The sequence below is a fragment of the Vanessa atalanta genome, chromosome 16 (genome assembly GCF_905147765.1).
Source record: "Vanessa atalanta chromosome 16, ilVanAtal1.2, whole genome shotgun sequence".
Taxonomy (NCBI): Eukaryota; Metazoa; Arthropoda; class Insecta; order Lepidoptera; family Nymphalidae; genus Vanessa; species Vanessa atalanta.
In genome coordinates, this window is record NC_061886.1 from 4867330 (window position 1) to 5316451 (window position 449122).

Below are 449122 nucleotides of genomic sequence, written 5' to 3' on the forward strand. Positions count from 1 at the left end.
GAAAGCCGAGAGCTTATTCGACCACGACCAATTCGGCTCCATGATGATAGACATTTATCAAACTATCATCAACAAAATATGAGAACTCAGTTTTCTTGTAGATTTCAAAACGCGATATTCAGTTACGATCCAATTCTGGCGAAACATCTCGGTTTAAAATCCAATAACAATATATTTAATTCAAGATCGTGATGAACGCTCTTGTAGTATTTAACTTTGTAAGTATAATTATTTACATTTTACAGTTAAATTGAAAGTGGAAGTCAAAACAATGACTAATAATAATTGTTTCATTGTGTAACATATACCTAGCTAGTTTAAAACAATTTTTATTACTCACAAGACTCTTACGTGATGCATAAAACAATGTCATATTCAGGAAAAACACCTGATTGCCTAACCATCGACCCTGTATCGTTTTCGTTTTCGTTTTGGATTACGTGTACGTAATAATTAATATGCGGATCTTATTACTTGTTATTCTACAAGTCGTGCGTTAAAATCCTATAATAAATTAGATTGATCCTTATTGAGTATTATTCTTAATTAAGAAAGGACGACATATTTACAGAAACAATCAGGATACAGCACTAACATACGAATATTCGGAAAGTTTTCTATGTAGTAATATTTATCACCAGTGAGAGAAAACTGGTGTGACCATGATGTTTGAAAATGGACTAATGTTTGTTTTAGATGAGACTCCATAAAATAGCGAACGCAGGTATAATTACACAATCATCGAGATTATTTATTTAGTGAATAATTTACATAGTAACTTATAATAATATATAAATAGTTGAGATATTTACAACGAGGAGGGATTAATGTGGGTTTCGTTTTAAATCGTTATAAGCGTTTTTTTTATCAACTAACCATCTGTAGTTATGCAACTAATAGGGATAAAAAATATCTCTATTCGGTAAATAACGATTTACTCAATAACATACATATATAAATACATATTTATGCCTATAAATATTCTATACGTGTGTGTGTAACTAAACTCCAAAATGGTTAAACCGATTTCGATGCAGTTTTTTGTGTGCATTTAAGTGACCCGGTAGGTGGCACTGCGGTCGGGAAGCATCGATCAATTATATACACTTATTAAAGTTTGTAATTTGATTGTTTGTATTTTATTGTACTTTAAAGTGTTAAGAGTAGTATTTATTAATGTTACCCATATTGAGTAAGCCTGTAATTGGTGGTACGCCATTGTAGACAGTCAGTATCATCTTATTTATTCTGTAATTTCTAGTTTTTTGCATATCACATCAAATTAATTATTAGTAAATAAATATTGGTATACGAAATAAGTCAGCATATATGTAAGTAAAATTTTCTTCTTAGATATTTCAATTTGTTCTTCTAAAATCTGTCTTCCCATTTGATATTTTAGTTGATTTGTTGGGGACAAATTTTTGAAGTATTTTTATATTATATTTCAACTTTTGATAGAAAATAAATATTGTCGTTTTTACATTCAATATGTGTGGGTCCTAGTTTCAACACATATAAGTGTTGTTTTTTTTTAATTTCATATTGGACGTCAAACTTTTCTTTCTTTGTGATTATTGTAAAAAACAGATTTTTGCTTAAACAATATTTTGTTTTAGAACGTAATATAGAAATTGTGCTTTCGTGCTATTCAACCTTAATATTTTACTAAGAGACGTACAGCTCTGAAGCATTTTTCTATTCATTTATTAAGCAACTCCACATATAGACTCAGCGCTACTTCTTGACACTCAAAAATTATCCGGCAATCTTAAGAAATCTAACACACCCTACAGTTGTAAATGCGTCCGTCGGCGACGCGATGTCGGCGAGTGGGTCGGCGTTTCAGTCTTGGTTGCCCGTCGCGTGAGATCGCCCGTATATTTTCAAAATAAATATAAAAATCGTCCTTAAATATACATAAACATGGCTAAAAGTGGAGTGTTGCTCGTAGGCATTGTTGCCCTACTCGCTGTTATTGATATCGGTATGTTTTTTTTTCAATTTATATTTTCCCGCCGTAATTGATTCGAAGTTAAGACAGAAGAATAAAGTTGTATGGATGTGAATGGGAGGTGTGATAGAGCTGAACCAATCATCTTAAATGCGTTTATTGGATAACCTTATCGAAATTTCAATTTAACGCTTTATAAGTTAAATGTAACTGAAAGATATGGTATCGCATTTTCAATTAACTTATTTAAATTCCACACTACCTTACTTACATACAACAATAATAAAACATTTATTTGTCTATTAAGTATTAGTTTTCGTTCGTTGTGTATTTAATCACCGATAACCTATCGCTATACCTAAATCACGATTCACAATCATTATTATTGTTATTGGGTAGTAAACTCGTTTTGTTTCCTTTTACACAAGGACAGAGCAACAATGACATCACGTACTTACATTGTTACACCTCGTTATACTATGGGTAGTGCTTTTTTATTTACCAGTTTTTTTTATTGGATTTGTTGCTAAATTCAAACGAGCTCTCTGAAACCAACGACTGGTCTCCAAAGTGCGACGTTGTATTTAATCTTGCTGATCATATTTTGATAAAAAATTAAAGTAATTCAAAGTAAGGAGTAACTACTAGTCACTTGATAATTTTTATTGTTAGAATTTTAGTACATTGCGAACCAGTGGTAGTTTTAAATTATATTCAATACGATTGTTAATCGAAATTATATATTGTTTTTTGTTTTTTAATTAAGATTTAAGCTTCAAAATTAAACAATACAGTAAATCATTGTTAATAATTTATATTATACTTCTTCATATGTGCAAAATATAGTGTCAATAGCGCAATGGTTTTCGGGCCTAGTGACGTTTTTTTAAATCGTAGGTTCTCTCCTGACCTCTCGAGCTATTTTCGCCTCCCTATCAAAAGATTTAAGATTAATTGGAGGATCAAAATGTTCCTTAAAATGGGCACTACTATTATAACTTTTGAAAAAAAAAATTAAGCCTGTCTTTTATTCTTACAAATAACTTTGAAAGGATTAAACTAGTTGCCAAATTAGGATTTCAACGAGAACAACGTATGGGTCACTAAATTTATTGAGCCGACGCGACGCCAAAACTTAGTACAAATAAAAAAGAACTACAAAGTAGAAATGTGTCTTGCTTAAGTGCGTACGACTTTAATTTTTAACCCATATCTGACTACGGGGTCGTTTGAGCCCCAATGAAAAAATAGACAATACTGTTCATTACTATTAGAGCAGACTTATGATCTTTAGAAACAGTATAATCTATACTTATATTGTAAATGCGAAACTATCCCTGTCTGACTTTCTATCTATACAAACAAACCTGTTAATATTTTTATCTTTAATAAAGAAAATTAATAAAGAAAACGATGTTAGTTTTGTGACATAAAATTATATATTAAAACATCATTTTTTAAGATTTGATACATTTGACAGAAAGAATTGTTTAAATATAAATTCTAAATAAAAATAAATCAATGCAATGAACCTCCTTTTAAAATTTGACAAGATAAATAGCAATAAAAATAGTTGTAACTAAACAAAACCAATCAAACATATTGATTGAATTAGATGAATTTTGGTATGAATCAAGCTTCAAGAAGGGACATAGGCTAATTTTAAACACAGACTAACCCACGAAATGCAGTGCGACAAACCGTATGTGGTAATTATTAAAATCACGGAAAAAATATGCCTTTTACTGTTTTTTTTTTTCAAAGTAAATATGTTATAGTAACTGTCAATAATAATGAGAAATATAAGTTTTAAAATATTCGAATATTTTAGAACCAAAGATGCTTTTATGAAATTCTCTATGACCGTTTGTATATAATGTGTCACTTCTTTAAATATCACTATTTAAAGAAGATAAGTATATATTTTTAATAGATTGACATTAATACATTGAGTGACATCACGATTTACTTGACCCCCTTCTTGACGCCTATTATCAAGGCCACACCCCTCCTTCATAGCGATGTGCGTATTTTATAGATTATATATAGCAATCTTTACGTAACTTTCAAAATATACAAAGAAAATAGAAATATTAATATAAAATTTCTATAAACATATAAGACTGACTATACATCGTCATACATACATATTTTTGTATGTGTGCAATGTCGTTAATTAACTCCTTATAGGTGAAGCTGGGTTTTATTTTCTTATTGATGACCTATAGCATTTTAATAGGTGTTAAATACCAACATCAACAAGAAAAACAAGGCACACATAGTGATTAACCTATTTCTATACGATATAACCGCACACATACAAACACTCATACATAGCTCGTCTAGAAGATTTATCTCTCCGAACTTTAACTTTGATTTATATCTAAACAAACCACGATTAAGCAAATACATATTGATCAATTGCTACGCTAAATCAAATAATTATTAGAAATAAACGCTCCTAGCTTACGCATAAATATTTGTACTTTAGGTTTTGGCCTGATTCCAGATTTTTAACGACTGCGCAACACAGAACTTTATATTCCATTTTTTTCCAGATACGAAAGAGTATTGTATACAAACATAAATTAATCTGTCGCCTCGTCGCCGTTATGGCACTATAGAGTCGGAATATGATTATCTTATAAGTTTACATAAATAAAAGTTAAAATTACTTTCTTTTTTCAAATATATATAATGATACGAAATATGAAATACAATTTAATAATTACAATAAAGCAATATTATAACGAACAAGTATTATTTTGTATGGGTATTACAAAAAAAAAGTTAAAACTAACAGCCGCCATTTTGTTTTCTCGCGACGTCATCGCCTCGATTTAAAATATATCAAGCCAATAATTATACAGCTTTCAAACAATATTTTAACTCTGTAATCTTAATTATGTTAAGAATAAAAATATTTAATTCTGACAAGTTAATAAATGAATTAACAGATTAATTTTAATTAAAATAATTTAATGTTAAATAAACAATTGAGCTAATTCAAATTAATATACTTATAAAAAGGGTTGTTGTTTTGATCTTATTTCATAATTCAATAGTCATATCAACAACTATATTTGTATTGTGACATATTCAATTAACATTGTTCGAACTTGCAAATAGATCGTATCCATAACAACACCTTGGAACATACTCGTAGTTATGAACGATGCAATGACTTAGAGATATCCTTGAAAAAACCATTGCAATTCGAAGCGCAATCTTGCCTTGGTACAGCTAACTAATAACCTATTTATATACCGCAAAGGGTAAACTAAATGCATCATTACTGATTTATATTATCACGCTATGTTTATTAACGATATGAATCAATATTAGATTATAGAAAACAAATATTATAAATACAAAAGTTAAATTTTATCTCTGTTTGTTAAACACGAATAAACCATTTAACCGATTGCCTAATATATTTGTTTGAATTTTGACAAGGAATAAGGTGCCTAGATGGGACGGGATCAAAGTTTAACGCAGATGGAGTCACGGAGTACAACTAGTTGCCAATTTTACTTGACACGTAATATCTAATGGAAAAGTATTTTCTAATAAAACTATTTTCAATATATTTATTTTTCTAAATCACGTCGCGTCGCATCCATGTCTTCGACACCACTCCATGATTGGATCTCTGAGTTCAGCCGGGGATTTTTAATAAAATATCTCAAGCTTCATTATCTGTTGTTATATACATAATTATAGAATCGCTTATCAACACACAGACAAAACTGCTGCCTAGATAGTGCTGAAATTTGGAACATAGGCTTATTTAAGAACTTAAAGTCTTCGTTCTTAAGCGTTACAATTTTTTTTTATCATTATTTTAACTGAAATAAGTGATGGACTAGCAGCTAGTTGATATTATAAACATTTATGATCAATTTAAGTAGGATTGTTCGTTCGTGTTTTGGAGTAAAAAATAAAACAAATGAGTTATTTCAACCAAATTTAAATTAATTTACTTGTACGATTTATGGACTTCTTCGGAACTACTGGAATAACTACTTTACTTTTATGAATCTGTTTTTCTGTCGGTATTTAATAATTGATTACGCAATTATTGTTGTTTTTATGCATAAACCATTATATTGTTAACTGCGCCACGTAGCTATGAAGGTCAAAACTAAGAAAATGGTTTGCTTAAAGATTTTTAAACACAAGGTATATAATTTGATTTAGATTTGTGAGATATTCCATTAATATAAGGTTATGTGAATAAAAGTCATAATAATTTATGAAACAAAACATTGAACATTTTATAATACTATATAATTGCCAGTTAGTATCTTCGACAAATATATAAAATACGAACGTTATAAATATTTATATAGATTAAAGGTGGACGCTCTACGGACACTTTAAAATTGGGTACATTCCAAAAGACAACACGGGCCACGAATGAAATACAAATATACTACACAAATATGAATCGTAGACTTGGTTAATTAGCAAATAAGTGTAACCTTGTGTCACACATCACTGTATTCACATCATTGTATTCCTATAACAAATAAGAACATCTAAGAATAAGTAATACACGTATGGAATACGCACAAATAGACCAAAGGCTTAATGAATCCTGCAAAGCTATTGTGTGAGTATTTCATTTGAGAGTTAATCTTAGACAAGAACTTAAAAGAAATATTACGTTCATCTATCAATATTATATTATGGTAATCAAAGTCACATTAATTATTTGACATTTCGCGATTGATTAAACTGACTGTCAAAGTCTGATTTTTAGTTATTGTGTAGAGACTTAGAAACGCTTAACTTGAAATTGTGCAAGATTTCCTATGAGCTTTCTCTGCCATATTGAAATCATCTCGTTTAACTGCGAAAGCTCGGCTCTCCATTATTATAAGAATATTGCGATTAAATCATTTTTGTTTACGCTGTATAATTAAGGTCATATGAATTTTTCACCTAGCGTTGATCGTTAGTGAGTTAGCAAATGATAAGAGAAAAAAATAGACATTGAAATTAGTTTTTTGTTGTTTAATTATACTGATACTCATCGAATTAATGACTAAATGTCTGTCTTCTTTACTAAATATAATAATGATACTGTTGTCAATGTTTGTCAAGCGTATACGGTTTTATTGATCAGTAAGTAATTTTAATATATTTTAATATGCTTAAACTTTATTATATAATACCACCTGCGGGTCCCAACTTTGTACGAGTAAAGAAATAATTTTGTGTATTGCATTTAAAATATTCAGGGACCTAATCAAACATAAAAATCATCTAAATCTCAGAAAAAAATATAAATATGTATTTATATATACATAAAGAGCAAAAGAGGTCCAAGATTGTAATTTATTAAATGTAAAATGGAAAATACGTAAAAGTATTTTTTATTTTTTTTGTGAAAAGACATGGAATTACGAATTACATTAGGGCAATAAATTCAATGTTCTTCAATTTGGGAGGTCGCCAAAATCTGAGAAAAAAAACAATGTGTACCAAATTTTTACTTCATAACTTAAGCCCAATGCGGCTCTAGAAATTAAGTGCGGTCATTAGAGAAATATCTTGCCATAATATTCACATTTAGTTGCATAATTATTTAATACGAATATGTAGATACATTTTTTATTTGGAGTTGTTTTCAGGCGGTCACGATTTCTATTAGTCTTTATTTTAAAATTGTATTTTATTGTCCATGTATAATGATTTGAAAATCTGTCTTTTATAGGTAAATCCGCCATAATTTTATTATTTATACTTTAAATTATTACTACTTTTATATATTACATTTTAAATTATAAAATATTTAATCAAAAGCAATCTAAGATATTAAAAAAATCTACGCGCTGTAGCCAGTAATTTCTCGAAGGATTTTGATCATGGCCTAAATTTATAAATGGATGGATGATATCATCAATGACAGAATCTTATACATATGTTTGTATATATGAACTTCAACTGTAACCGGTTTGAGATACTACTAACGTAAACCGGTGTAACAACGAAGCTGTGACACAACTATTTATAATTACAAATGATGACAATTGCAAAATCAACTTAAACTTTTACGGATAATAATTCCATGATTCCTTCTTTCACATACGAGCCGTTACTTCCTCACTTCATTAGACATACATTAAAGCATATAGTTTATTTAAAAATTTAAAGGAATAAAATCCATTCAAAATTCCTTTTACTCAACATAACTGACTTATTTACTAATGAAATAATGAATGAGATCTGTTGCGTTGATGATTTGGTGTATATCCTCTTTTGTTATAGAACTGAACCACATATCCATCACACTGGAACGAAACAGAATATTGTGTCCTAGAAGAGCGTTAGCTACTGTACGAATTGCGTCATAATTCTTGACAAAAATGTCGACAACAAACAGTATCAAAAATGTATATTTGCCTACTGTACTTACGTAAGCCTACTGATGTACATTACAAGAAACATATTCTGGAACCGTGTAATGTTTTATCAAAAGCTTTTGATTTTGCACAACACTTGACGATTACAAATGTCTTTTAGGATTAGACAAAAGGTGCTCGAGTGATTGATTTGATATCAAAATAATAAAATTTAATGGGTCGTTGTGAAAAGTCAAAGAAAAAGAAAAAAATGCAAATTTGTATTGATATTGCCTTAACATAAAAAAATAGTAACATTAGCACGATTTAAACTATTCGTGAATTAAAATTTTAGTTAGTATAAATAATTTACTGTTAAAAAATAAGAAAACTAAAGCTATTAAATTAGTATACCATAAGTCATACATGTGAATGATATTTAAAGAGTCGAATTTCTATTGATAAAATTGTAATGGGTTATTCATTTAAATTTAATTACATATGTCAATGAATTCAAAGAAGTAATAAAATGTTGATTGTTGTTCCCAACCATTTTGCATTATATAGTTTGAAATTGTAAATAGTTCACTCAAATTAAAATTAAAATTTATTTGTTAAATATCGCAGCATTACGCTTACATATAGATATTCAAAGTAAAACCTTTCACCATTTTGGAAAAAATAGCCTCAATTAAGAGCTTGAGTAAGAAATTCAACGGTTTATGTTTTTTAATCTTATGTTTGTATTTACTCACCTCACTGTCACCCATTATACAATTATTAGAGAACTATAAGATTATATAGGACATATTGCAAAAGAAACGATCCTCCAAACATATTATATCTCAAATAATTGAGAACAGTAATTCAAGTTCTTTAAGATACTTTATTACAATAGTTACTCAATTATTACAAAAATATTTTTCGAATAATTCGATCCGTTGGTTTTCGTCCAGTTGATATTCATATTTCTGTTTAATTGCCGTGTTTGTGCACTAGATATGAATTACAGCACAGATTGGGAATAAATATATTACAATTTCATCATACAACTTGGTCGAATATTTAAAATCTTATATTTAAGGCCATGAGATCTACTTATAAATAAACGAACAATAAAAGGAATCAGAGGCATAAATATACCTTTTTAATTTTTTTTTTTTCTCGGAATATTCAAACAACACTTAGTTCGATAATGATATAAGAACGTACTTTTCTTATGATTATGAATGATGACTTTATAATATATAATTTAAAATATTATTAATATTATTTACTAAGAAATATTGAATTAAAAGAATATTTTTTAAACAGATGGTTTCAATATGAATCATACTCGTATGTAAACAATCATTCATTTTTCTCGTAACAACTATTTGTTTGAAAAAAAACCTAGTACGTGTGGGTTGAATCAGGTGCGCAAGTCATGGTGCCTATGTGTACCTATATATGAAGAAAATGTTTGAGTTTGCGTTAATTTGTATGTATGCGTGTGAATGTTCTTGGTTGTTATTATACGCAATAATATAATTATTAATTTATTATTTTTATATTTACTTAAATTTTCAATCAGTTCAGATTTTATTTTTGTTTATTTCAGGATCGTGTCTTCAATGCTACCAATGCAACTCTGAGTCGGACCCAAAATGCAAAGATCCTTTCTCATCAGCAAAAAGCTTGGTGGTAAATAAAAAAATATAAAAAAAAACGATTTAAGTTACAATATTTATATTTAAATTAACAACAACTATACGACTATAATAGATATTTATAATCGATTTTATTACAGATGAACGATTTCAAACTATATCTGTTACTATTTCAAATATCTTCCAAGGTCAATATTTAGCTTATCTTTGTTATTTTTTATTAATTTCAGGACTGTACCACCCAGGACTCGATCAACTACAATCGTCAGTACTTGAGAGAAATTTTGCCACGAGAGCTCGTAGAAGGAGTCGTCGGTGCACCAAGATACTGCCATAAGATTATCATGCGTTAGTGTTAATTTTAATTAATTTCGTTTTAATAGAATGACAAATATATAATACTACCAGCCAAGTGTTAAGGACAACAAACATCCAGGTGCAACCAGTGTTCCAGCATTCTCACTTACCTCCAAATAAGACAACTCCTGGGGTACCTCACTATCTGGTCCAAAAGTTGAGCATATCGGTGAGGCGTCAATTAATGTGGCGCAGATTTTTCGCACACCCTGCACGCCGGGTTAAGACGGGCCGCATAACTACACTTATCTAATGTAAAATTTTGTTATTGATTATATCCTCCTGATCGATATCGGCCGCGTCGGATAGTCTTATAGACTTTATAGGTGAGCCAACTACGTTGGAAATATTTCAAGCATGTCTGCGCAAACACTGGAGCACTTTAAACTCTCTAGTTCCTCACTCCCATATTCGGATTGGACGGCTCCCATATCCGATACTATCGGATATGGAATTGATAAGAAACTCAATAACTTTTACTGACCTGACGTTGGATACGAACTTGTACCTCATGATCTGCTAGCGTACAAAATAGACAGTAGAGCAACGAGGTGGCTATTTATAATGTTTCTATTATAAAATACGAGTAGGCTAGGCGCTATAGTTATCCGATTAGCAGACGTGCGCTTAAAAATAAGACAAAATATTTACCTTAACTAGGTATATAGAAGCTCTTCATAGCTTATCTATTACTAGCAGATACCCGACAGATTTACTGGGCAATAAATAAAAAAAAAAAAAATGAAAAAAAATATAAGCAATAACAACTACGGCCGATTCGATTGGTCATTCTCGATACGTTCACGATAAAAAACAAAAGAAATACTAAATATTTAATTTGATGTCTTTGGCCATCATACTTATGCAATGTCTGTTAAAAACGTTTTAAAGCCGAACTCCTCTACTAGTGTATACCCAAAAAATATATAAGATTTTATTTGTTATTTCCAGAAAATGGAGCAACTGTTCGTACTTGTTTGGACGCCAATCCGACCGACTTGAACCACTCCTGCCGCCTCTTCGACAACCAGGCATCACAAATGCCAGCGGACCCTAGCAAGCGGATTAAGTATTGCAGCGTGTGCGACAAGGACAGGTGTAATGGTGCTGGATCTATTGCCGTCTCGATGCCGCTAGCAATCTTTGCTCTCATTTCGTCATATCTCTACACCAAACAATAATATCGACAAACATAAACGAAAAACGGTCAGCTTCTATAAACGCTTTCCGCTTTGAAACCTTTCAAATTTGTGGTTGAAAAAACACATACAATCGAAAACAATTACAAAATTATTTTAATAATAGTGACGGAGTTCTTAATGAGGTATTTCTTATTCATATTGCTATACTTTTAACTTTGTTTTTTAATCAAGCGAAATCAAAAACATGAAATATAGTTATGCTTTAATTTATGAATAAAATTAAATTTGAAAACGAATTAAATACATAGTATTATTCTACTTTAGTTATTTTATCCAATATTGATAGAACATAAACTAATTTAGTAATTGTTACGATAGAATTTAAAATAAAAATGGTACGGAAAAAATGTCGCCTGTTATGGGTTCATTTGATTTTTCTTTTTGAAAATTTTTGTTAGTGTTGCATGTAATATTAATGTTATATATAAAATTTAGTGCCAAATCGGCTTCTTTAATATTAAACAAAATTGCCTTGTTTCTACGTAACCCGTCCAAAGTAGTTTTGTTTTACTTTTTAAAATGAATTGAATATATTCCGTAATCAATTCATATTTTTTTATAATTAACTAGTATTATATATTATCGTATTCTGTTAATCATTGTCTTTATTAAAGAATCAGGTACAAATACATTATGATAGCATTTTGTCCGAAAAATAAATATAACTTTAGCTACTTAGTACCTATCTGTTGGATATTTTGTATATTTATTAACAGCCCATCAAAACAAATTTTAATAAATCAGAAAATATGTATATTTGGGCAAATAGTACGCACTACATATATTTAAGAATAAATTTTAGTTTGCATTATATATAAGCAATTATATTAGGCACAATGAAATATTCATTTAAAAAAAGTTTTAAAAATTATAGATTAAGCATTTATGTATACACATAAATTGTGTTGACCGTCCCTTTAAGACGATATTGTGTTTGTAATAAAGTTAATAAAAAAAAAACAATATTTTATTTCCCTCTCCTCTAATCTAATTAATGTACATTTTAGCAATATTAATTTTGCTATTATATACTTCCTAAAATTATTAAATTTAAATATGAAAGATTAATATCAATCGAATTAGTAATAAGAAACAAATGATTGAATATATTATTATAAAATTTACTATATAAAACAGATTAGATTTTTTCACAAAACATTAAAATATATATGACAAACAGTTTCTTTTAATTTTAGATTATTAAACACCGTATCAATGTTTTGTTATTTTTCAATTCAATTCTTAGTTTGATGACTTTTATTTGTGCCGACAGGGCACAGATTATTTCGCTTATGTCACGTAGGATGGAGAAAACACGAATGAGATTGATCGGTACGGTTTTGTTTTCACAGAACGACGTCGGAACTAACCAATGGTTCACTTGTGCACGCTCTAATAGATCTACGCAAATCGTCGCAACCGAGCACACGACTATTTGCGCGGGAGTTTAAAAAGTATGATAAGACTATTAGCGAATTAAAATCTCGGTATTTAGGGAAAATATGAAAATATTGTTTTCACAGATGTTTAGTATTTATATAATATTACATTATAGTACTAAAATCTCATTTTGGCCAAAAATCATGTTACGACTTTTTGCGTGGAGATATTTGTAATTAAAATATATATTTATGAATTTTCGATGTTATTTATTTCCTAATTGTACCTATTCTATTGTTAATAAACATAATTTAAAATTTACGATTATCTTAACAGAATTACAATTCCTCTTTTAAGAGCATGTATTTATTTTATATTTATATAGTGAATAATATAATAATTTTCACAATTCTCTTTAAAAAAATTTATGGACGATAAATGAAATATGAATTTATACTCATTAACCGAAAGTTCAAGGACAAATTCTAAGTTCGTACTGGTATATGATAATATGAAGCATGGTGTGTAAGCTCGTTGTTTACGGTATGTTCAGTGGTGTCAATTAAATAATAAAAAGAGTAACCTGGGCATGGAGGTAAAACAGTTCTTAAGCAGATACCTAATAATCATTTTCATTCATTTTATCCAAGGTAAGTTAAACTTTTTTCCATTTCTGAGACTGTATTAAGAAAGTTCCTAATGATTACTTGGTGTTCAATCTTACTTTTATTTGCTAAGAGTACCAGAACGGCGAACATTATATACACTGTTATTTTTAAAGAAAATAAAAAAATGGAAACGAATATATATTTTTATGTATATATTAATTTCTATTCCTACTGAAACCTATAACCGAAATTCACCCCGTGATACCATTGAATTTATGTGTATCAATTAAAGGGTTTACTAATTCAATTACATTAAGAACAAGAACAAGACAACAATAGACAAATGGGAGACCAAACATTTTTATATAAAATTCTTCATAAATCAGTCGACTCTAAATTTTATTTTACGTCTTCATTGTTCTTACATGTACATGTTAATCTAATCATATTTTTTTTCGTCTTTGCAAAGTGTCCCTATCGTAAAACTACTCCTAATACGGTTTATCATTTTCATAAACATATATAAGTATATTAATAAGCGGTAGCCGATTTTTGTCCCAGTGATTATAGGACGATAGCTGCACGTCAAAAATCAGTTATAGTCTCATTTTGAAGAGCTCCAGCATTAGATGTGCAGAAAAATAAAGAGGATTCTTAATTACAATTTATTAAATTGTTATAATTTAACAATGAATTAATTTTAGAGAGCGGAAAAAAGTTACTGGCCACGTAAATCATACGAACAGATGTCGTCGGTTTACAATTAAATTAAATAAAAAAAAAAAGAAACTGTCATAGCTTTCGAAATTTGTTATAATCTTTTGAATAAACGAGACGTTTCGCGTGCAAGCTACTAGCTCATATTATTATCACAAAATCTGGTTTTACTTCAATTAATGCCAGCAATCCAATTATTTTGGACTACTTGAAACTTATAAATAATCGGTAAATAGTTTTTGAAAATATTGCTTATGGGTACGTTACATACGGCGTTCTTTGGTGTCTATAGACTCCGATGTAAACAAGGAACCGGTATTTTTTTTAATCTATTTTATTTGTGACTAAGAAGCGTAAAATAAAGGAATGGAATTAAACCATAAAGCATTCTTGCAGACAGCTTACTATTTAAACGCTTTGTAAATTTATTTTGATAGTTGTCAATATTACTGAAATAAATCATGTCATCATGTGGATTCCAAACTGTCGAGGATTACTCCAGAATTAAAATAAAAGATTTATTTTACGTAATAGGTAGGTAGACCAGCAATTGGGCCACCTGATGTTAAGTGGTCATCAGCGCCACCGTCTATAAATATTGGCGCTGATAGAAACATTAATCATCCCTTACTTCGTCAATCCGCCACCAACCTTGCGAACGAAGATGTTCCTCCACACCGGAACACAATAATACCAAGTATTGCTGTTTGGCGGCAGAATATCTGATGAGTAAGTGGTACCTACCCAGACGGGATTGCACAAATCCCTACATTCAAGTATAGTATCTTTTTGAAATTCCTTACTTGCTCTTAAAATAATTCCCAAGCTTTACGTATGCTTCAGATATTATATGATCTACGCGGTATGCCAATTATATATACAGACATTTTATTGCCAAATATCAGGATTTTCACGATAAGTAGGCGTATATTAAAAACGATTATTCACGAATTATGTAAGTTGTTAATAAAACAACCCAATTACTTAGATAAATTCACAATTGCTATCAATAACGTTTCGTTAATATGACATATAGACAAAGACATATAAATCACTGAATCTTTTACAAAAGAATAAAGATAATGTCGGAAATTAGCGTTTCGTTGTATACATGGTGCGCGGGAAATCTTGAAATCCAAGATGGCCGCCCCGCTATCATCGACGCGACGTTTCACTAGAGCGCAGTTCAAATCCCCAGCGATGCCAATGTGTGGGGAATGCCCCGAATTGCGGGGAATCGCAAGTCGATCGGGGATTGGTTTGGGGATTGTCACTATGCGGGGAAAACGAGGGGAATTTTATACTTATATTATAAACATAAAACGACAGGTAATTGATTCTTTAGCCGTTCTTTTGTTAGTACGAAAATTGAAATTTTAGTCGATTATTAGTTAGCATTACAATGGAAGCAATCGTAGCAGCCCAGAATTTAAATGATGAATAGCGAGCTGACGCTATGCTGGATTTCACTAAGCACGGGCTTGATGTGGACAACGATGCTGAATGCTACTGGAGAAAAGTATTCTCTTTTAAAAACACCGCAGGACAAGATTTGTTTCCAAATTTGAATAAAGTAATCCAGTTTTTACTCGTGCTTCCATTCGCTAAGGCACCAGTCGAGAGGAAGTGCAGTTTTTTTTTTACATTAGCAGCCTTTAAGTTTCCCATGGCGTGAGATGAATTATAAACACAAATTAAGCACATGAAAATTCAGTGGTGCCTGCCTGGGTTGAAACCCGAAATCAGTTATTTAAAAAATATTAAAACATTAAATTGAAACAGGCTACACACAGACACGATAGTTTCCTTAATGACATTGACTAGTAGAGACGCAAAAAAAAAATCAGGGAGGTATTCAATTTTATACCGAAAATAATGTTGAATTGTAAGGTATGCCAAAAGCCTTAATAAAAACAATTAAAACATAAAACTGCATGATTTTTTTTCCTTTATTTCTGTGTGGGGAATTGGGAAAAACTGGGCTTTTTTTTCCCCGAATTTGGGAATTTTCGCTTTAATTTTTGGGGAATTAGGTGAATAGATATTGGCAACCCTGCAAATCCCATTGACACTATTTTCCGACAAGTATAAATTAACAAGATGGCGCACCATGCGCCGATATATATATAGTTTATGATCTAAATAAACACATAAATCTTTTACTAGATATATTCTAGTTAAAATAGTATTCTTTAACACATCATTGAATAAGATAAGTTTGATAGATCATCACGTATATCTACAGCAGCAAGTTTTTTAACTAACAATAAATGAGAAATTTTATCAAATGTTTTATTTAACGTCCATTGCGTGCGACACGTTTTGAATAAACTCCCAAAGATTGGATTCCGTCGATGCCGCGACCTAAACATGCCGTGGATCAATAATAAGTGGTCATATCTGTACTATCTGTTAAAAATAGAAAACTGATAATAATACTTGAAGGTGGTTCCGACTATAGCTATTCGTACTTATGAATCTACATATTGTTTTTGCCTAGCAATTCATTAGTACATTATCACTAGAGAGGTTTGCATTTTATCCTGCGATAATGGATAAGTGGACATTACGTTTATACATACACTACAGGCTGTATCAAATTAATAAACAAAGTAATAATAATTTTATGTAATATAGTCTACTACTATTTGAAGACCTCCGTGGTCGAGCCGTGTGTACACCGGTTTTCATGGGTACGCCACTCCGATTGGTCCCGGGTTCGATACCCGGCCGAGTCGATGTAGAAAAAAGTTCATTAGTTTTCTATGTTGTCTTGGGTGTGGGTGTATGTGGTACCGTCGTTACTTGTGATTTTCCATAACACAAGTGATTTAACTAATTACATTGGGATCAGAGTAATGTATGTGATGTTATCCAATATTTATTTATTATACTATTATTTATTAGTCTATTTTCTGGTGAAAATTAATACCAAACCCTTGAGCTGAATGATGTCTTACGTTAAGGTCTGCACTTTGTATTATTTTTATACTTACTTTGTACCCAGATGGATGGAGACTACTCATACTACGTAATAGTTTAATTTTATCATCCATAATAATAGTAATGATTGTTCAAATCGACCTGGTAATTCACGAAAACAATTATTGATCAGCTCTCAAAATCTAGTGTGATTTCGGTCGATTATATAAATAAAGAAATTATCGAAAAAATAAAGCAGTGGCGTAGCTAGGTGGGCAAGGGCAAGGCATGGCAAGGTGCATAGAAAATAAATCGGGCCTTTACTCCAGAGGGAGTTCCACCCACTCTTTAACTTATATTACCCTTCAAAATTATAGACAGGAAAAAAATCTTGTGATCTGGGTCGAGGTTTTCTTGTTTCAGGAGCTGGCGAGTTAGCCGACACGCTCTTTTCAAAGCTTAGGTTAGAGGGCCCCCTGAGCTCTGAGACCCTGGTGCACTGCACCACCTGGCCCTACGATAGCTACGCTACTGCATTACAGGCTTTGATTCAAGTTTGATCACATCGTGTCGCTAATATCATTCTTCATATATTTTATATTTTTCGAGTGACCTATCCCTAGTAGGCTTCCTCGGATTTCGAGCTTTCTTCATAGTTCATGAAATTCGCTTCAACGATTTGGCCATGGAAGACGGACAGACAGAGTTACGTTCGAATTTATAGATTTAGAATAGACTAGAATTTACTTAATACTTATTTTCAACTTTTCGCAGATGAAGCATCTGTTTAAAAAAAGTGCTATATATATACTTAAACTCTAAGTATTATATAAGAATGCTTATTTTTTACTACGTCTTACTTAAAAAAAAAACAAATTATTTAATGATTTTTTGTCACTTACTCAATCAGCCTTTAAGGCTGGATTATGAACCATGAAGGTATCGTTTAGAAATTTGTCTTAATTGTCGCTGAGACATAACGAAACAAGAACGTGATTATTTTAATGCATTATATTTAATTAAAACACGCTTTATGAAAATAACTTGATATATAACCGTAATCACGACTTAGACTCATTACCAGTGATTGGATATCTATTCTACAGTGACAGTTGCAAGTGTTCGAGGCAAATATGAAGTTCATATTTGTCTTAGCTGCTCTTATTCTAGCAGCAAACGTAGCAGGTAACTAGAAAGTATTTTTTAAATATTAATTTCATAAGATATTCTATTCAAAATTTGACTACATTCTATTGTTTTCTGCTTAGACCATTCTACCATTAAGAATTAATATTTTTACAAGATATTGTAGATCCAATATCAGCAGCGAGGAGACTCTGTCCGAATGACACTCCATTCCGTCCATTAGAAAGTTTTTTTAAAAAAATGTTAGTTTAATTTTTTGTATAAAAATATCGATATTATCATTATTTTTGTCTTTAAATTCGGTCGTCAATTAAAAAATAAGAGTCAACATACATCTTACATTATAAAATGTCCTAATGTAAAATGTTTACCATTTATATCGCGATATATAATTTTAAGAAAGTGTTATTATAATTTGATGAACTTGAGTTTAAGATACAATTAAAATTTAAATATAACTTTAAACGTAGGTCATAAACATTTAACCCGAACAAATTTCACATAAATATATTTTACGATCACAAAATGTTAACGTAAATCACTTATATAATTTTCTCAGACTTTTAATTAGTAATTGCGACCGTTATACGTTTGAGATAAATACATCCGATTAATAAATACTGCTTAGCTAAGCTGTTGTAATTATTATTTTTTAAACGTTACCTGTGAACTAGAGATTTAAATAATCTTGCGATCTGATGCGCCTAATGACCAAATAGGGTAAGCTCCCTTTTACTTTATAGTTTGTTTACTGATTATACGTTTTGTGCAAACCCGTCTGGATACCCACTCATCAGCTATTCTACCGTCAAACAGCAATATTTCTTATTGTGTTCCGGTTTGAAGGTTGAATTAGCTAGAGTAAGGGCAGGCACAATGGACTTAAGATCTTAGTTCTCAAGGTTGGTTGTGCATTGGAGATCTAAGGAATGAATAAAACATATATCTTATAACGCCAATTGAACTACTTAGCATCGGATGGCCCAATTGCCCGTCCAGCTAACAGTAGGTATAACGTAATATTTTTTAGTACGTAAACTTAACAACGGTTAGTAAGTCTTTTCTCCTTATACGTTAATAAAGGTTCTGAAAAATTAGAACATATTTTTTTACCGCATACATTTATACATAGGTTTTAGGTGAATTACCGTCAGCATATTTATTTATCGGCACTTAAACGTAATCTAAACGAACAACGTTGATAGGATGGTTACTTGTTAGTAGAAGTACATATTGAAACCAGGCTTTTGTTCTAACAATTGTTTTATCTTGTATAACAAGCACCTGAGTAGCTGACACATTAATTTCTTGAGAATATTACTAAATTAACTACCTACAATCAAAATAAGGATTTTATTTGTAATTATTGTGGTTATTTTATCAATTACATAACATAAACATTTGCTTATCGATTTTATCAAGGTGCAGTGCTAATGCATTATGATTCACGCCCCGCGTTTTTTTTCACGGATTTATTTAAATATCTCTTTAAAATTACAATTTACTACGGCCACATTATTAAGCTACATATAAATTCTATATAACCTATTTGCAACCCGGTCCGACTTCGTACGAGCAAAATGCGTTTAAACTTCAAAGTCTATCATTTCCACTCCTTGACACGAAATTTCCAAAAATACTTTCTTAAATGATATAAAAAAGCTATGTTCCAATTTTCAGCTTCCTAGGTTGATAGTGTAAGGTGTGTATTGATAGTCATCCAGGGCAATATATCTTTTATAATTATAGAAATCCGACACATACAAAAAGTTCCATATCACTCCGAAAATTATTATTTAAGTGTAACCATGAATAAATTTAACTACCGTGTATTATTATTCTATGGTTTAGGACGGCTGATAGCTGTTTAAGTTTTCTTTATTTTACGTCCAAATCCAAAGACTGATTGAAATTGCATGATTGAGTAACAAACATACCAATAGATAACATTATACATTACAATATATATAATGGATTTGATATTTCTTCTTATAGCTGAAGATATTCAGTGCTACGTATGCGATGACTGTGCAAGTGGGTATGAAGATCATAAAGAGACATGTGTAGATCCAAACACAGACGGTGGCAGCACTGGAGGAGGAACAGACGGAGGTAGCACTGGAGGAGGAACAGGTGGTGGCAGCACTGGCGGAGGAACAGACGGAGGTAGCACTGGAGGAGGTACAGACGGTGGAAGCACTGGAGGTGGCACAGATGGAGGCAGCACTGGAGGTGGAACAGACGGTGGCAGCACTGGAGGAGGAACAGATGGAGGTAGCACTGGAGGAGGTACAGGCGGTGGCAGCACTGGTGGGGGAACAGACGGAGGTAGCACTGGAGGAGGTACAGACGGTGGCAGCACTGGTGGAGGAACAGACGGAGGTAGCACTGGAGGAGGTACAGACGGTGGAAGCACTGGAGGTGGCACAGATGGAGGCAGCACTGGAGGTGGAACAGACGGTGGCAGCACTGGAGGAGGAACAGATGGAGGTAGCACTGGAGGAGGTACAGGCGGTGGCAGCACTGGTGGGGGAACAGACGGAGGTAGCACTGGAGGAGGTACAGACGGTGGCAGCACTGGAGGTGGCACAGATGGAGGCAGCACTGGAGGAGGAACAGACGGCGGCAGCACTGGAGGTGGTACAGACGGAGGCAGCACTGGAGGTGGAACAGACGGTGGCAGCACTGGAGGAGGAACAGACGGTGGTAGCACTGGAGGAGGAACAGACGGTGGCAGCACTGGAGGAGGAACAGACGGTGGTAGCACTGGAGGAGGAACAGACGGTGGCAGCACCGGAGGGGGAACAGACGGAGGTAGCACTGGAGGAGGAACAGACGGTGGTAGCACTGGAGGAGGAACAGACGGCGGCAGCACTGGAGGTGGAACAGACGGCGGCAGCACTGGAGGTGGTACAGACGGAGGCAGCACTGGAGGTGGAACAGACGGTGGCAGCACTGGAGGAGGAACAGACGGTGGTAGCACTGGAGGAGGAACAGACGGTGGCAGCACTGGAGGAGGAACAGACGGTGGTAGCACTGGAGGAGGAACAGACGGTGGCAGCACCGGAGGGGGAACAGACGGAGGTAGCACTGGAGGAGGAACAGACGGTGGTAGCACTGGAGGAGGAACAGACGGCGGCAGCACTGGAGGTGGAACAGACGGCGGCAGCACTGGAGGAGGCACAGACGGTGGTAGCACTGGAGGAGGAACAGACGGCGGCAGCACTGGAGGTGGAACAGACGGCGGCAGCACTGGAGGAGGCACAGACGGTAGAAGTTTAATCCCATCTGTAAGCCTTTTGCCTGAGGTAACATTACTTTCTGGTTATTTTTAATACAAAATTAAGTGCAAATTTAATCCAAATTTAAATTAATTAAAAATATGTGATGATTTTCAATCGGTCAAAAATACTTTTAATTGAAAAACCATACGAAAGTACTTTATTAGTCAAAACTACTTTTAACTACTACTACTAGAGCATCAGTCAAAATCCCTTGCTAGCTACAATGTAACTAGTGAAAAAATACATATTTAAACATAACATTTAATACAACAGACACAAGTTACGAAAATATATTAAATCAATCAAGCTACCAGACAATTTTGTTAATATTTTTTCACATTATTACTTTGAGAAACTTACCTAACATCATTTCAACCCAACGTAGGTTAAGCTTTTTTATTTTAATCCCACATAATCTCTTAAGGGGCTCGGGTACCTCTATGAAAGCTTTTTATGTTGTTGTGATACCCAGATTTTTTATTTATTATTAAATTTCAAGTAATCTTTTTATTTCATTTTAGATAACAAATAACGGATATAGTCCATCACGTGTAAGGCTGAGATTTGTGCGAGAAGCCACTGACGTTAAAGAAACACCACGTTGTGTTGTCGCCTCTTATGAAGGTTCGCTAATATTTTCTATTATAACGGTGATAATATTGTGTAAGCCCGTTTGGGTAGATGCCATCTAATCATCATATATTTTATTGCCAAACAATAATACAAGTACTGTCGTGTTCCGGTTTTAAGGGTGAGTGAGCAAGTGTAACTTCAGGCATGGGGGATAAAACATCGCAGTTACTAATGTTAGTGGAGAATGGGGGATATCAGGAATAATTAATATTTCTCACAATTTCTTTTAGTTACCACCAATTAGCAGTGACTTACTATCATAAAGGGTAACCCCATTCGCTAATCCTTCTACATATGTGACGTACAAGCAAAGATCTAAATATAATAAAATATTATATTTAAATTGGTTTTTATATGTTTTTTTTTTTTTATATTTTGTAGTAAATGGACAAACAAAAACCAAACGAGGTTGCTCCTACGGCTCTGCAAACGAGACTACCAGATGCAATACCCTAGTGGGTGGAAATGCAAGTCAATGCAGAATCTGTGATGGAAATCTTTGCAATTCTGGATCAAAAACTGTTATTGCTTTTATCCCATTACTTGTTAGCGTTATAATTAGTCTTTATTCTTAAAGATATTTAACAAAAATTATAAATTTTAATGCAAATATTTCTTTATTAAATTAAATTATAATAGACACATTATTTTACTAAATATATAAGATTTATTTTATTTATAAATGACAACGTTATTATGTATGTATTGTTATATTAATGTATACATGTGTATAGTTAACTCTTTCCGAAAATAATAATATGTTGAAGGCTTAGTGATAGAGCTTACTAATAAAGACAGTATTTCTTTTAAAATTTATGTTTATGATTATTTTGTTTAGCGATCTTTACGAACATGTCTTTCATTACCCAATGTTTCCTGATCAAATCATGATGATGCATCCCAATTCTAATGGTCCATATATAATATCCAATTATATAAGTATTATTATGTTCGTAGGAACGAAGAAAACTCATGAGTTTGTAATTAGCCATGTAATTCCGTATATAGCTTCATTCTGTCACACACTATTTTTACATACCCACTTAATTTACTTTACTTTACTTTACAAAGTAAAAAAGTACCCTCCATTTTATAATAATAATATTGTACATATCATATATGTAATAGGACTTGAGATTCAAAAGACCATTACAATTTTATTCAACTGATTTATCTAGAATTGGTTGGCACTCTTGTTCCAAGACCCAAGTGTTTGAAATGCAAATGGCACAAATTTATAATCTATAATTAATTTTAAATAATTCATAAGTAAATGTTTTAAATTATTAGTTTAAAAATATATTCCATTATATTATAGTGACTCAGTATACTGGTAAAAGAAAAAAATAAAACGCATTTATTTAAAATAACCTGACCCGCGGTCAGGATCAAGCTAAAATAAAGAAACTGGCAAAACAGTAGTCGTGTGCTATACTACAAAATCCCATTCGGAGCCATTTTCTTAGGAAAAAACTGAAAAGAACAAATGATCCAAATCGTGTCTTTTCAAAATTAATTTCTTTGTTCCATTTGCTGTTGAAAGACCTTGAAGTAGTAGTGCAAAACGCTTTATTTAAAGGATAATCCTTCTATCACTGTCCTCCACTGGTGACAGAAGGTCAATCACATGTGTAAATCTTTAAGAAGTCATTTAATTCTTATGTAAATAAAGATACTATAAGACAAAAAATACCTATTTAACATAAACGCTTTTGGTTTTACTTGAAATATTTATATGTCAGTTTGTTTGGATCAAATCTTGCAATCTAAATTACAATAACATATAATTATACTACGGATCTGATATTTTGCATGATGGTTCAGTTCCAATGACAATGATTTTTTTTAAGGTAAGTATGTTCTATAACCAGCGTTGGCTCAAGACGAAGGATGTTCTCAAAGGTTAATAGGTTATTTTTTTATAAATATTTTACTATGATAACTTGTTCTTTGTTTTTCTTTTCCACATCATTATATGGCTGCATTTTGGGTTGGGTCTCCATGAACGAACTCCTCAACAATTAACAGCACAGACACAAAATTGCGTATGTGAAATCGATTGTGACCTAACCTCTTCTAAGTTCTATCATGACATTGCTGCTGCACCCAGGATTGCTACTGAGGAGCGAACTCTTTAACATTTAACAACACAGACAACGAATTTCGTATGAGCATTTGAATATTACAGCTCGTTTTAAGTCTGACGTGGGAAGGATCTAAAATATAAATATAAATAAATATTGGACAACATCACATCCATTACTATGATCCCATTGTAAGTAGCTAAAGCACTTGTGTTATGGAAATCAGAAGTAACGACGGTATCACAAACACCCAGACCCAAGACAAAATAGAAAATGAATGAACTATAAATTTTCAAATTTTGTAAAATAAAAAGTAAAATAACTTTTGATAGGGTTTTTTTAAGAGACGGAGAAAATTAAATTGAAATAAAACTAAGAAAAATATCTTTACACTTTATGAAATTGGAATTATTAGAACTATCACTTAAGTCATTTGTGTTTGAATATGATTTTAGGCATGTGGCTGCCATGGTGGTCGTGAATATGGTGTAATCTGAATGCCCTGTTTTCACACACCTTTCGCAGTAAGCAGTTACGGCAATTAAACGTCGAATTCTTCGAAGTGCTCATTTTTTAGTGGTTTATTTGCCTGAATACCACTGGCCGCCATCGATTGCCGTTTGACGCAATTGGATTATTTTATCTAAAGTTGCATATCTATTGTTTTGCATCGGGGTCCGAAAATGCTTGTGATGAAAATGCAACAACCTCTGACAAGTTTTGCTACTATAATAAAGATGCACACATGGATTAAATATTTTAGTCTAATTGTTACTCTAATTATTTTATCGAGTAAGGATCTAATTTATATCCAAGCTGTAGTTTTCAGACGAAAACCAATTAATAATTAATTTAATTATTAATCTAACATTGTTGAAAATTTAATCATTGAAACTGACAACAAAAAAAAGCCAACCATAGCAATTCAATAGGTTTAGGTTTATGCTTGACAGGCACTTGAGCGATTCGCTAGTTACAAACGCGTACCTTTAAGGTCCGTTAAGCATGTCGAATTCTTTGATTACAAAGATAAGTTATCGTATAAAATAAATTACATCGGACCTTCGTTTGAGCGTCATTTAATTTACCAAGATGTCGAAGATTGCTCTAGTTGTTCTGAGAGGATGTGTTTTTTATGGATTATTTAATATGGTTACCTCAGGTAATACTATTTTATTTTCTTCATTTATGGTTTTGATCTTAATCACACATTACCACAGATATGTCCACCTGTCTATTAATGAAAATATAAATAATTACTCATATAAAAGGTTGATTTATTTGTTTAAATTATAAGTTAATATTATTATTGTGTTTTAATGGTCCTTATATTAGTTATATTTTAAATTGTTTACAACGTTTGTGGAAACCCTTATCGGGTTTAAGGGTACTTTTTTTTATTTTTATTAAAAGAATACTATCAATCCCCCAAATTAATAAAGGAATTACTAATATTCCTGTTTATCCCCACTTTGGGTTTTTCACTTGCGTTTAGGAGTAAGAACCACAATAGCCCAAGGGGTCAGGATCGATTCTGCAACTTTTTACATCGTTAGGCGGCCCGTAAACCATTGCGCTATTTACAATCTTGCTACCATGAATTGAAACGAACTTTAATGATGATGTACACCTGCCCGATATCGGCTACCGTGTTCATTCCCAACATAGATTAGCTAACTCCACCACGACCGGATTAATCCAGCGCCGGTGTAATTTAGGTGCTTTGAGATCTGCGAGAACACTTAAAAACTTCTTTATTCCGAGGTGGAACTACGTATTTCATATAAGAAAAACTCAATACCATAGTATATCAAATCAATATTTTCTTATTTGTGCATTCATCTATGTATGTTATATATATATTTGTGTGTATAGATAGTATGAGTAATTTTTATACCTCTAATTTCATTTGCTTTTCTTTTGCACCTACGTTATTTGATGTACTTCCTAAGGTTGTCTGGTTAAAAATTTATTTTAGAATTGCGCCCTTTAAAATTGTAAAGACAAAAAATAGTAAAGTGCCAAAGTAATTCCACAATTGATTTATATATCAATAATTATTTATATCTCATAAATATTCAAAACCTTTAATATACATACGTATTTTTTAAAGAACAACTATACATGAGCGAAAGGGAATCTACGGGTTTGGAGGATGCTAGAGATGAAAATAAAGAGATAAATGATAGAGCTGGAGCCCTAGCGAATGCTATAAGTAGCAACATGTACCGTCCCAAACCGAATGCGTTACCAGCACCATCACCAAGCCCAATACCAATTAATGTTAAAGAGTGCTATGTGTGTACTGACTGTCCAAAAGTCTTTCTCAATACTTCTTCAAAGCTGTGTCCATATACTCTGGATGTTACAAAACAAGGATGTGTCGTTTATGCAGAACAGTATAAACGTAAGTATAATAACATCGATGCCACTTATTTACAATTTCTGTATACTTCTGGATTTCTAGAAAGTTCTTAAAATTACAATTTCTAATTTTTTATTGCTAGATGTTAATGTTATTTTTAATGAAAATTGTAATAGATTAAAATAATTCAATTTAAACGTATTCTGAAAGCATAGTGTCTTTTTCTTATTAGGTACATATCATCGACCTGTATTTTAGGTAAAAGTTAAAATGTTTAATATTCTACATAGATAAACTTGCATTAAATGTATTGTATAAAAAATCTATCACTGGTTTGAAAATACGGATCTGTAAATTAACGAAACTAAGCGGGATTTTTTTTACCTCACAAATAATAAGTACCTCTTAAAATAATATTATTTCAGTAAGTTATTTATGAAAATAGTCAACGAAAAAATCACTAATATTTGTTACAGATATGAAAAAACCATGGTACATTCGAGGATGTGCTTCAGAAAGAGGTTCATGTGCTGACATCAGAAAAGCACACTCCTCCCATACTGATGTGGTCTCTTTGTTGTCTTGTTTTGACTGTCAAGGGGACAAGTGCAATACAAATAGTGCCTCCCACTTTATGTCTGATTTTACAGTGGCATTCTTTGCTATGGTCGTCACACCATTGTTTGCGAAATATACACTTTCCTAAGTAAATTAATATGGTAACTCAGCTTGAATACCAAGACTCAGAACTCGTTTTTATATATTAAACTCAGTTTAAGGTCAGATTAACAATAATATCTCGATGTCTATGATAAAATCATTCGCCAAATTATAAGTTGGTTTAAGAATACAATGTTGAAATCAATTATTACGGAATCTGAATGGGATAATAATTTAAGAAATATCTTGCAGAATATTTAAATTTATTAATTTCTTCATAACATGTCTCATATATCGTATTTTTGTACAAATATGTTTTAATAAATGATTAGAACGATTTCCTACAACAAATTACTTTAATTATACTTTAAATTTATACTAAAGCTAATCCTAACCGGATTGAATGAACTGATGCCTTGAATAGTATCATAATCCTAGTCAAGTATTGGAGCTTCTTCTCTCTCTCTTAGATAAGTAAGTAACATTTCATATCTTCGAGATATTTAATGTAAAAACTATAGTATAAATGTTGTAAGAAATCAACTAAGAGTCTTTGTAAAATTCCACCTACAACTTACCTTGATGTCTGGAAATCTACAACAGCGCTATTTTAAGGCATTTTTTGCCGCGAACAATCACTCAGTGGAACCAACTTTTAGCGGTGATCTTTCCGAACCGATATGACTTGGGAACCTACTTATTCCACAAAGTCCGGTCACGCATCCGCAAGCCCCCCGGTGTTAAAGATGTAATAACTGTCCATCTGATGAGCCTACTGTACGTTTGCCTCCTATTGCATAACAAGGATATTATAAAGCTTAAATGACTTCGTAAACCTGAATTACTTAGTCTGATAAAGACTTGGTCTAAAGATTAAATTTCCTGTAAGAATAATCCGGGAAAATGATAACAGAATTTCGAGTTAGACTAAATACACTGCTAATAAATTGGGTACATTTTATCACATACTTTTTTGGATAAGATTTTAGTGGTCATATTTGCGTGAAAAAGAGTCTTTTGTAATATTTACCGCTTTAAATTTTTATATGACTAGATAGACTGTCTAAACTGAGAGCCCTTTGAAAAAATAATGGCCACACACACACACGCACACTATTAAAAGAAATACTATGAGAAGCGTATTTGACGCGCAGGATCAGATAATAAAGTTGACCCTTTTGCTTTAGTACTTTCGTAGTGCAACAGTCTATCTAGATAGATAAAAAAGATTTACCACTTAATTACGTCAAAGCTATTAACAGGTATAGAAATCTACGGAAACGTTTCATCAAACGTTTATGACCTTATATTTTTACCAAATAACTATATTACATAATGATTTGACGAACATTATAGTGCACAAGTGTGCGCTCAGGCGCATTCTCTTCTCTCCTATTCATAAAGGTAATCCGATGGGGCGGCATCCGTCACGCCCGAAGAAAGCCCTGACGCACGGTTTAACGTGCATTCCGAGGCGTGTGGAAGTGAAACCCTAACCCCAGACACTAATACTACTTCGACCGTATAGATTAAAAAACGAATAGTTTCTTTTAATTTGATTCCAGGTCGATTTATTTTTGGTAATATTTTAAGCTTGCCTCTAATATACTTTGTATAGTGCTAATAATGTCAATATGAACATGATAAACAAATTAGTTATATCCGTCGATTACTCATACTATGAGAAGTAGGGCTACAAATGCTATCAGATAACTATAATTATTAGGTTTTTACTGAACACAAGACGTTCTTCGTGGTTTTAGTTGCAATAAATTTATATTATTACCTTTCCTTCAAGGTCTGAAACGCTCATTTAATTTAAGTTTAATTTACTAAAGTAATGTAAGCCGTATTTAACAATAGTTTTCCAGATCTGTTGTCAGATGACAGATAAATGTTTACAGTATGAATTTATTTAAGGCATATAAAGGCACTTTTATTTTAGAATTAATATGAGGATATTAATAAACAATACACAAAGAACCGTCAAAATATTAATTACACTCTTTAATTAAATACTTTTAAGGGTTATACATTAATTTACTTGGCGGTAGGGCTTTGTGCACTCATCAGATATTCTACCACCAAATAGCATTTTGAAAGGTGAGTGAGCCAGTGTGACTACAAGCTCAAGGAACATAACCTTTGAATTCCCAAAGTTAGTGGCGCATTGGCGATGTTAGGATTTTTTAATATTTCTTATAGCGCCGCTAACTATATCATAAAAAAAAGATAATTATACCGAAAGAAAGTCTTGAGATTCCGGAGTTAAAGACTTATTGTTACATGATCATGCTCGTGTTTATAAAATATTTGTCACTGTTATCGAAAAAAAAACAACATTATTGTATATAATATTGATGGAATTATTTTCCGACACTACAATAATTATTCCGACACTACAAAAATTAACCTGAGGGTATATCGAGCACTTCTCTCTAACTTTTTTCCTGTAAAAAATAATAAAATGAGAATTCCACTATTTCCACTAGAGCTATGTTTATATCGTATCAGTCTCGTTTAAATATATATTGTCTATTAGCACATATTTGTGGTCACCGCAATGGTGGACGATAGATTTGTGCAGACCTATCTGATTTGGTATCATGAACTCAATAATTAGACAAACTCTAGAAATTACCGTGTTCAAACATACAAACTGACCAGATTTACAAAAATAATTTAGACGTGCTAAATGCTAGAGGTATGTTTGTGTAATCTAATCAATAATCAATATCTTGAGAGTAATACCTTCAACTAACACTTTGAGTAACTTAAGCATGTTTTAAACCGTAATCATATTTTATCGCTGTATTCATAACTTTACACCGAGATGACCCAGTTGTTAGAACGTGTGCGTCTTTACTGATGTTTCCGAGTTCAGACCCAGGGAAACATCACTGAATATGCGTATTTTATTGTATAATATGCTTAATAATTATGTTTAATTTATGTTTATAATTCACCTTGAACACAAACAAAAAGAAAAACAGCGAAACCACGGCAACTAACACTGTGACAACTGGTAGATATAATAAAAAGTAAAATTGAACTACCTACGAGTAACGTCCGGTTTGTACGTCGAACTTATTCCACCACGCAGATGGTGGCAGACTTAAATCTTCTTTGCTCTTCTAGTGCCACATTTTTAACTGTCATATCATTATATTTCTTTTTTAATGCACACCAATACTTGAAACAAGATTTAGCATTTGGATTAACAAAAGTTGAATGAGGAGCAACTGGGGGCCATATCGCTAAATTAAAGAAACGATCTCTTCCAGGCAAACTTTGGGCAGAGGGCTGATTGTAAAATAATGTGGGTATGGTACAATTATTTTGAGTTGCAAATAAATAATATACAGCAAATATAATGTAAGAATACATTATACACACATATATATAAATATAAATAAATAAATACATAAATATATGAATAACTATGTCTAATATATGTAAGCTTATAGAAATATTATACATACAATATACGTATTGCAATAACCTGGGAAATTAACAAAACAAAAAACAACAAAAACGAATGCTTAGTAATATTAAAGCGATAAATAATAATCATATAAAAAAAACAGTAGTGATTGCAAAGTCGAGAAGTTTCATCAGAAAAGGACTTAGAATAGTAAGAAAAAGACTGGGGAGAATGGAAACAATTAAATTTTCATCCGAGCTAAGAGCGCGCTTATGAGACTTCATTAAGAGCCGAATCGCGAATCTTTGAGATAGAAGAAAATCGGTGGATTAAAAAAGAATTGAACAGAGAAGAGATAAAATATGAGTATTCCAGCGAACACGAATAGGGAGGTAGGTAGATACTTGAGTTTTTTACGAAATTCATAGACATGATCATAATTGTGTAAACCAAATATTAACTTTGTACATGGGTTTTTTAATCGCTCAAGTTTATTTAGTTGCTCTATACTTAACTTAATATAACAAGTGTCAGCATAATCAAGAAACAGTAGAAACAAGAAACAGTAGAACTCTTTGAAAGAAGGAACACTATGAAATCTGTCGTTGCTGGTAGCTGAATCAGAAGAGAAGCAAAGAAATATATCTATGTCATCTTAAACATAACTGTTATGAATCGTTATACAAATACACTTATTATTATACATTTTAGTGTTGTCTATTTTGCAGATAAACCTAGGTATTAGAAGCACTCCGCTTAAATAAGCCTCTTAAAAGTTGCTGAAGCCTCTGATTTTCTTTCCACTATCTTTTCATTGATTTTATTACATTGGAACGCTTCTCACCTATATTGCTCATTAAAGTGAAAGAGCTTAAGATAATAAAAATAGAGCTAAAGAGCTTTAGAGAATTAAAATTTCAACACACAAAAATAAAGTCTCGCGTAGGTATGGATTTTTTTTAAATCAATTTGATAATGATTCATGTAAAGTGTAACCAGTGACAAATGATAATTTATCTAAAATTCATTTGATTGTAATAAAAACAATAATTGTAATAAAATAATGTACATTTTATCAAAAAAAAATATGTATGACGAAAAATATTTGATAAACATTTTTCCTGTTTTAATTATATTATTATAAGTTATTATATATATTTATTTAAATACTTTATTGTACACCACAAATTAAACAGATTAGCCTTATAGTAAGTGTATATAAAGAAAAGATGGTACAACCGGCGGTCTTATCGCTTTAAAGCGATTTCTTCCAGACAACCGAGGTGATATGGAGTAGTAGCCAACAGAGAGATGGTAGGTGGTGTAAAATAGACTACATACATAGATACAAATAATATAATACATACATAAACTACTACATACATATAGCTAGGTACATAAATACATTTATACATATATATATACATAAAGTCATACATAAATACATACAAACATACAGATATATACAAATAACAAATAGTATCTAGTCGCCATTCAGTGAGAGAGTGTGAGGTAATAATTAGTGACTAGTTTTAAATAATGTTAAAGAGGTTGCAGATTTGATATTAAGCGGGAGGGCATTCCACAATCGAGTAGCCTCAGCCGTATAAGATTTTTTGAAAAAAAAAATGTTTTCTGCACAGGTGGATTTAAAAATAAATTTTCAGATGAACGTAAGTTCATGTTGTGCCCGTCAATAACATTGCGAGAATTCAAATATTTAAATTTTTCTTTCAGATAAATAGGTGAGTGAGGATTGAATAACACACAGTACAGAAGACAAACAATATGTAGATTCCGGCGAAAACGAATAGGTAACCACTTGAGCTGAGTACGAAATTCAGAGACATGGTCATATTTGCGTAGGCCAAATATGAACCGAATAGCTAGATTTTGAAGACGCTCAAGTTTATTTAATTGGTCCTCATTTAAATCTAGATAGCTTGCGTCTGCATAATCGAGAATAGATAGAAGTAGAGAATGTGTTAACATAGTCTTGGTGGAAATAGGAAGAAAAGAACGGAGACGTCGTAGAGAGCCCATCGCCGCAAACATTTTCCTGCTGACTACATTTAACTGATGTGACCATGAAAGTGTAGAATCTAGATGTATACCGAGATTTTTGACCGTGGAACTATATGGTATAGTACAATTATCTAATATAATCGTAGGAATGTTTCTCCAGTCAACTCTTGAAATCATAGCGGTACTGCCAATAATAATGGCCTGTGATTTTGATAGATTGATCTTTAAACCATAACACTTGCTCCAATCACTGATTGTAGCCAGGTCATCATTAATGGCAGAGATAGCGCTGGGCAAGTTATCCAAGGTTGACTGGGTATAAAGCTGGAGATCATCTGCATACATGTGGTAGAGAGAAGAAATCTTTTGAGTAATAGAATTAATGAAAATTGTAAAGAGAATAGGAGACAACACGCCACCCTGAGGCACTCCAGCACGTACTTCACACCAAGACGAAAATGTTTCGTCTACCTGAACACGTTGCCTTCTGCCTCTAAGATAACTCTGAAACCAGCCAATCACCGATGGAGATATGTTAAGAGAACGCAGCAAACTCAAAAAGATGTCAAAGTTGACAGTACCGAAAGCATTGCTAAAATCTAACAATGTCAGCACTGTAAGTTGTTTATTCTCCATGCCCAATCTAATGTCATCGGTAATTTTCACGAGCGCTGTGACCGTGCTATGACCGGAGCGGAAGCTAGATTGGAGTGGATTAAGAAGGCTATGCCTATTAAGGAATGTTATTAATTGCTGGAGCACTAGTTTTTCTAAAACTTTGGAAAGGAATGGACGGATGGAAATAGGACGAAAATCAGAGTAATTCATAGAATTAGCCTTTTTAGGGAGTGGAATAATACGGGCTACTTTCCAGGCATCGGGAAACTTTGAGGAAGTGATGGATTCATTAAGGATATGAGTAATAACAGGAGCAATAGTTTCAAGGATAGGTATGATCATATTACGGCCAGTGCCGTCGTCGCCCACGGCATTAGAAGAGATGGACATTATGCTCTTCTTAACATCACATTCGGTGAAAGGAATGAAATTAAGCGGTGGATAGTCAAAGGTTGGCAAACATGAAAGAATATTTAACGTCCGCTCTTTTTCTGCGTTGTCAATAACGTCAGATGAAGAAAAATGCTTATTAAGACACTCTATGTCAATGTTACGGTGAAGAGAATTATGAGATGATTTGCCAATTCCAAACGATTCGAGGAATTTCCAAATTTTAGCTGGGTCGCCGTTTTCGACTGATTTATGAATGTGGCGTCGTTGCGCATCTCTACACGATGTATTGCAGCGATTCCGGATTTTATTATATTTAATACGGTTTTTGTCACATGCATCAGATTTTAATTTACTTTTAGCCATAGCTTTTTTTGCAATTAGACTTTTTAATTCCTCAGATAGCCAAGGCGCTGGTAAGTGTTTAATTTTAATAGGTCTAACCGGAGCATGTTTATCATAAAGACCAGTCAGACAAGAATTAAACATGTCAACTTTTAAGTCGACAGAGCTGGCATCAACTACAGCTGACCAATTAATTTTGCGAGCATCCTCAGAAAGACGTTCTTTATCCATTCCCCCAAAACTACGCCGCAGTATACTAAACATGTATTCTCGATTTTGCTTTAGGAGGACGAACTTTGTATGAGACAAAAATCAGATCATGATTCGAAAAATCATCAGCCTCAAATTGGCCGTGCGTGAGGACAAAATCTGGGGATGACACTATAATGAGATCGAGAAGTGAAGGGACACAGTTAGGGGGGTTGTGAGTGGCTGAGAGAGGCAAAATGTGCAGGTTGCACGCTTCAATTACAGAGTTTAGCTTTCTGCATCGGTTGTCACCTTTAAGGAGACATGTATTAAAGTCACCCATAATTATGGTATGACTATATAAGGGAGACAAATTAACTAATAAACTTTCGAATGCAGAAAAATAATCAATATGTAGAGAGGGAATATAAAATACGCCGAGAAGAATTTTGGTGAGAGAAAGAGTTATTTCGATGAGTAAGTGTTCAGCAGCATTAGTTGGAGGAGGCTGAGTCGACGAGCTAACAATAGTAAAGGGAATATAAGAACGATACCTTCGATCGCGACTCCACCCCCACCTTTACCAATGCGGTCGTTACGTATCAGTGTATATATATATATATTACACCCCAAAATAAATAACATTATGTTAAAGAAGATCTAAATAAAAATATACTTTCAGCTGAATAACAGTAAGTTAATACGACAATTATTGAATGGAAAAAGTCATTGCAAAATTATTTCTTGCGTATAGTAAGTTTAGATTTTTAAAAATACAAATAAAAAAAAATGACCTTTGTCGTGAAATTAATAAGGTAATAGGTACATACACTATAGGTACTGGCAATTTATACGATATCGATAGACTGTTTGGAAGGAGGGGAAGTCCTATTAATATAAGTGTATAATGATATACGAGTAGGTCATTGACATTAGAATGGCAAAAAAAAGCTCGTTTCATGCTGGCATGAATCCAATGTTGATAGATTCAAAATAACAAAGCAAATATTACTATCATTATTTAATTCCACATGGTTCACTGTAGGCTCTTTTCTTATTTTTATTAAGATGGCCTAGCTTGCATTATTAGTGCAACTTGAATTCGTTTTTTTTTCATTTTAAATAAATGGATATATTCTACAATTAAGCATCGTACCTTGTTTGTGTAGGTATAATAATTTTAAGCAATTATGATATTTATTTTTAATAACTGTTTTCGGACTATAAAAATCTTAGAGAACAAAACCCAACTTAGGGATTACGATAAAATGTTATTTAATACCTAAGTTTCCGTAAAACCAGTAAATCCTTCTTAAGACAGGGTATTCAATTTATTTTTTAAAAATCAACAAACTTTTGCTTTTATAATTTATCACGATAAACAGTCAGAGATTCAATTGCGTTCTAATGTTCATAATAATATCCAAGTATTGCTATTGCCTTTATGTTGTATGTAAAGACTGAGAGAAAACAAGTTTGTTTCGTAACTTTCGATTATAATTCGTGGTAAGTTCAATTCGTCAAAGACTAATAAAACGCAAAAACGTATTGACATTTTAAAATAATACATTTTTGATATAAATACCTAGTAGTAAATTTGACTCATTAATAAATTTAAAAAGATGATTTTAAATTGGTCTAATTACCGTGCAAAAAAGTAATTATTTCAATACTGTATCTTATTGTACATAGATGGATTAATATATTGGTTGATAGTAAAAATATTCAAATTATATATCATAGTAAGAAGCGAGAAAAAAAGTGTTGTTAAAATGTAAACATTATGAGGAGTTTGAAAATAGTTGTTATGTTCAATTTGACTCTAGTCTATGACTAATAGTACGCAAGCGTACTAGCGCGTACGCTGTGCGCGTTCGCGGCAAAATACCGCGCCTCTTCCACAGATTAGAAATTGTTCCACCTCGTCCGTTCACTTATGTCATACTGCCAGTTCGCCATTCACTGATCGTGACCGAGTTGGAACGAACGTCAACGTACTGTGTTACTTCTTAAAATAAATATTATTGTGGCGTTCTCTTAAAATGGTTAAGTTATTAATTGTTGTGCCGTTGCTGATAGTGGCTTTATATGCTTCAGAAGGTAAGTTATTAATGCTTTATATATAGTTTGGTTTCGGATTATTTGATGCGTTTAATAATTTTGTTTGTTTATTTAAGACGGTATATAAAGTCCTTGAAATTTTATGAAAAATATTAAATCTATATCAACAAAAATATAAATCGATTTAAATGTACACAGTTTACAGTTTGAAAGCAAATTTTAAGAAGAAACAGCGAAAACAAACTATGAATAACAAAGACACAAATAATTTTGAAATTTGAATTGAGTTGTCAATGAATGAAACTTGAAACTAAACAGGAAAACAATGCATTTCAATATTACATTTATTCTTTGTAAGATTACAAATGTATACAATGTTTTTAAGTATAAATATTTACGTAAACAATTGTCATACATTATACTTATAGTAAATTAATTTCTTAAAAACAGACGAAGAAATAATTTTGTTAGCATATATTATAAAATGATAAATTTTGGACCATATACGTATATAGCATTTATAGATATGGGCTTCAAGGCATTTAAAGCCCAACGAAACCGGTACAACCTGCTAAGACTCGCGAATCATCAACACAAATACATCGATACCTCCGAGCCATTTATGTTTATTCTGTGATTTTTAGGAGTCAGTACAATTTATAAAAACAACTTCTTGTCTTAATCATCATCCGCCCTTCTTATTTACGTCGTATTACATCGAGCAAGTTACAGTTTGATTATAGCTATCATATTGTGTTTTTAACAATGTCTATAATGTTAAAACTTACGTAATTTATAAAATATTTAGTTTTTAGTCTATGTTATTATCTGCACCTCGAACTAACGTGTACGCAAATTAATCCATTCGTTCATTTCAGTTAAGATAAAGACGTGAAAGCCTTACAAACAAACGCTTTTTCGTATTTTAATAGTTAGGTAATAATTGGGATTAGTTAGGAAGTTAGGATTCCTACTCATAAATGTAATTCATATTTTTATCCACCTATTTCTATATTACGACATATATAAATATAAAGATTATTTTCTAGAACAAACTGCGTCGTAGTTAAAATAATTACCGTAGTAAAGACATGTAGCTTGTGTTTATAGACGAGTTTTAACTGCCGCAGTCTAACATACCTACCTACTAATAGATTGTACACGAAGTTATTACATAACTGTCGTTCGTTTTAATTATATGACAATTAACATTGGTTCTAGATCCTTATCAAGAATAATTATTCAGGTGGTAGACATTTTTATTGTCTTTAAAAACCCAGATAAAGTAGTAAAAATATAATTAAAAAACAAACAATGTTGACCGCTATTTAATATTTCTACCAGCGGCCAGTCTTGTCTTGTGTCTTGTCTTGTGTGTCAGTCTTGACTTGTCCATTGGTTAGAACGCGCATCTTAAACTATTATTGCGGGTTCAAACCCGAGCAAGCACCGCTGGATTTTCATATGCTTAATTTATATTTATAAATCTATGTAGGTCTACAGCCTTAGCCTAGCAGTGGGACATTTACAGGCTGTTGCTTAACTTTTGTAACATATTTTTATGTACTTTATGTAAGTAAAAGACATAAATATTACAAACACGTCACACAATACAAAAAGATTCGAATATTTTTTACATTAATGTAAATAAATCTGCAAATTGCAACCATAAAAAGATAAATAGAACTACGAACTGTCACAGATACGTTAACATATTAAATCATTCGCTTCAAAGTCAAACCATTCATTTATTCAATTATGTGCCATGTTGAATTTCAGAGCGAGTGTCTATTTACTATTATTCCGTATAGCGAAATCGTCGTTATTATACGTATCTTTAGATTTTAATGACGTAATTCTTCTTACAATAGATATAAGTATGTTATTACTTGAAACCAAGTCTATGCGATTCAGTATCAGGGTAAATTGAAAAACTACATGCATTAACGATCGTAATAGCCCGTTTTATTATTATCATGTAATACATAAGAACAGATACTATAAAATCGTAGGTAGTGTATATTAGGTTAATTGAATTCGTACTCAATTTGGAACGTTATGAAATTATTTAATAATTAATTTATTTTTACTGTGTTGTCGTCTCGCTAATATTTAATTCATATAAATAAAAAAAACTCGCTTTTGTTTTATTCTTGGTAATTTTTTACCGATTTGCTGTGATTTTATATAAGTTTTTCTTAAACTGAGATCTATTCTAATATTATACATGCGAAAGTAACGAACTCCCAACTCTGTCTCGTCTGTTGCTCGGCCGAACCCCTGAACCAAAATTTGGCATGAAGCAAGCTTGAACTCCAAGGAAGGACATAGGCTACTTTTTCAGGCCCAACACCGGACGACCAACTCCTAAAACGCGAGCCAGGCGACAACTATTTGTAAATAAATACCACATTTTAACGATATTATGCAAGATGAATTGACCTGCTTATTGAATAACCTGTAATATTAGAAATATGTGCTACGAAGTAAGTAAATATATTATCGTAATCTTTTGTCGCTTTTAGCGTGAAATAATCGATTTTTAAATGAATTGTATGTTCTACGTAGATTTGACTGAATGATCTGTTTTATTTGACACAACTAAATGCTATGTCACGTAAAATAGTATTGTCTAGAGATTACATTTAAAAAAAAATGTATGCAATATTTTCATTATTTAAATACAACTGCAAATTAAAAGTTTTGCTGATAAATGCTTTTATTTTAATGTTTTATTTGATTTATTTGCATAATAAATAAATATGAAAACATCATTCGCTGTTTTACGAGCGCGTGTCGTGACTGGTGCGTTCGCTTTCACTTTTAAAGTATGGTGACACAGTTATACACAACGGGCCCTTTAAAAATACAAAGCATGGGGCCCTCTGGTTACTTCACACCACAGCGTTCAACATACATAACATACATATTACATAATGTTTGTCGTTTAAATATCGTACATATATGTATATTTAGGAATGTTGTAACATCGATTTCTCTGGGTTCTTTTATTGAATAGTTTAAATCTTGATCAAAGTATTACATAACTAGACATAACAAACTGGAAATAAAATCTTGTGAATTCTGCACACTAACAAAAAAATATATATATACCCAAGTTGAACTGAATTTTTGATTTCGACAAACTGCTCTTTTTTAAGTTGAAATTCTTTAAACGATACATTTATTTTTTTAATTATAGTATTCATCGTAATGAACGGTGGCGTTTTAAAACTTTCACGTGCAGAATCTTTGTTTAAAGTGATCAATAACACGTTCGATCCCGAATTGATTTATGGTATCTATACAAACATTTTTATCGACATTAAAGTGCAAATATTTTGCCAATATCCCGTATAATTGCCAACTTAATCCACAATTTTTACTATAAAAGAATTGAAACTAAAATTGGAAAATTCAATCATGCTGATATTGTAATCTTTAGCTAGACATTGAATAAACTTACGTATTTGTAATGGTTTTGTTTTTTTTTTTTTTCAAACTATTCACAACAGATTTTCGTGTCAATATATTTTCATTGCCATTTGGGCTGTGGTGCGATGAAGTCCCACAACCCCTATTCGTGTTTAACAAATGCATTAGTTAGGGTTGGGTCCACATGTTAATGACCAAAAAATCAATATGACGAACTTGATATCTAGTATTGTATAGTGTTTTAGTTATATGATATATATGATAAACTAAAAAGTCTATTAACATGATTACACAAATTGTTATTTATGACAGAAAAAACGTAAGAAAACTTGTAAAATTGACGACTATTTTATATTTGAAGTGATTTACTTTGTTATGTATTTGGAAGCTGTTAAAATATACTCAAACTACTCCAAACAGTGCCAATCATTGAAGAGGAAAGTTTTAGCACTGTAAACGGAGTAGCAAGCAAAGCAGAGCAATATCGCACTAATCTGAAGATCGATCAGTCCGATTTGAACAAAAATCTTAAAAATAAATATCCCATTTATTGAGAAAGATTAAACGTATAGTATCAACCAACCCGCATGGGAGCAGCGTAGTGGGATATGCTCCAAACCTTCTCCTAAAGGGAGAGAAGGCCTTAGCCGAGCTGTAGGAAATTAACAGGCTCTTACTGTAAACTTTTAATATCTTAAATTCACGGGTTTAAACTTATAGTATCCAATCATAAACGCTCATAAGAACTAGTTACTAGAAAGAAGATCATCGTAGTATATACCGAAATGGACATACAAAGAACCATTCATTGTTTTTTTCCTATAATAATATAAGCTCATTATGATTCGTATCCTTCATCTTCAAATTTAAAGTTACAAAAATAAAGGTTACGTCAACGAATTTCCGTTGCTATTTCCTGTGCTATTTTTATGGGCATGATGTAATTAAATGTACATAAAAATATCCGTGATGATGACAGGTGACTGTAATACAAGACAAACCAATGTAAATGTTTTGTACCTGCGTCTTTATGCGTTTTTTCTTTTACAAAAACCCAATTTTACTCCCTCAAGGAGTGAATTAAAAATGAAGTCTATGTTCTTCCCATGGGACTAAAACTATCTCCGTTTCATTTTAATAGGTTTAAGCGTGATTCTAACCTGTTATCTTAACAGATAGTGTTCTTTTATACTTATTAGTAATAGATACATAGTTTATTATAAATAATATAAGTTCATCAAAATAATCTCCCAAAAATAAACCCGAAACTCAATACAAATAATTGATTCAAAGTCAGCGCGTCTTAAATTTATTTTCGAACTCCTGTGTAATTTGAATGCTTCAATTATTTTCAATGCTAACACTATAAGCAGGTCTGAGTAGATTAGTTAAATTAGAGGTGGGTTAGGTACCACCCACACATCAGATATTCTATTGTCAGATTCCAAAACTCTGTGTTCCGAGTTGAAGGGGGTATGAATACAGTGTAAATACAAGCACAAGGTACATATCACCTTAGTTCCGAAAGTAAGTCATTATCACATTTTTTTTTAAAGCCAAATGGCTTACCAGCAGGTACCATATTAGCCAATTTAAAAAAAAAGAAAAATAGGTCCTGAACTGTTTTTTTTTCACCTATTTATAGATAGTTATTTTTTATACATAATGTAAAACTATGTGCCTAAGTAATACAACATACAGGCAGTACACAATGGTTCAAATATAAAAAATGCTACAATAAAGTATTTTCTTTAACGAGGTATTATAAAGTCAAAGATAAGGGTGCATAGCTTTATCTGTGGCCCCTATAATTCTTAATCGAATTTAATAAAAAAGTCATGACCCCGATATGACTATAACTTTAACGTCTATTGTTAGTTTAATGGTGGCAAATCACGCCATTGATTCTTAACAACTATTATTGTAATGTCATAACTTATCTGTATTAAATGGAAAAACAATAATAATTAATAGAATGAATATTTGTTGATGTTTGAAATTAGAACTTACAATCTGTTGGCGTAACTACAAGCAAATGAGCAACCAAGTTATAAGTAAGAAAATGTCGGTATTTAATTAAAATGTACAATTTTTTTAATGCACATTGTTAACAAAACATTACTTACATAAAATTATTTTGCTAATTACCAAAATATTTTTAGTTTTATTTATGAAAATAGGTAACTTCATAAGTAGATTATAAAAACATAATGCCTAAGAAGATGCGTAAATGTATCTATAAAAATTAACACTAGTTTAATTTACATTTAATTTATTCCTTTGGTCCGCGACATTATTTGTCATTACCTTAATTAACCTATAGCAATTGCGCTACCTAATTAGGTATCTAGCGGGCCGTGACCTCTTGTCAAAGTAACCACGAGGTCATATTAGTCATCGTGTAACAGATGAGATAGAATTATCTTTACGATCATAAGATTCAACAATGTCTAAGATAAAATTAACGCGTCAATCATAGTCATAATAAAATTAAAACAATTGTTTGAAATACGAGTTCGATACTATAAAACAATATTACCTGGGTACGTTTATAAATATATAAATATTTTTAATTTATTTTGTAAATGTTAACGAACAAACAGGATGATTTTTGACGATGGATAATGGCACTGTAAGAATTATAAAAATACTTCTCGCGTCTTTAACTCGTCCCCAACTATAAAATCTATGTGATTCTTGTGCCTATAATAATACTCACTTACCATTCGAAACGACACCATCAGCACAATACAAAGTAATTTCTCATTATAAACCTAGACAAATCACAAAGCCAATCGGTAAACACATTATTATTTTATCATGAATAAGAATCTGAATCGCATTTAAGGAAATCTTTATCAGATGTTATCACCTTACAACGCAATATAATATTATAGTTATTTAGGTAAGTAATACGTTTAGGATCTGTTTTGAGATTATCTCTTCATTTGTTCCCAAGATATCTATGCGAGGACGAACAAAACGTTCAAGGACGTATTACTTGTTTTATAATTTACGTTCAATAAATACACACATAGTCAAACTTCAAAAATATAGCTCTGGGGCCCTAAAAAGGTGTAACTTTGTCATAATTTATACTCTTAAAAAATATAAGCAATTTAAAAAGAGAAAAAGATTGAAAAATTAGTGTCCATTCATTCTAGCCTCTCTGAGTCGTAGCGTGATTATAATATTTGTCAATAAAGGGCTATTTAACTTGTTTTTTTATACAACTTCAATATATTTGTATTAGCCAGGTTAAATTTATTGTATTAGGAAGTAAGAAGCCTGAATTAGGTTAGGTTATATGTAAGTATTAAGAATGTTGTTTAAATTAGCCGTCCAAGGAATAGGTACATGGGATTATAATAGGAAAGAAAGTTAACATTGATATTTTCGTTAATTACCTAAGTTGGTGACGAATAACACCTGAGACACAAAATTGGTGCAAGTTTTGAATACAAACGAAAACATCTGTTTTTAAAATATTTGTTTTTTTAGGTTAATTTGTTTGCTTAGTCTTATATTCTAGATGACGATTTGTGAATAATATAATGACAACACTGTAAAGAGTAATGTAGGGCACATAATAACACGATTTATTAATAAGGTTTTCTATGTGACCTAAAATTAACGCAAACTGATAAGTTTACGTAAAACTGTAGTTTTTAAATTAAACCTCGAATTATAGTTTTATAGTCTCGTCACTGTAAAACATATGTATGCGTCCCAGTTAACGTCTAAAAATAAAGAACGTGTCACTATCATTACAGATTACAAACCGGTCACTGCCATTCACATTTTCGTACCTAAACTGTTATTTATATAATGATTATTACCGACATACAATATCGAAATTCGTCAACAATAGCTCCACATAATGTTTTAATTAAGAGTAATTTGATGCAATGTAATGTAATCCCATTGAGCATGATGATCAAAACTCGTTCTTCAATTGGAATAGGTTATACAACTTTCCTCAATAAATGGACTATCCAGGGCAAAAAGCTTTTTTTCAATCGTATTGATTAAACCTCAGATGTAAGTGACAAACAAACAGACTAGCTTTATCATTTTAATACACATTGTCAACGATGAACTTAAAGCAACAAATTCAATTACATTAGGGGTTCTAAATGGCGGAAGTTGACAAATTGCTCTTTTCAATGAAAGTTGTTCAACGTAATTAATGATATGAAGACTGTCTGGCTCCCTCTATTTAATAATAATGTGCTATCTTAAGAGTTGATTCGTATAAAGTAACGATATTGCATTATTGACTGTTAGCTTTAGTAATTAAATTTCTAGATTCTTCTGCAAAATAAGTAACTATATATTAAAATATACGAGTTTAGTTTATTATGTTTAAGTGACATTGTAGTTCCTAATCTCTAAGGTCAAAATATTAAATATAATGAACGTTATAAAAATCAAATCAAAATGAACACTGATTATTCCTATTTCTGCTTATGTTTATATGTTATAATCTTCTTGGTTATTACTATTATAATATAGACATACAAGGGAATGTGATTTAGTGCCCGAGTTTTCCATGCGTGGCCATCTTCATATTTACTATAACTATAGATGTCTGCTCCTCTTATTAGTTTTTATAAACATGAACATTCAAGGTTTTTTGCTTTACATAACTCTATCATCACTGATAAAAAAAGAAGAAATTGTTTAACACATCACATCCTTAACAACATTTTAACAGTAACCAATCGTTTTTTTTTTATTTATAATAATCGGGCGCACTGGCAAATAGACCAAATAATAGTAACGGTCACCAGTGCCCAAACTTTGATGCTTTAAGACAGTGATTCCCAAAGTGGTCCAGGTGGACCCCCAGGGGTCCACGAGAGACTTGCTGGGGGTCGTAGGCGTGAATAAAAAATGGGGTCCATAAGATGTTAAAATTTATCTGCTTTTGATAGTAAAGAGCAAAAATGTAAGCATAGTTTTTATAAGGGCCTACCTACATTGTTTGAAGTACCTAACTAAGCAGATAATATTTTAATAAGGCAAGCGACTGTTACTTGTCCAAACTTGCGTATTTGATATTACGTACAATTTCGTGTACAGACTTGCAAAGCGCTATCCGTTCGACAATGCTTAATGCTTGATCAGACATGAACTTGATCACCACCATAAATACCATAACTAACTAAGTATTCTTTTTTATCGGTCGAACAATTGAAATGTATAAAAAAAAAATTGTGTATAAAAAGAAATATACGCTTGGGCGACCAAACGATTTCATCTCAAATCAGTTTCAAGGTCATGGATATTCTTGCTTTTCTTCATCTTCGTATAAAACATCTAACATTGAAATGTAATTATTATTATTATTATTTGAAAAAAGGATCACTTCTACGCAATTCCAGGCAAAATAATCTATTTATCAATAGGATATATAGTTGAGTTTACTTTTAATTCGTGAAGGTACCATGGATTTATCAAACACGTATTGCTCATATTGTTGTATCGAATGAAAAGGCAATGAATGGGTGATTTATCAACTATTAACAAAATACCCTTATGTCGAAACCCCTAAAAACCTTCTTACATACGATATATCGATATATTCTTAGAAAAATGGAACTATTGATTTTAGTACGAACATAACGTCTTCACAAAATGTATTATATAAGTTGAGTAACATTCCACTGCAAGGATGAGCTCACCTTTGGAGAGAGATAAGAGGGAAGATTTTGAGCTTATTTACTGAGCTACTCCAATGGGAGTTGGTGAATAAACCTCTGTCAGATTTTCACCCGATGTTTGATGAGATGATTTATATGAATAAAAATCGATAATTTTTGTGTTGCTCCTGTACGCGATCTTAAACTTTTCATCCGATTTTGATGGAACTTTTGTGAGCTGTTCTCATAAATCCAGTTATTATTTTCTTTTAATGATTGAACTTCAAAATTAACGATTTATGTAAACCCTTAGTGTACCCGACCGAAGACAGCACTGGCATTGATGTATTTACCACAAGGGCACGAGAGGCACGTGCCGCCATTGTCAAGGGGCCCACGAAGGGCTTGACTGAAAACTGTATTTTTTCAAGCAATGTTAATGACGGTGCGGCGATAAAGTTGCTCGCCAGGGCCCCATAGTTCAGCGTGCCTTATAGCCCCAGAATGGGCGAAGACATTTCGGAGGATGACTAACTAAAAATAGTTCTGCGAATGCTAGAACTATTTATAGTTTATTATTATAGATTGCATATTAATTTGAATGTGCTTATTAAACCTGATAATATGTTCTTGGGCGCACATCCGCGGTTAAAAACTTTTATCTAATATTTTAATAAAAAAGTCACAAACTAAAACCAAAGTTGATCGTATTTTCTTGAATATAATGTCTTCTAAAACGTGTTGGCTTACAGAACATTGGCGTCAGTTCAACAGATTACGAAATACACCAAAAGGGATCGCATTATAGGCTATTTATAAAGGAATGTTATAACGTCGTTTTTTTATGAAACCGTTGTCTATATAATACTTATCTATTAGAATTTTGTTGTCAGCTTGTTTTATGACAAGAAAAGTAAATTAAATCTATTTAACGTTGCTTCCTCACGAACGCAATTAAATAACGAGCCTTCAGATGATTAAATTAATGAGACACACCAAGGTAACACAATGACACAACTATTGTTTGGCTTGAAAATAATAGTTATTATAAATAAGAAAATATTTTAAATTAAACCAAAAAACTAAATCCATTCAAAGTGTATTTAATTAAAACTCGATTTAGATATTATATTTTAAATCCGGGCCAAGGCGATGAATCCAGATAAGGATGAAGTTAGAACATGTGAAACAGTTCGAATTGAGCAAAGCGATTAAGGAACCAATGATTAGATTTACGCAATTAAATAAGCATACTTTTAGAACCCGCTAGTCGCGGTAGCGGCAGCTTGCGTGTGGGTGTAGGGCACGTTATAGCTACTTTCTCTCTAACCCTGACAACGCTTATGCAAAATCTCATGACATCAGCTGACTTGTTAAAATAAGATATACGTAGGATCCTAAGTAAATTAGAATTTTAGGAAAAAAAGGAAAATAGGAGGACACAAAAACGGACTTCGGTGCCTTAAATCTGGTAAACATTTTACTCATGATCCTAGTGGGTTCTAGGTTTTAATGATAATTTTTATTCGGGAAAAAATAATATTCCAGATTAATGTGTAAGTTTTTAAGAAACATTTTATTACAACTATTGAAATATTTTCATACTGCGATTCATAAAGATTAAGTTCGTGATTGTTATTCATATGTTTTATATACATGAACCAGTATTATTACAATAAGACAATCGAAGACTGTTTGGTAAAAGAGCGAATGTCTGACGCAATGTGTAAGTTAGGTAGGCCGTACGATGACTCTTAACTTTGTTTGGGTAGGACGTAAGAAAGTTAGCCAATCGTTTATAAATAAATATATTTATATAAGTATGTAGGTTAAAGTAAAATCAATTCAAAGATTTTATTTATTATAGTTATTTCAAAATGTATGGATAAATCGATAACATTTTTGGCTTCTTTTTGTAATGATTTGTATTAAATACAGCCATATAAATATTTCACAAGAATTGTTTTATAAAATACTGTTTAAAGCTAGCACGTGGCTATCTAGGGAAGGCGATGAACCCACCTGTCGTGTAACAATTCATAGCCCCCTTGCCCTAGATAAAAACGATAAACCCACTGTCCTATACTTAGAATGGCGCCGAATGAGAATGTTCGAAACAAGCGACTATCGACCATTTTACATATGTACATTTCAAAGTTTATTTAATTAAAATGCGAGATATGTTTATCTTATATAACGATATAAAATAAAATATTAACGTGTTCTATATTTAAAAACAATAGCTTAATAGCTTACTTAAAATAGACTATGAAAAATATTGATTATCTTTATTTTCGGTAGATATAGTATAGTGTTCAAGTGTTGCGCACTTAACTTTCTATTTACGCAATATTATAATACGATTCAATGGCAATCTGACACAACCGGACATAATTCATGCACAGACGACTGCTTAAGTACGTTACCAAATCATGGTTAAATTTGTATTAAGAATATTGTTAATAATACCGCGAAACAAATATTGAAAACTCTCAAAACTGCATTAAAACGCTATTTTGAAAGCATATAAATTGTAAGATACACTTGCTGGACAGAAACCTAAGTACCACTAACATAATACGTTCCAGAAGTAAATTCAAATGTAACTGTTATAATGACCAGTTTCGTAAGTACTTATTACAATATAAACATACCTATGTATAAAACGTGACTGGTACATAAATGTACGTGTGCCGTAAATGCGCGTGATCACAATACGTATAAGGAAACCAAGTTATAAAAGCAAAGAATTCTTCAATTGTCAACCATCATCGTAGCGTGACCGCATAACATTTATTCAATGGTCGCAGTCGGAACCTTGAGTTTCTATAGAATAATATAGATTACGAACCAGAACCAGATAGAAGAAACAAAAAATATTAATAATATATATGTCAAATAAAACTATCTGTATGTACTCGCTAATCTCAGGATTTACATGTCAGATTCGGAGATTTATTTTTATGTTAGATTATATTATTAAAAATATTATAGGCTACACAACCTTTTGGAGTGGAGCAGTAACCATCAGATTGAACCGGCTAAAAAAAAACAAGAAAAACGCGCGCTAATAAATTTACAATTGTATACATAAAAATGTAGCATTAAATAATTCGTTTGAAATTAAAATAATTGCAAATAAAAAACGACACGGCGAGACTTTCAGAGTACTTCAACAGTCACATCCCTACTTACAGTAGCAACTGTTTTATATCTAAACTTAAAAACTTTATGATAAAGAAAACTTTTGGTCTTAGTGACTAGTATGCGACTAAAGCATATTAAAGGGAAGATTGTATGAAAATTTATTGTTATGATATAAGATACATATATTATTATATATTAAAATATTAAAAATAAGTTGCAAACCGTATAGTACGACTGAATGGCCGCTACCGTTGCTATTCTTATTTGCACTTAGCAAATATGTTATCGAAATAAGTATTTATCATACTTCGATGTCTAGCTTATCCGAAATTCAACATATCAAGAGCGAAAATACCCATTTTTTTCTCTACTTTAAAAACAAACAACAGCTTTTGATGACTAGGTATGTTTTTAAAGTGATAATTATTATCTTGTGATGTTGACAATTGCTGTTTACATCGCGAGCAATATAAAAAATATTTTACGTATCGTCGCGGATAGTCAATCACTTAATACTCTGTTTTTTTTTTAATACCTCTCTGATTTCAATCGACTACGTAACAATAAGAACTCAAAACATTTTTCCATTTAAATTAGCCTTACATGCAACATTGTGTGAAAACAATGATGGGATAGTTAGTCATGCTTTTTTTGTTTCGTTATGCATTGTTTACGTTTAATTGTAAAAACGCGACAAATTATACAGCCTAAAAAGACAGTCATTACAATTAATTTTTAAACTTAAACTTATTACAAAGTAACCTTCATAAATGCGCGGAAACATTGCCCGTGCAAATATTATTCAGTAAAAACTTAATAAATTCCGTAAATAATACGTTTTTTTTGTCTTAATTTATGACATTGTTTAATTTTCTTTTCCAGGAGAAGCAGTTCGTTGCTGGACATGCTCATCAGACCTCAATCCGTATTGTAATGATCCGTTCATCCTAGGCCGTAACGAAAATTCTGGTCTTTTCCGGCTCGAGTACTGTGACGCCAACACCGGAGCCACTTATCCTTATCTTACTACATCAAAATCGGCTTGTAAGAAGCAGAAGAAATATGGTAAGTAATTTTTTTCTTATTTGTATAAACGCTAATTTATCTTGCGAAATTTTGGTTATATACACAGGCTACAGATCCTGAGAACTTCAGTGTGGTCATTTAATTTTGAATATATCAAGCATTAGCATTTTTTGCATTAGCAGCCCGTAAATGTCCCACTGCTGGGATAAAGGCCTCCTCTCCCTTTGAGGAGAAGGTTTGGAGCATATTCCACCACGCTGCTCCAATGCGGGTTGGCGGAATACACATGTGGCAGAATTTCGTTGAAATTAGACACATGCAGGTTTCCTCACGATGTTTTCCTTCACCGCCGAGCACGAGATGAATTATAAACACAAATTAAGCACATGAAATTTCAGTGGTGCCTGCCTGGGTTTGAACCCGAAATCATCGGTTAAGATGCACGCGTTCTAACCACTGGGCCATCTCGGCATATATCAAGATGATTGATAATTCTATAAAAACCATACATGACTGCAATTAATGTATTAGTTGCATTGGTGGAACAAACCACAACTCAGTTATTAGAACACAGTCTTAAAGGTTGACTAAGGGTTTACAGTTTTGTTTATAATTCATCTCATACTCGGCTGTAAAAAAACATCGTGAGGTAACGTGCATGTGTCGGATGTAGACCAGACCAACCAGATTCCAGAATCATGGTAGGAAAAGCTCCAAACCGTCTCCCCAAAAAAAGGGCCTTTGGCTTAGTAATGGGATACTTACTTTTATTAGACGCGGACAAAGTCACAGGCACAGCACGTGCTGCATAAACCTTGATATTGTTTTGTTATTTGATGATCTGACAAGCCGTCATAGATTTATTTGTGTAGGAAGACGTGTGCGCTTCCAATTCCTTTGTTTATGATAATTACCTTCAGCCTTGACAACTATCGTTTAACACAGTCAACCGTTTGTTACTAGCAATTCAATGCTATACTTATTACAACAAATGCAAAGTTATTGTTATTTTTCAAATATCAATGTATCATGTTTCCATCTTAAATTAGATTTTTTTTTTATTATATCCCTTAGATAAAATCGGCAATATTAATAATTTTTTTCGTAAAGTTGCTTTCTGTTTCTCTCTGTATCTCCGCTAACTTCTTATTATCTCTCAATTGATTTTGATGCGATTTTCACTACTAGAAAGAGCGATAAACCCTCCACGGTTAGTACATATAATTTGTAAATATTTTGTTCAAAATGACTATGCTTAGGAGATACGTCTAAAAATGTTTTAGAAAGACATAATTTCGCGACAGCATGTGTCTTTTACAAATTATTAATAAAACTAGGTTTCTTGCGAAGTTATTTACTCTGATTCATCGTCAATATTTATTCAGATCTGTTTGTTTGTTATGATATTGTTTAAATATGTTAGTCTTTCACACCATAACATTGAATGAATACCTACTTCAAAAGATAATTGTTTCCAAATGATGTGTAAAGAATCGTTCGCTGCGAAACGGGTGATAGGATATTTTTTTTACCTTGGTAGTTAAGATTGTCCGTCAGTTGAATCTATTAGTGTACACATTTTGATCTATATTCACAATAAAAGTGCTCCCGTTCGAAGACAGGGTGGGTCGCTAGTTGATACTAAAATACAAACATTACAAGAACAAAGTATTCAGAAAAGACAGATTCATTTCAATTATGATTTAAAAAGACAAAAGGAATATTACATCCTATTCCATGATATAATATATATATGTATATATCTCTCTTTTCGGCTTGTTGGCCTTACATACATAGAAACTTACACTTCAAACATCAGCTAAATTACAACATTTACCATATATTATTCAAACTAAACGCAGGTGGGTTGTTTACAAGCTACCTACGCTTGTTACTGGTCTGTCATGAACTAAGTTACGTCAGAATCATTGCTTGAATTACTCATAGCCCTGTTTGTTAAACATTAATTTTCTGCTCGGTATTTTTTATTATACTATCGCGAGGTCACACGTTATTAAACATACATTAAGGGAATAGTTCGTATCTTTCCACTAATCGTGACTCCATCCATAATTTGAATAATGTCACAAATAAATAATTATTATTTCATTATCTTTTATTAATTGTTCTAATTTGAACAAAATAATTTTGAAGAACTAACAATTAATACGGCCAATAAAAGATTATATAGATGAAAAAAGGGCGTTTAGTTTTCGTTAATTTTCTTAAAATAATTCAATTGTATTCAATGAACATGCATATTGCCGATGTAATTTAATCGTTCAAAATGATTTACTATTGTATTCCTTGCCGATTCTTTTCGGTCGAATATTTCCTATATCGTAATATTTATAGCAAGAAACAAAAAAAAATAAATCAAACGACACTCAAAAGAAATTACGACACAACGCAAAGACAACATCCGCATGGCACGACTGTTTTACGAAAAAAAGTATTTTCTATGCCGATCAGCCGCCTTTTCTACCCTCCAACTATATATTATTAGAAAATTCTCGTTCAGTGTTTGAAACTCTCCGTGAGAATAATTTACTTTATGTATTTGATCAGTTTTGAAAATAATGTTATTTTTTACAGTTGGGGACCAATTAGTAATATCTCGTGGCTGCACATGGAAACGTCAGGACGATTACTCGAACAATTGCGCAAGCTCTTCGAATGGACCAAATGAAGTTACTCTATTCTGTGAAACCTGCGATTACGACGGTTGCAATGGAGCATCAGCTATTACTATGACGTTGGCTTTAATAATGGCACCTCTCGGCCTCCTTCTCTTTAAGTAAAACGCAGTAAATGTACAGGCATTGGGGACCATACCAATAGTACAATTTTACAAGCCATGTGCCCACCGTAAACCAAATAACAATTTCGTAATAACTTTTGTACTTCTGCAAGTAATTTTTATGATTTTAAGCGGGTGCACAATTATAGTTCAAATACAAATATTCATAAAAATGTGAGAAATATATTCAGATAACGAAATAGGCATGAGGGAATTTGTTACCTTTCAAGTATAAAATTAAGACCGCTATGGAAAAATCAGGCGAAATATTTTTAGCTCTAAGTATTCGTTTAAGTGCCTTATATTATAATATATTTTATTTCGTTTTTAATTTCACTTATATTGAAACATAGTATTTAAATTTCGAAATTATATATAAATCTCATCAAGGATTATATGTCCAGTGTCCTTTATTTAGATCTAATTTTGAAATAGACCAATAATGTTTATTACTAATAATGTGCTAATTTAATGAAATGGGTGCAAAATTTACTAAATCAAGTTGTCAAGTTATTAAACATTGTGTAATTTACAAACTTGCTGGTTAAGGATTTATTTATAAGTATTATTTTTAATGTAAATATTGCTAGATCTGTTCTACATTCTCTGTTTTAATCTCTTATGATTTCTAACCAACTCACATGGATTTTTAATCAATATTTTATCTCAAATATTATTTACTTAAATTTTCATTATATAATATTTATATATTGTTGTTCTAATAAAAAGTATTTTTTTCTATATGTGTTAAATCTTATTTTTAATATTTCGATGTATAAAGTGTTTTTGTCTCCAATAAATGTTTTTTTTTTTTTTATTAAGCAATCATTTTATTCTGTCACTTACTATGTAGGTAATATGACAACTGCCTGTCTTCTGAACGCGACAAATTCAAAACTACTGAAGTAATTTTTACTCTGTTTTCATCAATAGAAGGAGGGATTCGTGAGGGGATTTAGTTTTGTTGAATTGGCTGAAATAAAACGATGGTTGTTAAAGATTTAGGATAAAAGTCGTGCCGATTGAATAACTAGCGTTCGCAACGTGAACCAATAGTTACACAAAAGTTAATTCATAAAACTTATTCTACCCGTGAGAACGCCGCCGGCCGGCCGGAACGGGTATCTAGTACACAATATTTACATAAACTGTATATTAAAGTAAGGGAGGAATTGCTTTGCTTGTAAGATGAAAATAAGAGTAACATTGAATTTAAAACAATCAGACCAATATAATTAAAGGATAAAAAATATATTATTATTCCCAATACTCGGATCATTTAGCATCGGAACGGCTCAGAGACAACTTCTCGTATCGGTGGGATACAGGCGATGAGGCGGTAGAGAACAAAGGCGATTCGTCGCAAACGTGGTAGCGCTTGGAGTTTACTCCACAATAATGACAGCGGCATTCAACATTCCCGCCAAACATCGATACGTTGTGATGCTTTACCAGACCAGCTGTCAAATCTTGTTTCCTCGAAATTTAAAAGATGTCGCTGGCAATGTAAAGACATACATATAAACATAGATATTATAAGATGTTTTACTAGACACTTCTTTTATTAACCAGTTAAGATATATATTCCTAAAAGAAAAAAAAAATGTGTCAAATGGTATATTTAATAAAAAAGGCTGTAAAATGTAAATCTATTTATTACTATGGACGGAACATTCAGTCTTCATTATTTCTATATATAATACATATATAATAATGTTACGAGTTCTACTACTGATATTAAAAAAAAAAAAACATAAAAATAAACAAAAATCAGTACAAAAAATTATGTGAATGTTATAAGTAAACATATTAATGAAAGGTTTAGTTAAATTATAGCGTGCATTAGATGAGGGACACTCGTACTTTAGCATGTGTGTGTGCGTGAAATACTAATGTTAGAATAAATCCAGTAAAAGAATACAAATTAGATTGCATTTGTTAATGCACGCTGATAATTTAACGAGGAGACACGCCTTCGTGAGTGAACAATCTATAAGATATTACATTTATAACAAATATAATATTCTATTATAATTATATGTATTACTACTTCAAAGAGTGACAAACATTACTAAGTTTGATATCATACCATGTAAACTGGATCAACTGATTCTTACTTATTTCCAAACAATTAAATTGTGAAATTTATAATTAATATACATTGATATTCAATATTTTCTAGAAATCAAGATGTTTACTTTGACCAGTAGAAGCTGATAGCAAAGAAATCTTCTAGGTTCTTTACGCAAAGAATTAGGACAATGTTTAAGGCAAAGATTGAGTTTACCGAGTCCATACATGTTTATACACAGGTATGCTTCAATAAAATAGCATATTATTAATATACAGTTATATATTGTATAAATACACCATAATAATATACTATTTCATTTATAAATCAATAAGCATCTTATAATAATTGTGTTTTAGAACAATCTCAACACATCTTAATTATTAATTATGAAATCTAATTTGTTTGTATCTAAATATTATCAAAAAAAATATCATTCATATAGAAGTCTATTTTATAGAACACTAAAAAAAATATTGAGAATATAACCTTGAGATTCACATTTTAAAAGAACTATAGATTGGACAAGTAAAACATATCTTGCTTTGGATAATTGGATCAAACAATACCACTTTAATAGTGACGAAGATATAAAAAAAAAGGTTGTTTAATTCAAAATTAAATAATAAATCCTGCCCAATTACTCTAAAATTTACAAAAATTGATTGTTTGATTTAGCTTTGTAAAGAAATTAATGGTAACAATAAAAAAATATATATAAAAGTGGCATTACAATGATGAAGTAACATTAATCTGTATTTAAAATTAACAATAATCATGAACTTTTAAAATAAATACATATTAATGATAGAAAAGTTAACAATGGCAAAGGACTTATCAATGATGATGTATTACAGCCATCTTTGCTGTTGCATGTACAGTATTCAATAAATATATTGTAAGTTCCCGTCCTCATTAAACAAAATCTCTCATCTCCTTGGATTCCAACTTCACCTAAATAAGCACAATCTCTGAAGTAACGCCATTCTCCATTAACTGTAAAAGAAATATTTATATCATAAATAGCATAATAACTTCTACAACATTCAAAGTAAGTTTAAGATTAAAAATAAAGTATGTTTTATTATGGTGGAGACTGACTTGGCCCTAGTACTAGATTAATCTCACTTGAGACTGGACAAGTGCTCAAAGACAGTTATTCTCTATTCGCTAACTTTCATCATCTATTGGGACAGGAAATCTAACACAACCAGTTAAAGGCACTGGACCACCAATTTTGCAGTTTCAGAGGTGTTAACTCTGAATTTCTTGACAGAAAACTCCAATATTTTTTTATTCCAATTTCAAATATGAATCCAAGACCTTTGTATCTCCTGCCTTATCAGTAAACCACTTAACCCACTGCTAAGTATGAAACATATATATCTTGATAGAAAAGTCAATAATTATTATTTATTAGGTTGATTTAATATATGAACTTCAGAATCTTCAGCCTTATCAATAAGCCACTTGACCCAGTAGCCAGTTCTATTAATTGTTTTATAATCACTATACATATTAGGTGTATTATCATTTATCATATATTTTTTTAAGAAAATATTTATAAAGCTATACACAAGTTATATTTGAAAACATATCTATTTTATAATTTACGTATAACTTTTTTAAATATCAATTTCTTACCTTTTTGTCTTATTTTTCGGCACATGCTTGGTCGTAAGCCCGGTAAATGTGCCAATCCTTTTTCTTGTACACAATCAGTTATTGGAACAGTACTATTATCGAAGGGGTCAGCACATTTTGGATCATTATTTGATCTGCAGTTCCAACATTTTATTGATAAAACTGAAAAAATACAATTTTATAAAAAAACCGTCTTGGGCGTGCCCTCAACTGTTTATATTGTAAGTATGTTATAAGTACCATTCGAAACAACATTTAATAAAATAAATAAACAAATGAAACTTTTCAACCACGGAAACATTTTTTGTTTAAAAAACAAAAGAGGAACTAAATAAAGAATAAAGATCGTATTACTGGGAAAAATAATAAGTGCTATAGAGTAAACTAGTTTGATTTTAAGTTTGACAGTTATGATCAGATAAGTAAGGTTGTTGATGTTGCCTTTTTGTTTGTCAGTTTATCAACAAATAATTTCAATATATAGTACCTAGTGATGAGTTATAGAGATTTATCAAAATGAAAGTAAAGATTAAGAAAGAAAGAAAGAAAGAAGAGTGTACACATAAAGATAGTAAAAAAATATCTGTATGTAATTAAGTTCAATTACATCTCTATATATTATTTTAAATATATTAAATTAATTATGGCATGGCATATACATCTTTTCGAATTATAAGAAAAAAAAAGGTTTTAAGTGCCTTTTTATTTCAGTACAAGTATCGATTTATTCGATTCAACACTTGAATCGACGACGGCCTGCCCCAAGGAATTAAAAAGTATTTAAACTACATAAAGGCAGCCCTAGCTGTTGTTACTTGTTTGGGTGTGTTCAATCTCAACTGACAACTTCACAGTTCACTCACTTGTTATATTTGTTCGTTTAAAATTAAATATTATATTACTACGTTCGATTTTCATTGTTAAACATTAATTACGTAGATATCTATAAAAAAAAACAATATACAGTGAATAAAAAATGAATATTAAGTCAATTATTTTATTTTTTTTATACACTGCTCCTACAGGTAAGTTAAAATATACCTAATTTGAAGTTTTTGAAATTTGTTTAATATAAAACTTAAATAAAAACTAACGCTTCTACTGGCATCATTACAGTTTTCTGCGTAAGATGCTATCAATGTGCGTCGTCGCAAAATTTAATAGAAGATACATGTGGGGCTTACAAAAGATTCGATACAAATAGTCACATTGCAGTAGAGTGTGGCAGCGATGAATCTCATATACCTGGATCATTTTGTGTGAAGCTTACTCAACAAGGACCCAAAGGATTTATATGTAAGTTTACCTTTTATAATATATGTCTCAGTAAAAAGAGGGAATGTTAGAAAATTATTTCACTGCTCTATTTTTATGCAAATTAGAGTATATACATGTAGGTCTCCTGATAATTTTTTCGACACTGACTAACACAAGATGAATTATAAATCATTTTTGGTTGAGATTCAGGTAGTCGGGTATTCTGGACCTGATTTTAAAGGCATTGTAAGCCAATGTTAAAATTACATGGTGATCACCTATGCAACACATATTGTACTATAAATATCATATATGCAAATATCTTAAGCTGTAAGGCTAAATAAAATAATTGAACAAAACATATTTTTTCTTAAATTGGAATTTGATTGTCTCGTCAAAATAATATGTTATAACATAAGATTATGTAAAACTTATGTCTTTATTATTCTGGATACTCCGTGTCTTAAACAAGATAATGGGTCAAAGCATGGGGACGGCTCAAAGAGAACTTCTGTATCAGTAGTGCTCTACAGAGAATGAGATGGCTTTGAAGATATCATTAAAATAATTAAATTATGAAACATTAGTTTGTTTAATATGTAAAACTCAATATAATTTGTACCATTTCAATTTCCTATGTAAGATGTTATTAAAGTGCATGTCTTATGTCATGTACATTGTCGCTTTGTAATCAATATTCAATATAGCTTCCTTCCTATTTTCATTAATGGTCACACCACCGCATAACACAATATACTTACCTTTTATTCACATTTACTTTCTAAATGAATATGCATGGCAATACTCTTTATAAATTCAATAATGTTTTAAATTCCTAAGCTTACATTGTATGTTATAAATAATAATTTCATGATTGTTTATTTTTAACTTCTAGGGGATGGTCGCTGGCGTCAAGTGATCAGACGCTGTGCATCGGTCTCAGAGACAGGAGTAACCGGTGTTTGTAATTGGGGGGTCTATGAAAATGGTGTTTACTGGGAAGAGTGCTACTGTTCATCTGATGAGTGTAATGGGGCCTCATCTATTTATATACCCATAGCTTTATTATTAAGTGCTATTGTCACAATTATACTGACATAATATATTTTAGATCTAATTTTAAATAAGCAATATATATTTATCTGTATAACGAAATCTTGACCATAATGGTCATGGTATTGAATTATTTTATGATTGGTATTATGAAACTGATGAAGAACCGGAATATTATACAGCACTATGTAAATTGTAAACAATGTTTAGGTATTTGTAACAAATGCTATATACAATGTTGGTAACCATAGTCATTTTTCCTAATTTACATATTTAAATTTGAATCTCATTTTACTATAAATAGAAGAGAGAGAAGAGAGAAATTTATGACAGTGTTATCTGTTATGGAACACCAGTTTTAGTTTTGCTTTCAAAATAAACTAAAGTATCTTTGATTGATATTTTTTATAATTTTTATACTTTAAAATTTTTTGTATGTTTTCCGATACATATATTTAAGTTACATTGACCTTTGTTCGTAATAGTTGTGATTTTTTTATAATGTGAAAGCACTAAACACTGTTTGAATGTCGACAAAATACAGAAGATAACCAGTTTTTTTATAGAATATGTGCTTGTTAATGATAAGAGTTAAGAAAATTTTTATATGACACAAGTGCCTAAGTAATTTTAAAATATACTTAAGTAAACTCCGTCCAATATGTGATACGTTTTTCTATAGATTTCACATTAGATTTTATACTACTGTAATTAATGTAAATAGAATACATAAAAGGGAGATGCATGACTGGCATCTTTTTTTGAAAGTTCCACAAATTGTGCAATGTTAAAAGTGACCCTTTAAATGTCACACTGTCCCCTATTTTAACGAGCCCACCAATTTGAATACATTCGTAGTTTGATAGTTTTAATTTTACATCCAACGTACATGATGGTTTCCACATAATGTTTTCATTCACCATCAAGCTGAATAATAAACATAAATTAAGCATATGATAATGAATATATCAGTTATCATGAAAATATTGTTTAACATTTATTAAATAATGTTGAATCCCATTGTGTTCTAATTTGAGAACTAGCGAACTATGTGAATGTGTGAGTGTGTGAATTTAAAGTAATTTATAGGATTTATTTCAAAGCGATCTTTGTATTTTATTATATTTGTAACCTTATGGTAGTATTGTTAACTATGTTACATTTATGTTAATTAACATTCCACTTAATACAGTATTTCTAACGAATTAATTTGTAAGAAATGTTTGATTTAAATGAATATTTTTACTTGTAAAATATGTTCATCGGAAAATAGTATTAATACATTTTTACAAATATTTAAATGGAGGGTCATATTGACATCACACGGAGATACTTAATAAAGACATTAAAAAAACTATTTTTTATTAAAAAGTATTAATCCAGAATTGTTTTTAATCGTTGGCAGAAGGTAAGTCTGTGATGATGGCGAGGTAATGCACAAATATAAAGGGTCTGGTCGTACCGATTGCTGATTATTGAGTGAAGTAAATTTGATAAAATTGTCTATAGGACCATATATCAAATATCTTTAATTGCATTATATTAGTAGTTACAATATAAAAGTAAGCCAGACGACTATATGTCGGATATCTCTGTAGTATTTAATACCCATGTATATAGTGAATTAAAAGACACGAAATTGAAGAAATTTAATACATAAAGAAGTAATTTTGAACAGGTTTTTATTTATAAACTCAATATCAAAACGAATATTGTTTGGTCACTATCATGTACAAGTCGTATCTAGAGGTCTAGAAGCCCTGGAACAACAATTGCGTGAACTTCTTAGGCAACAAAGGAATGGAGACCCCTAATTATAAATTTGACAAATTAATTTCAAAAGTCGGTCAGTCAAGTAGGTCAGTCACTTATTTATTTTAATTTTTTTTTTTTTTTCAAAAATTCCATATCTATGCCATTAAAATTGTTAACACGACGAAATTTTGTTTTTTTAGAATCTCTATTATAGGGACTTCTTCCTCTTTTGAAGGCCCTGCCCTAAATTCGGTGCTGAACATTTATGGTTCTCATGGACTCGAACTAAAATGAATCTGTTTTTTTTTTGTGTCGTAAGTTCTTAAGCCATTAATCCATTCATCGTGGAAGCTTAGATTTCCGCATCGAAGGAGTTCAGGGATTATAATATCAAACTGACAATAAATAAATAAACATTTTTGTGTTTGTATACCTAATCAATTTCCTTGCTTTGTACAAGTCTGGTTGGGTACCATCAAATATTCTACCGCCAAACATCACACAAGTATTGTTGTGTTCCGGTTTGAAGGGTGAGCGAGCCAATGTAACTAAAGGGACATAAATAATCTTAGTTCACAAGGCTGGTGGCGCATTGGTGATATGGTGAATGATTAATATTTTTACAGTGCCAACGTCTATAACCAGTGGTGATCACTTACGATCAGATGGCGAGTTTATCAGACCACATACCAAAGATTGTAATAAATATATATGTACCTACTTATATACATTACTGATATTAAATAATAAGCACCCCAAATCTAGCTTTTTTATTAAAAAAATACCAAAATCTCTCTCGTTGTTCCACGAAACGTTATAATATTAAATAAATAATTTGTTTTTGATTGAAAATTGTCCGTGAGGGCGAACTTAAAAGCTAAGATTGACTCGATACTTTATTATCAGTAGGCTTCGAATTACGGATAGTACCTATAGTAAATGTAGGTACTTATATGATAACAAAAAAAGTACAGTATAAAGTAAATAACCGAGGATTAATCTTTTTTTTTTTTATGGCATTGGTTGGCGGACGAGCATATGGGCCACCTGATGGTAAGTGGTCACCACCGCCCATAGACAAAGGCGCTGTAAGAAAATTAACCATTCCTTACATCACCTATGCGCCACCAACCTTGGGAACTAAGATGTTATGTCCCTTGTGCCTGTGATTACACTGGCTCACTCACCCTTCTAACCGGAACACAACAATACAGTGTACTGTTATTTGGCGGTAGAATATCTGATGAGTGGGTGGTACCTACCCAGACGGGCTTGCACAAGGCCCTACCACCAAGTGAATCAAATGCAAATCCATAATTCAACTCGGTTTACACACTAAATACAAGTTAAGAAATTAAATCTAGGTGCAATATAGGAGCAAAAAAAGTTATCAAATTATATTAAAAAACACTAGCAAATTTATCTAAATAATATTTTGATTTTGGTTAAAAAATATTTGTTATATGTTCTTTAGAAATAAATGGGTAAATTTACATATTAAAACTTGAAATTGTAGGTATATATAGCCTATTCCAATGGAAGTAGGAAAAAGATAAACAAACCTAAAAAAATCTTCGAAAATTTACGTACTTATTCCATGCGCTTTGCTAATAATTCAGCTATATTGTGCACTACTATGAGTTTATGATTAATATATCTTTATTTATTTTTTTACACTTTACACTAAATTACTTATTTCCAGTTAAAAGTGTAAAAAATATTTTACTTCAAAAATTCCGATAACAGTTTCGTCGACATTCAAAACGACATTTATTTCGCAAATCCATAGTGATTAGTTAAATCAAGCTCTCGACCAATGATGTCAAATGTTGTTTATTTGGCTTTTTTCCTCTTATGGTTGGAACATTATGTATCATTACATCATATCTTATGTTTGGACATTTTTAATAAAATGTAACTGAATTCATAAAAACTTTCTCGTCGGTGTAGTGTCTACAGTCCCGATATCCTAGGTTCAAACCCCACGTCAGACCAATAAAAGTTATTGGGTTTTTCTGTTGAAAGTTTGTTTCTTCAGTAGTCAGCCCGGAGTCTAGGAGTTAAAGGTTTAGACACATACACACATACGGATAGTCTCCCTTGAGATTGGTCACCGTGATCGAAATCGGTCAGGACCACATCAACATCATCATAATGATGAGCACAAAAACTATAATAATTTCCATTATTCCACCAGCCCGCATTGGAGCAGCGTGGTGGAATATGCTCCAAACCTTCTCCTCAAAAGGGAGAGGAGGCCTTAGTCCAACAGTGGGAAATTTACAGGGTGCGAATGTAACATAATATATACACCAATATATCGTTTTTATATTAAGAAACGTAGAAAGAAGAAATGTTTTCCGTTAATGCCCGATGTCTATTGAGACATGTATTTGTTAATTTTAAAGCTAATAAATTAAATAAGATGCCGTAAGTTTTGCTAGTTCGCAACCGTTTTTTTAGAACTACATTCTATAATTACCTTCCTGAATTGGTGATTTTATGAAGTCTACATTGGATAGAAAAAACAGATATCCTTTATTATAATGTCTACAAATAATTGCGAGAATCATCTAGAATGTGCAAGGTGATTTATTTGAGTAATTAGGCACGCAGACTCCCATTGTAATTATCACTTGTTGTCGGTACTCTTAAATTAGTATTTTTGCACGTGATTTTTATTTATAAAAAGTACTGATCCCAACACTACGCTGAAACGTGAAATTTTATAATTATTACTGACTATCATTATTGACATCTTAATCTTGTTTGGCTACATTTTACACTATTTACTAATTACTACAAAATCTTTCGGCATTGAACGTACTCTAAGATAGCCTTCTGGCTGTAGAATTATATTTATACTATTTAATCAAAAACAATTAGATTTATACATATTACTACTTTTTACTAATATGATATATTCCTTCCTAGCAAAACGGTGTCTTTGATGAATACTTACTCTATGTACTGCCCCGAGAAGGTAAATAACGAAAAAATGTAGTGATGTGAAGCGCTAAACTTCAGACTGAGCAGAATTAACAAGCATCGTCGGCGTCTACTGCCCCGCCTAGACCACAACTAGTTGAGTTACAAGTCAGATAAAAACTACTTATGTTTCTTCTAACAAATTATCGATAAGAAAGATTTTAGCCTCAATGTCTTAAGCATCCAAGAGGCAGCGCCGATTGTGACATAGAGTGAAAGGATCAGTTTTTCTAGACATAAATCGCTAAGCGCTAAAGAAAATTACAAGCGATAAAGAAAATGTTGTGGAAACCTTTTGAGAATCACAGAGCTATGTGGAGGGAATCGCAGTGGTCAGAATTTTATGAACTTATTTTCATTTTGATTGCAGTTTACTCGGAATCCGAAAAATACTAAATATATAATATTTTGCTACAACGTGCAGAAAAATATATTTATTGTAAACATGCTTTTGTCTTTGGGTTAAGACTTGCTTTATACCCATACCTATAGATGTAACTTTTTTCTAATAATTCAAACATTCTATTATTATTATTCACAGTCTATCTGTGACAATGCAACAAGTAGTTTATTTTGGTACATAATAAATTGACTGTTTAAACAGACTTGAAATAATTATTTGAGATTTATTTGTAGAAGTCAATAGTAAGAAAATTTCATTTTTTAATTGAGTGTATTTGTAATTTTATTTTTGGTATTACCGGTTTTAAGTTAAATAAAAATTACCACGATTTAAAAAATAAAGTTCAACAATATTCTAATATTCTTTTTCATTATCATATCTGTTAAAAAACAATAAAGAAATAAAATCAATGATATAAAAATATCCTGTTTTTTTATCAAAAATCCTTAGAGATAGTAGAATTATCGTTTGCCGTTGAGCTTTTCCAATGGTACCGCGTTATCGTTACACATCGGGAAAACTCGTCATCTTTCGCACAATTAAAGTAAATGCTGAGCGTAACCTCGTTGACCCTCTCTGACTCACGTGCTTACGCATCGCACCGAGTGAGTGAGATAGAACTCAGTCGTTGCTTATAGGGTCTGTTTTCACGCTGATTCCCGGTCGAGGCTTGATATTTTCCCGTAGGCTTCACGTCTCAGTCGCCTGAAATCAGCGGACGGGGTTTTGTTGACCGTGTTTTCATTGCCCGAATTTTTATACTGAATGATTAAGTAACCACTTGGCGGTGCGATCTGTCTTTAAGTAGAAGTGATGTTCACAAAATACAATATAAACTGAGTGAATGCTTCGTATGTTTGTTTTGATAAAATTGTGGTTGTTTATGGACATTGCTGTGGACTAAAAAGGAGGGGTATATCAAGATAAGTCTCAAAGCGTAAAGCTGGGAGATATAATATTTCCTTGGTGAGTGATTTTATAACTGTATTGATTAGTATTTGAATAAAGTCGTAAGTATTGAGTGATGGATACTCAAAAGGTTATGACCCTCAGCTCAGGGAGGCTGCGAGACGTTACCTAACAGCTTTTGAAATAAACTGCGTCTCATTTACCTGAGACAAATATTTATTTATTCAAAAATTACAAATACTTGAATTGACAAAATATATCCGAATATTTTAGGACTATTTTTTTTTTACAATAAAATATTTTTCTAAATCTATTAATATCTTAGTAGTTAAACTAAACATCATAAAACATATGAACCTATTTTTATTTTAAATGAATTATCATTTTAATATATGTGATTAGCATTCAACTATAATACTGGATCCTATTTACCATTTGAATATTTTTATTATTAGTTTTCCTATTAAATATTTAAAGGATCAAACATTGAATTTAAACCATCATTTTGTTTCAAAACATACACATTTTTCTTTAACAAATCTAAAATGATTTGTGTCATTGAAATTACGAAGAACGTATTAGTTTAATGATTCAATCAAGTAAACTGACTCAACGCTATATTAAAATGCGTCATCATTTACTATATATATATCTTAATAGACGGTAAATCATCTCAAACAATAAACAAGAAAATGTCAATATTATAAACAATTTTAAACAGAAACCATTTAACCTATAAAAGTACTGAATCTAATGTACATAGGCCATTATTAATCATGATAACTATTATTTTAAGTAATATGTCTTTATCCGTTTTTATTCTGGTTAATACTTTGCAAAAATCGTAATTGTTATGGAGTTTAATGTAATGAGACAATACAACATTATAATTTATCCATTTTGATGAAACGGAATTACAGGAATTAAACGGAATTTTAGTGTAATCACAGGCACAAGGGACGTAACATCTTAGTTCCCAAGGTTGGTGGCGCAAAGGTGATGTAAGCAATGGTTAATATTTCTTACAGCGCCTTTGTCTATGGACGATGGTGACCACTTACCATTAGGTGGCCCATATGCTTGTCCACCAACCATAAAAATGCCATAATATATATATATATATATTACTTTTTTTAATATTGTATTTATACCTAATACTGTTTCTTCATTATCATGATAACTTTATATTTTTTACCGATTTCGTCAGCGGTAGTCGTTCTTAAGGCAGACTAGCGTACAGGATAAATTAGAGTGCACAAGTGTGTGTGCAAACACGATTAAAGTGTAGGTATATTCCGTTACAGTTATAATATATTCCAACACGACCGGCGATAGTTCAGGTGTCCAAACTCCGGGTCGCTAATAGGAATTCCATGACAGAAAAACAAATAAATATTTACTGGGACGGCTCGGGCTTTGAAGCCGGTATCACAAGATCTGTAATAATTCATACATAGTTTGTTGAATTATAATGATATTTACATTCTCTCTTGGTGGTAGGGCTTTGTGCTAGTCCGTCTGAGTAGGTACCACCCACTCATCAGATATTCCACCGAATAACAGTGCCCAATATTGTTGTTTTCCGGTTTGAAGGCTGAGTGTGTCAGTGTATCAAGCACAAGGGATATAATATCTTAGTTCCCAAGGTGGCGCATTGGGGACTTAAGGAATGGTTAATATTTCTTACAGAGCCATTGTATATGTGCGATAGTGACCACATACCATCAGATGGCCCATTTGCTCCGCCTACCTATATCATAAAAAAAATCTATGTATAATTTTTTCTTTCATAACAGACATCTTCTAACTCTGTACCGGTATTGTATATTAGTCCTAGATTTCATTGCATTAATTGCGTGTTATAGGAACTAAAATCGTACAATTTTCCTTGTTGGTCGTTACGTCATAGTTGCACCTGTTGGTCACGAGTAGTTAAAATTTATAAAATGGAACGAAAGTTCAAACGGAACAGTACATAGCGATGCTATCAACTGTAACGGCGGCTATTCTCAAGAGAGAATGACCAACTGCGTGGGACATACATTAGTGGAATAGTGTGCGCACAAATAAAGTTGCACTCTATATTCCCTTCCTCTGAGCTGCTACTGAATTTGTCGACAGACAACGTACTTACTTTTTTTAATTGGCCGTATCCAGGTTTAGCACCAAGGATCTGCCTTTCCGTCCTACATAAGATTATTAGGGCTATCCACAGAACTAACGACGCCATAATTTTATAATATTACATTGTACGGAAATATTGTATAATATATGGAAATCTATGGTAATATTATAATGATTAAAGATTATTTGTTTGTTTGGTTGAACGCGCTAATCTGAAGTAGTAGTGAGATTAGAAAAACACCTTTAGTATTAGATAACCCGTTTGTCGAGGCTATAGGCTATATATCATGGCTATACCATGGCTATAACCATATACGCTAGGTCAAAAAGGAGCAAAATAGTGTATGACAGAATATGTAATATAGACGACCGAAGTCGAACTCTAGCAGCTAGCTAGCACAGCCCACAGACACTGGCGCTGTAGAAAATATTAACCATTCAAACCGGATCACAACAATACCGCGTATTACTGTTTGGCGGCAATTTACCCGATAAGTGGGAGATAACCAAGGAAAGTGTAAACGTAGTATACGATGAAGTAGATTATGCTAAAGAATATAAGAGGGTATGCTATAAATTAACAATGTATTTAAAGACAGCTCGACGAGACAGCCGTTCTCGATTCGAACGGGTCTCTCAATTCAATAATTAAGAGAACCGTTAATAGCATCAGATACTAAAACAAATCCTTGACAATTTAAATAGGACATTGAGTTGCTCTTCAATTGCACCAATTTATGGACTATAATAGTGAGGCGACATATTGTGATGAAACCTTCGTGTGTTAGCTTTTGTCACTCGTGTATCAACCCACATTGTCGGAGAAGGTGGAATTAGTTCCAAACTTTCTCCTTAAGACATAAGCCGCTACCAAAGAGATATATATTTACAGACTGTTTTACTTTTATGGACACAAGCGTCTACCGGTGGCGTCGGACGCGTTGAAGGAGGAGGGTATCCGTATAATTGAGAACCCTATGGCTATCTATGCAAAATTTCATGATGATAGGTTGAGTACTAAGTACGTGAAAGCGTACCTCGAGCGTAATATAAACAAATTCACTTTCCCACTTATGCAAGGTGAGGATAATACAGTGGTCACAAGTAATATCTATCTATATATATATTAAATGACTCATTTTAATTAGTCTAAAAATTAGTAACTCCTTCAATAGATGACGCTATGAAGTTATTTATTAGGGTTTAGATTTAATATAGGAGGACTTTTTAGCGCAAAACAACATCAATTCAATCATAGGAAGCCAAACGTTTTTTCACGCCACGGCAAAAGCAAGCTATACCTTATTTAAAAAAAGAAAAATCTGAAACAGCGTCTTGTATTGTTGCTACAAAAACAAGGAATAATTGAACTATAAAGAAATCAGAGTATTTTTTCCAAGCTAGTAATATATTACATTTGCGTTATAATTTATTGCTAATTTTAAAATAACGCTTGTACGTCGAACCCAAAAATCGTTGCCATTTTATATATATATATTTCCTGTCAATAATAGTATTTTATAGTTACTTTATAGTAAAAAGAACTCTTCAATTAATTATTGTGACATAAACAAAGATTTATCTTATTTTCTTTAAAATTCTATATTTAAATTGCTAACTAAGTACATCAAACACTAGCTGAAGCTGCGGCTTTACGAAATATTTACTTTGCGAAATTTATAAAACTCAAATTTCCAACCCCTGATATACCGTTCGAGTTGGAGTTTCGTGAAATTCTTAGCGGATGTCTACACTCTATAAGGTAGGTGTTATAATTTGTGAAATTTCGTGATTAATTAGTGTATAGATTTTTGTGTCGTTTTCCATTCAAGATGATGTCTTAAAAACATTTTATTGTTAATCACTAAAGCAGGAAAACCTCACACAATTTCCGCAAGTGTTTGGAACAAACAATACCCGCTGAATCTTGAATTGTTCATCAAATATGGAATAAGTCTACGTATAAATATTAGAAGGAAATCATTAATTGAACCATTATGATAAGTTTGATAATAAAATTTATAATTCTAAAGATTTCGTGAACATATTCCCAAAATATTTGATTCAGCGGAGTTTCTTAAAGACGGACACTAAAGTAAAAAAAAATCATCACACCTGACAGAACTGCACAAAAGACTTAATAAAGATCTACTGACGATGATGAACTGATAAGTTTGATTGAAGTAAAACAACAAACTTTCCACCTTTGCGGGAATACTTCTTCTACACAAATTAAAACTAGGCAGAAATTAATGTACTTTCCTACATTATTAACAGTTATTGAAATAACGGAAGATTTACTTACTTACCGCCAACACGAATTGTTCATAGTAATTTTACGGAGCGTTTCCGAGATATTTTAAATACGAATTAACCGAGTTGGATTTTAGATCCTTTAGCAAACATGAATAATGAGAGATCTGATTTTTGAAGGAGGAATTCTAAGAACCCTCGACTACGAAGAATTTAAATTATTATTCTTACATGGATACCAAGAGTTTCGGCTACAAAAATTAATAGCTGGTCTTCTACCTAGAGATGAGAATGTAGAGCAGAGAGGGAGTATAGTAAACAAGCCCTATATTTCAGAATTTAGTGCAGTAGCTAATTTAGAGGCAAAAAAGAGTAACAAACTACACAACACTAAACATCTTCAATTGATGTCAACAAAATTGGAACCCGATTAACAAATTATTAACATTCTACCAGCTTCAGCCATTGCACCCACATATACAACCATTTTTATTATAAGGCTAACTATATACTTCCAATAGTTTTAAATTTTTAGTTTTTTTTCCTTAAAATGGTTAAAAAATGGTTTGCTATTAATTCTAATCGCCAAGAATCTTTGTATTGGTGTGTTCTGGTTTGAAGAATAAATGACCCAGGAAATACAGGCACAAAGCATTTCAGAATCCTTCATTCGAGGCGTATTGGTGGTGTTGGTGTCTAGCTACTATGTTTTGTGTGTTAACTATGTTTATTGTATTTACAATAAACAAGGTCCATTTGCTAGACATTTACATCTTCTAGGAAAATAAAATAGGGCCACCTTATTGGAAGCCGTGGGTGTAGTAAAAGTCTGACAACTTCTATTTACATGCACTTATGACACTGAGCTGACCCCATATAAATAGGACGAGGGCAGGCCCATGATAATGACGAGAATATATAACGTATAGAGATAAAATGTCGTAGAAGTTCATTAAAGCTTTTTCTTGCGTGTTACTTAATCCGGCCTTGTGGCGGTTACCTACAGATATTTTAAAATGTATTTACGTCAACTGTAATTTCGGTTAAAATAATTCTTTACAGTAACTAAGACTTGATATTTATATATAAAAAGTTGATAGTAAAACGCTGAGTGTTTTCGTCGGTTTTTCTCAGATTTTATTTGCGAACTGGTCGTAATTTTTACTTTTACGATTATACGATGAACTGTTTTCTATCATAAGTGTAATTGTTTTTTGTTTAATTATTCAAGCTATTTACTGTTACTATATATATTCTACTATTGCTATAAACACATTTATAAGTTAAATATAATTTTGAGGTTATTATTTTTGTATGTAAAATTATTCACCTTCGGAAATTTTAGTTTAGCTTACAGTTTGTCTGGTAGAGAATGCCTTTAGGCATTTTGTTCGCCTTTTGTTTTAACTGTGTTGGTAAAGTATTTTAATACATAAACATATGCTTCAAGTATACTGTACAATTTATTTCAAACACTTATTGGAAAGAAACTTACAGTAAAAGTTGGCAATTGGCAATATATTCTAAAACCCAATTTAATTAATTCAAAGGTTGCCCATTTAAAAAAAGAAGAAATATTAAACCAACTTCACGGATTATAGTTTTATTTTGCAAAATCTGTAATGTCATTCTTGTTGAAAAAAAAAATACATTCATAGAAAAACGACCTTATAGTATATGTGTGTGTGTATGTTTGGGTGTGTGCGCGTGTGTGGTTATATACGGTATAAAATGAATACAGTTACACAAAGCTAACGAATAATGTGATAATTAGAATCATTTAACAGTTAGGTTTGTGTCATTGATGGAATTTTGTCGCAGTATTTAATGTTATTAAGTGTTTTGTACTTTAGAATATATTTGACTTAATACCATTTTGGAAACTTTGGTTTAACTAAATAAATGTATTTTAAATACTGGGAAAAGTCCTTTCTAGGAAGGGGAAGGTTTATTCCATAATTTTGCTCAATGATTGATCTACACATGCAGGTAAACTCACAATTTCCTTCAAAATAAACACTCAAAAAACTTAATGATATTTCCTTCAAGTAAATCCTCGATTTCAATTTAAAATATAGGTTCTATCACGTGACTGATCTATTTTTATTAATAATAAAAACTCATCCAAAAATGTGATATATTTACTGTAATTACATAACACTAAGATTCCTTTATTTGTCAAAACCAACGTAAAATAAAAATAAAAGAAAACGTAAAGGCATTCTGGTCTTGTTTATTTATAACACAATATATATATATATATAGGCCCCTAATAAACAATGTCGCTTATAAAACATTTTCCTTCTCAACTCTCTATATCCCTGTAATTATTCATACGTTATAGTGGGGCTTAATGGAGATATAGACGTTTATTACGTTTGAAGCGCATCAACGCTTTGTTAGAATCACAATTACTTGCCAAGTTCAAATCTATTTATGGGATGTACTTGTGATTCACTCAATACCTTAGCTAGTTTCCTATATTTGCTTGTACCTAAATCTTTGATTGAAATAAAATGTCTATATATATATATATCTGAAAGTGTTAAAGTATATTTAACTGTATCTTATCTATATTTGAACACGGTTATGATGGGAATCAGTTGATTCTTTTTTACGGTTTAACGCATGAGTGGGGTGAGTCTACGGACCTTTTTAAGCACGAATTTATGATCAAAATCGATTTGTGAAAACGCTACGATATATAATAATTATTGTTATAAATACAAACAAAACGAGAACATTCTCCTTTTAATAAATTAAAGGAAAACTTAATTAAATATTTATTAATAAATTTATATTATTAATCAGATTTTTTCGATACAATATATAAAAAATACCACGAACATATAATAGTTTCTGTAGAGGCCACTATTTATACTTAAATTTGTCATTCCGTAGCGTCTATGTATCAATGTGTCTCTATATCTATCTTTATCTATTGTATATATCTATGTGGTATGCTATTTTAATATAGTATTTGTGACGCGTATACGTACTAAAACGTCTTTAAGACTGACACTAAACATTACTTATCTTAATAGATTTTTTTTTTCTCAATAACTTGACAGCCGTTATCTATTATTTAAAACTGAAAATTTCACTTAGCTATGGTAATGCGGCTTATAATATAACTTACAATCGTTCACTTCTCGATATCTTCGGTTGAAATCATTATTCACTAGTGCCCCGCCCCGGCTTCGCGCGGGTGCAATGCTGTTACTAAATATACTACAGAATGTTTTACAACATTCACAGTTTTTCAGTCGTCAGACAATACAAACCGCTATGTCCCTGCGTTTTAAATCTCTAATATCTTCGAAAATATTCACTTTAATTACACGCTTTAAAGGGCCATACGGGTTATCCATTTGAAGACCTTTTTAAGGTGTACAATACTGTAGTACATCATTTTGATCTATCTCGTATCGGGTTGAGCCAGCATTTGCAATGTAAGCGCAAAAAATGTGTTTAATTACGTCACTTTTTTTACATACATTTTTACATTAACAGCCTGTAAATTTCCCACTGCGGGGCTAAGGCCTCCTCTCCCTTTGAGGAGAAGGTTTTGAGGCATATTCCAACACGCTGCTCATATGCGGGTTGGTGGAATACACATGTGGCAGAATTTCATTGAAATAAGACACATGCAGGTTTCCTCATGATGTTTTCCTTCACCGCCGAGCACGAGATAAATTATAAACACAAATTAAGCACATAAAAATTCAGTGGTGCCTGCCTGGGTTAGAACCCGAAATCATAGGTTAAGATGCACGCGTTCTAACCACTGGGCCATCTGGGCTCTACGTCACTTTAGAAACCTCTAAAATTATCAGTATTTCTCTACTATATTGTGCATGTATTATACATATAAACCTCCCCCTTGAATCAAAAAAGAAATGCATTCCTTATTTGCTTGACACTCTCATATCCGTATGACAAAATACTTTAATAAATAACATACAAAGGGCGTGCAATAATAGGTCAGATGGGGATAATTGCTTAATAAGTAGTTTACGTAGATGTAATTTACACGGCCGTTTAATGTTCTCACTCCACGACATTATATATACAGCATAAACTTACCAGAACTTAACTCATCTTAAATTGCAATAATAATACTACAATTCGATTATATTACGCGTGGAACAGTTTTTCAGCCCACATATCTACTAATCGCTTTTTTTCTACATAAATTTTTCAAATATTTTAAATTACACTAAATGGAGAATAGAATAAAATGTAAAACAAAAAAAGTCAGTGGCAAATCCAATGAAGTTATTTTTTATTAAAAATTGTTTAATTCATATTTGTGTTATTTTTTAAAATCGGGATATAGTTATAGAAATAGGTTTATTTGAATCCGTTTTTTAGGCGAACGCTAACATAATAATGCCGATATACCAAAACTTTGCCCGAAAATCCACAGCAGCGCGGTTTTTAAGACATTTTCTGCCCCGCACAATCACTCTGTGGAATCAGCTTTCGCCGACGGTTTTTCCGAACCGATACGATTTTGAAACTTTTAAGAAAAGAGTGCACTCATTTCCTTAAGACCGGCAACGGACCTGCAAGCGTTGCAGATGACCATGGGCGGTGGTAGTCACTTTCCATCAGGTGAACCTCGTTTGCCAACAACAATATAAAAAAAAAATTCAGGCGGACGCAATGACCGCCACACATTACACAAAGAAATTAATTATTAATTCATTTAATGTGAAGATTGAAACAAATCCTTCCACCGTGTGTAAATATTGATCGTATTCACGTAAAAATAGAACCTAATCGTGTCAGCAGTAAAAATATATCAGCGCATGGATATTTAATAATCGCTTCTTTGAACAATATTTTATTAATGGTCACAAGACCTAGCGGACCTAATAATTAAATAATAAACGCTCGGACGAACATCCAAGCTTTTCAAAACACAAACGATCACCGCGAAACCAAAACTATATAAAACAAGTACAAAATAATCAAATGATAATATTTTTGGAATGGAAACTCGAAAATACAGCTGCATTCAATTGTTTATTTTCAAAACAATTGTGACTATAACTAGACAATAGCTTTGGCTTAAAAGGGACGATTTAAAACAGTCTGTCTTCAAAAAGGTTCCTGTGTTCCTATAAAAATGTATTTTTAATTGTGTTCAAGTAAATTGTTTTTGTAATTTAATATTTGCAATACTCGATCATTTACTTTTGTAGTTGAGTTCTCTATCGCTTGAGTATATTCGTTTTCGATTTTTTATTACAGATTAATATTATTATTAACATTAATAGGTATCTGTTTTTTACTATTTCGAGAATAGTAAAAAAAAACTACATGAATATTGACATATTGTTACGAAAGTAATGTTACAATACAAACGTCGGCAAAATTATGGCATATTGTAAAAAAGATTGAATATGAGACCAAAATCGTTGAGCAAAACCGACGGCGGTTTGAGATATTTCCTGAGCTTGCAATCAGTCATCAGCCAAATCATGTGTTAAAGTATTAAATTGTATTCATTGGGTACAAAGTTTATGATTTTGTATTAACGTTTTAAATAATTTTATCCTTAGAACTATCATTGATACGATAGAAACATGGTTTCGTACAAAATTAACAAAACACCAAGAGGATATAAGCAACATGACCTCGTGGACTACTCGACAGGCAATTTTCCACAGACAATTCCTTTTTCACATTTCTAGTCCACTCGAATATCCACTGACAAAACAAAATGCAATTAAAGAAGAATAGAACCATAAAAATAAATCCAAGAAACCAATATTACAAGAAAAAACAAAAGAAAAATAAGAACTTGGACAGGAAAGGGCAAGGGAAGTATACGAGGAAGCAGAGCCAGTTACAGCAAACAGTAGTTCTTCTGATGAAGAAGATTGCTTTGCTTCGTTTGTATTGTATATTGATTGTAAAAGTGATTGAACGTACACAAAAGATGATTCATACTACGTTCTATTCATAATCGCAACTATGGCTTAGTCTGAATACAAACATTAATCTAATTGATGCTGATCTCATTACTGCTTAAGAGTTAGCTATTAAATTAATTAAACGAGTAGATTGAAGTTATAATTATTTTTGTTATCCGTAAAAAGAAATATTTTATCTTTCGTTTTCTTGTCAGTAATTTTTTAATAATAATTTAGTTGAATCTTGTGTTTTATTTTCGTTCTTGGCTGAATATTAACGGACTGTAACGGTGCTGGTTCTCACCCCATGTTACTTTTGTCCTGCCCTAAAGGGTGAACGTAATAATCGACACTTTTGTTTTCAGCCTGTTGTAACTTGTCGAAATTTGTATTAAATTAAATAAATTTATAATTAATATTTGTAGAATTAAGACAAAAGTTTTAAAGGATTGTATACGTTAGCCAAAAAAATCTTTATAGGGCTATCAGTGTTTTTTTATAAGTTATACCTTTATACTCGGTCTCCTCTTTATGTAGGTGTCTATCGTGTGATTTTCAATTCTTGTTATAATTATTAATGTAATTTTAGTAAATTTCTATCATTAAAGATAAATCAGAAAAAGTCAGATAAAAATAAAATAAAAAGTGAAAAATAATCAAATAGGTAACAATTGTACGAACCGAAATTGAAATTATACAACGACGATGGTAAGCAAACATTCCGTGATTAATTCATTTTTGAAATTACAAATTGATGTTCGATATTATATTATAATTGGTGAATAATATTTTCTTTCGGGAAAACATTAGCCGATTTTCCTATTTGTAACAACGATACAGAAGATATCTTTGAAAATTTTAAGGCAAAAATATTTATGTGACTGTATTAAAGTTTTGTTATCTTTATTCATTTGTTTTCATTTTGAAACTTCGCATATGATATAGTCCTCTTTCTGAATGTTTTAATTTACTTGAGCTCAGCGAGTATCTGGTCGACCCTCGACAATATCATTGCCATCTTGCGCCTAAGCACATGACGGCTTAACTTGTCTTGGCGACGACTCAATCGTAGCTACCATCACTTCGCCTAGCTTCGTCACTTATCGCTGTAGTCGGTTTACTATGTTAAGAATTTCATTTTTTAAACTCAATTTCCACCCAAGTCTTTGTGCAAGCCCGTCTGGGTAGGTACCACTCATCAGATATTCTACCGCCAAATAACAGTACACTGTATTGTCGTGTTCCGGTTAGAAGGGTGAGTGAGCCAGTGTAATCACAGGCACAAGGGACATAACATCTTAGTTCCCAAGGTTGGTGGCGCATAGGTGATGTAAGGAATGGTTAATATTTCTTACAGCGCCTTTGTCTATGAGCGGTGGTGACCACTTACCATCAGGTGGTCCATATGCTCGTCCGCCAAACAATGCCATAAAAAAAAGTCATTTTGCTCACAGGCTCTTGTCAGGACTATGTCAGGACTGACAATTTATTGTCGTTCATTTCGAATCAAAAATTGGTGAAACTCGAAGAAAAGCAATAATAGCTATCATTATAAAAAAATAGAAATCCCACCTTTTTTGATTTTATTTATTTATGAAAAACATAAAATCATGCATGTAATCTGTTTGATTTATATGAGTACACACGACTGTTTGATTTTATTTTAAAACATGTAGTTTAATTATTTAATGATGATTTTTTTCATTACTAACCTAGTGGATACATATTAATGAACAGATAAAGTTACACATTTTTTGCTTTTAATATTATTTCTACACTGTGAACAGATTCCATATTTCGCAATTAAGTCAGCCATTTTTTATTTTAAATAGAAAACAAAATCATTTCCATTAAATTCAAAGCGTTACTTGTTTTAATAACTTTTAAGGCTTGTTTTTATCGCGTAATAAATTTGCAATATTATAATGAATTGAATTAAATCTTTTGTCATATATAATTTTTGGAAAGGCTATGTTTGCTCCATTAAAAAAAATTGGATTGAATATAATCTTTAACATGAATAAGAATAGGTAAGAAATTAAAAACATAGTATGTTGTTATTTTACCAATTTATAATAAGACTAGCTTCCGCCCGCGACTTCTCTTACAACGCATGTACAAAATCTTCTAGAGTAATTTTGTAGTTCAGACGTGAAAGAATAACAAAAAAAAATTACTTTCGCTTTTACAATGTTACTTTTATAATATTTCAGGTTAAGATACATTTGATGGCGATTTATTTGGTGGTAGGGCTTTATGCAAACCCATCTGTGTATGTCCACCCACTTATCAGATATTCTGCCGCCAAACAGCAATAGTTTGTATAAGCTTGAGCTAAGCTTTCACGTCTTTAGAACCGATTATCATGAAATTCTGCATACATGGCAATACAGATAAGGCCATATGGTACCTAATTAAACGGACACCAACCTCCCTTAACGCGTCCACGCTGCCGGTAGACGCTTGTGTCCATAAAAGTAAAACAGTGTCTTTGGCAGCGGCTTATGTCTTAAGGAGGGAGTTTGGAACTAATTCCACCGTTCTCCTGTAAAGTGAATTGATACACGAGTGACAGAAGCTAACACACGAAGGTTCCTTATGATATGTCGCCTCACACTATTATAGTCCATAAATTGATGCAATTGAAGAGCAACTCAATGTCGTCCTATTTAAATTGTCAAGGATTTGTTTTGGTATCTGATGCTATTAACGCTTCTCTTAATTATTGAATTGAGAGACCCGTTCTTGTTTCAGCTGTCTTTAAATACATTGTTAATTTAAAGCATCTACTTTAATATTTTTAGCATAATCTACTTCCTCGTATACTACTATTATAATATTATCATTTTACTTGGTGCAAGCCCGTCTGGGTAAGTGGGAGATCCCACTGATCGGGTAACTGCCGCCAAACAGTAATACTTCGTATTGTTTTGAACCGGTTTGAAGGGTGAGTGAGTTAGTGTAACTACAAACACAATGGTCTTAGTACCCAAGATTGGTGGCACATTGGCAATGTAAGTAATGGTCCACCTACCTATCTCATAAAAAAAGTCACAGTAGAAAAGGTCGAGACAGTAAAAATATTTTTATGTAACTATTCTGTTGCAATTTTGTGCGCGCTGCGCGATTGTTTTTTTCTTTTACTTAACTTGCAAGGCATTATTATAATATATGTATGTATGTATGGATATACACTTCGCCAGTTACAGTTTCCGAATTAATCTTCGATACTAGTACTTTATTTGAACCGTGTTGTGCAGAAATGTATCAAATTTAAAAATGAAATTTATTTTAATATAGCATTCATACATAGCAACAGTAACCCTGTTAAATTATATGTGTATAAGACAAATCATAATGTCCTGTGTATTACTTTAATGTAAAAAAAATATCATAACCTCGAATTTGCCTTTTAAATCTTAACAACTTTTATTAGAGCTTCTTTGGGTTGGAATATTCAATAATATATTTCCAATGATTTAATGAATCTAGCTTTGAAACAATTCAATACGTTATGCAACATTTACGTTTATTTTCCGCATGAATTGTTTTATACACTAGAGTGGAGTTGCGAAGCGTTACTTTATGAATAGGCCGATATTAAAGTGTCAGTTTGCGGCTTGTTGAATGAAGGCTAATTCCCCCAACGGCTTCACATCACAACTATTAAAAATGTTTTCACAGTTCTCTTTTAATCCGCAGTCTTTTGTTTTAAAATAAAACGTGAAAACAGTTATAATTAGAAGTGCAGTGACGGTGTGGTTTATGTTAGAATAAAAAGTTAGTAATATATGTCTACGAGTTAGTCTAAGTATACACAAAGTGGTTTGCATATTGATAAAAATTTTGATTATTTTTATGCTGGTATCATTTTCTTCCCTTTCTTTCTTCGATTCTGATGTATATGTATTAAATTTTACTACCATAAATTAATGTAAATTGAAATAAAACTATTTTAAAAATGTCCAAGATTCCAGAATTCTGTAGTTGGGAGAGAAATGTTCTAGAATGATTCGTTTAACTGTGGAATTCCATTTTCCTATAGGCACTAGCACCCCAAATATCTTCTCATTTCCTTTATTTATATTCTGCCTATATGGACAAATGTTAATTTATCTAAAATTCCAAGCCGTACATCTACCATCTCACACTGCTTTCATTTCTTTCTAAAACCTCGAAAATTATTATTCTATATTATAGTTATCAATCCGTGATAGTATTGGTTTCAAGCCAGGTATAGTATTGTGACTGCACCTAAAAAAAAATTAAGAGGATATTTGATGTACTATTTAAAATCTCCAACTTACAGTCGCTGTGTTACTGGACTTCTGTAATGCATTTAATTCCGTGGACTTCGTATATTAGTCTTCGTGGCCGCTCGTAGTGTATACAACTAAATTAACTTTATTTAATTTCGTCTATTAGTCTATAATCTTGTTTAACTATTAGTTCACTATATACGTTTTTATTAATTATTATAGAGCTATCTAGCATAGATCCTACTTATACATAGCCTTTTGATACTAATCAAAGACAATAATAATATTCTATAGAGAAGTATATTACATATTCCTAACAGTTCAGTTGTTCTTAAAGGAAATTGCTATTTTATCTGTTGTTCAATGTTTATGAACACAATTACTGAATATATCTTTCGAATTTAACCTTGATACTGATGATCTACACTCGAAGTAACACCTTCTTGGATATTGCATCTGCTATTACCGGTAACTACAAGATAGGATCTTAAGTGGCTGTCTATCTTTTAAGATTGGACTGGGAATATGATTCATATATATTAATCTAATAAAATCTCAGGCAATGTTTATTGGCAACCATTTCATATTTAATATTGCTTCTTTGATGTATTATGTACTAGCTTAATCTACAGTTTACCTGTTTCCTTTTATTTTTTATTTTATTTCAGCTTCTAAAATGGCATGACCAGACTATTCTTCAGAAACACAATGGGAATGGGAAGGTCCTCTGACCTTGTGGAACTAAAATTTTACACATTATAGTGGTAAGCATTCTCTGATTACACCAAGGATTAACTCCAGGCCAAGAGATTATAACGCTCAATGGTACTTTTTTAAATATTTATTTCTAGTATTACCTTCAGATTTAAGGTATAATTTTTGTTCTCGAAATATTCTTTTGTCGAACCGCTCGCTCGAATCTTTATAATCAACCCTAATTAATTATCAGGAAACATGCGAACCAGTTGTCCTTGATGTTATCAATTTGTTATATAAATAGTATGATTTTTAAAAAGAAAACTTAAGTTCTTCGAAGGCAGGAAAAACAAATTACAAAAACAAAATTTACAGAAATATCTGCAGTATTGAGAATATATTTGTATTATTATTTTAATAAAGGAACACATTATTTATTCATTCATTTTGGAATCGAATTAAATCAAGTCTCCAATGAATAATGCACGACAGAAATATAAAGCATACTTTTAATAAATATTTATTAAATTTATTAAAAGTATGCTTTACATTTTGTAAAGAATGTATGCTCTATTTAATTAATATTCGGAGCATTTACGTTCATCATTATAATATGTGTTGGTGAAGTTTATGAATGTCTAAATAATGTGTTACGATGGTCTTGGAAATGAAATAAAGATAAAAGCAGTTGACGCAAACACAATAAGCGATAGTCCGTCCTCTGGGGGGAGAGGACCGGTAAATTAAAACATGTCCGTCTGTTCTAATTTCATTTAGAAAAGCATTGTTTTGTTCTCCTTTTTGTTTTTCGTAATGTAGCAAGAAATATATTAATAAAATAATAGTATATAATAAATAGTAATAGTCTGTTGCGCTAAGAACTCTTTTCTGTTTGAGTTGATTTGAAACCTGGACCACGTTTGTTGAATATCACGCAATGTTCAAGATATGACACTTTTTTACCCGTAACATTCAAACTAATTAATATAAATGTTTAATAACAGGGCGACATAGTCGCTTTAGCGACAAAGCTCTTAAATAAAGAAAAACAAAAAAAAAAACATTCAAACTATCTAACGATGTTTTCCTTCAAGGCCAAGTCTATCTATCCGTAACCGAAACCGATTTAAAAATGTTTATAATAATATAGTTTTTTCATAGTGTTATATTTATAAAGAGTAGCTAATTGTATATAAGTTTTTCCTGTGATTACAACAACAACAACAATTTACAAAACAATATCCTACAAATAAAGTAAAATTAATATCTTGTAATTTTTTCTTTTACTATTTCTATACAATCTAATATCCGTAAATGTAAGCGGATAATCTGAAATAATTTCGTATCCATAACCGTATCTAAAACCAATAAAATACTATTCATATACCCGTATCTCAATTCAGATCCGAAATAACATATCAATAACATCCCTGAAATTAAACACACCAATTTTCTATTGTTTTTGCCCGAGTTATGACACTATACCTTAGTTAAGTTTAATTCTAACCACTGTACCATCACAGTTCGCTGTACACAATGATGATTCTAGTGAATCAATCGTTTTCTATTCAATTGGTCCGTGATTTTATAACTATCTATGAATTATGTGAAAATGTACGCTACGAGTTCACACAAAGTATTCATCAGTTACATCTGCTGATAGCAAGTGCAACATTTTAAAATATGTGTGTCTTTTCGATAGCGCTATGAATTTAATGTAGACGAATAAAATAGGAGTATTTACCTCGAATTCCGGGCACTTATTTATAAAGAATTTATTTTTCATCAGAGTATTTGTTTGGACGCTTGATGATAGTATTTATTTTTAGAGGAAAGGATTGTACTCAGATTTTTACATTACACGTTTCACAAGTAACCACGGCCCACGCGAGATGAAAAGTACATGATTTTTCCAAATCAAAAAATGTGTTTAACGACATTTTCTATCAATATTTCAGCAATTTAATATTTTAAATAAAAAACATAATATCTCATAGAATATTATTATTTATTAACATACTTATATAATAGGTACATAGATGTAGACACTAATAATCCACAAAATGTTTAATAATTTCCACCTGAGTCGTTTGTTAGGCACGTCAACGTCATCTCTGAAGTTTCTAACATTTCAGTTCGTTAGACGATACGTTTCATGGGCGATTGGTTAAAGTTGGATCCAATTAACGTTCAAACATTTTAATCGAGTCGATAAAATCGTGGTGAATCTGCAAGCGGAGCCGAGATCCGATTTTAATTGTTCAATTAAGGTCTTTTGTCTGTCTAGAATCCTATAAAGGGGGAATTAATAATGTATGGTCGTATACAATTATGAAATATTGGGCTTAATTTTTTTTTCCTTTTCATCATTTTATATTTCCATTGTTTTTTTTTTAAGTATTTCCTAGACAAATGATCGGATTTATTTTTAAGTATAAGCACTAAATCTCTATTTTTCTTTAATAAAGATTACGAATTGTAATTAAATCAAGACTGAAGTCGACAGTGAATTTTTTCAGAAGGACGTAACGATCAAGGTTGTCCGTGTCACTTATTATAGAAATGTAAACCTATTTAACTTACCCATTAAACAAATTAAAAGTTGTTGATTTTTCTGCGCAAAATGTAAAAAACGTAAAATGCTGCATTTAAAATCAGCGAAAAAGTATTTAGCGACGCTGTTGCGTTTGTTTCAATTACTTCAGGGTAATGCGGCATCTACCAGCACGTTATTTGTTTTGCAGGAGATTTGCGCAAGCAATATGAGATATGTACTTTAATTACGGAATAAACTTAAATAATTAAGATAGTGACTGTTTATGCTTTATACATATTCCCTAATATTATTAACGTTCTAAAAGTATTTATGAATTTTTGAGAATTTCGAATAGAAACAATTTTTTATAAATGCAAAGGGGCATTTGAGACCAACAAGTTATTAATAAATTATTAAAAGGTTATATACTGTTCTTTGATAAATTGTCTAATATTCAACGATTATGAAATTTGGCATTCGTGTATCGCTAAGCTTCTTCATCAAAAAGTACATTACATTGTAATCGGTGTAACGCTGCTATATTATGTACAGTGATTTAAATGTGTTGATTCGTTATATTTTTAAGGTGAAATATATTATGTAATCTATGGGCGTTTATTGCGGGAAAGACCGTATTCCGTTCCGGCGAACGGCATGACACTCTCTTATGATATCATGACCCTCTCCACCGACCATATATGTACTCTTTTATGTGTGCGTGGTGGGTATGCCATATACTTCGTTCCTATATGTTATTATATTAATAAGAAATATATATTTATTTTATTAAATATTTATTTATCCATTTTAAAAACCATCAATTTCGATGTTTTACGTCTGATGGAGACGGTATAACGTGAATGATATTCTTAATGAAATAAAATAATAATAAGCTTGATGCAAAATTATTTGGTAGATAAAAAAAAACTCTGAAGAATTCTATTCATTTCTGAAGAACATTTAATCAGTATTCGTAAACAGGAAAACCTGTTATGTGTGTCCTCGGAAATAGCGCATTCGCTTATAAGGGTGAAGTTACTCCATCTCTCAATATATACTCGTCATAGTAACGTCGTATTTAACAACAAGGCAAGTAATTTCGAAGATTTATGTAAATGTAACCTTTTTCTAAGGGATTATAATTTATTAGTGTTCGCCTAGTAGTTGAAAATTTGAGGAAAACATCGATGATTTTGTAAGAATATTTTTATGTGTCTTTCCTCTCATTTTCCTGTCACATGTGGGAATGATGTCGTGTAAAGGGACGGAAGTGTAACAGGCGGACGGGAAAGCGCGCGCTATTTGATTTGACCAATGAGCGTGCGCGCTGCTAGAGTTGGCCACCAATGGTAGCAATGTATTTTGCGATATAATTTTATCGTGGTATCCAAGACGAGATATCAAATGTTACACATCATATACGACTACTAATAGCTATAATTACGTTCCTTATGTCGAGCAGATTCCTTAATAGTTCTACACTTTTTCGTCTTAAAAGATATATGTCCCACTGCCCCAAGGGATCCTCTCCTTTTGTGGGGAGGTTTGGAGCTCGTATGGCAGTTTTTTATTACTCTGTTTTCCCTCATGATGTTCTTTTTGACCGCCGAGTACGAAATGAATTATGAACACAAATTTAGATCGTGACAATTCATTGGTGTTTGTCTGGCTTTGAGCTCGTGATCTTCATTTATGATTCTCGTGTAGTTGAAACGCGTGTCATCTATTTAAAGATAGTTGATTATGAAGTGTAATAATGTTATATTAGTAAAAGTAAATGTATTTTGTTTATTGCATAATAATGTTAAGGTATAAATAGAATAAAACTACGAAGTTTAATTTCGGATCTTTTATGCATTAAATTCGGAAAATGAAATTTCACCAATTTCCCACAATATCCATATTTCGCAATCTTAAACTTAAAAGAAATATTTTTTTTAAATGTTTTTCTCAATACACTAAAAGCTAAGGTCATTCTTTCTATTATTTAAATATTATAAATCATTTGAAAACTTAATCCCTATCAAGTGTTTCAAATTCAACAAAAAGTCTACATAAACAAAAAAGTGTTAGCGATATTTCGTTTTTATCTTATTTCTTTTCTACTCATCTCCGCAGCTGTATTGCAAATGCACTTCGACCTTATTCTATTTTTTGCACTTGTCCTATGTAATCCCCCCCTTGTCTTGTCCTCGTCCTACATCTCTTTAAGAATATAGACGTATGTTGCGTCATTTCTTGTCGAATTCTAATTTAAATAGTTTTCTTATAAAAATAAATTTCATTGGACTAGAGTTTTTTTTTAAAAACAAAACATAATACATTTCTGATGCCCTTATAAATCTAGAGCAATAGAACTTACAATACTTATCAGTTTTAAAAAAATAATAGGTATTTAAATAATAATAATACTTCTTAAATCTATACCATATCTCTAATGCAGTTTAGTCTTGATCCAATACGCATATAAATTCACTTATTAAACAACAAGCATGATTTCATAAAATGCGCACTATATTATATACTTTCTGTTTATCGCAAAAGTATCATGTATCCTGCTTATCGAACGATTACTTACTTTTAGGCGGAAAAAAACAAACAGTCAAAATTTTTCTTATCCATTCATTCAGTCTATTTAATTCTATGATTATTGTATCACTATATTACGATAAGTGTTTATAAAAGAAAAGGTTATATTTACTCAAATTGAAAAAAAAAACCGGGCTCATGTTTTAACCCGTGACGCTGACTGAGGTCGCATTGTTACCGCTGTAATTAAAAATGTATTATGACTCCCTCCGACTGACGTAGATCAGTTTTCATTTGCAATCTCATTTATTTGTTTACTCTCGTAATATTCCATTCCAGCTGAACTGTTTAAAAATACATAAATTCTTGATTATATTTTAAGGCTTTTGTTTTTCTTTAATATAATTATAATTCGTGAGCCATTTTAATGGTTGAGGCGTACGAAAAGAATGAATGGTTTTAACAACAAAAATGTCTCACTCGGCTATTATAATTCGGCCCGGACCACAATACACTTTTGTGGTTTCCTGGTAAGGACAAAGCTTAGGGCTTATTCCATCACGATTCTCTACAGTGAATTGGTTGCAGAATTTAATTCGACATATCCAGAGGCTTCCTCACGATAATTGGAACCAGTGCGATACCAGTGTAACCTACACAATGTTGATGTATCTCAAACAGCTCGCCAGAAACTTTTTTATACTTATGCGTTCTTTTAAACATTTTTTTTATCTCCGAATGCGCTGATACGTTGAAAAGGAAATAAAATAATAACTTTATTCATTAAATATTGTATTTATTCATTTTGTGCAATAAGAAAAGTTTACTCATTATGTTTTTATGAGTTATATTTATGTTTATTTTGCAGCAAGTATAAGTATGTGTGTGTTTGTGTGTACATCATCAATCATGTGTGTATATTAATGAATTTCTTCTTCGCATAGACATCCGTTTCGCCATTTAAACTATATATACCTATAGCACTATCCGTGCTGATGAAATAAAGACAATAGTCTTTCTTACGTGTCACAAACGGCTATGAAATGGTGAGTCAGTGAACGCATAGCAGACATGTAGTAGTCGATATTTTCTGGACACGCTACTGTTACGATTCTACAAAAAAAATATGTAATTGTATGCATATTGCATTATGCAAAAACTAAATTTAAATGACATTTTAATTGCGAGTTAAGTAATCGTTTAAAAAATCATAATAATTGACAATTTTCTTTTTATGGAAACGTCGCTTTAGAAGTCATTTTAAGAAATTAAATAAATCTATTTAAAATAAAAAAAAATATTGTGTTATTTGTTAATATAACCGCCAACGTTCATTCTACATAACATATCATTAGTCAATTATTTTAATTGGGTTCTCGTTAATGAAAATAAACAGCATTTCACACTAATAGGATGAAGCAATCACCAATATTCAAATATTACGAATAATTTATAATATCGTTCGCTTTAAATTATCGTAAAATTATTGCAACTATCTACAGCTTCTGATAAAAGTTTCTATAACTACAGAATAAAACTTTATATGTTTATATAGTTACTGAAGTTTTTATAATCAGATCGATTTTCGGAAGTCACACACACATTTGCATCGGTATTGACACATTTCGAGACTCAATCCTTTATTAGTAGATTTGCATGTAATTGTATGTGTTATCATATCTAAATCATTCACATATAATACGAAATAGACAATGAACACATGATCTAGTTTCCATTAAATTTGATTAAACTTTTCCATTTTTATAACAAAAGCTACATCAATACAATGGATATTTTCATTTACGTTAAATGCAAATTTTTCTTATTTATCAAAATACACAAGTCATTAAATTCGAATTAGTGTATATATGTTAAATATATGTAAGTATGTATATTTAAATAAAGACTATGCCGTCTTTTCGGGGATGGTATCCACTCCGTATCTTTGAGGGAAATCACGGGATGTACAAGCGGTACATGCTACCGTGACGCCGACGGTTGGCCCACCTCGATGTCCCCTGCAGGTACTTACCGAAACAGCCATGTCCGAAGCCCAAAGCCCATAGGTTCTAGGAGCCTATAGGTGATGCGTAGCTCCTAGGCTGTTACCTTCCCTGTCTACTGGATAATCCAGCCCTGAGAGTTAGCTGCCAACTTCCAAACTTCCGACTGCTACAGAGAATTAGTTAACGGAAATAGTCAATAATAAATGATGACCCTGATTCGAAGTTTACTAAGGCCCAGTACTCTGGGATCGGCTGGGATAAGCTTTCCAGTAACCACTAGATCATGATGCTTTAGATATGTTAAAAAGATACTATAATAATCGTTTTTGAAATAATTCTTTAATTATGTATAATTTAAAATATACAAAAATATGAGGTAAAAATATAAACACATTTCGCATTGCATTGTTATAATTATTGTTGATGAATTATTATTGAGCGAAATACTTAGTAATGTTAAAATAGAAATTTTATAACAAGGAGATTGCATTTCAAGAATATCAACAAGACCATTTCAAAACACGTAACAATATTATTTACAGAGCTTCGGTCACAGCCTCTTACCACTTTCCTGCAATACAATGAATATTATTAAAATGAACTTAAGCGCGCTTTAAGTTTTACTTTGTTTTACAACAACACTTATCGCGTGGCTTTATCTGCGACACAAAATATTTTACAATTATGAAACGAGATTATATAATAACTTACTGAAAATGCGGTTTTACCCGCGCGAAATTTATAAAACACAAACTTCCAAGGGGTAAAACGGCCCCTTTAGGGGTGTAGTTTCGTAAAATCCGTTCTTATCATTAATGCACCACCAGTCTTGGTATCTTAGATATTATGTTCCTTGTGCCTGTAGTTACACTGACTCACACATCCTCCCAACTAAAACACTTAAATAACGAGTATTGCTGCTTGGCGGTAGAATATATGGCGAGAGGGAGGTACCTACGCAGACCAGCATACACAATGCTCTACCACCAAGCTGCTGATTAAAAATCTAAATTATATTCTACTAGTGAAAATTACTTATCATTCGTGTATATACTAATGACCATGGCGACTTGTTGGCACGGTATAGAATACTATATTCTATGACGACATCTAGCGGTGAGTTACGACAAATTGGAAATATAAAACCTTTCCCATGAAAACTTATTTGTGTCAGCTTTCATGGTAATCGGTCAAACCTTGTCGAAGTTTATTAATCTCGAACAAATATACCAATATCAATATATAGCACGTGTACCACCATTAACATTTATATAGAAAGTGTTTTTTTTTCAATCTCATCCGTTCAGCCGTTCTGGCGTGATTGTGTAACTATCCATCCATTCAAGCCAAGCTTACGCATTTATAATATCCGTAAATTTTAGGTATTTATACATAAATATCAATAATTATAGTATGTTATAAAAAGTAAATTAATTCTTTACAATAAATATGTATAGTACGTAAGTTGTTATCGACAAATGCATCTAAAATTATATTTACTCTGCTAGACATCCAAATCTCTCACTATTCAATTAAATGCGTGACCCTATACAATATTACGTGTTGTATTTACGTAGATTATAAAAGACAGAGAAGTATCCAATTTTATTACATAATACCACATTTTTTTGTGCGTGGAATGTAATTAGAAATATCGATACAAATGATAATGATAAGGTTATTAATTGAGTTTTTGTCAAAAAGTCAAATCAATCAAATGTCCAAGGAAATAACAAATGTATTCACTCACAAAGGCGCGTCCCTCCAGTATTGAGTGACGCTCGGCCTTTCAAGATATCTTTGTGTGCGTGAGATGATTAAAATAAATGTAAAGACAGCAAAAAAAATAATTTGATTATATGATTAACTTTTTTTTAATTTTCCTTGTAGCTTAATGTATATTATATCATACATTATATTAACATTGATACTTCAATAAACAAGCTAAACAATTGAACGTGTATTCCTCTAACCCACATATATATACATGCAAAGGTATGTGAATATATATGTGTATGAATATATATATTTGTGTGCGTGTCAACCCGACAAACAAATACAGGAATACAAAGGACAGATAAATCGGATACGTTTTTAGGAAGAACAGTTTGCTCGTGAAACTACATATAATATATAACTATAAAATATAATAGAAAAAAACTAAAAGCTATTTTGAAATTGACCGTAGGGTAAGTTTTTTTAACTGACTAGAAATACATATGTTAGCACATCTTGAGGTCTGAGATTCGAATCCGGGTGGGGCCAATAAAAATGACATGGGTTTTCTATCTAGCAATTCTGTTGCAAAACGAAAGTAAAAAGTTAACAATGTCTAGACCGCATGTGTCGATAAGTGCAATATATTATATTTCAAATAAGCATATAATATACACAATGCAACGGTTTGTGCGTTATTTAAATTAGCGTCTGGGTGTAGTACCTCTTTCGTCGGATATTATACCAAAAAAAAACCGACACTATTAGCGTGTTCTGTTTTACAGATAAAGTGATGGGTCACTTATTGCAGATACATGTAACTTAGCATCTTAAATTAAAATCAAGTTTAAACAATTGAAAGCGAAATGTGTTTATATATTATTATGTATACATCCCCATAAACATCAAGATGCCTTTTTGCTATAAATATTATAGAGTAGGAAATAAAATTTCATGTTAGGACTTCCAAGAAATCCGCAGATAGTAGCCTAATATTAGATCATTCGGTTGAGCTGAAACTGAAACGCCTTCGTATAAATTATTAAACCTTACGGTGCTTGAAATAAAGGTCATATTGCGTCATATAAAATCAAAATGTATCTACGATGCTGGTCGGCGAATGATAAAAGTAAATGCAATTTGCTGTCAGTTTCAGCAGTTTTATCGTGAATCAGAGTTAGGAATCAATTTAAACGATTTTTAGCTAGGAACGAGCCCTCTGGTTTTAGCGTGTATTTAATAGAACCGTTACAGACAGACAACGTTACGAAATTCTTTGTGTTAACTTTCTATGATTAGATTTTGCCGTGCATAAATTTCTTATGCAGATAGTAATGACAACTGCGTTAAATGTAAATTTGTTTATTAAACTATAGATTCGACGCCTAAAGTTGCTTTCAATAATCTATACTGATATTATAAATGCGAAAGTAACTTTGTTTGTCAGTTTCAAACACTGTACCGAATTTGATGAACGTTATGAAGCAATCGTAAACTCCAAGAAAAAAAGGTTACTTTTTTTATACCCAATAGCTGACACTAACCACAAAAAAGCTAAAGAAGTATTTAATAAAACTTTTTTATATTGCGTGTATAAAACTTGAGTAATAACTCAATCCAACCGGAAATTTAACTTATAGAATGTATTAGGTATTTTATCAGTCTTTTCCCACCAAAGTCTTTCATAATCAAGAACGTCCAAAGCAATTGTTTACACGCAAACTATACCAACATTTTCGTGATAGTACGTCTTATTATTATTTCAGCCTACTTCTAGTATCTATATTGTAATTCACGATAACGAACGTCTAAACGTTTTCAAAAAAACCTAATCGCAATACGACTTGCAATAAAAATAAACAATCAGTAGCAATCAATAGTCTAGTCCTAGGCTATGCATTATTCAAATGACATTATTATGTAAATGCATATTTTATACGGAGAAAGCTTATTTTCAAAGTATTGCCTCTTTTGTGCGGCTCTTATGTTTTTATTTACAACTTGTCGGCTCTTGTTAGGATCTTTTCTCTTAGAGTTCCATGCCATACTTCTCAGTTGCTTGCAGTGCGGCTTAAAAGATATAAGTATTAAATATACGCGCTCGATTTAAAGTTTTTAAGTGCTTTTCCAACAGACGTTTAAGTAGACCGGTCTATTTATAATAAACGATTTCGTTTAAATGCTTTTATTCATTATACGGCTTTAATTGTTGTTGAAAATATTTGTGTAAGACTTCTTCCAAGAAAAACAACAACTTTTTTTTTTACTGTCTATCTAGACCGACGGGAAAATAGGCCACCTGATGATAACTAGATACCACCACCCATAGGAATTAGTACTTTTGGAAATATGTATTAAAAACACTCACAACGCCAAAGCATCACCAACCTCGGGAACTAAAATGCCTTTTAATGGTAGTTAGACCGGCCGGCTTTTCAAAGACAACAATTCTAAGTATATCTATTTGGCGGTAGAATATGTGAGGCCCAATATTTTTTTATTAATTATTTAAGTTGAATACTTATTTTTCCATCTTTACTCGAATGATAGGGGATCATTATATTGTCTTCCCGTTCGCACCTAATGATGCACCTCAACATTGTCTGGTACGGTGTTAGAGCTGTCGAAACTGTCTCGCTACTAACGACCTTCATCTGTTGCTAGTTTACCCAAGAATAAAATTCAACTTTGATATGGTATAGCGTGTCTGGCAATGTATGATGTGAATAAATACGAATAAAATACGCTCTATGCTGTAACATTTATTGGGAAGCAATTTTATACAATTAACTACCTGCTACCTGCCAAAGTACCTGCCTAATAGTAGTTCCTACCGCTAATGGGGACTTTGCATAGAGAAACTCGGCTTTTATATGACGTAGTTCTGGCGTTTACGGTCTTTTAGAATAAAAGTTTTGTCATTGTAATTATGAAAAGGATCGTTCAACTGAGTCTCTTTTATCCTATCTTTCGAATCAAAATACCTTATTTTTTTATTAACAATGAATTCCGACCAGTGATCAACTTTCAGATTCGTCGATTACATGTATAGATTTTGTCTCTTTCTAATTGTGTTTCTGTATATGTATTTTTATTTAAATTTTATTTACAGAAGCACGACAGAGAAGACTAAGACTGAATTAGACTGAACTATCTGTAATTAAAACATAGTCTCTAAGCATTCCTTAATCCGGTGCTTATCTAAGTCATTAATCATCATGAAATCTAAAATTTCAAGTTCCTTATTACGCTGGCGTTCGTCGTATAATTTATAGAAATACAATGATTATTATGGTAAAATTAACGAATGTAGGTCCTAACAATTCGTTTAATTTACCGTAATAATAAATAGGTACTAAACTATAAGTAAGGAATCATAGAAAAACTTATTAGTACGTAGAATTGACCTATTTTGGCCTACCGTGCTTCGGTATTACTAGATGAGCATTACCGTCTTTACTATAGGGCACAGGGGGCACGTGCCCAGGTCCCCATCCTGCGAGGGCCCAGAAGAACCAACAATTTCTTTCAGACGTTTGTTCTCACGTTGACTGCTTTTACTGTTGAATGTATATTTTCGAAAGTGATATGTTTGTAAGAAATAATTAACATATTTATCAAAAAAGGCTATAAAATAGCCATAAGATTGTACAAACAATCAGATTCCTACGAATATACGAAAATTACCGCACCGTTTATTAGGAACTATACTTAAGGCCTGGCCTAAAGCAAATTATTTGTACATGGTAGTAAATATCTACCAAAGGGGCCCCAAATTCATGGGTGCCCAAGGGTCCCAGCATAGCTTGAGAAGGCTCTGTAGATGAGCGAAAATTAATTCATTGTATTTAAATTTCCTATGATAATATTAATTCAAAGACAATAGCCATCTGCGCAGGTGATACTATATTGCCCAAATACGAATGTAATATTTCCTAGCACTCATAATCCCATAAATCGACAATCTGGCACGATCGGAGGCTGACAAGGTGCAAGAGCAACAGTAATACGTTATCACTGAAGTGCGAGAGTGTCACTAACTAATTCCTAATCCAGGTCTGCTATTGAAAATATAAAGATTAAAAAATCAATGATGTATTTTATATTTATTAAAATTTAATCCAGGGCCACGTGACCTGCCTCATAATCTAGTTACTAGTCCATTGACCACGCTCTGTATTATAACAAAACTCCCTATTATAAAGTAGTTGCGCCGCGCAGTTTCACCCGCGATAGAAATTCTTGTGCCTCAGTATGCCGTAGCGTAGTTTTAAATAGTCTATAACTTTCTTTTAAAATTATTTATCAAATGGAGAAATAATGTGCATTACAGATATTCGCTCTTTCCATACACGAACAAACTCTTAAGTCTTTTTCATGTTAGTAAAGATTTAAATATCGTGTTGTATAAAGTTACGAGCAATTACATAATCAGATGAATTTTTCACGTATGTCGACATACACTATAAGTAGTTTAAAAAAAATGCAAATATACTAATAGCCTTTTTTTTACTGTCCGACGATAATGAAGCATGCATTTATTGTTGCAAAGAAATCATTCGCGCAAACTTTGTTTCGTCGCTAAACTTCATCAGAAACAAAAGAAAAAAAACGCCTTTCAAAACGATTAAAACTTTTTCATTTGTTATAGAAACTTCCAGTAACAAAACTCTCGTAATTCAACGTAATCTTAGTTATTACGGAGAATTTTAATTCACTTAAGACAAAGCTCCTTAGGCTTGTTGGAACATTAATTTTACTTAATTGGCTTTAGTTTGGTTAAAGTAAAGTGAAAATTTGTATAATATGTACCACTGCTGGACTAAGGCCTATAATTTTCAAGAAGAAGGTTTGGAGCTTACCTCATCTCCTGACCTCATACTAGTTTCCTTACGATGTCTTATGATGGTGATGAATTATAAACACGATTTAGGCATATGATAATTATAATATATGATAACACCTAAGTTCGAGAAGTGTTTTTGTATGTTCATGTATGGATTAATTAATGGAAAACTACATATTTTGTTAAAACTGAGTTTTAGTTTGAATTTTAACATTCTTCCTAGAATATTGTTTACTAGCACAATACTACTAATGGTTTTTTTTTAACCAATTCTTTCTTTTAAATTATACAATGTTTGGAATGGTTGACATTTCCTACGGTGCTGATTTTATGGGGAGGAGTGACCGGTTATTACTTAGCATCAGATGGTCCACTTGTCAGTTTACCTACCTTTTTTATAGCGTAGGTAAGCGGACGAGAATAAGATACCTGAAGTTAACTAGTCACCACTGTCTATAGAAACTGGTGCCGTAAGAATTTTTAGCCATTCCTTACATCGCCAATGTGCTACCAACCTTAGGAGCTGAAATGTTTTGAGCCTGCCACTATTTTTGTTTTGCGGTACAATATATGATGAGTGGGTGGTACGTACCCAGATGGGCTTGCACAAAGCCCCGTCACAGAGTAAATTCTCGAAAAATACATTTCAAATACATTCCAGTTACATTTATTAACATAAAAATTATTAATATTAAGTCCTTAAATATATACAGATATGAATTAAAAATAGTTACTGCATATATCATGATCGCGTGAAATGGTGGCAAGAATGCTAGCAGCATTTCCCCGTTGAATCGCAATTCCGATCATCTCAGCAAAAAACGAACCAGCCCCCCTGTCACCAGTGGAGGCAATAAGGCAAGGTGTTATACTTTTAATTAAACTTTTTGCACCTTTAATCCAAGAACCAAGTGTTTCGGCGACAACAAAGTATTTTGACATAAGACTAATATTTAGATCGTTTTTTTGATTCAGCTTTTTCCGCAGTGGCACCAGCTCTTAACATTTTATTCTCGTATATGAGACGGCTAACTTGTCAACGCATGTAGCATCCCACACAAGGGCCTGTCTTCGTTCCTAGGGAAACAATGTCAGTCCATCAGGTCTCTTACCATCATCACGACTAATTCCACGGGGCTCAGTAAGAGCAGGAACGTTGATGGTGGCAAGAGCCCTTTTTATTGTATCAGTAAGAGAAACGCCACGGTTCTCATAAAAACGCCAACCTGAATTCCTTGGACAAGAGAGACCATGTAAACCGAAAGAGTCCACCTCCTTTCTGCACGGGCATCTGTGCTCAAAGCCCAGCGGTGTTCCCAGTCGCTAAATTTTACGTCAGACCGTATCTTAAGATTAGCGGAATTAAATTTATAAATCCCAATACCTCCTGAATATATTGAATAAAACGCCTCATGAAGGCTTTAAATGGATTTAGTTTGACGTACACCAACGCTCAATAGATTTATGTTGTACTAAAGAGCACGTAATAAAATGTAGGTTACGTTAAAAATATAAAATTTATTTTCATATTATTATTTAGAACTTTCTTTATTAAGTTTACTATAATTTTAGAAATAAATCTATATTATAGAACATTTCTTTTGATTCGATATAACGTACACTTCAATTCAAAAACAAAACACATCTATTATTTAAAAAATACAATAACATTTTTATAACAAAATAAATGATTTGTATTTAAAAAAAATAGGTAGAAAATCAAAGCGAAGACACTCGTTCACAGTATAAAATTCTCGTAAAATTAAAAAAGTCGTCGTTTACTGAAACCCTCGTGAATACTTCATATCAGGCTTCATTTCATTTGCGGGCTGTTAGCTGCTCTCGTATCGCAGCACATTTACAAGTTGGAGATGAAATGAATCTGCGAGAGTTACGGATCGACATGGGTCTACGTTCCTGTTGCTATTTATATAGTCGCGCAACATACCTTGGTCTATACAAAAGATTTGATAAATAATGTAGATTTAAATTAAATTTTTCTAATTATTAATTTATTTTCTAAAAATATTTCTTAAACTGATATTAATTACATTACATTAACAGCCTGTAAATTTCCCACTGCTCGGCTAAGGCCTCCTCTCCCTTTGAGGAGAAGGTATGGAGCATATTACACCACGCTGCTCCAATGCGGGTTGGTGGAATACACATGTGGCAGAATTTCGTTGAAATTAGACACAAGCAGGTTTCCTCACGATGTTTTCCTTCACCGCCGAGCACGAGATGAATTATAAACACAAATTAACACATGAAAGATCAGTGGTGCTTGCCTGGGTTTAAACCCGAAATCATCGGTTAAGATGCACGTGTTCTAACCACTGGGCCATCTTGGCTACTTTTAAATAGTAGTCATGAGTCAGTAATATTAAATTATTTTATGTATAAGAATTAATTATTTATTTATTAATATTTACATACATGTAAATTGATATTATTATTTTTTTCAGATCCAATAATGATTTGAACACTTTCGGTAAGTAATATTCTTAAGTTACAGTCACTTTATGTAAAATAAAATATTAGTTGCTCGTCCCAAATTCGGCTATATTACAGATTCTGTAAAACGTGGATTTTTGCTTTCAAAAGGAATAATATTCCCATGTTTTTGCAACATTTCTCATTTAATCTCAGCTCTTATTGGTATAACCCGCCTCAACAAATAGACTATCTAACACTGAAAGAATTTTTCAAATCGAACCAGTGGTGCCTGTGATTAGCGCGTCCAACCAATCACACATACAAACACTTCAGTATTATAATATCTATACTAGATTTGAGAATGGTAATAGAAATAAAATTATTGTAAATTAATATAGGCAATTCGTACTAAAATATTTCCAAGACAATATATTAAATAGCGTAAGTAGTTTAGCATATCTATCTAAAATTGAATGTGTCTTATCTAGAAAATTAACATTTTATATATTTGGTCGTACTTTAAATTTGAATATCGATTAAGTGAGACAAAAAGAGGAGGTATTTTTAAAAATACAGCTTTCTCACTCACTCACATTAGCAACAATATGAGCTGTTACATCATTGCATCGCCGCCTTCGTTTGTTTAACGTTTTATGTGCTATTCCTTATTTCACAAGGAACCTTCTTCTTAAACGACCCACCAATGGTTGGGTAAATCGGATAGGAATATCAGTATTACAATTTTTGAATTCTAAAATTTATTTACGTGACTGATGAATAAAGGTTCTATTTATTAATGAATATTATGCTTATTATAAAAATATATCGTTAAGTACAGACTTTAATATGTGTATACATTGTAAATAAATTAAATAAACGCATAATGGCTCATGAGGCAGCGTTGAAAATTAACAAACTCATTTATCTCGCTTGATTTATTAAACATGCGGAATAAAATGAAAGTAGATGCAATAAGTTAGTAAGTTATTGTGATAAAGTAATTTCTCTCGGGTCATAAGTTAAATATGTTATCTTCAGTTGCAATAATCCCCCTGGATCTCGTTTTATTTGTTTACAATTTGCTAAAAAATAATCGAACATAACAACATTACTTCACTCAAAACTTAATACTCAATTGTGCAAGCCAGTTTCACACTCACATATTCTACCGCCAAGTAGCAATACTTAGTATTATTGTATTCCAGTTTGAAGGATGAGTGAGCTAGTGTAATACAATAACAATAGACGTAGTGTCATAGCTCCCAAGGTTGGTGGTGCATGGACGATGTCAACAGCGATTAATATTTCTTCTAAAGTGTTTTATTATTATTTATTTTTATAATTTTCAAAATTAATTCAAACTAATATTTGAAATGCTTTATTTAGTTTGTTTATTTGTTTTTTTGACACAATACTCACATCTGTACTACTCAGCATCATACTTTCTTTGGTAGGTCTTTATGAAAGCTCATCTCATCATCATAAAATACCGCAAATCAGTAATACTTAGTATCGGTGTGTTCCGGTTTGAAATTGAGTGAGCCAGTGTAACTACAGGCACACGAGACATAGCATCATAGCTCCCAAAGTTGTTGGGGTACGGGCAATGCAAGGTTTAATTAACATTTTCATAGAGCCCATATCTATAGTCGAAGAAGCCTATTTACCATCAGTTGCCCATCTGCCAGTCTGCCTTAATATACAACAAAAAAGAAAATAATGCACGTTGTCAGGGGAATAGAAAAGGGATCAACTGACATATGCACCCGCCTCCCCCCTCATACACGAGCCAATATATTGGAAACTGGTAATGGTTAAACCGTCAATGAGAAAAATGCAAGGCTACCTATTAAAGTGTTAGTTGTTAAAACTCGCTAATGTTACTGTTTACTCACTAGCCCGGTAATTGACTTTAGAACTTCAAACTGTAATTACGACTTAAGTTGACTCCACTACAAGTTTGAAACTTTGGAAAAGTTTATCGAAATATTTTCATTTACTTTGGAGAGGAAAAGGTTTTGAACTTCTTTTACGTTTTTTTAGAAGTAACTTGGATAAATTTACACGATGGACACGATTCTTTCAAATATGTTATAAACTTGTTCATGTTTTCTTGCTGTTAATATTCTTGGAATCTTAAATTCTTCTTCAATATAACCTCATCTAAAAGTGTAACAATATAATGGTACAAAACTTAACGTTATTATTATTTATTTAGTACTATAAGACTCTGTCCATAAGAATGTTCGTCTTTGTTAAAAATGTGATTCCATTAAATACCCTTCATCTGAGTAGAGCATGTCGAGTTAAGAAGAAGAATTCGGAGTTTTTAAGAGGAATAATGGGAAAATTCGGGTAGCTTTTGGGTCGCGGTAGCATGCGAAAGCGATCCCGTGATGCCCGCCGAATAGATGGAGGAGGTTTATTAGTGAGTATTCGTTTCGTTCTATGTTTGGGTAACGTGTAATATATTCAAAGAAAATCGGTTTATTATCATATACTGAAATATCATGTCTAATTTCCTGAGCATTACAATTGGGATATCTTGAAGGCATTATCATAATATAATAATTGGTAAAATAAACTAAAAATACTTAATTTTTAATCTATTTTGAAATTTGAATTACAGATACAGATTGTTAAATAAATTCTGTATAGGTATCAGATACACAAAATACTTTAGATGTGCGAATCGGGTAGTTTTCTGATAGCGTCCCAGAGTAACATATGGCAAGAGTAAACTGAGATTTACATATATTCAACGTCACGCTACCAAACATATAAATGCCGAAAAAATTTAAAACAGTTTTTAGGTAAACCTCTTTTATATCTGACCTCATAAGAAGAAGCATATTTTATATGCTTCGTTCGTCCCTCGAGAAAATCATTCATTGCTTGTTGAAACGAAAACACGTCATGAGTCACTTCTTATGTAGCCATGAAAAGTTATTTCTAACCTTTATAGTAAAGTATTCACTATTCAGTCTAAAATTGTCACGTTTAAGAGAATGTACAAACATAAATGTGAGTAAGCTATTTAACGAGATCGATAGTGTTCATCATGCTGTATTTTATTAAATATCCATTTAGTCTTAAATCTCATTACTTATTGAGTACTTTTAATTTTCCAGACGCTTTATACATCATAATACTGTAAAATGTCGAATGATAGATAAAATTTCGTGGTTCGTAACAAAGATATTTAACTAAACCAATCTGTAGAATTAGATGGTCTACCTCATGGATTTGGTAATAGTTTACAGAATAAATCCAATAGTTATATCTGATAGTGCATCTCAGTCTATACTGAACTCAAACTTAAATAAAATGACTATAGCAAATACAAACAGTAATACTAGTTGACGTCAAATAATTTCTAATTTTTAACAATTAATAACGATCCTGTTGAACAACGAATTTTACGAGTAGCATTGAAAGCCCCTGAATAGCGTTGGAAGTCGAACGTAAAACTAATATTTGTTTAAAATAATATTGGTTATATATTTTGCTCTATTACGTTAACAGTCCAGTCATTACTTACATTTAGAAATACAAATGAACTGAGAATTAAAATGAATAAAAATTAAAAAATGAATTATAATAAATCTTAATTTAACCATTTTTTCAAGATGGTGGAAAATGCACAAGGCTTTTTCGAATAAGAATTAAGCTTGATCACTACTGGATTGGAAAGTCACAAGCTTAGATTTAGAAGCTTTAATTATGAGATAAAGGACGGAAGTCAGTTCATGCAGGGCTATAGGTTGGAGTTCCAACCAAAATTTTCTCATGAAAATGATCGTAAAAAGGATATAATTTGTCCATTAGATATAAGGATTTCTAAAGTACATTTATAAAAAAAAAACTAAATAACATATGACCCAAAATACAACTATGTAGAACGCCGAGAGAAATCGAAGGCTCATCACTAAGATGATTGTTGATTTTAGTAATATAAAATACGACCAGTAAAATAGCTGCAAAAGAAATTGTTTTGTGTAGGTACCTCTGACGTCTAGTATTTGAGTCAGTTAGAGTGTGGAAATAAAAATGGTGTCAAATGCTTTAGCAAGGTCTAGGAATACTGTAAGAGATTTGTATCCGTTATTATGATATTTGACTATGTAACTGGCAAGCTCATGGATGGCATCTGTTGTACTTTTGTTTTTAAAACCAAATTTTTCGAAAGAAATTACACAACATTGTTTGATCTAACAGACAAGTCTTTTATACACTAAACGTTCAAGAACCTTCGACAAAGCCTTTAAAATTGCAATAAGACGATAATTAATAATTGTTTTTTCCATTGTATATAGAAATTACTATAGTTTACTTGAATAATCTTGGAAATGTAGAAGCATTGCTTAATACGGCAGAGGATAAGTGCTAGAGTTTGTAAGTACCTTTTAATTATGTCCGATGAGATCCCATCCCAACCAGTAGTGGAATTTTGGTCGTAAACTCTTAATAACTGTAACGATTTCGTCAGAATCTGTTTGTTCCATAATAATAGAGGATACGTTCTTTACTGATGGTGCGGTGGAATAAGTTTGTGGCATGATGGTTAATTTTACCAGCTAGATTAGAAGCGACATTGACAAATAAATAATATATATTGATGCACGTTTCTTATAGTTTGTTGTGTGTTATTTAACTGCATTATTTTTTTTCTTTGGAAAAAATTTTTAGAATATTAGAAAAAAAAAATATGTATCGTTTTTATTGTATGTCGAGAATTTTATAATTAGGGTACCTTTTTAGTTTCTTTGATTGATTTGATTTCGTAAACATTTCAATAAACTCTTAGTGATCCATTGTTTTAATATTCTCCTTTTTTTTGGAATATTCGAAACCTGACTTGACGAGTTTATCAGTAGTATACGAATTGGAAAAAGAGATTTTAGGGGAAAGATTTACTTTTTTTTAGCATTAGCAGTCTGTAAATTTTCCCACTGTTGGGCTAAAGGCCTCCTCTCCCTTTGAGGAGAAGGTTTTGGAGCATATTCCACCACGCTGCTCCAATGCGGGTTGGCGGAATACATATGTGGCAGAATATCGTTGAAATTAGACACATGCAGGTTTCCTCACGATGTTTTCCTTCACCGCCGAGCACGAGATGAATTATAAACACAAATTAAGTTCATGAAAATTCAGGGGTGCCTGCCTGGGTTTGAACTCGAAATCATTGGTTAAGACGCACGCGTTCTAACCACTGGGCCATCTCGGATCTACTTATATATCTCTTACTTAGATATACTATATATACTTTATTACATTTTCTATTTTTTCTTAATTGTTTTGGAGACTGTGTTTATGATATAACTCGGGTGATGAAGAAAATGGTGCTCTGCAGTTCCAATGAGAGTTAATGAATTGTCAGTGACGGATAATGAGAATTATGATACTGCTCAATTGTTGTTCTTTCTCGAGCAAATGTAGATTTTTACCATATTTTGTGCATAGTTACAAACTTGACAAATTCTCATTTGTATTCCAATAATTGATTACATTGTTCTACAACTCAATTTCACGTTTAAAACTGCAAATACGATAACAAATAAGATTTACTTATCGCACTGAAAAGAAATTAATTTACGTGCAGGCTTTTATTCAGGATGAAATAGGCTTGCCGTTGCTCAGGAAATGAGGTTATCTCGAACTCAACGGTTTCCTCAGGAAAATATTACATAAAGGTGTATTTATAGTAAACGTAGCTTTTGCATCGCTTATTGACAAACATGAAAATCATGATGTGTTATGAATAGAAGAATTATGATAATATTTTTGTTTATTTCTTCATAAGAGAGGTATCACTTGTCTACCAATTAAATCAAATAATCCTTTATAGTTAAATTAAAGACTTTTACGCTAAAATCTTGCGATGTCATAAGGAATTTCGCATCACGGACGATAAAACTTAGCTTGTCGGAAAAGTCCCTTTAATTTTTAAGAGCTAAATCTCTTGTGGAATGCAGTGGAGGTAAACATTGTGAGATATATCTTCATACATGTATTAAAAAGCAGACGGGATACATTTTAAACTTATTAGATACAGAATAGAATTGTACTATGTTTAATATATTTACTTATTTAACTTATTCTTTGGATTTTGGTTGTTCCACCTTGTTCCAGTCAGAGGGATGTTATTGTTAAAAACGTATATTATTCGACACATAAGAGAATGAGTAGTGAATTAATACGTTAAAGTCAAAAATATATTTTTTTATAATTTTAATTATTAGTACATACTTTTTAATCTTTTAGTTGAAGTATATTTTTTTTTAAATAAGTCCATACAATAAATATAATGTAATAAATTTTACATGCAACGGTGCAACTCATAGCATTAAATCATGAATTTTTCCCAAGCCTGATAAATGCATACAAGTTTGTGACCGAAATCAAAAGCGTGACTGGTTCAGTATGACCTAAATATTGAAAGAAATGTTGCTTATAAAAATAAGTTACCGTGTAAAAAGGCTGGTTAAGTTTAAATGATTAAAGCTTTCAATTTATCACGTTAAAAACGTTATAAAATTTTTCAAGCTCAACTAATACATATAACGAAAGAGAATTTTATACTGTTTGTTTGTAACGCTTTCACGTCTTAATTGCTCAACTGATTATCATTAAATTTCGCATACATTGACTACTTACTGTATCCACGTTCTCGTAGCATGCGAAAGCGATCCCGTGACGCCTGCTAGTATTTAAGTACTCCGGTGTTCGAGCGCGCGCTAGACATCCGGGGTACCGACGAGTTCCACATACAAGTTTCATGTGGGAGAAACTAGTAACGGGTTTTTCCAGCGAGAAAACATATGTACCCACCCCCTTATTCCTCTCACACGGACAATGCTACAAACGAAAACTAGATCTAATTTAATTTACAGGCAAATGAACTCTAGAGGTTCTATTTTAATGCATGCATCAATCTATGGGGTAATGACAATATAATAAAACATAAAATAATTATCTCTAGGTGAAAAGATTTTTGGTAAATTTCCACATAATAAATACTTTGACTTACACTTCGCTTTGTGTGTTTCGTTTCTTTCAGTTCATTTACGTGATTCTTGTATATAAACAGTTTCTTAACTAAATTAAGGCTGAGTTAAGGAGTCATTACCACGTTTAAAGAACATTGTAAAATTCATTACCCCCTGTCGTAATTACGTAAAAGTACCTCGTACTAGTTTTAGTTTAAATGCTCTGCTCATGTTATTGTATATGTTTTATTAAAGGAAAACTACTGCAGTACTGTTATTATGTTTGCCTTTAAAATTTAATTGATATTGCAGTCTCGATGCACTGATCAATCTCCTTAGTACCTTCTCCGCCCAACTTCACATTGGAAACATAATCTTTTCCCAAGTACAAGCCATCAATCAAAGAATTGATCTGAATTGCAAGATTGGTTCTTAGTGAGTTAATATCAGAGAAACATCTGACTAATTTATATCGAATAAAATGACTGAGTTGGTAATTTTTTTTTATTTGACTCAGTCATTTTAGTCGTACAAACGTAATGGCATTATGATGGCATATTATTATATATTTTATAGTATAAAATTTTTCAATACATTCAAACTCTAACTTTGGAATGCACCACCCACTGATATACGGCAATCTAAATCCTGGCCCATTTTTAAACATCGTTTGAAAAACTATTATCTATCCATATCTAAATTACGTATGCAAGGATTTTTTTTTTAAAAAAGTCTAAATTACGTATGCAAGTATGAAATAATATGTAGTTTATAATTATGTATATACATTTTGAAAGTCTATAATTATACAATCCATATTATTTTATTATGTGTGTATTATTAGTAGTAATAGTGTACTTTTCCCTTGCCACGACTGACTTATCTATAAGTCTGGTAATCTGAGCATATGCAGTAAATAATGATGTATATTTTTAAGTTTAAAATAATTTGCTTTATAAAAAATTAAAAAATATATTTTAGAAACGATAAAAGTTCGCCTTAGCTAAGTGCTTTTACTTCGACTACACAATGATACGAAGTTCTCGGACAAAACAAAGGAACATTGTCTTCATACTGAGTGCCACTTAGAAACCAATCGAAATTAAACGATTTATAATACATTATTACCAACGGTTATAAGTAACAATCTTTACCAAACTGATTTATTTTAAATTATGTTACTAATATAATAATTATATGTTAATTGAATTAATTGTAAAGAAACTGAAGGAATAAAATTATTGTTTTTTTTTTATTACTTAGGTAGGCGAACGGGCAACTAGGCCATCTGATAATAATTGGTCACCACTGCCCAAAGACATTGGCGTCGTAGGCAAATTTCATGATTCCTTACATCGCCAAACAATGGAAGCTAAGTGGTTCTGCCCCTATAATAATCAGTATAACTGTTTGATGATCGATTACGACCTTAAACTTGAATTTTTTTATGAAATTCGAAGGTGAACTGACAAATGGGTCACCTAATGCCAAGTGTCACTACCTACCTACAGTGGCAGAAATATTAACCAATCCTGACAGCGCCAATGCGCCACCAACCTTGGGAACTAAGATGTTATGTCCCTTGTGCCAGAAGCTACACAGACTCACTCACCCATAAAACTGGAACACAACATACTGAGTACTGCAAGTATTTAGATTATGATTATAGTTAACTTTTCACGTTGCGCGATATCATTGCCAATCAATTAATTTTGCTATTATTAATGCCAGAGGTATAATAAATTCCTAACTTAATCTCTAAAGTAAAACTAACGCACTATTTAATGGTGAAAAACGGAGGAATCAGGTAAACGTTTTTTATTAAAGCTAGTGTTTCTGTTTACTTATTTGAGGATTACGTTTTGGACTCTTGTCCATATTGAATGTACAAAGTATAGAAAATAAAATATACAATTTATTAAAACACAATCGCAAACAATGAAGGATAGGGTTTGTTTATATTCATAATACTCTTAAAAGTAGATAAGTCGTTAAAAATAAACAACTATCTACGTCACTCCACTTGTAAAACGTTGACCACGTGATATGACACGTCATTAAATTGAATTTTCATAATTTAGATTTTACATTTCATATCCATATATTACCTGCAGTCAGCCTTTTTTATTTTGAACCTGCCTGAGAGATATTAGATATTGAAACAAAAAATAAAACTAAAGTTTTATTTTTTGTTTCAATATCTAAGTTTATTTTAAAACGAATTCACACATAACTGTTCAATGATACAACTATTTCATTAATTTTATATAATATGTTAAAGTTTAGTTAGTTTTAGAGCCGAGATAGCCCAGCGGCTAGAAGGCGTAAATCTTAACCGATGATTGCAGGTTCAAATCCAGGCAAGTACCACTGAATTTCCATATGCTTAATTTATGTTTATAATTCATCTCGTGCTCGGCGTTGAAGGAAAACATTGTGAGGAAACCTGCATGTGACTTATTTCAATGAATTTCAGCCACATGTGTATCTGACAACCCGCATTGGAGCAGCGTAGCTCCAAACATTCTCCTCAAACGGGGAACAGGCCTTAGCCCACCAGTGGGATATTTACATGCTGATACTTTTCTTTTTTTACTTTTTGGTACTTTTATAAAAAGCCATCAAAATTCGATAAAGGTTCAATAATATTAAAACTAAATGATCATTTATTGTTCATGACAGACAACTTTCTTATTGTATAAAAAACTATGAGAAGGCAATTCGAAATACTTACTTTACTTCCTTTAAAGACTTAGCTCCAGTGAGAACAACGCTATTAAAATAGTTATACAACACAACTGACGATACAAGATATTACAAAGTCTAAATTTATTATTTTCAAGTGCTTAAAGATTTTACCATTTATTTATTGTAATATTCATCACTTATAATTAGCAAAACCCGACCTAAGGGAACAGACAGACAGGATATAACGTTTACTTATAAAATTGTTTGTCCTGACCGTCGACTACTATCAACTATAAAGTTGAAATTTGAAACACGTTTATTTCATAACTTAAGCACTATATAATATAACTAATCCACTAAGAATGGATTTCTTAGAAATTTTAAACTTTAAGAGAGAAACATTGAGATTTTTTTTAAAAAGTAAATCCATCCATCTGTCAGATGTTTTTTACAGGCAAACAACTGGACCGATGAAATTTGCTATGAATCAAGTTTGAACAAGGACAGGGCATAGGCTACTTTTTATGTCTAACAGTTGATAACCAACCCTTGAAACGCGAGCGAAGCAGCGGGTGACTAGCTGTTAATAAATAATACATGTTATTGCAATACATGGGTATCTTTGTAAGAAACAAGACATTGTGAACAATGTGATATTGCCTAAATCTTAACTGGTTTTATGACGAGTTTACGACTATTGACAAGCTTTGACGACAGGTATACTAAAATTTATGGCGCGTCCAAGACACTATAAAACTTGGTGACGCAAACAAATCTCATACAATTAATTATTAATATGTAAGACGAAATATTTATTGCTTCTCATAAAGTCGAGTAAAGGGTAAAATTTGTTTTTTTGGTTTTGTATTTTTTCATATGTATTTTTCTTTAATGTTTTACGGAGTTGGCTTGTCTTCGGGGTTGGCCTCCTTGATCCAAATTCATCTTGGAGGATCAAAATTGATATTTATGCTTGAATGTGATTGGATTCTACATATTACCAATTACCATGAGATGTGGTATTTTAATGTATTTTTTTATCGAAATGGTTTGTACTTTTTTCAAGCCCGTGTGGAGGTAAACCGGTGTACTGCAACTAGTCTTGATGTGTAACATCTTAGTTCACAAGGTTGGTGGCGCATTTGTGTTATAAGGAATGATTAATATTTCTTACACTACCAAACATATTGCCCATAATGACAGATTTACTATTCCACCTTGATAGATTAAGGTCGGAAATGCACGATCAACATCATTACGATGATAAATGATTTTATTGTCAACACGTTCGAGCACATTCTTTTCTAGAACAAGTGAGGGAGCATAAAAACTAAACAGCTAAGGATCATTATTGGAGACCCAATCTTTATTAACCATTTACACTGTAAGTTACAATGGGCATTATGTGAGACCTATTAAATTGTTATTTACCTTATGACATTGTGTTTATAAAGACAGCTCTAATAACCTAACCTAACAAATAAAAATACTATTTGATACAGTACACTGTTAACTAACGATGTACTTTAATACTGTTCAACCGATCACCTCGTGGATTAAACACACAGATAGGATATCTTGTGGATATTTTGTGGATATCTTGTGGAAAGTATGAGAATTTGATTGACGGTATTACAAAATAATATTATCATTAAGTTCCAGCTATTGACGTGACATGAACTAAAATCATGTTTTATGCAAAAATCGAAAATAGAACGTAACGTAATCGTAGAAGTAAAGTAGATATAACATCAGCGTGAATTCACTACAAGTTAATAGATGTTCGCTTAAGGAAAATTAGTGCCCAATAAATAGAAGGAATGGCACCAAGGAAATTGATTTCCGCGACCTGATTCTCAGTATAGCGAAACATCTTACCAACGTCTCTTTGCTTGAAATTCCATGTCAAACATTATTCAATTTTTCAAGCGCTGAAATACAAGTTGGGTGAAAAATACTTGTACCCATATTAATATAAAAGTGCCAAGATGTCCTATTCGTTATAATACGTGAATCTTAACTAATGACCGAAGGTTTGAACCTAGGCCCGTTGAATTTCACGTGTCGGATGTAAATCTGACATATGTATTTCCACAAATGTACATCGGAACAGCGCGCAGCGTGATGCATAAAAAAACTTATTTTAATAAACTCTAAAGTCTCCTCAAAACGAAGAAGAGCAGTGAGACTATACCCTATCTATCCTAGCAGTGAGTCATTTTCAGTTTGTTAGTTTGTTTTTTTTTTTATTTAAATATTAATACATGCAAACATAGTTGTCTTATTCTATCATTTTCAACAAAGCCGCTGAACCAATTACTGTTAACTTATTTATGGAGTTAGTTCAACTTTGGGAAAGGTCACAGGTAGCTTTTTAAATAATTTCGTGACGAAATTGATTAAATATTAGTTTACTTTTACATCATCAATAATAATAAAAGCACTTCCCTATATACTTATATGTTGTCAATTCACTGGGAGTAGAACGTTCGCGTAGCGGGATCACTTTGTTTTACCAAGTATTTGGTATTTCGGCAATTATTACAAACACTTCATCCACACGTATTCATATAAAAATCAAGTGGACGGAAAAGTATGTTCCTATGTTTTGGCAATGAAGCAAAAACTATATAGGTCCGTATCATTACTGTAAGTACTGTCATTACACATTACGAATTAACAGTTTTTACATAAATGCGTTATAATTTCCAAATAATCACCCATGCACATCCTATTATTTTTTTGTTGTAATAGAATGCATATACGCAACCCCATAAGATGCCGATGTATGGGACGCCCACCGCTAAACAGCCGTGTCTGTCTTTAAAGGATGCTACAGAAACATTCACGCAGGCTTATTTAACTCCAACCATCCGTATTTTAACCACAATAAGTCGTTATGAAATACTAGTCCTTAGAGTTCAATCTATCTCCATTATAAGCACCAACAGTTGTTAGGAACTTGGCGGTTCTACACTCACGCGCCGAAAAGCGTGTAAAGCCTTAATACTATTTTCGCTTCGTTCGTGCCGAATGGCCCACCTATCGTATTAGAGGGTGCACTTGTGTTTGCGAACAGACTTATTTCATTAAAATATTTGTCATTACCGAAGTTCGGCCAGCTGGACTACATTTAGACATAATCAACATCCCCCCTAATTTATAAATACGAAAGTAAATCTGTTTGTTGCCTGTTCACGCTTAAACTGCTGGACCGATTTAGACGAAATTTGTTATGGAAATAGTTTGGCTCCCAGGGTCGGACAGGTTAGTTTTTAACACGAAAATCATACCTTAAGGGTGTGAAATGGGGTTTGTATGAGAAATCAATCAATGTTTGTATGGGGTTGAAATTAATATATAATAGAAACTGCAATTGTTTTAAAAGGAATTTCTTAGTAAGCATAATCCATGAAATATTATATAAATTGATTCATACACTAACTTTTAAAAATATTTGTATTAAACGCTTATAAACTCGACTAATTGACCTATTTTTGTTAATAGCTCTTTAGCTTTTTAAAATATAACATAGTACGTTATAAAACGGTGTTCAAATACCATGTTTTAATGTGAACATTTAACTTTATATTGTATATATATATATATATATAATGTAATAAATACACTTAATAATAATATAATACCTTAAACTTAGATAAATAGACATGGAGGAGCCGAGATAGCCAAGTGGATAGATCACATAAGTCTCAACTTGTTGGGGCTCAAATCACTTTTTTGTGCGCTTAGTTTTGTGTTTATAATTTAGTGATTGGTGGTGAACACAAGCAGGCTTCCTGCTTGTGTTCTGCCTGCAAAACATCTCATCAAGAGCAAAGGAGGTTTAAACCCAGGAGTGGAATATTTACGCCTCTTACATAATTTTTTTTATGTTATTCATATTCTGAGTTTCATTCGCCGGTTATTCTCAGGTCAGGGAAATTTCTTTTCGATTTGACAATCAATAAGTAAGTATAATGCTTCTATATTGAATACAAAAATTTGATATGATTTGATTTGAACGTAACATGATGGCACTTATATAATATTACGGTATTATTTAAAAGTGGACTGTGAAAAGTTATAGTTTAGCATATAGTACACTGTGTGGATGTTTTATATAATGGTCAGAAATTTTACTTAACTTGTTACATTTTTTGACTAAAATAATTTTGAATAAAAGAAAAAAAGGAACAGAATCCGTGCCATATATTAAAAGAAACATTATGGTGTATACATATCATGTTTTAGTATATTCTATAATATTACTTATAATCTATTTTATCTTGTGCCGTCAGCACATCGCCTTTTTAATTGTACTTCATATTTAACATTATGAGGAAATCATAACAATTTATAATTAGAATATTATAATGTATTCAACAGTCAGTACAGGGTACTCAAATAATTGTAACGTGTCTTAAATAAAATATATTATATCTTCGGTCTTTGAGTATTGGCTAACCCCATACCTGGATCCGTCCTTGTATCTCATGATAGTCTACACCCTAAAATCTTATTTTTTACTTGGTGGTAGGGGGTGGGTATTATACCCTCATCATATACTCGTATTCTACCGCAAAGCAGCAATATTTAATATTGTTGTGTTTCAGTTTGAAGGTGAGTGAGCCAGTGTAACTACAGGAACAAGCTAACATCTTAGTTACCGAGGTTTGGGTCGCATTGGTGATAAAAGGCATTATATTATTTGCCAGTCCGCCAACCTATTGGAAATGAAAACATATATACCAAACTTGAAAAAACTCGCTATCGCAATTATTTTTTTTAACATAAGCAATTGAGGTATTCTGTTTTAGATTAGATAACATTACCGTCTTGTTTCGTTAAATAAAAAAAAATAAACAAATAGCTGAAGTTAGATAATAAGTATTAAAAAAATTTCATATTATATTGAAGATTATATAAAGGATTAAACAGCTGGAAGTTAGAAGGTATTCCTTGATTTTAATTCGGGAAAGGTAAATTTAATTGTATGAGATTAATAAAAAAGGTAAATACTGAGTTTCTTGCGTCCTGAAAATTACCTTCCGAAATGGTAGTTTGACATTAAATAATTTAATCGTGTATAATGTAAATTTAAAACAGCCTACTTGAATGAAGTGTGTTTTGGTTTCAAATGTTTGTGTAAAATACACTTTTACTTTAGTCGTGTGGACTAGCTGTATTCTAATGGAAACCTAATAATCTCTAGCATAGTGTATACAGTATATACATATCAGTATATACAATGAGACATGCTACAAGTTGAAACGTGGAAACCGATGCCTTTGTGAGGAAAAAAATAGACGAGAATTCCTCACACTTTGAATAATGAGTTTTGTGCTACAAAGAGGTTCTACCTTTTTTTTACAAACACTTGTCTTCGTCTTTTCTGCGTGATTAGTGCATTACAATATATTTTTATATGATTTCATGTTTAATTGAATTGAAATAAGGACATTGAATTGCCATTAGGAAATAATAAGGTAGGTACTCGTTAAAATAATAATATTGTTCGTTTCAAATTTCTTCCTTTTGATGTCTACAGAATTCGATTGTGTCGTTTGTAGAAATTTGTGTTAAACTTAACAATTTCAGAATAAAACTCAAAACCAATTTCATTAAGAACGTTTCAAAGCACAAGTTCTTAACTATAAACCTAGCAGGTTATGACTGTAAATTCAAAAGTAAAACCCATGACTGAACCATAACTATTTTTATTGGCGCGACCCGAGATTCAAATTCCAGAAACACGCGACCATTACGCCTCCAAAACGTTGTACGCTAGCCACTACATTAAACTAAAGGAGCAGTAAACATACCTTATGTCGTAAACTAAACATGCCTTAAATTATTGGCAATTCAAACTGGCACACAAAGGATCTAAGATAGTATGTCTCTTCAGCCTGTTGCTTGCGCTCAATTATATTTCATACGTTTACAGTAATAATGCCTTATGCATTACTTCAAGCGCTGAAACCGCCAAAGCATGTTGCAATTTACATTATGAAGATTTCAGCATTAATGAACACCGTTTTTGAAACAAAACCGAGAAACTGTCAAAATTAAAAAATATTGTTGCAAAAGTTTATGTTCTTATTTCAAAAAAATAGTTAAAAATAAGTTGCGACGACTATATAGCCTGATATAATGATTGTTTGTTGCTGTATTAACCATATTTACAAACCGAATATTTCTTTGCACATATTATGACTCTAAGGGAATTACTAGACAAAGTCGCCCTTAATATCCCAATACCGAGCAAATTACAATTTAGACGACTTCAATTAATTTCGTTATATATAACATGTATTAAATATAAGTATTAGTGTGTAAATATTTGTATGTAAGTTTATGACTGCACCCCGATGGTTTTAAAGAATCTCTCTCAGGTTGGGTTGTATGGAAGAGATGGCTAATTACCCATAAGTTCGCCCGTTATACAACACATAAGATATTGGTTTATATACAATGAGACACGCTACAAGTAAATTTAAATATTTTTGTTTTTTTTTTTTGTAATTAATTCTAACATTTTTTTGTATTTTTCTTTGTAGTGTTCAATAAAGTATATTAACAACAATTAACAAATGCCTCCTAGAGATATATTTTCAGTTATTCCATCACTATATTCCAATGCGTGTCGACGTCGAACATAAAACGCAAGCATACTTACTAAAAAATTATGCCGTTTCATTTAATCGAACAAATTTATACTGATTGTTAATACTTATAGTTAAAATATACATATATATTTATACATATTTGCACGTACCAAGCGAATGTACACAAGGATTATTTACTTTACAAACACACTACAAGTATGAAGATTACTCTTCCTGCGACAAGTAAGTATACGAATATCAGTAACTTAAGGTATTGGCTCTGATTATAGATTTTTGGATATTTATAATTCAAGGGGAGAATTGGAAGGGGTTATTTACTAGTAGTATATAAAATGTAGCTCTTTTTTGTCTGTTATGTTCTTTAGCTAATTCGCTGATATTGTTTGTCTCATATTGACGCAATATTAACGAATTTCTTAAAAATAAATGTTAGCAACATAAGTTAGTTGTCAGATAACTAGATTAATAATAATTACATATACAGGCTTAATTGTGTTTTAGTATTATAAGATACAGTCGTATGTACACAATACGACTCGTATAATTTTCGTATAGCGTACGTAAGTTTCACATTGTATTGGATAGACAAGAATACAAAAATGTACCCTTTGTGTCCATGGTTCATACTGGCCTGTCAGTAAGTCTCTCTTTGTATTAAGTTCCAAATGCCTTAGGCGGAACGCTTTGACTTGAACACGCCCTATTCTGCGACATTCATACTTTGTAAATACGACATAGACACAGTCCATTCACTATATGTATAAATTTGTACTAACAATGTAAACCTAAAACGATAATATTCACTACCGTAAATCAATACTTATAAAATTGTTTCTCTTGACTCTTAACAAACAGCTAAATCTACTGAGCCTATAAAATTGGAAACATTGGTGTATTTTATAAAGAAAGCATCCGCTAAAAAATTGTGTTTGGAAATTTTCAATTTTAAGGGGGGTTGGGAGGCGTAACTTATTGTGAATTTATTCGTATGAAGTAAGGACGGGCAGCTACTCTAGCTACTTTACCAGGAGATGTCGACTTTATTGGAAAATTGTGTTATGATACCAGAACGATTCTTATTGCTGCAAAATCCGTACACACAAATAATACTCATCCTATAACTGAAAGGCATCGCGTGCCTGGTACCGACATCTCCCCAGGGAGTCGCTTAGCACCTTGTATTAATTGTAATTTTATTAACAATCTGGTAATAACAGATAAAGACACAAAACATAATACAAAAAGTGAAATCTGTTATTGAATCAGCCTACATTTAGGTAAATTGTTCTACAGAGGCGCCATTGAGTAAGAAATTCAATATGAGTAGAACTAGTTGAAGATCATTTGATTTGCAAATAGATGAGCGACTGGTTGTTAGTTTTCAAAGAATAATCGTTAAAATGCAGTTTTGTAACATAGAAATATGGAATAAGTGGTCAGTAATAATTTACTAACAGTATTTAAAACGGGATATTTACCATGTTTTTTATTTTTATTTGTTGGAGCTCGATATTTCGACATTATCTACGAAGAGTTCACGAGATAGTACTGTTAGCACTGTTAGTAATAAAAAAAAAATAACCATGTTAATTTAAAATCTTATACAGTAATAATTTATTTTACGAGTCAGTTTTAAATGCAGAAAATATCGGAAAACAAAACCAAACGTAATATTAAACTATGGACCAAATTTGATCCATCATGTATGATGATATACATTGATGGTTTATGCATATTTACGATGAATAGTTTATAGGATAATGGTAAATATCATGTGGGTGATTAAATCAATATTAGTACTATCCCGTATCGCGTGTGGTAGAGGGTAGTTATTCACAAATTATATTTAACTTAATTCGGTTTTGATTTGAGTACAAGTAAGCCATTGTTACTTTGAATTATATGAGCTCCAATCTCATAACGTTAAATATAAATAAAATTTCACAATTATTGAAATACAACGCACAACCTAAACCAGTGAATCAAACTTTTGCACAGGAATGAAATCTAAGCAGGAATTTCCTATGGAACGTACATAGATGAGCACAAAGCTTGTATTTTGCAAAATTCATCACCTAAGCGATACTCCTTAGTGGATGAAAGTTTGTATAGAAATTTGTTATATCTGGTGTAAGAAATATGAACATCGGTGTTATAGTTTTTGTTGAAAATTCAACACTTATGATTGTGAAACTTAGGTTTATGAAAGTTAAAAGTTTGGAAATCGCTGTTTAGGTTTCTGTGTATGAGTAAAAGACAGCTGTAACAGTATTTTCGATGATTTACCCCTCTTCATCCACAATGTCACCCAAGAGGGGTAAATCAAAGTTTGTATAGAAGTTCGTCATATTAAATTTCATACATAATAATTAGTCGATGCTTCCCTATAGCGGCTACCAATAAGCTCTAATACTGTAGAAGATTCGGTTCGCTTATGTATAATATTTCCGACAGGATAATCCATCAGATAGATACACAGCTATTATTAAATATATAAAGATACTAAAATTTCCGTTCCCACCTGTGTACTAAGATAAAACAATGTAATATATAACAATAATAATATAAACAAAATATATTTTACATTTATTATTATTAAATACAATTAACATTGAACTGAATATTTTTGAATAATTATTTAGTTGACGTATTAAAATCCCGTAACATTTTCATCAAAGAAACGTCTCTTAAAAATGTAACGCTACCTGAAATAAGGACAGTTAGTCGAATAGCCCAGTGAGACGAGATGGCCCAGTGGTTAAAACGCGTGCATCTTAACCGATGATTGCGGGTTCAAGCCCAGGCAAGCACCACTGAATTTTCATGTGTTGTGTTTATAATTCATCTATTGCTTGGCGGTGAAGATAAACATCGTTAGGAAACTGCCTCTGTCTAATTTCAAAAAAATTCTGCCATATATTTATCCACCAAACTGCATTGTAGCAGCGTAGTGGAATAAGCTCCAAACCTGGTCCACAAAGGGAGAGGAGGCCTTAGGCCAGCAGTGGGAAATTTACAGACTGTTACCGCTGTGTAGATCAATGGCTCCACAAACTTGGTTGAAACTTGGAACTGTGCCCAGCTAGACATTAACATGAAGTGTTTAGTTAAAGTTTCAGTAATGTGACGTTATCACAGATTCCCTAGAGCCGGTCGTACTAGGTTTCAGTGATAAGGAACTTTCCATTGTGGTGTACAAACACGAACGGTTGGTGAATATATAAAAATACTTTTTATCGTTCTAAAACTAAGATCAATTTAATTAAAACTAACATTTTTTATCATTTTAAGCTGGATTCGTGATAGTTGCTGTTGATATTGTATCGTGTTCGATTAAATTTCAACATATTTATATGTCATCCATCTGACTGCTCTCGCAAATTGTTTCACTAATTGAGGCATTATGGATTATTTTTTTAATTGACAATTTATCCTAGCATGCATTGAACATGTGTCTCTGAACAGATATTGCCACACGATGACATTGATCTCTGAAATGTATTAAATGACCTAAAGTTGAATTTAACATTTTACAATAATTTATTAAAGTTAAGAAAAGTGTTACATAAAATCTAATATTTAATAGATATAACGCTTTATTTTACGATATACCACTCATATTTTAACTATTTCATGGTCAATAAAGATTAGCTAACAAAAGCCCTTAAAACAGCTAGTTTGGTCTATCAATTATCTGACCTTCATGGAACATTTTTACGGGTGGTTCCTAAATGAACGTTCACTGTAAAAAATATCGTAACAACTAATTCAACCGTGATTTTGGTAACATTTGATTGCAACTGAGTTTGTACCATTGCTGCTATTCGAACAATCAAATTAAAACTAAGGAAACGGTTACGTGTGGGATTTTAAACGATGTTTCAAAGTCATACATCGGTTATGGTTGATAGTAAACATAATAGTTTAAGAATTCACTAGTAAAATGACACTTGATTAATATTTTTAATACATTTTTGGGTTAATTCTGGCTTCAGCGTGTGTGCGTGTGTGCGTGCTATGTGCTTATCGCCAACTAAATTTGTTGTATGATTTTTCGTTGATAAAAACAAAAACAAAGCCCTATATTGAAACAATCAGACGTATATTATTAGACCCCTTTCTTCATTCAAATTAAAAAATACGGAAAGTTCCATGATATAGCAATTGCATTCAATGCTAATACGTTATCGTGGATACCAGCTGCATAATGTGGCTTCGCTGAATGCGTTTGAATGCTCAATTAGTACTTTTACTGGATAGTCACAACAAGTCTCTTTTTATTATTATTTTCTATTTTGTTTTACTACCATTCTGTACTTATAATAATTATTTATAAATAAAAAAAAAACATATTTTTTTTAGATCAAAATACCGAAAATAACAAAGATAAGAAAGATAGATAACAAAGATAAGAAAAAAATATAGAATGAATAATAAATCATTAGGTATCTCTACCCCTACCTAATAAATTGTAGTATTTTATATTGAAATCATAAATAAATATTAAAGTAAGTATATATGTACCTACTCATAATACTAACAGTTCCGTATATAGTACTGACAGTAATATTTAGTAATAATTTTACTTGATGATAGGGCTTTGTGCAAGCCCGCCTGGGTAGGTAATACTCAGTCATTCTACTTCTATTTATTCTACCGTCTAACAGCAATACACAGTATTGATGTTTTCCGGTTTAGATGGTGAGTAAGCCAGGGTACTCAACTACAGGCACTAGGAACTAGGTTGATGGCGCAATGTCTATGGGCGATGGTGACAACTTACCATCAGGTAGCCTGTGTGAATACATTTTCCATAATAAAACTATATATCACAAGTTACAAAAAAGTATGTAATTTTCCATATTAAAAGTATATATCACAAGTTACAAAAAAGTATGTATATGTTTCGTAATGACAAATGTAATATATACTTTAAAAAATATTATGAAGATCTGAGTATGCTAATTAATTCGCTGTTAAAAAACGAGCTTTTAAGTGGAGGGTGTCAAAGTAATATGTAAAATTGTAATGCAAATGATCTCATTTTGAGAATCTTACAAGACCTTTTTTTATTTAAATTTCTTTCTAAAAAAATATATATATATATCCCGCTGAGTTTCTTTCGCCGGTTCTTCTCAGGTCCGAGGTGCTAAATTCCGAACCGGTGGTAGATTTTTGACTATCAATAAGCAAATGTAAACACTTCTATATTGAATAAAGATTTTTGACTTTGACTTTGACTTTATAATATGACAAGGTTATACAAATATAGAGTTGTGACATATAATGGCGGTTGATTTTAACTTATTAATTTTTTTATTACAAATAAGCATTGAATATATGTCGTACAAAAAGTAACTGCAAATTTGAATGTAAAAAAATTGTCAAACGAATTCTTCTGATAGTAGGCATATCTCAAAGACCATTCAATTAGAATTTGTTAACTGTATGAATATTTTTTAAATTGAATTGAACATTGATTATCAGTCAACGAACAGCAGATACAATAACATATAACATATTCAAAATTATATTGGCAAATGTTACGTAGCACGTTATGTATTAAAAATATAAATTAAAGATAATAATCAATGATTAGAGATAAGAATTATAATACATTTTTTAACTATTATATAATAAATGATAATTAATAAAACCAATAAGATCTACCATAAAATTATAAATGAGCACAAATTTAATTATAACCAATCAACACTAGGAAATGAGTAAGTAGTTACTTTCTTAACGGTTCTTCTTGGTCGAATTTAAATTTCGAACCGTTGGTAGGTTTACATGTGACACCTTTACATAAAAGCCTTCTTCAGTAATTTATATTTCAACTTAGGTGAATCAGTACGATGTTTATTGGTATTTCTATAATAAATAATAAATATTGTATATATAACATACCTAAAAAGTATTAAATACTATTGATATAAATTAAATATTGTAAAAATAATGACATATCATCCATGTATAGAGTTACGATTTAAACACAATCAAACTGTTTATCCGACTAACTGTATTCGTATCTAGGTATCGGATTTCAAGTTTCAGACTTCAACAAATTTCAAATAGAAACTTGAGAAACAGATCCAAACTTAATGCGATTACGAAGCTTTCAACACTCTGAGAGTTACGTTGACTACACATACATATACATTGAAATATGTAGCGATAAAGAATATATATGAGGTACAATTTAGTTGTGTGGATGTAGAAAGGGTTTTTATATACTGATTTCAGTGTAGTCGTCTTTAAAAATGGTCATAAATCCAATAGACTTTTCTAACTGAAGATTACTGCTAAGGCCGTCTTAAAACAATTACATCTGTAACTTTGTCTGTCTATTTATAAATATAACACCAGCTTCGTTTTAATGTTTCGTTAAATTGTATATTTTTTACAAATATAAATAAGGAATCAATTATTAACACAAGTTACACTGTGCGTTATTTTTTTATGAGAAACTCTCGGCGTGATGTGTATAATTTCAAAGTAAAGTGCACACGTCTTAGAAGCTAAAGTTGCTATCAAGTGTAATAAGTCGCTCACACTTAACATTTATTTAAATATAAACCAAAACACTAGGTATTTTCATACCAAAGCCAGAACAGAGTCGGGTGATGGTTTAGTGTCAATTTGAACTTAAGTTAACACTCCATAGGATCCTTTGATCACTGAGTTCACTTCAATATGCTCTGTAAATGGGAAAACCGTACGCTTACGATGGTTGTAAAAGTTATTTATACTTGTTTTTTTAATACAAACCCTTTTTTTTCATGTCACCTTTTTGACTAATTCACCTAAATAGGAAAGAATAAAACAGTTCAGTACAATGTTCTTCTTCTATTCCATAGCTATTGGAAAGCTATATATCAATAAAAAAATACCTTTTTTTATCATAGTTCATGTTAGCGTTTCGATCAATTGATAAGTTTGAAGTTCAAAGCTGCAAGCACCATGTAAAATCATAAACGATATCCTCAATGTTTTCAATATTGATTTTTGTCGAATTTTATCCACTGTATTAACATCAGTGAAACAAATTAACCATACATATTATGATGGCGCATTGAGTAAAATTTCAATGAAAAATTCACAAATTACTGTCGGTATTTTCACATAACAATGAAATTAATTAATTTCTGGTAATCTAAAAGGCATACCTAAAAATATATCTGTTAATTTATATTTATTTCCATATTAACCTTTATGCTAATGTAAAATGAGGTTTAATTTAATTTTTTTTGGTTTCCTATACTGACCTGAAACTCTGAGCGCTCAAGTACAATAACATCAGCATGCAATTCTATATGTAAGTAGGTACTTACATATAGGATGTAGATGAATAATAATGAAAGAATTGCCTTTGTTTGTCAAAGTGTTTTTTAATTAAACACATATTAGTTTTACAAGCTTTTATTTAACTCCACCTGTTAAGCCACCAGTCCAGTTAACTGAAACATCGAATACACTGTCGTTTGATGCTGGTGACAACATAATAATAACTCTACAAATAAAAGAAGAGAGGTCTCCATGTCATGTCTAACTGAAAATACTAATAAACCTATATAAATAAAGCGTGGGTAAACCGGAAGATAGAGCGCTATTCGAAGGTTATAATATACAACATTGTTATATAGGTAAGGGACCCTGCGTCTCAATTTCACCTATTTAATATTTAGAATATTTCGTAAGAGTACATTACATGTTCTTGTATGTTCATTTTTAAATAGTTTATTAGATAAATTAATTAGAAGATTTTATTACATAATTGATTATTATAACATAAGTATTAATGTTTGTTTAATGAAATGATTGTTTTGTTTCAGAAGAGCGCGTAATTGCGCGAATGGTTGCCGGAGATGAGGGCGCCGCGGCGCGTGACAAGTCTGTTGCTGCCCTTCGCCCTGCTATCCCTACCGCATGCCAATGTTGCGAACGTCACTACATACCGAGTGAGTAATCTGTTATTCTATAAACGAACAACTACGCCGAGACTTGACGCGCGCGTTTGTTTGATATGAATATCGTCACTCTGCAATGAAAACTTTATACAGAACAAATTAATTGTATTTTTTGGGTAGAATGTCTCAAAACACCAAATTAACTGTGAATTAATGTTGATAATGACAACCTCGGGAAGCAAAACGACGGTCACTTTGATCAAACCGTTTTACCGGCATTTTAATGTACCTACATTAAATTTATTTGTTCGCTCGACCGATTACCGTAACATCACGTAGAATTCATTTAATGTAGGTCGATGCAGAACTTTAAATGAGAATCACAATATGTGGTTAACTTCATGTAAGAATAACAAAAATTATGCAATCTTACATAGTAAATACAGATTAAGGTTACAGAAAAAAAGAAGTAACAGCTTGAAAATGTCAGTCATGTTGCTTTTTCGGAGAAGGCTTGAAACTTATCCTGTGATGTAGCTCCAATGCCAATCACTGGATAACACTCGATTTACCGCGTGAGCGTCCTGTTAAAGCAGAATGGTAACAGAGCGGCGAGGACGGCCATCGCAGTGGTTTTAATGAGTAGGAATCCCAGACAAACCGGTAAAAGGAGCCCAGGTACCTACGAAGGATTCCAGTGCGTAAAATAATTAAGCAAAATGGTAACAGGACACCATGAACCGTGTAACTTGATGAGCTATACGGCTGCAGTCCGACTGTATTTTAGGGATTTCTACCTAAACTTGACTTCAGTCGAATTATTGCTAGCGCTTCCTATGGGCAAAAAAATATGATGTCCTATGACCTATATTTCCAATACATCATGGCGATATTCATAAAGTTATTTCAAATTAAAAAAAAAAACCACTAACCAACCCCCTAGGTACTGCCACATGTGTATTCCACCAACCCGCAATGGAGCAGCGTGGTGGAATATGCTCCAAACCTTCTCCTCAAAGGGAGAGGAGGCCTTTAGCCCAGGAGTTGGAAAATTTACAGGCTACTAAAGCTAAAAAAATAATAATTATATATTTAAACAATCAATATGACGACTCGACAGCTTAACTATGCACACACATATGAGTCGTAACTCGTAACCCGAGTTATCGAGTTTTTAACTTTAAGCGATTTTTTCCGGACAGCGAAAAATTACTTTTTAATAGTTTCAGAGCTAAATGCCTACGTTTTATGTATCGTTTTCCGATGGCACATTTCCAAACTACTTATTGGTTATCGAAATGCTTGTTAATAACGATTTTCCGAAAATGATGCATTGTTACCATGTAAGTAGTTGAAAGTTTATGAACCTTTTTATCCAGATATTTCATTTTAACAGTATTGTGTACAATATATGAGCAATTTTACAATATTTTTATCATTAGACAATGTTTTATTTTTATTTTATTTTACTTTTAATTTTTATAAGGACTTCGGAATTATGAAAATCCGTAATGATATGATACAAATAGTTTTAATTTTTGTTGTATATAGTGGATGATAAATACAAAAAAAAACTAAAACTTATGTAACTTCAACAAGATTTATATTTATTTTAATCAAAAAGTAATAGGTATTTAATAATTATGGTATATAAAAGAGACTTAACATTTAAAATCATATTGTAATGTGTATGTTAAAATTTATTAAACTAACCAGTGATGAATTTATGACTACACATTACGAAGAATTAAGGCACGTTATATTCATCAAAAAAATAAAACACTTTAAAAATAATAATAAATTCATTAATTGTTTTATTAAGGTAAGCCCGAGAAATCTCGACGCCCAAGGCAAATAACAAGAAAGTTGTCCTTTTAAACAAAAAAATTGCTATAACGCGTAATATTGAAGCTACAAATTATTTTTCTTTAATTCTTTTTTTGTTTTTTACATGTTTCATCATGTTTTTAACGTCATATTTTTAAATAACTGCCCTCAAGGGCAGTTATTTAAAAAAAACCAATTACCTTTAAGACCTTGCAAGAACACCAGAAACACTTCTGTAAAATTATTCGTATCGATATTAAGATTTAATAAACACATTCTTTCACTATCAATTTGAGTATATCGGCGAAATCCGATAAAACTGGGAATCATAGAGTTTTTCCTGACCGAAAAGTTGACTGAAACGAACCTAAACCTAAGAAACGACCCTAGTCTCATGTAAAACATTTATTCAATTAGATTTGATAAATAAATAAGATGTAGATCATTTATTAAAATTGATGTAATGTCTAAGCTCGATGGGTTTACTAGGAGGTATTCTAGGGTTTCGTCAGCCAACGGCGCGTCACACCTTAATGGATAATCCAGCGCCACTACCTGGCGGCGGTGGAGATCTTTCGCTGCCGAGCATTATAAACGCTATGCTCGGTAGCATGAGGTGCTGAAAGGAGATGGTCTCGGAGAACCATTCCTAGAATGGAAACTAACATAATAGATGTATCCAGTGTTGAGGCGTCAAGGGAGCATGCGCAAGCTACCCCATGACGTACCTCGAAGGACGGATTGGGTACTGTTAGTATTTTAGTATTCCCACATACCCTCCACTTTATATAGAGGAAACATATTGACGCGTTTTTCAAGCAATAAAAAAAAAGAATTCTATCAGCCACCTTGTAGTTTCATTATCAGATCAGCAGCAATCAGTCGTTTTGAAGTAGTCACGTTCAAAGATTCCGTTATATACGTAGACAGATACAGACGAAACTAATAGAATCGTGTTAAAAAGAACTATCTTTATAGTAAGGTGTGTCTACACTAACGAAAGTAATTTCCGACAAACAAATCGTTTATTCAATGGTAAAAAATAATCATCTTCTGGTTTGTTGTTGAACATTACATTAGTTTCATAATGCGTTCATTTAGCTCACATGAGCCCTTCTCTACTTACATGAGGACGACGTCATTAAAATAATCGTATCGAGATATTACTAGTCGCCAGACTACATATCGTGCTACGTACCATTGTCATACTGCGTATTGTGGGACGAATTCAAAATTCGTACTTAGGCTACAGGTATTAAAATCAGAAAAGGTACAGAAAATAAAACATATACATGATAAATAAACTGTCTCCTAATTTGTATATTTGGTTGGCTCAGTATTTTACAAAGATATCTTTAGCTGACTTAAAAAAACTTATTCAGACATTATCTTATTTCATTGAACAAAATATTTAAAAAAAAAAGTTACTTTTCCGGGTTTTTTGAAGTCAGTTTGATTTTTTGTTTAATATTTATGTCCATATTTATCTTTATCGCTTCGAATATGCACATTTTTGTGTCACAATTTTTCCAAGTAATTCTACGCTTATTACTCTACAGTACAATCATGTATGTGATCATTACTTTACATGACTGATTAAAACGACCTTATGACGTTACAACTACAATGGCCTCCATTAATTGTATTAATTAATCTTAGGTATAAATACAATCCCATTCTTAGTATAATATAATAAGAATATGAAGAATGTCTTGTATTAATTAAACCAACAACAATTATAAATGAAACGTTCAGACGGTAGTTTTAATACGTATTAAATCAAAATAACTTTATTCAAGTAGGCTTTTACAAGCACCTTCGAATCGTCTATTTACAAACTATATTAAGTGAAGCTACCACTTCGGAATGTAGATTATAGCGGGAAGAACCAGCAAGAAATTCAATACTGTTTTTCAACATCTAAACTACAAAGTTATGTTAGTTAAATACAATAATATATGTACCTATATAAAATGTCTTGCTTGGAAGTCAACAAGTATTAGCTCCACGCTGCTTCCTCATCTATATTATCTTGTATTGAAAAATATGCTTTTTTATTACTACAAATGATTAAAATTTATGAATCGGCAAAGTTAAAAAAAATTGCGTAATTTTATTTGACTTTATCACGTTTGTCTAATAAAGCTAAAAGTATTTGGCTATCCGTTATTTACTTTACTTCCCTTCATTTTACTTTGGAATACGTGATGTTACTTTCGAATAATATATATAGAATTATAGATATTGCGTCGTCATATCTAACAGCACGAAAATACTTGACTTTATAGCAAGCGATACTGATAGTGCTCATCCATCAAAAATCATTCGTATTTCGTGTGTCATCATATACTCGCTCTTTGATTTCACATTTGTACAATTTTGGTACAAATTCACGTAAGTTTAATGAACCAAACATTCACAGTCAATTAGGCTAAAGTATGCTAACTGAATATCTGCACAGTTTATGTACCTACTTGATTTTAAATCGTAATGTATGAACATAAATATCATGAAAGCTATTCATTATTTTTTATCAGATGACAAAGTTTCTGTGCAATATTATCAACGTAGATGACAAAGTTATTGCTTTATACCTAATATAGTTTGTGTATCAGTTTTATCTTTGCACAATGCATACATGTATCTAAAGGAAACCATTAAATGGATTGAAATGCTATTGTACGCCATACCTTGGCTCATATATTTTATACCTTGTCTACCATAAGATACTCAAAAGAAAATATTAAATGGAAATGTCCATTACAATATCCAAATGAACAATGGAAACAAAATAGCTCAGCCAAAATAATGCAAGGATATAATATGGAGAATATAGCACATGCCGAAATAGTACTGACAATATTTTTTTGTTAGCTCTACAGTTGGTATTTTGGCACGTAGAAAAAGAAAATAAATGCAATGCTTTTATAACTGCAAATAAGATGAGCGCGCACGACTTCACTTGCATATTTGCGCAGATGTTTGTTATTTCCGTACCATTTCAGCTCAAAGCGCTTATACGTGATTATATTCAACACAAAAATTCTGTCACAGTTTTAATTCGTTTTCGGCCAGTCGGTCGTTTCGGGCCGTGAAAATAAACGACGTATTTTCAAACTTAATTTATGCATTGAATAAAATAAGGTAAATATTTTAATTGCTAGCCTTAATGCAATAACAGTAATGCCTTAATGTTTCGAAAATTCTTAATTTTTTACACAAGCAGCACCAGATATTTATATAGTGGCAGGGTTGCATGCAAGCCTGTCTGGTTAGGTACCACCCACTCGTCATACATTTTACCATCAAGCAGTAACACTTAGTGCTGCTGTGTTCCAGTTTGGAAGGAGACTGAGCCAGCGTAACTACATGCATGAGGGACATAGCATCTCAGTTTCCAAGATCCATCGAGCACTGGCAATGTAAGGAATGGTTAACATTTCTAACGGGGCCAATGTCTATAGGCAGTGATGGTCGACCGCGACTAGTATCTGACCTGTCAAGTCGACTGCATTATCACTACCAGAGGGCTGAGCCGAGATGGCCCAGTGGTTAGAACGCGTGCATCTTAACCGATGATTTCGGGTTCAAACCCAGGCAGGCACCACTGAAATTTCATGTGCTTAATTTGTGTTTATAATTCATCTCGTGCTCGGCGGTGAAGGAAAACATCGTGAGGAAACCTGCATGTGTCTAATTTCAACGAAATTCTGCCACATGTGTATTCCGCCAACCCGCATTGGAGCAGCGTGGTGGAATATGCTCCAAACCTTCTCCTCAAAAAGGGAGAGGAGGCCTTTATCCCAGCAGTGGGACATTTACGGGCTGCTAATGCTAATGCTAATGAGGGCTTAGCGCCAAGAGTGTCCTTCCTTGATACAGAGCAGAATGGCATAATTCTTGAACATCCTTTTTTCTTTAAAACCATAGCAAATACCGTCCATAGAATACCGTGTCACTTTTACAAAGCCAAACAAAAAAAGTTCATGACTAGCAACAGCAAAGGAATGTTTTTCGCAGGATTTAATTCCATGGGCTTGGCGTTAGGCTAGATCAGCCTGATTTAGTTCACAAGTGCGGTGGTCAACGGTGCGATTACAGCGATAGTCTCCGTGGCCATCAGTGAAATATACTTCGTATTAGAAAGGATAGTGCACACGCCAACTGAAGAGCATCACTATCTTAGCGATTTACTCAAATGTGCATTTTGAAATTGCTCCGCGCTTCTAACACTGATTATCTGCACAGACGTAACAAAACTCTTGGCTCTAACCCCTTTTTCACTCGCACGAAAATTTGGATATTTATCCGACTCCTGGATAAGATCCGAATTATGTGTACCCGCCAAAGCCCCAGTGGTCATCCTCGACACGGAATGGCGGATGCGGGTTCATCAGGGCTGTCTGAAACAGGACACATGATATGGAAGATTAGATATAGCCCGTGACCTTTTTGGGTTTGTTTTATTTTTGTAAAAAATTTATTCAATGGGTAACCAGGGCATGAATGGGTTATAACAAATTTGTACCAATTACTTTCTTGACGTAAAATATATTAGTTTTTTACCAAAACGTTTCACCAGACTTTATGAGCTTATGCCTGAAGTCAATGAGAACTAATAAAAACATGTCCATATACAGTTTATATTTACGTACAACCTTGTTCGGAAGGGTTCTTCAAATAGCAAGTACCCTTCCAACTGAGGAGTTGAGGGGCGGGACATATTTAGCCCTCAACGCTCTATTGCACTGACGTCAATTAAGGCTAGCATTCCCATATTTGCTGATGACAACAGCTATACGCAATATGATATGATATCTCGAAATAAGAAAACTTAAATTCTTTCGACGAAAAATATTAATATAGTCTTTTTTTTATCATTCTAAAGTAGTTATATAAGTAGATATTTATATTGTAATAAAAATAACTTATTATTAAAATGTTATAAAATAAATTAAACTTAAACATTTTTAAAAACGAAAATATAAATTAAAGTTAACAATTTTATTACACTTCGGTTGATTTACAACTAGTGCATTCGGATTGGCTGGACAGTTCTAATAAACGGCTGACACACAGAACAGTAATTGCTATATATTGCATTGCAATTCGTATCCACAAATGGTCTAATTGTCCTTACTGCCTTCAAATTATATTATTTCGTAATTATGTTTGACGACTATTTTTCGACGACTGTAAAGATTCACTAATTTTAACTCTAAAATATTTATATGGAAATTGCTAGTAAAAAATGTACTACTATGTAGAATATTCTATTCATCAAATGATTATACTACACTGTTATACTACAAACATTACGCTTAAATGGCTAGATAATCCTGTGATTCAATTAATTATCATACTCAGGCATAGATTGATGCGCTGAAATACAATTAATTAATTATCAATTACGGTCTCTACCGTTTATATCAAATATGAAATCATTAAAAAAACTGCTAAACGTGTTATAATATTTTCAAAATATAGCGCTATCATTTGATATATTGATATAATTGAGACAAACAGATTTTATTTATTTGATAAATTTATTAAATTTTTAATATAAAATATGTTAGATAGATAAAAAATATTGTTTAAAATTTATTAATATTTATTAAGGTTAGAAATTAAGGCGTTATTTTTATCAATTAAATATTCCGGTTTATATTTACTGAGTTTTTCGCCGATTCCATGACGATTCATAAGTACTTTTATGAACTTACTTGAATAAGGAATATTTTGATTTTGATTATTTATCAAGAAATGCTCGACATATTTCGGAAATACTGCCCATAATAAAGGAAGCAACGCGACGAAATCAAATCGTGGACTTATCGATAATTAGTTACGGTGAAGAAGAAACATTTATTAATATTATGGGTACCACGGTTCATTACGAAGAAAATCACTAAGGTATAACATTATATAGATACTTAATAAAACTAGGTCATAATATTTTAACGAATTTACACACAACATTAGACATGATTCTATTAAAGAAATTATCTTGCTAATCAACTTAGATAAACAATAAATTATTTTCGTTTCTTGAAAATAATAATTTTATTTCCTTTGTCAAATATAATTTAAACGCTTTCTTTTGTTTTAGGAGGAACTGGAGTCATCTCTCCGCCTCGTGCACGCAGTCGCCACAGGGGCGACTGGTGCACTCTGTGTTACGCACCATTACGGCCGTCTCCGTGCTCCGATGCATGCTTCAAGATGGGATACGGCGAGAGCACGCGCGGATCTCGCTGCAAATATTCTACATCAACTTGGCTTGGAAACCGCTGGTAAGGTTTTGAATTTATGGTTCAAACATTTTAACAAATCAATTAAACTTCTTTACAGTTTACGGCCTCCGTTACGTATTAGGTACTGTATTCGTATCTAAATGATAAATATACATAAATTAACATCTTAAGATATTGGGCCAAACAAACCTTCCCTAAAAACAGTAATTGTTTATATGTCAATTACACAATTTAAATAAAATAAAATTTTCTCACAAACTTTTCCTTCTATAAATAATACATTATTAGTACATTTTATAGTTACTGGTGACGCATGCTTTAATAGGTAGTCCATATTTTTGTTGTCCGGATTTTGTACTTTATCAAAATTACACTTATTACTACACAATTTTATACCTTAGTAACACATGACTAAACTTAATAATAATTACTATAAATCCAAATCTTCTGTAAGTATGATATGATGGTAAATATTAGTTCCTGAATTTATTTTATATATAGAAAAATATCAAATGAAATTATTGGTTTTGTCAAACCATTTTAAAAATAGTACGCTGATCACTCCGCTATAGAAATGCTTTGAAGGCGATTTGCACCACCTCGTCTTTTTTGAAATGTTTTCAGGGTAACAAGTTATGCAAATCAGATGTCATATCCATTATCTGAAGTGACAGAGAGTTCTTAATGGTAACTCCATTAGTTTTATTGTAGATATTGTCTACATGTAGAGGAATTGACAACTTCTGGTTGTTCAACAGCGATATGTCCATCATCATTTGCAATTCTTCATAGTATACCTGAGTAATTGTTGTGCCAAGCTTGAAACAACACACTTGTGTCCAACCAGGGCAACGGACGTCACAAGAGCCAATCCGACTTAGAATGCCTCATTTGTGTGCCTATTCAACAAGTTAAGATAAGCTTCGATGAGTTTTTGTTGTTGTTCACTGAGTTCATACGGTCCCTATTGGATTGGCATTCACTCTTGTAGATGCTTAATTCTATTTACTGTACCATATTCGGTGTAGTAAACATAATTTCAACACATCAATCTTCACACTAGCCAATATTAAAACTTGACAATTTCATATATAACGACCCGATATGGTTTAGAATTTTTTCAATTTAAATTAATTATTACATCAAGAATAACAAGCTGGAGAATAAACGTTAACTACCTCGTTGGTCTAGTAGAAAGCTGCTATGAAATATCCAGACTGAAGTATGGGTGTTTTTTGAATGTTTTTTTGATGCTTTTTTTGGGCACGAGGGTGTAACACTGCTGTGTTACATTCATTCGCCATAAAGCACGTACAGCCAATACATATATACAGTATTCTTACCTATTCGTATTCTCGTCTAACTATGAACTAAGATCGTCCGATTTTGATATTTGATTAATTTATATTTTTTCATGCTCAATGATAAACGACAAAAAATTGTGAAAAACCCTGCAATTGTCGAATATTAACTGCACACAGGTGCATCCACAAATCTGCAATAGAGCATCTTGGTGGACTAAGCTTCATTGCGTTTACTTAGCTAAGCTGTGAGACAATTTCGGTCTGTTATTTTAATCATCAATCTATGACAGTTAAGGGATAGTGTGTTCATTTACGCACACGTACATTTTTATTTTCTCCTGCTCATTTGTATCCACTAATAGGACAATATATCGTTGGATCAATTGTTATGATAAATATAACTAATAAAATACTGATTGCATTCATTTAAAATTGAGTCCTTTTGTACTTTAAAAATAGCCTACCGAAATAGTCCATGTGAATTTTTTTCTGTTTCACACTTTCACAGGGGTACCAAACACAATATCTATTTAGTTTACCACACAAATTTGAATTTGAATGCTAAATTTAGTATGCAGCTAATATAACTGCATACACATAGTATAGTCACAGCTATGTGCCCGTACTTATTTCACTTAAAGGCTTCATGTAATTAGATTTCCTAGACGAGAGTGTAGCTCTAATGCAAGCTCAGATTTGATTTGATGATTAACAAAACACGGAGATAATACGTGCTAGGAGATAATCTCAAAATTTCCCCTAAACTTAAATTGAATGCATAAATGAAATAGGATCCTATAAACGCCACATTATAAACTATAATGGCATTTAAGGAGTGATAAGTTAAACAATGCTCTATCTATTTCTTTTAAGGTCAAATGAATGTTAAAAAAATTAGAGGAATCAGCTTTTAACAGAGGAAAACAATCTGTTAAACAAAATTTATATATAAGAATTCCGTTATAATAATAACAACAGCTGATAAAATTAAATATGATAATATATATGAACGCGTGCATCTTAACCGATGATTTCGGGTTCAAACCCAGGCTGGCACCACTGAATTTTCATGCGCTTAATTTGTGTATAATTCATCTCGTTTTCGGCGGTGAAGGAAAACATCGTGAGGAAACCTGCATGTGTCTAATTTCAACGAAATTCTACCACATGTGTATTCCGCCAACCCACATTGGAGCAGCGTGGTGGAATAAGCTCCAAACCTTCTCCTCAAAGGGAGATGAGGCCTTTAGCCCAGCAGTGGGAAAATTTACAGGCTGCTAATGCTAATATGTATTGATGTCGTTGATAGTCACATAAATAACTGAATAGCTGACTGTTAAATCTATAATTAATTAAAATCCTACACACATCTTTGATTGCGTGTTTCGTACCAATATATATTTGTATATAGGTACTATTAATTATGTTTCATGTGACATGCTTAACAACGTTGAATAAAATTTACATTTAGCTTTTTAATAAGAAACGACTTGATGCAACTATAATTATTTTTTTTGTATCAGTCATTTTCAACCTTTATTCAATTTAAAAGTATAACATTTGCTAATTGATGCTATATTTAAATTAAAACGTTTCTTTAAGCATTTATAAAATATATCTAACCACAATAATACTAAGGGAACAATCAGTGGAAACCTCTTTCGCCGGCGCACTTATTCAAACCGATATGACTTGGGAACATTCAAAAAGAGCCTACTCATCCTTTAAAGGCTAGTAACTCATCTGCAAACTAGGCGTTTAGTAAGGCGTTGCAAAGGTACGCGTACATGTTAATTCGTAAAATTTTTTATTAAGCATAATTAATATAAAATATATTTTATATACATATTTTCATTTCTCGTGAATAAATCTCAGACTTGACCTGAATAACCTTTTGTTTTCACTAACTATTGAGGCACAGGAAATGTTATATAATAATAATATTTATCTTGAGGCATCTGTTCATCGTTTGTGTTAGCATCGTTCTCCACTAAGTTTGAGATACATTAGTGCAGTTGGTTGAACTTTCTTCAGTTATAATAAACTTACCGAGTCGCAGAGGAGGGGTTCAAATGTATAAAAAGCGGCTTTGTTACTTTAAGTTTTTTATTAACTACAGGTCTATTATGAAATATAATTCATCATAAGTAAATGGAATAATTTGATCAATTATATCAACGCAATTTTTGAATTTATTTATTACATATTAATAATTGAAATTGATTTGTTAACAGTTTTACTTCCTCAGCACAATTAAAAATAATCTGTAATAATCTGTTTTTTATTAAATAACATTAATTTTACTAAATATAAAGTTGTTAAATATATATAAAGTAAAATTATTATTATGATTCACTCACACACAAATTTAACATTCAAAAATTTGTACTAAAATAATTATTTTTAAATAAAATAAGGAATGAATTTCTTTATTTCAAGCGCCTTGGTGTCGTGTTCACAGCACACTGCGCGCGAGCATCATAAAAATTCACTTTCAATATTTTTTTGATAACGCGCCTTGAGATAAAAATATAAAGAGGTTGATTCTCAAAGGATAATTTGGTAAAGAACCGATGATGAATTTCGAAGACGGACAACGAAACTCTTAATACTCAACCGCGATAACTGTTATTTTATTGCCGACAGCTATTGACGTCAATTATTTTTGTTAAACCACTTTTATTACCTTAAATTCGTAGATATTTTTTATTAACGCACCTTAAGTATAACTTTAGATAAGCCTTTTACAAAGGAAAAGAAAATTGTTTACCTAATTGTTCATCATCCTTCTCCTTTATGTGTTCAAAAAAGAACCATAAACAAACCATGGAATCAATTTGTTACTAATGATATAATTGTCCTGGCTTTCGATTGTGGTTAAAAGTTATAATTTTCAGAATATATTTCTTATAAATGTTATTGTTTCAGAAGTCCTCATGGCAGTCTCACGGGGTTTAGTGATAGGTGGTAGTGCATCAGAGCGCGCGGTTGGAGCTCGTGCACTTGCGTTGAGAAGTGATGGTGTTGTAAATAGCACAGTTGAATGGGAAAGGTATGGAGTAGCTGAACCTGTGGCAGTTGTATCTCCACAGCTTGAGAAACCACCAGACCCTGAATATCCCTGGTAAATATGTCATTATAATACGAAACGATACAATTATCTGTAAAATGAATATCATTCTTTGCCTTACTCACTATACTTAATTATTTACTAAGTATTCTTAAAAGATAATGGGGGTTTTAGGTATGTTTCGGCAGAGGAAAGCGAATCTTTAAGATCGCCAAAGTTTATGCCTTCGCCCCCCGGTGCGACAATGGAGGGATGGTGGACATACCCTTACTATAGCTGCGAAGCAAAGCGCTGGCTGCTATCTTATACGGTCCCTGTGTCTACAATTCGCGGGTAAGGCTTGAATTATTCATTAATGTTATAAAGGCACATGCACATTATTTGCCTTTGTACATATCGCAATTAATATTATATTTATGAATATATAATAGAACTTATAACAATTTTATAGATACTATTTTATATGAGAGAATATATTGCACATCATTTTTTTATGTCATTGGTAGGCGAACGGGCAAATGGGCCTCCTGGTGGTAAGTAACCACCACCGTCCATAGACATTGGCTCTGTGAGAAATACTAACCATTCCTTACATAATACCAATACGCCACCAACTTTGGGAGTTAAGACCTTGTGTCCCTTGTGCCTATATACTGGCTCACTAATTCTTCAACCGGAACATAATAATACTGAATAATGTTGTTTGGCGGTAGAATATCTGATGAGTGGGTGGTACCTTACCAAACGGCCTGCACAAAGCCCTATTTCTAAGACAGTCTACATAAAATAATAAACGAAGACATTTTTTTTTTAATCAACCTAAAAACGGAAATCGTTTCACATTTACAAACTGTTTTAACGAAGTAAAATCAATAATCGCCTTAAGTATTATCTGATAAGGTTTTCCAGAGACAAGGATGTTCATTAAATGATAGCGTAACATTATTCCTACGTTTCAGATTAAAGGGAGTTGTTTCTGTAGACATTGATATATCTAACTTGGAAATAAATCAGTGTGAAGTGGATAACGACGAGGAGAATGATAATCAAATTTATTCCTTCCACGGAACCCATAAATGTCCAAATGAGACTACATATGTAAGCATATTATATTGTAATCGTTTGATCCATCCTAGTTCGGCATTCGTTTCAATCATATGACAATATTCAAGATCGAATATAAAAACTTTGATTTATTTAAGGAATTCTTTAAATATCAGTTATTAAATTTATTTAATTTGTCTACTTTAATTAAGTCGATTCCTATAAATATTTTTAAAAGAAGTCTTTTTAGAAGAAGTGCAGTTATACAATCGGCGCTGCTTGGTATATAAGTAATTTACCTGCGATTATTATAATAATTGTCATACCTGTGCGTTTTGTTTTTGTTAAAATTAGCCCATTTTATAAGCATAGAGTAGTTTTAAGGTGTAATATTCTATGTATGTCTTTAACTCTTATGTGGCTCTTTAATTAACCAATTCTAGAAAATTCAGACAAGATTTGTTTTTAGTGTGAATACAAACCAAATAGAGAAATAAGTGTTCGGTACAGTGGCTGGGCGCGTGGATCCTACATTTGTAGGTGTCGACCAGGATTCTATTCGATGCATCATCCGGATGGGTTCAACGGATCCTTAGTGGAAAGTAAGACTTTTGATAAGCATTTCTCGGTAATTCTGTGCTCCCATAAGCATTTCTCGGTAATTCTGTGCTCCCATTTAAAAAAGGAACGGAACGCTGCTTTACTAAGAAGACCTAGATACGATTTAATTTTGATGTACCTACGTTATTCTCTTTTGAAACTACTTCATTTTTTCGCATTTTCGCAATATCGTCAGTGGATTTTATATGATTTTTTCACCAGTGATTACCCCTACAGTACAGTAATCTATATAATTATAAGAATGTCCCATTATGTAATCATGTTTATATAATGTTTACGCGTGTAATGTATTTGAATATTATCTTAATGTTTGTAGCACTACGTTCATATATTTCAGATTAGCCTAAAATTTGCTTTCAAGCATTAAATCCGCCTTTGGTTCCAACTAAAGTATTTTGGTCAATATTCTCGTAAACATGTACGATATTAAAATACATACTATATTACGTACTGACTTATAATCCTACTAATTGTGTTTACAGATTCACTCACTTGTTTACATTCGTTTTTTTTATGGCATTGGTTGGCAGACGAGCATATGGGCCACCTGATGGTCACCACCGCACATAGACGAAGGCGCTGTAAGAAATATTAATCATTCCTTACATCACCTATGCGCCACCAACCTTGGGAACTAAGATGTTATGTCCCTCCTGCTGTGATTACACTGGCTCACTCACCCTTCTAACCAGAACACAACAATACAGCCTACTGTTATTTGGCGGTAGAATATCTGATGAGTGGGTGGTACCTACCCAGACGGGCTTGTACAAAGCCCTACCAAAAAGAAAATTATTTTAAAAATAAATGTATAGATAGTAATCTCTAACAATGTTATGCATTGCATTGCATCTTTATCCTCAGTTGCTTATCAAGAATACGAAGAGAGCAGCTTAGAAAATTGGAGTGAACCCTACGATTGTCTCCAATGTCAGCCAGGATGTGAGACATGCAAGGGACCAGAGCCATGTCTTGCCACATACAACTGGCCATTTCGGTAAATATTTAAAAAAAAAAACTTTTAAATTCTAAATTTGATAGTCATTAATAGATTCTAATATAGTATATAAACATGATCTATCGAAATGAAAGTCGCAAATACACCCCTGAGTATTTAAGGTATTTTACGTTCAACACCTACGTGTTAAAAAATAAAAATCCGTATATGAAAATATTTCGATGAAAATCATTATAAATAATGTTATATACTTATTCCGAGACCAATCTATTTGTATAATAAATGTATAATAATAGTGTTTTTTCAGGATATCGCTATTAGTGATCTCGGTGAGCTGTGCGGTAATGACGGTCTTACTTACCATATACACTCGTCACCATCGGCGTGTGAAGGTGTTCCGTGTAGCCAGTCCCGTTTTTCTCTCCATAACACTTCTAGGTTGCGCTATCATGTATATGGAGGTAAGTTTTAAATTACTATATTTATCCTATATCTGCCAATGGCTGTTTAGTCTCCACTGATAAAAATACTTACACAAAAAACTGGAACTTACTTCTGCAATCCTATTTTTTAATAAAACCATATAAAAATCATTTAGATAATTTTTTTTTGTATTCACGTAGTAAACTTAATTAAATATAATGTGTTTTTTTTAACTGGAACAATATAGAAAAATCGAGAACACATAGAGAATCTATCTCAGGAAACGTTAATTCTTTTTTAGCCAATTTTCCATAAATTTTTTTGGTCAAGTGTGTGGTGTCTATACACATTAAAAAAATTTTTTTAAATTGTTTTGATAATAAAAATCGGGGTAATAGAGATTGGACAAATTTAATAAAAAAAAATATATAATAAGACAAAGCACTCCTCAATTTCCCTATATTATGTAAATCAACGGATGCTAACTCCACTTTACACTTTATATCTATGTAATCATGTGTCGAATGTCAGACCAAATTTTAGATACTTTGAAATAAAGTTTTACTTCGTTTAAACTAAAGTAATTAGCAGGAATCAAATTGGTTGGTTCAGTGAATTAGTTTTTAATTCTAGAACTACGTAAGTTACACATTAAAGAGAACTGATCAAACAAAACTAGTACAAATCAAACAAAACTAGTACAAAATTCTAAATTAGTTTAGAATTTTGCTTTGAATTCTTTGACTGATACTGCATACATTAAACATTAAGACTTACACAACATTTTTAAATAATTTTCGCCCGAATGTGATACGAGGTGGGGTATCTGATGTGCGATCTAATGATTACGTCTATGTAAAGTGTCAAAATTTCATTTGAGAAATTATTACCAACGAACAAAAAAAAATCGCATTTATCAATTTTACGATTACTTAAAGTAGGAAAGTAACGCAAATCTAAGTTTATTATAATTAAAGAAGACAACAAACCGTACTATTTGTTCTGTATTCTCATTGAGTTCTTTTTTAATATGAGAATCTTAAGGTTAATAAAACGTCATGTTGTAGATGGCTGCAATATTCCCGGTTTTGGACAGATATTCTTGCATCGCAACGAAATGGACCCGACACATGGGCTTCTGTATTACGTACACCGCTCTGCTTATGAAAACTTGGAGGTAAATATCTGAGTAACGTTTTATATATGATGTTGTTGTATATTAGCTTATTAGTTAAACGCGTCAACATTGTATTTAGTTGAAAATACTGATAAATTGGTTATGTTCCATCAGCAAAGCAAATGATATCGGAACGTCGTAGGTATACAGTTGTACGTTTGAACATACATACTAAGATTATATATATAGTAACTAATATTTACAACTTAATGAATAAATAATAATTAGTGGAGGTAAGATAGGATATTATATATGTAGTTGTGGCACAAATCCCTTTGGAATATGTGAACAATATTGCATTGTTAAGTTTATAAATAAGCTTTTATTGTGTGGTGTTTCAGAGTATCACTAACGTATAGAGTTAAATCCGCACACAAGCTGAAATTAACAGACAAACAACTGTTACAATGGATGGCTCCGATATTACTCATTATGCTGGTGTATCTGGGGACTTGGACACTCTCCGCGCCTCCTGACGCTGAAGTAGTAAGTAACTATACAAGTTAAGACAAAGCCAAATCTTTTTAAAACTACAGTATATTACAGTAATTATTTTTACCATCAAGATACATTCGAACATTTGTAATTTATACGTATCAATGATATGAAAAACTGTACCTTCGTACATACATAAATATAAATATACTAAAGTAATTAATTTTATAAAAATATCGAACATTTACAGATTACAGACAACAGAGGACTGAAGTTCAAACAATGTACATACAATTGGTGGGACCACAGTTTAGCCATAGGTAATATATATAATTATAATCGTATCAGTCACACATTGTCGGCTGAATGTTTAACCATAATAAATGAGAGGTTTATTAAAAAAAAATACTTCAGCAACAATAACATTCATTCATATTTTAATTTAATTATAGGAGAGATTCTGTTTCTTCTTTGGGGTGTTCGAGTGTGTTATCGTGTAAGACACGCCGAAAGTCTCTACAACGAAGCGAGACTTATTTCCATCGCCATTTACAACATATTTACAGTCAATTCGCTCATGATTGCCTTTCAGTAAGTACTTAAATACAATAGATTTTAAAAAGTAACAATTCTATAACTTACATCGCATTTTTCTTTCAGCTTGCTGATTCTCCCACGAGCCGGTCCTGATATTAAATATTTGCTAGGTTTTATAAGAACACAATTATCTACATCAACGACGGTGTTGCTAGTTTTTCTGCCCAAGGTAAGAAGCCGAAGCCGTTTTCTATTTTTATTTTTATAGGAAGGCAGATGAGTAAATGTAGCCCATTTGCTCCTTGGTAGTAACAAGTCATCTTTATACTCGCCTATATACTCAGTCAATATGTCCAAAATCATCGATCTGGATCTTTCACTCTTTGAACACAAAGTATTAGTCACTATATTAGATGCAAAAGATAGAGTTGCTACTACCGATAAAATAAAACATTTTGCATAGACTATTTTTTTTCCTTTTGAGAGGATAACATAGAAGACAAAGCTTTGCATACAAGTTATTGAAGCATTTTTATCATAAACTAAATTCCAAGCGGGCGAAAGGAAGGTAGTTTCTAGCCATATCTCTTAAATCGAAGTGTTACAATGAAATAATATAACCCTATATGGTTCTAGGTGCTACGTGTGGTACGCGGTACCGGTGATACTTGGGACAGCAGGGCACGTGCTCGTGGCGTTCCCGCTTCCTCATCCCTCAACGGAATTGGTCTCGTGCCGGACGAACCGCCGGATCTCTTCCAAGAGAACGAGGAACTCAAGGTTTGTTTGAAAATCGGCTTTATACTGAAAAAATATAGTTGGGGTAAGATCGGCAGTGGAGCAAGATCGTAACTTAGTACCGATTGGTTTTGCGACTGATTCGAGCAGATTTTATTGATTTAGTTCTCCAGATAATCCAAACTAATAAAACTCTTTCTATTGCCTAGAAAAGAACACATAAAAAGGTAAAAATCGAAAAAGTTTTCATATATACAATTTTTGTTATCATTACGAGTCCGTTCTTCTACTGCTAGTCTATGATTCCGATTTTCAAGTCTTGTTTGCCAACGATTCTTTTATAAGAGCAATTTTGTGTAACCATGTCGCCATCGTCAGGTCATGTAGCCCCAAGATATCTTGTCGTATATTTTTAAAACTAAAACTTAAAATTTTATAATTTGAATATATTTTTAATTCAAAAATAACGAATGTTAAATAACATATAATTAAGAAATATTTTAAATTTCAATCTTTTAAAATTACAATTGGTATACTTTCAGGAGGAAGTACAGAAGCTAGCTGCGCAGATTGAGTTCATGAAGATCGTTCAGATGGAAATGCACAACCGACATTTGCGGCCGCGGCCTGGCGGTTATTTTACAACAAACGCTGCCAATGTACCACAGAGTCCAATGCATGCAAAGACTGTTAACATTTCACAAGTATAACGTTTTGTAATATCTGAGGTACTCTATATTAAAAGAAATTGTTTGGAAGGGATTTCGTTTGCAAACTGAATTACGGCTATCTCGGTTTTAAAATAGTCGGGATATATAATTTGCATTCTGAAATTTTATCATTATAAATTATCAGTACTAGAATGATAAGCAATTTCAGACATTAATCACTTTTCACTTTAAATTATTCTTAAGCTATTTGATTGAGAGCAGAGAACGAATATTTATATGGCCACTTTGTTGTGGCTTGGTTTAACATTTAAAGTAAAATTTTAAAATATTGTACTGGGTACTTGCGTAATAAATCCTTAAATAATTCAAATCAACGTGTTTTTAAGAACCTCAAATCCCTCGAGTCCATTGGTTTTTATAGTAATATAGGACATATCAGACATACTCAGATGACCAATGCACGTCCTGAATGACAGAAGACGATAGGATAACGCTCCCTTAGCAAGGATGAGAACGATATATTTAGATAGATTCGTCGGCGAGAGCAATAAGCTGATTACGTAACTATTTTTATATTTTAAAAATTTAAAGAACTTACGATAAGAAATACACCTATGAAAACCCTTTACTCCACCGAGTCTCAGTACTCCAGCAGCAAAACGCATTTCAGACTTTAGACGTTTTTTCAGCCCTTAAAAATATACATACATAGATATTTATTTTTATTGTTTGTAGGAAAATACAGAGTGGTCAGGGCCCGTGTGACTGGTGGCGATGAGCGACAGCGACTGGTATTGGCCCGGACCGGCGGGCAGGCGCGTGGTCACCGCCGTCGACGAGCGCCCTCCCGCCTTCGTCTGACACAACCACGCTTTATGTCAAAATCTTAAGTAGTTGTTTGCTTCGGGATTGTTGCTTCACGAATTTAACCGTTTAGGAAAGAGATACCGCTTTGGTTTCTTCTTTGACTGTTTATTCAATGTTATGGAAACTCTTGTAATCCATTGTATAATATTAGTGATAAAATATTTTTAAATGAGTTTCCAAAGACAAAATTACAATACTATCTAGTCACCAGTGCTTTATATATAATATAATTTGAAAGTTTCTAATTTATTAATTGTAAGTAAATGTCCACAATTAGTAACGCAACGTTAACACTCAAGATATAAATTTAAAAAAAAGAACTAAGTTTATTGTTGTTGTACGCGTTAAACACTTTTTTGTAAAATAAATCATCCGTAAATGTTTGCTGCTATTCTTCATTCTACTGTTAATTTTACAAGAATATACATAAACTTCTATCTTGTTGATCATTCAAAGTTATAAATAGAGTTAAAACTAAACCACCATTTTAATTTATAAATACATCAAATAATTTTAAAATGAAATAAATTATTTATAGATCTGAGAGAGTACCACCATATCAAACGGACTTATGTAACTTCAATTTTTCTTTATAACAAAGCCAAGTTTTAAAATATGTGTAAGATATTTAAAATGTTTTTATTGTAATGATAAGTATAAGTGTTAAGCATAGGCAAAAAGCGAATAATTTAAAATTATGAAGCTATTCTACTTAGATATACTTATTACTTTTACGTGTGTGTAATAACATATTTTTTTTCACGATCCATTTTGAATGTGCATATTATTTCATTAAGATTTTAAGGGTAACATTTGCCACATTAGTATAATTAGAAATACAAGCAATTTAAAACAAATTCACATAAAGCTAAGATATACGAACAGCATTCTCACTTTAATAATTACTAAAATGTCAGCCTATTGCACGACTCATGATGCGGAGCATCAGAGTGCTTTACGATTGAATGTTTGAGAAAATGTTTCGCCTTTATTATTGCCGTTATTTCGGCAAATAATTAATTTAATGAAGATCAATTCTGTACTTTTAAAAAACTTATTTAATGTGACGTTAAAAAACATCAATCGTCCAAAAAATTTCCCTGTGAAACCTGAAAAACTAACTCGTGAAATATTACTAATTAATTTTATTGCAGATTTGCGAATAGCTATCTTACTTGGTGCTGTTTAATTGTAATTAATAAAAAAAACCAAAGGACTTATTTTTTTTATATTGATTTTTGGGTAATTATGTCGTTAATTTTAAATTTGATTGTTTTTCAATAGAAGAGCGTTATGGGTCGTGCACTTTTGGATATTCTAATGACTTTTTTATGACCCTAAAGTTTGTGACATTGGCGTTGCATATTTTATAAATTGGCAGCTATGTTAGTACTCAAACTTTATTCCTGCAAATGTATGTGTATAATATACTAGTACATTGCAATTGAATCCATCAGAAGTTGCATTTAATATATATTATATAGTTTATGTTATAAAATTTGTATTTTTTATATATCATAAGATATGTAAAAATGTTGGACACGTGTTCATCATAGAACAGACAATAAAATTAAAAAAAAATGTTACGTTTTAAATTTTTAAAATTAAATAATTTAATTACTAAATAAATTGACATGATATCTTTACCTGATATACTAAAAAATATTATTTATTTCCAATCATAGACATTATATAGGACCTGTTTAATATTATTTAAGATTAAATAGAATTATCTCAAAACATTTGTAAATATACATATTTAATAATATGTCACTAAGCATGAATTCTAAAGTTGTACATAGGACATAGAATTAAATGTTTTTTATTTATTTGTCTGTGATATAGATATTTTTTAAATACTTTTTTAAATGTGATAAATATCACATTGTTCAATTTATGTTATTTCTTTATTAATGAATATATTAACATGTTATATTTTTTAAACATTGTACTTGCTATGGTTATTTAATATTTGAATTTTTACATCTTATTGTATAATTAGATTTTAGAACATAAAATTCCAGTGTAGTTCAAATTATAAAGTCAATCAATAAAGTTAAAAATAGATTTTAAAAACGAATATTTATCAGTGTTAAATTCCTATTTTCTTAATTAAAATTATTTGTAACATTATATTATATATAACTAATATATGTATAAAAATGTTGTTAGTCTTACTCTAATAGTAATAACTTAAATTGATTAATTAATTTGCTGATATTTTTTTTGTTATTAAAACATTATTTTTATTTCAATTTCATTCCTATATTTAACTGAATCAATCGGTAATGCGAAAAATTTACATAAAAATCAATAGTAAAGTGTAGATTTAACAAGTATATTGATAATTTTGAGATCCAAGTGTTTTATTGTTATAAATGTTTAGAGAATCTTAGCATTTTGGCTAAGCCAAGCTCATAAATATTAAATATAGATGTGTTGGTAGTTAAGCCTCAATGTGATATCAAGTAATGATGAATAGTTTTTAAGTAGGTGTTTAAAGGTAAAAATGCAGTGTTAAGTTCTTTAAAAACAAGTACATACATACAAATAAAAGTGATTTTTGTGGTACACCCAGTTGGAACCAAGTTGTTTTCCCTATATATTATATATTAACAAACACAAGGGAATTAATTAACATCATTTGAGAATAACCAAATGAAGAGAAATAAAATAAAAATCTTCAGCAAGGGCATAACACTTTTCCTTAGGTGACGATTTCTGCCAGTCCCATACTCTAAGTCATGTATAAGAACTTAGTCCCAAAAAGTTTCAAGATACATGAATATTGGATGTTGGCACAATTTAATCTGTATAATTTTAATAAGCTAATATCGGTATGAGGCATCAATATATTTTTTACAAGTCATCTAAAATTATTTATGCACATCTAAGACAGTACCTATTGAATTTAATAAGGTTAATTTCTCTGAATCCCCTTATTTTTATTAGTCACAAAATAAAAAATATACACTTTGTTATAAATAAGATTTAAATTACAAGTTACATAATTTGATATTTAAAGAAGCTGAAGACTATTGAATTTTTTTTAATTGTATATATTTTTTTTAATACTACTAAAATTATATAATTTTTAATTTAAAATTTGTTTTGTGCATAGCTGTTTCGTTAAATTAATAAATTATATTGAATATGTTATGAAGATTTATTCAAAATCTACAGTTTTAATACTTAAATTTTATAATGTGTAAATAAAATTTAATTACGAAAACTGTATAATTTTTAAAATGTGCCAATTACCAAATATTATGAACCAATGCTAGCCATAAATTAAGTTTGAATAAGAAGTAAAAGAAGTATTGAGAGATAATTTTCCAAGCCAATCTTTATTCCTCACCTCTACTTAAAATTATACCTGCAAATACATTACTCATAAAACAAAGTTCATTCAAAAATGGAGCACAGCGCACCTTTACCTTTTCTATAAGAGGAATTTAAAAAAAAAATTATAATATTTAGGTATCAAATCTGTCGAAACTTGCATGTATGTACTATGTAAACAAAAACTAGTTTCAATTATCTAAATGTCTGTGTATACTCAAACACTCATTGTGCTATAATTTTGATTAAATTTTATTTCATAATTCTTGTTGAATATATACTCAAATAACTATGTAATGTTATTTACTTATGTAGCAGTAAAAATGTCTGTATGGATTTAGTTTTTAGACAAAAATATTCTGTAAGTTGTGTTTTTACATTAAAAGACTAACTGTTTATATAGATAGTTTTTTTAATAGCCATTACATTACCTAATTATAATTTTTGTTTCTACATGAGATATCTAGTTTCTAAATTTAATATAAATTAAAATATTTATTCATATTTCAATGAAGATATATTTAAAACAATGTTATGCAGAATACATTTTAAAGTAATCCAATAAGTTTTACATAATATCGTAAAGTACACGGATTACTGTGTAACACGAAATATATTATTCATTACAAAATACTTTAAATACATATATTTATATAGTTATCTATTTATTAAATAACACTGCCATATGTACTGTGAATTATTTTATCATAATGAAAACCACAAAAAACCTGTTCGTCATAATTATAAAATAGTCTATTTAAAGTTATCTTAACATATTCTCTTGGAATCGTATTAAAAGATACAGTTAACGAATGGCGAGTTTTATAAACTTGTATTTACAATTTATTTTGTGTGCTATATGGAATGATCATTATACAGAAACGGCTTAATCAGAGGAAATGCAAAGAAGCATACGTACTAGCCCATAGCATTTGGACAGAATAAACGACGAATTGAAGACATCTGTGGTTGAGTAGTATGTACACCGGTTTTCATGGGTATGCCACTCCGAAGTCCTGGGTTCGATTCCCGGCCAAGTCTATGTAGAAAAAGTTCATTCGTTTCCTATGTTGTTTTGGATCTGGGTTTATGTGGTACCGTCATTACTTCCGATTTTCCAAGTGCTTTAGCTACTTACATTGGGATCAGAGTATATAATGTTGTCCAATATTTATTATTTATTGATTATTATTTAGTCGTTCATCTTAACTAGTGAGTTATATGTAATGCTGATTTTTACTTATTAAAATAAAGACTAAGTGTGTTGTGACATGATGCTATTCATCAAATATATCGAGCTGTTCATTTTTATTTATAAAAGGTACACTAGCACAAAGAAACTGTACTTCACTTTGAATAGATTTCACACTGTCGCTACTTTCTAAATTTTTTTGCAACAAATCTAATACTTCCATGTCCTTCTTAGCTATTTCGCATACCTTTTCAACTGATGACAGTTCCTCTTCTTCAGCAGTCAATAATGCTTCCATTAAAGCGCCTCTTTCGACTCTTCTCCTTAAAGAAACGACCTCTTCACGTAACTTTTCATAGTCTTCATCAGATATTTCCTCTAATTGTACTTCATCTTCAGGTAGCAATACATTATGAGGTATTTTAACTATCCGTTCGATTTCCTCATCGATTATATCCAGAGATGGTCCAGCCCTCTCACAGTACAAGTGAATAAGCTTATCACATGAATGGGTTAGTGTCATTTTATCTTTGTCATTTAAATCCAATGATTCTTGAAGATATGATTCCATATCTTTTACACCAGTTTGAATTTTTTGTTCAACCATTTGGCGTACAGATATTTTAAGCCTTTGGGCTCCGAAACCAAAATGTTGCGTTTCATACTCCTCCTCTATACCACCAGTCCACGGTGTAATTTTAATCATTTTAAATGAATTATTTTAACTATATAATTATTTTATAAGCAAAGTTTCGTATGAAAGTCCGGTAAAATTTAAAACAAAACAACCAAGAAGTGTCAACTGTCAGCGATGGCGTCTCCTAACCGCTTTGGGTACAAAATTGTCAAATGTCAGACTTCAAGGAAATATCAAACTGTCATTGGTTATTATGAGCGATGAGTGCTGTACTAAAAATAAAGTTTTCGATTATGAATGCAGCTTGATTAAAATCGAATATCGAGAACGCTATTTAATTAATTAAAAATATATTTACTTATAAATATAATAACCACCTGGTATAGTAACACTTACGGTTTTTGTTCAACTTAACATTAATGGATTCAAATAATTTATTAAAAAATTATAAAACATGACGAGAATTTATATTTTATAAAATAATAAATTTAAGTCATAAATTTGCCATGAGTGGCTGCGCAGATATTTAAATTTTCTAAGAACAAAATCACTACCGTGACTGTGATGTAGTGACTTAATATGCTTTTTTACCGGTTAAATACCGGTATTCGATAAGATAAATAGTGGTTATTTCGCATTTTACGTAAGGCGATATATTTTCAGTTTATTTATTACACAATTTGATAATTTCAAAATGACAATAAATTTAATCATAGTTAAAATGATTAGTAAAACATAATATATTTCATTATAAATATAGAATACTATAAATATATAATACTATTTAATAATAATAAGCTCCTGAAATGTTCACTCAGCTGGAGTTCGGAGTCATCGACAATATGTGTATTTGCTATTTTTTATGGTAACTTTAGGTTATATTATTAAAATTATACAGAATACATCTTATCACTTTATTTACTTTAAACACAATTATAATAATTATATTGGGGTAAATATATTGTAATTTAAGCGAGCGAGTGCTGCTATCAATACAGATAATGGAATGAAATAGAACAAATAAGGGGCTTTTAGAATTCTTGCATATTTCTTCGAATAAAGTAGTTAAAATCTCTATAACAGAAGGAATTACATACATCAAGAAACCTGTTTTTTGAGAAACAATAGTAGTTCAATGTTAATGCAAAGAAATGTAAAATTTATTTGGGAGCTATCGCTCCGACGACTCCGAAGGCATAATTTTCAGCAAAATGGCACGAACCACTGTAACACTAAACATGTAGCATAAAGTGACAGTATTATAAAGTGTTAAAATTTTATTTTAACCACGACCCCGGCAATTGAGATTTATTTCTGGTTGTTATTATGTTTATTATATTCTCTTTAAGATCTTTTTTTTTTTATTCTTGTCAGATTATGTCCACTGTGAATATTCGGTGGATTTTGAGTTTACCAATTATTAATATTATAATTAGTTTAGAAAACAAAAGTCGATTAAGAATTTAAGACATATGGGAAGCTACGTAAAAACTAGTGGCGCTTCTGTGGTTAATTTTGTAAGTTCATATGTGAGGCCAAGCTGTTTGTAAAAATGTAATACAAACTCACGAAGCATGTAATTTTTTAATATTTTTTTTTTTATAATATTCACGAATTGAATACATTAATATATTACACTAACCGTATTGAAACAATAAACATTAATATAATAAAAATATAATTAAATGACGAATTGAAAACGTTAATAAGAAACTAAGATCAGCAGGTTGTTATGTTGTATTATGCCATAATACTTATAGTAAAACTGATTCAAATTTATTGATCAATATCAAAACCACATTTATGAGAAGGTCATTATTTAGATGGTAGGTATATACTCTAGCAACCTAAAAAATACAGAAGATATATTTATCGATTTGTCTTTGTTTTTTCATGTGAGGTAGATCGTGGATCAAATAATTTCAACTCGGACAACAATATCATTTAGTACCCAATTATTAAAAACTTAGAGTACTAACAAAAAATATAATTAGTGAAATAATACAATTCTTTAAAAAATGTTAAAAAGCTTTTGTCTATGAATGGAGTAAGACTAGAAGTATTTAATTTAGTTTTAAATTATATGTTTATCATTTTAGCTTTTATCAAACTATTACGTTCGGACTGCTAATCTATAATTTTTTAAAAGTACTTAGTTAAGAATAAATTTTACTTAGAATAAATTACACCGTTTGATTTTTTTTCTAAATTTATAACTAATTTAGTACAGCAGCATAATTTTCAATTTTTCATAGACACTAAATGCTAAATTTCGCCACTATTGGCGCTGGTGTCAATTATGAAGGTCACGTAGGTTCTCATAGACTCTACAGTTGTGAGTAAATTAAGTATATTATAAACTTTGTTTGAAGATTATTCTAAAGATATAAATTAAAAAGTGTTTAGTGTTCAATTAAAATATTATAAAGAAATAGTAATTACGATTTATGTGTTTATATTAATTTTTAATAATTAAAAATAGTTATATTGTTATTATGAGTAAATATTATAAACAATAAATATTTTTCTGGAGTAGTATATGAACATAATATTCTGATAAATATTAGGTATCTATAAATATTTATCTATTTCTAAAATAATTCGCTTTATACACTGTTATTTGTACCCATGAATAATAGGCCACCTTTTTATTTATTTAAAATATTATTTCGTCGGCTTTTAGTGGCTTGTTGATTAGGGTTAGATTACCTTATTTATCTACATATTTAACAAAGAATATTTTCCATCAATACCAATAGTCTTCGCATTAAGAAAGATAAATATTAATTAGGTAGGTATTTTTAAAAAAGTTTTACAAAGTGCCGAATTTAATTATCTCTTAACAGATTTAAAACTATCTTGAATGAACTTCATATACCAAGAAATATAAAAGAAATAAAACTGCAATTTTAAGTTTTATAACAAAACTCTATCTTCACGACAACGCGCGGCATAGCGCGGGAATGAGACACGACGAAGAACGTCATTTTCGTTCGAAACCGTTTCGCAGGCCGCAATTCACTTCAGAATTCAGATCGTTCGTTTAGTAATAAAGTGGAGTTCGTACGGCGTTGACGCTCTCGTTTACATCAACAATAACATAACCTCTTTGTTGTTGTGTCGTTATCGTGAAAACTTTCACTTGCAAGTATTACATGTAACCGATATTGTTATTTTGTATAAAGTGGTCTTTGAAAAATACTGTTTTCATTCAACTTAGACCATTTTTTTTTTCCGGAACGGGATCTTGGTTTGCAACCGCGTGTGTGTGAATAGTGTTTACAAAGTTAGCATTGTTTGATTTTGTGCCTAAGTTTGTGTGAGTTTCGGCCGTGAACTTGTTGCTGTGACTAACTGTGAGGTATGTTTTTTATCTCATAATAAATAATACGTAGAGAACTAATCACTTTGCTGATAATAGTGGCCATGTCGAGATAAAGCCTGTATTATGTACAATAAAACATGATTTAAGTACTTCTAAAATTTTGTTTTTACGATTAAATCTAATTTACTTTAGATGTCGTTGCGTAATATACGAATGTTATTAAAACACACATTTTGAAGGATAACTTTTAATTAAATGGTATAAATCATTGATAGACATAGACAGATCATTCAACGAATTATTTTAATATATGTAAATATTTTTTTATATTATAGTTAAAGATAAATAATTAATAGGTACGTTTAAAATTATATAAAGTTGTGATAAGAATATCTTAATCTAGTCATAAAATTTAAAATATGGAATCATTATTAGATTTTACAGATATATTTGTAGTTTATACTGATTTTCAATGTACCTATTAACTATTTACCGATATGTACAAAGACAAAATATTTTAAATGACCTATTAGTTTGGTCTTATTAGCAGATAGTAATTTTGTTTATTAATAATCCTCTATTTTATATGTGTTTTAAAAAACACAACTAAATAAATTATCGAATTTAGTTACGAATATTATGTTCGATTACTACCAAGATTTTTAATGTTGACAACAAATATGACTCATTAATGTAACATATGAAATATTTACAATTTCATTTTTTTATGATTTAAATCAATTTTGTACCTATTGCTATATTCTTATGAATTTTTTAACGCAGGTATATTTTATTATGTTATATTATATTATATATTTTTGTAGCTTGAAACAATGGTATTTAGAGCAAATTGATAAAAAAAAATGTATTTTCGGTATTTTCATGAATTTCATCGAGGTCACGATTCTAATTACTGTTAATAAACTCTACATCTTAATATGCGTGTAAGCTAAAGGACAATATAAAAAACTGCCTATTTTAGAGTATTAGACTGCCATCGTGTAGTTTACCTGTACATTGAGTTTCGCCCGTATATAGTGGCGTTATTCATTCATCTTGAACTTGAATTTACGATGTTTTTGTTCCATTTTCATTCGCTCAACAAAACGGCAGCCAATGGTCTTCCTTCAATTGTTCCAACTCCCAGTACAGGTACAGCTGTAGTTATAATAGATCTCTTACTTTTTTTTTCAAGTATTTGGAAATCAATCTTGTAAAGTAATATCTCAATCAGAATCTGGTATTTATGATATAGGCTTATTATTAATTTTATAAAACAAATAAATTTGAAATAAGTGATGTTTTTGTACTCGTGTAAATTTTGTTTAGTTTATTTAAACTTATAGCCAATGTGTCAGTGGTATTTATTTACGGAACTTACATCAGCTGTGGTTGCGACCTATTTTCGTTGTTCTTACGGTACTATATTTATTTTATTCATTGTGACAAAACAGCGCAATTTTGCTACCCATAATAATATACAAAATGACGTGAGTCTGTGGGTACCAGTGGGTAGTAGATAAAAATTAATATAATATAATACTCAATATTTTTTGGCATCAAATATGTAGAGCATTTTATTGATTGTCTTTACGTTAGATTTAGGTTTATTGGGGATATTATACTAACTTAAATAACTTTATCTGATTGGATACTATTTCATAATGCCAAAGTTTTTAGGGTCTCATATAAGTAAAGTTCGTCTATTTGATATTTTGCGATTTAATAAAACCTTTGATTGTTTTATGAAACTAGACCATGTTAAAGTAAAGAAACTTTAACTAGATTATAAAACCATCTTTGATAATATTAATTAATGTGCACGAAGGATATTGTGATTGATAAATTTTATAAAAGAGCATTAAAATGCGAAATATCAAACGCGTTGCCGCGAAATTTATGTACATTTCGTACTACTTGTTCGGTAAAGCTTTCGTCCGTCTCGTATTGCAAACTATCGGTGTGCTAAATTTTACGATAATCGGTTGAGACATTGATGTGCGAAAGCAGAACAAACAAATACTCACTTTCATTTTTTGGTTTATTTTATTTTACAGTACACAAACACTCGTTACATATGTTAGTGTATATACTACACTAACACATATGTAAGCAGTATTGTATATGATGTTATCCTGAGATCCGGTTGAGAATAATAAACCGTGCAGGTGATTTTTACAGTGCACATGCGCATAAGGTACACTCTATTTTCACTACTTTCACTTTATTTTCACTCTTTTAGTCTTATAAGAGAGAGAGAGAGAGAGAGAGAGAGAGAGAGAGAGAGAGAGAGTGAGTGAGAGAGAGAGGAAGAGTCAAAGCGCAGAACCATGGTTTACCGTGCTAAAAGGCACTGGAATGTAATCACTGATAATTTCCGAACTCATTACTGCTACTGAATTCCTGAAGTAAAACTCAGTAACTGTTTGTTGAGTCGATGTCGGACCCCTTTACACAACACGAACGAGGCTGTTATATATAATAGGTATCATATATTTTGCTACGTCCATAATATTTTATATATACTGTATACTGCTTTCCATTAGTCTTGAGAAATTAGCTTTACAGTAAAGTCGAATAGATAGATAAATTAAAATGTATAAAGGTGTAATGCAGTTTATTCTAGCATTTAATAAAACCAGGCCAATGAAAGATGATAATCATATAAAATAGGATACTGTAGGTAAAAAGGTTTCGTGTTTCATAACGCTTGAAAATTTGGCAGCCTGTGTCTTGCCATAATCTGAATGTTTGCTATATTATATGTATGTCCTCGCCTAAAGGCCTATTTATTATACATACGTGTAAGGTTCTTGGCAATGATCTAGTGACGCAATATGCGATTGCGATTGTCCTCCACCATTCATTATTAATTAACATAATATGAAGTAGAAAATTAAAGTAAATGAAAGGCAGCCCATTGTACGTCTGTAAACATTTTTCTGTGTTTAATATTGATTCAAATAACTCATTGCGAAAAGTAAATAGAACATCGTTTCATTATCAACAAGTTTAGTAGCGATTTGTTCTGCCCACATTATCAGCTTTCTATTTGATAACCGTGGAAACAAATTTTATAATAAATTTTATATACTCGTATTATGGTGTCAGGACTATCATACAGGTGTTATCATACCTACATGACTTATAAATTATTCTAAACAGCCCAACAATGTATTGCCGTAGTATTACCACTTAACATCAGAGTACTCATTTGCACGTTTACCTTAATACACATTAAAAAATGAAACATGTTCTTATTATTATTTCCACTGATAGATATTCTACCGCATGGCAGCAATATTTGGTACCGTTGTGTTTTGGTTCAAGCGAGGAACCAAACCGCACAAGGGACATATCATATTAGTTCCAAAGATAGTGGCGCATTGGCGATGTAAGGAATTATTCAAATTATCTTACTGGCATTGGTGAACACTCAGCATCAGGTGCCCCATTTGCCTGTCCGCCAACTTATACATAAAAAATAATATATTACGCGTCAATTAAAAGTAGTTCGGTTCTCATCTCAGAATTTGTCCCAATAATACGATATGAATATATGCTTTTAAATAACATAATTTTTTTTTTTTTATTTAAACTTCCAATGCAATCTTGCCCAGAATGCCACTTTGGCGGTAGTTACGTCATCAATAATATTGTGCGCCATTTTTCCCAAGACACGACGTAGTGTAGCTTTTGTTTATATGTAGAGATATCATTTAGTTTTCTTATTCATTATCGTTGTTTTCGTACGATAACGTTATCATCGCAATCAGGTTATTTCACTGATTAGCACTAATAATACGCAATACCTACTTTACGTTTTACGTTCACGGACTAAGTATTAGATAACTTTGTACTTGAAATTACATAACGCCAAAATTCGTAATAAGACACGTATCGTCAAGTTATTAAATTGTTTTTAAACGTTTCAGCTGTTTTCTTTTCAGTATTTTTGATAAATTGATTATTTAATTAAGAATTATTTTCTTTATTATTTTAGTGACCGATCACGAGGATTAGTGACTGTTATGAGGTTAATCTGTGTGACCGACGGATCGATTCACGCTCTAAATAAACTCTAAATATACTTTAATGTCGATGTGTCTTCAATATCGCATTAAGTCTTAAATTATTGATCTCAAATATACAGAATAATTGCTTACTCTATGTAGGTACATTATATAAATTTATTGCACAGTAATTCAAAAACGAGAAACAGGCAGATAATAACGGTGTGTAGAATAACGAAATAAGTTGTAATAAAAAAATTATCTCATTATTTAGTGAAGTAATTCTTAAAGAAACTTCTTTGTACATAACCTAAAAAATGCCTTTTTTTTAAGTTACTTTTAAATTCGTAACATGCTAAATTCGACATTTTAATTATTTATCGTTTTTCATTTTGTTGCACATACTTTAGATATATTTGTAGCTAGGCAATACCCAAAATACTGCCGCCGGCTTCGGTCATTTACGTATTATAATGTAAATTACGTACAAATATTTGTAAATTACATTTAAGTTTATGTTTTTAAAGTGAAACTACTTTAAGCGCGAAAAGAACAAAATTTCGAGGTTGAATTTGAGTGGAATACTGCGTTTCAAAATGTAATAAATAAATAAAATGAAATTTTAATTTATTCATATTCATTAATCCATGTCATTAAATGAATTAATTTGTATACTATTGTAGTATCACGGCAACAGTGTGTACAAAATGTCAGGTCAATTGGTTGTATGAAACTGGTTTAAATTTTAGTTGCAATATTGCCCCACACATACATGAACTAACAGGTGAAGTTAAATAAAATCTCAACCTTATTAAATTTCTCCTTCACGAGCTTCGGCTGTTGAGAACATGGAGAGCTACCTCTTGCTGCCTCCAACTGCATCACACTGCATAATAGTATTAAGTTTATTATATATGATTAAGAGGACTACAAGAGCTAAGTGCCCTTGAGAATCGCACGCACACACTTACAAAATCGACAAAAACGGCAAACCCGTGTACTAAGGGTTAAGCGAGGTAACGAGATTACGCCCAAATATTCTAATAGATGGCGCCAAACCGAGCGATGAATATCAATCATAAATCTCATAAACAATAGATAGGACAACAGAATTATTTTTATTTCTTTCGATGTTAGTTAACAAATGATTATAAAATAAAACTGATTCAATTAAACTTACAATATTTTTATTTCTATTTAACATATAGCGTAGTATTTGTTCGTTTTATTGATATTGGTTCATAAAGAAAAAATATATATTCAATTTAAAAAAAAAAAAATCTAAATATTTACTAGAAAAAAATGTTGTCAATTCGATTTGGTTGAATCATTGATGAATGAAAGGTTAATCATAATAGGTTTAATCATAAATCTCATAAAAATAGATAGGATATTAGAATTATTTGTATTGCTTTTGACTGTTATTCGAAAATGATTAAAAAATAAAACTGATTTAATTAAACTTAAAATATTTTTATTTATATTTAGTACTACAAAAAAAAAACATTTAGTGTTAATTTCTTTTTTAATTTTTTTTATTTAATTTCACTTGTATGTATTAATGTTATTACATATGTCCTGGAATCTTGGAATAAATATTACACCCACTTTCAGCTGAAAGTTGGCACACATATTTAATCTCGATGACAATGCACGATTCATGAATTGCTGCTATATTCAATCCAATATGGCGGACGTTACAAAAAAATTTAAATTTATGAATTACGTACAAATGACACTTCTAAATATTCTAGTTCTCTGGTTCACAACAATTACATTTTTTTTGTTAAGACTTTACTTTTTTTTATTATTATTAAAATTAGTTCATACATAACTTTAATTCTTATTATAAACAATCGATAAAATTAAACTCTTACGCAATATAAATAGCTTCCGTGTTATTGTTTTCGACTTTCTTTATTCTGTAAAAAATAAATATATGTTAGTAATTACATTTTTATTAATTATAAAATTATGTATTTAAAAAATATGTATCTTAATATGTCATAGTAGTTATAATGAAAAAAAAATGCTTCGAGTTCATGGGGATCGCATGTAGACACTTGATCCCCATGAAAGTCAATTGATGTTTTCCTTCCTTTGACCAAATACTCTATCGTAATCATTAAGAATGGCTCGAAAAATCTGATTATATGCGAACTGATTGCACATTTTTCTAATAGATGTTTTCAATATTCATAATTTATAAAAAAAATAATATGTTTACTAATTAAATACTCTTACCTTTTAATATTGTTCATATGTATGTTCGGCGCTTGATTTATATAAACGTTTTTTAATTTTCCTCACGCGTTTCACTTTATTTCCCATATTTACACAATTAAAATTTATAACAAATAATATAATAAAAAAACAAATGCCTAATTACTACTACACTATTTTAACTTAATATATTTATTTACAAGAAAGAATAAAATTATTATAAGAAAACATGAAACAATGAATTTACAATTAAAATTACAAAAAAATATCTCGTAACGTAATGAATGATGCGGTGAAAAGATCGACACGTCTGTATAGCATCAGGCCTCGGCCGGCATTGTCTGTACACGGCGTTTACGCACACATGCGTACGCATTTTGTTCGAAAATAAGAATATCGGATTTAAAAAAAATCTATTGATTTTATTAAGAAAGTGACACCCAGGTTAAATAGTATATTGCTTGTAGAATAATCTGACAAAAAACCAGAATTATGGAACGTATATAAGTATAGTTATTATTGATTAAAAGATCTTTTTAGAGGTAACTTTGTGATTTTTTTCTATCGTACCAAATTAATTACATCATGTTTTCAAAATAACAAATACTTAGCATGTATCCTGAAGATTATCATATATTTTTTTCATTTGGTTTACTGCATTGGATCATATACTTTTTTGCATTATAAAACTTGCATTTAGCTCATGTAGTCCCCTTAAGTCAAACTCATCTATAGCTTGTTTATTTTTAGCATATTTCCCAGATCGCCAGTTTTTTTTTAAATAATTTAGTCTCATACGGTATCTTATTTTCCTGCCATTGTATAAATTCAACAAAATTTTCCGTAAGGCCGAAGGCCGAAGTTGACGTTATAATTTAAATATAATCTAAATTCGAAATATTATAAAGAGCTTAAAAGCAACCTTTACTGCATAGATACAAGATTTAGTCTACATATTCTTTGGAATGACCTTTAAAATACCAATATTTTGATAGCCGCCTCGATAGGATTCTTTTTCGTTCCGCACGAGAAACGAACCAAGACTTATTTTATTATTATTCTTTTTCACAATAAAATGAGAAATCGATTTTAAATACCGAGAAATTGAAGTAAAAACATATTAACTACTAGTAATTATTACTCTTAAAAACTAGTACCCGTTCAATAAGTCCTTAAAATATAATACAGATCCTTACAATTATTTATATTAATTTTTATAATATTAAATTGCTCCATTACTGCAATAACGACCACAATGTTATGTTCATATATAAAGTAATTGATCAAACGTAATCGTTAAGATATTTTATAAAGCAAGCATAATATACCAATTATGCTCGACGTAAATAAACTGGAAAAATAGCGTTACTCATGTAGATTTTTTTTTATAATGCCTCTCCTGTATGTAAGTTCTCATCACGGTAGACGTGAAGTTATCGATTAATAATTCCTTACATTGCCAATGTTCCGTCAACCCTGGGAACTAAGAAGTTAAGTTCCCTATGCCTGTAAAGACACTGGATCACTCAAAAACTATACAAACCGGAACACAGCGATACTAATTATTGCTGTTTATCGGTAGAATCAAATCAAATCAAATGTATTTTATTCAAGTAAACTTCACTATGAAGCGTTTTTGAATCGTCAATATTTAAACACTACCACCGTTTCGGAAAGCAGCCTCCAGCGAAAAAGCTCTTTTCAAATAAAGAGATTGACAATGCTGTTATTCGCAATTAATGTTCAATCAGTCATATTATGGAACCTGGGACTAATCCAGGCGTTTTTTTTTTCTATAAAGTATTCTTTTAATGAATAATAATATTTATTAATTAATTTAGTCATAATAAACTTTTTGAAATTTTTACATGATAAGTTGATTATATTTTTCTGTATCTTATTATATATATAAGCGTATACCATTGCCTAAATATGCCCTGTATGAATAAAGTAAAGGATAAAAAATGATTTTAAGGGGTTATCCCCAAGAGATAGACATGTACCATCACGGACTTTTTTTGAATACCTTTTCAAGGTGTACAATACTGTAGTACATTGTTTGAATTTTGTATATGATAGAATAATTGATATCCTAGATAAAAATCGCTACGTATTTATGTGCAATAAGATTTAATTCAAAGAAAAAATGCTAAATGTACTGCGGTACCGTATCCCTAAATAGCTCGTAAATGACTGACTTCGCCTTGCAAAGGTAATAAAGTTTTGTTGCTTAAGACACTTCTGGATCATTACTGTTATTACAGTCATAAACGTTCTGTCGCTATTAAACCATATATTTTGGTTTGCTATTTATGTGACATACTTTTAATTGAGAAGTGGAATGAATTAGTGGTACACGAGAATCTTAAGCGAACTTCAAACTCAGACTAACTGATTTATCATGCGCCTAATTGGTGTCTACAATAGGCTATTTGACAATGTGAAAAATAATGAGATTAAAAATGGTTATTTATTAACGAAAGTTGAAAATATAATCAATTTATTCAAAAATCCATAAATAAAAATGCATTTCTTTAAAAGTTTGTCACGTGACACAAAACGCTCTTGATTGGTCGGGTTTATGATGACGTCAATTGCTTTTTAACCTCGTTTGCCTACTATATATGGATTATATGTGTCACAGATTACAATACTGGCAAGTGACGTCACCGACCCCATTGCAGCGCCATATTGTCAAAGTAGCGTTTTCGCGCGCTATTTAAATATGGAATTTTTAATTTGATATTTTTAAGCAAATATGTACTAGAATTTAAAAAAAAAACATCTTACTGGGTTCCTTAACCTCTACTAAATAATATTAAATGGATTTTAAAAATCAGTCAAATAGTCTATTCAATTCAATTAGTGGGAAAATTCTACATTTTGTAGAAATTTGCACGCGTCACGTGTAAATCGTATTAAATTCCATGTCCGTCACTAACTACCAACTCTTATCAGATCAGCATGATGTAATATGCCACAAACTTAGAATAAAACTAAAAAAAATATGAAGTCCAGCGCTGGGATATATGTGGGCAGTTAGTTAAACACTTTTTACTTTCAATTTCATGACTGAATTTCGACTGCTGTAATTAAGAAGTTAAACGTAGTTGACCTTGCTCGATTGGGCGTTACCGATATATATGCCGCGCGGAAACCTCACACCCCCTGTGCTCTGTATTTGCGAAGGAACTTATGTTCCTCCGCAAATACAGGGCTTCTCCACGTTATCTTTGACAGAGGTGTTGCGTCGCGATTTACGCGTTTTGATTGCGTTAATAAGTAGTTAAAAATATAAAAAAAGCATTGGAAAAACACCGGAAGGTTGTCTTTTTATTATTCTTAAAAATTCAATTTAAATAAAAAATCTTGTGATAGCTTAAAAATAAACAATAACAGATTCTGCATCATTGACAGCATATTTACACCTTAACGAACTAGCCAACTGCGCAGAAGTTGTAGTTTAGGCTTGTTATGCATACATAGGCACTCGCTCTATTGCCATAATTCTTATAATCAGTATAATTGTAACATAGGCTAGGTTTTGTCTAACTAATCATAATTTTTCCTAGCTATCGTATTTTTTAAACAACTTACAAATTAGTGCATAGAAAAAAACATTATATAAGCTTATCCTTCTACGTGTCAAGTTACATTAATATAATTCTATTAGTAATAAATTACGATTTATTTTCGACCAATCGGCGGCCACTAGTTATATCTTAATAGGCAATATATATGTATGTATTTGAACGCGTGCTCCTAATAAACACGGAGTCATCAAGGCAATAATTTTACGATACAAAAAGAACATTATAATCACCTTTAAAAAATATGTAAAAAAAATAAATTAATAAAGCGCTGCTGGAGAATATTTATTCATAAAGAATACCATTTACTCCTAATTTGGTATGTAGATGAAACATAATATATAAACATAAAAATGTCTCGTTGAAGGAATGCCGTGTATAAACTGGATCTTTTATCAAAATCCTTGAGTTACACCGTGTAAATAAATTATAAATGTTCCCAAGACATTCATAAAGCAATTACTTCTGTGTATAAATTAACCTCTGTACACTAAAGTGGACATCTATTCGATTAGTTTCACAAATGGTGAAACAAATTATACATGGTGATATTCAATTTAATAAAATAATCTATTTTTTAGAACATTTTTATTGATAGTATACAATATTAGGTTACAATGGTGTTGATTGTTGAGGATTTTTTTTTATCTGCAGTCATACCGGGGTAAACAGGTCATGCTTAACATTAAAATGCATTGTCATCGGAACTAAAGCAACATGTTATTGTAATTTCAGCTTGTAAGATTTGATTTAACAAACAAACAAATATTGCAAGTTATATTGTTAATAAAATAAATGTGCATTTATATGGGCATATATGTGAAACAAAGAATTTTTATTAAAAAACAAAACAATATGTATATAAACAGTACGGATAAAGATTTTCGTTAGTAAGATAAATAGATTTGTCGTTTTATTTTAATATTGCGCGCCCCGGACACACAAGTAGAGATAAGACAGCGGTGAGTGGGCGATAATGGAGCGCCAAGCCGTTTCCCATCACGGCACGTGTCGGACTTCCTACAAAATATACATAAGTTTGTTTCACACATGTTTTACACCAAAAATTTTACTTTCAAAAAAGTTATAAACGATATTTTGAAATTATTTTGACGTCAGTGTTGTGATGGTAACGTTGCTCATATATAGACTTTGCGTTGTAAGAGACAACGGTATGACATACATTTATAATTTAAAAATAAACTTTATTCATGAACACTTATATAAGCACTCTTGAATTATCAATTAACAAGATTAAATTAAATATATACGTCGATTCTTCCGAGAAAAATCGGCTACATAGTGCATAATAAATTTTTTTCATATATCAAATTATACGGTTCATACTGGAGGTTTCGTACTAACACTAAAATGTATTTCATATATGTACATCATATGAATACTCATGTAATAGCAATAATAAATTTTATGCAAAAGCAATTACGTACGTTTTTATATACCACCTACCTAACAGTAGTTCTTCTAACAGGCCATTTTTTATCATTAGGCGCGTAGTTAGGGGCTAGGAAAGAGTACAAATAAAATAAAGAAAATTTGCCCCGAGCTATTGGAGCTATAGAATATTTTAAGAGTATTATATATAATTTAAAAGAAGTATTTAATGGTATATTGAAACACAAACACCGAGTTGTAATAGTTCTTTTTTTTTTCTTGGAAATCATATCATCGACCTGTAGATGATGATCGTCAGTTGCAGAAATATATAAGACTCATATAAAAACGTATTTCTTTCCAAGTATAAGCTAAATAGTCAACAGTTGTTTTTGTAATAATAATAAAATTAATTGTTAATAAGGAAATTGTTTGCGATATAAGACGCTTACGTAAGAAAATATGAGCTCACGTGCCTATTCGCGTTCTTAGATTTTAATTACACACTTACATTGATTACAATGATTATGTTTACACATCACTATGTGTAAACAAAATCAACACAGTATTGTATGACATATAGGTCGACTAATTGAATGGAATAATAATACAATAATTATATAATATATTTTTGTTTGTTTTAATAAATTTGATTTAAATTATATGCAGAAGATTATTTAAATGCGAAATTTCAAAGAAATATTTACCTATAATATGAGCTATCATTGTTATTCAAAATAACATTCGTTAGTTTAGAAAACATGTGATTTTCTTGTAAAACATGATCAATAGTTATAATATTTAAAGTCTATGTTTAATAGCTAAATTATACATTAATCTATTAAATTAATTAACTAACCTATTTTTCGATGTTATAAATGTGAATTTTTATCTCACTGGGTAACAAAAAAACGGATGGTCCGATTTGGATGAAATTTGGAATAGGGATAGTTTATAGCCTGTTTAGTCTTAACACATAGTTTCTATCACTTGCTCTTCCAATTCCCTAAAACCGCGGTCAGAAACTATTGCTTAATAAGCACTAAAAGGTTTAAAGGGATTTATATGTGTAGGTGAGTAACGCTTAAAAGTAGATGTTAGTGCCCTAAACAAATAAACTGCATAAAAAAAATTATAAGCTAGTCCCCATAGACCAGATTTAAATTTCTTAAAAATAATTTCCCATCAATAACAACAAATTTAGACACCGATGCCCTTCGTTAAAACCTAAAAAGTTAAGAGTGATCATATACTGTAAACAAAGATCTCTAAAGCGTCTGTCTCTATGTTCGGTCTGAATCAATTTCGATCCGGTTTTTACTTTAAAGCTGTTTGCAGCGTCGCTAGTTAGGATGCTATAAGTATCATGTACTGACGTTATTCCTTATCTACTACTGAATCCAGCTTGTGCTAGCCTCATTTAAGATATTTTATCTCAGAGAACGTTTACGACGTCGTCTTCGTTTAGCGTTAGAAATACTTCCGCATAGCACGCACGTTCTTTACAGAATATACGATTCAAAGGTGATTTATTCATATTTATACATAACTAGTTGGGTACTCGTCCCGACTTTGCATAGCTTATATGATATTTTATTCAATAATGAGATACAAAAATATTATAATTCATTCAAATTACGCGCTTAACGCTATATCCGCCGAACTTCGCTAATAAATCTTGCCACGTGTCCGATGTCTTTTTTTTGTCTTGCGTTTATTCAAATATACTCGTGGTCGCCCATTAGTCGATATTCATCCGCAATTAATTGCTAATAAAGATGAGTCTTGACATTTATAGAAGTATAAGTTACATTGTTTTTGATTCCAATGGAATATATTTTATATTTGGTATGATACAAAATTCGGTTACACGAGATGAACTGCTACAGAGTTTTATAACTTTTTAATTTTTTATAGATTTACTATCGAGTACTTATTTAATTGAATATAAAAATTTCGAAAACATAGACATAGATTGGCGATACGGAGACCAAGTGTGGTAATAAAAATCCCCACGGGAATGTCACTGAACGGGTTGTTGGTTTTTAAATTTGACATGTTTATTTAAATATAAAACTATTGTGATTTATCTGTTGCAGATTTTTCCGTATATTTTTGCTTTCTACAAATATATAATATGTACATAATATATACATATGTATATATTATGTGCCCTGAAACTATATTCCAAAAAAAAAGTGAAAGTGAATCGGATAAAATATTTTAACAAACAAAACCTCTCATTCGATAATTATATAAAAAATATGTATTTAACATTTCATTATCATTTTCTACGATGATTTACGAGTTAGTATTTAAAAAATATCTCTACAGATTGTAATGCCTAAAAGTTTGTGTAGTAGTCCTATTAAACTATTTACCACAAACTGCACTATCGGATTGTAATGGTTAACCGTCTTCATATTATTCAGTTAATGCTGTTGATCATGTAAAAATTAGACGATTCTTGCAATATCCTTGAGAAGTCGATTTATGCTTGAGAAGATAAGCCTTGACAAACAGAGAGACTTTCTTACTGTCGAATGTTTAAATTTAGTTGATGAGTTAAATGGTTAGTATAAGTAAAAATATAAAAAAATACATTTTCGCGACAATTATATTATTATAATACCCAATAAAAACAATATTTGCTTATTGTTTTTTACAGCATAAACGAATTAGTTTTATTATTAATTTATAATTAAATTAATGATAATGTATTCAAAAATTCATTATTCATAATGTCACGAATACGAACAAACATATATAATAATAGTTCTCTAACACAACAAACATGTTACCTAAATAATAAAACTCGATCAAGATCGATAATACGATAAGTTTGTATAGTTTATCACATTTCAATACAACCGATATTGACTAATAGTGTCATATTTAATACATGTGTAATTCTTCAACTTCTCTTTTATTTCCAAATTAATTTTTATTTTTTTTTTCTTCATGAGAAAGACATTTTTATTGTTAATAGGTTCATAAATATATAGTATGCAATTCGGTATTTAAGGACAAACCCGTTTTCGTCTACAGACATATCCTCCAGTTCAATTAATTCTCTTACGAATTTAAGTTATTCCCTTATCAAAAAATAAAATCGAATGAATCTAATCTCAAATATATTTTAATGAGATTCTTAGTAAATTTTAGTGCCTTGCTTAAAATGTACTATGAGTTTAACGTTTGGAAATAAATTGCAAGCCATTTTGATGCCATATTTTCTACTTGAGAGCTTACAGTAAAAAATGATCAAACTCAAAAGACTTTAAATGATGAAATATCACATAATTACAATTACAGTTGCAGCAACATATCGAGAAATTGTATTTAAAAATTAAAATTATATATACATATTATATATATATATATTCGCTGATGAATTTAAACAATTTTAACGAACTAGTTTTTCGTTAAGAAATACACAAGGAAGCTGGATATTTTGAAGCACGTGAACATAATACTATCGATAATAAAATTACAATATAAATAGACAAAACATTTTAATCTCTGTTTGGTTCAAAAACAAACTTTAAATTTGACATTTACATATTCAAGAAAACATTATCGTTAAAATGCTATATAACATAGTTATTATCTTAATATATCCATGCAAAATGCAAATACAAACAAAATTACGAATAGGTAGCTATGTACGAATTTAAATAGTGGGAGCAATCTTTGGCATTGAATTAAATAAAATATTAATATTATAATAATGAAATATATTAAGTTTAAATATTTAGAAATGGATAATGTATATCGGCGACATTTAAAATACATATTTAGCTTAGAGATATTAAATTAAATAAATATAATAATCATATACAAAGAATAAAGATCGCCAATTGCGCAAGAGTAGCATAGAGTAGCATTCTTTATTTTCTTATTTTGACAGTACAACGGGATGGGAACCCGACTCGACAGAAAGAGTTCAGAAGCAACACCAACGGCCTTAAGTAAAATCAATAACTTTTATACACTCGACCCGAATTTTGTACCCAGGTCCGAGATCCAAAAGATTTTATTTATATATATATAAATATAAAAAATACAATATATTTTTTATGAAATTTTGTTTTGGACTATGGATTATACTTTTGGCATCTATAAATAATGATTATTTAGTCCCACTCCCTTTGCGTTGTAATGCCAGCGGTTTTTGGCACAGTACTAGAATTGTTAATCGTTCCCGTCTTGAAATTCAAATAGCATCTGTTTTTATGACACTATTGCGCTTCCAGGGAACTCGTTTTATATATTTGTAATTTTGCATGTTCATTCCTGTTTGTCCGTTATATAAGGACTGAATATAACATTAGAATTCTGCAAGAGTTTCTCGGTTCAAGGGTCTCGGAAATATGATATGAAAAAGTTTTGAGGTAGCGTTATGCTTAAGATGTACGTTAATAATATCGTATTGCAGAATTATGTTCATTTTAATATCTCTTGAAAATTTATAACGTCTTAACTTCAACTCATAATCATGAAATTGTCACATTTGTGAAATTGTACAGAAAAGTATCTAAGGTCCTTCCTACCATTCCCATACATGAAAAAAGCCACGAGCGGAAACTTTTAAGAGATAAATATCATTAACTAAAAAAGTGATAACAATCTACGAAACAAAAATCCTCAAAAATAATATAGTAACTTTTATGAATTGCTCACACTGATAAAAAAAAAGAAACAAGAATATAAATTGGATCATTTGAAACCAGGGACATAAAAATATTGAAGTAATAAAAAATACACAAAAATTTGCACAAAAAATACAAATCTAAAGTAGAAAAAAATCATATAATGTTACTAATAAAGTAATCTTTTATAAGTCGTAAATTGAAAAAAAAAACGGAAGCAGGTAAATTAAAAATTTTAATAAATAGAATACAAACCGATATTCTTTTTTTTTAAAAAAAAAACATTTTGGTACAGGTATTAAATTTTTCTCACCTTTTTGAAGTGGAGGATTGCATATTGGGATTATATCAAAATGCTTCGAAATCGGGGCTATACTTCGGATCCATCCATCATGCGTCCAGCAATTTCCAATTGCAAATTGCTTTCACTCTGCAGGTTTTGTCAGAAATTCGACTTAGTAGCTTAGTTTTAGCAAACTTTATGCTTGTTACTTTATCTTTTCTTAGTATTCTTCAACTTTGTCCTCAACTCAATAACTCTGTCCGTATTTCTCAGCGTTCTATTCACCTTTGACTCATTTTGTTTTGCACGCCACTTTTAAGCAGACCGAATGAAGGGTTTCGACATTTGATTTAAGCAAGTTTTAGTATGATGATATTTTGTGTAAATCTTGAATTTGAATTCGTTAATTCTTGTATAAAACATTACATACAAACACGCAGCTAGACATTATTTAAAGGAGTCCATAGTGATTGTCGGTGATTTTTCAGTAATAATGAAACTCGTGTTTGGAAATAATAGTTTGTTTTTAAAGTGCGACGTGTCATTTGACGACGAATGAAGTAAATCACATGCAAGTACATATTTTATTGTAACAAAAAATATTTAATGTTACAATATACAGTAAAATATGTAATAAATATAAAATACTCAGAAGTGATTTTTTTTATTATTAATATTACTCTGGAGGAAGGCTCGTTAATTTGTCATCCAGAGAAAACGGAATTGCGAATTAAAAGAGGAAATGAGGCTAGAATTTCTGCCACCATTCGACGCGATAATGATTTTAAAGAAAGTTTTTTTAATTTTAGTTTCGATAATTAAATCCTAAGTTCTTTATACATAGTAATAAACATTATATAAATAAATTCATTGCGTTATATGTAATAAATAAACAATTAAAAATATATTTATTGTTCTCGTTATTCTTATATCATCTTATATTTCGCTAACGAATAAATAAATACAATGAAAATCATTTATCATTATTAAGATTCAAGATTATTAAAGAGATGGAAGCTTGCTATTCAACTGAACGGAAATTACGGTGAGATCATTAGTGAGTTTCATTTGAAAGAACAGAATAAATTCAAGCAATTTTGAACTTCTTTCACACTTCTTTGAATAAAAAAATCTCAATCTGGCATTTAAAACTGGTTGTATACATAATTCTGAATTAAAATTTAGCTAAAAATAAACTCATTTCGAAAGCTGCACAGAATGTTGATATTTTTCGAAATATAAAAATTTCATCATGTAGGAAAATTACCGTATATTAATTTGTATTTATATTGTTACTTCTTAAAGTTATATAATATACAGGAAAACCTAGGGCAACGTATATATGTAAGAGTCTAGCGTTTAATTAATTCTGTAATTATTACGTCAACTGATATGAATATTGAACATTATGGTTGCTGGAAGAACATTAATATGTATCAGTGCAATATTTTATACAACAATTTCTCAGGAACGAAACAATACATTTAATTCTATACACATGAGTAATCCATCGAAATGCATATCAATTCATCTATTTCTTTACTTTCATAATAGACTACTTGTCGCCCGCGATTTCGCCCGCGTTTTAGTCGTCGGTTGTGCCTAAAAATTTGCCTATGTTATTAGTGCAAGCTTGCTTCATACCTAAATTTGTTTAATTTACTCGAAAACTAAACGTCCAGAACAGAAAAAAGTATTTATTTTATTACCAATAAACTTTGCTAATAAAATTTAAATTACTTACCTACCTTTTACAAGTCGTAAATACGAAACGGAGGCGGGTGAATTGAACATTGGAATAAGTAATTAAGAATTTCTTGCCTCAGTGCCATTTATTTATTTTATTTATTCTATTTGAAATAGGTTTTAGTTCTTCTGGGATTTATGTTTATATTATTTATTATTCTATTTACAAATCGGTCACTTGGTAAGCAACGATCACCTTCCATTGAAATTGGCACTATAAAGAATATTAACTTTTTTATTACATCGTCAATGCTCCGCAAACCTTAGAAACTACGATGTTATATCCCTGGTGCCGTTGCACTATATACCCTACCAGACACCAAACCGGAACACAACAATACGAAGTATATATTCTGAGATATATTCCTCATATTCTAAATAAATTGCTATTTGGCGGTAGAATATGACGCTGACTTGCACAAAGCCTTACCACGTAAAATTCGTCCGCCTTTACCAACTACCCTTTTCACACCTCTTTAATTGTCTCCAATTCATTGTAAAATATCAGCTAAGAGTGGGACGATATTCGTCCAAGAGATCAAGAGCGAATGGCTTTAACATTTTTAGATGGCCCTTATATCTTATTAACGCTGAATGCTTATCCAGTTGTTCATTATTCAATTAATCGTCGGAAAAAAGTAGTTTAATATCAATATATGAAATCAAGATATGAAAAACGAAAGAAAGGTTATAAGTACTATCATAACAATATGGAATTGAAATCAAGTGGATTTGTAAAAAATATAGATTGATAAAATCACAGAACGTATAGGTAAAAAATAGCTGTAAAACGTATTTACCGTAACTTTAAAATTATTATCATATTTGAATCTTATCTAAAGATCTTTTAAGACAGAATACGGAAATATTGTATTGTGATATTTTCAATTTAATACACAATAAATGCACTTGAACAATTTATATGTGAATGTACACTGACCGGTTTTACTTCTCAAGCCAATAACGACAAGGTTTTAACCGTCAACAAAAAAGGAAGATCTTTCTTAATTTGATTTTTTTATTTTTCTTTTTAATAAGAACGTGTACCTTTGTGTGACTTATGACAATTTAATTGGAATCTTTTCACTCGTCACGACAAAAACGTCTCCGAGATGACAGAATATATCATATAAGATATAGTGAGTTACATTAATTGAACTAATTTCTGTTCAAGATTTATTTCGCAAAGGAAATTAGCAAATTACGCAGAATATATTATAATGTGCAAGTGTGGTACACAAACACATTTAGATTTTCTACGCTCTTACTTTCATAGTCCGATAAGACGGGAACCCCAAGCAGAACCCAAAACTTCACCTGCTTTTAATGCCTTTTATCTCCGAGTTGCAGATTATTTGTTGACTAAAAATTCCTATTATCTTGAACATTTCGAATTTGAACCAGTAATGCCTGCAGTTGCAAAAGCCATCTCAGCCATTTCAACAAAAGACTTGAAATGAACGCCTGTTAACTTTACATACAACTGAAGTAAAACTTATTGCAATGTTTTTTAATTATACAATACGTCATATAATATACAAATGACCCACGTTGTGGTTCATAGTAGCCATCATCGCCCACAGACATGGCGCTGCAAGAAATATCAACCATTCTTTGCATCGCCATCAAGAGCCACCAAGCATAGAAGCGTAAGGTGAAAGCGAGTAAGCCTTATGACTACAATGGCTTACTCGCCTTTCAAACTTACAAAGGAAGACTACAATATTATAATACAGAAGTGGGGTGCGCTTACTCAGACGGACTTGCACAAAGCCCTACCACCAAGGATATATTGATAGAATATAATAAATCATATTACTTGAAAACATAAAGTATGCTGACCAAAAATAATACTTTTATGTCATATAAATATTGGTTCGATTAGGAGTTGAATTTCCTTGCTATGAATGACACGCAAGGTTGATTCGTTGTCACTGTTTGCGGGATACGTTTTTTTAGAGTTATATTTATTGAGGATCGTATTCAGCTTGAATGTCGATGACATCATCCTATGTGCAAGTGGAACGAAACGAAAATCAAACGACGAACAATAGAATTATTTGCATTACTTAGTTTTTGTTTTAGTAGGTGTTACGCATCCGCTTGACGTAAATTAAACTTTTTTATTATTATTAAAATAACTAAAATATAACAAAATGTATTTTATACGCTGTACACGTGTTTATAATTTACCTTTGGCTCGAAGGTGAAAGAAATAGCGAGGAAACCTGCATGTGTCGTTTGAAATTCTCCTCGAAGGGGAAGGAGACCTTAGTCCAACACATTCACAGTCCGTAACTTTTTATAATATACTCAACATGGTATATGTTGTGTATATTATAGATTAAATCAAACCTCATCCGTGATTTTGTCTGGTGGAAATAAACCACTTTGCATATTTTAAGTAGTCAAAAATTTGGTCATATATTTTTCGCATTCTGTATTCAAATTTTTTATTTATATTTCGAGGCTGAATATTTAAATTTTTTAGAACAGTCCATATGAATCGGTAATATAACGTTGTACCTACCTAAGATATACATTTTCTAGATCATTCTAGGTTAAGGTCATTTTATGTCGAATCTTATTTTTCGATCTATGGAAATTTGAATAAATGGCATTCACAATAGAAAATCACATTTGAATTTCGGTTGTATCTCGTATTTTGTTCAAGTCGGTCCATTTGAAGTGACTTAAAATTCTGATCACAATGGCTTCCATGGCGTGCCGTTTAAAACGATTGGAAATAACCAAACCAAACGTCTTGAACAGAGTAAGTAACAAGGAAAATGCTGACGTCACGAGACTGAGACAATTAGTAAAAAATTAAAAAAAAAATACAGAAAAGGGTCATTCAATCAGCAATTATCATTGGGCATTTTATCCCTTCACGTACGATCTATGCAAATAACTTGATAACAGCAATAAAATTCACAATATATATTAACCGAAATAAAAAATGTAGGAATATAGTATTACTCCCATCTTCGTGATACTTCCAATATATATGTAAGTATGTAGCCACTAGGCGTTGGCCCCCATGGGGATTTCTAACATATAAATGTTGGTACGAACGTTGATATCGTACCTTTAAAAAAAAATACCAACAATTATTAGTTGCTTATGCCGCCATGAAATGTAAAAGGTAATTAGGTAAGGTAAAGGTAAAGGTAATTCATTGTGATAAAGAGCCGAGATAGCCTAGTGGTTAGAACGCGTGCTTAACCGATGATTTCGGGTTCAAGCCCAGGTAAGCACCACTGCATTTTCATGTGCTTAATTTGTGTTTATAATTCATCTCGTTTGACGACCTCCGTGGTCGAGTAGTGTGTACACCGGTTTTTATGGGTACGCCACTCCGAGGTCCCGGGTTCGATTCCCGGCCGAGTCGATGTAGAAAAAATTCATTAGTTTTCTATGTTGTCTTGGGTGTGGGTGTTTGTGGTACCGTCGTTACTTCTGATTTTCATAACACAAGTGCTTTAGCTACTTACATTGGGATCAGAGTTAATGTATGTGATGTTGTCCAATATTTATAGTATTATTATCTCGTGCTCGGCGCTCCTGTCTAATTTCAACGAAATTCTGCAACATGCCACCAACCCGCATTGGAGCAGCGTGGTGGAATATGCTCCAAACCTTCTCAGAGGGATAGGAGGCCTTAGCCCAGCAGTGGGAAATTTACAGGCTGCTTATGTATGTGTGTATGTATGTGGTCAAAACACACGTCATCAATTTCTTACCTAAGATTCTATAGAAAATATATAAAGTTTGATTTGTAAGGATGAGGCCGCAAATACGCAATCACACCGCGTTTATTTAAATGACATCTCGCCTTGTTAGATTTGTATGATTTCAGATACATTTTTACAGCGGGAATTTATAAAACGTGTTGACTTGACTTGCCTTTATCTATATCTATACATATAATAAAATTGGAGTGTCTGTTTGTAATATTAAAATAACAGCTTTTTATTAAATGCATATGTATACACGGTACAAATACCAAAATAACATTTTTTACAGTTTTTGTCCGTCTGTCTGTTTGTTTGTTCTGGCTAATCTCGGAAATGGCAGGATCGATTTTGACAGGACTTTCACTGGCAGATTGCTGGTGCAATAAGGATATTTTTTTATTTTAGAATTATATATAAAATAATAACAAAGTCACGGTGCAATGTCCAAATACTGTGCAGCCCTCGCGCATGCCACTACCCCGCCGTCACGTCGGGTGCCTCCTACCAACGACTTAATATTACAAAAGCTGCCTAATACAGAATTAATATGTTATAGTAAAATCTTCGAACTGACCACAAACTTTTTTTTTTAAATCAAAGTCGTAGACAACACAGCTAGTTTGTAAATAAAAACACGCAAGGTTTTCGCAATGTGTATTCACCATACGAGTAATCGCTTTAGAAATTATTTTGTTTGTATTGTTTTGATATGTTTCTACTATTTCCAAACTTCAATGAAACTTCATGAATTAGATTTTTTATCAATTACAACTATCGCATAAGCGTGTTAGGGTAGTGAGTTCGTCTCACGATTTAATTTAAATGGAATTACAAACGCTTTAAATTAAGGAGGTTAATTATATCATATTACAGCAAGTAATCTAAACGACAAATATTCCGTGTATGCTATGAAGTCCGATTAGTTTGCCGGAAAGGACTGATTATACCAATATTTGCTTTTGACTGCATATTCCGTTTTAACTCCATTTTAATCTCTACGGTCGAAGCGTTCGTGGCTTTATTGAAATTGTTAGATTTATTTTCATTATCCACTTTAAATTTCAAATAAGAAGAATTGTTTTCTTATACAATTATTATGAGAATAACATTGTTTGCAATGTATGTTATCTTTTGGTATGCTGTACCGTATTACATACATTGCGTACTCTATTTCATTATCAGTTATACAGCTATCGAAGTAATCAAATATTTTATACATTTAATTTATGCTACCCGCTTTGATGAACGACGTTTTTGTTGAAAGGAGGAATAACTAATATTGATTTTATCTTGTGATCAAAATTTTCTGTGAGGAAAAAATCCTAATAAATTATTGTTGTAAAGGCATCGAATATTTTTAAATATAATTATAATACGGATTTATCAATTAATAATCAAAGTAATGGTTTCTTTACTGTTTTATAATAATATCTTAATACCAAAAAGCTATACTCAAATTTTAGGCAAGCTTTTAGACTAATGTATTTCTTGTTTTTCCACGATTTGAATATTAATCGTCGAAAATTTAAAAAGTATAAATGTCATATTTAGTAATCATATTGTTTTCATAAATATTATTTAAAAGTCTTAAGAAATTACTATTAATGTATTCAAAATATATATTTATTTTCATTTAAAAACATTAGGTACTCAAGCAAGTCATAAATGGAAGAATTATGTATATTAGTCCATATGTATTTTTATTTATATTTTTTAATGTGAAAATGCGATTGTCTGGTTGTTCTTTTATCACGTTGGAACGGCTGTCGAGCTGATTCTATTCATAATTCTTGATTAAGCCCTAAAATACGACACAACAGTGTTATTCTGTAAGAATTCACTTCGTATAATCACTCGTTAAACGTAACCGAATTACGGTTATGCGCTATTTCGACATGTGTATTTTGTAAATTTTGTCATCAATATAATCCATGTCTGCGGGGAGTTTCGCGTTTCGTCTTACAGAATATGTCTACATGTTAGTTTTTATTTATGTTTGAACATTTTAAAATTTATATATATATTCGACTAAAAACTCTGATGTAAGTATATCGCACATATCAGGTTGATCAAAGAAATCTTTTCCTTTAACCTTTTCGAAAAAATAAAAAATAAATCTTTTTATTTAAATGAAGAGGCCATTTAAACATAAAAATTTTTGTTTATTTTTTTCGTGCCTGCTATAAACTGGAAAAAATATTATTTCTCCTTAAAAAACAAAAATTCAAATACGATACGGACAACTACTTTTGATTCTCAAGATATGATTATTTTCTTGATTTTTTTAAACATTCGAAAATATTTCAAAAATTTCAATCAAATATGGAAAAGCGTAAGACGAATTGTTCACTTATATAGAGAACAAAACGGTTATTTTAGGCGATATTTGGTATCGCTAAACATCGGGTCAAATAATGTCCTACGTAGTTTTATAAACATACATACGCAGCAACTAAATAAAATACACAGAATTTTTAACTCTGTAAGTACTTGTATATGTTTTAAGACGTTGCTAATATCGCAAATAACACAAAACATTCTAAATAGGTGCTACAAATTCATAAATGTGTTAATTACAAAACGTCCATTCTTTGTTCATGTAATCTTTCAACTCGTCCGCCTAGAGGCTGTTTTCTACAGTTGCAGATCTCGAGGCTCATTTTTCTTTATTGAAGTTCTTAGCTGCTGCTCGAAGCTAGAGATTTCTTCGTTTGATTGCGTAATATCCGACTACAATATTGAGGGAAATGGGAATAGATACTACATCATATATTAATACTTGCTTTATGGTCGAAATACGTATTACGCCATCAGTTGTTTTCACTAGCCTTTATTTTATTTTTAATTTTAATCTTCCTTATTTACCTTAGCGTTAGGATTTATGCCTTTATGAATTCTCGTGATCGTGATAGTCATTTACTTCAGTTATGATTCTGTATATATTTTATAATGACTACGTAGTTGCATTCTCTTTGGATAACATTTTCAAGTTTTATTTATTTTTGAGACTATTTTTAGACAAGCTTAAAGAGAAATGTAAGAAAGAAAGGAGGTTGTTTAATCCGCAGTTTTTTTGGTATCGCGATATATTCGTCTCGGACCGTTTTGTTGTTTTTATAATAGGTACATATGTAGAAATATATAATGATCGAAAACAAGAAAGTTAATCAAATGTTGTGGAGAGTACGTAAATGTTACTTAAAATATTTTCTGATTGATTTTTTATTTTTAAAGAATAATAGCATTACCCCAACATAAGGAATAACTAATATTCTTATTTACCCCTCCATTTAAGTTACAAGTTTGTGTGACTTAGAACCTCGCTAGGCAGCCGTTAAACAACAATTGTTATTATATTATTAACGCTTATTATATTGACTGTAATAATGTTTTAATACAAAAACCTATTAAAGAAATATTGGTAGAAATCTAGGAGTTTGGTAACTTGTTTTTAAATGTGACTGTCTTATGTCAGCATTCACTCACAGCTGTGAAAGGTGTATCTACTCATGATTCATATACATAAAAAATATTTTTTGGAGATTATTTAATATTCCAAAAAATACCCCATTAGATAATAATCAACATTGACTTACGAGAAATTAAAGCAGCACGTTAACACAAAATAACACTAGAAATGACCAAAAGTAAATAAACAGTATCAAATTTCGGTATTTCTTTTTTCGTAATTTTATTTTATTATAAAAAAAATCTGCTAAAGATGTAGTGTATAACTGGCGCCTATAGTCTGGTTCATGTTGATCCTATCACAGATAAGGACGTGTGATGTGTCACCGTGTAATGGCTTTCGCATGCTAATTGTTTGCCAAAGATAAAAGGTTTTACGTATCAAATATTTCCGCATAGCAGAATTATGTAGTTTTATCTGTTTTAATCAATTAAAGCCTTTGATATTTTATCGTTTCGTTAATAACAGATTCCTTTAATATTTCCTTGATGAGATAACGAATATTGTTTTTCACATGCACTTCATTTACCTCGAATTATCTGTATCAATTTGATTTACCTGATTCCATATTCGAATATAAAAAATTTATTAATTTTTGGGATTTTTGTTTAAATACTCATAATAAGTTTGAGACTGTGTGAAAATTTTATACTAAAGTCACCGTTTCTCCCATTGTAAACTTAATCCTTCTCTGCCACTTTCAGTTTTATAAATAAGTTTTGAGTTTAGATTTAAATTAAATTTTAGTAAATTTAATCTTTCTTCTATCCGTTTATGTTATATAATTTTATCATGCATCTGTTTTTTTCGCGCTTATAAATTACTATTGCAATCATAGTTTAAGATCTTTAATAAATAAAATGCTATACGAAATAAAAAATCGCCTCCTTTAAAAACCAATAAATAAATATAAAAATTAACACTCACTTTAAACGGTTTAACCTTGGGGTTAATGCGTTTTAAATTGATATTCCAATCTTATTACCAAACATAACAATTTTGAGACTTTTTATATGGACACTAGACAAACAATGGTAATTGAAGTTTAAAGTATAATACTGTGGCAAAACAAGATAGCTATATTCCTCCTTGCCATATTTCATCATAGTAATGACATACTTATATTTATTTTACTAACCGAAATCTATATTCTTATTTAATTCGCTCCATATTTATTTATTCGTTTTAATTAACTATAAATTATTTCAATTACCATCACTAGAAAATGCTTTAGGTACGTGAAAATAAGTGCGAAATAAATATTCGTTGATAATAGTACAACAATTTATTGTAAATCTTTAATTTATGTATCCAATATTATTAAAACTTAAAAGAGTTGTACTAACTCTATCAGTTTTTCGTAACAGATTGTAATGTGTGCAATTCAATAAAGTATATTTTGAATTGTGTAATTACTTTATTTATTTTTTTAATTACTGTTATACTTGTTGTGGTAGAGTATAGTGTGGTCTTAGGTCTACCGATCTAGATGTATATGTTATAATTTTTTTTTTATCAATCAGATTTTTTTATATATACATATATTACTGTAAAAGCTCGAACTACGATAAATTTTAAGATTTTCCAGTAAAACCTAAGATTTACCTATTATGATTGGTAAATGGCCATAAAATTTTGGGATTCGAACGATTACCATCATTCACTTGGTAAATCTTAGGATTTACATGTTAGGTTAGGTTGGAATGGTAAATGTCCGAAAAAGTCGTCCCTTTATAATAAATATTTACATTTACCAACGGTAACATATATATAGTATACAATACAATAATACTTTGTCGGCCTGGTGTCTCGAGACGCTCATATATTTTTTTTTGTAATCACATTATAGTAGCCGACAAGTATAGTCGATTGAGTTAAAAAGCAGCAAAACATCGAATTATATACGACGAAGTACTGACACGGTCTATGTCGTCGTTTACTTTATGTAAACAAATATGTTTACGCAAATATCATGTTTCTACGCTAATTTAGACATGAATGAGAATCCTGTTAATTATTTACTTAGACGCAAAGCGGTCTGTTATGCAAAACGATGTGTTATTTTCATTGTTAAAACGATATAATTAAAATGAAAAATAAAGTCATTAAACTCATAAAAATCACGGCTGAGTAAATTATGTATACGATGAGTGTGATGTGATACTGAATGTGATATACATAGACTAAATAAAATAAGCTGCATGCTGGTAGTAAATATTGTGAAGAATAACTAATAATAATAAACGTGAACGTGTCCATTGACATCAGAATGGAGTCTTAGATTTGAGTCAGACTTACACAATTTGTAATATCATGTACTTATTCGTTCTTATACAAGGGAAAAATTATTTACAATGTCGAGAGAATTTAAAAAGCAATGATTTATCAATGTTTAGATTTTTAAGTGGGAAGTTTAAATGGGAAGTTGTTAAAATGAAGGTATGAATGAAGCAAAACAGGAGAAATAATATACGTATGAAACAGATTCACATATTATCCAGATTAAAAGCGGATAACCCAACTTGAGAGAAAAATCCCCGTTGGGTATGATCTGCTCATTAGTAATTATTTTGCTTTTGTTATCGCCAGACATAAAATTTATTACTTGAGTGATCAAGGGGTTAATTTTTTTCAATCTTAGTGTGTCTGAGCTCTTGGTTTGCACAGGATTAAACCTAGTTAAAGTGCGAGAAATTAGCAGTGAAATTGCTTCTGCCGTAGTTTGTTTACATAACGACGTTAAATATGACCGTGCGATTGCCCCTCAATTTAAGTCGTTGAAGGCTGTTGAAAATGTGTTCATGGCACTCGAGATTTGATTATGAAAAAGGACACGCACCCTGCCGGGTTAAGATTATTTCAAAATGAATTTATTTTTCAATAGGAAAATTTTCGGATCATCCATCAAAATTATGCAAAGGTAATTTAGACATAGAGTGACCGCCGAGAGCCTGAATCTCAAACCCATTGAACTTTTGGATCAATATTCAATATTCAAAAGAATATTCAATAAATGGATCTCTCGTATGGTGCTCAGTCTAGTGAAAAAGTAATTAAATAAAAGAAGAGTTGTTTTTAAAGAAAACGCCCTTTCAAATGTCAATACCAATCTCAACATTGAGAATTGATTTATCTTGAACTTGATAAATGTGTAATTGTTACTTTTTTGACAATAAATTAACCGCTTGTTTTGTGTTTCATTTTCTTACTTGATTCAACGTGGTCCCAGACTTTGGCCGGTAGTGTAAATTTTTTACAGAGTTGTTATAAAATTAAACTATGTATGTACATAAAGGAAAAAATAAATTATAAAACACTAATCTCCATTTTAGTGTAGTGGAGGACGCCCTGTGGCACGGTGGAGAGATGATGTACGGAAGGTGGCTGGTAGGAAGTGGATGAGAAGGCCCGAAGATCGCGCTCAGTGGCGCTCCTTAGTCCTTAGTCTTATGTCTAGCAGTGGACTAATACAGGCTGATTATGATGATGATGATGAAGATGAATCTCAACTTAAACTTGTGCGAGGAGACAAAATATTTATGTTGGTTTATTCAATTAATAAACATTTTAATGCATATACAAGTTTTCATAATATAATAAAAATAAAAACTATGTGCGTTTTGGCTGCTACACAGATAGACAATGCACATGACACCATACTAACATCATACAGATATAAGATTAATTTCTTTGTTTTAGTTTTTCTTCTGGTTTCACTCAACAATTTACTCTTATTAATGTGGAACTATTGATTGGATAATTAGTTTTAATTACTAATGTGTTATGTTAATATGTTGCATAATTTATGAGATATGTGCTAACCGGAGAGAAAATTGTTAACGCAAGGAACTATTATTATTAGATAGACGATAGAGAAAGAAAATTTGTTTAAGAGACAGCATAATTACTTCTTATCCAAATGAGTAACATATTATTTTTTAACGTTTAACTAGTAGGTAATTAGAACTTGTAGTTGTTGAAATATTACGACGTATTAAACGATAATTTACGATACGAACGTATGAAATAATACGCGGGCCGTGTTGTACGATGCATTACTACAATATGGGAAAATAGCTCGGTTGGCAAATATTTATTATCTCAACGGTTCAAAATATATCTGCATTACATCTAAGTTTAATAGATATGAAATAAGGATGATATTTATATGGATACTCTAAATATATTATATTTAGATTATCCTTATTATATCATATAATATTAAAAAAATACAAGCCGTTGTTTGAATACAAAGTATATTTAGAATATAATAGTAAAGTAATGATTTCTCCTTAAGGCATACGCTGATCTAATTCAACATAAAAATATCAACAGATACGTCATTCTTCCCCGATCTATAAAAGAGGATGCTCAACGGAACAAAAGATGAATTTCTAGATAAGTGACATCACGAAAAGGGTCGTGACCCGGAGCAGAAGTGCTCCCCATATCCCTGACTACGTTCTGATTCAGGACCAACGACATGAACTCCAAGGAAAGATATATCTCAAGATATATCAGTTCATCTTGTGGACAGAGTGTGGTCTATAGACCACACTTGTTGTTATAACATAACACAATATGTTGTGTGCAACGTTTTATTGTTAATTTCTTTAGGTCAAATTTTGCAAGCTGAATCAGAACTTCCTTTTTTACATGTAGATTCAGTTCGATGACAATGCATTTTTTTACCGAGAATTGGCTCCAATTGACGGAACGCCTGCATAGTAAACAGCTAGACATGAATTTTGATAAACATGCTTATTTAAAAAATGTGTTTTACTATTAATTTCGTTTTTAAAAGCTATTTCTTTAAGCCTGTCTTAAAGGCCAATACGAATAATACTGTAGAATTGATACTTTCCTTTTTCAATACAGTTAAAAACGTAAGGCTGCGGTTTTTTATCATTCTTTAAAATCTCTCTCAGATCACATTTGTTAGAATGATAATTGTTTCCTAAACCAATATTATTATTTTTTGTCGAACCGCTAAGTCAAAAAACAAATAAACATTACATATATGTAAATATCATAATATTTTCCAAAATTTTATAAAAGTTGACTTAAATTAGTCAGATACTAAATATGCTAATTTACCTGTTTCTTTTTTCATTCGAGTGTAACGAATTATATAAAAGTTGTTTGAAATACCAAAACAAATTCAAATTTAATTTAGCTCATATCTCGAGTGTTTTGTTTGATATTTTCATAATATTGGCATTTAAAAAAACATTAATATTTTGATTTAATATTAAATCCTCAGACCTTTAACCAACGCTGGTTATTCTTTATGTAAGACATTTTCATTTTTTTTTTAAATGACTTCGTTTTTTAATTGTGTTCAAAAGCGAGAAGGTCATTGTCCTCTTTCCTATATTATAATATTATACAATGTATTATAATTTATTAAAAATTTATAGTCATAATTTTTGTTTTTGCTTCTTTTTTTGATATTATCGAAAAAAATATTTTGCTGGCGACGTAAGTTCTGTTCTTGTCCAATTAGTGGATATGTAAATACAAGCTAGCCAAACACTTGTACATGCCAAGTATAATGAATGTAAACTCCAATAACAATTTACATACATGTTATAGCTATATTAATGTTTGAAAATAACCAGATCTTAACTTGTTTACGAATAAAAAACAATAATTGAATTGAATCCAAATTTTATTATCTTCGATATAATTTAATGTTCATTGTGAATAATCTTAATTTTTGTCGTTTAAAAAATAGTTCATATTTATCCGATCGAATTGATACTTTGTACAGCTTTGTTGGCAATTAACAAATACATTCTGGCGACCATCGACGTAAAATAGGTGGCATGCCAATCGTATCGGACAATTATTAAAAAAAACACATACACTAAGGATCGCCACACACTTTAATATGAAAATATTCATATTAAATATAATTTCACACTTGTATCATATTTTGCGAAATTTAAATAGTACTATTGTATTTAACGATGGCATAACTTTTGAAGTATAATACGCAGCTAAACGTCCTTTAATACTTTTGTAAGGTCAATATCAGTCTTGACGTCGCTACTCAGGGCCTTGTCAAGGACAATGCAAGGATCTAAGAGCCCTCGAGCAACGATCCATGAGGAAATCTGATGCACGCTCGCATTCAGTGTTCGTAACTTCTACTCCCATCTAAACAAACTAGTGAACATTTGCTAATTTTGTTTCTTTTACAAAATAATTCACTTTTATTGTCAATTAAATTACATGATTAATATGTTCCCTACTAGACTGTCTTGTTTTCAGTTTATGACTGTCTTATGAGTCGATATACATTTTTTTTAATCAAGCCCTTTATATTTAAGTATATCGTTTCACTAGTCAGGTACGGAGGACATTCTCTATATCGCTGATATGTTAACAACAGTTCAATTACCTATATGATTAGATGTATTTCAATAACTCAGAAATCAACACACATGTCAATCATTAACCAAAGATCGCGGGGTTGAATCCAAGCGAGCATCACTGTATTTAATTTGTGTTTAAAATAATTCTCGTCCTAGCGATGCGAGGAAAAGCTTGTGTTTTTAAGGTATAATACGGTAGTACATTATTTTGAGAGATCAAAATAATGTACTACAGTATTATACACCTATTTCGTAGGGTTCAGCTAACGTTTGCATTGTGAGCGCATGTATTTATTTACGACATCACATTAGAAACCTGTAAAATTATTAAATGGATGTAATATATATATATATATATATATATATACCTTCCTCTTGAGACATTCTACCTACGAAAAAAAAACCGTATCAAAATCCGTGGCGTAGTATTAAAGAACTAAGCATACACAGCGACAGACAGACAGCGGGGAGCGATTTTGTTTTATACGTAGTATCACTATAAATCTTAAAAATAGTAAAACAAAAAGCAAAAATTGTTAAATAAGCGTTTCGTGTGTATTTTAAATACGACGGTGAACTTATATTATTATAAACCTACGTATAATTATACTAAGTGTAAATAAAATGAGGTCATTTTTTAATTGTTCACGCTTTATATTAACTTAAAATTAAATTAATGAAATTAGAATATAATAAAATGTAGGAAGTCGATTTGAACCTATTTTTGTATTAATTTAATTACGAACAATATACGTTATATATATGTCGGTTAACGATTTAATGCTAAACTCCTCGCCTTGCTTTATTTTTAGTCACGTATGTAATTTTACATTGTAAACTATTTTTAAAGTAGGTTATATTTATATGTTATAAATTACAAAGGAATTAAATTTAGCGATATTGTTAATCTATTACGGTTCACGGCATAACACATTCTATAATTAAATTAAAATAATATAGTATACTATAATTTAAACTGTTCTCAATATGTAACTTTTTATATATATTTTAGAATTTTATTAACATAAAAATTATTAACATTAAGTCCTTAGATATATACAAATAACAATTAAAAATAGCACTGTATAAATCTATAAATTTATAACAAATGTATAAAATATAAATTAAAAATACTTAGTGAATTGCAATTTTTCTTCATAACATCATAAAAGTATGAACCTCTTTTTTACATACATACATATATATGTGTATGTATGTAAAATTATCAATAACTATTATTGTGTGTGTGCCTTTTTAGTTGATGTTATTATTATATTGCCAATTTTATATATTGTTAAAATGTACATATATTCACGTACACAAAATCTGGAACTCTGAATGATTTGCAAATTTAATATCATGATAGCATAAAGTTTCAGTATGTAAATAGACATACACATATATAGTAAAGATATCAATGTATTCAAGACGAAAATGGTCGACCCACTTCGTCGCTAAAGCCGAAACTATTGAAAATTTCACATGAGAGGTTTATAGTTCTACAAAAAGTCTATAGAAAAATCCGAGACAGCATGTCTGGATTTGTCATAGTAACCATGTGTAAGTCACATTCATATTAATGTGACTTACACATTAAATGCTTAAATAAATCGATAAAATATTTGATACAATTACTTCAAATAATTTATTACACGTCATATTCATTCTTAATTTTTATAAATATTGAAATGTAAGATATTGTACGATGTTAAAACAAAAACGCTGTGAATTTTAAATGTTACAAAACGGATTACATTCAATATTAATATTTGGCTGCGCATTTCAAATAACCTGTATAATATATTCGAACAGCAGAACGAATGAAGATAAACAAACCTTAATTTTACATACTTCATGCGTCTTGTTAATAGTTCTTCTATAATATGTAGTACAAACAATTCATGATTGATTACCGTTTAATATGTATTTAATCGCTATATTTTATTATAAAATAACACGTTTTTACGTAATTACCCATATCCACTTTAAGTTTACTTTGAAAGTTACGTAACAACCATTGCTATTTTAACCAGAATCCATACATAATATCTTATATTAACGCTCAGAACAATTATGTCAAGTTAATTGAAGGTCAAAGTTATTTATTTATCTTTAGTCCTCCTGCCATTAAAATAGGCTAAACACTTGTAGGCGTTGTTCAACTGCGTAATATGGTCTGTACATTGTACGGTCCACCGGCTCGCTTAATGGCTGACCTTCCGCCCGAATGTCTCTGGATTGTAAGCCCCGACGAAATTGGGTAAAGTTATTTTAATTGGACAGATGTAGGCTAATGGGACTTTTAAATACACCTCTATTAAATGCTTTTTGTATAAACAAAACGTTATGAGCACATAACGTATGTGATTGTAAACGTAAGTGATTCGTGGCTAATAATAATAAAAAAGATTTTTTTTTTTAAATCACTTGATTAATAATTCAATGTAATATTTATAAATAAATACAATATTTTATAATGACGTATACTAGCTTCCGAAAATGTATTTTTATGATTATAATAAAAGAAGCATACAAATAAGGATGAACTATATCAAGTAAAAACAAAAACGGATCTAAGGTCGAGTGGCACAGCACAAAATTCTGAACCAAACAACCAATTGGCTTATTCGTGTTAAGCCTTATTAGATTATCGGCGAATGATTTGCTGAATAATAATAATTGCTAATAAATAAAACTCGCCGAATAATTCGTGCACGAACAGATCCTTTTACAAAGTCCGTCTGTATACAGTTAACATAGAACTAACACACATGAATAACGTGTGACTTGCTGTAACAGTTTTATATCAATTTAGTTTTTTATCTGGGAGGAATGAGGACCATGTTGTGAGAATGGTTTTGAGAATGGATGTGGATGGATATCGGATAAAGGTAGGGGACGACCAAAGAAACGATGGATGGATTGTGTAAAAGACGATATTGTTTGAAAGAATGTTACTTGTGAGATGACGTCCGACAGAGAAGTATGGAAGAAGAAGACATGCTGCGCCGACCCCAAGTAAAATTGGGATAAGGGCAGGAGGATGATTTTATCGTCGTGGATTCTCATTGGTAAACTTATATGAACTTAAAAGTATTATCATTTGTTCAATGCAAGGCTAACGTGCTTGAAGCGTGACAAAGTTTACAATCAAAGAATATGTAAACACCAAGCACGACTAATCCTTTGATTTGTGTTAGAAAAACCGACACCCCGCAGAGAACGGACGAGTATTCGCGTCAAGTACCGAATACATCCGAAAAGGGTTAAATTTACATACTTGTTTTAGTGCCTATTTTTTGGGTATAATTGCTTTTACGTTTCGGATATAACAACGAGTATATACATATAGTATAGATTGATTTTTAATTATTGTTATTGGTCAAACAATTCAAATAGCGAATACGCGATTCCGGCTACTTCTCGGTTATAGATACATAATAAAAACACTTAATAAGATAAATATTGGCTTTGATTGATGCAAAGGCATTGCACTGATTCAAGAGTGCTTGTATAAGCCTACTTGAATAATGTATATTTTGATTTGATATTATTTGCTTTAAAACAGTCCTTGTAAGTGTAATACACACGGTGCTGCTTGCCAGTTCTGTTACTAGAACTTGGCTCACACGCTACCGCGTGTCTAGATGACTTTAAAATATTTTCGAATCTATCAAATATATTATCCAACGAAGCAGTATCGTTATACAAACATGATATGCCAAGTTAAATGCCGCCTTGTAAGACGTTTAGATCGAGTCATTTACAAGATTATAAACAAAAATCTAAAAACTGTTTCGACTAATGTTGGAGTATTTTATCACTGATGCTACTCTCGTCGAGATTTCGTTGAGCAAACCCATCTTCGGTATCATCGGTACCTACCTACCGGTAACATGTATTCTACCGCCAAGCAACAGTATTTTGTGTTGTTGTGTTCCGTGTTGAAGGGTGAGAGAGTGTAACTACAGGCAAAAGGGACATAACTAAGTTCCCGAGGTTGGTGGCGCATTGGATACGTAAGGAATGATTAAAATTTCTTACGGCGCTAGTGTCTATGGGTGACCACTGAACATAAGGTGGACCATTTGCCAGCGCGCTTGCCTATATCATAAAAAAATGTTTTCCAAAGGCTAATAGTTTGCATTGTCATTATTAAAAATCTTGAATAGAATAAAGTATATTTACGATACATATATATTTTTAGATATTTGTTTTATAAAATGTCTTGTAATATATTTGAAAATTATTATAATGAATATTGTTACATATAGATGAATGAATTTTCACTTTCTAATTAATGTTATTGCATTAAACACTCGTGTTATGTAGAGAGTAATTAAGTCTGCCTACGTAATTGACGACAAGTTGTCAGGTAAAGGTAAATTGAAGAGTCTTCACCAACATTATTTCAATGGTCGGAGCAATTTCTCTAATAATGTTCGTCTCTAGGTGTACTGTCACGAACCCATCATTAATGTAATTTAATTTACAATTGACATAGCGATAATCATACGGATATTATTGAATTATCATATTATATTATGCTTTGTTCGCGCATTAATATAAACTAGATGAAATTCCGACTTTGCTCGAGTAAAATAAATAAAACTTAGGAAATTATTATTTGGAACACACTGAACGCATCCGTAAACGTCTAACATGGCCGCCCGTTGATTTTCATGTCATGGATTTAACATCGAAATATCTAGACTTTATTTTTATCGACTAAAAAAATATTGTTTTTTAATGATTGTGCTCATTTCCTATATCGAAAACTTTTTTCAGTCAGTTTAATAATTTTTTTTTAATCTATAAAAAAAAATAAAAAATGTATTAATAAGCTCTCATAAATAATCCCGAGTTTCTTCAGGTCACAGGTCTGAGGTATTTCTTTATGAATTGTATATGGTATGTAGATGGTAGATATTCTTGGCATGCCTCGTTGTCCAGGCATTCATAACATTACCGTGCATTATTTGGGCGTAAAAGGCCATTGCCGTCAATGCCTCAGACCTAGTGGCTTTTAGCACTTAGCACTCGTGTGAAGGTTTTTGGCATAGTTCCATCAATGTATAATGGGTAATCAGACAATTGCGTATAAAATAAATTTAAAGAGCTTGCAAATCGTTATTTGGATTATATAGTTTCACATATATACTTTGCAGAGTTAGTTTAATAGCTATGAAATAATATGTTTACAAGAGTACAATAATTTAACGAAATTTTATCAATCGTCTTGATTTCTTGCAATGATTTATGTATACAAAGAATAATATTTAATAAATAAATTGTGAGAGCCGAGATGGCCCAGTGGCTAGAACGCGTGCATCTTAACCAATGATTTCGGGTTCAAACCCAGGCAGGCACCACTGAAATTTCATGTGCTTAATTTGTGTTTATAATTCATCTCGTGCTCGGCGGTGAAGGAAAACATCGTGAGGAAACCTGCATGTGTCTAATTTCAACGAAATTCTGCCACATGTGTATTCCGCCAACCCGCATTGGAGCAGCGTGGTGGAATATGCTCCAAGCCTTCCCCTCAAAGGGAGAGGAGGCCTTTATCCCAGCAGTGGGACATTTACGGGCTGCTAATGCTAATGCTAATGCTAAATAAATTGTGATTATGACTTCTCTACTAAGCTTATATAATCGGTGTAGGTATCGTTTATTACTTTGACTGAGTTATCTGTAGCCATACAGTCTCATGAGTGACTAAAAAAATGTGTATAAAAATTATTAAAGTTAAGTGAACTTATTTTATTTGTAAGGCCATATCCCAAAATCTCAAAATTGTGATGTAACAGAAAATATTCATTTCAGTTAAATAAATAATTTGTAAAAATGATATAATCTACCTATAATATTTATTTCTTATCGTAAGATCTCCGATCTCCATGTCGGAGGATAAGCGACTGATGCATCACGATCATGAAGCATATGTAAATATATATAAATATGCATGTATGTATTCGCATATATTTATATATGTATCAAATGAGCAGATACTTTACTTTTTGAGTATTTTATTGAAATACTTACATTAACTCAGACTCTATAAGGTGCATGGAATAAGGTCGACATATTAAGTATATATATACATGGAAAATATATAATAACGAAGTATTTCTATTATTTTATAATAAACAAGCTAAAATAATTTACATTTTAGATGAAATAAATTGGATAGAAAGATTAAAATCAATACGTTTGTCTAGACTTAAAAATACCACAATGCATATTAACAAACGATTCGAACTTAACACTCGTTCAGTTTATGTTGTGTTAACTTACATATATATTCATCCACTTAGACTATTTATTACATATAGATCAATATAACTACATAAATATTAGTATCGACTTTTTTAGGATTTGGATGTTAGGTTCTAGCGTTTTTGTATAATTATGTGATATAACTAACTATAGTTATATTTAACAAAAAAAAACTGCAGAAATATGTTCAACAAGTACCTTTACTTGGTGGTAGGGCTTTGTGCAAGCCCGTCCGGGTAGGTACCACCCTCATCAGATATTCTACCGCTAAATAACAGCACTCTGTATTGTTGTGTTCCGGTTAGAAGGGTGAGTGAGCCAGTGTAATCACATGCACAAGGGACATAACATCTTAGTTCTCAAGGTTGGTCGCGCAAAGGTGATGTAAGGAATGGTTAATATTTCTTACAGCGCCTTTGTCTATGGGCGGTGGTGACCACTTACAATCAGGTGGCCCATATGTTCGTCCGCCAAAAAAAGCCAAAAAAAAACAAACCTACCCCATTTTTGTTTCATAAACGTTTTATTCCGAGTTACGTATAGAATCGCTGCAATTTAATTCGGCCTCGAAATTGTGCGTGAATAATCACACCACGCCCACAGTAGTTTCACTTACATGAACTATGACGTCTGTAATGTATTTAAAATTAAAATTATCAAGTATATAATAAAATAAGTAGCAAACGTTTCGATTGTCCAATAATCGTTGTAATTATTTTATGTACATATATACATTGTGTGTAGAATAAAATTATCGAGTAATATTTTGCAGGTGATGTGCGTAAAATTTATCATACTAATACTATTTACGCTTTAAATCTATGTATGTACTTAAAATATGGCAGTACGTCATAGTGCCGGTACAAACTTATTACGGCTTAGGAATAGTATAATTGTTTTATATCGATACATATTTTTTACACCAAACGTTCAAAATTGAGATTCGCCGAAAGGCAGAATTAAAAAGAAAATGAAAAATATTACGATGTAAAAAAAGCAAGAAAAAATAAACTTTTTGTACAAAGAGGTTCCTTATAAATAACTTGGTAATTTAAAATCATTCATAAATCATAACTCATAATTTTGTAATTTGGAACGAAAGTAATAACAAAACAACACTGAGAAAGCGGAAAAATGTATTATAAGCGCCGGGTACCTCGGGCGCAGACAGATTGGCACTATTCAAAAATATATTGTATAAATGATTCCTTATTGAAATAAACTATAATCGATTGGTTATAGTGAAAAGGATAAATAACTATTTGAATTTGTTACATTCGATTTTTTCAAATGAATTAAAAAAGTATACGTGTGAAGGACGTCCCTATTTGATAGTTCACTTGGTGGTTGAGCTACCACAAGCAAGCACGTCTGGGAAAGCACAAAATAATCATCAAATATTCTACCGCCAAACAGCAATACTTAGTAATGTTGTGTAGCGGTTTAAAGAGTGAATGAGTGTACCTACAGGCACAAGAGGCATAATAAGGGTTGACGTTGTAAGAATTCGTTAAAAATTGTCACAGCGCCAATATCTATGGGTGGTGGTGACCACTTACCATCAGGTGGTTGTTACTATGTGACCGTCCACCTGATGTATGTCCGCTGTATGTATTTAATATATAAAAAAAATGTCACAGTAATTCTACATTATTCATTGTATCATAAACTTTCCAGTCATACTGAGACAAATCCAGCAATTCAAGTCATACTAAGACAAATTGTTCTCTTAACGAAAATGTTTTTATTTGTACGAGCAAACGACGGTATGATACTATTTGAAACGATTGAATCGATATCACGCAGTGATTTTACTCAGAAACATCTAAAATACCCCGTAAAAACTATTTAAAAAAAACTATTTTATTTACGTATTTGAATAGTGAGATAAAAGTCCCACCAGAAAAGTAAGGTGGTAGGTTTATTTTTGTCGTCTTTTAAACAGTACAAAAAATTTTCTGTTAAATATCCGTTGGGACCCAAGTTTATTCCGATACAATTTACTGCTTATCCGACAAGTCGAATTATCCTGTGATTGCGCTCCGACTCTAGAGGGCCGCCAATGATTTCGATTTTTCTATTACTATCTCCCGGTCTATGTACAAAACATTCAATCCATTCCAAACAGTTTTCCGCTAATGAGGTTTAATGTCATTTTATTATAATAAAAAATACAGCAAGTTTACAAGATGGACAGTTGATGTTTGCAAAAATTGAGTTAAAACACATGAACTTCTCAAAAATATATAATTCTAATTTCGGCTTTAATCGATTTTGTATGGTGCATGTTTTAAGTACATATTTCGTAATCTTTATTATTTTATAATTATAACCTATCACTGTGCAAAACTTCATTCTGCTCCCCCCTTAGTCGTTCTGGCGTAATTGAGTAATAAACACCCATCCATCCAAACTTTCGCTTTTGTAATCTTAGTAATATAGGCTTTTATCTTATATAATAATACCGTAAGCCGATTTTTGTTGTCGTGAATATAATGTTAGCTGCATATAAAAAGATTGTTATGGTCTCATTTTGAAGAGCTCCTGCGTAGATGTACAGAAAATTAAAGAGGATTTTTGATTGCAATATGTAAATTGTTAAGATTTAACAAATAATTAATTTTAGACAGCGGAAATAGTTACTGGCCGGTTACCAGTACTACGACTGTATAAGAAAAAATAAAAAACGTAAACAAAATTAAAGTAAATTGTTTTCCACAAAGTCCAATTCTAACTGAACTGTAGGTAAACTATATTTAAAAGAGGTCTCCTAATTTTGGCGCCAAATGTAGATGAGTGACTTGCAGTTTACTGAAATGAAATCAAAACAAAACCTGTCATAGGTTTCGAAATTTGTAAATAATCTTTTGAATAAACGTGAAGTTCCGCGGGAGACCCATAGTAGTAATAGTAGTCTTAAATTATTTACACTGTAAAGCAAAAAAATTCAACTCCATCGGTCAAGTGAAACTGGTATTAAATTTAGGTGTAAGATTTGATACCAAAATGTGAAAATAAAAGCAACAATAATTGTCAATATAGTTATGATAGTTACAAATGTTTATCTGTATAATTGTTGGAGCTGTTTCATTATAAAGTTTCCTATCTTGCTTTTATATATATTAAAGTCGTTGGCCTGTACTGTCTGGTGTCAGCTTGCTGTCCCGCCGGATTATGAAAGTTGTGTTGCAAATACTCTTGTTATTATAGATTATGCTGTTCAGTCAGTATGAAAAGAGTTCTATGTACATAGGACAAAGCACATTTGAATTACAATGTTTCATCGTATAGGAGTTTGCTAATGATTGGAAAAAAACGCACTGCTAATGCTATTATTTCCTACATTACAAATTATATTTTTTTTATATAGTTATTTTGTTATGTGTTTTTAAATGATATCATTATAAATATACTCCTATATTGGAATACTAATAAAATTAGATTTATATTTTCTCGGCAATGTAGGTGATTTTGTTTTCATTTAATAAAGAGTACAGTGGTCAATATTTTTTTATTCAAACGGACTCCCTAAAGTCCCGAGGCCAAGTGAGGTAAATTGCCCCTCAAAGTCTGTTCACCATCGCCTGTTTTCTCAGCTTTTATAGCGTGCCCTTACGGCTATCACCGTTGTATTTACGATCTGAAACGCTTTAATGGGATTGGTCCATGTTTTAAATAATAAAAGAGAATTTATGATTTTGATCGTTATAAAAAAATAATAATAGACTTTTCCTTATCGATGTTACGGCCGGTATTTGTTTATATATTTCTAGATACTGTATGTAATATACATTCAATAATAGCGAATCAAATAAACAATCAATCTTTCTGAGCAGAAATGGAGGTCATTGACCGGTGGATGAATGTTTAATGGATGTCTCAAATTCAAACAGAAATACTTTTATATTCATGTTTTTAAGATCATCTGAGAGACAGTTCTGCAATGTCAAATTTCGAATGATACGAGTATCTAGTCGTATTTAACTTTTTAAAGATATTAAATATTATTTGTTTTTTTTTTTTAATTCGATATATTTCCTGATAGGTGCCTTTTTAATGATCACTGATAATAATTGGAATTTCCATTGTTTCAAAAAATACACACTTTATTGACGATTTCCTTTTAATATATTTAAATATTACACATCAAAACTTAATTTTACGGTTGTCGGTAGTTACTACAGAGTACCGGAATATACAGATATTCCGGTTGCAGAATTAAATATTTTTAAATAACCGAACTATACCAATGTTTGAAGGAACTTACCAATACTTATTTTTATGGAAGTGTATTGTATATTCAGACTGCGTTTCGGTTGTTCAAACAAAGACATCTAGATTAGATTCTGTGCACGCCCGGAACACGTCCAATCTTTTGGCATCCTTTACGCAGTATGAATTTTGTTTAATTACACAGCTACGTACAGTTATGGTCTGTAGGTGTCCTCTTGCTGGCCAAATGACACGGTTATTCTTAAAGATAAGGTAAAGAAGGTTTATATACTGGTTTAAATAATACTAGGTGGTATATTGCACCGAGTGGAAGAAGGAAAATCTTATCAGCACACTGATTTTCTTAATTGCTAGATACATTTGTCTTGGCTTTTATCAATGTGTGTACAGCTCATGAAAAGGAACAACTACATACTATAAGATATTTAAAATTAATAAAATAATACATCTTTCAATATGCATGACATATTTATATATGATATTTTTCATAGATTTTATTAAGCTCAAAACTATAAAATGAAGAGGTAGTCTCATAATGGTTAATCTTAAAATCAATCTTATATATTAAAAACAACTCATCTGAATCGTATCTAATATATGTATCTATCTCGAATCAAATCAAATCAAAATATATATTTATTGAAGTAGGCTTTTACAAGCACTTTTAAATCATCATTTAACAAAGTATTTAAAGTAAAGCTACACCTGTTAGTACAATACATTTATTTATTGTTTTCGTTTTTGTCTTACACCTATATCTAATGCTAAGGCCTCTGACCCAATGCGAACAAACTATCAATCAATATCTTATCCATACGTAATATTATTGACGACCTCGGTGGTCGAGTGGTGTGTACACCGAGTTTCATGGGTACGCCACTCCGAGGTCCCAAGTTCGATTCCCGGCCGAGTCGATGTAGAAAAATTTCATTAGTTTTCTATGTTGTCTTGGGTCTGGGTGTTTGTGGTACTGTCGTTACTTCTGATTTTTCATAACACAAGTGCTTTAGCTACTTACATTGGGATCAGAGTAATGTATGTGATGTTGTCCAATATTACATTTTGCCCTTTAAATACAGATTTATTGTTAAATTACCTATTTATTTCATACATAAAATGCATTCATAAAGATCCTTCTATAGATGAAAGTCAATAATTATAATAAAATTTTTATATGATTTCTGAAAGTTAACTTGAACGTTGTGAACGTTGAAAATTTTGTAAAAGAATACGCTTATTTACTAATAATGTTTAATTAGAGAGCTGTGCGGAGAGTTATAAGATGTTTACAATCGTTAATTGTGGAAAGGGTCAATAAAACTCCACGAATAGCACACGTAAAGGTTGCTGCACATACTACATGGTATTCTAAATTAAAAAAATATATTATCATTGACTACGCAAAAAATCATATCATATGAGAATGATGATAAAAAAAAGATGATGAGCGCAATTCGGTTAATTACCGAAAGTTTTTTATCGAAATGATAATTGTAAATTATGTTATCATATATATTATCAAAACAAAAATTAATTAAATAACGTTAATTATTACACAATTATCACAAAATTTTTATTTCTAATTCTGAGAAATACGGCAAAAACCCTATATTAAAAATATGATAAGGCATCATAATGCCTCTATAGGTTAATTTTTCTAAAAAGATTGTTCATCAGAAGATTTTTCATCTCGAGGATCGGAAATACGATTCAACGGATACATGCTGCCATATGTGGTGCATGGTGGAATATAATCCAATCTCCAAACCTTCTCCTCAAAGAGAGAGGAGGCCTTAGCCCAACAGTGAAAAATTTACAGGCAGTTAATTTTGGGTAAATGCCGCTAGCATTCTTCCTAACACGTGGTCATAATTTTCTATAAATATTTTTAATTTTGATTGGTATTTACTTAAGGCCTATTAATATATCTTATATAACAAATTGTAGTTGAAATAGTTTTAATATTATCAAACAATTAAATAAAGATTGTAGCTATTTAGATCAGAGTCTTTATTTTAGTAAGATGAGTACATGTTCCGTCTTATCTTCTGTGGTCACCTTCGCCAGTAGACTCATTCAATTTCATAATCTTACACTTCATTAATTAATCAGATGGACCTGAACAAAACCGAGAGAACAATTCTGACAAGGGTTATTCGATTCATCATCATCCCTTATCCCAATTTACTTGGGGTCGGCGCAGCATGTCTTCTTCTTCCATACTTCTCTATCTGACGTCATCTCACAAGTAACATTCTTTCCATTCCAGCCATATCATCTTTCACACAATCCATCCATCTTTTCGTTGGTCGTCCTCTTCCTCTATATCCATCCACGTTCATGCTCAAGACCTTCCTCACAATATGTTCGCATATCATGCCTATACCATGATAGCCGCCTTCCACGTAACCTTCTTTATTCCTCACAAATATAAACCTCAGCTTAATCGTAACTGACGATCAATTTTTTTTATTTATATTGGTAATGATACGATGCCGTTGATATTCCAACTTTGATCGAACTGGAACTGGATTGTTGCGTTTGTTGAACAGGAAAAATATTATATATACATAATATGTATTTATTTATTAAAACACCAGTTAATGGTGTAATTAATTCTAAGTTTTAAGACTAGGTAGGAATCGTCGAATGTGTAATGACCTTTACAAGTTTACAACATCAGTGTGATGGTTTATTTCGGTGTTTGCTATTGTTTACGTCTAACGATCGCTCGTAACTGGCCTTGTGAGTAAGATGAACAGAATTACTTTACTGCTGCGATTGCGTTTTGTGCAAATTTTATTTTAGACAAATATAATATAAGATAGCGTGGATATTATTTCTAGCGATATTTAATTAAAGCTTTAAACGCATTGTTTACATATGTACGTATAAAATTGCCCTCATAAAATTTTCTTCGAAGTAACAAAAATATTTATTATATTCTTGTAATAAATATGCTGTACATGCACACAAATGAAATGTTTCAATTATTATTGTTTCAGCAAATATAATAGAAAATAAAATAAGAAAATTAACTATAATAGATTTTCAATTAAAGTATTTAAATACAATTGATATAAATAATATTTAAACTCTGTTTGTAACAAAAGCTAATGAGTTGTAATAAAATGTTTAACGTTTATTTTTTATTCATCGTAATTAACATAAACTTAAACATAAAATTTAAAAGTCAAAGGTACCTACTTTCATTTTTCAAAAAAAAAAGGGAAATGCTTGCAATTACAAATTACTGATTTTCGGTCTCACATCACATCCGTTGAAATTCACGTAATATGTCAGATGTATATTTGTCAATATTAAAACGTTAATTATCGGTCCAAAATTAAAAATGTGAGACGGAAAAATATTTTATTTCAAATTTTTATTGATTTTTTTTCCACAAAAATGCCTTAAAAACAAAAAAAAATGTTATGAAACTTGTCCTGCAGTATATATATATATTTTTATATAAATGGTTATTATAATTTTGTCAGAATTCGTTTTATTAATTAATTTATGTTACTGTTATGTGCTCCGGAATAGTGTGGACTATTCCGGAGCATTATAACCTTCAGTAACATGGGGTTACATTAAATCCCTATGTACTGGATCTCAAAAAAAATTATATGCACTACCGTCCGAGTTCATAAAATTGTAAAGAGTCAATATAATATATTGACTCTTCTTGGTCGTGGTTCAAAGCATAATTATGTAGTATGAGAAATAAATTGGGCTTGCAGTGATTAATGTAACTAATATAAGACATTTTTATTTATTTTGTTACAATAAAGACAGCCCACAGTTTCGAGTATCAGCTACTTGATAGGATTTGAACTCAGCATTTTCGCTTCACGAAAATTCACGTATCGAATGCACTAAGCCGTATGTATCAACTCCTATCAAAAATACATTCCGCAAAAACCGGACCCGTTAGAATAACTTCAAATTCGATACTCCATATTAGTTTTGCAGCTCCAAACTTCATCCACCAACTAATTAACAAACATTAATTATTTAGTCGAACTTGTCTAGCTCGTGAAATAACTAAGTGATGTAGTTTACGTAAACTTAATTTTCGACTTAGTTGTTGGAAAGTGCTGAACGAGCTCACGATGCCGTGGAGTATTTCAACTAATTTAAAAACACCGAGTAGGTACTAGGCTTCTTGTTGACTTTCCTAGTGAGTCAATATCATTCGAGTCAAGTTTAATTTGTTACAAAGTAACTACTAAACTCGAATCGAATCCTTATATTATTATAAATAAAATTGAATAATATTACCAATTTTATGGAATTTGTTTTATTACATTTCTGTCAGATTTTTGATTGTTTGAGATGCTTTTTAAACATCTTGTTTTGCAGATATCTAAATGAGTATTTTGATATTTTTACGCTGCTGGCTGGGTAATTTTAGTTACTTTCCAACTGGTGAGTCTCATTAGCTATTTAGCCACTATTTATAAATGAAAAAAATGAAAACAAATTACGTATTACGTATGTAACATAGTATACTTATATACAAACTATATGCAGTATTTTGTTTACCAATTGTGAATGTGATTAGTTGAATTATATTTATTAGCGTATTTCGTTTCCAAACTGGATGCAATTATTTAGGTAGAACGTACGTAAATATAATCAATAACAGTAAAGCAATTAATTCTTTCCTACAATTAATCGAACAAACATCGTTGCAGCGGTATATAATGGCCTTCTCCAAGAAATTATACGTAACATTTTAGGAGCCAACTTTGCTTTACGTCCGTTAATCTCAAACGCATATCCAGATCAATTTATGTATATATATATATATATATATATAGTCTATTCCAACCATACGAGGAAAAAAAGCCAAATAAACATTTGACATCAAATTGACGCTATATTATTGATCGAGAACTTGAATGATATTTGATATTAATTACGATTTTGGAAGTACAATTAAGTGGATACAAGTAGTTTAGTGGAATATTGTTGTATTATAAATAAGACAAGACTATTGGTATAAAATATTAGTAGTGCACAATATAGCTGAACTATTAGGAAATCGCGTGGCATACGTAAATCTAAGGTATATTTATCTTAATTCCTTTTTCGATTGGATAAGACTATAGATGTACAAGAAGGTAATCCAGGAATATTTGGACAGATATAAGTATAATTAACTAACGGCTTAGACCCCGGCTATCTAGAGACGCCGCATCGGCTAGGGGTTCCTAGGCAACTCAAGAATTAGGAAATAAAATTGAAACTCAATATTTCTCCTAGTTGATCAGGGTGATAGAATAACTGCGCAATATAAGAAAGCATAGTAATTATGAATAAAATTGCGTTTCGGTGAAAAACGAATTTATTTTATGAAGTTAGAAAAGCCGCTTCTGTAAGGGCATTGCCTAATTGCCTTTGCTCGTGGTTAATCCAGCCCTGGATATATTGTATGAAAGATTACTTACTAGCGTTGTATATATACTAATATTATTTATATAGTCAAAGTCAAAAATCTTTATTCAACATAGATGCTACACTTGCTTATTGATAGTCAAAAATCTACCACCGATTCGGAAATTAACACCTCGGACCTGAGAACTACCTTCGAAAGAAATTCAGCGGATTTTTTTTTTAAAGTAATTTTTTGCATTTATTATTTTCATACAATAACAATAAATATGTTTTCGTTATTTGAAACAGCCTGAAGGCGATCATCTCATTCCCAAGGTGTGCTATATAAGAACTGATCAATTATAACTATATACTACTAACTGAGAAGTCATTAGTGTTGTGATATCCTCTAGCACACAAAGACTCTTTAACGATTCTTTTAAATTTTACAATAGAATATGTTTGAACGTTTTCTAGGATTCTATTGTAAAAACGTATAGGTACATTGACCCACAAAAGTGTTACTAACCCTGTGTAATCGGTTAATTGAGGTTTCAAGTTTATGCATGCTTCTAGTATTAATAGAATGTACATACGAAGAAGCGACAGTCATTATTTTAATTTATTTAAATTTACATCTTAACGAATCTTTTGGGCCTATGTTATTGATAGCACGAATAGCCCTCTTCTGCAAAACAAAAATAGTATTAATATCGGCTGCATTACCGCGTAGTAGAATGCCCTAAGACATTATACTGTGGAAATAACTGAAATACACTAAGGGACTCTTGTTAACGTAAGTCAAAAGACTATTTTTTTAACGCGTAGGCTGCAGAGCTGAGTCTATTCACCAATCTATTCATATGGGGCCCCATTGGAGCTTAGACTCTATTGTGATACCAAGGAACTTAAAAGTACATTCGCATTGACAGTTTTGAGTAGTCCCTTTCGTTGTTACATTATTCAATCACAATTGCTATTCAAGACGTTACGAACATCTTAGAAGCACATTTTATAAATATACATAGCTAGGTATCTGTCTCAAGTAATTGGGTGCGATTAAAACATTTTTTCTCGGAACATTGTTCTTGAATCTACGACCTAGAAACGCGTGAAGTCAATTAAGAACTTTGGATCTTACAAACAATTATGCGACTAATTGCACGGAACAGTTACCTACTGAGAAATTATGTGAAACGATTTAATCTAATTTAACAAATTAATAAACGAATAGAAGTCACTAATTGAACAATGACTTATATTCAATAACGTAATTATAAATTCGACCGTATTGTTACATAATTATTAAAGATCATTACATTAAAGATAAGATATTGAAAAAACTTTTCATTTTTAGAAAGGTTTTTGACACTAGTTAGGAACTTGTCCGATACGACACTTGTCGACTTGTCCGAACCGATACTTATATAAATTATACATAAATTACATTAACAGCCTGTAAGTTTCCCACTGCTGTGCTAAGGTCTCTTCTCCCTTTGAGGAGAAGATTTGAAGAATAATCCAATGCGGGTTCGAGCACGCGCGAATTACATTGAATTACATTTATAGAATTACAAAAGAATTAGACACATGCAGATTTCCTCACGATGTTTTCCTTTACCGTCGAACACGAGATGAAATATTAACACAAATAAAGCACATGAAAACACAGTGCCTGGGCTTGAACCCGTAATCATCGGTTAAGATGCAGGCGTTCTAACCACTGCGCAATCTCGGCTCTTACTTAGATATATAGAGTTTACCTTTAAACTATGACTTATATAAATACGGCTATTTAATTTTTAGTCTCTGTCATAGTATATAAATATAATATATATTTAAATATAATATATTTATAACTCGCTAATTTCAATTATGTCAAATCTGACGGCACAACATTCTTAAAATGGGATTTATAGTTATCTATCCATGCATCTATATATTTATTAATTATTAAATTGGAGCGTTTGTATAGTTGAATTAAAAAGGGAAAATCATTAAATCAAGAAGATTACACTTATTAGGCAAGTTATTTATTTGATAAGTCTCAAAGATATACGATATATATCGTAACCCTGAATACGTATAATGAATACGTATAATCTTGCCAAAACTTTATGAACGATTAATAACGTCTTAGAGAAACTTTGACAATTTATCACAACAATATCAGAACCAGCTACGGTCGGTCTTTAAAGGATATCATTTATCAACCAAGGAATTATCAAAGCTATTATTGTTCAAAGTTTTCTCAATCTTCTTTGATAAATTTCTAATTCTATATTTACTTTAATTTTCATTTGATACTTGCGACATATGATCGTGAGTTCAAACCCAGACAAGCACCACTGAATTTTCATATGCTTAACTATTCATCTCGTGCTCAGTGTTAAAGGATTGTGCCACATGTAAAACCATCGGGACGCATTGCAGCAGCTTGGTGGAATTGGCTTAAAACTTTCTCCTCAAAAGGAGAGGTCTTAGCCCAGCAGTGTTACAGGGTGTTATTTGACTTTTTTTTTACTTAAGACTTAAGTGATGCTTAAAAATAATTAAAATACAGTACGTGCAATTGGCTGACGTTTGTTTTGTTTTATTTTACAATTGGCGCATGTAAAATAGTAATGATAACCGACTCTATACGTATTTGTAACCGCACAATATATGGTCGCTTCTCGAATATAAGACACTGTGCGCACGGCTGCCTTTTTTCTAATAAGCAGCCACTCGTAACTAATTTCTGGGCGGCCAACTTGAACGCGCGTACTGTAGTTTGACCTAAGGTGATTTGATAGACCGCGCTTGTAAGTAGGGATTACCTAAAAATGTATAATCGGAGAGAATTCTTAGAAATGCTAATCTTTATATATATATATATATATATATATATATATATATATATAATTATAAAAACGTCATGAAAATTAACTTCGGAAGACAATCAAGAGAACGGCTCTTCTTAACAGGAGTAGTTGGTTTTATTTTATGTGCCGCCTACTAGGGGCTCACCTTATAACAAGTGGCTAGCATAGCCAAACACAAAGGTCCTATATGAACTATTAACCATTCCTTAAATCACCAATGCGCCTTCAACCTCTATATATATATATATATATATATAATTATAAAAACGTCATGAAAATTAACTTCGGAAGACAATCAAGAGAACGGCTCTTCTTAACAGGAGTAGTTGGTTTTATTTTATGTGCCGCCTACTAGGGGCTCACCTTATAACAAGTGGCTAGCATAGCCAAACACCAAGGTCCTATATGAACTATTAACCATTCCTTAAATCACCAATGCGCCTTCAACCTCGGGAACTAAGATGTTATGTCCCTTATGCCTATAGATACACTGGTTTACTCAAGCTTCAAACCGAAACACGATAATACTAAGTATTGCTGTTTGGCGGAAGAATATATAATGGTGCTAACTACTCAGACGGGCTTGCACAAAGCCCTACTACCAATTAAATCGTAATAAAGTAGTTATAATAATATCCAAAGCGTGATTTAAGCTCATAAAACATTAAATATATATAAAGATTATGCTAAGATGATTTTCATCGATGGATTCCTTGGGAATTCAAGTAACATCTTCATTACTATCACGCAATCAGCTCACAATAGGTAATAAAGTTATTTTTGGTTAAAATAGAAATAAACACGAACGGAATTAGTTAATTGCAGAAAAAATGGCACTGCACTACTGCAAAAAGTTAAATTAAATATATTTGCGTAAATACATTTAAAATATAATAAAATACATTACGAATTTCCCTCGAAATTTTCATAAAATATGCGACGTTAAAAACAGACACGATATCAAATACTTCATTGTAAATATTTTTTGTTACAAACAAACACTCACGAGGGCGAAGCGAATATAAGCTAGTTTACATTAAAGCGTGGCAGATTAATCTGCTTAGGAGGATAAACCTTTGACGACTACTGGGCAGAATTACATCGACGGACTCACATAAAACATCGATAATTATCTATCAACATAGTTATTTCATTTGATTTTTTTTTGTTCAAACATAATTTCATTCAACTCACGAATGTATTAAAATAATACCTATAATATTATCATAGAATACCTACCAAAAGCGACTTGTAACCAGTTTTCAACATATTTTCAATATCAATTTATCGACTTTACTATAGACGTCATCAATAAGAAAAACTATAAGTTTTAATTAAAAAAAAAAAATATTCTAATTGTTTTAGTCGGTGCAAGCTATTATAGTCGTAAATCAATTTATTTTATTAACATTTTATGCAACAAACCTCAACGAATAATTAAATAAGAAGTATTCTGTAAGAATCGACTCAAAACAAAAAACGACCGTGTGATGGTATCTAATTGATTTGCGCAAATGACTATAATTGGTCGTTAAATATAATATTCATATACATGCATCAAAACGTATCACCGTAAGTTATCATTATATATTATTATATCATAGTAAGTTGGTTTTTAACACTTATCTTAAGAAACGAAGAATTTTATGTATTGCTGTAAGAAACGGTGTTATTTATTTTTCTTTAGATGACGTCACATATGTCAAACGAACAAGAATTCAAAACTTTAGTCGATATTAACTCACTTATAACAATTTACTTTCCTTGTTTATTTATACTATTATTTTAATACAATTTACACTCCATTAGTATTACTGTAATTTAAATGAAATTTACTTGATTGACTGCTTACTTAAATTGGTTAATGAATGTCAGTTTTCCACGGAAAATTACTCGGTAGGTTCTGATAAGGATCGTAATTATGCTCCATGTGAATGTCAGAATATATATATATACATAAATATACCTATATAACTAACAGGCGACTAATTGGTGGAGCGGGTTACAAACAGTTCAATTAATCTTTAATTACAACGACACTAAAACATTACAAATGATATTATATTTACTCCCACAACATTGACTTTCTAATTTATCATATTACCATAGTTATCACTATTAAAATGTAATCACAAAAAAGTATAATCTTATAATCATTTTTAAGGTTCCGTAGCCAACTTGGTGGTAGGGCTTTGTGCAAGCTCGTCTGGGTAGATACCACCCACTCATCAGATATTCTACCGCCAAATAATAGTACTCTGTATTGTTGTGTTCCGGTTAGAAGGGTGAGTGAGCCAGTGTAATCACAGGCACAAGGGACAACTTAGTTCCCAAGGTTGGTGGCGATGATGTAAGGAATGGTTAATATTTCTTACAGCACCTTTGTCTATGGGCGGTGGTGACCACTTACCATCAGGTGGCCCATATGTTCGTCCGCCTAACTATACCATAAAAAAAAAAAAACAATTACATTTATATGTTCTTTATGGAGATCAACAAATACGTTATCCACGCTTTGTGAAATAAGACTTTTCTATTATATATGTTTTTTATGAAATTATCTTCCTTTTAAGTATTTATTTTTGTGGGAGCACGTCCATCATTCCAGTTTATCTTATGCTGCAAATGCTTATGTGTGAAATCATACGTTACGGTTGCTTGTCTAGCGGTTGTCAAATTAGTATAGAGAAAGAAGTAATGTAGATACATACAAGCGATATTGTTAAAACATTTTCTTTTGGTTTGTTTTAATATATCAGATCTATAAAAAATATTACGAAGTTACTGATTGTTAATAGGGTACTTTCGGTAGTGAAAAATAAATTATGAAATTTGATAAAAAATAAAATATAATATGTAGAATATTTCTACATATATTTTAAATTTTATCTTAAATATTCCGTTTTTGAGTCATATAAACACATTCATGTTTTGTTATATTAAAATTAAAAGTTTAATTTTTAGTCTGTATATCACGTGACCTAAAACACGAGCCGCCATGGTGTGACATCATATAGGTAAAAACTGTCATTTCAATATCATCTGGCACTTTGATAAACAACTGTAGTTTTAATGCTAGTATTTGTGAACTACACACCTACGATAGCGATTATTTTGTATTATTTTCCTAAAAACATCAAATATTTATAGCTGTTAACGTTGGGTGAATGTCGATCGTACATACAAAACTGTTGTTTTGACCAATATTACGTCATCGAAATTTTGGAAAGCGTTATTGCGGGATTAAAAAAATGTTTAAAATTTAATATAAATTAAAATTTAATATAGCAAGAAAACGTGTTTATTTTGCCAAAATATTTTTTTTGTGGCTTTTTATTAGGAAAACGGTATTTTGAAGTAGTTTTTATATTATATTTTTGTTAAATATGACTTTTAATAAAAAAGAATATCTAAATAGCTATCGGCTGGCTGCGTCTGATTATTAAGAAAATTGGGAAGAGCTCTCAGCAGAATAATATTAAGTATAACTATTATATAACGTTTATTTATTTTTATTACATAAAATTATGTCATACAAGAAGAATATGAATCATATAAAAAATAGTTTGAGTCGTATTTTACTGTGAAGTAAAGATGAAAATGTATCTACTATCCACGCAGTCCACGACTAATATCAAGAAGCAAATTTGGATTATTTTAATTGTCAAGGTCAAAATTGTATTGGTCGATGCATTTATCCGACCATCCGTTTCGCAGCGATCGATTGTTATCGCTGCATATAAGTTGAATATGACATCTCAAGACTTCATTAAAATGTTATAGTTCAAAATAAAATTTTAATCTATATAGAATTCCCAAGCAAACTAACATATTAGTTTTTTGATAAAACACCGCTATCGTTCAGCCATTTTTCAAAATTCATAATATTTATCGCTCTTTCCATTAGTGAAAACCGCATCTAAACCAGTTAAGTGGCTTACGAGAAGTTAGCGGCGATACAAACAGAAAGAGATTTTGTTTTATCTAATTTATAGATATATAAATAAATCGTTTAAATGATTACAAATTATATCGTTATAATAGATTGCTCTTTTGTTGTTTGGTAAAAAAAATAATTATAATAATTTATATGATTCAGAAAACGACTTAAAATTAGGCGTGGCTGTTTAAATATTAAATGTTTTTAATAAAATAATTTGAAAGTAAAAAACATATATTTTATTCCTTTTTTATTGTATTTTATATATGTTCAAGGTAATAGAAAAATAATGGCGTCATATATCGCACTTTACTCAAAGTCAACACCTGCTATTATTTTATTCTTCGTATTAAATAAACTTGTTTGCTTGCTATGTGATGTAAATGACACGACACTACATCGAAAGTCCGATTTAACAAATGGCTCTACTTATGTCCACGAGCCAATGCAATAAATAGTCTAAGCCGTATATTTTATACAAATCTCCAACTCTAATTTTTCATTAAATAGGTATTTATAGTTGATTTAAATGTCCATTATGATGATGGATGACCTTTCGATTAATTTAAATGACATTTTTGCTAATTTATACTAAATTTAGTAAAGTCGCTAATATATTGCTTAAAGAATAAAACCTGAAATGTTTGAACACGCCATCTAGCGACTACTAACGTAACTATAATAAATTAGCTCTGCCGCAAACAGTAGGTATTTCAGATGCTACTACTCTGTTTGAAGTCTCATTAGTATGTAAAGCTTACAATAGATGTCGCTACTTTTTTTTTTAAAATCATGTTATTTTGTCCAATTTGTCAATTAAATTTGAACTAAACAAATATTTCATATTCAGATTTCTAAATATTTATTATTAAAATTAATAAAACTAGATACCTACTATTTTTCTTTTTATTAACAATTTTATAACAATATTGTTATCATTTTGATGAGAATAGCGTAATGATCACCGCAAATGGTATTCTGTTCTATTGGTCGTCGGTTCGATCAAGCTCAATTAAATTGATGTGTACTTTATAGGTTTTGTGCTCGTGAACCTTTTATTATATACTAGTCCATAATTTTGATGTTTTAAGGTAAAATACGTAGTAACATCATGGGTTGCTATTAAAATTTTACGTGAGACTGAAGTCTCGATGTTCATCACTAAAGCTTATAAATTGTGTTTTCAGGTGTAGTGACGGCTTCAAGCTGGCATCGTCGGGCCCAGGTAGCCCGGCGCCGCCGCCGGTGCAGTGGCGAGTGCGGAGGAAACCAGGTAATTGTTATTTAATACAACTCACTAAGTCAAGTTTGGTAAAAGAATCGATTTATCGTAAATTTGATGCCTTTTATGAATAATAAGAATAGTTATATGATATTTTTTTAGAAGTCGTCATCGTAAAATAATAGCATGCATTTACATCAAAATAACGTAAATCAAAATAATACACTATTAGCATTGACAACAAGTCTGTGGAGCTATAATTATTTAAAAAAAAACATCAAATATTGCATCTTAACCAACGAGGTATTATTAAGGTTGCCCCGAGTCACTTGAACTCTGGGAAACTATTAAATCTTGTTAAATTGTTACAAAACTCAAAACTCCCATACTAAAGCTGTTATTTTAGCGAAAATATAACCAGGTTTATATTATGTAATACACAAATGGACCTCGTTGTGCAGAATTGTTTCAACTCACAGAAATATTTAAAAGTATTTAAGATTTTTAACTGAATTATTATAATGACTTTTGCGTAATGTTTTTTACAGTTTAAATAATTTTATCAATGTTTCTGTGAGTAGGTACATTACTGCACGACACGGTCCAAATAGTACATTTATTATTAAGAAATAGGAATAGAGGCCTGAATAAACGATATATTAAAACAAAGTTGTTTCCGTTAATAAGAAATATTGTCAAAGGAATGGTATCGATTAAATTTAAAATCTATAACGATACGATACTTTACTATCGAAATGTCATGCACTGTTGCGGGAACGAGCAAAATAACCGGATCCCCAGGGACTAAGCACTCGCAATCCCATAAAAACCGTGAACAAAATTTTGCTCCAAAACTGCATTCGCTTCTCGCGTTCTTATTGGGGACAGGCTATACCGTTATACATCACATTTTCATTGGTAGAGTTCTATGAAAGTAATTTATTAAAGTAGTTGATTTGTTTCTTTGTTTGCTATGACTTTGGTCATTGACGAACTATAATGATAACACATCACATGCTTGAATGATTTAATTAACACTTGGTCATCACTCAATAGTAGTGTAAACTAGCAATATTTTTTGTAAGTTTCTATTTAATTTCTAATTTTTATTTTATTGCGGATGGGAAAACATGCCGTATCTATTGAGTTCTCACCACGTCTAAAAGGCATTGGCGCTGTTACGAATATTAACCATTACCTACATGACCGATGCGCCAGTAGCGTTGCCTTGGGAGTTAAGGTTTTATGTCCCTTGTATCTGTAGTTACACTGGCTAACTCGCTCTTTAAATCGAAACACGTATTACAATATGCGTTAATTACCCAGACGAAAAACGACCAAGATGGCCCAGTGGTTAGAACGCGTGAATCTTAACCGATGATTTCGGGTTCAAACCCAGGCAGGCACCACTGAAATTTCATGTGCTTAATTTGTGTTTATAATTCATCTCGTGCTCGGCGGGGAAGGAAAACATCGTGAGGAAACCTGCATGTGTTTAATTTCAACGAAATTCTGCCACATGTGTATTCCGCCAACCCGCATTGGAGCAGCGTGGTGGAATATGCTCCAAACCTTCTCCTCAAAGAGAGAGGAGGCCTTTATCCCAGCAGTGGGACATTTACGGGCTGCTAATGCTAATGCTACCCAGACGGGCTTGCACAAAGCTCTACCACAATGTGTTATGTATGTTTCGGTCAAACCAATTCCACGTAAAGTTAAGAGCTCAAATTTCATAAATTATAAGCTTGTTTTAAAATATATTTTAATAATTTAAAGTTTTGCTTACTCTGATTATAACCCATTCTTGCTACGTAATAACTACCTTCTAATAAGTATATATTTGTCACATATGCTTCAATTAAGTCAATAAAAATAAATTAATTTAAACATACCTTTTTAAAAACAAGCTTTTTGTTTACAAAATCTCACGTATTAGCTGTTGATAGTTGAGGAGTTCCATTGAACAAGCCTATAGAATCAGGCCATGGTTACCAAAAAAACGCACTGTCATCGGAAATAATCAAACATTTCAGTTTTACCTCCGTAGGATAAAAGGTGATTCTGATTCGCTTTGTAAGACCTAAAAACAAAAATTGCGGGTTAAATAAAAAAAATGTAAAAAGCCGCTAAAGATGATAATAATAGAATATACAATTATAAACGAAAATCGTTTACAATTGTATATTCTTCTATTATTATATGTAACCAGTTCAAATATACAATATTTGCAGACATTTGTGCCAAGACAATCGTTTGCTGAAACAAATAGAAATACATGCAGATTTGTAAAGAATTCACATGCGAACTCGTTAAGACTACCTACATGGTTTACATTGGCACGAAAGTTTCACAATTAGATAGTGCACTTAGAGTTCTTCTTAGTAGCTTTAACTTTGATAATATCATTACTGTCTGTCTCGTTGGTCTAGTAGATATAAACGCCTTCATATAAGGTCCTCGATTCTTTGGTAGATTGTAGGCGTTACTGTTTTTTGTTTCAAAACATTATCAGCATTTTTTGGTGTTTTTAAATATGTATGTAAAGCCATTGGTTTTCTGCCTAATTATCTTCAATCGTGTCGGATTGCCGTTCCAACGAGCTATAAGGGTGCGGGATTAGAGAGTTTCATCCCTTTTTTTCCGTACAATCTGTTCCACTACAATATCTAATAGGTTAGTTGAGAATGGCCTTTGTATCAGAATTTAGGTCAAGAGGATATTAATATCAAAAATAAGTACCTTAAATAGCCAATGGCTTATTTATTAATATGCGGCAATTTAATATATTATTAATGTTCTCGATATTTCGTAATATACCAGAAATTTTTCGTATTCCTCATTTTCGTAACCTTGAACGAAGATGGTCTATCTCGTGATAATCCCAATATTCGCAGGGATAACCATTCTTATCGAGGTCAGGGCTTTAGGTAGGAATATCTTTTATACTAACACTGAAAAATGTGCCATCCGTCTGTATGTCTCTTTTCCAGGTATTAAATGAAAACATAAAACCTAATAAAATAGCCCTCAATATATTTATTTAACTTTACCTACTATTAATATCTCCAGACCAAAATTCCACTTACGATAATGATCCTATAACTTACGACAAAAACTTGGCTATATTTTTGGAACATACCATCCTTAATGTTCTTGAAGTGTGAACTACTCCGATATAATTAGGTTTGTACAATGTAGATTATTATATAATACAAAGTTACAACTTAAAATGATATACTACGCTGTTGTATGTTCTTGTATTCTTAGCATAAACAACTTGTTAAGTTTGATAGATTATGATTAAGCGGTGGCGTTCCCGTATACATGAATAGCATTAACGCTCAGGAACTCGCAAGCGTCTCAGTTTTTCATGTAGTAAAAAATAATAACATAAATGAGCCGAGGTCGCTGAGTGCAGTGGTTAGATTATGTAAAGTTCAGCTGATGATTGCGGTGTTTAAAACTGTTTTAAACTTAAAACTTTATAATTTAGTTCAGGGTGAAGGACAATACCATGAAATAATGCCAATAGTATATTCAAACAAGCATCGAAGCAGCGTGTTTATATAAATTTACGTATTTCATGCGATTTGCTAATAACTCAGCTATAATGTGCAATACTAAGAGTTTATGATTAATAAATACACTACACTACTACACTTTACTACTTATTTCCACTTTAATTTTACTTCCAAAATTCCGAAAATAGTTTCGTCGACGTTCAAACCGCCATATTTTCGCAAATCCATAGTGAATATCATAGATTAATCAAGCAATCGTCAAATGTTGTTTATTTGGCCTTTTTTTTTCTTATGGTTGGAATAGAGTATAGTAATTTTCTTCTCAAAAGGCTTTGGCCTTAACCCAGCTTGGGGACATTTAGAGGCTCTTACTTTAATTTTCACACTCAATGAGGATACGTCTCTGTGTTTCAGTGTAAAACGATAATCTTATATGTAATGTGTATAATATACTTATAATTTTTTGTTTATGTTCTTATTTTATGCGGTAACGTAAAACGTCAGGAGATAGTCAGTCGGGATCAATCCGAAATCGACTTTAATTTTTATCACTTACTGCTGTAAAATTAACAATTCATAAATATTTAACACAACTTGTTTCAAATATTGAAAGTAACGATATAGTTATTGTGATTGTAACAAGGAAATACGTGGTGGTCGTTGTTTTCCCTCACACCCATATAATATTTCATTGTAAGATAAAGACAGAGGTTAGGTTAGGTTAGGTTGATTAATGAAAACTTAAAAACAAATGATATCTAAATAATTACTTATAGTTTAGCATAGGTAATCCAGTTTCATGCAGGGAAGTGGGGCTCAGAATGATCATTTTATTGTATTGACATTGCGCTATTAACTGAAGTAGTTTATAATCACACGTGTCTGTAATTATACTCACTCACACTTGAAACATTTAGCATCTAAATGTAAACCATTGTTCTTTTGTAGTAGTGTGCCTGATGTACTGGGTGGTCTTCGACTTAATTGGAGCCCACTGTAGGCCTTAATATTGCCTTTTTATTGATCAACGTTGATATAAAACGTAATAAAGCTTACATTTCCAAGATCAATTTAATTATCAATCAATTTAATTTTATATATATTTTGTATAGCTAGAGAGTTATTGATTTTTCTATCGAAAAATTCTAAGAAACAGCCCGATGTCTGATAGTGCCTTCCGTGCCTCGAAAAGCACGTTAAACCGTTGGTCCTGCGCCTGATCTCTATCTGGTAGTGTAGGACTTGGGGTCCCATCAGATTATGCCAGTGCACCTAATACAAATACTATACAATAACGTGTTAAAAATAAGCCTGAAACGGTTAATATATTTATTTAATATTTACTTCATGATTTTATTTGTGATTCTCTTTATCTAAGATTCTCGCAATGAGATATCATATTAAACGCCGCAAGTTATTTCAAAGAAACGTTTTTTAAATTCTGGGTATTAAAATATATTTATAACTCGGGAACACTGCAAAGAGAATTTCAGGAAATATTTTTTTTTTAGAATTATTTCGATAAAATGAAAATACGCAGAGCTTATTTATTGAATATAAATATATATATAAAACTGCTTCAAAATGTATAATTTAAACGTTATAGATCTATGTATACGTAGGAAAGGTTGCAAACAGAAATTAACTCAATTTTCACAATCGCGATTAAGAAATTTTAAATTGAAAAGATAGTTTAATAGGTGACTTCCTATTTAATTTAAGAAAAATACTAATTATTAACATTTTTACCTTTCTTCTTAGTTGATCATTAAAAAGTAACTACTCTATAACTATTTCAGTTTATCTAACTAATAAGATTTGAACTTAATTTCTAAGTGCTTAAGTTACTAACCATTAAACAAATATTGAAATGAATAATTGTCAAAGTAATGATATGTAAAGAAAATTACAGTATGAAATGAAAAGTATATATATATATATATGTAATGAAATAAAAATCGGTACAGGCAAGTACATATATTTGTTGTACCTCAAATTTTCAATAATCGTAAAAAGCATAAGTCCACCTTTCCACACCATAAATAACACTCGTCTACGATACGTAGGTTCGATTCAAATTTGGAACGTACCAAATGATTTATTAAAAATAAACTTCAAATTGACGCAGGACGTTCATAACTCTATATTCATATATTTTTTATAATTACTATGGACTAAATTAAATTGAATTTCCATGTAGGGCGTCAAAACACATTTGTTTACCGTTCCACATTAATAGTATTCACCTTTTTTCGCTTAAAATTACCCGCAAAATATTCAAGTTCCAACTCGTCACCAACATTGTAATTAATCTACTAGCACGTAGCCTGTCTGGACATGTCAAAGGGAGTAATTGACGTTATTTTACAACACGCAAACATGCACATGGATGTAATTATATTCGTAAGCAATAATATTATGTAGGTAGCTACGTTTTACGACTCCGTCCGCGTATAATTAACTCTGCCGAGGTCCCAGTAGACGTATTCCAAACGTATTTCTGTCGTAATGATGCGAATAATAATTTGCCATGTCTAAACTTGGGTTATTTCGAATAAAAAAATAAAAATAATAACCGGATGATAATTGTGCCGCAATGGGTATTTTAATTTTTGTGATTTTTATAGGTTATATCAAGTTATTTTTTGTAAATTATTACAATTTAATCGATGTAATATCCTTTTTTGTTGCGCTAATTAACATTAGGTTTTTTTTTTTATAAAACAATGGACGCATTGATTTTAAGTAATCACCTCTGCCCATAAACATTGGCATTTGTTAAACGTATGCAACATTTTTTATACCACCAATGCGCTGTCGATCATAGTACTTATATAAGACGATATGTCTCTTGTGCCTGTCTTTACCTTGGTCCATTCATTCTTCTAAGCGGTGAAAGCAGCTTGGTAGTATCACTAGGCTTGAACAAATGTATTCGATTCAACGAAGTGATTTCCATCGTCTTGTTTAATTCGATCATTTATCACTTGTGTCATTTCTATTCTCAATATATAAATAATAGTGCGACATATATACATCACTTTCTTCGAAAGTTAAACATTCCAAGAATTCCAACTTGGGACCTCGAGAACTAGAGCTTGCTGCTATAATAACAGTATAATTAAATTATATAGACAAGGATAATTATGTTATTAAATATTGGTTAATTAATTTTAAGGTCCAAAATAAATATTAAAAAGTTTTTAACTAATATACATATGTATATACCGTACGTACAATGGTATATTTTATGTTTATGACTTATTTTCGAACTTGATCCACGTTATTGTATGTTCGTGACTTCTCATAATACATTCGAAGATCATATGCATGATTTAATATGATAAGTTTCGCATGACATATTGTCACGGCTTATAGCGGAATAAATCTTCATGTACATATCTTTAATGCACAGATAATCTGCACAGATATTCCTAATAAATCACAGTATAGGTGCGAAGTAAATAACATATACACATGATCATTATATTTTCACGTCCAGCTTTTTTTTTTAAATCATTACATGTTTGGCTGGATGTGTTTGCCGAGGCCCGAGTGTTTGCAATGAACAAAGTAACATAAAAAAAAGAAAAAAGGAAAATATTTTGACAGGTAATAATCTATACTATATCAAGATTATAAACCTGAGGAATTCGTTTGTTTGGTTGAGCGCGCTAATCTCAGGAACAATTGGTCCTATTTGAAAAAACATATCACTATTAGATAGTCATTTTATCAAGGAAGGTTTTAGGATACTACTAATAGAGCGGAATATTAATAAAAAATGTTGCAAAAACGAGGAAAAAATATTTCTTTTGAAACCAAAAATCATCTATGACTGAATGATTCCACAGTGATAGCTGTAAAAAAAGTCCACGACATCATATTAAGATTTGCTCACTATAACCTTTTTCTATGGTTAAAATAACGTATTATTTGCGAAGGTGTTTTATAAACATAATATTATATAATATTAATATAAATGCCTTTTACATAATTTGTTTACAATAAATATTATGTTAGTAGTAGTACTTAGGAGATAGATAGATAGTTTTCAAATTACTAACTAAATTAAAGTTAATTACATAATAAGATTATAAAACCCAGTACTTTCATCTTACCTTAAGTTCCACTCTTACTGATAATGCGCCACCCGATGGTAAGTGACCATCTTCGCTCATAGACATTGGCAGCATGTAAATCATTTGTTACACGAAATGACCCGAATAAGGTATCTAATATGTCTAAGACATATGCCCCTTGTGTCTGTAATTATAAAGCTCATTCACCCATTAAACCGGAACGCAGCAGTACAAATTATTACTGTTTGTCGATAGAGTAATTGCTAACTTGGTGGTCCCAATCCGAAAAGGTCGTGCACAAATCAGTAAAATGTATTTAAATCAAAATATATTTTATTCAAGTAGGCTCATAAAAGCTCCTTTGAGTCACATACAGTGTTGAATTAATGTAAAGCTACCACCGGTTCGGTAAGTAGATTCTATCGAGAAGAACCGTCAAGAAACTCAATAGTTACTATACTAAAATTATTATAAGATTACTAGAATAAAATTAAAAGGAAATTAATTTATTTTTTATACAAACTGCTGGTTTTTTAATACCATGGTATTTCCTACTACTTATACTAGACATAGCATTTATTATATTCCAAAGAAGTAATGTGCACATTTCCCCCTTGAATGATGACTCATTTAACGATTTCCTTAAACGATAAAATAAATATTGCACACGTAAATATAAAGCGATGGTTTCTCGGAGAAACTTAATGACTCATAAAATATTTCACGTAGTTGTGTATAATTCGATTGTTGTCGATTATAGAGTCTGTAATCTGGAAACGCATTACCTAGATGCCAATTATAGTCGTGACATAAATCAATTGTTCAATTCTCTGAATCGATTTTCACTACGATTGATAAATGGTCAATCACTAACGGCAGCAGGTATGCTATTCTGTAAGAATTCTCTATACGCGCTATTTGTACGTGAATCACTTCAATGTTATTATTATAATAATTACCTGTCTCTCCCGACATCATAAGGGTAAAATTCTTACAAAGATACTCCAATTTTTACCCTCAAAGTTGTGATTTCCAAAAATCGTGTCTTATTTAGATTATTATTAAATAGGAACTATATGTAGATTCGGAAATCTCGTGATGAGCGTTACATATCACTTTCCGAAATTTCACGATCGAGTTCGGCTTTCATTTTCGAGCATTAACTTTTGGTACTCATGAAATAATTACTGATGTGAAATATATTAAACTTTGCTGTTAATAATAATCTATTTATTACAAAATTATATCTAAAATTATATGTATATCCATGTGTGATATAATAATTTAAAAACAAATACTAAAATAATGACGATTAACGTGTAAACATAAGAAGTAAAGGTAAACTGACATCAGCTAGTTCCCGCCTTCGCAAAGTCAATACATCCTCCTTGGGGCACGGGATTAGTTTCTATAATAAGATCAAACTGCTATTTATAACTTGGCCTAGTAATAAATTTAAATATAACGTCAAAAAACATTTATAAGGCTTAATACTCAATAAATGATTATACTAATGATACAAGTCGTGAAGTACTCGTTGATTATCATGCAGGATTAATACATTTAATTGCCACATTGCAAGTAGGTGGACAAGACTATGTTAGCAGTCAGTGTTACATTTCATTGCTGTGATTCGGAGAGTACGAAATGCCTTTGGTTTTGCACTTGACGTCTCTCCGGTAGTATCAGATTGCTGTTCCATGGGATTAAGAACAAGGGTGACTGCAATTTAATCAGAAGGATATGAATGTTTTTTATCAAGATGAAAGCTAATAAATCTTTTTTATTAATAAATTGTCACCCTTTCAGAAAACAGATTTTATCTTTTGGGTCTTTACGCTTATTTTCAAAAATTAATAAATATTTCAATTTCTAATAATAGGCCAGTCAATAAAGCCCGTAAAGGTCGAATAATTAGTATCATTATGATTTTTTGATATGTGGTTTCGGAAGTTAAAATAGTAACAAATTAAAATTTTCAACCCTCTGGGGTGAACGCTAGGGGGTTGAGAGGGTGAAAAGCGTTTTTGCTTATAACTTTGTGAAAAAAAATGTTAGATGGTTGAAAATTGGACACAAGGTGTAAATAATTATAATTTGCCTGGTATTAAAATTTCAACTTTTTTTGTTTAGTGCAAAATTAGTTATTACCAAAAAAGAATGTTTTTTGTACCTTATTTATTTGAACATTTCTACTTGTAAAATTACCTAAGCGTTTTATTACACATTCTCATTAAACACATTCTGTGTGAAATGAGAATGTGTAATGTAAATTTAAATGCTTTTTTTATGAATATAATAATAAATTTCTTCAAATGTTATTAATTATTGTAATTGTTTATTTAATTTTTTTAAGTAGCCCTATTTTAAACGATCATAGGGATCGCTGTTTAATTGCTTCGTTCAATCCGTTAGAATTTTCAATGTTTTTTTCAATATATAAATATATATTTATTTACCAAAGAAATTAAATACTACTTAATTACGAACTCTTAGTGTATTAACGTAATTGGATAAGTAACAAACCTTTTTAACATAGAGGGGTCTATTTTTTCACAGCAGGAGGTAATTTACGACTAGTTACTATAAATAAATAATTGTTGTTTTACTTTAATGAATGAAAATATTCCAACTTCCGACCTTCAGGAGTTTGTCGACGCGCCCCATTTTGTTTGTGATAAGCATCGCTCTAATGGAATAAATGTTCGAAAAGGCTTCGAGTCTGTGGTATTGTTTACCGTTACTCTTGACACGACTAATGGATGATAAGAAAGTTTATTAATCACTTTCAAGTGCTGATATTGATGAAGGCCAAACAATTTATTTTAATTAAGATGAGAATGTATGAGTTTCAGGCTATTTTTCAATATATATTCTAAGTGTTATTTTTAATTACTAAATATATACAACAAAATACAATTCATTCAATTTTGTCAATTTAAATTTAAATATTCTTAGCATGATTCTGAGATGTTTCTGTTTTTACGCTGTTTTTTCTGAGTTTAACAGTTCGCTTGATTTTACTATTCCCGGACAGTAGCGATGATTGGTTTGGTGATGATTAAGTAATTTATAAAGATGATGAATGAGATAATGCTAAAAAAATAATCTGTCACCGTAAAATTGTAATGGATTACAACTTTATAGCGAACAAAAATGCGTTAAATTGTAAGCAGTACGTTACTGTTCACAATTTCGACAGTTTACAATCTCGAGAGAGATAGATATATATATACTGATAAATAGATAAATAACAGTATTTACAATTATACGGTGACATATAACTAATGCTTTATTATAATTTCAACTTGTTATTCGACAGTGAACTCAAGAATATAAATACTTATTAAAATCCTAAAAATAACAAATGAAAGTATTATATAAATACACGGAATATAATCCTAGCGTTAGGCATAAGCGCGTAATAACGGAAACATCTTCAATGCGTCGAGTTAAATTTGCGTGTAACTCTTAAGAGCTCTGACATTTTAATTTAAGAAGGTATCCACTTTAATTGTTTCTCTGCTAAAATATAGACTGTGTAAATTTTCACAAGGACATCTTATTTAGTCGCTGAAGTTTTATGTTATTCATTTTGTCGATATTTTATTCCTCCTACGTCCTGAAGAGAGGTAGCTATTCTGTAAGAAAAAAGATGCGTGTACGGGCGTGAGAATTTGTAACTACTAACTACTTAAAATTAATTAACAATAAAAAACAACAATGACTAACTTATTAAAAATAAAATAATAATTACTATATTAATTAATGTAATTTCTTCTTTTTATTACGACTATTATGTCATTTAATTTAATTTTTTAATAAAATATATATTGTACACTGAGATAAGGTGTGAAGTTGACACTTAATTTGTGGTTTTGCGAGCAACTTCATCATGTAATTTTAATGCCAAATTGTGCGTGCCTATCGTATAAATACACCCTCATTACATTTTTATAACGCGCCTAACGATAAAAATATAAATTAAAATTATTTTAAATTAAATTTTTAAAACCAAAGAGGTTTAATTCGAAATTACAATTTGGTTAAGAACTGATGATGAATTTCGTGGACGGACAACGGAACTATTTAATAAGTGCCAGCAAATCATCCGCGATTTTAATGCTAACTGCTATTGAATTCGGTTATCTTTGTTAAACGACTTCTACTACCTTAACTTTGTATGTTATTTGGGGTTTTAAAGGTTAATACAATTTCCCAGTACAATAATCAATATACCATTTTACTTGGTGGTAGTACATTGAGCAAACCTACAGTATGGGTATCACAGTAATACTTGGTATTATTGTGATAAAAAAGTAAAAAGTTGGTTAAGGGAGTTATTTTTGACACATTGGTAATGTAAGGAATGGTGAATATTTCTTACAGCGCCAATGATATGAATGGTAGGTCGCCATTTACGATCACGTTCATTGAACATTGGTCTTTCCACCTGTTCCATTAAAAAACCAGCAGTTAAGTAGTTCAATTGAACATTTCGTCTTTTTATTATTGATTAAACTTAACTCAGCATTTTTTCTTTCTACGTACGTACGTATATCTTGATTTTATGTGATATTCGGTATATTTCATTAGACGTACACAAAGTTCCTCTGCTAAAATATATACTGACGTCGTACATCAAGGAGAAATTGGCGTATTTTCCCTAATTTATTAATATGTTCTATTAATACATCGAAATTATCTTCTTCCTCCACAAAAAGAACAAAAATCAAACAATGAAATGTAGACAAAACATACTTACTTACTATTTAATAATATTTTGTTTTTATTTTATCATTATAACCTTCTCGTTACTAATATTATAAATACGAAAGTATCTCTGTCTGTCTGTTACGCTTACAAGGCACTGAACCAATCTCGATCTCCTAGGAGAGAAATAACCCCTTTTTACCTAATACGTAACGACTAACCTCCAACGCGAGCAAAGACGCGAGGGACAACTAGTTGCCTATATATTTTAATTACCATTTAAAATTCATTTCAATTATTGTTTCCGCGTGAATCTTGACCGATTTTTGCGGGTTCACATCCATGGTAGCACCATTGAGTTTCATCTGCTTAATTTGTCTTTATGATTCATCGATTATAAAGGAAAATGTTTTGAGGAAATCTGCATATATCGGATTCATCTGTATGTACTAACACGCATTGGAGCAGCGCTTTAATTAATACTTAAGTAAAATTCTCTTTATATTTGATTGTATCCGAACTGTAACACATTGTTTTGAGTTATCTTGGCTATTACGAATCATAATAAAATAAGCACCCACTTGTCAAAGTTACGGATGTACCTAAAGTTATTTTCGGCCAAGTTGCGGCACATACATGTGTTAGACATCACGAAAGTTTTAATAACATAAGTTAGTTTTGTCTAGTGAATCTAGTTTTCTCTTGTTCCGATAACACAAACACAGTATTGTGTTATGTATTTTCATGTAATTTCTAGATTTATAGGTTTTTTTGTATAGTGCCTAGTTTTATGTAGTTCTAGGTTAGTAAAGTTTAATGTATGTTGCTTTAATTTTCAATCATATAATTTTAACACGTATATGTAAAATTTCGTTAACAATTAAATTGTTTGAAAGTTTATGAACACGACGACAAACAAGTCAGCAATAATCTTATATGAACGATTGTTACGAACTTGATGTAAGTACAATTTTTTTGTTACAAATGTAAAACTTGCCACTTTATTTTGAAGAAGATTTCTCTTAATACAGTTGAAGTTACAGTCAGTAAGTGTGGGTTTTACTTGAATTATTAATATGATATGATATCACATTTCTGATTGTCTTATTTTTATTATTCATCCATTAATCCTATTTAAAAGATTAAAACCAATTTTCAAAAAAATAATAATTTAAAAACTTAACAATGTCCGATACCAATTAAATTGAAACGGGACCACCTCGGAGCTACAGAATCCAACATAAAAAGGATCACCGAAATCGGTTCTTAAAAATGAAGGAACTTTTTTGTCTACAAGAAGTTCACTTTCGAAGTCGATAAAAACCATCGTGATTTTTATCACTCGGACCCTGGGTGGTTAGTAAAAGTTTTAATTGTAAATAAGTATATGATTTGAAGAAGTATTTACATAAAAACTTTACTTGTTGGTAGGACTTGGTGCAAGCCCGTCTGGGTAGGTACCACCCACTCATCAGATAGTCTAGCACCAAACAGCAGTACTCAGTATTGTTGTGTTCCGGTTTGAAGGGTAAGTGAGCCAGTGTAAGTACAGGCACAAGGGATATAACATCTTACTTCCCAAAGTTGGTGGCGCATTGGTGCATATTGCGCCATTGTCTATGGGCGGTGGTGACCACTTACCATCAGGTGGCCCATTTGTTCGTCCGCCTAACGATATAAAAAAAAAATAATTAAATAAACTTTATTCGAGTAAGCTGTTGCAAGCACTATTTAATAATAATTTTACATGATTACATTAAATTTAATGCTACAACCGGCAAGGAATCTAGATTATTTCAAGAAGAACCGGCAAAAAACTCAGTAGTTACTCTTTCTCGACACTCACATACATATATTATTAAATACAAAAATGCTGAAATACTGCTATTATTCTTTCCAACATTCCATGTGGTAATAATTTATACAGGAACTATTTTAATGTATAGTATAGTAATAAATGTATAGTTAAGGCTTTAATGTTAATAATTATTAAATAAATAAAATATATATACACTATGTATATTTAAATACATGCGGGGTAAGAATTAATAATATTTGAATTATTAATACTTAACCCGAATGAAAATCAACGAATACAAACTCCAACCTTTTTTATTATATACACAATCCTTTATTGAGTAAAACGCCCTAATCAAATGTTTTAACATTTAATTAAATTTTATGAATTGGCAAACCTTTATGTTTAATAACCATAAATATAAAAAGAAATTGTTACATTGACGACTAACGACTGACTTACATTATAAACATGTATACTTATATGTTAAAAATATACATGAACTATTATTTAATACAATGATTAAAACATTTACGCGGTTAAATCGAGTGAATTTAATTCCCGTATTACTTGCTTTTACCCTTCAGTTTAACAAATAGCACATCACACTTGAGTCCCTCAACAAGAATGTCTTACATAAACAGTCTATCTCATTCAGAATAAGCGCATTTAATATTTGTTTGTATCTCGGTTTATTTCCGTGATCATTAGAATAAATATAATGAAAATTTTATCATAAAATAGCACCGATTAGGAATGGATTCTAGTACAAAAACCGGTACGAAACTCAGCAGTTTTTTCGACTGTTATTTTTAATTAAAAATAATTCGATTATTATTTATCCAGCTGGAATTCAATGACTGCTAACTCTAGGTTCCTTTTTTTATTACCTATACAATATTTTATCGAGTAATACGTATTATTAATCAATATTATTTTAACATTGTTTTTATATGTAATTTAGGGTAACGTGCTAAAGTTAATAACCTCTCTTCCCAAACATGTTGTGTCTAATATTTTGAGCTTCACACAATAAATGAAGGTTTTGTATGGTTAAAGTATCCATAAAGTATTATATCCTTGTAATTCATAAATGGTTTATAAAGAAACCGTAATAGCAGTGCTATTTCGTAAGAACTTGCTTTCGTATCTCATTCGTGAATTATTAAAACCGATAATGTTACGCTCTCTTGATGAGTGTATCTTAAATAATAATTTTATAATTATCAAGGTCACTTATTACTTCCATTCACGATCGTATTATGCCCTAGACTCTAGAAAAGCTTGACATTTCTAAACGCATATTGTAAATTCTTAATAAAACAATTGTTTTTATCAAAATATTCGAAAAATATATTTTTTATCGTAATATTTTATGAATGTAAATTGAATTCGATATTAACACAATCACAGCTGCGTTCAATTTATTTAAATTTTTAATGGTATTCAAAGTAACATATGAGCTAAACATCGCTTAGTGGTGTATGTTCATAATATATCTTTGTCACCCATAAGCGGTGTTCTGTATGTAGTACACGTTAATTAACTACTAAGCTTGGAACTATGCGTATTAGTGCTGCATGAATCATTAGTTAGTAAAGAGAAATATATCGGGGTACCACATCAATTAATTTCGGTAATATATACACACGTACATTTGAGTATGTACATATTTAACATGTGATTACGTATACGCTGTGTAAATAATCTGATGTTTAGAATTCAGTACAAGGAAATATCCTGTTCAATTTATAAGTTATTGTATCATTTTAAATATTTAATCCATATTATTTTACAAGGCTAAAAATTTCGTTTGTTTTTGAACGTGCTATTCTCAAAATGTTCCAGTCCGAAAAAAAAAAACATTTTGTGCCAGACAGCCTATTTATTACTTATGGCTACTTTAATATTCAATATCATATTAAAAATCAGGGTGGAACAGTTATATTTAACGTCGATACTGCTAGTGTTTAATATTTAAAAAAAATACTTTTTTTTTTTAAATCCTCACCTGCTGAAGTGTTCACCATCTTGGCGCTATAAGAAATATTTACCCTTGCTTAAACCACCAATGTGCAACTAAGCTTGGGCAGTAAGATGTTATATTCCTTGGAGATAACCGGAACACGACAATACTCTAGACGTGCTTGCACAAAGCAAGGTAAGTAGGTATTCATGCAAGCCCGTCTGCAATTTCTAACACAAATCTTCTCCTTAGAAGTTTGGATTTGATAAATGATCCCAAATAGTATATCTGTTATATAGTGATATATTCAATCTTAATTTACAGTCAACAGTTACATTACAGTACATTAGCAACAATATTATGTCTATCTACTATAATTAATATTTTGATCGAAACCGACAAACATTATATAAACACGAGCAGTATTAGCTTTACGGAGCTTCTCCGCAAAGACAATACCGTCTTAGGCAAAGACAATAAATAAATTAAACTCTCATATTATAGAAAGATTATTAAATAAGATATTCTCCAATTACCTTAAGATTAAAAAAAATGTTTAATTATTTTTGTTTAATATATCTATGTATATTATTTGGTGGAAAAGAGAAACTACCAAGTTTCAAATATTGCTAACTTTAAATTTAGCGATTGAGAGAGGTAATCTTACCAGCGTCCTGGGTACAATGCCACAGGACACTGTTCTGGATGGCGTGGTTTTTTTTCTATAATTTATATTATGTTTGAACAGTGTTATTTAATTTAGTTTTTATTGTCATTTTTTTTTCATGTAATTTCAAAGTCCTTTCTGTAATATATCATAATTAATTAATTATAAATGTATGTTAATTAGACAAATAAGTATTGTATTTTGCGATGTGATAATGCAAAAGTTAGAAGTTTAATTTAGAAATATGACGGGTACTGCTAGAACAAGGTTTAGGATATCGTCCAAGAAATGTATGTAAAAATATTGGTTTCCATCTTTATTCTTTCTTTTTAATTTTTCTGTTTCTCGATATATGCGTAAACTAATCTAGAATAGTAGGGTGACCATTATTACCTTATGATGAAAGTAGTGTTTGGACTTTTTTCAAGATTTGGAAAAAGTCCAAACACCAATACTGTTCGGACTTCTTTCAAGAATTGAAAAGAGTCAAAACAGGATTGGGCAGTAATATTGACTTTCATTCAGTATATTTCCATAAAGTTATATTACTTGGTTACTACCTATCGAAAACTTACTCTAAAATAGGTAGAAGCTCTTTTAAATAGTAATTTATTTTGAATTGCTCGCGTCACTTCATACGTATTGTTTTGTCCAAAATCTCATTTTGTCTGGTCGTGGGAGTAGTTATTCGTGTTTTAGTAAATACTATTGAAATTCGAATATTCTATTGCAATGCAACGCTTTGAATTTAATACGCTGTCTGGATCTGACAAAATTCTGCTACAGGAATATATATTCATAAGCACAGAGATAACTTTGGCGTGAATTATTATTAGTCTACATAACTATAGATAAAGCTAGAGAAAATACTCAACTCTACGTATAACAGTATGGTACATATGATCTTGTCAAAATTACCGCCATCCCTTTTTTTACCACACACATAAAAAGAGATAGAAAATGTTATTTTAGTGTTGTCTTATTATTTTGGCTTAGATATTCCGTACAATAGAGTCGATAGACGATACTGATATCTCAGTTTTCCTTGTTGGTATGTGGTCACGGGCGCCAGATATTACAAACAACTTCTTAATCTATTAATGCATCGCCAACCACGAGATCGAAGGTGTCATGTTACGATTGCATGAAATAGCGCCGGTCGATTCACCCTTTAAAGCAAAACAAAGCATACCATTACTCAAAATGTATTGTTGTTTGTTGGTAAAATAAGTGAGTGGAACGAACACGAGCGCACGAAACCCTAACAACGTACTATTTTATTATAACCATGTGTATTTATAAATAAAAATAAAATAATTATAATAAAAATATATATTATTAATAAACAATTATACAAATTCGTATTAAAAATAAGAGTAACTACTGAGTTTCTTTCCGGTTCTTTTCGAAAGAATCCACATTCCGAACGCGCTATCGCTTGACGATTTTAAAGGATTTGTAAATAGTAATAATTTAGATAAAAAATCGACTTGATTGCAAGTTGAATTCAATGATTGTTGCATTGTTAATTATAGAGCAATATCTTAATGTATTGCACTCTAAACAAAAAAAAAATTGAACACAAGTTCTATTTAAAACATATGTTTTTTAAAACAGAGTAGGTTTTAAAGTTCGTTAACAAATTGAGTTTATATGTCCTCTTTTCTGCTCTGGATTATGAATCTTAATCCACTAAAACTCTGCTATGATTTATGCGCTTAGTAATTCCTTTCAAAACGTGCCCATTTTCTAAGCATGTTTTCTTAAGAACAAAGCGCAAGATGAATCGTAAACACTTAACGTTAACTTGTAAGTAGCGCGCTTAAAACCCTTTTGTTGATATGATTTAATTTTCATTGGGATAATCTTCCTAAAATGGTAAATATAATGTTTGTGAAACTTGTTTGTGCGCGTTAATTCGGGTAAAAATTTTCGTTTTGCAAAAAGGTTTTTCTTCTCTCATGTGTATAATTTTATTAATGAAACTCTGTATCGTGTGCAAATCGTATTTTCGTAATCACAACGTAAATTTATCGTAAATTACCGCTTCATGCGTCATACATCTAAGGCTCACTTTCTACTACTTCAGTTACGACTATGCTTTAAATTTTCTGTAATATAATTTTGTATGACACAATTTTAATTTATACTAATATTATAAATACGAAATCTCTGTCTGTTGCTCTTTCGCGGATCCAATGAACCGTCCAGCATCATCATCATCAGCCCGCTTTCGTCCACTGCTGGACATAGGCCTCTCCAAATGCACGCCACTGTGGTCTTTCTTCGACAACTCGCATCCAGCTCCTGCCAGCCGTATTGCGCAAATCGTCACTCCACCGTGCCTGAGGACGTCCTACACTACGTATTTTGGTATAAAGCCAGCTTGAACTCATCCTTTGAAGGCTTCTTTGTTAAACCTAACACGTGACGACCAAACCCTAAAATGCGATCGAAGTCGCGGGTGACAAATAGTTTTAATTATATATATTATTCCTCGTTTTTTATATTTTGGAACCTATCACAACCGCATTTCAACACAGTGGCGCTGCGATGGGTTCATGATTTAGATCCAGTCACTCACATCTAAAAAAACCACCAAATCGGTTCATCCGTTAATTAAGTGACATACACGCGTACAGAAAAAAATTATATATAAGGTCGTTAACGCTTTCTTGTACAGATTTATCTCTTATCTCTACAGTACCAACTCCTCTAAAATAAAATCATCAATATATCGACGTTTTAAAACAAAGCGGTTTATTTGCAAAACAATTTATATATGCCACAATGCGCACTCGTATCTATGTATATCTTATATAATAGTATTCTTTCAATAATAGTAAATAGGATTGAATGGTATGATGTATAAAGTAAATAGTATAAAGAGAATGAACGCTGTTGAGTTCTATCTAATGAACGCTTCCACGTACAACTGCTGGTTTATTTCAACATTTTAAAACAGTATAGACGTCACTTCGGGTTCTATATCAAATTATTAACTATTGTAAATAATTCCATATCGTTTTTTTTTATAATGAACTACGTTTATCCATTATATATTAATAATTAATATTAACTTCGTACATTTTTAGTAATTAATATTAATTTTTAACTTGGTGGTAGATCTTTGTGCAAGCCCACGGCTCATCAGATATTCTAGCGCCAAAGAGCAGTCCTCAGTATTGTTGTGTTCCGGTTTAAAGGATGAGTGAGCCAGTATATCTACAGGCATAAGGAATAATACATCTTAGTTCCCAAGGCGTTTGGCGCATTGGTGATGTATGGAGTGGGTTATATTTCTTACAGCGCCATGGTCTACGGGCGGTGGTCACTTACCATCGCCGACCGACTATCTTTACAAATTAAATTACAGGTACCACACTGTAAATCTATATATTGTAATATTATAAATGCGAAAGTAACTCTGTCTGTCTGTTACGCTTTCACTGCTATACCACTTAATCGAATTTGATGAAATTTTGTATAAAGCTTGAACATCAAGGAAACATAGGCTTGACGAACAACCCCTTAAACGCAAAGAAGCCCCGTGCGACGATTAATATACATATATAAGATTAAGGTTTTTACATTATCGCAATATTGTATCTAATAGATGACGCTGTAGGACAACACCTACTTTACCGTTCGATCGCGTTCCGCTCAATTGGTATATCTCCTGTATCACCGAATGCAACTTTGTGCAATAAATATACGGATATTTATTGTGTACATCGATGGATATGTACAAAGTGGAGGGATACTAACTAGTAAACAAATTGGTATTTAGTACTAATATTACTAATTACTTACTTTATCCCTACTAATATTATAAATGCGAAAGGAACCCCTTTCTTTCACCTTTTGACGCTTAAACCGCAGAACCGATTTAGATGATATTTGGTATAGTGTGAGGAAGGATGGACATAGGTCGGTTTATGGGTGTTTTGCGGGAGAAGGTAAAGCCGCGGCTTCAGCTAGTATTTATATGTACAAGTAAACCTATTATATATTTCATTCTTAGGGTTTTCATCAACAGAGAAGTGTCTTTGAACACTGAACTGTGATACAGATTTCCTTTTGATAGTGTATGAGAAAAAAGACGCATTAAACAATACAAAGTTATTTTTATAGCTTCCGAGTATATACTGAGTCAGTTCTACGATACACGGATAACGACGCAAGATCATGGATTTTATGGCGTACAAATATTTAAAAAATCTTAATATTTTTGCCGCTGAGTCATTTTAAGTATGTAGTTGAAATCATACAATTATGAACATGAACAATAATTTCTTTGTAATGTTTTAATATTCGTTTTAAAAGTTTAAATAGATAACTAGAAAAGTTAGTCAAAGGCATTGTTTTCTAAGAATCGCGCTTTTAATAATTAAATTTAAAATAAAAATAAATAATTAAAAATGCGTCAAAATTACGAATAAAAAAAATTAGTCGACAGATATAAAATTTATTTGCTAACATTACTTTTATCCTTTTTTTTCTTTTAAAAATACAATTTTACGAATTCGATAGAAGCGGTCGGCACAAAAAAATCTTTTTTTTTGTTTTAGTATTGGTAGGCAGACAAGCAAAATGAACCTTAACTGTTTCTCGAAACACCAATGAGCCAGTAACCCTGGGAACCGAGATGTTATGTCCCTTGTCGTGACTCCGTGACTGTCTGTAGCCAGATTATCCATTTTTCGCCCTTGATCGCTCGCCCATATTACCGTGAATAATATTTTGAGTCTAGGTTTTCAAATTATATTTTAAGCTAAAATATTAATATTAAAAAATAATCAACCTAAATCTCTATAAATAAAGTGAATGTTATTTAAGTTAATTCACAATTTTCACATTGGAAGTACACCTTCATAGTTTTCAAGATTCGCAGCACATTGCAGATGAAGGAGGAGATTGAAAGAAAGAATTGAATTGACTTGAAAGAAATATTATTTTTTCAGGACCAATGTGTACGAGGGAATTTTAAAGAATATTAAAGGCCTGTTTTCAAGAAATTACTATACTATATTCTATTTTCCTCTCCAGTTAAGCGTGAAGCTTGTATTAGGAGTGGATACGACAAGAGCCCAAGGGGTCGAGATCGGACCTACGATTTTCACATTAACGGGTTGTTTTTAAAAAAATATTTTTGCCGATTCTACCCAGATATGTTGGAATGTTTCTTCCAGAACCAGTGGTAGATTTTAACCATCATTAAGCAAGTGTAGTTGTATTAAATAAAGATTGAGTTTGCTAATTATTCATATGATATATTTGACATAATTTGGTATAATTTATGGGTGAGGGTGCGAATATTTCTTGTAAAAAAGCCAGAAAAGGTTGGCAGCCTCTGCTATAAAATGAACTTCAGGTAATAGGGATAAGACGATATCGATTAGTTGTTTGTTTGTATTACGACAGAGGTCGCTCACCCAATCCTATGCATGACGAATCGAACTCGAACTAAGCCAAAAATATATCCGTGAATGAACGAAAACCGCCAATTCCGAACAATCCTGAAACTACCGTGGAAAATTTCACATCCGGCATTAGTTTGAACATCTTTAAAATGTCATCAAGTCAAAGTGGATCTTATTTCCTTATATCGAACGCTTAGAGTCTCCTGTCGTATATAAGTGCTAGGAATATTACGGGCAATGCAATTCAGATTGGATAAACGACAAGTTGTGAGAGTAGTACTCGTGACACATAATATATTAAATATATCGCCAGATTCACCTGTTTGGTATTCATGACTTCCGTGTTTGTGACTTTTCCGAAAAGTTTACGTTGGAAGACTACAATGTAATATATTATCTTGTTGTTAAGATTCCGTAGTGAAATACGAAACCCAAACATTTCTGTCAACTAGCTGTTGGAGGTTCTATAAATAAGAACTAAAAAATAACGTATGAGCTGAGATGGCCCATTGAACAATTTGTGTTTATAATTAATCTCGTACTCGGTTGTGAAGGAAAACATCGTGACGCAACCCGTATGTGACGTATGTTATTTTGCCTCATGTATAATATTAACCAACCAGATGTCGAGTATAATGATATCAGATCCAAGCCTTAAGTGGAGGTATTTGCCCAGCAGTGAGACATTTCAAATCAAATTATATCAAATTCCTTTATTGAACATAGATGCATTAGACTTCTTTATTAAGTGTCAAATTAACCACTACCATTAAGATTTAAAGTTTTAAAGATGTTACTTTAACAAAAAAAAATCAGAAACCAAGGGCAGAAGTGAAAGGACGAGATTGAAGGAATTAAAAAAAAAATCAACAAATTAGTAAATCCATAAGGTATAAATAAATAAAACATAGTTATGTTTATTAATTAAATTTATTTTTCATATTATTACTATTGATATCTTACCCCCAAGGCGTGCCAAAAAATGTTGTACATAACATATGGTATTTTAAATGTAGTGAGTGTTGTTTTTTGAAAGTCAATTAATATTTATTTAAATATCTTATCTGCCTACTGCTCTAATGTTCAATAACGAATACAAACCCATCTTCGCTCATAATTATTTTAAGGTTTTGGTGGTGGTCCTTATATCCGTAATCCTTTCAGTAGTGATGGTAGTTTTTTAGGCGGACGAGCAAATGGGCCACCTGATGGTAAGTGGTCACCACCTCCCATAGACAATGGCGTTGTAAGAAATATTAACCATTCCTTACATCACCAATGCGTCCCTTGTGCCTGTAGTTACACTGGCTCACTCACCCTTCAAACTAGAAGGCAACAATTCTGAATATTGCTGTTTGGCGGTAGAATATCTGATGAGTGGGCGGTACCTACCCAGACGGGCTTGCACAAAACCCTATGTGTTGGATCGTGTTTATAACCTCAAAGTATTTCTCAATGTATGTGACATATATACCTACTTTTATATAATTGATAAAATTAAAGATGATATATTTAAAAAATCAAATATTACAAAATCTTCTTAATACCTAAATAACTGTGAAAATAGTTTTAATATGTTTATGCATTTATTTTAAGTTTTATTTTACATCAAATTAGTCAGCAGTTTGTGCATGAAACACGCACATTGACCGCATAAATAATTTGGTTACGTGCAATCGGCACGGCTACGGAAATTCACAAATTCGTGGTTGAACTCTTGATCAAACTTAATTCTTGATGATAAATGTTTCTTATTGTCATTGTTTTTAATAACTCCATTATTAATTACAAATATTTTATTTGGTATTTCACTTAATGATACCTTTTTTAAATATATTTTTATGGGAATTTCGGCTGGATTGCGTTTGTTGTGGTCACGAGCTGATTGGAACCTACGCACGTCTTCCAACGTCGAGTGCAACATTTTTCTTACACTATCTCCACTACATTTTAAATTTCTTTTTATTTAACTTTTATTAGGAGCTTACAACTTTACGAGCACGCGCGTCTGGGTAGGAACCACGTACTGATTTTTTTTTTCTTTAATTTGTATAGCTTTATTCTGATTTGAAGAAGTTAGTAAGCAAGTGTAATTAATTACAAACGCAAAATATTGGAACTTTGGTGGCGAAATTGCAGTATATGGAATTATTAATATTTTAGCACAGTTCATGCACAGGGTGGGTTGGTGGTAGTGATCTAACATACATCCATTTGACCGCCTGTTTTCATATATTTACTAAAAGAATAAGTTAATTTATTCTGAACATTTTTTGGTCGTCTTTGCTATAAAAATATATTATGAGTAAATATATCGTAGTTTCTAAATTTTTGTTAAGTACATGAAAGCGCTTTATTCTTACGTGTCTAAAAAGTCTTCCTGGAACGCCTCACGTAACGCTATATTGTGTTAACGTGAGCGCCTGTACGACTGTAAATGTTGTAATTTGGGAAAAAGAGGTCCAATACGACCAATGTATTTTGTATTATATTTTTTTTATTTCCTCTGTAGTTTAATTTGCTTATAATCTTTATTTTAAAATGAGGAGAAAAATGAGGAGTTTTAAATACACATCACTTATGCACCAATTCAGATCGATATTCCTGGAAAAAAATAAGTAAGTACATATTCTATTGAATTATTTCTAGGAACACAGAAGCGTGCAAAATTTCATCCGATTCGATTCAGGAAAACTGGTTAAAATTCAGTTGCAAAATTTGATTGACAATCGAATTAAAATAAATGTATTTTATAATTATATATAGTATTCTTGGTAAACTGTATCAGCTAACGCATGTTTGATTGCTACAAATTCGTAATGAACGTCATCGTTCTCCAAACTGTATAATGTAAGTGCACTATTTAACGTATTTGGTGAACTTATTAAAAATATGATGATATGTTTTAGTGTTAAGTTCATTGTATATTCGAAATATTTGTCCTCCGTTGTATCTGACACACTTAGATGTCTCATGCGTTATCACTGTAATGTGTTGCCAGCGCGGGAATGTTCGTAATTTGCTCGAAACAGCTTGTGCGTTATGGAGTTTAATATGAAAACATATTTCATTTCAAATGATAAAAAATGTATGTAAACATTTCATGCAAATATTTCTGCTTAAAAAAAATCTGCCTTCGAATTATGATGCATGCATTAACGTTGTTTAGTTGTGTTGGTTTTAATACGATTACTTGGGTAGTACTTTAAATAAGTCAAATACGTATTAATATACGTCATATATTATTATATTTTTTAAAATTTACAAATATACGACCTCCAAAGCAAACAATATGTCTGAACCCTGTACCAGACGTTCTGTGGAAGATATTGTCCTAGTTCAAGTAACCTTGGGCTGATTTCCAATTATAACATTTATGTAACAAGAAAATGTATACAATTCATTTAATGGTAACAATGACGTTCCGGGACATCGAAACAAACGACTATAATTTGTTTAAAATATATTGTTTCTAACAAAAACTCCTCTCGAGTGCCTTGTAAACTGAGCTGTCTTGACAGCCGTTATTTATTTCGGTCTTAATTATATCATTTCGTTGCTCTCAGTGCCGAAAATGTGCCTAATTAGCAGATATTAAATTCCCGTCAAATTTGACGTTACAAAACAAAGCGAGCCCAAGTTATTTAATTATTATAATAACAAAGACGAAAAATCTTTGTCTAAAATTTCAGAGGCTTATTTTATCGGAGCTGGTATCATGACTGTCATCTGACCTTTAAATTCATTAGTGATTCTAAGAACAATGTATTGTTTTGTTTTTAATAATATTTACTAGTAGTGTACTTCAATTTCATGATTAATAGCTAAATTTAATAACTAGTGTAACTTATTTATATCGATGTTAAATTGTGCTATCAGATGTTCCCGCTGATATATTTTTATATTACTTCTAAAAGTACCGAATATGCAGATATATGTATATTTGTTTTTATCAAAATAAATACCAAAATTTCTATATTTCAAGTCGGCTTTCATGAGCACTTCTAAATCGTCATATTACAAGATTAAATTAAATGTCAGCTACTTAGTTAATGAAAATAAGGTGTCATAATTATTGAGATAAAATAAATTCTCAGATTTCACTTTGGCACGAATCTGGACATGAATGATAAACGATTTTTCCATTGCCAAAGATTTGGTATTTGTTTTAACCCATTCTTGGCTGGACCCCTGATGCAGATATGGAAAAAAAAAATGTTGCAACGTGACCCGATTCGGCGTTCTAGTTTTAAGTTTTATTGGAGGTATTAATTTAAATGGATATTAAAATGAATGGCCTTTAAAATATTTTTGGATTTACTTTTTTAAAATTGTATAATATAAGGAAGAAAATTTAAATATGATCATTATTTCATATTTGTCATGAATACGGCCAATGTAAATAAATAATTTGAATTCATTTTCACGTGTTCACATTTGACATAGTCGCCGTGCACATGAACATGTGTCACTCATCCTCATAGGAAGATATGAAATCGCTGATGACGCTGATGACGCCGATATATCGATATGGCTGTATGCTTTTTTATTATTTTATTATAATAAACAACGACTTCTTCAGTCTGGGACCTAGACAACACTGCGATGACAATCGTACGCAAACTGTATTGTTAACATGCCTTTTAGTTGCCAACTTTGTGCATGTCAAAATGCACTAGAGCATTAGGAAGAAAGTTTTACGTAATATTAAAAATATTTCCATATTTATATAAGTGTATATTGTGAATTTTTCGAAGAGAACAATTTTATCTTTTGGATGGAATACAAATGCAATGTTATGTTTATAAAGGTAAACATACATTCATATAAAATAGATGGATTAATAAGTAGTTAATCATATACACGTGCAAATATCATCGTAAGAGCAAGCGCAAAGAAAACTTGTGCGTGTTTTTAGGCTAGCCCGTTTGACCGTTTGAAAATGCTTCAATCGTGCAATATGCAGTAATTACTATTGAAAAGTTTGGTTTCTGCTGGCTCCGTTCACTTAAGAGGTCTCGATGATCAGTTCATTTAATTAATATTTTATTTTAATGAAATGAAAATGGGTGCAAGGTTCTCGGCGCTACACTTTTCCAGCTATGCGCCAACCCGTAGAAATACAAAATCGTACTCTGGGGATCCGAGTTGAAAACGTGAAGATTTTACAAAATTAACTTTCAAACACCGAAACTGATATCTGATGCGATTAAGAAATAATTGGACGTAAAATAAAATAAACAATGTTTTATTTATCTGATATAAATATCTTCAAGACGAACACATGAAATGTATACAATAACAAACAGAGTTACCATATTTTATGACGTATTTGGTGAGTTATTATGAATTATTTTCAATGTATATTTAATATTCATAAAGTTAAGAGCGTTTTTACTTGGCGTGTTTTGGCGGCTGTTATGGGTACAATACACTTATGTCACGTAACATAGTTTTAAAGCACTGGTGACTGACTTATATGTATTTGACTCAACTGCCTACTGTCTACAAGAATATAAATACTAGTAAATTATAAATATTTAGAATTAGTTCGTAAGTTCCAATTTGATCCCATTCAAAAAATATAATATGAAAAAAATGCAATTTTCGCAACGCAGCTGTTCTTTACCAGAAAAAGTAATCACACGTAAAACCAGGGCATTTTGTTTTATTTCGTATCTACATCAAAAAAAATAAAAATCAGAAAATTTGTAATAATTTGTTCCTGAATCAACATACATATTTTATAGACTGTATAAATATTAGAAATATTTATTTATATAATAAAATATGTGTTGCTTACGAATAAAAATAAATTATACCAATCTATTTTAAGACATACGCTACCAGGACTGGGCTAACGCATCAGCGTCTCGTGATGTAAATACCAGCGCATTCAGAAAGGAATATAACTCTGCCTCTAGGTCCTTCAAAAACGTGATTGCTAAGGCGAAGACGGAGTACATTGGCAGAATTGGCGAGAGACTGGTGTGCCTCCCTTCAGGAATACGTGCGTTCTGGTCTCTCGCCAAGGCTATCTTAGGGAATTTCTGTCAGCCTTCCTTACCATCTCTGCACAAGGACGGTGAGTCATTGGCCAATACAGCGAAGGAGAAAGCTGATCTTTTAGGCTCTCTCTTCGCGGCAAACTCGACTCTGGATGACCGAGGAAAGTCACCACCAATAATCCCGCGGTGTGATACCACGATGCCGGAGGTTAAATTCCGGCAAAGTGCAGTTCGTAAAGCACTTCTTTCCTTGGATATACATAAGTCGAGTGGACCCGATGGCATCCCTCCAATCGTGCTACGGACTTGTGCTCCCGAGTTGGCGCCGGTCTTAACGCGTCTTTTCCGGCAATCCTATGCATTCGGCGTCGTCCCGAACTCCGGGAAGACTGCTTTGGTGCATCCGATCCCTAAAAAGGGCAACCGCTCAGACCCGTCCAATTATAGGCCTATAGCCATCACCTCCTTGTTCTCCAAAATAATGGAGTCCATTATAAACTGCCAGCTCCTGCGTTACCTAGAGGAGTACCAGTTGATTAGCGACCGCCAGTACGGTTTCCGTCGGGGTCGCTCAGCCGGTGATCTTCTAGTTTACCTTACTCAAAGATGGGCGGAAGCAGTTGAGAGCAAGGAGGCGGAGGCGTTAGCAGCCAGTCTGGATATAGCGAAGGCCTTCGATCGCGTATGGCACAAAGCGCTTCTTTCGAAGCTTCCTTCCTATGGGCTTCCCAGGAAATTATGCAATTGGATTAAGAGTTTTTTGGCAGATCGGAGCATCAAGGTCGTTGTCGACGGTGCATGCTTTGACTTCAAATTCGTCAATGCTGGTGTTCCACAAGGCTGCGTTCTATCACCCACTCTGTTTCTTCTGCATATCAATGACTTGTTGCAAATCAGTAATATTCACTTCTATGCAGACGACAGCACCGTAGACACCTCATACACCGGCCGTGCTAATATTTCTCGGGAAAACGTCGAAGAAAACCGGAACAAACTTGTGTCTGAAATCGAGTCTTCGTTAAACAAAGTCTCGAACTGGGGTCGGCTAAAACTAGTCTATTTCAACCCCAAAAAGACGCAAGTTTGCGCGTTAACTGCTAAAAAAAACACCATTTGTCGTATCTCCACGATTCGAGAACATTCAGTTAGCCGTTAGCGTTTATCGGAATACTTGGCTTCGATGTTTCGAGCCTTGTTCACTTCCGCGGTCGATTGGAAGGCAAAGCCAAATTGGCATCAAAAAAGCTCGGTGTGCTCAGCAAGGCAAGACGTTCCATCATCAGACGTTTTACGTCGGTCCATCGTCTAAGACTATACAAGGCGCAAATTCGGCCTCACATGGAATACTGCTCTCACGTCTTGGCGGGTGCTCCCCAGTACCAGCTCCTTCCATTTGACCGTATCCAACGTAGAGCGGCCCGAATTATCGACGATCAAGCCCTTTCCGATCTGCTTGATCCTTTGGCTTTGTGTAGAGATGTTGGATCGCTCTGCATCTTCTACAGAATTTATCACGGGGAATGTTCCGAGGAATCGTTCGGATTAATTCCGGCTGCTGAATTTCACCTTCGGACATCTCGTCAAAATTCTAAATTTCACCCACACCACTTAGATGTCCGTAAATCCACAACAGCGCGGTTTTTAAGGTATTTTTTGAAAAGAGCGTACTCTGTCCTGAAAGGCCGGCAACGCACCTGCAAGCCCCCCGGTGTTGCAGATGTCCATGGGCGGTGGTAGTCACTTTCCATCAGGTGAGCCTCTTGCTCGTTTGCCACCTTTGACATAAAAAAAGTCATAAAGTAAAGGATATAAAGAGTATTTAATCGATAAGTATTTTAATCAGCCTTATGTAATACATACAAGCATTTAATTTTATTGAAATAACGACGACGGGGAAAGTAAATGTTGAAAATAAAAGTGAATTAAAGGATTCGAAAGCTCAAGATAAAATGGATATAAATAAAAAAAACAACCTTATATCATACATCATATAATTACGATATATTTTATGGTAAATATCATTCACATATTTAAAACACAAATTTAATGTTGTTGAAATTTAAATTTTTACATTCTTTTTTCGTTGTTTTATTTATTTTGATTTTTCTTTTCTTTTTTGGGTCAATGTGAATACTGCCACGATTCTACCATTAAAACAAATTTTATTTATAAGTTATATGTATTGCTCATTGTAAAGTGAACTGTAAGGTTCTTTACGAGTAATAAAGTTCTTTAACCTGAAAAACTAAATGATATACTATATTTATCAATGAGGAGACGATTTTGTTTATAATGCTGCTGACTTTAAAATATACTAAAGCAATAAATATGTATACTTATATAGGAAGAACCTATGCGTTTCGAAAGAGGTTTAATTTATAATATTAATTATATAAATATATAAATTTCACAGTTTCATTATTAAGTACTGTTTAGCTTAAGAATACACGTTAAATGTATTTATATTTCGTGTTGATTGTTTTTGAAGTCTCATTGAGATGGAGAACTGCAATTATATTGCTGTTTTCCATGAAAGGCAAATTAAGCCAATTATAAACACAATGGAATGATAGCTATATACATATATAAACTATAATAATGTTCATTGATATAAGTCATTACTTATCCATCGGTAAATCCTATTGCATTACAATACATGAACGACTTCGGGCAAAATTTACCACTTCAGTTAGCACGAACATTAATGCTTAGTATGCGTTGTTAAAAAAAATTACATTTAAAAATAATGAAAACCAGACGGTCCCCTACTCCTTACATCCAAAAATGTTCTGACAATTGTAAAATACTTTCCATAACATGTACCCTGAAATCATTACAATCCTTTTTGAGTAGTCGTGTAATAGATACCATATCTTATACATATTTCCCCTTAAATATTTCGAAACTTGCTCAAACCAAACGTCTTAAAATTTAATGAAATAGCTGAGGTTAGGTAAAAAGAGCAATAAAAAAATATGTGCTTTGTTTAACAAAAACAGAGATAATAGATTTGTTGCGTACTAATATTACCTATTCTGCTGTGCGATCAGAAGTGAGCATGTAGGTTATTTTTTACTTTACAAAAAACTTGATTTTTTATTTGCACTTAAATCATACCCTTAAAATAAGATCTTTGGAATTGTCGTCAATGGAATTTTCAAACATTAAACACTTGTCCGGACGCTTTAGTTTTAACCCAAACATATACATTTTCAGTGATATTGATACAAACAAATAATAAAAAGTATTCCAAGTAATCTCTTCGCCTTCCACAAGCTAATAGATATTTCTTAAACGCCCACGACTTTTTATTAGTTTTTATGTAATCTAACGTACTTCTTACTGTTTGTATTAACGCAACTGAATTTTATTTGTATTGGAACATAATCTTGAAAAGACCGAAAAAAGAAGAAGTTTTTTAAACAGAGTTTATTTATTACTTTTAATATATTTTAAAAATATTAACTTATGTATTTGTACACAATATGTATTGCGAGTATATGATAATGAATTAAAATCTATTTGTATAAATTTGAGAATGATTGTTCACCATTGTGTTGAATTTTTTTATTATTCCATTTAGGCTATTTTATTAATGTGAAAATATCACAAAATTTTACATCATTTTCTTTTTAGTTTTATTTCATTTATCGACGGGAGTTTCTTAATTCTTTCCTCGAGGGAGACCAGGTTATGTGGGATTATACTGTTTGAAATCTCTTTCGTGGCGAACCTCTGTACATTTTGTGACGCTCAGGGAGCTTCTCTTAGAACATGCGGAACCACATCCCGGAAGGCTCTGTAGTTTGCCCGCGGGACGTAAAAAGCACTTACAGTGACTGGAAGTCTTTTAAATTTATTTCTACCCCTTAACCACTTACGCTTTCTGCCGTATTATGATATATATTAGTAGGTATATGTTATCATTTTATAGTGGTTTTTAATTCTATACTAGTATTACGAAGCGGTAAAATTTGTTTATTTGTACTTCCAGTGTAATTTCTGAAACTAGAGATCCAATAAAAAAAAAACTCTGGCAGGAAGCTACATTATGTCTGAGTGCCATAGAATGTATTAAATTATATATATTTATATTAGATATAATTCCGTATTAATAAACTGCACGCGAGCGCAGCCCGGGCCTATCGCTAGTTCGGCTGAAGTATATTTTAAAACTATTAGGCTGTTTACTAATATACTGAGAGGCCAACGCGGTCTCCGGGATGTTTTATCAAAACAGGAATTATGTTTCTGCTTCAGTAGTACATACCTATATGTATGTACACAATGTATGTATGATTAATCTGTGCCCTCTTGGCACAAATAAAAGCCAGAATAAAAAAAAAAGAAAAATCGATGGAAAATATATTGACTTCGAATTCATTTTCATCAACTCCTGCAGACATAAGATATTTTATAAGTATATTTCACCTTATGTACGGTTTTTACACGCTTTAATGTGCCATATGCCATATTTGTTTACGTCAAATCTTGCAAACTGAATTAAAACGACTTCTTCTTAATCTACGGATCTCAAATTTAACATGTTGATTTAGTTTTAGATGACAATGCATTTTAAGGTAAAGCATGATGTGAGTCTATGCAAAGGATTGACTCCAGATAAAACTCAATTCATCGATCAACCGCATAGAAACGAAATTTTGAATACTATTTTATCATTGCTTATAAATGTTTAAAGAAAAGTAGCAATTAATGCCGTGCATTGTCTTGTATTATCTAAATGAATAATTGCCAATGGTGCAGAATCATCACTCGGGAAGCATGACTGTTCAAATTTACTCCTCGCGAGTCTAGTAAGCGCTACCATCACGGTTTAGTCGTCGTCCCACCACGTCAACAACGTCAACAATTATTAAATTGATTAATACAGGCGTGCTATTCTAAACACGATAATATAAAAATGAGTAGTTTCGAGTCTTGCTGGTTCTTGTCGTCAGAACACCATTTCCAACAAGCGTTAGCTTTATACATTTTTTTTAAGGTTATAAGACTTTTTAAATTTTGAAGAAACTTCCTTAATGGATCATTTAAGGAGGTCACATTTTACACTTCGTATTATTTATATAATGTACGTACGTTATTTTCTAATCCTTTCCATTTCACAAAGAGCGATGACATTTAGGTTTATTGAACCTTTCGTGGAAAAGTTTCGCGGGTAGGATTATTGAGTTATACAATTGTGATTACATATAATACACACATGTACATTTATTAAAAAATATACATGTAAAATTTTATTATAAATATATTTTTATTATACATGTATTCATTCGCGCACATACAAATTTAACTAAGCCCTTTTTCCTACATTTACTTGGTTCGATTCACATATCTAATATATTTCTTTAACGATTATTTTAAGTGTTGATAAAACAAATACAATATTATTATTATTATAACTTGTCATTCTTTTATTTTTGTCATTGTTGTGGAGTTTTTTTTTTTAATTTTAATTTAATTATAAGTATTTTTTCAATTTATGAAGTTTATATTGAGACATTAAAATTATTTGTTTATTTTAATATTTTTATCATATACATTGTCCGATAGTATTTTTCATTTCAGGTAATTTCCATGCAGTAAGAAAATTAGACGGGTTTCACGCATGTGAGTATTTTTTGTTTTATATTTTTACATTTATTTTATGTATGATTTTATTATCTTAGTTTTTATTTGTAAACTTTTCCTACTAGTACAACTATAAAACATTTTATTTTATGGGGCAGATGTTATTTTATATCCGCAATCGTGTAATGAATTCATCAAAATTCGTATTTTGACGTGTTTTTGTTTATACAGTATTTTAAAAAAGCTTAGTGTGATTTTTAAATTTTATTTAAAAATAAAATTTGTAAATTTTTAACACAATTGAAATAAATGTTTTCCTTTTGTAGGTATATTTTTGATTTTCTTTTTTATATGTATTTATAGGTATTTTTAGTAAACATTAGCCTTTCACTACAAGCCTTTACGCGAGCATTCAGAACATATGGTTAAATTAAATTAATCAAACAACATAAAAAAACAAGAGTTTTGGTAAGTCTCAAAACAAAGAGGAAAAATAAATAATACAATATCAACCTGACATCCGACCGAGGAAGTTAATAGGTGTCATCTCTAGTTCTCTTAAGTCGTCTCTACATTACATGTTATTTCTCGCGATTTATTACAATAGTTCTGATAACAACAGCTGCTATCTGCAGCGTGTCCGTGTCGAACACAAGTTCGAGTCGGCAGCAGGAAAGCGGGGATATGTTTATAGTGCAGTTGCATAGTGGTGTTGTGTTTTTAAGCTGTTTATCAGTTTCGGGTTGTGCGTGTGTGGCGTGTTGAATTGTGGGCAAGATCTCTGTGTGCGAGCGGTCGGTGTGTGCGCGCGTAAGTTTGTGTGGGTGTTCCTCAGTGACGCGAGGTGCGGAGCGGTCGGAGGCGCCAGTCGAGTTTGGAGCGTTGCGGGGCTGCCGCGCTGTCGTCGCGTTGAGCCCTGTCTCACGATCATAACTTTGTGTACTGGAAACTTTTAAACGCAATTTTTGCAAGGATCCGTTGTCCGCGCGTACATAATTGCTGTTCTAGTCGTACCCTGTACCCTGTACCCAGTGTTCAGACGTTTCTATATGCACTGTCGCGCGTGTTTCAGAATCCGTCGGTCTATTTTTGAATATTCACTAAACGCTTCACTGCGAAGTTTTCGAAACGCAGCCCGCTAGCCGGGTTAACGGCCGCTGTGTGCAGCGCCTGCACCACATCTCTTGTGTTTTTGTTGACGAATAACATTTGTGTTGTTAACTTCATCTGTGAGGATCCGTGACACGTTATCTGTAAGTATGACCCCAGTCGATTAACGATACTAGCCGTATAAACTTGTACGTTGATAAGTCTCAATTTGTCACCTGTTGATTATCCCATGCTAAAAGTTTATTACAAAACATTTACTTGTAAAAGTACCAACGCATATCAACGTTATATCGATAACTATTGCAAGCATGTGAGTGCGAGAACATAATGTTACGTGTGCTGATATATTTGTATGTATGTAGTTGTATGTATAAATGAGTGTAGGTATATTCCTCTGTGTTCTATTGTAAATTTATTATATACCTGCGCAAGTATTTTACAACTTTAAGTCGTAAAATAGGATCGTAAATGTTACTCAATATCCAAGTCGGTTAACGCAATAGAAATCTAAGTTTTCAAAATATAAGTGGGATATTAACAAAACTACGAAATATTTATTTAATTGTTGGTGTCGAAAGCAAAGTTGTCAAAATAAGAATAATATTTAAGAAGATTGGACATAGCTACTTACTAAACTTATTTTAGTATTCAATAACGTTTAAAATTTATTTACAAAATAATTATAAAATCAATAAAAGTGTCAGAATAATTAGTTACCGATTAAAAGGTTTTCTTGAATATGATTGCTACCGTATCAAATTCAACTAAATATTTTCTTATATGAAAAATCAATAAGTATTTTGACAAATGATATTTTTTAATAAGCTTAGACTTGCTGTAATTACATTCACACCTAAAAAACTATACTCTGAAGTAAATCCCTAATGCTAGTTTTGTTTTTGTTAATAAAATCAATTAATCATATAAATTCATTGTTTGATTAAAGTTCGTATCCAATTTAAGAGGTACTTATTAATAAATGTATCTTTTATATTATGTTACTAGTTCTTCCTTATCCCTGTTACCCTTAACTATTAATTGTTTGCGCTAAAATTCACGCTCCGGTGCAAAAAGTGACATAAAATGTCTATTATATTTAAATATTATTTTTTTAGTTAATAAGTTAAATATGTATTTAAGAAACGGTTTGGATAAAATGATACCTATTATGATTGTGAGATAGTTTTTTTTTTCTCTGAAACTAAAAACGCAATTCTAAAAAATTTTCACTCGTATAAAGATACATTATTTCTGAGTGCTACAGCGTATAATTTTATATTTATATTACTTATATGATTTTCTTTATTAACAAATTGCACCCGTGAGACGAAGTGATTCTAAAAAACAAATTAGCGTTATTTTTTATCTCTTGATAAAATTAATGAAATATGAAAATACATATGTAAGTTTATATCAATTAGAACATCTAATCAAACCCTTAATATCAGTATGAAGGATCTATCAAAATTGTCAACTTCTTATTTACGTTCAAGTTCTCTGACGATAATATCTAGGGCTTAACATTTTAAAGTCCCAATCCTTAAAAAAATTGTAATCATGAAGATCACTGCAATTTAATTTCGTTTCAAATGTAAATGCAATTACTATATTTAATTTGAAAACAAACGTTTTATAAAATAAATTAATACATTAATCTTAAACAATAAATTTTTTCATTAGATTACAGTATTTCTGTTTCGTTATTTTATACGTCAAATGAAATTAACGAGAACACGATGCAGAGGTTAAAAACTCGATAATATGAACATATTTTCTGCCTGTCTATCATACACTGTACCTGCCTCATACATCAGGCGGAATAATTTGGATGGATGGTAATAAAATGCGCCACGATCCGAAGCTAGGATGACATGTAGGATATGCAAATGAATGTTTTCCAGTAATAAAAATAAAACAATACTTTCCAGTAATAATAATAAAACGTTATTTTAAATGTTAAGTGGTCACCACCGGCCGTAGACTTTGGCGTTGTTAGAAATATTAACCATCCCTAACTTCGCCAATGCGCCACCAAACTTGGGAACTAGGATGTCATGTCCCTTGTGCTTGTGACCACCAAGTAATAATATTTAAATCAAAATATTTAAATCTTTAATTTTTCAAGTATCATTATAATTCCAGCTCCCGATCGGATAAGATAATATGTCTCCCAGGATTTAATTAAAACCGTATATCACGCTTTTTTCTTTCAATAAATAATATTTGCGTTAATGTATAAATTATGACCTCGTAAAAATTAAGTACTTACTTGTTTCCACTGCTCACTTCCCTGATCATCTTCAAGATTCATCTGAATCGGAATGAGCCAGTGAACACTTAAGATCGCGGTTCATGCCTGGCATGCCAGAGTTTATTTAGATTGTTTTTATAATTCACAACGATCTCTGGTATTCAATTCGACATAATGCCACTTAATCGATACATTATTAACAGAAAAGACGTTCTTAACTAGGTATGGAATTTACAGATATTTTTATTTGACTCGATAATAAAATCTGGAAGAATTTATACGAAAAACATATAAATATCATTAATATAATATATGATTACAAGTAAATAAAGAGTTATGTAGATCATATCTCTAAGGTCAGACTGGTCAGGATGTATAATATAATATATAACTTTTCGTATGAATGAATTATCATTTAATTAATATATTATTTAGTGAGTTGTGAATCCAATGCTTTTTACGTTTCAAAAAAATTAGTGAAAAAAGTTAAAATTTTGTATAAATTTTAATAAACGTGATGATATTTGGTATATCCATATATTGTATATTAACCTCCCAATGCTGGATTAAGGCCTCCTCTTCTCCTGTTTTGAAGCTTGCGAACAAGCTCCTGTGCACTATGTCAAATGTTCTTCCGATAAACGTAGGGTTTATCACGATGTTTTCTTTTACCGCCGAGTACGAGATGAATTCTAAGCACAAATTTACCACATGAAAATTACATGTTCAGGTTACCCAGACTGGATCAGACAGACAACCAGACAGATCATTGCGATTCGTCTTCATTTATTGTTATAAGCCATTATCCGATACAAGTCACGCGTATATTGTGCGCTGATGATACCCAGAAACCTTCGCGCACGTGTCAATAACTGTACAAAGTTTCAAATCAATCAATGAATGAATGTTATATGAATTCATATGGGACATACAATCATTCATTTTTATATATTATAGATAAGAAAGTTTTTCTATTTGTTTGTTTGTCCTGCTTTCACATATCAAAGTCTAAACTGTTATCGAAAGATATATGAACAGTTTAATTATACTAATCTTCGAATTAATAAAACTGCGTCGAATTCCTTTTATTTACATAATATACAAACTAATTCACTTTCGTATTTAAAATATTAGTTAGGATACGGGACGGCTCGAAAAAAAAACCGTAATTTTACCAAAACTTCCTTTAAAGGATAAGGAACACACTTATCCTGGAATTATACTGATAAATTTATGATCAATATTTGTTAAAACATTTAAATAAATACCGTTATCTTATTATTTATCGTTTATATTTTCATAATCTCTGAATATTTTAATGATTGATACTTTAAAATTTATTATTAATTTATTGCAATCAAATTAAAATATTCATGAAAATATTATGTGTATGAATAAATTTATAAGCCAATGGCACACGTTAATGCAATTATTTGTAACATCTATATTAATACATGAAGAGATGGTTTTTTTTCTTTAATGTTTTACTGATAAAACGACTAAGTCATATACAAAAAAACAATTAAACAGAAAGATGTAGGCGTTTCACAGATTCCTTTTTTAAATCTAGACTATTGACGTGACAAACGTGAATTTCATGTTCTTTTTTAATAAGGATTACGATCAGAACTCATATAAATTTGCTTAAATAAAATATATAATATATATCCATTCGAGGATGCGATACATACAAGTGAACAGTTAGATCTCACTATTAAACATATCTGCGTATACAAATGCTATGTATCTATACGCTCAGCGACAACGTTCTCATCGATTCAACTCGAATCGATTCATAAGCATCGATATATTTACACATCAATAAGACCTAATGATGGTACAAATCGTAAATTCTTGTGTAATCAGTATTATTGTCGCTGAATACTCAAGATTTCAGAAAATGGAACTAATCATTCGGTATTCATTGGAAACGAAAATAGAATAGTGGATTAAGATGTCAAGAGGAGTCCTAGTGTTATATTTTTGCACTTATATATGTATAGGTGTAAATTTAAATGTATAAAATAATTATTTCTAATGTCATAGAACTAGATAGATTTTACGTTTTTTTCAAAGAAAAATAGATGGAAATTAAATCCGACGATTTAATCGCCAATAATATTAAAATGTTCACGAAAGCGAACTATAAATTGTATAACAAACCTTACTCTAGGTCAACGTATGTAATATTAAGGAATAAACGAAATTTTTTTTAAAGCAATTTTTTTTTAAGTTTTTGAAAAATATCGAATATTTTGCCAATATACGTTAAGTGCAGTCTAGAATTATCGACGAATGTGTATTGATATTGGCATCGGTCCCATGTATAGTAGTATATTCAAAACAAATGTTTTGAATATATGGGAAAGTTTTGGTATATGAATAATAAATAATTGAGAACTTTATTTATTTTAATATTTAAAAATCGATGAACATCCGATTAGATCGAAAAACAATCGTTTCAAAATTATTATTTCCGTATGTCGTAAATCTATTTGCGACATCCAATGACGTATTCTAGATTTTATAATCGGATTTTCGTCGCGATGATTTATTTTTTATATAGCCATACATAATCGCGAAACTATAAAATGAACATTGACGTAGTTCCGATGACGATCGATTTTGTAGTGATGTTTAGTCTCATTCATAATTAACTTCGACCAATCGTTGAAATCAAAACATTTCAATGATTGATTTATTTTTCAAATACAAGCGTTATTCATAATTGATTGGCTATTTTATAAAACATTCGTAACATACAAAACAAAACAATAAAAATCTTAATATTAAATAGACAAAAGAAAATCTTTACGTTTAAATTCTTACTACGTGGGAAGGATGAGAAGATAAAATTTCAGAATCACAAGCAAGTTCAACGATTAAAATGTCTTGTCGGGGTTAAGTGTTTCAAATTTGACGTACAATTATAGTTTGACAATAATTTAAACGTCAATTTGAAAAAATAAACCACTTCATAACTTGATTTGGGAAAATGTTTTTACAATAAATTTCCACTTTCTGTGTGCAATATTTTGTTATTTTCTTGATGATTATATTACTATAACGAATACTATGTCGGTCGGATCGAATTTATAATATAAATGCGATTGATTAATTATCTTGTGTTAAAGCAAGAAGGTTTTAGTGAAATATATAACAGGCAGATATTAATATTCTGGTTACATTTCTCCACTTCATTAATTAAGTTACTATTCGGCAGAACTTGCATTATTATCTGTAATAAACGAACAGATATTCAGTTGTTAGGAGGAAAACGCTACGTTGATGATTGTTTGATAATCCTTAAGCGATTTTTGATGAGCCTCGCTGTAACGATGTAGCTAATTTCAATATTCCTCGCGAAAACATAACGATTATTATAAAGTGTATCAAATACGTGATATTTAATCGATATAGTTCAGTTGTTAGGAGAAATGAAATTTAACCGAAGATTGCGCCTTCAATTGTACGTAAAGAACATCTGCATGTGTATCGACCTGATTTAAAATAGTGTGAAATTAGCTCCAAACCATTTCAACCGTAAAATATGCTGTTACTTTTAAAATTCGAATTATAGAAACGAACCAATCAGAAACAGTCTCTTCGCTTTGCAAAAGTTGTTAAATATCATCGAAGATAATGAACGCAATGTTCCTAATGAGCGTCGTAGTATGTAAAGTCTTTATCTAATCAACTGATGTTTATATTAATGGTTTGTAAACTTTCCCTTGTTATTAATAAGGAGATATTTGATGTCGACGCGATTTCCTATTAAATAACACGGAAAAACATATGATAACACATATCTTATGATAGTGTTTGAAAATTTGCATGTCTGTGTGACGTCACAACTGCATTCAAATAGACAGCAGGACCTTTCGTAAACTTTCCATTACAATATATTATTTATCTAATCTTGACTCAGATATTTCATTGAGTTTTGATTCATCGTCGTCATTTGCTTGTATTTCATCTGTTTATTGCATTTAATTTGTTTAGAAGAGCCGAGATAACCTAGTGGTTGGCACATGTAACAGAAGGTGGCGGGTTCAAGTCCGGTTAATTTGATCACTGAATTTTCATGTGTTTAATTTGTATTTATAAGTATTCATCTCGTACACGATGCCCTCATCCGCAATGGGTAGTTCAATTAGCTCCTAGATAAGAGATCTTAGCTCAGCAATGGGACTTTAACAGAATTACTTTTACGTAATGTTAAATTTGAGTATGGCGCAGTTTTTATGATTAGTTACTCCATTATTGCTCATCTCATCTCCCACATAATACGTATCGTCTTTTCGCATCTTATTGACTTTAAATAGTACACTTCCAGCCAACGAAATCTTAAGTGAATCGAGAAAAACAACTGCCAACAAATATAATTTCGGCTAATTACGATTATTTTCAACCGCTCAGTATCATCTTTTCGGTTTTACAAGCGCTGCGTGTAAATGTGTTGAAGAACACACATGCATGCATGCACAGTAACTAAACAATATATTACAAGCATGCGATTGTTCCAACCAATCGCTTATTCAATTGCAAAATTGCTTATCCAAGATCGGATCTTAAAGACGACAACTTTATATAACTATAAAATGGTCACATTGTGTTTATTGAAACATATAATTATCACGTGATCATGTCGAAGGTTTTGATTGAGAGATGGTAATGGTATACTTACTTATTGTTACGGAAACCCCTTGCACGACCGAGATTTGATGAACGAAGATTAAATGACAAAAGATCATTGAATCAATATATCATTGTAGAAATGTGACATAATTTTCTCGAATTATAGTTATTCGATTACATTTTATGAATTATCTGTGGCTAGCATTGGTGACCAATTTTTATTTATCAATTGCAATATCCTCTACGATTTGTTAACGAATCTTCGAGTTTTCTTTTTGTCACTAGTCACAGCAATGGAACCCGGATCTGTTACAAGATCGTTTCTTCTTTCAAGTCGGCCTCTGTTCCTCAAGTCCGCTATCTCATCCATGGCGTATATCTGGCGCCTCTTAATTGCCCTAGACTAATAATTATTATCAGTTCGCGTGCGCCGCCCCGCCCTCTCCGCCAGCTAAGATACGCAATTACAACTACTAGTGTATTTACTCACTCACACATCGACAATTACTTTAAAGCACGTGCTCTAGATGTCACTTAAACATGATCACGTAAAATCAAATACCTTATTTTCTTTACTATTTATACGTAAACCTATTTTGATGTTTTAAATTTACCTAATTTTCGCGCACCATCATTGAAAATGGTATATGTGAATAAGGGGTTTGAAATTTATGAATCGGTTATTAGATATTTTAATTTAGAACGGATTAAAGATTATAATCCTAGTTTAATATTTAATCGTTGATGTTATCTCTAACTTTCCCAGATTATTAGCATCAGTATCATTAGTAAATGCTAAGCGATACATAATCACGATCAATTTCCGTTTTGTTATAAATTTAACGATAGAACACAACAAAAGCATTAGTAAGACACACCATTAATTCCTAAAGGTGAACAACCCCACTTGCGTTCGAAGCAGCGGCGTCTGGCATAGCAATTATTGTTACTTGAGACTAAATTATTTTATATTTAGTTTTTAAGAATTAAATTTTACCTAAAAAAAAATCAATAATATCTTCCTTAGACCTTAGACGTTGCGTGCTAATTTTATTTGGTAACATTGCTTTATTTGAAAAATTAAAACGGTATATATTTTTAAAATTAGAACGTATTCGGATATTAGGTAAAACATATTTAATGTATGTTGTCGTTATTGTGCGGTGTACTGTTTTATTGGATGTTTGACCTCGTGTTATCGCGGCAAGCCTCCGTCATACTTACCCGATCACTTCTTATCGCAACCGTACAATGACGTGTCTGCTCTGAGTGGACTTAAATTCTTTTAAAACAAATTTATATTAAAATTACACGTCCCGACTTCACACGGGTGAAATTAAGGTTTTGTTCCGAGATGTTTCTTTTTTTTTAAATATTATAATTATAATTTATCTGTCCGAGTTTTTTTTAAGTCACACCCGGCATATAAGTACATATAACAATAATGATACATTATCCATGATTATCCATAAAATATATACGTAACATATATACCTAGTATGCCACCGCCAACTATTTTATGATATGTACATGCTAAAATTCCACTAATTTTCCTTTTTGTATGATGTATGTAGACGGACGCGCCAATGGGCCAATTGTTGGTAAGTGGCCACCACTGCCCATAGGCATTGGCGATGTAAGAAATAACAACCATTTTTTATATCGACAAAACGCCACCAACTTTGACAACTAAGATGTTATGTCCCTTATCTGTTGTTACCGTGGCTCACCCTTCAAACCGCAACACAACAAAACTAAGTATTGCCATTTGGCAGTAGAATACTATAATAAGTAAAAGTTAAAATAATTAATAAATAGGTCTTAGATTAGTTATAATGCAATTACTATACATACATATTTTATTATTTTTGTTTACTTGAAACTATAACCCATTATATTTTACTTAAATTATTATTTCATTCAAGTAATATAATTTGCGTGAAATCGAAAATATAAACAAAAATAACAGGGTTATTTATTTTTAACATTAATATGATCCATTAAAAACCTCAACATCCAAATTAACATTATTAATGTATTCACATGTAGATTATTTAATTAAAATATATTTAGATCAATTTATGTAGAAAGGAAAATGAAAATATTTATTTATGAACTAATTAATATTTTAAGTGTCATGTCGGCAGCCTCATCAGTGCGCACACTTTTGTGTTCACTAATATCTAATCTATGATATATCATGCGTGGATAACTTTTAAAGACTGTTTAATTTTTTTGTTATGATAAATGAATTCCCTTAAGAAAACTTTAATATTGGTCACGTAATCAATCAGTCTTCGGGAAGGCATGAATATGTTTTTCATTTCTCTACACTTCTATGTCCAAGCAGCCAGCTCGATCTACTGTATGTTCAGATACATAAAATTGTTGATATTTTTTTCTTATTAAACAAAGTTGGTTAACGCATAACTTATTACCATATTTGAATATGTTATAGGTACTGATGTTAAACGTTTTAAAAAATAGGTAACGTTTGGGCTTTGCCCATTTCCACTTTTGATCTTAATTAAGAATGACGAATGATGAACTTAAAGAAATAAAATAATTTTTTTCTTGAACATGTATACCGAATAACGATACAAATTTATAAGCGAGGTTAAATCAAAATATCTGGTTAAATAAATATATCACTACGTAAAGCAGCAAATCAATTTTTTTAGCGCTAAACAAATAATTTGTATTTTCGGTTTAGAGGATAAGTGAGAAAGAGTAATTTGCACGCACCAGGGAGATACTCGCAATATCTCCAATGGTTGTGCAAGTATTGGCGGTGTGGGAAAAAACTGATATTTGTTGCGCCTTTTTTATTACTGTCAAAGTTTTTGGGCAGAATTGACCACTGCGTGTGGCCTGTTTGCACTCTGCCTTCCCGCGTTTAAGAAAAAAAATACGGAAGGTTCATATCGACCTATATAATATAATATTAAAGCAACCTTAATAAGCAATAAGAAAGTTGCCATAATCCTTGGATGTATTTATCAGCATTTATAAACACTTTGACGTTAAATAAAAAGTGTGATTACATCATTACTTTTAATAGTACCTTACCGTATGTTGTAAACTTCAACATAGTTTCGCAAAACCGAACTACGTGTTTAAATTATCATTAAAAACGCTGCCTTTTACGATTATACAAACCTAAATCACGCCAACAACAGCGTTACAAAATTCCATCTATTGTTCTTATGTCATAAAGTGTCCATAAAAAAATTCTTAAAGCGATAATTCTATCATTTGTAATCGCTTCCACGTCTCGACACACGGACCACACGTGCGCCCACATCTCATTAATTCAATCGATATGCCCTCACTGAAACATTATGTTACAAACACTATCACCATTCTGTATAGCTCATCGTTCCGATTACTTTTTGCTTATATCACTAACTATGTTTTATTACTTTCTAATTCTAGTTAGCATCCACAACTAGCTTTAACTCGCTTATTTGCTCGCGTTGAATGAATAGCTTATAATTCAATTGATTTGTACAATTGATTGAAGTCTAAAATATATTGCGAATATTTTGCAATTACTGAAAGCATATATACAATGTTTTATATTTTTTAAAGAAACATTGCAAGAGTATTTTTTTAAAGATGGCCGAGAAATTAATGCTTATGCAGATTCCAATATTGTCATGTTATCAGATAACTTAGCGCCATGTTTCACTGTATCGGAAACATTTATCTTAAAATATATGTAAAAGGAATAAAATAGTAAACATTATTGAAAATACTTGGTGACATATATTCGCTATATACGATAGAACCTAGTATGAGTCTCGCTGACGACGATTGCGCTCAAGCATTAAAAATGCATTAACTTTCTGAATAAAGACTACAGACACTGTCTCTACAATTTACTAAACATGATATTTCCAATCATTAAAAAAAATATATAGGACGAAGATACCGAAGAGAACATTGTGTACAGATCGATTTGATGTTCGAAGTTTTTTTCTCGTCATCTATTTTCTGTCGCTAACCGCGGGGACACGACCCCGTATGACGTCACGCTTCAGATGAATGAACATCTACCCCCTAACCCCCGAGCTCCACCAAACGGTCACTTTTGTACAAACGATGTGCTCGGATATCAAAGACGCCATCTGCTCTCGTTCATGAATCGTTTTTATTATCTGAAGAAATAATGGTATTAATATAAATTAAAACTTTTAATAAATATTTATAATAACCGAAAGCAAATAATATAGAAGTAAAACAAGACGTTGAAGCGATTAACATTGAAAGTCTGGTTCTGTTTTTTATTTCAAACACAAGAAAGGGTACACACTTGAACGAATACCGTATTTGGTATAAAGTGAATCATCCGGCTCGGACGTGTACTTATATAACTGTTCAAACATGCATATAAGGGAGGAACAAAATCGATCGGGCCCTGATCTCTGAGAATATTGATGGATGAAGTTGCTTCGTGACGGATATATTGTCATAAGGAGTAAAACAAAAATTTAATACTCTTAAAAAATTAAAATGTTTGTTGTGATGACATTTATTTCGGTTTCAATATTTTTGTGTTGGGCTATAAATATTTTTGATATTCTTTTGTATTTTTATGATTTTTACCACATTATTTTTATTAAAACTTACGTTAACTTACGTACTTAAAGGTATATTGTAATCTGAAGGCCAGTTAATTAATACCTGAGACTTTTGAACCAATAAGTTTGAACAATAATTATGAAATCGTAATTCAAAGTTTCCAATCAAACGTCCTCATATTAAGATTAAAGTAAAAACAGTCATAATTTAAGAAAACTAAGCAAAAATATATTCACAAGTTGTTACAAAATGTTGCAGTATATTTTAGAACTGGGCAGTTTTTCAGATTAAAGATTGGGTTGATTTTATCTCCCTAAAATGCTAAGGTCACTGATCGTTTTTAAAGAACATATACAAGCAAAGATCGCGCTTCAAACAGCAACAATATACTTTCTCATAATGTTCACGGAACAATAATAAAATCCTTGTCCAAGCATGGTACGTGTAGTAGGCGCCTTGACCTTCCGCAGCCGGTCTGTGACCGCATGCAAACAAGTGCAACGATAAAAGACTTGTTTCCCCAATAGTGTTTTTGACGATCCTATGTCCAATTGTCGTCAAGATCTTGTCTTTATCTTTCAACGTTGAAATATCACATAATAAAAATAACTTATTATAAATGGAGTTTTATATTAAAGTGTAATCAATTTCCCATTCAATAAAGGGTTTTATCGTCCGATTTTTCTGACATACACAGGTGAACCGTGTCGAAAATGTTAGCATTTGTTACACCGATAAGGATTGCGTTCCTCTATATACATTATAATGATTGAGATCGTATTGTGTGCGATAAGATATACATATAGAATACAAATCTATTTCATCAAAAGATTCGTAAATGGCACACAGTTTTGGATTCTCCGAAAAATCGATGTCACTTTTCGTTTATCCATTAGAAAGGGTACTCAAGATTATGAAGCTAATAGATCGTGTGCGTTGATACAAATTCGTGTCAGTACGCTAGTGAAACATTGACATACATCTACTTTCATATCATAACGGCGCATTACAAATAGTCACAGCTGTGAAGCTATGTTTTTTGTTTCGTCCTTTCGAGACGACAAACAGCGTAAGGTAATATTACGAGCACTTAAGAACTATCCGATGTGTCTGGTCTACTTTATTCTAATTTCTCTTTTTATTTTATTTGGGGTGGGGCGTTACTACATTTTTTTGTTTTCTTTTCTTTGCAGTTAATGTCCGCTGCACCCGTGTAGTGTTTGGCTGGCAGGGTGATGGCTACAGATGACCTTTTAGTGGTATTTCTTTGTGATTAGTGTTTGTGAGTTGTTGGCGAGTTAACGACTAGTGTTGTGTGGTGTAGTCATTTTTATCAGTGATGTGAATGTCTATGGAAGTGTCAGGGCATACTCGGAATGTTCACGAAGCACGGCAAGGCTCCTGAGCGGTGCCACCACCCCTCACATAGGAGTTGCAAGAAGAAAAAACAACCCCCACACACACCCTGGAAGTACTTGATGAATTGCCCACTCGTTAGAAAATGTTTTGGTATAGTATTTTTTTTTATTTCTGATTTTATTTCATTTCAATTTTGTTTTTTATGTTACAAAAAAGGAAAAAAACCTATTTGAACATAACTTTTCAACACTCTGTAGTTATGTTTGAATAAACATAAGCAATTTAAACCATTGACAATAGGAAATGATTACAATAAAGTGTAAAAAAGTTTATTGAGTCTTTAATTGTGAAATAGTGGAAACAATATAACAAATTGAAGAATATTCAAATTGGTATTTTGAGCACACCGTAACCTTCGCATATAAACTGACAGAAAACACTGGAAAATTCCATTTTGATAATTAAACTAATACGACGCTCGACCTTGAATGTTGAAAAAGCTTATTGTCTTTAAAACTGACCGGCTTGGTTAAATGAGGGATAACTTGTGACTGATTTATATGTAAATAAATTTATAATGCATTCTTAATCTTATAGGTTACTATTTTAAAGTAGAGTTTTGTTTCTCAATACACTTAAATTTAATAACCGGAATTATTTTCTAAAAGAACTAAATAATAAAAACTATGTACGACTTTCTTGACGTAACTTTATGATATTATAAAAAATAATTATTTATTTATTAAAATTTTGAATTTATCAACAAGTTTTATAGTCTTTGATTTATTGTATTTAGATAAAGAAATATTTATAATATTTCGTTTATTTTTTCATATAAAGCAGTTAAAAAAGTAACGATAGAAAAATTCTCATTTTATGTTTATTGTGTGTAATAGAAAATTCATCTCTGATTGTTTTTTTTTCTAATCGTGTGTTTTTATTTCTTGGTATCAATTATCCCTGCAATTAAATAGGTTTGTTAGGGTGATAGGTATATCATGGAAATCTCAAACGGTCGGTTGATGAACGTACCCGACCTTGCGGCTGCATTCCGTGACGTTAGGACTTATCGTCCGATTTGTTGATGGATTGTACCAAGTCGAATGTAAGATTCCGAAGTATCGTTTTTATTAATCTTATAAATAAATATCTTCGGCCTTGTTATTCAGTAAATTTTTACATTCAAATGAAAATACATAAGAATTTTAAATAGCACATACATACATTTGATTTCATATTTAAAATCAGGATAGTTGAAATATATTTTTTTTACTTATTTTATGGTGATGTGTTGTTTGAAAAGAAAAATTTAAAGCGGTAAGTTGTATTTAAACAATATATTTTTATATATTTTTCTTTAAGAAATTGTAATCTAAATAAATGAATTTTACGTAAAGGTTGTGTATACTTATTTATTTATTGGTAATCATACAATATTTAATGTTTTATAGTACATAGTGATTTATAGTACATAATAAAAAAGAGACGTATATACTCGTGAAAAATATGATCTTCATTACTTTTTATTGTCTATTAATTTCTGCGATTTACATTTTTTGCGAAGTATTTTACTGTTTACAATGCTGAAGATGTGAGGTATCTATCAACAAGCGCCACATGTCTGGTGTTTTTAAAGCAATCAATATCAATGTGTAATACAAATTAGGTATGAGCTAAACATGACACTATACATGGCTACTATTGTCCATTGTCTTAGTAAATTGTATTGACAATGACACCCATTCTTTCGGCGACCTACGGATCTCAAGGATGCTTTTCAATTCTTATTTTCCTTACCTTAATCAAAGGAACTGTCGGATCTATCGAGACATGTTCAACCTTTATAGGAGATACAAGTAAATAAAAATAAAAAAAAACTTGAAACCTGACTCCCGTCAGACCGTGAGTCATTCGCCCATTCCATGTATTCTATAGTTCCTGCAGCGAGAATGTAATAAAAAAATAAGTAAGTGATTGTACTATCGTGATAAATAAAAAACGTCACTTTAAAAAAATATATACATGTCTTTAACACCATTGAGAAAATAACTACCGTGTATTTATTATATCTAGAAGCAGTTGTTATTGAAGGCCAAGGATCATGCGTCTATGTTTAAACATTTATGCTGTCAACTCTCATAGAATTTTCTCTATAAGTGAAACAAGATAAACACTTAACAGCGCCCGGTGATAAAAATAACGTTTTAAAGATATGTCTTTTTACAACATGATATATACAGGCAACGGTTTATTCTCCAGCGAACTGTAATTACGTGTGAGTGGATTTCGTAAATAAACTGCTAAGTTGATGCGCTTAACTTTTAACTTTTTCATTTTCCCGACGATTAGTCGCGAGGATTAGTTTAGCGACTTGTTGAGTGAGCTCACTTGTTGCGCTTTGGCAATGACGAGCGTCGCGTCCATCTCGCGTTGGTTGTTTCATTACGTTACATTACCCACAGTCGACGAGCTGTAACTACTAGCTACAGGGAGTCCTCGATACTGGATAGCGTTTTAACGAGATTTTAATGCTTCGACTTGCGAAATTTATTACTCCTGGCGCCACGAACTGCTGTCTTCGGGGACGTGCTTGAAAATTATTTGCCGCGTCATCGGTTTCTTATAAGTAATCTAGAATGGTGTTTATATAACGTCCTAATTATTTTTAAATCTGCAATCTTTGTTGCCTGATATTAGGCAAAAACCAGTACATTAACAAAGAACCCCTATTTATTATACCTACGATTATGTTATATCGCCTACATTAAATTATATAAAAATAATTTCAAAGGTGAAACTTTCCGTAGCCATATCGATATTTCGGTTAATATTCCATTCGAAGCGTGTACCTGGGGCGGGCTGATCACGATTTTTCTCAGATGAATACATTATACTTGCTTAGTATTCTCGAGTGGCAGGTCAAATTGCGTTGCCTTGTCGCCTTGAGGGACCCATTGCATACTGCACCGCGGAAGAATTACTGCGCTTACGATTCTCATCATTGTCAAGTACTCAACGGGATTTCCTATTTATTATATCAGAAACTGATTACATTTATGTTTAGCCACTCGAGAAACGTAACCAACTCGTTTTATATAATTTTACAACAACAAAAGCCGAGATGACCCTGTGGTTAGAACACGTGAATATTAACCGACGATTTCGGGGTCAAATCCGGACACGCACTGCATTGTAAACACTGCAAGAGAAAAAGACATAAAGGTAACCTGCATCTGTCGAGTGAAAAATCTGCCACACGTGTATCCATTGTTGCAGTAGGAACAGGCTCTTAATCTTATTTTAGAGCCTGTTACGTATATATAAAAATTTACAGGCTGCTAATATATATATATATAGAATAGTTTTGTTTAATATTTAGGGTTTCGTAAATCCGATGAGAAACGGGCCCAGAAGATCATTCTCATGTTCAATAAGGTTTTGCATATCTTAAAGAAGAATTGCGTTACGTTGGCGACATAATGTCATTGGTTCAACTAAATGTCATGAAATTAAGAATTGAATTAAATTACAAATATCCTCAAAATGTACTACATAAATTATATCAATGAAGTCTTCTGCCAAATTGACGAAATGATTCGTGATAATTTGTCACGGCTCGAACCTATTAATTAATCAAATGCTTAATTCAATAGTTAATACAATTAGTATTCTAAACTCTTTCACTGGTGGAAATCCTACCTCTTGTAAACCTTGTTTATTTCTAAACGAAGCCATCGTAGCTTACTTGTTATGTAATTATTGCAAATAATACGCGACATAATCTCAACCAAGGTTTATATAAATCCGATTATTATATTCATAGGGATTCATGTAGTTACATGATAGTTAATCATATGAATACGGTACTATAGTAAACTTTTCAAATCTATTTACATTTCTATTGTCTATATAATCAACCATTATTTTTCAAATTTTTAGTTGGTTTGGACACCACATAGACATTGATGTTATAAGTAATATTTTTACATTCCTTACATCGCCAATGAGCCGTCAACCTTGGAATCTGAGATGCTATGTCCCTTGTGCTTGTAATTAGACAAACTCCTTGAAACCGGGATACAACAACATTAAGTTTGGCAGTAGAATATATTATGAGTAAAGATACATTTGCACAAAGCCACCAAATAAACTAATAATAAAGTAATTTAAAATAACGAAATTTAACTATTGGTACAATTTGCGCATTTTATGTTGGTCGTCCTCGAACGGTGAACGTCTCGGGGTAATGTACGTTCGCAAATGTTACGCGGTAAAAAAAAATGAAGATAACCGATTAAACACAATAGTGCCCCTTTTCCTCCGCACACGAAATGGGGGTATGTGGGAATCTCCGTTGCCCAAGACGCCGTAGTACACCGGAATACCTACTAACAAGCGGCACTCTCTCCGTCTCTTCGGTGGGCGTCTCAGGATCGCTTTTGCTACCAGGACGTACTGTGCAATCTTGGTTTATTATGCAAAGTTTACGCTTTTTCCTAGAAACCTTATCTGCACAGCCTTAGACCGCGCGTAAAGCACTTTGTTTTAAATTGAGTATAAATGTGCTAAATAAACAAAGAATAAATACATATCTGCAAAGTGTTTATATAGATGTTCAAAAACGTGTCTAAACTTATCATTACATCAAAATAAAACAAAGAAAACATTCAGCATCATCACTGTCATGTAAAAAATACCTAATATAACAGCTTACACGGCACTTAACGTTCAGTGACCTTATTGAAATGGTTAACATTTATGTTACTGGCATATCATTAAACAAATTGTTTATTCATGAAATTTATCTCTTTGCGCAAATATGCTGAACTTAAACTAAGCGCCTATTATCGAAGTAAAACACAGATGTTATAAGATGGATCTGTCGTAACCTCAGACTGTTGTGTTAATTAGAAATGATATGTCAGTGCGTATTGTATAACATTCACAAATCCTCTATCGAAATACTTGAAATGAAACTATACTGTACTGTTTCTATCACATATTTAAATACTAAAATTTCTAAGTAATCTGTTAGTATAAAAGTAATTCAATCAAATTCAAAGTAAGCTAAATTACGGTCATATTGTACGAAATTCCGCATATATTTTTTTCCCTTAAAAATTAAAATGCACAATGAATAATTGCATGAATTGTTATGGTTACCCGTGTCACTTCTGGATGAACGGGGATGATGTAAGGATTTGAACGATACCCCATACATCGAAATTTGTTCAGGCATTAAAATGCTATGGTGGAAAAAAGAAACTCCCAAAAATATTTGAACCCTGAACACTATACACTTCTTTTTGGGTAGCCTTGTAAAATATTTTAAAAGAAAGCCTAATATGAATTCGCTAAATAAATTCGAATATATCAATAGAAATTTCAGCTTAGTATCATTTCTAAATATTATTCTGTTCAAAGATCGTAACCGCTGAAGTCATTAATTACAATTTGTGTTGCAGTTGCTCTTAATAGCTGTTTAGTGTCTTGCCCACGCGCACTGTGTCAAATGTTCGGCCCGTCCTAAATGCCCTCCACATTCTGTGGCGAGACATTCACCACACTTTTATTATTACCAGGACGTCCTTATAACGAAAAGGCTTAATTATTTGAAGTACTGTGTAACTGCAATATACGACGAAGCTAAGTAAATCAAAATATTTACAATCGAATGTTAAATTATACTTATTATTAAACTGCTCCATAAGCCTATTTTAAATTGATGATTTTTTTCCATAAAACTGAATGTCATACATACATACATACATAAGCAGCCCGTAAATGTCCCACTGCTGGGATAAAGGCCTCCTCTCCCTTTGAGGAGAAGGTTTGGAGCATATTCCACCACGCTGCTCCAATGCGGGTTGGCGGAATACACATGTGGCTGAATTTCGTTGAAATTAGACACATGCAGGTTTCCTCACGATGTTTTCCTTCACCGCCGAGCACGAGATGAATTATAAACACAAATTAAGCACATGAAATTTCAGTGGTGCCTGCCTGGGTTTGAACCCGAAATCATCGGTTAAGATGCACGCGTTCTAACCACTGGGCCATCTCGGCTCACTGAATGTCAGTATATTTTTTTTATTAACATGAAAAACTATACAAAAATAATAACAAATTCTTCTCGATGATTTCATATTGTTATAAATTCCTGTTCCATATAGGAAAGTGTTTTGTTTTTACAACATCACTTCGAACATATTCGTTTCATTTCAATCGAACATTTTTCATGGTGACCCTAAGGGAGCAACCTTAATTTTCGTATCCCATCAGATAAATTACTTTAGTTGTTGAAACGTGTTCGATCTTGTATATCGAGGCGGGCATGAAGACCGTAAATCGACCTTCATGTAAATTTTGTTGTTAGTTATTTATTTTTTTTGCAAATAAAAATGTTTTGTACAACACATGTACTTTATGTCATTTTTAAACGTGTGCAGTTTTCGATATTTTTAATTGAATAGCTAAATAAGTCACGTTCCCAATTTATTTGACATGTTATTTCACAAGATACGAACGGAAGCAACAGTTACAAGAATTTAAATTTGATTCTTCTGTGTGAAATACTCTGGTTTTAACTTTACTATTTATAGATAACAGATTTTATGATATATGATGATAGTTTAAATAAGCCTGTCTTATCCAATCAATCATAATTTAATTATTATTTTATCATTAAGCACCAACCCGTATTCCATTGTTACAGTTAAAATGACGAAAGAACCAAAAAATATATACTTAATTAATTTAAACTATTTCTCAATTTCAATTGAAAATCAAATTTTGTACATTTTGCTTCAAACGACAAAAGAATAAAACGTAGGCTCCGTCATCAATCCCTATCAACTCGTAAACTTGAAACAGAAACAGTTGTCCACGGTTCACTGACTGAACGAATGTTTGCTCTGCGAGGGAGCGAGGTTGGCATCGATCGAATGATTTACTACTACAACCTCCATTCATGAATGACATTCAAAGCGAGTACACATGACGATTAATCAACGACATTCGTTGTTTTGTATTCACTGTCATTCGATTCGGCTACTTTCTCCACTTTGTAACGTTCCTTTTTATTAAATGGGGTCGTGCGAGAGCTCTTCATAGTTTTACTGTTTGTTCAATTTATATTTCTTGATATTCATGAATTCATTGTTATCGATAAATTAATAGTCATATCAAAAACATTTTTATTCGAATAAATGATTGAAGTGACGTTGGTTTTTATTATTCATTCAAATAATAGTCAAATGACTATTATTTGTATGAATATTTTATCGATATAATTCGTTGCTACGCAATCGTTGTCCAGTTTTCAGTAATCGTTATTTTAAATAACTCTATTTACTAAATATTTTTTGTAATGTATGTATTAACATACATTAAAACTGTAATTGTTAAAAAAATATGACTTAATATAATTTCTTTGAGTTTGCTACAACGTGCTTTCAGGTTTAAAAAAAAAGGTCAACATAATTCCATAATTCCTGTATATTAAGTGGCAATAAAACGGATATTTATCTAGTAACATTATAAGTAAAAACACTACCAAGGCTCTCGCAGTTAAGGAGATTAAAATCTGCATAACTGATGCCTTTGTTGTTAAGAGGTACGAAAGTGAATTTCGCGGTGGAATATTGCTACTTTAAGATTAAATATTTTGTAGCTATTTGCCGTTGAATATTAATTTCCGACTCAAAATATCGGCTTCGAATTTGACTTTTAAATTATCTTAATCGCGTGCTAGAATATTATTTATATAGTTTAATTATGTAAAATTGGCCTTTATAACAAATGAGCAGCGTATGATATTGAAGTTAATTTTACGAGTTAGAATAACGTAAGATGATCAAAAATGATTTACATGAATTCGATTGTTTAATAGATGACAAAAAGTGCTAAGTTAGTATTGAAAGATTACAGGTTTATTTTAAAAATTTAATTGTACTTCATTAATATACAACATAAGGTAATGTTATTTAATTAGCGGAAAATAGTAATTAGTTTATTGCTTGTTGTTCTCTCTAAAATATATATTAAGACCCGGCGATATCTTTACATAAAATTACAATTGAACAGTGCTTGAATATTTTAATTGGGATAATCAACGTAAATATTAAATATGTGATATAAATAAAACCAGCTAGTATCGAATCGAGTATGACGTATCGAAAATATCAAAAGGTGACTATATAGTTCTGTCGGTGTGGTGTAAATGTGTGGATGATGGTTGTGGAGATATAGTGTTTGTGGCGCCGCCTGGAGGTGGCTGATGGAGTCTCGGACGAGGTAGCGCCTGCATGGGGCAGACGGCGAGCATGTGTCGCCTCCACGGATCATGTCTCCATCACAAGAAAAGTACGTATACTGACAGTGTCTTAGCAATGAACCCCAAACCGATTGTATACACTTTTTAATAATTTCATGCAAATTAGATGTCACTAATAATATACGAAGAACATTTTAATAGTTATTGCCTGTCACAAAAATAAAGTATATGCGGGAACCATAAATATTATTTGGCATGATGAGTTTAATTTAACATAATATTATCATAATTTATTTTTGATGGTCGGAAATCAGATTATCATCTTGTTTTAAATATCAATCTCACGTGTACATACAACGTAATGTAAAAATCTGTAAATCTCTGTACCCCACTGCTGGGCTTAAGGTATCTTTCATTGAGATGCTTTTGGCTTATTTCACCACGTTGCTCCAATACGGGTTGTTGTGATAAAATTTTATCCGACATGATATTTTCCATCAACGTTCAGAACTATAAACCCTAATTGAGCACATGACAGCGATGATTGAATTCGTAATCTTGGGTTAAGATTCAAGTGTAACCGCTGGACCAACTCGACACGAAACAGCTTATAAAAACTATTAAGCAGAGACAATATATTTAGATATTACAACGTAATAGACGTTTCGCTGTCTTGCTATTCACAGCGCGAACTATTAAATAATTTATATCCTTACACGCAATGACGTCAAAGGAATTTTACATTGAACAATGTAAAACTCATTACAACTCACTTAAAATTGAATTCACAAATATAAGATCGAGTTGCTAATGTGGTAAGTGAAAGCGAATATATAATCTTTATAAATTTGTTTGTCACGTCACTATTTTTAGCATCACTACCTTCTTGTTCTCGTATTATATTCAAATCAGGTTACATTACTGATTATCGAGAAATCTGCGCGGTTGTATATCTTCAGAAATTATCGCTTTGATAGGTATATTTATATCTTTAATAAATGTCAATTGTTTTAAAGTTTTATGAACATTGCTGTCAAACATTGTCAGATTTTGATAAGATTTTCTTGAAGACATCGTAATTTCGAGGGTCAAGATAGAAAAATGTGATCGCGATTCAAGATGGGGGAGTAAAGCTCGCGCTAGTTAAAACGGAAATTTGGTGTCTTTAGACGCTCTCTAAATATATATTTTTGTTGTATGGCCAGATTATGAGTAATTGAAATAGAAAAATAGGAATTGTATTAATATATCTTGATCTTTCCTATAAGTTCTATGTGTGACCAAATCAAAGTATGTAAAAGTCAATTTTTTAATTAATTATAGAAGCATTAACTTTTAATTGTTGTTGATGGTTAAAAATCGCTTACTTAAATACTTAGTATTGTTGTGTCCCAGTTTGAAGGGTGAGTGAGCCAGTGTAAAAGACACAAAAACATAACATCTTAGTTCCCAATGTTGGTTACGCATTGGGGATGAAGGGAATGGTTAATATTCCTAACAACGCCAATGTTTATAGGTGGTGGTGACCACTTACCATCAAGTGGCAAATTTGCCTATCCGACAAACTATATCATAATGAAAATACATGAGATATTTTGATTTGGATAGTGATTTATCTGATTTATATATAAGGAAAACGTCCTTTGAGCCTGTAGTTACTCTGGCTTACACACCCTTCAAACCGGAACACAACAATACTGAGTACTGCCTTTTGGCGGTAGAATATCTGATGAGTGGGTGGCACCTACCCAGGCGGGCTTGTACAAAGCCCTACCACCAAGACATATATGTATAAAGAAGTAGCAGAAATAACTCCATTTTGGTGTAAATTTTTTTACTCTACATTTCGTGTCTTGAACTTTTCATCTAGTTGTTGCTGAATTATAAAATTTTTAGTTCCAATAACATATAACATCTTATCACAAAAAACGTCCAAATAATCTTAATCTGATCACGCGACGTCGCTTACGGCTCTCGTCCGACATTAATTATTTACATTCACAGTAACAATTGGAATTCGCCCAACACTTCGTTCAGTGTCGTAACAATTATTTACTCGTAATGCGATTGAGATGGCGTTTGACATTTCGCTATCGATACAATAACTGTATATGGGATGTGTTTTATATTATTGTATCGACTTAATTGGATCGAATGTGATTTGCAAGATATCGCAAATTTTATATTAAAATATAAAACACTCTGTATTCGAGTCAGATAGATTGATTGAACCCGTAATAACAGAAGAATCGTTTTTATTGGTAAAGAAAGTACGCAGGCTTATTGAATGAAATATTACGTCTTTTTTACGCGACCAATCTGCTATAACGCCAATCAAAGCATTTGGGTCCTAAATTGCGGTAGAATAATTGATCGAGTAAAAATGTTTTTACTTTTCTAAATAAGCTGTTTTTTTTTACGTTTGCGAATTTTAAGAATTACGTAAATTTTGTAACGATTGGAAAATTATCTTTTTGTTTGGAAAGATTTAGGTACGTTCCGTCGGAAAATTTAATAAAAGTCTGTATTTTTTCTTCAAATGTAATATCAATTATTTAAATTTTTTCTTTAAATGTATTCACGGAGTATTATTTCAAGTCTATTTTTGTAAAGTAACTATTTTCTATAAAATTCCGATAGTATCAGACAAGTGGAATGTGTAACTATATTTGGTCATTATTAGGTATGTTTTTATTTTTATTACCATATTGTATATCGTTATATAGATTTTGTATTTTTTTTCATAGCATTGGTAGGTGGTCGGGCAAATAACCTGATGATAAGTGACCACTGCCTATAGACAAAGGCGCTCAATGAAATTTAAATCATTTCTTACATAACCAATGCGCCTTGTGAATTGACATATTTGGTCCCTTGAGTCTTTAACAAACCGGAACACATCAATACTAAGTATTACTGCTAGACGGTAGATTATATGATGAGTTTGTAGTACCCAAGTAAAATCTACTTGTCTACCCTGTTAATCTGTATTTTTTTTCTTTTTGCATGTACTGGCAGGTATCATTTTCCGATCACCTCTTGGTTACTCATGTCCTGTTTATAATTGGAATACATGTTAAATTAATAAGGAATAGACGTACCTTTAAATGTTCTTCGATTCGTTCTTACACAAAATGTTGATATAGATATAACATAAAGATTATATTATAATATTCACATTACGTAATAATGATTGTTATTCAATAATTGTTCGGGCTTTGTTAAATTAATTATGATTGATGATAAGTCGCGGCGTTTCTACTAGCTATTAATCATGTTCTATTTTCCATAATTGTTATGAAACAGAAGCACGGCAAAGTATCGCGATAAATTATAAGTCGTCTAGCAAACAATCTGTTGTTATGAATATTGAAATCAACAAAAGTTGCTTGTTCAGCTGACTTGGTCCAGTGGATAACGTGAATCTTAAACAAAGATGTATCAAGTTAATATTTTAATGTGCTTAATTTCCGTTTACAATTCATTTCGTGCTCCGCGGTGAAAGAAAACGTCGTGAGACAATCTGTGGCACATGTGTTGAAATAAAATCTGACACATTTGTATTCACCAATCAGCGTGGTGCAAAAATCTTACAATTATTATCTTCTTAAATGAAGAGGAGCTCTCAGCTCAGAAGTACTACATTTATAAATTGCTACTTTTACACTGCCTATTAACGTTAAGTTTAAATATTTACCTCTTTGTTTCGAAATTATTTTCTCACAAATTTCAAGAGTAGTTTGTTTCAAAGTTAATAAAGAGTATATCTACTCTTAAATTGATTTTATCATTGAATTTGAAGCGTTATCCCCCTCATCGCGGTTTACTTGTAAACAAAATATAATTTCTTTATAATTAAAAAAAAATAGCGAATGCTTATCAATGTTGATTTATAAGAATACAGATTTATTAAAACAATTAATTGAAAATTTAGTGAAATTTCTCGCTTATTCGTCGGTAACAAGTTTTGGTTTGCGGAAATTCAAATACTCGTTTCAATGAGGAAATTGCTGCTTGACCTGTATCTGTGGCCAGATGTTAAATAGACACAATCAATCAAACAATTATCTTATCGTGATTGTTTCATAAACAATTGCCTTTATATATATTATTTATTACCATACCATATATAAACATTTATTAACATTGTTGTTTAATTTTGCAATTATTTTTGTATATTTTTTAAAGCTAATTAATGACTAGTATGCGTCGTAATCTCTTTCAATTGCTTGTTATACCACATTGGGGCTTTGGATATGAAGCTTTAGCCCAGCAGTGAAACACTATAAACAAACATTACGACGTGGAACATATTGTACGTTGATCGTATATATAAGCCGTTATTCAAAACATACATAAACAAAACATTTCATGTAATTACGAGTTTATAGAATATAGATTGTAAAAGATGCTCTTGGTCGATTTTTATAATATTTATATGTAATTTGTAAATTCAATTTCAAGTAATTTCTTTTTTAAACTAATTTATAAAGTATTTGAAAGCAATAACGGTGTCTGTCACTACCTTTACATAAAGTATAAATAAAATTAATCTTTCCGGTCATCTTCATCTATATGTATGAAAATACTTTATATATCTATATATTAAATTTAATCATATAATTATTTTTGTATCGTCTCCAGATATAATTGAGCGAAGTCGAAGGATCTTATATTATAACATAATTATATATATCTCGCATTTAATTGAAGATAAAGGCCGGTGTATATATAACTATTCGAAATCACGAATGGTATATATTAAAAATCCTTTTATCTCTCGTACATGGCTTACAAGTCATAATACATATCGATCGAACCTCAAGTGTTTGGTTATCGCATGTTTATTGTACATACTTATAACACTCGATTAATCCTCCACAGTTAGAGCAAAGTCTACAAACAAAATACAATACATAAACAAACAATATACGAAATAGTTTCTTTTGCTTCACGTATTTTTTAAAAATCGAATAGTAGAGCTATTCTATAAGAACGAAATCAACCTCAGGAAACGATCGTGAAACATAAGGATGATCTGCGACACTGACTTTAATAATTACAATATTTGAAAGCATACACGCCTCAAACTCGCAGAGCTCAGATGGAGCATTTTAACCGATGATCGAGAGCCCAATTTCAAACAAGCACTGCTGAATTTGTGTTTATAATTCATCTCGATATGATATTCAGCGGTGAAGGAAAACATCTTGAAGAAACTTGCATGTCCGCTCATGCAAAAATTTTAAGTTCATGTAAAAATTACTTAAAAAGAAGAAGTAATATTATGTAAATATTTAAGTGATAAAAAATTGAAATCATTAATTTAATTACTACATACTAAGTTTTTTTTTAAATTCCGAACCGGTGGTAGGTTAACATTTAATATTATCTTGTATTATGATTATTTAAAAAGTTTTTCGATTTAATCACGTGAACGAATACTCGTTCACATGATTAAATCGAAAAACTCGGTATACACCGATTGATCGACATGGGCCCTTATTATTAACAAAATTTATGATTTTTACACATCTACGATAAATTATATTTCGAATGACGCATAAAGTATTTCTCTTCTTTCAGAATAACTTTAAAAATGTTATATAATATAATTGTAAAGGAATATATTCGTTTCTTTTGTTTACTTATTACCAGGTAGTGGATTGCTTGTATAACTTCCTGTAAAAAAATATGTTTCAATTGTCTGTTACCTGCCCGCTTCGCTAGACAAAAAAGAGGGTAGGATTAACGGAATTCAACAAGGTCATAGTCTCATTGCGATACGTCCAATAGTTTTCGCGTGATTGACGGGCAAATAAATACAAACATTATCTATGCATAGATCTAAACCAACAGTTTTGATATTTACTCCGTCATTTAAAAATCTAGTTTAACAGCTAGCTGCCATCACACATAGATATATATATTATTCAGCTTAAAATTCTGAAGAAAAAAAAATCAACACATGCTGCTCATTTAACTCTACACTTAAAATTAACATATTCTTGGATACAATATTTTTTCTTATCTATGAATGGTTTTTATAACATAAGCTTTAAATTAATAAATAATCGGAATATGCAAATATAGCTTCAATAATGACTTGTATCAGTTTTAAAATACAAGTTTATTTAATACGAGATATCTGTAAACTCAAACGGTTATAAAGACGTAAAGATAAACATTTTACTATCGTTTTTATAACCGATTTGGACCATAACATTGAATATTACTTGCGTAAATAAAAATGTATTGATAAAAACGAACTTAAACTACCTATTTGCCTAGGCTGTTACTACACGTGGGTATATCCACATTTACTACGGTATAAACCCGTAAATGTCCGTCTGATGCGTTTATTACCACCAGTATAGCCGGCTGGTTGCTTCCTATATCGTTGTATTTATTGGCCATAACTCTGTTTCCTGTACTGATGAGAAATAAATTTTCTAAGGACATCTTAATAGCCACTTTTAAAGGTTCTGCTTTATACTATAAATAAAAGGTATAAAAATTTGCTATAAAAACTTATGGTTCTGGACTTTAAGTATTCATAGCTATTAATAAAATTAACTTTATTTTTTTATATTAATAATGTTTTTGTGTTTAAAATCTTCATAATTATAATGTTTTTAATTATTCCATATTCTACGAATGTAAGTTAAAATGCAATTGCAATATTTCTTTACCTTCATTCATACATTTTTTTTATGGCATTGGTTGGCGAACGAGCATATGGGCCCCCTGATGGTAAGTGGTCACCACCGCCCATAGACAAAGGCGCTGTAAGTAATATTAACTATTGCTTACACCACCTATGCGCCCTGGGAACCAAAATGTTATGTCACACAGCCTGGCTCACTCACCCTTCTAACCGGAACACAACAATACAGAGTACTGTTATTTGGCGGTAGAATATCTGATGAGTGGTTGTTACCTACCCAGACAGGCATGCACAAAGCCCTAACACCAAGTAATAATTATTAACAGAACAAATTAATGTAAAAGTGTGTTCTAAAGATCGTGATAACTTGAATAACGATTTTCAAACTTATCATAGACGGTAAACAAGATGAAGTCGCTTCTGAAACTTGGATTTCAATTTGTAAATGACGGCGTTAATAGCTGTAGAGAAGTTAATAAGCCTGCCTCTCCAATGTTTGCCACAACGCAATTTAAACTTCGCGAACAAATTGCCAGCCACTGTTTGGTTGAGAAAATGACACATCATTAGCGTACAGTAACTTCGTCTAATCTACTTCCTGAAGCTTATTTCCAGATAACAGCTCTTGTCTTAAGAAATTCCTTACAATATTAAAGTTGAATTATACAAAAAAAAAAAACAATAACATTTTATAGAAGTTCTAAAAGATTTACATTAACACAACACAAGTTACAATTTACGTTTATAATTTGTAAGAACTATGAAGTTATAATAAGTAACAAACAATAATATTATGTTTCGTTAATAAAGTTATATAAAACACTGTTGAATTTGTACATTTCTGCGTTTATTTCTGTTAACTTTCATGAACGTTCTCCTATGACTTCGGGCGGTGTTATTCCGCTAAAACAAATTCTATTTTACACTGCACTTACATAAAACTGAATTACTTCACTGAACTCTGCGAATGCTGAAATACGACACTTAAAGATTGCGCACAAAACAAACTGTTCATAAAAACGTTTTCTATGGATTCGCTGCGTTTAGTTTGTTTCGTGTGAACTTTGTTGAAGATTTCTTTAGTGTATTATCCTTGGAAGCAATTTTGGAGAAAAATACTATCGAATTGTGTTCCTTCTTTTATGAAGGATGTGTAATTTTAAAAACAACAGCATTACCCTTAGTTGGTAGGGCTTTGTGCTAGTTCGTCTTTGTAGGTTCCTACCACTCATCAGATAGTCTATGTAGTGTTCCGGTTTGAAGGGTGAGTTAGCATGTGTAACTACAGGCACAAGGTCATGACATCTTAGTTGCGCCAATGCTATGTAAGTAATAGTTATTACAGCGACATTGTTTATCCTTGAGTCGGTGGTTGTAGCCGAGATGGCCCAGTGGTTAGAACGCGTGCATCTTAACCGATGATTGCGGGTTCAAACCTAGGCAAGCACCCCTGAATTTTCATGTTCTTATTTTGTGTTTATAATTCATCTCGTGCTCGGTGGTGAAGGAAAACAACGTGAGGAAACCTGAATTTGTATAATTTCAACGAAATTCTGCCACATGTGTATTTAACTAACCCACATTGGAGCAGCGTGGTGCGATATGTTCCAAACCTTCTCCACAAAGTTAATGTCGAATATGTTGAGTTGGTAGTAACAACTTAACATCAAGAGGCCCATTTGCTCGTCAATATTTACATTATATTTAATTAATAAAAAAAATACTTATTTTTTTAGGTACTTTACTTGCAAAACTACTACTAGACTTTAATAGCGTTTAAAAACAAGCTACGTAGACATAACATTATTTGTCTATTGCTCTCTGAATCACCTCTCCACTTAAATCTATTCGCTTTAAGGCTTTCTAATAATTAATGGATGCAGTGCCATTCCCACACCCAATACATTAAGCTTAACATCGGGACGTTAGTTTCCGCAGTCATCATTGTCATAATCCTAATTCAAAATTTCGTTGCAGATAAATTTCAAGAAATTAATTTAAAAAAAAATTAGTTTCATGACATTTATTTTAGAGTGTAAGCATCCGTTAATAAAAGATTTTTGAATATGTTAAGAAGGGAGGGAATGGCAGGAATAACTTTGTATCAAATTCTTTGTTCTCTGAAATGAGAAACATGAATACATTTTACTCGAACGAAGTCTGGTAACTTATTAATTTATATATTAAGTTAGTTGTTTATCCTTGAGTTTTAAAGAGTTTGGTTTTGGTTTGTATTTGTTATCTTAATTAATTTTTACATAACTAAATTATGATTATGATTTTATAAAGTACGTCTTTGTGCTGCGGTCGGGTATTCTGCGTCAACGATGGTTAAGTTAAGGGTCTTAAATGTCGAGGAAAGCAATTATATTAAAATCGTTCCTGATAGTTTACGAGGAAAAATGACGATGCATGACCCGATGATTTAAGTGGACAATTTAAACGTTAAAACACAGGATACCATGCGACAAATTACTTCATTTTAAAGATTAAAGCATTATGGGATTGAGGTCACGATGAAATAAAATACGGCCTTGTCATCCGTTTGAAAAGGAATTTGAATCATTTCGATTTACATAAATCTATCCATGACCTTACATAATAATAGGTATCCGATTTACAATAATGTACGAGTATATCTTGTCGCTTGTGAGATAGTACAAACGGTAGAACAGGTTGTTGATTTTAAAATTCGTCGTTTTATGTATAGTCGGCTCGTCGTCGTCATATCGCGATTATCAGCTCGACGTGAATATCAACCAGATTGTAGAAGAGAGATTTTACAATAACATTAGAAAATTAGATTAAGTGACTGATTTTCTTGGTGTCCTTTTTTGTATGGAACTTTGTTGTTGAATGATATTGTCAGCAAAATCAATTTCTTGCAAAGATAATTAAAGTAATATTTATATAACAAATATTTTTAATTTCTAGATAATATTTTTATTAAATACATTTAAACTGGAATTTCACTACTCTCTCTCTCTCTATCTTAGATTAGAGAGTTATTCATAATTGGATTAAATTACTTTTGATTCGATATTTCGGTAACAGCCCGTGTTGCCTAGTATACGCAATGGCTGCGTCAATGAGTGGGCGAGCTAGATGCTGGTCACTCTCACGTCAGCGTCCAAACTCATAAACACAATTTATGTTGAGTCTGCGAGGGGACCGTCTCAATAAAAAATTTAAATATACATTAAATATTATAACAATGTCATCTTTTTGTCTGCTTTGAGTAGATATAACTGTATGAATTTTCATTTTAGCTTTCATGTTTAACAAATTTATAATATTATATTCATCTAGCATTACATGGGAAAATAAAGTCAAAGCTAGGAAGATTTGGTACCAAATTATGTTCATACATAATATGTATGTGCTCGTATATGCATCCATAGTCTGCATTATATAATTTGTAATCAGTTAAGCACGAATCAACGTAAACGTTCAATAAGTATATATGTATAAATAAAATATTATATATATATATATATATGTCGGAGAAACACTTTTCTCAACGACATCATCTATAGTGGTTGAGGACTTGGTGGGCGTCATGAGGGTAAAGTGCGAACACAAAACACGTCGATTATAGTTTTCACAATATTTAATTTAGTTTCAGCACGTTTAAATCACACAAAATCAAAGTTACACACTCAAACCATAATTAATAATAAGACCGAGCAGTGAGTTCAAAGCGCCACTTCTTAACACCACCAATAAACCAACTTCAAGGACCCAACTCGATCCATTCCCAATTTACAACTCCGCTTGTGACAACCGTCAAACTGCCTTATATAAAGATGACGCCTCGACCTCACTCAAGCCACGTGCTCTGCTCTGATTGGTCGTTGCTTAAATTACGATAATAATGTTATTTAATCCGTGAAAAACGTAACTTATAAAGTAAAATCAAATTAAAAGTTATTAGAACCTTTTACAATTTCAATAAACATTAAACATTGCACACTATGCGTTAAACAGTAATTCAGTTGACAATGGCTACTTAATAACTTCCTACTTTAAATATAATCACAAATCCGTTATTAGAAACATGTTTTAGGCTTTACAACAATGTAAGAATTCGTATTAAATTATATTAAGATTTCTAAAATGTGTTTAGATGATAAAGAGACAATTTTATGCAGTATCGTACAATTAACAAGCAACTCCATCAATGGCTTCCTCCGACACGGCCGTCCTGACATATCACACGCCCTCGTGTGATGTTGAAGGCCGGGCATCATCATTATCTGAAATAAGATATTTTGGTGTAGTTCGGCCACTCCTGACTAAGAAAATATCAAAACCTTAATAACCTCAGTGCTACACATTACTTAAAGTGCGTAGTTTAATCACACTATTAATTAATAATAACAATAACATCCATATGGCCACCTCGCCTTTTGAAAAAACTTATTTCTTTCAACGGCCACCTCGCCTTTATCTCTACTGGTTTACCTTCAATGGCCACCTCGCCCTTAACTAGTTTCACTCTCAATGGCCACCACGCCTTTATCTCTACTAGTTTACCTTCAATGGCCACCTCGCCCTTAACTAGTTTCACTCTCAATGGCCACCACGCCTCTAACAAAACTATGCCAAACTTTAACCATCCACTTAGTACTAAAATACCTTAGATAAAATTACTACGCTTTATCACACGATAGTACACTTATAATCAGTCATCTGAGAGACACGGATCCAGTTCGATTGGGACATAAGAATGGGGAAGTGGACGTAAGCGGTCTCTCGCGTATTTGCAAGTGCGATTGTAACTTAAGCTTTTGAGATGATACCTGTCACCGTCCAGTATTTCAAATACCTCAAAGGGTCTACTAAATTAATTTCTAGTTCACCTGTCTTTATTCTACTGGTAGACGTACCTTCGACAAACAAGTCTTTAAAAATATTTAGGATGTCTAATAACTTTGGTTTAAGATCATCCGGCATATCGGTATCTACGTTACGAAAATCAACCACCGCACCACCCACGTTACAAATGTTGACTTGAGAGGGTTTCTCAACAATAGTAAGTTTATCGCTTGTTATATGTACTGATAACCCTAAAGCCAACAGATCGCGTCCGATCAAAGCGTCGTTATTTAGACAATCATCAGGCACAATGTGAAATAAAATTTCTACGTCATGACCACTAAGAGTGACTCCACATAAGATCTGCGAGTCGCATATTACGCTAGATTTTCCTACACCGGTCAAGGTAACAATTGCATGTTGTAATACACCGACAAGCTTGCGAGAGACGCTCTCTTTAATTAAGGAATAATCAGCATTGGAATCGAAACAAAATGAAAACTGCTCACCAAATTGCGTAATTATCCCGATGACAGGTTTCATACCACACACGTCCACCCGCTTCACAACGCTGGGTGCAGTGGCGTGCTGTGTGCTGGTGGCACCACTCTTGTAGCAATTCACAGTGGCACGCGTAGCAACAGCTGTGTTGCGGTTTACCAGAAAGCATCCTACATAACGTTGCTCCACATATTTCGAACACATCGGACCGAGAAAGAAAAAAAATGTTTAAATTAAAAGAAACAATCTGAGAAAACCACATTGCAGCTGAGCCTCTTATGGCCTTACTAAGTATAAGAATTATTTTACTTCCCTGTATACCACGATCTGATAAACAGATGTCTGCCGTTGCCAGCCAGGCCTGTGCGTCAGTGTCTTCGTCTTCTGGTTGAAATTTAGGCAGCGTAATGCTTCTATCCTCGATATTCGGTGGGTTAGTTAGCGCCTCCACGAGTAGCCGCATGCTGGTTTGCTGCGCCTCAAATAATGCGCGCCATCCGTCTTCTGCTGGTGTCCGTAGATCTCCATTTTGTGCCGGCACCGATCCCACTTCTGATGTCGGAGAAACACTTTTCTCAACGACATCATCTATAGTGGTTGAGGACTTGGTGGGCGTCATGAGGGTAAAGTGCGAACACAAAACACGTCGATTATAGTTTTCACAATATTTAATTTAGTTTCAGCACGTTTAAATCACACAAAATCAAAGTTACACACTCAAACCATAATTAATAATAAGACCGAGCAGTGAGTTCAAAGCGCCACTTCTTAACACCACCAATAAACCAACTTCAAGGACCCAACTCGATCCATTCCCAATTTACAACTCCGCTTGTGACAACCGTCAAACTGCCTTATATAAAGATGACGCCTCGACCTCACTCAAGCCACGTGCTCTGCTCTGATTGGTCGTTGCTTAAATTACGATAATAATGTTATTTAATCCGTGAAAAACGTAACTTATAAAGTAAAATCAAATTAAAAGTTATTAGAACCTTTTACAATTTCAATAAACATTAAACATTGCACACTATGCGTTAAACAGTAATTCAGTTGACAATGGCTACTTAATAACTTCCTACTTTAAATATAATCACAAATCCGTTATTAGAAACATGTTTTAGGCTTTACAACAATGTAAGAATTCGTATTAAATTATATTAAGATTTCTAAAATGTGTTTAGATGATAAAGAGACAATTTTATGCAGTATCGTACAATTAACAAGCAACTCCATCAATGGCTTCCTCCGACATATATATATATATATATATATATATATATATATATATATATAATATTTAACTAAAAACTTTCCTTTCAAAGGATATTAAATATGTAAACAAATCTAGTAAGTCGCTTTTAAATTATTTCTAATTGTTATATCTTTTTATATATTTGAAAGTGAAAGTGACTTTTCGGTCAGACGAGCCCTTAAATAGAGACAGCGGAGCACCCAACGCAGGGCACTCTCCAGCTAGTTGGATCTATAATATGATAGAGGTGGCAAGATCCAACAGGATGTGAATTCTTGTCCATCAGTATTGGATAAGAATAGCTACTGCGATAAGTAGTAATAGAAGTACAGTTTTATTCTGCGAGTATCATATGTTACCCTGACATTTTGTTTTATTTGCAAGTTACATATATGTTATTGTAGACAGAGAACCTGAAAAAACACAATTCATATAAATTGCACTGTGATTTATATGATATTGGTGTCACGTATAATATCGCTAAACAAGTCGATGTAGAGGTTAAGTGGGGTTACATTTCCTTCCTTCCTTCCTAATACATGATATCGGAAATAATCAGATTCCTGATATAATACGATTCACTAAACTAAAATGTACTGAAACTTCACAGAGAATAAGTCGAAGTTCTATTCTCTTAATTAAAATTCAAATGTAAGGACATCGAGATGTTATTGAAATTGTTTTTCGATTCGAATAAAATTTTGCTCCAAATAAAAGTAGTTGTAAAAGTTGAAAGTATAAAATCTCGCCAAGATTATAACGTGGAAGTTTCGAAGTTTCAGCATGCGAGAGGAATGGGGGAATTAATCTAAGTATGCAAATAGCTGGGTTTACTGAACTCTGCGGTTTCGATGTCTGACTCCGTAAATTCTGTGTTCAGCATTGTGTTATTCCAGAGACAGTTTACTATGTGCCTTATATATTTTCACATTAAATTGATAGTGTTATTGTCTCCCGTAGTGTGATCACTTTGATTTGTTATCCTTAAGTTTAAAATTTCTAATGTAACGTCGCTTTTGATATGATTTCATGACAACTGGAATTGATATTGTACTGAATTAGTTGTATTAATATTTATCATTCATAAAACAAGCTATAGTAAAACCATCTAACGACGTGCCTCTCGTACATTATATATCGAAGCGATTGATTGAAAGGTATAGAGGTGATGTACAATCGAGTTCGTGTTAAACAATTTTCCATGATTTCCAATTATGACGTTTATAATATTCATGGTAATCTGTCCAAAGGTATTATCAAATTCATCTCGAACATATTTTTCATGTACAAGATTATACAGTTTGCCGTGTCAATAAACTTTTAAAAGACAATACAGTAATATTATTGGAATTTCGTATTGTAAAATCGGTAATGCTTAAACAAAGTCAAATAAATAAATTACATGGTTGTAATGTCGTTACAGAAAATATTGGTGTAAACTCTATGTCATATAAAAAATATTATTAACAAGACTTAGCTCGGCTATATTACTGATTCTATCAAACTAAACTTAAACCGTATTCGCAGCTCACGCAACGAAAGCTCTCAAAATAAATATTTTTTTTCATGTTTTTGAACCATTTTTCATTGATGCTCTGCTCTTATTAGTAGATTTAACCCCTAGCTTCCGCGATAAATGGGCTATCTAACCCTTAAATATTTTTTTCATATTTATTTGTTCCTGATATTAGCACGTTCAACCAAACAATTGGTATAGAAGATAGATCATTTTTCTAGAAAGCGTAAAATTGTCGTCGTTGAAATTTAACAACATTAAAAAACTTGTATTGGAACTCATAAAACAGACGAATAACTTGTTTTTATTTGTTTTAAAATAACACTCTTGTTCAACAACTTACAATTTTGTTATAAATTACATTGCAATTTTATTATAGTAAAAATGTAAAATAGATATATTGACGCTAAAATATAAAAACGTTGACTCGCTTGCTCCCAATGTTTCGTCTTGCGCGTAGATTGCAACAGAATACTGCATACAACGAAAATATTACGCTTTTATAAACATGAATAAAATTATCATATTTACATCTGTAATATGTCTGACTAAGTCCGAATGATGTGTAGTTTAGCTAAACGAATGAACCGCTCCTGCTTTACGCTGCATATATCGTAGATAAATCGCATATTAATGGCACGCGCGCGATTCCTAGTTTTTTTTTGTGGGCATTAATTGTAGCTACACTACCGGCCCATAAACTAGCTCTATAAATCCGTTGCTGGTGAAAAAGACAAATCGAAAATCATCGCCTCGTACGATATTAGTAGGGATATATTATCCAAAAAAGAAAAAAACGTTTTCTTATTCATTAATGGATCTTTATTGGTTCGGTATTTAATATACATAGTTCTGACAAAGATGAACTTTTTTAATAATGTAGGAGTCATTTTTAATTAAAACGTGATATTGTAATACGTAATATATTTTAAATATAGCAGTAATACACAAACTAAATATAAAATTATTAAATAATCGTGTTTTTTATAAATATCTTTAGAATAATTGTTGTGATAAATATAGCAAATTAAATAATGCTAATAACCTTTTTAATTACATTTCATCTTGGCTTGGTAACTTTAATAATTACTAATTGTTTTTGTATATATTCTCGTGACTAACACAAACGGTATAAACTTTCATATCATACATTCAAATTTATAATATTTATCAGATAACATTATCATATTGATGGACTCATTTGTATAAGCTTATCTAAAATAAATAACAGCTGGACAAAACCGCGTTAAGTCCTTTGAAACGAGGATTTACATAGATAATGCAATAAGGGATGAAATATATTTGCTTTGCTAAAATAAACTTGGCCAAGCTTCAATTTCAGTATTCTAGTGTATATTTAGTCTGTGGCAAATCAATATAGCGATGGATTTTATAAATACAGATGATAGTAAACTTCGTTTGGACAATTTAAAAATACGTATCGGCAACTTTTCATGATCTTCGTATTTTAATAATATATTATCGGAGGAAATTAAAAATATATAATATTTTATTCGAGCATTACGTAAAAACTACTAAACCGAATCTGACGTAGTTATTTCTTTGCGTATATTTAGTGTATCGGTCGGAGAGTGCGTATGGACTTTTTATCCCGAAAAAATTTGGAGCCGCGTATAAAACCTCCCTTTCTCTCAATTCGGTTCAGTTGGTTTGGTTGGGAAAAAGTACTTTCGCATTTATAATATTAGTATAGGAGTATAGATTATTCTTCTATGGTACAAGTAGACAGTATTATTTATATGTTATATGATTATAGTCAATCGTCTTAATTTCACAATTATAATTTCATTAAAGTAACCTAAAGAATTGTGCAAGCCGAGATGTCCCAGTGGTTAGAACGCGTGCACCTTAACCGATGATTTCGGGTTCAAACCCAGGCAAGCACCACTTAATTTCATGTGCTTAATTTGTGTTTATAATTCATCTCGTGCACGGCGGTGAAGGAAAACATCGTGAGTAAACCGGCATGTGTCTAATTTCAACGAAATTCTGCCACACGTGTATTACGCCAACCCGCATTAGAGCAACGTGGTAATATGCTCCAAACCTTCTCAAAGGGAGAGGAGGCCTTAGCCCGCAGTGGGAAATTTACAGGTTGCTAATGTGAAGAATTGTTGTTAAAGTATCGAAATTTTATGAGATTTATTTATTATAAAGTCAATGTTTCGTTTACATTTTATGACGGCTTAAGATGTTACTACGGACGGATACAGTAACTATTGCTTTTATAATATTAGTATAAATTTTTACCATCATTAATCAAAATATACTCGACCAGGTACATATTAAATCGAAACTAAAACAACTCAATGTTCTGAAATTTGTTTAATCCTTTAATGTCGGTTATCGTACGTCGCACGCATACGCCCGTAATAAAGTTTCTGAGTTTGCACAAAGCTCTCAGGAGATGAGGGTCACAGTAGTTAGCATTTACACGAGAGGCTCGGAAGTCAGCCCAACTACCCTGTATGCTCCAGACACGAGGGCTTGACAGACAATTACGATTTGCTTTTGGAAAATTGTTGTAGGGGTAAAACATTTGATAGTACATTATTTAATTACTCTATATACGCCGTTACACACATATATATATTTATATTAAGGTGTATTAAGTCCGGGCTATATAATTTTCATATGTCATAGTATTAAACACACTGCACTCGTCTAGCTAACGTACGTTTTAGCTGCAAAGTTCACATACTGCTTATAGGCTGTTTCAATATTTATCAAGAGGTCATAGAAGTTTTACTTTAAATACCTTGTTTTAGAAAGGAAAATTACGTAACGTGATACATTAACATAATTCGGGATTTAATGTATATTTCCGTACAGCTCTGTAAATTATTATAACATATGATACATAAATGTTGGCTTCTGAAAGATTGTATTTCAAGATGTTTTGAAATACATCATAATATATGTTAGCTTTATAGCTGTTGTTTATGAAATCCTATAAAATTGTTTTTAACCAAGATGACTACACAAAATTAATCTAATTTTATAAAACCGACACGATACTAAAATCCTTGGAATTAACTATTTTAAAACACTTGTATTATGTCTGTCAATGACCTTGTGTTGAACTAATTATTATAAAGGCGAAAGTTTGTAAGGATGTTTGTTACTCATTCACGCAAAAACTTCCGAATGGATTTAAATGAAACTGTACGATTACATACATAGTTTATACATTAGAATAACACTTAGGCTTATATTAGAAAGATATTGTGTAAATAATACCGGACAACCAACCCCTAAAACGCGAGACAAGCCGCTGGCAAAATCTAGTAAATCATAATGAAAAAAATGCAATTAAAATTTAAGATAATCTATAGACTACGACTACTTGATATATTATATACGCTAGATTCAAATGTGAAAACGAGTCTTCGTAGCAGAAAACCGAGGTGTTGTAAGTTTTTTTATAACGTCAGCAGAGATCTCGTATTGTTTCCAATGCGTGCCACGATTTTGTAGTCTAGCTTGTTGATGTAGATTAAAAATTTGCTCGTGAACAGCTTAATCGAAAATGCCACGACCACGGCAAACCAATAAGGATCTTTTACAAAGACAGCTCGTAGTTGATAATATGTAATTATATTTACGCTTTTTTTTGTTTTGTTTTCGATTCGATTACAGCATAAAATTATTGAAGGTTTGATGGTTAACGGTACGTTGAAACTTTTTTAGTCACACGGGATAGCTGTAACTAAGATTTTGAAGTCTTTTTTACTATGTCGAATCGAAATATCTTTCGTTTTATTCTTCAATACGATGTTCCTAAAATATATGCCATCTACTGTTACTGAGAACAATGTATTTTGTTTTACATGCCCCTGCCATCGTTTATCTCAAACGCGCCTTTGTAAACACATTACTGGAAGATGTCTAATACTTATCAATGTAAACAAATCGTATCCTATTTATACATTGTTGTTATCACGACAAAATATAAAACAACGTGTCTCAAGAGCCTCATTCTATTCGGACGATAAACTAGATAGAACTAGAGTAAGATCTTATTATAGTCTTTTTGTGTTAACTGATTTGGTTTCATAAAGAGTGTTTACACGCTGTTCTCGAGTTTTCCACGGTCGAACTAACTTTGCGTCGTATGGAATATTAATATAATAAAACTTTAATGTAGAAAGTAAAAACCTGCAAAAGTCTCGTTACTGCGAAAATGCATCCTTCTTCAGCATTGCTATTAAGAAAAAAGTTAAGACATTATTCCACGGTACCCTAATGTGGTTTAGTGTATCCAAACTTCGTAGATTTTTATCTGACATATGCAATTCGCTTCGATTCAAATAGATACAAATTAAGCAAGTGCAAACTCAGTGGCATTCACTCGGGTTTTAAACAGCAATATTCGGCATGTTTCAGCCATTGGGCCATCTCAGATATGTATGTATATATAACTAGTGAGGGGAAGAGGTCAGGTGTTAGTGCTTTTAAACTATATGCTCAATTGAGTAGGTGAGATATAAAAGCGTAACAAACAAATAAAAAGAACACACACTAACATTTCCAATATTACTTATACCAAAGATAAATAAATTTACAATTGTTGCTTTAAAACATATTGAATTTTATTCGCTTGTTTTATGAAACCGCAAGAGATGTCGAGCGAAATGCACGACAGACATTTAAAACGAGTAAAACTACACTTATTTTGATCTTAGCTTATCTTATAAAAAAACTCTTTGAATTAACATCGTTGGAATATTTAAAATTTTATCTATAGTGTTTATTTGCATGCGATGGCTCGTGTCAATTTCAATTAGGCGAAAGCAAACGTGCCTTGCTAGTTTAATTGCCAGCTATGAGATCGCATACGATCTGGCGATAACCATCAGAGCGTGTCTATTGCAATTAAGACATATTACAGAGTATGGCGTTCGTAGTCGGTTTAATCGGTTTGTTGACTGGTTAGCAGATGCTTCTGTTTATTGCGAATATAACTCGATTGAATTGACTTTTAAATATCGAGTCTATGCATGCAACATGTTATTAGGCCATGATATATCTGAAAATATCTTCTTATTATTATGGTTAATATATAGTTTTATTAACATTTCGAAGGTAAATCAAATTGCTATGTATTTGTTGCTGTGGTAATCTATGTTTGCGCGTATCTCGAAAACTATGATACTTTTACTAGATTCGATGCTTCACTGTAATAATGTTAGGAGGCTTAGGGAATTTCTACAGAAACATTAATGTAAATAACTGTCTTTTGTCCGCCATTACTCACTCATGTGATATATTATAATAAACTGGTTATTGGTTTTTATTCAGGAACGTAATTGCTTTCCTAAGCTTGAGACATAATAATATTTCCGTGTCCAATTTCACGTCAACGATTATTATTTAAAGTTATTATTGGCGGAAAATTATATCCATAATAGTGATCATATTGTGACACAACCACAAGTGCCCTCTCCCATTAATCATTCATCAATCTCCCCTCAATCATTTCCTTACTGTCATAATCCAATGACAATCTAACATGGCTGGGCAGAGTTTAGCCAAAGGACCAAAGGCTTAACATGCTTCTGATATACTGAGAATTTCTTTATAAGAAAATCGAATAACTTTTTAAGGACTAACCCTGAGGTTTGAATCTAGGCTATCGAGATCTGCAGCCTTATGAGCTAGTAACTAAACCAACGAAGCAGTCAAATATACCATTATATGAAAGCAATATAACACTGTATACTTTATATGAGCAAAAATAAACATAGTACACTTTATTTTCAGCTATGAGGTATGTGAATATGTGAATACAGAGGTGTATTCTGTTAAGTTTAAGTATTAATTCACTTCTTTCCTTTCTTACGAATTAAGAATTCGTTCAAAGACATACATACCGCTTTTCTCGCGATGTTTTCGAATCGAGACGTATTGCAAACATAAAAATAAGATTTGACAACGTCAGAGTGACATTTGGCTTAGCCAAAAAACGAGTGTCTGTAGAATAAGCTACTATTTTGAGAAAATAATAATGATTCCTAATTTGCGATAAGATTATTAATAAATAAAAGTTATAATTGTCAAATTATCAAATATATATATATATATATATATGGCGATGTCAGTACTTATAACTTGTTTATGGAAAACTAATGTACGAATTATTCATAAACAATTAAACATTGACATTTATGTGACAGGAGAATTGTCAAACTAACCTACATAAATTAAGATCCAAAATAAATGGATTTATTTTTTTGTCGTTGCTTTAAATGGTGGAGTAAACGGTCGAGTGTGTTTTATTTATTTTATTCCGTTTTGTATTGAACCTATTATTAAGGAATTTTCATACAACGTTTAATATGTGAAGCCACAAGTCGCTACTTACCAGTGTTCTAAAATCTTTCTCTATTGTTCCAGGTCTACAGCTGCGGAGCATAGAAGAGCCGCCAGGAGGCGCGGGCGGCGGCATGCCCGCGCCTACCTGTTACGACGCAGAATGTGCCCGCACAGAAGCCTGGCTCGACGAGAATCAGGAGTTTGTACACGACTATTTCTTAAGGTTGGTACCAATATATATATATTATAATATCGGTAGGCGGACAGACAAATGGACCACCCGATGGCAAATAGTCATCACCAGCCTGTGCCTGACATCGCCAACGCGCCACCTACCTCGGGGAAATAAGATGTTACGTCCTTTGTGTCTGTAGTTTCACTAACTTACTCATTTCTCAAACAGGAAAACATTGCTGTTTGGCATTGTAGTGTAGTGTAGTTGTAGCGTGGCTAGGCCACCCGTCCACCAAGTGCGCATATATATTATTTCACAGTCAATGATTTTGATTTGAACTTTGGATTTTTTATTAAATGCACGAGACAAATGCACGCCTTGTACTTGTATCATGACGCATGTGTCCATTCTTTGACATGTTAGATTTACCCGAAAGAAATGGATCACGGATCACGTGCTAGTATTATCGTATCACTAGATATTTTCTTTTATAAGACATGATAGAGTATTCGACATTTTCCGTGATATCAGGGCATCCCTAAAGAATTTTCGAAATCGGTATTCTTATTTCCCAACGACATATGTATTATGACTTGTATATAGTATTTCAGATTTCAGTTTGAGTGCACATTTGTCCTACCCTTAATTTATTTATAGAGGTTGCCGGAAAGAGATCACTGTAAGAGATAAAATCGCTTTTACCTACCTCTTGTAGCCTTTACGGGCAGCAGAAAAACTTTTATTTATAATAGACTTCCTACAATCTTTAGACTTAATCCACTTTAAATCGCACGACGATCTTTACACAAATTTATTTAAATATTTACTATAAAATTGTACGTTTTTATAATTTCACTAAAATTATTTGTATTTATATTTTATATATATCTGTACTTGTCAGAAAGCGAAGCCTTCGACACCGTTTTTACGGATTTAATGTCAAGTTTGTTTTTTTTTTTAATTCAAAAATGCTGCAAATATGTGAAATGTGTTTTTATTTCATATATTTTAACACGAGTGGAAATGAGCGACGTATTACCATTCATGAATATTTTTCACAAAATATGTTCAAGAAACTAAAATAAAAATCAGAAACGACATTTCTCTAACGAAAGAATTATACGACGAACGTGATTTTATCTTCGATCATAAAAAAAATCAGCTTTATTTATATTAGCCAACATGACTCAGTAAATAGAACACGTGAATTCTTACCTAAAGTAGTGCATTCAATTCTGGAAAAACCCCAATTTTTTACACGTTCAATATGTGTATACTTCATCTAGAGTGGAGGTGTAGGATTACATCTCGGAAAATATCGGACTCATTTAAAAACTAACAATGAAATATTATATCATAGTGAAATTATTTCTAAGTTTTTTTTATAAGCTAAGACTACTTAATTTACTTTTTTGTATTGAAATTCGAAAACGTAATATTTTTTAAATATTCGAAACGTAGCGACGTGGTAGAACTCTTTTATAGTAGCTTTTATTTAACTTGTTAAATTCCGATTCAAAATCCTTTATTTAATATGGAAGCTACCACCAGTCCGGAAAAGAAAATACCCTGACTTGACAAGAGCCGGAGAAAGAAATTCAACGTGCTTTTTTTGTTTATAAGCTCAGTAAGACTCCTTAGTACTTAGTAACCTTTACGTCTTCCTCTAGATACATACCTACAGAATTTTCGCAAGATAAGATGTTAAATTGAAACTAATTCAACTGTCTCTGTTATTATATAAAGTACAACAACGCTCATTAACCGTTTACATTTTTAATTAAGCAGCTTACATTCCAAAGAAAATTTTGTTAAAAATAACGTGATTATTTATTTTCTTTTCTATCATTTATAGTTTTGTGTGTTGATTAATATTAAAGGCGTATTTACAATTATGATTATCGTTACATAATTATATGCAAAATATGTTATTTTCTGATGAAAAGTCTAAAAATCTACGTTCTGCATTGAAAACTGAATTACAAATTCATTGCTATTCGTTTTTATTCCTTGAATAGGATCTCGTAGCGCGTATTTAGAACGATCGTGCATATATAAAAGATGAGTATAATGCCTTTTATCGATCATAATGAGATTCTCGGAAAATTCACTGACTTAATATTTTAAACAATTCTGTAAACACCGTAACTTTTTTACCAACGATTTTTTTTTTGTAATATTTAACGAAGAGAAAAGTTCCATCCACTCACCAAAAAAGTGCATGTAACTTACATACAACAATGATTTACTTTGGGATACCTAGAAGGATTAGATTGGATACAAAGAACCAAATCCCTTGAACACTGCATCTAATACCTTTTTTTATGTGGTCAAACCCTATTACATCACTTTAGTTCAAGATAGAACCATTAAGTTTTTCTAGCGTCCGCTACTACGAGTATGATTAAGATGTTCAAAAACGTATTACTTGGTTTTAAAAGATATAGGTCATATAGGTTTTTATATCTACATACATTTCAACTGTACATATATATAATATACTGTTATAAATAGAACAGTATTGTGCTGCTGGATGGGTGTATGAAGATATAATTATTTACTATGTGATTACATATATTAACAATAAATCACCTAATACTATATAAGATTATTTAATTATACAAAATTCATTGGAATTAATATTATTCGTAATTATTTCGAACGGCTTGGCTATATAAAATCTATCAGGAAAAAACCGGGAGCTATTGTAGTATATATATATTATGGAGTTATTATCCGTATACATAGTTGTTTTTGATTAAATTTTCGTTCGTTGAACCGCGTCAAGCGGCAATTCTATTTGCTCTTCATTCAAAGGAACGTGATTGACATTTAATTTAATGTATTATTACCCGTCATACTGTTTATAAAGATTTATTTCATAAATAATTTACTGTTGGTTTTGTATTAGTTGTTATTTTACTTCATCTTCTTTTACTATATGTGTGGGTCGAATCTTACGATTGCATTTTAAAAGTTTCAAACTTTGTGCTCGTAGTGTTTTATTTTTAGCATTTTTTTAGTTTTAATTTTTTATTTTAGTCATTTAAATGTCCCACTGCTGGGATAAAGGTCTCCTCTCCTTTGAGGAGAAGGTTTGGAGCATATTCCACCACGCTGCTCCAATGCGGGTTGGCGGAATACACATGTGGCAGGATTTCGTTGAAATTAGACACATGCAGGTTTCCTCACGACATTTTCCTTCACCGCCGAGCACGAGATGAATTATAAACACAAATTAAGCACATGAAATTTCAGTGGTGCCTGCCTGGATTTGAACCCGAAATCATCGGTTAAGATGCACGCGTTCTAACCACTGGGCCATCTCGACTCAGTGTTTTATATATATTTTTATTTTTTTACTTTTTCTTCATGCGTAAATTCCAAACATATAATATATATTTTCGATTTCTGCAAATATGGATTTACTCAGATGTACGTTAGAAAATTTTCTGGAAGAATATTTTGATTTTATAATAAATAGATTTAAAGTCGTCTCTTTAATTAATGGTAACTGATCACCACGGTTCACACACATTGGCACGTAAGAAATTCTTATTATTCTACACATCACCATTGCGCGACCAACTTTAGAAAATAAGATGTTATGTCAATTGGTTCTGTAGTCACTCAACCCTCAAACCGAAACGCAAAATTACTAAGCATTACATACACGTAGACGTATCTACACAAAACCATACTCCTAAGTAGAAGTTATAATACTGTATTGTCCTCCAATGAATTTTATTCCATTGATGACTAAGCTAAGATAATTCACTAAAACATGTGAGAACTATAATATACTAGTATTTGTAACATATATCTTGTTTCTTAAGTTTCTTTTGAGACGTTGAGGTGTTTGTTTGTCCCTCGACGCTTATTAACGTCACAAATTCGCTTTGGCTCCAGCAGCGCCATTCTGTAAGGATTCACTTTGTGTCTCACCAGCTGCATATAATCCGACTGCTGTAAATTACAAAGTCTGTAATCTCGAAACACATTGCTTACACAATTACACTCGTAAAATAAATTGTTGCACGATTCTCCGAATCAGTTTTCACTATGATTGATACAACGTAAATTACTAATGACAGCAGCCGTGTTATTCTGTAAGAATTCTCTTCGTTTGTCAAGTGTAAATTTAGAAAATTTACGTCTTTTTTATTGCATGTATCCTTCAAATGCTGTAAGTATTATCGTCAAATTTGTGTATCAATTTATTTTAATTCACGATCGTGTTTTGCCGTGAATTTCGAATTTGTTCTTACAGAATAGTTGTACTGATATGTTATCTTTATAGTTAAGTCTCAATGGTCGTTTGTTCGGACTTGACCCCTTCGGTTAATATTATGAATTAATCCTACCCGATGCCGTTTGAAAACTAGCATAGTAAATATATTTTTTTTATAAATATCATACTGCTTAAATTTACTGCCTTTACAGTTTTAATTAGATTTTTTTTTATTTATATATCTTCTAGTCTTGAAAAAACATTCTGTACATAGCAATTATAAAGTACTATAACATTTTATTTTTACGATTAGTTATAGTTTTTTTTTGTCTATCTACCTGCACCGTGTTAATATTAAACTATTTGTTACGTTCTTATGTAGCTGATGTGTATTATCTTAACGAGAAATAAAGTTCTTTGAACCGAAAGATTTGAAAAAAATAATTCAGTCAGTTTTAATTCTGAATTGAATGTCGTGTTTGTCACACGGTTAATTTGAGATTCTGATTGAAGATCGATTTACGAACGAAGGAAGTCGTGGGAAAATACTTAAAATCATCGGATCCGTATCAACTTTATATTTGACGCGATCAAGATAAATTCATTTTGAAGCAGTTTAATAATTGCTTGTTTTGTTGAAAGTAGAAGGATCGTATATGATTTTTTTTTACTTTATAGGATAGTCTTAAAAAAATTAATATATAATAATAGCAAATTTTTGTATACAGTTAAATAAAGTAACATAACACTTACTTTTACGTTTGAATTTGCATATGACCTTTTGTTTTGCAACAACTTCCTCTACGGCATGGCTCGGATTTCCGAGATGATGATATGATATGTCAATGCATATAGCGTCAATAGCGCTATGGTTTAAGGGCAGCGTAGCGATGTAAAAAGTCACAGGTTCGATCCAGACTCCTTGAGCTATTGTCGTCTGCACTCCTAAAGTTTTAGGCTAATTCGAGGAGTAAATATATTAATAATTCCTTAAAAGGGACACTGCTACTATTCTTTATATATTAGGTCCTTTCATATGAAATTGGCGTTTTTTACGGGAGGAATATAAAGTCACTTTTTTTGTAAATTATATTTAATTAATCAATGTATGCACCGTTGTTATCTATACACTTTTGCCATCTCATAGGTCCCATATCCCTTTAAAAATAAAACCAAGGAGGCGAGAATCAATAAACTCTTTAAAGGCGATATGGACTGCTGCATCGGAGTTGAATTTTTTTCCTTGTAAGAAGTTGTCGATTAATGACTGTTTTCAAAATTCGAATGTTCCAGCTAAATGAATCTATAAATTTGAATTTAGAATTCTTAACCAAAGAGGAGATATTTCAGATCAAAGTGATCAGTACGACAAAACGCTAATTTCATATGTAAGGACCTAATATATAGACAGTTATCATGCATTGCTCTCCTGGGATTTCATTTTATTACCAATGACAGACACACATTGTAGCCAATAATCCTGGCATACGGTGAATAATTGGTGTTTTATCATTACATAACATACATAAGCAACCCATAAATGTCCCACTGCTGGGATAAAGGCCTCCTCTCCCTTTGAGGAGAAGGTTTGGAGCATATTCCACCACGCTGCTCCAATGCGGGTTGGCGGAATACACATGTGGCTGAATTTCGTTGAAATTAGACACATGCAGGTTTCCTCACGATGTTTTCCTTCACCGCCGAGCACGAGATGAATTATAAACACAAATTAAGCACATGAAATTTCAGTGGTGCCTGCCTGGGTTTGAACCCGAAATCATCGGTTAAGATGCACGCGTTCTAACCACTGGGCCATGGGTTTTATCATTGTGCAAAACAAATTGTTGACGTCGTTGTAGAACCTCATTGTAGCAGAACAATCATTGATCTTATCGTATGTGATTGGTGTGATTTTGGAGCAGCAATTAAGCTATTAAGAATGTCACTTCGTATATCTTGCTGTTACTATTATTACAACTATATTCTTGCATTTATTATATCTCTTTTATGTTTATTAAAAAGCATAACGTTTATAAATTAAATTCCTAAACTGCCTTCCAAAATATACTTTATGATAAAGTCTCTTGCATGCAGTTTTGTATCGTCATTAATGCAACTCGAATGATTGTAAAGATACAACCGGTTTCGGTATGTAGGTGGCATTATTTCATATGACCAAGCCGATTGACCGAATTGATTTTCAGCTCTTGTTTGTTTTTGACGAGCTGTAACAACTATCCGCGTGGACGTTGATCATCGAAGTTATAATAATGTCTCTATTAATCTTCTAAGAAATCTTTTAACATACCGAACCAAATACTTTTAAAAATACAAACACACTAACAAACATTTAAAAAAATCTATAAATTTTTATACCAAAGATAGTGCAATAATTTTGTCGTACCATTTTAAGTTTTATTTTTATTATTTAATTTACCTTTTATTCAGCCATACTTGCTGTGCCTTGAGCTACAATGTTTTCTTTTAAATTATATATTTGCTCTAAAACTAAAATTAAAACCTAACACCAATTATTTATGTACTTATATATCGGCTACTGTATTGAATAAGTATCTGGCTAGTAATTAAATATAATAACGCGAAGTCAATGAATAGTATACTTTACGTTTAATTTTATAGCAGTTTTATTAGTATTAATAACTCGTGTATTCTAATATTATTAACACAAATGACAGATTCTGTGTAACTGTCTGTCTGTGGCTCTGTCACGGCCAAACTACAAAACAAGCAAGCTTGAACTCCAAAGCTCATTGGCTATTTTATAATGCTTAACATCTCACAATCAGTCCCAAACCAGAGCGAGCCGTGTGCGACAACTAGAAGGTCATAAAAGTTAAACGAACAAGTTAGTAAAGTGAAGTCTGCCTAGTAATTACCTAACTGAAATAAAATTACCAGTAATAGTCGAACTCAACGGTTAATCCTATTATGAAGACCGTCCTACGTACGCAAACAGACAGACACAATAAGGAAACAGGCTTAAATGAGCTTAGCGACGATAATAACAAGACAAGACAATCTCGTAAACTTTATAATAAATACTATTGTGACCGGTCGAAACTGCCTCCCAGCGGAACTCAACAGACTACGGTTAGTTTACAATGAAACTATTGTTCTTAGTTGTTCTGATGTGTAAATTGTGGTCGTAAAATCTTGGACGCTTTTTATTAATGCGTTTTTAAACAACCTAAGGAATAAATAATAAAAGACATAATTTTACATTATAAATGTCAAATTGAATTAAGAAAAAATTTCAAGTAAAGTTTATGGGACCTGGTGCCTATTATGGGTAATCTGCCTGGTGTAAGATTTCTTTGTTGGTAGAGCTTTGTGCAAGCTCGTCTAGATAGGTACCAAATACCCTACATTCTATCGCCAAACAGTAATACTTAGTATCGTTGTGTTCCGGTTTAAAGGGTGAGTTTGTCAGTGTAACTATAGGCACAAAGGACATAATATCTTAGCTCTCAAGATTGATGGCGCATTGGTGATGTAAGGAATGGTTAATATTTCTTACAGCTCCATGTCTATAGGCGGTGTAACTTTGTACTTCAAACGTTGGAAAAGAGTAACAACTGATTTTCTGACCTACTTTGTTATTCTTGATCGAATCTATGTTCTGAAGAGGATGTACGTTTCATACAATTCTGTATACTGACGATTCAAATGTTCTTGTAAAGATTACTTGAATAAAGTATATTTTGAATTTGATTTTAGTTTCAATATAGTGTTTCGACAGGGCTACAATCATAGTAGGTATATGTTTTTATTCAATTTGTTCTGAGTATTGTTGGTTTCGAAAACTTTTTTGGCGTACGCTTGCAAAACTATAACATATGTACAAACACTTCAAGTGAGATTTATAGATTTACAAAAAAGTTTACACAATGGTTATTCACGTATATCCATATATAAAACTAAACTATATATAAATGAGTCCTATTTTTAGTTTATATATTTTACAGCTTAATACGTCACGATATTCCACTACGAAATTATTTCCAACTCATGCAGGTTTGGCAATATATATGTTTTCATTAAGAACACGAAATTGTAAACATTCATTTTGGTCATAAACAAAACCGGCCATGCTAGCACGTAATTGAATCGGAATCGTCGATTGACATCCACGTGTGATTCAAATTATAAAAATAGATTCTAATCTTTTATACTCAAACTCAAGTTTCAAGTACGAGTAAGATTTGATAGTTTATTGTTTCGAGCGCATAAATCTTTTGTTTACAAATAGTTAAATAACAAATTTGCGCAATTTATTCATATCCTGAAAACTTTGTATAAATTGATAAAAAAATTCAACCATATTCATGTTTCATCCATAAAAGTGTATTCGGTCTTGCCTTGCTGACGCTGTGATGAAAAATATGCTAATATATTATATTGCTTCCTCTGGTACTTTCTTGGTTCATGTTTAGTTTATTACTATGTAAAGATATTTCAAAAATCGACATCAATATACTAAACGAAATTTGATTGCTAACACTATTTCATAAAGTTTTTTGGTTACCTGACCTGACCGGGTGAACACGTGTAACAAGAACTAAATATATATATATACAGTATATATGCCGAGATACAGAAATATAAATATATATTTATATTGGCATTGTTTGGTGGACGAGCATATGGGGACCACCTGATGGTAAGTGGTCACAACCGCCCATAGACAAAGGCGCTGTAAGAAATATTAACCATTCCTTACATCACCTATGCGCCACCAACCTTGGGAACTAAGATGTTATGTCCCTTGTGCCTGTGATTACACTGGCTCACTCACCCTTCTAACCGGAACACGACAATACAGTATACTGTTATTTGGCGGTAGAATATCTGATGAGTGGGTGGTACCTACCCAGACGGGCTTGCACAAAGCCCTACCACCAAGTAAAAGACATACTTATGAATAAATAAAAATCGTAAAATAAACTATTTACTTACTCAATACTTTCGTACAAAGCGCAACCTCTCATTTTTTATTATTAAATAGCTCCCGTGAAAAGCCTGTACGGGAGTCTAGTTATGTATACAATTAAATACTCGTATTTATACTGACCGTGTTAAATTAATAATAAATTTAAATAAATATTTTGTGTCTTAATTTACATTTCTATTAATATTATAAAGTCAAAATAATGCTATTGTAGCGGGTCATTGATTCATAATGAATCTTCTAACAATTATTTCATTTCTCTGGCATCAGGACGCTTATTTAAAAATAGAGAAATATATAGTGTGATGTATATAACAAATACGGTATATTTAAGTCAATAAAAAGTACTAAAATGTAGCGAGTTTCTGCATATAATAATAATAGCGTGATTCTGTCCGTGTCAAGTTTTATGTCATGATTACTTCGCTGTTTTTCTTTATTGATAAACAATAGATGATTTATAACACATAAAAATAACAACAACATAACACACACTTTAGTCTTATTCTTCGGCTAACAACTACTTTATCTAACCAACGAGCCATGTCGGCTTCATTTAAAAAACTATATATATACTATATATATATACTATAATCAAAATCATGAAGGAACGGCTATATGAATTTCTACAACATCAATGATACGACTTGGGAACCTTCAAGAAAAGAGCGTACTCTTTCCTGAAAGGCCGGCAACGCACATGCAACCCCCCAACGCACTTGCAGATGTCCATGGGCGGTGGTAGTCACTTTCCATCAGGTGAGCCGCCTGCTCGTTTGCCACCTCTTACATAAAAAAAATAAGGCCTAATATTTTGTTTTGTTTTAGGAAGGCGACGCGACAAGTTGTGGATGCATGGTTAGTGTCGCACGCAACGCCGCCTAGCGCCGAACTCGCGTCCCCGTCTAGAGCGGGTTCCGGGTCAGGCGCTACTACACCAGTCAGGTACATAATCATATTAAAACTATTCGAATATCAAAGAAAATTGTATAAGGAATTCCATGAATGTTATATGAAAATTTTAATTAAAATTTAACTTTATATAAGCTAAGTTAGAGATGTGGAATATTAAGGAGAAAATTTTAAGAACTAACTTCAAGTGATGCTATTGTCAAGCTACGATAAAAAAGGCAAGCTTAGTTGATCCGAATTAAGTTGGTAATTGCCTATTAATAGCTCGTAACTTGTTAAGGGACCCTTCTGTTTGTGCGGCGGGCACATTCATATAATTGACTTAATCGCATTTATGAAATTGCTTTTGTTGTACATAAATTACAACATTAAATTGTTGTATGTCTATAAAGTGTGCTCATATTATCATTACTTATGGCAAAGCTTATCAGTCTCGTGGTTAGCTTCAACGGCTGCGGCTCATGAGGTTCTTGGTTCGAATTCAGAGCTGGGCTATTATATTTTATATGATTTTTGTCAACAAATTCTTAGTAGTCGGTTGCTGCTAGTATTAATGGCAGTATATTTCGTGCCTCGTTTAGCACTGAAATGCACAGTATTGCATCTAATCTCTACGTTCCGTATTATTAGGGTTCTTTGTGCACGTGCTTGCGGATTATAATATCTTCAAAAAAGGTTGGCTTGTCCCATTTTTAGAATAATAGGACTTCACATATTTCAGTCAGTTCAATTTTGCAGTAGAGTTCACTCACTTCTATAATAACAGTCTTTTGTTGAAACGACACCGTTCATCAAATACTCCTAGAACTCAATTCATAACAACAAAGTTCGTAGATCTTATAACTATTTTATTTTTTTCGTTTTTTATTATTAGAATGATAGTCTTGTACATCTATCGTTATTTATAATATGTACCTCAATCATTTCGAAGGCAGATATAATTTATAGTAGCACATTATTGGAGCGTCAATAATTCGCCTTATCCTAGTCGCCCCGACCTGCTCTTGTAGCCTTCATCAATCTTATGTCACCCCACTATACCTATTGGTATACATCTGGGGTCGCCATGTTGTACATTGACAGTTCCCGGACATTTTAATAAATTCCCTATATAGCATATTTAGTCATATATAGAAATTTTACTCATTACTGTATCATTGAGTAAAAATATAATTCTCGTTTTTCAATAAAACGTTTTATTTTGTAATAAAAATTTTGTATTTTTAATTTTTTTGTACTTAATCGTTTTACTTTCGTAGGTAACGAAAAATATATTCCAATTGCTTCGTATTTTATGTACTCTCGAAAAAAGTGGATTACTGAATTAATTTATCGCTCTGATCCAAAGTCGGTCTCGAAGGAGATCAAATGAGAAGATGAAGTAAAAGTGAAAATGTTTATTAAATTTCGAAGCGTTACGTTAGAATGTTTTGCACTTACAGCTTGTAAGAGTAACTGAGATGTCTTTATATTGGGTTGTTGGATTTTTTTAGCATTAGCAGCTTGTAAATTTCCCACTGCTGGGCTAAAGGCCTCCTCTCCTTTTGAGGAGAAGGTTTGAGCATATTCCACCACGCTGCTCCAATGCGGCTTGGTGGAATACACATGTGGCAGAATTTCGTTAAAATTAGACAAATGCAGGTTTCTTCGCGATGTTTTCCTTCACCGCCGAGAATTATAAACTCAAATTAAGCACATGAAGATTCAGTGGTGTCTGCATATGTTTGAACCCGAAATAATCGGTTAAGATGCAAGCGTTCTAAACACTCGGCCATCTCGGTTGTTAGATGTTGGGTTTGAAAAGAAATGCCTTAAACCAAAGAATAGTATGGGCAAACCAAATTGCTCATAAATTCTGTTTAAATATGATCTCTATGAAATTGTGTCACATGGATCAACACGCATTAAAGTCAGCATGGTGGAGTAAATTCTAAACCTTATCCTTAAAGTGAGTGGAGACCATAACCCAGCTGTGGGATTTACTTTATAATAAATTTACAAAATTTGTTAGTTAGTTTGGGACAAATCATGTAAGCTGAATTACAATCAATTATCTGTAACAAAACAACAGAGTTAAAATTTGAGACGTTGATTCCATTTCGATGAAAATGCATTTTTTTAGTAAGTATGACCTAACTCTTTACAAAGATTTTGGCTCCAAACGAAGAATCTCCAGCACATCTATAGCAAAGACAGGAAAAAAGATTTTTTGCACTGCGTAATCTAATAGTGTATTTGGTATTATGATACAAAAATTTTATGGAAACTGTTTCCAAGCATGGATCTAGTATAATATATAACACTAATAATTTAATTCCATGTAATAAACATCATTATTAATATAAGTTCCAAAATGACAAGGATTTAATCAAGTTATTAATTTTTAATCCAACAATTTAAAGTCATACAATCAAAATTAATATATTAAACTATTTCGCTCCTTATAAAACTTTTAAATAACGTTATTTTGTACCTAAAACAAATTTAAATGAATCGAAATATACTTTATTCCAGTACTTTAAATCGTCTTATTATAATATTATATCGCATGAAAATCTACCAAATAACTATTAAAAGTCATATTAAATTTCAAAATGAAGCTTATGTGATATTATTTTTCAACCTTAAGTCCCATATTTCCTAACCTAAAACTTGGAATCCCTACTCACTGTGCCGCCCATGCCCAGTTCAAATAGATTGCGAACCTCCCTTGCAAATACGATGAAGTATTTTTGAAATACAAACTGAATATTTCAATTCACATATCTGCTTCTTAGTTTGCATTCGATGGACTGCTATTATACATATTTTTGTGTCTTATATGTCCTTCTAAACACTATACAAAATCCACGTATAGGTCTATGTCATAGACATGTGTGTGTGCTTGTATTTGTCAATGTATTCCTTTTATGACTTTCTTTTGTTTCGTTGATTACGAATGAGGGTATTGCTTAGGAACAAATGTTAAGTTTTCATTAGTTTTTTTTTACTATAAAATACTTCAACGATAGGTGATTATTATGACTAAGTCAATATTTTTTTTTCCATGTACCTATTGATGGTAAGCGGTCACACATTTGTCTATGGTCACCGCCCATAGACAAATGCGCCACCAATCTTGCTCTTGTGCGTGTTACAGTGGATCACTTACCCTTCAAACCAGAACACAACAATACTGAGTACTGCTGTTTGGCGGTCGTATATAAGTTAAGTGGGTGGTATCTACCCAGATGCGTTTGCACAAAGCACTACCGCCAAGAAAATTGAAAAGTGGTTTTTGACATACATTTTCTTTGTCGATGATTAAGGCCGGATAAAGTCAATGATTGACTATGAAGAGAATTTATCCATTTCAAAGTTAAATTGATCATAAACAATGTTTACTACTTAAATTATAGTTAAGAGCAGGGGCTCTTAACTATATTTAATTTTATAATCGATCTAAGGATGGGTAAAGTATTATTAAAAGTTTCAATGATGTGCTTCATTTGAATGTGTCTGTAGAAAAGGAAATACTCGCTTTGTAGTCTGAGATAACTTGGCGTCAGTCTGGTGAGGTTAAGTAAGATATAAGTTTGAAATCTACAATAAAAAACCCCTTGGCATCGTATTACGGACTGTCTTTTGAGGTGCGAAAATTCTCTGAAGTAAATTTTTACCTTTATTTCGTTATCTTAAAAGTTTGCTAAAGAAATTTGGACACTGATCTTCTTCACTTGATAAATTATTTTCTTAACGTCCGACTATTTGTTTGTCTGCGTTTTAATGGTCTTTTATTTCCAATGAATTTAATCCTTATAAGATTTTATGTTACTTTGAATTTTGTGGAAATAAAGACGGCTTTATCTTCATAGAAGTCGATTCTTTATTCGTACATTTACGTTTATTGATACTCAAAAAATATAACTAGGTCAGTCGTGTTATGATCGTACATATTTAAATTTGCACTTTACGAAAATTTATACTAAATTAGATATTTTTAAGCCCTTTTCGTAAAAAGTGTATACTATTTAGAAGCTTATAAAATTATTTATTTAATTATTATTTTTATTTTATCTTGCAATGCTCTTTGACACTGCAACTAATCCGTAAATTTCAAAGCATTAAATTCAAAAATCAATATATAACAGTAAAATACGATGTTTTATTATTTTAAACTGGTATTTAATTTTGACTTACGGTCTTTTGCATTACGTATAAAATATTTAATAATATCATGTATATTATTTGGTTTAAAACGGTTAATGGTATTGTTTCACAACCGGACGGCAGTAGATTATACAGTTGCGTTTTGTATTATCTCGAATCTAATATATTTCGTCCACGGAACATAATTTAGCGTGAAATTGTAATTACCATATTATTCAGTAATTTCTCTGATTTATACCGCATTTTATTTGACGTGGAAGTAGTTTAATATACTTGGATTTATTTTGTATAATTTTATTGATTTCTTTATCACAAAGTTATAAAATTAAAAAAAGAATCGAAATATACAGTCTACAAATTCTGTATTAAAATGAAATGGCATAATATAATGTAGATAGTCTCGACTTGCGGACTCGGGGAGTCTGTAGCGAAGTCAATCCGTAGGGAATTGCTTGCTGGGTATGTATCGCTACACAAAAACGTTATTCTTTTTGTTACATGTTGCATAATAATGATCTATTTATAATTCGACGTACAGTATAAGTTCACGTGGAATTGGCACTCATATTCAATTATCACTCGGCTGTGCGTTGCGAAGTGTTGACACCGATCAGTCACGAGCTGAATTATAATATGTACAACACTAGCAATACTTGTCGAGGTTTTGTCTGTGGAAAGTTATTATATAATTATAAATATACATGTATTAATTATTTTTCAATTTAATTATTTTTCAAATTCATGTGTTTCTAATTTAAAAAACGTACTTGGTTTGGTGTACTCAAAGAATTAAGTTAAACTTTGAATGAGAAAAATATTATCACTTTCTCAAACTGACATATTAATTTTGAGACCGCTTATCCACTTGAGGGTAAGATTTGGATTTAACTCCGCCATTGGACATTTTTTAAAATTGTGTATTTGCTCCTACCTCTTATTTTTTATCTGTCTACATTTTTGTTACCTGTACCTTAAGGAAAACATATACTCGATTGTTTTTTGACTGTTTATTGCATGTTTTTTTTTTTGGTATAAATGGACGCGTTATAAAATAAAATAAATTGCTCCAAAAATTACAACAACATTAATTTCCCGTTACAAATTTATTACTTGAATATTTGTTTATTACAAAACTATATATTTTGACATGGATGGAGGAAACGATACGTCTGATATACATTTAAATACTGAGATAGGAAATAATAAATCTGATACATATTAATAAGTTAGAAATGTCTATTTAATAAATAATATACACATAGGTAATCATTATTTATTTAAAAATTATTTATCACATTGAATTGCATGGTGAGAAACGGGCTCAATGTGATCTCTGCCAGTCAACCTTTATGATAACGAAGATTTACGATGGCGAAAAATGTTTATTACATTATATTACAAACAAAAAATATCTATAAATAAGAATAATCGTATTATTATAATTCAATGTTCATGATTAAAATCTATAATTACTTATTCAAACTTAAAACTCTACGCTTTTTTGACAGGAAGATCTCAGCGCACGAGTTTGAGCGCGGCGGTCTTCTGAAGCCGTTGGTGACGACAGTCGACGGCACTCCCACCTTCCTCGGCGACCAGCCACCACACGCCACACCGTCGCGGCCGCAGCGACGGTCGCGACATGAACTACGGCAGTTGGATGAAAAGGAACTCATTTTTGAATTAGTAAGTTCTTTTAAAATTAATCTCAACAAGGTAAACAAACATTACTTTCCTATACATAAGTAAATCAAAATAAATTGACAAGGCGCAAAACTAGATGGGCTTCTTAATTCAATGACCTTATAAAACTAATAAACAATGAGTAAAACCTAAATGAAAATAAATTTTTGTTATAGAAACAAAACAGTAGGTAATAATTGAAATTAATAATAAAATTGAACCTTATAGATTCGCTATGCAGGTACACAAAACTCTTTTGTATTATTTTTAAAAGGCTGCTGTTAAAAGTCTTTCCGTGTAGAAAATTCCGATAGCTCGGTTTCATCAAGTTCTGTTTGCAAATTTTAAATTGTTTTTTTTTTTATCAGTTTTCCATATTCAAATAAGTGCCCCAAATATGGAATCATCTTAGAAGTTTAATTAACGTAGTTATGTATACATAGGTATATAGAATAAATATAATAAATATAATTATAAAGAGGTGAAATTTGTTTGTTTGTATGAGGGAGGTAATCTCAGGAACTAGTGATCACATTCTAAAAAAAATACTGGTAGAAAGCTATGTTATTCCTTAATGCTATGGGGTACAAATTATATTTGTATCATATCATTTTCTTAATTAATAAATTTCACCCGTGTAAAGCCAAGGCGTGCCGCTACTAATAAATATACAACAATAAATTATTCCGATTGTCAGAAAAAAGTGATCTGGAAAAAATACAATTGTAAATAATAAATATAATAATTAAACATAATAATGAAACTAAAAAGGTAATATATAATTAAAACATAATACTAAATGTTCTATTTAATACAAGTACTGTTAATACAATAAACAAACCATTTCCACAAAGTGCAGTAGACTGTTTAATATAATTGTGTACAATCATAATATTGGAGCAACAAAAATTATTCCACAATCTTGTCTAGACTGTAAGAGCAATGCTAAAGATGTTGTCCTAGTTTTCTATAATGAAATCAAAATAATCCTTTTAATTTAATTTCCTTATTCATTAATAGAGCCATTTTGGCTTAGTGGATATAACGCGTGGATCGTAATTGAACATTGCGGGTTCAAACCCGGACACGCCCTCTATTATTTATGCTTAATTTGTGTTCTTTTACTGTGTGACCTCATGCTGGGTAGTGATGGAAAGCTTCGTTAGCAAATCTGCAATAGTCGGATGCATATTTCTTAGCCCAGCATTGGGATAAATCAAATGACGTTCAATAAGAAGAAAACACATATAATATAATCAGAATATTATGCTTAAAAACTGAACACATACATTTTTAAAACACATACATGACTAAATGAATTTTACATTGTAGTGGATGAGTCGTAAAATATAGCTCGATATTTTCTTTACGACTTAATTATCTTTTGGAAAACTCTAAAGTGAGTTTAATAACCATATTAGTTTTCCGATCGTGTAACGATGCGACGGACTATGAGGATCAGGAAATGCATAGATAGTGCACCTGGGTTCGCTCATACACTTGTGTTCTACAATATCTTCTATGAAGATGACTAGATGACTTAATAAAAGGTGCCGTATACGACATTCTATCGTAAGAAATATATTAATACTTTATATTAATATATATTTAATAACTTAAAGAAATGTATTTATGAAAAACGATTCGTAACACGCTGTATACGATATTAAAGCTCTTAATAACACTCGGATACGGAGGGAAAATATTTTTTTCTTTGATATCAAAAGCTTATAACGTTTGCTCGGGGCAAATAAATTGCTAGTTTTTTTTCTTTTATTTCCTCTTCTATCACGCAACTTATCATCGTATTGTCTGTAAGCACTATGCAATTGCTAATAACAAATGTGATAAATAAGTACGTAAGGTATCTATAATAATAAAAGAAGACTTCAAAAATAATTGAACATAGTCTTAAACAGTTTAACGCTAATTTTTCTCGGTGGTAGAGTTTTTGCAAGCCCGTCAGTAGTACCCAGTATTGTTGTATTCCGGTTTGAAGGGCGAATGAGCCAGTGTAAGACACTAAGGACATAACATCGTAGTTAACGAGGTTGGTGGCGTATTGGCAATGTAAGAAATGGTTAATATTTATTACAATGCCATTGTCTATGGGCGGAGGTGACCAATTACCATCAGGTGGCACATTTGCTCGTCCATAAAACTATATAATTTTTTTTTTTTTTGTTTATAACACTATAACTTGACTTTAGATACCAAACAAAATATATCGAATGAGAGGGGAGATGAATGTACTAAACTGTTTTGCCTTAACACATTTATATAATAAGTACATAATTTAAACTCGCGTTATGTTAACATATCTTTTTTTAAAATATAAATTGACGTGCATCTTCTTTATAGTGACTATATTTACTTATTATAAATTATTATGAAAAGCAACACTAATTTTTTAGAATAGAGTTAAATTTAAAAATTTATATTAATTATATTATATTTATATTAAAAGTGTGAAATATCACAAGTAATCCGAACGATCGGCCGACCGGCTTCGTAGGAGGTCCTTACGATAAATGTAAAGTTCCCTTGAGTACGCTCAAATTTCTGGCAGGATCTCAGTACTCGAAACCGGTTTTCAAGGTCAATAGGGCGAAATGTAATAAAACATCTGCCTAGTACATTAACGAAATGACTGTAGTCTTCTGAGGCAGCTGTATCATCTACGTACTTCATCTTAATAAAAACGAAGTCTACTTGTTACTACTTGAGTATTTATTTGAGGCATAAGTTATCGTTATTCCAGTTTTAATTTTAAAATTGTGCTAAATGAAGTTAGTCTAACTACAGGCACAAGGGACATAACATCTTAGTTCTCAAGGCATTGGTGACGCATTGGTAAAACGAGGAATTATAAGGTGGTCCTTTTGCCAGACATAAAAAAATAGTAACTGCTTTCTTTGATTTGAGGAAACATTTCTTGAGGATTTTTTATGAAAAATTTCATGTATCTACATAATATGTCTTTATTTGCAATGTTACAATACTGAAAATCTTTCCAAATTTGATTTCTGTACAAAATAAATAAAAACCTTCTAATTCTTGTGTTATTTACGTAGATGATTTTAAAAGAAATAAATATTGACACTACGGTAATATATACAGTATAATAGCATTTGAATTCACAGATTTATGGAAATTTATTTGCTTATAAGAAAAAAATCATGCACAATATCAAAATCAAATATCAATACTATTCTATAAACTACATGACACGTGTCTGGGTATCACGATAAGAGTTATTTAACTACTGCGATGGGAAACGTTTAATGTTTACATGTGTACCAATTTAGGCCTCTGAACCGGGGGTCGAGTGATAAGATGGCGGGCCAGGCGCGATAGTGAAACGCACACAGCACCACCCACGGTCTGTAGGAAACACCCTCACTAGGAAACGATGTTATGAAGCTGGAAATATTTGCCGGTGCCTTGGAAAACGACTAGATCATGGTTTTACGCCTGTTTTTTTACAGGTCACATTCTTGTCTGATTTTCGTCTCAACAGATTATGTATGTGAGTTATTGAATGGAGAGATTTTGCTCTATATCATTTCCTGCACAGATTGAGATTCCGTTCCTCTTCGCTTACTCCACTTAATTGAAAGTGGCCACCGCACCCGTACTCGGTCAGGAAGACTTCCTTTTAATAAAATAAAGTCAAAAAATCTTTTATACTTATTTAAAATTGACAATTTAATCGAGTACAATGAATAAAATATATAGTACTTATTTAATTATAACCCTTCAAAAATCAGTAATTATTTATGTAAAATGAATAAGGTATTTATAATAATTACATTTTTCGTTTAAAATATCGTAGTGCCTTAAGTCCGTTTTTTTAATAAGCAGTATTTTATCTCAACTTTAATAACCTCGTAAAAAGTAGTATTAAAGCCTTCCAATATAATGACGCAGACTATGTCCGTTAAATTGGAATTAACGATTATTATAAAGAGAAAAAAATATATCGATATTTTTCTCTCACGCAAACAATCGGGTAGGTTGATGATAAAATTTGTTTAAGGTTACGGTGTCGTTGACTGCATGTTTTGTAATCGTTAACTTAGCACGATCGTGTTAACACGAATATATCAATAAATAATTTAAATTTATTTCCTTACAGTAAATTATCACATGAGGACGTAAATATCTTCTTTTGAAGGCGGGTCTACTCATGATTAAATTGTACGATAATTCCAAAAATAAATCGTCTCTAAATTTAAATTTCGTATAATAAGTTCATTTTTTTTTTCACACCGTCAATTAATTCACACTAGTATGAAAAGTTTAATTTATATATAGCTAATATACATTTTATACGTTACCAAAGTTAGATGTGCCGAGATAGTTTAGTGGTTCGAACACTTAATATTAACCGAAGATTGCAAGTTCGCAAGGCAGGCTAGCAGCAATTTTCATGTGTATAATTTCTGTTAGTTTTTATTCGGGGCTAAAGTTTACTATGGTGAAGAAACCTGTAGCTGTAGGATAAAAATTTGTCACTTATCCATCAACCCGCATTGGAGCAGAAGCTTTAAAGCTCATTCCACCAAAGCTTCAAACGTTAGTCTAGGACTGGTTTTAAAATATTTCTCCGAAAAGCAAATTTTAAAATGAAATAAAATGTTGCAGATATATTTAATATCAGTTCTCTACAAAATTCATTGTAACCGTTACGGATTAACGTCACTCGGTTAATATTAAAAAGTACGTTTAAAAATCTTATCATTGGATTTATGCACAAATGAAAAGCTGAGATTAAAACTTAGGTGAGCTCGTGGAAAAACTTTTCATACATAATGCATTAGACGTCGCGGTAGAGTGGGCGCGAGGCGTAACGCTTTTGTTTCTGCGTTAAAAATGCAAAAGCCTAAGAATATTATAAAACTTTGATACCTTTACAGAAAACTACCAAGTATTCAAAGGTTATTAACCTTAGCGAAGTTTTAACAACGGCGATATAATTAATATATCTTTGACATAGAAGCGAAAATATTGTAGTCTTTAAACTTTATGAACGTGTTAACATCTTAACTTTTGTTAAAGTTGCCTCGATACTACAGTTTGCTTAAAGTACTTATTTATTGTAAGGCATTAAGAGAGTAGATTATTTTTTTAACTTCAAGACTTAATATGTTCTTAAATGCGGTAATTTATTCACTCATGATATTTTTCTTAAAACCTAGACACTGATTGATTTTTACGTTTTTATTTTTTCCTTGTCGGTTTTTAGTTACGCTAATAGGGCACTGATTGTATTTCCAATATCACGTAGCACGGAGAAGAAACGAAGGAGATTGATTGGTGCACTACAGGTTATAAATTAAATTAAATTTATAAGATAGCCATAACAAAATCCAGCAGCTAAGAAAACCAGTTTTTTTTTTAATATCATAAAAATTACTATTGCTTACCTTATTGCTTATAAAATATTTTTTCCTTTAATTGCTATTTAACATATTGAAGAGTATGTCAGAATAACACCGTTTATAAGTTGTCGATGGAAAAAATATAGGTTTCAATAAAGCAATGTCTACGCATGGGGAGACATTTAGATAATTTTAATCTTGGGGCAAAATAACATGGACATGAAGCAAGGCAAAGGGAATGCATCGTCGAATACAAGGAAATGATTTGTGGAATTTAATTAATAGATAATACTTTGTAATTTTAAATTTGTATCAGGAATGAAAATACTAGTAGAAACGTCGTATTAAAAGCTTTGACACGCCCGGTCTTAAACTTCTCAAGTCTCTCAAAGGTTAAGAGTACCTTTGAGATTTAACTACGAAATTCTTAACATAGATGCTCAATTCGTGGAATTCGCGAAGCAGAGATTAATATTAAAAAATAAACATCTCAATTTATGTATTGCGTGTGACTCTGTGAACAATTTTTATATATAACTAGACGAAACCCCGGCTTCGCTCGGGTACAATAAAAAAAGTTTTATTTATTTTAAAAAACAAATATAAATATACTAACTACTGTACCTCTGCACGGAATTATTATTTCTAACACACTTTCCGAATGCACCCGTAAACGTCAATCATGGACGCCCGTTGAACTTTATGTCATTGAATATTACGGATTTAATATGGAAAAATCTTGATTATACGAATTTGACGAATTTTGCTGACTAAAAAATTATTATTCTTGTATCGATCTAATTGTGGGTAGGTTCGTAGACCTGCACGAAATTGTTAATATAGATAGAATAAATATATAACAGTTTTCAATGCTCGCATAACAGTAATTTTGTAATAAAAAAATGTTATATAAAAAAATAAAATGTTTAAAATGTACTTATGGTGATTCGCTATCTTGTTACCCGTATCCTTAAAATGTTATAATTAGTCAGTTTCCGCTCACGGCTTCACGGCATGGATTGGGATGCAGATGCTAGGAATAAAAAGTATCCTTTGTGCAGATGCAGACTATAAGCTATCTTTGTGGTAAATTTCATTCAGAACCGTTCAGACGTTCTGGCATGACTAAGTAGCGAACATCCATCCATCTAAACTTTCGAATTTATAATATTTAGATAAAGTCAATGTATCATATCAATTTATGATATTTCACAAATGTTTTATGCGGTAGGTTTCGAGTTCGGTTGAACAGAATAGCTCTCCAGCTAAAAATGTGAACGAAGTACGTACACGTTCGAGCTTCATTAACTTGCTCCTAACGTCCGACTTATTCCGGCCGTAAGTTATCCGGGCTCGAAATTCACTCGAAAATTGTGTTAACATATCTTTCGTTACAGTACGGGATCTTTAAAGACGGGTATTTCTTGTCGATTGGAGGGAAGTTTTTGACGCTTCATGAATTTTCTAACTTGTTAATTTTTCTTGTTTACCTATTTATTTTCTAGTTGTTTTCAAGTCGTGAGATAAGTCGTTGATTTATTTTCGAATAAAAGTCAGCAGAATAAATATATTCTACCTATTTTTTATTTGAGTAAAACATTCGTAATTTATTTTATTAAAACACTGAAACGATTGCAATTTATTAGATAAGTATAGATACTACAATTGATTGTATTGTTTTGTCGCCAGTACCTGATTGTAGGGAATTGACTTAAAGTTCAGTTGCAGGATTCGACCTTTAAGTAGCTGTCAAATTACCTCATAGTTAGTTTTACTTAAATTCTTATTGCTTTTTTTTATTTATTATGTTAAAACAAAGTACCTAAGAAATTTTAATTTAAAAGAGATTGATGCGCTAAATTTCTAACTATTTAATTGAAGTCAAATCTATACACAACTCTTAATATTCAATGTTTTAAAATTCTAATTGACCCAACTATTTTCCATCGATGCTCCTGTTGTGTAACTTACACCTCGTAGTACTATTAATATAACGATTTGCGAATTCGAACTAGGACAAGAATCGTTGAATTTTGATGTGCTTTTGTCTTTTTAATTTAAGGGACAAATGTATTAAGATTTAAAAGTAGAACGAGAGGGAGATACATTATCCCTCCAACATAAACATTATATCTTGATATTTAAAACGAATAAATAATAATTGTAATCTTAGCATAATAAATATAATTGATGAATAATTTAATGAATGAAGTAAGTTATTATATTTATATCCAGTAAAATAAGAGCCGAGATGGCGCAGTGGTTAGAACACGTGCATTTTAACTGATGATTAGATGACTAGAACAGGCACCACTAAATTGTCATGTGTTTAATTTGTGTTTATAATTCATCTCGTGCTCGGCGGTGAAGAAAAAACATTGTGAAGAAACCTGCATGTGTCTAATTTCAACGAAATTCTGCCACATGTGTATTCCACCAACCAGCATTGGAATATGCTCCAAACCTTCTCCCCAAAAGAAGAGGAGGCATATATGAACTTTACTCGCCACGGACTTTTATTATTGAACAGAAAATTATTACATGCATACGTTTGTGTATAAAAAGTTAATTAATTCCACACAAGGATAATTATACTGCGCAAATTTATTCTCTATAAGTGATAACGCGAATATAAAGTGTTTATATATAATGTTTTGTTTACACGATTGAACGTTATGACAAGCCCCTTTTCCGTAGTCCGGTAAACACATGTAAAGGTTTATATGTAAGGTCGACGTTGTTTATTATAAATAATGCACACATTGATAAAACATTACTACAATATAGGCTTACTAATGTCTTCCACTTCACGTTTGCCTTGCGTCTATGTGTAATTAATGTTTATATGTACGTGTTTGCAAAGTTGTTACAGTGAGTCATTGTCTTTCATTCAGTTAGCTGACGGTAAACACAATTTCCAGCGGTTTCCAAACAACCTCGATCTAAATACTATTTAAAATCGAATGTTATTCTTAAAATGTTTTCGCCTACATTTGATTTCTAGGACGCTAATTAAAGATGTGTACGCAGATGTTCTGTGCTCAACAATTTCCCAAACTTCTTCGAAGTATAGAAATGTTGTAAAAATAAGTTCATTTTTTAAAGTTATTGGTAATTTTTTTTCGAACTTATAAACCAGCTCGGTAATTTCAAATCAATAAATATCCTTGCCGGTTAGGTTTTCCATTTGAATTTAATATCATTTTATGTTTACATTACACTATGTACTTATTAAGTGAGGTTTGATGTGCGAAAACGTTTTTAAATTGTTTGTTGTTTTTTGGGAAATCTCATGAGTTTTTATAATCTATTTTTCATTAACATTATTACCGAATAAATATCATGTTGCAATGTATGCGTATATACACTGGACAAATAGAGGTTTGACCATTTATTAAGGAAGACTAATAAGATGTAACATAAGCTTATCCCTAATACAAAAATCCTCTGTCCTCAAAACCTTACGCCTTATTACTTGATACGATATAAAATAGTGAATATGCAAGCGGTTTTGTTCCTTATTACTATAGTGATATAAAGGAATATTTCGAATACCGAAGGTCGTTATAGAATTGGTCACGTTCGGCCTGAATTGTCGATTATTAATCATTTCGTGTATCAATCAAGACTGGGATAAATTGCTATCTTGGATAAAACAAATGTTCGCCATTGTCGCGGTGAAATCTAAATTATGATAGCGCTCTTTGAATTATTATCCGGAAAAAATGAATAGTCGTGTGCTTTGTTGCGTGGCGCGAAGGTCATCAATTTATAAGGAGTACCACTTTGATATTTATTGATAGGGACCTTTTTAAATATTGACACAATTTTCATGAACATTTTGTATAGGGTCTTTTTTATTTATAATGATTAATTTCATAGACTTTGTGTTCCTTTTTTTGTGGCCTAGTTACTCGATGTTCTTTCACCACCAAACACGAGATATAAACACAGATAAGTGGCTAATGGAAATTTAATGGTGTTTGCCTTTGGTTTGGATTTTTGGTTAGGAATTCACGCGTTACGACCACTGAACAATCTCGGCTCAGGTACCTACATGGTTATAATTGGCACATATTGAAATATTGTTGCCACGAAATTGAAATTCGTCAATTTACCGTATTTACTCAAGCAATATTCACATTTCGATCACTCACACGGCCGATACTATTTGCATACAAAATTAACGAATTGCAAACCTCGTTCAGTAGGGGCGGAAATTAGTTCGGAAATCAGCCACGAAACTTGGTTACGAAGCCGAAATGAAAATGCGGGTGAAGAGAGCAGCGTCTTTGCAACTTTACGAGTATATTACGATGTATTTTATATATATATATATATCTCAGCGTAAAATTGTAAATACTCTTAGATTATAATCTATCCGGCGAGATTGTAAACTGTTGAAAGACTGCAAACCGTAACATATTACAATTTAACGCATAATTTCTCGGTGGATTATAATTTATCGAAGTTAGATTATGAAAAACTCTAACCAAACATTGTCAAAAGATTATAAATATTTATAATATATTTTATTTACTTCTTACTACTTACTTCTTACTAGTTCGACATTCGTCGAAATTCGGTTTAAATGTCGAACATTCGGTGCAAGGTTCGATCCGCATTCAGCCCATCTCAAATTATAATCTATAATTTAATCACCGTTCACAGATAATAATATAACGGCGTTTAGAATTTTACAGTCATAAACAAGTACCTATCTACATCATGTTCAAACATCAGACAGTCGAAACGCATAATTTTCACATTAATCTTATTTATGATAATACTTTATTATTACACTTATACGTTTAATAAATATTAATAAAAAAATTTGTTGAGGCATTTTTGTAATCTGTAAACGATGCATTTTATAGAAACACGAAACCCAGTTATTCGCACAATTATTTATTTTTACGTTTTAAGTCAATTACAATAAGTACATTTTTTATATCTGATTAACATTTAATATTATTACATATAGCAAGTAATGTAATTAATGTATATTTAAGTTGGGTGTTAATGCTTTGTTTTACAATTGCTACGTTCATAAAATATATAATTAAAATCAAAATCGTAATGTCGTGTTCTCTTAAAATAATTAAAATTTAAAAATTACTTCTATAACTTAATAAATCGTAGAGATTTTTATAGCGCTTTAATTAATTTTTCATCACGACTTAGTTTTATGTCAATGTTTATGATACAGTATGTTGGATAAATTCTTGGTTTTTTTTTTATGAAGGTGGGTCTTTTGCTACCTAATGCGTAGTGGTCAAGTCCACCCATAGACAATGTCGTAAAAAATATAAACCACTTCTTCATACTACTAATGCGCGATCTATGGTGTTATGTCGCTTATGTTTATAATTACACTGATTAACTCACCATACATATCAGAACAGTAATGCAGAATTACTGGTGAGCTAGTGGTACCTACCCAGACGGGCTTTTGGGAGCTCTGCCACCTGTGAAAACGTAAATAAAAAAAGTTTATTCCATAAATGTTCCAATGTACCCAAAATTTGATTCTGTTAATAGAGTTAAAAAAATACCTTTTATAAACGTGTTATATATTTTATTATAAACTAAATTAAATTATATTTGTTGTAGGTTAAAGATATTTGCAATGAGTTGGAGGTACGGGTTCTCTGCCACAAGATCCTTCAAAACGTATCAATACTGCTCGACGCAGACAGAGGCTCTCTATTCCTCGTGCAGGGCGAGAGGGCGTCCTCACCCCACCCACAAAATGGAAGGTATGTTTAGAATTCTAGTTTATTTTATTCCTACAAAACATTTGTATATACATATATATGTATACATTCGGCTCGTGTAAATAAAATAGAGAGCCGAGATGGCCCAGTGGCTAGAACGCGTGCATCTTAACCGATGATTTCGGGTTCAAACCCAGACAGGCACCACTGAAATTTCATGTGCTTAATTTGTGTTTATAATTCATCTCGTGCTCGGTGGTGAAGGAAAACATCGTGAGGACACCTGCATGTGTCTAATTTCAACGAAATTCTGCCACATGTGTATTCCGAAAACCCGCATTGGAGCAGCGTGGTGGAATATGCTCCAAACCTTCTCCTCAAAGGGAGAGGAGGCCTTTATCCCAGCAGTGGGACATTTACGGGCTGCTAATGCAAAAAAAACAAAAAATAGCTATGGTTTAAAAATATTCAATATGGATTATTGATATATTCATTTTAAATTTAGACCAGGACCTCGAATGGAACAGTGTTTAAAATAGCTTTACATTTGCCTAAGCAAATTGAAATGATGGATTAAAAAAAAAAAAACAGAAATTTGTTAACATAGATAATAGAGGCGTTGTGTTCGTTGATTTTCACGCTGGGCACATAATTGTATTTGAATCAAATACCTATGTAATTTAATTGATGAATCTTAACATTTACTACCGAGTTTTTGCACGTTTCGGTGTACCTTTACTGTTTTCAGACGTTGAAGCGTAACAAACAAACAAGCTCAATTTTGTATTCATTATTATTTTTTCATGATAAACATATGTATGTAGACGGACGGGCAAATGAATTAACTGATGGTAAGTGGTCACCACCGCCCATAAATATTGGCGCTGTTAAAAATATTAACCAATCCTTACATCGCCAAATTATATTATAGGTACTTTTAAATTTGTGGCAGTAGTTACTAGTATAACATTCATTCATTTATTCTTTAAACCGGAACAAAACAATACCAGGTATGTCTGACGTTAGAATATGTGATGAATGGGAGTAGAACATACATCAATTAGTATTTATCCCTTACTAGTGTACTAAGGGATAATACTGACATTTCTTTAATTATTACTTATTTAGTTATAATTATATATTGCCAATTACTGTATATATATATATATATATAGTGCCAATAATGGATGCAATAGCTTAGGGATTCAATAAATCCTGCGACTTCCATATTGCTAGACAGCCCGTATGTATACAGTTGAACTAATTAACCGTCAATATCTGTCTGTCAAACCACATTACAAAACAACTTGATGGATTGAAATGAAATTCGAAACAACGATAGCATGTATGGCCGTCGCATAATATGACATCTGGGATAAATTTATTTTGGAATTGACTTCTACCATTATCCCCGACAGCAAATCGAATTAAAACTTTGTAAACAAAAAAATTATAAAAAATTTAAAAACGTGCTTCCCCATATCGATTAGTAGAAGTGCTTTCGTATCGTCCCTTTATAAGTACACTTTGTCAATTAATCGTAAAGCTGTCCTTCCATGGATCGAGAAAAGCCAGCAATTAAATCAGATGTTTTTATTTTTGTTTTAAATTTCAGTTTATTTATTAATTACGTACAATTAATTATTACTTGCATAGAATATATGGAATATTTAAGCGTACTATTTTCGACAATCTTGTGTAGAATAATTTACAGTGTTTATACTTTTAATTTCATCAATTTTAAGTGGCAAATAAAAATTTACAATTTTAATCTATGCGTATCAAAAATGCAAGTAAGGTTTTTATTATTTAGCAGCCAGTGAGATCCCGCTTTAGGTACAAGGGATTTTTTTCCTACGTTCTGCTTTATTATTAGGTACGGTACATTTTGTATGTTGAGATTTTTTTATGCATATGTTTACCCTTATTTAACCCTCTAGTAAAGGTTTTATAGCGGTAAAGGACTTTGACCTGTTCATTCGCAAATCTTACTCTGAATTATATTTAAGGTTTAATAAAATATATCTAAAAATGTAGGCGTGTTTTTAACCCACTTCTAAATAAGTAAAGATTTTTTTTGACCCCTAATGTTTGTATGCTTCGCGATTATTTTTATTATTTTATATACCTACTTATGATATAGCCTGTTCTAGTTACTACTAAAGAAGAAATTATTTAGTAACTGAATATTCTATATAGTTTATATAGTAGTTACATTCTTTAATGTTTGATAAAATCTGTTTATAATACAAATTGTAAATGAGTGTCTCGATTTCTAAACTCATACGTAAGTATAAAAATAAAATATTATCATAGCGTTATTTTAAATCACGATTTTACTCTTTTGAATAAAGGAAGCGTAAAATAAAATTACAGTAAAGAAAAGAATGAAAAAAAAATCCACAGTATAACAGCCTCATAGAATCTCGCCTGGCGGTGGAAATTGGATGAATATTAATTAGACCTAGCCAATAAAAAAGAAAGAGTCTACAGACGTCCGAATCGAAATGAGAATTTGCACTTGACTGCAAGCCTTGGCTTGTAATCTGAATTTATTGCGTCCTATATAGGGTTACCATTTGATTTAAATAAAATTGTTTAATTTTACTTTAATTGTCGTCTAGAATTAATTATATTTATGTCCAACATTTAAGTAATAATACAGCGTCACCGTCTTAAAAACTTAAATGGATTGTTTTCGATGGTTGCACTTCTCTTTATATCTGCTAGAAAATATTACGCTAAATGATAGAGTAGACTTACAATCAACCAGGCTAGGTTACGTAACGTCAGTACGTAACCTAGCCTGTACGTTACTGTCATTGACTTTTGTTGGTGGTGATGACCTTGCGCTAAGCGCTGATGTTATTGATGGATGCGTTTATTACCAACCAAATTTCACTTAATCCCTCTTCGTAGTCATTTGAAAATAGGTGGGTATATATTACTTTTCCAAAACTACACCGCATTTATTAATAATATTACATATAAACAAGATACACGATTCGATATAATTCAACATCCTATAGGCTGTGAAACGTAATAATTTATTTGAAATAAACAAAACTCGTTCACAACAGTGTACTATCTGAACACAACATTGAATTATGAATTAATACACAAACCGTATTCAAGAATACCAATGAATAAAATTACATAGTAATTTATTATAACCACGAGCTCATTGAACATACCCTTAATAAATGGACACCCGGAGTTAGAACTAGTTTACAGTCGCTCTATAGATGCATTAGGTGCCCTAGGTGTGTTCTATAGGTGATTTCATTTCCTTCACGTCGCCTCATTGTCGGTGTACATTATGAGATTTCCCCTAGACATTGAACGGTGCATGTTTTGATTTTATTATTTCTACTTTTTTTTTTTTTTTTATTTATTATATAAAATTTTTAAAATTATATTAAATTTCACACCGGCTGAATATTTTAACTTTGTTTCTAAGGGACAATAGTTGCGCAAATATTGTAATATTTGCACTACGAATATAAAAAGCAATATCGAACTTTAGAGCGTGGATATTAATTTAGAGCAGTTGTCAAATAATTTTTTTGTTTATTGTGTAATCATACTGTCTTTATCAACAACTTGTAATTCGGTGTAATTCGTTCTCGATTAGAAATATAAAGATTTTGATCCCTTCAAATAAGATGCGTTTCCGTTTTATTGTACGTATATTTTTACGTCGTTGGTTTACTTTTAAGGTGAACTGAATTTAAGGTTGGACCTTACTTATAAAAAATATATCTAAAAGTAATATCAGGCGTAAATATTACAAGTGAAAATGGACGTGTAATGTAATTGAAATTTAATAAGCCACAAAAATAAATGAATGATTTCCCAATGAATTTGTGTCAATGTGTGTTTATTAGACTACAAGAAACAAAACAAGATCTGGTTTTAGATTCCGACCTGAATTTTAAATTAGACTAAAACATAGGCAAATATCTGACTACTGTATAAACAAACCCACATTATAATTACGAAAACAAACTAACTTTAAACAGACAATTTAGTGTATGTATTTAAAATAAAGCAAAAAGGTTTTTGTATATTTTTCATTTAAAATATCACATGTGCTTTAAGTTTAATTTGAATTTTATGAATTATTTTTAATTATTAATCAATTATTATTAATTGTTGCCAACAATGTTGTTTATTAGAATCTATCATAACAACTAATACTTAAATTATTGTTTTCATACCTTTTTATATTTTATCTACATCATAAGATAAAATTCCCTTAAATATTAAATATAAACAGATTTTATCAAAGTGCCTAATTTGTGTTCTCTTCTTGAGTTTTGCCATAAAGGAAAACATCTTGAGGAAACCTGCATATTTATCAAGAACGCCTGAGCTGTATATATACTAACTCACTGTTACAATCAACGTTGCTAAGCTCTAAGCCCATATCCTTAATAATAAAAGGGCTTTTTGAGTACAAACAGGCTGTGACATTACATACATTTGAAATATAGTGTGTACATAATACGATACAAGTAGCCTCGTAAACCTTCCACGAAATATTTACAGATTTTTCTCCGCTCTGCCATTTTTTTTCCATTTCATCTTGCTCAAAATATCTCTTTGAAGTATCTTTTCAGTGCCTATTTTTAGAGCGTATTCGAACTCTTCCGCGCCTTTAACAAAAGAATATCTATGATGTCGGTGTCACGTAAAAAAATTTAATGTTTATTATAAAAAAAAAAGCATTGGAATCGATTTTTAAATTGCTTCTTATTTTAAATAAATGGTATATAAGCGTTCCGTAACTGTAGAGTCTGTTTGTATACTCGATTTTTTTGTCGAATTTCGTCATAAATATTCGTTTTATAACTCGGTGATATCAGCTTTACCATTTTTGAATTTTTTTGTCTGTATGTCTGTCTGTATGTCCCACTATAATTCAAGAACGGTTGAACCGATCTTTGTACAAAATGGTATAAAGTAAGAACATTTGATTGCTCAAATGATAGGCTATATATATCCATACTTATACTACTATATAAATCTGTACAGTCTTAGAATTTTGTCATAAATATTAGTTTATGATAATAATTATATAATAATTATATAATAATTATTATAAATAACGAATTTCAAATAAATTTTAAAACGCTCAGTGAAGCGGCCGGGTTATAGCTAGTTTTATATAAAACTTGACGTGTTTTAATAAAAAATATATCTTGGTTATATATTATTAGAGAACCAAAAATTGTAATATCATTTAATATTTATGTTGTAAATAAAATATAGTTATCTGTTTTATATCGGTATATTTGTCATTTCCAAACTTCAAGTGAAACATAAATAGTTATCTTAACACAGCAAATCGATCGAAATAAAAAGTTACGTCATATCCTATGGAGGAGAAAAAAATCCCCTTGTGGCGGTCCGTGAATCGTTTTAGTGGACCTTTTACGTTATTAGACCGTGACAAAAGAGAAAAATCGAAAGTCCAGTAGACTCGTCCAATGCCCTACATCCGCCGTGGCTCACACACTTTATGATCTAGCGGTGGCGTATGTCTGTCACATTTCTTTTCATGGTTGCTCCGAGCATTCAAGTATAAAGTAAACGAGCTTGCCGAGATTTTTTGTCAACCATTCAGCTATCGTATGAAGGATAAGGATAAGGATTCATTTGTCTAATGGAAGTTAAACTTGAATCTAATATTTGGAGTTAAATTAACCGAATATTTACTTGATTTCATATAGAATTACAAATATAAGTAGGTGAAATGTACTTTGTGCGATTTTCAATAATTATAATTTAAGCCTTATATTTAGTGTTAGAAGCTTGAAATCATAATTTCAAATACAGTATTTTATTATGTATTTAGAGAATTAGGTACCTAGTTTACTTTGCTACTCGCAATATTTATGTGAGAGCAATAAGATATTTGAATCAAATGTCTGTTTTTAACATTATTCAGAAGACGATCGAATAAAGTAGTTATCTTAACACGTATTCCTATTATGACACGTCCTTGCTTTACGGTTTCATGATATGTGGACCATACATGGATGTATACATGCATAGTTTAGCATGTTTCTAAATAATAATATAAATGTGAGAGAATGTTTGTATGGAAGTTAGTTAGTACGAAAACTCTCTTGTGAATTTTGATATAAGAGTCGAGTAATTGAACATGTGCGCCATCTAACTCATACCGGTCTTGTCGTTTTATCTATCTATTGGATTGTGACTGTAAGGAAATAAACAGTGCACTTGTGTCAATGCACACATTTTTTATTGTAAAAATGGCCGCCGCAGGCGAAATCGGTCTTCATTATCAAATATACGTAACCAGCACGCTTTGCTAAACGTAATTTAAGTAAGTAAAATTAATTTCATTTAAATCCTTCCAGCGATGCCTTATTTTGGGCAATGTGACTCACGTACGAAAAATTCACATTTGTAATTTTAATAACGTACTTGTATATGTAGATTGAGCCCGTACAGTCCCAGAGAGATTTCACTGAAGATAGCGAATTAACACGGCTAATTTTTTATGCGATTGTTTAAATTATTCACCCCGAGTGTGACAGTGATGGGCAATATCGTGAGGATTCTTCGCTCGGCACTGAAACAGCGTGCTGGAATTAACTCTAACCATTAAAAAATACCATTTTTAGGTTGCGGTCTTCTTCGACTGAGGCGTGTTATGTATTCAGTTCAAGAACATGTGATGTATTATTTTTGGGCGACTTCATAAAATGCGAAGCAATAACTCCGTCACATATTATTATGTTGGTTAAATTATTTGTTTGTTCGTAAGGGGCTTTTTCTGAAATAATGCCATTGAACGCCACATGAAGATCTATTGATGGGTTTCAGAGACAGACATAGGAACTCTTTAATAAATGCCAGGGAAATTACCGCGATTGTTGCTATTGCATGTCGGTTGTTCATAGAAAAAACTTTTATCGACTAAAATGTTGCAAAATTAAACCCTGCACTGCGGATGTACAAGAAATCATAGATTCTCGGTTGTGTTTCGACGTTTTTTTTTTTCGTTATTCTTTTCTTCCCCACATTTTATTGATGATCTTTGGCCGTAATCCAAGTTACTTAACTAATCTATGTTTATCGTTCGGGTCGGACAAGAGGTTTCATCACCGCAATCTGTCTCCGGTTACACACTCCATTTAACCATAGCAGTGTACGATATCATGTACTAACGTGTACGATTTGTGGTTTTACATTAGAGTATTTGCCTCTGTGACCGGAGATTGTTTGTTATGTAAAGTACTTTTGTGCGCTACATATTTTGTTGTGACTTAAAGAGTACCTACCCAACGACTTTAATGTACGATATATAACTTTATTTCGTATTTGGAAATCGCTTTGTAACAGATTTTTTTGTACTTCCAAGTAAATGCGTTTTGAATAACAAAAGGGTTATTTAGTCATTGGTATTAGTAAAGAGTAAGCTTATTTAAATGTTTCACCGTTGAGCCTAGGGCCTATTTTCCTCTTTAGAAGATACCCCATATTTCTTATATCGATATTGCCTTAGATCTAAGGAAATTTAAGCAAAAAACACAACGAGTTTTTATTTTACTTTTTATTTGAACACATACCACCTGTTGTTAAGATCCACGTTTCATCCACTCGGCCATTACGGTTCTAACGAAAATTATAGTATTAATATCCATAAGATAGAATTCTATTTTATTATATAAGCTTAAATTGCATAATATGCGGACTATTTTCAATGCTGAGCCCACAAACTCAATGGTCCGAAAGTTTTTATTGAAATTCATGTGTTTGAATTCATCTTGCTAGTTGCGACTTGGCAACTTTCAAACTAACAGCTGCACCAAAAAATATAAGATAAAATTTTCACTTTCAAATTCTAAAACTAATTGATAAAGAGCTGATTACGATTGTATGATTTATTTATAAGTCTATACTTCTAAGGAGGAGACGTTTTTTTTCTGTAAATGAGGCATTGAAAAATCTACCAAACCCAATATACATATAACTTACACAGGATGAAGCGCGTTTCGAAGAAGGTTTCAGTATATTATATTATTAGATAAGTATTTTATTCCGTCTTAAAGTTGACAATTGACGTGAAAAATATAAATTTAATTTTCTCGTAAAAATAAAATCTAATTGTAATTACTAATAAATTAAAGTATACTTTTAAATACGTATTAATATGAAGGAGTCATATTAATTTATATTCGAAAAGTTGAAAGCGCTTTGATAAAGCCTATAAATTAAAAAGTAGGGACATTTCAATATAGATTGCTTTTAATTTAGGCCTCTTCACAGATATATCATAACGTTTTGGAATCGGACATTTATTTTGGTTCAAAATTTTATTTGCCTTCTATAAATATACATATATCAATTACTGTTCGTTAGGCGTCAATTTAAATAATATTTTTAATCTGTGCCCTTGTTTGTCTTGTCTATGATATTTAAAAGACTTCTGTAACAAATTTCATTATAAACCGTCTACCGTTCGAGCGTGATTCATAAACAAACATCCGAACACACAAACTTTATTAATAAGATGTTGTGTAAAGAAAATTGATAAATCTTGATATTTTGTCAAACTTTTATTTTACATTAGCTGTGCCCGCGACTTCGTGCGCGTTTCAATTTAAGAAATGAGTTATTGTTGTAGCCTAAGTTACTCCTAATTACATCAGCTAACTGCCAATGAAGGTCCCGTCAAAATCGGCCCAACCGTTCCAGTGATTAAGCGGAACAAACAGACAGATATAGAAAAAAAATATATTTTGGTATATGTATCGCGTATACATATATACATATGCATTCAGTAAAAAGCGGTTATTTTATTATTACAAACAAACACTCCAATTTTATTATATGTATAGATTTTATTAAAGGAATAGCAGAGGCAAATATATTTCGTTACAAATAATTAAATGATATTGTATTTATAACTACATAATACGTATAAACTAATATAATTAACCGTCCTCAGTGCGATATAACCACTGACGAGAAGATGATTTTCGTTATAATAAACAGTTAACAGACACGATCTCTGGAATACGGTGTCGCAAATGTCTTAGACATCTACAAGGTCGGATAGTACAAATAAAGGGCACTTCGCTGACCTAATATTTGGGAAGGATTATTTCGTGTATTATTTTTGTTGGACCATATTTTTTTTTTACAAATATATATATATTTTATGGACACCTAGTCCGTGCCGACTTATTGGATTTTATATATGTATTTTTATAAAATAAATATCATACATACGTCACGTGAAATAATACGATAAATAATAAAACGTTTCGTTGAGGACCAGTGACATACAATATTAATGATATACATTTGAATATTAAAATTATATAATTAATTGTAGTTATAAACTTTATATAATATATTAAATGCATTTCGAATGGATTCATTTAATAGTTTTATGACAAAGTTTTCCGTTGCATTATAGTATGTAAGCATAGAAATATTTTCATTCATTCATTCAATGACGTCAGCCAGATCACAATGAGGCGTGCCAGGCATATCGCCTCGTGTTCACTGCTCAGTGTTGTGCCTCTAGGGTATTACGCCTCGCGTATCAATTTCACAACAATTAATACAAATTACGCCTCTTAAATACGTCAGCCAGTTTTATATTTTCGACGTCGAACGAATTTCAACTGTCAAGTAAATTATATTAAATTTTCAGTGAACATTTGATTTGATTTCAAAATAAATTCTTAATATATATGCCATTTATGAAATCTTCGTACAATAAACGCATTATTTAAAAATGTTCTAAATCATCGTAGAATAACAAATTATTGTTTACGTAGAAAATTCACCGCTATTTTAAGCTTATAACTAATAATCACTAAAAACTATTTTCAGGGCTTTTCGAAATTTTCTCGGTATTTGATAAAATGGTTTGTTTTGCTTCTGTTAATAGAGTTTGCTTTAGGTATTATTGCTTCATTTAATTCCTATTCTTCAGTCTATTAAAATAAATTTACTGACGGGAATACTTACAGGTACCTATTTGTGACAAAAACATTGCGTATTCATATTGTTTTACATTTATCTCTAACCATTTAAATAATGTAAAAACCGAAGCTACTCTCAAGGTACAAGGTACGTCCATACTCTATTTTAATATAGTTGTGCCTACTATATATATAGCAATATATCTTTTAAGAAAGCTATTTTGAAAAAAGAATACTTTCAGTTCAAAGATTAGCTATCGTAAGGACGTGTTACACAGAGAGCATTTCGTTTCATACTACGTAATGATATTCATACGCGTGTGTTTTCCAAATCAAATGAATCGTACCACGTTGTCGTATCAAGCGGGTGAGTCATTGAATATAAGCGTAGATAAACAAGTCGCATCCTTGGCTTCGTTTACTGGCATTATTATTAGTCTAAGCACAGCACCAGTTGGTATTGTATTTTGTTTACAAACATTAGATGATCGATTTTTTTAATCGATTACATTTAGTTTTCGATAGGATTTTTAGATTAAATAACCCTTGAATGTAAAACAAGGCTGTTGTTTACTGGTATTAAAACCAGTTCGGAGTTGAAGTTCAAGAACGTCACTAACTCTATCACAATTTGTTTTGAATAATTTCTTGCAATAGGTTTATTTTATCAATTAAAAGATCGATTTAAAATTAATTGTGTGTGTCGTCGATATTATTTTTATCGATTTGACTTTTTGAATGTTATGTTTACAGGCGTGATTTATTGTTTATTGTATTTGCTTGTTAATATTGAAAGTCTAAGCGTTAAGGAGTATGATATAATCAGATATTGTTTTTTATTTATACATATTTTCAATAATAAAAACTAAACGGTATCTTTTGAATACATAGATTGTAACTACTTATAGCCGAGATGGCCCAGTGGTTAGAACGCGTGCATCTTAACCGATGATTTCGGGTTCAAACCCAGGCAGGCACCACTGAATTTTCATGTGCTTAATTTGTGTTTATAATTCATCTCGTGCTCGGCGGTGAAGGAAAACATCGTAATTCTGCCACATGTGTATTCCGCCAACCCGCATTGGAGCAGCGTGGTGGAATATGCTCCAAACCTTCTCCTCAAAGGGAGAGGAGGCCTTTAGCCCAGCAGTGGGAAAATTTACAGGCTGCTAATGCTAAAAAAAAATAAACTACTTATAGAGGTAATAGATGGACTCAATTAAGGTTACGTTAATTAGGTTACGATTTTAGTTTCTATAATGTAATGCACACTCATCATGGCATTTATTGCATATGATGTCAATAAATTGAGTCTCTAATTTCGTTATAAAATAGTAAAACAAAGATAATAGTTAAAATAAGATTAGGTCAAGAAAATGTGATATTTCGTTGTTACGAATTATCTGTTTAGGATTTTTAAATATAACTGACAATTACTGGTAATTAATCTTAGTTACATTTTGGATGAACGTTTACAAGTAACGTATCTACACTTGTATATTAGGATTTTTTTTATTGTAGTTCCTTATTGTAATACCTCATTTTCGGAGATGTTTTGAGTACATAACATTAATGTTAAGTAGCACTGCTTCATGTTTTCACTCACTTTAAATTGAGACTATTGACAAGACAAGCCTCATTTACGTTTTCTTGTGAAATGTTTACTTAAATTTTTGGCTTCTAATTAACGACTGTTTTAATGTAGCTAGGTAATAAAGAATTAGAGTAATGTACATCCCTAGCTCCAGCATCCCGCCTTTATATTATTATTCACAGTTAGCGCACTGCACCAGTTGCGACTTTGTAATTATTGTTTACGGATCATTAACATTACAATCGCCTTTTTATTAATCCGTTCGAAAATAGCTGAGAAAAGAATTAAGTGTAACTTTTTTAATTTAAAATAAATACGAGATGGCATTTCACGTAAACATATTTCTCCTTATAATAAGTATATGCGTACAATGTCGCCGTTGTACTTTTAGCAATTAAATTTTCATATTTCATACTATCCTTAAACCAACACAAGTTAATTTGTGTTAATTTTGTATTAACTTCATTACTTTGCGAAAAAATCTTTATCTTTCAGATAAAGATTATTTCTTATATATTTATATATATATATATATGTGTATAATCACTTAACCACATAATAGTAGCGTGGTTATATAAAGTCCAAGCCTTGTTTTTAGGAGGAGGAAATGGGTGAAAGTAAAAAATTATATTTATAGATAAAGATTTTTAATAAAATAATATAAGGTACGTATTTAAATAAATTAATTATTCAGTATGAAACTTAATATGGTGTTTAAGTTTCTAATATTTAATATTACATTTAAAAATATACATTTGTATAGCGTGATGTTTTAAGTCCACATATTAATTCCTAAAGGTATACAGTAAAGAGGACGTGGGACAGTCACGTTGCAATGATAATTAATAAAAGGCAAGGTGGTCACTCACATCAGTCACCGCCAGCGGCTGATCAGCCTCCCACTTCACAACACTCCGAACCCAACAATGTTGCAGCTGCATTTGATTTGGGTATTAGTTAAAATACATTTAAATTATTTTATATTTAATTATTTAAATCTTAGATATCGTTTTTATTTAAAAATATATTACAAGATAGAATAAACATATAGAAAATAGATACAATAATTCGCTATCTCACTGTTCAAAAATGTACGCGTTGCGCAATTAAGTTTCGTCATTAGTCATTATAGTAAGTAGGTATTTAGATGTATTCTATATTATAAAAAAATATTTAATACATAACATAATTATTTTTGCCATGGTCCGTAACTTTTATTTCTTTTGTGTTTTTTTTTTTTTTAATTTTTATTTATTTTAATTAAGGCTAGGCTAACACCTACTTTTTTTAAGCTTGCTCAAATTTATAAAAAAATAAATCGACTTATCGATTATATTTTAAATTATATATTGACAATACTAATGTATGTAAATAGATTTATGATATAGGATTTCATTTCTTTATAGTATACAATAAAATGTATTCATTCATTTATTCAATGACGTCAGCCTTACTTTATTCCGCTTGGCAAATCTCTCCTCCCCGTTAAGGAGGTAGATTTGGAGCTTAATCCGCAAGATATACATGACTCAGAATTACTTCCCGTATGCGAGTTTCTCGCGATGTTTTCTTTCACCGTCGAGTGCAAGATGAATTGCAAACATAAATTTAGAATTTCAAATAATCCCTGGTTTTTCCTCAAATATAAATCAGCAAACTTCTTTAAAAATATACGTTCGAAATCTTCTCTAGATAGCATAGAATAAAGACGCATCCCGGCGTCTGTACGATTAGATATTTTAAATTACTCTGCGGATTCTAATGCGAATTTCATCGTGTGATTGAATAGGAAGGTTTATATATGTATATATAATAAATCCATGTTATAGTAGAGAAAAGAAAATATCAACTTTCCTAGCCGGAAACCAACTAGATTTTTTCTTTTTATGTTTTTCAAAATCTAAAATTTGTGTATAGAACTTCATTATAACCCAACTTCGTACGGTTTAAATAAAATATCACCTTATAAATGAATCCTGGAATACGATTGCTACGCCTACTGAAAGCAATCTAATCGTGAGAAAAAGATACGTGAATGTTTAGATGCTACCCCATCTCGTTATAACTACCCTCCACGTCAAATTATTATCGACTTACATTAGCATGAGTGAGTGGCTCTCGTGCATACAAGATCTTTGATGTCTCACGAACATGACGACGACGAAAAAATACAAATTAGTCTAGTCAAGTTTATTTTATTAAAAAAATATTAATCCAACGCAAAGTGTTGCGCCTTCGTGAGTGAATAGATCTATATTCTAAAGAGTGGTATTTTTTTTAAAGCAGGCGGATGAGCAGATGGGCCACCAGATGGTAAGTGGTCACCACCATAGGCAATGGCGCTCTACAAACCTTTGCGTTTCAATTAACCATTTCTTATATCGCCAATACGCTGCCAAATTTGGGAACTAAGATGTTATGAGTTACCTTGGCTCAATCAAGCTTCTAACCGAAACACAAAAATACTGGGTACTGCTATTTGGCGGTAGAATATTTGGTGGTATCTACCCGACGGGCTGGCCCGTAGCCCTACCACGAAGTGATACATATTAGTCACTTCTATTAGGTCCATTATCTATAGGCGAATATTACCGATCATTTTTTGTTTGTGCATGCCATGACGAAGAAGACAGACAATCTTTACGTCTGCTTTTGACGATTTATATTAAAATTATAAAAAAATCAGTAAGAATATAGATGAGACCAAATCAATGAGACGATGAGCAGATAAATGAAAATGTATTTAAGTTTAGATAAGGGAATATGCTATTTAAATACTGACATGAACTGAATGGTTTTATGTAGCCGGATTTTTTAACTATCTTATGACACGATTGAAACATTAATTTTATTAATTTCTATTTCTGAGTCCATGACAGACATTATAAGCTATTTAATCGTTAATCTATTTTTAGGTTCATAAAAATCGTTGTATCGATTTCGTATAAATCAAACGTTTATATCGCTAGATTATTATATAGAAATTAATATTAATGACCCAATATAAATAATCAGATACAGTTATCTTTATCTTAATATCTATCTGGATATATTGATTATTATCTACGTCTATCAAGTTACAATGCTGTATCGATATTTACAGTTGAATATTTTATCAAATTAATGATGTTAGATTTACTGAAACGAATATCGTATAATATTTCTCTCATTCACTAAGTCAAGTAATTGATCGAGCGTTTCCAATGGTCTCTCTCCACGCTTAAGGTCACGGACGAATGTAATGGAGGCTGTGGTGGGGACGGAAATCACGTCTAAATAGAAAAGTCTTGCGTTGAAGTTAAGAGAAAGAAAAATAACTTAATTGAAAATAATATTTCGAAAGCCGAAGTTTATGTTTATATTAAAACTGTCAAATTATTATCAGATTGAATGGTAACATTTTTCGCTTTTTTATATTAAAATTGTTATAAGTACACGTAAGCAGTACATGAATATATCCGTAGCACTCACACATATGTTAATACAGCTAACCATAGTCGTGTAAATCCTTATTTGGTCATGCTAAATTAACATTGTCGTATTAAAACGCTTGAATTACCAATGACCCAATTAAATAAATATAGAAATAAAAACGATAGCATGTAATTGACCGATTTAAACCCGAGAAAATACTAAATATTCACTGAATTGCAGAATGCTAAATAAATACTGGTTTTTGATAAACTATTCTAGTCTAAGCTTGAAAATGGATGCTCATTTAAGCGAGGGTTATAAATTGATCGTCATTATTCTCCCGATAATACCAAGCTCCTACAGAGCTGCCGCAAAACGCCACAAATCTTACGACAGAATACAGCCATCCCTAACAAGATTCGAGCCATCGACGTCTTTATTATGATTTTAACATATCCCTCGGAGCGATAATTTAGGAAAGAAATTGTTCTACTTTGAATGTGAATTAACTTAGCGACTTGCGAAGCTTGATTTGGCAATTCGGAAACATTGGTTATTCGAGTAAAATCTGTGATATAAAATATTTTGAGTAAAATAATAAGAAAATAACATTCATTTTAATATTTTCGATTGCCTCACAGGAGTAGTGGCTAGATTGTAATTCGACAGAACTCGGAGTCCTAGTTTTAAGCCATGGATTTTTTCCTATCGTATTGGATTGCCATCCCACCGGATTATGAGAAGTTTATCATCATCGCCACATTGGATATAAAGACAAATAAAAACAAGGAGTCAGTAGTAATAAAATCAGAAGACAACTCTAATTTTGGAGACGTCGCGCTTCGAAATCGTAATTTATTCGAGTAGCATTTCAGTGAGATCTTCGTTTTATACCGAAATGTAAACTTATACCTAACCGTATCTTCCAGGTCTGCAGCACTTTCAAATCTCTTGCTAAGATGATTACTTTTTTATTATTCATTGTAAAACGTAGACGAACAAATGGTTCCTAATGCGAAGTGGGTTTCTTTGCATTATAAAGAAGAAAATCCCTCTATTATTCCATAGAATAAAAATAATGAATTTTACTGTCTATATAACATATATAGACAGTAAAATTCATAATTTTTTTTAAAAGTTGGAAAAAGTAACAAATCGATTTGATGGTAAGTAGTCACCACCGATTGCCTTGCATTACTTTATTTACCCTTCAAATCGAAAACAAATGCAAGTAGCAGGATACATGTCAATACCCCCGACCCAGGCGGGCTTGCACAAAGCCCTACTCGTATCACCAAGTAGGTAGTTTTTAACGTATTTATGCCTAAAAGTGTATATTTACAAATAATAAACTGTCACTTCTGCGTATTCTCAGTTCTCATTTGAACACATATTTCTAATGGCTTTTTTATTTAATACCATATTCAAATAATCCGGGTGCTTCTAAAAGCCTCCTCTAATAGAATATATTTTGATGTTTTCATATAGATGCGACATATATTCTCATTTATTTAAGTAGTTGATGTATGACCGTGTACATAGAATACACTAAACCCTCCCTAATAAATAAAATTTGCTTGCTAAACTCCTAATGTCGCAAAATATTTCAGAGAGAATCCAAACGAAACAAAAATATTGGTTCCTTGGAGTCAGATAGTGTAAATTGATCTTTTCTGTCGTATTATTTGTATATTTATGTCATTTACAAGTTTAATTCTAAAGTTCACTACTGACAGAAGGATATATTAGCGTTTGATTGGATTAAATTTTCATTTCTCGGTTTAAGCCAATTCCCGGATATGCAATTAATCATTGTCGGTGAAGAGTATCTTCATTCTATATCATAATTATTTTTAATTGAAATAGTAAAGTTTTGATATTTATCAAAGACAAATTAGTGTTTAAATATCTATACACTTTCGTATGTTTGATGATTCTAACTATTCACTCACTAGTATTTATGGTATTGTTTGTTTGTGTATTCATCTTTGCTTTATTAATAATATATATCCATATGAGCCGAGATGGCCCAGTGGTTAGAACGCGTGCATCTAAACCGATGATTTCGGGTTCAAACCCAGGCAGGCACCACTGAAATTTCATGTGCTTAATTTGTGTTTATAATTCATCTCGTGCTCGGCGGTGAAGGAAAACATCGTGTGGAAACCTGCATGTGTCTAATTTCAACAAAATTCTGCACATGTGTATTCCGCCAACCCGCATTGGAGCAGCGTGGTGGAATATGCTCCAAACCTTCTCCTCAAATGGAGAGGAGGCCTTTATCCCAGCAGGGGGACATTTACGGGCTGCTAATGCTAAAAAAAAATTCATAAATATTACATATTTGTATCTCTGTCGTGAATTTGGATCTCGACTTTATGTAAATAAGTAAATAAAATGATTCTTATTTACTTTTATTTTTTAATCTAATTTTCATTTTAATTAAGTTTTTTTTTTAATTTATAAAGCACTAATTTATTCAATGATTTCATTCATTTCTTTCTATGTGACTATAATTAGTTATTCTAGATTAATCTTAATAACGTGTTTTTTTTAATATGACACCATATCATCCACTAGACACGAACTTTGGATGCGTTTACATTAACTATTATTATATTCATTTATTTTATAAAATGATTTCAAAACTAAAAACCTTATTGTAACAAATATAATTAATTAGTTATAGCCCGCGGCTTCACTTGCATTTTATAGTTTTTTTTTTAGTTATATAATATGTTGTAATTATTATTACCTTGTCACCATCTGATGTGGTCACGAGAAACTGTAAATGATTGGAAAAAATGCGGTTAAAACCCATTCGGGTATATATAATATACATAACCGATTAATCTTTACTTATCAGATTAGTATTAAAAATGTAATTAATTTTAATCACTTAAATCCAACCAGTTTATTATAAATATAAGTTTTATTGCGAAATTATAAATATACGTTATTTAAAATAAGAACCGGAGCGGCCTCTTTGTACGAACGTTACGATTTTTAAACATTTTTTTTTCTTAAATATTATTCCGTTCTTTGAATTGAAGAGATAACGTTTGTTGATTAGATTAAGAAATAATTAATACTTCAATAAGATTAAGAGGGTCGAAGAGTTAAAATGCAAATTTCATATTTTTTTAAACATCGATATCAGAGCCTTCTCCTTAGTTACTTAAAATAAATATATTATAAGTTTTTACACATATTTAAAAAATATGCTTATTCATTTGTTCATAAAAACGTAGAAATACATGTATTTAATACTGTTAAAGTATAATCGAAATTTCATCGCTGGAGAAATTAAACTGTTACTCTTAATTTCATTAAATAAAAATAATTTAGTAAATTAACAGGTTTGATGACCCGCTGAACAAAAGCCACTTATTGTATGTAAAGTGAATACGATGATAGATTTGTGACAAAATTTTATATAAGGTTTCTTCACAGTGTCTTTCTTCGCCTAGAATGATATGTACGCCGAAAAACGCTACCTAGCCCAGATTCGAAAGCGCAATCTTTTGTTGATTACTTACTTTTATTAAAATGACTGACTGACATACAACGCACGACCTAAACGGGTGGATCATAGGGAATCCCTTAGGTCCTAGGTGTGCACTAAGAAAGAATTATTTTAAAATTAATTCACGAAGGAGTTAAATGTGGAGTTTGAATTGAAAACTGTCATTTCTAATTTTCGAAATATGAAAATCGGTATTTTGTTTGTGTTAATAAAACAAAACTTTATGAATATTCGTCTTATTTGAAGGGGGTGAAAATATACAATAAAAGGTTCTGTGAAATTTTGTGAAAAGTAAAAATCGGTGACTAATTTTCTGTTTATTAGTAAAAGACAAACGGTAGTTCTCGCAGCCTATGTCCATTTAAAATGATACCGGTAATGACATTTTTAATTAAATGAAAGGAAAATTTAAGTCACTACATTCCCTTTCCAATTAAGAAAACTTAAAATAGGCATTTTAATAGTCCACCATCAGAATACAATTTATTACTGTGACGTCGTCAAACGTATCCCGTTCCACTGAACTATTTCAGAAATAATATAATTACTCTTGTTGCGGACCGACCAGTTGTCAACTGTTTATAACTCGGCCCAATGAATATTCAGTTATACAGTCAGTCTCGACAGATATTAGCTAACGCAAATGCTTTTTTTTTTAAAAGAGAATTTAAAAATTATTTTCTTTTGTAAAGTGTTGACTTATGACAAACTTCGTCAGTTTATATCGAGGTAACGATAAACTTCTTTTGAACCTAACTCGTTTATCAATGGGGGAAGGAAAACTATTCTCTTTAAGAGAAGTGGCCCAGAAAATCGAGAGATTTTCTTTGTACGTCTGTCTTATATGAACGTTTTATTTAGACCTATATTCTAACCGAGCCAAGCGGGGAGCTAGTATCTGAGGTTATTATCAAAATCAAGATATTCTGCAATTAGGCTATTTAAACCATCAATAAATTTAACTCATTACGTTACTCTTTTCCAAAAACCATCTGTTCGATTTCGGAACGAAGTTCTTTTTCGCGGTTTATAGTAGATTAAGCTGGCAAAAATCGTCACGTGAGGGAAAAGCGTTATTTTCCCTCCAGCCGATCTTTCCCTCTCTTACTCTTTCTCCCGTTCTTACAGACAGTTTATATAATATTATTTTAAAAAAAAATTTTTAATCACACGGGGTTTTTTTTTTAGAACAATTTTGTTAGTCGTTTAATTTTTTTCGAACGTTGTTTATTTATTTTATTGTATCTGTTATTTAATACATAATATGGGTGGGTATAGCGAAAGAAACTTCGTTTTAACCAGATGAAACTTTTTTTTTTTCACGGGCAGTCCTTTCCTTGAGAAAAATAATTTTCTTAATTTTACTTGATTTTTTCCTGAATTAAAAATACCTCGATGACTTATAGAATAATTTTAATTTTATAATCATATACGGTATATATGTATATATCCGGTATGAAAATCAACTGATGCTAACTCTGATATTTCTTATCATCTGTATAATCTTTTATCGACTAATATCCATTATTTATTATTATGCTTTTGAGATGAAATCTAATTAATTAATTATCGAAGCTATTAATATCTCGTATAAATTTACTACGGAAACGATCACCAATTCTGATTCCTTGAAAATGGATATGTTTAGTTTTCGTATTTATATATTTTCTTACTGTTTCTGTCAAATCCATCCATGTTATTGTGGATGTAAGTACATGTTGATGTTGTAAACATATTGTGACGCTTCTTATATATATGTATATATTTTAAAAAGCAGATGTGCTTATGGTACTCTAGGTCAACTCTATCCGTAGTACTTCTTACGGTACCAGTACAAACACCTCCCATCGCCAATTCCAATCTTTGGATCTAAGATTTTCATTAATTTGAAAGAAAATTGATGTCTGTGCTTAGAATAATTGATGTGTAATGAGACCCACTTGAGAGCTTAAACGATGCTCAACCACCGGATGCTGTATTGTTATCATTATAGAAATAACAGTCACAGGTAACTAAGATGATACCAATTTTTGTTTAAAAATTGTAACGCAACTGTACTTTTTCATATGCACACTCGTATATATTTAAAAAAATGTAAGTAACAACATGAGATAAAGTAATTTCTGTATTCAAGATTTTTATTTGAAAACATTGTTACGTATTATATTAAAGAAATAAATTAATAAATCATATATAGTTCATTAGATAACATAAGCGCTTGTGGAATATGTTTTATTGCATTTCGTAATGAAGAATTATTTGGATAATTTATTACGCCGCTTACAATTCGATAACATACAGATACATTGAGTTTGAATGTATGTAGATTATATACGTATAAATTATCACATGGAAATCAACGACAGACATCCGAAACATAAGATAAATAACTTCCTTTTCGCAGTGTTATTCTATAAGATCTCATTTCTTATCTGACTCGTTGTATATTAAAAACTCATTTGTGTTGGTAGGTTGTTTTGATACGTGTTCGTTTTAATTATTATACTTATTATCGCATTTTATTTCTTTTTGCATTTTAACAAGATAAAGTAAAAAAAAAAACAATTTCAAAATATACTTTTTTCTTTTTTTATGGCATTGGTTGGCGGACGAGCATATGGGCCACCTGATGGTAAATGGTCACAACCGCCCATAGACAAAGGCGCTGTAAGAAATATTAACCATTCCTTACATCACCTATGCGCCACGAACCTACGATTTGAATCAGATCTTTAGGTCTTTCTAATTTGATTATTTTTTTATTACATGCATTCTATTCGTGTTTACTGATTGACTTTTAATCGACTACTATATTACAGAAATACATACAAATAAACCCACTGGATAATGACAAGGAATGCGACCCATTGCACATAATTATAAAATTCATTTTTGTAAAACTACGGCTGCTACATTGTGCCATTTCATTGACGTACATTAGATTGCTTTATAATTATGGAAATACATTACCACGATCACCCGGAAACTGATCTATGTATGTAATTTGAGAATAATACATGTTATTTGTATGCATGAATTTGTTATTATTACGAGTATTATTAAAATTCAATCTTCGTGCAGGAAATATTAGAAAATGTTTAAATATTTAAATGATGTAAAACTAAAAAATATTTAAATATAGCAAACAGCAAGGTGCTGTATTTTTTAAATAAATAGTAGAGTCCAGCGTTTGTATATGTGCTACACTAGGCTCACGTAACCGGAACTAAATCGGAACCGAAATATCTATACACTAAAACCTTTTCTGAAACTCACTGCATCATCTGGTATAAGTATTTTATAATAATGACTTAGTGAATTATCATGACTGCCGTCTTTTTTGAAGTCGCCTAAAAATGAACAGTTTTCAAATGACAAAGTATATGATATACAACATCCATATATTGTTTTAGATACGATGAGCAAACAATCGATAGGACACATCGAAATTGGAGTACAATCAAATTCCAGCTCGGCCGGTGGAATTTCCCAATCGACGAACTAGAAGGATTCGTTTAATAAAACCCGACATCGGGAGTTAGAGGCGTGTGGTCGAACGAATCGCCGTGCAATAACCCTGTGATATAGACGATCTTTGACCGATACAGTAAATTAAAAAAAAAAACTTTTTTAAAATTCTAAAATATCGTTGTCCCAAATTTAAATTGAAATTGAAATAATGCATGAATTAGGCATTAAAATATTTATACAATCATTTATAAATCGACTTATAATAAATCTTTGTAGTCATCTCTACACAGATTATTGTTATCTCCAATAAAAAGCTAAATAGAAAATGAGAAGTCAGTTATTTAAACGGAGTTAAAAAAACCTATGTAATTAAATACTGTTGGTGTCAAATATCTTACAAGAATATCATTATACTCTTAAACGTTTTACCTAATCTGGAAATATTATAAGTATCTCACGATAAACGGTCATAAATAAGAGCAAATTAATGGATTAATTTAATGCTTAATTTAATACAAAAACCCGTTGGATTTTTCTAGTGACGTGCTTGTTTTCAAACTGCTCTGCGCGGTCTCACTTGCGTTAAACATTGTTGCTACGCTCCGGTGGGTCGTAGCGTGATGTTAGGAGTTTGTAGTCTTACTTATATCCATTCTCAAAGCCCATTTAAGGGCTGTTTAACGCAGTTCTCTTTTTAATCCTACTCTTTATCTTTATAATATTAGGATAGATTAAAATAAATGTGCACTAGATATATTATATTAAGTAGTGTTCGCTCAGTAGTCAAAATTCGACCTAACTCAGTTTCGAAAATATGAGAATAACAACAGATTTGTATTTTAATTGGCACTCTTAATTTTTCTAAAAAATTCCAATAGTATGACAATTTTTCTTTCGACTGTACCTTCTACAGAGCGTTAGAAAACTAAGAAAAAGATAAATGAAATTGTCTCAAATTATGGCTTGACCAAGGGAATGGAAATGGGGAAGATAGGAATTCGTTTTTTTATAAATAATAAGGAGACATGTTGTTTGCTACATTCTTGTTTACTGATATTTATTAATATAATATGACTTAGTATTAACAAATTATTTAATGTACTTACTAAGACTTTAACTCTTGTTGGCAGATGTCTGGTGTCGAAGTTGTTCGACGTGTGCTCGAAGTCAACGCCAGAGCAAATGGAGCAACTCGACGAGATCAGGATACCATGGGGAAGCGGCATCGTGGGCTACGTCGCGGAGAGCGGCGAACCAGTTAACATACCCGACGCGTATAAGGTATCATAGTTTTTAATCAAACTTATATTTTTCTAGCTAAACCCGATTTGTCGTTCCAGTGTATTTACAATGTAATAGCGAGCGGTTGAACGATGTACGCTATAGAAGTAGGTGTTCTGCAACGCAATCTAGAGGCAAAATGCGACAGTGTAACAAAATGTACATATATATAGATATATATATGTACATGTAGAGAACCGATATGGCCGAGTGATTAGGACTCGTGTATCTTACCCGATGATTAGAGGTTCAAACATTTTAATTTTCATGTTTTTAATTTGAGTTCGTGCCCCGGTGAAGAGAAACGTTAGGAAACCTGCGCGTGTCTGGTTTCAATCAAATTCTGCCACATGAGTCGGATACACAACGAAATTTCGAATGGTAAATACCGATACGCCGAAGTCTGCCACGGTGTATAGGGAACCTAACCGCTTTGGAGGCTGTTACTTTACTTTTTGCTTTACCTACGTATATGTGCCCATTTCCATGATCATCACTCAAAAGTTATCAGAAGTCTAAATCTCAAACGTCTTTTATAAACATCGACTTTTGTATCGACATTTTTATAAAAAAAAAATAGAAAGAAAGAAAAAAAAGCGGCAAGGAAACCAGTTGTTACTCTTTTAAAAATCATATCTTTACCGGCTTAATTTGTGTTTATAATTAATCTCAATGGTAAATTTAAACAAACACGTGTCGACGGAAACTCTGTAACTTATTTTTCTACCAAATTACAACTGAAGCTTAGTAGAAAAAGCTTAATTTTTTTTAAGATTAGTGGAAATGACGTGAGGCGATTAAGAGGCTATTGCTTGACATAATTAATACGATCTTGGGATATTAGCAGAATCGATGTGATTATTTATATCGCTAACTGATCTTATAAACATGAATAGGCTTATAAGATATTCCATAAATTCAGCATTTAAATGTAGATGAGAATACCACTTAGTAGATAAGTATCTTAAACCTTTAAAAAAGAAAAAACGAAACACAAAAATTTTGCGATAAATTTAAAGTTTGATTTGAAATAGAGCAGAAAAAAATAATCCCAATAAAGATTATTATATATTTCTGTCCTGTAAAGATAAGGATTTTTTTTACGTATAATTTAATGAATGAATTAAATTAAAAAAAATAACTTCGCTTATACTATTAAAATTATCAATTTTTATTTACATTTAATTTTTTTTTTTACCCAATAATGCTGTTTGTTTAAGGCAACATTTTTATCATTTAAATCTTCGTGAAATAAATGAAACGCTCATAATTTCAAATACAGCAAATAAAATACTTGTTTTTGTCGTCAAGATTAATCGATAACGCGAGATTATCCTTTATTTTTACTTCCTTTATAAATATTGTAATGTTGAACAATAGCGACAGTAAATTCTTAAGATGGCTGTAAGTCAAATAAGATGAATGGTCTGAGCGCTAAATTTAAGAGAAGGCTAACGGATAAATTATTATCTTTCACATTTCGAAAGGCATTCGCTTTAGTGAAATTTTATACATAAAAAATGTTTTTTAATGCTGCATCTTCTCAAATATCTGTGACTTTTCCTACAACAAACCTGTATATTATTAACATTTAAGAGGGTTTAACACCACAAAAGTCTCATCCTTAGTCCACTAAGGAAAATTGAAAACTTTTGTATTGCCAGTATTTTAGTTGACAACAAGAAGTTAAATAGTCCTATGTAATTATTGGAGATTGTTCCAAATAATGGCAGTTATTTGTAAACACAGAAGAATTAGGGAAATCCCTGAAATAAATTGCACAGTCGTTACAAAAATCAGAATACACACTTTTTAAGTATACCATAACTCACCAATCATCATTACATAGTATAAAACAACGTCGCTTACCATTGTTTGTCCCTGTGTATACTTAAATCTTTAAAATTATACAACGGATTTTGATGCGGTTTCTTTTTAAATAGATAGATTGATTCAAGAGGAAGTTTTATATGTATAATACTATATAGTAGAGAAACACTGATAATTTTAGAGGCTTCTACAGTGATGTCGTAAATAAACATTTTTACAGTATTGCACTTAAAAAGTTCTCCAAAAAAGTTCGCGATGGTATATGTCTATCTCTTAGGGATAACCCACACTAACTATTGTTTATCCTTTACTTTTTACGAGAAATAATGGCTTATTTTCGAAACGATTTTAATCAATATAGCATTAATCCTTATCCAATTAAGTACTTAAATACATTGTGCATTTAATATAGATTAATTTGGGCTTTACAGCATGTAATTCAAATGAATATTTTCGACGATATTACAGATTTAAAACGCAGGGACATAGCGGTTTGTATTTTCTAACGACTGAAAAACTGTGAACGTTATCAGACATTCTGTAGTATATGTAGTGCGAAGCCGGGGCGGTTCGCTAGTAAATACTAAACATAAGGTTACTAGATACAACAATTACGTCGAAACCGAATTTATAAGGCCATTAGATAAATTGCCTTTCACAATTCGAAAGGCATTCGCTAAGTGATAATGATCGGTACCCACGTCAATCATTGGTAGCAAAGCATTTTTTCCATATTTTAATATTCATAAAGGAAGAAGGATTATCTGGAGTTGAATTAATCTTAATTATAAAAACACGTTTTAAACTCTATTTGATATTATAATGAGAGGATTATGTTACTCCATTTCTACATTTGGTAATATCATTAAGATCGCGATATCAGATGTTCGAGATTTATTTGGTTTTCGCACGAGAAAACGGTTAGTTGGAATGAATAATGTTCCAAGTGACTTTCGTATAACCGATATATATATATATTCTACGATATTATTTTTGATGTCAAACTTCTTTAGTGAGACGAGGGGCCATCTGTACAGCATTACAAAAAGAAACACTTAAGATGAACAAATATAAGAATGATAGAGTGCATTTTGACAATTGTAAACTACGTTAAGGGATATTCTAGATTACTTAGGTATTCTAGGTAAGTGTTCGCTCGCGGCTTCACTTGCGTTTTAGGAGTTGGTTGTCATGTGTAAAGCAAAAAAGTCGCCTATGTCCTTCCTTAGAGTTCAAGTTTGCTTCATACCAAATTTCATCAAATTCAGTTCATTGGTTTGGTAGTCAGGAGCGACAGACAGACACAGTTACTTTCACATTTATTATATTAGTATAGATTATTTACATACAGAGAAATAAATTATATGGAATTATTTTAAGAATAGATATGTACATTTGCATAGTTATTATATTTTCATTGCTAAGATCGTCTTTGCAATAAACGATGAAGGTAAAACCAACAAGATTACACTCATTAAAAAAAAGTACTTTCCCTCCCACTTCTCGTTCATTTACCCATTTCCACTAATTGGAGATATTCAAAGGTATTTCTTGAAAAAAAAAAAAACGTAAAGAAGTTACGCTAAACACTCAATTTGCTTTCATAAACCCGACGAGACTGAAATAACCGTGAAACGTAAAGTCTTTAAAACCACGTCGCTTTAACGTTTTTACGTGTAATTCTTTAAATATCTCGTAATAAAAGTCGTATTTAGGCAAATATAAAAACTTATTCATCGATATAAATGGATGCAGTTTCGTTGCTTGCAAATGTCATTTTATACTAAGAGGCACAGTTGAGACAGACCTCTGATGCTCGATCTAGTTCTACCTGCATACTTCCTACAGTTTACCCGCACGAGTTGAGATGGCGGCTTTTACTGTGATGGAAGCCACACAGCTGAAAATTCTTTAGAGATATGCACCTAACCCAGTAGACTACTAGAGAAATCGTTTACATTTCCTTGCTTGCCTTTTTTACTTTTAATTTGAACATACCATATAATTGTTACTGGAAAGATATTTTACAGTCATACGTATTAAATTTCTTGTGATTCTCCGTTTAACGATAAAACAATCATACGTCTCTCGTATCATTGATACTTAAAACGTTTTTTTAAATATACTCGTATATAAAAAATGATGTTTGCTTTTTGTTATTTTCATATATTCCTGTCTTTTCATTTGGCTCCTCGAAGAAAAAAGCTGTGTCATCAATAATGTCAATACGTGTTGAAAACAATTTTTCTTGTAATTTACTTCTAGTTGGGAACGAAAAATTAAACAGTGCCGCGTGATCTTGCGTGATTGGTGATTTAATTTAAACAAATTTAAATATGATACCAATAAATATGAAATGCACTTTACCGGCAACAGTGATTACATCGAAAGCGAAGTTATATATTTTTAAACAAACAATTTTATTTTTAGAATAACTTTTACGCGTGGAAACAAATTCGAAAGGTCCTTCGATAAAATTGGCAGGAGTTAATACTGAATTCTCTTCACGTCTGCATATGAGGTCTTTCATGATTCGTTTTATTATAAATATTCGGAGTGTGGTTGTAAAGACGTCTCGGGGTACTATTTTGCATGTAATATATTTGCTTTTTATTAGAATTTTTACGTTGTACTTTGACTTTATTTCGTAGATTTTAGATGCATTTTCCTTTGAAGTTTTATGATAATGGAACGGGGATTAGTATTCGATGTTTTGAACATTACAAATGGTATATTAGCCCGTAAATGTCCGACGAATGTATAATACTCTAATTATGAAGGTTGCTTACATTATATATTATCTATTGACATAATGACAGTATAATAAATAAAATGACCAGAAATAAAATTGTTATTTAAATGTCGGGTGAATTAAAACAATAACTAAAATTAAGATTAAATATTTTTTATACAAACTTATATTATATTGGAAAGAGACAGGGAGAAGAGAAAAGAGAGAGAGAGAGAGAGCATAACGCTTACACATGATGATGTCTGCCAGTTCACCCCTGGTCCAAAAAATATAAGCTCATTTTATTATAACACATATTAAGGAGTGTGACATGAGGATGACAAAACATATAAGTTATATCTATACAAATATAGTTTGTACTATGATGAATCATTCAAATTTGTATGGAAATTTGTTCATAATTGTGGATTTGTGTATTCATAAATAGATTAACCGAGGCTCAAGATGATATTCTCTTATTTCTCTTTGCGGCAATTGTCGCTATCAATTGAATTAAATTATGTACGTTTTGAAATTCAAATCGATCAAAGAGAAGTTCCATTAATCGTGTTGTTGTTTGCGTTACTGAAATACTTTTGAATACAACGCGATCCTCAAACATTATACCCTTTAATGATTCACTCTGTTCACAAAGTGATGACTGGTTTTGTATTTGCACTTAATAATAAATTATAATATAGTAATAATTAAATTATATTTCAATTATGGTATGTATATACTATGAATCAATAGAAATCTTATTAAAAGTGAAAATATGTAAACATAAAAATGATTGTTAATAATGAAAACAGTAATCTAATCTCATGCTTATATATAAGCCATCTCACTACCCTGGTACCCTGGTAAGATTATAAATACAATAGTGTTACATTTCTAGAAAATACGATTTAAAATAACTATAATTAAAAAAAATTGTACTACTTTGACTTATAATATACGACTAAGGGCATCAGAGAGCATGTCCGTGTAGGTTCTACACACAACGCAGATGCCTAAACGCGAATGTACGTAACTGTGCCAGCGCTTATACGCGTCTCTGCGCGCTACTTTTACCGTTTTCGTCTCATTGGTATTTTAAATTGCCGAATGGCTTTGTTTATTCATTTCAGATTTTATTTAAATAGACAGTTTTGTAATTTTATTGGCAATGAAAGTCCACTGTACTACATTACACATTATACAGTTAGCTACGAAATTCGTACATGTATACTTAGTTTTGTATAAATTGTTTTCAATACAAATAAACAAAGCAACCTCGAATAAGTTTAAGGTATAAAAATATGAGATATCACGATATCTTAAAATAAAAATAGTTTTATTGTTTATATACATACATATAGAGAGAATTTCCTCAAGTTACATATTTGTTTCCTGTATTCTGTTTTCCCGTAAACATCTTATATTTTCCTTGCATCTGACATTGGAAACCAATAATATAATTTCTTCTAATCTCTATATATACGTATACTTATATTATATAATAAGTATATCTGTCTTTAAAATTGTTCGGGATCTAGCAATATTATTTAAAAAATAAGTGTTTTAAGCGGGTGATACCGCATAGACCATCTTCTATTGAACTGAACTAATATTGTTAAATTAATTAAATAATAGTTCAAATCGTAAACATTCGTGATCTCTGATTTCTAAACCGCTGGTCAAAATCATATTACCTATTTGGCCTTTAATCTGAACGACCGTTGGCGGTTACGCATACGTGACCTATAAGCCTTCAGTATATCGTTTAATTAGTAAATATTTGCTTATCATTCCAGAAACTGCCAGCGTAATTTTCATGTGTTCATATTGTACTATTTTTCTTGTTCCTTGCGAGTTTTGTCAGAACAAATTTTTAATATGCATTGCCGCCAATCTGCAGCAGCTGTGCACATAGGCAATATAGTACGTAGCCTAGTATGTTGTGTATATTTTTTAATATTGCTTAATATGTCAAAGTCTTCTCAAGCGAAAGCTGGAAATATAAAAGATAATAAAACTTTGTATGGAATATTTATAAATTTTTAAAAGTTTTACGTAAAATATGCGATATAAGTATATAGCTAATGTTTACATACAAGAGCATCACATCACATTTTCATTCAAAAAGGGGTGAGTGTATTAATATAAATGATAACTTCAGCTCGAGTATATTACGCGGTATTCCATTCTTTGTTTAAACGAATAAATTTTAATTTTTTTTTATTAATAAAACAAATTTGAAACATTGCTAAATAAGCCTAATTTCGAGTTGTCAAATTTTTAAAGTTCATTTATACCAAGATCAGATTTTTAAGTTACATTAGCAGACTGTAAATTTCCCCCTGCTGGGCTAAGGTCCCTCTCCCTTTGAGGAGAAGGTTTGGAGCATATTCCACCACGCTGCTCCAATGCGGGTTGGTGGAATACACATGTGGGAGAATTTCGTTGAAATTAGACATATGCAGGTTTCCTCACGATGTTTTCCTTTGTTTTCCTTCACCGCCGAGCACGAGGTGAAATATAAACACAAATTAAGCACATGAAAATTCAGTGGTGCCTGCCTGGGTTTGAACCCGAAATCATCGGGTAAGATGCACGCGTTCTAACCACTGGGCCTTCTCGGCTCAGATCAGATTAATGCAGTTAAATAATTGTCATCTCATCTGACACGTGATTACATATGATAAGTGATCCCTATCGTCCATAGCCAATGCCGAGAATGAACTTACAAAATTTAGTACTTCTATTATATATTATCCCATATTGTCATTGGTCACCAAACTTAAGTATACAAAAAGATACTATGTGTCCTTTGTGGCTGTAGTTACCCTGACTCGCTCACTCTTCGAACTAGAAACTAAGTAAAAAAATCCTAGATATATTTACATACTGACCGTTAGTTTCAAACAAGTGACGCAAATATAAAGCGTTTAAAAAGAGAATCTATAAAGGCAGACGTTAAAAACGTTAAAAAGAATTATTCATAATCCGAACGTTTGTACTTCACTAAGCATCCTAAAGTAACGCCATTAATTCAAAGAGTTTGAAAAGAACAGGGCGTTAACGTGAACAAAAAATGACGCAGGATTTATTATCGCTCGAGTTTCGCCTTTGTTTGATCCACGGTAGTGTTTTTTGGATCAGCGTTTAACTTTAACAACGAGTTTTATTAATTGCATGCAATTTTCTACTTCACTTAATCAGAAGTTGTTAAAATTGTTGTTGTTTTAAGCAGAAGTATATTTTCAGTTTTAAGTATGCAAATTTTATTGTGTTGGCAGCATTTGTGTAGGAGTGGACTGAAAATCAGCTACAAGCCGAGTCTTAAATTTATTTAATAAGATGATTTTCTGTTTCTATTATTAATATGTAACTGTTTTTATGCTTGGTAAATAAACATCTTTGTTATTGTTGTCACTGAATAGGAATAAATCCAGTTGTATAAATAGTATTGAAGTAGATAAACTTCAGCGCCGTGTTTTTTATTTCATATTATATGCGGCTAACAGGCCACCTGATAGTAAGTAGTTACCACTGCCTATAGCCATGGCGCTATATCTATCAATACTTGGTATTATTGCTTGCCCTACCACCAAGTTAAAATAGTAAGTACCGTCTAAAGAGTGGGTAGAATAACAACGTTTTTCATGAAAAAATTATGATTGCCAACTTCTATAGTAATCAGTCAAAGAATCGATGATTCTTAAACATATATGTATGTATATAAACCAAGAATCAATTTGATATGTACAGATATTCAAATAGTCTCAAACTGCTCGCGTAACTATGAAGCTAAACATATAATAGTACCTGTAAATGGTAAACTGAATCTGGCTGGCGCTTGCCCTAGAATTGTTAACTCGAAGAACATATGAATAATTCGTGGCGAGGCGTCTGAATAAATGGCAGGCTATCCGTCTTCACACACTTCATGAATTCTGTGATGGAGGTTGCTTTTGTTGCAAAATTATGTAAGTGAAATTGGGTGAACCGCGATAATGAATTATTAATTTAAATGTGTACCATGGATGTTCTTATCTAGTTGTGGAACGAATACGAAAATACATTTACCGAATACGATGTAATTACCAAATATTCGTATCCGTAGAATACTTTCATGACTTTCGTAGAAAGTTTGACGTAAAACGGAACGTGATCGTAAGTATTAGTTATTTCGTCCATGAATCCGAATATACATTATGACGTAAGAATTGATTTAAATAAGTTAATAATAATATTACACTGAAATAAAAAATGTATACGTAATTGAAGCGGACCCTCACAAACTTCTAAATTGCTATTATACCAGATTAAAATAAATTTATTGTTAGTTGGTAACATTTATTTGAAAGTAGTTTATTCGGGATTTTCTTACAAGTAATTTCGAATTATCATTTTACATTAAATCTAAAGTTCCACGTCGTCGGCGTCGGTCCGGAACGTAGATGCCATCGAAACGGTCCGGAAACTCAGTAGTTCTTTTCCACCAAATTGAATCACATAGCTATGTTGATTAAATCCGATCTGTTTTAAAAAGTCCGTTTAATAATACCCTTATAAAATAATATTGTGGCGTCTGAGTCTCGTGTAGTATGTGCCTGTTCGAAAAATGGAGCCTATTCGTTTTTAATTGAAATATCGCAACGAAAACCAGAAATGTTTGCAAATAACTCGATAGTCAACATTCTCAATGCATACGATTTTGGCGAAGAGTAATAGTACTGTTCAAACTAATTGAAGTTTTCGAATTCCTAATGATATACATCTTATATTCATCCTATTTTAAGAAAGCCTTGTATTGTAATTTGGAACGTTTGAGGAAAAATAATAATTTGATAGTCGCTAAACAAATCGTTCCTAAAGCAGTATCGTTCGTTTGCAAGGAGTTTAATACTCGCACATAACTTAGTTATAGAGATTAAATTTGCATGTATAATATCGATCCTATTGCATTGTTTAATATGCTATTACGTCACAATAGGTAATTTTCCTATCTGATAGACTAGTAAATAGGATTCTATTTATGGTGAGGCTTACTTAGTACAACCGATAAAATAATTTTATCAATTCTCGTCACCGGAAGTGTGTTGCTAAGAGCTATGACATTCACTTGTTGAGTTTGTTAAACATCGAATATTTACTAGTTGTATATGTATATAGTATAGCTATTTACTAACATAATACAAGCAAATAAGCAATATTTGTATTGAGTCAGAATATTACTTTTTTTTTTAATTGTATTATAATTGAGATATGGGTCTGACAGGTCTTCATCAAACATATGAATTTTAATCATTCAGTTCTATCTGATCTGTAAACTTTTGTTGGTTTCTGTGTATTGAGATAAAATAATTTCAATTATTTTATGGATGTAGATATTCAGAGATTTTTGTTTAATGTTTATAAAACGATTATTATAAAAAAAATAAATGACAATTAAAATTTTGTCATTAAAAATCCGTGCTATGAAAACGAAAGAGCCTGAGAGAAAGAGAGGGAAAGAGGGATAAAGGGTTTTCCCCTACGTGGCGATTTCGGCCAATTCACTCTACTGTAAGCCGAGTAAACGTAATTCGTCCAAAAAAAAAAAAAACAATTTTGCCCAAAATAAATTGGTACAGATCGATCTTTTAATCATTTTTAAAAATATTTCGTATCTTTATTAAAGTAATCATATCAAGAATAATATTAAACTTATTAACATTGACTATCTATCATTCGTGAAACGAAACGTTCTCATCGTTTCCTAACGTCTTACTGTTCACGTGATTTTCATGATGTCAAACGAGTTCCGTTTTTTCCATAGAAGCTAAGCGTATCAATTGTCGCTTGTTACATTCAAGGTCACATCTTAGGATTAATTCATCGCGGTCTATCTCGATACCATGACGCGGGGTACACGCACGAACTCTGGCCGGCATCCAAAACGATGACCTTGTACCAATAGGCAATTATGTTCTCAAACTCTCGTCTCCATAATTTATGAAAACAGTTTGCATATTAATGCCTATTGTTAGACGTTAAATGATATATCTTGTCATTGTTCTTATTTTCTTATATAAAATAAAGTTACGATTACTAAATAATTTAATAACAAAATACAATTTCAATAAACTAAAAATGATCTATTAATATAGCTAAACTTTTCTTTCTATATGTAATAATTATTATTAATTCATTTGACTTTTTAATTGAACATTGCTCTAACTGAACTTAGCTTTAAAATTCTTTCATTGCTTCACATAGTCGAATTAAAACACATTATTCTTATCGTTACTTTTTAAATTCCATATTATATAGTTATTAAAAAGTATCTTTACAACTTACGAGAATCATGGTATGAAATCACTCCGCGATTTTCCCGCGAAGTCAGCGTGAAAACCATGTATCACCAAACGCGCAATCCTTCACGGGCTTTAGTGTAGTTTCATTTAAACGTTCAACGAGAATGGACTCTGAAATATTAGCTTCTTCTATAGCCGTGACACTATAACCTTTAGCTAAGTAAAATTACTTGTGTTTAAAATAAAATAAACGCTACGATACTGTTATCACGGTGCTAGTATGGATGCACTTACTTTCACGCTAGATTCGTGCATAGATGCGAATCCTTTGATACTACCGCAAAAACGGACTTAGAACGGAAAAGCTGCGAACATGCGTGAAATGTGCACAAGTGCGTGAACCATGCACGGCCACGTTCACACTATTTCACGGGTTCATGTTCTCGGTGCAAGACTGAACCCCGTAAATAACGATATTTTTAATGAGGTTTATTTAACACAAACCAAAAAAAGAGTAACAAATAGTCACTGTAATAATTATTTGTTCCGTCGAATTACTGATTGATTTTTTTAATGATATAGATTAACTGGTTTTATATAATTGATCTTAATTATATATTATAATATAATCATTAAGAAAATTAGGGTAAATAATTTAAATTTTATTTCTTGTGATATTTTTGCTACCGCTTATAGCGGATGAATTTATTATAAACACAAATAAAGCACATGAAAAATATGAGATGCTTTTCTGAGTTAAAACTCGGGACCATATTATTGGCTTTTGATTACAAATGTATTAATTTAATTTAAGACAATGTTAATTCCATAAAGGAATAATAGTAGTAATTGTAATAAATATTAAACGCACTAATGTACAACAAAACTCGTTCGGATAACAATCGTAGTTACGTCTTTATTCAGATTACATTGAATTAGTCATAACAAAGGATATTTGTATGTATATTATATTCCACGAATTACCATTATAATACGCAGCTCAAAGGTTGCAGGAAGTGACATATATTAAGGCTGATAAGATTTTTGTTACTAAATAAAAGAATAATGAAATTTTCGCCTGATATTTATTGAATATTCATGTATGTAAAATATGTAATTAAAATCTTAATAAAAATAAATACAATACAATTAAGACTGTTGTATATGATTTATAAACGACAACGATTAATTTATATACTTGTTTAATGGTTCAGTTTTTTGGTTTATTTAATTGTTAAATTTATGTCTCTACAGACGTCATGTTGTCCGTGCCGTTGGTTTGTCTTTAATCTGTATTCTTTATTTTTTTTTATTTTATGATGTCTGTATATTTTTATTACAGGCAACGACTATTAATGCGTTAGTGTGTGATCATTGCTATACTTAAAAAAATACACTTCTCAATATACCGACAATTAGGTCGTATTCGTTTTTTCGCTTGTGACTGTCATTTCATTGGCTCTCTCATACCTCATACCCTGGAGTATATTATTAACATATATAACACTAATATAAACACGATAATAGAAAAGCGAACTATTTACATTTTTAAGTTTAACATAAATAGGAAAACGATTCGTATCGTATCGTATCGTCGTTACAGAATTCCGTCTGTAATATTTCGAACTCCAAACCTAATCCCATACGTTCGATTGCGATTTGATATCTGAACTTGGAAGTTGTATATAAAGTAAGTGGTGCTTCACAAAGATTTACTTTTCCGCAACAAGAATTTTACCTCGGGGAAACTACGAGATTAATCAAGATACTCGATGCTATTTACGGATGTGAAATTACGGGGATTTCCCGAATGTTTATATCTATGCTATGATAGACTTGTAAATGGCGATTTAAAAGAGTTTATAAAGATTATATTACAATTTATTAGTTAAGTTATAGTAAGTTAAATGCAATTATTAGCTGAATAGGTACTTTTTATCAGCTGTGTATACAGGCAAGTCAAATGTTAATATCTCCGATGGATGGATGACAATAAATAGCATCTTCTGAACATATAACAAGTCAATTTCGTAAAGTTGTTTGTAAAACAACAGCCGTTTCTTATAATTCATAATTATTTATTTAAGAGCCGACTAGCGCAAAAGTGTTCATATGAATAAAATATTATTATACTTCTACGAACGGTTCACTACAAAGAGTATTTGATAATAAACTATACAATCTGTGCATTTGATTTACGTTTGGATTGACGATAGCTTGAGGGAGTTCGAAATACTTATAACACTAAGAATCTGATGCGGGCACATTACATTACATATGTACATATATGTATATGTACATATTCACATTTAAAAAAGTGTCTTTGTGACGAATATAATAAAGTTTAAAGTATATAATTTGATTAGAAGTATTGAGTGTAAATTCCTCCGACAATATGAATTGAAATGTCATGGTGTAAGAGTGGATAGTGGAGTAAATAGTGTCCTGACGCATCCGTTATCTGATGCCGCCCAGACTCAATATAAACATAAAGAGACTCAGTTTAAATAGAAAATAAAAATGCACAATCGAATCTCAGATCTCGATCGATCTCGATGCTAGTTACGATGGGACTTTTGTATACTACATTGAATGCAACAGAAAAATTATTAGCGCAAGAAGAATGCTCTTTGTGCAAGCCTGGCTGGGTAAGTACCACCATCACAAATTATACCGCCAAACATAAATAATTAGTATTTTGTGTTCCGGTTTGAAGGGTGTGTGAGCCAGTGTGACTACGGGCACAAGGGACATAACATCTTAATTCCCAAGGTTGGTGGCGCACTGGCGATGTAGGGAATGGTTAATATTTCTTACAGCGCCAATGTCTTTGTGCGATGTTGACAACTAACATCAGGCGGCCCATTTACCCGGCGACCTGTTACATAAGAAAAAATACATTTTAATTTTAAATATTGTTACATGTAAATCATGTAAAAATATTTGAAATTAAAATGAAATGATCCCAAGGTTGGCGGTGCACTAGGGATGTCAGCAGTAATTAATATTTCTTATAAAACTCACGTCTATGGGCGGTGGTAATCAATTATTACCACCTGGAAAATTACGAACCTCTTTCTTTTATGGAGTAAACTAAAAAATATATTGTATTTTACATAAACGAAAATAGTACATAATACATTATGTGTTAAAGTAATTTATCTAATTTAATGCGAAATAAACCATTGAGTGTAAATAAAAGCAACGTTATTGATTGCCAGAAATTGGCATCGGTACAGCCTATATATCGTTCGTGTTTTATGGCTGAAAGTTTATCTGTTTATCTTTCACTAACCGTTATATGTATGAAAGCAAATATATCATGCGCACAACAGCCGATACAGCCGCTAATAATATTTCGTAAGCCATATTTTTAATGTGTACATAAAATTTTTGTGTGTTTAAATTTAACGTTTATTTTTTTGCGTCGTATTAAATTTTTGTTTGAATATATTTTATTATCAAAGCATCTGATGATTATGCTTTATATGAATTTAATTAAGATTAATATAATTTATGATTGCGGATGATTAACATTTGATGACGTATAATCGTACATTTCAAAATGAGAATTAAATAGCGGGTGCACTCATTATATCATTTTAATTTTTAAATCGTGTTTTTAGTGTTTCTTAATCTTCTGATATACAGTATTCTATTTTGAGTTTTACGTATGATGTATATCTATGTGTACGTTGTGTTTGAGCGTATGTGTGAATTTAAATGGGAACAATCTTGGGCAATGTATGAAAGTGTAAAAATATGACATAGTTTGTTTGAAATTAGCACTTATTCTTTAATTTGACTCTTATTAGCTACATTATCGACGGGAGCAATACTACCGTTGTTATTTTTGAATCATTCTATTTTCGTCAAGAAAAATAAAATTGTTTTCTCAAATCACATGTACAAGACTGCCCATATTTAAATGCCTATTTAAACGTTTATGACGTTTCATAATTGAACAAAATTAAAGTAAAGCGTTACATCTAGTGTTTGGCTTGTCGCCATAGGTTTTTCGCAAAATAGTCATGTCCGTATCCTATATATTTTTATAAGAAAATGTAACAATAAATTATATCCGATACGCATCTGAGCTATATATTTTTGCGGTATTCGCTTACTCCAAGACAGCTTCGTTACTTTTAAACACCGTATGTCTCCCCTGGGCATGCTGTATTGCTCGATGTTCGCACAATGCAATATTTTATATGCAATACTATCAGAAAAAAATATTGAAATTTGTATAAGTCTTGTCATATTTTTCTTACTGGATTTATATTAAAGCACAAACAATACACCTAAATTATAGGCAAAATTTACTCAAACAAAAAATTTGTATGCCTCTAAATCAGTAACATAAATAGACTAATTAAAATGTCATCAAAAGTCATATGTTTAAAATCTCGTGAGATAGTTTTAAAATAGTATTCATGGCATGAACATGTGAATTTCAGTTTTCATCCAAAGATTGTGGCTTCAGATTTAGGCAAGCGCCACTCATATTCATGTGATTAATTTCTGATTCAAATTCATTTCGTGTTTATACAAAAATTGTGATGTAAAATTCTATATCATGCTCTACAAGAGGAAATGAGGCTCTAGCCCAGCAATGCGACATTTAACGGCTTTACTTTACTTTTTTTTAGAAACAAATGTATCGGCTAATAAATAGAAAAGAAGTATCTATAAAATACCCCAGTTTTCCTACATTAAAGTTTTTGCTGTTACAAACTGAAGGACCAATTAGAGTATGGAGTAGTTCCGACGCTTGTGGTCTGTGGTCGTCAGACTCGTATTACGTCTCGGCCCAGTTCCTATTCAATATGTTGTCTGATCTGACGAAACCAAATAGACGTTACATTTTAGGTAAAAACTATTTCAAACTAATTGTGACTAATTTAAATTGCATTTATTTTTAACTAAGATTTATTTTATAAATATGTTACTGGTCGCAATTATCTTTGTGTTTAAATGTGTTTTGCATGTGTCTACGCAGAGTTGACAGGCTATTAGTTTTTGTTATTAAGCTGCCACCTGCCGCCATATACGGCGGAATGGAATCGACTTCAAAAAATAGCCCTAGGGTTCAAAACGAACTATAAACGATTTAGCCGTCGTGTTATTTATATTAAGGAATTTTGTTTTTCTCGACTAAATTCAAATTTTCAAATAGAATAGATTTGTAGTAAACTTATTGCTTTACTATTAAGAGAGAGGATTCGTCTCTTCTGCATTGTTTCGATTTCTTACGAATGCGTCCTCACAACGTCCAACACGTGCGAGACCAATTACCAAATGATTAATGGTAGAATTTTATTATTTGAATTTCAGTTACAATCTACGTATTTTATCAACTGTGATATCTTGATTCGTGCAGATATTTCTAGAGCTTAAATAATAATAATTTATGTTTGTTACAGGACGAGAGATTTAATCACGACATCGATCAACAGACAGGTTATAAGACGAGGTCGCTTCTTTGCATGCCGATCAAAGACATCAATGGAGAGGTCATCGGTGTTGCACAGGTTCGGAATATGTTCGATTTATACGTAACACTATGTAAGATCTAAGGCTCTAACTAAGGCTCTTGTTTTAGGAGCATTTGATTTTATATATGATGATGTAGATAGATTATGATTAGATGTAGAGTATCACGGAACTCGAGTAATCTTCCAAGCAATCTTACGAGAAATCTTTGAAGGCCTTGCGAGGATTTAAAAACCGAGGATCTTAGGATCTGTTACCTTGTAAGCTTGCCACTGAGTCTGTCGCTAATTTCTTATTAGTAGGTTCATCCATATTCAAATGTCTTCTATATACAACCATTATTACATAAATAAGTAATACGACGAAATACATGAAAATTATGATGTGACAAAAGTAGAATGTGTTAAATGCTACAATTACATTACATTAACAACCTGTAAATTTCCAATCCTCTCCCTTTGAGGAGAAGGTTTGGGACATATTCCACCACGCTGCTCCAATGCGGGTTGTTGGAATACACATGTGGCAGAATTTCGTTTAAATTAGACACATGCAGGTTTCCTCACGATGTTTTCCTTCACCGCCGAGCACGAGATGAATTATAAATACAAATTAAGCACATGAAAATTCAGTTGTGCTTGTCTGGGTTTGAACCCGAAGTCATCGGTTAAGATGCACGTGTTCTAACCACTAGGCCATCTCGGCTCAATGTTACAGAAAAAAAAAAATTTAAAATGTCTCAAAGCGACCGAACTATCACTGCAAATATCCGATCAACATAGTTAATATTTATTATACTGTATTGAAAGGAAATGTTTGAATAAATGTAAAAATAACAGCTATGATTAATTACTTTCACGTACATGGCCCTGGGCTTAACGTCGTTCCAATTATTATTAATTACGCTCATTGTGATTCCGATTGGGACATAAACGATGAAATGTACAATTAATAATATTTAATGTTTCTCCTGTTAATATTTGTTTGATATTCATTTATAAGATTTATTGTTTAATATTGTTTCATGTGTATATGTAAATGTCGCGTGGATCGCAGTTTGTGTTAAATAGGAATTCTATAACTGCATTGATACAGCATGGTGGAACAAGATCTAAAATTACTTATATAGGAAGGCTGATCTTTGTCCACTAGTTTGACAATTACAGATTGTTACTTTACTTTTAAAGTTGCTAATATTAGTTCAGAAAAATGGAAGAATTCTTGCCTGAGGCGAAATTTTGCGGATTTTTCTTAAATGATTGAATCTTAAAGTGATTTGAGACGTATCCTCGTACTCTCGGGAGAAGTAAGTAAGAAATAATTCATTTCTTCTTCCTAAAATTGAGGAGCGTCGCCGATTTGAAATTCTATTTATCCAATTTATTGAAAGCAATTTGCTTTATTAAAACGAGATCGATATAAATAATTGAATACTCAATAACCATGAAATCTGTTACAACGAAATTGAACTGGAAACGGAAGATGATTTCAATTTGCTTTGCGGTGATCGCAAAGTGTTTTATGTGAAATATATACTTCGGTCCTTACTTCTTTTCAGTTACTCGTAGTATATACAGCTGCCAACTACATTTTTTACAAGCTTTAATTAACTTGTTTCTATATAAAATCAACCGCTGTCACTCAATTCGTCTCCTATTGCACTTTGCTTCATTGTCCGTGTTTATGTAAATATTTAAAGCTAAAATAAACATTTTATAATTATATTTAATTCTTACATTGTTCATTTATTGTTAACTTTTTTGTATATAGCAGTTGTGAACAATCTAATTGATGAAAAAAAATACTAGTTAATTTAAAACACGAATCACGAAAATTTTAGAGGAACAAAAACATTTTCAGTTAATTAGTATATATTTTTTCCGTTTTCTGCACAAAATGTAATTAAAAAATGTATTCCAGGTGATAAACAAACAGAGCGATGGCCCATTCACGACATATGATGAAAAAGTCTTCGCTTCCTACCTCCAATTCTGCGGCATCGGCCTACGAAATGCACAGCTTTATGAGCGATCACAGCTGGAGGTGAAGAGGAATCAAGTTCTCCTAGATCTGGCGAGGATGGTCTTCGAGGAGCAGAGCACGATAGAACATATGGTATTGAGGATACTCACACACACGCAGAGCTTGATACGATGTCAGCGAGTTCAGGTACGACGAACTGATCAAATATTAATAGAATAACTTTGTAAAGAAGTGATTGCCTTTGTAAAAGATATACCGTTTGGGAATATAGCATACGCTCATACATAGTCAATAACTAAACGATAAATATGTTTATTGCTATACTAAGTCTCCAGTATGACTGCGCTCTATCAATATTCGTAGAAAGTCGTGACCACTTTGGCTCCTCTTTACTATTACATTTTTATAGCGAAGAAATAAAAATAAAACCGTTGAAATGTTGTCGTCGGTAAAAGCTTTTGGGTTTTATCCTATAGTTACAACTTTTAAAACTATAGCATTTACGTACGGCATATTTTCTGATCAAACTCGAAATACTTCACGCTTGATTAAAATATTTGCGTTCCTTTACTTGGTGGTAGGACTTTGTGCTAGTCCACATTGTTAGGTACCATGACACATAAACCTACTATACCTAAGCAATACTTATCGTTAGTGTCGTGTTCCGGTTTAAAGGGCGAGTCGGCCAGGGCAATTACAGACACAAGAGACATAACGTACCTATTAGTACTCAAGGTTGGTAAGGCATTGAAATTGTTCACAGTACAAATTTCTATAGGCTGTGGTGACCACTTACCATCAGTTGGTTAGTGGTTTACGCAAAAACATAACCACCAAGACAGCCTCGCAAATAGATGCCACTCTGCCTCGGTGGCCCAGTCATTACCATAATCTACCGCCAAACAGCAATACGAATTAGTATATCTGAGTTCCGGTTCGAGTCGAGTGAGGGAACTAGTATAACTTATAGACACAAGATACAAAACTCCTTAGCTACTAAGATTGATGGCGCATTCGCGATGTAAGGATTGGTTAACCTCTTACAAAGCCAATATATATGGGCCATTTGTATCACTTACCCTCAACTGACTCATTGGCCAATGTGTCCAACAATGACAAATATATAAACAAACCCACAAGCTTTATAGTATTAGATATAGATGAATGAGTTAACTAACCCTTTGTCACAAAACGTCGTATGTATGCAAATAGGGTTATTATGTTGTTTTCATTTAGCGTGTTTGGACGTTGATCTCTTGATTGGTTAGCAAAAACGTCACATGTAGATACATACATTTATATTGGTTAATTTGTAGTTTACAATTTACGAAGGCTTTGTTGTTCAATGCGAACATAATATTGACTGTAATAATTCGCTTTGTTCGACTAATATTCACTAACAAGACAACTATTTCCAATAAATATAGAATTTCCGATGTTGTATAGTTTATGTTTAAACACTTGCAGTTTATGATCGAGTTATAAATTTCGTTAATATGATATGGAATTGTTCATTACGTAATAAAGGACGTTAATATTTGTTTATTGGCGCGCACGCAAAAATTTAAACACGCCGGATAATTTTCATACCATTTTGAGTGGCGCCATTTATTTTCCCGTAATGAATTAACGCTGTGAAATATATTCATATTTATTATATTTAAAACTGAAATGTGTACAAATTTGCCACGTATAATTTTTTGACTGTCTCCCTTGTCTTGACTTGGTTTAATGGTCAATCTTAGAAGGCAATCTACAGATCTCAAGAGCCTGACTTTAAATCTCGAGTCGGGTCGATAAAAAAATGTCGGATTTTCCGTGATAATTCTCAGTAGCTGAAATTGGGATGTGTTAATTAGTTTGTGTCCGTATCTCAGAAAGCACGTTAAGCCTATTGGTTCTGTGCCATAGCTCTTATTGGCTGTATCAGACAGTGCCTTCTCGTAAATTTATGCAAGTGGGAGACTAGAGAGTGCAGCTGTGTTTGCATACACCTTGCACTACAATATTTCTTGCGCAGTCTACAATCTCTTGTCTACAAGCTCTGCTTTGATAGTGACCGCCCTGGCCGGAATCGGTCAAGAGAACTTTTTACTTGGTGGTTGGGCTTTGTGCAAGCCCATCTGGGTAGGTACCACCCACTCATCAGATATTCTACCGCCAAATAACAGTACTCCATACTACATGATGTAAGGAATGGTTAATATTTCTTACAGAGCCTTTGTCAATGGACGGTGGTGATCACTTGCCATCAGGAGGCCCATATGCTCGTCCGCCAACCAATACCATAAAAATAAAAAAAACTTTCATCATAATTTCATAACTATATAATTAAAAATATAAAAAACAAAATAATATGAATAAATTAATTATTGATTAACTGCTTAAAAATTACTTTGTCCATCAGTATTCACCACATACATATACTCGTAGTAAGTAAGTACGTTGAATCATAGGCAGTAACTGACAATGCTGACTATTAAATTTAGCGTATAACTTTTCGGCGTCAATATTTATCCAAACAAGTTATCCATCTAGAGTTTATCCCTAAATACGTAATGCATATACATGTCACGAAATGTTTTGTTTTATTGCTCCACAGATTTCGATACTATATTGTATTAAGATACGGTCGTGTCTACGCTTTCGCGTCTACATTATTTTACGACAGCCTTTGAAAGCCTGCTTTTGGAAACTTACCAAATACTATATCTTTTGATGATTTTTTTTTATTATGTGGACCATATATTATTATAATCTCGCTATATGGACCGTATATTTTAATTATTTTTAATGTTTCAAAAATACGTATACATTTATACAATATGTTATTGAAGCAATTAAAATGTTGTAAGTACTTTTAATAAGGTTGCATTTCATTTACTTTATTGAGTACAGCGCGATGTGAAATGAAAACGGCTTAATATTAACTGACCACATTAAGTAAGTAAGGTAGAGATGCCCCAGTGCTGGGCAAAGGCTCCTCTTGAGAAGCGCAGCATATTCTACTGCGTTGTTACAACGCGGGCTGGTATAATTTTATCCAACAGATGCAGGTTTCCTAACGATGTTTTCCTTCAACGACAAATACGGGATGAATTATACACAAAAAAACATAATATAACCACAGGAAAAATCTTCGATTTTCACTAGGATTTGAACTCGCAATCTTTGTTTAATATTTACGTATTTTAGCCATCGAACCCCTGTCATTTCTAGTACAATAAATTAATAAATATATTGTATAGTCATCTGAACTATGCATACAACGAAACCCGTTCAATGACAGCGATAAATTCGTACGTAAGTAATCTTATATTAGTTTAAATATACTTAAAAACATAGTATCTTCGATATCTCCGTCGATATCGCCGGAGGCATTCTGGATTTATTATAATTTCTGGCGCCGTAACTCGACCGGCTATCCGACGCCGGTAAAATCTATTTAATCGACACCATGTAATGATGATTGAGCCGTCGCCGGCGCCAGTGGCCTTATCGCGATCATCGAGCTAACATCAGAATACTAATTGACACTTGTGAGTTGGTAATAGTGAGAATCGCTGGTATCTGTTGCTAGTTGTATTGTGTTATCATATCGTCACGCTGTTTGACTATTGAATGCGTGTTATTGTGTTTCTATTTAACAATAAACATACTCTGTACATACTTTGTTCAGAGCATTATATGTTAGTTTATGTGGAATGATTGTAGGGCTTTATGCAGGTACTTTTGATTGGTTCCTATCCACCAGTGAACCCAGATAAATTTACATAGCGATGAACGATTTCGTCTGCAGTACAACATAAGATAAAAATATAAGTTATATACTTTTTGGTACTCCGTGATGCTTGTCCGAATTTAAACCTGACGCCTAATGCCCGTCTTTACTTGTTAATAAAAACATCGATAACCTTCACCGATATTGTACCTAAATATGAACAAAACGAAAATGTCTGTCTGGCTGTTTCTTTTTCATCAAACCACTGAAACGAATTTGATGAAATTTGGTTACTATTATACACCTAAATCCTAACGACCGACCCCTAAAACTCGAACCAAGCCGTGGGCGACAATTAGTTCTAAATATATGTATTTGGTTTATGCAGATTATGTAAACTTCTAATTCAGTGTTTGTACGCTATAAATAAATTTGGAAATCAAATAAAAAATCTAGAGTCAGCGTTGCCAATTTTTTTATACATAAGGAGTGAGATAGTATTAATTTTTATAAGTAAACGCTGCTGGCACTCGTATCTACTACGTTTTGGCTATTCATTCCTAAGAAAGAACAATATTCCACAATGTATTTTGCAATGGCACTCTGCCAACATTTCGAAATTTGAAACGTATGATTCCAATACCGTCCAATGTACAAAAGTGTGTCGTACTCATTTGCTGTTACGTATTTTCTTTGACTGGCTCGTCGTACAAGTGGCTCTATGTAGCTCATACGCCTGTTGATCTCTAGGTCCTGAGTTCGAACCCTGGTTTTGTCAATGAATTTTTGCAGAATCGAGTTGTTTGCTGACGACTAAGTACAATGAACAGACGACTAAGTACAACAGTTTTTTTTTTCTTAATTGACATCTGATGTTTTGAATTCGATTATAATGATATAATGTTTGTAACTGTCTAAAAGGTTTAAGTGCAATTTGTGATAAATAATAATGTGAATGATAAGAATTACATTTAATGAGACGTAATTTGATAGAGCTTTTGAATATCAATACTTTACGATTGTACCTAAAAAAAATTCTTGGTAATGTTGCCCGAGCAGCGCTCTAGGGCTCGTGAGGTAAACGGCGACATACAAAACAATTTAATTTTGTTTTGTTTTTTTTTTTTTTAATATGCAATGTGAATCGAGGCGAAAAAATAGATATAAATCAAAAATATTGCCAGCCCCGAAATGAGCTATAATGGTCCTGCTGCCTGCATAATGTAACGGGTTCGTTATCGACTCCGATGTTTGAACTTTCGATCGGAATGAACTTAATTCTCGTATTTTATTAACTGGCATTAAATGTGGTTTATTTACATTTTACATATGTTTAAAGTCGGACACAAAAGTCGAAAATAATGCACGACTAGTTCCTACTTCAACAATGTAAAAATTCTCAACATTGTTCATACAGAACGTGCCCTTTGTTTTCACGTTTCATTATGTGTTTAATTAAGTTTTACAAAACGTGTACATTTATAAACATTTAGCCGAATTATACAAACACAATTAACGAATTGTATACAAATGTACATTATACAAATACAAAGTTGTTTTGATGCGTTCGTTCAAAAATTTCAAGCTACAACAATGTTAGCTTAATATAACGGTTTTTTTTCTATATTAATTGAATAGAAAAATCTGCGTCTTTAATAAGATGATAATATGATAAGAAAACATCCTTTGCACGCTTATAGAAATTTATAAAGCCTTTTAACATTTTTTTTATGATTTTTTATTTTATTATTTTAACTAGCTACGCCCGCGACTTCGTGCGCATTTAAATTTAGCAAAACAGTTATTGTTATAATCTAAGTTACTCCTTATTACACCTGTGAAAGTACCATCAAAATCGGTCCAACCGTTTCAGAGATTAGCCGGAACAAATAGACAGACAGACAGATTAAAATCGTAAAAAATGTGATTTTGGTATATGTACCGTGTATAGGTACATATGCATTTAAAAAAAGCTGTTATTTTAATATTACACACAGACACTCCAATTTTATTATATGTATAGATGTTGGTATACTCAGCAACAAGTTCATTTTATGATGAAGTCGTGTTAAAATATTTGGGACTTATTTTATAATTCGAATATTTTATTGTTTTTTTTTTATTATTAAATGCAATCGATTTTAAACGCTTATTTGATTTCTTTATAACGTACAGTGTTTGTAATAATTCAAATGTAATTTTATAAAAAATTGCTATTTGTTCTGTGTATAATACTATAGATATTTGAGTATATTAGAAACGATGCATATTCGCCGACAACAAAACAGTAACATGGAGAAAATTCAACTACGCCGCACCGCCAGTTTGCACATCGCGCAATTTTAATTCACGTTCAGATTTCCTTGCGTCTTTCTTAACTACTGAAGATAAACGTAAATTAAGCGCATGAATATCAGTGGCTCTTTGATTTCGACCCGTAATCTTTGGTTAGGATTTACGTATTCCATCCAGGGTTATTAGTTAATATATAATAATAATTATGAAGTATCACATTCGATAAAAAAAGTATATTGATACTTTAATTTCTACTGATAACGACGTACATATTTTATAAAGCCGGAGAGTTTGTTTGTTTGAATGCTCCAAACGTTAAGTTGTTTGATTTATCTTTTAGAAAATAGTTATTAGTTACTGTTTGAACTAATAAAACCTATAAAATATAATATGTAGTATTTTTATATTAGCTGTTCGTTTCTACAATAAAATAAAATTTTAAAATCTTAATGTAAAATCTCATTTTATTTTCAATTTTAGAAATTGCTAAGTCAACGTTGGCGATGTGCTTTTTAATTAACTCGCAGAAGCAATAGGTTACATAAACTGACTACTACTACTGTAGTTCCATTCGCTTGTTACTTTTTAACTTTAAAATGGAAGAAAGAGCGGTCTTACAAAAACAATATTTTTTTCAGGATTTATTTTACTTTGTTCGATAATTTTAAATACTGACCTACTTGAATAGTCACGTAATGAACGGTTGTAGTTTTGTAAGAACAAACTCGAAATTAACCGATACGAACAGTTTATAAGCGACATTGACTATTATAATTATTGTATTTAAAGGATATATATACATTTGATTGGTGGTAGGGCTTTGTGCAAGCCCGTCTGGATAGGTACCACCCACTCATCAGATATTCTACCGCCAAACAGCAGTATTGTGGTGTGACAGTGAAACTATAGTTACAAGGAATATAGCATCTTAATTTCCAAGGTTAGTGGCGAATTGGCGATGTAAGGAATGTATAATATTTCTTACAGCTCCATTGTCTGAGGGCGATGATGACCACTTATCAGGTGGCCTATTTGCTCGTCCGCCAACCGATATCATAAAAAAATACGTATCAAAATAGCGTATCACTATAATTCGGTTTTTAATATGTCACAAGTGAGAAACGAAATGAATTGTTACAGAACAGCATTGCACGTTAGTGTAAAATTTATTATCGTCTACATGACGCATCCGCACCAAACGAAAACTTTTTACGATTTTAACGGTGATAATAAAATTGATGTCACTCGAATGTTTTTCGTTGATTTACTTGAATTCTCAAAGGCTATAACAAAAACCGAACGCCGGGCACGTAGATTCGATTATTCAGGGATATTGTACACTCTAAACTGTGCCCTAGCGAATTCACCCTCGAACCAGATTACCCTTGTTTGTAAACCAATATGGAAATTTAATTTCGTCGTTGTTGTAACTTCACAAGGGTCATTTGGCCGATGTCAATTAAAATTCATAGACTTGCGGTACTTTGGCAATTAGATAATGTTGATTTTGTTACCCGATAATTATCTTAAAGCCTTTATAAATACTAAAAGAGTTTAATAAAAACGGCGAAAATAGTGCTTTAATTGAAGTGAAGAATAAATTTATCGGTTTTAAGAAATGCTAGCTATCATTTTGTCGGAAGCATTTGTACATTTTGCTAATCTCTAAAACTTCATTTTATTATCGCGAGCCTCTCTGGGTAGGTACCAAACTCAAACTCAAATTCCTTTATTCAATATAGTAGCATTACACTTACTTATTGGTAGATTTTTTTGTCTATTTTATTATTTACATTTATTAAATATGAATAGAAATAGCCAGGAGGCGATCGTTTCATTCCCAAGGTGTGTTATCCATAATAAACTCACTTTCTCACACTCACCTTTCGCACACAAACAATATAAGGGCATATTTTTTTTATTTTTTTATCATTATTAATGTGTTACACGAAATACTCTAGCATCCAAAAAAAAATAAAAATTGATAATGATTCTATAGTTAGATAGTTACATAGTAAGTCTTCGTAATTAACCTCGATGACGATTTCGCATTTCGAAAATATCTTAGAATCTTCTAAATTAATTTTTATATAGTAACTATACTTATATTATTGGTCCATAAGAAAACAGTTTTTTAAGGAATAGTTGATTGGTATATTTCTAGTACCATAAAAGGAAAAAGTGGTATTTTTATTCTTTTGAATGAATTTGAATGTACAAAGCTCAGATAAAAATAAATTGTACTCGTACCACGACATTACCTAATAACAGTAGTACGAACTACGTATATATTACCGACTGTTAATACCTATATATTAAGTTTTTTAAGAAAATCCCAGTGACAATCCGAACGTTAGCAGATTTTTGCCGTCTGTACTGGGCCTGAACTAACGCCGGTTTACGATCGTTCTTTACGTTTCCGGTGAAACTAAATAGCTCAACATAAAAATATATTATTTATATAAAATAGATATAGTAATGAATATAACATAAATAACATAAATTTATTGCATTATCACACCCATAAAATGATATCTTAGAAATCAAGCAAAATTATTCGCAGAGAATATCAAACACTAATAACCATATCTTAACTATGAAATAAATTTTCTCATAATCACTGCCCATCAAAGATTTAGACGAACACCTAAACCTCATAACGTGTTAAAGTGATCGTAGAAATGCTGTGAATATTTGTGATAATAATAATAATAATAAGGTTTATTATTTTAGCGAAAGGTACACTTAACGACGTTATAGAGACGGTTCAGATAATGTGTGCACATTTCCAGAGACATTAATGGGTTAGTCACTAAATGTAGGAGAGGTTTTCGGCTCGGGAAACTAAACACTTATTCGCTTTATGTTCAATGGTTATGTATTTTTATATCGTTTTTATCTAAGAAATGTAAGGCCGTTTAGGTACTTAATTTTAATGTGGTTTCTGGTTATCGGTAAAGCATAATTGAGTCACTCGGTTGTGTAAATTCGACTCAGATCTATTAAAAGCTTGCTGTTCCACGCGCCTTCAACCGCCTCGTAATTAGTTCTGATGAGGAAACAAACAAGTAAACGTAGTAACAATGCATTATATACATTTGTAATATCAGTCTTATAAAGATTTGGAGATCCTCATTTGAGGGCTCAGTTCAGAATCTAGGGCGTCGCCATTAAGTTTTTTAATATAATGATTCTTGTTGAGCGGTGTAGCGAAATATCCTCAACAAGGAAACTGTATCTCGTGTGCGTGTGTGAGTTGAAAATCTGAACATGTACTATGCGTATCGCAGTGGATTCTTTTTCGCTTATTTTTCCCTAACAGGAAATAACGTCTTTGCCCTGTGGGATATATACTTGGTGTTAGTTTATAGCTTTACTGACATTACAATCGCTCGCGTAGTATTTCCGAATATTTTTTTCATCTCTGTATACTAAAATCTCGTACAAAATTCCCTACAACTTCTGGCTTGAATTTTTCGGTTAGGTAATTTTTAATTCGTAATATCAATACAAATATAACATTCAAATTTGAAGTCTGGTACTATTATTATTAAGTTGAATTTTCAGTATTCAATAAACAAAAGATTATGTATTAATTGTATAAATGTTATGGCTTGGCTTATTTTGTCATAACTGAGTTAGGAAATCTTGATTAATCATTGTATAGATAGGAGGAGGAAAGGTAAACTAATAACACCTAGTTTCCGACTTCGCAAAGTTAATATCATTATATACATCCTTCCTGGGACACGGTATTCGTTTCTATAATAAGATTCTCTATAAATATATTAACGAATCTAAAGCCCATGTCAAAAACAAAAAGATAAATAATGCTTCAACTACTCAATTTATATTAAAGCGTGAATTTTTTTTGTACATTACTGTCATACTGTGTCATTAAAATGGCTGCAAAGAGTAACTACTGAGTTTCTTGCCGGTTAATATTGGTAGAATCTACTTTCCGAACCTGTAACCATTTAATTGAACACTGTAATATGACGCTTCAAAAGTTCTTTTATGGGCATATTTGAATAAAGAAAATTTTGATTTTGTATTAACTGTGACATACACTAATCTGTGTCTGAAAGTAAGGCAATAAAGAGTGCACCTGTGTTGCACAGGCTTCTGCTCTATATACTTGTGTGCTAGTGGCTTATCTTTGGTCATGAGGACATAGTCGAAATATTTCACCATTAAAAAATATTCCTTCATTTAAAATTTTCGTCATAAGCGTTAACGTTTTCACCGAAAAAATCTTTATCCCAGAACAATGTTCGTTATATTCGAGTGTTGTCCTCACAGACTAACTTCCGGCAAAGGGAAATTCCTGACAAAGACTTATGATTTCTCAATTTTTCCTTTATATTTTGCCTAGTGACGCGCTTTGGCTTTGCACGCAATTTAATAATAAAGAAAACGAGAAATGCGCTTCGCAAGAAAATATTACGTAGAGTATATATATTATTATACTATTAGAAGATAAATATATTTCTGTTAGTGATTACCGTAGTAATGGTGTCTAGTGCAAGCCTGCCAATATTAAATATACCTCGGTGTATTATTTATATCCAAGTACAACGAAACATAGCATTAACAAAAAATATTCACGTGTCCCTTTTCGAATGAGAGTCAGTGTAAATTGTTAAAATTAAAATATACAAATACATTATATCTTTCATATATGAAAATAGTTACACAAAAGTAACAAATCCACTTGATATTTACATGTAAGGTTAATGCTTTTTTCATTAATATATCAAGTTAACGTCAAATCTGTGATATAGATGATGAATTACGATGTCAGGCCATTAATTGCAAAATAAAATGCATTAATCATTTCGAGTGCAAGGACTTGTGTGAAGTCTGCATACTCTGATCCTGATTTCAAATTAAAACGAATAAGCTTTTAACGAAATTAATAACGAAACTGATTCGAGTTAATTGAACAAATTATTTTTCGATATTAATCGACGTTTATTTAACTATTTTTATCAAATTAAAATTCGAACATGTTCGATATTTGTCAAAGTAATAATTTTTATTTGCCAATCAATAAAAAGCTGTTTACAAAAACCCCACACAGACTAAAAATAGAAATCGATAAAAATAGTAAAAGAAATCAATGATATAATATTATCAAAATATTAAAATTAATTAAATTTACATGGAATGTGTTCCAGTTCCATAAATAGAAACGTATGTCTAATTATACGAATATTAAAATAAGAATTCGTTAAAAAAATTGATCATAATATTCTATTTTCGAAAATGTAATTAATTATCGAACATTTTAGATGTCGAAATATGATATTTTTGTCATATAAAATTGAATCAAATTCGAATTTGAATAAAAATATAATTTGACCATTGACAAATGTATATATATAAGAGTAATAAATTTATTTCAATTTGATATTGATACGATCTGTGTATATTGATAAAATCTGTCTGCGAATATGTTATTTTCAATTGATTTTTATTGAAAGTCCAAATCAACATATACGATAAATTTTGATCATTATGTCCTAATAAGTGAATGTTTGGTATGGAATTAAAATTAAAAAATATTGAAATGCAATGTTATTATGGGTCAACTGCATTCCGAGATTAACATCGAAATAGCCATCAATTTTACGTGCAATTATAAACACGGAGAGTTTATTTATTTTAAATACGATCCGTTTATGTATTAAATTCTAAGGCGAATTAGTTTGTTGGTAAAAGGATTCGTTATCGTTGTTTTATGGTAGGTTATTGTATTTCAGCAGCGCCAATGTTGTGTTTTTTTTTAACAAGTAAGTTGGCTGACGGGCAAAAATGCTGCACGGTAGTAGTTGGTCATGGGAAGCCAATGCGCCACCAACATTGGGAACTAAGTTGTTACATACATAACATAAGCAGCCCGTAAATGTCCCACTGCTGGGATAAAGGCCTCCTCTCCCTTTGAGGAGAAGGTTTTGGAGCATATTCCACCACGCTGCTCCAATGCGGGTTGGCGGAATTCACATGTGGCTGAATTTCGTTGAAATTAGACACATGCAGGTTTCCTCACGATGTTTTCCTTCACCGCCGAGCACGAGATGAATTATAAACACAAATTAAGCACATGAAATTTCAGTGGTGCCTGCCTGGGTTTGAACCCGAAATCATCGGTTAAGATGCACGCGTTCTAACCACTGGGCCATCTCGGCTCTTATGTTATGGCTAAGTTGTTATGTCCCTTGTAACTGTATACAGACTTACGAAATCTTCAAATCGCCACACAATTACTAAGTATTTCTGCTTGACGGAAGAATATCTGACAAGTGATTACCTAACACAAAGTGAAAATGTAAGTCTGTGTGTGTGCAATGATTTCAGACTCCCTAAGTCATTAGCGTTACATGAAGTTTATGTGTTTCTAGTCAAAATTAGAGTGCCTTATTTTTCAATACTGGCGAGTTATTGTGCACTAATTTTATAACATTGAATATATCAAATAACTAAAATATAATTATTATTGTACATGCAAAATGGAAAAAAAAAATATCCCGCTGAGTTTCTTTCGCCGGTTCTTCTTAGGTACGAGGTGTTAAATTCCGAACCGGTGGTAGATTTTTGACAATCAATAAGCAAGTGTAAACACTTCTATATTGAATAAAGATTTTTGACTTTGACTTTGAACGATAAAAATGGTTAAACATTTTCAAGTTGATTTTTACAAAAACTTTTTGAAGTAACATAAAAATTCACTGATAATTTTTACGATGCGCGTGCACAGATTGATGTTTAGATTACATGATAAAGTGGCTTTTACATGAAAGTTTGCTGTTGCTGTTTTGTCAAAACGCTCTTAATATACATCTTCACACCTTATCTTATAATACAAATTTTATTACAAAATCCAACAGTGAAATGTTTTAATTTGTGAGTGAGCTTAATGGTAGTCGTGAAAATTAAGAAATTAAATTTGTCGCAATTATTATTTTATTGTAATTAATTATTTACATGCATTTTTTACAACGACGCGCATACATAAGTACAGATACGTTTTTTATCGCCTATAACAAAATAAGTATCACCGAATATGAATGTTGTAGCGTTTACTTAAAAGAACCGACGAGAACCTTCATTAAGTTTTTTGACTAATTTAATTAAATATCATAATTAAACACTTTATCGTCGTTCGCTTGCCCTTATTTTCCTTGAAGTTAAATAATCTTTCGGAATGCTTTAAATGTAGGTTTCGTTCCCCGTCTCCATGCAGTTAGTTGAAGGGATAGTTTTGGTAGATTCACTTGAGGAAAGGAATCTGCGACAACTTATACACGTGTTTATATATTCGGGTGTAATCTTACTCCTGCGGAACCCGGGCTTCTTATATTAAAGAAAATAATCATGAACAGAGAGAAAACCTGTATCGAAATGAACGATATTTTAGACGATTATGGCTTTACCTTTTATTTTTTGTTTAGGTGCGACTAGTTAAACGAAGTTTTGTCTTCTACTTTCTAATGTCAAATCATTGATGACAGAAAAGGATAAATTACTTTAAATTAAACAAGGTATATCTTCATGCATTTGTAGATAAGACTAGAGGAAAAATGTTACAAACACTAAAAAAAATAATAGTATCTTTGTTCGTATATATCGTAATAGTATCGTTAAGAGAGCGATTTTTCCAAAGGGAGTCTATATTGAAAGTTAAACCAATAGTTTATTTTAAGACTACCACATGTATAACTACATAAATACAACACTGTATTAATTTCTTTCAGGTTCTGCTAGTCCATGAAGCGTCTAAGGGTAGTTTCTCCCGGGTGTTCGACTTGGAGGCAGGAGACGACGAGGAGCCCGGCACACCACGAACATCACCCTACGAAAGTCGATTTCCTATAAATATTGGTATTACGGGATATGTCGCTACGACTGGCGAGGTGAGGCTTTAGAGTTTTTAATTGATTTTATATGTACAGTATGTCATTCTCAATCGGTAAAGCAGATTATCGCGCATACTGAGCACACGAAAATATAACTTAAGGTGACGAACCTTTTCTTACCCCGACTTCTTTACTTCTTTCTTACATACGACTCTCTTCCACTGGTAATAACTATAACACTATTAAATCTGAAGTAAATACAACAATGTTTAGTGTGAAAATAACAAATATTTAAGGAATATTATACCGATTTCATTTTAGTTAAAACATATAATATCTCCTAACCACAGAAAGTTCATAACGTAAACCAATAAGAAACCCTTTCACTTCACAGATTATACAGAAAATGTGCTTGTTTTTGTTTAATAACTCTGAAAATACGTGATAATACGACACTGGCCTCATATTCGTATAGCCACTGTTCAATGTCCATGTCTCTATAAATTGAGCGACCAAGGCTGAATTTATTTTTAATTATTAATCAGAATATTTAGAATAAATTACTGTTACAGATAAAAAATATACTCATTTTTTTATTATTAAGTCTCCAAAGGCTAACCGTCCCTGCCTTTGTGTAGCTGATTACACAAATGTGTACGTAATAACAATTTTACGGTTTTTTATACCTTATGTTGTTGTTGTAATTAATGTGTGAACACTGTGATTTTTCATACTAATATATGTTTCATTAATTTTACAGACAGTTAACATCGCAGACGCATATTTAGACCCCCGTTTTGACCCCTCCGTGGACGACAGTGCGGGGTTCAAACACAACACGATACTTTGCATGGCGATAAAAAACTCTGAGGGAAGAATTATTGGCGTGATTCAAGTGAGTCTAATAGTTCATGAATAGCTCAGTACGAAAAATTATATGATCATAGTATTTAATATTATATATAACCAGTAGATTAAATAAAAGCTTGTCGCGTCAGTCTAAAGTTAAAGCGGGGTGATACTGCGAAGTACAACTTATATAATCGTTGCATCTTCTGATATGATCAAGTATATAGGCTTTGTACTTTTTTTTCAGTTTGGCAATACAAAAAAATCTCATTAATTATTTGAATAGATTACCAAATATTCGGTGAGATCTTTGACAGATAGACAAATTCGGCAGTATTCGGTCGTACTCGGCGCGAATTTGTCCAAGGGAGGAAATTATGTCCCGTCCCGTGATCCGTAATTTATTCACGCTCATAATAAAACAACATAATTATTATTGTCTGCTTAATTACATGAAAAGTTTTCATTCATTTTTTGTTTGCCTTTTTCGATTGTATTAAATTTAATATTCGAATCGAATTTTGTTATTCGATATGATAAATTAAGGCCGACTTCCGAATAGTAGCCGAATTGTTCTTCCACACATATTTAATAGTTTCCCTACGACTTGACTTGTGTAAGGTATTGCATGGTGTTTGTTTAAATGTGCATTTAAATTCATTCTGGTATTCGGTACTCTATATTTTTTTATATGTTTTGTAAAATAGAAAAAATATCAATGCCATTTGAAATACATGAAGATATAAGCTTTACCGGATTTGAATATACAATTCTATGTTCTATTGTAAGAATTTATAAGTGGTTTTGTGCAAGTCTAGGTAAGTACCACCCGCTCATCAGATATTCTACCGCCAAACAGCAGTACTCAGTATTGTTCTGTTCCGGTTTGAAGAGTGAGTGAGCCGATGTAACTACAGGCACAAGTGGCATAACATCTTAGTTCCCGAGGCTGGTGGCGCATTGGCGATGTAAGGAATGGTTAATATTTCATACAGCGCCATTGTCTGTGGACGATGATGACCACTTACCATCAGGTGGCCCATTTGCTCATCCGCCAACAGATATCATAAAAAAATATACCTCAATGTTTATAATTGTTTAAATTCGCGCAAAGTATTTTTAAGGTACGGAAGTCATGTTCTTTGTTCTTTGTTCCACTACTAGCATATCTGTATTTCAAACATTCATGCAATTCAGAAGACAAAATATTTCGCGACTAGATTCGAATACCTTGAAAATATTTTTCTTCAAATTATTTCAAAACAAATTGTACCACGTGTCAATCATTGCCACTAACATATTTCCGATGATAATTTTATACGAGGTATACAATATTATGTTTTAAATATAATTCAGAGAGACAGCAAAAGATAATTGTTCTTACGTTGCGCATTGCGGGACGGATTAATGCGACAAAGTAAATGCGTGCCAGTGTAAAGCCAAGCACAGATTGTCTTACGGAGATTACGTAAATACGATGCGGGAATAGCGTCGTTTGTATGCACCACGCCGTATATTTTGCCCGTTCATTCCATTATGAATATGTAAATATGTTTTATCATAGGCTAAAATCTGAAACCTCAAATTACATAGATCAAGCAGATGTTCGAAAAAATAGGCCGCATGTTCATCTAAAAGAGCAACTTGGCTGAATGAAATGAAGTCGTCGATTCGGAATTTAAAAACACACGCGCTGTGAATTTTTATTGAATCTATGTAGTATAATGTGGTTTGCATTCGAATACTAAAATACAGAAGCAATTTTGAATTAAGAATCAGGTGTATTTATGAAGAATTTATTTTTTTAGTTAAATATTAAATTTCGACGTATATCTTAATATATAAATAGATATTGAATAAATTATTGTAAAATCTAAATAACACAATACGTATCAAATTATTTGCTATATTTTTTCAAATTATCTCGGGGTCCGAGTTTATTGATGTCGAATACATCAATAAACTCTATATTTTAAAAAAAATAAACACAAACATTTTTAGATAGATAAATAGTTCATACTATAAGGTATGTATATATTGTATACAGTATTTATATACTAGCTTTTTATATGTTAGGGCTATATAACTGTATATATATATTTATATATGTGGTTTTTACTATATATTACAACTTAGTTTATGAATATGTGTTTATCTCATATGTCTATATTTCCAAAGAAAATATGTACTCCTTGCTTGGCTGCTGAAAGTTGTATGTTCAAGAGTTTTACTAGTGGGGTAGGGCTTTGTCTAAACCCGGTCTAGACAGGTACCATTCACTTATCAAATTTTCTACCACCAATCAGCAATACTTAGTATTGTTGTGTTCCGGGCTTATAAATGGCGAATTGACAATGTAACGAATTGGTAAAATATCTTCCGCCACCAATGTTAAAGGGCTGTGATGATCACTTACCAACAGGTGGTCCGTTTGATCGTCAAGATTGTTTGATAGTTTGTCGTCAAGATAAACATGCCTTATGTACGTACTTAGCTCTCTTTCATTTTATGTTTTATCAATTTTATTTCTGATACATACGAATATAATAAAGCGTTTACTAAATAAATTAAACGTAAACTATCACGTTACCGTTTAAAAAATAATAATAGAATCTTCATGATGACGTTAGTATATTCAAACCACTAAGAGCAAACGCGTTATGTATCTGGCTCAGGTAATGATCGTCGCGAGTATCGTGTTACCGTTTATGGAAACCTATGAGTCGTTTTATCGTGTCACGTTTGACGACGTCGCTCGTTTTACTAATTAACTTCCCTGAACACGCCCCGGTATATTCAGCTGGAATTAGCGCATCGTGTTTCAGTTGTCGAGAATTCTGTCGTTAGTATTTTTAATTAGACCGAAGACGAGTTTCGAGGTAATTTTTGGTAGGATAATATATTCGTTACCCTCGGGAAATTTGCTTTTTATCAAAACTGCGTATTGTCGAGATATAGGTCGGATGTAAATTTCGTTGTTCCAATTTTCTCGTGAATGTTTTGTTTAAATAACAGCGATGAGAATATTAGTCATTGTTCTCCCTTGCAGGTTGACATTTTATTCATTAGTCATGGGAAAAATAAAGTTTTTTTTTTTTATAAATGAACTAATTTTAAGCCTCTCTTTTGTAAAAAAGTTTTGTAATATTTAATATACAGTAATGTCATCATACGTATAAGTATCATTTAGTACGATTTTTTTTGAGTATTTGATATTTAGGCGATAGGCACAAAAATTTTGCCTTTTTCTTTGGTATTTTACTTTTTCATGTTAACTTTATGTCCGGAATATCTGTCTCCGGAATACATGTTTTCTTGTTTCTCTGTTTTTGTGTTGACGAGTTTTTGTGTTACCATTAAAAAAAATAACAATAAGAATAGAAATGTATATTCTATCCATAAAATATGTTAATATAATATTAATTCCCCTATAACGATTGTGGTTGAAATTATGGCCTTAAAACAAAATAAAATCAAAATATAACTCATTCAACCAGGCATTTACAAGCACTTTTTTATCTTCATTTTACAAACTAAATTAAATGAAGCTATGCGGAATGTAGATTCTACCGAGATGAACCGCCAAGAAATTCAGTAGTTACTCCGTGCAGTGACGGAGTAAGAATACAATTCACTGCCCCTCTCTCTCCCATGGGTGTCGTAAGAGGCGACTAAGGGACATCTGAGCGACCATCTGCTCATCTGGTGGTAGGATGTCAATCATCCGCCTGGCTTGTTACCACCGTACGCATGGTGAAACACTCGTGAAGTGGCTGCTTGCAGCCGCGTTTCGAGATCAGCCGGCGTACAGCCAGTGCCCGAGCGCGCATTGTCGCGGTAAGTGTTGGTCCGGTGGATGTTGCTGTTGAACCAATGCTGGAGGAAGGTATATTGACCCGCCGGTCAGGGAGACCCGTAGAAACGGTTGTTCCGCTGGCCGCCCGTGGCAGAGTACAGGGGCCCAAGCGTTCCTAACCAGCTCGCGAGGCTGCCCCACCAGGCCACGCATAATCCCGGTGTGGACCGTCGTGCCGGTTGGTGACCGGACGGTGGGGTCCCGGCGGCCACTACCGGGAGGGTTCGGGGGCCCTTCCGCCCGGCGGGTCGGTTTATTTTCTCTTCTGGCAACTTATTGGGGAAACACAGCTCCACACTTTGACCGTCCTTATCGTGGTAATGCATCGCTCGCTTCACGTCTCTTCCTCTTTTTTCCCCCATTCATGACAGTGCATAAAAGAAATGACGGTCGTACAGCGGTGCACACCCCCACCATTCCCACGCTGTTTGAGGTTGAGTTCGTTAACATCCGTGGACTCCACGCTAACCTCAATGCTGTCCACCACCATCTCGAGACAGCACGGCCAGCAATGTTGTTTCTGACGGAGACTCAAATACTCCGTCCTGTCGATACAAGCTACCTTAATTATCCCGGCTACATGCTTGAAGAATCCTTCAAAGCGAAAGCCGGAGTATGCTTGTTCGTCAGGACGGATGTTTGTTGTCACCGTCTGCGCTGCTTGGAGGACCCTTCCTTCTCCCTGTTAGTGGTACGTGTGGACTTGGTTCGTCAGAGTCGGGTCTACGTGTGCCTCTACAGATCCCACAATGGTGACTTGGAGACAAGCCGACTATTTGACCATCTTAGTCGGGTGGCAGATGCTGCGCAAGAGCAGTTTCCTAACGCGGAACTGGTGTTTTTGGGGGACTTTAACGCTCACCATGAATCATGGTTGAAGTCCTCCAAAACTGACCATGCGGGAAGGACTGCCCATGCTTTCACTCTCACGCATGACTTGACCCAGTTGGTTGATCAGCCCACCAGGATCCCAGACATTGACGGGCAAGCGCCTTCCCTACTGGACCTTCTGCTGACTAGCCACCCGGTGGAATATCAGGTTGAGGTTCGGGCTCCACTTGGTTCTTCGGATCACTGCTTGATATCTACCAAAGTGCCACAGGCCAAGCTGCCGCCACCAACGGTAAGCAAACGTCGCATTTGGCACTATAAGTCGGCAGATTGGGACGGTTTGCGCGATTACTATGCGTCAGTCCCTTGGAAGGAGCGTTGCTTCAGTGAGAATGACCCGACAGCTAGCGCCGCTGCTATTGCTGGTGAGATCCTGTTGGGGATGGAATACTACATTCCTAACTCAGACCTCGCCAGTAAGGGTACGCGTAACCGTTGGTTCACTCGCGAATGTGCCGATGCTGTGTCTTCTAAGCAGGCGGCATATCGCGCGTGGATCAATGGCTGCGTTAGTGGGGCATCTAACATTGACTCACTGAAAGCAACCTACAATAAAACTTCCAAGTCTTGTAGGAAGGCATACACAAGAGCGGATGCACAGCGCATTGCGCGGTTTGGCCATGACCTTATTTCACATCCTAGAGGCTCCCGTAGCTTCTGGCGTCTGACCAAATCTGTGCAAAGCAATTTCTGCCAACCTTCGCTGCCACCGCTCAGGTATCCGGACGGATCGCTAGCTCACAGTCCGCAGGAGAAAGCTGATCTTCTGGCAAAACTCTTTGCGGATAATTCCGTAATCAATGATTGTAGTGCGCTGCCACCAACAATTCCTTCATGTGGCTACACGATGCCTGACATCAAAATCAGGCAACGTGATGTACGTGCAGAGCTACAATCACTTGATGTGCGGAAAGCTAGCGGTCCCGATGGAATACCAGCCATAGTGCTGATGAAGTGTGCAGCGGAGCTGTCTCCTGTGTTAACGCGCCTGTTCCAGCTGTCTCTTTCTACAGGATGTGTGCCGGATTCTTGGAGGGAAGCTAATGTGCAAGCGGTTCCCAAAAAAGGGGATCGATCTGACCCGGCAAATTATCGGCCAATAGCTATCACCTCAGTTCTTTGTAAGGTGATGGAACGGATCTTAAACAACCAACTGATCCATTACCTAGAAGATCACTGTCTAATTAATGATCGTCAGTACGGGTTTCGACCAAAACGGTCCACAGGTGATCTTCTAGCGTACGTAACACACCTCTGGGGTGAAGCTATCGATAAGCGTGGAGAGTCGTTGGCCGTCAGCCTCGATATCTCCAAGGCTTTCGACAGAGTCTGGCACAGAAGTCTTCTCTCCAAGCTGCCGGCATACGGTCTGCCGGTTCAGCTCTGCACCTGGATTGCTAGCTTTCTACACAAGCGCAGCCTTCGCGTTCTAGTTGATGGTTGCGCTTCAAAATCCCATGTAGTTAATGCTGGAGTCCCCCAGGGGTCTGTGATATCCCCCACGCTCTTTCTTCTGCATATCAATGATATGCTCTCTCTCGGGAACATACATTGCTATGCAGATGACAGTACAGTGCACGGGGGATACCACGGACGCGCAGCGGCTGGACGGGCGGAAACTGAGGAGAGACGGAGGGATCTTGTTGTTGAACTCGATAGGACGTTAGGACTCATCGCCAAATGGGGCTCTGACAATCTTGTTGAGTTTAACGCCAAGAAAACACAGGTGTGCGCTCTCACAGCGAAAAAGTCACCATTTTCCCCTCCTCCTTCCCTCTGTGGCACTACGCTGGAGATACATAGCAAAGTCGCCATACTGGGAATCGACGTTCGGTGCGACCTCAATCCAAAGGATCACATCGAGGCTGTTATAAAAACAGCCTCACGTAAACTCGGAGTCCTGAACAAGGTGCGGCGTTTTTTCACGCCTGCTCAACTGCTCCTGCTGTATAAAACACAGGTACGGTCCTGCGTTGAATATTGCTCGCACCTCTGGGATGGCTCCGCTAAGTACCTACTGGAGGCCTTGGATCGGTTGCAGCGACGTGCGGTTCGCATTATTGGCGATGTAAAGGTCACCAACACCCTCGAGCCTTTACAATTGCGTCGAGAGATAGCGGCACTCAGCGCTTTCTATCGAATGTGTCACGGCGAGTGCTCAGAGGAACTATTCTCCCTTATTCCTGCTTCCCCTTTCCTACACAAGTCCACGCGTGCTGGTTCTCGATGTCACCGCCTAACTGTGACATCAATTCCATCGCGTACAAAGAAATTTGGCAACTCTTTTCTTTGTCGCACTTCCAAAACATGGAATTCTTTACCAGTGCACGTATTCCCCTCCTCTTATGACCTGGGTTCCTTCAAACGAGGCGTGAAGAGGCATCTTGCGGGCCGGCAAGGCGGGGGCGGCTAGAGCAGATCACCTTTCCCAACTGCACTAGCCGTCGTCGCGTTTGGACTCTACTACCACTTACCATCAGGTGGAGCAGAGTCATTTGCCCTCCCGGGCTATATAAAAAAAAAAAAAAAAAAAAAAAAAAAAAAAAAAAAAAAAAAAAAAAAAAAAAAAAAAAAAAAAAAAAAAAACATTGAAAACACAAAGTTATATTAATTAAATACAATTATGTATGTGTCCTGCCTGAAAGTCGACAAGTATTAGCTCCACGCTTTTTTTATCATCTATATAATCTTGTATTGGAAATATGATTTTTTTAATATATTTTTTTACAAATGATTTGAATTTATGAAAAGGCAAAGTTAAAAATATCTGTGGAATTTTAGTATGGATGATTTATCAGCTTAAATATAAAGGTTACTATTATTGTTGGTGATAGTGGTGGAAATGTTATTAAGGGAATGACATTTAACTTTGTTGGTAAAGAGTATGAAAAAAAAAAACAGAAAAAAACTATTGTCTAAACACTGCGTTAACACATTGGTAATGAATAAAAGTAAGAAATCTTAGGTCTTATGTGTATTTTATTATAACTTTTGTTGGTAGAGGTATAAGCAAATACTCGTAAGTGAATAAAAATTGTACTAAATGTACATAAAATAAATCTACATAGAGTAATTACGTTCAGAACAAATTATACTCTAAAATTCCGCTAATTATACTTGATCTTTTCGTATATTTGACTACGTTTAAATAAATAAACCTAAAATTTCATAGTCGTATTTAACTCTACTCTACTAACTTGAAATTATCGTCATAATGTTTTTTTTCCAGTTAATCAACAAATTCGACGATTTGCTATTCACAAAGAACGACGAGAATTTCGTGGAGGCTTTCGCGATATTCTGCGGAATGGGCATACACAATACCCACATGTACGAAAAGGCAATCACAGCCATGGCGAAGCAGAGCGTGACCCTCGATGTGAGTAAGCTTTTATTTGTCATCGTTTCTATTGTATGTTCATATTCTAGATTTGTAATATTCCCAAGCAGTATATTTATTTTCGGCTACTTATGAATTATATAAAAACTCTAATGCTTAAACTACTTATAAGTGATCCCATCCAGTTGTGATAAACTATTTTATTTTTGTTCTGTGTTACGCTATTAGCGTTAAATCGATAAGGGTTCATGTTATAATAATTATGAGTAATAAATGACCTTGTCTAATTATAGTAATAGATATAATTGTTTTTTTTTCTTTCTTTTTTTAATTCTACTTTGAGTAACATTAAATAATATGCAATATATGTGACGCTACTTAAAAAGTTCCGACGCATTTTTTTATATATAATAATAAATAATAGTAAAAGCCTGTAAATTTCTCACTGCTGGGCTAAGGCCTCCTCTTCCCTTGAGGAGAAGGTATTGGGCATATTCCACATGTGGCAGAATTTCGTTGTAATAAGACACATGTAGGTTTCCGCACGATGTTTTTCTTCACCGCCGAGCTTGCCTGGATTTGAACCCGAAGTCATCGGTTAAGATGCACGCGTTCTAACCACTGGGCCATCTCGGCCAAGTTATGATCATGAGTCATTAAATATATTTGTATGGAAATATTCATACGTGACGTAATATGTTTCAGGTATTAAGTTACCACGCTTCCGCATCCTTAGACGACGCTCAGAGATTACGGGTGAGATATAAAAAGAACAATTTACTTGTGGAACATTATCTCTTCGGCATTTATGTGGATGACGTCACTGGCTGTAGTTTTAGTTTACGAAAATGGAGTAATGGATACATATTTATTTACATTGTTTTGACTTTTCGAAATAATGGCTGTTGATATAAAATTGTTTGATGTAAAATTTTGTAAAATGCAATTGTTATTCGTAACTAATTATAGCAGTGACGTTATACTTGTTTGCTTTGTTATTGGAAAATCTAGTTCTCATGAAAAGAAATATCTATACTTCTAGTTTACAATAACATTTAAGATCTCTCTTTGTTTTATCTACCATTAATAGGCAGACAGATATGCAGAATTTACCTCTACCTGTTGGCATTGTAAAAAAATGACCTAGCCTTACATCGTCAATGAGCCATCATCTACCTTTGGAATCTAAGATGTTATGTCCCTTATCCTCGTAGATACATTGGCCCACCAACCCTTTAAACCGGAACACTTCAATACTAAGTAACGTTGTTTGGCGGTTAAATATGGATGAGTTATTGGTACCTACTCAAATCTATCCAGGGGTTGAACAAAGCATAACATTTTCTCATGGTCTTTAATTTCCGCATTGGTTTATAATTCCTTTCAATATATTTCCAGAATTTAAGGATACCTTCATCAGTCCACTTCAATCTCCACGAGCTGGCGTTCGATGACATCGACCTCACCGATGACGACACACTCAGGGCCTGTCTCCGAATGTTCTTGGACCTCGACTTCGTTGAGAGATTCCACATAGACTACAGCGTCCTCTGCAGATGGTTGTTGAGCGTCAAGAAGAATTACCGCAACGTAACGTACCATAATTGGAGGCATGCTTTCAACGTCGCCCAGATGATGTTCGCAATATTAACTGTGAGTTATATCCACATTTGTTTTAGCCAGAAATGTTTTTTTTGTATACTAGCTTAACCTGTGGATGCCAAGGGCTTTAGCGGATGTCTACACCCTATAAAGAACCTGCCCAATTTCAAGTTTGTAGGTGTTATATTTCCTGAGATTTCGTGATTAATCAATGAGTGATATTTCGCCTTTATATATATATAGATAGATTCTAATGAACCACGACCAAACTAAGGGACTAGTCACCTGCGTAACAGGTATTGCCTCACTCTCTATTGCTCCCCATAATCCGATGGGATGACAATCCGACATGACCTGAGAACGATTTCAAATTGTGCCGGAATGTTACTGATAATTTATTGACAGAAAACATCCTTCAAACTTTCCCTCCTTTTTGACTGTTAAGAGCTAGTTGATGATTTCCTTTCCTTACCAAAAAGGCGTTGAAATATCTCAAAAACAATGCTTTGAAAATAAATTTTATTTTGAATATGATAGTCTTGATTTATAGGCATTAATACATGCTTCTGTCCTTTCCAGGAAACGCAATGGTGGAAGATCTTCGGAGAATTGGAATGTTTGGCTTTAATAATAGGGTGTCTGTGCCACGACCTTGATCATCGAGGGACCAATAACTCTTTTCAAATCAAGTAAGAGGCTTTATGATATTTTGAATAAAACTTCGTACTGGGTAAATCTCTTTTTGTTACATAGACCATTTATTGAAAATGGTTGTCTATACGAATATTGTAAATGTGTAAGTGTCTGTTAGTGTTTCACGGCCGCACCACTAAACGCAATTTGATGAAATTTTATATGAAGCAAGCTTAAACTCCAAGTAAGGACATACGCAAATTTTTCATACCTAAAAACACCATCAACTTTCACTCCCGGAAGCAGAGCAGTGCCGTTTAACATGTGCTAAACTGCGCTGACTGTTTAATATATTTTTATTTATTTTGTAGTCTTAATTATGTCATAAGTTAAACGCCTTTATACCCATAACGGCATTTTTAACGGCACACGAATTAAAATTAAAGTGATATGTTTAAATGATAATCTATTTTAATTTTGATTTTCCGAGAGCTGTTCTCTCAATATGTCGACGTTCGATCTTACCAGTGGTGATCTGCATGATATAGAAATAAAAAATAAACAACTAATACAAAATTAAAAAACAATAATATACAAGTGTAAAATTTAACAAGATTCATTTATATTTCCAGGGCATCATCTCCTTTAGCACAATTATACTCTACGTCGACGATGGAACATCACCATTTCGACCAATGCCTGATGATCCTCAACTCGCCCGGAAATCAAATACTGGCCAATTTATCTTCGGAGGACTACGAAAAAGTCGTAAAGGTCTTGGAAGATGCCATTCTATCCACCGACCTAGCTGTTTATTTTAGGTGAGTTAATATTATACATTTTTTTCTAAAAAGTTAAATTTAATGCACTTTTGAATGGAATACTTTCCGTATCAATAATCATATACTTTTAAAATCTGAAGCCCCGTATTAAAACGTCCAATATTAACTACTTACTTTTGGTAATTATTATAGAACCAAATAACAGAATGATGTTGGTTGATTTACATATAATGGTTTTTGGTAATGTCGGGCTTTTGCCATATGAGCAAAAGTAATTTGATGATTAAATGATTTCACAAATCGCACCTCGGCCGTTTCGGAGCAGGCCACGGGATCGAATGCCCAGCGAGGTGTTGACGTGCAACCTTACCGACCTGCCCGCAGCAAGCGCAAGGCGTTCATCGAGCTGGTGGGCGCGGAGCGCGTGTCGGCGGCGTGGGGCGAGTGCGCGCGGCGGCGCGGCCTGCTGCGCGCCATGCTCATGACGGCGTGCGACCTGGCCGCCATCACCAAGCCGTGGCCCGTGGAGCGCCGCGTGGCCGCGCTCGTGGCCGGCGAGTTCTTCCGCCAGGGCGACCTGGAGCGCCAGAACCTCAACCTGACGCCCATCGTGAGCGAGCTTTTCTTCATTTTTTATTTGATACATGATTGCCACTTGTACTTTATTCGTGTTTGTTTTGTGATATCGGCTGAAATGCCCCACCACCCGCGCACAGTGATGCTTCTAACTACTGAGTAGTATTGTTTGGCGGTTGAATGTCTGTTGAGTGGTCACTCCCACAAATCCCTACCACCTACCATCTACATTTTTTTTAGTAATTTTTGATCGTTCGCTTACAGGATATAATGAACAGAGATAAAGAGGACCAACTCCCTGCTATGCAAGTCAAATTCATCGACACCATTTGCCTCCCAATATATGAGGTAAAAATATTTCTTTTTATATTATGGTTATGTCCTTGCTGACCAATTTTAGCCACCACAGCCATTCCTAGAAGATGAACTAACTGCGCAGAACTTGTCATAGTGCACAAATCTATGGACAAACACTAGTGCACTCTATTTCTTCACTCTTATCATCTTATGGGAAGGCAAATAGGCAAAAGACACCAATGGCTTTACAATGCCTGACGGGGACTTAAAATCTATAAACTATCTAAATCCACTGAAACCTTTAAATTTAATAACTTTTAATTTATTTTACCTCTGCGTCTCACACAAAGAATCTGCGGCCTTATGTATGAACTATATATGAACATTTCGTTACAGGCATTCGCGGTGCTTTCATCAGCGTTACAACCAATGCTCGATCGGGTAAAATCGAACCGAGCACACTGGATCGATCTCGCGAACAACGATAGCGGCGAGAAGTTCGACTATGGCCTCGAAAAGGATAATTTACCGGAGAGGAACGATAAATCCAGTATAAGTTCACACAACGTCGACGACACGGAGAACACGTATGAGGGAGACAGTAGCGGAGCGGTGAGTTTGTCCTCCGAGACCAACTCCAAGTACGAGAACTTGGAAAACCCAGTCGTCGGGCTCGTCAACAACAACGCTCTAGCTCTCCCGAGAGATCCGAAGATCTGTCAGCTGAACGAATTGAACTAACCTCGAGGATTGCGTCCAGGACCTCATTTCTTAGACCAATAGCTAGAAGCGTTGACAGTTTTGAGTTTTTTTTATATATAACTATCAGTGTTTGTCCAGTTCCGTTTTTTACCTCATATCGTAATCATCGTCTGGTGTGTTCCTATTGGTCGGAATGTAGGCTCGTGTGTATGTGTGCTCTGTGTGCGTAGACCTGTGTGATATTTGTGTAGTGTAGATGATAGTCGAATTCGAAAATCATCTGACGCAAGGCGTTTTAACATTCGATTAACTGTCATGACTACGTTTACGTTGTTTTTATACGGATCATCATGTACCTTTATATTTTATACGAGATATCATATTGCGTATGCGAATGTTCAGATTAACATACCTCATTCGTCTATTCCTACTACGAGTACGTATAACATGAAGTTCATTCGTGTGAGTCGCTAGTTTTTGTATCATTTAAGATACGTTTTTTTATGTACACTCTTAGAATTATCCGTTACTCTGTCGAAAGACCACAGATTAAAAAGTATCAGGGCCTAACTGTCGTGACATTTAGCAAATAAATGACCAAGATACCAAAAATTCTAATATAGTTAGGTATTGTACTAAATTATTCTTAAATCGATTCCGAAAATACAAGCTTTGAGTATTGTGATTATATAAAATGCACTAGAATTTTATTTTTATTTTTTAGTAAATAAGTTCTGAATGAGTCTATGTGTCCATTTCGAGCGTCAGGAGTCGCGTTTGGACTGTATGTGGACAATAAACGTATATTCGACCGCACAATATCGTTGTAAATATAAAAAAACGTCTAAGAAAATTAACATATAATTTTTTTGGGTAAGTACTTATCTTAAAATGTCTAATCAAATAGCTGTTTTCTTTAATGCTTTTAGGAACCGTCGCCTCGCGCTATTTCTTTACAGACAGTTAAGGTTTATCCATTCCAGTCATAATGTTTTATCGAATTTAATTATATATTTCAATAAATCAATGAAACAAATTACTAAAGAATTGTCAATTAAATATTATTATAGTTTTCGGTTAATCAAACTTGACTACTCGTATCCGAACGCGTTCAATGCTAGCTGTATATGATATGGGGTGTTTTCCTCGGACCTCTCATTTCTTCCTGTAAGGAGGATCACGATATCACAGCCCTTGTTAAATTATAATCGGCGCTTTAATATAAAACTCAGAATAATTCGTATTTTTGGTCAATGTCCAGTATGTATAACGCTAAAAAATTTAAAAAATAAATAATATTTCTTGTCGTTTCGATATGTTAGGTTCTCTAAACGATACTTTGAAAAAGTAAATGCAAATAGCAACATTGACACAGAATTCGTACTAAATTTGAACTTTCCGCTTTTAAACCTTTTATTACATTTTATCTGTACTAGTTCGTTTCGTATAAATTCCGTGCTCAAACACCAATGACGTCACAGACACTTTAGTGAACCTAACACATCGAAATTACGTAAACTTTAAAGGAAAACGTTGACCCGATTTCGATTCGCTAAAATTTTAAATATTCCTCTTTCATAATTTATAAGAAGTGTATTTTAAATCAAATTAATATTTAGAACTATTAAAAGGGTCTTATGTCCAAATATATGTATTTTATACGTAAATTGCCAATTTTTCTCCTTACGTACAATATGACCAATAAGTATCGTTCCATAGCGAAATATTAAAAATAAAATATTTTCTAATTGGGATAATTCTCTCTATAAATAAACATTAGATATTTTCATAAATAAAAATCTCAAATTATTTGTGGTAATGAAATATGTACAACGTAAATTTTAAGATTGCTGTAAGTATTATTAGAAAGTAATTAGAAAATTAATAATTGTAATTCACTATGACGAGTATGAAGTGTGAATAATAAGGAGGTTGTTTTGTTCCAAACAAAAATGTTATTTATTTATGAATAAACAAATTTTGAAATATTTATGACTTTTATTTTACTATTTTTTTTTATATGTTGTGGTTTTCATGTGCTTATAATTATTCTTGTACTCGACAGTGAAGAAAACTTTATCAAAAATGTTCCTTGTTTCTGATTAAATCGAGTAGCACGCTTTAAGGTAACACGTTGCAATAAGTTTTAAGCCTTTGCTCAAAAGAAGGCAAATACTTTAATCAGCTTTGATTTTGGTTTTGCGTTTGGTTACGAAAAGTAAAGATATTTCTAGATTATTTTTGAGATAAAGATCGAAAACCGCTGATAAATTACGAGAATATTTTAATTCAGCATGCAGTAGTATTTAGCAAAATTAACCTTCAACCAGCCAATGAAAATAGACAATGGCATCAGAAGCGCATCGCTACTAACAGGATCTAAATCCCTTGAGTCCGTAATAGTACTGGCTTAATCACCTTTCCTATTTATAATAAGTCATCATATTCACCCATAACTGACACTTTCAGGTGTTGAAATGGCGACCGATTATATGGCGCCAATCAGCATCTCTAATGCTATACATATATATACATACATTGACTCGTATAGAATATATGATAAGTGGGTGGTACCACCCAGGCGGGTTTGAAAAATTCTTTATGAGTAGCGCTATACATTTTATCATAAAACTTTGTCTATTTAAGTAGCGTATGTCCTGGAATTATCAGGAGGCATATTTTCTACAATAAAAAAAAATGACAAACATCGTCATAGCTCGTAAATTTGCGCAAATAAATCTCGGTGAATCAGTCTGTCTGTTGGTAAAAATAGAATGAAAATCACCAGAAGTTTCTTAGATTAGCGCACACATTTAACCAGACATATTGAGGTACTTGAATATGTGATAGATACAAAAATGTAAGATTCTGACTTAGTAACATCATTAGCAAATACGACGTATCTATTAATTGTTGAGGTTTTGGCGAACGCAACGTTCTATTGCAATCCGAGGCAAGTGGGAAAATGGGGACTAATATTGCCGTCCGAAAAATTTAAAAATCGTCGTTCTCGTCTTGTCTTTGATAAAATGAATACTTTTACTGATATATCGTTTTAATTTAATAGCTCGATGTAATAAAAGAACAGCTTGCCTTGTAATTACTTAATTTTATTTCGAATAGGGTATTTATATCAAAACTAGCGACCCGTCCCGGCTTCGCGCGGGTGCAGTGCTGATACTAAATATACTACAGAATGTCTTACAACGTTTACAGCTTTTTTGTCATTAGACAATACAAACCTATGTCCCTGCGTTTTACATATTCTGTAACATCTTCGAAAATATTCATTTAAATTACATGGTGTATAGAGCCTTATTGATCTATATTAAATGCACAATGTATTTAAGGCACTTAATTGAATAGAGATTAATGCTTTACTCCATAAAATCCTTTCGAAAATAAGATATTATTTCTTGTAAAAAGTAAAGGATAAAAAATTGTTAATGTGGGTCATCTCTAAGAGATAGACATACACAATCGCGGAAGACCTTTTTAAAGTTTACAATACAGTAGTACATTATTTTGACCTATCTCGTAGAGTTCAGCCAGCGTTTGCAATGTAAGCGCAAAAAAAAGATGTATTTATTTAAGACATCACTTTAGAAACCTCTAAAATTATCAGTGTTTCTCTACTATATTGTGCAGGTATTATACAAATAAACCTTTACCTTGAACCAATCTATCTATTATAAAAACCGTATCAAAATCCGTTGTGTGAGTTCAAAGCATACGAACGGGACAAACAGCGGTAAGAGACTTTGTTTTATACTCTGTAATGATTAGAATACACGACTTGCTGATCACGATTCGAAAATGTTGAATATCGCAGCAATTATGGAGTTATGCCACATAATCAAGCGATCGGTATTCTACCGAGAAGTTTCCCAACCAAATTTTATAGAAAACTTTGAACCTTTCAACTTCATTATTTATTAAAGAAAATAAGAAAGTTCGTATAAACAGGTATTACCGCTACTTCTATCGCAACGCGGCAACTGATATTTTTATCTCAGCTTTATTTTGTAATTGGCCATCTGGCGCGACGAATACGCTTAGTGACATTTTCATTTTGAAGTTTGCAGTTTTGTTTTGAAAACGATAATAACGTCAACACGTAAAACGTAAGTTATCTTTCTGCTATTTTTATAAGTTTTTTTCAAAATGCCGTTGGTAGATATAACTAATCCAGCGGTTATAATATTTCTGATCGAAAATTATGAAAAGGAAAACCGGTTACGTCTGAACTGGATTCATAAACATTGGGAACAGATACAGCAAGCGGCAACGCTTACTCGCGAGCCGACAAATTATTTTGAAACTGACGTCATAGCTCATAATATGGTGGGAGGTCTGCCTACCATAACTAGAGATCACGTTGTTGCTGGTTTTAATAGACGAAAGACTGCCATACGAGACGGAACCTTCATACCTGGAGTCCAACATCTCCGCCACGGGCATTCCATTGTCGACGTCGGTCTCGGAAACTTAAAAGAAGATCCAAGACTTGAAAAAGCAGTCGATGATTTAACTCCTGAACCTATTATGCGGCCAGTTGATCCAAATTTAGAAGAAATGATATATAAATCCAAACCCGAATTTGGGCGAGTACAATACTTAACAAAGCGTGGTAAAATCCTGCCGGAAAAAAAATACTATTTTGCTGAATGTAGCAATTGCGAATACGGTTGGCGGATCAAGGATAGTGCGTTACGCGAAAAACCGCTGCACGGCAGGTGCTGGCATCTAACTAAATCCTTACGCAGTCGAGTCGGTCCGCAACCCGACCCCTCGCATTATAAATCTTCGGAACTGCCGGGGGCATCGACTTGCACTGGTATTTAGACAGATGGCGCTACTTTACCAATGCATGTATATTTCAATATATTGACATAAAATTTTAGTAATTAGCACTTACCTTTATGAAATTTAAATGCGTAAGTAATAGGTCATTTCTAATCGGTTTATATTTGTATTAAATTAATAAATAAAAATGATATTTATGAATTAATAGCAAATTTTATAATATGTTATAAAATATCTTCAGTCTATTTCCATCAATATTAGGGTCTAAGTGCGCATGTCACTCTTATGTATCGTTAGCCCTTTTTATTAAGAAAAGGCAGAAAGAGACAGCTAATAACCTAAAAATGTACGCATGCGTAAACGTATTTTAGGGGTGAAAAATTCGTGGCATGAACTACGTTCATAGTTACGTTAGGCGCCGTAAGGGTGCCTTTTATAAATATAGACAAAATAAGACACTAATTCTCTGTGATTTTAATAATTATCTCGAATACCTATTTATAGGTACATAACAAGAACAATATAAACGTACCTTCAGCTTTAATTATTATAAATATTGTGTGAATATTAGGATTAAAGGATAATAAAATATAACATTGGGATATGTGAAAAAAAATATTGGATACGTAACTTAAAAATTCGAGTAAGTTTGAATTACATTTCAATAAAATTAGCACATAATTTCTCACTAATAACATTTCACTTTGCTTTTAATTGTTTAATGTCAGCAATCAGCATTATTTAATATAAGTATATATTCTTGCCATTGAACTGTTTAATTAAATTCATCGGCCTTACATAAGTATTATAATATCATTTATAATTAAGGAACTAGCTATTCATAAAGTAACACACATTACCGAATATAAACATCTGCAAAAGTTTTATTTCATTATCATATATTCAGCGATTTTAATACCCTACTACAAAACGCAATATTCGTCAGCATAGTTTCGAACAGGCTAATGTTATTTGCTATAGGGGTTGTGATTCATGAACCTTGGACAGGTGATTAACAGTTAATGTAGTCCTTATCGATACAATGCGTGCGAAAAGGGCCGAAAATATTAGGGGCAAATTGGGCTCATATCACCCTTTTTGAAATTAAAGTTGTACACCGTTTTTATATTTTAGTAATTTATATTACGTATATTCATAAGTTTTGTAAAATCAAGAGCAATATAGATAACTGAGATTTATAATTCTCTCTATCGGTTGAAAAATTTAAATTGTACTTAATAAACTTATTTTGTACAATACTTAGGTAGTAAACAACGGAAATTGAAATTTGACGCCGATCGTTTCATATAACGCTGTTCCGATAAACGTTTCTATTTTTACATCGTTTAATTGAAGAATTGTGATACAGTGACACTTTAAAAAACAATGTATTGATAAAATCTAATTTTGTCTGTGTCTAATTTTTATTATATATTATCGTCTTTTTATTTGTTCTTATTAATTAATTGGCTTATTTTTTTAAATTTATTTATTGTGAAGAGATTTGGATTATACGTTTAACGATAAAAGAAATCTAGAAAAATTGAGATTTTATTATACAGTTACTTGAATATAAAAGTCGTTTGATGTATATCGCATTGTCATTGAAAATCTAGATTTTCTTATATACATAAACTTTTCTGAGAGAAAAGAAAAACATCGAAGTGGTCCTGAGGCACAGGTAATTGTTATAATTTAACAAAATTGTAAAGTAAAATTGATATTTTTTATACCACTAAATAAATTATTAATCAAAAAATTAACAACTTGTCTTTAAAATCAAAATTGGAAATAAAAATTATATCTTTGTTTATTTTTTATCAATAATCAGATGACATATTTTTAACAAAGATGGATTGTCTAATTTCTATATTAGTTCTATTTAACTCAACTATAAAATACTTTATGATATACAAAAATTTTAATAATAATTTGAACACTAAAAAGTAAAGACAACCTTTTTTGTCGATTTTTTTTTTTAATTGGCAACACAATTAATAGAATTCAATCCTTCAAAGAATTAAAATATATGGCGCGTGAAAAAAAGAATGATTAAATCAAATATGAAATGTCAAGCAATATTGACATTTTAAATGGTATCTCGATAAGGTAAAATTATTATATTTTGTGAACTTATCAACAAAATCTATTTAATAATAATTATATAATTATACGTTGCTGTTCAATGTCAGCTGTATAAGGATACGTGAGTAAAGTTTAAAGAATATTTTATTGTACGTTAAATATGTCATGAAATTTGAAAATAATTATTACTTAATAACTTAATAATAACGATATCGCTTGTAATGAATATTTAAAATGTTAAGTTAATTAAATAAAATTATTAAAGTTCGGTTAAATTATTATTAAAGTAGTTCGGTTAAATTCAATTTTTGTTTATAAAATTATGGTAAAAACAAAGCTTTTTATAGCTATTTGTGCCTTGGCTTTTATTGTGGATTTTAGATATTTTAAATCATTTATAAACTGACGTTTAGTATTAATAGCATACTCATCAATACTATTTAATAATATGAAGACAATAACTGACCTTGAAAACCATATAAAATATAATTTTAGTTATTCAAAATATATTAGGTATATCAATCAAAATCCACTTTAAAATAAATTGAGTTATAATCGTGGATATAATTTCGTCACTGACCATTATTAAAATAATATTTAGGTACATTGAACAATGTCAAAATCATTAAATCTATGAATTTTGTTCAACCACTCTACGTTTGTTGATCACAATGAAACGATTCACGTATAAAAATAAAAATCTAAGTTAACCTTAAAAAAAGTAACGCGTGTGTTCAATATTTCGGCGACATTTTTGTGCGAATCTTTGTTGCTTTCGAACAATATAAGTGTAATAACATTTTATCGTTTATATTAAAAACAATTACGATATTTTTGATATTCAAGTATTAACAAATAAAATCTTCTCTTATTTGACGTTTGTGTTATTAAAGAGAATAATACGATACGTATTCCGAGCTGCTTTATTCCGTATACAAAAATAAATATATAGACTATTTTCATCTCTTTTGTTATATGTTATTATCACTGGCATTACAATTCTCTTATTAAGATAATCAACGAAGTTTATTTCACTGAGCGCAGCTGGCAATTCTATGTACCGGTTTTAATACAGGAGTACTATCCTATTAGACAATTGATTTTGGTAAAAACCTTCACTTATAAGCTCTAGAAACCTATATGCACAAATTGACACTTGAAAAATGTTAGTATTACTTGAATTTGTATGTATGGATATCGTGTGTACTATCTCCGCTCTCAACATTTTTCATAGTAAAATAAAAATATTTATTTTCATACCGTTTTGTAAGCACTTCTTATCATACACAGTAACAGCAAGTCGACAGCGACGGTCTAGTTTAGCTTGTATACATTTATTTTGTGATAACAATTGACTACTGTAGTTTCACTTTGTGTTAAGTTAATCGTTGAATTTGTTTAAAGGTTCTGTGATTGAGATCGTATCCGGTTCAGCGCGATGTCAAAATGTAAGTACAATTACTTTATAACTATATAAAATGTTGTGGATACATTTATTCATAATTCTCTGTATTTGTAAAAACACTCAAATTAAATATTGTATTGTGTTAATAAATTAGTCATATGAAATGGTTGTACGGGAATACGGTATATATAGGTGAGGGCAACGAAAACCTGCAGAGACTACCCGTCGGGGCGACACAGTTGCATAACATGGCGTCCCGATATGACGGAAAGGGTACCATTGGTTTTTAGTGTGTAGTCTGGCACTTGGCCAGAGGTCTCACACACCACTCAAAGTGGTTGCATAGACGCACTCACCAGAGGAAAAGAGGCTTTGAACACGCCCCACGCTTATTGGCGCCAATATAGAGAAGATTGGCGCCAATAAGTTACTAGTTTTTCCACGGCCTAACTCTTTGTATTTTTAAGTTATTTAATGAATAGTAAATCGCTCAGTGTTGTGAAAACAATAATGGATTTACACAAAGAAGTATATATATAGGAGTTGGTGGCATTTTAATGGTGGAAGAAATGGTATATATCTATATTCAATAAAAATCAAAACATTCTTTATTCTTGTAGACTCTTATGAGCTCTTTTGAATCGTCATGATACAATGTAATATTAAATGGAAAGGTACAACCGACGTTAGGGTCAAAGGTATTCGTATCATTACAAAAAAAATAAAAATATTTTAAGATTAAAAAAAACATTAGCCATAATGATATTCAGAGTCACGCATAACAATTTTTAATTTTATCTTTTTTTTGTCATTACTGCACACGAACTTCAGGAATAAAAATTTACTTCTTTCGATAAAATCCTTTATGACGTTACTTTGTTTTTTTCGTATTATATAATACATACGACGATATTGTCTGTACGTGAACCATGAATTTTAGATAAGAAACGACCGCAATGCGACGATCAAAAAACTTTTACCCATCATTGTTTTCTTTTTTCATTTGCGTACCCAAGAAACGAAACTACGCGTTCTGTCTAGAATACAATTTTTCTCATATAAGGCAATAAGTCGCAATATTCACGTGTATACTTATTACCACATCTAGCTTCGAATTTAGAATTTCGAATCTAGATTTCGAATCTTCTCAGATTTTCGTAGTTTTTTTTTACAAAGTCTGTTTCTGTAATTATTAAGGCTTATTCTTATAACGTTCTTTCTAGTCTTCTTGAGAAATTATCACATAGAGTGATGTATGTCACAGTTGATATTAAGTGATTTAATGAAAAAGTCATTTACGAAATAAGTGATCATTTGAATTATTAATACTTAATTGTGTTACTAAGATATCTGTTGCATGGAAGCCAACTTTATATATATAATTGAAAGCTACTAAATGAAAAATATAGATTTAGACTAATGGATTGGTATTGTCAGTGGAAAGGAAGAACGGCCAATCACCAAAATTTTACTTTTGCGAAATTACGTTTACTGATTCGAGTTTAAACATTCTTTCCCAAAATTACCATATTGTTACATTAGCGTTTCTTCCATTTTATCGACGACACGCGTGGTATAGCACTACGGATTTCCTAATTCCAAACTGCCACTGAGAGTTGTACATAAATTATGATTATTTTATGTAGGTATATTGAGTTACTTTTATTGTATTACTACGGAATTTGAACTTGGAACATCGGTATCTGCAGCCTTATAAGTAGCTAGATGAGTAACAAGGCAATCATGTCCTAACGTTACATATAGGTCACATATACCTCGCGCTGTCTGAATATCCGCGTGCAGAGTTATCTCTACACATGCCATACGATGATGTCTTGTATAAAAGGACAATTGGATTACCTTGGAAGTTCGACAAAATTTAACATTATACAGTAAAATTTACAAAACTTGTTTTGGATACTAAATGTGACTGGATCTTATAATAACCGATAGTCCAGATTAATTTAAAATTGTTGTCAATGGTTGTTGGCCTGCTGCCGTGATGTGAAAAAGTCCTTTAACCTTCTCCTTAATAGGAAGGTAGGCCTTAAACCAGGAGTTGAACATATACTGGCTGATAATATACTATATAATATTTCCTAGCGAGAGGTTTACAGGAAAAGCTATGTAATGTAGTCAAATAATACGTTTATAACAACAGACCGGCGACATGTTATTGTACCTTAATCACAAATCAAAAAATTTTAAAAAGTAAATAAATTTAAAATCAAATAACTCTAGGATTGTGTTAAAACTTTACCCACTTATTAAAAAGAAACATTCCACATCAAATATTAATCTACATGTCAGTGTTCAGTAGAACTATTATGTAAGGACAAACTTGAAATTGACTGCAGAAAACGGTCGTGGAATGTCAGAAAGTTATATATGCGATAATAATTTTTCAACTGAAAGGATACACGGGTCAGAATTGCGTATCAATGTAAGTCGATATTCAACGTTTCGCTAGTGATATACAAAATGACTTCTAACAGAATAGCTCTTCTGGTAAACGAATATTACTCAAATAGATAAAGTAATGGATCTATGCAGACGAATCAATTTAAACACACGCAATGATAATTCAAGTTCTTTATGTATTTCTTATTTGAACACAAGATTTTCATTAGTATATATAAAACTAGCTGAAGCCACGACTTTGCCCGCGTGAAATTCAGTTGGTGCCAAAAATCCTTTGAAAAGAACTTGCGTACAAACGCTCATCTACTTTACCCTCCTTTTGTCCATTTTTGGGGCTCAAGCATATTTTGTACCGAATTATATCAACTTTGCTTCGACTTAGCCGTAAAACAATAAACATACAGACTGAGCTACTTTCGCATTTATAATATTAGTATAGATGATAATAAAGAACTATGGATACTTTCGTCGATGGGTTTTGGTTTAAAAATAGACGCGGTATAGATACTGTTGATTTATTGATTTCGTATTTCGTACAAATTATACGATGTCGTGGGTTGTCAGTTCTACAAATAACGAAGGGACGCGCGGTTGAATCATCGATTTCGAAGACTATTCATTAGGCAGGTGTGTATATTGAAATGGAATACCTAAGCAGGTGTTCCGTCTGGAAATGTTATGGTCGTTTTTGTATATTTTATATTACTGTAGGTATGGGTGGGTCTCCTGTTGCTAATTTCCTGCCATTTTGACTAAATTCGATGTATTAAATGAATGACACTTTTACAATTTTTAAATTTGAAATGGTTCACATTTAAAGAAAAAATCGTTTTCAAATAAACATTCTCAATTCACGACCGTTCTGCTAAACGAATTAGAACCTTTTTACATTAAACGTTCCTGTTACCAGAAACAATACCTAATAATAAAAATGTATATCGAGTTTTGGTTCAGATAATTATATATAGTAAGTGGAAAGCTAACATCATGTATCAAAGAAAAAAAAAACAATACTTTCGAAGTCATAGTATAGTAACAAATATAAGGAATGCATTACATATGAATTCATTATTATGTCACAGGTAGTAATTTTAAAGCCTAGAAGACGAAACCAGATCATAATTTGTACGATTTTTCTTGATAATGAAATAATAAAAATTCATAACGTATGACAGTTCGATTTTCGCTTCTCGTATACCTTTTCTTGTAAAATCGTCAATTAGAGATGAGATTTAAGGTTTTCATACAAATAACTTACTCGTACCTACAGCTACGAAATGCGCGTAATTTTCTTATAAATATTCAACAAAACTTGTTATCCAACGTATATGAATATTACGATACTATGACGTATAAAATTTGAAATATTTTTTGTTTGTTTGAAGAAAGACTGACCAATGCGAAGCGTGATAGCGAACCAAAAAGATTGGTGTGCATTGCACTCAGTGCAATTATAGTGAAGGCGTCGGTCAGCTCGACCCGTGCACGAGGTTTGTGGGGCACTACAACCGGATCTACACCACCTACATCTGAATAAGATGCGGAATTAGAATGGATGGAAGAGACGTGTCATTGTCAAGAGCGTTACTAGGGCGTTGACATTACGAAACGAGATTGGCAGGCCATTGTCGTTACGAGTTTTTTTTTTTAATTTAACGCATTTAATTAAAATAAATTAAAAAAAAAAACAAAGTTGAGAAATATGCTTAACTAATTATTTCATACTAACAATAATAATAACCGTGATTAAAATGGCTATATGTCGTAACAATGTAAGATTAATTTTAATATGTATTTTTAATAATATAGTTTAGATAATAATGTCAGTAAATAATTTGACGACTACGTAGTTTATATTTCTGTGGGGTCGTGACGTCACACGAGTACTGTTGGTATTGCATAGTACTTTACTTCATAATGGGCAGTTTACAGTTAGTTGCGTGGAACATAAGAGTTTGTCGGCCATGATATTATCTTTCATCAAAAGCGGATGCGATCGTAATTGGAAGTTTATAATGAACGTTCAAAGTATTTGCTATGACTTTATCATTTAAAAATAAAAGCTATGACGATATTTGATGTAATTCAAGGTCAAAGAACTCTTATAGTGATACGCTATGAGTAAAAATATGAAACGATTTCTCGCAATCCATTTAATACAAAGGTCAAACATGTATACGGAAGAGTTTAATATTAATACTATATATTGAAGTTGATATTTTATAAAAATAAGTTTAAGGATTGAAAGCTTTCTGAGTGACTTTGCGTGGTCGTACTTATATTATTTATCAACAAAATGTAAAAGTCGATAACATTACAGAAAACAACGTCATTTTATATTATTTTCGTTTCCAATTCTGATTCAACTCCTGAATGATTCTTAAATTAAATTATAAATATGGCAGCACTTCACTTAGCGTAGCGTTTCTTCAGTCGACAATGTGTAGAGGATATATTACATTTGCACAAATAGCGTAAACAGTAATTACGTGTTTCCATTGGCATGCCTGTTTTTAGTTATCTAGTTATACACTTTGTGTTGTGACTTTGAGCTAGCCCGTCTGGATAGGTACCATCCATTCATCACATATTCTACCGCCAAGCAACAATGCTTAGCATTGATGACTTAGAGCTTAAAGGGTGAGTGAACCAAAGTATAACTAATGGAACAAGGGACATATAATCTCAATTCCCAAGGTTTGTGACACATTGACAATATAAGAAATGGTTGATTATTTTTACAGCGCCTTTGGACAGTGGTGGCCGCTAAGTTTCAGGTGGTCTACAGGTCTAACTTTCATAATAAAAAAAATATATAACAGAGTCTGAACTCTTAAATCTTCGAATAATATATTTTTTTTTTATAATCTTGATCTAAGGCTTCACCCGTTTAATACTAATGCTCTAACCTCATAGCGTGTGATGTTATAAAGTATATACATTTCTTAAAAAACGAGAAATAAGTATTAGTAAATCGAACCAGTAGATACGGTTATTAGCGTTAAAACAAACAACTGTTCACCTTTATATAACTACCTGTCCGGGCTTCGCAAGGGTGGAATAATGGACTACATAAAACTTTTATACTGGACGAATGACACGCAAAACGAGATTCTTGTGGCCCTGAAGGCCTTCAAAAAGAGAACCAGAATTACAACACATGGTTTAGAAACGCAGGAATAATTATGCAAACATTATTTTTTATTTATATTAGTAGATTATGAAGAAGAAGCTAGCAAAGACGTAAATTCATCGTACATTAACATAGTTACGAATATATTTGACGGTCCAAACTTGATTCGCACGTTTAATTGAATTCAGTTAAACGTGCGGACGGTGATAAAGTTGAAATATTGACGATTCAAAAATTCTTTGTTGTAAAGTTTACTTGACTGAAATAGATTGGATTTGGATTCATAGAATAATGTTTGCGAATGGACCAAATATTCGGTGAAACAAAACGCAAACACGATCTCGGTTTTTACATGTTTGACATGGCGTTACTAAACAGTAGAATTAAAAATATACGATAATACACCACAAAGCTTAGAATATGTTAATGTTATCTATAAAAAAATATTATATTTTTTCCGTATTTCATGCATTTACGCATCATTCGTCTGATTAAGCTAATTGTTGCTCGTGGGCGTCGTCTTACTAACGAAACCAGCTTCAATTTACTTCCTCCACACCCTTACCGAATCCATTACATTAGATCAGTATTTAAGGCCTTGTACTTGTCATCGATGGCCTTTTGACTATCAAGGACCTTTTGACTACATTTCATCTTTTATAATTGTTGTGTCTGTGCGCTTGTCTCTGTTACTGTAATTGTAATATTCGCGTTATCGTTGTGCTCCTACCATGATATATTCTTATTAATTTCCTGTGGAAGGATAGGCAAACCGATAACTTTGAAGTAGCAAATGCCCTTTCGCTATATTTCGGTGCTGTTTATGTGGTTGGCATTTTCGTCTAGATTCCTGGCATAGTAAGTACGAACGCCAACCATATCGAATTGCTTACACAAAAATTTATGGCATTACTAAAATATGCCAGCTTTAGTTTAGTGATATATATAAAAATATAGATTTTGTTTACCTATACCTCTCAAAAGCAATTGTATCAAAGAATAATTGCAATTTTAAAATTAAATGTGATAAGTTTAATTTTGTTTGGTTCATTAAAAGGCTACCTAATAAATATTTCAAAAATATATTCATAATGTAATTTTAAAAATGCTAATTATAATTGTAACGCTACACAGAAATTATTTGTTTATGAATGTTAAACAAACTGACAACAGGCATATCTGAGATCTCATAGATCGTTTCTTATATAATGTAATAGAACATACTTTAAATTTTACCACGAAATTAAAGTTTCGGAGACGCTATCGCCTACATACCACATTCAGGATATTTCGGAGTCCAGACGACGAACTTCCAAAAATTTGTTTTGTTTTTGCTGGTGCGTCTGGACCCTTAAGTTTTCGAAGAATTTCTTTGTTCTCTAGTCGCAATCTAAAGTTATATAAAACAATGAAAAAGAATTAGACATTTAATAGTTACTTTTTGATTTTGTTTTACTTGATATCGTTAAAAAGACGCACACAGACTGTGGGTAGTAACAGTGGGTACATTTCTTAAAAATCATTTATTAATTACTATTATTTTGTGTTTGCTCAATTTCTTTAACATTTTTTTGTTCAATTATAATAAAAATATAAGTACTTATATCATCCCCCGAAGAATCAACCATCAATGAATGATAATTTCGCAATGTTATTTGCAACTTTGAGGAGTATCACTTGGTATATTACCTATATTTATAATTATAAGTGTTAAGTGATAATTTGATGGTGTACTTCAATAAATAAATAAAGGATACTTTTTCAGGAATAATAATAACTACGAGTATAGCCAAAAACTTTACATACCATGAATAATCAAAATTTTGTAGATCATTTCAATATAGGTTATTTATTAAGTAATTTAAATTACCATAAACTTATTTAAATTAAATAATTACAAATATATTTTATACGAATTTCATGGGGTTAATTTCATGAGGTTTTAAGTATATACAAAACAACAGCAATATTGCGTTGATATTCTCTGGACCGTGCGATATACTCGTGGTTCTTGTATAATACCTACATGTTTGTTATTACGAAATATTTTAAATATTAACACCTGGTAGAGGTATCATACCTTCCATGTTGTCGTTAAATATGTTAATATTTTGACAATTGATCTATATATTATATTTGTCATGAACATTATTATAAGGTTCATATAACGGTTTACACAAGTTACAAACACACGAATGTTAACCAGCAACGTGTCCGAGCCCTAAGCAACATCTGGTATTTAAACGAAGCTGCGTCGACAAAACAGATTGCTAGGCATTTTATTTTTTCGGCTCTTCGAAATTTTCTAATTCCTTGAACCGGCAAACCAAAAACATAAGTTGCCAAGTTCATTGACCCCGCAATCGTCAGTCCGGTCCTGGCACACAAGAGATATGATTCGATAGATAACTGTAAAGATATTTTTTATCGTTGACGAATCGAGGTTATACATTTGATTCGTGTTCGAACTATTTTTTGCCTAGAAGTTGATTTTTTTTTTAATTTACATCGTAATCATGATAAAAAATTAACTGTGAAACAATTTTATCACTGAATCGCAACAAATTGGTACCGTTAATTTTGTATTGTCAAAGATTCCCCAACGGATATTTGAGTAGGAAGGCCATTGATGGAAATTTAATTTAAATATTACGTATATTATGAGAAACCTTGCCTTCGTTCGACAACGGTGTCGGAAACGGTAAATTTTTTATTATGAACCAAGTGAAGTGAAAACGGCCTTTTGATGAGTAAAAAGTCCACATACCTCGTTATGTTAATTAACTATACATTCCCGCATAACCTTTGTTTCCATTATGTATCCTCTACATTGTCAACAGCATTATGTATAGATAAGCGATTTAGAATTGAATACAATGAACAATGGTCAGTTTGTTTTTTTTTGCTCAATTATTAGTAAACTGGGTCAGAATCATCGCATAACTGCTCATGACGCAAGATCAGAAGATCGTAAGTTCAATAGCTTGCTAGTACTTTGAATCTATACAATTATATTCAAGTTTGGTTTATCGAACTGATTAGAACAGTTTTCAAACTTTCTAATCTAAGGTGATTCCTCCGTAAGACCCAAGACCCAAAATTAAATCCGGCCAGTAAGTTGATGATGATAATTTCTGGCGGCAGTCAAGGCGGCCATTTTTAACGGAGATTAGCCAGATGCGCAGGAGTTGCAATGGTGAATAAGTGTGTTCGCAAATACTGTTGAACCCTCAATTCCCTTATAAATATAATCAGACACGACAGGAGAGAATTAAGTCTAGGGATTAAGGGCTTTACGTGCTGTAATCGGAAATTCGAGTAAATCTTGACTAAAATCTCCAAAAAGCTTTTATTGGCTCGGCATTAGGATGTGCCCTACCTGGATTATAAGCTATCCAGTAAACCAATGAGGCCATTAGTATACTTTAAGCTTAGGGCGCGGGTGTGGACTCCATAGGTTCGATTCCCGTATTACTTAATGGGTCGTTATATAATATATATGACTATTGTTATGTGTCATATGATTGTTGTTATGTGTTGATTTTTCAGGCATGGTTTGGAGATTTTAATCTAGTATTAACTGTAATTGGTAGTAGGTCTTGATGCAAGGTTCCACCCACTCATTAGATAGTCTACTGCCAAACAGTAATACTTAGTAATTTTTGTGTTCTGATTTGAATGGTGAGTGAGCCAGTGTAACTACAGACACAAGGGACATAACATCTTAGCTCCCAAGGCTGGTGGAGCATTGGCAATATAAAAATGTTTAATATCTCTTAAAGCACCTACAGGGGTGAAGTCCGGCTACCTTATTTGATTTTTATCAAATTTAGTCAGTCAAATGTATCTTAACTATTCTCATTTCATGGCGATAAATGCGATTAAAATGCGCTGAAGGTTTCTTGCCGTTGTGCATTAGGATTATGGCTCTGTGACTTTTCAGTAATTACTACGTACTTCAACCTTTTGTAACAAAGGATGCCATTATGATTACCAGATATTTTATCCAGCTTTGTGTAGACCGATCTGTCTTGGTGAATAGAACGAACTCATCTATTCTACCGCAACAGATCAATACTTTGTATTGAATGAGAAACTGTAATTACAGGCCAAAGGTCAGCTCGGAAGTATCTAAGATGACTATGAATGCGCAGTCAACCATGATCATTGGTCATACGCGCATTGACAGTGTAGTCAGTGATTTATACTTATTGCTGTGTCTAAGATAAAACCACCAGGTGGCTTATTGATCTGTCGTGCAAGTTCAATCATTTTTTGAAGTATATAGTTAATGATACTATTTCACAAAATAACATTTAAAATTATGTAAAATACCTTTTAAAGTTACTCGATTTCAAAACACTAAGAATGTAAAACATTTGCAAAATAAGCATCAATGATGTTTACTCGACACTGTTCTAATTAATTCACCGTGCTAAGATATTTTGAAAAGCATAAACAAATTGACCTCGAATTCAGCGGCAACCAACCTACAAAACATTTTGCCATTCTGTATTATTTAATGAAAAACATTGTATTTTCTATATATATTTAGTAGAGTCCATTTACTACTTAGTCCATTGATCATTTGGTGAAAAAATATCTTCATAGTTCCATAAATCTTCTCTCAATTTAACTGGAGTTATAGTAGTATGCCCTCGTCTTCGATTCTTTTCGGTCAGCACTCCTATGGAAATTGTGAAAAATATATAAAAAGACTATGCTTTTCGTGATCTATAATTTAATCTTTACATACTGTCTGTGCTCTTGTTTAATTTAAATTTTCATTGCTTACGTCTATACCTCCGAGCTCTCGGCTCATGTAAGTGCTTCCATTAAGGTCTGACGACTGCAGTCATTGCTACGAATATATATTTTGTTGGTATTGATTTTCGGGTCGTATGTGACGGCTATACTGTTATTTTTTATTTTTTTTATAGAATTAGCATTAGCAGCCTGTAAATTTCCCACTGCTGGGCTAAAGGCCTCCTCTCCCTTTGAGGAGAAGGTTTGGAGCATATTCGACCACGCTGCTCCAGTGCGGTTTGGCGGTATACACATGTGGCTGAATTTCGTTGAAATTAGACTCATGCAGGATTCCTCGCCGCCTCGCCTCGCCTGTTTTCCTTCACCGCCGAGCACAAATTAAGCACATGAAAATTCAGTGGTGCCTGCCTGGGTTTGATCCCGAAATCATCGGTTAAGACACGCGTTCTAACCACTGGGCCATCTCGGCTCATTTTTTTTTATTAATAGGATAAATAAGATACGAGATACCGATAATAAATTTAGAAAATTATTCATGTTTCAAAATAATTAAATCATATCTATGTATATAAATCGGTTACGCGCTTAATATAGAAAATATGGTCACAATTTTTGAATGTAAACATCGTTGACATAATTTTTTTAAAACATTTAATAAATTTATATCTTTCAAGAGCATTAAGAGAAAGCGCTTTTGAACTATTTTCTTCACTATTAGGTAGTATTAAATGAGAAAATAATTTACGTATAATATAATAATAAATTACTAGGTTATCGATTGATTATTATTTTTAAAATAAATATATACGTTCACATTTTGATGCACAAGTTGAAATTAATCATTCATAGATTGTTTTCATTTATTCTTAGTAATTTTTTAAGCAATTTATATGTTTTAAATTTCGGATAAATATAGGAACACCGTTTAAATATAACCAATATTCAACTACACTATACAAGGGGTTTTAATTTGTGTTAGGTACCACCTACTACATCATATATTCTACCACCAAATAGCAATATTTAGTATTGTTGTGTTCCGGCTTGGAGTTTGAATGAGCTAATGTAACTAAAGCCACGAGGGACGTAACATCTTAGTTCACAAGGAAGTTGGCTCCTTATTGTTGAGTAACGATTAATATTTCTTACAATGTATATGTGTAGTGGTCACTACTTACCATCGAGTGATCAAATGGCCCGTATCTTATTATAATATTATTTTGTATTCTGAAGACTCTGAGATCTTAAGACTCAGTTCAATTGGATTGAAAGGTTTCCAAAATCAAAATAGACTATTCAAGTAGGCTTTTACAAGCACTTGTGAGTCGTCATTTTACAAACTATATTAAGTGAAGCTCCAAGAACCACCAGTTCGGAATGTAGATTCTACCGAGAAGATCCGACAAGAAACTTAGTAGTTATTCTTTTTCAACATTTATAATACAAATTCATTCCATATTCGAAGCTAGGATAATGCGAACATAGCAACGTGTTGATGTTTTTTTAACGACTTAACACGTTTTTCCATAACATTTACTTTAACGTTCATTCAAAATACAAAATTTATAAAAAATGTGATACTGTATCGAGAAAAGTATTTAAAGTAGATTTAAATAAAGACATTTCATAAAAATATAAATATTCTATCCCTTATAAAGTTATTCTGTAGATATAATAAAATTATACATTATTACCAAAATACAAAAATAATGAATTAAAAAATAAACCACGACATAACATTTAAACCATTTGGTCTAAACATGCACATGCCACAAGTATTGGTAAATTTGATAATTTATTATTTATGTATGGTAATGAATAACGTCGAATCTGTCATGTTGCTCTTTGCCTAGTATGCATACTTGTACCTCCATCTGCACACCGTTACTCGGCACAGTAACCGCGAAGGGGAGATTAATGTAACAAAAGTGCGCCAGCGCATAAAGGGCTTAATAGCTTATACCCATATCTAGTAGACAATATTCCACTTACGAAGCAATAAACATTTCTCAGTGTGTTACAATGTTACCAATAATTTTATTATTGTTACAGCTAGTTCCTTAAAAATGTGGTTTATAATGAAATTGAATATTTTATATATAGCCATTTTTCACATATATTTTTAGATTTTATTGTATTTTATTAACGTATTATGAGAATTAATATATTCGGTAATTAAATTAAATAGTTTACGGTAAATTTTTATCAAATTTTAACTGTTAAAAGTTATTTAAATTATAACAGTTAAACGCTCGCATATGTCTTTATTACCAGAAAACATTAATGCTTAGATAACAGTAATTCTTCACACTAAGTATTGAATTGTTTTAAAACTGATCGCCAGTGTGTGTAAGACATTGTAATTTAATATTTTGACACTCTGATACTTTTGAACATGTAACAGATATATGTTTGTCTATGAAATGTATAATTGTGAAGTATAGATTATCAAAAGTGGGCCAAATTTGCCTTGCCCGTTCGCTCGACAAAGCTTTAAGCTCGACCGGTTGTTAGGACATCGACCCCGCAACCTACTGTCTCAGTCGGAACATATCGATATTATTATAAAACGATTATATTTTATTTTAATTACGTATTCTAATACTCGATATTGAATAAGCGGATTCAACGTCATTTTTAACTTCGTTTCGAAAATGAAGAAGACTAATTAATAACATAACTGTTGAAATTATTTGTATTTACTGTTCTTCGCGTAGTGGAAGAAATCATTATTATTATATTACGAATGTTCTTCTAGTCTTTTCATTTTTAATTGATAGCACTAAAGCTGGCCAACAACTTAACAAAAACCGTTAATAAACAGAGGAATAGAGTACTAAGCTGTTTATCTTTGCCCATTTAAATATAGATGAGGTATTATATAGATATGCATACTACGTTAGCATATGTATTAGTAGCCTTAAAAGCAAAATATACTCACGTTTTATCAGCGCAAAAAAAAAGCTTGAGCTCATTTCCTTTTATTTTGATATTCTGTAATCGTTAAATTAATGTAATTATCATTTATGTTGTTATTGAGTCTGTATCGTTTTTTTTTTTAATAAATATGTGCAGTAACAGTGGCCTGTCAACGCTTCCTTAACTGAGGAAAGTCAGTGCACCAGTGTCTGCGCACACTTGCGCCATAAGTTATCTCCTGTGCCGCATTCGTTTCGCTTTGACGGTTCTGTGCTAGAAACCATAACGCAAGTGTCTACGAGAAGTATACAGATACTCAAACAGGATTATTTGGTACAAACAAGCGAAACAAACAAAAAAATAACTTTTGTTTATAAATTAAATATTTTAGTTATTACATATAACAAGAACTATCTTTAGTAAAAATAAAACATGGATTAGAATTACATTCTGTCCCATCGGTATTCACTTTTTCAAATAGTTATAATTAGTAGGAGTCCAGTTAATCATCATCACCTTCATGTCTCGACAAAAGAGCATCCTAGGCTGCGTTTTCAATCCACATTCGTCACTCTCGGACTCGTCTGTTCCAACGATGGACAGATCTGGGTGTACGTGATCATCTCAGTGTCATTTTATGATCATTTAAGAAGCTATAATGTGACCACAGGAAATAACCTAAATGTATAGTTATAAAAAAACACGTGACGTTCTGTTGGCGTTCTTGTTATTGTCGAGTAGTGTGGAGTTGCGCGGGGGGGCCTTGATATCACAGGGCCTAATAATAATATTTTAAAAATAATTCTTATTTCTTTAAGAATTTAAGCATGATGAAAATTTATGCGAAAGTAAAATAGATTCTTCTCCAATGAAGGCTTGAAGGTTTGGAAAGCTTCAATTTTTAGCCACTGAAGCCCTTCAGTTAGCTTGAGCTTCGGATCAACTTGTAATTAGCATTAAAATATACTACAATTATAAAATAAAAAAAATACGCATTCATTTTTATTTGACTTCACATTTATAAAACATTAAGATAAAATTATTATTTCAAAAGTGTACTTTGAACGCGACTATCCACGCATAACAACACAGAATATAGTTGTTTTGGTTTTCCTGAAGCGTGCTCAGTGCGACACGCTTATCCTATTTGTATAATATTACTTCTGTTCTGTTGTCCGTAACAAGCACTGCACGCAGCATATTGTAAAAGCAAGTAGCAGCTCTAGACTCGGAACCGACCTACATCAAAAATGGCATCACATAACGTATCACCTTATAGTAAACTTCTTAAACGGAACTTTCAAGGAAATTCAAATGAATTGAAATGATATAATAACAAGAATTTAAAGGTCTCGTAAAAATCAAACATGAAACGAATAAATAAAATGTAGGAAGAAATATGTATTTATAAACAAAAGACGGTGTCTGTACGGTACGGGTTATTGGTAACTTATGGTTAATCTCATTTATATTCCAATGGGTTTTTTATGTTATATTTAATATAAAATTAATCTTTAATCTGTCATCCCAATGCCATTACCATCTATCTCTGTTCTAAGTTTTTATCGTACGTAACATGACGCGATCCTAGAAATGGCGACGGCTTTTGCATTCATCGCTTGCATCGAACTGCAGTGGGCAAGTTCAAGGCTGGCCGCTTCCAATTGCAGCGCACACGCATTAATTCAGCTCACAAACGACTACCATTGTCTATCACTCGCGGACCGGGGTCAGAGACCCCATGAAGGATTAATGACACTATTGTGGGGAGTTATATGGTCTATCCTTTTTTTTCTGCAGCCACCTGCCGCCGCTGCAGTTGAAGTATTAAAGTATAAATGCGGTTACAAGTGTGCTATTTGGAATTATATTACCTATTCAGTGTCTTACCGAGTGCGCTGTCAACTTTTATTGCTGTTTGTACATTTTATTATTCAGGAAGCTTTTAAACGTGATTGTCATAATTTTTTTTATCTCGACATATTCCCGCAACAGTTTTTGTTTTGTGAAATTGTTTTAATTTTTTCGCATTAATGCAAAAGTTTAAATCGAGAACGTTTCCTATATAATTAACTGTCAAAACGTTTATTCGTTTTAAATTGACATGATCCACGTCTCTTATCTCACGGTTCTGTCAAATCTCTGAATGTAACGTTTGTCTATAATTAAAGCGTTGGTTGGTCATATTTTTAAACGACCACTAGACTTATCCTTGGTACTAAATTAAAGTTATTTTTATTTTATAATAATATATATTTCTTTCCGTCCGAGTGCTAATAATATATATACAGCTGTTGACATAACCTCAGCTATTATAGAATTTTCAATAGTCAATGTACATACATTTGTTTGGTGGGTGGTATTTTTTGAGCGCATCGTATATAACTATTCGGCGTTAATAAAATGTATTTTATACAGGTTGTTTAGCGTACCTAATATATATTTGTACACCATTCCTCAAACTTGTTTGTAGTCTGACTATGGACGAATTTGCAACAGCAACTCTCGAACACTGTAGGGCTGTGTCTATTGGATTGTTTGTATCAGTGGGCATGTGATTACATTCCTCCATGCGTCACCATAACCGCATGACTTGATCTCGATTGCGCTGAACGTGACGCACAGACCCACGCTCCTATGATACGTCTGTTTTGTTTTTAATCTGTGAATATCAGCGTTTGCGTTTGCGTAGGTCATAAGAATAGTAGGCGCGTTACAAGATACATCTTAAACGTTAAACCAGTTAACAGAGACATTATATTTGTGTGTACGTTGAGTTCATTTAGGTAATACTTAATTTCAACAATTTCCGCATTATACGTGTACCGATAAAACATCGATACCGATAAAGATGGTGCGACTCCAATACCATATATTATTGCGTTAGAAACGATTCATTTAAAAAAGTTACAGATTAAAAGTTGCCCTCAAATATGACCTTGAAATTTCACTTCAATGGGTTCATCGGTCACACCATCCTAACGAGTCATTTTATTCTAAAACATTTATTTTAAGAGCCGAGATGGCCCATAGTTACTATAGCATCTTAACGGAAGCATCTCTAAATTTTCAGCTGCTTAATTTGTGTTAATATAATAATTTATTTCGTGAGGACACCTGCATGTGTCGGTAGAAAAAACGTGCCACGTGTATATTTGTTTCCCTTTACTTACATTTTACATACAATAAAATATGAGAAGTATCTTCAATACTGATATATATATATTTATTTTTGTTGATTTTTATTTTAGCGACATCGTCTGAGATGTTATTTTGATAATCGGCAAATTGGTCTCTTTAATTGTTAACAACAAAGATTGGGAATTCGATGCATGTTCGTGATAAATATTTGTAGGGCAATTATTTCCCTGGGTTTTTTCTTGATTTCTGTTGATTTCTGACCCTCAAATATAAGATACCTACTTATGAAGCTTTATCCTTTTAATTGTATATTACAACAGTATATTTTATTGATTTGTTTGCGAAATGTACTAAATATCAATTTTTTTTTTTTGGGTTCCGTTTTTTTTAATAAATTATTATGATATTAAATGTAAAGAACTTATAAGTGGTCATTTTAATGAATATTTTATTTTAAGAAACATGAAATGATACGTCCAGGAATGATTTTGTTTAGTGGTTGGCAAACTTCATCCAGAAATGACATTTACATAAAAGCTTTGGGAGCGCCCAGAATAATTAATATAGATAAGTATCTACCATTGGACATAGTTTTAAGACTCCTAAAACACAAACAATTTTACGACAGGTAATGCAACTGATTGATGAGCTAGTCGAGTTAAATATTCGAGTTGATTAATCCCGACTGCTGAATTTCACCTTCGGACATCTCGTTAAAATTCTAAGTTTCACCCGCACCACCTAGATGTCCGAAAATCCACAACAGCGCGATTTTTACGACAATTTCGGCCTCGCACAACCACTCTGTGGAACTAGCTTACGTCCGCTGTCTATCCGAACCGATACGACATGGGAACCTTCAAGAAAAGAGCGTCCTCCTTCCTCAAAGGCCGGCAACGCACCCGGTGTTGCAGATGTCCTAGGGCGGTGGTAGTCACTTTCCATCAAGTGAATCTCCTGCTCGTTTACCTATCACATAAAAATATATATATATTCGAATATACGAATGGGCTTAATTAGAAAAGGTTTGTTTTCAAGTCCATTAATCTTTGTTTTAATTCCTTTAGCATTTTTTTTTTAATTCCATAATAGATGAGTGTAGTGTTTCGCTAATTAATAATCGTAATGTAAAATAATCATAAATTTACAGGTCGTGCTCTAATTCGCGAAATAATTGGCAAAAACAAATAAAAGACTGTTTGTTTGTGGGGAGCTTAAGCCCAGTAATAGGCAGGCATTGAGCCAAATGTTGCTAATTTACATACTGCATTTGCAAAATGTTTCGACGCGGCCCGTACTAATGTACTCGGCCAATGATACCTCTCTATTTTAGTCTAACACTCCACTAGTTCGGCACCTTTACCATTCAAAACAATCTTGATTTATTTCTTGTGTATAGTTGTCGCAGCTGCCCGATAATATTAGCACCTAATTCATATTTCACCTTCTAGACATTGTGTCGACATCGTACACACTGAACCCATTATTTTTTCACAGTTTTAACTGTATTTGTAAAAACGTCAAGTTAACTCGTTCATTTACTAACGTGTTATCACATCTTTAAGACAAACAAATACCCAGGTATTTCCAACAATATTTATTTAAAATGTTATCTTGAGTTTAATAAAAAGCGAATTTACTTATTCGCTTTCTCGAATTTTCAATTTTATAATATAATGCTAAGGAGCTAATGAGATTTTAGTCACGAGGTTGACTTTTATCCGAAGAATCAGCTTGAACTTCGAACAATTTTTGTAATCAAATAGACAATAAAAAAGGTTTAACACTAATAGTAATATTTGTGTTTACTATTGAAAATAATTTATAGAAACGTTGATATAATGTAATCCTTAGATTTTAAGTAATTTATTTTTAATACAGTTTATTTGCGTACGACTGTTATAGAAGTTATCAAAATAGACGAAGGTTTGTTCGTTACGAAAATATGTTGTAGTAACACTGAGAAATATAATATTATAATACGTAGTTTATTGTACTTTTTGGTTTTATATGTTATTCAAGTTAAACATATAGCCTAATAACAGAACTTAAGATAGTATGCTAATTTATAAATTAATACAGATGTATATTTTCAATTATCTGAAAATGTAGTTTTAATTTTGAATTAAATAGCTATATTTATTAAAGTACGCTTTTTTTTATTGTCAATTTACAAGTCTATCTTGATGATTACACTTGTAGTTACCACGAGTTCGGAATGTGGTCACTACTGAGAGAAACCGGCAAGCTCGGCGGTGACTCTTTAAGTCTAATTTCAGTACATATATTTAATAATTACTTTTAAATTTTAATGTCTTGCTAAGAATTAATGTTTACTATCCCTAGAATTTTACTTTATAAAATGAACACTTTCATAATATGATAAATTTCTTAAATGACTTTTAAATTGAAATTCCTAATGGAAACTGTATTTGAATTGGAATTTAGGAGAATAATTGTTATAATAATAGTTTCCTATTAAACACGCATGTTAAAGGTCATCCCTAGTTCTTCAAAGTAACTCGAGGTCCCAGGTACCCATAAACTATAAACGACTAAACGATTTGCAAAGTTTGAAGGCTATAAAAGTTAAAAATTACATGTCATTTTATTAATCAAAATAGCCAAGTATTAAGGTATGTATAAAATTTTATTTCCAGAATAGACGAGGATAGAATATTTATGAAAATACCGAGTTTTCAATTAGAATGATTGCTTATTACGGTATGCCGTAATAATAAACGATTCAAATAAAATACAAAACATACGGAGATCAGTTTTGATTTTATTAGTATGTATTTTTGATTGCTTATCTATATAAATACGAAAGTAAGTAATTAAGTTTGGGATGATGCAACCCCAAGCATTGACAAAGGCTTACTTTACTACTTATCTACATACTTTTTTTTGCCTATTACCCGACGAACAATCCCTAAAACGCGACCGAAATGGCGGGCAACAACTAGTAAAATAATAAAAATAAGATATATAATATCAAAATCTAATTTAGATGCTCATATGTTTCGTGAGTGTAAAGTCTAGGCCCATTTTCGTCCGGACCTTGTGTCCCGTCAAAATTTGTGATGCGTTTCGTTTCTGCAATTCAATTTACAGATTTAGCAGTGCCAATTTACTCGCTCTAGTTCGACGCCCTTGCGAATAACATTGTTTATTTTGATGGTCTCACATGTTCGGCCCGAGTCAATATTTGATTTCGTGTCGTAAGGATTGCAGCTCTAGAGTTTAACACGTTCTAGAATGGACAACACTGTAAATAAATGTTAAAGTTTTTAGTCGTGGTTCCGAGCATTTCTCAAAGATAAAAGTTATAATTCTCTGGTCAATAAGCGATATTTTTGTAAAAAAATCACATTCTCTTTGGAGTTACTAAGTGAATAACAAATCAATTGTAACTTATTTGCATTTATAATAACGAATAGGTCGCAGAGATATAGTATTTTTATCGATGTCAAAATCGATGTCGGCGATTCGATTCTGCAATGCTAATCTAATTGTATAACATAATCGAAATCAATGTCACATAATGCGACATTGATTAAAACATACAAAGAGTATATAAAAATTATCTGAGTAAATTCTGAGATGGAAAGGAAAACATTTACTATTTAATGATGTTTTAACGTTGACGGTATATTTTAAGCAATCATATCATTCATTAATACGTAAAAGAAAATTATTTATAATATTGATAAATAGAAACAGGCCAATAGTTCGCCACTAAGTAGTACTTTACACTAGTAAATTAAAATGACATTTGGCATATGTCAAGCGTCGCTGTCACGCACACTAAGATAATAAAGTTGCCTCGTTTGTTTCAGTTCTTTTGTAGTGTGAGACTGTATCTACATATTTATAATATTCTAAGACTGATATAATAATGTCAAGTCGCTAACGTGTCATTTAGTAGTAAACATGCTCATACTATAACATTGAACTTATATGAGACATATGGTCGATTTTATCCTACACACGCACTACGACACACTTGTCTGTACTTTGAATTAAAAACTATAATCTTCTTACAATGTATTATATCCTCAACCATGAGTTAGATGAATACAATAACACAAGCAAATTCATAAAACATAGAGTCCACGTGGTGTATCCTCTTCTGTTTTATTACTGAAGGGGTATCCTTAAGTCGTAATCTCCCAGAGGTGCAAAGGCTTCTTGTGGAAGGGCTACCCATACTGTGTTAAGAGAATTCTTACCCAATAAACCCCTGAAATTACCATACTCAGTAATGGTTAAACAACTGTTTTGACAAAACGCAACCGCGGGTGTTTCCGTTTTCTTGCAATATTCGGCACAAATGCCGACTTCCGGGTTCCTCCCATCCCCATCAAAGAGTAAAAAAAACTCGATCCTAATAGTAGAACTAACTTTTTTCTTTATTATGAAGGCAGACTGGCAAATATGGCACCTAATCATAGATGGTCACCACCGACCGTAGATATTGGTACTGTAATAAAACATTATCCAATCGCTTCTGTGCTATCCTTCATACTGGAACACGACAATACGAACCATTGTTGATTAGTGTTAGAATATGAGACAAGTGGGTTTAATCAGTAGATAAAGACTAGGAGTATCCCGTATGGCTACCGCAAATCATTCTTAATAGCTAGAAAGCTCTCTGAAGAATACCAATCCATGCCCAGCGTGCTCCATGAGTAGTTGACTGACATCTGCAAAGTGGTCTATCCTCGGATGGGTGTGTATTCTCGGCTGATGTTAATTATCACAGCACTCTAATCAAAACTGTATCTGTACAATAGTTTACCATCTTTTGTCTCTGTCAGGCGTATGCAACGGCTCATTTATCGAGATAGAGTTGAATCGCAACGACGCGTTTCGCCTAGGATCATGTTTTAATGTCTAGACATTCTAAGTATCTATTTTCTTTTTTTTATATAGTTATTTCTACGTTTATAATATTTGAGTGATTTTTTTAAATGTCACTAATATAAAGGTAATTTATTTAATCTGCAACCTGTATCTGACCAAACCGAATTATAGCGCCGATTTGAAATAATCTCCAAACCTTCTCGTTAAAATACAACCCCTTATTTTAGTCCAACCATCAAAGAATTAGAGAGGTTACTTTATACACACTTTTTTAAGTGATTATGTAAAATGTTTGTATCGATTATTTTTCAATAAAATGTACATTCTCTATATACTAACAAATGAAGTATCATTTATATGTAAATATTTACATTTACATACCTATATATAACTTAACTGTTATATTAACCGTATATACGAGTATATTATATACCTAACCGTTGAATATATGTACATACAACTCCTATTTCACCCGGATCACATATTTTTATTAGTTTGTTTTTAGTAATTGTGTATTCATAATAGATTGATCCCGCAATGGATCACGATTCATCTAATATATAATAGTATAAAAATTAAACCGGGTCCGTGTCCGTAGAGATTTATCGACGGTCAAAGTTTGTTATGTTGTCACAAACCTCATTTTATGCCTAAGAAAGCAATTCCGATTGCAATAAAACGGGATTCATCGTGACGTAAGCGTGCTGTATTTATACGTTCAATAGCATTCAGGATTCAAATTGAATTGGAAATTGATTTTGTAACAGTCGAACGAAATGAGATACTTGGTGGTAGGCCTTTGTGCAATCCCTTCGGGGTAGGTACCACCCATTCTTCGGGTATTCTGCCGCCAAACAGCAATACTTAGCATTGCTGTGTTCCGGTTTGAAGGGTGAGTGAGGGACAAGGGATATAACATCTTAATTCCCAAGGTTGGTAGCGCATTGGCGATGTAGGGAATGGTTAATATTTCTTACAGCGTCAATGTCTGTGTGCGATGTTGACAACTTAACATCAGGCGGCCAATTCACCCGGCCACTTTACTTGTAAATCTTAAGTATTCCCTAAATCTTAAGTATCGACTGCCCAGAAAATTAATGTAATGTTTTCAGGGTTCATGTTTGTATGTGAGGTCCTTTATCTCACCATAGTATTTAAATGATTGAACCGATTTGGATGTACATAATATGTATCGTTATCATCATCCCGAATGACACTGACTCTTTATTCATTTATTTTAGTTGTATTATAAGATTATTATATATGTTTAATGATCTGTAAGCCTAAGAGTTAAGTGCAGCGCAACTTAAATAAGAAAATTTACTTCAATCTGATCAATATGTATGATAATGTTATCTCGTCTTGATACGAAATATTTTGTTTCGAATATGTAGTGTAAGTTTTGTTTATCGATATTAAATATTAAAAAAAAAATGCAAAACAGTACAATCTGATTCAGTTAAATTAATATAAAAAATTATAACCTTCGTAAATCAAAAATATATATATTGCCTGTATAACACCGATACAAGATACATATGGAAATTCAACTGGACCTCGTTCATCAAAACTTGTCGAGTTATTGACGGTAACATACATACAAACGAAAAATTTATTGCTGTAACTGACAGGACAAGAAATCGGAAATGAAGACATTAAAATTAATGTATTTAAATAAATAATACTGGGAACAAAACACATTATGAGCTGAAGTAAATGTATGGTTTTTTAATAATTGCTGGTTGCAGCCCGTCTGTTATTCGGCCAGTGTAAAAACCACCAACACTTCGAGGTCTCTTTAACTAATGGAAATAACATACGTTTTTTTTTTTTTTGATGATGTCAAGGGGGATCAACCAACTTTGAAGAACATATTATAATGCACAAGTGTACTCACTTCTCGCTCATTCTTATAATCCGATAGGATAACAAGTCAGACACGACCGAAATTAATTCAAGCACAGGACTACCGACTTTACGTCCTTCTTGCTGTACGGGAGCGAACCTCTGATCTGTAGGCTTACAGCCGCCAACGAAGCAGCCCTTTTTATTAAATGATTCGTTAAATTTATATCGCTAAGCACTTGAGGATCGTGTGGTAATTAGTTTAGTTAATAAAAAAAACAATAGTCCTTATCTTTTGTTAAGATCAAAACACGCTTGTCTAGAGAAACCACTGAATGGATATTTAATTTAAGGTAAAACATCAATTATTTTGTGTAGTGCTAGTTCAGTGCCAGTTATTATAGGCAAAAGGGACATAAAAACTCAGGACGTAACAACAACATGCAGGAAATTGCTTTTATTTAAATGTGAAAAACGAATTGCTCATGTTTTCAAAGAATAATATCTTGAAAAATGTTGATAATATAAATAGTTGAATGACGACCAATTTTAAATTTAACTCGAATTAAGAGTTTGATATTTCTTTACTTATCAACGTGCCATTAGCAGTACTATACTTGTATACGTTTCCTACGCAGTTAAACGATATTTTGCAAATCATTGTTACACAGCTCTTATTGAAGGTATTCTTGCCAGTTGTATGGTACGAGTGGGGTATACCTATCTATATCTAATAAAGTTTGCTGACTTTTTTGAACTTATCGCGCAAAATCGCTGAATGTTTTGACGTGAAATTATATTCAGCAATTGTTTCAGAATCAGTTTTTAGTTGAACATTATCATACAAACTAATTCAACGTATAGCGTAGCCATAGCAACGCGTGGCCGGGTTTACTAGTAGCTTATATAACTGAATTAAACTGTCCAGACTCAGGTATTTACTATATGTTTAAATGAACTACAAGCCAAACCCCACAACAAACATTATTAATATTTCTTAAGCAATTTTTATTCAATATGAAGCTTATAAAGCTTATAAAAAAGCAATAACCGATATTGCGTTGTATCTGCACGTCCTCAAGTTCTGAAGTTCTGGATTACATTATCAGGATTTTTCAATTTATTTGAAGGACAGCTAGCGATAAGTTTTAATTAAAATGATATCAATATCACCCCGAATGAACCTGTTCGTCGTCGTTTCATCATTTTACAGAACAAGTCTGGACGTTTCACCATATGAAATGACAAGGCTATTAACATTCAAGAAAATAGACTATTAATTGTTGGAGAGCTGAAGTTGCCATAGCCCGTGTCAACTTAAAAGAGAGAGGCGACTAGGCAAAGGCTGGGGAGGCAGCGTGCGGCAACATGGAGTCACATTGTCGCATTGGACGGCCGCCGTAACGGCCGCGCGTATAGGCAGCGCACGCGCATCGGCGCTTGCACTACGAACCACGAAACACGATACGAGTGACGATCGATAAGACCGTGATAAAAACCGCAGTGTTTGTAAATTCCGTAGGTAATGTGCCCGCGCAGCTGGAATGTCGTAACGATTTCGCTGTCGTGTTTTTGTTGTGACTTCTCCTCGTTTATATCTACGTACTAGAGCTCGAATGAGTTTTTTAACGTCTGCTCTTCAACGGCCCCGCTTGTTTGCTATTGTGCTATTTGCAATGATTGTTTACTATCGGACTAAATGGCCGGTAACGTTACTGTGAATTGTCCGAAAAGTCCTCAACTTGTATTGGAACGAATATTTCGGGTTACAGCGACATAAAAAACTATTCACTTAGTTAAAAAAAATTTATAATTATACCATAATATTGAATAAACATCCTACAATCGAACCTGAACTAAATGAATAAACTACACGCTTTTCAAGATGGGAAGGTTCTATTTACAAGTCGTATTTCTGCAATCTCATGTCACATCGCGAGAGCGCTTCGCTGTATAATAATGCACTTTATTACTTGAAAAGACTCCGTGCAAGCAACCATTATTTTAATAACAACTGTTGTACACATAAACGATTGCAATCGTGCCTTAGGCGATCACGATGCTCGCTTTATGGTTGAAATTTGATCTACACGTTTGTGGGTCAAAACGCGACTCCAAAGAATCTTTGTTCTATTCATTCTAAGAACGTGTATACTTTATTTGTCGTATGAATGAAACTCAGACTAATGCGCTTTCATACGTAGAAGAAAGTAGTTGAATAATAGTACACGTCTGACAGATTATTATGAGATCTGTAGGAATTTTAATGCGATTTCATTTTATCTAAGTATATTGCATTGTGTGTTTCTCAGGAACAAAGACATTTTAATCGTATGATAGCTTAGATATACATATTATATTTTACAATGTTTTTTGATTTTTTTTTTGGAGTCTATCGTTTAAACGTTTCGTTATTTAGTTTATTTTGATAGGTGGTTCAAGAACTTGTTCGATGGTAAGTTAGTTGTTCTTTAAATGTTTTAATTTTTATTTTGTTTTATCAATCAATAATACGCTCAAATACAATTTTATTTATTTGTAAACAATTGAACCCTTTATAATAAACATCCTTCTAATATAAAGGCTTTAGTTTAGTTTTTGTTCATTCATCATATCACAATCAATGCGAGGTTTTATATTCATTCGCGAACGATCTTTTCTCACGTCACTCGGGGTAGGCTTTGATATTTTGGACATTAGGCTTCCCTTGAAAGCATTTCTAAAACGAGAACAAAAATAAAAGGTCTATCCGACCGACGCTTTCATGTAAAACTTCGCCTCGCCCCTGACATAATCTGACATTAGCCTTGAAATAAGACTAAGTTAACATCTTATTGACCTTTTTTTTAATAACTTGAACATGCATTAATAGAAGTATAACTAAAATGTTGTTATTTTGTAGTCTTATTAAATGTAGCTATGTCTTTTATTATTGCAGGGGTGCTAAACAATTTAAGTTTTTTAAAACAATGTAATAATGTATTTTATAGATTACATTTGTAATAAATAAATCGATGATTAACAGCTAAATTTAAATTCTATTATTACAGACCATTAAATATAAAAGAAAGAAAAAACTTTTTATTTTATTTTAATAGACCTCACTTATTATACAGGGCGATGTCATAAAAGCCAAGCACTAAAAATACTTCTAAGGAGAATTACCATCCATCGCAAATAAATTCATTCTTGGCAGTACGTTCTGAGAAGCCGTAAAGACATCCTGCGTATAATCCTGTCCTATCGTTTCAAGCCTGGGGACTTGGCGAGATGTAAAACTTTAACCTTGGTCTTACTTAACTTAACGCACTATACGTTTATTAGTTCGATGGATAAAGTAGATTTTCGTATCGCAATGGCCTCTTCATTAATTGTATCACGCTGTTAAATTACAGTAATTATCAGAATAAATTTCTCAATACTGTTCCTAAATTATAAATTATTATATGGTATTCTTGATTTATTACGACTTGATCGATTAAGGTCATTTACACACGATTAATTTTAAAAAAAGTTATTTTAATTTTCTAGTATTAACTAGATATATAAAAGTTTTTGTTGAACGTATCATTCTCAGTGTTAAACCATCTTGTAAACATTGTATTTTTTTTTATTTTCGTAATTACCCGCAGAGCTGATATTAATTGTACACATCAAAACTAACAGGATAAAAAGGGTTGCTACCTTTTAACCCCATAGGTATGAAAGAGATAGTCATATTAAATCAGCTTAGTGAAGAAACTGAATTTAAATATCTAATAATATAAATACCGCCTACTAAACTTTGTACAAAATGTATTGCGAATACTGTGTGAATGTGTTCGTATATCAGTTTGTGAAAGCAGCTCTTTCTATGAAGCATTAAGGATGTCCTGCAGATATTTTAGACTTGTTCAATGCCTACTTTACGTTAAATTACCGAGTTTTTTTATTCAATTGTCAATAAAATAGGTGGACATGCTTTGTATTAATTTTCAGTATATTCAATTGTGTTTGATATAAATAAGGCGTTCGTATAAATTATTAAAGATATCGAAATTATTAAGTAATTTAAAAAAAATTGATGCATTTTAGAAAAGCCCCTTCAATATGACCTTATTTGTAAAATATATATAATTTCTACTTAAGCACTGCATCGTATGACTCTTTTCTTGTTCTCTATTTATTCGTCTAAACGAAAAACGAGACGTGGGTTCAGTATCTTTCATTTAATATCCCTCCAAATTTACAAAAGTCAATTAATTATTTTTTACAACTTATGCTTAACACTGATTAATAATGAAATCAAATCAGGCTGCAAAAGTAATTTCATATATCGTTAAGCGTGCACAAAGCGAGTAGAGTCGTTTGCGGACGTGACTCAGTGTCGTGGGTGCCTCATTTCGTATGCGCAAGCGCAACGCCTAGGAAGTGCATTCATGTAATAACAAGACTCGCGGAAAACCGTGCGCGAAATGATATTAACTTGTTTAACATAAAACAAATATATATTCCTATACTTTCGGTTTTAAAGTTTATTTGTTAACATTAACCGACTTCAAAAATGAGTTTACTTAAGAATATATTCTAGTTACCATTATGTCTATTAATTTTATCAGTTGGTTTATTAAAAGAACCATTGTCCCTCCAATAACTTTATGAACAAATGATTTATTTTAAACAACTTTTTAGTTCTTATTGTAATAAAAGGTATAATCACATTATGCGGCTATCTCTCGTGATATCAACACTTAAGACGCTTAAAGTATTAACCCATTCTCAACACTCAAGATTTTATGATCATAAAGAGTATATTTTCTATAAAATATAGCGAGTAATGAACAGTCTTGAGCGTTTTATTATATCGATTATAGGAATTTGTAACTTACGCTACTCTATCCTTGTATTAAATATACTTTTTAAATGTATTATATGAAAAAATTGAAGCGGAATAAAACGTTTTATACATTAATGGATAGGTATCATGTTAAAGTAATCGCCACAGATAATAATGTAAGTTCTTTGTGATCATGGAACTACATTTTAGGTACATGCTGAATGTAATTGGAATTGTATTTATGTTGAAGGTGTGAGGTGAAGTTCTGTTTATTCTCACACTAATTTTGAATGTTATACTTACGTATTGAAATATCGAATATAGTATTCGATATTTTATCTTTTTCATTTATTGAGTATTGTCACATGATTGATTGTTATCTAAACAGCTGACTTAATTAGTATTTTATTGTTTATTTTTAAAATAGAAACAATGCACACATGTGATATTATCTGTAAGGACGGCAAAATAACATGTCATTTGTCGATACATCGAACAAACCAAATTGCAACCGCCGCGTTATTCCTGTTGTATAAAGTTAAAGTAAAATTATTTTGTTTAAATAAACGAAATACTATTAATAGAATCTCTTAAATAAATATTAAAGTTTTTTTTTTAGTTAAATAATCTAAATAGCTAATGATATTTTATTAAATAAAAATTATTTCGATTTCTTGTTCTCGGAGTTCGTTAACCCGTTACTACTACTAATGGACATTGAAAATTGCGTACAAATATAGGCGCCTCGTGAACACTAAATACCCGAATAATAATTTCCATCTCAGATGAATAAATAATCTAAAAGGCCATAGACAAAAAGTCATAACAGTATTATGTGAAATCGTAAAATCTTATCTCAAAAAATATTTTAAAAATATTTAATTAAAAGTCATTGAACTCTATCAAAAATATTTAATATTCATAGAAAAATATCCACGCATGTTTGACGAAACACGATGCCTCTAACAATCGAAGACATATTAAACGGTTTCTTAGATATCTCGTCTGTCATAATATCACTTTCCATTAACGGTAAATATTACTACAACGTGACTATGAAGTAATTAAAACGGTCCGCGATTACTTCGTGGCTCTTTTAACAGTAACTGTGGTTCTTCAGCAAAAAAAAAAAAAATTGGCAGATGTTGAATTGACGGTTAAATCAAAACACAGCTCAGTTCGTCGACCTCATAACAACTAGCCGCTCGGAAACTGTGTCAAAATTTCTGCACTCGGATTCGTAGTAGGAGTAGGTAAGCACTCGTAATACGGGTTCCGAATTTAATTTCCGTTTTATTTTTATTTGCTGATATATACACGTACATTTTAATTATAGAAAAACTGACCTTTAAACTTGGCTCAGTTTTTTTTTCTAATTCATTATAAAATATATATATATAAACTTTTTGGTAACCAAATTACACTAATCAATTATTATTTATTATCTATCAAAGAGATTATACTTAATATAATTTTGTACGTAAGGGTGATGACATTAATGTTACGGTAGAACGGGTTCCCGCGAAAACATCTATATGATTTTATTGTTTCGTGAACCAGATTGGAATAACAGAACCACCGTTAAGTGTGAATGTTCCAATAGCGGAAACGACTGTTAGATTTGTATTGCAGGTTTCATTCATTATGGTACATAATGTCAGCTTTTACACGCTTCGATCGTAGATACATTACTAGTGCAATGTAAAATGTTATGCTGCTAGATTAAGTGAACTAATTAAATTATCTAGTTTTAAACTACGTAATTAAATCTGTGACTTGGTGTTAAAAGAGCTGGTATCAATAAGAATAACCCTTTCGGTAATCAGAAGAAAAACAATGAAAAGATGACGCTGGTTGTTTTATGTAACATATGATTTTTTTGTAATACTGTATTGTTAGATTTATCCCATTTTAGTACAAATGTATAAATATATATTTTTAAAAATTTGGCGAATGACGAAATGTTTTTAACTTTTTACTCAAAAATGTACTTTGGCCCTTTTAACACCAGGTGACCGAAATATTCCAATCGAGAATCAAAGTTTGTTTCCATTTTGGGTTATTAACAATTAATTATGTCAAAAAATCATTCTCCAAAATATTTTTAATGCAACCATAGGGCGTCGTTCAATAGTTATGATGGAACGTGGTTTGATTCAAAAATAAATAAGCAATGCGTTTGAATCGCTATCGAATATAATTCTAATATGTACTTAAAATCCATTACGGTACTTTCGAATTATTGGGTCATAGCGAACTCATCACACGGTTGGGGATTATCCATTGTTTGTTTCAATAGTTTGTCGGCTGTCGCAGGTCTATCTGATGATCTATAGCTTGCGTATTTGTAATTTCGTCTATAGCCATTGTGCAAGACTCTAAACGAAGACCATGACGCTTGCACATATGAAAAATGTATATAAAGATACACACAACATCACGAATTGTTTATGAAATGACTTTAAAATGCTGAAAAGTTTTAAATTATTTATTGTACAATTATAAATATAATTTATTTTAAATTCTCCTATACATATATTATTCTTAATATTACAAGAATAATTGTTTAATTATTTTTAAATTTTATTGTTTGCACGTTTTAATTGAATATACGTACATAAAACCGTTCTCATAAATTACCCTTTGTAATACATAAAGGTAATTTAATTTTCGTCCAGTTATTGTGAGCTAATTTAAACGAACATAAACATTTAAATACAATATGATAATATATCATTTCTGTTTACTTTAAAGTAATTGAAGCGTCAGTCATTACCGTCGCGAAGGTTGCTGTGATATTTAATGCGTTAACGGTGATTTAGTCGAGATTTTAAACCGCATACTTGTTTATTATCTGTGACAGCTTTCCATTCAATTAGGTACCTATTTAAAATAATTAAAATTTAACATAGTTTAGGATGTTTGGTAAAAATAAAACAAAATATTAGTAGATAATAAAACCCTTTTTATTTTTTATGTGATCGGTATTCGTTATAATATCTATACAGCGATTTTGCTGATCCATATTGTATATATTTTTCGAAATTTTGTATTAATTTTCGATGTAGACAAGACTAAGATTTTAGGTTTAAGGTTATATTATGTTATGCATTTTTTTTTTAATTAGACAACCAACAATTAATTTCATTTAAATGATTCATAATTATACCGTTTTAAATTCACTCGCCAGTACCCATACAATACACAATGCGGTAGATAAGCGGCAAGCCAATGAAATCAGAAGCTAGATTAGTTTCAGATATCAACTAGTAATGTTAATGACCCTCTCAAGGCCAAAGGCCCCCTCGAAATGAATCTATAAAGCCTTTTAGTTTTATGGATTTCGTTTCATTCGACAACAAAATAATCGATGTAGAATATCTTTACGACAATCGCTCGTGTTTATAAATAACGTAATTATATAGGTCTTAATAAATGTTTTTAATACAACAGCCGAAGCGAGTCATGCAACTGTTGATACGAAAATGTTAACACGGCTAGCGGTGTGAAAAATTGATAAAAATGTGTAACAACAATAATAAAATGGCGAGCGGTAAGTTTGGACTGAATGTTAAGAAGGACAAAGTGAACTCGACAGAGGCTAACAAGACTGAGTTTAGTGTTAAGGAAAAATGTCGCAAGTTGCAGAAGAAACTTAAGAAGACTGATAAAAAGAAGACTGAATCTAGTTCCAAGGAAAAGACGATTTGGTGGAATCAATGCAGCAGCTGTAAGTAAAGTTAATGTTAATTATTAAACTACTATGTGTAATAAATATGAAATTAATGGCGCCGTAAAATTGTAATAAATAATTTATAATAAATTAGGTCTAGACAGATTGTAAAGTGAAAAAAAGTGAATATTTAAGTTATAATTAAATTAATAAAATTCGATGGGTTCGTTGGTGTGTTTATAATGTTAGGAATTCACAATCTGTTTTAATTTATTGTAAACTAACGGCACTTACAATTATCCAATAACATACATATAATCGAGACGGCTTCGCTAGGGGTTTGTCGAATTTGTTGTTTGACCTATATACCTGTAGTTACACTTGGCTCACTCGACCTTTAAGCCGGATCATAATTCAAACATTACTAAGTATTGCTCTATGGCGGTAAATATGTGATGTGATGACCTTCGTAAGTAATTTAAAGAAGTAGTAAAAAAACACGTGACTTTATTCAAAATAGGAAATAACGGTAAGCGGCTCAGATGCTTATATATGTCATCGTATAATTGTAAACACCGTTAGTTTATAATAAGTCTAGTGATTTAACGATAGAAGCGAATTTACCGTATTAACATCATAAGCTGACATAAAATGTAAACGAAGCATTGACTTTATCAGAAACACATCGCATACAATTTCAACACTTACCATACTATACTAATAATTATTTTGGTTATTTTGATTTAATTCTAATTGATCCCTGACGTGCAATTACTTGTACCATAGAAGAATAATCTATACTCCTATGTTATTATTGTAAATGCGAAATGCGATAGTAACTTTGGCTGTCTGTCAGTCTGTCTGTTGCTCTTTCAAAGTCAACCCACTGAACCGAATTTGATGAAATTCGGTAAGTTGTACCGGACATCTGACGAGCAAACCCTAAAACAAAAGCGTAGCCGCGGGCGACAACTAGTTTTTTACATGACGTACCTACTAGAGATCCACTCTGTCTTCACTCGGGTGCCTTTAATACATACATTATATTATGTCCTATAAATTCACTCCGGAATAATATATGTAGTTTTTATTTTTACAATTGTTTCATTAGTCACGAGATTACTACAAATATATGTACAATCAAACAATGTTTACCTATTTAGGATATTAGTATACTATATATTTCATTAGCAGATACTTGGTAAACGTGAAAGGTGACAGGTTTGAATCAGTGCAGGTTTAAATTCCTAATTTTACGTGCTAATACTGTGTTTGCATTTCATATTACGGAACAAATTTTGTGACGCACTCCCGCCTCATAAATTACTTTCGGAATTGTTCTCCTGAAAAGCTGACATATCCAAGAGTCAGTACAGTGACATTTATTAGCTATTACTTAAATTATTTTAATGTTTTATTACTTCTATCCTCGTTGGGTATTTCGTCAAAATACAATTTATTAAAAACATTAATTTTTATTATAGAATATAAATCCATATCTCAGATTAGGATTAAGTTTTGTACCTACAAGTAAAAATATAGGTATTTCATTAAAATGCATAATGTAAATTATCAGTCGGAAAGTGGCCCACTGTTAAGCTAAGGCGTCCTTTCCTTTGCGGGGAGGTTTTGGAGCTTATTCCACCACGCTGCTTCAATGAGATGCACACATGACAGATTTTCAGTTGATACATTAGTTATGAAGAAACTTACGCCATGTACTAGATAAATAGTTAATATAAATCGAGTGCCTGAAATTTCAGAGTTGCTTTCCCGGAATGATCCTGCAAACTTTGATTAAGATTAACGAGTTAAAACTAGACTGCCAAATCGGTAAACTTGATAACTTGAATTGCTTAAATCCTCATTAGTTGAACTCAATATTTTATGCTATATGAGTTTGTATTTATAAAAAGATCACTGTGTTTTAACGTGCATCACGCAAAAACTGCTGAATATTTTGTCATGAAATTAGTATCAATATGTTCAGCGTGTTCAAAAACCGTGGCTAAAAAATATCATAGGATATAATATTGGTCGTTACTAAAGCAACGCGTGGCCGAATCTGCTCGTATATATAAATGTACTGTATATAATTATAGTACATCATTATTATACAGTCCACGTTGGCGTTTTTAATTCATTTATTCGATTAAAAATAAATGATTTCTTGTTTGTATCATTGCAAGACCAGCTCACCCTTGAAGGGCCGTCAGTCTCGTTACGCTCTTTGAATATACAATGAGGGGAAATTAGATCACCAAGGTTCGAACTTTTGAAATCGAACAAGTACCATGAAGTTATTCAACGACAAATAATCGAGGCCAACACGACCTTAAACGTCGCCTTCAAATTATATGTGGGCCCTTCTAATACCGACTCATATGAATTTCGACATTGACTTTTGCGAGTTTCGTAACCATAATTTCTATTTGATCAACCATTGCAAGATATCGTGTGATAAAAATATAATAAATAAACTTAATACGACACTAATGGCCCTTATTGTCATCATAAATGTTGTACCCGCTGTATATGTACTGTGTCTTCTTTCTTCTCTGTCTGTCACATCAATTTAACATTTGCAAGAAGAAGACAGAGCATAACGTAACTAAACATCCGCCAGGCGACGTTTATTATTAAGAAGCCGAAAGTATTCGTAATGTATTATTATGAAAATTAATAATGAAGATGCGAATATCGCTGCAATTTTATTATAAATAAATAAAACATTTTGTGTTTTTTAATGAATATTATAAACTGATTTTAATTAAATTTTTAGCAGACAGTAATTAAACCTTCTGTTTTAACAATATTCATAAGAAAATACTATAGAAATCTTACAATAATTAAATAAAGTATCGAACTATAGTATATTGTTTAAATTAAATACATCACTACTTTAAAATTAGTCGTTGAATTCAGTTACAATATTACAACGATTTGTTTAATGTTGCAAATAAATTCCATAAATGGATGTATTGTTAAAAAAAGCATTTATATTCATATCATTGGGTAAAATGTATTTTATTGCGTACATATTAAATCGTATCGTTATTTATTTTCTATTTGGTTTATGTATGTTTCTCTTACCCAGTATATGTGTATATATTGCAATTCATCTAGTTTACGACAAGTAAAGTAAATGTATGTCAGTGGAAAGCGCGCGAGAATCCCGTGAAATCAACTCGCTTACACGACGCGGGCGCGTACACCCCAGTACCCACTTTCTAAACTAGCTGCACTTTCGGTTTATGGTTCAGGAACTTGTCTCTAGACCGCATGAAAGTTGTCTTAGATGTTTCCTAGTGTTTGAGATCATAAGTAAACTCAATGTTCGATTGCGATGACTTTGTGACACGTTATACTAGAGAAAGAAATATAGAATAATGCGTTAATCTAGATAGAAACAATGTACATTCATTCCTTTGACTAAATGCATAGTTGTATGATATGATTCTTGAAAGTGAAGTCTTATTATCGAGTACTTAGCGTTGAAATTGTTGACATTTATTCGTCAACAAGTCTGAAAATAGACAAGATTTTAATCTCATGCGTATTTTCGTTGCGGATATTTTTGCATATGGTTAGCGAATTAGATATAATATTTATTTAATGAGCAATGGTATTACTTTCAATACTTAGACTACCATATAAAAAGACTAGAATGAAAAAATGGTGAACGCATTCCTTTCACTATATTGCGGTCTATGTAGTAAATTATATTGTATATAAATATATACATATAAGCAAAATACAATGGCAGTTTTATTGCATTATTTTTTGTATTAAGTATATTTTTTTTAATATAATGTTGTAACAATAATATGAATAAACAGAGTTTTTTTTTTAATTTGTCTTCCGTGTTGCAACTGACGTCTTGAGGACGATCGTGACGTTTTACTTAAAATATAAATAGGTACAAATATATTTCACGACATAATAACGATTTTTTCTTTAAGATTTCAGCGTATCTTCATTAAGAATTTTTCGATTGACAGGAAAGGTCGTTGTAACGATCATTATCGAAAGTACAAGCCTCGAAGTAAGTCTTTTAGTAATTCTTAATGAGAACTGTCATTATTGTATCTCCCTTTTTGGACTTACCAACATGTCAAGTGGATTGTTGATTCAAGATTTTATGGCACGTATCGTAAACAGCTTGTTGCTAGGCGTCATGTATGACGATCGTTTATTTTATTGTTGAAGTTTAATATTCTTTAAGAACAAATTTTAGGATGAACAAAGAATATGTAGTAATTATTTGTAATATAATGATTAAAATTAAAAATAGCTATAAATAAATCACCGCTTCGAGTGACCGTTCTGAGTGGCGGTGAGTATGCTAGCAAAATTCCCCCGTTTCAAATCGTATTTCCGATTCTTTGAACAGAAAACGAACTCGCCAGAATATCACTAAAGTAGACAATACTGACGGGCTATTTTTAACATGTTTTTATGTCAATGTTTTAACTTGAAGCGAATACAAATATTTAATGTTTTAATCGAATACAGATACTTCTGTATGATTTACAGAATAATATTTTTGCCCAAGACTTTGCCCAAAACCCAAAGACATTTAATTCTTTCCTTAACATGTGTAAGCATGCAATAGGGCTTGTTCCTGTTCCCGTGGAATCAGTATCATTATGACTGGAGAAGAGGGTACAATAAGAGCAGGAACGTTAATGGCTCTAACCGAACCATGGCGGAAAAGTCTATCAAAAATCCTTGAACAAAAAAATCTGCAATCTAAAAGTATTATCTCCGTCCTGTAACTGTATCTGTGTGTAAGCTACAGCAGGATTCCCACCCAGAGATCTATCATAATTGGTTTTTAGAGGAACAACTGACTTTTCTGTTGATAAAACTGAAATTCGGGCACGGTGTTGTTTTTTCGTTAAAATCTATGTCATACTATTTAATCTGTATTATTTACCTATCATTAGCTTATATTTATCATAGTTATATATGTTTTTTTTTTGTTACAGTAAGCGAAATAGACCAGTACCTATGGATGGTTGGTGGTTCGGCCGGTGCTTTAGCGCTCACAGGAGTTGCGGCCGCTTCAGCATTCTATCTCAGTACGCGTCCGAAGCCCGAAAAACCTTTGGTCACGTTACATGAACAGAGCTTGCTTGAACCGGTAAGTGTTATTAAATATAATCATTATTAATAGAGAATAAACTAGGAATTGCATTATGATTAACAGGCGGCTATCGGAATAGGAAGGAAAAGGGCAGATAATGCGTAGGCTACTTGTTGCCTAGTGGTAAATTATGCCCGTAAACCTATTATTTTTAGTAGTTTTTATTACATAATGGTACTGAATGATATAGTAGATAGTATAAGTTTTGTGCTTCAGTATAATTTTACTGTCATCGAGATATATTATAAATGCTTAAAAAGCGTCGAGTTCGTATTTCTTGGGTTTTCGATTCAAGATTTAATTATTCGTGAGTGTAATTTGATTAACTGAGTCTCTTGTTAATTGTACTCGGCAGAATCTTTGACGATTTAAATTCGCTTATAAAAGCATCGTTTAATAAAGTTTATTTTGATTATTAAAATTCTTTAAAAATAATTATATTACGGTATTAATAAAGTACATTAAGTGACATTAAAAATTCGAGATTTATAAAGTAAGTGGAACGGAGATCGTACGAAACAATGATCGTAATTAACTTCACTGATATGCAACTTTGTATAATACTTATCTTAAATGCTTCAAAAAGTCAGTCTTAAATGCTTTAGCGCCACGAAATAAGGAAATCAAATTGAGTAGTAATTATTGCCGATGTGTTGTCATGTACACAAAATATGTACGAATATTTAGATAAGTGACTAAGTATTGAATAATTTCGATAGGTATTTAAGTCTGCCCCAGCGATATTAAGAGTTAATAACCGATAGTCGACGCTTTGTGTGATAGACTATTAGGGTTTAATGATCGATAAGAGAAAACGTTTATTCGTAATTTATAATCATAGGCATAAATAACATCAAATTCTAATTGTTATTGCTTATCAATAAAAAACGTACACATTTTCGATCGAATATATGTATAACGTTAATTTTTTATTTTTATTGAAATGCTGTAAATACGCTATAAATAAGTAAAATATCTTTTTCAACCTTGAATGCAAATCTTAAGGAATATGAATATAAACTAAATGTCAACCGAAAGGTCAATGATCGGAATACTTTTATTATCTAGAGGTAAGAAATAATTTTACCCGCAAGATTCACCATTTCCCACCTGATATATCACATGCGGACTCCCGAAGGAGTTCCTTATATCTGTGTATCAAAGTTCAAGATGTCCTAAACCGAAACGTTTGAATTGGCAGAGCGCATCTTCGAGCGGTATTTTTAACTCATTGTGCCAAGAGCTGCCCTGCCTGTTGCTCTCATGTCAGTATTCAGAACTCTTTAGCGAAAGTGACGAGGCCGATAGGAACCTCAAGTTCTAAAATCGATATCTTATTCTGCGTATCTTATAATTGTCAAGATTTTAAGTGTCGGTGCCTTAAGTGAACGATTTTGTTGCGCTTTAAAGATACATCGTGTGTGATATCGTTGCATGGCGCTGATTGCGCAATGAATGTCAAATGAGTGATTAAAATAAATATAATAAATTGTGCGAAGTGATTGAAGATTTATAGCTATGGCGTGCTGCGATTGCTGCATCGGGGTTGCCCCGCTCCGACCTCCCATCTCTCTGAGTGATCAATCAGACTCCGTCAAAGTAAGGATGTTACCGCGAAATATAATTAATATTTGGGCATAATTGTTTTTTTTTTCTTAATTATGCAATATTGAAATCACCCGTTGATGAATTTTATTTAATGCTTTATGATTATGGGAATGGTTTCAACTTATTACCGTTAACGATTTAGTATGCATAAATATTTTTTAAGACTACGAAATTTTAACTAAATACGTAGGTGGTAAAATAAAAAGAAATATCGTAATCTGTGTTGGAGACATTTTTAATTGAATTGCGATTGTTGGCAGAGCTCGGTATAATTTAGTTTGAGATCGTAGGCCTCGGAGTTAAAACAATATATTAATAAAAATACAGTCGCTTTCTAGACCTTTCTATTTTTATCGATATCGAAATACTTTAAATAATTCTGATGTGATTGTAAACGTTTTAAAAAATATATATTGACTTTCTCATTGTAACACGGGTTAATTTTGTCTACTATTAAAAAGCGAATCTTAAGAATATAGAAATTATAAAATCATAAACATTTCAATACTAATAGAAAATTGCAGCTTAAAAAACCTATCCTATCCTAATTTCTGTTTTTAATTCAAATCATCTTCAAAAGTGAATTAAAACATCGTAAGTAAACCTGTATAAGTCTGATGAAATTCTCCAATATGCACCTCCACCCAACGCAATTTTTAATAGAATTATGTTTGTGCCCAGCAGTAAAATGTTTACGACGATACTTTAATGGTGATGAAAAGGATTTATTTCTATTCAACTATAACAATTATGACTCAAAACACTCACCTCACGATATTTGAACGCTTTCAATTATTGTTGTTTATAATTTAGATTTTTATGTTCAGTTTAACTCGCGCCAAATTGATTTATAGCTTCACAAAATGTATACCGAAATCCATTAGCAAAAAAATATGATATTCTACCGCACATATACCTACTCGTCGCGTCGTCCGGGAATTTTTATTTTGCACAAGTTCGTTATGAGAGCAATCGAACGTCACGTAAATTTTTATAACTGTGTGTCGCGTAGATTTTATAGCTATAATCCGTAGCTAATGAAGCCTTCCTGTAGTAATAAAATGTGTGTTGAATACGTTAAAGTTTAAATCGAAGCCTGGAATACTCTTAACTGATGCTATGTTATATTTGAAGTCAAACTCATCGGGTATAATGATATTTGAAATTTAAGATCAAATTTGAAGTCGGAAGTTGTATGTACATATATGTAAGGCATCTGACACACATGCTTCCGCATTAAGAAATTATTGAATAATATAACGTATTATTTTTGTGACTAAAATTATAAGCGACACCTTGAATACCTACCCCAATTCTTTGCGGTGATGTACTTAAGGTTTTAAATGGATTTTTTTTTTTCCGCAAATCATACGCCGGCAAGCCAACTCAATAACCTTACCGTAGTACCTAATCGCAAGCCTTGCTTTTTATTTCTGTATTTTTGACAATTATATTACACATACTTTATTAAATGTGAATATTCTACCAATCATACTAACGTATATTGTTATAAAATTTTTCTACATTTCAATATACATGTGATAAATTGAACGCTTACATTTTTACACGAGCAATTTTTCGAGCAACATTACCGAAATTATTTCTTCTAATTGCTCTATATTACATAAATTGATTGTCGAAGCCATGAATTGCCAAATGTCCAGTGAGTACGGAAATTCCAAGGCAACTTTCTTTCTATCTCGTTCGTGTAAGTATGTCTCGCTTTCGCAAGAAATCCCATTCAACACGGCCGGATAAAATAGTTCAACTGATTTGCTAGCGTATGAATGTATTGCCTAGTTTATTAAGATGTTTCATATATCTATGTATAGTTTGACGGTAGCTCTTAAGAACATTTGCCACGTGCTGTCATCGCTGTATAATTGTTGATTTCTTTGCCAATTAATAACTTGAGAACTTATGTATAAAATATATTAATATATTCAATATATGTATTACTGAATATAAAGCCGAGATGACCCAGTAGTTAGAACTCGTGAATCTTAATCGATGATTGCGGTTTCAAACCCAGGAAAGGTTCACAGAATTTATGTATAATTCATCTCGCGCTAGGTGGTTAAGAAAAATATCGTGTAAACCTTTATGTATAGGATAGAAATTTAGCATGTCTGTATACATCAATCCGCTTTGGAGCAGCGTGGTGAATTAGTTCCAAAATCTTTTCCACAAAAAGGAGAAAAGGTCTTATTACGACAGTGGGACTATAAAGGCTCTTACCTACAGAACACAAGATTATAAAAAGTCGTAAGCGTAACATTTTATTAATATACCGATGTTATTTATTCCGTGGAAGAGTAACTTTATTTTTGGGTTTTGTTCTCGGTAAAATCTATACACCAAACGCCAGATGCTCTAAATTTAATTATTGTGCAATTAACGTAAATGTTTGTAAGAGCCTACTTGAATAATTTATAATTTGTTTGTGTCGCGACGCGATTGTGTCACAGTTGACGAATATTTATCTGAGCGATTGTTGAATTCCTTTGTAAAAAAACACCAATATGAATTGAAACGATATATCACGATCAAGAATTGACTTATTGTAAGCAATGATTTAGACGAATCTAAAAAATACTTCGACATCGTCGAATACACTATCGAGTTTCTAGTGCCTCGGGATCTGAAAAAATATGTTTTCTTTAATTATTTCTTGAAGTCTTAAAATTTTGGAATTTAGTCGCTTGACATGTGTTTATTTCAATTCTCCCACATTTTACAGAACAGTGAACTCTTATATTATTACGCGACTTTGTTTTTAATCGCATAGCAACTCGTCCAAAATAAGTCAAATGCCTGACCTTAGGGAAAGCATAATGATTTCAAATGTCAACGGTGTTTTTTTTTTATATTTTTGGCAAACAATCCAGACGAGTCACGGGACGAAGTCAGGAGACGCTAAGCCCGTACAACAAATTATACGCGCACGAGTACTTCAAAAACGTATCGACGCTGATTCACTTTATATTTAGTGACTTATTATTTTTAAATTGGCTGCCTAGTACAATTATGTTTTTATAAATTATATTATAGCTTTTTATATTACTATAAACTATATATTATAAAATTTTTAAGTGTAACTATATATTGCAATAATCATAATAATCTAGGAGGAATTATAAGCATTAAAGTACCTACTAGTATTATCATGTAGACAACCACTCCGGCTTCGCACGGGTGCGATTTATACGGCACGTATAAACCCTTTAGTACTCAGGAATAGTAACTTTCTACTAGCGAAAATCTATTTAGAGTTGAATCAGTAGTTTACCGAAGATTACCCTGTACATACTAAGAAACAAATTTTCTTCTTAGCGTTACCTATAATTGATGGAAATTATTTGTGTTTATATTTATCAGATGGTAACTCTAGAAACAAGTAAAGTTGGAAGGTAGATGGTGTTCTTTCACTATTAGTGACAGTTTAAATAAAAAACTGTAAAAACAAAAATAAAATTTGTACGAAAATATTTTGGCCTAGTAGTATTCGATTAGTGAACGTAGAGAGCAATTGGCTCTAATAAAATACTATTACAAACTCAAACTAATACATATATATATAATAAATAAAACATTTTGTTTTTAGTAGTTATAGTTTTGATTCCAAATTAATCTATAATTATTCTATATAAATATCAAACACCTGGTCATAGAGTAGACCCTCGCCTGTAAGCACATCACGCCTTGTGTGAGGAATGTTAATTATTCAAAATGCATCTTACAGAATCCCACCACATGCATGCATGCGAGTTTCCACGCAATATTTTCCTTCACCGCTAAACATTAGATGAACACAGCATGAAAACTAAGTCATGCTTGCCGGAATTAAACCCGTGACTTTCGCTTAAGATTGAAAAGATGACATCCGTTTAGCTATTACGGCTTAATTCACTTACAGTAAAAAATGGTAACTTTTGGGCTCAATTATTCTAAAGATTATTAATACATATACTATTATTACACGATGAATTAAAGAGAATTTTTTTATAAAGAAATAATGTCTTAATACAGAATTTCTTTGAGCTACTTAAAAACGTGTGTCGTGGATTATATAATTTACCAGAATAGAAAAATTTGGCAGAAGTCTAACATTAAATTGCTCAATAAAAATACAATAAAGAATATTTTTTTTTAAAATAAGATGTAAGTACAAAAGACGCATGACATTCGTGTAAACAAAACTCATATTGTGGCATGTTTGGTTATAAGCCAAATGACGCATTAATTGTATTATTATTAATGTGATAATAAGTGACAGATTAGTTAAATTAAATAATTGTACGAAATAGTGGTTGCTTCTTCAATTCTGAAGAAATACTATGAATTAGGTTATCGGTATACTATTTATACCAAATATACTGACATTAATATAACTGTTAACCAATATACTTTGATCTCGTCCCGAACGATTTCTCAAAAGACTGGCACACTGCACGTGACTGGTTATAGTGCACAAGCGTGTGCGCAAGCCGCAAATACAAGTGCATTTAAATTCTTTAAAAGACAAGAAGCGGTTCAATCGCACAACCAATGGTTTTACGTTATTTCCGAGTGTACAGACTCTTTATTCATATTTAAATTATATTCTTGCTTTTGAACCCGCTACGTCTTATTAATATCTCATAATCCTTTAATATTTGAAGCTTTTATTCAACTAATCGCATCCATAATCTCGTTTTAAAAAATACCGAAGATATAGATTACATTTTGTTTTTAAAAATTAATAAGAAATATCAGTTTTCAGAAACGTTGTAAAAACACTTAAATGTTAAATTTTCTTGAAAATTAATTGCTTTAAAATGGTTGTCATCGTAATGTACTTATTAAACATAATTTATTAGTGATTTAAGACAATTAATCATTATATTCTTGAACTTGCCCAATATTATGTTTGCCAAGTATTGAATGAAGTTGTCAAATTGAAATTTATTATTGATATAAAATCTTTTCAATCGTGTCTTAGTTTTGTTTAAACATTTTTTCTTTTTAAAATTAAATTAAAGAATGACTTCTTTCACCCAGCTTCTACCGGCGATTCTGCGATAGTTGTCGGATTATTAATAATTATAATATTAATAATATTTCTGATTATGGTAACATAATTTTATTATATAAAATGTATCAATAGTTATCATATTGGGAATAATTTACGATGTAAAGCTACTAATCTGTATCAAGTTTATCGTGAAACAAAAGTTAATATGAAATTTACCTCTTTAAGATATTAGAATTACACATACATACAATTATTCATATAATTAGTACTAAGTCACTAATCCTTAAACTATTGGCTTATTTATTCTTAGAAATTTATAAATAACATTATGATGACTTAAAGATCATTCCGATAGCCCTCTGTCCACACGACACATGTTTACTTTATGTTGGTTTATTTAAATAGTCACGTTTATCGGAAAATGTTGGCGGACGTTACGCGGAAATACGTCGACAGCTAATCCTATCCACAATGTCAAATATTCAAAAATAAAAATAATTTCAGGCGCCATGACAGCTGCCACTCCCAGACGTAACCTTAAGAATATGCCACAGATATAAAATAACACTTAACAAAGACGAATAAAAAATTTAAAGACCGCAATTAAAATATATTTATTAAATTGCATTAAGTACTTAATATGTTTAACCGTATAACAATAAGTAATGTTCTCCTGACCGATTTCATCGACGAAAGTAGCTAATCTAAACGGCTAACCATCTAGGAGGATTGAGAAAATACATTAAGAGAAATAATAATATTTTTTGATTCGATTTTCTAAAGATAGATTATAAGAATTTACAATCTGTTACTAAAACTTCTGTATCGATACAGCGTGGAATTAACTACTAAATATTGATATTCGTTTACAAGTGACATTCATCTATTTTGATGTAAAAAAAATCCGAACTTTTTGTATCCTTGAGCAACCTGACAGTTTTGACCCCAACGATTGCATTTGATTCATATACCAAATTATCAAAGTTATGACATGATGTTTTTTCAATTGCTTGACAAATACTGAATACAGAAAGGAAATTTCGAATTTTATACAATACTTTTATCATAAAATATAATTGGTAAAGTGATTAAAGTTAAATATAAGCTTACTCCCTAGTGACTTCTGTAACGTAGGTTTAGCTCAAGAGTTGAAGGGGTTTGAGGCTTGACAGTTATCAAAGCGATTTCGAACTTAAATTTAGTGTTAATTATTCAATACTTAACTTCGATTGTTATTTGTGTGATAAATCGATTAAATATTTCGTTTCCACATATTTTACCTTTATAGACTAAATAGACGATCGCTATAAAGATTTATCTTGGCTCTCTTGAATTCACTAATTGTCATTGTTAATTGATATAAAACATAGTTTTATATTGAGAAAAAGATCAAGGTTGAAAATAACGTTAATAATTCAGAAGTCTGCTGTAAATATCTCAAATTATTTCAATAGTAGCACATCCAAAAATATATTAGACAACGTGTGTATTATGTCACCAATGTATGTTATAAATACACACGGTCACCCAACCACACAACTGTGTTACACTTCTAGTTTACTAAAACTACCTAGCCTTGCTTCGTTTTCTTCAGCGAACTTTTTCCGTTGTAAATAATAACTCGATAAATGGATTTCGAAGGAGATCAGTTCGATTGCCTTGAATTTTTTTTTTTTTAAATTATTCCGGATGATACACTTTTGGTTGTTTTACGGCTACTTGTAGATGTAGCTTATCTATTTGGCTAGATCTTTATTGATTCATATATTTGCATTTATGTCGTTAACTGTATTATTTGTCAAGTAAATAAGTAAATAAACATCGTTGGTTGTTTGTACAGTCACTGCTAAAAGTGTTTTATTTTTTCTATTCTTCTCGTCTTGTACGTAACTGCAATTCCGTTCAGTTCGGTTAATAAACGACACTGTTTCACTGAAGGTTGAGGTAAACGTTTCGCGGAACTTCTTCCGATCATTGCTGGTTTAGTCGTGACGTATTATTATTTACTACTTACCACATGCTAATTAAGATCTTCGTGTTCGAAGTAATTAAGCCCTAAGAATTTTTTTTTTTTATGGCAAGTGGGCAAGCTGAATGTAGTAACTGAAAGTAATCACCGCTGCCCGTAGTCAGAGGTTTTGTAAGAAATATTATATTTATCATTCCTTATATGCGACACTAATGCGATACCAAACTTCGGAATTAAGATATTATGTCCGTTGTGCCTATAGTTATACTGGATCACTCTTTCTTCAAAACGGAACACAGCAATATTCAATTGCTGTTTCGCGGTAGGTTTTTTTTTATTGAATATATTCAAGTTTATATTATTCGTCACGAAACGACTTTGACCCGTTCTCGGTTCCATTTCTCCACAACAATCACTAAACCGTAACATGAATATAATATATATGAATTTGTAAGTGGATCGCACTTTCAGACGAAAAACAAAAATTACTAGACCAAATGCGTCATTAAGTTAACGGAACGTTATTCGCATGGAATTGTGAAATGTTGTCGTCGTCGATAAAAGAATCGCGAAATACAACAATAATTGGATTCTTATTTATTTAAATATATTGTTACACCCGCATAATCTTCACAACAAAACGTTAAAAAGATTACAAGCGATCGTTGTATAGTTAGTTGTTAGTTGCAGGGATTCAGAGCAATGAACCGTATTGTTTAACTAAACCTTCGGTATGTTTAGTCGAACAATAAGAAATAATGAATCTATGGGAAAATAATGAAGTTTCAAAGTGAAATTTTCCTCTTTATTATTGGCGACGAAAAGTTAATACAAATCTACTTTTATTTCTAGGGTCCCGAAATGGTCCGTGTATCGAAGTTCTACAAAGAAGCGAAGAATGGTCGGTTTCTGCGGTATCTACACGAGGACACACGCACACTTTACGAAACTTTCCGTCGAGGCGTTAAAGAATCAAGTAAGTGAATGCATTTTATTAATCATCTATATTTATAACATTAATCCGGATTATATTTATGGTTGACCGCACTAATCTCAGGAACAACTTTGTTATCTGTCTCACTTAGATATTTAATTGAGAAAGGCTATAGCAGAGCAATAACTATAAACGTCAACCAGTATGGCAAGCAGTTTGCAACGGGCATAAATATAATCTAAATTTAACGTGCGTGAAACCGCCAGGACTAAATTAGTTTTATGATAATTTTTTAAAGAAACATTTAAATCGAACTTTGATATTTCAAGTCATAAAAATAATTAATTAAACATGAATAATTGTTTTTGAAGATGTATTTGGTTATATATGTATGTATGTATCAGACAGTATTTTTCTACAAATTAAAACACAGAATTGTGTTGGGAGTACTTCAAGGCATAATTCTAGGTCCCACCTCATTTCCCTTTTCGTTTCCGCTCGTTAGCGATAAATGCGATAATCTACGCATTACAGAATAATGTTAACATTATTTACAAACTGGTTTGCGTCACACACAAGGTACAGTTAACAGTAATTTGTGCTAGCGGAGTTGTCGGGACGGTTGAGGTTGCGTTTTATTTGTTCAAGCCTGTCACTGTGCGGTTAAAAAGTACCTTAGTGAAAAAATGAAAAATGTCGGAGCAATGAAGTTTTTTATTAGTACGTGGAATATTCCGCGATCAACGTCGAATGTATTAATGTTATATTCTTTTTTTTTACTAAATGTAACTTCATGGTCACTGCATGATCGTACAAATTAAGTACAATTTTACTTAAATATTTTTTTTGTCCGTAGATAATGGCAACTGTCTTGGTTGGCGTGAGGGACCAAATAAGCCTTACGTGTGGCAAACGTACAATGAAACCCTGCTGCGAGCTAAAAACTTCGGCTCAGGCCTTATATGCCAAGGTCTCACCCCAGGCCAGGGAACCTTCGTAGGTGTGTGACTTCACTAATATACTTATGACAAGACAACTGACTCGTTTGAGCCAGTACAAGATATACGTAATAGCTTAAAAACATGAAAAAATCACATTACTTTATTTGTTCTAGGTATATACGCCCAAAACTGCCCAGAATGGATCATGGCTGAACAAGCTGCCTACTGTTATTCAATGGTTATAGTACCTTTATACGATACTTTAGGAGCTAACGCATGTGCCTTCATTATTAATCAAAGTAAGTTATTTGACAAACTGTCCTCTTCGCCTAGTATCTTTCTACTAAAAGAACGTGTCATAATTTGAATTATACAAATTTCAGCGGAAATGACCGTAGTTGTATGTGAAGACGATAAGAAAGCCAATCTCTTACTCGACCAATCACCGCGGTGCTTACGTAAGCTGATCACGATAAAGGAAGTCTCTCCGTCGACACACCAAAGGGCAAAAAGCCGAGGTGTGGAAATTGTTAAGTTCAGCGATGTCGAGATTCAAGGAGCTCATAAAGATCATCCTTGTGTTGTAAGTGTGTGGGAATATTATAATAATTAAGCCTTTTTTTCTTAATTTGTTTTTTTTTTAATAATATAAAATCTCTGCAAACGTCGTGCGTTTTTTTGTATCATTTTAATATTCAAAGTAGTATTTTAAAAGCGCACTATACGTATATTTTTAAGAAATATTCAATTTTATTAACTAACGGATCCTTTTAATATATCTAGTTATGTTAATGAATTGATCTATTTCAATCATATTTAATAGATTTACAGTTACTTTTGAGAAATTTGCTATTATAATAATTCAGAACGTTAACAGTTCATTTGTAACATCTATTTTTTTTACGTTTTTAGCCACCAAAACCAGAAAATCTCTGCACAATTTGCTATACGTCGGGCACGACTGGTATGCCGAAGGGTGTGATGCTGACTCACGAGAACGTGGTAGCGTCCATGTGCAGTGTGATCATGCAGCTCGGGGAACATCGTCCTACGAAGCACGACGTTATGATCTCTTTCCTACCTCTTGCGCATATGCTTGAGCGGTGTTGCGAGGTACGTACAATTGATCTCACGTCTACAAGTGTTCTCAGCTAAGTTTACATGGTGAAATCGTCGATATTAGCAAAAAGATCGTCAGTTGAAATACGCTATCATTAACATTTTACTTGCTTAATTTATAATTATTATTATTCATCTGGTTCTCGGCAATAAAGGGAATCCATGGAAGAATTTAGTAGAATTCCACAATATAAGTAGAATGAGCTCAAAATCTTCTTCTCAACAGAAGGATATTCTCGTCTGAGTTACCCGGTAGAGGCTATTTATGGGCTGTTACCGTTTGACATTTATTTTATTGACAGATCATAATTGATTTGACCTGACACGTTGTTTATTGATAAGTGATTACCTCTGCATATAAACGTTGGCACCGAAAGAACCTTTTATTTGCGTTCCCATTCATTGCGTTTGCAATTCTTTGCCAATTCCAAGTAATTATGTCCATTTTGTGTTTAATTACACTGGCTCAAGTGCCCTTCATAAACGATATCACACGACGTTTTGGAGGAAGTCCGTAAGAAATTACGAAAACAAATTGTTTTAATTATTTTCAAATTAAATCGTTTTAAGTTTTTTATTGAGAGAATACCTCACCAACTGTATTTACGCGCGTCTTTAAGATTAATATTTCCTGATAAAAAAAAATTAATGTATTGGAAAGTAAAAGTTTAAAATATTTTAAAGATAAATTTTATTTAATAGCGATGATATGTAAATGTAATCGCAAATACGATATGCAAAACATTCAGACTTAAATTAAAGTTTGGATTCCTTTACATATTTCACCTACCCACATGCAAACGCAAATTAATCCGGATGTAGCTAAATTCCAAAATACTAAATAATTGTTAATTAATGCGCTATTCATGTAACGCCTATCGTCTGTTTACATTTCATTAAATAAATGAATCATTAATAGCGTTCTAAGAAGCAATGAGATTCTATAAATATTTACTATAATAATTGGTATTAAAAATTTCAATAATTATCTGGTAATATTACGAAAAATATTTACTTGGTGGTAGGGCTTTGTTGCACAAAGCCCTACCTTACAGCGCCATTGTCTATGGGCGTTAATGACCACTTACCATCAGGTGACCTATTTGCTCGTCCGCCTACCGATATCATAAAAAAATATATATTTATACCCTTTAATGAAAGTAACAATTAACATTGATGTTTCCAGAATGCTCTCTATATGGTAGGAGGAGCCGTCGGGTTTTACAATGGCGATATTAGAAGACTAGGTGAGGACCTAACTGCCCTAAAACCGACCATGATGCCAGCCGTACCGAGACTGCTCAACCGATTATATGATAAAGCGCAGAGTGAAATATCAAACTCAAAGATAAAGAAGTTACTGTTTAATATGGCATTATCTGCGAAGGAATCTGAACTCAAAAGGTAAATAATCAAAAATCTAAATATATTTTAATGATTACATCAATTATTTTGACAAACACTTTTGAATTGCTATTTTTAATAATTGTATTGAATGTAAAGCCACCACCGGATTAGAATGTAGATTATGTAGATACCGAGAAGAACCGACAAGAAACTCAGTAGTTATTCTTTTACAACGTAGGCGATACAAAGCTAGGTCAGTTAAATACAATTATATTTTTCCTGCCCGAAAGTCAACAGGTATTAGCTCCACGCTTCTTATTATCGAATGTTAGTATAAAATTAATTTATTTGATTTGTTCGTTTAAAGACAAAAGTATTTAATTAAAATATATTCAAAAAGGGAGGAAAAATGATTCTTGCTCTTGTTTGGTATATCTAAGCGTATAATGACATAAAGATTTTATATATTTTTGATAGGCTTTTGATAATTACATACAACTAGCTATCTATGAAAATGTAAACGTTAATATTAGTTAAAACAAAATGTACAAGTAAGGAAGGCTGTTTTGTGTCTTTCTCAACATGTAATGTCGATTGTTTTTATAATTGTCAGTATAGTAAACTGTTCGATCAGGCATTTGATTACATATCCTTCTCGTTTACAGGGGCATAATCCGCGGCGACTCCGTCTGGGACAAGCTGGTGTTCCGCAAGGTGCGCGAGGGCATGGGCGGGCGCCTGCGCATCGTCGTGGTGGGCTCCGCGCCGCTCGCCGGGAACGTGCTCACGTTCGCCCGCTGCGCGCTCGGCTGTCTGGTCGGTCGCCTCTTTATTTATGGCCACTGTGTCTGTTTATACTTTCAGTTTTTAGTAGCCGCTATAGCTTCAGAATTATTCAATGAAATAAAAATCAATGGTTTCAGTGTTTATTTTCAAACCGTGTGTAACGAACGAGAATACTTCCTTTGAAACTTTTATTAGTTGAGTGACTCTAACATATATAAAATAGATCTAATTTAATAGAGGTGTTTCGCAAGGTTCCATGCTAGGACCAATTATTTTTATAGAGTATTGTGTTGATAAAGTTAATAATATCAATATTAGAAATACCATATTATGTTGATTTAAGTGGCATTATGTCAGAATTCCGACAAGACTAAGTATTTATATTAGTAACAACTTGGCAACTTAAATCGTTATATAAAGGTAAATGGGTGTATAAGTAGAACATGTCACGAAATCGCGGAATTTAGGTTTATTGATCTGCATTTCGGAATTAATCTTTCGGACTAAGAGTTTCATATGAATCCATTTCTTAACATACATTAAATATTTTTTACAAAGTGCATAAAGTTAGATTGATGTTAAGTTTTAATAATAAGTAGCTGTTTATCGTTTTAATAATTTGTAAGGTAGATTTAGTAATTAACGAATTCCATCAAACAAATAAAACCTTTACATTTATAACACTATTTTTTTCTGTACTACTACTGGGTTTACCGTAAAGTAGTAATCATTTAAGAATCCTCTCGTGAAGTACTATAGAATTTACATCGAAGCTACCATTTCAGTTTAATTTTTATCCAGATGTTTTAGTCTTACATAACTATAAACACGCATATTATCTGAACTGAACATTGATAAAGCTCCTCATATCAAATTATGACTTAATTCTTAAAACGAGACATTGGTTTGTTATTTAATGTTTTATATCGAATATGTGACCGTGGTCTATTTCCTGCGTATAAATCACTAAAGATTCTCGCATTCCCTCTCGTTTGTTATTCCATAAAATATCCCGCGTTACGCGGATTGATGATGATTTGTGTTTATTTTGGACTGATACGATTTGGAAGGTGAGCTTCATAAATATTATTGTTAGTCGATATGAGGAATGTTATACTTCAATCACGATTACAGAAATATGGATGTTTACCCATAAATTGATCATACGATGGACTTGAAATTAACAATATTAAAAAATGAGCTAATTAATATACAATTAGAAGAATATTTTGGATTTTTTGTACGCGTGTGACATTTATGTAGTGGGTGCAGTTTAATATTTCGCGAATGTCTGAATTATTCACAGATCGTGGAGGGCTACGGTCAGACTGAGTGCACTGCGCCGGTGACTTTGACTGTTCAGGGTGACCACGTGCCGGAACACGTCGGGCCTCCCGTCGCTTGTTGTAAAGTGAAGGTACTTGCGACGTATTATTTTTCTATTTCGTATGCGGTATGTCTATGAAACTAAATCGATGTGATGTTGATGATATCCTTTCCTTACCAATTAAGGGTGCAGCATAATTATGGTGGTCATTCTTAAGATGGTTTATCTAAATGCACAGGATATTACTATAACGCACAAGGGCTTAAACGCAAGCATTCTCTATTCCCTTGCTCTCATAATTCGATGGGACAGCAAATCCCGGTTAAGCCGTAGTGGCGGATAGAGTTCAGGCACATGACCAACTCTAATCTGCTACTGAAAACATTATGAAACCAATAACTTTATATTGGATTGAACCCAGGATTTCTTGATAACATTAAATTATTATGATAGTGATGTATATTAATATTACAAATAGATATAAGAATTGTATGGAGTCTTGTAGTATAATTGTTTTCTCAAATATAAATTGATTTCATACAGCTAGTGGATGTTCCCGAGATGGAGTACTACGCGGCGCAGGGACAAGGTGAGGTGTGTGTGCAGGGGGCCAACGTGTTCAAAGGGTACTTCAAGGAGCCCGACAAGACGCGACAGGTCATCGACCAGGACGGTTGGCACCACACGGGAGATGTTGGAAAGTGGCTACCTGTAAGTGCAATATCAACGACCACTGTCTAACATAATTTTTTTCATAATTTATTACCTCGCGCTATATTTTATGACCGTCATACATCACGTCAACAGCATACAGCGTTACATGCAAGCTTTAGGGCTTGCGGTAAATATATCGATCGTCATCATTAAACTCACTTTTACTTATCAAAACAATTCCATTACGTTTGCATCCTTTTTAGAACTAAGTCCTTTTACGGCGTTTATAATAGAGTGAACTAGCAAAGATCGTCACGTAAGTAAAAAACGTTATACCCCCTCTAGGCGACCATTCCATTTCTTTCTCTCGTACTTTATCAGTTACTTAAATTTAATTTTTGTTATTGTTTTAATTCGCACGGGTTTTAATAACAATTTTATTCCTTGTCATTTATTATTTAATGTAATATGCACATCGAATATAATGTGTAGAAAGAGACAGCTTCGTACGCGGAGTTCCTTGCTGCAATTGGCAGGCTTGGTCTCGAGTCATGTATTAACGCGATGTCGCCCACAATATTTCTAAATGTCTTACAATGTAATACTTAATAGTAATCGACGTGATTTACGATTATGTACTCGAACAGCTACATCAGATCTAATATTTTAAAGGTAATGACTGCGAATAACGCACAAGTTACCGTATTAATATTCAAATCGCTTGCTATATTCATAGATATTAATAATTAAGTTTTAAAATTAAAAATTTAAAAAAAAACTTGGTTAACTAAAATTTTAAAATTGATCAATTTTAATATAATCAATACACACATTGACGACAACCTCCGTGGTCGAGTAGTGTGACACCGGTTTTCATGGGTACTCCACTCCGAGGACCCGGGTTCGATTCCCAGCCGAGTCGCTGTAGAAAAAGTTCATTTGTTTTCTTTGTTGTCTTGGGTCTGGGTGTTTGTGGTACCGTCGTTGTTTATGATTTTCCATAACACAAGTGCTTTAGATACTTACATTGGGATCAGAGTAATGTATGTGATGTTGTCCAATATTTATTTATTGATTATAATTAGATGCTAAAAGGAAAAAAACATACCAAATATGATGTAAAAATTTATATTGTGTCTAATAACATAAATGGTTTATTACTTTCAGAACGGTACGTTGAAAATTATCGACAGAAGAAAACACATTTTCAAGCTGTCACAAGGCGAATATATAGTTCCTGAAAAAATAGAAAACATTTATATTAGAAGTCAATACGTTGAACAAGTTTTCGTGCACGGTGAATCTTTAAAGGTGAGGAATGATTTGTTTAACGTATTTTTTTTTATTATTGAGGTAGGCGGATTAGGAAAAAGGACACCTGATGTTAAGTGGGCACCAACCCCCCTAGACATTGGCGCTCTAAGACATATTCACCATGCGCTACCAATATTGGGATTGCTGTTTGGCGATAGAATATTGTATATAATGAGTGGGCGGTACCTACCCAGGCGGGCTTGCAGAAAATTCTACCATCAACTACAACTCAGAAGTATTACTTCTCGTGTTATTATGTACATTCTATGATTTTTAAACTGAGACCACCTTGCGGAAAGGACACGCATATATCATTCAAAGATCACATATTTAAGTCGAGGCAGTAACACCGAAATATTTCAAGTTTTTTCGTAATTTTTTTCCTCATAATTGTTCCTTGTTGTGATGTTCTGACGTTAAGGGAAAACATCGTGAGGGTTTTATGTCATTCTGACCAAATACTGCTTTGGTATTTGGCGTAACTAGTGTCCACATACCATCAAGACAGTTGGAAATGTATTCCTTCAACATATAGGCTCTATTCAACGCAGCCCAAAATGGAGCTGTTCTGTCAGAAGGTCAATCTTGTTGCAAAAAGTTTTTAGTCTAAATATTTTATTACTAAACATTTTAAATTAAATTAAAAAATATATATGTATATCTTCCAGTCATGCGTAGTAGCGATCATCGTGCCTGATGTCGACGTAGTGAAGTGCTGGGCGCTCGAAAACGGAATCCAGGGCACGTTCTCGAAGCTCTGCGACGACGAGCGCGTCAAGAAAATGATCCTCGAAGACATGCTGCAGTGGGGGCGGAACGCGGGGCTCAAAACCTTTGAACAGGTGAGGGCCTTGCTAGTTTTGTAATATTAAGCTAGAATTGATGCCTACGTTTCGAGACTAGAGACATACATACGTCTCGGGACGCCCGACAAAAGTGGTAACTTAAAAAAACGTCTGTCCGAAATACGGCTCGCGCTGGGGGTTGGAGCGAGAGAGGAGCACTTCAAAAAAAATACGTTGGTGATCTTTTGTCTTCTTGTTGTAGTACAATTAATCTTGCTTCGGTATGAAATTCATAAGTTCATATACATTAATTCTAAAAAAAGAGCCAGCTGACTTCGTTCCTAATTTAAAAATATGTCAAAATCACGGATCAACAAATATGGACGTTTCTCGATCACAGTAGCAGCCTGTAAATTTCCCATTGCTGGGCTGAGGCCTCCTCTCCCTTTGGAGAGGAGAAGGTTAGGAGCATATACCACCACGCTGCTAAAATGCGGGTTGGTGGATTCACATGTGGCATCATTTCGTTGAAATTAGACACATTCAGGTTTCCTCACGATGTTTTCCTTCACCGCCGAGCACGATATGAATTATAAACACAAATTAAGTACATAAAAATTCAGTGGCGCTGAAACCCAGGCAGGTTTGAACCCGTAATCATCGGTTAAGATGCACGCGTTCTAACCACTGGGCCATCGTTTATTCTTACAGGTTAATAGGCAAGGTACTTTGATATCTGCAATTGTATATGTAGGTTATTCACAGTAATTTTCAGTTTCATAAACGCAGATCAAAATTAAATTGACTAAATTCAATGGTGATCGGTTGTTGCGGGTGATGACGCAATGAGCGTTTTGCGTTTCGGAAGCTTGGAGTAGGAATTGTGATAGACAATAATAGTAATTATTTTTCCAGGTAAAGGATATATACCTACATCCCGACCCGTTCTCAGTGCAGAACGGTCTCCTGACTCCAACGATGAAGGCAAAGCGACCGGAGATCAGGAACTACTTCAAACCACAAATCGACGACATGTACAATAAACTTGAATAACAATAGCTCGTTCTGTTAAATGATATTGTTCATGACAAAAGTAAAGTCCGTGTCGATTAAAAAAAAAAGATTACTTCATAGTCATCCGAAGGATGATAAACTCGCATAGTTGTATGTTAATTAATGAAAGTATGTCGTTTAAGTGATTCTTAATTTACGCTACCTACTTGTTGGTTAGTAAAATTTTTAAACAATTCGACATTTCTTTTAGATATTAGAAACATCTTGAAATTATTTTAAGAGTATCCGAGTGAATATTATGTAATTGTTTACAATAAAAAAAAAAACGACTATGATTTTGATTGGTCGAGAATATGTCTTTTAGTAGCGTTAAGCTTGTAATATCTAAGTCACTTTTCTATAAAAGCTTACATTGCTTGTCAAGAAGTACAGTCCCGCCAAAATTGTTTTCACGATGAGAATATATATAAAATTTGTATTATTATATAAAATAATTGTAAGTCTATAACAAATTTTCATTAGGAACAGAATCATGAAGTGAATATAGAAGTAGATACGATTCCGAAATAGCGTCTTTATACAATGGCAATAATTAAAGAAACGACGGTTTCTGGTACAGTCAATTATACAATTTTAAACAATTATATTTATCGTGTTTTAAGGATCCGACTTTGAATACAATTAATTTCCATTAATTTGAATTATTTCATGGATAATTTTAATTTGTATTCGTAGCGAGTTGTAGCCTGAATTGACGAAACAAATGAATTATAATTATTAAAAAAAAAAAAAACAATCTCCGACGACCTTTCGAAAATGTAATACTCAAATTTTACTATAATTTCGTATTATAAGTTGTTAGTTTAAACTACAAAGATTTAAGATAATTTGATGAAAATTTTTAGAAAAAAAAAACAATAAATTGTATGGACAAGTATAAGTATTTAAAATCTTGTGTCACGTGTGAAAGGTTATTTAATATGCGTTTTATAACGATTTGTAACGATATTGACGAAGTTTTTTAGGCCAATGATGTAGGTAAAATTTATTAGGTAATAACTGCTTCAACAATTACTGTAGGAAACCTTGAGCAATATTGTAAAGAATTTAAAAACGTTTATTTATAAGTTACTCATTAAAGGCATAATAATTGTCTTAACAGACCGATACATAATTTACGCGTCTGAAAAAAAAAGGTCTTCAAAGGTTGCCAGCATTAAAAATATTGCCGAAAAATCGTAATAATATTAAATTAATGTCATAATATGATTTTTAGAAGAACATTTCGTTGCGTATCAAGCCCATGGTTTTTTCTTGCTCTCTGCTAAGCCATATGTTATCTGTGGTGACCACACTAACGGCGTACCTTAAAGGGTCACGTGGTCGTCTGTATTATTAGTTTTAGAATTAAAACAGGCGAATGTTTCGCCTTACAACAAAATTTACGATATAATTGATTTAAGCAATTTTTTTTTTCTAGATTTATTTTTCTTTCTCGTGTGTACTAAGTTGTAATGTCAATGAACGAATCTCTTTTATGAGTTGGGTGATTGAAATGAGATTTCCACAACTTAATGTAACTCAAAGTCTACTGTCCACTGAGCTATGGCTAGTGTAAGAGATTAAATCTAAGCTTGCGTTAAGGAAGCGAATTATATTAAATTATCGTTAGTAACTTTCAGTGGAGAGTACACTTAAATTAAAAAGTAGTTAACAGCACCGCTTAGATTATTTTGTATTCTCTATCGTTAAGGTACATGCTTTGAGCGAACGTTACGGTTTCATATTGTTCAAACCAAAATTTTGTTGTTATTGGTGCAAGTTGTACTACGATAATTTATTTTTAAATAAAACTTATAAAATTATGATGGTGGTTTATTTTTTTTTTACATTTTCAGGCAAAGGTTTGTTAAAAAAATGCAAAAAACATTTTTATTTTTTAGTAATTGATCATTGCATTTTATTATACGTTTATTTTTATATAAAAATTCAGTGATAAGATTACGGTATCACACCCGGGAAATTACCAGTGAATTATTATGTGAATCATGCAAATCTGCCACATGTTTATCCCTTACCAACCAACCTGTATTGGAACAGCGCGGTGTCGGTCGAATACATTCCAAATCTTCTCTTTCTTAGAAGAGGGTGATCTTAGGTCACGAGTGGGATATTTTTGTTTTTAATTTACTTTATATGTATAATATCTTGATTAGACAAAACAAAAGTAATAATAAAATAAATCTTGAAAAAATTTGTATGAACAACACTTTCTTACGTCTATTTCTCTATACAGACATATTAACATCAAAACAAACTATTAAATCGGGTTTAAAGGAATTTTACTTGTGCAAAACCGTCTGCGTAGGTACCACCCACTCATCAGATATCCTACCGCCAAGCAGCAGTACTCAATATTGTTGTATTCCGGTTTGAAGGGTGAGTGAGCCAGTGTAACTACAGGCACGAGGGACATAACATCTTAGGTCTCAAGTTTGGTGGCGCATTTGTGATGTAAGGAATAGTTAATATTTCTTACAGCGCCTTTGTCTATGGGCGATGGTGACCACTTACCACCAGGTGGGCCATTTGCTCGTACCTATATCACAAAAAAATATCGTAAATTAACAATATTAAAACGTAATTCATGGAGAAGAACCAACAAATATTCAGGTTTTTTTACGTAATTATCTAAGTATTAAAATATATAAAATAAAAGGTGTTTAAAAGATTTATATTCTTTTGATAAATAGCCACATGACTACCAAACTCCGACTCCAGGAATGTTTATAATGATGACATTTAAGCTATAACGTTTAAGAAATAAAAAGATTGATGGTAATGATATCATAAAAAAAAAAGATTAAGATGTTACTCAAATTGCCAATTTAAATGAATAAATTCAGTTTATTGCCTCAAGATATATCCAAATATTTTTAAACATTATCATTGAGTATTTTAATCTTTAGCAACGTTAGAATATTATGTTTCTTCCGATATCCTCAACCATCATCAACGATTTGCAAGGCAAATTGGAGTGAAGGACCCTATTTGTTACAAATTAATTTTAACAATCTCATTTTTTTTAAACAGTATTTATATTAAAATTTTTATTTTATTTTTATGGATTTTTTTCGAATATTTATTGTGCCTCTTTTCTTTTGTTGAGGCCCTGTAGCAATTCCACGGTTGCCCTCCCCAAAATCCGGTTCTGCAAATGTACGCAAACCCTTTATTAAATACAGACCAAAACTTTCCTTAGGAATTACTCTATCCATCGGTAAAAACCATTTGTAAATCTGTTCAGTAGTTTTTTGAGGTTACCGCGCTCAGACAGACAGACGCAGGTAGAGGATTTTATTTTAAAATATGTAGTGATAAATATATTAAACTATTTCTAAGGCGGAAAAACTAACTCCGACTGAAACGAGGAAGTGGCTAAGACGTTCGGTTGACCCTCAAAGAATAATCTTCGAGATAATCTCAAGATATTTTTATCTCATGAATCACGCGACGCGGATGTCAGGAAGCTTCTGAAAATATTTAATTCTAGACTCGAGTGTTCAATTTAAATACATATAAGCTATTACGATTCGCTCTATTAATTTTACTTTTTTTTGTGCTTAATTAAAATAAGTCGTATTCTACGTTTTTACTTTGCTTTGTGCAAATTCTTTTGGGTAGGTAACACACAATTGACATATAATCTACCGCCAAACTGCAATACTTAGTATTGTATTCCAGTTTGGAGTCTTACATCGAATACGCCAACCTAAATAATAGTTAGGTAGATAAAATTATTATTAGTAAAAACCAACATTGTCAAGACTCAAATCGTTATTTATATATAATTTCTTTATTTTTATTCTAATATTAGTTTGCCCGATCCTGTTTCGCAAGGATATATACATAAAATGTTCACATTGAAGGATTACACACATATTAAGAATAAATCTAGATATTTTTGAACTAGATACTTTTCTGCGAGTATTTAGTCTCATCAAAATTTTTATAATTGTATCAATGGATTAAGAACGCATATAGGACTATACAAATATTATTTTTTATTTTTATAGCCGTTTATTTATTACGTAGAAGATAATAAACCATTCGTACACCTTAAGTACGAAGGAGGTATTTTGTTCGAATATATGTCCGTATAGCCTATTCCAAGTATGAATAAAGATAAACAAACTTTTGAATTATGTATTTCATGCGATTTGCTAATAACTCAACTATATTGTGCACTACTAAGAATTTGTGATTAATATTTATTTATAATGCAACACTATTACACTTTACTACTTATACACATTAATTTAACTTCCAACATTTCGATAACAGTTTCGTCGACTTTCAAAACTCCATTTATTCGCAAATCCATAGTGGTATCCAAGCTTACGGCCAATGATATCGCGTCAATTTGCTGTCAAATGTTGTTTATTTGGCTTTTCCCCTCTTATGGTTGGAATAGAGTATATTATGTAAATCTATTGGTCTCTAATTAAAACATCTCAGTGGATTTTGGCAAACCGTGGAGTGTGTCGTCTTATTTGAGCTGACGGGCAAAATTACCATATGATTTATAAATGTGGCAGACATTAATAATAGCGATAATAGTGCCATAAGAAATATTAAGAAGCCTGTTATTTGCATTTTTGTAAAATGATACTACGTATATTATTTTGTCATATTTTTCTGACGTACGACATGTATCAGATTCATTCTGGAATCTACGAAAATCGGAAATACAGACGTGAATCGGGAGTTAGACTTTTGTATTAATCTACTTTCAAATTTTGTTCTAATGTTTTAAAAAGTATATGTTATAAGTGCACACATGGCATACCTAAATTATTCGATTAATGTAATTAGAAACAAATAAGAAAAATGGTTATCATTCTCAAACTAGTAACAAAATAAATCAAGTTAGACCTCCAGGGGTACGTATCATCGGACTTAGTATTTGTATACTTGCTTATAATATTATGAAGCTAAATAACTGATATTTAATTAAACTGGATATTCTACTCGGTGGTCCACTCACACACTCATCAAACATTCTACCGCTACCGTTCCCGGTTCCACTCACTCATCAAATATTCTACCGCTAAACAGTAATCCTTATTATTGTGAGGTTCCCGTTTGCAGGGCAAGTAAACCAGTGTAACTCCATGCACAAGGGACATCGTAGCTCCTAAGGTCGGTGGCGACTTGGTATTATGTGAGGAATGGTTGGCCGTTTGCCCGTTCGTCTATTACATAAAAAAGTTAAATAACTGATATAACTGATTCATTTATTATTATTTAGATTTAAATGTATGATTGAAGGTACGTTTTTATCTTTAACTCATCTAAATTCTTATATAAATATATCTTGTATAACAAATATGCCGATGCTCTTAAAGATTATATAAGAAGATAAATCTTATGTGAAATATTTGTATAATCTTTAAGGGCATAGGTATTTTTGTGTTTATTACATACTAGTTGTCGCTTGCGGCACCTCTCGCGTTTTACGTGTCAGTCGTCGGGTTGTTCTTCCTTGGGGTTCTAGCTTGATTTCATCATATTTGATCCAGTAGTTTTGCCGTGAAATAGCAGTAAAAACAGAAATCCTATCTATATTCAAAATAACGAATACATTTATTTAACTGCGTTTCTCTAGCTATATCCAAAATCATACTTTCGTGGTAGATAGAGGTTGATTCGCCACGGTATATGAACAGCTTCACGGTATAACATAAGTCAAATAAACAAATTGTATTAAAATATTTATATACAATAAATGTTTATATTTATGAAAAGTATGTGATATAAGTTGAATATACGGTAATTTGAACTCATTAAGCAACTATTTATTGCCATATTTTTGGTAGAACCCACAAAACTCACAGATACATAGGTATTTCATATTTGAACGGAAGTTAAAATTAGATTTAATAAAAGGCACTGAGGTAATCTAATTATATAAACAGTTGACACATTAAATTGTCTGACACGTGCTTTTTTAATGATGTTACACAAATACCATAATTATTGTTTATTAAAAATACACCTACTGGCAGAAACTTATTAAACGAAAATAAATATGAATATACGGAACTATATTTAAAAATCTTCAAAATAATATTTTTTATAACATTATTTTTGACGTAATTTTTTCGATACATTCATAAAATAAAATTAAATATTTTTAGTTAATATACTTTATACGATAAATATTTCAAGTACTACTGCTAGCGACATCTTGTGGACAATAGCCAAATGCTTATGTCACATATTTTATCGGCATACGGTAAAGTACTCCAATTCTAAACCAAAATGTTCTTTATATCTTATCGCTTTAAGTAAATTCTTAATGTACCTACAATCTTGTTCTTATTACTTATTATTAGTCTACCGTCTATTAGAAATATACATCATCATTAAGGGGACTACATGAGCTAAATGCAAGTTTTATAATGCAAAAAAGTATATGATCCAATGCAGTAAACCAAATGAAAAAAATATATGATAATCTTCAGGATACATGCTAAGTATTTGTTATTTTGAAAACATGATATAATTAATTTGGTACGATAGAAAAAAATCACAAAGTTACCTCTAAAAAGATCTTTTAATCAATAATAACTATACTTATATACGTTCCATAATTCTGGTTTTTTGTCAGATTATTCTACAAGCAATATACTATTTAACCTGGGTGTCACTTTTTTAGTAAAATCAATAGATTTTTTTTAAATCCGATATTCTTATTTTCGAACAAAATGCGTACGCATGTGTGCGTAAACGCCGTGTACAGACAATGCCGGCCGAGGCCTAATGCTATACAGACGTGTCGATCTTTTCGCCGCATCATTCATTACGTTACGAGATATTTTTTTGTAATTTTAATTGTAAATTCATTGTTTCATGTTTTCTTATAATAAATTTTATTCTTTCTTGTAAATAAATATATCAAGTTAAAATAGTGTAGTAGTAATTAGGCATTTGTTTTTTTATTATATTATTTGTTATAAATTTTAATTGTGTAAATATGGGAAATAAAGTGAAACGCGTGAGGAAAACTAAAAAACGTTTATATAAATCAAGCGCCGAACATACATATGAACGATATTAAAAGGTAAGAGTATTTAATTAGTAAACATCTTTTTTTTTTATAAATTATGAATATTGAAAACATCTATTAGAAAAATGTGCAATCAGTTCGCACATAATCAGATTTTTCGAGCCATTCTTAATAATTACGATAGAGTATTTGGTCAAAGGAAGGAAAACATCAATTGACTTTCATGGGGATCAAGTGACTACATTCGATCCCCATGAACTCGAAGCATTTTTTTTTCATTATAACTACTATGACATATTAAGATACATATTTTTTAAATACATAATTTTATAATTAATAAAAATGTAATTACTAACATATATTTATTTTTTACAGAATAAAGAAAGTCGAAAACAATAACACGGAAGCTATTTATATTGCGTAAGAGTTTAATTTTATCGATTGTTTATAATAAGAATTAAAGTTATGTATGAACTAATTTTAATAATAATAAAAAAAAGTAAAGTCGTAACAAAAAAAATGTAATTGTTGTGAACCAGAGAACTAGAATATTTAGAAGTGTCATTTGTACGTAATTCATAAATTTAAATTTTTTTGTAACGTCCGCCATATTGGATTGAATATAGCAGCAATTCATGAATCGTGCATTGTCATCGAGATTAAATATGTGAGCCAACTTTCAGCTGAAAGTGGGTGTAATATTTATTCCAAGATTCCAGGACATATGTAATAACATTAATACATACAAGTGAAATTAAATAAAAAAATTAAAAAAAAAATTAACACTAAATGTTTTTTTTTGTAGTACTAAATATAAATAAAAATATTTTAAGTTTAATTAAATCAGTTTTATTTTTTAATCATTTTCGAATAACAGTCAAAAGCAATACAAATAATTCTAATATCCTATCTATTTTTATGAGATTTATGATTAAACCTATTATGATTAACCTTTCATTCATCAATGATTCAACCAAATCGAATTGACAACATTTTTTTCTAGTAAATATTTAGATTTTTTTTTTTTAATTGAATATATATTTTTTCTTTATGAACCAATATTAATAAAA

General features: G+C 31.9%; 11 protein-coding genes across 23 annotated transcripts; 9 read left to right on the forward strand and 2 right to left on the reverse strand.

Annotated features, from left to right (window-relative positions):
- The first annotated feature begins 1832 nt into the window (after positions 1 to 1832).
- On the forward strand, positions 1833 to 12446 carry LOC125069948. The gene is made up of 4 exons (XM_047679576.1): positions 1833 to 1987; positions 9905 to 9987; positions 10184 to 10301; positions 11262 to 12446. The coding sequence occupies exons 1-4, from the start codon at positions 1927 to 1929 to the stop codon at positions 11489 to 11491; spliced, it is 492 nt and encodes a 163-aa protein (XP_047535532.1). The 5' UTR covers positions 1833 to 1926; the 3' UTR covers positions 11492 to 12446.
- Positions 12447 to 15357: 2911 nt separating this feature from the next.
- Positions 15358 to 22607, forward strand: LOC125070111 (myosin-9-like). The gene is made up of 4 exons (XM_047679812.1): positions 15358 to 15456; positions 20353 to 21593; positions 22091 to 22193; positions 22584 to 22607. The coding sequence occupies exons 1-2, from the start codon at positions 15358 to 15360 to the stop codon at positions 21565 to 21567; spliced, it is 1314 nt and encodes a 437-aa protein (XP_047535768.1). The 3' UTR covers positions 21568 to 21593; positions 22091 to 22193; positions 22584 to 22607.
- Positions 22608 to 25369: 2762 nt separating this feature from the next.
- On the forward strand, positions 25370 to 27409 carry LOC125069925. The gene is made up of 3 exons (XM_047679550.1): positions 25370 to 25448; positions 26400 to 26693; positions 27128 to 27409. The coding sequence occupies exons 1-3, from the start codon at positions 25379 to 25381 to the stop codon at positions 27355 to 27357; spliced, it is 594 nt and encodes a 197-aa protein (XP_047535506.1). The 5' UTR covers positions 25370 to 25378; the 3' UTR covers positions 27358 to 27409.
- An 8836-nt stretch (positions 27410 to 36245) lies between these two features.
- LOC125069757 lies at positions 36246 to 53170 on the forward strand. The gene is made up of 3 exons (XM_047679326.1): positions 36246 to 36402; positions 49473 to 49655; positions 52212 to 53170. The coding sequence occupies exons 1-3, from the start codon at positions 36345 to 36347 to the stop codon at positions 52415 to 52417; spliced, it is 447 nt and encodes a 148-aa protein (XP_047535282.1). The 5' UTR covers positions 36246 to 36344; the 3' UTR covers positions 52418 to 53170.
- Positions 53171 to 54895: 1725 nt separating this feature from the next.
- On the reverse strand, positions 54896 to 56531 carry LOC125069758. Its single transcript, XM_047679327.1, has 3 exons — positions 56372 to 56531; positions 56132 to 56293; positions 54896 to 55483 (listed from the first exon to the last, which is right to left on the reverse strand). Exons 1-3 carry the CDS (start codon positions 56430 to 56432, stop codon positions 55263 to 55265), a joined length of 444 nt encoding a protein of 147 aa, XP_047535283.1. The 5' UTR covers positions 56433 to 56531; the 3' UTR covers positions 54896 to 55262.
- A 435-nt stretch (positions 56532 to 56966) lies between these two features.
- On the forward strand, positions 56967 to 58781 carry LOC125069759. Its single transcript, XM_047679328.1, has 3 exons — positions 56967 to 57156; positions 57248 to 57427; positions 58284 to 58781. Exons 1-3 carry the CDS (start codon positions 57108 to 57110, stop codon positions 58487 to 58489), a joined length of 435 nt encoding a protein of 144 aa, XP_047535284.1. The 5' UTR covers positions 56967 to 57107; the 3' UTR covers positions 58490 to 58781.
- A 5527-nt stretch (positions 58782 to 64308) lies between these two features.
- LOC125069793 (probable G-protein coupled receptor CG31760) lies at positions 64309 to 140238 on the forward strand. 3 transcript variants are annotated; one of them, XM_047679371.1, is made up of 18 exons: positions 64309 to 64553; positions 95851 to 95876; positions 119960 to 120085; positions 127971 to 128154; positions 132348 to 132543; positions 132664 to 132822; positions 133449 to 133587; positions 134003 to 134135; positions 135019 to 135151; positions 135420 to 135573; positions 136603 to 136712; positions 137054 to 137198; positions 137398 to 137467; positions 137600 to 137738; positions 137808 to 137913; positions 138321 to 138464; positions 138965 to 139150; positions 139829 to 140238. In XM_047679371.1, the coding sequence occupies exons 3-17, from the start codon at positions 119993 to 119995 to the stop codon at positions 139130 to 139132; spliced, it is 2073 nt and encodes a 690-aa protein (XP_047535327.1). In that variant the 5' UTR covers positions 64309 to 64553; positions 95851 to 95876; positions 119960 to 119992; the 3' UTR covers positions 139133 to 139150; positions 139829 to 140238. The 3 variants fall into 3 exon arrangements, with proteins under 3 accessions (XP_047535327.1, XP_047535325.1, XP_047535326.1); XM_047679369.1 differs by having other exon boundaries at positions 138965 to 139126; XM_047679370.1 differs by having other exon boundaries at positions 132351 to 132543; positions 138965 to 139126.
- A 3749-nt stretch (positions 140239 to 143987) lies between these two features.
- LOC125069939 (protein MIS12 homolog) lies at positions 143988 to 145310 on the reverse strand. The gene has a single exon (XM_047679567.1). The coding sequence runs from the start codon at positions 145198 to 145200 to the stop codon at positions 144580 to 144582; it is 621 nt and encodes a 206-aa protein (XP_047535523.1). The 5' UTR covers positions 145201 to 145310; the 3' UTR covers positions 143988 to 144579.
- A 2890-nt stretch (positions 145311 to 148200) lies between these two features.
- Positions 148201 to 379127, forward strand: LOC125070144 (dual 3',5'-cyclic-AMP and -GMP phosphodiesterase 11). Of its 7 annotated transcripts, none has more exons than XM_047679862.1 (20): positions 148201 to 148492; positions 203824 to 203909; positions 237608 to 237664; positions 281017 to 281158; positions 291139 to 291255; positions 296880 to 297057; positions 308052 to 308197; positions 331265 to 331415; positions 347684 to 347791; positions 349674 to 349922; positions 363510 to 363668; positions 364372 to 364506; positions 372437 to 372586; positions 373253 to 373303; positions 373946 to 374200; positions 374729 to 374838; positions 375415 to 375603; positions 375949 to 376174; positions 376405 to 376488; positions 376834 to 379127. In XM_047679862.1, the coding sequence occupies exons 4-20, from the start codon at positions 281067 to 281069 to the stop codon at positions 377176 to 377178; spliced, it is 2745 nt and encodes a 914-aa protein (XP_047535818.1). In that variant the 5' UTR covers positions 148201 to 148492; positions 203824 to 203909; positions 237608 to 237664; positions 281017 to 281066; the 3' UTR covers positions 377179 to 379127. The 7 variants fall into 7 exon arrangements, with proteins under 7 accessions (XP_047535818.1, XP_047535817.1, XP_047535813.1 ...); XM_047679861.1 differs by having other exon boundaries at positions 237623 to 237664; XM_047679857.1 differs by lacking the exons at positions 148201 to 148492; positions 203824 to 203909; positions 237608 to 237664 and adding exons at positions 238494 to 238878; positions 251402 to 251717.
- Positions 379128 to 381273: 2146 nt separating this feature from the next.
- Positions 381274 to 382047, forward strand: LOC125069992. Its single transcript, XM_047679649.1, has one exon. It carries the CDS (start codon positions 381304 to 381306, stop codon positions 381982 to 381984), a length of 681 nt encoding a protein of 226 aa, XP_047535605.1. The 5' UTR covers positions 381274 to 381303; the 3' UTR covers positions 381985 to 382047.
- Positions 382048 to 385448: 3401 nt separating this feature from the next.
- LOC125069736 (long-chain-fatty-acid--CoA ligase 1) lies at positions 385449 to 442846 on the forward strand. 5 transcript variants are annotated; one of them, XM_047679298.1, is made up of 15 exons: positions 409917 to 410035; positions 416800 to 417076; positions 422011 to 422165; positions 431612 to 431735; positions 432550 to 432693; positions 432808 to 432933; positions 433018 to 433217; positions 433547 to 433747; positions 434940 to 435157; positions 435766 to 435916; positions 437193 to 437303; positions 437757 to 437924; positions 439035 to 439178; positions 439850 to 440023; positions 440882 to 442846. In XM_047679298.1, the coding sequence occupies exons 2-15, from the start codon at positions 416869 to 416871 to the stop codon at positions 441017 to 441019; spliced, it is 2262 nt and encodes a 753-aa protein (XP_047535254.1). In that variant the 5' UTR covers positions 409917 to 410035; positions 416800 to 416868; the 3' UTR covers positions 441020 to 442846. The 5 variants fall into 5 exon arrangements, with proteins under 5 accessions (XP_047535256.1, XP_047535254.1, XP_047535253.1 ...); XM_047679297.1 differs by having other exon boundaries at positions 409919 to 410052; XM_047679296.1 differs by having other exon boundaries at positions 410031 to 410048.
- Positions 442847 to 449122: the final 6276 nt, after the last annotated feature.

Coding starts and splice junctions, on each gene's coding strand:
- LOC125069939 (XM_047679567.1), bottom strand. CDS start 145,200: ATGATTAAAATTACACCGTGGACTGGTGGTATAGAGGAGGAGTATGAA.
- LOC125069948 (XM_047679576.1), top strand. CDS start 1,927: ATGGCTAAAAGTGGAGTGTTGCTCGTAGGCATTGTTGCCCTACTCGCT. Junction 1,988..9,904: donor ACTCGCTGTTATTGATATCG/GTATGTTTTTTT, acceptor TGTTTATTTCAG/GATCGTGTCTTCAATGCTAC. Junction 9,988..10,183: donor CATCAGCAAAAAGCTTGGTG/GTAAATAAAAAA, acceptor TATTAATTTCAG/GACTGTACCACCCAGGACTC.
- LOC125070144 (XM_047679857.1), top strand. CDS start 251,585: ATGTTCACGAAGCACGGCAAGGCTCCTGAGCGGTGCCACCACCCCTCA. Junction 291,256..296,879: donor GGCGCTACTACACCAGTCAG/GTACATAATCAT, acceptor CTTTTTTGACAG/GAAGATCTCAGCGCACGAGT. Junction 308,198..331,264: donor CCCCACCCACAAAATGGAAG/GTATGTTTAGAA, acceptor TCTTGTTGGCAG/ATGTCTGGTGTCGAAGTTGT.
- LOC125069992 (XM_047679649.1), top strand. CDS start 381,304: ATGCCGTTGGTAGATATAACTAATCCAGCGGTTATAATATTTCTGATC.
- LOC125069758 (XM_047679327.1), bottom strand. CDS start 56,432: ATGTTTCCGTGGTTGAAAAGTTTCATTTGTTTATTTATTTTATTAAAT. Junction 56,294..56,371: donor ATTAAATGTTGTTTCGAATG/GTACTTATAACA, acceptor GTATTTTTTCAG/TTTTATCAATAAAATGTTGG. Junction 55,484..56,131: donor CCGAAAAATAAGACAAAAAG/GTAAGAAATTGA, acceptor TTTCTTTTACAG/TTAATGGAGAATGGCGTTAC.
- LOC125069736 (XM_047679298.1), top strand. CDS start 416,869: ATGTGTAACAACAATAATAAAATGGCGAGCGGTAAGTTTGGACTGAAT. Junction 432,934..433,017: donor TGCCTTCATTATTAATCAAA/GTAAGTTATTTG, acceptor TACAAATTTCAG/CGGAAATGACCGTAGTTGTA. Junction 439,179..439,849: donor TGCACGGTGAATCTTTAAAG/GTGAGGAATGAT, acceptor TATATCTTCCAG/TCATGCGTAGTAGCGATCAT.
- LOC125069757 (XM_047679326.1), top strand. CDS start 36,345: ATGGTTAAGTTATTAATTGTTGTGCCGTTGCTGATAGTGGCTTTATAT. Junction 36,403..49,472: donor GGCTTTATATGCTTCAGAAG/GTAAGTTATTAA, acceptor TTTCTTTTCCAG/GAGAAGCAGTTCGTTGCTGG. Junction 49,656..52,211: donor TAAGAAGCAGAAGAAATATG/GTAAGTAATTTT, acceptor TATTTTTTACAG/TTGGGGACCAATTAGTAATA.
- LOC125070111 (XM_047679812.1), top strand. CDS start 15,358: ATGGCCGCCCCGCTATCATCGACGCGACGTTTCACTAGAGCGCAGTTC. Junction 15,457..20,352: donor GCCCCGAATTGCGGGGAATC/GCAAGTCGATCG, acceptor AGACATGTGTAG/ATCCAAACACAGACGGTGGC.
- LOC125069759 (XM_047679328.1), top strand. CDS start 57,108: ATGAATATTAAGTCAATTATTTTATTTTTTTTATACACTGCTCCTACA. Junction 57,157..57,247: donor TTTATACACTGCTCCTACAG/GTAAGTTAAAAT, acceptor GCATCATTACAG/TTTTCTGCGTAAGATGCTAT. Junction 57,428..58,283: donor AGGACCCAAAGGATTTATAT/GTAAGTTTACCT, acceptor TTTAACTTCTAG/GGGATGGTCGCTGGCGTCAA.
- LOC125069793 (XM_047679369.1), top strand. CDS start 119,993: ATGAGGGCGCCGCGGCGCGTGACAAGTCTGTTGCTGCCCTTCGCCCTG. Junction 128,155..132,347: donor ACTTGGCTTGGAAACCGCTG/GTAAGGTTTTGA, acceptor TTATTGTTTCAG/AAGTCCTCATGGCAGTCTCA. Junction 136,713..137,053: donor CTGCTTATGAAAACTTGGAG/GTAAATATCTGA, acceptor GTGGTGTTTCAG/AGTATCACTAACGTATAGAG.
- LOC125069925 (XM_047679550.1), top strand. CDS start 25,379: ATGTCGAAGATTGCTCTAGTTGTTCTGAGAGGATGTGTTTTTTATGGA. Junction 25,449..26,399: donor ATTTAATATGGTTACCTCAG/GTAATACTATTT, acceptor TATTTTTTAAAG/AACAACTATACATGAGCGAA. Junction 26,694..27,127: donor TTATGCAGAACAGTATAAAC/GTAAGTATAATA, acceptor TATTTGTTACAG/ATATGAAAAAACCATGGTAC.